Raw genomic sequence first — 518,047 nt, forward strand, 5'->3', positions numbered from 1 at the left:
TACTCTCACATCCACCCCCCCTGCCCCCACACAGACACTCATCCCCCTCTTTGCCACCTAACTGGTTTTCCAGCATCCTCCCATCTCTACCCCCAGCCTCTGAGGGAGGGGTGGGGGGATGCTGCACCAGTAACCCGGGATCCTCTTCTCCAGCATATCCCGTGCCGCTGGCTGGGACAGGGGGAAAAGAAAAAGCAACATTAAAGCCTCCCCCCTATCCAAAATGTTTAGCACCTCGGAAGGAAGCAGCTCATCTACCAAGCCACTGTTGCTCTTTTTTTTTGCTACTTTTCACCTTTTTTTTTTTCCCCAATAAACAAAACAAAAACTCAACCAAAAGGCCACGCCGCGGTTAGGAGAGCAGAGGCAGGGAAAAAGTGGTTTTCCTGGGACTTTCAGGGTGAGCCGGGTCACCTCCAAACCCAGCGGTGCCACCCCGTGAAAACCATGGCTGTAAGTGGAGGGGGCAGGGTTGGGAAGCAAAAAAGTGGGGAAGGAGAGAGGGAGGGAGGGAAAAGGCTTCCCCTTTCCCTGCGGCAGTGTGGTCCATAGGGGGTTACCTGGCTGCCCGTCCCCTGCTTGGCTTGCTCGGGGCTGGAAGCCCCCCGGGAAAAGCACCGCTCCCAGGCATCCCTCCACCGGCAGCTGTCCCACTCTGAGGCACCAGGGTGGGCTCCCCCCCGGGTCTCCCCCCAGCAGGGGTGGTGGGGCGAGGGGAGAGCAGGAGAGCAGGGCTGGGAGTGACGGTTCCCAGGGGAGCACTGGGGCTGGTGCCAGGGGGCGAGGCAGTGGCAGAGGAGGTTTTCTTGCCGCAGGATTCGCAGCAGAGCTTGTTGTAGCCAGGGATGGAGCAGTAGCGGGCCAGGACCTCCATCTGGCAGAAGATGGACTTGTCCCCGAGGCAAGGCTCCCCTGGAAAGGGACAGAACAGTGTCAGCATTGAAGATGGCATCATGCCCCCACACCCAGCACCTTCCTATGGCGATTTCGGCAATGCTTGTATGTAAAGAAGGGGGTGAGGGAGTTGGGAAATGAAGCCAAAGCGCTCCAGGTTTCTGTGCACAGGAGCGGGGTGGGAAAAATCATAAACAGAGAGCAAGGGATGCTCCAAACCAGCACCCGAAATCCCATCACGCCGCATCTCGCCCCAGCTACACAGTGCTCAACGCAACCCCCAGGGGTTTGAGCGAGGAGCAAAAGCCAAAAGCCATCTGCCTGCTTGGGTAAACACCATGATGAAATCCAGGAGGCAAAGGGAATGTGACGCACTGCCCAGCCAAAGGTAGCGGGAGCTGCAGGATCCCAGGCTCCACGAGATGGCAACCGAGCAGCAGGCTCTGCACCGAGCAGCAGCAGCGGGGAGTAAACGCTCCCGAAAAATCCCTGCTGAGTGTGCAATCCAACCTCCCCAGCTGCCCACAGATGCCAACGGGACCTGGGGAAGCCCTCAGGAGGGTTATCCCAGGAAGTATCGCCCTTACCCGAGCAAGGACACTTACTGGAGGAGATCTTGCTAACTGGGTTTTTGGACCCATCCTGGGACATCCGCTGCCCTTCGGATGTGCTGTGGTCACCAGCATCAGTGATGCCAGAGAGCGTCCCTGCAGAGAGAAGCAGCATGATGCCACAGGAGGTTGGGGGCACTCGAAATCCCTCAGGGGGAGGCGTTTTGGCAGGGGATTGTGTTGTTTTAAGGGATCACCTTAAAAATGAGGTCCCTTGGGGAGTGCCCAGTTGGCCCAGCCCTTAACCCACCCAAAAAGAAATCCCCTAAGATGAACTCCGAGGTGCCTGTCTCCCCGCAAAGAGCCACCACCTCCTCCTCCTGCTCTCACCGGGGCAGAGGGCCACGTGGCAGCCCTGGACGGTCTCCGGCTTGTCCCCCTCGCAGCGCCCGCCGCTCTCACTGCCCTTGCAGACCACCTGCCGCTGCTGGACGCCTTCCCCGCAGCTCGCTGAGCACTGTGCCCGGACGGACAGACAGTCAGTGCGCACGCCGCGACTGCCACCCGGGTGACATGTTTGCAGAGGACAACTCCTTGGATGGATATTGCTTTCTGATAAGCGCTTCCCCTACCCCCCAAACTCTTCACCAGAGCGCACAGGGATGTGATCCCCCATTCATCTTTTTCGGTGGCTTTTGTACCCTCACCACCATCGCTATGCACCCACCCAACTCCGTCAGCACTGCCACACCCAGCTCCCACACCCCTCCTCCCAACCTTGCTGTGCAGACAGGGGTCTTCCCCACCCACCCCCCAAAAAAAACCCCCCAAAAAAAACCCATCCACACAGCACCCCAAGCTCACCTCCGACCAGGCGCCCGTCCTCCACTGTGCAGGGCAGGGCTGGCGGCCGCAGGGCCGGCGTGTCTCCGGTCGCTGCCCAGGGCAGTACTTGGTGTGCAGCGTGCGGTTGGTGCCATCCTGCAGCCGCTGCACGCACTGCACTGCCCGCGCCTGCACCCCCAGTTTGCCACACGTCTTGCTGCAGGCACCCCACTCTTCGGCCACCCAGCTGCCATGGAGGGAAGGAGGAGCAGGAGGAAGATAGACACGGCGAAGGCGTTAGAGGCGATGCTTGCACCGGGGAAGCGGCCAGCACACTCAGAGCCCGGCCCTGAATAAGAGGGATGGGTGGGCCAGGAGGACTCACGCTGGCTGGGAGCACTCCTGGAGGTTACAGCGCCGCCGGATCGGCTTCGGCTTCTTGCTGTTGTCACAGAAGTTTCTGTGCACCATTCGGTTGTTGCTTTTCCGCCGGCAGCCGTACTTGGTGTACTGGATGCCTGGGGTAGCAGAGCATGAGCAGTAAGGCGAAGGATGGGGGGGCTCCCTGCACTGGCCCCTCTCCTGGATCCCTGCCGGGACATGTGCTCATGGATGTCACCACTGAGGTGGTACCTGAGCAGTGCTTGGCCCAGGCTATGCAGGAATGCTTGTGTGGGTGGCAGATACCCCACACCACAACGCTCCATGGCATCAACACACGAAGCAGGGCAAAGCCAACTTAGCCTTCCTTCCCTGCCTCCCTCCCTCGAGCTGCTCTTCCAAAAATCCAGGTCAAGACATTGGTTTCTTGGTGGAGATGCAGCCACGAGCACTTCACGAGCTACAGATTTGGCTTTATTTCTCTAGACAGGGGGGAACCCAGCCAAAGCACTGCTGTAACGTGCCAAATGAGCTGCACTCGCTTGGGAGCGGGCCAGAGCCACCAGGAAGCATGAGATCTTGTCCATCCTTTAAGGGTTGGGTAGGGTGGACGTTGACTTCTGGAGGTCTCTGGTCTCCAGCACCTGCTCACAGCAGGGCCAGCTTCAAAAATCGTGTCCCACCAGCCATATCAAGGCAAGGTTTACACCAGTAAACCCTTCAGTGCCAGCACAAAGGCACATGTGCTTCCTCCCACAGGGGAAAAATTTCCAGCAATAGCTCTTCCAGGAGCTCACATGTGCTACCTGCCCTGCATCACAGTGTGCCCAGACCTATCTCCATGCAAGGCATAGGAGCAGTCGCCTGCAACATCGCTACCCACTGGCTCAAGCTTGGTTACAAACAGCCCACAGATTGAAAATTCACCGGAAGTACGGGGGCAGAGAGCTGTAGGGATGCACCTGTGAGCGCATAATGCCTGTTTCCTTAAGGAACCTGGCTAAAAAGGCTCCCCTAAACCGCTCTACGATAACCACCTTTAATGCTTGTGCTCCCTTGTGGCAGATCCCCCAAAACAGAGAGGTGCAAAGAGCACAGGTGTGGGTGTGGAGGAGAAAGCCGGGCCTCCAAGCAGTACCAGCTCTACATCTATGTGTGATCTTGGTGGGGAGAAATGCTTTACCCGTGTTTCCAAGCCAGAAAATTCCCCAAAGGGCTCCCGTCCTCCATCAGGTACCCAAGCAACCTCCCTGGCATGCTATGAAGGGAAAGCTACCTCCTCCGCATGCCTTGGAACACTGAGACCAGCTCTTGAGGGCCCACTCATAGGAGTCCATCTCCTCCAGCAGGACGTTGTTGTTTCCAATCATGGGCAGCAGGTCTTCGTGGATAATGTACCTGTACATCAGGCTGCTCCTCGCATCCTCCTCCTGAGGGATGACCTGTGGGCAAAGAGAGGACAATTGGAGAGGGGGGAAGAGGAGGAGGAGGAGGAGGAGGGATGTCATTGGAGAAAGAAGGGAAAAGGAGGCCATCGAAGGAAAAATGAAGAAAGTGATGACCACACAGTATGGTACATGCAAGACTAGGGAGGAACAGAGCCCATGTTGGAGGTAGTAACAGGGTTTGAACACAGTGCCTACCCTTTGGGAACATACCTCTCCAGCTGTGGAGGAAAGCGCTGCCCAAACATCCCACCTCCAGCCTCGGGACACATGCCCCTGGCTTCTCCTCCAACCTCAGCCTGTGCCCAAAGCCATGGGTAGGCACACAGAGCAATTCTTCCCTGGGTGCCCAGGGAAACCAACCCCTAACCCTGCCAGATACTGGTATCACTGAGATGTGGAGCTACCAGCAATTGCTGCACGGAACAAAATACCGCTCATTTCCCTGTTTTTACCCAAACACCCTGCATCCTGTCTGGACGCCTCCCTGCTCCTAGGGAACCTGCTTTGGCAGGGGGTTTGTACCTGATAATCTCTCAAGGTCCCTTCTAAACTACAATTCTGTGAATCCGTGATCCTTTCTCTACCAAAGTCCTTCCATTGCCTCCTACATCCCATCTCAGACTACCTTCCCTCTCCGTACCACTCAAGTGACAGCCATTCCCAATGGGACAAGAGCACCACACTTACCAAAACACTGATGGCCTCGTGCAGAGGACCACTGGTTTTCAGGCTCTCCTTGCCGTGTTCAACGGCATATTCCCACTCCAAGCCCATCTCAATGAACACCTGGCTTTTGACTTCTTTGCCCTTAGTGTTAAGGATGAAGTTACCCGTGGCTTGATTCTTGACAGCTGGAGGAGAAAGGAGGCATTTCAATAGCATTTCCTCAGGTCAAGAAGCCTTTGAAGGACTGGAATGACCCAAATAAGAGCCTTTGAGTGGGAACTGTCAGAGCAGGGCCAAGAGAGAGGTAGCTGGTGAAGGGAGAGGAGGACTACAGCGTATACTCACCGATGCTGTGGGATGCTGCCTCCACCTCTTCTATCTGAAGGTGCCTTGCCCCAGCCGGAATCTCAAACATCTTCAAAACACCCACTGAAAGGGATGGAGGGAGGATGGAGGGAAGAGAAGGAAAAGGTTTTCTCCACCTAGACACGCACTCGCGCACACCCACATGCCAATCCAGCTGACGCTGACCAAATCCACTCCCAAACCCTCCCAGGCTTGCTCACCCAGCTGCTTGGGGGTCTTGGCCAGCGTGCCCTTCACCGTCCGGCAGTGGGAGTTGTCCCCTCCGCAGACCCCACACTTGTCATCCTGCTTCAGGGAGCCAACCTCCTTGTCGCAGCCAACATGCTGTCACCCCATGGGGAAGAAAAGACAGACGGGGGGGTTACATGCCTTCAGCCCACCCCATCCCTCCGCACGCAGGGTCAGTCCCCACACGTCCCCAAGAAGAAGCAGGTCAAGGGGATGCAGAAGCTCTCCCCTGGACAGGCAAAGGACAGGGATGGTCCCGCAGCAGCCATCAGCTCCTCACCACGCACTCGCCCCGCACGCAGACGCTGTAGGGGTCTCGGTAGCTGCACCGGGTACCATCGTGAACCACCTGGTTCATGAAGACCACGTCCCCCGTCCCCTCCGACTGGCAGATCAGCTCACACTTCTGAGCATCTGCGGCAAAGTAAAATACAAAGGAGGAAAAAAGGGGAGTGGGGGGAAAAGGGGGGGAGCTTCAGAAGTTCAGAATTTTCAAATTTTACTTGTTTTACCACATCCGTTTGCTGCTTGAGAGCCTGTGCTTTTTCCCAGCACGCTCTGCAAAGCAGCAGAAGACAACCAGACAGGACACGCTACGTGACACAGTAAGGCAAGAGGCTCAGTTTGTGTGCACGAGGAACCCCAAGCCAGGTGGGCAGACCTGGCTGCCATCCCAGCCGGGAGGAGCACGCTCCCCACTGCTGCTCCAGGAGGGAACAGGCACTGCAGTCCCCCCACCATGCCCAAGGAAAACAAATCCTGCGTGTGCCAAAGCATACAGAGCAGAGATAAAGCACTAAAATCAGCGCAAAGGGGATTTATCTCTGGCTGCCATTGCAAGGGAGGGGTTCTCCTCTTACTAGCGCAGCAGGAGCGGGGAGAGGTTCCAATGACAGCTGATCTTCTCAGCCCACCCTTCTGTGCTTTGGGACAGCAGGAACCAGAGCAACCTGTGAGTTTCTTTACATGACACCTGAGGCCAGGCACAAGAGGTTCACTTTAAAGACCTGGCTGCTTGACGCTGGCTCATTGCACGCTAGTTTCCAGCTCAGAAAACTGTTCACAACCCAAAGCCAGTTCAGCTGGCATGGTCCCCATCCCACGGTGATGGCCACCAGTGTGGCTTCCTCTTGGAGGGGAAGGCAATTTGGCTGCTGCCGAGTCAGAACTCACCGTCGTGATGCTCATAGGGAAGCCAGGTGTGCTTGCTGTTCTGATGGGTATAGTAGGAGTCACGCTTGGAGCACTGCTGGGCACGGAAATCCTGGTACGGCCCTGGGCACTCCTCAGCGTTGCACACTTGGTACTCATAGGTGGCTCCCGGACACTGGCGCCCTCCGTATGCCGGGCTGGAAGATAGAGCGGGTGGGTTAAAAGAGGGTTGGGGAGGGGACAGCCTACCAACATGACAAGCAGACAACAGGGAGAGCAAGGAACCTCTGCTCTCAGCTGCTTCCCCTTTTTTATACCCAGGTGAAAAAGGGAAAGGTGGGGGCCTGAACGTACGGAGGGTTGTCGCAGCTCCGGCTGCGAGAGCGCACGCCTCCCCCACACGTCCTGGAGCATGAGCCAAACTTGGACCAGGAGCTCCAGCTGCCGTCCTGGCTGTAAGGCTGCTCTGACGTCTTCCAGATGCAGTGACCCTTGAAGCACCACTGGGAGGGAGGAGAAAAGAGAGCTGAGCTCTGCACCCGCCTCTTCCAAAGGGCTCAGCTCCAGCAAAGAGAGCCCTCCCACCCAGCCTGGAGCCGCTGGGAGCCACATCCACCTAGACCCAGAGTTTAACTCTGGTACTTAGCAGGGAAAAAAAAACAAGTGACTTTGGTGGTCGCCATGGAAGGTCTTTCAAGAGGCAAAATGCCACCCAGCCTGAAGGAAGGGCTTCCTGATCTAGATGTCGTGGTGCCCTGGGATTTACACCATCAAAAGCTGTCAGATACGTTATGCCCATCCATTCTCCAGCAAAGAACCACCCAAAAAAACACATGGGTCGGCAGCTTGTCCAGTATATCCGAGCTTTCACACTGAGCTAACGGGCATGCTAAGAGAGCTTAAAGCCTGACGACATCACGAGATTGGATGCACAATGATGTCATCGCTCTTTCACTGGGTGACAAAATAAGTCTTGCTTCTTGACAGGTGGGAAGAAAACCAAAGTCCTCACCTGATCACGGGGAAAACAAGGAACGTCAGCTAAAATCCAGGCACCCACTGCCTGCTGCTCTCAAGCATGTCCTCATCCCCTTCCCAAGGAGGGGCCAAGTGGGACCAGCTCCTTACCTTGCCTGGAGAACACTCAGTCCCATCCAAGGGTGGCCCCTTCTTGGTCTTGCAGAAGTAGGGGTTGTCCGGGTGGCTGCACCACAGCTGCTTGCAGGGGTCGAAGGTACGGAACTGGGAAGCGCAGAGGAGCTGAGCTGGGATGGCGGTGGGGGCTGGTGGTGGGGTGTCCCCCGATGGGGGATACAGGGATACAGAACCTGCCCGGGCGCTGTACTCACCGCCGTGCATGTTTTGTAGCCCACACCGAAGTCAAAGCGGCACTGCTCATCCATGGAGTAGTTAATGCCCGGCAGCTCGGGCAACGTGGGCCACTGGTGCTCAAAGGGGTCATCCAGAAGGCAGTCATAGGAGCTGCAGAGGTGCCAGGCAGAACCAAAGCAGAGTGAGACCCAGGGTTTCCCTCCTTCCCCCTCACCTCCAGCTCCAGCTGTTGAGAAACCTGAATTATCTCAGCGCTGACGCTAACAACCCGCTGCTGAAAAAACACAGGGTCTTGACACAGAACGACTCCACGCAGTGCCCCCAAAGCCAAGCATCCCCTCCGCTGTCTGCGGCTCCCAGTGGGTACTACCATCACCCTCCACTTTCCCACCACCTGTTGCGGCCCAGATGCTCAGGAAAGCTGCTGGCCTGTTTCTACCCCTTCTTATTACGTTCCATAGCTTAAAGGGGAAACCACGCTGGAAACACACAGGTGGCCCAAAGCAAGAGGCAATAAACATTTGAGATCTGGGTCTGCACCCCACCAGCAGTGAGGTTTTGCTCCATCAGCATCTCCAGTTTTTCTCAGGCTCGTGTTTGTCTCCAGCCTCTGCAGCCCAAAACCAGTTCAGACTCATGAAAAAAAAAAAAGGGCAAATAACTTCCCAACGACCCATTTCTTTTGCTATTCCGGCCAAAACCAAGTGATCCCAATGGGGACTTGTCCACCGCTCGCTTCATGTGACGGTCGCTGGGTACAAAACACATGAAGTCACACTGTGTGGAGCAAGAACTTTCCTCCTTGGTGTAAATCAACCTACTGAATGTAGCGGTTGAGCTCCTGCTTGCTGCAGCGGGACCAGTGGTAGCGGTGGAAGGCAGCCTGGACTAGTGGTGCCATGATGCTCCCCATGCTGGTCTCATCAGCGCAACGGTTGCCCTGGCCATCGTGCTCCATGCCCAACCTGATGGGGAAAAGCTGATGTAAAGTCACATTCCCAAGGGATTTACACCACCGTGGCGACTGTGCAAAGAGGCAGCGCCACATTTGCTATCACCCCCTCAGCCGACGCTGAAGGAGACAGACAGGTCTGGACCCTTGACTTACACATGGCCAGTCTCATGGGCGACAACAAACGCCGAGGAGAAGCCGTCTTCATGGTTGAGAGTGCAGCTACGGAGCGGGTGGCACATCCCCGTCACCGGCGCATAGCCTGGGGCAAGAGCAAAAGGAAGGAGAGAGGAGGAGAGAAGAGAGAAAAACCTTTGAGAGAGGAGGGGGGGTTGGAAATGAAGACTTTTTTTAAACCGCCCCCTAAAAATATTTTAAAAACCCCTAAGTCCTGTAGCCTGGCTTCATTGCAACAAGAGGGGAAAATGAAGAGGAAGGCACTGAAGAGGAGGAGCGGCCCGGGTCACTGGGACAGCAGCCCAACGACTTTCTCACCAGTATGAACATCCTGGCTGCCAGCACTGAAAGCAGGCTGAGGGTATGCCAGGGGTCACTGGCATCTCTCTGCCCTCACACTTGCACACCCAACCTGGCAAGGGGGCAGTCACAGCACCCATGGGTGCTTTATAGGTGTCAGTGACTGCTACCTCCCAGCTCTGGCAACGGCACCCCGGCATTCTTCTTCATTAAGAATAATTAAAACATCAAGATGAAAGGAAGAGAGAGAACAGAAGGCATGAGGCATGCAGGCCAGAGCCCTGCCAAAACCACCACCCCACTCACTGCTGGCTACCCCTGCAACACACCCACACATGCACCCACACCAGCCCCAGGCACGGGGGCACCCACCCGCCATACAGAGCCAGGAGGACCATGCACCTCCCAGTCCCCAGCCCTCGATCAAGTGCAGTGCAGTGGGGCAGCTGTGGGCAGGGAAGCCTTCCCCCTATTCCCCCATTCCCCAATGCATCATCTTGATTTCAGGTTCATTTTCCCATTTTTCTCACATTATTTCCACCCAATTTTATTAATTCCTCAGCACCTTCCAGGATTTACTCTGCAATTTTTTCTTTATTAATTTTTCAGGGGGAATACTGACCCTTTTTGGCATCAAGGGGAAAGAAGTTAGTGAAGGACGGACTTACAGGTCTGAGAGGAGAAAGCAGGGCAAGGACCATGCTGAAGAACTCTGCCCTGACAATAGGGATGCTCCGAGAGGAAAGCTCGGTGAGTAAGCAGAGTGCTGCAGCAGGAGAGGGATGCTGGTGAGCTGAGGGCAAACGCACACCCCTACAACCTGCACCCCGGCCAAAAACACAACCCCAAAACAAGGTCCCCAGAGCCCACGTGCCACCATTCTCATGGGCCACTTGGGCCTAGGGAACAGCTGGTGACTAATTGCCCTGGAAGAGGGTGGAGAGGAAAGATGCGATTGCACTGTGCTCAACTTCTGAGCCGATCAGGCGGGTGGGTTCCCATACCACACAGCTTAAAATGTAAGATCGAAGGAAAAAAAGCAAAAGGTTTCCTACAGCTCTGCCCTAAACCCAACAGAATAATTGACGTTGTGGCTGCAGTGAGCGGATCAGATGCCTGATGGGATGGGGTTGGCTCCCACACCCATCTCCCAGCACCCAGAAATCACCGTCACCCCGGGCAGGAGGCAAAACTGGTATGGTTTGAGATGAGAATTTCCCTTGAGATTTGTTTTTACCGGCCAAGCAGAGATCTTCTAGGCTGTCTGCCTGCACCAGACGATGTCTCTCGCCATAATAATTTAACTTTTTTTCCAAACCAAGCCCAGGAAAGAAGCTCTGAAGGCCTCACTCACATGGGATTTCGTGGGGAGCGACAGATGCGTTTCTCCCCATGCTCCAAGTAAAGGAGATAGTGGGGTGAACGCCAGTCACCAAGCAAAAAGCCTGGATTAAACCCAATTCTCATTACACACGGAGCGAGTTCGCTTCTGCCCGCGAAGCGCCCCGCAACCTCAGCAAGACCCCCCTAGTGACGAGGATCTCCTCAGAGCAGCATCAATAAACACCCTCAAGGTTTTATTTACTGGGGGAAGAACTTGGCTTTCATCTTCCCCGCATTCGTGGAGGCGACGAGACGTCCTCCAATGAAAACAACTAAAACCACCGTAAGAGAGCGGAGAAGCTACGCGCTCATCAGGCATTGCAATCGGAAGGAAAGCGAAAGGGCAACAGGTCAATCAAAAAGCTTGAGAGAGAGGGAGATAACTGGGTTTATCCGCAAAGCAACAAGTCAAATCCTGGATAAATCACTTGGAAATAATTCTCCCCCTCCCCAAAACTTTCCACAAGGAAGAGTAAAGGTGCTGAAAGTTTTCTGTACAAGGGGAGAGCAAGCAAATTATGTCTAGGCTGAAAATGAGACAAATTTCCAACCAAAGAGGCTCTGGGTGTCTGTACGGAAAGGGGAGACAGGGACTGGGAGAAGGTGGATGCTCACGAAGGCAGACACTGGTCTCTCGTGCCCAGCAAGAAGCAGGAGAAATGTTCTCCACAGAGAAGGACAGTGGGAAGTATCACCTGGAAAGTACTTAATCGGCAGAGACCAGATTAGCCAGCAAACACTTCCCAGACACTGACACAGGAGAAGCAGCAATCCTCACCATACCAGCAAGGTGCCAGCCAGCCTTTCACATCCTCCGAATACGCTTTACTCTTCTCAATGGACATCTCCTACTTGCTTTCAGCCTCCCTGATCTTTTATGTGCACCACTACCAGCCTGCTCAAAGGCTGATCCTTAGGTGATTAAGGGGCGATAAATTAAACCCAAGCAAAAGCAGGCTTCAGCTTAGGCCAGAAAGCCCTCTGTGCCCACCTGCAGCAGAGGGGCATGGCGCTCTCTTCCAGCTTAGACAGGGCTTCAGCAGCGACTGATGATTTACAACCCACTGGCCCTTACTCACAGCCCACAGGTGAGGACAGTGCAGCTCAGCTGCCTGTCCTGGCCCTCCCCCTTCATGCTTCCCTCAATTCCCAAAGCAAAAATAGCATTATTTTCCTGAAATCCCTCCATGTTGGCCACAACTGCTCCCAGCCTCACCAAGAGATGCTGCAAACAGGGCTGTTGCCAGCACTGAGGGGATTTTGTAAACCTCCTTAGGGCTCGGCTTGGACCTGTGGCAGAGGAGAGCTATGCCAGAAGACCACAACGCTTTGTGAGGACCTAGCATCCAACTTGACCAGTGCCACGCTAGACCAGCTGCTGGTCTGGTTTAACTGGATGAGTGGAGGTGACAGGACACAGAGGAACGCACAAGCCGTGTCTGGTGGGGACATGGTGGTGGAGCGTGGTTGGCTTGCTGGCATGGAGACAGCCGGCACTAAGGGTACCGCATGGGTTAATGAGCCCATCTCCACTGCTGTTTGGGCACACAACTGTAAGGAGCAATGAGGCATCAAGCTAAGCACAGGCCTGACATTTCAGCCTCATTCCCAGGTTCCTGAGACTTGGAGGACTTCATCCTCAAAGGCTTGCTTTCTCCTGGCTTGTTGATTTAGGCTGGAGGGCCCATGGGGCAGGAGCACCTCTGCCTTCAACTCAGCTTCAGGACGCGTACGAGCAGAGCAGATGCTTCCCAACCAGCGCATACACTCTCACAGCAGCAGCTAAAGAAGCCAGCAGGTATTTGCCATCACTTCAGCAAGCCATTTAGATACCATCAGTGAACATAAGCCATGAGCAAGTAACAGAGGTGCCACGGTCTGGTCCTTCAATGCACATAGCCCTGAGCCAAAAAGGGGTGACACGGAGCTAGGAGGACGTCATTTTGAGGAAAAGAGACAAGACTGAGCAAAATCATTACTATTCCAGCAGCCCAACAAGAGGAAGGTTGCCAGGGGGTGATGAGGACCCACATTTTGTGTCATGCAGCACAGCCAGGCAAGGACACGGCAGCCCCAGGGGCTTCTGCACAAAGCAAATGTCCACTGCAGAGATGAATGAAAAGCGGGGAGCCAGATCTGCAGGGAGAAGGGGAAGGAGCTGGAACAAACTTCCCTAGAGCAAGGCTACTCGACTGATCTCACCAATATCGCCCAACACCAGCTAACTGTCACCAAAAATGGGGTTTCCAGGGTAAACAGGAGACTCCACACCTCTGGGAGCTGCTGGTCCAAGTGCAGAGCCAGCTTGCTGAGTAGCCCTGGTCTAGAGAGCCATGGGGATGCAGCCTTTCCCACTGGATTCACCTCCGGCTTTCTCCAGAGAGGGAGGGAGTTGAACAGCGAGAGGAGGAGCCTCATCCAACTGCTCCTTCCAATGCACCCCACTTCACAACACGTGTTCCCCAGGGTGAAAGCCACAGGTCAATCGCTCAGCACAGCCATCTCAAGGCTCCTTCCCACCGAGGGAGAGCCCAGCCAGTCTCCCCGCCCTGTCATTTGCCAACATGCCAAAAAAGATCCTCTCACCAATGCCCGTGGACACAGTCGCTTTGCCAGGAAGGGTCTAGAAAAATGAAACAAAACCTGGTATTTCACGCATGCTGCTGCGCAGTTCCAGATGAAGCACGCACGGCAGGTCAGCGGCCGGACAAGGGAGTCTGCTGGCACAGTACAAGCTCTGCTCTTTGACGGGTAACAGCATGTTCAAGAGGGCTTCCAGCTGGAGATCTCCTGCGGTTCATCCCCCCACACTGTGGGGAGACCCTTATCAGGGAGGTAATTGCAATTTGGAGGCAGAGGGCTCAGGAGAACTGGGAGAAGTCACTTCTCACGAGGCCACCAAAGCATCCACATTTTTAATGGAGCTGTGAAGCACTGGAAGCTTTTCCTGCCAACTATTTTGCCTAGGTCTCAAACTTCCCAGACCACATCCTCTGCAACAAAAGGGTGAGAGGACTATTTGCCACCACTCCTTCCAACCTCCTCTTTGGCCCAGGGTTTACTCAACGCTCCCATGTCTACTCCTAAGAGGGCCAAGAAACCAAGGTTGAAAAGGTCCTCCAGAGGACAGCAAGAACCAAATGGCCCCGTCAAGCTTTGGGTAGCTTTCTTTTCTTTTTTTTTTCCTTTTTTTTTAAAAGGTTTTTTTAAAACTGTTTAAGGCACTTTGGGACAAGGGGAGGATTAGTGAGTGAAACCAAAGTAAGGGCAGAACGAATAAGGTGATCTTTTATCCATTCCAACTGATGCCCTATACTAATTCTCCCTTTCTTCTCCTTCATATTAAACCAAATACTGATATTCTGGACCTCGCTGGCCAAGCAGCAGACTGCGTTTGCAAGGAATCCTCTCCCCTTGCTGCCTTTCCCCCAGTGAACTGCACATACCTGATCGAGATATATACAGTACCTTGCATACCTGCGGGACCAAAATCTTGCCTGGTGAGGAAGACAGCGTGGTCGTGGTACTCGGCGTGCTCCGGGTCAGAGCGCTGCTGCGAGTGAGCCCAGCGGCACACCTGCTCCAAGCTCCGAGATGGATTCCCTCGCTCTATCAGGCTCACTGACTGCGTAAATAATTTAAAAATAAAATAATAATTATAATTATAATTAAAAATTAAAAGTAAGCAAGCAGGTGGGTAAGTTAGTAAGGAAGAAGGAACCTGCCAAGAGTTTAGGGGTCTGAAAGACTCCTAAGCAGTGTTTCCTCATCATCAGAAGCAACAACATCCCACTTTGTATCAGCAAAGCATCTTGCACCTTTGCTTTTTATCTACAACCAGGGAAGAAATCATTCCCACTGATGGACGTGGTCTGGTACAGGAGATGTATCACCCTCATCGGCCACAGAACAGAGGGTTTGAATTCTCAGCTCCTGCACAAGCTCCTCTTCAAGAGATGTTGATGCTCAGCAATGAGCAGAGCAAGTGATGCTCCCTGAAAAACTTAACCCACAGAGACCAACACCCCAGTAGAAATTAGGTGGTTTACACCAGTCACCTTGTCCTTCATCTTTATCTTTTTTTTTTTTCCCTGTTCAAAAGTCAGCATTTTTAAAAATTATGGTCTATAAAATACCTCAAATAAATTGTGCTCTCACAAATAAACGAAGCTCTCAGGTGATTATCTGCTGAGCTGCAGCATTGGGAAGAAAAGTAACAAACTGCAGGGTCTTGCACCTGGGTCGGGAAAATCTCTGTTATCCATACAGGTTAGGAGATGACGTGCTGGAAAGTACTTGTGGATGAGAAGCTGGACATGAGCTACCAGTGCGCCATCTGTAGCCCAGAAAGCTGCATCACAAGAAGTGTGGCCAGCAGATTGAGAGAGGGGATTCTACCCCTCTGCTCCGCTCTGGTGAGACCTCACCTGGAGTGCTGTGTCCAGCTTTGGAGCCCTCAGCACAAGGACATGGACCTGTTGAAGTGCATCCAGAGGAGGACACAAAAATGATCAGAGGGCTTGGGCACCTCTCCTATGAAGACAGACTGAGAGAGTTGGGTTTGTTCAGTTTGAAGAAGGCTCCAGGGAGACCTTAGAGTGGCCTTCCAGTCCCTGAAAGGTGCCTATAGGAAAGCTGAAGAACTGTTCCCAAGGGCATGGAGCAATAGGAAAAGGGGTAATGGTTTTAAACTCAAACAGGGGAGGTTTAAGTTGGATATTACAAAAAAGTTCTTCAATATGAGGCTGGTGGATCACTGGCACAGGTTGCCCAGAGGTGGAGGAGGCCCCATTCCCAGAGACATTCAAGATCAGGCTTGATGGGGCTCTGAGCGACCTGACCTAGTGAAGATGTCCCTGCTCACTGCAGAGGAGTTGGACTAGATGGCCTCTCAAGGTCCCCTCCAACCTTACACATTCTATGATTCTAAATCCTGTCCCTTTCCCAGGCCCTTAAGAGGAAGCCACGGAGGTTTTATCCTGTGAAGTGCAAGGTGGGAGACAAAAAGCCACAGGAGGATACACTCAGGAAGCATCACACCTAAAACAGTGCTGAGCCGAGGTCTTGTCTTCAAACATCCCTGGGTCTCTAAGAGGCCTTGGGTTTCCGCCAGCCAAGCAGATTTCTGCAGCAAGTAGGGTTTTTTATCCCCTGAAGACATAATGAGTCTTATTTGTGGACCACACACAGAGCCATCACTCTGTTGAGTCATTAATACCTTTGCCTGAATGTTTCATGTAGGACAGGGGCTCACCACCAAAAAACAAATGCCACTTGAGAAACTGCATGAAACTTTCCTGTGCCTCTCCTGCCCAAGAGCTGTAGGACAGCCAGCAAAGCCTTCCAGGGATTCTGAGTCAAGGCTGGGATGCAGGAGAACCTGGGCTCGGCTCCTCCACACTAATAGCCATCTCCTACCAATTTGGGAAGCCACCTCTGTCCCATGACCTAAATGCTAAATATCATGGTGATAAGACACAAGCCACAGCATCACTGCACGCCTACTGATCTATATCGCATTTCAGCCGCCCTCCTTCCTTCGCAGGGCAGGGCTCAAGCTGAGAAAGCAGCCAAAAAGCAGTGGCCAGCCCAAAAAGCACCTCCTCCTGGACCTCATCCCGCCATATTTACCTGGCGGTATCCCACCATGATCATCCTGACCAGCACGATGTTGATGTGAACGCCCAGGGACTCGTCGTGATAAATTTCATCTACCTGAAGAGGGGAGAGAAATAAAACAGAGAAGAAGTTAAGGACCATCCCACCTCTCAAAGCCCTTCCTGTCCTCTATGCTCCCAACATTCAAGCATCCCATCTCTCTTTCCAAGACCACACATGAGCATGTGCAAAGATCTCACCTCCCTCCTCTCACCATCGGCTTTTTAAATTTTTTTTATTTAATTTAATTTTCCCATGTAAAAAACATAAACCAAACCAGCAAAACTGTAATTAGCCTGATTTTCCCAGGATGGGTGGCTTGGATGGTCAATGGCATCATCCACCCCAACAAGAGAGTGGAGGAGGACTGCGTTTCCCACAGGGATTGCCTCTACTGGCTGAGCATCTCACAATGAGCTGTCACCCCTCTTTAGGAGTACAAATTCCTCAGATGGAAAGAAACACTTCAGACTCCAGCAACCTTGGATGCAGTGGAAAGAAAAAAGTGGCTTTTTCAGTTGAGGCGAGCGATCGAATCAAAGGAAGGGCATTACTCAGTTACACCAGTGAGTCAAAGTTGACCTCCCGCTTCAGAAACCCCAGGAGAAGGCAACACAACAAGAAGACGCGGGAGGGCTTGTGAGTCAGTAAGATACCTATCAACGCTGGCTGTTAAGAAAGACTCTGCAAGGGAAATAATGAGCTGTAACCTTTCCCTTCCACGATGAATAAACAAATCCCACTCCTACAGGCCACCAAGAGCAAAAGACATCCAGATGACAAAAGTCCCCATGACCCAGGCACCAAAGACAGACCGAGAGCAAGCAGCCATAAACCCATGCAAGAGCAGGAGATCCCACCTGCAAAGCACATGTGAAAGTACAGCCCCAGGGAGATAAAACCTTTTGATTTTGAGAACAGGACTTTTCTTATACCAAAAAAAATGTGCAAAGATCTCACCTCCCTCCTCTCACCATCAGCTGTCAAAATTTTTTTTATTTAATTTTCCCATGTAAAAACCATAAACCAAAACAGCAAAGCTGTAATTAGCCTGATTTTCCCAGGACGGGTGGCTTGGATGGTCAATGGCATCATCCACCCCAACAAGAGAAGGGTTTTTTATACCAAAAAAAGTCTCCAAAATGTACACTGCCACAAAGGGGGCTCACCGCAGAACTCGAAGAAGTCAAACTAAAGAGTCTTTGACTTTATCCGAGGCAGAAATAATTTGCCTCAGCTCCATCACAGCTTTCCAGTCTAATTTAATATTATAGGGCCAAATTTATGGAGTTTCTCTATTTTTTCCCCTCAATCCTTTTTTTTTTTTTTTTTGTAAGCTTACATTCAGTTGGGTGACAACTGCTGCCCAAAGCCAAGCCAGCCATTTCCCTGGCTGCACGACTGCTCTACAAGTCCCCCTGTGTAAGCTACACATCTGTTTAAAACACCCACTCAAGCCGTTTTTAAACCCAGAGACCCAGCGCTGACATTCCCCCAGGACAACCAATACTGCCATACAGCGGCTCTGAGCTTTACAGATAATTAATGCAGGTCCCAAGCCTGCCATGTCTTGAATATAGCTAAAAACAGATTTTAAAATTCTTTTTAAAAATAATTAATCAATAACTCAATCACCAGTCCGTCCTCATTAACACATCCCTTTCGATACACCAGCTGTAAGCCCCACAGGATCATTTCTTCATCAGCGTGGAAAGGTAACACCCGTACAACCCATCCTCAGCTCACCCCTGCTAACGGTGGTGGGGATGCTCCTTCACATCACACCAGGATTTTGTTTTTAAAGCATTTTTGTAAGAATAAGGCCAATATGATGGATTTCCTCTGATGCTAACTCTTTTTTTTTTTAATTAGCTTTTGGGGTGTGCATCGATGGATGGAAGCAAGGTCGGTGCCGCAGCTGCAAACGTTACTCATACCTACAAGTCCCACCAAAGCACGAGGCATCCATCCCGGAACGGGGCTGTATCCATCCCCAGGGGCATCCCAGAGAACACGTCAGCGGATCTGAGCACTCCCACATCTGAGCAGAAGTTCCACATTGGGAGTCTGACCCCTTACACAAATATTCCAGCCTCAACACATGTCATATGAGAGGTAACGTGAAAGGGGAGAGAGGCAGAAAGCAGAAACATGCTGGAGAGCTGGACCTGGGGGATGGTTCAAGGAACAAGGGGGAAAACATATCCCTTTCCTTCCCTTTCCAAAATATTTCTGCATGTTCTTTCACCGCCAGCACTTATCAGGCGCCTCATACACCAGCATTCTGCTCCTAAGGGCCACCGATCCGTTAGGATAGCCTGTGTTCCTGCCATAGGGACCTCTCCTCCAGCTACAGCTCCCAGATAAGCCACTGCTGGACCTTGCCATGATGCAAAGCACTCACAGGAACCACACAGACCTCTCCCCTCCCCACCACATGGGATATTCCAGCAGGACGCTCAGCAGGTCCCATGAGCAGCAGGAGAGGATGTTCCCAGACAGCCCATCACCCAGCAGGAGAAGAGGAAGATCACGTCCAAGAGAGGAAGAAGCACAGAGGAGAAGTTGGGGCAAGAGCTTCAGTCCGTGACATCTGACCTACCCCTTGTACCCCTCTTCATGTCTCGTCCCACCAGCACCACTCACGAACAGTCCCCAGGTCTTCTCAGACCTCTCTGTCCCAAACTGTGCACCCCCAGCCAACATTAGTTACCCTGGGAGAAAGAAAATTTGGGAGCAGCGATGCTTTTTGGGAGCACTGATGATTAAACTCATTAACACCTTGATAGAGAAACATCTCTGGACAGCTGCCAGACCACGAACATCTTAGAAACAGCTCTCTAGGCACTAGGATGCTGTATTATTCCAAGATGGGATTTATCTTCCTTTGAAAGGGCTAACCCTAAATGGTGCCCCCGCACCCTGTTTCATCTAAGGAAGGCAGCATTTTGGCAGGGACCTGGACCTAACCACTATCAGCTTGGCAGCGACCTTTACAGTTAACTCAGAAAGCAGATGTGGGACCAGACTGCCCAAGGCTACCAACTTCCCCTTAATAGCCAAATATAAATAATTGATGGAGGAAAAAAAAAAAAAAAAACTTTAAAAAAAAAACCCCAAAAACCCAAATCTCAAAAGGGCTCAGCACTTGCTGCCCATCGACCCATCCCGGTGCAGGTCCAGGTGGGCAGAGAGGATGGAAATCAGCTCAAAGAGCAGTTTGTAGAATCGGCTCTTTCTGCCCCCTCAAGATGCCATTAAACAACCCAACATCTTCAAAGAAAATCTGCCTCCCCCCACCCACAGAAAATACCTGCCTAAAAAAGGGCTCTGGGGAGGGCACCTACCACCCTGAAGAAAGATGAGATAAAAAAAATCTTCCCATTGTCTCACCCAAGGTAGTTGGATGCCCGGCCCGTGTAATACCATCACCTGGCAAGAAATGCTTTCCTACTTCATCTAAAAGAGCATTTCTTTCCTCCTGAACAAGACCAGCCCTTAGGGCTTGCTGTGCAAGAACAACCAGCCTGCAGGACCGCCCCCCTGTCCTCCTCCTCCTCCCCAGCAGACAACTCTGAAGTCCCCAGCCCTGTGATGCCAAGGGGACAACACAAGCATTTTCCAAAGAATAAAAGTGACATTCTACTAAAACCCCGTGCTTGAGGAATTTTCCAAGTGCATCCCCTCACTGCACACACCCCCCCAGCCCCTCTGTGGCACTGGGATGAACCAAGGCTGCCTACCTAAATCCCTTGCAAACCTCTGGCCGGCCCCGAGTCTGCAGCCCCAGACGCCAGATCTCGACAGCAAACCGCACTGGCAGCCTCTAAACCTCGCCGTTCTTCAGGGAAAGGAAAACAAAGACAGACAGACACGAGAAGAATTTGCCAAACCAGCAGAATAGCTGACATTTCCAAACCCCGTTTTGCCTGCTCAGAAAAGCCAAGTCATCTTTAAGCTCCTTTCTTTTATTCCCTCGCCCGGTTTCCATATGCCCCAAGCCTGTTTTCTGGGGCAACAACTCCCTGACCGGCTTTTGGGGCTCGCTGCATGGACTTCACCACCCTGAACCCCTCTGCGAGGGCTGACCCCCGCCCCCAAAATCCACATTTTTCTATGCTGAGGGATGGAGATGGGCTCTGCAGAGCCAAGACTCTCAGTTTCATCACAGCTCTTGCCATGATGGGCTGTTTCAGATGATCCCAGGTTAAAATTAAAGCCAGAGGTTTAATTACTTTAATTCTTCCCCACCTCCCAACCCTCTCCTCAGTGGGGTCTCAGCAGCAGTGTTTGTTACTCAGCCCCTTGGAAAACAGTAATTCGGCTGATGTGCTGGAGAGGAGCTGGGCAAGTCCCAGCCTGGAGCGGGCTCTGACTCACGGGGGTTTCCTGAGTAACCCAAAACAATGGGTGCCTTTGCATCTTCAACCAAATCACAGGCGATACCCTACAAAATCCCTGCAAACCAGTGGACTCCGGGGCCAGGCTTAATTAAACCCACAAGCCCAGCTTATCTCCCCTGAGTGGTGCCACCCCCCAGCCTTAAGAGCATTTGGGGGAGCGAGCAGTGGGAAGTCAGAAGGAGAAAGATATCGAATCATCATAGAATCACAGACTGGTCTGGGTTGGAAGGGACCCCAAGGATCACAGAGCTCCAACACCCCTACCACAGGCAGGGACACCAACCTCCAGGCCTGGATCTACACAAGGTTGCCCAGGGCCCCATCCAACCTGGCCTTGAACACCCCCAGGGACGGGGCATCCACCACCTCCCTGGGCAGCCTGTTCCAGCACCTCACCACTCTCTCTATAAAAACCTCCCCCCTAGTATCTAATCTAAACCTTCCTTCCTTTAGCTTTAATTCATTCCCCCTTGTCCTGCCATTATCTACCCTTTTAAAAAGCTGATTCCCCACCTGTTTCCCTGCTCCCTTCAGGTACTGGAAGGCTGCAATGAGGTCCCTCTGCAGCCCTCTCTTCTCCAGTCTGAACAAGCCCAGCTCCCTCAGCCTCTCTTCGTAGGGGAAGTCAGGATGCATTTTCCAAGCCTATGATCCACCTAGTGCCATTCACTTCACCTTTACCAAAAATTCCAGTGCAGCCTCCAAGCCAGAATGGGAATGGCAGGCTGGGAACACAGGCTGGGAACTGGTGGGGATGCTCTTAGGTGCACAGAAAGACCAGTCATCCTCACATCAGCTTCCCAGTTAACAAAAAGCCCGGCATGCATGTTTCTGGTGACAGAGTAAGGGCTTAGGGGGGTTGGATTTTAAAAAAAAAATAAATTTAAAAATGTATGTTCTCCACAAAGAATCATTTATCACCAAGCTTCAGTCAACACCAAGTTCCCAATAAAAGGGTTTGTGTCTCAGGGGAGAGCCCCAGGACCCTACCTACGCAGCACTGGGAAGGGGTCTGTGTCCCCCACCACCCCCAAAAAAGGCCAGGGAAGTTTATTATCAACTTCCATGCTCACCGCCCCCTTTCCTCGGGATATAATCGTGATAGGAAAAGACTCCTGGAGGCTCTCCCAACTGACTCCCACGCAGCATCTCCCTGGCATACCCCAGCCCAGCTCATTAAGTCCTTTCCTCGTTAGAGGGTTAGCCAAGCCTCTCCGCCTTGCCTCCAACTAATGGGATTAGTGTTTAGCTGTGTGGTCCCAGCAGGCTCCTCCCCTCATCCTCCTCTTCCCTTTGCCATCCAGGCCAGAAAGCTGCTTTTTTTTTTTAATTTTTTTTTTTTCCTGCTGAATCAGGTATTTTCAGGCAATCTGAGCTGGTAAGGAAACGAGACGGCGCCAAGGGGAAGAGGAGGCGCACGGAGGTCACGGCAAAGCTGGAAAGAAAACCCAGCGCTGAAAAACCCAGAAAGAAAGAAGGGGAAGGGAGTGGGGGGGAGGGGGAAGAATGTGTAGAAGGAAATAATACTGGGGGAAGTATTTGTTGCCTGCATTATCCTGGGTTTCCCCTCTCCCGACCGTTCTTTTATTGATGCTGCTTCCCCCCCTCCTTATTTAATTCATTAAAGTCTCCAGCACTGCCTTTATTTGAATAGGCAGTGGTCCTCCCTTCTCCCAGCACAGCATCCCATGCATTCACTCCCTGAAAAGTCCTGCCTGTGGGGAATAAACCATGAAATGCGCCTGAAAACCAATCTTTTGATTAGAGCTGACAAACCATCCATCCCCTCCCTGTGCTCCCCCACTTCCTCTGCCAACCTCCCCAATCGGAAAGGAAAAATGACATCACCTCCAAGCCTCGTAACATGGGAAGAGCCCTGGGTCAGGACAAGGAACCCTGCGGCTTTCCCCCTTGCAGAAACAAGCAACGGGAAGAAACTTTCAGAGACCGAATTTAAAGCAGACAGCATCCTGCCATGGGTATCACAGAATCATGGGATCACAGACTGGTCTGGGTTGGAAGGGACCCCAAGGATCACAGAGCTCCAACACCCCTGCCATAGGCAGGGACACCAACCTCCAGGCCTGGATCTACACAAGGTTGCCCAGGGCCCCATCCAACCTGGCCTTGAACACCCCCAGGGATGGGGCATCCACCACCTCTCTGGGCAACCCGTTCCAGCCCCTCACCACTCTCTCTGTAAAGAACTTCCCCCTGATATCTCATCTAAACCTTCCCTACTTCAGCTTCAATTCATCCTCCTTGTCTCCAAAGGAGGATGTGTCTGCCCTTTGGAAAAGCTGATTCCACTCCTGTTTCTCTGCTCCCTTCAGGGACTGGAAGGCTGCAATGAGGTCCCTCCACAGCCTCTCCTCTCCTCTCCTCTAGGCTGAACAAGCCCAGCTCCCTCAGCCTCTCTTTGTAGGAGAGATGCTCCAGCCCTCTAATCATCTTCGTGGCCTGCTCTGAACCCTCTCCAAGAGTTCTATATCTTTCTTGTATTGGAGGCCCCAGAATCCCGGGTACCAGGATAATGCACCAGAGAATAAAACACCTCAACAAGGGCATTTTCTTTTTAAAACCAGCATCATCTCTATTTGAGATCAGCCACGTTAACGCTCGGCTGCTAAGCCTGTGGTGGCTGGCCCTGTCTGCAGACATTTGGACACCTCAACGGGTGCCTCCTGCAAGACAAAGACCTGAATTAATATCAATCCTCCCACATCTCTCAGGAGCAGGGAGATATGGACATTTTTATCTTAAAAAAAGGGAAGAAAGAGCAGCGTAGGGAACCAGGACGGGAGAGGAGAGCCACAGGAGGAGGGATATGAATTCCTTTCCAAAAAAAAAACAACCTACCTATAAAAATCCTCCCCCCAACCGACAAATACTATTAAAAATAAAGGATAAGCACTGTAACCACAAAATAAACCATGTATACCGTCATTTCAAACTAAAGAGCTGCCAACCATTCCCTTTCTGAGTGTTCACTGAGCTTTCAGCCACGAGGAGGAGATGCTCCGGGCCAGGGGAAACAGATGATCCCATTGGCCATGGGAACATGACGAAGATGAATGTAAAAGGGCTCTGCTTTCCATCACTCCATCTGCCATGGGTATGAAATGCCGGAACTGGCTGTCCCAGTGAAGGGACAACCCTTCCAGTAGAGCTTTTCCCCTCCCAACCCATTTGTTGGGGGTTTTTTTGCCCGCACCCTGCCCCCACCCCCCGCCATGGTAACAGATTTGCAGCATCAGAAGAGAGGGGTAGAAGGCCACGCCACCCCAAGCCAAGTCTTACTATGTTCATGAGGGTGAGGACGTAGTTCTGGACGTGTTCCTTCCCATGGAAGCGTACAACAGAGTCATCCACAGCCAGCAAGACCTCGATGTTGTAGTTGTCCTTCTTGGCATGGCGCCTCTTCCGCTCTGCATCACCCAGCTGCCCAGCCATCAGCTCCAGGGAGTTGGGGAGATCACCCACCACCCGCATGCCAGGAACTGGGGGCAGAAAGAGGGACAGCCAAGTGAGGTGACTCAACACCAAGGTGACACTCAAAAAAACCCATATAACAAGCAGAGAAAAAATAAATAGGATGTTTAACTCCAACCAGGTTGATGATGCAGCTCACTCATCATACAGAGGGGAAATGGGTCTGAATCAGGAGGACCAGCACTAAAAGACACAGCTATGCGTGACAGTCCTACGCGTTGGGTGGTGGTGGGACACCTGGGGAGGTGGTAGGTAGCTGGGGAGGACATGTGTGAAGCTGCGGGCTGCTCCTTGAGAGGAGACAGCAACAGCCAGAGCATCCTCCACCCCATTGTCCTGCAACCCCTCCACCCCATCACCCCGCAATCCCTTTGAAGCTCTCAATTGTGATTCTGTCAGCTTTGAAAGCAATGAGCACACCCTGGATAACTTTTTAAACTTCTTTAAAGACCAGGAAGCCAATTGCAGTGCCACGAGAGGTGAATAAACACCAGGAAAGGCTGATGCCTGTAGAGTGTAAATATAAACAGGTTTATAGAGCAGTTTCACATGACGTTGACCCCATGCTTGTAAACACTTCTGGGTGCACTCAGCTTTGCATGGGTGAGAGGGGAAGCCAGCAGGTGATTTATTCATGCCCAGGGCAGCATGTGGCTAAGGGACACTATTAAAAAAAGAAAAAAGGGGAAAAAAAAGCCACATGTTCCCTTCAAGAAGGGGGAAAAAAAAGATAAGGCACTAGAAAAGCAAAATTACAAAAGCTGGGAAAAGGACAGGCTTCTATCCTCTGTTAAAAAGTCAAATCAATGCCATATTTCACAACGTAGAGATGACTGGAACAAGATTTCAGCACCTACTACAGTCAGCAGCCAATCTGGACCAAGTCCGGCCCCTCCTGACCCCTTCACAATTCACAACTCTGCTTCCTGTCCCACGGCTGATGTGATCATTCATGGGCCCAATCACACCCATTTAGGAGATCTGGACTCATATAACTCATCCAATCTTATCCTAATTTTGAAGGATCTCAAAGTTCCCAGCAAAACCCCTATGTTTTCCTTCCTCTCTCCTCGCTGATGACCCAACTTGCCAGTTAAAGCCAACCTAGAGCCACAGGACAGGGTGCATGAGCCAAGGGGCAAGAGGAAGGAGAAACCCTCCGCCAGCAAGGAATAGTTGTTATCAAGTGCTGGGAAAGACTAGATTCCATCACCTTCGGGGTGGAGGTCCTGGTGGGGCTCAGCACCATCCTGACGGATGGCTGACCGGCGATATACCACATGGGCCCTCCCATGCTCCTCCGTCTCCTGCTGCCCTCTCTCCAGGGGCTCGATGAAGAACTCGTTGCTGTCTGTCCGAATCAGGCCAGCCTGGACTCCACAAAGAAAGGGGGGGGAGGGGGAGGAAACAAAAAAAACACACACAAAAAAGTGTGTTTTTATTTAAAAAGCTTGGTTTTATACACGTATACATGTACACACACGCTCAATGTACTAGTTAGAGGTTGACGCAGGGCACACAGGAAAGCAAAGGGGAAAAGCATCCCAAATAAGCCAGGGGTCTCGGCGCTACTCTGTGACACTGGGATGGATCCATTAGCGTGCCCATGTATTACAACCCTTAATTTCTCCTGTAGGTGGGAAAAAATAGAAATAAAAAGAACCAGGGTGTGGGGAGGGGACAGCAACCAAAAAACAACCAAAAAAAGAAAACCCCAAACACCCCAACCTGGCCACGATTCAAGTTCCATCTTTATATGGCCAGAAAACAGTCCTTTCTCCTCAGCGACGAGTTCTTCTGCCTCACACCACGCATCAGGAGATACAGGCTGCACAGGCTCCCATGCCACCTCGCCTCCCTGCACCCTCCCCATCCTCATCCTCACAGTGCTAGGGAGGAAATCAGACCTCAGGCAAGGAAAAGGATTTGGCTTCCAGCATTTTTCACAGCTCCCCCCATCGCGTGCGTGCACGCATGCTCCTTCCTCGGGAGCTGCCCGCACTGCCGAATAGCTGCCTGGGAAGCAGGCAGAACATATGGATCTGTTCTTCTAGCACAAGCTTTGACAGCGCATACTTAGCGCTGAGTCCTCATTGGGGCTGGGGTATTGGAACCGTTCTCATCAAATAAAACACAATAAAATTATATATATATATATGTGTGTGTGTGTGTGTACTCTGCACAGAGACGTGAGCTGGGCTCTGTCAACAGCCAGGCAAACCTGGGGCTCTTCCAAGCCCTCCCGGGTCATCGGATCCCCTTGGCACTCACGTACTGCCGCATTCATCGTGGCATCAGCCAACCTGGCTCCATTCCTTCGTCGAATTTCCTGCTCCGCTTGGGTTTTACTAGCTGCCTAACTTCTCTGGAAAGCAGGTTTTTGGCCGGGTTTTGTTTCGCCTCCTTCCCAAGGAATCTAAAGTACGGGGCGGGTGTGCTGGGATCAACTTGTCTGACACACGTATCTCAGGCCCTTCCTAGAGGAGACGTTCAGGTCACTCAGGGAAGGATGTCTCCAGCCAGAGCTTGTCCCACCAGCCCCAGCAAAGGAGATGAAGACCACAGCCAAGTTCAACTAGGAGTATGGGGCACCAGGCAGGGCGGTGGTGATGAGGCAGAGATCAAGCCAAGGAGTCAGTCCACAGGTTGGGTCCAGCAGTGCAGGGCAAGTTCATGACAGCGGGGCAGGTCCCAGCCGCTGCTTTTTATTAGGCGGTAAGGGATGGCAGGCACCCGGGGGTCAGCACAAAAATGAATAGCTAGGAGGGCAGAACGCTGGGCATCCGGCACAGCCATTGCAACCAATTGCAGAGCTTACACCCCCAAATTACACTGATCCTTTCCCACCAACTAACACCCTTCCAGCCTGTACATCCCTACAAATCCCAGCCAGAAGGGCACTCACAGAATCACAGAATTGTAGGGGTTGGAAGGGACATCAAGAGACCATTGGGTCCAACCCCCCTGCCACAGCAGGTTCCCTAGGACAGGTCGCACAGGGAGGTGTCAAGACAGGTCTTGAATATCTCCAGAGAGGAAGACTCCACACCCCTCAGGCAGCCTATTCCAGTGCTCTGTCACCCTCACCATGAAGTTCTTCTGCATATTGGTGCGGAACTTCCTATGCTTCAACTTGAAGCCATTGCCCCTTGTCTTGTCCCCACAGACCATAGAAAAGAGGCTGGCTATTTCCCCTTATGTCCCACACTTGAGATATTTACAAACATTAATAAGATCCCCTCCCAGTCTTCTTTTCTCAAGGCTGAACAGCCCCAGTTCTTTCAGCCTATCCTCCTACCTGAAATCACCCGGCACGGTACCACTGCCAGCATCCCATTTTGACCCAGAGACAGCAGCAGCAAACCTTACCCCAGAGTGACGTCTGCTGGGACACTGCCACCCCCTTGCATCCCTGCCACGGGGTGTTCTGCCCAGGGTGAGGTGCCCCAAAGCCGGTTTATGGCGAAAGCCGGGGGACTTGCTGAGTCAGGTGGCTGGAGGAAAGCTGCGCCGCTGCGCTGGGGCAAGGCCGGATTAAAATATGAAAGAGCCCAGTCCCCAGCCACGGCCCACTCGGGTTTGTGCCGCTCTGTGCCTTGTGACTAATTATATGTGGCTCAAGAAATAAAGCAGCCCGGACTTTCTCGCCCGTGTTTTCTCCCAAAGACGGGATGTGACATGCTGCTGACCCCGGCAATGATGGACCTGCGAAGCGGGTACCGCGAGGACTCACATGCATGAGTGCATCCGATCAGCACGGCGGAATAAATGGAACGGAAACTACAGCGGGGGGCGGGGAACCCCACCCCAAGAACACCATTGCAAGAGGCATGCACGGACCTGCTCAGTCTTAAAATAAAAAAGGAGCAGCTCATGTTGTATTTCGGAAGGTAGGGAGGCAGCAAGAGAGGCCAGGCACCACCCAAAAAGCCCTGATAAGCTTTCCATGGGCTCCTACCAACAGATCAGTCCCATCCTCCACGACTGATTTGCTTCCCAAACCCCAATTTTATTTGGTTTAACTGCAACAGTAATACCCAACCACCTGAGGTCTGGCAAGGCAGGACTATTGCTATTGATTTGTCTAGCTCTTGGTGAAGGTTGATTCCCAAACTAGGAAGCTTCCCACTGGGAAGAAGGGAAAACTATTAATTTTCTGTTGTTTCTTTCAAGGAAAACTCCAAACTCATTTTCTGCCAGCTCGCAGAGGGTGAATGTTCTCAAGATGAACTGGCCCAGCACCAGCTTTGAGATGTATATATATATTTTAATATATATATTTATCTATATATTTATACAAAAGATGGATGGATGGAGAGACGGAGAGATGGAGAGACGGAGAGACAGAGAGATGGAGACATGGAGAGATGGAGGGATATCTATCTCGCTCAGCACACTGGGTAAGTGACAACTCCATCACCACTGAGTAAAAAGCTCCAACTCCCCCAGGAATTCGGGAAATTCTGACACTTCAACGCTGCTGAAATGTGGAAAAATTAATAAAGCCACTCTGCTGAGCCAGAGAAGCAAACAGAGCCGAGGAGGGGAGAAATCCAGCTGCATGAGTAGTATGTATTTTTCCTATGCGGTTCACACTTAATTTGGACACAAAGTCCCAGAAAGCTGGGCTGTGTGAAAAGAGGCACAGTCCCCTGCACCGAGGGATGGCCTGCCAAGGGCACTGGGGAAGGGGAGGAAGGAGTGGGGTGGATCTGTGTCAGGGATGCATGGCACAGGGGTGCTCGGTCACTTTTTGGTACCTCTCTGTGTGCGTGATGTGGGAATGTGGAATTACAAGAGATAATTAACCACCAAGACTGTCAATTTGTGCTCTTTTCCAGGCAGGTGGTGTCGGAAACTCAGGTAAGGCGCTGAGCAGGATGCAGAGAGAGCTGCTCACTGGCGAGGAAAACAAAACCACCACCCTCCACACGCGTTCCATTCCCACCCAAAGCAGCATCCCAGGATGCCCCACCCTCCAGGCATTTAAATCAGCACAGGGTGGGTTCTGCTGTTGTTGGGTTTTTTTTTTAATTCCCAAAATTAACCCTCCGGAGTTGCAGGGAAAATCCCAGAAGGCAAAGCCATACTTTTTTGTGCTGGGACATCGTTATGAGGCAGGGGGGGAGATGTTTCTCCCTATTAATTACCGTTCCCAAAAAGCTTTTGTGCTCTGCTTATCTGCTGCCACCCATCCATCCGAAGCAGGCCAGGGCGACAGGGAGGGAAAGCGCTGGCTCCACAGTTTGCATCACACTGGTGTTTGGTGCAAACAACCCCAGAGAGCAGCAAGGTGGAAAAGGAGGGTGGGGGGGGGAAATACCAAAACCAACCCAAAAAACCAGCCATGGGAAGCAAATATGATAAATCTTTACCCATCTCCGCGAGGGAACAAGGTCAAGCACCCGCTGCTAAAGCCAGCACAGAAAGACAGGATGGGATGCCTCTGCTGCAGCAAGATGCTGCCTGCCAGGGGAGATTTCTGACTAATGCTACTTTACCAGTTAGGAATTTGGTGGCTTGGATCAGATTGGAAATTATGTTATGGACGACAGCATCTTCCCACCCCAGCACGGGACACCCTTGCCAAAAAAATAAAGCTGGATTTTCACGCGTGGATGCCCATGGCAAGTAACAGCTCCAGAAGGTGCCACAGGGTTAGCATGTGCAACAACAAAAAAAAAAACAGCTCACTTCCATGGCTAAATATGGATTTAGGAAAGTCTCTTCTTCGAGAACTGGGTTGTGGTGGGTTGTTTTTGGTTTTTTTAAATTTCCCCTCATTATTTATAATCTCAGTCTCCATTTAAACACAGTGCAATCTCTTTGTGTACACAGCCTCCATCCGCAGCATCGCAGAGCTTTTTCCTACAATCGAGCATGGTCCTATGCCTCCCACACATGCAGCACTGGGATGCACAAAAGCCAGAATCCCCTTTCGAAACTCACTGGTAAGTTCAGAAAAATCCCACAGCAATTCCAGGGTACGTGCATATCAAGGAGTGATAAATATATTGCAGGGAGAAGGAAAAAATTAAATATATATAGAGAGTTGGGGTTTTTTTTCCTCCCCCCTAAAGCTGCTGGAGCTCTACATGAAGAAATAAAACATCTGTGAGACACCACATCAGCAACCACGATGCTTACAGTGCGTCCCAGGAAAGCTCCGGAAATGGGGACACACCAAAACTGCCCTGCGGAAGCACTTGGGACCCGCCAACTGCCCGAAGCCCCATGCATGATCGGCACAACATGCCCCAGCTGATCCCCCCACCCCACACAAAGACCTGGCTGCCTCGGGGACTAACAAAGGTAAAGAAGGACAAAGCGAGCATCCTGAGATGCTGATTCGGGTTGGGGGGTGGCGGGGAAGAGATGCTTCTTCAGGTCAGAGGGTACCACGAATGGCGAGACAGGTACGGATGCGCAAACCCACACGCAAAAGCATCCTGCAGCACCAACTCCATCCTAAACTGGATTTATATCTACAAGGTAACCCGCACGCTTAAAAAGTAATAAAATAAACCCCAAACAGGTTTTCATTCCAGGCACAGTACTACCAGTCGCTTCCCACAGTTGTAGGAAAGATCTTTTAACACTTTCACAGCTTTACCAGTGATCCTGACGTGATCCATGTCATGGAGGGAGGAATTTCTGCAAGTTCACAGCTCCAATTTCCAAAAAAAACCAAAAAGAAAAGACAAGAAAAAAAGAAAGAAAAGGTGTGGATTATGTGCTAAAATTGGTGGAGGGGGGAAAAAAACCATCCACAGACTACTATACCTAGGCGGCATGGGTATTTCTAGCCCTGCTGCTCTATCATTTCTGCTCATACAGTAACACCGGGTGCTGTATAAAAAGAAAGGAATGCCAAATTGTTTGTGCCAGTAGCCAAAACCGGCTAAGGAGCTCCCAGAATAAAACAACTGAAAAAGATGTACTACAGAAAGAAAAAAAAAGAAAGAAAGATAGAAAAAATAGCAAAACATGAGGTTTGCTCTGACCCAGGAGTAACCTCAAGCAGTACCAGGAGAAAAGAGCAAACGCTGGCAACTAAAATCAGAACTAAATTGGCTTAAAGGAAGTTTGAAGGGCAGTGGGCCAAAGGTATTTTAAAATTTAAAAAAAAAAAAAAAGTGATTCTTCAAGCATATCAAAGGTAGGAAACCCACAGGCAGACCAGACGCTGGGGCTAAGGAGGTAACAGAGCCATTTAAAGTAATTAAAGCGATGTGGCAGTAAATCACTGACGCTGAACTGTGCTCACCCTGTGCTGAGAAAGCCAAAAAGGCTCCAAACACGTCAGCTATTAGGGAAAAAAAAAAAAAAACCAATTCAAAAAAAGAAAGAGGTCCTCCCCTGAAAAGATGCTGAGCAGGAGCAAGACCACACGCTGACTGTGATTTTGGGAGGTGCTCGTGCTTGCCCAGCTCCACTGAAGAGGTGGAAAAATGCAGAAAAAAAGTTCCCGAGGTGGTCCCGAGGTAAAACACGGGTGGGCGAGGATAAAGCAGCATCACCCACAGCGTGGGTACCTGTCCCAGAGGCAGGGGGTACAACGGCATCCTGCGGTCCACCTCTGGGCAAGGGGCAGCCCAGTCATGGGGTAAAGCAAATTTTTTGGGTTTTTTTTTTCCCCCAAACCCTTTAAATAAATATAGCAGCCTCGAAAGAGGGACAGAGCGCGTGCACGCGCGGCGCCATGCCCCACTTATGCTGTAAGCCATGTGGGGAAAGGGAGCCCGCAACAGCCAGCCAGTAAAGGGGACATGTACAGCCAAGGCATCACCAAAAAATCAGGTTTCGGGACACCACGATCCACCTCTTAAGAGAAAACCACCCCAAAACATGTCCAAGCACGCGTGAACCTCCCCACCGGCCTCGAGCTTACCAGTCCATCGCAGTTGCTGATGGCCACGGCCGCCCCGGGCATGCCGGAGATGTCGCCGGTGAAAAGGCACCGCCGCTGGAGGGGTTCTCGGAAAAGCACCTCAAAGTCCTCTTGCCATTCGGCCACGGTGCCCGGCAGCACTAGCCGTCGGTTCGGCCTCAGACGGAGGTGCAGCTCCTTCCCAAAAACCGTGACATTGAAGTAGAGCAAGCGGCCGCGGGCCCCACGGAGCTGGGGGGACTCATCAAGGGGGCTGCGGGGCATACGGCGGTGGGACGGGCGCGGGGCTGGGGGACAAGCGGCTTCGCCGATCCCCACCGCCGCCTCGCCAGACACCACGTGTGAGAGGAAGCGGCCACGGCAGTCAGCGCTGAAGGGGACGATCACACCATACTCACTGAGTTTGCCGGACAGAAGGAGCTCTGCGGAGACAAGGTGGAGGCCAACGGTTCAACGAGGACAATGATGACGTTGATGACCATGGCAGGGCCGAAGCATCCTGCTCACGCGTCAGTGTTTGGGTGGGTGGCCAGCCAGGCTTGGGCAGCCCTTGGGCAGCCCTCAGGCAGCCCTCCCGGAGCTCAACAAGCCCAACCACCGCTTTTCCCTCCCAAGCCAGCCCCCGCTCTGGACTTTTAACCGGCCGCGTCCAACACAGCAGAAGAAACTCGGGCTGACGTGCCCCTCGCACGCCAAGCACGCCAACTATTTCCCACCCAGCCTCCATCTCCCCCAATTTCCCACTGGGATCAAACTCCCCTCCGCCCCCAGCCCTATCCTGTCCCCCATCCTCCGGCGGGGAGTGGGGAACCACCTGCCAAAACACACAGCCCCCTCAACCCCGGGGATATATCCCCCCCGCCCCCCATCCATTCCCCGGGGAAGGGGCCGGTACCTGGGGCGCTCCCGGCAGCCAGGCAGCCGTGCAGGGGGACGAGGCAGGAGAGCACCAGCCGCAGATAATCCATTTGGGGCCGGCGGGATGCGGGGCGGGAGGGATGCGGGGCGGGTGGCCACCGGCGACCGCCTCCCCCCAGCCGCAGCAGCCGCCGGGGCCGGGGCCGGAGCCGGGGCCGCTCCCGCCGCCGCTGCCGCCGCCTCCGCGGGGAGGGTGGCGGAGAGGGGGGGGAGCGGACGGGGGGGGCGGAGGGGAGGGGAAGGGGGGGTAGCCGGGCGGCTGCGCGCCCGCGGCCCCTCTGCGCGGCGTGGGGCGGGCTGGGGGCAGGGTCTGCGCGAAGGGGTGGGGAGCGAGGTGGGGTTTTGTTATTATTTGCTTTATTTTTTCCTCCCTTTGAGTTTTATGTTCGTGTTCGTTTCTCGCTTTACTTTTTCTCCTGGAAAAAGAAGAAGGGAGAGCGGGAAAAAAAAAAAAATAACAAACCAAAAAGTTCTGGGGTTGTGTTTGGGTGGTTCTTGGAGTTGGGTTTTAAGCCTTTTCGGGCTTGCCAGCCCTCCTCCCCCTCCCTCCCCCGCCCCGCGGCCGCTCGGCTCCAGCCCTGCCCGAACAAAGGCGAGGCGCGCTGGGAGCCGCGGGGGGAACCGGAGCCCCCGGGGGAACCGAAGTCCTCCTTCCCCCTCCACACCAACCCCGTCCGGCTGTGCCCCTTCCCTCCCCGCCCCGGGTTTAACACTCTGGAGTAGGACTCCGAGCAGAGAAGCTCTGAATTGTCCCTGTCACCCCCCTCCAGCACATGAGGTGTAGATAAACATCCTGTTTAGAAACAGCTGGGATGATTTGGACTTCACTCCTCCTCTCTGTTTTTTAGGGAGACAGAGGATGTGGGAGAAAGGCGCCTGTGCCGTATTCCTAGGGTTTTCCCAAGGGCACCCATCTCCAGCCAAAGCTTTGCCCTGGTAGCCACAGGGTTTGGTACGTGCTGTTCTTCACCAGGTTCCCTGCTACCACCTTTAAGTGGGGCAAATAAATTGGGCACTCCCCTAAAAAAATAAACAGGATTTCAGCAAACCCAGCGCCGCAGTGAAAAGACCACTCTCCCGGCTCCCTTCCTTCCTGGAAGATGTCCAGTGTCTGGAAGTTTAAAGCATGGGGTGGATGATGGGTGGCCTTTGGGAGCTGGGCCACTCAGCACCTTTTGCCCAAACCTCTGGTTGTGCATGAATGATACTTAAATGGGACCTCAGGGGCAGCCTGGCCACGCAAAGCCCAGCCTAAGAAGTAATCCCTACCTCAAACACCTTGTCATCCAGACTGCGGCAGCCACCAGAGGTGGTAGGTAAAGCCGTAAGATACCTCCAGTCAAGAGATGAATCATAGAATCACAAACTGATCTGGGTTGGAAGGGACCCCAATGATGACAGAGCTCCAATCCCCCTGCCACAGTCAGGGCCACCAACCTCCAGGCCTGGATCTACACAAGGTTGCCCAGGGCCCCATCCGACCTGGCCTTGAACACCTCCAGGGATGGGGCACCCACCACCTCTCTGGGCAACCCATTCCAGCCCCTCACCACTCTCCCTGTAAAGAACTTCCCCTAATGTCTAATCTAAACATAGATGACTCAGCTTCCTTCAAAGTAGAGGAAGAACAGGTCTTGGGAATAAAGGTGATAAAGTTTTGGGTACTGAGCCTATAACATGTGACACGTGGTGGGAACAAGACCCCTTATGTGGGTCTCTCGAGCTCCCAGTTGCTGAGGTGTCCATAAGCCACCCACACAGGAACATCAGCCCTACCCTGTTGGTCTCTGCCCTGCCTGACACACTAAGGTGACCAACCCTGGGTGGATTTTTGGGTGGTCACTGATACGCTGCCATTTAAAAAGAAAAAAGTTGGGTTTAAGGTTTTATTTTTTTAATAATAAATAAGAGGACTGACAGCAAGCACTCCATAGCATCGCAGAGCACTGTAGCATCAGAGGAGACCCCAGGCGTCTCCACAACCCCAAGGAGGACAGAAGGGCAGGTACACAGGCAACCCAGCTTCTTTTGCTCACCCATGTGGCCACTTTTGCCCACCCATGTGGCCACTTTTGCCCCCCCTCCAAAAAGAAAACCCCCTGCAGCACCCAGTTTCAGCTGCAGCTGAGGAGAAGCCACCCTGCAGTGACCCCCGGCCCCTGTGACACCCTCCCCCCACCCCCCCCACACCCCACCCCCCGTTTTGTCCTTTTTCTCCCCTTGGCCTGGCCCTTCCCCTTTGCTTTGGCCCCTCTATTCTCCTCTTTGTCTCCTAGCTCAGCCTTTCCCTGGGCCCTGACCCTCCTCCTTGACTTTAGGCTTAACCTTTTCCTTTCCGCTTCTGAGTTTGAATGGAGCCTTTCCCTGCTTCCCCTTCCTCGAACACCACTTTACCCCGAGCCCCCAGCCTCTCCATTGATAACACGCTCCGTAATTTCACTCCCCTCTCTTCCGCCCTGACATTTCTCCACCTTTTTCAGGGACTTTCCCATTTACTGGGTGACCTCTAGATCTGAGGAAGAGCAGCTGTGCTTTCCAACCTTCAGGAAAAGAGAGCTGCCAATAGCTGCTGCTTTTAAAACCCCAAACCAGATTGTTTTCCTTCTAGGAGACTCTGGTGTCTATTCCTAAAGCCTGTTTTTTATCTGGCGGTATCCAAGCTCTGCCCGTCCCAGCTGGGTACTTCCACGCAGGGTGGTCTCTCCCCATTGGCAGTAGATGCGACTATTGACCCCCAAGTAGAATTAATCCTAAATTTAAGTGCAGGGGGAAAAAATCATCACACTGGGCTGGAAGGGTTTCTTTAAACAAAAATAAATACTTAATTGGGGTCTATTTTTGTCTTTAAGGGCACTCAGTGTTTCGCTCAGCCTCCTGGAGGGGAGGGCATTAGGTCTAATAAAATCATAGCAATCTCAACCAATTACCTAAACTGGCTTTCCTACCCATAATATCACAAGTTTTGGAGCCAGGATCTACTGGAATGAGGAGAGAGAGCTGGATATCCAGCCATCAGTCACCGTGTTTCATTTAAAGCCTCTAGCTGTCTGTCCAAAAAGGCTCCAAGAGAGTTACCCCTCCTCTCAGACTGCATAACCACCAGCCTTATCTTCATGGTGGGCTGGTCTCTGGCGAGGGGTGGTTAAAGTGGGGTGGGGGGAAAGAGAGGAGGAGGACGAGGATGGGGAGAACAACATCTATCCAGCAGTCTGTTTTGGTTTGTGGTTTTAAAAGCAACTGCAAGAAGCAAGCAGGAGCCCTGGGAGAGGTGGGCTGGTATCTCAGGAGAGATGCATTAGCATCCCAGGAGTGGGGGGTGGCATCCTGGGAGAGATGAATTAGCATCCCAGGAGAGATGGATTAGCATCTCCAGCACACGAGCAAGCAGAGGGGTACACGGAAGGTTTTTACCCCCAGGCCCGTCCCCGGTCCCCGTCCCAGGTACACAACACACATCCAAGGGCAAAGGCCTGTGGCAGTGCATGGTGGTTAGGGAGCCACCCAAAACCCCACTGTGCAGGGACCCAGAGCCCCTGCAGCCTCCTCCCCACCCCACTCCCCAAACTGGAAGGATGAAGGGAAAGCGCCAGCAGGCTGTGGGTGAGCCAGCATGACCTCATCCCTCAGACACGTAGAGCTGCCGTGAGATTAAACCAGAAAAAATAGGTAGCGCTGCAACGCCGGTGGCAGAAGGGGACCCTGGCTCCCGGGAGAGAAGAGCCCCCCCAAGCTTCTTCCCTTCCCTCCTTCCAGCACCATCCCCCCCCCCCCCGAAGGCATCCCTTTTCCAGCATCTCCGCTTCTTTCTCCCCCCTCCCCGAGGGGATGTTTTTTCTTTTTGGGAGTGCTACTAGAAGGCTGCCCAGGAGCCCCATAAAGGTGCTCCGTTCATCCAGGAGAAGAGGAAGAGAAGCATGAAGCCTGCTCTGTGGAGGCAGAGGGCTGTCAGGCGCATCATCTGGTCTCTGCCTGCCCGCAGGCAGGATCCTTCCTTCCAGATCCCTCCCTAATCCACGCTTTAAGACCTCCAAAGATGGAAGGAGCCTTCACGAGCTCCTCCAGGACATCTATTTTTTTTGCTTTTCTTATCTTGGAAAATTTTTCCTCCTCTTTAATCAGTCTGTTTCTTGCAGCTGTTTATGCCCAGGAGTTTTTTCTGCTGTTCGCTTGCATTTTTCTTGCCTTTCCCTACCCAAAGATAGCTGCTGTGCCCCTCAGCAGCCTTCTCCACTCTCCTCTGACCTCTCCCCATTCAGGAGTGGCTCTCGCCCTGGCTGCGATGCTGAGTTTGCAGTGCTCCCTGAGTAAAATCCAATTAACCGCCCTCATCCTCTACAAAGTTCCAGGGATACAGACTTCAAAAGGCTTCTGGGTTTTTCCTCCAGAAGCTCCAAGGCAAAGTGAGGCCCCAAACCCGCCGGCATCATCACATGTTTTCAAGGCAAGACGCAGCTGTGGGAGGCATCGGAAACTCTTCTAGGGATTTAGCACCTAGGAAGCAAGTAGCACACAATGCTGGGTTTTTTTGGGGAAGACTCATGTCCTTTTCCAAGAACCAGAAGAGGGAGTCTGATCCCTCAAGTGGCTGGGAACAGCTGGGATGGGAAACCGCAGTGAAGTTCTGTAGGGTGAGGTCCTACCTTCTTCCCACCGCATTGTCCTACAGCCCACACCTCCAAAGGCTGCCAGACCAGCAACCCCTGGAAGCATCTGGCCAGCAAATACAGATATCAAGTTATCACAAGGAAGACCGGGGTAATGCCCGAAGGATGACAGCGAGAACCCTCCCATACAGATGGCTGCCCTGCACCAAGATGAGGATGGAGCCCGAACCCCACCGCGGCACCTGTCCTCCTGACGGCACCCGGGGAGCATTTGCTGGGAGCAGAGCCCTGTAACCAACCCAATCTGAGGGCAGGCGTCTGTCCATCATCCCACCTAAACGCATCGCTCCTATGAGCCAGGTGCAGGCTCATCCCTAAAGTGGAGCGCCCTCAATTCCAGCCGCATCCTCAAATTACTGTGAGGTGTTTGCCTTGGCAACCTCACTAGGAGGTTTTTAAGGGCCAGGAGTCCATCGCCCACCCAGAGATGAGCAGGCAGGCTTGGGAAATGAAGCCATATAGCTGAAAGGAGGATGGAACGAGCCAGGAAGTGGAAGTGGACGCCGGCCTCAGCTGATGGGAGATGCCGAGCTGCAAGTTGAGGGACGGTGAAACAAGGTCAGCGAGATTTATACCGACAGCCTTGGGTGGCTTCCAGCTCCTACCGTCAGCGGCGAAGGCTTGGAAAAGAGGAGGGGAAAAAGTTGCTCTCCTTCTAGGAACCGTGTGGAGAAAGTTCTGCCTGACCCACGGATGGGAAAGCAAAGAATAACACCCCGCCTCACACCCCAAAAACACCCCCCACCCTCCCATTTTCCAATTGTAACAACACGGAGCCCGGCTGCAGCAGATGTTGAACTCCGGGTCAGCAGGACCACAGAGGAGTTCAGGCTTTAGGCACTACCTCAGTTTCAATAAGCCGGCCAGCCCAGATGCCTGGGTGAGGGGCTCTCCCCACTGTGACAAGCGGAAACCTATTCAACTGCTCATTCCCAAAAACACAGCTCCTACACAGAGGCTTAATGCCACCTGAATGCTGCAGCATCCAAAAGAAATACATACCCCGGACTCTCGGGAACCAGGTGGTTGTTAAACCTCTCTGTGCCAGCCAGCAGATGCAGCTCAGACCACCTACAGCCCCTGATGGGTTCAGGGGGATGCTGACGGCAGCATCGCCTGCATCCCACCAGCATCACTTAGTCTCTGGGGCTCAGCACGGGAGACACGCCATCCCTGCCAAAATATGCACTGGTGCATACGGGACACATCCATCCCATCCCTCCCCTTTATTTACAGCAATATTTTTTCCATTGAGGCCCAACACAAACTAGGTTAACCTTGCCAGCCTTCCCCCACCGCCCCCCCAGAGAGCCTTTTGCTCTCTACACATCGACCATTTGATTAATTTTTAATCATCCTCCCGCTAAAATTAAGCTTACTGGAGTGTAAATCCAAACCTGATTATTTTTATTGCTTTTTTTTTTTTTTTTGCCTGTTAAAGCCAGCCACTGAGCATTTCCTAGCCCCCCCCCACCCCCCCGACCTCACCCATCCCCTTGGACGATGGTTATCACTTCGGCACAACCCCTGCCAACCTTTGAGCAAGAGAAAAGTTATTCCAAACCTGGGGGGACCACAGTTTATACACACTTCCCTGCATGAAAAGAGCCAGCCCTGATGCTTTGCATGATGCCCCCAAGTTTTGAGGCTTCGAAACAATGGCGGGGAGGGGTGGGGGGTGGGGGTGGGGAGGGGGAGCTAGGAGCCATGCTCAGGGGAAGGAAAGTTTGCAGTGCTCGGAGGTCTGGTATAGCACCTATATGGCTTTTATTTTTAGTTTTCCAACTCCTGGCTCTGCAAGTCATCTTAATTACTATTCCTCAGCTATAAAATGAAACACAGATGCGCTCCCTGTGCATGGCTCCAGCAGCGAGGTTCTGCTAGAGAGGTACATCAGAGAAAGACAACCATGGAAATAGTAATAATATTAATAATAATAATAATAAAAAATAATAGTTTATCTAGTTTTTTTCCTTTTTTTAAAGGGGTGGCCCCATGCCAGCATACGTCATCCCAGCACCTCTTTCACCCCGAGCAGCCAACAACTCCCCCAGAGCTCAGCCCCTTCCCATGTGCCCTCGGGGCTTCAGTAAATAAAGATTACATCAGCCTCCAGCCCCCAAAACGCTGATGGTTAGGGGTGGGGGGCTGGTACCTGAAGAACTGATGGCTGTGGACCTGGGGTACATCTGACATTTCATGTTTAAGTGGAGCTGCCACAGCTGGGTGGAGAAAATGGGGCGGGGAAGGTTTTTGGATTAAATAAAACAGCACAGCCCTGAAGCCCCCGATAGCTGCGGCAGGTTCCCCCCCGCCAGCCACTGTGCCAGTGGAATATTGGCTCCTTGGTGCATTTTCCCCTTCCAAGGCATGAAAAAAACCAAAGACACATGTGAATTTAAGCTTCCCAGGGCTTCTACTCACCCGATGGAAGAGGCAGGGGAGAACAAACGCTGCCCTGCTGCTCCTTTTGCTGCTAAACCTGAGAGGGGTCCCTCTGCCTGGACCCCCATCCAATGGAGAGATGCAGAAAGGGAAGAGCTGGCCAGGAACCATCGTGTTTTGGTCCTCGGTCCTCATTGCACGCCCCACTTCCCCCCGGTGCAGTGAATCTGTGTATGTATTTATCGCACGTATTTACGGTATTATTACAGCCAGGGAATAATTGCTGACAGACAAGCTCCAGCCAAGGCCAAAGGCTGAGCGGCATGAAAGCATGCCCATGCAAGGATTTAGGGGGTACTTCCACTTCCGAGGCAGGCTTTGAACCCCAAACATCCCACAGATCAAGTCATGGGGGTTTTACTCAGCTCCAAATAGTTTTGCCTCGTTATTTCTATTACTATAAATATATTTATTATAAATAATTATGTAATATAAAAATTATAATATTTATATAACTGTTATAATAACATATATATTTATAGTCTATAGGTCTATATTAAAACATGTTTTATTAGGGATTGAAAAGACAGCTGTTATCCCTGTCTGGATAGCAACTACCATTTACTGCTGCCAACGGTTACAGGTTTGTCACATCCCATTACACATAGGTGTTGGGTGGTGTTTGTTTTTTTTTTTTAATTATACTTTATTTGTGACCTTTGCTTTGAGAAAAGAGCGCATGCACAGTACATCTACTGCAGCCATGCACAAAAAAGTTAACCCCCCCACACACACACACCTGGAAAAGGTATACCAGCATACACCGAACACTCAGGGATGGGAAAGCAAATAGAAGCATCAGTAACTACATGCTTACCCATTTAAAAGCTCATCTCTTTAGCCAGTGACAGAACATGGCTATGAAAGTCAGCATTGCCACCTTACCCCCGTGCTGCAGCCAGAGAGAAGGGGGGGGGGAAAGAAAAAGTAATAAAAATTGCTCACCATTTTTATGACAGAGGAGCTGGACTCCAAAACCAGCCAAGAAAAAAAACCCAACCAAAAAAACCACCCCTCTTTGATGATGATCCAGGGTATTTTGGCGTGCAGGAGTAAGCGTCCTTCCTTTGCTCCCTGCTCAGGGCTTCCTTGAGCAGTGTGGCGAGAAACCAATGTTCTGCAAGCAAAAACTGGGGCTACCCCAGAAGAAAAACTACCTCAGAAGAAAAAAAGACAAGCAGAGACACCCAGAGGTGTGAGGATGCTCTATGTCCCCCTCCATGGAAACGAGATGCAGACATATGATGAAGTCTGAGGAAGGTGTCGCACCACCTGCAGCAAGGTTGGATGCTACATCCTCCAGCTGCTGTAGCAGAAAGCCCAGGCAAGAACCTGCATTTCCTGCTCTGATATCCATCCCCAAGGTCTAGCTGGATGGGATTTAAATGTTCACTTAGAACCCCAGATACCCGCAGTTGGATTCCCATGCTCCAAACCCTGAACTAGATGATGGGGAGAGCAGAGAAACGTGAGTGTAACACCATTAACCAGGGGGGTGGGAGGAGAGGGACCCCCAGAAAGCCAGTTGTCATGGAAATCAATGAAATCAATCAATGCAAAAAAGAAAAACCCCACACCAAAACACAAACCAACCTGGGGTAAATAGGACATGGGAGTAATAAAGAGGTAAAGGAAATGAAGGCTTGTTTCACCCACGCTGAGCATCTCCAGTGAAAAGCTGAGACAGCAGCCCCAGCTGATGGAAAACAGCTCTTTTTTTTTGTTTGTTTTAATACCAAAAAAACCCCAAACCCACTCTTCGAGAGGATTTTCGTTAAGTGTTTTAGTCCACAGACCTCCTTGCTGATGCCCCCCTGGGAGGGGAGGGAAATTCCTGGGGTAATATACACCGGCGAGGCTGGTGGACAGCCGCTAATAGCTGCATTTCAAATACATATTTAGGTATTATAGAGAATCTATACATTTGTTATATGGAATATATTCTGCTTTACCCATTATATGTAATAATTATAGACTGTATAGTATATAAACCATATATTGCATACTCCATATCATGCATCATCTGTTAGACACTATATATTGTATCTGTAGTGGATATTTATATACACAATACAGATATTTATATACTGTATTGTATGCTACACATTGTAGGCAGGGCCAAATACCACAGGGGATCTCAACAGCGTGACAGGATCTGGTTAGAACAATGGGAAGAAGTGAAACCACAACCTGAATTGGCAGAAAAATCAATTTACCACAGCAACTGGGATGGGGACTGGGTCACTCAGCACTCCTGAGGACGCATTGGGTTTTTCCCTGGGCAATTCCCTTTCACCCCATGTTGGAATCATAGAATCTTAGGGTTTGGAAGGGACCTCAAGAGATCATCGGGTCCAACCCCACTGCCAAAGCTCCCTAGCACATACTGCACAGGTAGGCGTCCAGGCAGGTCTTGAATATCTCCAGAGATGGAGACTCCACCACCTCCCTGGGCAGCCTGTCCCAGGGCTCTGTCACCCTCACTGTATAAAAGTTCTTCCACATGTTGGTGCGGAACTTCCTGTGCTGCAGCTTGGAGCCATTGCCCCTTGTCCTGTCTCCACAGACCACTGAAAAGGGGCTGGCTGATTCCCTCTGCATCCCATACTTCAGATATTTATAAACTTTAATAAGATCCCCCCTTTAGTCTTCTTTTCTCCAGGCTGAACAGTCCCAGCTCACTCAGCCTTTCCTCATAGGGGAGATGCTCCAGGCCCTTGATCATCTTCATAGCCCTTCTCTGGACTCTCTCCAGGAGATACCTGTCTTTTTTTATATGAGGGAGCCCAGAACTGGACACAATACTCCAGGTAGGGCCTGACCAGGGCAGAGTAGAGGGAAATGGTTTGTTAGGGTGGTGGGAAAACCTTTTGAGCATCAGGCGATGCAAAGCTCTGAGATGACCAAGATTAAAAGCAGCTGGGATTTCCTAAGCAATTAAAAAACCCTGCCTAATTACGTCAGGATTATTAGGCAGGACTCCAAAGGTTGCAAGGGGGGGGGGGGGGGGGGAGGCAGCGGGGAAGGGAAGGGAAGGGAAGGGAAGGGAAGGGAAGGGAAGGGAAGGGAAGGGAAGGGAAGGGAAGGGAAGGGAAGGGAAGGGAAGGGAAGGGAAGGGAAGGGAAGGGAAGGGAAGGGAAGGGAAGGGAAGGGAAGGGAAGGGAAGGGAAGGGAAGGGAAGGGAAGGGAAGGGAAGGGAAGGGAAGGGAAGGGAAGGGAAGGGAAGGGAAGGGAAGGGAAGGGAAGGGAGCAGAGTAGGAGGAGGTTTTGCTTCTTGAGAGCAAGGAGCCCAGGGGTTGTATTTTTAGTAAGGCACATAAACATGCTCTGCGTTAAAAAAAAAGGAGGGGAAAAATAGCTGATGGACAGCCTCTTGCAAATTAGCTGGGTCAACTGGCCAACTGCGTCAGCAGCAAGTTATCCAAACACCAGAATGCCTGGCAAGGGGTGAAACATTTGAACAGGTATTTCTGCATGTAGCAGCAAAAAGTAAGAAAGAAGGAGGGATGCTGGCAGAAGGAACCGACACTCCCATCCCCAGCATCAGGAATGGTGGAAGGAACTGAGCCCCCCTTGGCACCGAAAAGGCAGGTCTGGAGGTGAGGGGAGGGACAACAAGCAGCAGGGATCCCCCATATCTGGCACTGTGGCTGCCCCCCCATGATTAAAAAACCAACAACCCCCAAAGTTGGGAAAAACCAACCAAGATGGCCAAAGCTTAAACTGATGCCAGGCAACAAGTGGCTGGCTCCATGCGTAGCCAGAGCCATGTATCCCTCTGTGCACAGACATGGAGCCATCACATGCAATGTGTATGTGTATGGAGAAGCACACACGTGTACACGGCTCTACTCGCGTAGTTACACTGGTTGAGGGAGGAAGTGAGGAGGGGCTCAAAAGAAATCCAGCATGATCCCACCCCCTGCTGCGGATCCACCAGATCTGGGCATCTCAGCCTCAGATCCAGTCTCAGCCTGCTTGCGATTAAGCACCTGTCGAAAAGGGCTGGGGTTTAACTTAGGTTGGCTTTATTGCGTCCAAAAAAACCAAACAAAAAACACAACACCCCTCCCCCACCCCCCTTCTCAGGCGGTTTTGGGGCTCACCCCTCCCCACACCCCCAGTTTTGGGGAAAAAAATCTTTTTCCTCCCCCTACCCCCCCCCCCCCCCCAAAAAAAAAAAGAGAAAGCAGCAGGAAGAGGGGTTCCCCTCACACACCCCAAACCCTACACAAATTCCCCGCGGAAGGGGCGGGAGGTGCTCCCCTGTGCCTGCCATCGGCCTCGCAGCATGCGCAGGGACTGGCCCTCCAGGCTCTCCAGCTCCGGGAAGCCCAGCTCGTTCAGGACCTCGTAGACCCCCGCCACTGCTGCCACCTGAAAGCAGAGGGAGAAGAGAGATTTAACACTCGCACCCCACTCCCCACATCGCCCAGCATCCTCAGGATGCTTCTGCCACCTCCCAGCGTGTCCTGGCACCCTCCTGCAGTCCCGTGTGTGTGTGTTCCCCAGCTTTGCCACGGTTTATAGGTTTTTATAAGCAGCTTCCTCACTGCGGGGCTCAGGCATGGCAGGGTTTGTTGGCTTTGGCGCCCTCCTGCCAAAAAGCTACAATGGCGCCTTGTTTTTGCTAGAAAACGCAGAGATTATGCAGCGGGGAAGGGGCGTGTTGGGGGTCAAAGGCTCCTTTTATCCAAATGTTAGCTGATTTAACCCCCTCCAGCAACCGGGGTGGGGGGGGTGGGGGGAGGAACACAGACAGGGGGCAGATGTAACCCCATGCACTTGAGGATGCAGCATTTGAGGGTGCTGTGTTTGAGGGTGCCATATTTAAATCCACGCACCCAGCCATCCAGCCAAGAGCGAGCACCAGACATCTCCATCTAAAAGATGGTCCAGCCACTGCCATCCTCCCTGTTCCCAGCACTGCCGGGCAATACAAACACCGGCATAACCAGGGTGCCACGTCAGGGTGGGTACCAGCCATCCACCTCCCTGCCCCCTACACACACACCCTGCCCCCCTGCTCCTTGCTGCGGTCCCTTCCAGCGAGATGGGGCAGCGGAGGGACGGTGAGCAGAGCTGGCAGCTACCGCTTTCATCTCCCGCCCGGCGGATCAAACATGCCAATATGAATTAGCAGAAGCAAACGAAGGGACGAGGGGTTGGTTCCTCCCCCCCCCCCCCAAGGGAAAATGCTGCCTGTTCTGCACCATGCAAACCCAGGGAGAGAAAAACCAAGTCTCTGCCTCACAATGAAAATAATTAACAACAACAAAAAGCAGGGAATACGGAGAACTGGGGTGTGTGGGGGGTGTGTGTGTGTGCCTCACCCAATCCATCTCCCACATTTTCAGCTGACCCCCAATTCTCCCAGCTGCCTGATGCCGGCACCCCTGCTTCCCCAGTGCCATCCACCCCAGGCAGGTGGAGCAGGGATGCTTTTAGTTATTCATTCCTTTCACTCCTGCAACGCATTCGGCCATGATAACATATTTATAATATGCCTCAAAGAGATCAGAGGTGGGTTTGGATGCAAGGAGAGCCAGCCCAGCCAGGCAGAGGGGCCAGAGGACACGGGCTGGTGATCTACCACCACCAGATGTTGCAACCACAACTGGCAGATCAAAATAAAAATGCCTGGAAAACTCAGGAAAGGGCAAGGTCGGGGTGTGGGGGGACACCCCATCCATGTGGTAGGATGCTGCTTGCTTCCAGTGACCTGCCTGGAGAGATGGGAGCTGGCCCCAAGTTAAGGAGCACACCCCCAACAACCATTCAAAAAAAAATCCCACCTAAAATAAAAATGAGGGCATGCTGCTCCCCAGCACCCTGTAAATAATGTGGTGGAGTGAGGTCCTGACGGCAGTTTTGGGAGGGAAAGCCTCACCTCACGCATCCAGAGGCTGAATGGCCGCTGCCAGGAGTCCTTCTTCTCCAGATGCAGGTAGGCATTGAAGAGGATCAGGTAGATGTAGCGCTCCAGGTACTGAAGGCTCCTCAGCTGCAGCGTCCGCGTCTCCTTCTCCTCCTTGCTGGACTTCCCCTGGAAGGAGCAAGAAACCACCTGAAACGGGTACCCGGCTTCAGGAGAGCATCCGAGGGGCAGCTCCAACACTAAGGGTCCACCTCATCCACCACCCGGCTCTCCATCTCAGGTGAGGAAATCCCAAATGTAGCCCCACGCATTGGGCCGCCGCTGACCCCGTTATCCCCCAGAGGAGCCCCGCAAAGCCCACAGCCCTCGCCTGGCCACCAGCCAAGGAAGGAGGACCACTCTGGGGACAAAAATAAGTGCATCCTTCCCGCCCGCTTCCACCAGGGCTTGGCAGCCCAGGCTCTCATTACCTCGTGGTTTCCAGCATATAAAAACTTCCCCTTTACCATATAGGCCTCAAAAAATAGATGAGGGATTGCTAAATACACGGGCTGGGGCGTGCCTAGGAGCCAGGAATAGATGCCTAGGTGCACGCCAGAGCAGAAACCACAAGCTCCTGGGCTGCAAAGCATTTCCTCAGGGTAAAATGTGTCCCTTTCCAACATACCCCAGTTAGATCCAGTCCCAGCCACCAAGGCTGGAGGCCATTGCACCTGCTGCTATATTATATATATTTATATACACACACATATATAGAATTACTATTGTTATTTTAAGAACAGAGGAGCCCTGAAGCAATGACCCATCCCTGCAACCATCAGGAATTAATAAATAAATAAGGAATAAGCAGCCAGCCGGCACAAGAGCCCTAATCCCACAACAAATCCCACTGCAACCCCCCTACCAACCATCCCAATTCTTTGCTGCACTGGCAGAGCCAGCTCACCCTCAAGGACAAGCCTGCTCCACTTTCTCCAGGTCCTTTCCCATGGACATTTCTTGCCACAGAACATGAACGTTTCCACCCAAGGGGTTTGGAAACAGGGGAGGTTGTTTGACCCATTTGTGGCAAGCGGTCCTGCCCTTGGAAAATGCGTCTCCTCTGCATATGTGTGCCAGTATTTGCAGGGAGCAGATCCAATTATCCTACTATTTATCATGTTATTCCATGATCCTATTTATCTTCATTATATCATCCTATTATTTAGCATTTTAATAGTATTATCCTCTTAAAATTTTATTGTCCAATTATTTGTCCCTTTATTACCCCATCATTATATTATATTGAAGCATTTGTGCATGGATCCCCTCGGCCCAGCCAAATCCAATGGGACAGATGGAGCAGCCGGGAGGGAAATGCAAAATGCAGACGGTGACAAAAGGCTTTTCCTGGGGCAGAGGGTGCAGGGGGGGAGCGGGACGGGGGAGCGGATGACTCCCTCCTTATCTCGCTTTCCCACTGGGCTGCCAGGGAGAGCTGGACACGGCTGGCCCGGAAACAGGATACAGTCCAGGAACACCCACGTGTTGGTGGTGACCCACCAAACTCCAGGAAAAGAGGGGCAAGGAGGTCACAGGAATCGTCTTCCCCCCACCTCCAAAAAAAAAAAAAAACCAACCAAACCAACCCAAAACCCACACTGGGAGCAGTGGGGTGATGCTGCTGAGCCTACAGACACAGCGAGCAGGAGCCAGCAGCAAGGCGGGAGATCACTGGAGAGCATCATTATATCCATAAGCAGGCAGCTGCTCTCTTAGGACGTGGATGGGTGGGGGTTCTTTTGGCTCTGCGGCAGCAAAAGCACATGATAAAGTAGGTGGGACTTCCCACCGGACACACAGCCACCCCCCACCAATGCAGAAGGGAAGGAGGGGAATAAAATCAAACGACTCATCCCTAATAATTTCTGCAGATATCCCGTCCCCAGCATCTCAGCCCACAGAGCTCAGGTTCTTCTCTCTTAGACCCCTCTTCCCCCCAAAAAACTCCCCAACAGAGAACCCCACAAAGCAAGAGACAAACACTCAGGGAGCTGCAGAGGTTACTGGGTGATGAAACACTCTGGGTTTGGGTTTTCTTCCCCGGGTCAATCATTTGCAGCCGCTAATTAAAAACAGGGGCTGGCAGGAGCTGCCAGCAAGACCGGTGCTGGTGGGGACACGGGTCGATGCTGCAGCCCAGGCAGGGTCGATGCCGAGCCCTGAGCTCAGCCCTCCCAAGGCTGCAGAAAATAGCTGCACAGCTCCAAACCAACCACCCCAAACATCCCAACTCGAATAAAAATCATCCTTCCCCCCCCTCGTCTTCATCAGCTGCACGCAGGCTCCCACGTAAAACTGGGCTCACAGACTCAGCCGTCTGCAGGATGCCTCCTGCGTGGGCGAGGATGGGTCCCCTTTCCCAGCTTGGAGCAGCTGGAGGAGCTGGGAGCAGAGCGGGACAGACCGGTCCTGCCCTCTGCCGGCTGCGAGCCGCCGGACAGCTGGGATGCGGGATGGGATGTGGGATGCTGGGTGGCACCAGATGGACAAGATGCTGGGTGGGATGCGGGCTGCGACCAGATGGACGAGATGCTGGACGGGATGCAGGGACGGCACGATACGGATGGGATGCAGGGGGGGTGGGATGCAGGGACGGCACGATACGGATGGGATGCAGGGGGGGTGGGATGCAGGGACGGCACGATACGGATGGGATGCAGGGGGGGTGGGATGCAGGGACGGCACGATACGGATGGGATGCAGGGTGGGTGGGATGCAGGGACGGCACGATACGGATGGGATGCAGGGTGGGTGGGATGCAGGGACGGCACGATACGGATGGGATGCAGGGTGGGTGGGATGCAGGGACGGCACGATACGGATGGGATGCAGGGGGGGTGGGATGCAGGGACGGCACGATACGGATGGGATGCAGGGGGGGTGGGATGCAGGGACGGCACGATACGGATGGGATGCAGGGGGGGTGGGATGCAGGGACGGCACGATACGGATGGGATGCAGGGGGGGTGGGATGCAGGGACGGCACGATACGGATGGGATGCAGGGGGGGTGGGATGCAGGGACGGCACGATACGGATGGGATGCAGGGGGGGTGGGATGCAGGGACGGCACGATACGGATGGGATGCAGGGGGGGTGGGATGCAGGGACGGCACGATACGGATGGGATGCAGGGGGGGTGGGATGCAGGGACGGCACGATACGGATGGGATGCAGGGGGGGTGGGATGCAGGGACGGCACGATACGGATGGGATGCAGGGGGGGTGGGATGCAGGGACGGCACGATACGGATGGGATGCAGGGGGGGTGGGATGCAGGGACGGCACGATACGGATGGGATGCAGGGGGGGTGGGATGCAGGGACGGCACGATACGGATGGGATGCAGGGGGGGTGGGATGCAGGGACGGCACGATACGGATGGGATGCAGGGGGGGTGGGATGCAGGGACGGCACGATACGGATGGGATGCAGGGTGGGTGGGATGCAGGGACGGCACGATACGGATGGGATGCAGGGTGGGTGGGATGCAGGGACGGCACGATACGGATGGGATGCAGGGTGGGTGGGATGCAGGGACGGCACGATACGGATGGGATGCGGGGGGGGTGGGATGCAGGGACGGCACGATACGGATGGGATGCGGGGGGGGTGGGATGCAGGGACGGCACGATACGGATGGGATGCAGGGGGGGTGGGATGCAGGGACGGCACGATACGGATGGGATGCAGGGTGGGTGGGATGCAGGGACGGCACGATACGGATGGGATGCAGGGTGGGTGGGATGCAGGGACGGCACGATACGGATGGGATGCAGGGTGGGTGGGATGCAGGGACGGCACGATACGGATGGGATGCGGGGGGGGTGGGATGCAGGGACGGCACGATACGGATGGGATGCAGGGGGGGTGGGATGCAGGGACGGCACGATACGGATGGGATGCAGGGGGGGTGGGATGCAGGGACGGCACGATACGGATGGGATGCAGGGTGGGTGGGATGCAGGGACGGCACGATACGGATGGGATGCAGGGGGGGTGGGATGCAGGGACGGCACGATACAGATGTGGGATGGTGTGGGATGCAGGACTGTGCTAGATAAGTGGGATGCTGGGCAGCACAGGATACAAGATGGCACCAGGTGACCATGACTGAAAGAGCCCTGGCACCTTGCTGGGGACGTGCCAGAAAACTTCAGCCCAAGAAACCATCCAGCTTCAATGGGGCCGGTCCCAGAGCCCAGCTGCAGCCTCCGGGATGGGGTGCAGGGGACACGGGCATCCCCGTGCTGACAGGGAGGAGGAGGAAGACACGCGGGTGCCGCTCACCTGACGGTAGGTGCTAATGATGATTTCTCGGAGGTGGTAGTGCATAGGCGTCATGGTCTCGCTGACAGTGTCCAGGGCCATGTCCACCTCCTTCTTCATCCGGTGACCGTCAGGCAGAAGCTGGACCACTTTCATCACCACCTGGAGCAGGGGCAGATGCAGCAGGGGCTTCACCAGCTGCCTCCTCACCTCAACTCTGCTGCTCTGTCCCTGCCCAGGAGAGGACCCAGCCCCTCCAAACAAGCAGTCATGGCTAAGGTAGCCAGGAAGAGGCTCAGAGGGGGACTCCCAAAACAGAGCCAAGCCCAAAACTCACCTCAAATTCCCCTTTGGTGTACTTGGCATCAGGGACGCTCACAATTTCCTCCTCGCTCATCTCAGGGATGCCCTGGGACAGTCAGAGAGGACCGGGTTGTTATGGGGTTCACAGCCCAATCTGCACTGCCCAACAGCTCAAAAGGAATGCATACCCCCAACCTCAGCCCACTGGGACACCAAACATCCTCCAGCTCTCCTCTTTGCAGGCAGAGAAGCCCAAAATTTTACACCAGCCTGCTATTTGAGGGGGTGCATGTCTCTTCCACACTTTAACCCTTTGTTCTGGGGTGTGAGTGCTTGGGAACAGGGTCCCCAGGGACCTCTCCTGGAGCTCGTTTGGGGCTGGGCGCAGCAAGAGGCCAACAAAGTGGCATTTGCGCCCCTCCCCTCCCCCCCGCCACAGCTCACCCTGGCCCTCCTACAAGCCATGCTGAGCTTCCTCAGCAGCCCCCTGCTCCAGTCTGAACCCCAGGGAGAGCTGCAGACCCCAGTACCCACATTGAAGTGCCAGAGGGTGAGGACAGCGATGACCATGGCTGTTGTGGTCCTGCCCCGGCCACTGGAGCAGTTGAAAACGAAGGCTGCCTGCGAGTCCTCGGCCAGGGCGCTCTTCATCGCCTCCAGCAGCCGGTCAAAGTCCTGCCGGGAGCAAAGCCAGGGCACAGGGTTATGGCTGCAGCTTGTCCTCCCTCACCCACCATGGGGTCCCCCACGTCCAGCAAACTCCTGGCTAAGATCCCCATCTCCCTGCTGCACGCACCGGACCCATCCCAGCAGCCCTTCCTCCATCCCCAGCTGGCTGAAGACACCCAGGGTCTTCCCTACCCAGGGGACCCTCCACTCTCCGGTGAGCTCAGGCATACCACCGCAATCCCGGGGTTGGGTGATACTGAGCACCCAAGCGACTTCCCCCTCCCAGTAGCAGCAGGGATGGGGTGGCAAGGAGGTAGCAGCACTGTCCCGTCCCATCCCCAGGGTACCTGCTCCCTGGGGGCACAGAAGTCGGGGATGGGGATGCGGTGGTAGGTCAGCCCCTGGCAGGCACTCTTCTGCTGGCTGAATATCTCCTGCGGGGTCAGGCAGCTCTTGAACATCTTCATCTGCTTCTCCGCCTCCAGGTACACCTCCAGCCACTTCTGGCACTTCAGCAGGTCACTCTTCAGGGCAGCCTCTAGTTTCTGCAGGTAACGGAGAAGACCCCACTCCCCTTAAGTCTTTTCAGGCTTTGAATTGTTTAATTTCCTAGATGCAGGCTGACATCCCTCTCAAATACCCCATGGACAGCTCAAAGCTCTACACCAGGTCCTGGCCACCGCTCCTGCCCAGGACTGCAGTCCCCCCCTGTGCTCAATGGAAGCCTCAGGAGCATCATCCCACCACCCACAGCATCTCCTCCACGTGGCATTGGAGCTCCTCTGCTGCCTGTCTCCTCTGGGAACAACTGCTCTCCTTTCCCCAGGTGCCTTTTGCCCTCACTTTCCGCACTATAAATCCCTTGGGGCAGGATCCCAGTTTTGCTTTGCCTTCACAAACTCTCATGCAGTGACAGCGAGGTCAGGACAACGCCTCTATTTTGACAGCATGATAAAGAACAGGGTGGGCCTCTTGGCTTTCCGTCAGCTGGGCTGTCTCCAGCCTCCGGTAGATACAGAGGATGCAAGTCAAGCATGGGACCCAATATAACCTCTGCCCCTTATCCCCAAAAGGAAAGAAAAAAAAAGGGAAAAAAACAATCCCCAAAACCCAAGAAGCTCCAGGGAGCGAGGGGCTATCAAAGTCTGCAGGCATCACCAATGAAGACACATAGGACATCAGCCCTCCCTGGTGGGCAAGAGCTCACCTCCAGCTGCTGGGGCGAGGTGGTGGGCACAGGGATCAACTCCTCCAGATGCCCGGGCTCCCGCAGCGTATAGATCTGCTCGTTCCCCTCCAGGACTGCTTCTTCCCGGAGGTTGATCCAAACGATGCGGGCGTGCTTCCTCTTGGTGTCCATCAGGTACTGCAGGACACTCCCCAGCGTCTAAGGGAAAAGGGGAAGCAGGGGGTAGGCAATGGCGATGGGAGGGCCGGGAGCCTGACGCGGGCGACCCCACTCACCGCAGGGTGCGTGGCCCTCACCTTGGAGCTGGGCTGCGCCGTCCCATAGATGGGCATCTTGGGCACACGCCGGAAGTTAGCCACGCTCATCTCCTTGGCTGTGCTCAGCACATCCGGGCAAAAGCGTTCATCCGCCACCTGCAGCGGGGCAAAGCCTGGGCAAGGGGCGCAAACCCTCATCCCCCCACCCCAGCACTGCGACTGCCCCCCTCCCACCCACGGGTTTGCAGGCAGGGTTCCCAGCACACCGCCGCCCCTCACCCATGGTTCCCACTCAGCAGAAGCCCCTGAACCCCTTCTAATGCTGGCAACCCAAGGCCCTAAGGCAGCAGATGCTCTTCTTGCACCAGGCTGCTTTACGGCCTTCCCCTCACCGCCACCGCCCCCCAGGAGCGCCATGAGAGGTGACAGTGCAGCTAAGCTAATGGCATTGGCTCATGGCACGGCATGCTCCGGTATCCTGGTACCCACAGTCTGTGAGGCCATGCACAGCTGGGTCTCCAGCCACATGCCTGCCCTTTCCAAGGGCACCAGCAGGACACGGACCCGAGACCCCGCCACAGAATAGGATCCCCCAACACAGACCTGGAGACCCCAAGGCTCAGCACCTGCCCTACAGCAGTGAAACCTCCTCATTTCTCCACCCCTTTTGCAGGCAAGCATCCCAGGAAGGTGCTGGCTGTTCCCAGGGGATGATGAGAAGCCCCCAGCCCCATCCCTACATCCAGGAGACAGGTACTCACCAGCACTCGCATCCCCTTGGTGACAACGTCCCCCGTGACGGTGAGCTCCGATGAGTTCATCTCCGCCTGCAGTCGGTAGAGCTCAGGGTGCCGACACATCCACCTGCTGAAGCTGAGGGCAAAGCCCAGGGGGTACTGCCGGGGTGGGGGGGGGGGGGCAGGGTTGGGGAAGTCAGGGGGAACGCGCTGTCAGCCTGGGCTCGCACCCCCTGCCTGCATGCAACCCACAACCCCACCAAAAGAGACGGAATTCATTTGGGAAACTCAAGAGGTGGAGGAGACCCCCTTCCATCCCGCTGTGGTGGGGAGCCAAAACAAAATTGGGGGCAAAGGGGTGGGGGGGAGGGGTGGGGAAGAGGAAATGAGGGGGTTTTGGGGGATTGCTTGGGCTTTTTCTTTTGTTTACCTGCTCGTGAAGGTAGTAGTTGAAAGCGATCAAGTAGAAATAGCGTTGGAGGCTCTGCAAAGTCCTCTGGAGGAAATACTCCTTGGTGCTGCTCCCCTGGAAGCAAAGCAAAGGAGGGTGGGATTTGTGATGCCTCGAGGGGGCATGAGGAAAAAGCCCTGCTGCGCACAGCATGCCTGCAGCTGGTCTAGAAGAGAGGCAAGAAGCCAATTGGAAAGAAATCACTTCTAAACGAGAAGCAGGAAGTGGGGGACACACACCAAAACCTTCACTGCCTAATTCGAAATAGGGTGGTATTTTTTGTTTTAAATGAAACATCCAAATTTTCCAGGCATTTCCAAAGGGTTAAACAACCCTTTAAGACATAAATTTCCATTTCAGCTCAATCAAACCCTTCCCTTTGGCCCAAGGACACACTGGGAGCGGCTCCAACCAGACCCAAGGGGCAATGCAGTCCTGGGACGGGGGAAAAATACCCTGTCTGGATCCTCTCAGGGGCAAACATCCCCCCCCCATTTATCTTTAAAGCCACCAGCAAAGGAGCACCCAGCACAAGGTCCATGAGCATCCCTGGAGAGCCCATCAGGACCACCCCCCCCAGCCCAGGATAGGATGGAAAACCCCATACGATGGGGTTATATATGTAACTGGGAGGGAGAGGAAGTCGGCTTGGCTCAGGGGCTGGGTGCATCTCTGACATTAGGTGGATGGCTCGTGAGTATTTACTCGTTCTCCACAAGAGAAATCCATCCTGCTGTCATTTATCAAGAGGCAGGGCCACGGGCTCTGCTCTGGGAAGGGAAAACAAAGCCGTTGAGGACAGAGCTGTGCCAGGTTCCTTCCCCAGCACTTGGGTTCCTGCAATAAAATAAACACCCACCCCGCCCACCCTGCGTCCTTGCTCACAGCAAATCATCCCCTTCAAGTATGGAATTTGATGAAAAAGAGGGGTTTTTTGATGAAAAAAAAAAGAAGGGGGGGGATGTGATCTACTTGTGTTTCAGCTGGGTACCGCAGCAGTCCAGCATCCCACGCCTGCCCCCGCATCACTGGTCCAGCATGAGATCATGCCTCTGGTCCCCAAAATAACCCTTCCTCTCCCCAAAAACGAGCAGCGCTTTGTGGCTCACTCCCCCCCTACGAAGCTGGTTCCTCAATGGAACACACCTCACCCCACACACTGCACCCTCCCTGCACATTTTCCTGGCCCCTCGCCATTGTTTAAACCTGCTCTCGCTCCGCACAGACTTCAGATAAACACATCTCATCCCTAATTTACGGCGGTCCCCTGGCCGTTTGTTTCCCCAGTGTCGATGATGACACAGAGCAGCCTTCCTCAGTGGGGAAGAGCCAGGGAAAAGCTTTGAGGCAGTGGGGAAAACCCCCTGCCCCATGCCCAACCTTTCCCCGCTGTACAAGAGAGCATCTACCATCACTCCAGCAGCACCAAGCATAGCCAGATTCAGCCCAAAAAGGGAAGTGAAACCTAGGGGTTGCCCCTAAATGCCAAAAGGGTGCCAGTAAATGCTTTCCTTCACAGAATCATAGGGGTTGGAAGGGAGCTCCAGAGATCATCAAGTCCAACCCCCCCTGTCAAAGCAGGTTCCCTGGGACAGGTCGCTCAGGGAGGTGAGGGAGGTGTCCAGACGGGTCTTGAATATCTCCAGAGAAGGAGTCTCCACACGCCCCTGGGCAGCCTGTCCCAGTGCCAGTAAATGCTTTCTTTGCCACCTACTTCATCATTTTCATGGCGCTTTCCTGCTCCCCTGGTGAGGATGCCCCCAGGGCCAAGGGGAGACCAAAGCACTTCCCAGCATGGAAAACCACCCCAATGGCTTTTGAAAGCGAAAGGGAAGAACAAAAAAACCCAAATGCTCTACAGATAGGGGAAACTTGACCTTAAGTGACCACGTTTCAGGGAAAACATAAAGGCAACAGTTCCTTCCAGCTCCCAAGGACTTCTACCAGCCATGCTGGTGCAGACTTTCCAATTTTAGAGCAGATGAAATCGGGACATGGGATATTATTTGCCCCTGAGGTCACCTGCCAGAGGCAGTGGCGAAGCCCGAGCAGACAGTTTTCCTCCAAATCTCAGCCAGCTCCGTTTTACAGCTCTTAAACAACCAGGAGGATAAAAAAATAGAAGGGAAAAAAAAAGAAGAAAAAAAGAGAGAGAAAAGCTCCAAAACCTTCCACGTTCTACATCCCTGGGAAATTTCCAGCTCACAGGAAGCTTTGGATTTCCAGAATTTACATTCTTATTACCATGCAGAAACAGCCCGATAAATGACCCAGCACTGGTGGGTTTTGGATCTGAGAGGTCCTCCCACTAACGTACCTGGATCTGATAGTCTTCCCCAATCCCTTCCAGCTTCTTCTTGTACTCGTAGATGGCCTCCTTCATGTCGTGCATCTCGGAGCAGGAGGCGATGGCACTGTCCACCTTGGGAGGAGCAAGCAGAAGGCCCCAGATGGAGCTGGGGGAGTCCAACCTCACCCCTTCGCACCCCACTGGGGTTTTGCCTGCACCCCCTTTACCTCCTCAACCATCTGCTGGCCTTTGGGGACCATCTCGATGAAGGTCTGGATGACCCAAAGCCTGTCCCTGGAAGATGTTTTAGGCAGGTGGAGGGTGCTGGTGCAGGAGAAGAAGGAGAGAGATCACACCAGCCCAGGAGGTCATGAGCATTCCCACCCCAGCCCCAGGGAGCTGCCGTGCTTACTCGGTCTTCTGGCCAGCTCCTCGGTGGTGGTGGAGGACAAGTGTGCCCATAGCCATGGCCAGGTTGGTCCTGCCCACACCAGTCTGGCAGCCGAAGAGTAGCGCCGGTGGGGGTCTACCAGCATCCCTCAGCAGCAGGCTGGGGCTCTCCTAGGAAGGACAGATAAAGGGATGGAGACCACAGGGACATCCAGGAGATCTAGCTCCACCACCACAATGGTTAGGATGGTGGTGATGGCCCTGCCCAAGTACAGGGTGGGGGGATACATGATAGCGTGGATGGGCCAGGACAGCGAAGTGGGCAGCCCATCCACTGCACACACCTGTCCCCCACCCTCTCCAGCCACCGGCAGACATGTTGGCCTGTCCACCCCACTGGAGACATTCCCGCTGCCAGTCCCCAAGCTGCTGAAATGAAAAGCCCCAGGCTATAAAAGGAGAAGCCCTCGCACCAAATCCAAATTGTTCCTCCCAAACCCTGTTTTGGAGAAAGACACCCAGTGCAGGGATGCTGGGAGGGATGGTCACCACGAGGCAGGGTGGGGACAAGCACACAGTTCTCCAGCAGGGCCTACAGCAGGGGCAACAGGATGCAACCGCGAGCACAAGCAACCTCTAATGGGGCAGTGTAAACACGAGACCAGGAGACACTCTCTGGGAGTCACACTCGGTGACGCGGCGTATGCGCTCGAGTGCAGGAGCAAATCCCACCCCAACGTGGCCCCGCCAAGCAGGCGCTCTTCCTTGGCTCACCCTGAGGAAGTGGATGAAAGCATCAAACTGCTCCTCCAAAGGGGCTCCCTCGGTGGGCAGGGGCAGCCGGTGGTACCTGCCGGGCACAGGGACAACCCTTGTTAGGGAGACATGCTGGGCAGGAGGGGGTTCACCCCCACCACGGTGGAGGACATGTGGCTTAAGAGCCCAGCTTGGAAAAGCAAAGCTATGGATCATGCATGGGGAGGAGGAGGAGGAAGGGCAGCACCTGTAGGAAGGTAGGAGGAAGACGGGTCTGCGATAGACCTCCTCTGTCACCTGGATGTCCTCCTCGCACTGCACTCTCACCGTGTGGGGCTCGTCCCGCAAGCGCTCGATGTCATTGTAGACGTAGTAGATGCTTTCGCTCAGCTGCGCAAAGTCGTAGATCTAGCGGAGACAGGGACCACCGTCCAAACCCATGGGCAACCCACCACCTTCCACGGCCCCTCTGCTCATCTTTGAGCTGGGGAGTTTGGGGGGCATGCATGCACCCCATTATTGCTGGGGCGACGACCCCGTCCCAGCCCACCCCACCTCCTTGCGGATGGCCAGCTCCAAGCTCTGCGCCCACAATCCCCGCGGCGGGCGCTGGAGGTTCTCGTGCAGGTTCTCCTTGCCCCGGGGGGTGTAGGACACAAAGTCCCCCTCCAGTCGCAGGAAGACCACAGGTTCCTCACGGACACAGAAGAAGACGCACTCCTGCCAAAGTGGGGAAGAAGCTGCCCAAAACTCTTCCTGTCTTTTTTTCCTTCCACCCGGATGTGTCCACCCTGTCACCAACCTTGTGGCCTTCTCTCTGCAGCTTCTGCAGCACGAGCTTGAAGCCATTGAGGCTGGGCTGCCCCATGCCGAACACAGCGTAACCTCCTTTGGCTTGCCGGAAATTGGGAGCGCCGCAGCTGCCCATAGTGTTCAAGACATCTAATTTGCCATACACATCCCTGACCATGAAATATTTCCCCTGCAAAACAAGATGGGCAGGAGGAAGATGGGGAGTTATGTGGGTTTGAGCAAGAAGGCTTGAGTGCAACCAAGAAAAGTGGGGTGGGGGTTTTTTTTCCCTTGGGGATGTTCAAAATTAGCCCCCGAAAACCCTTCGAGGTCCCCAAACCTCAGGCACGGGGCGGTGGTGAGGCTCACCTGCACAAGGTAGTGTTCCAGCGTGGCCTCGGAAATGCGTCCCACCGTGTAGTTGGCCTTCAGCAGGTCATCATGTATCTGAAATTCCTCCCTGCAGTTGTACCTGCAAAAGGAAAGGGGGGGGGGAATTATTTTTTTAAAAGGAATATTTAGGGAAAAGAGTGTGGAAAAAATAGAGGTGGGGAGCTGTAAAAGGCTGCCGAGGGCTTACGTGATGACCACAGGTGCCACTTTATTTGTGATGATGGACTTGGCCTTGCTGTTGTGGAGCCCCAGGGTCTGGAAGGAGTGGATGCTGAGGGAGCGCTGGTCCTCCATGCTGCCGTCACCTGGTGCTCCACTCTCCGGGGGGGATGCTGAGACTGCCTGCTGTGCCGCGCTGGCCGTCGTACCCATAATCTGCAGGCGGCTGCGCCAGGACGGGAAGGTGGCAGCAACCACAGGGAAAATGAGGAGAGAGATGGAAGGGGGGAGGAAAAGAAGAATTCCTTCCCCCCCCCCCCCCCCCCCCCAGCTACTCCTATTTTTAGGAAGGGAAAAATTGCAGGACAGAAGAAACACTATCCCAACTTTTTCCTTCCCACTCCAGCAAAGGGCTTTCTTCCTCCCTCCATCTGGGGAGGGGGATCTGGCCAAAAAAACTCGCACACTGAGTAAATGTTGCTAAATAGGAAGAGGAGGAAAGGGGGGGGGGGTGTGGGGGGGGGTGTGCATGTGCGTGTGTGTTCACCCCACACAGCAATAAGAGACCCCCATCCCCCCAGCCCGGAAGCATCAGGATGAAGGATTTCCTCCATCCACTAACAAGCGAATCCAAAAGCCAGTTATTCTCATGCTGGAGGAGTGCACCCACCCACTTTCAAAAGCAGGTGGGGGTCCCCGAAAGCAAACCCCTGCATCCCCAGGGAACTCATCCCTAGGCAAGGATGAAAACAAAAGGGCTCCCCCGCTGGCAGTGACCAGGAGCATCCTGCCACACTCGACCGGGCCAGGACAATGCACCGACTGTCTGCACCAGACAGGGATGGATCCTAGTAACCAAGTGAAATGAGAGAATGTAAGGGAGTAGCAAGGGGTGGGGGGAAAGCCAAAATAAAGCCAAAAAACCCCTCTACCCACCCCTACTGAGATGGGAGCAGCTAAAACAAATAAATAAAACAATAAATGCAATCTTTTTTATACAGGGAATGACCCCAGCAGCATCCAAGGCGGGGGACGGTACCTGCTCAGTGGCGATGCCCAGCGCTGGGAAACCAGGGTCGGCTTTAACCCAGCCCTACGATCCCTTCCGCTGCCTCACACGCAACACAGGATCGGTCCCTTACTGCAATCCCAGGCAATGTGATGCCCCCCAGCAGCTGCAAATGCTTCAAGGGCTGGGGATGGAGGGTCGCAGGGGGAGTAAGGCGGGGGAAAAGCCTCCAGAAAATGTGCTATTTTGAGACGACCATGCCCCTGTTGCGGATTTTTTAGTGTGTTTTCCCCTCCTCCCTGTTTCCCTCCCTTGCACTGCAGAAAACTTGTTGCTTCTGGCGTAGATTTTCCGCCCCATTAAGGCAGCCAGGGTTCTGTTACGCACCAGAGGAGGGGAGCATCTCGATGAAGCCCCGGTGACACTTCCCCAAGTCCCCTTATGCTCTTGTTTCAATGTAAACATTGTCAGGACACCCAAATAATAAATAAATAAAGCAAAATAAATATATACACAGTGAGGTTTCAAGTGGTCCAGAGCAGCCACTTGTGGCTTTTTGGAGAGCTCAATCGGCAAGTGGGGGTGGGGTAGGGAACACGCTTCTATTTTCTCTTTTTTTACTGATTTCACTCAAAATCAGAGCGTCTTTTCAAAAGCAGCCAGCGTGAACTGCCCCAAAACTTCTGTTATTTCCTTCCTTATTCTCGTTGCCGTTGCCTCCGCCGCAGTCTCCCCAGGATTTTTGTTGGGTTGATATGTTTTGGGGTTTTTTTTGTTCTTGTTCTTGCCTGACAAACCACATCGGCAAAGAACAGACCATAACAGAAGCTGGGCAGACTTGGAAGTGGTCTTTTAAACCACAAACAGAAGAGAGGAAATCACATTTCAGCTTCTTTCCACCCCCTCCACCCCATCCCTCAGTATAAAAAAAACACAAGCATCTTTGAGAAAAAGTACCGAAATTACCCCAAACCGGCGCCCTGGATAAGCAGGGAACTGCTCTAAAAAGCAATGGGATCGCTGGCATTACCCATACCAGAGGAGCTATTTACTGGTGCTGTTGCATCCCATGGGAGCAGGATGGCTTAAGCCCTCCTGGTGCCCAACCTACAAACAAGGACACAACACGGGATGGGTGGGGAAGTAAAACCTTACCCCAGGAACCCCAGATAAAATGATCTGGCCTTAGTTTTCTTTCAAGAGGAGAGAGGATGCTGAGATAAATCCACCCCCCACCCTCTGCCTCTTCCCCACGCAGCATCCTTGCCTCCCATCCCCATCTTCTCCCCACGGCGAGGGGACAAAACCCCTCACTCACAGCCCTAAAAGCCAAACCCAGGAGAGGGCATCCCACATGAACAAACTGGCACTGCGCTTATCCAGGTGGTTTTGCCTAAATTCAAAGCTCCGGCCTCCACCAGTCAATTATTCATGCTGCCTAACGAGAAAGTGGAGCCTCAGGGTTGGAAACATATAAAGGTTTCCCCTGCAGACCCTTGCTTGGTATGGCCAGCCCCATCAATCCCGGGGTGGATGGGGAATGCCATGGGAGCAGCAGCTGGCACTGGGCTGCGGCTGGAGCATCCTGCGAAACATTCGCAGGCTCCGCAGCATCTCCCCCCTAAGTCACGACGATGTACGGTGCTCAGCACCCACTCCCTCAACTTTAGAGAGCTGCTCCTCTCCCCCACCGCCGGGGGTTATTCCCGTGCCAGGGAACCTGGCAAGGACTCAAAGCCAGAGCAAACAATGGACTAAATATAGCGGGGGCTTGGGGGGCCAGGGCAGGGAAGGTTCGGCCAGGCTGCAGCTGCAGGATGCATCTGCCTGGCTACCACGATGAGGAGGAAGCGTGCACTTGCCCGGCCACCTCATTGTCAGCAGGAAATAAATCAAATAAATGTCCCTCCATGCATCCTCACGCTATTTTATAAGGATGGGGGGGGGGAGGGGGGTGTTAAATGAAGTGCAAAGTCCTTTGGGAAGCATCAGCATGGGAGCATCCTCCTAACACATCCATCCCTCCATCCCTAGAAGCTTTTCGGCATCGTGCCGGCACGGATGCACCCACAAGAGACCAATGTTGGGGGGGAAGCGGGGAGCGGGAGCACCCGGCATCGCTGACCCGAGCGGGGAGGCAGGAAACACTGCAATGGATGGCAGGAAACCTCGGTGCTGTCAGGGGTGCACCACTGAACCCCAGAGGAAGCTCTGGAGCCGACCCCCCCTCCCCAACATGCTCTTTAACCTTCTTTTTTCCCCAAAAAACCCCAGTGAAAACACCAGAGAAACGGGGTCAGCAGGGTGTCGGGAGGTATCCTGGAACAGAAGCTGCGTGGGAACCGGGATCCTGTTATTCCAGGTGATGCTGGAAGGAAGCAGCTTGGCTTAGCAAAAAGAAGAAGAAAACAACCCAAAAAAACCCAACAAAACACATAATAAAACAAAAAGGAAAGGTGAGAAAGAGCACATTAAGCCCTGGCTTGCTTGAAATACACTGTTCGCCCGCCAAGCTGCCAGGGTGAAATAAGGCGAGCGAGCAACATGACCCAAAAGGCCCTAAACCTGACCCAAAACCCACTTTGCAATGGGGAGGACTGGGGCTCTAGAAAGCCAGCTTTGCAGCTGAGGGCTCTCATTTTACAAGCCTTGGGGTGTTTTCTTATCATTATTATTAATTTTCAACAAGCAAAAGCAACCAGCAACCGCCCTCTGCTCTCCCAGACTCCAGGCTCATTGGAGAGCCAGCACCTCCAGCCAAAAATACAACCAGAGAAGCAGCATTTCCTAGAAAGTACAGATGTATTTCTCCATCGAGCCGAGAACAGTGATGCCGACACCCCTGCCCCCAAAACCCCGCTCCACCACCAGCACCTGCCAAGGAAGAAGGGAAAGCATCCATGGGATCCCTTCCCCCAAAATCCAAGCAGGAACACCGGATACTAATGAGGAGCCAGCATTTCGCACCCCCTCCCTGATGTGTTCCTGCCTTTTTGGCAGAAAATGGAGAGCCACATCCCCATCTTCCGTGCGACCAACCCGCTTCTAGGTACTGGATTTTAAATCCTTACCCTGAAATCAGGGAAAGCAGCTGGGAGGGTGGGGGGGGAGAAAAAGGCGGCTACTGATAGGGAGGATGCTGGCACCTGGGAAAGAGGTGGGGGGATGCTGGTACCCACGGGGAGGTACCAGGAGCGGTCCCCGGGCTGCATCCCTTGCTCCCAAACCTGGTTTACAGGAATTTATTAATTAATCAGCAGGGTCAAACCTTCCTTGCTAAGTGAAGCCCAGGCGACACGTGAGAGGGATCACAATAGAAATGTGTGTCTGCACCAGGTCCTTGCTTTTATTTCTTCTTTTTTTATTTTTTTCAGCTGAGCCCCCTCAACTCTTTCACACAGCCCACCGGTGCAGGATGTGGGGGCAGGATGGCCTTGGGATCAGCAGCTACCATCCTTCTCCCCTCCAAAAAACCACAACACAAAATGCAAACCCCTCTCCTGCCCTTTTTAAAGGCCCCAAGCAGGTCTCCTCACACACAGCTCCCCCCTCACCCCCCGGTGCTGCTTCACAGGGCCAAGAGGCAGCTCAGGGCACGCCGCCGGAGATGCTCCGGCTGCCCGCTGCTGAGATGAGGCGGGTTTGATCACCGAGCGCCGGTGGAAAGAGGAACAAAGCCCCGATTTGCAAGCGCCAGCGCTGCCGGTTGTGCCGTCAGCTCGCCGCCAGCAGTTTCGAGGCCGGCAAGCACGCTGGCTGAAGAGTTTCCTTTCAGCATTGCAAAGGGGGAAAGAAGGAAAAAAAAAAAAAAGAGAAAAAGAAATAAAAGCAAGCCATAAAGGACGGAGATAAAGGTGAGGGGCATCTCCAAAGAGACGCCCGTCCTGCGGAAGAGCTTTCCTCCGACGCCGAACACTCCCCGGCTCACCAGGAAGCCCCACGCCCAAACCCTCTCCAGCAAGTTTTTCACCCCGTGCCATCTCCACCTCCTTCCCATGGGAGGTTTTACAGTGTGACCCCAACCAGCAGCAATGGGGGGGGGATCCCCAAGGGTGGGATACCCCCCCCCCACAGGGCAGTACTCACATCGCATCACCCCACTCCCAACCCTGGGGAGGCTCAGCGCCACGAGAAACCCATCCAGGGCGTTTCGGGAAGGCGAGGGCTATGATTTTGTGCTATTCATAGCTAACCACCAGCTACCATCCCGATGGGGAAGGCCGGCAGAGCAACGGGCAACAGCTCAGTGGACCCTGGGTGCTGCTTTTTCCAGAGCCCAGCACCTTTCACCAGACATCACCTCACATGCGCCCGCCACCGTCGTGCACACCGCGGTTTCGCACGTGGTTTGTGCACGGAGCTCGCTCGCCCGGGGCTCTCTTCTCCCCTATACTCTGAAATAAAAGCAAAAATCAAGAAAATCCCAAGGGGGAAGAGCCTGGGGGAGGATGGGGCGGGTGGGGGGGGGGATATTTGCTCACAACGGAGACCTGCCGGTTATTTTTAGGCTTCATGTCATTTGTGCAAAGACATAATCACTTCCTGCCTTCCAGGAAGGAAACGTCCCACCACCGCTGCCTGCCTGCCTGCTTGCCTGCCTGCCTGCTCCCTCCCTCCCCAGGCTATGCCTACACCCTCCCAGCACAGACACCCCAAAACCTGGTCGCCTCACCCCAACATAGGGAAGGGGAGAGGGTAACAAGCAGGGCACGGCTTGGGAGGTCACAAGTGCCACAGTCCCCATGAATGCTGTGGAGAGAAAAAGGTGTGGTGGTGGAGAAAAAAGGGGGTTTTACACACACACACACACACACACACACACAGCGCTCAAAGGATCTATGCACTGGGAAAAGGGTGGAGGCAGAGGTCCAGAAAAGTCCGACAGCGATAGGAAACACAGCATGGATGTGGTTTCTGGAAGTTTTTAACCCCCAAGAGCTAGAGATGCTAAGCAGGAGCTCAGGGAAGCAAGCACCCTGTCCTCCTAAGGCAACCCCCACATCCCGGCTCTGCTGGGGTGACGCAGCCAGGAGGGTGACCCCATCCTAACCCGGGGACAGGAGCCCACGGGGCTCTGTGGCATCCCCTGCACACCCATCGCTGAGCAATCTTGGATTTCCCTGCACCTCCAAAGCAGGAGGCTGCAAGAACCGAACCCCAGTGCGGAAAAGGGACTGCGGTTACATCCACTCCTCTTCCTCCTCCATCTTCATCCTCCCGCAGGGAGCCATCCCATCCTGCAGGTCCCCGTTTCAGAGTGTGCTCCACGGATGACTTTAACCCGAGGAGGGAGAGCGGTGTATTAGAGAAGCAGGCAAGAGATGCAAACCCCAATGGGACACCCTGGCCGCAGAGGGCATGGCCGGCACCGTCGGACAGCCACGCTGGGCTCCCTGCCCGGGTGAGCCTCCTGCGGGGCTGGCTTCCAGGCAGCAGGAGGGACAGGAAAAGCCCCATTTCAGAGAGAAAACGGGAACGCCGAGGCACCAGAACCGGGAGGACGTCGCGGGGGGGGGGGCAGTGCTGGGCCGCAAAACTAGTTCCCCATGGGTTTTCTGGAGGTCTGAAGTGCTGCGGACCAATCCAAACCCTGCGTGCGAGGGCTCGGGCACCCCACGCGTGGGTGCTGTGTTCTCCAGGGAAAATCCAGCCTCCTCCTATCGCTCTCCCCCCCAAAACCCTCGGCTTTGGGAAGACAGCAGGAAAGCTAACCCCAGCACCGCCACCTGCCCCCCGCCCCGCCGCTTCCCGACGAGGAATGTTGGGGAGACAGGGGGAGGGCTGCAAACCCCACCGCCCCGGGCTGGCGTTGGGAGGTGGGGGCGAGGGGTGGGGGGCACAGCCTAGGTGCCGCCCGGCTCCAAGCACGTCTCCCATGGCTGAGCCTGACCCTCCATCCCCTTCCCCACGCACCCAGCTGGGAAATGCCCCCTCCATCCCCCCCCCCACATACACGCTGGGGAGGGGATAAGCGGGGGCGCGGAGGAGGAGACGGGATGCCGGGTCCCGGGGGGAAAAATACCAGGTCCCGGCGGGAGGATATTGGGTCCCGGGGGTGAATGCCGTGTCCCGGGGGGCGGGGGGGGGGAGGATACCGGGTCCCGGGGGGCGAATGCCGGGTCCCGGGGAGGAGAATACCGAGTCCCGGGGGGGAAATGCTGGGTCCCGGGGGGCGGGAGGATGCCGAGTACCGAGGCGGGGGAGAAGGAAGGAGCAAGTGGGGGGGGGGGGGGGGGGGGGGGGTGGGAGGGGGGCTGGTGGGGGTGTTGGGGAGGGTGCGGTACCTGGCTGCAGCTCCGGGCTCAGCTCCCGCGCCGGGCTGGCCGCGCCGTCGGGCGCCCCATGGGGCCGGCGGGAGCGCGGTGGCGGGACCGGGCTGGCGGGAGCGCAGCCCCGCGGCCGCCCCAACCACCGGAGCCTCGGCGGGGGAAGGAGGCGGAGATGGAACGGGAGGAGGAGGAGTCGCCGCTGCCGCCCGGCCCCACGCCGCGCCCGCCGGCTGCCGAGCGCCGCCCCGCCCCCCGCCCCGGAACAGCCCCCCGGGCCCGGGACCGCCCCGCCGGGGCGTTCCCACACGTTGCAGCCCCCCCGGCACCTCGGGGACCCTCCCCTCAGGGACCCTCTGGCATGCGGCATCCGCCCCCCGGAGATCCGCTGGCATGCGGCATCCCCCAGCTGCGGCATCCATCCCTTCGGGGACCCCCTGGCACTCAGCCTCTGTCCCCTCAGGGACCGGGACCCCCAGCACACAGCATCCCCCCCAGCAGCAGCACCCACTGCACCAGGGACCCCTAGCACACAGCATCCCGTCAGCACACAGCAGCCCACTGGAGACGGACCTCTCCCCCTGCCCCAGCACATCTCCTCTCCCCCACCTTGTTGGACAGGAAGGTCCCAGGGCCCATAACCGCAGCAGGGTGGGACATGGCTGTCCTAAGTGGAACTGGACACGTAGCATCCCCTTGACAGCCCCCAGCCCAGCTGGTCACAGCAGCCTGGCCAGAGACATCTGCAGAAATGTCCCTCTCTGCCACGCGGAGGATTTCAGGGCATGGTGCAGACGTGTTGACCTGGAGGCATCCTCTGAAACATCAGAGTAGCTCCATGTCTCCAAAGTCTCAGAGAGATCCCTCCTTGCCCCAGCTAAAATTCCCCTCAGAGAATAATGCTGCATCCCACCCACCTGCCTCCCCCTGCCCCCCGCAGTGTGTACAGGCACTGTGGTGGGTTCCTTGCGACAGCTCTGCCGGTACCAACAAGCCCAGCATCAATGTCTGACACCCATCCAGACACAAAGCCACTGGACGGCCCGAGGCTTCCCTCCTTGCCAGCTGCACTTATCCTGCTGCCTGGAGAAGCTGCTGGCTCAGCTAATCCGTAAAAAAACCCAACTCCTCCAGCTCCTAGCTGCCTTCCACCGTTTCGTTTGGGCTGAACGTCTGAACCTTCCAAAGCTCCCACCTAAAACGCCCCGACACTACAGCCTTGCTCGCACCCAGCCCCATCCGCCCGCACCCAGCCCCACCCGCAGTTACTGCGCTGCTCCAGGGGCATCGCCGCCAAATAAATGTTTACAGGACACTGAGGGGATGCAGGAAAGAGAGGAAAACGGCGTTAACACGTTCACCGGTGCGAGGAAGGAGGGCCAGGAATGTAAACGGAGCCTGGAGGCAGTCCGAAAATGGTAACGGCTGGAAAGCAGGGCTGGAAAGTTTGTTAATCGGGATCCTAGATACTAGCCAGGCTTCCAGCCTTCGGCAGGGCCAAAATCCCCTCTCTTTCAGCTGCTCTGCTGAATTTCACGGCTAGACAGCAGCACAGGCCGGGCCCTGGCAGTCACATGCAGCAGAGACAGTGACTGCTCTGGTGTAAAGCTCAAACCCAGAGTTAGAAATCCCACCACGGCTCCATTGGCCGCACCGCACACGCCATTACCCCAGTTTCGTTCATGTACACTTGCACTTGGCCCTAGTCTGAAGCTTTATCCATTTATTTTATTATTATTTTAATTCTCCATTTTTTAGCTCCTGAGTCTCCATCTAGAAGCATCTCCTGCCCTCAAAAGCCCACCTAAAGCCAGGGCTCCCCACACAAACTATGGGCCGGAGGGGGTGGTCTTTGTAAGCAAGTGGTAAACCACACACCCCGCACTCCCCCCTCGAAAAAAAATCTAAAAATTCAGGAGGAAAACAGTTGTCACATCCCTGAGCTTGATACCGTGTGAGCAAAGCCGACCCCAAAAGAAGGGAAGGTCCCCAAATGCCTTGGCAGCATTTTCTCCCTTTTCACCCCCACACCACTATTTTATCTCAGGAAAGGAGCACAAAACCCAAGAATGGAGCACAAAACCCAAGAATGGAGCAGTAAAAATTATTTAATCAGCGTAATTTCATAATAACCCAGGTAACAATGTGATGCAACAGCTCTTCCTGGGACTCCCATTGAAGGGGAGTGTACAAGGGCCCCACCCCCATGCCTAAACCAGGGTCAGGGGTACCCTTGGTGGTCCTTTGCCCATAGGCACAGGCGATTTGGGAATGCAGTGTGCTGATGCACTATTACACACATGGAGCCCATGTTGCAAAGCAATGCGCTTTTGGGGTGGGGGTGGTGTTGCAGCACAGGGAGGGTGATGGTAGTTTGCTGAGACCCCTGCAAAAATCGGGGGCGGGGGGGGGGGGGGTCGGCGGTCCCTAGGATTTGGCTGCTGCAGATGGAAAGGGAGGATGCCTTGGTCCCACCCATCCCAAAGCACCCTTCCTAATTGGGGATGGGGAGGGGGAAGGTTTTTGCTGCTCAGACCAAAACCCCCCTGAGTCGATGGTATAAAAAAGGCTGGTTGGGGTAAAACTTAAATCTACCATCCTGTCAGCATCTGCTGGAAGAAGTCACAGGGGTGGGGAGGGGGCTGGGAGGGGGGCGCTACCCCTAAGTCTGTGCAAAAATGCCTTTAACAGCAAGGCGTGAAATCACTGGGGGGGAGGGATGGGGGAGGGAGGGAAAGTGGGTTGTGATTTAAACCCAGCTTAAATTCAGTTCAGGGGTTTATTTGCACATTGTGGTGGTGGTGGGGGCGGGTAGGAGGGGCCGGGTGAGAAACGGCCCCAGCAAGATTTTTAGCATCAAAGTTCTCTGTCCGGGGAGATGGATTTGCAGGAACTTTGGGGGTTTTGGTGGATTTTGGTTTTTTTTTTTACAGGAAATTTTGCAGCCGAGTTCCCCTCCTTATCCCTGGGCTGCTTGTTTGGGAGCAGCAGGACCCTCCCCTGTGCTTTGGAAGACTGAGTTATGGTGCCTGGCGAGAGGCAGAGGCTCGTTCCTGACTTACCCTCCTTGGCCTGGAGATAAAAAATAAGCCAAAATATAACAGGAAGAGGACGAAGTGAAGCCCAGGCAGCGTGAAGGGACACCCCCCCGCCATCCCTGCCCCACGCACCTCGAGTCACGGTCACAAAGAAACCCCCAGCACCTCAATTTAACAGAACCAAGATCTTTATTGATCTCGCCGTAACAGCGACCACCGGTGAGAGCTCTCCTCCTCCTCCCCAAACACCTGCTTGAAGAAGACGGTATAAACCCAACCCAAACCCACCAAACCAAGCCACCAAACCCAACTCCGCACCCCAGCTAGCAGAGGAGCTGCCCCGGCAAGGCCAGGCATCCCCCTCCCTGCTCTTCAGCCCCCCCGGCCCGGTTAGAAAAGAACCGGGATGGGGGGGGGAAAGTCACTGGGGTGAGGAACGGAGGCAAAAGGAGGTCTGGGAAAGGGGAGAAAAAATAATAAAAATAAAGCATTTTCCCTCCAGCTCCTGTCCCTAAGTCAGGTTGCCCTCGGATATTTTCTTCCCTTCTTTTTCGGCTCCCCGTGTCCCCACTCCACAAAGGGTGTCCTCACCCTCCGCCCCTGCTGCTCCCTCGATCTGAGGGCCTAGCAGACCTCCGAAGGGTCTCTGCTTTTTAAGGAAAATATATTTTATTTCTATATATAATATATATATATATTTGTGTGTGTGTGTGTGTCACCACCACCCGCCCACACGCATTAACATGGTATTTCTACTGGCACACACTCACTCACCCGTGCACCTACGACAGCCGGCCGCGCGTTCACGTCACATCCCATGTGCAATGGAAAGGATGGGAAGAGAGAGATCCCATTCCCTTGGGCGGTTTGTGGCTTTTTTGCTTCCCCCCTCCCCCCCCCAAAACCGAGCAGCATCCCCCCCATTTCTTCCCTCCCCCTCTCTTGCCACCCTCAGACCCTCGGGAGAAAAGCAGCTGGAAGATGGGAGCTCACGGCCAGCCAACCCACACCAAACACATCTCAGAGAAATAAATTACTGGACGGAAAGTGCACAATGCTGGCGCAAGACAGATCTGTCCCTGACACACGGAGCAGGCAATAGGTTCGCCCCAGGTTTGAATTCTGGGGAGGAGAGGGGGAACCCCGATGAGGGAGGGAGGGTGGATGGAGCAGGCACTCAGGTGTTGGGGGGGCTGATAAAATGGCACTTGAGAAGGTTGCAAAGCTCTCGACGGCTCCCAATAGGTAGTAAAAAACCCCCCAAAATATTTAAAATAAAAAATAGAGGGGGGTGGCAGGCTCAGGGGGTGCAGCACAGCACTGCCATGGCTTCCCCTGCCACGCACACCCTCACCAAATGCTGCTCCTCGAAGGCAAGAGTTGCACCCAGAGAGAAGAACATGTAAATCCCGTATCTGGGTGTGTTTCGAGACGCCAGGCACAGGCAGGATGGGCACAGTGGGCCAGGCAGCAAGGAGTTTAACATGGAAACTCTTCATCCACAGCACCGTGACCTGGCTAGGGTTTGCGGGGGCGGGGCCCCAGAGTGAAAAGCAAGCAGAGGACAGCACCGCCACTGGTACCCCGCCACTGGATCTGGTGCAGCCGCCGTGATGCTCTGGGCTGCAGCATCGCATCCCTGCGGCGTTCCCTACCCCGCATTCCCCCCCTAACCCGGGCGCCTGGCTCCTTCCGAGACATCCAACGGCGCCGAGGGATTTCGCTCCTGTATTATTCACATTTTCAAGGAGGACGGCAGGGGGGTGGGGTGGTGGGAGGGTTAATTAAAAAAAAAAGAGCACTAGAAAGCACTTTCCCAGAGGTGCTTGTCCCCGGCCTGGGAAAAAAGACGCGTTGCCGGTGAAGTGCCCCTTTTTAGTACCAAAAATATAAAATCGAGGGTCAGCTGGCTGGCTTTTTTGTAACATATGGCTGTATCGCTTGGAGTCCACAGCATCCCCCCTCCGCCGGAGGGCCGAGACGGATGAAATCTGTGTCGGAGAGCGATGCAGGCGCCCGGAGCACCGAAGGGAATGGGCTGCCATAGTTGTCCTCCGCCGAACGCCAGCGGGTACCGGGGGAATCCAAAAAAAACCACCCCCACCCCCCGCCCCGGGGTGCAAGTGGGTGCTGGTTTTAGGAGCAACGCTTTACGCCCTCCTCCCAAGAAGCTGCCTAAATTTTTCAGGAGAAGGGGTAAAAAGGGTGACGCAGCTCCAGACGGCCACGCTGCCGGCAACGGGAGGTCTGGCGTAACGGAAGGGTGGGTGTTTTTTTTTGTGGGGAGGGGAACATGAGGTGGCAGGAGAGGCAAAGGGGATGTTTTAAAAAGAAGCCCCGCGGAGATCAGGCTGCCGGCGGGTGGAGGAAAAGGAATAGGGCTGGATCTGGAGGAGATAGTCGGACCAGCACATGCTGGGACCGGTCACCTGCAAAGGGGGGGAAAATCAGAGCTGTGCTCTCCCCAGAAAGATAGGGGGGTGAGGAGGCAGATGGGGAGGGGGATGCTGGTCAGGGACCACTGCTGCCGCCGCCTCCTCTTCCTCCTCGCTGGGACGGGTCCTGGTAAGCCGAATGGGGTGTGCACAGGGCTGGGGAGTCGCTGCCTCTCCGTGGTTCCCGCTCAGATATCCATCTCGAACTGAGCGTCGTCCCCTGGTGAGAGGCAAGGAGAGGAGCATTAGCGGAGGGTCCCCCCCACACCCCTCAATTCACCCCACCTCACCCCAAGGGTCTCTTACCCATGGATGGCTTCCCCTCCTGATGGTTTAGGCTGTTGGTGTCCGCTTTGGGCTCCTCACCGGCTGAGCCAGGGCTGGTGACGCCGGGAATATTGGGGAGGTGACAAGGCGGGGTCTGCGCCATGGGGGAGTTGCGGCGGTCCAGCAGGAACTTGCGGTCGTAGATGATCCGTGTGCCTGGGAGGGGGGGATTGGTAAAATCAGAGGAGGATTGGGGATTTGTGGGGGGAGAATCCAGCCCGGCAGTGCTTGTTTGCAGAAGAAGTCTCCTTGCAGGACGGGCGCCCTGGTCCAAGGACCTCAGCTGCAGCCCAAGGATAAGTGGGGAGGCCAGAGGGGGGAGTGCGCGCTGCCTGCTCTTATCTGGGCACAGCGGGCGATAATTCGGCGCTGGATAAACACCCCCGGCGGCACCTGGGTACCAGCTGCCCTCCCCCCTCCGGGGAACACTCGCTGCCATTCTGGCGCAGAGGCCTGGCAAACTCGCGGCAGGGAGTGGGAAGGCATCGCCGACGGATGCGGTACCCCGAAACGTTCCCCCGCCTCCCTCAGCCCCGGCTGGGGACGAGGGATGCTTCGACGCCGGGGAGAGGGTGTGAAGGCGGGACGGGGCAGGGCACCCCCCCACGCCGAGCCACCGACTAAGCCCCCCCGGTACCCGCGTCCCACGGGGACCGGCTGCCACCCACCCCGCTCCCGGGGCCACCTCCCGGCCCCCGACGGGACCCTCTACGCCCCCCTCCCCTTACCCCGGAAAAAGGACAAGCCCCGCTCAAAGCACTCGCTATGAGGGCGACGAGCGACAGACGCTCCGTACACACGACACACTGGCGCGAGACGGGCGCGACAGGCGCGATACGAGCGCGACAGGCGCGACACGGGCACGACAGGCGGCCTCGGGAGAGGCGTGCGGGCTGGCGGAGCGCTCCCCCGGCGCGGCCCCGCGGCCGCTGCCCCGCAGGCCCCGTCCCGCCCCCGCGGTTTTTACCTCCCGGGGTGGTGGAGAAGAGGGTGCCGCCGGGGGTGGTGCAGTAATCCGGGGGGAGCTGCGCAGCGTCGCTGAGGGCCACGGTACGGGTGGGAATCGCCCGGCTCTGGCTGGGTTGGCGGCCGCCTGCGGACGACATGGCCCCGCGCTATTGTCCCCGCGGAGGCGGCGCGGAGCGGGCGCCGCCCCCCCCCCCCCGCCGCTCCCCGCCTCCCCCCGCCTGCTCCGCTCCGCTCCCCGCCCCGGCCGCCGCCGGCAGGGGGCAGGCGCGGGGGTGGGCGCCGCTGCCCGCGCCCTCCCACGTGGTCTAGCGGTGAGGATTCCTGGTTTTCACCCAGGCGGCCCGGGTTCGACTCCCGGCGTGGGAAGAGGGGTTGGGTTTGTTTTTGGGTTTGTTCTTTTTTTTTGAGGGGGGGTGACCCGGCTTCTCTCGGGATGCTCCCCGCGTAAGGGGGGAGGGGGTGTCTTCGTGCCCACGGCTCTTTCTGCCCAGAGATTTTAGCTAACAAGTATCACCAGGAAAAATAATGCATTCCCATATCCCTAATATACCAAGCTAAAAAGTTGGGAAACCTCCACCCCCGAGGGCTACACCATCCCTGCATCACTAGGAAAAGGGACACATCCCCATACCCCAAAGCACCAGCCTGGAAAGTATGGAATCCTGCATCCTGGGGGCCACGCTAGGCTCAGATCACCAGGAAAGAGGACATCTCCCTATACCCCAAACAAGAGAAGGGAATGTATCCCCCATATCCTAAATGTACCATCCTGGAAAGCTGGGAATCTCATACCCTAAGGGCCATGCCAGCCTCAGCACAGCCTGCCCGCCCTCCCTCGGGAATGCTGATCCCCATGGCTATTTTTAGCAGCCCTCTCCGGAGAGCCCAGCGCAGCTGGTTTCCCTCCAGCCACGGATCTCCCTGGCCAAAGCATGTCCTTGGTGGGACCCGGTGCACACATGCAGAAGAAGATGGGCGAGGCAGTGGCTCGGGTGGCCAGGAAGGTGAACGACACAGTGGAGAACAAAACAGATTCTCTCGGTAAGCCCTGTCACTCCAGTTTGGCTCCTGCTTGGGGCACAGAGGGGGGGATCGGGTATCCAGGAGAAGGGTTCTATTTTCAGCTGCCACGGTCTAAAAAAGCCATGGGCCCCACGCTTGCGTACTGCACCCAAGGCTTCTGCACTCCCAGGAATGGGAAAGGCTCCCCAAAGGACTCCCAGCCTGCCCCCCTCCCCCCCCCAATGCTTGAGTGGGCTCCCAGTGATGGCACATAATCCCCGGGGACATACCCCAGGGATAAAATCCCCCAGCCAGACCTCTCCCCATACCAGATCTCCGTAATCACACTGTTCCTAGCTAGCATGGGAGACCCACGTACAGCTCCTCGGGAGAGGGAGCTGAAAGCTGCTTGGGTTTACATGTGCTGGATTCCCTGCCCTGGGGTGTAAGCCAGCGTATGCAAAGAGTCAGAGCTCCGTCGCTCAGTCTCTTGGCATCCTCTGGAGCAAGATGGTAAGCACGGGAGGACCAAGCTTGTGCAGCCCCCACCATGGCTTTGGGGAGGAAGCAGGCAGCAAAGCATCCCAGGGCCAGGATACAGGGATCCATCCTTGGGAGGGAAAACAGAAGCAACTTGGAGAAAATTAAAGACACACCAACAGGCAAGAAGGACAGCCAACTCTTTTCCCCCCTTCCCCCATTGCCAGGATAAATCCAGACAGGGAAAACCCTGCTCCATCCTCATCCCGCTCAGCAGTGCTTGACCATCCCCAGTGGGGTTAGGGACAGAGGAGGGGGGGGATCGCTGAAGTTGTGATGAGACACAGACAGGCTGACTGAGGGTCTCCAACCACCATTTGCGATGCAATATAGAGCTGAACACACTTGAGGTGTAACAGGCTTAGCACTGCTGATGGGAATAAGCTCCATGATCACTTCCATGAGCACTGTAAAGATTCTTGTGACCAAGAGAAGCACAGCAGGGGACATGACAGCAGCACCCAGATGGGCGACCTGAGCACTGAGGGGTAGAAAGCAAAATGGAAAGCATCGCTGTGTCCCAGCTGGGGTGCTTTATCGGGTGCCTGGGTCTCTCTGGGGACAGATCTGGCCAACTGCAAGCTGATGACCTTCCCTGTGGGCATCTACAAAGCCATGAGGAGCATCACCGAGGGGATCCACCACATCTCCCTGGCAAATAACGAACTCAAGTCCCTCACCAGCCGGTTCGTCACCACCTTCAGCCAGCTGAGAGGTAAGGGACAGCACCACTGCTTCATGAGGGTCCTTTCCAAACCCTCCATAACACAGCAAAGAGTCCCCAGGTTGCTGCAGAGGGAATAGGAGAGTTTCCCCACTGCAGTTTTGACTACTCCACACACGCACCCCCACCCCAGGCACTCAGAAAATCACATTTTTCTTTACGCTTTCTGGCCCTTTCATCCTCACCCACCCTCCCAAACTCATGTACTGCCACCTTCCAGCCGAAGCTGGGCTGATGTGGGGCTCCCTCATGCTCCAGCTCCCTCTGAGGATGGGGCTGGAAGAGGAACAGACAGTCCAGGCATGGCAGAGACAGGGTTTTTTGGCTTGCAGAAGGCACGCTGGCTTGCTGCTGGCTAATTACTCCCCATCATGAGATGTCAGCAATAGTTGCTCACTCTCCACTCGCTGCGGGAGACGGGGATGGTCATCAATGTATGGCTGGTGCCATGGGGACACATCCCTGCAGAGCCCATCAAAAGCAGTCAGGAGTTGATCTGCTGAGAACATGGTCACACCAGCATCCAGGCCATCCAGTGCTGCTGGTTTTGAACCCTGGGGACTGCACTGGGGGGGGGGAGGGGGGGCTTTGCCTGCCCACAGCAGCACTTGGGGCTCTGGCAGCTCTTAAAAGCACAGATTGTGCTTGTACAACGTTCCACAGGAGCACTGCCACGGTGGGTGGCTGGGGAGGCTTCCCATGTCATACCAGAGCTGGAGCATCATCTGCCATAACTCCCTGGAGGCTGGAGGGAAAAGAGAAACACGCTGAGCAAAGGAAATCAATTTTCATTTTCTAGACAGCACAGCGAGCCCCAAGGTGGGGGGGGCAAGGGGTTCTAATTTCCTAGCAAGGATTTAGATCCACTAATGTACAAATCACTGGGGTGATGAATGCGCCAGGCCTCTGCTGGGCTTTTTCAGGGGGTCTGGGGACCAGCCTGAACTGGGCAGGACCTATAAAAACCTGGTATTAGCAGGGGCAGGGCAGCTTGCGCCAGGGTGTATTTATAGAGCAGAAAGCCACTGTGTCACTGGAGAAGGGCACTGGGACAGAGGGGTTTGGGGGTGCCCATACCCACAGGTACTGGCCTTTCCTGCAGGAGTGCAGCTCCCAGCCCCACAGAACCTTATTTTTTTGGGGGGTTAAAGCCTCACAGAGGGTTAAATCCTGCAGAATAGATTTTTTTTTCTGATAAACACATTCTCTCCACCCCTATGTTTATACCTCAGAAGGGGGTCAGGCACGTGAGGGTAGGAAATTAGCCTTAAGCCGTGGTAGAGCATTCATGGGTGGGGAGGATTGCAGAATTGCACCCACCTCACTCAGAAGTGCTGCTTATTTCTCCGGTCCCTGCTCGCAAATTGCTGCAAGGGTTCCATTAGAAAAGCCCAAGGAAGCCAAGAAACACATCACTCCCCAAAGTGGTACCCACAGCAGACAGAACTACAACAGCAAGCCTGAGAGATGAGCAGGGAAATTAACAATAACCTCATTTTTGAAGGAAGAAAAACCCCCATTGCTGCACCCAGCAATACAAATTAAGCTACACATTAATTATCTTTCTTCATCTTTTCACCCCCTCCCCATCCCACTACCTCTGTCTGTGTGCCCCCCAAACACCAGAGCTCAACCTGTCAGGCAACTACCTGCACCGCCTTCCCGAGGAGCTCACCTCCCTGCTGCACCTCCGTGCCATCAACCTCTCCCGCAACAGATTCCGGCACTTCCCCGAGCCCCTGGTTGCTGTTGCCACACTGGAAACCATTGACCTGGAAGAGAATGAGATCACAGGTGAGGAGGAGGTGAAGGTAAGGATGAGCATCACCCCAAGCTGGCTGGATTTCCCAGCTGTGATGCCGATGATGCGCATCCCTGGGAAGGGAAGGATGCCAATTTGGTTTAAGAAATAAATAAGAGACGTGACTGCAGAATCCAGTCTCAAGGGTGCAGGGCTGTTTGCTACCAGGAAAAGTAAGGGCACAAGCCCACCTGAACATTTCCCAGAGCAAGTAGGAATCACTACAAAATCCCCCCTAAAAAAAGTGAAATAAAAGGAACGGTAAGAGCCACTCGCACCCCGAACCTGCGGTCAGAGGAAAAGCTTTCATACACAAAGCTGAAGCCTTTGGAGTCCCTGAAAACAGTGCAAAGGCGACAGCCGCTGTGTGTAGGTAAAAGGGTATTTATCTAAAAGCAAGCTTTCGAAGAGCCCAGGCTGGAGCATCCCACGCGGATCCCTGGGGAGGCAAATACCAAGTGCACTCCCTTGGGCTGCTTTATCAGGGCCAGCTTTGGCTGCTGCTGGGGAAGCTGCTCCTCTCAACATGAGTTTTATGAACAGCACCAGCAGCAATCCCATAGACATTAAATACCCCTTCCAGAAGAATCAGCAAAATACCTGGGTTCTTGGTGGGTTTTTCCCCCTCACCCTTTTTTCTCCTCCTCTCCCCCCATCCAGAGAGATTCCTCTCGCTTCTAATCCCTCCATCACTTTCCAAGCTTAATTGGCCAACTTTAATCAGACTCAGCGCAAGAGCCGAGGTCTCCACACTTCATATTTCCTTCACGTTTTGTGCAAGCAGGCTGCTGCCAGAAGGAAACGCGGCTTTTATTGCTTTCTACTCCCCCCTTTGCCATTTAAATGCAGGGAGGAAAAGATGCACCAAGGGGGTTGGACCCAACCAGGTTAATCCCAGGAGAGAAGGGAACTGGAAAACCCAGCTGTCGGGCTTGGTCACCACCTCAGATGCAGTTATCAGACTCAGGGCAAATAACAACAGGGTAGGAATTAATAATTTCAAGCCAAAGCATTTCAGGGACATATCAAAGGGATGAGCACAGCACTGGCTGGCTGGCTGGCTGCAGAAATAGATAAGATTAGCTTGTTTTAGGCATTCTCTGGGAAGGAGGAGGTAGAGACTACAAAGCCAGGGGCATTGCAGCTAGTTTTTGCATTTTTATATGCTAATACAGCTTTAAGCATTATTTATGAGCTTGTACTTATATATACCTTTTCTTCCCACACTGGCCCGGCACAACAGAAGAATGATAATTAAGGGAAGCCCACCAGCTTCAGTTAACAAACTTAAATTTTTATTTCCCTTAACAGCCAAGTAGGATTTAAGCCCTCAGCACTGATTTTACTCCAGGAGATTAAACTGCAGGAGATGACATCTCTTTCCCACCACCACCATGTACACCTAGAACTCACCCACTGCAGCTAGGACATCCTTCCAGAAGCTCTTGAGATAGCTGAAGGCTCACCCAGAGTTGCTTCCCTACAGCAGCACCCACCCCCAGCCAGCTCAACATCAGGGACAAGTAGTGTTTTTGCTGCCTTTTATAATTTGGGACCCAGGGTGCGCCACTTAGCCCCACAAGAAGCTGAGGAACCTGCTCCAGATAAAAGCCTGGTGGGGAGGGAAAGATGGCCTATGGATTTTGGGTAGGGGGTGGGATGTGGGATGAAAGGATTAGGAGGTGTTTCCCCCCTTTTTCTCTAGCTGCAGATAGTCTGGGTTATTTTGGTGCAGCACCCCCTGCTATGTGCCATTCCTGCTCATCCTTTCAGTGATGCTCAGGGATCTGATAGCTGTGTTAAAAGCACATGCAGAAGGAGAGCTGGCTCTTCTACACATTGAACTCAAGATGGTAGGTAGATGTTTTCCAACTAAAGGGGAACAGGAGAAAAGGAGGATTAATTAATGCCTGCCTCCATTAAGGAGATACTTAGTGCTATCACCTATCTGCCCTTTTCCTCTCAATGAGCTCTTAATTCTGGAGTGCAATTATGTATATATTAATGTCAGTGCTTTTAACTCTTTCTCTGCTAATTAGAGTAATAACTAATCAGCATTTTCAGCTCCCAAGCCTGTGAGGCTGTGGGGTTTTTTTTGAGCCTGAAGCTCTAGCTTCTCTTTTCCTGTATCCCTTCATTCATGGCTTGATGCAGAAGATGTTGAGACAGTGAGGAGGGATGCTGGAGACCATTTGAGACCAATTATGAAAAAAACCCTTCCCCCTCTTTTTTATTTTCACTTAATGAATCCAGCATGAACAATTCAGGCTTCAACATGAATACCTTATCCTTTGGGGAGCTGGCAAGCGATGCTACAGGTCGCTCACAGAGGCATGGCCATATAGAACAGAGCTATAGGCTGCACCCTGTGTCCTTGCATGTCCCTTCATGCCGGGGTGAGTCATTGCTCCTTAACTTGAATGAAGCTGCAAGAGCTGGGCTGTTCCCACCCATGGGCATGGCTTGCTCCCTAAAATACTTTCTTCAGCTCCTTAAATGTAAGTAGGATGGGGGTTGATTGCTCTGCATGGCCTCAGGAGATGATTAAACAGGAAGTTCTGTTTAAAAAATATTAAATAAATAAATAGCTATTCAAGATATGATCAAAAATATATTAAAAAGGATATCTGTGCATCAAAGGGGGGATAATAAAATGATGCAAGGGAGCAGCAGTGACCGAATCCACTGCGAAGCGTTATAAAACAACCCATGGGAAGCTCAGCCTGATGGAGAGATGTGCTCCCACAAAATATGTGTATTGCAGAAAAGAATGCTGCTCTCCCCAGGAGAAAGAAGTGTGTGTGTGTGTGTGTATGGGTAGCTATCAAGGTGTTTGAGTCTTTTTTCATCATCAGTTAAGGTTTAAAAATTGTATAATCACCTGCCCAGCTATAATTACAGCACTGTGGCTCTGCCTCAAGTATTGGCAGGAGAAATCAGAGCTGGGGATAACAAAGGGCTCTTGTCATTTTTGGTGGCCTTTTCTTGGTGAGCTTGGGCAGGTGGGCTTTTTGAGCCCCAAATATTGTGATTTATAACAAAAAAAAAAAAGCTAAATATATCCTCTTTTAATGATCTTAATGGTAAATTTTTTGATTCAGCCTTATTCCTCTACTCTCAGTGGGTTTGCAGCAGAACCACCTAGACACCTGCATCTGATTTTTAACATAAGAAAGGGATTCCTTTAGAAACCCCTTCTAAAAGAAAACACCCAGATTCATGGAAATTGCGAAATGGGAGGGTGCCTGGCAATGGCTGGGAGACGTTCTGCAGCTTGTCCCATTGATGAGGGCAAAGAGCACATGCTCTCCCCACAGCCTGGTGAGCGCTCCCAGGCACCAGTCATCGCTGGGAATAAAACCAGGCAGAAAAGTCTTTGAATACCAGTTTAGCACCCCAGCAGGGTTTGTTGGAGTTGCTTTGTTGGGTTTTTGAAGGACTGGGGGAACGGGAGAGCAGCATCCACATTTAATATCACATTGCCTGTGCCTTGCCAGCAGGTTCCTGGTTTGAGAGAAGCCTGGGGATCCATCGGGAGCAGGGTTTGCTCCAGCGCACCCACCTTGCTGTGGCTTCTTACCCCTCTTGCTGCTCTAAATTGCCCCCGGGATGGATGCTCACCTGGGGGCTCTCTTTGTCTCTTTGCAGAGGTGCCGGTGGAGAAGCTGGCCTCCATGACATCGCTGCAGAGCCTCAACCTGCGGGCAAACCCCGTCATCCCTGAGATGCGGCTGCTGATCCGGCCCCTCGTCCCCTTTGATCTGCTGCTGTCACCGGAGAAGCCTGTCCCCGAAGCCTGAGGTGCTGGGGGGAGTGTCTTGGGATGCCCACAGAGAGCAGTGTGAGCTCTCCCGAGGCATGACTGCCCGTGAGAGTGGTTTGGCTTAGGTTGGTCTCTGCTACGTCGCTGTTTCTGTCCCAAATCTGCAGCAAGGAAGCCATGTGCCGTCTTTTTTCCTTAGGACAATGCAAGCAGAGGGGCTCCTGTGCAAAAGGATGGCTCTGCTGCCTCCCAAGGTGGGAATCTCCCACTTTTTGGGCAGGCAAAGGAGCTGGGATGCATGTGGTGTGAGGTTTTAGGTAAAACTAGGGGAGTTGGATGTTCAGCTGCATCTCTCCTGCCTGGTGGGTGATGGGGAGCGGCCAGGGGTGGGATGGTGGGGGACATCCCTGGGGCATAAGGGTTGCCCCTGGAATCGCTGACACTGCAGTGTGCTGAGTGCCTGATTAAATGTTTTCCTCTTACATGCCTTTTTGTGTCTTAAATTTGAATTATCTGTTGCCTTTTTCCTTAAAACAGCCCCTTTGCAGACCCTTGCAGCTCTGCTGGGTTTTACCTGCATGCCCCCGCCCCCCCATCACTCTACACTGTGGAAATCAAAGTGACCCAGCAGCAGGACATCCCCGCTCACCCCACAGGGGTCCCCAGAGGTGTGCACCCACCTCCTGTGCCGTGTGGGTCTTAAAAGGTGTGCTGCTTCCTTTCCAAGGAAGAAAGAAGCTGTGGGAGGCGGCCCATGGAGGGTGGCTTCTTGGTGGGGAGCAGGGGCACTGCCAGGCACACTGGTGTCCAGTGGCAGCTGGATGCCTGCAAAGAAAACCCCCCAGCAACCAACTCCTGGGAAAAATCCTAGGTGTCATCTCAAAATTCCGTGTTTAAATCTCCCCTGTGTTTGTTGCTTCATGTCTTTAAGGGACAAGCGCTTTCCCAGTGCTGGGTGCAGCCAGGAAGTGTTAATCCTGGGAATATTTGGCTTCTAGACTACTTGCTGAAGACAAACTTTGGTGGAAGACCATGGGAAGAGGGGGAAACATTGATGCTGGCCATGATGGAGGACCTGGAGCCAGAATGGAGCAGCTTCAGGCCAGGACCAGCATCCCTAAGGACTGTGCTTCTTTCCCCACCCTGTGGGTGATTCCCATGGAGGGAGAATGAGGGTCCCCCCTACTCACTTGGGGGTTCGCAGTGTACTTCCTCCACAAAACACACCCCGGGATGGGCAGGAGGGACACCCACCGTTAACTGGAGGGGAAAGAGGCACCCAGTGACCTCAGTGAGGGAGCATGGGCGGGCTGCAAGAGGCACCTGACCCTCCCCAGCGCAGACCTGCTCCAGCTTGTCTCTGGGCTCCTGTGCGCTGCTCCCCACCCCGCCTCAGATGGGGGGGGGGGGGTGAGGGGGAGGGGCGGAGGGTGATGATGTGTGCGGGTACCCCGGTATCCATGGTGATGGGAGGCTGGTCCCCCGCCGCCCACCCCCTCCCCGCCGCAGCCGGCGAGAGCAGCCGCAACCGGCGCGGCGGCACCGCGGTACCGGAGCTCAGCCCGGGGCTGGGGAGGGACGACCAGGGAAGGGACAGGGACAAACTCCCCCTACCCCGGCGGCACATACTCCCCCCCCTGCATCCCCCTCTGCCTGCACGCCGGCGATGCAGCCCCCGGAGCCGGGCTGGGGCGCTGGAGGTGAGTACCAAGACCTGATCTATTTTATTTTATCCCCCAAAAAGATGTCCACCCCTCTCCCCCATCCCCCCCGACCCTTATTCCACCAGCCCAGCCTTTCCCAGAGGTGCTTTCCTGGAGGGGAGCCGGCAGCCCATCATCCCCCCCGCCAAGCCAGTGTCCCCCATCCCCTCATCACTGCGTCTGAGACGTCAGCGCTGAACAGACCCCTCCATCCATCCATCCATCCATCCATCCATCCATCCATCCATCCATCCATCCATCCAGTGCTGAGGCCCCGGGTGCTCGGCAGCCCCTTATTCTCCTTCTCTCACCTTCCCTTCCTTTCCTCCTGGCTCTTGAAACTGCCTGTGATTCCTCAGTCGTAGGCTGCCCACCTCCTGCTAATGCCGCAGGACGTCACAGCCCGAAGAGATAAAGTCCAGCAAAGTTTTGGGCTTAATACTGCATGTTTCGTGCAACCTCATTATAGACTTCGCTAACACCTCTCTTAACAAAGCCACTTGGTGCTGGTGTGCCTGATGCCGACTAGCTGGAGCATCTTGCCCCTTCCTTGCCTCTCACAGAGGCTCCTTCACCTCATTCCAGATAAACCTTCCTCTCCCCCTCCCCGTCCTCATCCTGGGTCCCTTTCTGAAGGCAGCAGGGGTACAGAGGCTGTAGTGGAAGCCAACGATCCCAGCAACTGGGAAAAGCATGGTGAGCACCGGCACGGGGATGATCCAGCCGCCCACCATGCAGCAACCTTGCAGTGCTTTTGCAGAGCAGCACTGGTTTAGGGGGGATTAGGCTGAGCCTTAAAGTGAAAATATTCCTTCTTCTGCCTTAAAACCGCAGCCTGGCTTGGAGAGGAGGAAATCCCGGCACCACCGTGGGCAGCTCCTGCCTGTGCCCTGCATCCTCCTGCATCCCTGCCGGCACAAAGGCAGGGGAGCCTGAGGGTGGGTGCTGCGCAGAGCTGCTCCCCTGCTAAATCACAGAATCACAGAATCATAGGGGTTGGAAGGGACCTCGAGAGATCATCGGGTCCGACCCCCCTGCCAAAGCAGCTCCCTAGCTCATATTGCACAGATAGGCATCCAGACGGGTCTTGAATCTCTCTAGAGATGGAGACTCCAAAACCTCCCTGGGCAGCCTGTCCCAGGGCTCTGTCACCCTCACTGTGAAAAAGTTCTTCCGCATGTTGGTGCGGAACTTCCTGTGCTCCAAAATCTCTTCCCACGAAATCTCTCCCCACAAATTGCCACCACACCCCACCAGACGCTCTCAGGGTCCCAGATAACTATCATTATCATGTGCGATTACTGCTTTCTGTGTAAGGGGAGGGAAGGGTTTCCTCTTTCCCTGCCTGACTCCCGCGGGGATCACAGCTTTCCCCCAGGGGAAGGAGATTTTTCAGGGATCTCAAAACCTTGGAAGCTCAAGGAGAAGTAGCAGCGGATGCCCAGGAGCAGGGATGCTCCCAGGCTGCCCTGTCAGGGACTGCACGGATGCAGCTCCCCCACAGCCAGAACGGTGCAGTGTTGGGATGTGGATTCTCCTTCCTTGTGTCATCCCTAAAAGAACATGTCCTAGGAGAAGAGGGTGTTTTCTGGGCTGCTGCTGTTCCTTATGGAAGTGCTGGTACAAAGTAACAAGGACTTGACAGAAAACGAACAGTGATTCAGCCAGGGAGCTGCGGTACTTGGGGCTATGGAACCCAAGGAGGAGGAGACTTGCCGGGGCACTGAGGTGGTCCCAGCAGGATACATCCTGGACAGGCTGGGCGCTGGTATGAATAGGAAAATCCACCTCCCAGGGCCTTAGGACACAAAGGGAATAATCACTTTATCTTCTTTCGTCCAGTCCTGTTTAATATCTTCATCGACGACCTTGATGAGGGAATTGCATCCACCCTCAGCAAGTACACTGATGGTACAGAGCTGGGAGGAGTGGCTGACACGCAGGAACACTGCGCTGCCATCCAGCGAGACCTGGATAGGCTGGAAAGCTGGGCAGGGAGAAAGCAAATGAGGTTCAACAAAGTGTAGAGTCTTGCACCTGGGAAGGAACAACCGCTTGTATCAGTACAGGCTGGGGGATGACCTGCTGGAGAAGAGCTCAGTGGAGAAGGACCTGGGGGTCCTGGTGGATGACAGGTTGGCCATGAGCCAGCAGTGTGCCCTGGTGGCTAAGAGAGCCAATGGGATCCTGGGGTGCATCAGTAGGAATGTGGCCAGCAGGTCAAAGGAGGTGATCTTCTCCCTCTACTCTGCCCTGGTCAGGCCCCACCTGGAGTATTGCATCCAGTTCTGGGCTCCCTGGTATAAAAAAGACAGGGATCTCCTGGAGAGAGTCCAGAGGAGGGCTACAAAGATGATTAAGGGCCTGAAGCATCTCCCCTGTGAGGAAAGGCTGAGTGAGCTGGGACTGTTCAGCCTAGAGAAGACTAAGGGGGGGACCTTATTAAAGTTTATAAATATCTGAAGTATGGGATGCAGGAGGAAATGGCCAGCCTTTTCTCAGTGGTCTGTGGAGACAGGACAAGGGACAATGGCTGCAAGTTGGCACACAAGACGTCTGCACCAACATGTGGAAGAACTTTTACACAGTGAGGGTGACAGAGCCCTGGGACAGGCTGCCCAGGGGGGTGTGGAGTCTCCTTCTCTGGAGATATTCAAGACCCGTCTGGATGCCTATCTGTGCGATATGAGCTAGGGAGCTGCTTTGTCAGGGGGGTTGGACCTGATGATCTCTTGAGGTCCATTCCAACCCCTATGATTCTATGATTCTCCCAGCTTCATTCTCCTGCCTTTGCTTCCCCAGGCCCTTCCAACGGCAGTTGGCCCAACTCCACTGCAAGCAAGAGCCACCTCCTGAGGGAGAACTACACCTTCTCAGCATACTACCAGCACTCCTCCCCCGTGGCTGCCATGTTCATCCTGGCCTACACCTTCATCTTCCTCATGTGCATGATCGGCAACATCCTGGTGTGCTTCATTGTGGTGAAGAACCGTCAGATGCGGACAGTCACCAACATGTTCATCCTCAACCTGGCCATCAGCGATCTGCTGGTGGGCATCTTCTGCATGCCCACCACCTTGGTGGACAACCTCATCACGGGTGAGCGGGGCAGTGGAGGGGTGAGATGCAAGCTGGAGGGGAAGAGAAAGTGGTGGGGAACATCTTTCCTGTGGGTGTTCTTTTTTTTTTACTGAGGATGAGGAAGGCAGGTGTTGGCCACTCAACCGCATCTGATGAGAGGCATCTCATCAGAGACACAATTTCTTTAGGTTTTGAGCACTCTTGGAAAAGTGTGACCTCAAAGCTGCATTTACTCATTTATTTAATGTTCTCAATCAAGCAACACTGAAAAACTCTCCTTGCATTGATCTTCTCCCATGCTGGCTTGGCTTTCCCTGCTGACCTTCCTGAAGACAGAGGTGACATCGGCACGGTTGGCAGAGTCTGGCCACAGCAGCAGTCAGGGCATGAGGCAGAGTCTGTATTTATTGGTTTGTTTATTATGGGGTGCAATTTATTTACTGCTGATGCCTTAGCGTTGGGGTCAAGAAACAAGGTGAAAGTCCTTCTGATTGAGGATCCAAAGGTCGGTCCCTGTGATAACAGCTCAAGGCCTGCATAAGGGTTGGAGACATGACAACTGCTGTGCTCCTTGAGTTTCTATGGAGTGCGATACGTGTGTCTCTTACCAATTTTGGGGTTTCTCTCAAAGCATCTGTACTGCTGGAGGCTCCATATGAGCCAAAAATGCAGCCCCTCTCCACTTCCGAGCGGGATTTAGCATCCTCCAGCAATGACATGGTGGATGGGGACATCTAGAGGGAGCTGCTGATGGACCTGACGGAGCCAAAGGCACGCACTTACAACCTCCATGGTGTCCCCTTGCAGGTTGGCCCTTTGACAACACCATGTGCAAAATGAGCGGCCTGGTGCAGGGCATGTCCGTCTCCGCCTCGGTTTTCACGTTGGTGGCCATTGCTGTGGAGAGGTATGTTGGCACAGGGATGTGGGGATGTGAGGACCAAGCCACCCCCTGCATGCTGACGTGTCCCATGCTGTTTCCACCCATGGGAAAGCTCACAGGGATCTCAGGAGCATGTCCCAGCTCAACCAGGAGGGCCACAAAGCTGTCCATGGGGCAGGCCAGAAAGGTGTCCTTCCCCACCTTGGGCTGAAAGCACCAAAGCCAGAGAGATCCCAAGCGATCTCTGCCACCAAAAGCCATATGTAAAGAACAACACACCTCACCCTCCCCTTCCCACTCCTGGGTCCTGGCCATCCTCCTTCCCGGGGACGTCCTACCAGGCACCCAAATCTACCACCATCTGCCTTCCTACAGGTTTCGCTGCATTGTCCACCCCTTCCGGCAGAAGCTGACTCTGAGAAAAGCCCTGGTGACCATCGCCATCATCTGGGTGCTGGCCCTACTCATCATGTGCCCCTCTGCCATCACCCTGACTGTCACCAGGGAAGAGCACCACTTCATGGTGGACACCTACAACAACTCCTACCCCCTCTACTCCTGTTGGGAGGCCTGGCCTGAGACAGGGATGAGGAGGATCTACACCACTGTCCTCTTCTCCCACATCTACGTGGCCCCCCTTGCCCTCATCATCGTCATGTACGCTCGCATTGCCTTCAAGCTCTTCAAGTCGGCAGCACCCGACTGTGGCCAAGGGGAGCCAGAGGGGAGGAAGGTCTCCCGAAGGAAGGCCAAGGTCATCAACATGCTCATCATCGTCGCCCTTTTCTTCACCCTCTCCTGGCTGCCCCTCTGGACGCTGATGCTGCTGACAGACTACGGGCGGCTGAGTGAGAACCAGCTCCGCCTGGTCACTGTCTACGTCTTCCCCTTTGCCCACTGGTTGGCCTTCTTCAACAGCAGCGCCAACCCCATCATCTATGGTTACTTCAATGAGAACTTCCGCCGGGGCTTCCAGGAGGCCTTCAGGGCCCCCTTCTGCTCACGCCACCGCCACCATCACCACCATGGGCCCTACACCCCCAGAAGCCATGGCCGTGGGGTCCTCTTTGGAGCTCGCAACCGTGTCTTTGCCCAGGCACGGGCCAGCGACTCGCCACCTGCCTCCGAATCAGGGCCCTTGGCACCCCGCCGCACTGGTGTCCCTGCATGGGATGGCTGAGCAGCCACGGCCACTGGGCACCTGTGGACCAAGGGCTTGCAGGGTGGGGAATGCAGATTTTGCCACATTGTGGCCTGTGAGTCACCCAAATAAAGGTGCGTCCTGCTGACGCCATGTCCCTGCCTTAGCTCCTCCACCTCACCCAGAAGTGCCGTCCTGGATGAGGGGCAAAGGGGGGGGCCACTAGCTGAGCCCCATGCCACCATGGGGCCCTGTGGCCTTGCCAGGGCATGGGCCTGGGGAGCTGAGGGATCGGGGAGGAGAGCTTGTGTAAATGGGCTGTCCCATGCCCCGCTTGGCCATGCTGTGGAGAGCCACACAGTCCTTTGCTGTGCTGTACCACGTTGTGCTGGGCCATACCACACCATGGTCATGAGGCCTGTGCCACACTGCTGTACCACACTACACAAAGCCATCATGGCTATGATGGACCACACTAAACCGTACTGCCGTGGCCATGCTAGACTACACCACACTGTGCTGGACCATGCTGCACCATGCCATCATGGCCATGATGGACCATGCCAAACCAAACTGGTCATGCTAGACCACATTATGCTGTGCAGGTCCAAGTCACGCCATAATGCTGTGGCCATGAAGAGCCATACTACACTGTGCCACACCAATGCCATCATGGCCACAATGGACCACACCAAACCCTACCGCTGTGGTCATGCTGGACCATACTGCACCGTGCTGGTGTATGCCATGCTGTGCTGAAGCAAGCCACACCACACCAGCATGGCCATGATGGCCCACGCCACGCTGTGCTGGGCCATGCCGCACCACGCCATCACGGCCATGCAGGACCACGCCAAACCACGATGCTGTGGTCCTGCCGGACCATACTGCACCGTGCTGGTGCAAACCACACCATCATGGCCATGATGGACCACGCCATGCTGTGCTGGGCCATGCCGTGCTGGGCCATGCCACACCACGCCATCACAGCCATGCAGGACCACACCAAACCACGATGCTGTGGTCCTGCCGGACCATACTGCACTGTGCTGGCCCACACCACCCCATGCCGGCCCACGCTGCGCCACGCAGGACCACGCCAAACCACACCGCTGTGCTCATACCGGGCTACATCACAGCGTACTGGACCACACCGTGCCCCGGTGCTACAGGCCCCCGCACCTCACACCCCACAGCATCCTGCCGCGCTGCCCAGCGTGACGTGGCGCGGCGTGACGCAGCGCGGGGCGGGGCGCGGGGCGAGCTCGGCGCCTGCGCAGGACGCGCTTGGTGAGGCGGGGGGGGGGGTGTGTGGCGGGTCGCGCCTGCGCAGTGCGGGAGCCGGCGGGTTGCGCGGCGCACGATGGCAGGTTACAGCGTGGAGGAGCGCGCCGCGCCTCATAGCGTGGAGTACCGGCTGTTCTTCAGTGAGTAACTGCCGCCGCCGCCGCCTCCTCCTCCCGGCTCGGGGGATGAGCCCCTTTGGAGGCGCCGGGGGAGCCCCCGCGGCCTGAGGTCCGCGGCTCGCCGCCACCCCACCCTCCCCCACCCCCACCCTTTTACCTGCAGCGGGGCTCCCTGAGGCGGGGCCCGGCGTGGCGTCCCTTCTGGCTGGGCCTGACTCGCCCCTTTTGCCTTGCAGAGGACGCCGCCGGGCGGTACATCTCCCCCTTCCACGATATCCCCATCTACGCGGACGCCGGCAAGGTGAGGAGTGGGGGAGAAGGGCTCTGGGTGGGGTGACCCCGCTGGCGTGGGCCTGGCCAGGGGAGCGAGCTCCGGGCTTTGGCTGCGAGCCTGGGGGCCTGCGCGCCTCGGCGTCCCGCGGGTCCCAGGCGTCTCCCATGGGTGCCTGGCTCCTCAGGCTGCCCGGCGGCAGGAGCACCCCGGCGGAAGCATCGCCCGGTCTCGCCGGGAGCGGGGCAGCCCCTTCTCCCGCAGCCTTCGCTCCGGGCAGAGCGGGGGAGGGGGCGGGGAGCGGGCCATCTCGCTGCCCCGTGCGAGTGGTTCTCTTCAGCGTGCCCGTGAGGTCACAGGACAGCGTTTTGGGTTAAAAGAAGCGTGCTTTCTGCCTTCGGCTAAATATCGGCATCCCCCGCTGCGGAGGTTTACGCTCAACCGGCGTGATGCTTCAGGCTTCGGGTTTGACTGCAGTAAGACTGCTTTGATGCCAGCAGCATCATTGGCCACCGAAGGAAAGGCGAGGATGTTAAATCTGTGCTGTAGCAGCTCCTGGGGACCTCTTGCCTTGCAAGGAGTGCAGATGGGAACCTGCTGCATGGTTCCTGCCATTACATCCTTCCAGCAGCCGGCGGTTAGTCAAAGTTGGCTGCTCTCTAAAATGCTTTGGCTCTAGGAAGCCCAAGCAGACGCATTTCAGTTTTCACTGGGCGCTTTTTCAGTGGTAACTCAGGCTCTTTGCCTGTGTTCCTTACTTTCTGTAGCTCATTTCTTCTTTGAACATGCACTAAAGTGCTGTGCAACTAGAGAAACGTAGCAGATGAGCTGCTTGTGAGGGAGAGGTGGGGGGTGGAGAGCAGTTATGGGAAAGGCAAACCATATGTAGAATTTAGAGATGAACCTCTGGAAAGAAGCTGGTTAACTTTGGGTTGTGGGCATTGTCAAAATACACTCTGGGAAGTCTGAGGTGGGTTTTGCCTGCTGAGAAGGGAAAAGACGGATTTTAATCATTAAGGAGAGTGGCCAAGTGGTTTCTGTGCCCGACTTGGAAAGCAGTTTTCAGCGGGGGTCTGAGAGCTAGGTTGGACAGGGAAGATCCAGATAATGCTACACTCTCCAGAGCGGAGGAGGAAAGAGCAGGGGAATGAGTATAGGGGTGAGGAGGATTTCTCTGGACTGGTAATGATTAACAAGGGAAACTGGGCTACTGGTGTGCCAGCATCTCGGTGCCAAGTCATATCACTGAAGGCTGCGGTCCCTGAAATTATGCAACAGTGCTGATCACGTTAGACCTCTTCCCGTTGCTGGAGTGCCTCCCCACAGAGATTTTACTCGTTGCTTAGCAGGTTTGTTACCAGCTATGGTAGGGAGCCCAGCTTGGAGCAAAAGGTTGTCTCACTCTGTCTGGTCTCCTTGATCTTTATCCTCAGACTTCTAAGACACTGAGAGGATTGCAGACTGGGTTTTTTTCAGTCTAGGGCTGGGATATGCTGACCTTATCTGTACCTGTGTGCCTTGGCATTGCGAAGCAGTGACCTTGGGCTGCTTGCTGGGTGCCTTAGACCAAGGTACATCTGTCAGCTGGAGTGTGGAGAGACTGTGAGATGCACCCCCAAGTTACCTTTCCTCGCCTGTGAAGCCATAAGCGCCCTGCCTAGCCAGTTCCAATCGCCTCGTTTCTTTCCTGGAGTTACTTGTCCATGAAAAGGTATATGCTCTTCTTATGTATAAATTTCAAGTGAGCAGTGACCCCCTGCAATTTAAGGCTTGTAAGGAGCTCCTGTAAGGGAAAGACATGGGCAAAGTCAATGGTGTATCAGCGCTCGTTGCACAATAACAGTCTAATTGCGGCACCATACAGGTGCAAGGGATTTTGCAATGGTAATACTACTTACCGTGGGGATTAGAAACCTTGTTAGTGCAAGGGAGCAAGGTTTGACCTTTTCTTAAAAGCCATAATCTCTTTGAACAGCAAACGCTAAGGTTCAAGTGTGAAAGCTTGTTTTCTTGAGGAGCAGAGTGACGTTGAACTCTTAAGAATCCTCTCAGCCCAGCTGGAGTCAACAAGACTTGTTTCCAGGTGCTGCCCATAAACTAGATATCACAGGATGTGGTTCTGCCTTTCTCCCCCACATCTTTGTCCTCGCACCATGCAGCTAGCGAGGTCTGCTCTTCTAGACTGGCAGCTTGGGCATCTCTTCCTAACTTGAAGGCACACTAGAATGTTTGGATGTGATGTTGTGGGCTGCTCAGGACAGTATGTAGGTACCCAGGTTATTAAATAGGTGGGTTACTCCTGTAAGCTTTGTCTCTACTGAATTGCCGGGACGGCTCTTGCAGTAACTTCACACGGTTTATAGTTAATAAATGTGCCTGAAGCCTCGTTTTGTTACACCCAGGATAGGCTGTGTGCAGCTGTCTTCATCTAAACCCACTGTTCTGTAACCTGGGAACGTGACAGAGAGGTTCATAGGCAGCAAGTGATGGAGAATGGGTGGGTAACCTCAGTCTGGTGTCTTTCATGGGTTTCAGCTTCGAGGGATAACGTCTGGCTGACCAGATTACAAGGCTTTTATCAACTGTATCAAAACTGGCACTGAGAAAGAGAAGGTTAGGGTTTTCATGTGAAATGTCTGGCTTTCATGCTTGCTTATATGTGTTCCCTAGTTTAAAGTGTGGTCTTGAGATTCCTTCCCGTTCACTGATGTTTTGCTTTCTTCAGAATGTGTTCAACATGGTCGTGGAGGTACCTCGATGGACAAATGCCAAGATGGAGGTAACTGTTTTACAGTTCCTAGCCTATGTGCTTGACATGACTGGTCTGTTTATCTTTGGCTTTGCTGATTCTCTCTGCCTCAGTTTCACCTCCTAAATTTTAGTGTGGTTTCTAACTTCCCCTATAAGCACTTTTGTAGTGCTGGAGGTCTGGTGTGGAGGCTGAGACTCACCAAAAGTGGAATAACTTGGTATTCTTCTGTGGCTTCTGGTTAAAGCAGCATCTTACAAGCCTGGACCACACGTGGTTCTGACATTTGTAGGTCAGTTTGCAGCAAACTGTATCCCAGGAGATGGCAATGCAACAGGAAGTGGAGTTGTCCAATATCTGCCGTTGGCTTCAGGGTCAGCTCCTGGTCTCTTGGCTTGCCAGCTAGGAGCCTGCTTCATTTGGGGTTTTTTTAATAAAATAAAAAAAAACACACTTGATTTTTTTTTTCTTGGAGAGCTAAGTAGAGAGATTTATGTAACTTCTCTTCCAGATTGCAACAAAGGATCCCTTAAACCCAATTAAGCAAGATGTGAAGAAAGGAAAACTGCGCTACGTAGCTAATGTGTTTCCCCATAAGGGTTATATCTGGAATTACGGTGCTATCCCACAGGTACTGTAACTTACATCCCTTCTGGTGGGGTGGGGGGAGGATGCCTGTACGTGTGCCCAACCACCACTGTGTTAATGGGCAAAAGGTCAGCTGAGCCTGATCTTGGATGCGGTGTTTGTAGCTGTGTACGTCACCTTGCTGGTGCAGAGAACCTGTTGAGAAAACAAGGGTGCTTTTAAGTGGAGATCTCAAGAGGTGGACTTGTAGCTAATGCTGGGAGTAAGGTATCTGAGCTAGCTGGGTCCATTAGGCTTTGGATGTGGACAGTGAGGATCTGAAGACTGTACCTTGCCCGTTTCTGCCCCTTTTAGTGATCAGGGTCTCAACCGCGCAGCTAGACTCGTGTGGTAACCTGCTGGGCGGTAGTAGGTGCTCTGTTCTTGGTGTTGGATCTGAGAGAGACACTCACAAGCCCAGAGGCTGTGTGAGGCAGACATCTGCAGCTGCACAGACATGCTTTCTTCAAAACAGCCTGCAAGGGGGGACGGGCAGATGGTGGCTATCTGCCACCATCTTTATCTGCTAGATAAAGAGCTAGAACCCTGAGCAGGGCTGCTTGTGTCTGACTTTCTTTAAGGTTTGAGTTTCTGTTAGAGAAATAAATCGTCGGTGACAGTTCAGAGGGAGGCACACTGAATTAGGTACTTTTAGCCTCACTAGCTGCTGAGTGGTGTCTCCGAGCGGCTTGAGGTGGCATTTCAAAGTTGAATTGCTTTCTGCTCAGAGGGGTCCTGGAGACAGTTTCTTTGTGCAGAATTAGGGGTTTCAAGGCCTTGGCTCAGCCATGTGTCAGTGGGTCACAGCTGTTTGTGCGTCAAGAGCGAGGGACTGGACTCAACACTTCTTTGCAGAGAAGTGCAGTAGTGGCTGTGAAGAGCCCTGATCTTATAGTGGTTGGAATATTAGTAGGTCTGTTAATAATGTGAGATGTAAGATTGTGCTTTAGAAGGAGGATACATCTTCCCGGATGTATCGTGAGGTCTTGACTGTACAGGTTGTGTCCTGGCACGCAGCGAATTGGGATCTCAATAACCTTAGGGGTAGATGGTCCTTATGATGTGAGTGGACACAGTGCCCTTTTGCTCCTGGATCGGAAGTGTGTGTTTTAAGCAGCTGTGGCTTTTGGGGGTGCAGCTCATGTGCCTTCTGGAGTCCTGTCCTTCAATTTGATGCTCACCGGTTTAGGTGAGATGTGCTGGGACACCCAGTGGCATTGGGTATGGGACTCTGCTCTTGTCACCGCTCTAGTGCAACAGTGTATCTTTAATTGTTTGATTAAAAGGAAACAATACACTCTGTTGGGCTGCTATCTGGAGTTCAGGAAACTTCTGTTAAGAAATGAATAGGGAGAGGAACGGGCAGGCGGCCAAATCAGTGAGTATTCTTTGGAGATGTGAACTTCACCTTTATGCAGCCGTGGAAGGGAGGAGGAAGTCAGGAAAAAGGTTTTTCAGTTTATCCTTGGCGAGATAAGGCCTTTTAACTTGGATTCACACTGAATTTGTAGGCACTGTGAAACAGTAGCCCAACCCTTGGACCTGAAAGCAAGTGTGACGTGGGCCATTGTCTCTATCTTCCCAGCAATTGAGTGCCTGAGATAAACCTGCTGCTTGCTTCCACTTGAAACCTGAGAGTTCTTAATTCCTGCTTGTGGGTTTTTTTCCTGCAGACTTGGGAAGACCCAGGTCACAAAGATGAAAATACCGGGTGCTGTGGAGATAATGATCCAATTGATGTGTGCGAAATCGGAAGCAAGGTAATGTGTTCTAAAGGGTAACTGTAATTAATGTCTCTGAAGTCAATTATCCAGGGACATTATTCGGTTCCTCCCTCCTCTACCTTAGTGTGATGTTTCCCTCCGCTGCTTCTGGAGATTGTTGATGAGGTCTTAGAGCCTTGTGAGACAGGGCTTGGGAACCGCTGATAAGCCACAGCTGATTTCATGGCACCCCACCGCTTGCTGAACTTGCAGCTTGCACCCTCTCTGTCCAAGGAACACACAACAAGGTCTTTGTCCTTGGCAGGTCTGCTCTCGGGGAGAAGTCATCAAAGTGAAGGTGTTGGGCACGCTGGCACTGATTGATGAGGGAGAGACAGACTGGAAGATAATTGCTATCAATGTCGAAGACCCTGAAGCGGACAACTATAATGGCAAGTAGCAGGATGGGGGAGCAGGCTTAGCGCTGGCCTTGCTCTGTTCAGGGCTCGTTCCTTCTCTGCCATGGTGTTCACCAGGTGTGATCTTGGAAGGACAGCAGAGTAGGATGTCATCAAACCTGTAGCAAACATTTTATGGCTGTTTATCCAAAGTTCAGTCCTCTGTCTAGCCTGGCGTCTCAAAGAAGAGGGTGGCTCCTCAGCCTGTCCTCTCAGTGGAAGGAAAGGGGTTGTCCAGTCAACCTCTAATCGGAGCTGTTAAAATCTGTCCCCACTCCTGGGGCAATCAGGATATGCTGTGAAGATGAAAGATGGAATGTCCACATTCCTGCAGCTATCCAGTTAGTGTATTTGCTCTCACCTGCTGGAAACGTTGCTCAGACTACCTGAGGAGGGGCTGAAAGAGAGGCGGCTGACAAGAACGGGGTAGTAGTAACTTCTAGTAGCTTCTGTTCCTAGGTGTGCTAACAAAGTTTTTCTGTGTGGCTAGATATCAACGATGTCAGAAGGATGAAACCTGGATACTTGGAAGCTACAGTGGACTGGTTCAGGCGATACAAAGTGCCTGATGGAAAGCCAGAAAACCAGTTTGCTTTTAACGGCGAGTTTAAAGACAAGGTAGGATCACCTTTCTTCATCAGTGTGAGCTGCTGTGAAAGAGGGGGAGGCGTGTGAAGAGCAAGGGGGGACTGAACTTGTCCCAGCCCACCCAACCTAGTGCCATGCTGCAGTCGAAGGGGACGCCCATCCTGCCCCTCAGGATGGGTGAAACCGGGATCGGGGCTGAGGCGGAAAGTAGGGACAAAGAACCTCAGAGCAGTGTTTGGTTTGGCTCCCTGTGGTATTTAGTAATGTTTATTGCCGTGTTCCTGCTGACAATGAAGTGTGTGTGCTTCCTCCTCCAGCTGACAGCTTAACGCTTGAGCACATACCACTGCCCCTTTTTATTTTAAGGGGGACCCCTCCCCCCCGCCCCCGCAGTGTGCCTGGAAGCAGATTCGCTTTTCAGTAGTTGTGAGATTAGATTAGGTGCGCATCTCTTCCTCTTGGTCTGCAGAGCAGCTGAGTGGCTTGCCTGGAGCGGAAGAAAGCTCCCAGACAGCTCTGGATCCCCTAGCTGCTGCAGGCAGGCAGGAGGAGCAGGGTGGAGGTGCTTTTGTAAGATGGCGCTGTCTGGAGACTAGAACTATCTGCATTGCATTTCTATTGACCCCAAGCTTGCTGGGTGACCTGGGCATATCCTCCCATCTCCAAAGTAAACCAAAGCCATTACTATAAAATCCCCACTGTGTACCTGGTGTGCGCTGAGAGGTCGCTGCCGTTCCTGAAAGGTGTGGGAATGGAAGACCCCTCTCCAAGTCCCTTCTGGAGCCTTACACGTAGCGTGGTGTTTGCTCTCGCCTTCAGGATTTTGCGGTGAACGTCATCAGAAGCACTCACGAGCACTGGAAGGCTTTGATAGCGAAGAAAACTGACGGAGGGGAGATCAACTGGTAGGTTCACGCTCACGGCGCTCTGCATGTTCCTTTCCCCTAAACAAGCAGCCCTGCAGCTTCCTTTCCTGAGTGGTGCAGTGCCTTCTGCCAGCTGCCAGCTGCCTCCATGCGCCTTCCCTTTCTGTGGGGCAGCTGAAGCCAATGGTTCTTAGCATCGACTGGCCGCTCACGGGGGAGAGGGGCTTGGCTTTTGCATCCTCACGAGCGACTTTCCTCTTCTAGCACAAACCTGACGTTGTCCGACAGCCCTTTCTGCTGTAGTCAAGAGTGTGCGAAAGCGACTGTGAATGCGGTAAGTCCTGCCCCTCCTGACGGGCAAATCGGTAGGGGGTTGTGTGAATAGCACATTGTGTGCTCAGAGTTGGTTTCGGGTGAGTGCACGCAGCACTTCTTTATGGTAAAATGGGTGTGGAGCAAGCCAGGTGTTCCTCCAGAGGCTTCTCCTTGCCTGTGGTCATCTGGGAGGTGGAATCCCAAGCAGAATTTTGTGTGAAGGGCTAAGCTGAACTGTAGCTGACTAGTGCAGGCTGATTCCCACTCCTTGAATCTTATACCGTGCTTGGTAAAGGCTTGGGCGGCTCTGAACGGTGTCTGGTGAGCTTCAGGCAGAAGGTCAACCTCTGGCTACCTGTAATCTACTTCTCATTTCAGGCACCGCCGAGTAAAGCTGCTAACCCCATCCCACCAGAAGGTAAGTCTCCCTGCCATGCCAATGAGGAAGGAGTTAGCAATGGGAAAACAAGGGTCTTATATGGTCACTAGCTAGGTGACGAGCCTTTTGATGCCTGGGGATGCCATCCTGTAGGAAAATAAGGGCCGGTGGATGAATCCTGGCTCAGCTGTCCTCATCCTTCTGCCCGAGGTGGCAATGGGCGCCTTCCACCTGAAATCTGAACCTTGCTTTAGTGGGGCTGAAGACCTGAGGGCCACCCCCAGCTGCCGGAAGCCCATGGCCATGTGGCAGAAAGTGGACTAATCCCTCCTTCTGCTTTGTTTTCCTGCCCCACGCAGTTGACAAGTGGTTCTACTACCAGAAGAACTAAGGCCTGGAGGGCAGCTGGCCAAAGATCTGCGCCCTCCCTACTGCCCAGCCACCACAGGCAGGAGTAGAGCAGAAACATAGCTTTGGTGTCACCGAGAAGACCTCTCCTGTACCGTTGCCGATTAGAATTCTGTGTCTAGCAGTGCCGTGCCTGCTGTGTTGAGCTCTTGTGGAGGCTAGAAGCCATCGCCCCCCCTCCTGCGTGCTGCGTACTCTGTAAATCCTAGCCCGGGGTCGCTTGCCGGGTACGCCTGTGGCTGCTAGAAATAAAACCAACCCAAACCGACCCCGTTCCTTTCCCTGCCTGGGGCGGAGGCTGGAGCCAAGGGTTCGTGGGCGTGTGTGTAGCGGGGGGGTTATCACACCGTGCGAGGCCGTGTCCCGCGGGGAGGCCTCGGGACTCGAACCCGCGGTTCTCCGGGCGGACAGCGGAGCCGCCGGGGGGCGGCCTCGATCCCGGGTCCTGGTGGAGCTGGGGGGGGGGGGGGGGGCGGTGCCACCTGAGCAAGGGGCCGTGGCTTCCGCGTCGCGGCGGCGTCAGGACGCACGGTGGACGTGGGAAGCCAGCGCGGCGCAGCCACCGGGCCGGAAGTGGGAGTGGCGCTCGGTGAGACGTATTTCCGGCGGGGAGCTGGCGGCTGCCGTGGAGGGGAGTGGGTGGCGCGGCGGCCCGGGGGCAGCCGGGGGTGAGTGGCGGCGGCGGCGGGGGGCCGGGGCCCGGCCGGGGGCGACGGGGCCGGGCGACGCGGGGCGGCGGCGGCGGGTGACACGCAGGCAGGGTGGGGGCGGGGCGGGGCTGAGGCGGCGCCGCCCGCCCTTGAGGCCGGGGCCGCCTCTCCCCCCGCCGGGCCGGGCCGCTGAGGCGGCAGCGGCGGGGAGCCGACCCTGGGGCGGAGCGGTCGCGTCCCGGCGAAGCGCCCCTTGCTGCGCCGCCGCGCTCGATGCAGCGGGCCCGGCAGCATCCCGGGCCCCAGCCAGCGTCTAGCCCGTCACTCGCGTTCCGGTTCTGTCCCTGCAGGCGGTTCCTCAGTCTTCAGCCATGTCTTTCATCTTCGAATGGATCTACAATGGGTTCAGCAGCATGCTGCAGTTCCTAGGTAAGGCTCCGAGCCGCCGGGGCTGCGGGGGTAGCAAGGCACTGGCTGCTTCTCAGCATCACCTTCCCAGCATCCCCTCAGAGAGGGACGCTACAGGACGCCTCACTCGGCGGGCACAGTTGTCTTGGCTCGTGTTGTGCCTGGCGAGAGGGCTGCACGCTGATACAGGCTTTGGTTTGGTTTGTTAACGCTAGGAACTCTTGGAATGTTCTGGCAGTGAAGGAACCCCCTCACTCCTCCTCCTCTTCCTGGTACTCACCCCAATCTCTCCCACCCCAGGCTACCCACCGTGGTCTTCCCAGGGGTGCTGCTGGGAGGTGGCTTAACGCCCCTGGCTTGATTCGGCTCGAAGGCTCTATGTGGAGGTGCTGTCCAAAGGGTTGCCCAACGCAGGGTGACCTGGGTGGCTGGGCTGTCTGCCTTGCTGTGGCCTGAGCAGCCCTTTCCCAACATGCAGCTGAGGAAGAGTCCTGGCAGGGGGATGCACAGGGCTGCGATGAGGACAAAATCCTTGGGAACTTGCCCATGGGAGACACGTACCTGGAAGCAGGGGGAAATATAATCAGTTAATCTGAAGAAGATGACACGTTTTTCATGCTTTGTGCTTCTTCATCAGCTCCCTGCTGCCTGGCACGGGGCTATTCTGTTTTGGGGCCGAGAGCCGTGTCCATAACCTGCCACCAACCTGAAGAACCCTTTGCTCCCCGTGCTCTTGTGCTGCGGCACAGCTGAGGAGAGAATCTGTTACAGAAATGTGGCCGTCACAGACGTTACCTCAGCAAGAAAACCAGCAGCTCGAGCTGGTCTGGATTGCGTTTGCTGGGGGTGGGTGGGGGTTCTCTTCCCGCCCTGTGTCCGTGCTGGAAGTTGTGTGAGCACACAGGTGGCAGCACAGCTCCAGGAAAGGGCTTCGGACATCAACACCACCAAACGGCCCAGCCTTTCTGCTCACCTTGCTGCGGTGAAGCCTGCTGGATTTTATTTATTGGGGTTGTTTTTTTTAAAAGTTTATTTGCTTCTCCTTCCAGGTTTGTACAAGAAATCTGGAAAACTTGTGTTCCTGGGCTTGGATAACGCAGGTAAAACCACTCTGCTACACATGCTTAAAGACGACAGGCTGGGTCAGCACGTCCCGACACTACACCCCAGTAAGTCTGCTGGAGCCCTGGCTGCTGTGTGGGGTGGTTGGGGTTTGGTTTTTTTACACCACTCCCTTCAATTTTTTGGCTTCATGGTGTCAAAATACACCTTTGGTGACAGCTCCATGTTGTGGCTCTCAGAGCTGAGGGGTAGGAGTGGGTTTGTGCTTTCCCCTCTGATACAAACTGTTGGGGTGCTGAGGAAAGGCGCAGCGGGACAGAAGCACCGTGGGGCATTGCCAGCATGCAGGAGAGATCGGAAAACCAGCTCTGCTTCAGTGACCAGCTTCTCCAGGAAATCTGGGGAATTCCCAGCTTCTGGGGGGTACCTTAGATGAGGAGCATCTAAAGGCGTGGTGTTTTCCCCCGCTTCACGAGGTATTTTCCAGCGAAACAACCTGGTGTTTTTACTTTCCAGCATCTGAGGAGCTGACGATCGCTGGAATGACCTTCACGACCTTCGATCTGGGTGGACACGAGCAAGGTAAAGGTGAAATCGCTCGGGCACAGGGGGGCCTGACCTCCCAATTGCCACCGTGGTCCCCAACTGCCTGATGACAAACCTCCCCGCAAGCGACACCGGGAAGCACAAGCGGTCAGCGGTGCCTCATTTACTTGTTGCCCTGAAACGGTGCGTGGAGCGCTGTGTGGGAATAACCTCCCAGCTTCAGGGTACCAGCTGTTTGCTGTGGTTTAATACTCCTGCTTCCTTCTGGCAGGTTGGACCCGGGGGGAAACTGCTGCCAGTTCCCGCTCTGCTGCCTGAAATATTTTAGGGCTTGAATGTCGTAGGCTTTTTCTTTGGAATAATTGCCCAGTTTTTATTTTTACTCTTTCTAGACGCTCAGAGAAAAGCCCTTTCTGCCTTTTTCTTGTTTGGTTTTCAATTTAAAATACAAAAATACCGGAAGAAGGATGCCCTGCTTTGGAAAGGCGGCCTCGGTTGCTGCGACTCGGTGCCGAAAGCAGAGAGAGCACCACTGCGCCCCTGAACTGCCTCCTCCCTTGCCCCCCTCAGCCAGTGTTCTGCCCTTTCTGTGTTCCAGCTCGCCGGGTGTGGAAGAACTACCTGCCAGCCATCAATGGGATCGTCTTCCTGGTGGACTGTGCCGATCACTTGCGTCTCATGGAATCCAAAGTTGAGCTTAACGTAAGCAGGTCGGACTCGGAAGGGAGTTTTAAAGCAGGGTTTCATGTCCTGTCTTCCCCCCAAATCACCCTTGTTGGTCACAGTATTAAAAAAAACACAAAAAAGCGGGTTTTCTTCAAACAACAGAAGTTTTGGGGGTTATTTTTTGGGGATTTTGTTTGCCTCAGCTTAACTCTTCCTCCACCTTCGCACACAGGCGCTAATGACAGACGAAACGATATCCAACGTGCCAATCCTTATTTTGGGTAATAAAATCGACAGACCGGAGGCCATCAGCGAGGAGAAACTGCGGGAGATCTTTGGACTCTACGGACAGACCACGGGGAAGGTAAGGAGGCACCCGAATCCCCAGTGGGAACACTGTGGAACGTGGTGGCTGGGGAGTTGCTGGGCCTCGGGCTGGCTCTGCCCGTGTCGCTAACAGGATGGCAATGCAGGGTGACTCACTGGTGCCATTTTACCTGTTCAAACACCGCAGTGCAGTTGGAATCAATCAGAAGTGCCGGGTATCGGTGACAAAGCACCGTGAGACTGCTCTTGCTGTGGTGACGAACGGCGCCTTGGGTCGCACCGCGCGCTGTAGCAGGCACATCAGGCCGCGTGCCTCTGAAAATGGTTTCTTGGTGCGTTCCGACATCCCGTGTGCAGGAGCCGGCATGTGGCTGGGAAAGGAGACTCCATGGGCCCAGAGGAGCGGTTTGGGGTTTGGGTTTTTGGGGTGGTTTTCCTGAATTCCCGTTGGCTTTCCTTAGGGAAACGTGCCGCTGAAAGACCTGAACGCTCGGCCCATGGAGGTGTTCATGTGCAGTGTGCTCAAGAGGCAAGGCTATGGCGAAGGCTTCCGCTGGCTATCGCAGTACATTGACTGACAGCTCGGGGACGGACAGACAGAGAGTTGTTTTTCCCCTCTGGACTCGATCCCTCTTCGCAGCATCCTACGGACTTTTCTATCCCAGGGCGGAAAGCTGGTTTGTTCTGGTGTTTTTCGGTTAGGTTTGGGGGTTGGTTGTTTTTTTTGGGGTTCTTTTTCCCTCCTTTGTTTTTGGTTTTTTGTTCCCCCCCCTCCTTCTTTCCCAACCGCGTCCTGGGCGTCGAACAAGAGACTCCTGGTTTTTCGGCTGCCCTGCGGCACAGTGGTGATGCAACTCTTTCCCCGCCAGCCGGGGAGGTGGGCGCCGCTCTGCACGGGGCGGGGGTGAGCCGCCTCTTTTCCGGTTGGGTTGCGGCGCGGGCCTGTGCGCGCTGGGGGAGCGAAAGGCTGCACAGAGCCAGCCAGCGAGGAGAGAGCGGGAGCGAGCGCGGCTCACCACTGCGCTCAATTGACTTCACGAAGCAAAAGCAATTATATTTTTTAAAGAAAGTGTTAATGGAAACAGCGTCCCTCCTAACTTTTTAGTTGAAGTTTCCTCTTGTTTAGGCCAGGCTCGGGTGAGGGGTAGGGGGGCCGGGGTTTTGGGGGGGAGGGTTTGGGTTGGGGTTTTTGTTGGGGTTTTTTTTTTTTTTTTTTTTTTTTTAAATATTTAACGCTCTTTAGATATTTCGCAGATTACTGACCCCAGGGTATCACGGTATTAGCCAAGTCCTGAATAAACGTAGCATTTGGGCTTCACGGAGCCGGAAGGTGGCTGTGCTGTGTCCCACACTGACTGACATGCTGAGGGGCCCGTGCCCACCATCCCACCCTGGCTTGGCGGCCAGGGGTGGGGGGGTTTAGCTTTAGCTGTCGGGTGTCGTGATGTCAAACCCCTCGTCGTGCTGAGCCCCACGGCGCTGGCTGGGCGGTGATGCCGTGCCCGCAGCCTCACCCCACTTCTCCCCGCGGCTCCTGACATCCCTTCCGCCCGGGGGATGCGCCGCCGCACCGACCCCGCACGAACCGCTGCGGGGGGCGTGGCGTCATGTGGCGTCACCGCCACGTCCCTCGGCCCGCCCCGCCGCCTCAGCCAATGAGCGGAGGGGGCGGAGGGGTGCGCGGAGAGGCCGCGGAGGGTGCGCGGGGAGCGGGATGTTGGGTACAGCCTGCCCCGCCGCCGCCATGGCGGAGGAGCCGGCCTGCTGCGTGGTCAGCGTGTCCCGGCCCGCCGACGCTCCCGACGCCGCGGCCGGCCCCTGGAGCTGCAGCGGGGTGGTGCTGAGCCGCAGCCCCGGGCTGGTGCTGTGCCAAGGCGCCGTCTTCGCTCCCTTCCTGCGGGACGGCCGCGATGCCTGGGCACAGCCCCGCGCCCTCTGGCCCGACGCCCTCTGGCCCTGCCCGCGCCTCCTCGTCCTGCGGCCTCCAGCGCGAACCTACAGCGCGGTCCTCGGACTCGATGCCCCAGCGACGTCGTGCAGCACGGCTGGCGGCTTGCTGCAGCACGAAGCCCAGCTCCTGGCCTTGGTGCCCTGCGGCCCCTTCCAGCGGGCGCTGCTGTGCACCTTCGGGCAGGCGGACCAGTGGCGCTTCGGCGGGGACGTGGCGGTGGATGGGGATGACGATGACCAGCAGTCCCTGCACTGGTTCGCCTGGCTGCGGGTGCCTGGCCTAGACTCTGTGAGCGGCGGCTGGACGCCCCGGGTGAGTGCCCGCTGCCTGCGCAAGGGCGAGGGGCTGCTGGCCTGCGGGTCCCCCTTCGGCGCCCTCTGCCCTGACCTCTTCCTCAACACCCTGAGCAGGGGGGTGGTCAGCAACCTGGCCGGTGAAGAGAACGCCCTCATCCTCACTGACGCACGCTGCCTGCCTGGCACCGAGGGTGGTGGTGCCTTCTTGCCCTCACCCTCCGGACCGCACTTGGTGGCTGTCATTGCCGCCTCATTCTGCTGGAAGGGCGCTGAGTGGGTCGGGCTCACCCTGCTCTGCTCCCTCGACGCCATCCTGTGCAGCAGTACTGGTGTCCTGGAGGAAGCTGGGGCAGTAATGCCGCCGCCAGTGCCGGTGGCCATGGTGCAGACAAGGGACAGGCAGGACCCCCTGGGCTGGGCGGCACTGGTGGAGTGTGGGGCCGCATGGGGCTCAGGGGTGCTGCTGGGCCCCCGCCTACTCCTCACCTGTCGGCACGTGGTGGAGGCGGGAGCCCCGCTCCGTGTGACGCTGGTGCCCAACCCCAGCCGGTGAGTGTGACCACGTGTGTCCCCCCCCCAACCCCTCTCACTTGTGTATTCCCCCCCTGCCCACGCTGTGGTGACATCTCCTGCGCCCTGTCCTTAGGGCTGCCACCATCCTCAGGGGACGCGTGGTGTTCGCCACTGAGGAGTCGTCCCCCTTCGACGTGGCAGTGGTGGAGCTGGAGGAGAGTGTGCCGGGCTTCGTGTCCCCACGCCCTGCCACCACCTTCCTCCCAGGTAAGCGGCAGTGGGGCGCTGGGGAGGACGATGACACGTGGGATGGGGGTCACCTCCTTGTACCCACCTCCTGCTTCTCACCCACCCCAGGTGAAGAGGTGAGTGTGGTGGGCTTTGGAGCGCTGGGGTGCGCATGTGGCCCCTCAGTGACCACAGGGGTCCTCTCAGCCGTGGTGGGGGTGGCCGGGCGCCCTGTCATGCTGCAGACCACCTGTGCCGTCCATGGCGGCTCCAGCGGCGGCCCCCTCATCTCATCCCGCAGCGGATGCCTCCTGGGTAAGCTGGGGGTTGTGGGCGTGTGGGGGAATCCCCAGGGTGTCCCTGGGCCACTCGCTCATCACCCCTCTCCCTCCCCCCAGGGATTGTGGCCAGCAACACCCGGGACACCAGCGTGGGGGCCACCTACCCCCACCTCAACTTCTGCATCCCCATCACTGTCCTGCAGCCCCATATCATGCACTACCGCCGCACCGGCGACCCCACTGCCTTCACCCGCCTTAACCGGGCAGGTGGCAGGGTGCGGGCGGCCTGGCGGCTCCAGCGGCAGCCGCGACCCCCCAGCAAGCTCTGAACCCTCACTTCGGGGGGCTGTGCCAGGGACCAAATGGCCGGGACCCCGTGGTGGTCCCTGGGCTGGGGGGCACTGGGAGGTGCCTGTGGCAGCTGCGGTTGCCCCCCAGTTGGGGGAGTGGGGGGCGGTTTTGTTTCCTTTTCTCCCCAGAGCCATAAATGCTGTGAGTTGTGGTCCTGGTGTCCTGTGCTGCCACGTGGCTGGGGGAAATAGACTGGGCGGGTTGGGGGGGAGGGCTGGTCTCTTGAGGGATGTTCTGGGTTGACTTAGCACTGGGACAGGGTCTGGGTTTTGGGTGGGATAAGTGGGCGGGGTGGGATGGAGAGATGGATGACAGCTGTGGGTCCTGCTATGGCTCAGGGTCCTGGGGGGGTGGGGCGGGTGTAGGGGGAAGAGAGGGTTAGTGTGGGTTCCGGGTCTTGGAGAGGTGTATTTGGGCAGGAACCCAGCAGAGGGAGGCCAAGTCCAGCCCTACAGCGCTCAAGGACAAAACTTGCTGGGCACACACCCTCCCCAGCCCCCTCTAACCTGAGGGGGGGCAGCGCAGCACCCCGTGCAGGGTGCAGATGGAACACGCAGGCAAGCGTTTGACACAGACCGGGGGTATTTATTTCACAGCCGCTACACAACGCCGGGGGCCAGGGCAGCTGCGTAAGCACAGCACGGGGCGGGGAGGGACGGGGACGGGGGGGCAGCTTCTCTAGGGGGGGTTGGGGTTTTTTTTTCCTTGTATTTTCTCCCCACTTTACTGGCGCCGGCTGAAGCTCACGCGGCAGCACACTAGGCCTACAAGGCTCTACCCAAAAAAAGAAAAAGCTCAAATTCACACAAGCGCGGCCCCCCCCACCCCCCACCCCTCCCACCCCCACCCCTCAACCCCGCGCACCCCCTCCCAAGGTGAGCACCCAGACGCCCCCTCCCGCACGGGGCCGGGGAGCGTGTGTGCAGGGGGTAGGGAGGGGTGCACCCACCCCACACCACAGCAGCAGTGGGTGAGTGGCGGGGGGGTTAACGGGACCCCCGGCGCGGAGGCTGCTGCCCCACCACGCCGCCCACCAGGTTCTCCTCTACCAGATGTAGCCACCGTCGTCACCTTCACCCGCTTCGCCCTCCTCTTCCTCGCCTTCCTCACCCGTCTCCTCCGGCTCCTTCTCCTCCTCATCCTCCCAACCCACGCTGCTCCCAAAGTCGCCTGAAAACCCCGTCGCCTCTTCTGGGGGATAGAGGGCCAGAGGCTCAGAGCCGGCTCCTGTGACCGCGGGCCCCCTCCCCAAGTGGGGTTTGTTAAGGAGGAGGATTCCACCCACCCCAGTGTCTCCCAGCTCAGCACTCACCGCAGTCGGGGCTGCCGTGGCCACGGGTGCCCGTCAGCTCAGCACCGTGTTGGTCCACGCACCAGCACTCCCCGCCACCTGGCTCGCACTGCACCCGCCGGTAGTACCCATCCTCATCACAGCTGGGGATGAAGGTGCCTGCGGGGAAGCCATGACCGCCCCCAAACAGTGCAGGAGCCCCCCCCCACCATACACAGCTCCTCATCCTCATCCCTTCTCAGCCCGGTTCAGGGCTCTGCTGGGGGGACAGGAGCCACCAGGACACCACCCCCCCCAAACTCACCCGGCTTTTTTTTGGCTGCTTCCTGGATCTGAATCTTCTCCAGCTCCCGGAGACAGGGCGGCTCTGCAGCCCCCACAAGCTGCTCAGGGTGGGTATGCACCCCCCCAGGGTGGGCATGCACCCCCCCAGGGTGGGCAGACCCTACCCCCCAGCCCCTGCCACATGTGTCTGCAACCCACAGCATGCTTCCCCATAGCCCCACAGCATGCACCCCCCAGCCTGTACCCCCCCATATAATGTTCTCCCTCCCCCCCAATGCTACATAACTCCCCCAGCCCCATGCTGTGCACCCTATGGGCAACCACCCCCCAACCACGGCACGCCCACCCCTGACCACACCGTGTGCATCCCCCGGCCCCTTGGCATGCATCCTCCTGGCCCCCCCAACCCCTGCCCCCCCTTTTCCCCACTCCAGCGTGACGCACTTTCCCTCCAGAAGCAGAAGCACCACTCTGGGGCGGAGACGCGGCCGTCCTTGGAGGTGTCGCAGGAGTTGAAGAAGGCGCGGATGCACACCTCGTACTTGTCCAGGTTGATGGCGGCCAGCTCAGCCGGCTCCAGGAAGAGATCCCCGCTCGTGTCCAGCCGGGAGAACATCCACCCCACTGCCTCCTTGCAGCTGGCTGCCACGCTCCTCTCCAGTGCTGCAGGAACAGGATGCGGGCTGTGGCTGCCTGCCTGCCCCTTCCCAGGATGGCACCCCATGCTCTCTCCTTGCATGGTGGAGGGTGGACATTCTCACATACCGGTGGCAGGGCTGGCAGGGAGGCCTCCAGAGCCGTTCTGCTTGGCATTCTCCCTCAGGAGCTGGAACCAGTCGCGCAGGCGGTCACCCAGGTCGGCCAGGTCTTGCCCGGTGCACAGCTCTGGAGGAAAAAGGGGTCCAATGATGGGTTGGTGTGAGGCTGGGCAGGGTTTGGGGGCACACAACCCCTCCAGTGCTCCCTCCCCCATCCCACTCACCTTGCTTGTTTTCGCTGGTGGGGCTGTGGGGGGTCAGGCAGGGGCACTGCCCCTCGCACCGCACCGTCAGCTGCTTGCTGGCCAGGCATGCCTGCTGCTCCAGTTTGCACTGCGGGGTGGCAGCGGCACGTCATTGGCGAACCGGGGTGGGGGGATGCAGCACTGTGCCCCCCAACCCCATGGCGGGGTGCCACCGTCCTTACCGCTGAGCTGTAGGTGTGGCCATCGGAGCCGCAGACGGCGGCGAGTGGGGCGGCGTGGCAAGGCTTGCAGCCCCCGTGTCCTTTGGTGCCCAGCGGCTTGATCCTGCACAGGGCAAGAGGTGCAAGGGGATGGTGCTGAGCCTCCGGCTCGGTGCTCCCCCTTCCTGCCCCCCCACCTCCTCCCATCCCATTCCTACCTGTGCTCCAGCTTCTTGCGGCTGATGCACATGGCGCGCTGGTAGCCCTGTGCCACGCACACCTTGTGCCGGCTGCACTTCACCTTCTGGCAGGGGTCCTTGGTGGTGTCCAGGGCTGGGGGGCAGAGAGGAGCCGGGGCAGGTGGGGACCCCCCCTGGGGGTGCTGGCCGCCAGCCAGCCCGGCACAAAGCGCCATTCAGGCGGCAGCTGGATGGCTCCCAGCCGGAAGGGAAGAGCCAGGGGGGGTTTGCGGGCTGAACGTGTTCCCCCTCTCTGTGCTGGCTGTCACTGAGCCCCCTCTGCCCCATCCCACGCCTGTCCCAGCTCCGTCCCAGCAGTACCTTCATCCCCGGGCTGGTTGTCCTCCCAGCTCTTGATGTAATCGTCCTGCAAAGTGAGGGGTGGGGGAGACCCTGGATGATGCAGGTGATGGGTGAGGTGATCCCGGTCAGGCATCCCACCATCCCACTCAGGGCCACCAGCAAGGACACGGGGGCATCACACACACACACACACACACACACAAACACATCCCACCCCAGAACACCCCATGCTGGAAGGGGAGCAAGCAGGGGTGCAGAGCAGCCTCCCCCCCAAAAGTAGGCTGTCCCTGGGGCCCAGGCACATGAGCAGCCCCTCGATGCTCACCTCCACCTCCTGGCAGCGTGGCAACAGCGAGACAGCACAGCCGACATCGGGGAAAAAAAAGAGAGAGTGGGAGCACCCGCCATCAGCCCCGGGGCAGCCCAAAGATCCCCCGCTCCCAGCCCCTCCATCCCTGCACTGTCACCAGCCCCAGATGCCAACCAGCGCCCACCACAGAGATGTTCCCCATCGCTGGCTCTAGCACTGTGACCCCACAGAGCATTTATGGTGGGAAAAGCCTTTCCTGGTTTCCCCTCAGCTGGCAGGGAACAGGGAGGGAAGATGCACTGGGTGAAGGAAGCCCCCAGTATCCCCATGGGGTGAGGATTCTCAATGGTTTTTCAATAGAGAGCAGGATAACATGGATGTCGCCATCTGGGGAGGTAGAGCTGCTTCCCCAGGACCCTGAAAGCATCCCAGGCATGTCGGGGAAGCAGCAAGGGCTCAGACACCCCTGGCAGGTGGCATCATTTGCCCCATAGGATGCTCTGGACTGGGTCTCAGGGCAGTAAGGCCAGAGCATCCCCAGCATCGTGGGGAGGGCCGGGAAGAGCAGGGCTTTGGCTTAGGGGCTGGAAGTGGAGGCACAGGGAGGCAGCTCTGGAGGGGATGTGTCTCCCTCTCACTGCGGAGCGGCAGGCATTCGCACCGCAATCGATAGCCCCTTTTCCCGTGCCGTGATTAGTAACACTGCGGCTCCCGGCAGCTCCCTGCGGCGCAGCTTTCGGCAGGGCCCTCAGCCTCCTCCCCGCTGCACGGCGGGTCGCGCTACCCCCTGCCAGTGCCGCTCAGTCGAAAACCCCACAAATCCATGGGATTTGCTTATTAATCCGCGCTAACTGCCGTCAGGGCCGCAGCCCCCCCCCCCGGCCTGGCAGTCCCAGGGGTAGTGGCAGTGCCAGGCAGGGCCCCCGCTTGCTGCTGGCAGGGTGCTGGTAGGGCCCAGGCTGGGGGCCTCTTGGTCCCAACCCCGCCCCCCACCCCCCCAGGGATGCCCACTATGGTGGGACCACATCCACACATGTCTTCCCCTCGAGCATCTGCAGCCAGCCCGGGTCCCTGGTGCCCGGTGCCAGGGAACGTTGCTGGCAGGGGTCTCCAGGGAGGTGTCTACCCCATCCCTCGGGCCCTCACCTGCGCTCTGTCTCCCTAACTGGTTCACTGGGGGGTCGCTGTGCCCCCTGCCCTGCCCACGGCGGGGCACATCTCCCCACAGCGCAGCCTTGCTGCCAAGGTGAACCCGAGTGCGCAGCTGAACAAAGACTGGAGGGGGTGGCTGGGGGTGGGGGGCAACTCAGCGGGCACAGGTGCCCCTCAGACATCCCCTTTCCCCCATCGAAATGGGGATGCCCTGGAGGGAGACACGAGCTGGGGGTAATGTGGGGAGCAAGGATGTAAAACGTGCCCTGGGAACCCCCCCCCCCCCCCCCCCCGAGTGCCCCGTGCAAACCCAGGGCTTACAGGGCCCCGCACCGGGTCCCGCGGGTCATCCGCAGCCTCCGCATCCTCATCTGCATCCTCACCCTCACCCTCCCTGCCCCCTGTCCCACACCCCCTCCCACCCCCCTCCAGCCTCCCCCGGGACCGCCACCGCGCCGAGCCGGGGCCGGGCCGGGCTGCCGCACCCCGCGGGGCTCCGGGAAGGCATCCACGCTCCGACCCGCGCTGAGCTGTCACCGGAGGGTTCGGAGACGGGGCGCAGTCAACCCCCTCCCCACGCCCCCGCTGCCTGCAAGGAGCGGGCAGGGCCCGCCTGTGCCTCCGCCTGGGCCCTGGGGCGCTGCGTGGGGAGCGGGTGCAGGGGACGCCCCCCCGCCCCGGTCCCTGGGGGTGGCTCTGGAGTCAAGCCCTGCCCGCGGTGGCCTTGGCATCGCCCCCGCCGGCTTCGGCGTTGGGCGCGGCGGCCCCGGCGTTGCTGCTGCCGAAGCATCCATCCCCCGGGTACCGGGGCCGGCAGCCGCCCACGGCCGCGACGGGTGGCAGCAGGATGCGGGCAGCGCCGAGCATCCCCGGCCGTCCGCGACGGAGCCGGGGACCGGGGACCGGAGCCGGGGGAGGGACGTGCTGCGGCAGCCGCAGCGGCGGGGTGGGGAGGGCGGGGCGGGGTCTCCCGGTTGCCCGGCGGCGCGTCCCGCGTGTGTCCGTGAGTCAGTCCGTGTGCCCCCCCCCCAGCTCCCGCCACCGGCACGGACTCACGTCTCGGAAGCGGTTCCAGTGCTTGATCCTGCCGCCGTACTGGGAGATGGAGGAGAGCCATTGCTCGTCCTCCATGAAATTGCCGGGGCTCTCCCCCGCCGCGCCGGGGCCGGGGCCGGTGGCGGGGCCGGAGCCGGGGCCAGCGGCGGCGGCGGGCAGGAGCAGGGCCAGCAGGGCCAGCAAGGCGCGGTGCCCGCCGCAGCCCCGCATGCTGCCGCAGCGCCGGGGAGAGCGGGCGGCGCGGCGGGAGGGGAGGGGAGCGGAGCGGCGCGGAGCGGAGCGGTGCGCACGGGGAGGCGCCGGCGGCGAGTGCGGCCGCGGGGCGGCACCGGGCGGCACCGGCGGGAGGGCCTGGGCGGGGCCTCCGCCGCGCCCGCCGCACCTGCGCGCCGGCACCGGGGCGGGGGAGCCGCCGGCACGGCCGCAGTCCCGCTCCCTCCCCTGGCCCCATCCTGCATCCCGCATCCCTGGTCCGTGCCCGCTCCCCATCTTGCATCCCTCATCCCTGGTCCATACCGAGACCCCATCCTGCATCTCTCACCCCTGGCCCAAACTGACTCCTCATCCTGCATCCCCTGTCCCCATCCCGCATCCCTAGCCCATACTGACCCCCCATCTTTCATCCCCTGTCCCCATTCCTTGTCCACAGCCTGTCCCCATCCTGCATCCCCTCCCCTTGCTGTGCCCCATCCTTCGATCCCTGTCCCTGCGGTGCTCCCTCTGCTCCCCCCAGTCCTCATGCTGAATCCCCACCCGATCCCTATCCCATATTCCCGCAAAACCTCCCCTTTTTATGCTCCCCAACACATTTTCGGGGTCGGGGGGAAGATGCCCACCCCTTCCCGGTGAGAGCTGACGGAACAGAGTGCTTCAGACAGGTTTTCAGACCCTCGCTTTTGGGTTCTGCCCTCCTCTCAGTCCGGGAGGCTGCGGAGCCACTCGCAGTGACACGTCCCTCTGGCACTTATCCCCCGGGGCTGCAGCTGGGAAGGAGCAGTGAGGGGAACACAGAACCCCACGCCTCCGCTGCTCCTTCGCAGCTGCATCCTGGGAGCTCCAAGCACACACACGGCTTTTATTCACCCCGGGAGGACGCTCGGGAGGGAGAGAAAACACAGGCGCTGCACTTCCGTACAGGAAAAGCAGGTGCAGGCAGCGGCCCCGACGCTGGGTTCTGAAGTAGGAAGCGCCTATTCCCAGAACAGGGAATTTCAATGCCTCAGTCCCTAACACACGGGTTTGTTGTGCTCAACCCGAAACCGCTCTAATTCTATTTACGAATCGTGACAGAAAAGGGAAAACTCCCTGTGCAAACCCAGCATGGTGCATCTTCCTCTGGTCCTGCCTCTCCCCCCCCCCCCCCCCCCCCCAAATAAAGCAGCAGGAGGTGGGTTTTATTTCTGCACGGGTAAGGGGATACAACACCTGACACCAACATTTCCATTCCCAAACCCGCTGCTCCCCGTGATGCGATGCAGACAGCTGCTGAACGTTGAACAAGGGGACAGAGCGAGGCGTAATTTTAAGCAGGTGCACAAACCCGCTGCTGGATCCCAGCCTACCCCACAACCCCCAGCACTGGAGGAACGGACCAAAACCCTTAATGGTGCCTGGGGACGAGGATGTGAAACAAACTTAGCTGTCCTAGGCTGGAGCAGCGGGCGAAGCTGCTCACTGGGAAAATTCAACCAGCTTCCAAAGGGTCAGGGAAATAAGTGTCGTTAAAACCCAGCTTCCTTAGCACACTGAGAGCGGCCCTTCACTGTAGGAAAGCCGCCTGTGCCTCTCTGCAGAGATGCCGTTTGCTACTCCCACATGCGGGAGGCAGGAAGGAAGAGTGGAAGCCCACCTCGGGCGAAGGAGAAGTCAGAATGGCCAGCGTTGGCGCCGGGTGACAAGGGAGGAGAGTAGGTGCGGTAAGGGGGCCGCGGCGGAGTTCCCAATGGCAAACGGCACTGAGCTCCTGCAGCGCTCGGCATCTTGGGGAGAGCTGTTAAAAACCCGTCAGGCAGAAGCTTCCCGAGGCGCGTCTCCCCTCCCTGCGGCAGGGCGAGCAGCTCGCAGGCCTGTTCTTCGGGCGGCTGATGAGATTTGCCAAGTACCTCTTCAGGCTGGCGGAAAGATGACAGCAACGGGTGTTAAGTGCTCTCGGCACCTCCCCGCTGCTAGTCGGGCTTCTAGCGAGTGCGGCGGTGCTCCTGCTCTGCAAGGCGGCCTCTTCCTCCTCCGCTCGGAGAGCAACAAAGGCGTTTGGCTGCGGGGGAAAGCAGCGAGGAGAAGCCTGACTCTGTGGCAAAGGGCAAGTGGTAAGATCACAGATGATTCAATTTTTCCAGAGTGCAAGCGATGTATTTGGGAGGAGAAGGGAGGAAGGAAAGCCGCCCCGAATCCCAACTGCCTTCCCAGCACCGTTAGTGCGTGCAGCCAGCACGGCCCCACAGCCAGCTCCCTTCAGGAGGGAGGAAACGGGACGGGAAGCTCTGCAGAAGAATGGCTGGTACAAGTGGAAGGTGCAGGAGGGGCCCTGTCCCCAGCCAACATGCTCTCTGCCTGGATGACGGCGCAATCCCAAGCCTGTAGCAGCAGCCAGGAACGGGCACTGGCCGCTGTCACCGCTGGGCTGCTGATAAACAACTCAACCCCAGCACCTTCCATTTTTCAAAGCATTCGTCCTCAGGCGAGCTGAAAGCGATGTGTCGCTATTCTTAACCCAATGCAGAGCCCGACAAGGAAACGCAGCAGCCTTCAGATCTCCAAAGGATTCACAGTGGTATCAAAGAACAGAGATACGTGCTGCTTTCAATGGAGAAAACGCCTACAAGGTTGTGGTGGTTTAGTCCTGGCTGGAGGCCAGATGTCCACCAAAGTCAGTCTATTACTCCCCTTCTTAGTTCGACAGGGGAGAAAATATACATTAAGAGGCTCAGGAGTCAAAATAAGGACACGGAGAGATCATTCTGTCATCCACAGCATGGGCAAAACAGACTCAACACAGAGTGAAGAAAAGAGAAACGATTTAATTTATTACACTACACTACAAATAACAGTGAAAACTGAAACTGGGAGCGAGACCAAATCTTAAAACAAATGCAACCAGATCTTAAAAACACTTTCCCACCCCACACTCCCTTCTTCAGACTTTAGTCATGATTTTGCTGCCTGCTTCCCCCTGCTCGCAGCACAGCGGGGCAGGGACTGGGAAAAAATGGGGTTCTCGGTTACTTCTTCATGAGCTGTTTTCCTCTTTCAGATCTTAAAACACTTCTACTTATACCCCCCTCTCCCTTCTTAGCAGACTTCACTCTAGTCATGATTTCACTCCCTTCTTCCCCCCGATCGCAGCACAGGGGGGCAGGGACTGGGAGATGGGAACTTCGGTCAGTCCCTTCCTTGCAAGTTGGTTTCCTTCTTGGCCAGGGAGGGGGGGGCATTCATTCCACACCCTCCCCCTGCTGTACTGTGGGGTCTCACCCACGGGAGACAGTCCTCCACGAATTTCTCCAACGTCAGTCCTTTCCCACAGGGCTTTATCTTTTTAGCACAGTGTCTCTCAGTCCCAGTCCTCCATGGGGTTCCAAGCCTCCCCCCAGCAAACCTGTTCCGATGCAAATATCTCATCTCTGTGTCTCTGATTCTCCTCATGGCTCCAAATGCTGGCAGGGGCTTATCCCAACGTAGGGTCACAGCACCTTCTCTATGTCTCCACCTGCTCCATCCAGTGTGGAGCCCCTCCATGGACTGCAGGTGAGGTCTTGGCCTTTTCCATGGGTTTCTCCACGGGCTGCAGGGGCATCTTTCTCTCCGGCACCTGGGGCACCTCTTCCCCTGCCCTTTCCTGGCCTTGGTGTCTGCACAGCTTGTTCCATCTCCTCACTCCCTTCTCTGGTGGCAAAATGCAGCTGCTTCTGGGTTGTTTTCTCCTATCTGTGATTCTCAGAGGCACTGTGACTACCTCTCAGGCCGCAACTGTGGCCACGAATTGCCTGATGTTTCCACTTTTGGGGGCCGGCAGAGCATTCCAGCAGCCATTTCCTGCAGCCCCAGGTCTCTCTCTCAGCACCCAGCTACGCAAAACTGCGACAAAGGTGCACACTTTTTGACAGGCTCCGAAACGATAGCCGGGAAGAGCTCTTACCATAAATGCTTTCTTATTAACGTAGCCATGCAGTGGAAGTTTAATTACAGAAGCCGTCGATGCAACAGGAGATAAAGGCTTTGCTTTTGAAGGGAATTAATTTATTTGGAGATCTACATCACAGAGGCACGCTGCTGGAGATCCAAGCACTGCCTGACCTCAATATCGTTAAATCATGCTCCGGAGAGCTCTCTTGGATTTTAAATACTTATTTTAAGAACAAACTTCCTCCTTTTGAAATAAAGCCACGCTAAAAACATCGCCGGTGCCCCCAAAAGTCACCTGCGCCCGTCCATCTAATTGTTTTATTGGAAAACAAACAGACAGCACACTTTAAACAGGCAAGTGCATGATGTTTTGGTTACCAACGAAGAAAGGACCCTGGATTCCCTCAAAGGGAGGGTAGGAAAAGCCGCAGGGCAACATCACGGTTTGACTGACGAGCGGACTCCGCTGTTGTCGTTTCAGAAGGTCAGCTGCCCAGACGTCGCATAGTAGCCGGAGGCATCTGAGGAAAACCTCTGGGAAAGACGCACTGTGTCCAGCCGCACCTCTCCGAAGTAGAAGTTCTCGAAGAGCTGAAAGAGGGAAAAAAAAACCCCAACCCCAAACCAACAATGTTTGAGGAGCACCTAGAGAAACGCAGCCTGCGGCTGGTTCACAGAGCTCTCGCAAGCGCCAGCCTTGCAAAAGACCTCTACTCACAAACGTGTTTTGCCTTTAATGAAACCATTCAAACAGATTTCCCTGTCCTAGAAGCCACACTTAGCCTCTAACCACACAGGGGAGGAAAGGATCGCCTCTCGCCATCTGCAGCAGCAGTCGTTCAAACCCTCCCTACTCCCTACTCTGCGTCTCTTTTAAGGGGGCCTGGGCTCTTTGCCGCCCCGAAAGGCCACCACCTCGGGGCAGCTCTTGGGGTCGCAGGCTCCACAGGAGTGAGGATTGAGGCCAGGACGTTTTTACCAATGCAGGCCATATGCCTTGCGGTTACAGCTCAGGCCTAATTCAAACTAGCAGGCCAGAGGCGCAAGGCTCTTCATCCCAGCATTGACCCCGCTTTGTTCAACAAATCCTCCTTTGTTCAGCGAAGACGTTGAGTGCAAATTAATGAAAGCAAGCCAACTCCGGGACCCAGAGGGCGTGTCTCTGCTGATTAATCCAATCTATGAAGCAGACCAAAAAAAATGACATCAGAATTTCTTATGGGGAAGATCAGCAATATTGCTGGAAAGGCACCCGTGTCCAAGCGTAAAGCGCTCCTACCGTTCCATTAAGTCGCAGGAAATTGTTCTACCCGGAAGCATCAGCTGTGCCTCAGGACAAGCTCTTCAGTGGAGATGCTCATTTTGAAACCCTGCTTAATGGGAGTGCTGTGAGTCACTGAGGGCCTGAGCAGTGACACAGCCCACCATGGAAATCTCTGAAACGTCCACTCCATCTGTCTCCGACTGAATTTTCTATCTGTCCCTGCAGGCGCTGGCTCAAGACGGTCACACACCCCCTTCCTGCTGCTATGGAAAGCTGATGCATTAATTATGCCGACGATGCGTTAATTACACCACCATCCTCCTAGAGCCCATGGTGCATCGATTCCTCCGTACCCCAAACACCTAGTTAGCGTCTCAAAGGCTGCCCTCCCTTCCTCCAGAAGGGCACTGGGCTCTGCCTGGCACCCGTGTGGGCAGGACCAAGCTTTTGTTGGTTCTCCCAAGGCTAGTAGTATTCATCCCTTTTTAAGAGGGGACCAGCTAGTGTGCTTTCAGGACAATTCTCAGTTTCCCTGTTACTCCTCCACAAAGGAAAAGCACTTCCCTGCCCATCCTGAGGGTTTTGGCCAGGGAGCACCACAGCAGGAGGGATACAGGGGGGCCACAGAGCAGATGCCAGTCACAGTGACGAATCCAGCCCCTGCTCCAGACCAGCAGCTCACCCAGACAACTCTCAGCTCAGGATTTGGCTGAGGCCAGCAATTCCCCAGCGACACGCAGCAGGCAGAACAGTGTCTCTGAAGAGAAGGGGTATTTATGCGTGCCAAGTCAGCTCTCAGCGACTTACAAAAGCCCCGCTTCGGTTTGAAACAGCTGCAGCCGCAGTCAGACGTGCTGCAGGGGCTCTTGCTGCCAGCGGCCCACCTGGCAGGGACCACCTCCACCTCCTCCCCAGACCTGCCCACGTGGCAGCACAGTCCATCATCCTCAAGCCACTTCCACAAAAAGTGTCTGGGTTGGCACAAACACCGCGAAGAACTGGGTTTCTCTGTGTCAACTCCCCAGCCTACCTACACCTCATCCTGCCCCCGGGACAATGCTTGTCCCTTAAGACCCCAGCACAAGGACTTTGCCCGAAGTAATTAACTGCTAATCACTCAGACTCGAATTAAGCCAAAACTTGCTGCCAGTGTACTTGGTGGGAGCCAGGCGCCCCGCCACTGGGGTCACACAGGTCCCTGTCCTGGCAAGAGGCCCCACCGCAGCAGCCCGGCTTCAAGGGTGTCTCCCCCTAAAGAGGGGCACCTTGTTAAAGAGAAGTTGTTCTAAGGTAGCATCTCATTTGGGGACAGGAGGAAAAGAGAAAAACAAATGACTACAGCCACACAAACTCCATTTGGTACAATTAAAGATTTATACAATTAAAGATTAATTACGTTCCCAAAAGCCCACGTAGTTCGCGTTAGAGGACTTAGGATAAAATGTCTCATTAATAAGAGATGGTAGTAAAAAGGGGTTGGTCTCTTTTCTCTTTTTTGCTTTGGCTGATCTGAGAAGGAAGGATGATTTCCAGCTCTCTGGGGCTTGTGGCGGTGCTTGCCACCAGTGTGCCCACTCACCCCCAATCCTAACACCCCTCTCTGTCGAAACGGTTGCTCGTATCAACGCTCCTTTCCTTCATGGAGCACTCTCCATCCAGGGATAACACCCTAACAGTGGGAGCTGCAGAGGTGCTGGTGAGCGAGGAGACACCAGGACATTTGAGGAGGATTATTTTTTTAAAGAGAAGGGGGATGAGATGCGTTTATTCCCAAAGCCTTCACAAACATGAAGAATTGGATGTGCTGCTCCCATCGGCAGCCCTGCAAGTCAAACCCTTACACAGAACAGCCCAAGGCAGGGTCTTGCAAACACTTGCCCATATTATCTCTGTGAGCCATGACGTGGTTTTCTCACAAAACACACGTAATTCAAAGTAAAAACTAGTTAATGAGACAAAGGCTCAGCCCCAGCCCCTGTCCCCTCACAGAGCCTCAGGCACATTGGACCAGAAAGACAATCAGAAAGTCCCAGAAGACGCTGCCCAAGTCAAGGGCCCTCCATTTGTACGCTGCTAAAAGTGAAGCAAAACCCTTGTACCAAAGCACTCTCTATTCCCTTGGCTTTTTTAAGACCTACCACCTCCCGTGTGTCCGACCGTGTATGTGTTTCCCAGGGAGAAAGCCGCTAGAACTATTGATTTTTGGTAATGTAGCTGTACTTTCTGAGAGTAAACATGCTACAAGATTGAGAGGACAACCACAGACGTTTTTTTCTGCTCTTGTTTCAAGCTGGCTTCTCACCAGCGCTTTGTTGTTCCCTGAGGCTTCCCAGGGCAGAAGCCACCGGACGCCAGGCGTGGGGATCACAGCATAGCCACCGTACGGATGAGATCTGCTTCGGGCAAAGGAGACCCCTCAAACATCATCCTTCTGAGACCCCCAAAACATCAGGAGCTGGCTCCTGGTCATGAAAGCATCCTGCACACAGGTCCACAGTGGCTCCAGAAGAGATTTCAGAAGGACAAGCCTCTACTTTTGACTTTGACTTGCATTTGTCTTGGGGAGAAGCCAAGCAGAGCGTGAGAAAGATATTTATATCCCCCCCCTCTCCCCAGCCACCACGGAAACGCTCCAGTTTCAGAGGAGGCCTGTAGCACAGCTGATGAGATGCCTCTTATAAAAACATTTTAGTTTTTTCCTTCTAATTATTATCCTGGGCCAGGAGGAAAAATTAAGATACCTGGAGGTTGTTAGGTTTCATGAGCAAATGGCAATAATCCCAAGACTTGCCTAGTTCCCCCCTTCTGCCCCTTCCCACGGATGCCAAGGGCCCACTTTCCCAAAGAAAGGGAGCATGAGGAGGTGCAGACTGGGAGCAGCTAGGGAAGCAAAACGTAATCACCTGCACGGTTACCAAAAAGCCGTGTCATTTGAGTGGAGGGGGCATGGGAGGCTCAGCAAAAGCACAGTAATTCTGTAAATCCAAACATGCTGAAGGATTTACGTCCTCCCTGCCCAAAGAATAAATGAGAGGATGGGGGTTGGGATTTATCTTTTTATTTTTTTTAAGAAGATATTATAAATGAAAATGAACCTGATGGAGGTAAAGGGCAGCTTACGAAGTCAACACCGTGCCATGCGAGCTACTAACTCCCACCAAGGGAATAGTGCTTACCAGACTAAGTGCCCCCTGTCTCCCTCCTGCCTTCCCAAATTAAATTAGAATGCAATCAGGAAAGAGCGCTGTTAACTTTTAACCCCAAGACCCAGCACCTCTAAGCAAACGTGCTGGAGACGTGCCCTGCCTTTCAATCCACAGCTCAGCAACCGGTCAGCGAGGATGCCTGGAAGGACACGGCACCTCCCACAGGGAAGCAGCAGGTACCTAGAGAGGGGCATGGCATCCTCTTGGGATCAGCATCCCATGACCCACAGGGGATGGCAGCTGCACCATCTTCCCTAAAAGTCATGAGCCCCCGGAGGGAGCACCCCGGTCCCTGAATAACCCGTAATTCACATGTCAGCCTGCAAACTAAGTGTAGGCCCACACGAGCAAATGCTCCTCCTCCTCCCTCTCCCTTCCAGAGGGCCAGGTCCCAGGACACGACCATGCAGGTAACAATGAAAGGCAGGCAGTCTAGCGGCAGCTCCCAGAAAGCAAGCCTGTCTCCATCTCTCCCCACAGTCACTTACTCGGAGCTAGGAAAATCCGCACACCTGTCATTTCCAGCACTCTGAGCTCTCTCACTTAAGACAGTTCCGTTCAGGTGCTAGAAATCCTTCCTCCTCTGAGGGCTGTTCCCCTCTATTACCCACAAATTACACAGCAGGGCCCCCTTGGGGTGTGACAATCATTTTGTGAAGGAAGACGGAGGCTGAAGACTTGTTTTGGGAGAGAAAGAATCACGCATCAAACCATTCACTCCTTGCAAACCTGAGCCAAAAATGCTAGTACAAACTTCAGCCCCCAAACCACATCTTCCTTATCGCAGGCAGAGCAATAGATCAAACCCAGGGTGCCTCTTCTCTGTGGTTTGTCCCCCCTCCCGTTTGCTTACTCCTGTAAAGCAGGTTTAACCGAAGCACTCGTAGACGCAAACGCAAAGGAGGATGATTCCTTGATGAAGCCATTAAAACACGTTTCTAAATGACGTTGTGTTCCTGAGCGTGGGTATTTGTCAAGCAGCCCACCCTCGGGGGCTCGCTTCCTGCAGACAACCCTCCCAGAGGGAGACAGCACCTCCCAGAGTGAGACAGCACCTTTGTGTTCAAACCTGGAAACAACAGTAATAAATCACGGCGCTAACCCACGTTAAGCACAGCAGCAACGCGTTTCAGCTCTGGCTATGAAGAGCGGAGATGCCAACACAAACTGGTGCTTTTAAATCACCTGTCATGGGCTCGACAAGCATGAGAAATATTAATGGATTCGCCTGGAGAGGCGCTGGGCAGCGGGAGGACAAAGTACGTCCAGACAAGGGAAGGGAGTAAGAGGTATTTAAAACTTCCTTCACGTAATCCCTGGCTTGCACTCATGCCGCCTGGCCTGATTTTGCTGCTACCATCAGGGTTATTGATCAGTTTTTAAAGCCTTACGTCGTTCTACTGTAGTCAGCCAAAAAAAGGGACTCATCCTGAATTAATAAAAAGTCAGAAATGCTGCTCAGAAATGCCGAGGGAGCGACGATTCATCGTGGTGCCTTGCAATTAAGAACAACCACCAAAGAGCAGCGTTATCCCAGGATAAAATGCATTCCCCTGCCCCGCCAGTCTGTGGGGAGCTTGCTTTGTTGTGAACTCCAGCCACAGAAAGTAGCGCCTTAGGGTAAGGGTATTATAGATTAACAGTACAAAACTGTCCCTGATGAATCAGTGCTGCGGGCAAGCAGAGGCATGTAATGTCATTAGCCTGCGACCAATCAGCCTAAGAAACCTGGCTGCCCTCAGCAGGGAACTGGGCGGGGGTGTGTGTGTGTGTGTGTGTGTGTGTGTGTCCTGTTTTCCGTATCTGGATGGAATATGGAAACCAGTAGCTTCTGAGATGCGGGAAGGAAGAGGCTCACAGCTCCAGGAACCTACTGCTGCAGATGAATTCACTGTCACTCCTGCTGCACAGTCCACGCTGAGGACAGGATGCTAGCAATCCTTTCTCCTCTGTTTCACCAGAGATGAAGGTGTTTACCCACTGAAAGATCCTTTCCAGCAGGCATGTGGACAGGTTGAATGCCACTCGTTTCCGCCTCCATGGGAGAACATGTGCAGGAAGATTGCTTTTGACACAAAAGCCAGCGCCGTGGCCATGCAAGATCGTGCTGGGAACCAGGGTCCAGCAGCAGACAGCAGCAGTGAGAGAGCTCGAGCCAGGAGATTAAACTCCAGCTTCAGAGGAGCCACAGGCTTTACAGCTTCATCTGCTCTGCACGCAGTGACAACAGTCACCAGCTCACCCGGCGGCAGCTGCCACCCTCAGTGTGTTCTGATCTGGAGCAGCAGTGAATGAAGGAACGAAGTCTGAAAGCCGGGAGGGATGGGAGGTTGCCTTCCATGGGAAATCAGCATGCTACAGTGCTGTTATCCCCTTCAGGGAAGGGAAAAAGCAAATAAAATCCCAGGCACCCACTGACAAGCATGGAGAAAAATTAATCTGCGTTTCTGAAGAGGTGCCTCAGCATGGAACAATGAAACCTGTTTGTTCTCAGGCTCTCTACAACCTCCCCTGGATATTCCTGGTGGTACTCACCAGGACCCAAACACCCCAAACCCTTCTTGCACCATCTCACCCCACAAGGGAGGGGAATGACCCACGGGCTGAGACTGCCCAAACAATTAATTAATAGATTGGGAGGAAGAGGGGGAAGTCTTCCTCTACTTTCAACTTTCAAAGTACATTTTCTGAAACAGTTTGGTGCCAGAAAAGAACTATCAAAATCCTGTATTATGCACTCTGGACACCACTTCGCCAACGATTATCTGTCAGAGGTGTAATTGTGCTTGGAAGCTTGCCAACAATAATGCACAAGCAGTGAAGGCAAAGCAGGTAGACAGGCATCCATCCAGACAGGCAGCTCTTCCCGGCATTCCCCACGTCCTCTCCAAGTTAGCAATTGCTTCCTTTTCCACGTTGGGTTGGGTACTTTTTCTTTTTAAAAGGACCGCTGGCTGGGCATCCAACACCTTCCATCACTGCCCGGGTGTTGCAGGACTAAGACATCACGGCGGGTTGCAAGGCGAGGGCGGAAGCAAGGGCTAGGGAAGCAGAGAGGGAAGGCAGTATTCACATGGACCATCACCGGGAGCACGCTGCTGTGCTGAGGCCTCCAAGCGCCAACCATGGAGCTCGGTGGGTGGTGGTTGCTTTGTTCTGTGGGTGTGCAGCTGGCGCTGGAGAGTCTCTCCATCACCAGGACAGCATCGAGTCCTTCCACCCAGCTGATGCAAGGAACAGCCCCTTCCCCTCTCGTTTTGCTTTCGACCTCCGGTAGCGCAGAAGGTGACTGCAGACATCCTTTCACCTTATTTCCCTTAGGTACAACAAAGCAAAGCGTGGCAGACATCAGGAGGGAGAAAATCTGGCTGTCAAAGTCCCAGCAGCCAATCATTAGGAAGCACACAAGCATCTCGGTTTAGCATGAGTCATGCATGGGATGCAAGTCGGGGTATCTCCTCCTCACACAGGAAAAGCCCTTCCGATTAAGGTGCCAGTGTCATCCCTCAGAAAGCAATAACCATATAAGCACCTCTGTCTGGAAAATTACTACCAATCCAACTGCAAGAAGCACTCATGGAGCTTGGTAAGAAAGGTCCCAGGTGTATGAGATGGGTGGTTCCTTTTTTATATTTTTATTTTATTTTATTCAGCCAGAGTAAATGCCATGTAAATGCCAAGAAGCTTTTGGTACATTCACAAATGCTCTCTCATGAGTGTTTTGCACGTATTTCATGCAGTAATCATAAAGCAACAAGCTAAGGAAAGGACTAAAAGACCTCTCAAGGTCTTTTTTAGATGTCCTCTCCCAAGGCAGGAGGAGCTCGTTGCTGGCAGGTCCTGGACTCGCGTCTCTGCTCCCTTTGAACAACCCCCTCCATTTCTCCTCTAGAGCAGCGTTTCATCCCCCTCCCCATTTCAAAGATCTCCCCAACATCTGCTTTGAACCTCCTGATGTAATTTCAGTCCATTATTTATTGCCCCACCACGGAGAATGGAGTATCCATTACTGTCAAAACCTTTCACGTGCTGAAGTTTTCCCTAAAGTTTGTTGTACTCCCTTTGTCAGCCTCAAAAAACCTTGTGGTCTCAGCTTGCAGACCTTTTCTAGCCCTCTGATTATCTTCTTGTTCGGTTGCCTTCTGGGCTCTCTGCACCCATCCACAGTGCTCAGAAGCAGACAAATACTCTGTCTGGCAGCCAAAGGCTAAATGTAGTCAGAGGTTTACTTGACAGATGTTTGCCTCTTCCTTTCATGCCCACAGCCCCACTCAGCTGGCTGGTGCTCTGGAGCAGTCCCCTGCAACCCAAATCCCAGCCCATGGGGATGGTATTGAAGCAGTTCTTCATCCCGTAGCAAATCCTACCACTCCCTTCTGGACCTGTCCTCGCTTGCAGCAGCCCATTTCTTTCTCAAGATCATCTGGGGCTCCATTCCCTCCATGTGCACAATTTTCCTGCCTCTCCCTCGCTGGGTTTCACCTGCGGACCCAAGGGGAGCACGCTTCATACCATCCTCCTGACCTCCACAGGTGGGAAGGATATGCGCTCGGTGAAGACGGAAGAGGCCCATCCTTCTCCTCTGAATGCTGCCATGCAAAACCCCAGCTCTTCATAAAACTGGCGCAAAGCCACCTCAGCTGCCGGCGGGGGTGACACAGCGATGGGGAGGGTGACACAGCAATGGGGAGGGTGACATGCAGCAATAGTCTCAATTAATCCATCAGGCCTGATTTCTTGCAAAGGAAACTATTTGGGGGTTGATGCAGGTCTTTCTTTGGCTGAGATCCTCTCTCTCCAGGCTCCCCTCCTTCACAAGCCAAATCCAGCAGCGCTCCTGCCACTGCTGTGCTGAAAAACCTTTGCTGGCTCAGGGTTTTGGGTCTGTCTCCCCCCCGCCATCAGAAATCCATGAAAATTCATGCGCTTGAGGAAATCAAGCCCTAGTTGCTATGGTGAAAGACATTCTGCAAACTAAGAAACAAAATACAAGTGGGACATTTGGAGGTTACTGGATTTTTGCACATCTTTCAAAGAATAAAAAACCTCACAACCCTCCAGCACATTAAAGGCTCTGCTAACTTCCCCAGACTCTGCTACGCCTCAAACATGAGGGGTTTACGGTACACCTTGTTTAAGGAAATTAATAACCAAGCAGTGTGTTTCTCCGAAGAAGCCCCATCCCTGTGGCTCCTAGCGCTGCCTATTACAGCAAAAGCAGCAACAGTTTTTAAGAGCCAGGCTTCAGCTTTGCTGCAGAGATGCCAGGAGGCTTGAGTCGCATCCGGGAATACTAGGACAAGGAGCTGCCATCTATGTGACCTACTCTTTGCGCTCACCAAACCATTGAGAGGAGGAGCCCAGCTACAGAGCCAGGAAATTAATTCAGTCAGACCCAGGAAATTACCCGGCAGAAGGGTCACAGCACCTTTGGGATGATCTGCCTACTTTTGCTAATCAATGTGTTCTTTTATTTTTTGCACTTAACGTGCTGTGCCCTGTCTTCTATTAAAGGTGCCACTGTAATTCAACCCCTGCCAGCTCTACCGAGCAAAAAACATGTCCTCTGAAGATCAGAGAGGTGGTGCTGGCTGGTGGCACAAAGGAGACGGCGAGATGCCCACTGCGGAGGAGGCAGAGACACCTCTGACACCTCCAAAGCAGCTGAGCTGCTGGGCTGGGGGTGACTGTGATGGTGCAGGAAGCCCTGCCTAGAAGGAGCAAGAGGATTTGGAAGCTTTATGATCTTCTCAGCAAATCCTCCCTCTTCCAGCACTCACAGCAGCCACTAAAATTACTCAGAGAGGTGCTGAGCACCTCTGCAAAAGAAAGAGGCTTCTTTTTACAGAAAGGTCACCAAATGGGTGTCACATGTGGGCAAGTTAGCACAAACCTCCCGCACTGCCTTCTCCACAGCATGGCCTCTCAGCCCTCCCTGAATACCTCCAACGGTGCCTTGCTGCTCTCCTCCAGGCCCCAAACACTTCAACAAAGGTATTTTCCCCCCGGACTGATTTTTCAAATGATTCCCATTTCACCAAATGCAAATAATGTGAACAAGCCTCCCCGTCCCCAGAATATCATCTGTAGGAAAGCATTTTCATGGCCACCCCGATTTAATCCCCTTTCTCCCCCCCACCCCCAAGACCATACAACTCTTGATCTCCAGCCTCATCTGCTCAACTGCAACATTCTCCCACCCCACTGTTGCTCTAATTGCACACTGCTGAGCCCCCTCAATCGTTTCAGCATCCCTCGATAATGGCAGGATCAGAACTGAAGGCAAAAATCCTCTCCTCTGCAAAGCAGCCTTACAGCTTTTCATTTCTGCTTCTGATTCCTCTGTAAAGCCACAGTGAGGAAAGCACAGGCTTGTTTCTGATCTTACAGCGACGTCGCACCATGATCTCTTGCTCAGCCTGCTCTCACCCCAGTGGGTTTCTGTTTGGTATTTTTAACTCTGTAAACTTTCTGAGCAGGCACCTCCCATCAGGTACTTGTTGCAGCTCCAGGTTCTATTTGGGATATATACCTTCATCACCTCGCTGAGGGAAACAACATGTCCTTACCCTTTCTGAACAGCAGGCGGTCTAACACCAGTTCTCTGACCCTTTGATTTCACCTCAGCTTAAAAAAACACCAGGAAAAGACTGCCTCCTTAAATTCACTAACAGAAGTTAGGCAGAGAAGGCTTGGGTACCGAAGCCCGCAGAACCTGAGAAGCACTCCTCATCTGCAAGCAGAGTTGGTCACAGTGGCACTGCACTGGGACAGATGTCAATTTGTTTAGCACTCAGCTGGTTTGGGGTGTTTGGAGCAGTGAGGGAGTTTATACAGGTCAAGATATTTTGTTTTCATTGTTCTCTCTATATATGTCACTGCATTAAATGTCTTAAACCAAACTGCTACACGCTCCCATCCAGCAAGATAAAAAGAGTAACAGAGCACGCTACCAGATCCATGTGCTGTGATGCGCTCTCTTCTAACCCCACTCTATCAGTCAGTAACTGCACTTTCCCCTGCTCCAAAGCAGATACCATCCCATAATTGAATATGCTGCATGCAGGCTTCAAAAGAGAAGAGAACTTTATTATATTACACCTTGTCCAACACAGAAGTGTTCCAGAGCAGTTCTGCAGCCCAGATGCTCTGCTCCCACTGCATCTGTCACTGCTTCGATCAATCTCGCTCCCAGTCCTGCATCCCAGTAGAAAGTGTCCCCAACGCCCTGAGACACAAGACGTGCAGCTTTTTGCCACTGCCCCCTCAATATTTAATCTTAGAAGCTATTAAAGCACAGATCTGTGCTAAGTCTTCTGTACTCAAAATTTACTCCCCTCTTGTTTGAACGTGGCAGAGGCCACCCTTTTTACTCCTCGCACCACAAGCCAAGAATAATTCCGGCTTAACCCAGTAAGAGTCCAGGTGGTTTTCTTTCTGCTGAAAGCCTTGCTTTCCTTTAAAAGTATAACAGAACAATTTGGCCAGGTGGTACCTTTGCATTTCTTTGCATTTTTTATTTATTCACCACAGCCTTAGCTTTTTCAGTAAGCGAAATAAATAAAAGCCCGGAGGCAGCCAAGCCTTGCCTCTGGAGATGCGGGCAGCTGTCCCAGCTGCCTCTGTGCCAGGGCTGTGCTGCTTGGCCAGCTGCGACGCAGGGCACACAGCCACTGCCCGGGAGGAGGCAACACAGAGGGGCTGCCAAACCAGCATCTCCCTGAGGCCTGTCCGCCCACCTGGCCTGACCCTTCTCTCACGGGGATAGAGCTGCTGCTGTCTTTCAGCTGTGAACTGCTGCCCCTTCACTCTGCTCTCTGAGAGATGATGCGCTTTGTTTCTGACCAGACCAAGATTTCGGTACGTGACTCGGATGTTCAAAGGAATCTCTCAGCTAGAATACATACATACATACATACAGCTCCATACGAAGAGGTTCATAAAGCATCCCCAGCTTCTTGGGACTAGAGCAGACAAACTCAATGCTCAAGCGCGATGCTCAGGAGACAAATCACTCAGCTGCTAGGTCACACGCTCCCTTGGGCTTTCAGCATCAGCCAGGCCAGGGAGTCTTTTTCACGGATATTCTTCAAGACAGGAGCGATTTAAACTCCTAAACGCAAATCTTCCTACAGAATCTATTTTCTGAGCAGTGTGGGAAGGTACCGGTCTGCAGAACCATTTATTAGCACAAATAGGAGTGTATGTTTAACTCCGCGGAACGGGTAGAACAAAGGATTATTAAATAAAATTCCGATTAGTTCCGCTGAAAGCAAAATACCAGCTGGAGCTGCGGGTAATGCAGGCATGCTATCAGCAAACATGTGCTGCCAGCGCATCTGCACACACCCACCCCCCTAGCTCTGACCGCAGGGGAGCCTCAAGCTGGTGCAGCAGAACCAAGACGTCTTCATCGTGCTCTGCTCTCCGACAGCTCGAGTCCTGCCCTCCGCCAGGCAAAGCCTTTGGGCACCCCTACAGCACTGGCTGGGGCTACACCACAGGAACGATAGCGACGAAACCCAGGTTTTGCGACTCGGTGCCCTCCTACCAGCAGCCATGCTTTGTGGGTTTTCCAAGTGGGAAGGCTGCCACCCAAACACAGCTATTGCCGAGTTCCCACTGCCTGGAAACACGGGCATGGCGTGTGGCTCTACCTACAAGAGGACGGCACTGCAAACCGGCCTGCCTAACTGCAGCCATCTTCATTAACAGCCCATCGTTTAGATCCCGTTGCAAAAGTTAATGAAGCCACTTTGTGAGAGGGCAGCCTCCCCGAGCAGAAGATAAATAATGTATATAAAAGGGGGCTGGGAGGGAGCTGGCGCATCCTTGCAAGGTCATGCTAGAATGCATCAGTGGCTGGCTGAGGCTGGGCTCCTCTGGTAAGAAGCCTGGAGCTATTTATGACTCATGTAATTAATTAATGCCAACGGGCGTTCTGCTGCAGGCACGTGGGAGACCAAAGGGAAATACGAAGCGAGCAGGTTAGGAAACGTAGTGGAGGTGGGGGAGAAGGATGACATTTCTTGCGGCAAGACATGCTTTGAAGTAATTATCAACAGTCCAAACAGCCAGCAGCTCTTCTGGCTACATCAGTACAAAATCAATTAGGAGCTTTAAAAACGCACTGGCTCATTTTTTTTCCCTGAGAGCACCAAGACTAAGCAGCAGCCATCTGAGGAAGGGCAGCAGCATTTCTAAGCGCCACACACCACGAGACCCACAGATCCTCAGAGCCCTGCGGCTTGGTCCACAAGTGGTGTGACCGGTAGAGGGAGCATCCTTAATGCCTTCCCAATCGTACGTGGGTTTGGATATGGAGCACCAAGACCGATGCCTGATTTTATGTCTCTCTGAAGTCTGAGGACAAGTTTAACATAGGTAAGAGAACAGAGCAAAGGGAAACATAGACGCAGGCATGAGTCCCTGCAGGCATGAGTCCCTGCAGGCACCACCTCGCCTTTTGGGAGCCCAGCTCTTGGAGCCCAGAGCTAACCAAAACTAGCGGGCAGCACTAAGGAAGGGAGCAGAATCTGTGGCTGTCCTGCTTCGGTTTGGAATCCTGCAGCCTCACACCAAACGCTCAACATGTGGCGATGCTGAGTCACAACACCACGCTTGCACAGACCATTTGAGGACAATGAGAGCTTAACCTAATTTTATCCCTTTGTCCTCTGCAAAGAGGAGATCAATCAGTTCCACTCCCTGCCTTCATAACCCCCTGCATTCAGTGCCTGATATATCACACAGGCAAACTGTAAAAACAAATAAAGTGCAACCTTTCCCTCCTCTGGTGCCCTAAAGTCCTTCTGGGCTGTCCAGCTCCCACCCAGCCTGCATCCTCTCTAACGTCTCTCTGTTGCCAGATTATCTTCTACAGTTCCCAAACGTATCCATGCATTGTCCTGTACTCCCTTCTTATTGTAGCTGCCTGCAATGAATCCCCTCACACCAGCCAGGACTGCAAATTTGCTTACACACCAGTGATGTGTTCCATTCCCACTTCTCTCTGCTTGCCCTTTCTCTCTGGACACTTGGAGGGGCAAAGCACCAGAGCTTCAGTCTGATGCTGCCAGCTGGATGGGCAGCACAAGCTGCCCACAGTCTCAGGCCTGATGGGCAAAGCCTGGGAGGCTGCAGGATGCTTCCCTTTGAGCCTTTCCCACCTCCATGGTCTGGGGGATCTCTCTTCCTACCCTCTGATCACTGCCAAAGCCCTCAGATCCTGGCTGGTGGGACTCCCTGCTGCTATCTGCTATTTTTCTAAAGCAAACCCATCCAAATCAATACACAGAGACTAAAAAAAGAAGGGAAAAAAAAGTGAAACAGCCGTCAGATTTAGTTTCATAAATATATATGAGCGAGTAGAACAAGAGCAACAACGTACTCCTTTATGGTGGGCTGAGAATCGACACAAGTCTCAGTCTCCAGGGTAAAACACGAGCAAAGTAAACGACAACACGAACACCCACTTAGCATTCGTGCTACATACTCTTGATCTGAGCCTCACCAGCTTTAAGAACGCTTCTGTTAAATACTGTAATGCTCCCAATTACAAGTGATCTGGATTGTTTATTTTCTAAACAGCTTTTCTATACCCAGCGCCCCCCAACCTTGCCCCAGGAGATCCCATAAGCCTAGAACAAAAGCAGTCTTGAAGAGGTATTTCACCTCTTTTGGCTATATAATATCCATAGCTGGCTCGATTTCCCTAATTGTTTCATACTGACCTTGAGGATATTCCGGGCGTTAAACGACTCCCGTTCTTTGAAAGATGATTTACCAGCCATTGTAGTGCTTTGCTCTTCAGCTGTAAAGGGAAAAGCCAGCACCAGAATGAGCTTCAGATGGGAGAACTGTGTGTGCTGTACTTCACCCCCCCACTCTCTCCCTCCCCAAAGTCAGCTGCCAGCTAATAAACCATATTTGTCCAGTGCAAAAACACTTCCACTTTGATTTTAAAGAGAACAAGGCTGCATACACAGGAATCAGCAACTCTATCAGGATCACCTATGTTACCTGGAGGAAAGACCCTACATCATAGCAACTGCTAGGCTTATTCTGGAGGGCTGATGACCAATCAGTTCTCTCTGCCTGATTTTAATGCCACATCCTGCCAGGGTGAGAGTCAGCACCGTGAACGCTTGCATCGCCTGGAATGGCACCAAATACCAGACCCTGAGCAAAGCAGCACAATGTCAGGCTCCATCCAGGCAGCACCTATGCAAACCTCCACTGCCTGCTCCGGGAAGGACATCCATGTGGTGTGTATGCTTCTGCGGGGTGGGCACACAGCCACGCACACAGACATCAAGAATAGCAACCTAGGCCTGCAGCAAGTGCCAAAATGCCTACGTCTTAGATCCATTTCCCCAGAGCTTGTCTGGGTTTTTATATAAGCCCTAAGTACATGATCTGTTCTTTCCACGGGACCTCTGCCTGGCTCGGTGAATATACTCACCATTTCTTTTCCATCTCCATCATTAACTATGAAGTCCTGCTGACACCTAGTATGCTGTTCAAATCCTGTATCGAATAGGAAGCGACCCATCCAGCTATCTGTGTAACGCTCTTGTCGTTGCGTCTGCATGCCCCACAGGTTCAGTGAGAACACATACTCACACCGCCAGGCACGGCTGCCTGCATGCCTCCCCTAACAGAGGGCCGCACTGGCACGTCAGGCTTACCTTCTCACCAATTTTTGGGACTGTTTGAGCATGCTAAGCACCATACTTTCAGGTTACTAACGCCTGACTACGCTTACCTGACTAGTAGCAGCCCCCACCCCAAAGTGTGCACTCAGAAAACCCCAACACCTGCTGTTCCCCCTGTCCACACAGGCTCACAGAAGCAGTACTGGGACAACACCTGACATAACCGAAACCTATCGGCACTGTACAGAGGCTGCGCCAGGGAACCTACACAAAGCATTAGCGTGGTGCTGTCAAGGCATGCAAAGTACATGCTGGCAGCAGAGCACATATGTGTCAGCACAGGGAGAACAAGGCTGCAATACACTGCCCCTCCTGACAGGCAATGCATCCCAGGCAGCTTTGTAAAGTACAATCACATGAGGGTGATGCTGCAGGCTGCTAGAATGGGCAATCTTTGCGCAGAGGCAGCAGACATGGTACGCTCAGTAACAACTCATGTTCAGCCTCGCAGCCATCAGAATCTGATTTAACAAGAAGGGTGCTGGAATCACATCCCTACATCAACAGGTGAACTTTAACTCGACCAAAGAGGATCACGTTTTTGTCTTGTTTAAAAGGTCAGCACAGCACGTCAAGTTGTTACTGAATTTCAGTGTAATGTTGAGGCACAGAGAGCCCAAGGCCTCATACATACTTGAAGGCATTCCTCTCCGTCCCAGATCTCAAGAGTGCTACTGGGTGATAGTGTTTCTGAAGTGATGACAAAGAATCTCAGAAAGGATCCAGAAAATGCTCAGAGCATGCCTACCTTACCCAACTCTGCTGACTGCTTTTTTGTTTTCTTGTGTGTTTCAGGTAGTGAAACCCCTCTGCCCCAACAACTCTGTGGGTTGTTTGGAGATTACAGAAAAAAATATAACCAAAAAATTAAAAAAAAAAAAAGAAACATGAAAGGCAACAGAAGCATTTCCTGTTCAGAGGTGCTACATCCAATGTACTTATCAGTAAGGATCGGGATACCTACCACTTGGATCTTTCCTGAAGAGAGTGTTCATGACTGTAGCATGCAGTTTCACCCTATCCCATTCTTTAAGCATCAGGCCGGAGGCTACGAACCTTTCCACCAGCTGATCAGCAATCGCCTGCAACCTAGCAAGGAAAAAAGAGGAAAAACAGAGCAGTGTAAACCCAGGAGAAACCCCTCTGCCATCAGTGTCTCCCTTTTCAGCCAGCATCTGCAAAACAGTCTCTTCACGCCCACAGGGAAAAGGACCTGGTCCCTGATGGAAGGTGAACACAACCATCAGGATTCAGTTGTAACAGAGGAACCTCTGGCTGTTTCACAAAGCTTCCTCTGCAATCACTTCTGCTGTGCGTGTTCTATGAGGAAGGGCTGATTTAGCAAGGCAAAGAGCTTGTTCGCAGTGACAGATGTTTCTGGGACTTGAAAGATTCATCTTTCTACTGCCAGGAACCACAATGTGACTCTCCTAATAAACACCAAAACCTGCACACCTGCAGGATGCCTGCAGCACCTCGACTCTCTCAAAGACCTGCTCTGACTGTGACCTGACCTATCTGGTGTGCTGGGCTGGATCTCTGACCCTCTCCACCCCAAATAAGCAACTCTGTCAGCGGGCTTAATTTCTGGGGGAGCCCAGAATGTCCTGGCAGACAAACCCAGACGGCACGCTCCAGTGAACGCTCCAGCTTTGGAGCTACTGAGAAAGCATTCAAAGGACTTAGTCCCACCTTGTCTGGCTTCAATCACAAATGAAAGTGTTTGTGGCTTTCCTAGGACAGGCAGCAGGAGCAGGTAAGTGATGGCAGCAGTGCCCTCACATATCCTATGCCTGAAGATCTGAAGGAACTTCCAGGCTGTCCCCCCACAAAGCTTCTGGAGTGCCCCAGCCTTACCAAAAGCACTAAGGATGCACTAGAACAGGAACTCCTGATCTTCCAAAACAAGGCAAGAGCGAGTTACAGTGTATGCCAAAGAGGCTCCTCTCACCACACCCGAGGGGTTCGACAGCTCCCTGCTCCACCAGGTCCCACCACTCTAGTGTGGTCTCTCTAAAGCTGCTCCTCCAACACCCCCACCCCCACCCCTAGAACCCACGGGCTGCCAGGCCCTACACCACCACAGGTTTTGTACTGCCCCTCACGGGCTGCCAGTCCCCGTGCAATGATTTCAAGACTGTCAAACTACCAATTGTCACAGTTTTCTACCACTTTCTGGCTTTACATCAGCGATTTTTAAAATTAGCAATGACAAAGATTAAATGAATATCATTACAGACAATACTAGAACAAATTAACGGAGAATAGCTCAAGTGAAAATGGTGCTTTATTACGTTATAAAGTTAATCAAGGAAATAAAACAAATTAGAATGAATTATAATGGAAATTATTTGCCACGTGGGAGGCATCAGAGCATGATCCCTCCCTCAGTCTGAGCCATTATATGTGCAGAAGGGCTTGCCAACTCCTAATTCCGTCTGCAGTTATGCAACCTAAGTCAGGGTAAATCAAATCTCCTGCTTTATAACTTAAGCTGATCAAGATCATCCAAAAGATCAGGAAGGAACTCCACCCTTCAGCCATGCTAGGAACTACACAGAGCTGGCAAGATGTCTTGCATGAGACAGGAAGGCACATACCTCTCAAAATGTGGGCTGCAGCAGTCAGATCCAGCACAGCAAACCACGTGGCTGCCTCTCTCCTCTAGCACTGCCTTTGCAGCTGAGACATTCTGCTTCCTACCTGCTTTCCCCATTTCCCCGAGCAAAGCTTGGTGGGTTTTAGCAGGCAAGAGGTGCACAGAGCTGCTCAGCAGCCATCTGCCTGGCAGACCAGAAAACAAAGTGGGGTTTTCTGGAGGGATCAACATTTGTCTCCTCTTTATAATCACCTCCTGGGCCAGAATCTCAAAGGAAGCAAAAGCAGCTTTTGCTGCCTGCCATCAACACAAGAGTATCTCCCTTCCCCCCTGCAAAGCTGAGTGTTTTATGTATGCTCTCTAACAGTGAAGGGACTGTTCCGGGGGAGAAGCACCAGATGGGCTAATGCGCAGGTGAGGGCAGGACTGGCCTGGGCCAAAGATAAAAACTTTAAGTCTCTTGGCCCTCTCTGAGCACGCTGACAGACAGTGAGCAAAAAAGGTGTTGTGGAAGAGAAGTCTGGCAGCCTCCAGATGCCATGCAAAGCACAAGATCCAGATTGGTCACAACCTCATCAAACAGATCTCTGAAGGGCAGAGGAGACATCGGCCCTTTTTCAAAGTCAGGAGGGGGGCGGGGGGCGGCAGGGCAGGGTCATTGTCAGTTTCAAGGCAAGGAGGATTTAAAGAGCTCACTTCTCTCCCCTGCCAAAATCAGCTCGACCACCACTACTGCACACCAGCACTTTCTGTTAGCATTGTGACCGAGTTCTCAACTGAAGAGATATGGCTGGCATCTGAAGCAGCACCGGCAACTCGAGCTGTCCCCAAGCGCAGGCAGACATCACTGCCTGACTTCAGGCCCTAGTTCCACTCCTCAGCGCCTCTTTGTCAGTTCCTCAGGTCGCAGGCATATTTTCAGATGCAAGCAGACTCGCAAGCACCATGCCTCAGAGATGATCCACAGTTCAGTGACTCAGGAGAAGAGAGACCCATAGCTCAGCTCTCTGGGCTTTCTATAGCAAACGCACAGAAAGGCGTTTGGGTCACCCCAGTGTCTGCCCCCACCTTGACTTTCTGAGTGCTGCTGCCTTGTTTCTCCTTGCACTTCTCTTGGGTTTCCTGGCTGATCTCTATCCTGGTTCTCCACCTGACCCCAGCCCCCTGCCCCTCCCCTGCCCCCCTTCCCCCCCCCCATTTGTTTTATCATGCCTCTTTCAGGGTTCAGACAGACTTAAAAGCAGAAAAGCCAAAAAGAGGAAAAGATTTCCATTCCTACTGCCTCCCAGCAACTCTTACATTTTCATTTCCCCACCCATTTCCTTATCCTACTTCCGATCTCTTTACTTAAACACAGCCTCAAAAGTGTGGTTTTAAGCAGGACCCCTGTGCCCGCCCCCCTGCCCTGCCTTGTCTCCTCAGCCCTCAGGGAAAGGAGATGCCCGAACATGTCCTTTCTTCCCTCCTCCAGCTGCACCGCTCCTGCTCTTGTGCTTCCCTGCTAGCTCCTGCCATCCTCTAGCAACGGGAATGGATGCACAATGGCAGCGCTGCCAGGAAAAGTCTCAGGCTTAGGGAGAGAAGGCTAAAGGAATTTTGGCTACTCCCCTACACTGTTCAGCACCCATCTCACAACTGGCAGCACATCTCTAACATTTCCCCAGTCTTCCAGAAAGCACCAAGAACAAAGGCCGTGCTGCCACTGGTCAAAAACAAGAGGGAGGAAGGCTGTCCAGACACAGCCATATGTTAGGCAGCGCTGCCTACGGAGCTAACACCATCAGCTGCAGCGGCGAACGGGAAGCGCACACACGTACTGACAGCCAGGCTTCGAGATGTCACACCAGCGACTCGGAAGATGGGATGTGTCACACCTAGTGCCTGTTCCAAACTGCTTACAGACACCAAACCCAACTCTGCCACCAAGCCATGCTTTTCCAAGGAGCTTCTGGTGTAACTGGGTTTTAAAAATAATTAAGTGCTTCAGAATACACTTGCCAGGCTGTCCAGATTAATCTGGATTGCAGGTTGGGAACTAGACAGCAGAGGCTAAGCTGTCCTGCCTTCTAAGTCATCTCAGGAGTATCTCCTTGGCCATCTTCTCACCGCACAAGCCACGACACCATTATTCAATCTGACAGACTGCTACAGAAACAAATGACATCTTTCAGCCGCACCACCAGTGACTGATTTAAGAAGCAAACACATCACTGCCTTAACTGGTTTAGGAAGCAAGAACGACTTCATCTTCCTGACTGCCAGCCAAAGGACCAGTAGTGGTACCCACCAGATTTCTCTGGCACACTGGCTACTGCTGCCGCCACACTTTAAGGAGGAATAGAAGAAAGGAGCTTGGGGAACTCACTTGTCTGAGCCATCCTTCATGTGGACTTTGGCATAAAGGACGTCCGTCATGGCAGGGTCGTCATTCATGTACTCCACTCCTGCCACCTCCACCATCAGGGACTCACCGCCGGCTATCTGGCTGCAATGTAAGAAATCCCTTCTGTTAAAAACCAAAACACCACACCTGCTTTTGAAACACAGTGCATAGTACACGCATTAAATATTTTGGTTTACTAAGAGAATGGCATAAAATACACTTTTTATTACAGTTAACCACAAATTTGAGGTTAAGTGGGACTTCAGTGTTACATAGACCCCATGGGGCAGTGAACTCCACTGAGGAGTTCTTCCCATTCCCATATCTTTCAGGTTGTTTGCACTGAAAAAATCCCACAACCTAAAAAAAAAACAACCCAAAAACCGGTCCCTAAGTGCTAAGCCTGGAAGGCTGTAGCAGCTGTCCTCAAGAAATCCTGTAAAAGCCTTCAGACACGCATTAAGTCAACTTGCCAGAGTTCACAGGCCATCTCCACGCCGAGATCTCCAGTTCCATTTCAGAAAACCCACCCGCAACAGAATGGTACGAGTTCCCACTGCAGAGGAGCTCCTGCCTTCCCTGCCAAGAGAGCGATCGTGACACAGAGCCTGCAGCTCGTTGAGCTTCCCAGGGAAAAGCACTTGATACAGAATGCAGTTTTAAGTACATTTCACGCTGGAAGTAAACAGGGCTGTTTAAAAATCAGCTCCAGTTACTCTCGCAGGAAGGCGAAACCAAAAATGCACGTGGGATGTAATATGCACTCCCACACCTGCAAACTCACTGCAAAACCTCTCTGCTTCCAAACATGCCACATCCTTGCCTTTACCACCAGAACGTCACAGGGTGCTGCAGTGAAAGCTTCCCTCTGAGTTAAGTGCCATTGTCTCGTAGAAAGTAAGGGCAGAAGTAACATGCGAGTTAACAATGTGAACGTGACTTGGCTTTACCACTGCTCACTTCTATTCAGCTTTCCCAAGAGATTCTGGGCAAAGCTTCCTGGATGGAATAAGGAGAGTGTCACTTCCCTTTACAGTACGTTTCCTGGGAGGAAGACAGCACAAGGGCACTGCCTGCATGTGAGGCCGAATATTCTAAGAAGAGGGTAAAGAGGGCACATCTGCCTTCACAAGGCACTGCCTGCGTTTGGTAAATGAACGCTGATGAAGGCTTCCATGGGTAGGAGAGAGCCCGAATTAACTTTCAAAGTATATTTATTTGAGCATTTGTAACCTAAATATTACGTTCAAGTACTGATTCCCCCCAGCACGCAAGGAAATGGGGAGTAAAGATTGTCCTCTGCCTCAGCGCAATCCACTTAGGGCACTTTGCAAATACCAGGGGCAGAGCTGTGCCCTGGAAACACGCTGAACCCTGGAAACATGGCTGAACCACCAGAGCTATCATTTTAAAAGCAGAGGTATGAATTTTGGCCATGCCACAGTTTCTCACAGATACTGGCTGGCACAGCATGGCTAATTCCTCACTTATAAATAAATTAATTAATATCAAGGCTCAGCACTCTATATGTAAAGGCTTTGCAGAAATAAAATAAAACAATCCCTCAGGCCACCTCTGATTTCTAAACTGAACAGAGATAAACTAATTATGGTGTCATTCAACCCCATTTACAGTTAAAGCCCTAACATCTGCAGCGAGGAAAGCCCCGGTCCAGGAGCAGCGGTGACTGCCTCAGACTGATTACTCACACGTGGCTCACGCTGGTTTCCCTGCACACAGCTCCCCGCATCAAGAAATGCATGTCAAGGACACCTCAGCATCTGCTCTGAGGCAGGAGGGAAGCAGCGTGTGCCAGAGCCCACTGCAGGCAACACACGGAGGTAATGGAGCTCGTCCTTCCCTCTGCAGCAGGCAGGGGACAATGGCACAAAAATAACAGGGACGCACGTGAGAAAGAAAGGAGCAGAGCAGGTTTTTGGGGAATGCTGAGGGTTTGAGCCGAGCAACGCTGTTAGACTCTTTGCGACCGCCTGCTGGTTTCTTCTGCTCCCATTTGAAATGTTTCAGCCTTTTTCTAAATTTCTGGAGTTGAAATAGACTATTGAGCTGCTTTTCTCTTCACTGTCCTTTGTCAAAGACAGCTTGCTGCCTTCCCCTCCAGTCACGCCCTTGGTGGTGACATCCCTTTTTTATCACTTACTCCACAAAGTCCTCTTTGCATCGCTGTAGGAGGTCACGCGCTTTCTGGATCTCTTGCTCATTCAGAAGTACCAGTGTCCCAAGAGTCAGGTGAAGCTTTGCAGGGTTCTGGAACAGGCTGCTGCTGACCCCATGATCCTACAAATCAATCAGCACATATAGGCATCTTATGTGCATGCACAGACCCACCCCCACCCCCCCATCAGTGGAATAAATACTACAGAGAACAAGAGAACAGGTACCACGCCACTGACAACAAACCTTTTCTCTCTGCATCACTGATCGGGTTGGCAGTGACTCAAAACTGAATCGAATAACAGGATTTTACAGGCTTTGAGAGCAGGCGAGGTGCAGCCCCCTGCCTCAGGTATGCTCCCCTGCTTGCCTTCTCATCAGAGCTGCCAAACAGCAGCTGGGAAGCTCCTTATGACAGGTTCTAACTCAAGACCCAGGAAGAGCAGCACAGGATTTCGAGAGGAGACTTCCAGAGCTGTCAAGGCGGCAGCTGCCATCAGCAACGAGCCCAACACAAGTCAGAACAGATTTAAAACTTGTGTCAAGTCAATTTTTTTGTGCAATAAAGCTGGAACCAGCTGTAGTGACAAGCTCTAAATGGTCTCTAAATCCTGCCTAAACACAGGATGCACCTCACAACACAAGCACAGCTAATACCAGCTCTGATAATTACATTTTTCTCATTCCCATGTGCCCTATAGTTTGCCGAGATGAATTAAGTTTAAAATCCCCCTTTATGAGAAGGGTTACGTGTTGTTGCTGGGTAAGAACTGTTCCCAGGTGGAGCCGCTGTTAAGTTCAGCTTTAAAAAAACATGTTCTTTTGTTCTAGGATATTTATAAAAATACCTTGAGGATGGTTAACACACCCATATTAAAACAATTATTTCCACTTAGCAGCCATTTCCCACCGGCGCATTAAATAACTTCCAATTTTAACTCCAGAAGAAGCCAACACTGCTTGCCAGGCCACTGAAGCCTTTCTCCATCTGGAAAAATTCACCACCTGAGAATGACAGCCTTGATGTTTCTAGCTGTGCCTTCAGACTTTGAAATAAACCCTTTCAGAGGTTTAAACACTGCAGTAGCTCAGCCCGACAGAGTTTAATGCTTCACATCCCACTCAGCATTTCTCATGTCTACTGACAACATCCATACTCTTCTTTACAGCAATGCTTATGAGCTGGACTAGGGACAAGCCAGCCAGCAACATGGCAGCCGGGAGTTTGCTCCGGCAGCTGCAGGCTGGCAAAGCGTGGCGGTCCCCGAAACAGAGAGCGCACCTTCCACTGCTGCTAATTACTTTATTGTGACTGAACCCCCAAATCATACCATGTTAGCAGCAGCAAGGCAGGCTGCAAACTGCAGCACAGTGCAGTCCAAAAGAAGAACAGACTAACTACCACAGGTACATCATGAGCCTCTGGAAGAGAGTTTTGATTACGGCCTTTTGAGATTTCATGGCTCCATCTCACTGCTGCCCACCTTCCTCTCTCAGCTGGAATTCATATCGCTGTTAGCACGCACAGGACACTATTCCTCTGTCAGCCTTTTTGCTCCGAGCGTATCTGCAGCCAGAGGATATTTGGCCCATCACAAAACAAGTTTCTCAGGTAAGAGCAACTGGGAAAAAGATTTATCCTTGCCACGGACAACCAGATGATGTCACTCCTACAGTATGCACAGATGATGTACAGTAAGGAGAAAGTAGTTTGCAGGTCGGAAAGCAAAAGCCCTACCCTCATTTTTTGCCCCAGCACAGTTTGTACTGTAAACATCAACCTGCCCCAAAAACAGCGTTTCCCCCTGAGCTTTCCAACACCTGAGCGTGGGCTGAGAGCTGACAAAGTGATGGCATGTCACCTCCACAAACCACGCTACCACTGCTGGGGAGATCTGCAGGCAAAAGCAGTGCACAGTGAGCAGGCCAAGACCTAGATAATCCTCCTGATTTACTCCCTAGTATTTCAGGGAGCTCCTAAAAACCCTGCTCACACCCCTACTCTTTCACAGGCCGGCAGATCCCACTTCTCCCACACATAAAGTAGATGCTACGTCAGAGGTAGCTCTCCCTGGAACAGGGAACGTTTCTGCGGGCGTCTTAGCAGCCCTTCATGGCTGGATGCTGCTCACTGAGATGCAAAAAATACCCCTTTGAACTCACTTATTTTAATGCCCAGTTATGATACGCTATCAGCAACCGCTGTGTCGCCTCACAGGAAGCTGCCCTATCCAGTAGTATCAGTCCTGATGAGCAGGGCCAGACAAAGGCAACACAGAGCCTAGGAGTAAGTGCTCAGAACTACTGCTGTGGGAAAAATCCCACCCTCCTCCAGGGAGGAGGTGCCCAAGAGACACGATCCTGTCCACACACTGATTTTTGGGCTTTATGGACATCTTCCAGAGACCTAAAAAACCCTCTCAAGGTAAAGGTACAACTCTAAAAGCAAGAGTGAGGAGTGAAATTCAGCATCAGAGATGGGCCTTGCTCCCCAAGCTCCTCTCTTAGCAACAAGCTCCCCTTTCACCAATTTTCCACCCACCTCCCTGTGCTGTGGAAGGTGTGACCCCTCACAGCACAAGTCACAGGGCTTGTGGCAAGCAGTGGCTTCCAACCCTATGGAAAGCAGAGTACCAGTTTAGGGGAGGCGAGGTGTCACAGCAGGGGACCCCCATATTCGACAGGGGAAGCTGAAAGCGGCCTTTTTGCAGGGACTCACCAGCAGATAAAAAGACAGAAAACAGACTCTATCGTCTCCCTAAAAATGTACTGTTCAAAATTGGGTTCTCCAAGGATGTACTGAGAGGTAGGAGGAATATCCCCCTTTACACACCGCCCGTATGTGAGGACTACCCATTTTACCTTATTCCTCTCCCTGATGCTGCCCTGTCACGGTCAAAAGAATCAACAACTCCTTTCCACTCAGTCTTAAAAATGCATTTTTTCCCTCCTTCCTGGTACTTAAGACTCCTACCTCTGCTCTCCTCCTTTAGAGAACACCGAGAGGGTTTTATCCAGTCTCCGCATGTCTTTTTGCAAAGCCCAAGCACATTGTTCCTCCAAGTCTAAGGCCTTATAAAGGAAACCACAGACCACACCACACTACAGGACTCCTACATGACAAGGCGAAGGATCAAACTCCTTGGCTTTTCCTCCCTGGCTGCATCCTCTCTACAGCCTTAAGAGCTTCCAGTGCTTGCAGACAGCTTTATTTTTTGGGGTTTCCTCCCTCCCCCAAACAGGATACAGCACGCCTGCTATATGCCCTTTCCCACCCTGCTCCACAAACAAAGGAGCAAGCCAGAAAAAACAGCATTCCCTCAGAAATGCCTGAAGAGCTGTGGGCTGAAAAACCCTGCCCATTTTCTGTCCCTTCCCCTCTGAGATACAATACCTCATTACCGATGTTTGATATTTACAGGTTGCCATATATTACAGCAATCATATTTCTTTTCCGTGCCTCATCTGCAGCCTGTTAAGACTGGGAACACAGCTCTGAAAGACCCAACTGTGATTTTTTTTCCCAAGGCAATATTGCTGCAATGTCTCTCCCCTTTTCCACCTGCATCCTCAGACATTTCACTTCTCCTCACTCTGACACCTACGTGACTGTAGAAGGAGAATTCCAAGGTCATTCAGTCATCTGGACCTCCCACTGCACCACAGCAGCAATGAGCCTGCCCAGGTGAGCCGCCTCCCCATATTTATATTAAATTAGCCTCAGAAGAGCCTCCCCTCAGCCCTGCTTCATTGCCTGTCAGCCCTGACCACACCACAGTGTGAATGACACCTGAAGTGTTCCATATTTCAACGCAAGCTTCGTCTCACAAAAGGTCTTAAAGACACATACACACAAAAAGTTAGAAAGCATATTCCCACCAACATGATCCTATGCGATAAAATATAAATGAATGGTTGTCATGGTAACTGCTTCAGAGGGAAATAAAGTCCCTCACAAATGCTTAATGGCCAGAAGAAATCCTCACACCCGCACACCTGGTCCTTTCCCTTCCCTGCCATTATTCCCAAGCTTCATTCAAGGACTGGAGTTTACCTAACCCTGCCATGTTTCGCACCAGCAAATTGCAACAGGAGGAGAAGCGCGCCGCTGCTGTCACCGAAACCTATTCAGATTTCTCCACCTACCCCGAGAAATCCCGTTGCTGTGGACAAATCTATAAGCTCTCTTATTGCTCTGCAAGGCACAGTTTTGAATTACTGTTTTTCATTACTGATGTGCTTTCTAGCAGACCCTGCTGTGAGATAAAGTGGTATTAGAGTGGCATTACCGGCTGGCGGAGTGATTGAGTGACATACAGGGCTGCAATATACTCCTTCAACTAACAGGCAGCAATATATCCAGAAACCCTTTTGCTAATACTGGGAGAAGCAAGGGCAGAAAAATAAAGCGCTGTATATTCCTTGGCTAAGGTATGCAACCCCCCAAATACCTGCTACTGACTGAATTCTACATTTCTAACTGAAAATAGAAACTCCAGAGCTGATGTAAGCAGTACCAAGAACATTTCAGGCCCTCCTGAGAAGCACAGGGCACCGAGCAGTGCTAACACGACCCCGCAGCTTCCAGCCTGGGGCACATCATACCAACGCAAGCGTGGAGAGCAGGAACTGCAGCCTCAGACCTTCTGCCTTCATCAACAGAGATGTGTCCTGCTGTAGGACAGCTTCAGATGCTACCACTTTGGGAAATTCCTGAAAGCTCCTCGATGCCTTGGCAGTAGCAAAAGACATGCTACACCTCAGGCGCTGCACTCTGAGATATTGCCATCACTGGTATTAAGAAGGTTCGTGCCTGGGTGCTGGTTCCAAGTACAGTCCAAGTCCAAGGTAGCTGAAGTTAGGCTGAAATGTGTTCCCACATGCACGTGGGATCCCTAACCACGAAGCAGAGCTTTACAAGACTCGGTGCTGTCCAGACACAGAACAAAATGACTGAAGGAGAGATAGAAAGAAGGTCAGGCAAGAGGAAGAAAATTAAACCTGATTAGCCTGGTCAGCAGTGGTCTCAGCGCTCCCTGGCCAAATTTGGGTTTCTGCAGCTTTTTAGGACAAAGAGCATGCAAAGGTTTGCAGATGTTCCCAGGCAGCTCCTTCTGAATGTGACTGGCAACACCAGGGAAAGCAGAGAGATAAATGTATGAAAATGTTTCTAAGTGGATGGCAGACCTCCCAGGGACACAAACTGTGATTTAAGAGCGAGCAAGAGACAAGCAACGTGACAGAGGCAGATCAGGACGGGTCTGAGGTACAAGTAAGACCACCAGCCAAGGCTGTGCTAACACACGGCTGCACAGATGCAACTAGACCAGCAGGCAGGAAAAACAAATGCTCTGCGAGGAGAAGACCTAGTCCTGTGCAAGGTCAATATCTTGAAGGAATAAAAACATAGGATGAGAGCATGGACAACAGAATTAGCTGCGAAGGTGAGTGAGAGAGACAACATGTTAGAGGTGTGATGCTGAAAGGATTCTCTGGAGACTGAAGCAGCCTGGAAGCCAGAACCCAGCGAGACATACGGGATGACGCTGTGGTTACTGCCCCGCACAGCAGGTAGATCGGGGTTTGCTGTCCATAGGGAGGGCCAAGAGAGATCCATGGGACCTGCTGACTGACAGCTACAGGGAGGAGTCCAGGATGCCAAGACTTCAAGCAGAGTACAGGCAACCACGTCTGAAAGGAGATCAAGTGAAAAGACTGTAATGGCCATACGCCCAGGTAGGAAGGTCTCAGACCAGGGCCTACAGCCTCAACAGCCACTGCCCCAACACTCTGCCCCATTAATGCTTTCTCAGGCTGTTTCCACTCCCCTGTCTTCAGGGGTTTACTTTAATAAAGGGAAGCTTTAATAAAAGGTACCTGCCTCTGGCTAACGGGGACAGACAACTGACTGAGCTGGTGATACCCTGCCAGCCTGAGGGAAGGGTGCTCAGGACACCGCGCCACTTGCTAATTCCTGGATCTATCAGCCAGTTTCAGTTCTACTTAAGATCAGGTGGAAACCAAAGTGATAGAAAGCTCCTAAGTTGTCACGGAAATAGGCAGCTGGGCAGAGAAGAGGCACTTAAATCACAGCTGCCAGGAAGGACAATACTGCAAAGGTAGCTCAGTTCTGCTCCTGGAGATGAGACAATTGACGTGCAAGTGGCCACGAACACTTGAGCAAGAGCTCCCTATCTGCCCAGATATCAGGTAATTCACACCCACAGCATGAAGACATAGGAGCCCAAATTTCTTAAGCTGCGCTATCTGCAAGATTGTGTTTTCCCCTTTGAAAGGCAGAAGGTAGTAACATCAGCCCACAAAGCCCTGCTGCGTGCACGCAACCTGACCTGCAGCAGCTACAAAATGGAACTCTCCTCTCTTGCCTAGGCATGTCCCCCCAGCACTCAGAGGACACGGTGATTTAATAATCCCATTCCCTCTCCTCAGCCTGGCTCTGTGCACTGACAGACCGCTTCTGCCAAACTAGAAGCAGGCTAAAATAAACCAGGGAAGAGACAGCTTCCACTTCATCCTGTTCCTCATTTCCCCATGCCTAACTCTTTCCTGCAGCTCTCAATCTAAGATCTGTAAGGCCAGTGGGAGGGACTGTCAGCACAGAGTCCCATGGGGACAAAGGGAAGCTGCTAGATTTGCAGGATGGTGTGTGCTACCAAGTCATTTCTCATTCAGCTCCAGTAATGACTCCCATCTTCCTTCAATGTCAGAAGCCAAAAGAAAAGTGAAAGAGAAGCAGCAGCAAACTTGTGAATCCCCACCCAGTTTCATGGTTACATGGACATCATGAAATGTACAAAGGTCCATTACGTTATTTAGTGGCTTTCCTATTAAATCCAACCAACCAAACCCACCACCAAAACTGCCCACCCCCTCTCCTGAATCTGAGATACCCTCTCACCTAGGAAAATCTCTAATGAGAACAAAACACGTTACTAACAATTTACTAAGTAAGCCATTCCACGTTCCAGGGCATTTCACAATGGAACTGAACAAACTCACAGCAGATCCACCAACTTAAGTGAAAGGCCTGTAAAATACATCCCTAGGAAGCAGCACAGAATAAGGCCTTTGAGGTAAGCACCAAAAAGTTCTCTTGAGAAATGAAATGGCATTCCTCTAAAGGGCTCCCGCTAGATTTTAGTTCTCACACAGATCCTTACCTTTGAGCATTTCTCCAGCACTTCCTCCTTGAACTGCAAAAACTTCTCCTGGATGGCGGGCTGGTTGAGAGCGAAGGACAGGAAGTGTGTGAAGGGCTGCTTCTTACGGAAGCTGTCCAGGAGAACGTCGATCCGTGTTCGGGCGGAGATGACACCGCTGCGATGTTGCCCTGTGATCACTACAAGGCAACAAAAAGTGATACCTGTGGGGTTTCCGTGAAGCTACGAGAGAGACTACTGAAATCAGGACAGATCAGCACAAAACAGCATAACTAAATGGATCGTGACTTTATGTGACACTCACCCGTGCACTTTACAATATCGCTGTTGGAGGATACTGGGAAGGTGCCCAGGGGATGCCAGGAGGGAATTAGAAAAACCTGAGCAACAGCACCTCTCTGCTGCTAGCCCTGGGCTCACTGAAGAAGTGTTAAGAATTAAAACCCCCAGCCACGCAGAGAGAAACCTTGCCAGACTCCTCACTTGACTTCAAACACCTGACGTGGCCATGCCTTCCTTTGGAAAGACAGGACAATGCCATCAAAAGTATCCCTCTGCTCTCAAGAAAGTCACCTCTGAGCTCCTAAAAACCAGTAAGTCAGAGTTTCTCATTTCAGCGGCTCTTCAGATTTCTATAGCATTATGTCAAGTTTTCATAAAGGCAGTCAAAGTGAGAAAGAAACGAAAATCTATCAGAGACCAAGATGGCCTATATAGTTTGTGCGTGCACTTCAAGGCACCAAACAGAGAACACTTCAGCTTGAAAGGAAAGAACTCCAAGGAGCAAAAATTGTCTTGGCTTCCTGTTACTGCATGTTTTCGACATCTCTCAACCTTCCTAATAGCCCTTCACGGTTCTCAGGAAGAAGTCAAGACCCACTTCTTGAGAAGTACCGCCACGTTCCTGCGCGGCACAACCGTCGGATCCTCCTATCACTTACTCCTCACACATAGCCCTGTCACAAGCGTAACCGCACTGTGCCAGTTATCACCAGAGCCTGTGCACGGGGCCCTCCAGACATCCACTCAGGCAGAAACCCACATGGGCCAGCCCTTACGAGCAATGCCTCCTTTCTTTTTAAGCCACTGGAAGTGATGAGATGAAACATAGGGTTCAAGAAAGCCACCTCTCGCCATCAGCATCAAGCGACACCAGCACAAAGGCAGCAACATCATCAAAACACTTCTCATATTGATGCAGGTGCTTTAATAGTTCATTTTGTTCTCATATTGCAACACTAACTTTTTCTGGGTGTGTATTACAGTTTCTTGTTAAGGAAAGGGTATTGTTTAAAAGCAAGACAAAAAAAATCCATCGCACTCAGACCCAAAGTTCTCAAGCCAGTCACTTAGGGCCCAGAAGTGACTTCAGTGAGAGTATTCACAGACTTTTCCAAAGAGATTATTCCCCTCTCCCCACTGCCTCCCCCCCCCCAAAAAAAAAAGCCTTACAGAACTTTATAAGGATTTATAGAGAGAAAACATAAACTCCGGAGAAAACCAAAGTAATTTTTTTCCAAGGCCACAAAGAGGGTTAGTGCCATGTGAGAAGCAGAAATTAAAGGAAAACACCTCCAATACCCGTCCCCGCTCAAACGGTGTCTGTTCAAGAGCCAACAAGACAACACCCGTTTTGTGCATGTTTAACTCACCAATTTCTCCTTCCACTCCAGGCTTGGGAATGCTGATGGAAGTTCGAGTCTCTGTTTCTATTCTCTTCTTGGTTTCCCCCTTCTTCCCAATGATGTACCTGGAGGCACAAAAGTGCCAGAGCGTCACTCGCATCGTGTCACCAAGCCACTCTCCATCAAGCGCATCCAGGCAGAGGATTAGCTGCACCACAGATGAACCAGACTCCAAGACAGCTCCAGGCTGCTGGGTCCCCCCCAAACTTGGTACCTCTGTGCTTGAGGGCCGCACGCCCTTAGCCCCACAGGTAGGACCCGGTCCAGGCACAGAGGCTACACCTGGGACTCCTCAGGTGACTGGCCTGAGCCCACGGGGTGATGTAGAGCCATGGCTCACAAATGGCTTAAAGTAAATCCAAACCCTAAACAAGTCAGTCAGGCCATGAGAGCTCTGCCCAGTAGTGCCTGCCACAGCTTATTCATCAGCTAGGTTTTCCCTTTTTTCCCCCCGTTATCCCAGCTGACAAAGGGCTAAGGGCTCTTTTTCTGCCTTTTGCTTTGCTCAAGGTAGTCATCTGCCAGCATTTAAACACACACCTGAACACCTTTCCTTCCCTACGTTTCAGTAAAACCATTCAACCAATAAAACCATCAAAAATAATTTGGAACACCACAGGCTTCCCAGTACACACCAGATTTGAGTCAATTCTAGTCGTGCGTGCTCTCTCTCAAAGCTTTCACAAACTCCCCCTGCCAGGCTGCTCGCCCCAGTTCTTCCTCCCCTTCTCCCACCCTCCTGGATGCTTTTATGTTCAAGGGAAGAGATGCTCAAAAACTCTCCTGCCAGCAAGAAAGCACCACCTGCTGTCTCTGTCACGGGGACAGCTAAAGAGTCAAGCATGCCACAACAGCACTACAAAGACCTTGCCAATTTTCCCCTCCCCAATGCTGAAATCCACATCCACAAGACTGAATACATTTTGGAGATCAGGCACTTAACCTGGCAAAAATAAATAAATAAAAGTGTGTGTGTGTGTGTATATATATATATAATTTTTTTTTTCTGTGCTCAATTGCTTCCCAGCAGCAGCTTGAATAAACCAGAAACAAAGGCTCACTTGTACAAGGGGCTGGGAACCTCGGCTCTGCACTGGAAGCCTCTCTCGGTCTCTTCCACCACAAAGGCATCACAGGGTTCATCCGTGCAGTCACCTGGGCCTAGCATGGGGAAAAAAAACCAAACCCAAAACACAACGGGCCTTGTACGAGCTCTGTAAAGCCTGGCAGCTCTTTATGGAGGACAAGATTCTTGCAGCCACCTTCTCCCAAGGTTAAATAAAGGAAGAAGCAGACTCCTCTCTGTTGCAGCTAACTGCTTTTTATTTCCCATTACTACCAGCTCTGAAAAACGTAATGACTGCTTCTAAATGCGCCCAGCTGGGAGGGGGAGGACAGAAGTAGTTACAGCCCGGGTTTTCTCTCAGTTGGAAGTTGTGTGACTACCCAGTGGGAATGGTGTCTTCTTCTGGCAGGGTGGAAGCCACCAGCGCCCTCAGACACCTGAGCAGGAATTTAAAATCGCAGGAGGATACAAAGAAAAGGCAAGGATCACTTTGGTTCAAGGGCTCAGGGTAGAGCGTTTTGGGAAACAGAAGAGATTCTCACACCCTTGGCACAGAGGAATAGAGGCACCTTTCAGGTTTCTATCTCCTCTGCAACATATACAGGGACAAATTTGGGTGGCAAGAGGTTTATTAAAGCTTTGTTCAATCCACTCAAAGGCAGGGTGGGGGAAACAGGACTCAACTTTTTCTGCTGGCCAAGCTAGAGCCGAGCTTTTCTGTGCCCACAACAACTCAAGCAGAACTACAACAGCCATACAGGCAGAAAGGCAAATCAGCACAGGAAGAATTTTGCCCCCCAAACAGGTCACACCTTCCAAAAAGTCACATTGCAAGAGGCCAGTTTTTCTAAGGAGCAAACGCCGTCAGGACAGAGGATCTTTAGCAAGCAGCTCTCACTCCCACGGCTTCTGTAAATAATCACGCTATGGAAAAGAAAGGCACTTCAGGAACCTGGGGAAAACAGCTCTATAGAACCAACTTGTTTTCCCCTTTTCCTGAAGATCCTTCGCGGCCAGGAAGCAAACCGACAGTCAGCAGGCCAGTCACCTGAGCCCACATTAGTTAACAGGGGTTCCATCCATTCTTTGGTCAGCAGGATAATCAGGGACCAAAGCAAAGCCTTTTTCTCCCCATCGAACACCTCACGGGCAGGCCCTTGAGCACATAAGGGCATCAAAGAGAACACCACGAGCTGCCTAGGTCCCTGGTGGTGCCCATGCCTTCACCTGCACCACGTCCCTGAGAGCAGTACAGTCACTCCTCATACAGCACTCTTTACCTGTACAAAAGTCCTCCTCCTCCTCCTCGTGCTGGTAGGGCTGCTCCTGAATGAGATTCTTCCTGTACACGCGCCCACCGATGCTTATCAGGGTGGGCCGCAGCACGTCCATCCTGCTCCTCTGCCTAATGCAAAAAGAAGGACAGCACTGCTAGCTCATGCCAAGGGAATGTAGAGCCCAAGGTTTCCTTGTGGATAATTGGGAAGAGGCAAATACCTTCCCAAACCTTACGGTGCTCACACACAAAGACCGGTTTTACGAGAACGTACAAGCGTGCTCTGTCAGCTTGTAAAGCACAAGCAAGTGAAAAAGGACAATTTAAGCAGTGTCAAGCTATGTAATGAAGTATCAGGTGGTTTTGCCCCCTCAAGGTGGCCAGGAACTGATCACCACTCTCCTGAAACTCACAGGTTTTAGCTAAAACTCAGTCAATGTGCTGTCTTAGCCTTCTTCAGGATTCTGGACAGTTCCACCTCGTTATTTTCCACAATGAGTCCCCTGCCTCTTGCAAAGAATCCCCCACAATCTCTCTCAAAACTCCTGCCATCCTTATCTGGTTTCTCAAAGGCCTAAGTACTTTCCAAAAGCAAACCCAGCTACCACCTCTGCTCTGGAAGCGGTCAGGAAAGGGAAATAAATCACTCCGAGGGGTCAGCACTGGCTGGTGTAAGCAGTTACACCTCCCACCCTCCACCTCAGAGCACTGCAGGAAGTCTGAGGTGTAAGCAGGGAAGCCTTACACTGCCCTGCATTATTCCAAGTGGTATTAGAAACACGGGGGTATCAAGTTAAACATTTAGTGGTGCAAAAGCAACAGGGTGATTCAAAGAACTGGGAGTCACCTGTCAGAGACTCCTCATCTTGAAGGTCTTTTCCAACCTAGTCATTCTGTGATCTTTAGCACTTAAAAGCTTGTAGGCACACTGACGCTGTTAACATCAGATATTTCAGTTCACTTTACTGCTTTTTAAAACAGAAATACCCATAACACAGGAAGCGAAGTCTCCACCAAAGAAAAAAAGTGAAAAATATGACACCCCCCCCACCTTTGGACAGTTTTACCTGCCTGCCACAACAAAGCCCGACAGGAAAAAACAGAAGGGATGGCTTTTGCGGATGAAATTTATCCTACATGGGACTTATTCCATAGAATGACATCAAGCTCAGAAGGTTAGCACCCCTCCCCTCAATTAACACCCCAGCTTCTGAGGTGACTTACGGCCGCTTAAGCTTACATTTTATTAAGACGGCGCTCCTGCAGCGCAAGGAAAGCAGCGCAGCTGCAAGCCTGACACAGAGGTAGGCAGGATGTGCCATGAAACGCTGCGCTTCTGTTGCGAGGGGTGTGTGTGTGTGTTTGCCCCGACTCAGGCTTGCTTTTTCTTGTTTTAAATTGCACAGAGACCGGACTTCCCCGGGACAAACCTGGAAGTGGAGCTGCACCCCACCAGTGGGGCCTGTGGACAGAAAGCAGCTGGGACTGCGGCCCCCGGACGCGGGGCTGGGCCGGGCTTCTGCGGGGGAAGCAAGAGCGAGTGGCGCCCAGGCCACAACGACCCAAGCGGGGCCGAGAAGGCCGCCGCGGGTAAGCCGCCGCCGCGCTTCGAGGCGAGGCCGCGGCGTGAAGGCCCGGGGCAGGCCGCGGGACCGGCCGCCGTTGCCAAGGGAGACCATTCCCACCTTCCGTCACCTCCCCGCCGGAAGTAGGAAGGGGCCGCGCCCGCGCGCCCGCCGGCCCCAGCATGCACCGCGAGCGCGATCACGCGCGCCGCCTGCGCCAAGCCGCCCGGGCTCCCAGGTGAGGCTTGGAGGGAGCGGAGCTGAGCGGGAGCGGGAGGGGAGAGGCCCTGGAGGAGAAAGGCGCTAGGCAGAACGGGGAGGGGAGCGGGGGGGGAGAAGATGGCGCCGGAGGCCTCACTCACCGGGAAGCAGCTCGCTACGGAAGCTGGGGCGGGGCTAGGGCGTGATAAGACTGGAGGGGCGGGGCCTCCGGCGGTCGCGCGCCTACGTTGGCCGCGCAGGCGCCCTGGCGCTGTCGAGGCTGCCGCGCCCGTCAGCGGGAGTGTGGGCACGATGCACCGCGGCGCATGCGCACTGCCGGCAACCCTACCGTCTCCTCCTTCCTCCCCCCCCGCCAAGATGGCCGATCCGTCAACCCTGAGGCGAGGGTGCGGCGGGCGCAGGGGCCAGCCCAGCCGCCTCCTTCCTGTGCGTTTGTCTCAGCCTGTTTAAAATAAAGACCTTACAACTATAGTTCGGAGCTTGCCGGTCTGGCAGGTTGACCTCAGATTGGCATCACTTCACTGGGAGCTGTGCCTGCACAGGTGTGCTGAGGAAGGTGTTCCTGAGCACATCGCTGCCTTTTTAGAAGTTCCCTTTGCCTGGGCATCTTCCTTCATGGCCCTCCCAAGCCCTCAGCCTCCTGCGAGCTGACGCTTGGTTTTGCGCTGTATGTGGTAAACAAAACCACCTCAAGCATCGCTGTGGATGGACACACGGTTCCTCATCACAACAGCCTTTTAAAAGCCTGGCATTTCCTCTGTCAAATCCTTGAGTGGCTTCCCAGAGGCACTGTCTGCATGGCCTGAGGAGTCTGCAGCGATGTATTAAATAGGGAGGGCAAAAGGTATTTATTAAATGGGCAGGATGTTCAGAGGAGTAGCAAGCGCTCTCTTTTATGAGTGAAAAGACCTTTAAGATCATTGAGTCCAACTGTTCCTGTCCTATGCTAAACCATATCCCTAAGTGCCTCACCTACCCTTTTTTTAAACATATCCAGGGATGGTGACCCAATCCCCTTCCTGGGCAGCCTGTTCCAGGCCTTGACAACTCTTTTAGTGAAAAATTTTCTCCTAACATCTAACCTGAACCTGCCCTGGCGCAGCTTTGTGCCATTTTATTACTGGAGAGGCATATGACAAGTTTTAAGCGCTCCATCGTGACGAACGTCCGGCCAATACCTCTTAAAGATGAGGCTGAGAAAAGGTGGCACGGCATGAGAGGCGAGCGGGCTGGTGCTGTGTAGGCGGGGTGGATCCTCAGCCGCTGCCGCCTTAGGTCGGATGTGGTGTTTTAAAAGCAAAAGCACATCTGGAGCCATGCACGGAGCGCAGTCACCACAAATCATTTGCGGTGTGGCTTCGTGCAGGATGCGGCGCTGGAACTGGCAGTCCTGCAGGCTTCCAGGTTTTATGAGGCAGCAGCAGGATTTTTTCCATGTTCGTGCTTCTGGAAACAAGGCAAAAAGAGGGGGAAAAAACAAACAAAAAAAAAACAACAAAAAGAAAAGAAAAAGGTCTTTTTATGGCCCCAGGGAGTGGGAAAAGTGCCAGGCAGCTGAAAGCCGGCGAATTCAGGCCAGCGACATGTGCCAGGTTATTTTTATGCACGCTCTGATCGCGGAGCTGAATTCCCAGGCCCCCTTTGTCCGAGGGGGTCAGGACGTGGGTTACATTCAGTTTCTGGGTGCCACCGCGTGGTGCGACAGCTAACTGCACCCATCCCTGCAGCGGGGTGCAAGCATCGGGGTGTGGGCATGGAGGGCAGCCTTGAACCACCGCTGCTTTGAGGCCAGGGAGCAGGGGGGTGGCAGCCTGAAGCTGCGCTCCCTGGCTCTTCCTGGAGCTCGCTGCCTTCCTCTGCCGTCAGATTACGTGTGCGGTTGCTGGCTTGGCGCCCTGGGAAACTCCGAGACGCCCTTCCTAACTCTGCTTTGCTCTCTGGTTTTGGTTTGTTGGTTTGGTTTTTTTCCCTCTCTTTCAGACTGGGACGGGGTGAGATGGCAGCCTCTTCCTCATCCTCTTCAGCCGGTGGAGTCAGCGGCAGCTCTGTAACAGGATCGGGGTTCAGTGTTTCAGACCTGGCGTCGCCTCGAAAAGCCCTCTTCACTTACCCCAAAGGAGCTGGGGAGATGCTAGAAGGTGATTGCTGCCGACCTTCTCCTTCCCCACTCCTCATGGTGTGCAGACAGCCCTGCGAGGGAGTTGCCAACCTTGGTACCCCACTGCCTTTTCAGATTTTAGCTGGCAAAAGCTGGAGGGAAGGAGAAAGGAAGCGCCAGGGCTTGGGTGGGTCCTGAGCAGCCCCAGCTCTCCTACCGGTTGTACACAAGGAAATGATTTTTTTCTGGTAGTCACCTGATTTTTAGCTCCGTGACAACGCTTCAGACAAGGAAGTGATCTACCTGAAAGGGATCATGATGGGGTTAATTGCTCATTGTTAGCTAATCCTTTGAAGTCTGGCAGGAATTACTGTAAAGATAGCTGAGGCAGGAGTATTTTTCTTGGCAGAAACCGTTCCAGGGTTGGATTTGACTGGGCTAGTACAGGAGGCAGCTTGTATCCCTGGGGGCCAGGAAACATAAGGCTTGCTTTTGCCCTTGACCCAAGTTAAAACCCCGCCACAGAGGTCTGCAAGAGGAGAAATCAGGACTAGACCTCTCTCTTCAAGGCTGAGCACCTTCTCCTTTCGTGCTCACCATTCTCCAGAAACCTGGAGAGGTTCGGAGCTCTGACCCAGAGTGGTGGCTGGTGTTCAGGTGCCCAAGCCCCTGCCACCCACTTTGTCCTGGTTGCCTGAAGGAGAACCTGGGCATGTGTGCCTGCCCCTGCTCTGGGTGAAGGAGGAAGGGCAGGTCCTCCAGATGATGGGGTTAAGCCAAGGTCTGTCTGTCTGTCTGTCTGCTTGCTTCATACTTCCTCTGTCACCATGTGGCACGGTGAGCCCGAAGTTCATTGGGGTGGCCCTGCAGCTCAGAAGTGACTGCGTACCCGCGGAGGCGAACACGGCAGCACAGGGCAGCTGGGAACGGGTGGCTAACGTCGTTTAAGGACTGGGTTTATTACACATTAGAGCCCGTATGCTGGTCTATTGAAGTAATTATGACTAAGGGCTTGCTCATGCAACTTAATGAGCCCTCAAAACAAATTAAAATAATGAAGCACTGTGTGTTACCAAATAGGCAGGCGGCTGTTCCTCCCGAGAGCCACTCGGCAGGACAGCCAGGCTGGGGAGTTGCGGGAGAGGGAAGGGTATGTTTGGAAAGAGCACGGTGCAGCACCGCTCGCAGCATGTCAGCAGCTTGCGAGAGGATGCTTTGAGCGCGGCCAAACTCCTGACTCGTCCCCTCTCAGCAGGGGGTTCAGCTTTTGATTACATTTTCCAGGGCCGGGGGTCCGTTTCTACCTTTGGTCTTTGAAATTGCTTCTTGGTTTAATTTCTGAGGTGAAAGGTGACACAGCCATTCCCTGGCTGGGGGTGGCTGCGTACCCGTTTCCCCTTCAAAACCCCCCACTGACCGACCGATCTCACTGTCACTTTAAAACCTCACCTGCTTTTAAACAAATCCTTAGGTACTTGGGTTTTGGTTTTTTTTTTTTTTTTAGAAGGATGTATTCTAAACTCTGTCAGTGATTAGCTATGTATTCCTGATTGCTTTACTTCCCAGACAGTTGTGGGATCAATTACCAACTTAGATGGACACTATTTTAAATCCTTTATGTGGGGTTGTGGTCTAAACCTGTGGGAAATCCGAAAGCATTGTAAGGACACAAGTGTCTGAGCCCCCATGGGAATCAGAGGCTGCTGTAATATTAGCTGTCTTCTCCTTAGCTCGCCTTCGGCTTAAAATGGGACTACAGTTTCTTGACAGAAGGGGGTGTATCAGCTGGGGTGTCTCCCACGTAGCACAGCCGTTCCCTGGCGGCATCGAGAGCCAGCCGAAGCCCTGTGCAGAATTTGGGCACGGAGGGCTAGAAGGGTGTCGTGGTTTAACCCCAGCAGAGAGCTGAGATCCACGCAGCTGTCTGCTCCTTAAAGGAAAAGAGCAGGGGAAGAGGGAAGGGGGGGGGTGAGAGGCCAGGGAAGGGAAAAGGAAGGGGCAAATAACCCCAAAACCAAGAAGCTAAAAGGCCTGTGGGTTGGGATAAGGACAAAAAAAATATAACAATGCTAACAGGACTTTAGAGCAAAAAATCTATGAAGCTGTTGATACACAATGCAGTTTCTCACCGAACCACACAACTCAGGCCGTGCCATGCAGAGCCGTCCCGGAACCCGACCGTCCCCCCCGAAAACCGCGTGTCCTGGAGCCACCCCTGCTCTTCCTCCCCTCAGCCCCCCGTTGTACTGGGCAGGACGTAATTGGTGTGGAATACTCTCTTTGGTCAGTTTGGGTCACCTGTCCTGGCTTCGCCCCTCCTTTCTCATGAACAGAGAAATACGAAGAGCTGAGAAAGTCCTTGACTGTCTGACAGCAACTAGAAACATCAGGGTGTTATCAGCACTGCTTTCATTTTAACTCCCAAACACAGCATTCCATCTGCTGCTACAAAAGAAGTTCACTCCATCCTGACCGAAACCAGGACAAAGGGGGAAGCGTTGTAAGGAGGCAAGTGGGGAAACCCACCCCCCTCCAAACGCAAAACCAGCAGGTCGGCAGCGCTCGGTTAAGGCAGCTGAGCCTTAAAACCCTCAGGTTAAACCCACCCCCCTCTTTTTCTGTTTGCAGATGGCTCCGAAAGGTTCCTCTGCGAGTCCGTCTTCAGCTACCAGGTCGCATCTACATTAAAGCAAGTGAAGCACGGTAAGCACTGCAGCTGGCGTGTCGCCTGGGGAAGGTGGCAGGGGAGCGCGGAGGAAAGGCTGACACGTTCTCGGGCGCTGACCACAAAAAAGCAGAAGGATCTTTTTTAGTTGGCAAAGTAACGCTAAGTCAGGCCATCCCCCAGCCCTTATGCAAAGCGCCCCGAGCCCACACAGCCTGGGTGAGAACAGGCCGTGCCTCTCAAAGCTTGTTTTTCCGTCCCTCTGTGCCTGTGCTGCCTTCATGAGAGGTGAGGCCGGAGGAGGTGGTTATGGGCAGGAAACACCCACGCTCTGATCTCGCCCAGTGCTGACTGTCTCTTCGGCCTCGGGCAGAGAGACGCGATTCCACCTTTGTTTCTCTGCCCAGCCCTCTGTCAGGTCAAGCAAGGTTTCCTTATGGTGCTGGACAGGGCAGGACGGGGGCTGACTCCACTCCCTGCCTCCCCGAGAAAGAGCCTTGCACTTCCTTTGAACTTTTGCTTCCCTCCTGGGGCCTTTGCCGGCCGCCCAGGTGCCTGTAACTGAGCGACGGGGCGTTGGGCAGAGCTCAGCACCAGATCGCGCCTGCTTCTTCAGGGTCACATCCTTTCTGGTCCCCACCTCTGGTACTTCCATGTGTTGTCTCAGACCAGAGAGGTTTCCTGTCCAGCTGATGAGGGCTGTCAGGAGGAGGTCTGGGGTGCTTGTAAGGCAGCCGAAAAGTGAAGCCGACGTGCAGAGAGAGCAGTTGTTTACACAGCTCTGGCGCTACTGTGGCTGTAGCTACCGGGGGACTCTGCACAGGCTGGCACCCCAATAAGCACCAGCCTCCAAAACTGGCTTGTGGAGCGCCGCTCACCTCCCTGTAAGGAATGGGAGAGGCTTAAAGAAAAAAATAAACCCAAACCAACAGAGGTCATCTTTTCTTGGCTCATTTGTTTGCCAGTTCCCAAAAGCACCGGGTTAGCAGGAGGTGGGGTGAGAACAGGACCCGCTGCTGCAGTCAGCATAAATGATGTGCGTTGTATGTCACGCCTCTCGCTAGTAAGTTGGCCGGCCTGCTTCTCCCAAGAGGCCGCTGCGCTGTTAAAACCTGCAGCCGAGCCGAGGGAAGGAGGGCTGTCCCCATCTCCATGCTGCTGTGGGTGATTTTAATGGAAAGCGGAGCCCGCGCACCCAACACACGACCGGTTTGCGAGCAAGCGGAGGGGAACAAGCCATCCTGGGCATCCCTGGGGATGCAGCCTGTTCTCTCTGCAGAGACCCGTGCGTCACTGGCGCGCTCTGGTTGCAGAGCCCCGCTGCTGCGGTCGTCCTCGAAGCACCTTCATTGAAACAAGGAGTTCCTCACGCTGCACCCAGCTTTACCGTGGGCTGACCAAGCTCTCTCTGAACTTCTCTGTTCTTTTGCCCTCTAAATATTTACACTAAAGGAAGGAGCTCCCTCCTGTCTTCACCCCCATGCGCTAATGGGCCTTCTGTTTCCCTGTTAGGGCTTGAATTTACACGGCATGGGCAGGGCTGGGGGAATTAAGATGCTTGGCACCGGATGAGGCTGAAAAGCCCATCCGTGCTTCCCACCATGATCCAGGGTGGCCTCACCGTTTGCACAGGGCATCGTGTAGAAGCAGGTCCGTACCTACGTCGCCTGGGTGGGCTTTATCCCCCTCCATCCCCCAGTGACAGCTGGGAACTTGCATCTAATTGGAAGGTTGAATGGTGCTGCCATTGCAAACCACAGTTACCTTTGAACTTCTTGCAGATCAACAAGTTGCACGGATGGAAAAACTAGCCGGTCTGGTGGAAGAGCTGGAGGCGGATGAGTGGAGGTACAAGCCAATAGAGCAGCTCCTGGGATTCACTCCCTCCTCGGGCTGAACGTGTCTGGATCGCTGCCGTCAGGGAGCAGAAGAAAAACATTCTCTGGCCTGGCTTCAAAACACCCCCCCGGCTATCAGGGTGCCGACAGCTGCATCGGCACGACCGGCCTGCTTTGCCTTTTCCTTTTTTTTTCTTCCCCTCTTTTAAGTTGAGAGTGGGGATCCCCCGAAAGCTGCCAGTGAACGGAAGTGACGGGATTCTTTGAGTCACCCGTGGCAGCACAGGCTGGCAGGGCTCTGCTTCGGGAACTTAGAAGGTAGGATCGGTTTTATGGACCTTGGACAATCGGTGCACTGGTTACAGAGGAGGGAAGACGTGGCGGTGGGGAAAGTGACCCACTGACTCGGTCTGGCCTTTCCCTGGTGTGTGGCTGTAGGGATGGCCAAGTCGGCGATCCTTGTTGCTCAAGCTGGGCCTCTGGAGAGCAGAGGTACATCATCTTCCCCAGAAATGCTCTTCAGCCTCGGCCGTTATTTTGGGGGGGGCTGAGCAGAGCGAGAACTGTCTGGGGTCGGCTGAGGGGGATGAGGGCGAGCGGTGACGCTTTCTCCAGAGGTACCTTGCGTATCGCTGAAGCCGTCCTCACTGTGAGCGCTGGGAGGGCACCGCTCTCTAGTGTGGAAGCCGTATCTTTAGTGCCCTGAAACACTGGGTTGTTTATTTGCCCCCACTTTCTTAAATGTTTGAGTGCTCTGTGATAATAAAACAGTTCTGCCTTCAAATCCCATTATCTTTCCATAGCTTTTCGGGGGGGTGTGTGTGTGTGTGGAGGTTTAATGAAGCTGGGGGGCAGCTGGGCTGTTACAATGGTCAGCTCCAAGAGGAACTGAAGCACACTGTCTTTACCCTTGGAAGTGGATTGATTCAGACCTTAATGCCGGCTTAACTCTGCCAGCAGAAACCCCTTATTTGTGTCCATCCATTTTAATCATCTCAGTTGTCCTTTCTACCCCACTCGTGTCCTCGAGGGGAACAGCGTTCCCAGTTTCTGGCAGGACCTTTCCAGCATTTTCCTTTTCTGCTGGTGAGCGCTCAGCACCATGGCTCTGCTAGCCGGTGGGGGACTGGGTCGGCGCCATTGTCGTGGTTTTACCCCAGCTGAGAGCCGAGATCCACGCAGCTGCCTGCTCCTTAAAGGAAAAGAGCAGGGGAAGAGGGAAGCGGGGGGGTGAGAGGCAAGGGAAGGGAAAAGGAAGGGGCAAATAACCCCAAAACCAAGAAACTAAAAGGCCCGTGGGTTGGGATAAGGATAGTTTACTAAGATAACAGAAAGGTAAAATATAACAATGCTAACAGGACTTTAGAGCAAAAAATATATGAAGCTGTTGATACACAAAGCAGTTTCTCACCGAACCCACAACTCAGGCCGTGCCACCCAGAGCCATCCCGGAAGCCCGACTGTCCCCCGAAAACTGTGCGTCCCGGAGCCACCCCTTCTCTTCCTCCCATCAGCCCCCCGTTGTACTGGGCAGGACATAATTGGCATGGAATACTCTCTTTGGTCAGTTGGGTCACCTGTCCTGGCTTTGTCCCCTCCTTTCTCGTTAATAGAGAAATACGAAGAGCTGAGAAAGTCCTTGACTGTCTGACAGCAACTAAAAACACCAGGGTGTTATCAGCACTGCTTTCATTTTAACTCCCAAACACAGCATTCCATCCGCTGCTACAAATGAAGTTAACTCCATCCTGACCGAAACCAGGACAGCCGTTTACCACCCCTACAACTTACGGCTCCAGATGCCCAGATTCTTCCATTTTCAGCATCGAAACTACTGGATGGTTTTATTTTCACTTGCTCTTTCCAGCCAGCCACATCTGGAGCGAAACAGAGTTGGAATCCATCCCATCTTAAGCTGTACTGCCAGCAGCCTGCTTTAGCTCAGACTGAAGGGAAAAGTATGCCGACACGTTCTGTCTTTGCTCATGAACCCATTGTAGTGTCGGAGCCAGTGCTCCCTGATCCCAAAAGCTGTCCCCAATCTGCAGCCAAAGCCCTGGTCCTGTCCCTGCACCTGCGGAAATTCACTGGTTTCCGAAACGGTGTATGGGTGTTCTCCCGTAGGGCTGCAGCCCCGCTGAGGCGCGTCGTGCGCCGCCTCTGCCGCACAGGGCCCAGGAAACCTCCTCCCTCCCCTGTGCCAAAGGGCTGCCAGCCCCTGGCTCTGCAGGGGCCCCCCATTCTGGGACGGTGTCGCTTTAAACACGACATCCAAACCCCATCCCCGATGGGGTTATTTTAAAAAACAGAAGGGAGCGTTTCAATCACTGAGCTTGTTTGTTTGTTCTGTACCATCTATTTTTAATCCTGCTTACCCCAGCCACCTCAGCGTACCTTGGCCGAACCTGCCAAAAATACGCACTCGCGCCCTGGACCAAGACAACATCAGGGGGTTTAAAAACTCAGCAGCCCCTAGCCCACCACCCAAAACCTTCCCGCTCCCGCCAGCCCCCCAGGGATGCCGGGGGGAATCGGCAGCAGTGCCTGCAGTTCTGCCTGAGCATCACCCACATCTCCCTGAAAGTGAAGGGTCCGAAACCTTCCCTCCTCCCGTTCCTCGTTTCCCAGCTGGCAGCGCCAGGAGCTGGGAAGAGCCCCAGCTCCATGCCCTGCCTGGCTTGTTTGTGCCTGCGCCTGGCACTGAAATAGACACATGTGTGAGAGCCATTGAGAGGAAGTGAAAAGTTCACCCTGTACAGTACTCGCAGCGCACAAACATGTTGTTGGCCGTTCCCTCCTGCCGCTCCGTAAACACTTTATATAAGGCAGCAAAAACCAGAGGGAAAAATAAACGCCAAGTGCTGTGCACCCCCCTCCTCCTTGCCCCCTCCTCCAAAGGCAGCTTCTCCCTGCTCAGCTGCTGCCTGGCTTTGGCAGGTGTGGAGGGCACAGCCGGTGCCAGCCATCCCTCCATGTGCTTGCGCCCCATCCCATTGCCAGCTTGGGGGGTTCTCTGTAGCACGGCCGGGGGCTCAGGGAGCGGCTTGGAGGGGAGCTGTTTGGGGGCTGCAGCTGGGACCGGAGCTGCAGGCAGGCGGAAGGGAGCTGCAAGCGCGAGCTGGGGCGGGGAGGGGAGGGAGAAGCGAAGCTGAACAAAGAGCCTCGTTCAGGGCGGCTGGTTGGTTTTCCTGTGGGCGCTCGCGGCAGAACGTTATGTACCGGCGGCACAGGCCCCGCGCACGCCTTCCCACCCCGGCTCCTCAGCTCCCCAGCACCGGGGATGGTGCCAAGGCACGCGCTTGCCTTGCCGCCCTGCCAAAACACCCGGCCAAGGTGGGCCTCTCCCCTCATCACTGAGCACGGGGCAGCCCCCGCCCCCCCAGAAAAACCCTACCAGCTCCCAGCTTTGCCTTGGATGAGGGAAAAAGCATCCGGGGTGGGGGGGGGAGCGGGAGGGGATGAATGTCATGCCCCCGCCCTGCAAACTGCACGGCGCTGGCCAGGAGATCAGCATCCTGGCTGCCAAAAGCCATCCACCATCCTCCTCGGATGCACGTTCCGTGTTTCTCCTGCACGTCGCGGGCAGGCAGCTTGCCTGCAGCTGCTTGCCCCGGGGCTGAGAAACGGGCCCAAAAGATTTGGCTGCGGCACAGACCTGCCCGGCTTGCAGCACGCTGGGATCTGCCGTGGCATCCCACCCGGCCCACAGCCTTCAGCTCTACCATTGGAGCTGGCCACAGGCTCGGCATGGTGATGGGGGATGCGCAAGGTCAGCTCTTGCGTGCCCTCGTCACGCCCTGCCGTGATCCAGGGTGGGGGGAAAGGCAACTGAGGAAAGGGCCAGAGAGGGTGCAAACCCCAAAACCCATGGCCTTTGCCCCCTCATTACGGTCCCCATGGGACTGCCTGCCCCTGAGGATCACACCAGCCTCAGAGCCAATGCTGGTGGACAATCGCATGCCAAAATAGCACGGGACTCCACCTAAAAAGCCGCTTTTTCGGGCCATGGAGCTGCTGGGAACCGATGTGAAGATGGGGGACTATGCCAGGAGCAGTGGCAGCCACCCCATGGGCAGGAATTTGCTCCCCCTGGCAGACACAGGGCACAGTTTGCACCCGACTTGGGCTGAGGCAGCTGCTGAGCGCCCCCCACACATCTCCTCCCTTCCTCCTCCTCCTCCCCCTCCCTCTACCCAGCCCCCTCCCTCTGCAGCCCTGCAAAACTGCTGAGCTCAGCACATCCCGGGCAGGGGCCCAGGCAGGACCCTCCCAAACGCCAGCCACCCTTACTGGCTCCTACTTAACCCTTTGCAGATCCGCCCCGGCTGGAAATCGGAGCAAAATCTCAGCGTAAAATGCAGAGGGGGCGGGAAGGTGTTATGGGAGGGGAAGGGGAGCTGTTCCAGGAAACACACTGTCCAGAAACTTCCAGGAAGGAAAAGGAGCTATGAAGCACCCCCCCCCCCCCCCCGACCTAAATGCCTCCCCTCTGAGGAGAAGGGCAAGTGGGTGGTGTCGCGTGAGGATTATTTTGGTTCAGAGCTGGAAAACGGCAGCTCGCTTTAAAGCTTGCCCGCTCCTCACTCCCCTGCTCCCCACTCCCCTGCTCCCCACTCCCCTGCCCATTTGTCCGCTCCCCACTCCCCTGCCCGCTCCTCGCAAGGCCGTGGCAAAGAAAGAAGAGCGTCCGCGCCCGGCTCCAGAACTCCAGCTTATTTTTAGTGAGGCACCTTCCTTCACCTCTTCTTGCATTCGTTGGCTGCCCGTCGTGTCCCATCCCCCCCCCCCCCCATTTTAGTACCAAGACCCAGGGTTCCTCCTCCGTGTTCAGCCTTGCCTGGCCAACATTGGTACCACTGGCTCGGCGGTGGTGGGGATCTCAAAGCAACCCAAACCCACCCCACAGGCTGGATTTAATTTGGAACAGGATCCCGAGGAGCACTGTCCCGCCGTGCGCCCCTTGCTGTGGGGCCAGAGTGCAAGTCCTCACGTATGTTTGTCATGGATCTAAATCCCATTTAGGGGTTCATTTTCCATCCCGAAAAGCAGAGCAGCATCCCTACGCTGCCATGGGCACGAGCCAGGGCTTGTTCCCCGCGCCCCACACCCTCCCCCCCACCCCCGCTCTGCCCCGCTGTTCCCCGGGGTGCTCCCTTGGCTCCCGGCCTCGGACCCTGTGGAGCCGTTTACCCGGCAGCCCTCGGGCGGGAGAACTGAGCCCCGGCGGAGGCTGCGGGCGGCCCGTGCCCCGTGCCCCCGGTCGGCGTTCGCTCCACGCCATGGCTCCGCGGGGCCCTTACTGATCCGCGGCGGCACCCACGGAAGCTGCGGGGCGGCTCGGGAGCCGGCTGGGCTCCCCCAGCCACCCGCGCACCGCACGCCGGGGCCCCGGCCGCCGGAAGGGCACGGCCGCCCGCGGCGACACCCGGTCCCCAGGGCACCCCCGCCCCCCGGCAGACGAGGGCACGGCACGGACGGAAGGCCCGGGGGGGGCGCTGCCCGGCGCGGCGAGAAGCTGGGGTGCAAACCCGTCCCCGCGGACGGAACGGGACGGGACGAGCCCCGGGGGCTGCAGGCGGCGGGGGAAACCCCGCGAGCGCTGCCGAGCGCGGGGGCGGGCGGGCGGCCCGGCCCCCCTGACGCAACCCCCAGCGCCGCTTGCGGGGCCCGGCCGGGCGCGGAGCAGGGGAAAGGGGCGGGGCCTCTCGCTGTCACCGGGCAGGAGAGACGCCGCGGACGTGCTCCGCGCTCCCATTGGCGAACGCGGGCCGGGGGGCGGGGCGTGCCGCGCACCCGCTATATAAGGCGGGCGGGGGGCAGCTGTTGGGTCAGAGCGGCTGGCGGAGCGATGCCGGGGTTGTGGGAGCGGCTGGCGGGCGGTGAGCGGGGCTGCCTGGAGACCTCCGACTGCGAGTCGTTGGGCAGCGCCTCCGGCTCTGAGGGGGGTGAGTGTCAGCCCGGGGGAGGGGTGGGGGAACCCCGCGCGCTTTCCCCCCCGCTCGCACCCGCCGGACCCCGGCACCGACCCTCTCCCCTCCCGTCTGCAGATGCCGAGTACGCTGAGGGGGTGTCCCTGCCGGACCTGGACCTACTGCACGACCCCGAGGACGAACTGCTGTGCTCCAACCTGATGGACGTGGTGCAGGCCACGCTGGGCAGGGCCCCGCTGGGCGCCCGGCGTCGCTCCCGGCTCCTGATGCCGGCCCAGCTCCAGGCGCAGGTGAGGACGGAGCTGCTGCGCCTGGCCTGCAGCGAGCCCTGCGGGCTGCGCGGGGCCCTCCTCGACCTCTGCGTGGAGCACGGCAAGGCCTGCCACGACGTGGGGCACATCGCCGTGGACCCCGCTGTGGTCCCCACCTTCCAGCTCACCCTGGTGCTGCGGCTGGACTCCCGCCTCTGGCCCAAGATCCAGGGACTCTTCACCTCGGGGCCGGCTTTCGCGCCGCTGAAGCTGAGCACGGGCTTCAGGGTCATCAAGAAGAAGCTGTACAGCTCCGAGCAGCTGCTCATCGAGGAGTGCTGACCGTGCCGGGCCGGAGAACCCACGGAACCCAAGTGCTTCGGAAGGCGCAGTTAGAGCGTGGCGGTGCCCGGCGGCTGCCGTAGTTTAGGTTAGGCTGGAGTAGAGCTGTAGGTGGAAGTAGTTGGGGTGGGTGGAGTGTGCCCACCCGTGCCGGGACGTCCCTGACGCGGAGCAGACTGGGACCCAGGAGGAGGTCGCTTCACGCCATCGGTGATTGTGGGATGACTGTGGCGACTGCGCTTCCGGATGCGGCAGCGGGGCTGCTGGGGGGGGGGCAAGACGGGTCTCCTGTCAGCTGATCAATCATGTGTGGGAGTGGTTTTTTGTAATGAGGATTGTAATCAATGGGGTATCGGGTTGGGGGGTGAGGAGGGGGACATGCGGGAGTGAGTGAGGGCTGGGCTGTGTGTCAGGATCAAAGGCGAAACCCCACCACTGGCACCTGGGTGGTTCCACACCAGATCCCAGCAAGGCAAGAGGGGTGTGTGTGTGGGGAGGCCAGAATTGCGTTGTCTTTGATCACGAGAGGAAAGAGTGGAGGGAGGGGGGCGTGCAAGGTGATGGAGGACAGGACCCCTCACCCTGACGCACCGTGGGTGCTTCATTGGTTACAGTTTACACTCAAACACTTGATGTTCAAGTGTGAGACTTCCTATGCAATCGTGGCGGGGGGTTTTTTTTTACTTTTCTAATAAAATTTGTCATTATTGATAACCTGGTGTCTCCCTGTGCTCACTGCAGTCCCCAGAGGGATGATGTAACCACTCCCCTGTGATCAGAAATCCTCACTGACCTCACAGGAAAGCTTTTCACTGGCAGGGCGGCCCCTGCGGTGCAGCTGAAGGTTTTTGGAATGGTGTGTGTGGGGAAAATCCCACTGTGCCCACTCTCAACTGTGGGCCACGGGGCTGTGACTCAGGGGGAGCTGAGTCAGACCCCTGAGCCAGCCAGGTACCTGTCCCCTGGGGAGGAGCACCCCAATATGGGGTTGCTGCTCCTCCCTGAGGAGCTACCAGGCAGGTCTTGGGCAGAAAAGCAGGAGAATCGGCTAAAATTACAAGGGAGGGAGATGGGAAGGATCACACCTGTCTGGGGGAAGTGCTCCCCAGCTCCAAACACACTGTACAAACCTGAGACCAGTTACTCAAGCCTGCAGTTGGAGCCACTCAGAGAAAAGGCTTTCACTAAAGTGTAATTAAGCTGCTTGGCAAATGAAGGACCCTTGGAAGGTGTGTGGGGAGGTAAAAAAAAAAAACCAGCCTTAAAAAATCCATTCAAAAGCAAGTTTGTTCTGGTGCAAAACATGTTGGTTTTGGGGGTTCTCTTCCCCCCACCCCCCCCCCCCCCCCCAGTCTCTGGAGGAACAGTGACTTTCTGATGAAAATTTTCACCCAAAAAAGTTGTTTCCGAAAGGAACAGCCCCCACCTGCAGTGCTCTGTGCCAAGGTTTGCTCACCTGGGTAGCTACTGCCTCAGAGGGCTCACAACAACAGGCAGCTACAGCTGGAAACATGCCTTGACAAACCCACACTGTAGAAAGGAAGTGTGTGTGTGTGGGTGTCCCTAAAATTTAGGGATCAGGGTGCCAGGGCATTCCCTGCTCCCCTCCCCCCCCATGTGAGGGGCATCCCCATGCTGGGCTCAGGCGCAATGTGGTGCCCTGCAGAGGGGATGTTCAGCGACAAAAACAGCCCAGGAACTGCTGAGGGGGCTGGGAACTCCAAACCCCAAAGGTTTCCTTGGCGAAAGTCCAAGAGGAGCCACTTTTGGCACCCCTGGGATGGGGTGGGAACTGTGTGTTGTTCCCCAGCTGCAGCTGGGGATTTGCAGTGTGCTGCTAGCAGGGATGCTGGCAGCGCGGGTACTGCTGTTACCTGTCAAGACATCATGTGTCTCGAAGCTCTGTCTCTGTGTGTATACATATTTCTCCAGAAATCCTTATATTTTTATGTATGGAGGGGATGGCCCCCATGTGTCACTGCGCTGCCCCAGCTTGTCCCCAGCCCGAGGGTGGGTGAGTGACTGGGCAACACATTGTTTTCCATTCCTATGACAAGGCACAGCAGAGGTTTTTGTGGGAAACGCCAAGAAGTAAAACTGATGATGACAAACAACAACAAAACCCACCGAGGCTCCCAAAAAGCCACCACAGAGCAGGAAGACGAGGAGGGATGCCCAGCAAAACCCCTCTGCGTGGGTCCACGTGCCCCCAAAACACCCCATGGTGCCAACCCCAAGCAGGTCAAGTTTTGCTTCTATTTATAGCTGCTGAACTGCCTGTCACTGATCCGGGCGGGGGGGGGGGGGGGTGGGGGGGTGGGGGGGTGTCAACGTCTCTGGGGTTTGGAAGCTCCTGGCAAGTGCCATTAGGTTCCAGTGAGGCTCAATTTAGCCTCCCCCCCCGCCCAGAGCAGGCAAAGGGGTATTTTGGGACCTGGGAGGTGTCACTGCGCTTATTTCTGGCACCAGCATTGGTCTGGGGCTCTTGGGGAGCAGGGACAAGGAGATTTTGGGGTGCATGGGCAGCAGGGAGGCGAACGAGGATTTTTAAACCCTGGGGAAATGCTAAACCCTGGCATTCTGCTGCCAGAAACAGTGGTGGTGAGAAGCAGGGCGCCCTCCACTCCCTACCTGCTTGAGGAGGATGGTCCTGGGGCATCAGCCTTCCTTTGTTGCCTCCCTGTCTTTGGCAGCTGCTTCAATTAAAAGCTCAGGCTAACGAGCATCCCAAATCACCAGCACCTCTGGTGAAGGGGCGAGGACCAGCGCAGGGAAATGTGGAGCATCTCCCCTCACTCTGGGTTGGGAATGACCCAAAACCACAGTAAAATCACCCCAAAAAAACAGTGGTTGTGCCGGTTCCTGCTGGGCATTGCAAGAGGCTGTCGGGGCTGACTCACTGCTGCTGCCGGTAACGCAGCACTGAGGGGAAATGGAAGTGATGTGAGCCCCGGCCTCCAAGGGAAGGGAAAAGGTTGGGGGGAATCCCACACCCTTCCCCAAAGCCTCCAGCTCAGCGGAGTGTGGCACTGGGCAGGAGGATGAGGGCAGCACTGGCAGGCCCAAACCTACTCCAGGCGCTGCGGGAAAAGCCTTTTGTTGCCTCGGGGTGGGGGGGGGCGGTGGGAAGAAGTCCATTTGGGAGGGCAGACCCCAAATCTGACCCCAAGGACTTTGGGCCAGCAGCTTCTGAGCTGCCGGGAAGCACAGCTGAGGTAGCACTTGTTTCCAGGACCAAAGCAGTGCAAGCCTCCCCAACCATGGAGGGGGGGGGGACACACAGGCACCCTTCTTGCCCTCTCCTCCCACCCCCCTCATGCTCCTCTCGCTAACAGCGGGATGGCAAAGACCCCAAATTCAGCTGACCCAGCACCTACGAAGGAGCTGTAAAAGCAGAGCTGGCTGGGGGCCGAATCTACAGTAGACCAACGCGGCTGGCGCCGTTCATGTTATAAACATTTATTTATAGATGTACAATTGTATAATTGATTCTAAATCGAGAGATAACAGCCTCTGTGAGCATCTGATAGGATCTTCGCCCTCGGTACCCGTGGGTAGAGCTACTTGAACAAAAGTTAGTAATGAAAAGGTTTCGGTGGGCAGGCGCGAGGCCAGGACCATCATCCAGCACCATTTTCCTTCCCCATGATCCCTCCATCGCAGCCGTTAAAGAGCTATTCCCAAATGCTGAACTGCTGCCCTACTCCTTCCAAAGGTGGAGGAAACTATTAAAAGAAAAAAAACAACCCAAAAGGAAGGAAAAAGACACCCCACAAAACCCTTAAAATCCGGTGCCAGTGGCGGTGGCTGGGGAAAACGGTGACCCGCGGTTAACTGGAGGGCTGATGCTTTGCCAAATAAATAAACGACGGAGCCTGTGGATTCCTAAGGATACAGAGATAAAACCTCCTTCTTCCTTCTCACCTCTTCCAGTCCTTGCCACCTTGCCTGGGAGCTGCTTCCCACCATAATTATCTTTAGCTAAAAATGAACCAAAACTAAAAATAATAATTAAAAAGAGGAAAAATCCAGTTTATTCCATGGGAAGGTAACTCGGCTTGTGCCGGCTTTTCCTTCGAAGAGGCAGTGATGGGAGTGAGAGATGCACTGCAGAGCTCAGGCCAGGTCCCAGGGAGAGATGGGGTGCACGCTGCCACATCCCACCCCCCTCCCCCAGCAAAACTTCTTTCAACAGAAGCGACAGAAAGCTCTGTTTCTTAGGAATTTGCAGTATTTTACAGGTCTCCTCTAGGAAACTGAAAAGAAAGGGCGTGAAGGCTGCGGCCGCGTCGCAAACCGGAGTGCACGGGTGGGTGGAAATCCCTCTTTAGAGAACGAATGCCGCGCGCCGATTACCAGGCAAAATTAAAAGCAGACTCTGCAAAGAAATCCGAGGGCTTGCCGGGCAAAAAGCACCCAGGACAATCCTTCCCGTCACCCAGTGCGATGCTGGGGCTCAGCTTACCTGCCGCAGCTTCTGCCAATGCTGCAAAACCACACTACAAAGCCGGACGGTTCTCCCCTCCGCTTCCCCTCCCCATGCCTCCCATCTGTCACCCTCCGGAGCCTGGGAATGTCCTTTATCAAACCCCCATGAAAGCGATTAAGGACATCCCCAGATGGCCACGGCATGCCACCGTCCCCCCCAACACCACCGTCCTCCCAAAAGCAAAGCAAAGTGATTCCTGTTTCAGGGCCCCAGGCAGGGATGTGCTGCAGAGTGAGACACCCTGGGAAGAGCCTTCCCGCTTCCCTGTTCACCCACGTGGGCAGAAAACAGAGTAACTTAACCATCCAAAACCCCCTGCACAGTTTAAAAGTACAACATATATACAGCTATAAATTAATTCTAAATAGATTATATTTTCCTTTTTTATCCCTTTTCACGTTAAAGTTTCCTTTTATCACCAAATGGCCCAATCTCTCTCTGTCAGCAGTGACCAGCGCGTGGTGTTGAAGGGTCTCCCGCATCACGACTTGTGTCGGTTCACACCTTACGCGTCCATCTCCGGGGCGCTGGGATCCGACCATCGCATGCCAGCAGCGTCGGACGGGAAGGAGGAAGACTGGCAGCTGGGTTTCCTGTCCTAATCGCCAACCAAAGCATAGGTGGAACAGCAGAGACGCATGGGGGGGAGGAAAGAGGGCGGTTGTGCGTTGCTAATTCTCCAATTCTGTTTTTAAGATAAGGGTTTGATTCTCTTTCCAATAGCAAAGTCCGTCACCTCGGCTCAGTGCACTTCAGCAAAAGTCTTCAGGCATTTCAAGAGTCTGGGAACAAAAGCGGGAGTGGCATCAGTCTCCAGACAACGGCACTGTATCTCCCCCTTCCTCCCTCTCCCAAATGTACGGGCAGCAGCTCTTGCAATCTGCGGCGAGCCCTCTGCCTCCGCGCAGCATCCTTGTCAGAGAGGGAGTTAAGGAAGAGCAGGGAATTAACAACGGTCTATTGTAAAAGAAGAGGCCATCAAAATGCAAGCGCAGGTTTATCGAGGTAAGAACCATTCCGGCAACAGGATGCACCCGACGAAAGGCCAACTGCGCCCCCGAGGGTTCGCTTTCTGGGCCAAGCCTTCAGACGCTCGGCGTCCTCTGCCAAGGCCACGAGAATCCCAACCAAACTTCCCCCGCTGCGGCACCTCCTCGGCTGCGCCTGCCGCATGCCCCAACGGCCCCACGCAGTCCTTGCAAGCCCAGACGGTGTGTGTATAACCAACCCCTAGGGTGAGCTTTGGCTTTCTTGTGTTTTCTATGGAAACCCCCTTTCCAAATCCCCTCACGGAAGGAGAGTGACCTGCCCAGTTCAGGGCCATCCCGCCAGCAGCTGGTAGGCAGAACCAGCCCAATGCTAAGCAGCAGAAGGCCCCCAAACTCCGTGCCGGTTTATTTTCGCAACCCAGCGTACCCGCTCTCAGATGTGCTACCTGGGGCTCGCCAACCCCACCCAGTCCTCCAGGCTCCCCCTCAGCTGTCTGTCTTTCCACTGCCTAGTTTCACAGTGTTACTTCAACAACCCGCCACGTTTGCTTTCTTCTCCTTGACATCACAGGGAAGGACATGGGGAGGGGGAGGAGGGGGCAAGGAATATCCGTTTGGTGGGAGTCCGTTCCCTGTCGCCACAGTGCTCCGAGTGCCCGCGGGTAACAGGTTTGCAGTAAAACAGGCAATAAAGCAACCGGAAAAAAAAAGCTGGTTAGAACTCGGTGGCTGGCTGCCACAGCCTGTAACAAAACCAAAGGCTTCCACCAGCCGAGGCGCAGGTGCAGCCACTGCATTGGACATGTGGTTGGCGAGACCCTCAGCTGAGTTGCCAACATGCCTGGGGGGTGTTTGCGCTGTGGCTACAGACCCAAGACCCACAGCACTGGAGGAAACGGGTTGCTTGGAGAGAGCCGAGGGTGCCAACATGCAAACTAAACCAAAATCAATTTCCCAATTACAGAGCGTGGCGCTGGGGTGCGCTTTGCCACCCCACCTCACCCCACCCCACCCCACCCCACCCCGCCCCATGACGCGTGCGCATCCAGAGGAGACGGGCGAAGATCTGCGGTGTCTCAAACAGAGGTGTAAGCGAGCAGGAATGGCGCTACCGTGCCCCTGCTCCGCTGCCTGGGGAAACGTCACCGGCTCGTACTCGGAGCTCTGCTGAGCGGCAGGCGGTTGCTAGCCGTGCAGGGAGGCTTGAACATCTGACAGTCTGCTACAGCTGGGCGTGCCCATCTTCTGTGCTCGCTGGTACAGGTCCGAGTCTCCGAAGTAACGTGCTCGGTACAACAAGCCTTCCTCTGCAAAGGGAAAAGCCCAGCGTTGTTACAGACGCCGCGGGGAAGGAGACCCACCTGCCAGGCCGTGTCCCACCGCAGGCTCCGCTGGGAACGGGAGGAACCTCGGGTTCCTCCAAGGCTGGCGGAAGCACAGGAGCAGGTTGAGGAAATGCCCCGTGCCCTTCGGGACAGGACAGGACGGCCGTAACACCCGCGGACAGCTCACCCGTCTCAGGGGAAGCCTGAGGAACCTGCCCCACTCCCAGGGCACGTGTGAGGCAGCCTTACACAGAGGTTAAGGCCGCAGCATGGGGAAGAAGCACAGAGGCTTGGAGCTTGGTGTGTCGGCCTCGTCTGGCACCTCTGTGGGCTCCAAAAGCTCCTCCTGCATCCCCACTCCAGAGGAGAGCTGTGCCTCCTAAGCCTGCCTGCCTCCAGCAGCACGTGAGGAGATGCCAGTGGCGCTGTCACAGCCTCCTGAGCAGGGCCAGGACATGGGACGGAGCACCCCACGGGCAGCAGACTTTCAGACACAGTCCTCGACCAACTAAAATATTACACAGAGCTATCAGGGGCTTCCTGAAAACGAGATGGTTGCAACCCTCCCCCTCCCCTGGAAATCAGAGACATCCTGCTGACAGGGCTGGGAACCTCTGAGGCACAACTCCTGTCTGACCAGTTCTACAGCGGCATGAGAAAACCAAACCCAACCCCCCCCACATACTGGGTTTGTCATCAAATCACAGAGAGTTAAAGACCTCCCTGAAGCCGACCTTGAGCAGCAGTCATGACCCTGGGCTCATGGCCCCACCCTACTCACTCTGCTGCTTCTCTTTCCAGCAGTTATTTCGAAGGTTTGCAATGTAGTCGTCCTCCACGCTCCTTTCCACGTTTTTCAGGTTTGTGCCTGTGTATTCATCTGCAAAGTTCTCCGACACGTAGTAGACGACTTTCAAGTGCTCTGTCACTCTCCTGTGTATGTGACCTACAGACCTAGTTTGGGGAGAAAAGTCAGAACAGTGTAGGACACGCTTCAAGGGCTGAGTGAAAAACACCTCTCAGTTCTCTACGGTGTGCAGCACACCACGCTACCAGAGGTGTGTCACTCCTCGCAGACAAAGGCTGGAAGGGTTGGAAAGCAGAAGCATTTCTGGTGGAAATGAAGCGCTAACACAGGGAGAGGAAACCTGCCTGGCCTCTAGCTAGGTGGGCAGAGCTCTATCAGATCACCCAAGGCCTAAGCCTGCTGAAAATAAAGTGCTTGTTAGAATCCTCAGCACTTGTTAAATCTCCACCATTTCTTTGCTGCGACACCACAGCCTCGGTTTGGGCAGTGAGCCCCCAGGATGGTTACAGAGCTGGGCGGCTGGTGCCTGCGTGGCACAGGGCGAGTGCAGCCAGCACGGTGGAACGGCATCTGTGCTGAGATGGCAGCGCAGGGGCTGGCTGTCACCGTCCCCTTGCTCAGCAAGGCTGACCCGTCTGTCAAACCCAGCCTCCTCTGCCGAGGTATCTGCTAACCCCAAGAGTATCGGCTTCCTCTACTGCATCACGTGCTGCAAGAACAAACCTAGACCCGCTCTGCACTCCAGCCTGTGCTGACTAGTACCCAAAGTACTTTCTAGAAGGAAACCTCTTCTCACCCTGCCCCTGGGGATTTGCATTTCAGACGGAGCCCTTGTACTGATTTCCCCTGCCGCTCCAGCGAACCTTGAGATACTCACTGGGGTGTGTTTGGAGCGCAGGACCTATGCCCAAATGCTAGATCCATCAGGAACAGCTCCATCTGGAGACGTGCCCGAACCTTCCCACAATAAATACCAGCTGGCTGCTGCACTAAAAGCCAGCCTGATTCTTAGGCCAGGTATAAACATTAACTCATCCAGCTCGCCCTTCAGTCTGCTATCAGGGTTTACAGGGGTAATTCAAAGGCTCCTGCACTCAGGGACGTGTGCTGGGTAACCGGATAGACCGAATGCCACCAAAAAGGTCTCCTGGCATTTTTGGAGACAAAGGCTAATGCGTCCCCGGCAGTGCCTGCTGGCAGAGATGCGCCCTGGAAGGAACTCAGCTATTTTACCTGTCAAGACAAGAGCCCTACACTCTCCCAGAGTTCATATTCCTCTTCCAGATAACGGTGAGTTATGCAGGCTACGGCGTGTGCCCTCAAGGAGGAAGAGGATTTAAGCTCACACAGCTTCAGCAGCATAGAACCACAGAATGTTTTGGTTTGGAAAGGACCATCGAGTTCCAACCCCCTGCCATGGACAGAGACATCTCTCACTAGACCAGGCTGCTCCAGGCCCCATCCAACCTGGCCTTGAACACTGACAGGAGGGAGCAGCCACCACCTCCCAGGGCAACCTGTGCCACGCAGTGCCTCACCACCTTCGTAGTAAAGAATTTCTTCCTAATAGCCAATCTAAATCTACCCCCTTCCAATTTAAAACCATTCCCCCCTGTCCTGTCACTCCAGGCCCTTCTAAAAAGTCTGTCCCCAGCTTTCCTGTAGCCCTTCAGGTACTGGAAGGCTGCTCTAAGATCTCCCCGGAGCCTTCTCTTCTCCAGGCTGAAAAGCCCCAACTCTCTCAGCCTGTCTCTATAGGAGAGGTGCTCCAGACCTCTGATCATCTTCTGGACCCGTTCCAACAGTTTCACATCCTTCTTATGTTGGGGACTCCAGAACAGGACACAGTACTTGAGGTGGAGTCTCACAAGAGTGGAGTAGAAGCGCAGAATCACCTCTCTTGACCTGCTGGCCACATGCTTGAGTGTACAGCCCAAATATAAGGGCAGGACCTGGCACAAGAAACCTCCCACCTGAGGTCAGACATGCAACTGAGGCAGGCAGGTCTGATGAGGTGTCACTGAGGAGTAGGGGGGCACAGACCGGCACATGACTTAGGCAGGTCTTGCAGCAGAAAGGTCGTTTTGGGAAGAGATTTGCAAAGGCAACAGAGTGAGAAACGGTTTGGCAGGACTCTGCCTTTCTGAGTGACGGCATCACCACCATGAAGTGGTATGAAGATCTCCACGTGCTGTTAAAACCTTGCTGGGTTTAGAAGCTCTCTGGCACCCTGCTTGCCAAGCTCAGTGCTGCGAGCTCCAGCTTTTTGCCAAACGCCAGCTGAGCGCGGCGTGCCCCCTCCCATCAGGCAGCAGAGCGAGCCGGCACCGCACGCTTTTCCCTGATTGAACGTGATGTGCCATGGTCACTCAGGAAGGATGACAGAGGACAGGATCACTGCTTTTCTCCAAATCCAAATTTGGAAATGGGTTTGCTTGTGTCCTCTTCAGAACAACCCACCTCATGGTTCCAGGCACTAAAATGTCGCAGCCTTTCCCTCTGACACGGTTTTAGAGCGTCTGACATCATCAATGGTAAAAGTTGTCAACCCGCAAAACTAGACAGGGGTTCTGCTGGCTGGAACCAGGTCTGCCCTCTTTAAACAGCCACCAGGAGCTTCTCCCCAAAAATATGTGAAGCTTTTGTCAGGAATGATGCAAGCAGCCAGAAACCAAGCCGGTTTGCCCGCTCTTTGCTGGCACTGCAAAGCGAGTAAGGACAAATACACACCAGCGAGCAGATAGGGGCATTTCCACAGGATGGAAAACGAAAGAGCTTCACTTTCACAGAGTAAATGCTGATCAGAGCTCAGAAATAGGGGATTTCTCCATGAAAACTGTTTCTCAATTACTCCACGGGAGTGTCTTCACTTCTCTCTCCCTCTACTGCTTTGTGCTAGGCATAAACTGAGGCCCTCACAATGAACAGACTCGGGGTTTGTTTCCCACCCCCCAATTTAACTCTGCATCTCGATTCGTTCTGCATGTGGGAGCTCGGGGCTGGGCTACAGTCCCTCTGAGTAATTTTGTCTGTCCCTTTGTAGGACAGATGCTCCCAGCTGTGGGGGTTGGGCTGCAGATGGTCCCTGGCAGAGAACATCCTCCCTTAGGCAAGCGAGCACCCTCCGACCTTCCCTGCACCTTCTTGAGACCCAAGAGGCCTTCACTGACATGTGAGCAACCTGGCAGCAAGAGCAACAGTCTGATGAAATAAAGCAACGACAAAAAAAACCCGACAGGAGAAACGGAGAGCCTAGATCCCTACCCCATCATGCCACCCTGCCCTCCAGAGCCCACCCTTTTAGCCCCCGTTGGATAAGTTTTAGAGAAACAGGTACTAACGGCCTTTGGCTCAAACTGTAGGGTGGGCTGGAGACCATCATCTGGCTGAGAGCAGACACGATGATCAGGATGAGGATAGGCATCAGCTGGACGAACAACCCAAGGCCGCCCTGAAGGAACAGAAACACACAGTGGGAGTGCCACCCGTGTACTTACATGCAAGGACCCCATAGTGTCGCGTTTCTTCCCTTCCAGTCCTAATGCAACCTCGACTCTCCTGCTTTTTTTGCAGGCATTTGGCTTAGGAGGCACCCCAAAATAATGGGGAGGAACCCAGCAGCCCAGAGTTCCCCTCCAGAAAGAGCAGAAGGTCCAAACCCACTGCCCCTTCCCCAGAAGTGATCAAGGGGACTGGTGGTGGGGACCTTGTGGAGTTTCAAAAGCCTCACGCCTGTACTTGGGTTTTTGAGGGCATTTGTGGTTTCTGCCCTGCTTGTGCTAGTGAGTAGAGCTGGTTTTACAGAAAGCCTTCTCTCCTCTTCAGCACCAGATGGACGTAATCCCCCCTCTCTCACTCACCCCCTGAGCTCCCTCCGGTACACTTTCCCCTTTAAGCTTGAGGGAAAAAAAATATTCAGGAAGTTCTTGTTTGGTTGGTTTTAAAAAAACTGCAATTTGCTATCCCCAGAACACAGTGATGTCCAGTACACAACCCCGGTCTCTTAAATAGTATGTCCCTGATTGTCACTTCTCTAGAGCAGGGGGCCTGGAGTACAGTGCTGGAGATAACGCTTGAGTTTTCTGGGATGGGAAAACATGAATATAGCTCACGCTATAAAGTTGTCTTCCTTGGTTAATTAACCAGCAGAGATTAGAAACGCCCCACCTTCAACGCTGGAATAAAAGGGAGGCTGAGTTCACCTTGTGAGGAGCCAGGAGTTATCCCTACCGTTTGAGAAGCGGGTTTATGCACCCTTAGAAATGACAGAATTTGATCAGGGAAGAAAGGCTTATGCTGAGGTAGAGGCAGGTACACTTCACTGCCGCAATCTTATTGCGAGGCAGCACCATTTTCAAGACACGCCAGAGTTTTCCCTGCAGGACAGCTGGGAGAGTCCCAGGAGAAGGACCACCAGCAACGAAAACTGCACCTGGGAGTAAATTCCAAAGGCAGCTCCCTCCCCACGACTCTGGCTTTCTGTTCAGGGCGGCGGGAACAAGTGGGGCTGTTTCACAGGACGGCCACTCCAACTGGCTCGCAATTCACGTATCCAAAAAAACCTTCAGACTCCTAGCCCCTCCCTTACACCCCCCGGCCTGTTCTCCACTTACGTCACCCTGATGTTCTCGTCTGTCCTGCCTCTGATGGTAGGTATATCGCATCCTGCCATTGCTGTACACGTGAACGTTACCTACAGGCAAGAGAACACTGTCACACAGAAGTCAGGGGAGATAAGACGGTGATGGCTGGCCAGGGAGGAACGACGAGAGGTGGCCATGTTCCACGGCAGCCTCACCAATAAATCAAGGTGGGAAAAAGCAGGCTGGGTGCTGCCAACAAAAAAAAAAATCTGGCAATTTTCACTCTGGATGCTTTTGCAACGGGCTGATTCTGTTTCTTTGCTTTGGGACACACTCAACAAAGTTCTAAGGATGCGGGTAAAGGCAGCTACGCTGTGCTTCCAGTGGTGCGCTGATGCCACCGCTCTCAGCTCAGCCTGCCTCACATGGTCCGCAGCATGCCAGCCAGTCCAGAGCTGGAGGTCATCTAGCCCAACCTCCTGCTCCAAGCGGGGTGGAGGGAATCTGTTGTCCAGGCCCCCTCACTTCAAATCTGATTTGGTTGAGATTAAAAACAATTACGAAAAGAAAATTAAATAATTTTGGTAGTTTGTACACCCTATAAACTCTTCCGTGTCTTAAGTGTCAAAACTAGAGCTGAAAAGGGAGACTGCCCGGGAAAGCGGTCAGGAACTCTCTTGGGACAGTGAGGGAAGGAAAAAAAGCTTGAGCTAAAATAGCAACCTGCTGTTTTGCACCAGAGTGGCTGTACCTCTCCGATGGACAGAAGATAACTGCTGCCAAAGGCCTCGAGACGCCATCGCGAGTACTTGACGTTAGCATGTTAATTCTTACACACCAAGCAGCAAAGAGCTACCAGGGTCGGTCTGGGAATAGTTATTTGTTGCCAAATCACCTCTGCCAGGCAAATAGGGCCAGAGAAAACACAGGGGAGTCTCCAAAAATACCCTTACTAAACCTGTATCTTTTTGATCAGGACCAATCAATCGGAGGAAGTCATCTCGGTTCTTTCCTGCCACCCAAACCATGCTGGGTGCTGGAGACAGACAGAATAGAGATTTAATTTTTCAGTTCAAGAGGTCTAAGTCAGGCCACAGAAATAGCACTTTCCTCCTTTTTTACAGGACATGGCCGAAAGAAGGAAGTGGACACCCATCTCAGAGAAACTGCTCCAGCTGCTGGCAGAGCAGATACAGATGAAGAACAGGGCCCAGGCACTACCACGGCTTGTTCCGACAGGAAGATTGAAATCCTAAAGATACCGGGCAGAAAAGCCTTCTTCAAAGCAGGATTATTTTTACCACCAGCCTTGAAACGAAGTAATCTGTTCTCACATTCAACCCAACCTAACGTTGCCAGCATGCAAACCAATACCTGAAGTTGGGAAGAAGTCCCGAGCTCTCCAAGAACCCATCTGAACAATTCAGAAAACTAGGTGTTTAGGTCACAAGTGAAGGAGAACTCTTTCTCACCGAACTCAGCAAGCCTCGCATGGCCAAACAAATCACTACCTCACTGCTGTTCTGTCAAAGGGACGGGGTCCCACTCCAAAGATTAAGGTTTAACATGCTTACTAGAAGGAAAACCACCACCAAAAAACATGTTGAAGAGGTCCTCGGGGGAGATGTCTGCCTCAAACCCGCGGTGGAAGTCCGAGTGACTGTGTCCGTGCCGTGAAGGGTTGAGTTTCTCATCTCCGAACTGGTCATATTGCTTCCTCTTCTCTGGGTTGCTCAATACCGCGTACGCGTTACCGATGGCTGAAATAAATTGACAATAAGGAAGCAATTAGCTTCTTTCTTCTGCAGATAATACATTTAGCCCCACAACACTGCCAGGACTTGCCTTTCTCGTCACACAAACAAGATTCCCAACTACCCACATCTTTTCAACAGGCTACTTCAGCGATGCAGCACTAGTACCTGGCATGTTTCTCCAGCAAACCCAGACAGAAGGAAACTGCAGCAAGCAGCTCGATGAAAAAGGCCTTAATTCATTCAAATTAAGAAGATATGACTGGTACTGACACGGTACCAGTCCCTGGAGACACCCTCTCAGATGAACGAGACTATGAAGGAAATGCTTGTAGCAGAGAGGCTGCACGATTCACTTAACGAACTTGGTATTTGAACAACTAAACCCTCCAGCCCAAACCCTCCAGATGTAAGCGGCTGTGTAGGAAAACACAGGTTTACTTGACAAATTTAATTCAGAAGTGGCATTAATTGAATTCAATGCCTAAAACCAGAACCCTCAAAGAAGTTAAACCCAGGCCACATCACCAAAAGAGACTCCTAAAACCTACCATGAAAGCTAGCAAGGGAAGGCAAGTTAGAAGTGGTGTCTGTCGGCTACAAATTTCAAAATACCCAGATGCCAGAATTAAGGTGTGCAGTCACTCGGCCTGTTAACCAGTGCCTCTAACCCAGGCTGAGCCTTTCTGCCTGCTGCCCTCCTATTTCCACACTTTACTCTTGACATGTTCCAGCTCACCGATCCCCGTTGTATCAACCCAAGAGCCCTCTCTAGGTGACCACAGAGCTGATCCTCTCCCCTCCCGCTGTTGCAAGGAAGCAAAACGCTTCCCAAGAGTAGCTGCCTGATATCTACAGGGCAGGGGCAGCAGCAGGAGCAGAAAAGTCAGTTAGGTGCCTGCTGGAGGAGATTAGCTCCAAGATTCAACACTTCCCCGGTAGTCAGGCCGAGGTGTACAGTTTCTATTGGATTAGAGATGTGGAAGGCAAAGGATGTAATGTTGATACGCTTCTTGGTCAGGATTAGAGCCTGCGGAGCAGACATTTCTACAACCAGGCAAGGACTGGCTCGCAGCACTATCAGCTTGCTCTCTCAAACTGCAGTTAAGCAACAAAACTGGAGCGGTTCAGGGTTTCGCACGTTGCCTGACTTTCTGCTGACAAAGCCCAAGAAATGCCTCATTCCCAATTGGGATTTTACCTCAAAGTAGCCAGGTTCAACTCTTTTTTCCAACGTCAGCCAAAGGTAGTGATGCAAATCAACTACCGGGCGGCGCGTGGCCAACCGCAGCTACAGACTGAAACAAGGTCTTGGGACCAAGACGTAACGCTTTATCAGCTGTCACTGGGAAGATGAATGGCCAGACCTCAGCTAATACATCAACATAAGGAAAAAATTAACTCAAATCCTCACAGCAGTGCACATTTCCCCCTTCACCCTCTGGAACCAAACAGCTGGGCTGCAGCCAGCCCTGCAAGGCAGGAGCTCAGCTCGGGGACTGAAGGATGGGAGAGACGACAAGGCAAAGGCTTGGAGGAGAGATAACCCGGGAACAGATAGCTCTGCACTGGAGGATAAAGGGCACCTTGCTTAACACACGACTTCTGGCACGTAACTCTGGTCAAAGCCTTCGGCAAACATTGTTACTTAAGATTACAGGTGAAGAAACCTGCCTTTCGCCACTTAGCAAGGATAAACTATCGAGCAGTGGCTTACTGCACATGTGGCACAGACAGATGTCTGCAGATGCTTGCTCTTTAATCCAGCCCCCACGCTCTCCTAAGTAGCTGGGGGTCAGCTCATTATTTGCTAACCGCAACACGCTTATCGGTTACAGATTTAAGTCTCAGAAGACTTGAACAAACCTTACATAAGACTTTTACTGCTGAATTCATGTCTACTAGATGCTCACTTGAATACTCCATCGATATGCTTACACCAGGCTAACCTCACTCCCTGCTCCAGCTGAAGTCTCTCGCGTTTCACTCCCGACACGGCCGGAGTCAGAGCTCACTATATACACGGCTTTCACACCACAAAACCAGCGCTGCGCAACTGGCGTCGAGTAGCTCTGCGCTCAGCTCAACCATAATAATCGAACTTCCACAGCCTGCATGAGAAAACGGGGTTACACGTTCCAAGCAGCAGCAGTTCTCTTGGAGAACTGCTCCAGGTTGAAGGTACCGTATGAGGCAGGAAACATCCCTGCACCTCACAGCCCTGCAGCAGAACCTGGCTGGGCTCGGCTCTGTGGCTGGCGCAGTTTTCGCCCCAGAAATGTTCACCCGGAGTTTCTATCCACCAGTTCCACTCAGAGCCCTTCACAATGGTCAGGCACTGAGTGCACACTCAGAAACCAGAAGGCTTGCTGGCTGCCTCAACTACTCAATGAGTGGAGGAGTCTAAACACCAGTTCTGGAGAAGATGCGTCTCCTGCCGTTGGCCCTGACCAGTAGTGCTTCCCTCGAGGGACTGGTGAGCCCAAGAGAGGGCTCTGGTGCCACGCGATTTACTGGGCCTCTACGGGATTTGTCAGTAGACACGGGGACACCCCAGCACCTGCCTCGTGCTGGACAGCTGCAGGGCTTGGAGCTTCTCCCTGCTCTGTGATCGCACTTGCATCTCTCCAAAACCAGGGATGGTTAACATCCCGAGGAAATTTCCTGCTGAGCAGCATGGCAGGAGGCTGGAGCAACACGCGGGAAGGGCTGCGAGGAGGAAGGGACGGAAGGCTTCTCCTTGCCCCACTAGCAAGGGTGAACCCTACCTCTGCCAACCTGGATTGATTATTTTAAGCTTATGCTTTGTTCATAATAAAGCCAACTTTACACAGAGCTTTATCTCGCTCTGCCTGCCTTGCGAGGTTATTTCTAAGAGCCCTTGCCAGCCCAACTCAGCACCGCTGCCTGATAGCTGAGGGCCAGTCACAAAGCTGGCAATGTTCTGTACCTTTAAATGCCTCTGTCGCCCCTGGTGCGTGGTTCTTATCCGGGTGAAACTTCAGTGCAAGCTTCCGGTAAGCCTTTTTCAGGTCCTCATCAGAAGCTTCTCTGTTTACTCCCAGAATTTCATAGTAATCTTTGCATTGCTTTACCCTGCCAGCAGAAAGGGGAGGAAACACCGACAGTTAAATTTCAGCAGCGAAAACCACTTTGTGGTGCAGACGCTGGCTCCGCAACCTCTTTTGATGGATGTTTTCAGCGAACTCTGGTTTACTCAGCTCCAATTCCTCCAAGGGTGACCCAGTTTTGTTCTCTGCCTCACTCCAGCTGCGCCTGCATCACCAGCACACAAACACTCCCACAGAACCCGTCAAGCCAGCAGAAGCAGAAGGGCCTCTCCTCAGGCAAAGGAACGTCAGTGGCAAATAACGCTTCAGGTTCATCACACTCACGTTTTGGAGGCTATTTGGGAGGGACCCGAAGGAGAGCTGAGCTGTTGGCTTCCCCTGCCCCGCTGCCCTCAGACTCAGTTAATTTGCAGCCCTAAAAATAACATCAGCTGAATCCTAGGGGAAGAAAGAGGGAGCTGCCCAGGCCTGTGCGCTAACCCTGGGGTATGCTCATGGCCTGTGATAGCTTCTCCATCTCACATGGCTTCGATGAGACAGCACACAGCAGGCTGGGGTTCTGGAGAAATGCATGACATAACGAGTCCATTAGCCAGAGCAGTTCTTGTGCAAATCAGGCCCTTCCCATAACTTTAAACAAAATTTACCAACTGACCATGCCTGCAGCTTAGTCCTTCAACTTCCAGTATTTGCAAATGGTAGAAAGGAATAAAGAACAGCTTGAAACAGGATTTGGAAAAGAGGTGACTGGATCAACATGCCTGAAGACTTTCCAGCAGGAGCTTTAGAAGTGTATCACAGCATCCTGTGGTAAATTTTGATGTTGTTGGGCTCTGAGAGAGACCACGAGCAGAGTACCATCAGAAGAGAAAGAAGGATATGCCCTGCCACTTGCTACAAGAGCAAATTTTGGAGCAGGGGGTGAGCTGTAAGCCATAACTTCCACCTACACGATCTCGGGGGGCTCACAGGTTGTTTCACACAGCATTACCGAATAACGCTAAAGGAAACGTTAACCTGAATGCATCCAAAATGCCTCTCCTTGGATCTCAGCCAGGAAGAGGCCTATGTTTCTGCGGTTCTACCATCGTGCACGCCCTTGGGGGAAAGTCTCCTCCCTCGCAGACCCAACCAGGCTGCCCCCCAGGGCTGCTGTAACTGTAGAACCTCCCAGGAATGCTTTCAAGACCAGGCCAGTTAAAACCCACTCAGGACGGTTCAAAGCTGAAATCTTTTAAAGACTGTGAAAACCAGACTGGTACCACGCAATAAACTCAAAGAAACTGGGGGCTGAGGCCAAGGAGAGCCATGCACACACCTCTTCACTGCATCCACCTGGTCCTGAGTGTAGCCCTTGGGAGCCTCCCCACCAGCCTCTCCGTTGGCTGACGGGAAGTCTCCGCTCATTTTCCTGAACTGAGTGTTTCCGGACTCCCTGGACTGGGACTGGCCATTAGCTGACTGCTCGCTCTTGTTGAGGGATTCAAGGAGAACTGCAATGAAGAAGAAGAACAACAGTTAAGAGACTGTCACGCTCAATCAGACCTTCTGGCTCTCCCATAAAGACACCCCTCCACACCTTTGGCCCCTCTCTAAGACCCCCCTACCCTCGGTCAGAAAGACCTTTTCACCTGAGGAACCCTTGAGCTCCCGCTACTTCTTACCGAGGCGCGAGGGCTACTGCTGCCTGCTTCTCCAAAATCACCAGAACCCCAGGCCTACCCAGGCTGCGAGCCCCAGTCAATCACCAAAGCCTTCATCCTTGCCTTCTCCTTTTTTCCCCACATCCTTCCGTGACAGCAAAGCATCTCCACATTTGCTCTCTCTCCAGCATGTTATCCGTCTTTACCTCCTGCCTTTGAGAGGTTACTGTGCAAGGTAAATGATGTGGCAGCGCCTTGTCTTTGGAGACCTTACAAAATGGCACTGTGGGACGGATGGACGCTCCCCTTACGGGGACAGAGAGCTGCAGCGCTGGTAGCTGGCAGCGCAATGGGACCCGTAACACGCGAGTCAGCAGGACACTTTGCTCTCTTGTGCTGTCGTACCTACATATTTGATGGGTGCAGAAGCAGCTGCCAACACCCCCTCCTCTCTCAGTTACCGACTGTGCCCTACATAAATTTGGTTTGGCTTTTCTTAAGCGGGGTGCGTAGGCACAGCAGGTAAACTATGGCCTTCTGCTTACAAGGTTCAGGCAACAAGACCCTCTGTCCTTTACAGCCAAGAAGGGACAAATGTTCAGGCCTGGCCTAACAACATGTGTGATGAGGCTGTGAGAGCAAGTAAGGCTCCTCTGAGCACAGAAGCATCTTCCTATCCGGCATTTCCCAGGCAGCTGGAGGGCACCATCTCTTTTAACCGAGCATCAGACCGATCTCTTCGTGCCTGAAGTTCACGTGTTGCATTAAAGAGGACAGGCAGAGGTAGCACGATTAAAACCAGACGCCGTTATTTACAAAGGCATCAGTAACCTGACGAGCTTGCAGTCCTTTATCCAGAGCCTGGAACAGAGCAGGACGTTTCATCTCCCCCTGTGGATTGCACACGGCAGACCTTGCTCTGCGGGGGTATCGCGTTCTTATTGCAAGCGCAAACAATGCTGGCAGGCCAAGGGACGAGCCAAGATATCCTATCTGCCCCGCAGAGCTCGTGGGGGCAAGAAAAAACCGCTCCGTAATCCAACAGGCAACTCTTACAGGAGGAGGGGGATAACGAGCGGTAACTCGCTGGACGGGCTTCTGAGCCTGGGGGAGACTTCACGGATTTTGGCCTTCAGAAGAATCAATCCTTCCTTTGCTCCTATTTATGCCACTCCGGCGTTCACAGAATTACAGCCTTTGCTTTCATTCCTTCCAAACCTGGAGCACACCACGAGGCTCTCTCAAACCTCCTCTCGTGAGGCTGTCCCCCCAAAGCTCACTCTTGCTGCTCTGGGCTCACTTCCCTACAGCTTGCCAAGAGATTTTTCGTAGGGTGGTTCCCACAAACCAACCACATAAGGCCATGACTCTGGCCTGGTTTACTCTACAGCCCCTATCCTATTGCTTCAGCACCCGAAAGACGCACTGGTCCTCCATGCAGTCACAGCACAGAGCTAATTTGTGACCTAGTGAATTCAGACTGCTGAATCAGTTTTCAGTTCTGCCAACTCAGCTCCCCCACTGAGCACATGCTACGGGTCACTCTTCATCAGGCTACAGGTCACTCTTTGTCGGTCACTCTTCCTTGCTTATGAGCCAACATTTGTTCAACGTCTTAATTTTTCCACAACTCCCACCTGAAGGTGTCCAGTGGGACTCTGTCCATAGCAGCATGCCTCCATAGCTGCATTAACGGAGATTTTTTTCCTGAAATCCTCTTCCAAAATCCTTCGCCGACCCCGTCACGACACAGCCAGGGCCAGAGTCTGAAGCGCTGGCTGCGTAAGGTCCACATCACTGACTGTTGCCAAACCTGACATAACTCATGGGAAAGAGATTTCCTAGTGGCACATGAACTATGTGAAGCCTCAACAACCACTGAGGTGTAACTGTGGGGCCTGGGACATCTGCAAGCACAGACCCAAAGGACATGAGCCAACAGCTGGTGGCAGGACATGACACTTGCACCAGTGTCTTGCTAGTGTCTGGCCACATGTCATCACACTGTATTTAACATTAACCTGCCCTGCTGCCCCCCTGCCGCCCCTTTCCTCAGCTACGCTCCAGTTCTCAAACAGTACGCATCCCACGTTTAATTCTGCCATGCAAATACTTTCTATTCTCAAAACAGGCAAACTCTCCTTACATTAAAGCTGTATTAATTAATTGCCTCATAAGATACATCTATATGCATCTATTCATTATTATTACATATCACCAGGCAACAGGATTAGGGCAAAACCCAAGTGCTTTACATGGGAAACTGGTTGCTTGCTCTCATTCGGATCAGCTTTTCCGGTTGCACGCCCCAGCAGAGCTTCTCAGGAAGGGGTACCCCGGCCAGGTGGTCATCTCTGGGTACTGAACGGGGCTTTCTCTGCCAAACCCCGGCCCTTCCTACCCAGTGACACTCTGAAGGGGAAGGAAAACCACAGCCTGCGTAGGTCAGGCTGACGCGGTGTGCTGCGAGGGAACGGGAAGAGGCCTCACGCAATGAGGCCGAGGATTACACGGAGTCCGGGGCTCCCGGCGGGACGGCCGCGCTGCAGCACCCCGCCCCTCCCGAAGCAACAAACCTCGGGCGGGGCCTGTCACAGCAAAGGGGAGAGGGAAGGGAAAAGGGAAGCACGGCGGGGCCGCTGTGAGCGCCCGCTTCCTCCCAGGCGGCTTCTGTGACGTGGCCGTGACTTACGACACGAAGCTCCCAGGGTGCGACCCCGGAGCCGGGCTCCTTTCGAACCCGCAGCCCTGTCGGGCCCGCCGGGGAGCGCAGGGCAGGCCCAGCCCGGGCCCACCCGGCCGAGTCAGAGACGAGGGCCCCCAACGGGCGAGGGGGCGGCGCGGGGGGAGCCGCGCGACGCCGGCAGCAGCCGGTACGCAGCAGCCCCGGGGCGCACCACGTCCCGCGGGGCCGGCCCGGCGCGCCCCGGGCGTGAGGGGAACTGCGGGCGGCGGCGGGCAGACCGGGCCAGGCCTGGCGCGGGCCCCGGTGGCGGCGGGGTCGGGCGGCCGCAAGGCACCCTGGGAGCCGCCGCGCGCCCCCCGCCGCGCATGCGCGCGACGGGTGAGAGGTCAGGCCCCGCTCACCTCCTCCCCCCCCCCGCCCTCCCCGGTACGCCCCATCCCCCTCCCCCCGGCGCTCACCGCGGACCCGCGGCGAAGGGTAGAGGCGCTGCGCCTTCTCCAGGAAGCGGCGGGCCTTGTCGGGCTGGTTGGCCTTAGCGGCGGCCAGTGCGATGCCAATGCACCGCTCCGCCTCGTCCCTGTTCGACTCCATGGCGGCGGCGGCCCGGGAGGGGGCGGCGCCTGGCGCGGCCCGATGGCGTCACGCCCGCCCCGCCCCCGGGCGCATCGACGCCGCCTGGGAAGCTGCGTAGGGGGGTGGTGTGAAGGGGGGGGGAGTGACGCGTGTGGGAGGCACGGGCGGCGTGCTGAGGGGGAGAGGGGGTGCGGCCCCGCGGGCGGGGCTCCCCCGCCTCAAACAAGGAAGGCACTAGGCGCCCTCTGACGCCAGGGAGAGGCAGGGGCAGCGCCGGAGTCGTGTCCCCCCCTCGCAGCCCCGGGTGCCGCACCAGCCCGCCCAGAAAGAAAACGAGCCCAGGGCAGGTGGCAGCGACGTGTAATGACATGTAATGGCATCGAATGAAAGCAGTGGGGGCACAGCCCCGCCCCCACGCGTGACACAGGGCACCGCAGGCAGGAAACACACCAGTCCTTCTCCTTCGGCAGATGGGAGGATGAGGAAGGGGCCAGCGGCTGGCCGGCGTCACAGCTACAACACGCTGCAAGTTACTGACACGTCCCAGGGGAAGAGCCTGGTGCCACGCTGCAGGTGTCATCGGCGGCGTGGCCGCAGAGGGAAGGGAGGGGAAGGCGAGGGGCTCCTCCTCACCCCTGCTACTGCTTGGGCATGGCGAAGTCCCACGCCGTCTCCTGGGCGCACTTCCACATGGCCCGCATGAGGCGCGTGAAGCCCATGTCCTTGGGCTTCTCCAGACCACGCATCAGGCGCTGCTTCATGATGGCAACAAACTCCTTGTTGCTCAGCTCACCGTTCCCTAGGGGAAGGAACCAAAACCACCCCCATCAGTAACACAGAACTCCACCAAAGCCTCCTTAATGTTAGAGGGGGGCACCTGCCAGCATAATTTCTTGCTGAGACCAGCATCACCTTTGGCTCCAACCTCCCAAAATACCCTGCAGGGCAGGGGCTGCCAAACCCCAGACCGTGAAGCCCAGCCCTCAGGAGGCACCATCACATCTACCACTCGCAGGGCCATGAAGACAGAAAAACAAATGCCCACAGCTGGGAAAGCTGGGCTAGTGAGATCACTGAGAACGGCAGCAACTAAGTTGGTTAGAAACGAGATGCCAGTAAGCTGATGTGGGTTTTATTCTGCAGTTATTGAACCCCCAATAAATCCAAGCCTCTGGCATTGTGCTTTAGGGTGCGGGTAGATTGGAGGGGACAGCATGCCTGACTGACAGCTGCCGCAGAGCCACTGCCTTCCACCCCACTGCCACACATATACCCAGTGCCCGTTTTGCTCCCCAGCCCATTGTAGCTTCAGGGGAGCAGCAACCCACCTTTGGGCACAGCAGAATCACAAGGGCCAGCAACCCTCAAGGAATAAGCCCGCCAATAATCAAGATTCCCACGCACGTATCAAAAACCTGCGCTTGCTTTTCCACTTGATTTCCTCCCCCAAAAGGTTTGCTATCAAAATATTTATCAGGTGCTCCTGCAACAGGATGTAAATGGGGAAATACTCCCTCTCATGGCCAGCCAGATCACCTGGCTGTTGAGGATCCTATCAGTGAGCAGCACTGAAGCAAGTGAGAAAAAGAGGCAAGCTTAGAAAGGGCCAGGGAAGTGGTGCGGGGGCTGGGACTCAGAGGGACAACAGGGAATAACATCGAAGTGATTGTGGTGTTATTACTGTTCCTATCAGGAAGCAAACCAATGGCCATTTTTATGCACCACTGCCGTTTCTCAGAGCTGCTGGGTCCTGGCGAGGGATGGAGAAGCAGGGCGCCAGTGAGGTCTTCACTTGGAGCTCAGCAGTATGAGGCAAAGGCAGGTTGTTTTGCTACTTGCCAAGCCTGAACTGCTGCCATCGTTCCCCAGTGGCAAAGACTCCCCTACCTCTCCTTAAAATATCAACCTGAGACAGCTTCGATGTGGGAAACAAACTGCCCTGAGGCACATGCATCCTCTACAGGCCAGCAAAGCAGCGAGCTTCCCAGCCAGGCACTGAGCCACCACTAATTAATTAAGCTGATATTTGTCCAGGGCTTTGGAGATAAAGTACCAGATCAGCTGGTTTCCAACTCAGGCGCACAACAGCTCTTTTTTGTTAAACAAAAGAGAGTTTTGAGGGAGAAAAGGAAAAAGAAAAAAAAAAAGCTGCACGGTGTGCCAAATGCTTGCAGTGCTTCAAACTCAAGGTCCTAGGAGGACAGGAGCATCAGGATGGATCCATGGGCAAAGAGAGCATGGCACCATGGCAAGAGCAGCCAAGGCTGTGGCAGACTTTCATGGCTGGCATTTATTCCGCACCCCCAGCCCCCCACTGTTTCTTCCCAGCGGATTGTTGACTCTCACTCAGCCTGGAGAGGTTGGGGTCACTCACCATCGCAGTCGAAGAGTGCAAACACCACGTCACACACGTGGTCAGAGAGTTCCACCTTAGCCACTGTCCTGGCCACTTGCTGCATGGTCACTGCAACAGGAGGGAGGGCACAAGGTTAGAGGGATGTCATCAGCTGCCAACCACAGCGAACACGGGCAGAGCAGCAGAGACTCTTTTTCCCCCCGGGAAAACCGCCTCTATGGAAACACATCACATTCAAAGGGGCTTGAAGTAAGCTTTGTTCCCCAGGCTGTTCAGCATGTGTCTCAAAACCAGGCTCCTCAAACCTTCCACCAGCCTGCTGCCACACCATGCGGGGTGAGAACAGGCTGCCACTGAGCACTGAGGTACCGGTACCTCCATGCTCAAGACAAACATTAAAAACACCAAAATGAGATGTCCCCCTGTCCTGGTTTCGGTCAGGATGGAGTTAACTTCATTTGTAGCAGCAGATGGAATGCTGTGTTTGGGAGTTAAAATGAAAGCAGTGCTGATAACACCCTGATGTTTTTAGTTGCTGTCAGACAGTCAAGGACTTTCTCAGCTCTTCATGAGAAAGGAGGGGCGAAGCCAGGACACGTGACCCAAAACTGGCCAAAGAGAGTATTCCACGCCAGTTACGTCCTGCCCAGGATATCGGGGGGCTGACAGGAGGAAGAACAGGGGCAGCTCCGGGATGCGCGGTTCTTGGGGGACGGTTGGGTTCCGGGACGGCTCTGGGTGGCACAGCCTCAGTTGTGGGTTCGGTGAGAAACTGCATTGTGTATCAACAGCTTCATATATTTTTGCTTTAAAGTCCTGTTAGCATTGTTATATTGTATCTTTCTGTTATTTTAGTAAACTATCCTTATCCCAACCCACGGGCCTCTTAGTTTCTTGGTTTTGGGGTTATTTGCCCTTCCTTTTCCCTTCCCTTGCCTCTCCCCCTTCCCCCCCTTCCCTCTTTCCCTGCTCTTTTCCTTTAAGGAGCAGACAGCTGCGTGGATCTTGGCTCTCAGCTGGGGTAAAACCACGACACCCCCCCTTCTCTTCAGTTACAAATTCAGAAGTAGTACCAGCACTACAGCAAACACCAGGTGGGAAAATCCTCCTGATGGGCTTGATCACCAAGGCAGCTCCTCCCCACAGCACTGCAGAGATGATACTCTGCGAACTAACTATCTCAACAGCCTGGGAGTAATAAAAAGTTTTCCTGGCTGGTAACACAGCCACCCTTTCCCTGCGACAGGCTCTGCAGTGAGCAGACAAGGTTAAACTTGCAATAAAGCGAGGAGTCGTAACGAATTCTCTCCTTTCTCCCTCCCCAGCCTGGCAGCTGAACTCATCAGTGGAGAAATAAGTGGTAGTTTTATTCACGCCTCTAGAAAAGAGCAATGCTTGGAGCTATGGATCTGGCAAGGCTACGGAGGAGGACTTTTCCTGCAGGAAGGGGAAAGCAAAATAAAAGAGAATCCCTCACTGGGCTGCCTGAGCCGTTTCCCTACATGATTCATGTGTGTCTGGCTGCCCTCTTGCCTCACATCATTGAGGGTGGCTAATTGAGGGAAGAAGCGGAGGTAAGAGGGGCTCAGTCATGTGTCAGGGCTGAAACACCCTGTTCCCTTCCAGCTGTGCAACAGAAGGGAGAGGCTTTGCATGAACATGAGCATATTTTACGTTAAATACCAAACTGGGATGAGCTCGCCCTTCAGAGAGGTGAAAGAGGGAAGTAGAATGACACAAAAATCAGATTGCAATGAATTTAAAAAAACCCAAACCAAACAAAACCACCTCTGCTTTCCTCCACAGCATCCTCCTGAGTTTGGGCACTGGTCCCTTTGCAGAGCTATTGGCCCTGCAGGAATTTTGAAGAGTTACGTGTCAGAGAAGAAAAAGTAATAAGTACTCAATCTATACCATAACTGGATCAAATACAGAACTACAGAAAGGTTTTCTAACAGGCTTTTTCCCCCCAGCCCTGGATATTTGGATCAATGACTGCTCTTGCCCCATCTCTGCTCCCCTGAGCAAGGCTTGGGGGTTTTGGGGAAGGATCCACAGCCTCTATCAGGTCCTTTTTCCCTATAAAACCCCTCCTTTTACTAAATAATGCAGGATAAAACCTGAAATTAAACAGAAGGTGCATCAAAACATACACAATCCCAAGTAGGCACTCGCTGTTGCCCTGTAGTTATCCTTTTTGAGTTCAAATCCCCTCCTGCATGAGCGACACAGCTCTGGCCTGCTGTAACAACTCTGTATTTCATTTCTAGGGTACGGCCGCTGCTGCTGTGCGCACGTGCTTTGGGGAAGGCAGAGGCAACATTATTATTAAAACCAACTTGAGTTAACTTTATTTCCCCAGCCTTACACCCAAACCTTGACAACAGGGCTGTAGGGAGACCACACTTCTCTCCCAGCCCACCCGTGCCAACCAGGCTGCAGAATATACAGTGACACAGCCCTCAGTAAAACCTGGATAGCAAGGGAAACAGGGAATTAAAGAGCAGGAGCAGCCACCATGTCAGCACATCCCTTTCCTTTCATCTCTTCCCTCCTGCATACGCACAAGTCAGCCAGGAAGATGTGACACAATCAAATGAACCAACTGCAACACAAGTGAGCGGGCCCGTTAGATGGCAGCAGCCCCCCAAAAAGGGCTGTAGCGGTCCAGCATTAGCTCACACTGACATCAAACACTCACAAACTAAACGTCAAAGCTGCCTTCAACCGGCGCCACGCAAGTACTCACCCGGGCTTTCTTACACACCCACAGAGGCTGTGGCATCTCCACCCTTGGAGATATCCAAAACCCGACCATGGGTGACCATATTGGACTGGAGGGTCTCTAGAGGTCCCTGCCACCCCCCACTGTACCCTATAGAAGTCCTTACTGCCCAGCTACCAGCGCTGACTATGCACCGTACCGCCAGAAGAATGATTTGAGCAATGTCTCCATGGGGGACTGGATTCTTTCATCCAGCTCTGAAGGCAGATGAAAATGCGCACCAGCTTGATGACAAATTCATGCTGCACTCAAACCTCACCTCTACCTCCTTCCAAATTCCCTGTCAAAAGTCTGAAGCTGTTTCAAGCTCCAGACTTCCAATAAAACCATCTCCAGAGCCAGCCGGGCGAGCAGCAGGCTCAGAAGTCTCCCCTGGCTTTAGCCCATCCCTAGTACTACGTGCTACTAGTCTGTGCCTTGCCCTAAAACACAAAGGGGGTACATCGTGGCTCGCTGCCAGTGCCAGAAGAACGGCTGCTCGGAAAGCCTGGCTGCAGAGCACGCCAGAAAAGCAAAGCATGGAATTCACACCCTCACCTCAAAAGGGGACTAAGGGAAGAATTCGGCTCCTGTCCTGCTGCCAGCTGTTAAGCTCAGGCTGGGGAAGTTTTCTACGTGATGCTTCTGGTTTAAAGAGAGCGATGGCTGTTTTGTTCCTGGTGAACTGAAAGACAGACTCATAATTCAGTGATGCAGCTTAAGAGACAATTAATAGAGCTTTAATATAAGGAGAGTTTGCATGTTTTGAGAATAGAGGCTTCACTAACAAATCATCTCCGTGTTATTCTGTGGGTCATTAAAATATAGGTCTATCATTCGTTTTAGAAGAGGAGGCTGCTTTAATTCTGCACACAGGGCGGCCTGCCAAGCTATGGCTCTTCAGGGCCATCCATTTTTTCCTCCTCAATTTTAAACAGCACTTCTAAAATTATAACAACTGTTGCTGCATTAGGTCAGCAGCAATTTATCTGCCACAGAAACCCTCCTTTTCCCCCGCCCCCGATATGATGCCTAACTTTGTGGGTTTTTAATAAGCAGCTTTGCAAGAGCTTGGCTGTTGGAAGACGACACACACTCCCCCCCCCCCCCCCCATTTATTTCTTATGTGATTTGTGGGTACAGTGTATCCAGGCTCTCTTGGTGTGTCCTGACAGATGCGCAGGAGCATCTCCAGGCTGAGCCGCAAATGAACATGAGGGGAGATTCCCATCAGCTACCAGAGGTGAGGAAGAGATGTGCAGGATAACTGAAACTGTTATCCTTCCTCTTCTGCCTGTGCTCAGGGCAAATCTCTCCTGACAGCCAGGACCCTGCCGGTACAGACGGGGCCCGAGGAGAGCCAAGCCCTTGAGCAGCATAAAGCTGTGCCCCTCACAACACCAAGCCTGCCCAAGGTTTCTGGCTCTGGGCAAAGGGCTCCCAGCTCGATGGCTTCGGCTCCAACAAAAGCTCGTTAATCACACGTAATTAAGCAGCAATCACACCAACTTACCAGCTGTGCAGAGACCTAAATACTCCACAAATACATACTCCATGACCAGGCAACTGCTAATTTACTGTAGACATCGAGTAAATTGGATTTGCTGGGCTATTAGTTCCCCATGGGTCGCAGCAGAAAGGGCTCTACGCAGCAGCAGCACATCCCATTTCATACCCTGTATTTCCTGCTCCTTTTTCCTTTTAAATGGAAAAAACCCCAAAACCTATCAGGTTCCTAAGATACCAGTGATCTAAGCCAGAGTACAGATGGTTATCACCCCCCATGGAAAAAAAAAAATAAAATCAAAGCTGAGGATAGCCTTTGGTATGCTCTAAGACAGATGACACATTTGATTCTTTTTGTAATTCCACTGCCCTAAAACCTATTAATGTCTTAATATTCCCACAACAGCAGTGGTTGGAGTAGCTTACTCCTGGCACGCTTCATTTTCCAGCTGCCTAAATACATCAGCTTAAACTTTCTAGTATACAAGAGTTTCCACTTAGCCTAAAAAACTTATGAGTTTTCCATAAGTTTTTTTTTTTATATTCCCAGTTTGAGTGTTTAAAAAACCCAAACTCTTAAAAAAAAAAAAAAAAAAGTAAAAGGAAATGCATGTGTGACAGACCAGCAGAGAGCTGGAATGTAATTGTTTTTAAAAGCATGGGGTTCTTCCTGAGGACATACCTGATATGGATTAGCCCAGATAAAGAAACACGTGATGAGGAGTAGGTCTGACCAATAAACCACACAGTGATTACCAAACTCCTCAGAAAAGACCAGCTCTGAGGTTTATTCAGCCACCTCCTCCAGGCACATGCAGTCTCCTGACTATGAGTTATCTGAAGAAGCCTGCTCTGGACAGACTTTAACACTCAGTTTGGGACCCCAGTGGGGTTCCAGTGCTCCTCCTTCCTTCCCTCCAGCACACCTGGGAGCTCCAAAGGTGGATTTCAGATCAGAAATGCCGCATCCTGCCACACAGCCCTTATTTTTAAGCAAAGTTGAAAGAAAACAAGGGTTGAAACGCTCCTACCATCAGCTCCACTGCTGGTTAGTGACTCTGGCACGTCTTTGCCCACAATAATTTTTCAAATATTTTGTAAAAGGAGAAAAAAGGTCACCTCAGCAGATGGGGATGAAGAAACACTGGTGTGCCCAGGCCTTAGTACCAAAGCCTGTGACAGACTCCTGTGGTCACCTGGCGACCACACACATCAGGCCTGAACAGCCCTGCTGCAGGTCACACTGCTTACCAACTGGTTGCCTCGAAATCACCGCTTCCTCCTCTATTCAGGCTATAAACTTTTCAGCCTTTCTCCCTCTTCTGTACCTAAACCCAGGGGAGTATAAAACCCGATATCCCTCTTTATCCCTGGGTGCACCAAGTTCAACCCATCGTTACAGGGAGGAACTGCGATGTCAGTACATGTTTAACCTCTCAGCCTGGGCTCATTTGACACATTTCCTGCTCCAAAGACACGGCAAGAGTTGCGCTCCCCCCAGCTTGCAGCGCCTGTCTGTCCCACTGGTTTTAGTACCTTTATCAAGTGAAGCTCCAGCCATGTGGTAGAAGCTCAAAGCTGTGTCCACATCATTTATGTTCTTCAGGAAAGTGAAGAAGCTCTCCACCTCCTCAAATGTCAGCCCCTAGGACAGAGAAAAGATGGTCTTGAGGTGAGGGGAAAAGGAAATGGTGACACTGCCTGGGTTACGAATGAGAGTCACTCATCGGCACAAAGCTGTAGCCAGAGGGGAATTCACCCACACACTCCAAACCCTGCTACCTTGGCACCTGAGCATTCCTTAAAGAATATTTTTAGGCCTGCAAACTTGCAAAGCAAGAAAGAAATAGTTCATGGTCTCTCCCAACAGATTCAGGGACTCCTGGGTGGAGGGATCCACATCTTAACTGGTGTCCCAGCAGGTGCCACTGCAAACCAAGCAACACGCTCCTCTCTGAGCCAATCCAACCAGCGAGGAGCATGCAGGGAGAGGGATTGCTGACCAACACTGTTACACTACACAACACTCAATTTATTTACCCATACAGCACACCACTGCATCAGTGCTGGGACACGAGCTGCAGCCTCCGAACGCCTTCACCTGAGCCCACAGAGGCGAAGCAGTAATAACCACTTAGCCTTCCTCTCTGGAGGAGAGAGTCAGCACATCAAGAGACAATCAGGCTCAGGTCCTCCTGTCCTGTCTAGCATGACAGACTGATATACTGTTCACACTAAAAACCCCAGCTGCATAACATGGCACAGTTTCATGGGCTGGATGGAACAGCTCATACCATCAAACAGAATTTCTATGATCCATCGTAACTCCACTCACCCTCTTCTCAATAGCTACACATCAGGAAGAAGCCACCTATCATTTCTTGAAAGGAAAAGCACTTTTTTCTTTTAAAAAATTCTCTGTACTGGCATTGCGCCTCTAGAATTGTAAGCAGAAGAACTACAGTAAATCTGTAACCTACCGAGAAGTATTTCAGCTTGTCCCTGTCTTTGCTGTAACTGAGTACGTGGCAATGCACCGCTGATGCATGTTGCATAGCATGCACACTGACAAATGCAACAGTAGGCTTAATCAGCCCTGGATTCACAGAACCAGACAAAAAGGGATGAGGTAGCAAAATGCACACACAGACGAGGGAGCTGAAAACACCCAAGAATGCCAGTTACTGCACATCTTTCTCTAAACATGTACCCAGTCTGCTTTCTGAGCTGTGTGCTAAAAGATGTATGGCAGGGGTAAAGAACATACCACCCTAGCAGAAAAAAACCCACCCTAAAATAGTCAGATAAATCAGGTAGTACTTGAGGAAGCACTGTGAAGACTCCTCTGTCTTATACAGCAGGTGTGGAAGAGAGAAGAGCCTGGCAGTTCAGATAGCAAACACATAGTAGGTGTCCAGATGGGTGCCTGACATGCTCCTGCCTGGGAACACAGCACTAACAGTGACCCAGGAGATGTAGGGCCACTTTCAGGCAAGCTGATGACACTGTGCTATGGTGCTGTCTCCTCTGTTTAGGACATCTGATGTTTGCCATAGTGGTCATGAGGTATCCCAACAGCTATTCTAAGCAGAGCGCCCTTAACTTTGTGTTTTCCTGGAATCTTCTGCCATGAAAGGGCATATGTCAAGGCCAAACAGCATCCACATCTGCACAAAACAGTTGCTATTGCTTCAGTGGGGAATGCTGAAGGTCTACATGCTTACATGCATAAACTCATGGTCCTTTCACCACCTTGAAAAGCAAATGCCATGATGGGGGTACCCCTACAAACCTGGGCTTTGGCATGGATACAGGTACCAAATCTCCAAAGCAAAAACGCCACCGGCATTATGAAATGTGATATTTTATTGATGAATCCTGTAGTCAATGCTGGCATTGGCACCTTGTCAGCTACAAAAATAAAACCAAACCAGAGACTGGAACTGTCTGCACGACTGCACAGACGAGTCGACAGATGAATGATCACCATCAGTCAAAGTGCTGAGCATGGGAATTCATCTATTCCCTGATGTATTTGTGTAGCACTGCTCAGCTCTTCTTAAGTGATTCACGATTCCACTGAAAGACCAGCAGACACTCCTTTACATAATAAAGCCTTGTGTTACTTCGGAATCACATGGAATTGCTTATCTGGAGAGAAGGAGGGTAGTGAGGATGGGATCTGGACGATCGCTTCAAGGCGTCTGTAGATGAAGCTGTCAATTTGTAAGCGTGACTTCTTCCAGCAATACATCAGCCAACTCCAGGAACGTGTATCCACTCACAATGCATGTCTTGTGACAGCTCGAACAGCTTCTGTGCAACTTAGGGCTTTTCACCCCAGGAATCCAGGATTTAGCTGGGGAGAATCCCACCTTGCTCCCACCCTCTGCCTCCCCAACAGAAAAAGCATGCGGAGATGATGCCCCAAATGGCTGGTTTGCAAGGAGTCAGCTTGGTTTTCTAGCTGTTAGGGAGACATAAACCAAAGAGCTTGCCTGTAAGTACTACCCATGAGTCAAGTCCTTTTTCACTAGGAGACAGGGAGCTGCGTAAGTGAAACCCCAGGGGGAGAAGTGTAAGCAATGTTGAACAGAGTAGAGCATGGCAGCTCTTCATTCCTGAAGAAAAAGAAAAGTGAGCCCAGATTATCAATTAATACAAGAAAACATGTCGTCCCCAAAATCAGGGGCATAGAGTGTTGGAAAAATGGATAAAAATGATTAAAACCAGAGTGTTAACATTTTGGGGGCTGCCAGCGCTGCCTTGCACAGAGAAGGGAACTGCATCAGACAATGTGGATGATGTTTATAGGATTTCATCAAGAAAAAAAAAGCACTCACTAGGTAAGCGGTATTTCCAAGGCAAAGTTTGCCAGGTGGGTTTGGGTACAATTCCTGCCAGCCCATCTCAGCATTGCACTGTTAAAATCACTTTACTCCCACTCCCCTCCAAAGGCAATAGCAAGTCAAAGGCCCCATGGCTTTTGGTGGAGAGGGGAGTTACAGCAGGTGAGTCGGCTGGGCACGTCGCAATGTAAAACAGCTTTGTCGCTGTAGAAGTTGGCTACTGGAGTGCAAAAAGAAGGGATTTAGTGAAAAATTCATCCTGCAAAACACTTTGGCATTGTAAAATGGCTCTGACCAAGGAGGTGTTCAGCAACGGGGAAGCACAGTGGGATAAATGAAGCATCTGGGTGGCTTTAATGTCTCCGCAAGGTCTGGAAACCAAAGGGGGAGCAGTGGATAGCGCTGGCTCCACTCCTGTTTTGTAAGATGGGAGAAAAGCAGAGCCCGGCCGGAGCAGCTGCTTGCTCTGCAGACGTCAGGGTTACAAACACGGAGGAAGCCCCAACACTGGCATGGAGCCTCTGCAGCTGGAAGGAGAAGGCGGCTCTCTGCCGTTAGTAACGCCATTCGTTTACAGAGACAGCTTCGCAGGCACATCCCCGAGTGAGTCAGTGGGAAAGCTGGAAAGGCAGTTAGTGCCATTCCAGTCACGGCAGACCTACCAAGGATAGTTAAGCTGCATAAACCCACTGACAGCTGCGCCAAGGTGATGCAATAAAAGCACATGAGTGTATTCAGATACAGAGTGCGGCACACAAATCTGCAGAGGACGTGGTCTTCTAAAATGCCCTGGGTGGTGGTGGGGGGAGCAAACCTCGAAACCTCACAAACTTTTAATCAAAAGGTTCTCTTGTATAGAAGACAAAGCATGGCACCAGACTGGATTCTCTGAGAGCCAAAACTTGCTGAAGTGGAGGATTGTCAGTGCCTGATTTCTCTGTCTCTATATAAACACTGACTTGGAGTTGCCCAGGCTGCTAAAGAGACTTACCTGCCTCCAGTGCAAAGCAACTGGCACATCTTGCAGCCTTTCATCTTCCTAAACCATCCTGTTAACATAGAGGCTGGGTCCTTTGTGGATTTGGGGGATTTCCTTACCTCTAGAGCCTAAGGAATCTTACATCGGTGGTTTTCCACCAATTTTGTTTCTTGCAAATACAGGGTTTTTGTGCTCTTCCCCAATTTCCCTCCTTGAAAGTCCTTGGAATAAAGACAAAGCCTTGCTCTGAATCCTGCTGGCTGCAAATCAAAATGCAATCTGGCTGATTTGGAGATGAGGAATAAGGTAAAACCCAAAAAAAGTTCTTCCTCTGTCACACAGATGTCAGGGGCTTGGCTTATGCACAGAAGGAGGAAACATCTGCTGTTAAGGCAATCTTCAAAATAAGTTCCCTCTCCCTAATTTCTCATACACCCTGCTACTATTCAGTAAAACATACACACACACACATATATATGTATAAAACCCCACATATATGAAAACCCCAAATCACAGAAAAAGAATCAACAGTTTGGGAATGTAACACCAGAGCTAGTATTTTCCATTAGAGACACATCACAGCTAAGCATTTTTTCCACGAGAAATCAAATAATCCCTATTAAAACTCAAGGGCAGATGAGGTATTGGAAAAGCCAAATCTGTAGCATCTCACTCAAAAATCAAACAAACAGATGCAAAACCGCAACCCTGGCAACATCAATGGTCTTATTTAAGCCAGCAACAAGGAGTCTGAGGAGTGAGATTTCCACATATTAACAGGATTTGCTGTCTCAGCTCCAATGACACATTGACACCATCTATGGATAGCAGCCTATTAAATATTGAACCTATTTTCCTACCAGCCACTAGGGAATCTGCCAAAAACGGCTCACTCTGGCACCCCAAGGTCATGAGAAGTTAACGGCACCGCAGCTCCTCTGGCACAAATGTAACTAAGTAAATTAAGAACTGCATCTGTGTGCCTTGTTGCTTCAGTACACCTAAATTCTCCATCAGAACCAACTAAGAGGGAGAATATCAGAGGGTAAAAAGTCACTACAGCAGCTTCTTATCAACTGTGGATTCCTGCACATCACAGGAGTCCAGTTAAGGCACCAAAAGGGACAAAAAAGGACCGGACCCCAGCCAACAGCTGTTTTATCACACACTTCACATCTCAACCATTTAAGAAATAAATGCCAGTTCCAATCTTACAGGAAAGTGGCTCTAAAACAGCCAGACCAACTCAAGGCACAGGCAAAAGCTCTCCATCTGTTCTCATTTTGCAAATTGGTTGTTTATAACCTCATTAATAAAAGAACAATCCATCTTTATAGAAGCAGATGTGGAATTCTAATAATGAAATAATTTCACAGCCCAGACTCACCTCACATGATCAGGCACAGATGTCTTATACCAAGGTCCCTCACTAAATTAATGAGCGTAGGATCTGCACCCTTATTCCTCTCTGAACCACAAGTAATTACAATAATTTTTCACATAAGTTTGTAACTACATAATAAACTGCCTGGTTCCAGGAGCTAATTAATTCAAGGTCGAGTAAGTAACTAGAAAAATGTCTTCAATATTTATTCTGGCTCCAGACCCATCACGCTGTTCAGCAAACAGAAGGGTTTTTGGTTTGATTTTTAAATTGCAGCGTCAGTTTTAACAGAGGCAAAGCCTACACTCCAACATGGGCACCGACCTCTGCACTCCCACCTCTTCCATCCCTTTGCTGCTAGGAAAGTATTCACCATCCGTGATGTCAGCATATCTCCTGCTTCAACAAGGCATGAGGGTGCTTTAATCGAGGTGATGGAGACTTAGCTCTCAGCACAGCATGGGGATACCTGCCCTCATCTCAACTTCCAAAAAGCGCAGCAAATGCTACTGACCTCTCCGTCTTGGAAGTGCTTCTTGAGCTGTTTCAGCATGACGGTGAGCTTTTTGGACTGGACCCCGCTGTAGGCCAGCAGCATGCTGCCGAACTGGCGCTCCGTGATCCGCCCCTCCACTGGGTCGTGCCGCTCAAACTGGAAGGGGAAAAGAGGAAAAAAAATAGGGGAGATGAAAACAAGGCCGTGCAGCAGAAAGCTCCATCCAGGGGAAGGGTATAAAAAAAGCCCTGTAATAAAAAGTGAACATCGCAGGAAACACTGTTGAAGGAGAAACCCTAGTGCGTTGGAATATTTACTTCCATCAGTACGCCAGCATTTTCCCTACGTGTTACTCCTTGGACAACTTCTGGAAGAAGTCTTTGTATCTCACCCTCCTAGTTTTATCTTGCAGGGGGACAGCATTTGTAGAGCTGGGCTTGAAAAAGCCAGGAGGGGTATTTTAACCTGAACCCAGGCTAGAACAAATACTCCACTGTATACCTGATCTTTATGGTCCCTCCCAACCCTAACCATTATTCTAAGACTCTGTGTTCTTCATAGGTGCTTCCCAGCTCGGACATCTGAACATGCACCCCAAGAATTTGGCTTCTGCAGTGACATTTACCAATCACTCCAAAAAACGCATGGGACTGAGCTCAGGTGCAAGTATGTGCTTTCAGGGCAGTCTAGGTAGGAGCGGTTCCGTGACTGCCATAAAGGGGGCCAGTGGTTAATAACTCAGGACAAAAAAGCCTTGGAGAAGCTAAGCCTCAGGATAGCTCCCCTTTCTGCTCCAAGCCCTGTGGAGGTGGATTCAGCGAGAGAAGGTTCATGGAGAGCTCCAAACATCACCTTTCTCCATCCCACAAAGTACTCCTTGCCCAAATCCCCTTCTAGACCCTTAGAAGCACCTCTGCGAGCACCCTTTCTGCCTCAAATCCCCTTCTCAACTGAATTATGTGGCTACCACAACAGCCAGCTGGGCACCTGACTGAGATCAAGGCAGGGAGATGAAAGCAGGCAGATCCACCAGCCTTGCTGTCGGTCCCTGTGTGGGCAGAGCCCCAGACACAACAAGCTACAGATGTTAATATACAGCCCTCTTCAGCTGCCCCATACAGTGCCCGGGCTGCTTGCAAAGGAGCTGTTACAATTTCCATGCTAATACAAAGATGAGGGCAAGGTTCCCCCCCGCCCCGTTATTAGCATAGTTTGGAGGCAAAATATATGTCCTTTGATAAAAAGCAGAGGTAAGTCCTTTCTGCCATGCCTGAGGTATGAGAAGATGTCTTATAACACTCAAGAGACAAGAATTTACAGTCAGCACTGTCTCAGAAGCAGTACCAATGCTTTTCTTCTATAATATCCCTAATTACAGCTCAAAAGACTCAAAACAGGATTTTTCTTTCAAATATCTCAAGTTTCAGCCCAGCATGAGATAGCACCTTTTATTAAAGGATAAGAATTGGGTCCGAATATCTCAAATTGACCTCCTAAGTAGTGAATATGCTTCAAAAAAGTCTTGAGTCAGTGCCTAAAAGTCTGCTGGTCCTCTGCCTGTGCCCCTGCGCACTGCACAGCTCCACAGGGTAGCGCAAATGGCAGCACAGAGCCCTGCAGTCTTCCAGAGACGACATCTCTCAGGTTTGTATTGTAATCAGGTACATTCAGGCAGTGGTCAGATTTGCGTTACCAGATGGCAAAATAAACCAGAAGAGAAAAATTAAATGCTTAGGGTACGCTACAAATAACACCACGATTTCCCATCAGCGTTTGTTTGCAGTCAGGGGGAAGGCAGACAAGCTGCTTTAAACAGGCCTGCCTGTAAAACTCAGGGCAAACTAACCCCTGCACCTCAAATGTCACCATCAAAAACTCATGAACCAAGTTATTTTTTTTTTTTTGGCAGCACTTATTACTCAACAATGCTAGCTAGAGAGTAAGCAGGGGCAGGGGGAATCTTAATTCCTTCTGTGATTCAGCTTCTGGTCCTCAGTTTTAGGGATTTCCTTGGTGGGAAGCTACAGCTGGACCAATACTTCTAAATAGACACATAACAAGTTCCCCCCACAGCAAGGTTGCCTGCTGCTACCTGGCACCCACTAATCCTTTTACATTACGAACATGACACGTATCAGCCCAAACGTTTCCCAGCAGGTACTTTCATTCACCCAAGGAAAGGATGGACAGGGCTGGCCAACAACCACTTTCCAAATTCAATCATCATCATCATCGCTGAACTGAGGAAAAAACCCCAATACAGTCACGGTGATGAGTAAAGAAAGTTTGAAACTTGCCTCCAAGCTAGCATCAGATGCTTTTACATTCATTGCAGAAGGGATCAGCAGGGGATGTCACAAAGATGATGAAGAAAAACCCTGGGGAGACAGTTCTGCCTATTTTTTTTTCTGGTGTGCTAGCTATCATGTTTATTAATGAAGAAACCTGCCTTCAAATGATTTCTGAGTGCAAAAACCTTGGTTTCAGATTTAATAAGCCAAGGCCAGCTAGCCCTGACACCCCCTTTGCCAGCTGTCTGTGAGCAGAGGTACCACGTCTGTGCTCTCTTGCCTTCTTGAACATCTGGCCAACTGAACACAGCTCGCCCAATGTCCCCACCTGAAAATGGAGGAGGGTGCAAAGGCCTACAGTAATTAAGGTTTTCCTTTCAGTACTCAACATGTAATCTATGATAGTGTTAAAATTCAGCAAGGTACTTGAAAAGGCAGGAAAAATAAGTGTTCTTCCCCAGGTAATCATGATGTACTGCCTTCATGCACGTGATGTTATTGTACAAGTTATTTTTCCAGTCACTCAGGGGAAGAAAACCAAACCCCACAAGGATCAGATGCAGGGAAGAGCACACTAAGTTATTACAAGCAAACAAGTTCTCCGACAGCCTTTTTTCTTCTATATATCTTAAAGGAAAGGCACAGCCAAGGGAATAGCTTCATACCCCAGCATTATGGGGTGCCAGTCAGCATCATGGGGCACCAGTCGGCACAAACCAGCTCCCACACATGACATCCCCACCATCAGGGAAACTCAGGAGAGAACAGGGCTCCTATCCCCCTCTGAACCACAGCCCCAAAATTCTACACCACAGATGGATGGAGAATCCAACACCTCCAGAGCAGCTCCCACCCACAGCCACTTGGTGCCAGCAGTGGATTCTGCATCCACACACCGGCAAGGATAAAATAAATAGCGAAATATAACATTCTATGGTGCTCTTCCCACAAGCTGGGATTCCAGAGATGCTGAAGAAATTAGTCTAAAATACAATAGTTGGTACTTTGAAGTTCATAAAAATGCCAATGCAACACACAAGGAGGTTAAGGTGGCAGGAGAAATGAAGCACATTGGCAATTTTCTCTGCTTCCAAATCCCCTTAACCACATATCTTCATAGAAAGGTGACACAAGGATCACCATAAAACAATAGCCCCCTATTTCCTCTGCTTCCAGCCTTCACTCTTCCCCCACCTCAACTCAATCCCTCTTCTCCTGCAGGAGACAATGCTCCTGAGAAGCATCCAGCCTGAACCAGTTCAGAGACATCACCAGGAGAAAACACCTTTATTCAAAAAAGAAAAGAACCCAACTACTGAGATGGGTGAAACTTCTTAAACCCAGACAGTGGTTTCCTTCCCTCTCTCCTCCTGCCCCACAAGCAGCGAGGCTCACTGCTGTGAAATGAAGCAGCTCTGATGGCTAAGGAGACTTCTGGTGCAGGCAGGACCACCTCCTCTGGGTCCTCCTTAACCATGGACATGGACCACCCACCTCATAAACGCAAACTTTTCCAATCTGAGAAACAAACAGGGAAGAGGAAACAACATTTGAATTGAATGCTAAGGGTCCAAAGAGCATCACATCTGTGAGCACAGACCTGCAGCCCCGGCATGTCACTGGGTAAGGGCTGAATTGTCCCTTCCAGTGTGGGCTCAGTGCAGCAGGACACATGGTTTCTGCTGAGGCACAGTGGTGTTCCGCAAAGGAAGCGCAAGATGAAATTTTATCTTGCTCCTAGGACATCCCTCCTTCAGAAAAAGGTCAAGCTTGGGTACCAGACACTCCACAGGTGAACACTTCTCATGCCAGCTGGTCCTCATCCCTCCTCATGAAATCTGTCCTAACCAACATCTCCCCAAAAGCCCAGTGCTCAAACCCTGTCTAATCAGGGAGTGCAAGTATTAAAAAAACACTTCAGAGTCAGATAGCACTGTGCTCAAGAGCAGCACCAGCTCTACCATCGCCCAAACTGTTGCCAAAACCCTCATGGAGGGCTTCATCACCACACAACAGGACATAAAAACCTCATGCCTGAGAAGCAAGGACACCAAGAGTCCCCTAGCAAGGCCAAAAGAACAAGTGGTGACATCTCCCATGTTGTTTGCAGACAGCAACCCTTCCAGCAGTCCCGAGATGGGGACTTGGATCTCTGTTCCTGGGACGTACCCCACAACTGGAATGCCAAGTGCTGAGCCATGCAGATGAGGTTACAACCTGCGCAGCTGCTTCTGCCATCCTGCCCAGACTCACCAGTACACTGGCTCACCCCAGAGTTCCTGCGTGGCCTCTGTGAGTCTGGAAACACTGGGAAAGGCTACAGAACAGTCACATTCCAGTTTTAGAAGGGATATTAAACACAAATGCTGTGAGGCATAGCACTCCTGCTGTGCAAGAATCAGCATCTTCAACTTAAAGGGGTTTTACTTTTCAGAAGTACACCTAGACCCACCTTCCATAAATCTGACCTAGATATTCTTGAACCTCAAGGTAGCTGCAACCAGGCATCCCAGCAACATAAGGTCTACACTCTTTAACCACTTACACTGGCAAAATACCTTGCTGTATTTTAATAGGTTCTTAAATTTCTAGGAAAGCTTATCCTAAAAGCCCACCAAATCAAACAACACATTCCCTAAATTCCAAAGCAAGCATCCAGAAAAAAAAAATAAACGTGCATGCCACTTCTTATTTCCAATTGAGATGGCAAGAAACCAACCAACCTACAAGGACTTCTGGATACAGGGAAGAGTGTTAAGGGATGATTTTTGAGCTTATTTATGCTGGCTCAACAAAAACCAACAGGAGAAATACCGCTAACACTAATTCTGTCAGGTTTAGGGGTACTTGAAAGAGGTGACCTGTTCCGAGAGACACCGTGAGTGTAATAGGGAATCAAAAGGGTCTGGGAAGCAATGATTTGTAGGGTAATATGCAGACTCACAATATATGACCCTTTAGAGCGGTATTTGCTGAAAGCTTTATTTGACAGGCTGTAATACATTATTTATCGGCACAGTACTGCAGCGCTGGCTCTGTTTACTGTTCTGGAGAAGGAGGCTGCCAGGATCTCTCATCAAGTTGCATATACAACTATGACAGAGGAAGCCAAAGGCAGGGAAAACACCGTACATCTTCCCAAACCCCAGCAACCTCCTCTGTCCAAACCAATTTCATACACTCAGGAGTAAGCTGGAACACTTGCACAGGCACCAAGTTATTGCCTAAGTAAAATGAAAGTGAGGGAAAAGTTTCTGAAGACTTTTTATTTGGAAAGATCACAGGTTTCAAAATACAATTTTTGGGAGGAATGAACGCTGAAAGGTTCTGGTGCACGTGGATCTAAACCACTGGGTTTTGCAAGGTGAAACCTGAACTGCTCCAAATACAGGCTGTTAACCTGCAAAGAGCCACTGGATGGGACCAACAGATCCCAGTTTCATTATTTGCTAAAAAACCCCCCCTCAAAAAACAGTTGAAGAAACAGCTCTGAAGATTATCAGAGGTACCAACAGCAGGATAAATGCAAGCAGGAAGGATGAGAAGGAGGAAGAGCCAAACCCAGCCCAAACCACCATGTTCTGGGCATCACCTCGCAATGCTGGGCAGTGCTAAGAAAGTCTATCCAGAGCTGGATAACCCAGACAGAAGCAAAGCACGACCACCACAACCCACCTCTGATGCCTGGAGCGAGCTGCCTGCAACTCCCTGCCTGCAGCAGCTCCTACCCCGGTGTGCTGCAACACAGCCTGCGCCGAGCTGGCATGGTGCCTGCTGCCAGGCAGTCCCTGCTCAACCAGGGACAGGCAGGCAGCACCGTGAAGACCTTGGGTTTGGGAATCACTTCTAGGTCTCGTAAAATTAGCCAGACCATCCAAATTATTCAATTGCCCATGAACTCCATCCTCTCCCTGAGTCCCTGAACTCGCGCACAGGTTGTACAGGTCAGGAAAAACAAACGCTCTCAATGCCACCAGCAGCAGCTTGCTTCTTTTTTTTCCATCTTAAAAAAAAACAAACCCAAAACCATATGAAAGGGAGCTATTTTCACATGAGAAAAATCCAATCTTCTGAACGCTTTCCCTATTTCACACTTTGCTTCTGCTCTCCCAGAGCAGCTTCAGCGAATACATAGCAGCCAGGTTAAAAGTGTACATCTGCCAGTGGTAGAGCAATCCCAGCAGACCAGGTATCTGAGGGATGATTTGATGTTTCACTGACCTTGGCATGCCACTGCTGCCTGAAAGGGAAAAAAAAAAAAATTCCAATCACCAGCAACTTGTTACGCTTTAATGAGCAATTAAAAAAGGTTATGTAAAGATGGCTGCACCTGAAATTCATCCTCATGAATCAAAATAACTTCTTGCCAGCTCCAAAAAGATCTGCAGTTTAAAATTACTTGCAGCAGAGGAATGAAAGTGATGTAAAGGAAAAGAATCAGCAATACTAAGGGGAACGGACATGTCTGATAAAGAGAAGCCCTTGCCTGACTGCTGGGATGGAGAGGGGGATGAGATGAGCAGCCACCTCCCACTGCTGCTATCCAGACCTGGCTCTGTCCTGCCATTCCTCCCCCTTTGACAATGCTCCCAGTGCCTCATCCAAGGGAACAAAGCAGTTTTTCCCTCACATACTCTCACTGAATGGGAAAAGAGCAAAGTTTGGCAGCAGGATGAGTTCCCAGTACCCTGCAGCACACCGAGGGGATGGGGGAGCTGCAAGTGCCAGAGCCAAAATGTTACTCTGAAAAATACCAGTAACTCTCTCCATGGAACTGATACACACAATCTTATTAAGAAATACAGCTCTCTTACTACTTGTTAGAGTTTACGCTGTTTCTGCTTCACCATGGCACTCAATTTGCCATGAAAAATAAGTTTGCAGCAGTTTGATTCAGCCTGGCAAAGAAAAGGGACTGCCTGCATCCCGCTCCCATGGCCTTAGCACACCAACAGAAACAGAGTCAGGAGCTGGAGCACAGGCAGCAACCCACGGAGGTTTAAGGAACGGCTCAGTCTCTGGAGCTGGGAAGAGGAAATGAGAGCAAGAGGACTAATGAATTTGGCAGAAAGACAAGGTACAAGTCTGATTCCTGCAAGCAGGTTTTGTAGCAGGTATCTTCCCAGCCAGCGATTTCAGCGTGCTGTTATGGTGCAGGACTTGGTTTGTCTCTGTTTTGGGTCGTGGTGAAGAGACTGGCTGACATTCTCACCCAAGGAAGCACAGTAAGCCCGCTGCATGTTAACTGCTTCATCTTCTCTGTGATGAATAAAACACATCGCCCACGCTCCCACAGGCATGGTACTTGGGGGTCCACAGGAAGAAGAAAAACACATGGCCCTAAACATGCCCTTGGATTTTGTCAGCTAGCCTGGACACAGCAAACACCTCAGCAACAGCTCCACAACAACAACACAGAGCTACAGAAGCTTCTGAGAGAGTTCCTGCTTGTCCCACCTCGCTAATGGCACAAAACCCAGCATGAGATCCTGCGTGTGTGCTGAGCTTGCCAGGCACAAGCTAGCAGCGGTCTGCCACCTTCCTCCACGGGGGTTTATGCACCCAGGTATGTCACCCAGCTAACCCCAACTCCCAACATGTTCACCCAGATGTTCCTCTTTGCCCATCAACATTGGGGACTACTTGGCTCTTGGTTAAATGACTGTGGTGCACACAAACAAAAGCATCTATGCTAACTAGCTGAGCCCTTCTACTTTGTGGGCTCATAGGGTAAAGCCAAACCTCCACACACACTCTCATGGGAACATAATTAATCAGAATTATACTCTTAGGATTCTGTTTTAAGGGTCCTACAAGAGGCTGTGCTGCCCACGTGAGCACAGGGCTCAGCATGCTGCACTGCGGGAGCTCGGGAAGGGATTTACACACACTTTGTAAAGCCAAGAAGCCTGTTGTTACTGAGCAAAGCCCTCTACTGCTACTAACGATGCAATAAATAGAAATTCCAATAAAATCCTCAAATGGCTTCCCCTGCAGAGCCGCTGCAACAGCCACATTTAAGTCACCCAGTTCGAACACAAGCCAGGTGGGCAGCACATACCACGGCGGTTGTGTTCTCTCCAGGCACTTCAATGGCTGCTTTAATCAGTCCATGAAGCACCCATCCCAAATGAGGCAAAGCTGTCCCCCTGATTCCCAGTGATGTCCCAGCAACACTGGCAAGTAGCTGCATTACCTCAAAGCATGTGTTTGAGGTGTCAGACCCACACCAGACCACTGACTGCCTTCGTATGCTGGCCACAGGATGTTCTCAGCTTGACGTTGGGTACCTGCTTAGTGTCACTGCTCTTAACATCATCGTGTCCGTGCCAGTCATAGTGCTCCAACCACTCACTTGTCACTGCCCATAGCAGACCCAAGCTCCAGCTAAGATGCGCTTTAAGAAGCGGCTGCCTCAGTGTTGTCATGTGATTTCAATCCAACAGCTACATGGGAGGTGACCACACAGCCAGACACACTCTTCCCATGCAGGTCAAGTATGCAGCTGACTGAAGTGGAGCCTAAGGGCCCATCACTCCTCAAAGCACACCCATTAGCACCCCCAGTATGTCCCACCAAGCACAGATGCTTGATGTGCTCCTACCATCCTGACCCCCTAAAAAAAACCCCGCACCAATACCTGGCTTCCTCCACCTTCCTGAACAAGACACTGGGATGGTTTGATTTCTCTGGCACAGATGATTTCCCCACTTGCTTTTGCAGCCTGTACTGAGGAGGAATTCCTTAGGAAAAGCATTTACGTCATGCCTCTGGTGGAAGATGATGTACCTCACCCAACTCTGAACCACCCACCCACCCACCCCTGGCACTCTTCCTTCTTAATGAAGAAAGAGACTGAAATTCAGTGTGTCTGAGATTTAAACAAAACCTCCTGGGGTGCACATCTAAGCCCTTCATTACCTGCTCTGTGATTACTGATGGATGGACACTGCTTGCCTCTGTCTTCTTTATAGCGACTCCTTGTGTTAACTGACAGCTAGACCACCCTTCTGCCCTTCCTTCAAGCTGCACATGCAGCAGCCTCACAGCTTACTCCTGTTTTCCAGATTTGTTCCCCACTAACACCCAACTCTGAATGCTTACCACACCTCTAGCCCACGCTGGATGAAACGGGAATGCCAGCTTTTTCCCACACCCTGAGACTGTACGGGTGACCCCAAAGCTTCAGAGGTCCCTTTCCATTCACATGCCAAGACAAAAGCAGGCTGCCAGAAGCTTTGAATACCATCAAAAACATGATTTCAACTGCCTGCACAGAAATTCCCAGCTTACATATGTACAGGCTGCACTGTGGCTCCTTAACTACAGAGTTCCCTGACATGAAACTGTTCACGGTGGCCAGATGATCCCATTTTTAACAGTAGATGTCACTAAACTCTGTCATCCACTGCTCCTTCATGGCTATCCATCACCAAGTCACACTCATCAGCCTTATTTCTATTCCCTAAGAGAGTATGCAGCTCTGCAGGAATAAGTTGGCTAACTCGTCTCTCCTTGGCACTAAACCTGTCACCACTTGGACTCTGGTAAGGACATTTTTAGGGACACCTAGCTGTCAAGTTCCTCTCCCCTTCCTGAGCTGTTGCTTAAAGCTTACCATGAAGATACATTGAAGCTAGACCCAAGGGATGACAAGAGCGACCCAGAGCCAGATACAGACCAGTATGATCTCCAAGAAAACCAATCCGCTGACCCCTTGGTTCCCATTCTGCTTCTTCCAGCTGGGAATGACCAAGAGAAAGAGGTTCAAGCTGAAATCGGTCTGTAATAGCATGAAGGGACAACTGGGTAGCAGAGGATCAAGGCAGGAGGTCTCCCCTCAGTAAACAGGTCTCCTCTGTGGCTGTGCCACATGTCTCTCAGGTTCCCAGCATCCATCCTGCCGCTGCACAGACAGTCCCTAAGCACACATTCTATCCGTTGTCTTAGCAGAGAAGCCGCTCCTAGGCAACACACCAGAATGAAAACATAAAAGCCCAGCTGCTCTGGGCTTTTCTTTGGTTATGTAAAAAGCAGCTCTTTTTAATGGTATTTACAGCTTATTAATATTCCCCTCCCTGCTCTAATTCTGTGCTTTACCTATTGCTTCTCTCAGCAGCAATCAGTTGGCCTTTACCATCGTCAAGCCTTGCACACATCCCTCTCCCACTGCTCATGACCCAGCCACAGCATTCGTGTTCCCCAGGGCCAGAGCCCTCAAACTGTGCAAGTACCCCTTATTGAGCTGTGCTCTCCTGATGCTGCACCCCGACCTCACTCTCCTTCCCATCAAATCCCTCACCCTCTGGAACAAACAAGAAACCCTTAAATACAGAAAGTTTAAGATGCACCGTAACAGCAGTAGAAACAAACAGAGATAGACAGCTCATTACTGCAAGCTTCATTGCCTACTTTAACATATCAGTGAAAATGTGTATCAGTCAGCAAGCTCATATAAAAACCTGACAGAACCCCAAAAATCTTGGGCAGCCCAGTAATACCACAGTTCTGAACGCTTGGTACAGGTCCTCAGGTACCAGCTACCCGAGCAGCAGCACTCGGAACAGAAAGGCACTTAGGAACTCATGTCATTACCCTAAAATCAGATTGGGAGGCCTTCTGGAATCACAGCATTAATTAAGATAAATTTGAGAAGCAAAGTGATACAGGACTTTCTAATGAGGCACATGCAGATGGAATTGCACAGCACCAACGATCACCCCTTCTTCATAACAAACCAACCAAGCAGGAGTTGAACTGGAATCAGTCACAGAGACAAGGGTTTGCAGGGTAAAGCAGCTACACTCTCTGCCATCACCTGTTATGGAACACACAAAACAGCGATTTTCTGGAAGGCAGCAGCGACATGGTCCCTGTGCTACAGCCTCACTGAATCCCATTCTCCTTCTTTGCTCCAGTGCTTAAGGCCTTTTGCTTGGGAGGAGCATCCTTGATCCTCAGGCAAGCAAAGATCCCTATGTCTAAACATAAGGCCACAAATCCGCACGAGGATTTGACTCCTCAGCCCATCTGAAACCCCTCATGGCATCCCACCACCCTGAAGCATAGACCTTAGTTCACACCAGATCGAGATGTGGGGTTGCTCAAAGCTGTGCAGCAGCACAGCGTCACCTCTCCTGCCAGGAAGACAGCCCCACACCTACGAGGCGTAGGGCTGGATTAATACCTGTTCCACCTATCCAGCTGAGAACAAATGCCCTCCGTGAGCATCTGTCAAGGAAACAATGTGCTATAGAAATCCAACTGTAGGCAATTAGAGAAATAAAATTACTTTATGAAAGTCTTAGGCCACAGGCACAGATCCCACTGCTGGCAGGAAGGCCTGGGGAAATAAAGCAAGACTAAGTATGGAGAGGAAATCACTGCTTTTAGCAGGTTTCGGGTTGCCTTTTGGAGATAATACAGATGTGGAGAACAAAGGAATAGGATAATGCATCTTTTATAGTGCATGTACAGAATTGTAGAAAAATTTAGGCTGGAAGAGATCTATGGGCTGGCTGCAACTCCTCTCAGTCCACCAAGGATGCAGGAATATCTAGGACAGACACTAACAAGCAGAAACCGCATAAATGATGATGCCAAGACCTATCCATCTCCCAAAATCGCAGAGTACTCTCACAAAAAAGAGAGAAAAAGCACTGTTTGAACCAAATTCCCTGTCCTGACAGGGCACGTCATAGCTGCAGAGGCCTGTCCTCATCACTGCTTGTCACACCAAGCAACAAGGAGGAGTCTTGCTATGGGCACCAATGCAAGGCACCAGGAACACAGCAAGAACGCCGTGAAGACTGTGCCCAGAGCCTGCCCCGTTGGGAGGGTTGGTTCCCATGGCTCAGCCTTAGCTAACCTGGGCCACCCCACAACACAACAAGGTGGCCATGGCTTCCTCGGAGCAGCCAACCCATAGAAAGTTGTGAGAAGCCATTAGACACTTCCCTTCTCCCTCTGGCTGCGGTTACTTTTCTCATTCTTCTACTTCCCATGAGTGAGCTGATGGCTGATAAAGTGATGGAAAAACTACTTTCATCAACATAATAAGCAGAAAGGAAGAACACCACACCAGGCTATGGTTACTTAAGAACACTGCAATGTTCAGGGCTTTGCCTGATCTAATTCCTCTGAGAAATTTCTGCTCCATCTCAAAAAGAAATATACTTCGTTAAAAAAAAAAGAAGACCTAAAATCAGTAGGAGGAAAGTGGGTTCAGATGGTCAGATGCTATTGTTCTACCTTCAGTCAGCAGAAGAAACCAGCTTTCAAGCATATTCACTGCAGATATGCCTGGATCCTGAGCTGAGGGGAAGACAGCTTTAAAGAAGGTCTTATTAAATTGGATTTCTTTTGGGAGAGAGAAAGTGAGCATCCCTGTTTGGGAAGAGAGGTACCATATCCCTTGGGGGCCGCACCAGCCCCGGGAGATAAGTCTTCAGACCTGCTCACAGTGCATTTCCCCAAAGCCTTTTCTGGAGTTCAGATAATGAACACGAACAAAACTTGGTTTTAAACTTGACAGCCCAGCTTCAGACCATGTACTAACTTTGCTAAGGCAGCGAGGGGCGAGTCGCTGAGGGTACAGGAGTTCAGCTGAAACCCCAGTAGATCTGCCACCAGCTTTTTTCTGCTCCTGCTTATCTGCTGTTAACACTGACCACGCTAAGAAAAGGATGCAGAGATGATGTGCCAGGGCTGGCAAATGCCCACTGAGCTCACAGGCTCGTTACCCAAATTGACACACAAAATGAGGGAAGTCATTAAAAATCACTGATGTGAGCTACCCAAATCTCTGCAGTACGGTATTTCCTTGGGACACTTCTCATGCTCTTCTGATTTGCACAGGTCATGGTAAACACTTGAGGAATGTCCCTTCTCTGAACTCCCATGTTTAAGTAGCTGAGTTGGTGAGACTGCTCCCTGAAAAAGGAGTGACACAAACCCACTAGACACTGGCAGAGAAAAGCCACTTCACCGTGAACAAAGACATCAAAAGCAAAGCAAGGAGAGAAGGTGGGAGACAATGTCAAGAGAGATAAAAGCAGAAGGGGAGAGAGGCCACATTATGTAACACCCAAGGCAGTGAAAGGCCTGTATTCCCTAAATTGATGAGAACTATGAGGAAAAGAGATGGTGCTTAAGCACCAGGAGCTCAGAGGGAAAAAGTAAGTTTGACAGAACAGAACTGTTACTGCTGCATAGGTCAATTTTTCTGTTCAAAGGAGTATCCATAGTGCTAAGCACAGCACTGTGCTGTGCTCGTGGGCGCCGTCAGGAATTCACTAATGATGCATTTATAATTTTCATTAACTTACCAAGACATAAATATCTCATACTGTCTGCAATTATAAACTAATCTGTTAGAAAGGCAACTAAGGCTCACCAGGAAGACGCAAGATGGACTGAAATCACTAAAACCAAAATTAAAACTGAAGTGTTGCAGGAAGAAAAGAACAAACCTTCATCAATACCTCACTGAAACTGAAAATGGCTTCTTAAGGGTGAAAGTGGAGACCTGTAAAGGGAACACAGGACTCCAGCAGGGTCAGGGGTAACACTTCAATGCTACTTAATGCCCATCCCTGGAGTAAGTGGAGCAGTGGGAAAGCAGGGCGGGGTGGTAAACAAGGAGAGAATCATCTCTGTTTCTCTTCTCTTTGTGTTTCAGCTTTGTTTTCACTGTATTTCATTTGCTATCTGTAGAGGCAGTAAGGAATCAGTCTTCAGACTATGAAGAGCATTTTCTTCAACCAGCCTATTCCCCCAGCAAATGCAGAGCCACACCACCCGCTTGAATGACCAGCTCAATGCAGTCAGTAACCCAAACACCCTCAGAAAACAGGTTAGTCCTTGGGTCCATTTCTTACTTAGATTCATAAAACTCCAAATAAAAGGGAACTAATTCAGGTTAAGGCCACAGCAACTGATCTAGCAGCAGCTTCATAAAATGCTGTTCATTAGCTGATCATGCAACCCAGGCACATGGACATTCACACACCAGCAAGAACTGGCAGTGCACTCCAAATACTGCCATCTTAACAGGTTACTGGAGGGGGAGGAGAGTTTCTTCTACACAAAATCCTTGAGCCAAGCCCAACCCTTGAGCCTGCTCCAGAGAAGGGCACTGTTTTTGAGTCCACTCCACCCGGGACCTCAGACACAGACAAGGGAGTCCCCACTGCCATTCCTGTACCCGCTTTAGTCAAAAGAACCAAATTTTAAAGCTTTGCACTCCAATTCCAGCTGTGTGACCGTGAGCAGGGAGATGGGAAGCTGCTGTTAACTCCTGGTAACACCGAGACAGGAGGCTGCCTTCGGTTCAACTGAAGGGCACATTAACCTGAGGGTGAATAGCAGTGGTCACCTAACAGAGACGACCTGTTTACCAGGATTCACAGAAGGCTCAAATGCTTACACAGTCAAAACACTCAGAATAGCCAAGTAAACTAGAAGGCAGGGACAAAAGCAGAGAGCCCATGCCGTGCCGCCCCCTCCACCCTACAGAAAACATGAACCCAAACCTCAAGCTTCAGAATGTCGTGCTGCAGTTTGCGCTGGAAGTCAAGGAAGTGAGAGATGGTCAGCTTCCCCTTCAGGTCTGCCCCAAAGAAGTACGTTGTCAGGGCAGAGTTGAAGCCGGTCTTCAGGGTGTTGCCTGTTGTAGACCGGTCCCTATGGCGCATGCCCATGCTGGTTTGGGAACGAATGATGCTCTGGACCTAAAAACAAGAGGGAATACATTAATACCAAAACCATTTGTGCTAACCAAGGATCTGTACAGGTACTCCAGGCTCTGCCACAGCATTCCTTATTTTTTTCCCTTCTTCCTGAAATAATTCTCAAAAGAGGTGACAACCCAAAAGCTTAGCTTCACTCAGGCTCTGTTTTTTTTCAGTCCTCTCTAAAAACAAGTATAAAACACTTACAACCAGTTTGAAGAAGTGATACACACAGTTTGAGATGCCTACACCTGGTCAGCAGAGAGCAGCTTCCTCCCAGCAAAGACACAGGAAGAGAACAAGGCAAGACAACTGCGTGAAAGAAAAAGCTTAAAGACTTGGGCACAAAACCAGGGGTTTTCCACCCAAGGGCACCCCCCTCCTTGCTGCCTGTCACTCACTCAACTCTCAAGCTCCTACGTCCCTGGGGCTGTGTGGCAAGGGGCTCTCCAGAAGTCCCACAGGCTGCACCAGACCAAATACAATGCCAGCAGAGTAAGTGATGCAGAAGTAGCCCAGTTAGCAGCCGAGCAGGATATTTGCACAAAGACAGCCAAGTGTGAAAACACACATTATAACAGCAATATCTCCAGGCTTTTAGCAAACCATGCCAGGAGGCTGCACCCTCCTCCTCTGAGCACTCAGCAGTGCCCTGTACCTTTGACTGCACCGCTCCATTCAAGTGGACACTACAGGAGAACCCATATTGAAGACAAGCTTGAGAAAGGAGGTGGGCTGGGGGGGAGGGGGAATAAAAACTCCACGCGATGTGCTGCCCAGCAATAAGCCTCAACAGCACAGGCTTCCCAAAGCTCCACCAAACACCACTGCTTTGCCTTCAGCCTCCTCCTCCTCCTCCTGCCAACAGAAGTTGGGAGGAAGGAAAAGAGCTGCCAAGAGCTCTGGCTGTCAAAAGGATGCCAAAACCTTGTTATTGTGGTATTTGGCATGTTCAATTTTTTTCCTAACAAGAGTGAACACTGGAACAACCCCAAAGACGATGCTCCAGAGGAGAACACTGCATACCACTGCTGGGCTCACCTCACTTGAAATGCTGCCTCTGAATCACACACTGGCTAGTCTTCCACTACAGAAAAAAATGAGTCAGAGGGGCAAATAATATACAGGGGGAAAAAATGGTTCTGGGTTTTCTTTTTCTTTGAAATATGTACTGTGATATGAAGAAGGGGTTTTGCCCTATAAACAGCAACTTCTTACTTTGCTTTGTGCTCCCATTTAACCACAAGCTCTGTGTGTGCATTTTGGAGACAAATATTTATAAACTGTCTGAAGCAATGCAGTTTACAACCAGCTTGGAAAATCGCCTCAGTTTCTGCAGAAGCAAATATTTACCACACTGCAGACTGCTTGATAGAGCATCTTCTCCCGGGTGTTATTTATATGTCATCCTACACCCCCTCCTCTTCTCTCCTCATCTATATCAAACATTGGACAGTTTGAAAATCTATCTGTGGGCACTGGAGCCCAAATTATTTGGCTGGTCCTTATTTTGGACAGCCCTAAGACACAGAAACACAGGCAACCACTGCAAGAAGTTGTTCCCCAGCCCAGCCAGTGCTGTCCTTCCCCCACAGCTCATGGATTGCATGAGGATGTGAAGCACAGACATGCTTCGCTGTCTGTATTCGCTGTATGTATTTCAGCCTCAGCGTTTGCGATCGGTTTCATCTCGGGGTGTGTGTGTGTGTGTGAGGGGATAGAAAAAATAATCAATGAAAAGTCACAAGTAACACTGCCTGCGACTTTACTACTTCTTACCCAGCTTTTTAATTAAGAATAGAAGAGTACACTAACTATTTACATGTTGAAGGATGAGAAGTTGAGGAGGACAGCGACACAAGCACCAAACTATTCAGTGCTGCGCACTAATGATGTGCATTACCTCAAAACAAAAACCCTGCTGGAGCAGCATAATCCCCTGGCAGGGCCAGTTCCAGCCTGTATTTATCATATAAATTAGCATGCTTTCTACTACATATGTGTATGTTATATGCACACATCCTGTTCAAGCTCTGCGTTTGTTTTAATTCTGTTTGCAAGATGCAGCAGATGGGTGACAGCGATACCCACAAACATGTTACAAGCTGCTTCTCTTTCCAAAACAACTCCTTCATCCTCAGACTCAAAAAAACTCTGGAAGATCAGTCCTTCACCGAGATATTCTCATGCTAACCAGGAATTTAACTCCTTCACAGAGAGGCAGTGACACATGTAACAAGCTTATAAAAATGTTCCTCTTCCTAGGGACTTTTATATGACTTAACACTTCCCTTTGCCTACCAGGTGACTCGGAATCATTTAATTCAATTTTGTGCTTTCACTTTCCTAGTGCTTCCAAAACATCCACCCTCAAGAAACATATTTCCTTACATACTTCCTTACCTTACCTGTTCAATAAAAAAGCCAAACACGACACTGGTGTTAGCACCTCGGTTTCATTCCATTTTCAGTAGGCTGTTCACCCTTCTCCACTTCTCTTAAACTCATTTAGTATCCACTGATTGACCTCACCGAGTAACTACTGTAAAACTCCCTTTGAATTGTTGAAGATGCTGTGGACTTCTCCACTCATCCTCTATGCAAAAAGAAGAAAGGGTGGTCATTTTTGCTTGGGAAAACAAGAAACTGATTCCCCCCCCAGTAAAGCCTGTAGGGAGGGAGAGGGTACGAAACAGCACCATATCCCTGACACCACTGTGTATTTAAAATTTACACACAAAGTAAAAGGAACAGCCCCCTGGGTTTACATTCCAAGCCGAGGGGTGAAGAGGTATCATGTTGGAGAAAGACATATTTCATTCTCCTCACAGTCCAAAGTTTCTATCTAAAACCGTACAGTTCACCAGATACATTATACAGCTCTGGGGCAAACTCATAATAATCACACCATAGCCACAGGTAACAAATTAAGGAGGATGACAGCAAAAGATTAGAAGTGTTGGGGGAAGTAATTTAACAGTCCCGCTTTGCCACTAGTTCTTCCCATTTACAGCTGGTGCCCCAAGCACCACCTCTTATGGACTCTTCCCAAGTTAACTAATCATCCCACCAGCTCATAAGCAAGAATTTGTAGCTAGACTATGATGCTTTGTTCTCAGACATCAGCACACAGCTTCTCATCACCTCCCAACACATACGTCCTCCGGCATAAAAAACCCAACACACAGACAGGGTTTTTGTTTGTTAGGGTTTTTTTTTTTGACCAGAGCCATCCTCTTTTGCCCAGAAGCAGCTGCTTCTGTTTGCCCATCGATTGTACAGCCCCAGGGGGATGTGAGGTGACAGAAATGCCAGGGGCCACAGAAATATCAGTGACCTTCCCAATGTTATCTCCTCTACCTTGTTCCTTCAGAACAGAGGTGGTGACCCTGCATCCAACAGCAACTTTAGGATGAGTTTCCAAAGCCTTAAGGTTGTTTTCTACCCAGGCAAGAAAACCAAATGCTTCTGCTTGGGGAGGTCAGATCTCTTCCCTGCTGACAGCTCGAGCCTTCTATCCATTCTCACTTTAACTCAGTGACAAAACACAGCTTTGAGGAGGACCTCGAAGGCTAAGCTCATTAAAAAGCCCGCATCAAACTGCCTGAAGATGAAACCTTGTGAGAAGTAGGGGAAAACCTAATGAAAATACACTGTCCAGAAACGTTTTTTCATGGCACTGAAATAAACAGCTACATTTTCCTTTGAGACACACTCACCCTGGTTATTCTCTGAAGACTAACAAAATTAAGGAACACAATAAAAGCTGCAGAAGAAAGTAGGATCCAAATCCTATGACACCAGAAATGTGAATAAAATTCTTCATCTGCTTTCTTGGAGGTGAAATCTTGTAAAGACTCCTTGGAGACAAAGTCACAGGGAATTGGAGTTTATACTTACAGTTGTCGTGGTTGAATGGAAAAAAATATGCCTTGAAATACCCAATAAACAAACCAGTGGGCACTAAGGCAACACAGCAGAGAAGAAAAAGATCGAAACCAGCAGTAACGACAAATATAAATCACAATAACATCACAGAGGAGCACTGCACTTAGGACTAAGATGACTGACATTAAGTAGTTAATCCATCATTTAACTTGCCTGCTCAAACTCTTCCATGTCCACCTCACCGTCACCGTTCAGATCAAACATCTTAAAGGCGATTTCAAAATTCCTCTGGGGAGCTACAGAAAAGAAACATGCAACAAAAAAATTCCAAAATCAGTTAAAGATACAAAAGCTCAATAAAAAAGGCACACGTTCAGAATAAGTCTTTCCAAAAGAAAAGTTGTCCAAAATCCTTGCAATTTTACAAAGAAAATGCAGCTCTGGGGAACGTCTAGCTATGAGCTTCACAATTCTCCTATGACTAAAGGTCTTGACAAGGAGGTTGGGTGGAAGAGATGTTTCTTGAACAAAATTTATTCCATAGATAAAGCACAAAAACAAGGGAACATCTGATATTTCTATGAGAATCAAGAGAAAATGACACTGTAGCAAGAGCTCCAGTCTGGTCCATAGATTATAACACCAACTGGCCAAAGGACGTTCCTCCAGCACCACAGGGCACTCTACATGCCTAGTGAAGCAGCCAGTGGGTGAGGAACAGACATGGATTTTGGGTAATTCTCTCGCAGCAGCTGCTCTTTCTCACTGTGCGAATTTAAGGATATCTATACCAGCTCTATCTCCATCCACTTATTACACCAAGATAACACACCAGCTGGAGCTCACAAGCCAAGATGCACCAGAGATGGTGTGGTACCTCATTTTCTATTGTATTTAGTCTACACTGTCATAGTTTATTTAACCAGGACTCTACAAAAGCATCACTTCACCACCACCCATGGCAGTAAAACCACGCTCTTTCCCCCCACATGCCACCAAAGAATTTTGGTATTGTTTGCATCTTGGGCTCTGGAACTCATAACCATTTAAAGCTACAACACAGCACCACTTTGTTTTTTCCAAATTAGGCAAATGTAACTAAGCAAATTTATCTTGCTCAACTACTTGTAAATACATACCACTCCTACAGGGATCCCAGTGTTTGCTGGGATTTCTAGAGAATACTCTAGGCCATAACTAGTGCTCCAGCTATCAATCTAAATGATCCATTAAAACTCAGCTGCTTGTTTTGTTCTGAAGATGGCTCTTCCCCACCCAAACCTGGCAGCAGGCTACACATCACTGGTGAGGCTCACCCCCTTTGAGTCTCATCTCATACAACTGACTTTTAATATTTCTTGGGGACACTGAAAAAATAACGAGTTTCTGCATCCAGAGCTCTGCATTAAGGCATCTCCCAGACAGGCAGCGCAAAGAAGAAACACTCAGGCAAAAAGAAATTAATATGGAGTTAACCGAACTGGATTTTGTACCTTAGTTAGAGCTTCAATTTAGTACCAGAAGACTTGTACCTTGTGTTTTCCCCTTGCTACAACAAGTGCTGCAGCACTTCATCACTAAAAGATTCAGCAAACATGTTAACGAGATCACTTTTTCCAATCGCTTTGTGCCTGAAACAGATGTATAACTACATCAAACTCCATGGCAGGACCGGCCTGTCACAGCATACCCAGGGCTGGCATTGTAATCTGTGGGTTTCCAACTGCCTTGTGCCAATTAATTGGGCTTTAAATTCCAAACACCACATATGTTATGTCTCCATCTTACAACCACAGCAAGCACCAGCAGCACTCGATGGGTTATTTCACATACAACCCTGCAGCAGAAGCCATGTCCCCACCCAGCTTCTCTCCTGCCTGCTTGGGTGGGGACACCTTCACTCACCATCTCTTGTCTGGGACCAGTCGCCCCAACACCAACTCAATTTCTTCAATGACACAGTGTTATTCAAGGGGTTTATCCAGAAAGCTTCCTCTGTATCTATCAATCCGTCATTTCTAATGATAGCTGCCTTTGATAGCAGCAATATGAAGCAACTCCTAATGTTTCAATAGCACCCCAACTTGATTCACTTCAACTGCATGCACTGCATAAAGCCTGGATGCAAATTCTACTTGCTATCCCCACCAAAATCCTGCGAAAGAGTTGTCTCATCTGTAAGTAAATGAGAATATGCAAAGCTCTAATTGTATTCTCAGGTGGTTGAGAAAGAGCAACATCCACCTCTCATCCTTCCTCCTTCCTTTACCCTGCCAAGGTCCCACAGTTTATATTCTGAGATGGCAAAATTCATTACTCCCTGTTAACAGTTGGTGGGGTTGTTCCCCCCCCTTTTCTTTAAGAAAAAACACACCATGTCCTGTTTGCACAAACAGGCTGCACAGAGACAGCAAGGTACTTACCTTACTCCTCAAAAAGGCTGGTCCCTCCCTTTCCCCTCTCTAAACACAGTTTTAGGAGCAGCTTATCAAAGCCCCAGAGGAGAGGGTCAGTAGCAAAATTCAAACTAACAGTTCAGCATCAATAATCTGCAGGGTCAGTATTTTATAAGAACAGGGAAGGAAAGTGCCTTCAGGTTGCCAAATTTAATTACTTCATTCCTTTAGCTAATAAGCGACACAGACTGTTTCCTCCTCTGATCTGCATATGTAACTGCAATGACTTGTAACGGCACTCAAATCCAACAAATGTGGATCTGAGCCAGGGAAACCAGAGGGCACCGAAGACAATTATCTCATCCCGCTCCAGAAGAGATGTTCATTAAGATGTATGTCCCTGATCTCCGGGCAGCTGGAGATTTATCGGTCCCAAGTGAGATCAGTGATTTCTGACTCTCCTCTCAGGCACAATGTTTCCGCGCAGGATTTATCAGGGATGAGCCACTCCAATGGCAGCTAACCCCCTGCCATTGCCCACCCTGCCTCATTAGTTGTGGTTACATCAGCCTGGACAACCTCCATGTCTCTTCTTGCTCTTATACTTACATCTTTCAGACCACAAAAGCAGCAGATGCTCGCTAGCCTTTCCCTTCGCCTTCTTTTATTCTGCTCCCCAATTTTACCATTCTCGACCACAGCTTCTTTAATTCCCCCCCACCCCCCAGCCCCAACCTGCTCAATTAAGAGGCCTCAAAACAAACACAATATTCCCCCTGCCATTGTTATCAAGGCCATTGAAGGGACTCTTGGCTTTTAATATGGCACAATACCTGTCTTCACAAAGGAAAACAGCTTCTGGATCTCTTCAAGTGCTGAGCAGCATTTCCAGCTGATCTTGTGAGCTTTCTCCTCGCCATCCTTCGACATGATTCAGAACCAACTTCTCGCTTCATTACAAGTGATTTCCCTTGGGAACCAGTCAGAACAGCTGCAGTTTCTTTTCTAGCTTTATTTCTAGTCTTCAGGCGTTCAGAAGGATACAACATCCTAACAATTTCCCCAAACAGAATCACAAAGTTGGAAGAGACCTTTGAAGATCATCGAGTCCAACCATTTCCATCCTATGCTAAACCATATTCTTAAGTACCTCATCAACCCTTTTTTTAAACACATTCAGGGAAGGTGACTCAACCACCTCCTGGGCAGCCTGTTCCAGGCCCTGACAACTCTTTCAGTAAAAAGTTTCTTTCTAATATCCAATCTAAACCTGCCCTGGCACAGCTTCATGCCATTTCCCCTTGTCCTATCTCCTGTCACCTGGCTGAAGAGACCATCGCCCACCACTCTACAACCTCCCTTCAGGTAGTTGTAGGTGGTGATAAAGTCTCCTCTCAGCCTCCTCTTCTCCAGGCTAAACATCCCCAGCTCCCTCAGCTGTTCCTCATATGATCTGCCCTCCAGCCACTTCACCAGCCTGGTTGCCCTTCTCTGCACTTGCTCAAGGACCTCAATGTCCTTTTTATGGTGGGGAGCCAAGAACTGCACACAGTACTCAAGGTGTGGCCTCACCAAGGCCAAGTACAGGGGCACAATTACCTCCCTAGACCTACTGGTCATACTGTTTTTGATACAAGCCAAGATGCCATTGGCCTTCTTGGTTGCCCAGGCACACTGGTGGCTCATATTCAGCCTGCTGTCAACCAACATCCCCAGGTCCTTCTCTGCCTGACAGCTCTCCAGCCAGTCTCTCCCAAGCCTGCAGAGCTGCATGGGGTTGTTATGTCCCAATAACACAAATGAAAACGCAGTGCTGGAGCCCACACCAGCAAGTCATGAATTACCTACTGGTTTCAAATATATGCAAATGTATCTAGAAAGATCAGGTTGAAATTATTCTGGAGGTCCACAGCTCCACCAGCTTTCCACACGAAGCTGCTTTTTCAACTCACCTGGGAATTGAGTGCAAAGGGCAAGTAACAGTTTTCTTGTTCAAATCACAGTATTTGGAAACAGAAAGGTGTTAAGAAAACCAAACACTGCCTGCAGAAACATTAGGAAGAAGAGCAACCTCCACCAGACCAACAGGTGAGAAGCAGCAGCACTGACCACATCAAAAAACCCACGAGTGCATCTATCAATGTAAAGCCCTGGGGAGGCCTCTGAGGCATTAGATGGCTTGATTAGGCCTCTTTAAGCCAATTATGTAATTTCAAACTATTTTGAAATATTCAATGGACCAATTTGCAGCACTCAACTGCTTTTATTGCTGTTTACTCTCACCAGAAGCAATGCATTCCGGAAGACAATAAACAGTCACTGATGTGAAAGGCCACATTTCACTGTTTTTGTGCACAATGGATCTTCTCCTCCCACCCAAGCTACATGCTCCACACACAGAGGTACCTCTCCACAAATCTCTCCCTCTGACTCCTGTTGCTACAGTCACAAAAAGTTAGCACCTGTAGAGCACCCACCTCTAGGAGAGATACTGTGCTTCAGGTGAATTCTTTTGAACAGACTTTTGGAAAGTAAACATTGCTCTGTTCAGATGCAGTTGAAAAATTCTTTGAATTTAAACACAAAACAGCTCAGGACTTCAATATCCATCCTGAAGCCCTGTAACTCCCTAAACCACTTGAGCATGGGATGAAAGATCAACAATTCAGCTGGGGACTTCTTTCAAGAACAATAAGGTATTAGAAGTTCAATATCCTGTGATTGCTTCTTCTTCATCTACCCCCAAATTAAGAAAAATGTATGTGCAAAAGCCATAGTACCCTGAAGCTTGGGAAAAGAAAATCTTCATAAATCAATCCAAAATTATCAGAGTCCTCCCAAGGCAGAGACAGATTTTCATTTTAGAGACATGGCTCATCAAGCCTTGCAGCATTAATATTCCTTCTTTCCTTTTTTTTTTAGGCCACAACATAAAAACCTTACCTCATTCCTCCAGCCAAAATTAATCAAGATAATTTCCCCCTTCCTGCCCAAGTAACATGAATCATGGTGGTCATTCTGTCTGGCTGTGCAGGGTGGTATTTTTGCTGACAATTTTTCCCCCGTATGTGTTGAAATGGGAACGCTTGTGTCTGAAGGAAAGAATCAGGGTCACAGATGAGCCCACCCTTACAGGACTGCAGCCAGCAGCCCAACACCAGGATCTGGATTATTGTAAGTCACTGCACCAGTAGTAAGAAAGCGTGTCCTTCCTCTCTGTCATGTAACACCCTCCAGATCCTGTGATCTTTTTGAGAAGAGAGTTACAGCCTTAGAGAGAAGCAACCATCCCTAGAGTAAAAATGGCTGAGCCCCAGCTGCAATAAACACTATGAAAACTGGTGGAATCACATCCTATTGCTGTTTCTGGCATGTGTTTGGAGTAGGCGCAAACCAGATTGCATCAGCTGGGCCATCACACCTGGCTCACCGGTGCAGCTCTGCATGCAGGGAAAGGGGTCAGAAGTAGCTGACAATGAACCCGTCATCAGGCAAAATAAAACCACCACCACTACTACCAGTAGGAAAAGCTGTAAAGAACCCACACCAAGAGAAACGAGGTTTTTCTTAGCACCTCACTAAATCCACACTGGAGGTTCACTTGTCTGAAACTCAGGTGTGTGGATCCAAGCCCCACTGGAGCTCCAAGCTCCAAAGCTCCTGGGCTGCATGTACAGATACAGCAAAAGGTGCCCAACAGAAAGCAAAGATGGGCTGAACTAGTACAGCTGACAACTAAAAGCCAAAATAAACTGTCACCTATTACAGAAACGCATGGATGGGCCACAGATATAGGGAAGAGCTAACAGGCATCGCACATGAATGGGTGCTCTGACCCACCCTCTGGAAAGGAAGCTGTACCATGAGAACGTGCTGCCTTCAGACACAGGGATTCATGCCAAGTGCACAGTATGCTTTTCCTTGGAGTGATGTCCCAGGTGATCCCTCTTTCCAACTTTCTTCTATTTAGTCAATTAAAAAATAAATCCAGAAAAAAATGATTGCTGTTTCACTTCCCCATCTTGCTTGTTAAAGGGACTCATTTTGACACCAAATTGTGAATTTTGGTTTTAGCATCTGTGACAAACCCTTGGTTTCAGAGATGTGAGAGAACATGACCACACCTCAGCCAGAGTACAAGCCATGCTTTCCATCAGTTGCAATGAACCACAGTGCCCTGGCTGGAAATCGAGATTCCCTCTTAAATGACTTAAGGACCTGGAAATAAGTTGTGGAAATGGCAGCTCCAGAAGTAATCATAAGTACATTGCTGGAAGTTCTCAGCCTAACCAGTACTGTGTGCAGAACAGTCCTTCCCTGCTGCAATTTCAGTGTCCTCCACAATACAAGAGGTCGGTGGAGATCCATCAGCCCATCACACCATGTGAACGCAAGGAATGAAGAGATAAACAAAGACAGACCATGGGAAGACTGTCCTGACAGGTTTTCAAACCTGAGAGTTCAAGCTCTCCCTTGGATGATCCCAAACTGCCAGTTGTGAGAAATCCATCCTGTTTCTGCCATTCTGTGCAGCCATCAGCCTGTGGTAGAAATGGGGTGCTGAGCCAGTGAATCCTTGTTCTGATGTGAAGGAATCAGCTTTAGGTGCAGGAGATGTGGCATGCCTTGAGAGATCTCTGTGCTGTTCAGATACATCTTGGAAATCCCCCACACCAGTGACTGTGCTGGCAGAAAGGTATTCAAGTCATCCCTGCATCACATCGTGTGGATGGGATGGAGCCACATATGTGCATGTAGGAAATGAGAATGCCTTCAAAGTTGAAAGATAAAATTAACATGAACAGGGCCACAAACTGAAGTTGTCTATATACTCAAAAGCCTCCCGGTATCTCCTTTTCTTGTAGGAACAAGCCCTCTGGCACTTACTGTTGAGCAGCAGTGCTGTGCATCGCTTCTTCTGCACGTTATTAGTGTTATTACCTTTCCTTTTCTGTCCTTCCAAACTGTCTTTATCTCAACCCCCAAGGTCTACCTCTTTCTTCTCAATCTTCTCCATCCCATTTTGGGATGTGTGTTTGCTGTGTGGTTGCGCCAGCTGGCTTAAACCACCACAACAAAAGGCCTCTTGCAGACCAGCACCCACCAGACGTGGCAGAAAAAGCCCACAGAGGATGAGAGAAGGAGCTGCAGGTCTGCTCCATGAGCCCTGGCAAGAGACTAATTACTTAGTTTTGAGCCAATGCTATTTAGCCTTCTTCCAAGAGGAGTAAATCCAGGCACAGTGACAGTCCAATTACAGAAACAACACCAGCTTATTCTTTTAATGCCCAGCTCCCTTCAGCACCTGTTAATCAAAGAGGTGTTAGCACACGGGGACAAGGGACCACCTTCAATCTAAAACCATGGTCACTGCTGATGGAAAAGCTCTTTCTTTCTTTCCCTCGCTTGCTCTGCCAGTCCAAAAGCAAACAAGCTCCTTGGTTAAGGAAAGTTGACATTTTTTCCCAGGACATTTGAAGGAGCCAGGGGAAATCCCATTGGCATTTCACTTATCTTTCTATCTCTGCCTCAAAACACAGGGAGTGGGGCCGAAGCCACCAGAAACCATTGGGGTGTCCTCAAGAGCACTCAGCTCCCACTGCCTTTAATAGAAGGCTGACTTTGAGGCAGTTAAACACTATTTTATTAGTTGTTTTTAAAAATACACTTTCACACGGCAACTGATGGGAACGGGCAGTGCTGGAGTGAGAAGCTCCTTGTAAATAAACTAGAGCACAGTAACATGAAGACCATCAGGATGCTTGTTCTCAGAGGTTACCGCTGATCAGTTTGAGTTTGATAAGCCCCACCAGACTATGACTGACCTCTTCCTGTTATTTCTGAGCACAGCAGAGCACCTCTCCCTCCTGCCTCCCATCCCAGACCACCCTTCTCCTCATCCCAAGCTTCAGCACTCAACACCCCACCTTCCTTTCTCAAAATTTAGTGGCTTTGTGCTATCTGGTGTGGCCTACAGCTCTCCTGTCTGGATACACACTTAACATTTAGGTTATTTAAACAACACAATAACAACACCAATATTGAACTGTCAGGTTCACCATGCGCTCTCCCCATTTTATTTATTTCTCAAAAAAAACCCCCAACCAATAAATAATCAGGACCTGCTGGATTCCTGCACAGTTACATTCACTACTAACAGAGAAAAGCAGTAATGCTATCTAGCCACAAGGCAAGGTTTGTTTTGGAGTTTTATATTTCTAACAATAAATGCTTTAAAACAAAACCCAAATCTCCTCTTCTGGGGAACAGCTGTTTGACAGCAGCCCCAGAAACGTTCCTCCACCATCAAAGTCTTTTCAGCAAACTCTCAAAATGCCTGTAAGTCAGCCTAAATGTCCCAAAACGCTTCCCTGCTTTTATTCCAAGCTCCTTCCTTGCCCACCCCCCACATCATTCCTCTGTGCACCCACTTCCATCTCCTCTTGTTAGTCTGATTCTCCAGTAACTGAACAAGAGGAAAACCAAACCCCTGTCCCACCTGCATCACCCTCCAAAACAAGTCTAGCTGCTACCCTGACGAAACACAGCCCCTTTCTTTACTCTCACAACAAAAAAACCCTCACCCAAAGCAAGAACAATTTCTCTTGCTGCCACCTGTGGAAGCATATGAAATTAATTTTGTATCCTGCCTGCTTAATTAGGAGGTCATTCACCACCGTCACAGCCAAGGGCACGAGCATTTTCTAAGCCACGCTCAGTAATACGAGTTTGTCATCATCGGCAGAGACTCCAGTTAAAAGACCCTCACTACCCAAGTGAAATTACCTCAGATAATTCTGGCACAGGCTGGGCTAACGTAAGGAACTGCCAAAGTCTGAAGAGTCAGTTCTGAGACTCAGCCAAACAAAAAAAAAAGCAAATTAAAATCATAAAGCAAATCCCGTGGATCAAACTAGCTTTGTCTCCCAGTGTTTGTTTTCACAACATGAAGGTCACATCCCCCATCACATCCCTTTGACAAGAAACAAGACCTTGAACACGGCTTCTCCCCAGTAATAGAACCTCCAAAGTGCCACGCTGGGTAGATGAAGAGCTGCCTCTTGCATTTGTCAGTGTTAGGGCACACAAGGCAGCAAAAAAATAAAATAAAGCACCTGCTGCTTTAACAAAACATCCAGGTTTTTTTACAAAATTACCCAGCTGACCCTCTGAACAGCACAAAGCAGGTAGCAGCAGGAGTTTGGTGTAAATTTGGAAGCACCCAGCCTTTCAATTCCTGTGACCAGGTCATCATGAAACGGATCCAAGATTAGATGGCCAAGTTTTTGCTTTTTTTTTCAAGTCTGAAGCAAAACTGTCCCATGTTCGTTTGGTCAGTGGCACATTCCTCATTACCCCACATTTTCTAACAGGGCTGAAAAGTAACGGGGATTTCTGAAGTAACAGGAATTTGTCGACTTTCCTGTTTGCGATGCAACACCTCTCAAGGGGGTAGGGAAGTAGATGAGGTTTGGAGCTTGCTTTTCCCATGAAGGGCAGCTAGAAATGCCCTTTGACACTGTGAAAGGCTTCGGTTTCCCTGCTTCATGCCAACAGAGTCAACTCTGAAGTGCAGAAGATCTTGCTGGGACAGATTAGCAGATCACCGAAATATCACAAGTGCAAGTCAAGTGCAGCATGGTGAAAAGACAGAAGGTATCTAATGCTACTTGTTGAAATGTTAACAGCCTAACTTCTCTCCTCATCACATTACACCAAGCAGAAGCCTGAGCTTACCCATGGAGAAAAAAACAGGTTGAGGAGAAAGTTTGTACAGTCTTGTAAGCCTCAAAGAGCTGGAAAGCAATAATCATAGAAACACAAGAATATCACAGGACGAACTCAACTCAAGAACACATCTTCATTTACAGTTTTGAACAGCAGGTCAGAGAGCTCAAGGGAAAGAAAAATTACCACATTTGTTAAATCTTCAAGTCTTCGCTTTGCTTATCTTTACAAACCACTCCAAGTTAAGACTAAACCAGATGAAGCAATACCAATGATTTGCTCAAGTTTCAAGCAGTCAAGAATTCCTTTTAGGGTAGTGTATGTAGACATCAATAGCCAACTCATTGCTCATTAACCTTCACAATATAAAAGAGCAGAGAGAATTGAAGAGGAAAGAAACCAACCCTGTACTTACTGGAAAGGACCGTCGTGAGGAAGATGTAGTCAGAAAACGAAATGAGTCCACATTCTCCCAGTGCATAAAATATGCTGTCTTCATCCGCAAACTTCTCCCGCTCCTGGGATAACTTCTGTTTATTCGTCCAACCCACATGCCCCACAAAAAGAGAAAATAAAAGTAATCAATTAAACAGAGACACAGAAGGCTTTATTTATATTCTCACCACCAAAGCCATTCCACGTACACATGCCCCTGCTACTTCCACTCCTACTCAGTGGACCTTTTCCAGCCTTCAAACCTGTCAGAAATGCTCTGCAAAGGCCAGTGCTTTCCCATTCCAGATCAGGGGTAATGAACTGCACAACAGTAATTAGCTGGCTTAGCCCAGCTCACTACAGATAAAACTGTCCATTTTGCTTGATACTGCCTGAATCTGAGAGATTAGTGGTGGGATAAATCAAACTTTTATTTTTAATAGGGGACTCCAAAAAGAAATTCTTGTATTTCACTAATAGCGTTTTAGCTATACTCTGCAGTAGCAGCAGCCAAGAACAAACTGTACTTTATATTCATATGAAACAATCAGAGTTATCAAAAATGTGCAGCTAGCTGTGGCATACAATTCAGGAGTGTGCTCAGCAAGCTCACCAGGAAGACTGAGAGCGATAGCAATCTCAGTCTCTCCCTCTTCCTCCATTTCTTTTTCCAACACCTTGTTTTAATAAAAAAATGTTTTACCAGCTAATCTCCCTTACTAAGCTAAAAATCCCAAGTCTATTTGATCCGCTGAGGCTTCAAAGACTGAAAAGGATCCATAAAACTGTTAGGAAATCCACACTGGTGCCCCGTTTTAAGAACGTAGCAGCACACGCACGCACAGAGGAAAATAAAATTAATTATGAAGGAGAGTAGGCATGGATGGGGCTGTTCCACAGAAACCAGCTCATGCAAGCACAGAAAAGCACAGTGAAAGCAAGGCTGAGTTTTAGGACCGGTTTGAAGAAAAACCACTGACAAACACCACCACACGAGGGTCCAGCTACACAACCGTCCCCCAACCGTTACCTCTGTCTAGCGGAGATCCCATCATATACAAGATAAAGGAAAGAAAACTGGTTAACCAACAATAAAACAAGCAGGCAAAACATAACATCAAGTTGAACGGTTAGACTTGCAAAGAGCAAGAAAGTTTTCAAGCAACCAGATCAGTTGCTGTGACTAGGAAGCCTGAGTAGATATCCCAGCAAGAGTTAGCACGGAGCTTCTCTGGGTCAGATCCACTGTCTGCAGTCTCTCATCCACCTCTGGTCTTATCTGGAGAGAACTCACCATTGTGTGTGACTGCAGAGTGGGGATGAGCTCAGCTAATAATTTAGATGAAAATTTAACCCGTATCTGGTTCGGAAACCACAAGAGAGAGAGAGAGAAAAATAATCATACAGATCACCAGAAAAAAACCCAAACAGTTTCCAGGGAAAAAAGTTCAGCTCTATTTATCAAACAAAACTCTTCCAAGTGGCTCTGTCTTTCCCATCTGGAGAGCATCAGGAATTTAATCAGAGGCAAATCACCAGCACCACACAACGTGCTCATGGCATTCGTTTCATGCAAGATAACTGCTATTAATGCTTACAGGATACCAGGCTGAAATACCACTTACTATGAGATAAATAATTAAAATGTTTTCACTTCCCTTCCCATCGAGATGGATCCAGAACAAAGTTACACCGATGCTCACATTAAGGACAAATAAACAGCATTTGGTTTTCTTTTAAACTGCAAGGAGGATTTTGTGGCGTTTGCTGCGATCGCTGCTGGCAGCATTGCCAGCAGCATCTCACCTACTCATGTGATTTACAGCCCCTTCCTCTGAGAGCTTGTCTTTAGCAGGATTTATCATTAACTAATAGCAGCTCAAAGATCCCATAAAAAAGTTCCAGAGATGGGTTTATTTTTTTTTATGGGGTTTCTTTTGTGCACTTAAAATTCATAGTCAGGATCAAACTGTTCAAAAGATTCCTCATAAGCCTAAACCCACATCCGTAGAACTCACAATAAAAAAAGGATATTAAATTAACTGCTCTATGAAATACAAAGGTTTAGGCAGACCGGAGGGAGAAGCACGTATTCATTCACCTCTTTGTCTGAGCAAAGAAAGGACAGAAGCTTCAAAAGAACACCCCCCCCCCCCCCCCCCCCAGCTATAAATTGTCAGCTCCCCCCATTTATTTTCTTCTGGCTCACGGAGAAGCTGCATGTTTGATTGCTTCCCACAAAGCACGTGGGATGCTCACCCCGCTATGAGCAAGGCCAAAAGCATCCTTCTCAGGGGTGTTCCCCACCATTAAACACCACATGCTACAGGATGGGATTAAAAACCCCAAGAAAAATAAAAAAGAAGAGAAATAAAAATTTACTTCTTTCACAAAGCCCCGTGGAGATTGCTGGGGTCCCCCAAAGTTCAAGGTGGAGAAACCCGAGGTCAGTCCTCACTAACACCTAAAACCACCATCTATGGACGTTGAGCTCCTTTTCCACACCATACTTTGCTTCCAGCATACTCTACCATCCTCTCCAGCCAGAATGGTCATGTAATTGGAAAACACAAGGGAAAGAGTCCCTTTGCAGGCCTCCCACCCTCTTTTAGAGACATGGCACCTTCACAAACTCCTCATGCACACCATTTCAGGACAACTTTCACATTTCACACCCTTCTGTATCTGAACACAGGGTAATTCTCTGAGTGCTTCATTAAAACAGACAAACAAACATTTACACATTGTTTCCCAGATTAAATCCATTCCTAAAACCAGAGCAATCGACTGAAGATCATTCAAGCACGCCCAAAAATCATTAAAAACTGAGCATTCATGAGTGAGCAAGCCACAGGAAACAGTTTATGAGTACGGTGTGTTCTTTAATCAAGCAGTAGATTCATTCTCAACAAGCACACCAACGAGCAAGCATCCAAATTAACACATAAAAAGAAAAAGGAACCCGAAATGTACCGTTGCTCTTGGCACAAGCATGGCTGTGTGTGAGCTCAGTGAAAAGCCACCAGTCCTGTCTCAGTGGAATAAAGCTTTTTTACAGGCATTTAGGCAGGTTATTTGACAATACCAGACACTGACAACGGGTTAAAATTAACCCAACAAGCAACGCAGTTGTGTTTTAATACACAAAGCTGGGTGTCCCTTTTCCAACCCGGGCTCCAAGCCCAACGAACGGCACCGGAACATGGGTTGACCCTATGGATAACAGCAACCAACCTCTCCAACCAGGTCCATGGTAGGTAAAATGCGAGTTGCACGTCACATGTTGGCAACTCCCCAGGTCAGTGTAACCGACTGGCTGCCAGCAAGAAAACTGCCCCAGGATACAGGATGAACTTGATGTATTGTACCCCAAAACTGATGTACTGTTGGAGTATCCCTTGAGCCAAGTACATGGCAGAGCTCCCAGGTACCATGAATTTTGGGGGAAAGGAAACCTCACTGATTCCTTCGATTCATCTCCAAACATTCTCTTAATTTTTGATTTTAAAATTGTTTTCACAGGGCTGAGTGATGAGTAAAACATGTTAGTAGTTAATTATGTAAATCTTAGGGAAAAAACAAAAAAAAAAGAGAAAAATGATGTATTTTTTGCAAATTAAGGGATGCCTCCTCTGCAGAGCTGGCCGCAAGGAGCTAGCGTTCCCTCTGCATTCCTAACACTCATTTAGCAAAGCTGTATCAGCTAAATCCTCGCAGCTCCACTTCATTTCCCTTTTCAGAAACTACTTAATGAGCAGCATTTTATTTGCCACTCCATGAGGAACGCATTCCTGGGAAGTCACTTCAAGAGCTGACAGTTTGTGTTTCAACCTGTAAGAGAAAACACACTTTGGGCACGCTTACTCACAGCAGTCGCTTGTGTTTCTACATCGCCTTTGTGCTCTTATCCACCAAAGCGTCAGGAATGGATCAGCCTCAACCACAGGAGAGCTGACTTAAAGCCTTCCAAAAACCAGCAGTGAAATAAAATACCCGAGGGCATGCAAGATAACAAGTGTTTCTCCAGAACCAGAAAGTAATTTGGTGCATTAGTAAGGGATTTCAGATGACCTGTAGCCATCTCATTGACAGCCGTCACCAGATTCAGTTCACTCCTTTTTCAAAGAAATACTTTCGGGTTACCAACATTGTGTAAACAAATACAAACCCACAAACGTTCCTGTGATGTCACCTTGCTGCAAAGCAATTCTCTTTCAGTCCCAACTGACCACCTTCACTTGTGCAAACCATTTAAGAGGCATATTTTAGTGTCTTGCTCTTATGGCTGCAGGCATATAAAGAGAGAGGTTGAGACACTGTACGTTCAGTCTTAAAAATAAATACTCTCTTTTCCGCAACAGAAATCTATGTTACAACTTCAGACCACCCATTTAATAAATGCATTTTAAGCAGTCTTTAGCACCTGCCAGGTGTATGGTGTGACATGGTTAGCAATACGAGCTCGTGTCTGGCATCTCATTAGCCCTACGTACTGCGGTAACATGCAGCAATGCGGCTCCGATTTGCCTGGTCCAGCAAAACCGGCAGGACAGCATCGTGCTGGCACAGACACGGCTCCTTCCCAAGCAGGGCTGGGGGAAATTTTAGGCAATATATACTGAGACACAGGCCGACACAGGAGTTTGTGGCAGACACTGTTTTAGTCCATCATGGAAGACAGAAAGGAAAACCCTTAAGAAACGCCAGTGGAAGCCACAGGCACTATGCAGCCTGCTACAGGAACTAAAAACATTAATGCTTTGAACTCTGTTTGCATCAAAATGCTGAACTGGAGGCTCTGAAACGAGGGAGGGTTTGAATTTTTGCTCCTTTAAGGTATAAACTTGGAAGAACTGAAGCCACATATTTGGAGATTTCAAGACAGCTCCACTGTGGCACCTCACCACCTACGTTAAGAAAACTGAAATAAGGAAATAAAAAGGCTTTCAGAATCAGATTTAAAACCTGAGCCTTGCAGCCCAGATGTTTGAGAGCCCTTTAGCCAAAAGGAGGTAGGGGAAGTCCCTCAGTGCTACAAAACAAGGACAAGGAAGAAATTTGAGGGGGACCTGAGGGATTTTGAGTTTAAAGCCAGCTTTATAACATGGATGCAAGTTAACTCATTTTAGACGCGCTGCCTGGGATTTTTTTTATATCATTGAAGTCAAAAGCATTTAAAGGTGGGGATGGGAAGAGCACAAGTACTTTCTGAAACTCATAAAGCCCTTGTTGCAGTGGAAAAGCTGCTAGTACCGCTCTTAGAGGCTCTGGATAACTTCTTACGAAGCCTGCATACTAACACAGGCAAATGCAACCCCATTCTGCCTGGCAAATCACACTGGTGGGTGAAGTTAGCACAGGAAAATGCTTAAAACGTATCCCTAGCAGATAAATGCTGCAGGTTAAGACCTTTCAAGAGTGTATTTTTATAAAACGGGACTTTAAGACCTGGGATTTAGGGGTTATTTTATTTTACCTGAATATACACACAGAGGGACAAAGCCACAGAGCTGGATGTGGATGAAGTTGTTCTGCATACCCTCTCCCTTTGAATCTGGACACGTACAGAGAATCAAAACTTAGGCAGCAATTATTACTAGAGGTGGTCTCCTGAGACTGGAAAGAGAAGTCTGCATTCCCCCCTTCGAGCAAGGCTGCAAATATATTCATCACCTTTAAAGCAAACGCCACCTGAAACACAAGGCCAGCATTCTGTACAACCAATAAAAGAAAATAATAATTAAAAAAATATAAAAGACACAGACTTTCCCGACCCTTCGCAGGCAGCAGACGTACTCATGCAAGGGAGAAACCCCTGCTAGAAAAGCAAATAGGAAATGCCTTGGAAAAGGGACAGTCTATACTCCTGGCTCCCCTCTGCTGTGCTCAGTCCCTCTGCAGGGTAATGAAACCACCATCTGTAGGACCACAGAGGCATTTGTCATGGAAATTTGATGGGGGAGGATTAAAATTAGGTCCTCAATGCCCCAAATCATGCTTCTAAAATGAGTTGGCTTTTGACACCATTGAATTTAAATGGCTGTTTAGGTCTTCTGATGGAAATGGGGATACTGCTTTCCCTCGTCTCAGCCTGTATTACCAAGATGAACTCATTATATTGATAATGCATTCTGCTCCTTCCCTCAGATGAAGATTCCAGTGCAAAAGTACATGAGGAAAATAGTAATTCTATACAGAAAGCAAGTATTGAAGATTGGCTGGGATAATGAGGTTTGGCATTCGGTACTAATCACTCATCAAATGAGAAAGGGGTTTGGGGAAAACCCACATGGAACCACGCAATTAGAGATGGTCATCATGATCGCAAGCTATTGAGGAACCCAGTTAAGATCCAACTAAAAATCTCATTGCTCCCTTCTACTCTCCCACTTCTCCTTTCTTCACCTGCTTCTCCTACCCAGACAAGGTAGCCAGGGAGGTCACCCATCTCCAAATCCATTCCTCCCACCCTGCTCAACCCATCCTTCTTCCCTCTCCCCTGTAACTGTCTGACCTGAGGACAGAAACTTCAGAGTTTGGCTTCATATCCCTTGAGTATTAAGCATTAATCTAAAGTCTGAAAAACTAGCAAAGAAATTAAAGCCAAAAATGGATCCAAAGCCAGAAAACAAACCCCTTGTTGATGACAACACTGCACATGCCTGCTGAGGGCACTTGGTCACCAAGCTGCTTATTTTTTGCTCACTTCCCTGATGGATTTCATCAAGGTCACAAAGGTACAGGGCAAACAGGAAGTGGTCAGAGGCCGCTTCCCTCTTTACTTACTTACTAACACCAAACGAACTTCTCTCTTCCAGTTCCTTTTCCTAGAAATCATCCTGTGAATTAAAGGATCTAAATTTCTTCTTCCTAAAATATCCTTTAGTACAGTTCACCCGACATACCCCTCCTCTAACTTGAAACATGGAAGAAAGTTTGCAAAAATAACCTTCCCCAATCTTACAGACATTCAAACACAGGATGTTTCCCCACCGCATCTGGCCAGGGAGACATCTGCCCTTCCTCACAGAATAAAACTTCACTGCCTCAAGCAGAAAATGCCATTTTCCAACAGAGCTGGCTCTATTGCAGTCTCATCAAGCTGCAAAAGAAGTCAGAAGCCTCAGAAGACACTGTGAAGATAGAAGGATGGGGAGCAACACATTTCAGCTCTGCTCAAAGATGTTCCCGTTAATAAAACTACGTATTCACGGTTACCCTGAGGACTGTACTCTTAACAAGCCAAATTCAAGTATTCTGAAATAAAACCTTCAGGCTGAGGATCCAGGAGAGGATTCAGGATTTTTTTCATCTCAGGAGCGAGAAGGAGGAGGAGGAGGGGTGAGCGTACACTGTCCCTTTTACATGGAAAGCGCATATTATGAGGTCTGAAGCACAAACTCATCAAAGCACATGCTGTCTGCTTTGTACCTGCCAGAAATCCTGGTGGAAGGGGACAGGGTTAGATAAGGGAAAAAATGAGGGAATGCTTGGTTACACCAAAAACACACCCCCTCCCCCAAACCAGACCGTAACTCGAATAAAGACACAAGGATCAGAGATATTAGTAGCTGGAAGAAATGCCCACCAGGTACCTAGAAATGAGAATAAAAAGACAACATACAGAAACCAAAGCGTTTTAGTAGTATCTGCCCAAGAAGCCCTGTGAAAATGAGCATCAAAATTAGTGGTACAAAAAAGGTAACAGCAAGCAGAGCTCTGGCAAAACTGAAATACATCATAAACGTTGGGTAGAGGAGGTCGGAAAGGACTAAGTGTGTTCTGTTTCTGGACTTAAAGCAACCCATAAGTCCAGAGATGTTTGTGCACCATGCACTGTGTTAGCAGTTAAGTATTTTCTTTAATGAACTATGATTGTATTATAAACAAGCCAAGAGAAGAATTTCCAGGTCAGTGTAAACACAAGGAAAAGCAGTGACAAACACAAAAAAATAACTCAAAACCACTAACAAAAGGAGATGGGAGGAACAAATTTGGCCGCAAGGAGAAAGCCAGCAAGCAAAGAAAGCCACAAGCATGGACAGAAAATTGAGAAAAGAAAAACTGACTCAGCTCAGATTTGCTGCTTCTCTGCAATAAACCACACCTCTGCTTGTTTCCACAAAGTCACAGGCAAGAGTTGTCTCCCACCAGTTAGCTGTGACACTTTAGGGATGGCAGAGGAGTTTCCATGTAAACAAGGAGAAGGTCATTATCTATGAAAGAAGATGCCTCCTGGTTACGATGTAAATAATACCTGTGCTAGGATCAGAAGGGGAAGGGATCTAAAAGCAGGAAATCAGAAGTTGGACAGTGATGTTTTATACTGATAATGGACCAGGAGAGCCGAATGCTTCAAGCAAGCCATCACCTAGACTCAGTAGCTCAAACTGCTCACACTGGGGACTAATTTATGTCTCCCCACCTGTTTTCAGAACATCTAAGCTACAGAAAGTACCCAGTATCCCTCTGGGTTAACAGGCTCAGTAAATGAACCACACATGCACTTTACAGCGCTGTGGACTGAATCATAACAGCTTGCTTTACCTAAGGAATCGTTTAGAGTCACATCCTTTTGAAGGCAGGCTTCAGGGGCAGTCGAGCATGGCAGAAGCACAGAGCTCTTTTCCAATGTTTGGCTCCTGAATGACAGCAGGACTTCAGGCTTGTCTTACTCGCTGCGAGCTTGGGTCTATGGTGGCTTACACCACTCTGGTGAAAGTCTCATGCTCATACATAAAGCGAAGGACCCCAGAAATTGAAGGTAATAAAACTCGTTTTCACTCCCTCTTTCAAACCTGGCAGCAAGGTCCTTCAATCCACCAGAGAAGGATGGTCCATCTACCTCCAGTTCTTTCCATGGGGATCCTTCCTGAGTACATTTTTTCAGGTTCCTCTGCTCCTGAGATACTCTTATATAATTTGGCAAGGAATCTTCCATCTGACTCCCAGCAGCTTTTCTTTAATGGACACGTGCCTCCAGGTATGTGGCTTTGACAGGTATGTGCAGTTTAAGCTAGTCACTGTCCTGGCCCATGATACAAGCCTGTGCTGGATAGTGGAAGCAGATTTCATGTTTTTTTGTCCCTTACAGAAACTACCTGAAGTGTTTTACTTCCTCTCACTATTGCTCTGCATCCCCAAACATCTAGAAATGTAAATATAAATACTGACAGGAAATAATTAACCAATTTAGTTAAAGGGCATAGAAAGCCTCCATAATTACTTACTGCAGCAATAGTAGCAGGAGGGTAAGCTGTTGCTGGTAGCTCGAAGGCTTTTGTTCATCTTGAGCAGTAGTAAGAAATTTTCCCCACAGGAGAAGAACAGCAGCAAGTGAAGTGTACTCTGTATTCAACTAATCAGCCATCCAGACTGGGTTTTTTGCCTCCTGGATAGGCTAAAGGTCTCTTAAAAGCACATCTAAGCTTTGGTGCGAGCACCCAAGTGCACAAAGAGAGATCTATGCCATGCACATCCACTTTCTACTCCTGCTGGTGCCTCTCCACCTGGCTGTGCTACAGAAAGCTCAGCCCCAGGAGCATCCCAGTGCTAGCTCACCAGGATGGGGGCCTGCAGTGAAGGACACAGGTGACAGGACCCAATTTAGTGCTGAATGGAGTGGATGTGCAGCTCACTTTTCACAGGTGCACTGCTAACAGCGCTGTTTCTTTTTTGTTGCTCCTTTGAGATTCAACTTGTCAAAAAAAACCCACCAAACCCCATCAAGCAACTAGAGAGAGCATGAAAAAAGACAAACTTTAAACAAAATCTGTATTACAACTTATGTAACATTAATGAAGCTTATGCCACATGACGTGTGCCAAGGCACATGCTTCTACTTCGAGCTTAATCGTTGCTATCATCTTGCTAAGCAAGATGCAGGCAGCGAGCGATGAGACAGCGCAACGCCTCAGTTCGCAAACCAGATGCACAAAAAAGATCTCCACATCACTCCCAAAAGCTGCCCCTTCTTAACCCCAATGCTCATGGTGCAGCAGGGAACAGCACACCTTAAACGAGCTAGAGCTTGGCTCCTCCTAACCAGAGGAGCCTTGCACAATGATAGGACAAGAGAAGGAACAATGTAAGGTATTTGTCCTACAGATGAGTTAAAAAAGCATTTGCTTTCCCACTGCCAAAATGCAAGAGGATTGAAAGGACACGGTGGAAATGGATAACAACAAATGTGGTCCAGACATCTTCACACCCACATGTTAGATTGCATCTACTCTCACATCAGTTCAGGCTCAGTAAGAACACTCCAAAGCATCTGCAGTCTGATTAATTTTATCATTTTTTCTACTCTGAACAAATAGCAATCAATCCGTCTCCCCCTCTGCTTTCCAGAGCATGCTTCCCTGGGGGAGAAACCCCACACTTAGAGCCAGGGGAAGAGTTTGCCTCCCTGTGCACTCAGCCCAGCAGCAGGTCAAAGAAAAGTAGGAGTTCATGTTGGTAAACAGATCTAACCACGGGGTTTTGCTGGATGTCTGTCTCCAGGGTTTTCAGTCCCACATTGAGGGAAGAAAAAGCATTTAGGCTCAAATTACAGGACTATCATCCCCATTAATAAGGCAGTAACATTCACCTCCCTCTCCATCAACTCTATAAATTAGCCCTAGGAAGAAGAAAGGACAGGAAGAGGACAGAAAAGTGAGAATGGTCTTCTCACCATAGCATTCACTCCCATGCTCAGCAAGATGCTGCAGAAACTCCACCCCATTACAATACAAAGGCACATGTCTCCACAATAGCTCTAGCAAGACCTGTCCCAACCACCACACGACAGGCAATTAATAGTCTTTAAGGTAGTTTTAGGTAAATAAAATCACTTCTGTGAAAAAAGCAGCTCAAATCTGCTTAATGATGCTGCAGCCCTTAAAGCTCAAGCACACATGCTCAAAACTCACTGCGATACTTCAAACATCGCCCTGTAGAATGTAATTAAACTGCAACTGGCTACACAACCCATTCTGTTCTTTTAGCTGAATGTGTAAATTACTACCTGTATGCACACCCTGGGTACCCACCTCTGCTCTTTCCTACTCTCTAGCCAGCACCCAGCCAGCAGACTGTCAGTACTTCTTGCTACCACAGCTTGTGTCCAACTGAAGACTCCTTTTGCCTTCAAAGCAAGTAGGAAACTTCCAGTGTACAAGGCTATTACTTCTTGAGCACCTGTACCAGAAGTCCCAGGCCCAACATTAGTATGGCTGCTTTGGGGAATAGTAGACCTCTGATCCTTCAGCTTGAGCTCATCAGTTCCGCCAGCACACAAAGACAAAAGTCACCTCTGGGCAGAGGACACTTTGATTGGCCAAGAGGGCTAATATAGAAATGGAAACAGGCAAGGAGGAGGAAGAGATGCAGATGGGTTTTATCCCTCGGGTGCTGCTACACAAGTGAAACACAAATGAGTACGGTCAGCTCCGCAGCACCTCAGCTGGTGCTTGAGTATACAAAGACAGAGGTTTTTTGAAACTGAAACCCCAAGCAAGCAATAAAATGAGAACAAGATGCTATTAGACAGATCAATCTACCATCAGCTTCTTTCATAACCAAAGGAGAGCCAAGGCCAACTTATTTCACACTCTCCTCAAATTCCCTTCTTCCCAGAAGATTAGCGCTCCCCTAACACCCACAGGTAGAATAGCCAGTCTCTAGGTGTCTTTATGCAGACAGCCAAGCAAAACAGAATCTCTACTTTTTCATTTTCAAAAGAGCAAACTATTTCTAGGGTGTTAAGACTGCAGAAAAAACAGGTCCCAGGAGAAGGTAACAATGAAGAAAAGTCCACTGCAGTGTCCTAAAGCTGCTGCCTCCCTTTCAGACTATGCAAGCCACGGCGCTCAAGTGTGGTCCTGACGTCTGTATGTTACATGAAAAGCAACTTCGCTCTGCTCCGGGTCAGAGCTAAAAGTGGTTAGTGCAAAAGGTAAAGACTGTCTTCTCCTTGCCCTTCAGCCAGCACAGATGCTCCCCATGCTGAATGGCAGCATCCTAAGAGCATGGACAACGCTGCACAGTTGAGGACGGTACCTCAAATATGGACCATGGGTTTTCAACACTCCTGTGCCCTCAGCACTGAGGAGCAGAGAAAGAAATTGAGTTCAGGGAAGGGGATTGCTTTTACATCTTTTATCCGATGTGATAGGAACCGACTGCAGAGTGCTCAGGAACAGCAGAACAATTTAGAGGAGTAGCAGGGGATTTGGCATTTCTCCCCTAAAAACACATCTTGTTTACGTAGAGCCTAGGGGAGGAGCGGGACAGCTTCACAAGATAAACCAATGAAAGTGAGCGGATGCAGAATAGACTGTCATAAATCAGAGGGAGAAACATTTGATACTTCACAGTGAATATATGTACTTCTCTTTTGGTGGCTTTTTTGTTTCTTAAATCATGAAAGCACATAGTGGGTTTGTGGCAGGAAGAGAAGAAAACAAGTGTTCCCAACACGCTTCATAGTTTCATGCGTCAAAACAAACTGCCAAAACACTACCTGCCGATTGCCTGCTCTGAACCCTAATCTTCCTCTGCTGCCTGGGTAACCCGCACGCTTATACGCCACTGATGACAAGGTCCCCAGGTATTTGATCATCTTTCCCTACTGAACACAAACTAGATAGGAAAACTGCACGTGCTCAGCCCACGCTGTGTTTATGTAAGCTTCAAATGTCTCCTCCCCCCTCCAATCCCACCCCCCATAAGTGTCGAGGCTTTCTGGAAACGCCTGACATGGCGCCAGGTACATCGCCCAGCACTGAGGGGATCAGACACTGACTTCTCTTTGGAAAAGAAACCCCACAAAAAGCAGCTTTATTCTCTGATGGCAAAGATCAAATGGAAACATCACTAAAAAGCCAGAGTACCATTATGTGCCAATGGTGAGATGATGGAAAATGAGCTAATCAGTTATCTGCATCAAGGAGTCAGTATGAGCTGCTAGTCCCAGGGCCAGAGCTGCTCTTACCACACTCCTCCGTTACTCTGGGATTTACCTTGTGGTTAACTGCATCTCCCAATTCCCCTAACAACAAGTTGGATGTTATGTGGCTCCACCTAACACAGGCAGACAAAACTGGATCAGAACATGCTCAACATTTTACCAACATGTATTGTGACGGCACAAACATCCAGAAGAGTTGTGTGTTGCTGGAGGGAGGACCTAGGGCTCAAAAGGGGAGCGGAGTACGGCTGTTTGGTAGGGGAAGAGGAAAGACATGCGCGGGATGCTGATAAAAGGACAAGAGTGCCTCCTTCCTTGAGGAACCTGGAGACAAGTCTGGAAGGGAGAGGTCAAGCGAGCTTCCCATGGAGCAGCGTAACTTGTGGGGCGCTCACACCATCAAATAAACAGCCAGGAGATGTATTTACAACCTGGAATTTCCTAGCCTGCCAATATATCAGGCCAGGTAATATTTTATCCATAAACATTAAAATAAGACCCCTTCAAAAAATAAATATTTTTCTGTCATTATAATAAACCCACTGCAGTGCTGCCAGCCAACAGACAGCTCTAAGAGGGTACTTCAAATATTTCATTTAGTTTACACACATACAGAAGTAATAACTAAAAGACTCTAGGTTTAAAAAGCCACTGAATAATAGGTATCCAGTAGTCTAACACGCTCACCTTCCCATCGTAGCGTTTCACTATAAACTGATCCAGGCCCAGGTCTGAAAGAGAAGAAAAAGAAAAGAGACTTTACAAAAAAGATGCTTAGAAGTGTAACAGTAACAGTATAAGGACAAAATGAATTAATTGTTTCTTTTTGCCTTCATGCATTTTGTACTTCACATTCCAATCATGAAAAACCCCAAACTCACAGCATCAGAAGAAAAGCTCCTTCTAGTAGAAACAGAAAACAGCCCCCAGCTCTTCTCAAGAGCCTGGATACCCACCCCAAAGCAGGAGATCTCTGCACTGTTACTAGACAAACATTTCACCCCCGATGCTCCACTTAAACTCTTGTTACTAAAAAAACCTAAGGGTTTTATGAACACCTTTTGAATGGCTCACAAAGGGGAAAGCAAAGAATTGTTCCTATAATTTGGTCATTACCGAGTAAATCCAAACCCTGTTCATATTTTAGTATAAAACTGCTCATAAGTAGGTTTTAAAGTAAAGAAATTGTTGCTGCATTTATAAGGCGCATGCTTGAGAAAGGAGGGAGATACTGGAGAAAGGAGGGAGCAGGGTTATTTGTACCAGCAAATTCCATCTCTCATACCATCACAAAAGTGTTTTTTCCATCTTGAAAAGAGGCAGGGGGCAGGACGGGGTGGGGGGTGTGGAAATCAATCCCTGCATTTGCAGAGTTAAGGTGCAGAGCTCTCAATCCAACCCGCAGCACCGGGCAGGCTGCATGAATGCACAAACAAGAAGAGGAGAATATTAAGGAAGATTAATTATCTGAGCTTTGCAATCCAAAGTTGGGAGGATGCAGCTTGAGAAGGCATAGAGCAACACTCAAACCAAGTGTTTCCAGTGATTTGGGAGGGCACAGTCCAACTATCAGTTCTCCAAAGAATAAAACCCCTCAGCAGAGCTACGTCCCGTGCGTTTTCTCCCACTCTTCATGATAATTTTCACATCTTCATTTCAGTATCAATTAGAAAACAAGATGGAAAATCTAAAATAAAGCTTCTCATGTACCTGCTGTGTCACCTACTCATGAAGAAGAATAATAAAACCCCAGAGGATAGTAAAATGTCTACAGGTTCTTAGCTGTTATGGTGCAGAAAATGGAGGTAATTGCTCCACAGTGACCTCCTCAACCTTTCTGAACCAAAGCTGCTCAATCTCCTCTGTCATGTTCAAGTTGCAATTGCAAAGGTCAAGCCAACAGTCAGAGGGCTTTCTGGGTTTGTGGATATTTAACCCAGAAAGTGCCTTCTCAATGTTCTGCCCATCTGACAGAGTGAAAATTGCATATTTATACACATTCTCAGACTTCAAACATCCTCCTGTGAATTCTGTCCTCCTCAAAGCCATGGTTATAAAGGCAGCACAGTAAGTATTGGCACATTTGGACACCAGTCATTTAAACATCTTCATTGTACCAGAGACATGTTATCAGGTCAGAGCTCACCCCTGACCATCCATCTGGATGCTGACTACCTGAGATGTGTTTAGCTTATGCCCACGTGTCATAATAAAGTCATTTCTCAAGCACACCTCCTTGCTCCCACACCAGGAAATAGTGCTGTAAGACATCATATCCCTGAGAGCCTGACGTTGCATGCAAACTCACAGAAAGCTGAAAAAGGACACAGGTTAAAAATAGCAAGTGAAAGTATGTCTTAATGGTACACCCACCGCCCTGAACTGGAGATGACTATTGGGAAAGTGAATGGGTTTCACAGGAGATCCAAAACGAACAGATACTCACATAGACAAACAGCATGAAAGGATGAACCAACAGCAGTTGTCTTATTTTTACATATATTTACATAATATATAATACTTTATACACAATTATGTAGCGAAGTTATTAAAGCCAGCTGAACACCACCTAAAAAGTCAGAATACTAGTACCTGTACTAAAGGGAGAGGCTAGTGTTACACACTCCATGCTCTTGACAGACCTAACACAACATGGGCAACTGGGAGGTGACGGAAGCTATCTCCTGTCACCTGTCTGAAGAGACCATCACCCACCGCTCTACAACCTCCCTTCAGGTAGTTGTAGGTGGTGATAAGGTCTCCCCTCAGCCTCCTCTTCTCCAAGCTAAACATCCCCAGCTCCCTCAGCCGCTCCTCATAGGAATTGCCCTCCACCCCCTTCACCAGCCTGGTTGCCCTTCTCTGCACTTGCTCAAGGACCTCAATATCCCTCTTATGGTGGGGAGCCCAGAACTGCACACAGTACTTGAGGTGTGGCCTCATCAATGCCAAGTACAGGGGCACAATCACTTCCCTAGACCTACTGGCCACACTGTTTTTGATATAAGCCAAGATGCCATTGGCCTTCTTGGCTGCCTGGGCACACTGCTGGCTCATATACAGCCTGCTGTCAACCAACACCCCCAGGTCCTTCTCTGCCTGACAGCTCTCCAGCCAGTCTCCCCCAAGCCTGTAGTGTTGCATGGGGTTGTTATGTCCCATGTGCAGCACTCTACACTTGGCCTTGTTAAACTTCATCCCGTTGGTCTCAGCCCACCGATCCAGTCTGTTCAGATCTCTCTGAAGAGCCTCCCTACCCTCAGGCAGATCAATACTTCCTCCTAGTTTAGTGTCATCTGCAAACCTACTGAGGGAGCATTCAATCCCTTCATCAAGGTCATTGATAAAAATGTTGAAGACTGGACCCAGGACTGAGCCCTGGGGGACGCCACTCATGACCAGCCTCCAGCTGGATTTTGTTCCATTCACCACCACCCTTTGGGCCCGTCCACACAGCCAGTTTTTAACCCAGCTGAGGGTCCACCTGTCAAGGCCAGTGGCAGCCAGTTTCTCAGTCAGAATGCTGTGAAAAACCATGTCAAAGGCTTTACTGAAGTCCAGGTAGACCACATCCACAGCCTTCCCCTTGTCCATTAAGTGGGTCACCTTGTCATAGAAGGTGATCAGGTAGTTTGACAGGGTCTACCTTTTGTAAACCCATGTTGACTAGGCCTGATCCCCTGGCCATCACACATGTGCTGCATGATAGCTCCCAAGATGACCCTCTCCATGATCTTCCCCTGGACAGAGGTCAGACTGACAGGCCTGTAGCTCCCTGGATCCTCCTTCCAGCCCTTCTTATATATGGGTGTCACATCTGCCCGCCTCCAGTCGAGTGGAACTTCCCCAGTCTGCCAGGATTGCTGATAGATGATGGAAAGGGGTTTGGCAAGCACATCTGCCAGCTCTCTCAGCACCTTCGGGTGAATCCCATCTGGCTCCATTGACTTGTGGGTATCTAACTGGCCAAGTAGGTTGCTAATCATTTCCTCCTGAACCACGGGAATTTTGTTATTCTTCCCCTCCCTCTCAGCCAGGTCCTGAGGATGAGTACTCAGGGAATATCCATCTTTACTATTAAAGACTAAGGAAAAGAAGGAATTAAGGACCTCAGCCTTGTCCTTATCTCTCGTCACTAACGTTCCCTCTGCATCCAATAAGGGCTGGAGATTCTCCTTGACCCTCTTCGTACTGTTAATACACCAGTAGAAGGACTTTTTATTATCTTATACAGAATTGGCCAGTCTGAGTTCCAGTTCAATTTTAGCCCTTCTGACTTTCTCCCTACATGATCTCACTAAATTCCTATAGTTGTCCCAAGATACCTGCCCCTTCTTCCAAAGCTCATATTTTTCCCTCTTTTCCCAAAGATCTTCCCGGATCTCTCTACTCAGTCAAGCTGGCTTCCTTCCTTGCCGACTCCTCTTCCAGCAGACTGGAACAGCCTGTTCTTGTGCTGCCAAGATTTCCTTCTTGAGGAGCAACCGACCCTCTTGGGCTCCTTTGCCCTTAAGGGCTGCCTCCCATGGAATCTTATTGAGCAGCTTTCTGAACAGTCCAAAGTCAGCCCTACGGAAATCTAAGGTGCTTGTTCTGGTGTCTCCCTTCCTTACCTCTCCCAGTACTAAGAATTCTATCAGCTCACAATCACTATGCCCTCCAACCTTCACATCCCCCACTAGGCCTTCTCTGTTGATAAACAACAGGTCCAACAGGGCACCTTCCCTCACACTCATAAAACAAGTAAGCCCTGGCCAGGCTGTTGCTAGCAAGCTGTGGGAACACAATTTAATAGGCATGTTTAAGAGTAAAAAAGAGCTTTTCCACCTTTCATTGGAAAGCAGGGGCTGAAACACTCTTCTCTCAGAAATGGATTAAAGGATTTCCCCCAAGAGACACAGCAATGAAATCCAGAAATGGTTTCAGGAGGATGGTGCTTCCTTATGCTCCAACAAGTCCAGGGCTGTGGCCACCATCTGCCCCAGAATGCACCTTTTCCTCACATGGAACACTGTAGAGCACATCACCTTTCACTAGAGGTCAAGATTATCAGAGCACCTTTTGCCCAGCCAGCCAAGTACCACTCCATTATCCCTCCTACAAATTCCAATATCATCTACAGTACGATTGTGGGGCCAAAAAACAGCAGCTCTGCCAGGAAGGAGCTGAACAAGGGGCACCACTGTGAGTGTTCTATCAGATAGAAATGATGCCCCACGCTTCACCCCTAAGTAGGCATGAGGTCCCCACTCTTTTTGACATCATGGTACTTGCACAGCACTCCAAAAATAAAAACGCTGCAAAATATCTCAGAATGCTTTATGCTTACTGCCTGCTATAACAGGGAGAAGAGGGTGTTCAACAGAACCTCCATGTTCTCTGTGGTCACTTCCCTCTATTTTGGGCTGGGGAGGATGTTTCAGTGGGGAAGGAGTTAGTCGTATCAAGGAAAAAACCCACAGAATAACCTGTTACATTGTTCAGCTCCAATCAAATGCCAAGTCAAATGCTGATTACATTTCTATCGATTAACAAAAACATACACGCCTGCTAAGCATCAAAGCTAGCTAATTACCACACTTGATAAATATCTAACCAATTACTAAGCTCTTCATGTTATCCCGTAAAATAAAAAGCCACGGGCAGTGGATTACAGACAGCAGTTTTTTAAAAAAATACTATTTAAGGACAGAGCTTCCAGAAGAACAATTATGTTATGCCAAGAACACAGTTGAGATGAATTAGAAACCATCACAATGTCCTCTGGGACACCACCAGTTTTCCACTGTGATGGAAAAACCTTTTCAACTCCCTCCAGCCTGTGGATCTTTGTCAGATTTTTTTCATGTTATTTGAGTTACATTTACTCATCATCTGCTTTTCCTTTCTCCTCATCTGAAACGTAACGCAGACTTTCTCTCACAAGCAGTTAAGCAACAGGGCTAACTACAAAGCCTGAAGAGCCCAGCAACCGCGTGCACAACGTGCTATCATGGAATCATAGAATCACAGGGGTTGAAAGGGACCTCGAGAGATCATCGGGTCCAACCCCCCTGCCAAAGCAGCTCCCTAGCTCATATTGCACAGATAGGCATCCAGATGGGTCTTGAATATCTCCAGAGATGGAGACTCCACCACCTCCCTGGGCAGCCTCTTCCAGGGCTGTGTCACCCTCACTGTGAAAAAGTTCTACATGTTGGTGCGGAACTTCCTGTGCTCCAACTTGCAGCCATTGCCCCTTGTCCTGTCTCCACAGACCACTGAAAAGGGGCTGCCCATTTCCCCCTGCATCCCATACTTCAGATATTTATAAACATTAATAAGGTCCCCCCCTTAGTCTTCTTTTCTCCAGGCTGAACAGTCCCAGCTCACTCAGCCTTATCTCACAGGGGAGATACTCCAGGCCCTTAATCATCTTTGTAGCCCTTCTCTGGACTCTCTGCAGGAGATCCCTGTCCTTTTTATACCAAGGAGCCCAGAACTGGACACAATACTCCAGGTGGGGCCTGACCAGGGCAGAGTAGAGGGGGAGGATCACCTCCTCAGACCTGCTGGCCACACTTCTCCTGATGCACCCCAGGATCCCATTGGCTCTCTTAGCCACCAGGGCACACTGCTGGCTCATGGCCAACCTGTCATCTACCAGGACCCCCAGGTCCTTCTCCACAGAACTCTTCTCCAGCAGGTCATCCCCCAGCCTGTACTGATACAAGCAGTTACTCCTTCCCAGGTGCAAGACTCTACACTTGCTTTTGTTGAACCTCATCTGGTTTCTCCCTGCCCAGCTCTCCAGCCTGTCCAGGTCTCGCTGGATGGCAGCGCAGTGTTCCTGCATGTCAGCCACTCCTCCCAGCTTTGTATCATCGGCGTAGTTGCTGAGGGTGGATGCTATTCCCTCATCAAGGTTGTCAATGAAGATATTAAACAGGACTGGACCCAACACTGAGCCCTGGGGAACACCGCTAGTCACAGATCTCCAGTCAGATTCTGCTCCACTGATCACCACTCTCTGAGCTCGGTCCGACAGCCAATTCTCAACCCACCTCACTGTCCACTCATCTATCCCATGCTCTCTCAGCTTTGCTATCAGGATGTCATAGGAGATAATGACATCCACTGCTCTCCCTCCATCTACCCAGCCAGCTATGAGATCACAGAAGGCTATGAGATCACAGAAGGCTATGAGATCACAGAAGGCTATGAGATCACAGAAGGCTATGAGATCACAGAAGGCTATGAGATCACAGAAGGCTATGAGATCACAGAAGGCTATGAGATCACAGAAGGCTATGAGATCACAGAAGGCTATGAGATCACAGAAGGCTATGAGATCACAGAAGGCTATGAGAATGATCTCCCCTTGGTGAATCCATGCTGACTACGCCTCATGACCTTTTTCTCTTCCAACTGCTTGGAGATGGCATCCAGAAGAAGCTGTTCCATCACCTTTCCAGGGACAGAAGTGAGGCTGACTGGCCTATAGTTGCTGGGATCCTTCTTGCCCTTTTTGAAAACCAGAGTGACATTGGCTATCCTCCAGTCTCCAGGCACTTCTCCTGTTCTCCAAGACGGAAGCGGCTCAGCAATCACTTCCACCAGCTCCCTCAGCAGACGTGGACGCATCCCATTTGGGCCCATGGACTTATGTGTGTTACTCCCTTTGAGATGCTCCTGGACCACCCCCACCTCAACCAGAGGGAAGCTCTTCATTTCCCAAACTCTATTACTTTCTTCCAGTGTCTGTGGGTCCCGAGGGGCCTTTGAAGTGAAGACCGAAGCAAAGAAGGCATTCAGTATCTCCACCTTCTCCTAATCCCCTGTTACCAGGACACCCGCCTCATTCAGCAAGGGACCCACATTATCCCTGGTCATCCTCTTACTATTCACATGTCTAAAAAAACCCCTTTTTATTATCCTTTATGTCCCTTGCCAGTTTCAATTCCAAGTGGGCTTTAGCCTTCCTAGTCGCATCCCTACAGGCCCTGACAACATTCCTATATTCTTCCCAGGTGCTGAGACCCTTTTCCCACAATTCACAGACCTTCTGCTTCCCTTTGAGTTTACTCATGAGCTCCCTGCTCATCCACACAGGTCTTCTGTCTCTCTTTCCCGATTTCTTGCTCAAAGGGATGCACCAGTCCTGGGCTTGGAAGAAGCACTGTTTAAATGCTACCCAGCTCTCACAGGCTCCCTTACCTTCTAACAGTGTAGCCCATGGGATAGCTCCTATTGGGTTGCGGAAGAGATCAAAGTTTGCTCTTCTGAAATTCAGGGTAGCTATCCTCCTTTTTGGCTTGCTTCTTCCACTCAGGATCTTGAGCTCGACCATTTCACTTAGTCCCAAGCTGCCCCCGACCTTCACTTCCCCAACGAGTCCCTCCTTGTTGGTAAAAACAAGGTCCTGTACCCACCTTCCCCTTGTAGGTTCCTGCACCATCTGTAGCAGGAAATTGTCATCTACACACTGCAGAAATTGTCTAGACTGCATACGACTGGCCCTGTTGCTTGCCCAGCAAATATCTGGGTAATTGAAGTCCCCCATAAGGACCAGCGCATGGGATCTTGAGGCTACTTCTAGCTGCTTGTAGAATGCACTATCAACTCGCTCCTCCTGATCAGGGGGCCTGTAGTACACACCCACAACAGTGTCACTCACACTTGCCTGCCCCTTGATTCTTACCCACAAGCACTCAACTGATGGATCATCCTTCCCCAGGTGGAGTTCAATACATTCTAGCTGCTCTCTTACATAAAGAGCAACTCCTCCACCTCGCCGCCCTAGCCTATCTTATCTAAAAAGCCCATAGCCATCCATGACAGCGTGCCAGTCATCCAGGCTGTCCCAGCACGTCTCTGTGATTGCAGTGAGATTGTGGCCCTGCGACCACACAAAGATCTCTAACTCTTCCTGTTTATTGCCCATGCTACGTGCATTTGTATATGGGCACTTTAGGGGGGCAGCAGATGCAGGTATCCTCAACGGGTCACAGGGAGATTTCTGACAGGGGATGGGCAATGGTGGCTCCACTGCGGAGTCCTCAGGGAAATCCACAGTATTTTCCCTACTATCATGTGAACCATCATCCCCAAGTCCGTCCCTGTGCCGTTGGCATTTACCTTCTTCCACCACAAACGCTTGTTGTGTCTCCCGAAACACTTGCCTGACCTCAGCAGCCTTCGTGGTATCCCCTTCCCCCTTCCTAACTAGTTCAAAGCTCGCTCAATGAGCCTTGCTGTCTCCTGGGCAAGGATCTGTTTTCCCCTTGGGAACATGTGAGCCCCATCAACAGTCATCATGCCAGGAGCTGAGTACACCATCCCCTGCTCAAAAAACCCAAAGTTCCTATGCCAGCACCAGCCTTTCAGCCACTCATCCAACTCCTGGGTTCTCCTAACCTGCTCCAAACCCATCATCCCACTAACAGGGATAGAGGAAAATATTATTTGAGCTCCCCCTCCCTCAACAAAGCACCCTAGGTCCTGGAATTCCCTTTGGATAGCTCGCAGGCTACACTTTGTGATTGCATCACTGCCTGCTTGAACCGTCAATAATGGGTGGTAGTCAGAGGATCTCACCAGCCCTGGGAGCCTTCTGGTGATGTCTCTGACCCAGACTCCAGGGAGGCAGGACACCTCCCTGCGTGTAGGGTCAGGTCTACATATGGGGTCCTCTGTCCCCCGGAGGAGGGAATCACCTACCACAACTACCCTTCTCTCTTGCCTAACAGAGGCAGTCTCGAGGCGTGCGGTCAATGACCTCACTCTAGGCACCTGCTTCCCCTGAGGCAGAGGGGCTGCATTTGTCTCCTCACTTACCTCCTCCTCAACTATCAGGACCCCAAACCTATTGCTTAGGGAAACCTGGGGGAGCGGGGTAGGCAGACAGGGGGAGTGCATACGACTGTGAGCTGGGACTGTCTTCCAGCCCTCCTTGGGCTGGAATATTACAGAAGGAGAAAACATTGGACAGAGTTCTCCCCTACAGAACTGCAACTCTACTCCTGATTTTCACAGAAGGATTTTCCCTGAATTGAAAATCTAATCTGCAAGCAAACAGCAAGCTGCCTGAGATGTCTCAGGGAGAAATGCTCACAGGTTTGTGTTCAAGTCCAGAACTATTTTGTCCAAGCAAGTACTTTGCTCTCATCTCTCTCCAGTCACTCTCACACCAGTCCGTCTCTGAGATGTGCATTCATTCACAACACATCAGCCAACCAGCCCCTCATCTATACTCTAAGTCCTAATTACTCCTTTCTTCTGATGACCATGCACATAACTCCACATCTCACTTGCTCCTCCTTGGCAAGGTTCCTGGGATCTTGCATTGGGCATGACAGGCTCCAAGATGAGCCTTGCTTTTCACTGAAAACCACCTCATCTCTGTTCACCCTCCTGGATCTGGAAGAAAATCACTAAGTTACCTCCCCTTCTTACTCACACCCTTTCCCCAAGGGCCTCTCCAACAGATGCATTTGAGGAACAACGCAGAAATAAGTCCCTATCAACAAATGAGAAGGTGAGTTCAGGTTCTCTATTTTCCTTCTGGATCTCAAATATCCCAGCTGAACGCTTTGGGCAAGCTGAGGGGTCTGTACAAGCCTAGGGAGTCCTCCCCCTCTGACACCCAGGCTAGTGAGCACTTGTCACAGCTCAAGACTGCTGGTTCTGCGAAAGATCAGATCTGTATTTTACAGACTTAACTCAAACAAATCGTCCCCTGGGCATTGTAACAATCCCCAAGTCAGCTTGTGCTCAGCTGCTGATGAAGTCCAGACATGAGCAGAATGTTTCAAACTTGAGAATCAAGCAATAGAGTCTGATCAAGTCACCAGACATCTGCTCCGTCCTTCACAGCTCCTCTCTTGTGACACTACCCTGCGCGTAGAGGCCACAGGGACACAGCTGTTGCTTCTGGCAGAGCTTCAAGAGCATGTGCACAGTTTCTTCAAGACAAAAAACCTCCCCTAACACCTTCCAGGGCATTCCCAAGAGTTCAGGTATTGGAGCTGCTGCAGTGTGGTAGATCTTTAGATGTCTTTCACGCAGAGGGAGTTGGGGTTAACCAGGGAGGTTTGACTGAGCAAGACTGGTTTGGGTACAACTTGTCTTTGTTACAGGTGCTGTAATGAGACACAACACCTTTTTACTTCTTTCAAACCTTCTTGCAGAGACCTGGCACTAAGCAAGTATGCCACAGCTCCTTTTTAGTCCAGGATGCCCCAAAATACTCACTTTCCCCAGGGAAACAATGCAGAACTGACCCAGAGAACCCAGGGCAACAGAGGGAACTCAGAGGCTAGGAGCTAGAGGACAATTGGGTAAGTCACCACCAGGTAGGTCCAAGCTCTTGGTAACATTCCTGCAGGCCAAGAGCTACCTAAGACTACAGAGAACACACCAGCCATGACCTGTGAGTACCAGGTGCTGTTACAGCTCCTGTCTCAAGTCATGGCTTCCTATGCCTTTTTTAGCAAAAGCTCAACACTCTTCAAAGAGCTGAAGCATCTAAACATGGGCTTTTGCAAGACCTTAGTTTTTCTACCAGAGACTTAGCTGGTTTTGGGCTGGTGTACCAAGCAAGCACCAGGGATGAAGCAACCATCCCTGCCCACCCAGCCTTGGAGCCAAGCTCTCTCTTGAGCACAAGAGGAGGTGGGAGGGAAAAACCCCACCAAAACACAGGACTGAAGGGAGTAGATATCACTGCCCATGCTTCTGTTGGTGCGTGGATTTCCAGAGAGCATATAAAGATAATAGCTTTTAAAATTAGTTTTCAAGTTTAATACCATTCTTTGGCTTATTCTGACACACAGTACTAAGCTCAGCAAGAGCATGTCACTTCAAGCACAGCTTGCCTACTTGGGAAAGCTACGGCAGAAAGTTTTACTGACCTCAGGAAAGCAATCTACAGGAGCTAATGAACTGGCATTTTTGTTCCCCAAGCTAGCAAAAACCAGTCTAGAATTAAGTTGACACTTTACTGACAATAAATCAAGCTTCCCCCTACGTAATTCATCAAATGATGCCTTGCAGTAGATCAGTGGTTTAAAAATAAATGCAAGAGATACCTTATTACTCCATATGACTTATATTATACAGTATTTTCTCTCCATAAAATAGCAGATGGATTAACAAGTTACTTGCTAAAGTTATGACCAGGAACTTCAGCATACAGAGCATCCCCTGTCCTCCTCACATCTCAGGCCATGTACACAGGACCATATTCTTTCTCAGGTCCAGACAGCGATTGCTTGGCCACACAAACCTACCGACAAACACCACTCACTGAAACCCTTGGGGTCCGTGGGACTGCAGGAAGTGATGTGTAATTCCATTCAAGCACTCGCCCACGTACCTGACAGTACAATTTCAGCAGGCTGCATCACCACCTGAAGGAGACTTCCAAGGAGTGCTCCAAGGCTACGTCACTACCCAAAGGAGCACCCTAGGATGAAGGCGGGATGCTCCACACCCAAGTTGTGACTAAGGGAGTAAGTACCCCGGCATTTCCCTGTTCACCTCTGATCCTGTGACTCTCCTACCAGCCAAACCTGCCAAATGGATGCACAGCACAGAAGTCAGACAGCCAGCAGGTAGCAGTCTTTGTCTTTCACTTCTGGTTTTAGCTTCAGACTTGTCTTTTTCTTCCTCCCACTATAAGCTTTTAAAACCTTTGGGAACAAGTTTATGGCTAGTTTGACTTTACTGTAGCATTAACTGTTTTACTTCTCTCCTGTTCATTACATATTAAAAAACCCCATTTACTGTGAATGTCATGATCTACAGCACTTGAAAGGAACAACCATCCCAGCAGCAGCTTTGCCTAGAAGCAGCTCCACATCAGCTACATTCCTCAAGGCAGGTTTTCAAACCAACAGAAGATGCCCATGCTCCCGCTTTGCCAAAGCTCAATTTCCTTCTCATCCCACTTTCCTAGGACACCTGCAAGTAGGACTACAGCAATTTTCTTCCCTTGCAGGCTGCTTTGTATCACTGACTGGCACTATTGGAAGGCACTTAAAGGTGGGACAAGGCTTCACAAGGCCACTTAAGCAGCTCGCCTAGCCAGGGTAATAATAGCTACAGTGGAAAGTTTGTGGCTAAGACTGACAAATTCTTTCCCACTAGTCAGTCACCTTTGCCTGTCTCCCAACTAGGTGTTGCCTGAGCACTCTTCCACCTACTTTCTGCGCACACCTTAAAGCACACCAATCATATACACTGTGTAAAAGAGATTCAGATGCCTTGAAATTAAACGTCAAATGTTTTCTAATTTAAAGCTGGCTGACCAAAATAAGAGCCTTGCACAGGAACACTTGCACTCAAGCAGTTGCTACTGCTTTTCTAAGAACCAATTCAAGGAACTTTACACAGGTAAGACAGTAACAGGCAACCTCAGTGGCTATAAACATCACCTACTCACCTTCTGCTTACTGCTCAAACCACTTCTTCAGTAAAGAAGAAACTGTGCAATTCATATGAAAATTACAGCTCTTTTCATACCCTTTTAGGTGAAAACCTAAAGGCATGGTGGTGAGTTGATATTTAACACTAATGCCAGGGTTATTTTTTTCTTCACAACCCACATGGTTGTTTTCTGAACACCACTGTACATGGTATTTATTTAGCAGCTGTCATTTAAGACATCAAAACAGTTTGTACATAAAACCCACTTGAAAACAGTTAACGTTTGGGGGCTGAGCTTCTTCACTAAAGCTGACAGAGAGAAGAAGTTATAGTTTGACAAAAGCCTGGTTTGTACTTTGACAGCTGCAGGAGACCAAGAAACCCCATTTTCCACATTTCTCAAAACAGGAATCTCCTCCAAAAGGGAAGGTAGGCAAAATCCTCCTGCCAAACTGTCACCAAAACCAACCTCTCAGCAAACCTTCAGGATGCAGGTTTTTCAGCCTAGAAAAAAAGCATCTGCTCCCCTGTCTGCCAAACCCCCACAGGTGCTGATGATATGCTTCCCTGTATCAGCAAGGAATGTCAAGCCAGCCATGATAAGCCAGCAGTGTCAGAGCCCAACTAAGCACACAGGGTTGCCCAGAACCCTTTATCATTAAGGTTTTCTTTACAAAGCAACCTTCTGCTGAAGGCTTGTGAGCAGTTCTGATAATGTTTGAGTCAAACATAACCTTTCACTGGTAAGTATGCAAGGAAGTCATCTCACCTCCTCTTCAAAGGCTCATACCAACGGAATCTACTACTATTCTATAACAGCACTTGAGGCAACACAGAAGGGATTAGGCTAATTTTGGGGTTGGAGCATAGAGATGGAACAGATCACTTGAGGAGGTGCTTTCTAGCCCTACCAGTCCTGGGTTTGAAGCTCTTGAGCAGCATATGGGGACCAACACTTCTGAACCCAAACCACCACCACTACTTGGCAGCACCGGGCTGCTGTCAGTCAGGTGGCCTGTAGGCTACAAGCCAGCACAGACACGCTGCAGGCTCTGCAAGAGAGACTGGGAGCTTTCTGCCTCGCTTCTGCATTCCTTACACCTCCGCTATCCTTCCACAGAGTCACATTGCCACAAGGCCTGAGGTGAATATACCACTTTTTTGGACTGTGGCACTACTCTTGTCCACATCCCCCACTTCGTGCCGTACCTCTCAGTGTAACGAGAGCAATTCTCAACAACATAACCATTTGATGGGAAATTTAATGATCTGGTAAGCAGAGATGGGAGAGTTTATTCCCCTTTGCTGTGTTAGTTTCTCCAATTACTAGACACACATCACTTACTTTCAGGTTGTTTTTCATTAGGTGTTATCGATCTCACGAAGTCCTGCGGTGTCATAAAAACCTCCGATTCACCGTGCTCATTTATGACTTTCAATGTGGCAAAGTATCTGAAGATTTTGTCTGGTGTGGAGTAGGCTCTGATCCTGTTCTCGTATTCCATCACCTGCAAAGAGAATTTAGCCAGCATTAGGTTAAGTTCCTCCCCCCAACACTGACATTAGCACCTCAGTCCTCTGATCTTTCTGCTGGGTGGCAACTAAGTTGTGTGCAACACCACCGAACTCAGAAGAAATAATGACAAAAGGGTCAAAACCTTTCATATGTTCAGCCCTTGAACTGACAGGAAAACTGGAAGGATCAGCTCCTGATGTCTCAGGATTAAAAACATTAAGGGTCTTTACAATGGAGAAGTTTTGGGTCTTCATGATGGCAGAGAACAAATGTTAATGAAACCCTCAAAGCACGTTTAAACACCAATGTGAAAAAGCCCTAGTATCCCAGCAGCTCACCATTTTGACCACAGCTTTGGAGGGTCTGATTCATGACTGTATAAATTAAGTAAAAGAAAAGCCCTGGGAGAGCTGGGAGAAACCTTTGCTTTCAAGCCAAGTCTTGGAAAAACCCCTCCTTGCAGCCACAGCTGGCTGCTCAGTCACCCAACCTCTTTTTTTCCTAGTCTGTCACATCAGCAAAATTCTGGAGAAACATTTTTTACTTGGTCCTCTTCTCCCCACCAATCTACCACTTGATAAGTCTGCAGCAGCAATGATTTTGTACCTGGAACTGCTTTCCCCAGCACACAGCTACAGTTCAGAGAACAAAAAGCTTTTATCAACAAAAAGCACAATATAAGGCCACAAGGGAGGACCATGGCAAAAACCTACACTTCATTACATATTAGAGCAAAAAACTTTGCCTTCTTAATCCAGCTTTTTTATTCCTGCATTACACACCATGTTTAGTAGCCCATAACATACTTGAAACATTCAGTACTTCTGGCCAAGAGCCATGAGAGGGGGGAGCCAAAAACCAAAGAACAAATCAGCAATCTGCTAGAAGAGAACAGGCAGGATCAAGGCCACTGCCAAGGCATCTGTACATCATTTATGGCTTTGGTCCTGTTTCAGCCTTGTCCTTTAAGTCAAACAACTTCTCCACCCTGATGTTTATCAAAAAGAAAACATCCTCTCTACTTTTTCATATTTCTAGGACAAAACAAGCTAAAGGTTTTTAATCCCCTTCCAGCCCAGGCTTGGGTAAAGAGCTATGAGAACGCAAAGCCTCTCTCCTCTACCCTTGTTCCAGTTCAGGCCTCTGGCAAACGCAGCCAGGGGGAAAGTGGCAGAAGGTCCCACTGAAACTGCTTTGACATTATCTAAAGCATTCTCCTTATTCTTCAAATCACTGTTTTTTTAAATAATCGAGCCCAGGAGGAACACAAATGTCCTTGGATCAACTGGTACGACCCTCTTGCCCATAGCCACCCTCACTGAAGATTTGTCCTTCCTCCCTTCTGTTACTGGCCTTTGCACCTAGAATCAAACTTCATCCCATTTTTATTGCTTCAGTCTACAAAGTCCTGCCCCGATAAGGGCACTGCACCAAAAGGAAGTGTTTTACTGCAGAGTTACAAGTCGCTGTCTGTCAGCCCAATCTGGTAAATGGCCAGATGTGCTCTCCTGGCTCTTTCCAGCAGCAAAGCCCTGTGTGGCTGTCCACCACTCCCACCCGGCACACAAGGACGTGTTGTGCAAAAGGAATCTTTTGACTTGGGCTGCAGGCCTGTATCTCACTCCTTCCTGCAGCACGGCCTGCTCTCACTGCGAGTAACACCCCGCCCAACTCCATCAGCCAAAAACCCAGCATACACTTACGTACTCAGACCTTTGAGCAAGCCAGCTAAAACCAGCTGAGTGTCAAGCCCAGCCCTGGAGCCAAGAGCAGACACTGCAGACCACAAGCAATGGCTCCCTCCATCCATGACACCCGTTTGACACGGCCTGCTTGCTAACACACTCGTTTGCCTGAGACTCCACATTACTTCTGATATTCCAAGCCGGTCGTAAAATTTCTTGCAAGGCACTATCAAATGCTTTCCTTCAGCCCAGCTAGGTAAGCTGCTCCTCTTCTATTCAACAGCTCTGCTGCTGCACCAGAGCCATTAGCCTTGATGTTTCTGCCAGCAAAACCACACTGCATCCAATCCAACTTGACACCTGCAAGGGATCTCTCTACCCTCTGTATCTGTTTTAACATCTTAAAAAGATGCTGCTGACAGGCCTGTTGCTGTCAGGTACTTCTTGTTTCTGGAGCATGGGCATTGCCAGTCTTCCTTGCCTGATATCTTTACCAAGGCCCCTCCTTACCAAGCCAACATTTTCACTCTGCCAACTGTTTCTTATCCCAAGCTTGGGGTGAACCTTGAGACCCCTGCTTTATCAATGTTAAGCAGTCCACATTGTTTCCAATGCCTGATTCAGAGCCATACAGCATCTTCAAGTCCATAATAATCATCACTTGCAACAGAAGGAAGGCTTCCATTTACTACGTGGCCCTTTCCCAGATCACTTCCCATCCTATCTCCTATCCATGCACATTGCAACAAAAAAAGCTTCCTCTGATGATGGCCAGACATTCACTAAATGGAAATTTGAATATGCAGCTCTAGAGCAAGGAGGATGTGTTGCTTGGAAGCCACGTACGGCTCCCAAAGCAGCATGGGCTCATTGACACAGGCTACAGAGGGGCCTGGTGTCTCAGCAAGTGGCACAGCCACCCTGTGCAGATCTGCAATCCCAGAGGCTTGTCCCCATGCAGCCTGTGGTTTCATCAGGAACACAAAAGTGGTTTTGGGTCTTCCCCTCCTCCAACAAAAGCAGCTGAATGAACTTGCAAAAGTGGGGCCCAAGGGTGTGGTGGGTGGAGAGCTGACAGTTTATTTTACATCAGGTCTCTGAGCAGTTTCTGACAGCAAAATGGGGAGATAAGGATTTTTCTGTGACTACCTTCTTATGACACAGTTTGCCATGCTGGGACAAGGAGAGCTAAGCTGACCTATCACCTCCACCAAAACTCAAAGCAGCCTCTCTGAGCCCACTGCAGCATAAGGCACAGGCAGTACCTGCTCAGGCATTTTCAGAGTTTCAGATCCAGAAGGGAATGTGATTATTTACAAATAGGTTCCTCACAGCCTCAAATAATCCACAATGTAGAATCAAAACTGCTCGTTTAGTATCTCACAAGCTGTTTTCATCACAGCCGAAACCACATTCCTTTCTAAAACTTCCCCATGAGAAGTCAGCAAAAGCAGCAGCCCTTCTTACCCACAATTACCTCATTTTTGCTAACATGACCTAGAAAAAAGCTAACAAATATGCCACAACCTATCCCTCTGACTTCAGGAGTGGATTGAACACGATGCCAGGTCATGAAAGGAACAGCCGAGACCCTACAAATGGGAACAGCTCAATCAAGAAGCAGGTGATGATATGGGCACCCTGATCTCGTGATACAAATGTAGAGAGAAAAGCAGGTACAGGTGTATTTGGGTGTATGCACCACTGCGTGTGAGGGCTTTTTTTACACTGCTTTCACACAATCTGGACAAAGTCATCCCAAAGGAGTCTCTCCTCCTACAACATCTGCCCTATGAAATACTCCCAAACACTTTCCAGGCAGAGCATGCAGCCCAGGCAGCTGCCTTCCCCTAGTATGCACCAGTCCCCAACGCAGCCACGACCAGTCAAAAACTCTCACCCTGCTCCCAGAACTGCAGTGTCGTGTAAACAGGGGTCTCCAGAAAAATTATGTGACCAGAAGGGCAAAGTCCCTTGTTGGCATTTATTAATAGAGTAGGTGTCGCAGGAGAAAGCTGAGCCAGTAATCCCTCTTGATCTACAGGAGCCAAGCTGCTGCTAAGACAGTCAATGTTTATGCTAAGCCTCCACTTAAAAGGAAAAAATTAAATCCCGCAGAGACATGAAAATAAAGCTCTAAATTAACATCTCAAGTCACTTTCAGAGCATCACCGGGGCCTCTGACAGAGCAGGACCTCCGGCAGTCTGACTCTACCACACACATCAGCCTAAATTAATTAGGGTTCATTTTCTTTGGGTTTCCTACTGTAATGCACACTAAAATGAAGCCCTGGCACAACTAACACTCCTAAGGCAGCAAACCCTGCAAGGGGATCTTGATGAAGCTGCACAGAAACTCCATGAACACATCAATCAACATGTCAGCCCACCTACATCACTTATTACTCCTCATCAGCCTTCCAACTACAAAAGCACTCAGTCACCTCTTTTCCTCAGGACCTACACACTGCATGGGCTCCAAGACAGCTGTGCCCTGGAACCTGCCACACAAGATCACAGGCCCAGCAGATGGCAAGCAATTTATAGTTCAACTTCCTCTTCACTGAATCACTACCTAAAATAGCAATGTCACGCCTAATTTATTATTTCACTACTATGCACCTCATTAAAAGTGGGGATAACAAACAAGTGTTAAACACTTTCAATTAAGCTCAACTTTTTTCTCAAGGTAAACCCCCTGCTATGTGCAATTAATTAAGGGAAGAGCTGGAAAGGGGGTTTACTGGGAGTTTTGTTGCTTGTTCTTTTTGATTTTTTTTTTTCCAAACCATGTAGAGTAGTCAGGAATTCCTTCTGAGCCACACAGCTGATGAGGGGAGCAGCACATCCTGGGAGCAACCCTGACTTTGAGTCGGGAGCTGGGGCACACCTCACTGTGTCATCTGAGCAGGAAACATTCAAACATACCTCCCGAGATGACTCACTAAGGCTGATCAAACACTGAGCCCACAACGGAGCCACACAAACACAGAACCCAGCACCTGGGAGACCACGGCTTACATCCTGCATTAAACCAAACAAAAGCAATGCTGGCATTGGAGTTGGAGAAGAGCTGGTTCAGTTTTAAGGCTGGAGAAAGAATTGTTTATGTTGGTACAAAAAAAAAAAAAAAAAAAAAAAATCCATCATGACATCTGTTTTAAAGAAATTGCTGCTCCCGAGTCAAGTGCTGCAGGAGAAAGGAAAGCTGTGGACTGAGAAGGAATCCAGGCTGCATGTCCTTCCCACAGGACCTCTTGGGCACCCGCCATGCCTGGCTCACATCTTACTTGGAAAGCGTGGCCATGTTCCTCCCTGCCGAGTATGGGAAGGAAAGAGCTGGTCAGCACAGGCACGTCTCCTAACAACCAGAACACAAGTCCTTGCTTCCAAACAAACCTTCTCTGGCTTCCCTAGCCAGAAGCGACCAGCCACGTAAGGCAAAAATCAATCACTGCATTTGCTGTATCACAGTGTTACTTTTTTTTTTTTTTTCTTAAAAAAGAGCCTGCACGAAGGTGGAACATTCTTTTGCTCTTTGCAGCCTGCTTCCATCTGCTGACACTGGAAAAAATAACCTGCTTTTGAGTCCTACTGGCAAGTGCCACAGTTTTGCTGAAGCCATCAGAGCACCTGACACCAAGTTGCCAAGAAAATCAGCAGAAGCCAACGACATATATCCCTGGACAATTCTGAGTATCTCAGAGCAGTATCTTGCAACGTAATTTCACCGAGCTGCTACCCGTATGGGCCCAACAGGGAGAGTACGGAGCTCCTAACGCCACAAGGCACTTGAAATTTTCAAGCTGTGTAATCTAACCAAGAACAGAATATGATTCAGCAACTTCAAATGAAACAGCTCTTAATTTTTTATGAAAAGCTGTTAAGCCACTATATACGACCATCCACAATTTAACAACTAATGAGATGCAGCCTCCAGGACAGGGACTTAAAAATAATTATTGGGAGCAAATCATATAGAAGGGAATCGTGAAGAGCATATACTCCCATTCTCCTCTTTGGCACTGCAAAGATATTAAATCATCAAACACAGCCCAATAAAACCGACATGCAGGCAGGTTTAAAAAATAAACTACTGCTGACTGCCAAGTCTCAGTTACAGGACTCTCCATCAGACCAAATCATACATCTTGTAATAAGAGCGGTTACAGATTGCACCGAACTGGTTGTCAGACAGTACTGAGGAGCCCAAAGCTCTCGGGATTGCCCAGCAGTGAAGGCAGGTCACAAGATGACAGTAGAGCTCATTACTCAAGCCTTCCTCCTCTTGAGAAGGCGTCTGATACGAAAATTAAATAGGCATAAGCATTGAGAGAGAGAGACAACTAACCACAAATATGTTTACATGGAATAATTAATGGAAAGACTAATAATGTTCCCTTCCAAGTTTGTCCTCTACTTCTTCCTTCAGACACTGTGCATATTTGCAGGCACACAGATGGACTCAGGCACACACACGGTGGGCACCCAAGACTGTTCTCAGGCTTCTGCACTGATGCCCTACTCTTCAGTGAGTCACTTATCAACCATCTACCTGGAGATGGGCAAAGAGGTCTCCATGTCAGAGGATCAGCATGTTCTGCCTTCCAAATAAACAAGTTTCAAACCAAATAACCTCAGGGTAGTGTGCCAAGAAAGTGGGTCCCCAAAAAAGTAAGGTCACTTAGAAAATTATGGCACCTGCAGAGCAAACACCAGACTCCATACACGTGCTGTACCACAATCTGAATCAAGTGTTTGGCAATTTTTCTTTATTTTCCCACTGCAAGGCAATGGTTGCAGGTGCAACACCCCCAAGTTTGGTACCTTACGGTCCCTGAACCCAGAACGCTTCTTCTTCTTCCCTTCCGGCTGAGCCTCCTCATCGCCCGACGCAACGGCCTTTCTACCCTCACTGCTGCTGCTCTCCTCCTCCTCCTCCTCCTGCTGCTTCACCTTCTCACTCGGCTCTGTCCTTGGGTTGTGTTTTACAGAGGATGAGTCTCCTGCGTACGCCCTGCACAAGGGAAACAAACACCGATTTAGTAAATCAAGAGGGGTGCTGAGGCTACGAAGATGACGCTGCAAGGTTCTCTCCAAATTAAACCCTTGCTACAGCTCAGCACAAAGGATTGCAAAGCAAGGGAGCAACTGGCCTCCTTGGAATATTGCGTGCTTTCCCCTGCTGTAATCAGACTGCTGCCCCTACATCCCAGAACCCAAAGTAAACAAAGTGAGTTTTCCCAGTCCAAGAATGCCAGAGGAAATCACTTTGAATTACTGTACCCTCTCCCAAAAACTACACACATAAGAACAACTGGGAAGGGCATGCCATACCTCCCCTGGTACTGAACTCCACCCCCACTCCCCAAAAGAGACTTACACAGAGCAAAGGAAATGTGTTTTACCATCAGCACTGTGGGATTCAGAAAGAACAGCCTCTGTTTCAGCTCAATTGATATACTTTCTATCTCCAGCAGGTGACAGGCTCTTTTTATTTCCCTCTTCCACCACTGACTCTTCCAAACTCCAACGCTACAGGATTTGCAACCACAAAAACTTGAACTGTTTATCCTCAAGCTGGAAATAAAATCCTGGCAGGACAATGGATCCCTTTTCCCTTGAAGGTTAAACAGAAAGGCCTTCAGCGACCCTGTGTGTAGACCAAGACTCAATACTCAAAATCACTCGAAGCTGTGAGCGACTCCCAGAACTGCAACAGGCGACGGGGCAATTAAATAGCAAGTAGAATAAAGCCATAAGCTAAACGATGCTATGGCTGTCCTGTGCTTTACTCCTGGAGTTGCTGATAACTAGACAGAGCTCAGACCACATTAGCATCAGTGAAATTATAATCTCTAAGGCTACATTAACATGTCACAAGCAACAAAGCCAACGGTTTGACAAAGTTATTTCTTTTTCTAATGGACTCGAACAGCTCAGCAAACATCCTAGCCTGCCTGAAACTCAGGCAAAGCCACCTTTACTTTGCATTCCCAGGAATTAATTTTGGACTAATCACATGGTGAGGGGCTCACAGGCAGTTAAGTGCTGCTTAATTGCCTTCAGATGAAGGTTGGGACATTGGTTTTCCCTGTAACTCCTTGGTCATTTACAGCTGTGAGAGTTTGTTCACAAAAGAGGCTGCCTTGGGAGAAAAACCAAGGCCTAACTAAGATTGTTCAAGTCTCCCAAGCTGTAAGCAAAAAAGTACAAATATTCCATCCTTCCAGCTTTGCAGCAACCTCAGCCCATCATCTCCCAAGATGAAGTGAAGGTAGTCACTCCTTCCAGTAACTTATACACTACTGAAATAAAAGACAACTTACTCCTTACCAGCAGGAATAACCCAGTAATTCATGACCAGGATAGATGGGGAAGGGCTAAAGAACTCCATTCCTTCCCTGGTACTGGTGTGAAGCAAATCCAACCTTTCTTATTCTACAGCGACCTCTTGAAGAACATACTTAAGAATAGATCGATCATGATGAAAGCAAATCAACTTTCATTCCTATTGTGGCAACTACTTCAGCAAAGTACCAAAAGCACTAGAAAAACCTTCAAGATCCCAGTAGTGCCCTGAAACACAATAGAAATGAAAAGTAGCTGGGTAGAGCAGTGCATAGGCTTCTAGTCCATGCTAGGACAGGACACAACTCCATGGCAAGATGTGAGTTAACAACACACACGGGGTGCTTGGTCAAAAGCAGGGCTAATCACGCCTTTGCACACTACATGGAGTTTAACATGCCAAGCCATCCTTTCTGAGAAGGTCCTGAGCCTTTGTTTGCTATTTTCCCAAGTCTTACAGCAAAGCACAGTCTTTAAGACCTCCACTACACCAAACTCTCAGAGAAAGGATCCAAACCTGAGTCCACATCAAGCATCTTAAGGGAATTATTGCACCAGAAAGGCCAGGCAGCTGATGTGTCTCTTGGAGCATGAACTCCATGCTGGCACCTCTCCCAAAGCCTTTCCTGAAAGTTTAATTGGCACTGGCACATCCTTGTGGGGTTGTGGTTTCGGGTGATGCACAGGTTGCTAAAATAAGCTGTTGCCAGCTGAGGTTACAGCGGCGCCGACAAGGAAAGCCCTAGGACAGGACAGAGGGTTTCAGGAGCTCTGAGAGGATCTCTTGGTAAGAGGTCCTGGGGATAGAAAAGCTGTAGGAAACAGATCGTTTGTCTACACAGCCAAGCTGTTTCACACAAAAGGTACCAGAAAAGAGCTGCATCAGTACAGATTTGCTCCTGTAAGGCTTGACTGGCAGCTAGGAAACCAGGGAAAGGATAGATGAAATTCAAGAAATCAAACGTTTTCAGCAAATCCTACGCGTTCCCTCAACTCATCACGCTGTCAAGCCAGTTGGCAACAGCAATAGAGACGTAGGCTGTTTGAATACAGTCGTCTCCCCTCACCCCCCTTCTCGTTTATCCAGGTAAGTAACTCTGTTCTACAGTTGGATCACCATCCCCACATACAAGCAAAGTGAGCCATGAGAATAAACGCAGAGTTTATAGTCTCCTTTTCAAGGGGGGCTTTAAGCAGTACCTGCTATTCCTCGACTCTGGGCCACGGGCCAAACTACTCACTGAATTGACTGCTCAAGGATCTGCACTCCACATACAAGTCCTGTATATTCTAAACCCCGCTTGCTCTCTTACTGATGTGTATTTTACATCCTGCACAACCATCCTCTGTTGAAATCTCTGGCTTCCAACCATCCCGACTTCAGTCCTACACTCGCACAAAGAGGTCTTTCAACGTGGATGTTACAGTATAGCTGGAAAAACCCCACAGCTCCAGAAATACCCATCCTGCTGGAGCCCATCAGGTAATGCAGACTCTCCACCTCCCTTTTTATGATGGGATTGTCTTTCCAATGGCATGTCTGTTGCTACAGCTTCTGTGCAACAGGGAAATGAAAACACAAAGACTCTCTTCACCGTGTGCCAAGATTAGCTGCCAGCCTCTCTCCGCAGAGCGTGCCTGCCCTGGATCCTAGCCGTCATGCTTCAAACCCTTCTGCTCTCTTCAGGTCTTCCCCCCCGCCCAGTGAACTGTATTTGAGGGAAAGATCATGTATTTCCCATTTAGTAATCTCTTCCTTGAATCCTTGGACAAAGCCAATGATCCAGCCTATGATGAGGTTCACCATCCCGACAGAAATCCACCTAGCTACCTCAGACAACTACTCAATGCTAAATTCTCCGTTAGCAAATCATTCTTGCAGGAATCCAAGCACATGCAACCACAGGATGTACACCCATAAAGGATCCTGAGGCTCACACCAGGCATTGGCCCAGGATACTCCACAGCTGCAAGTCTTAAGAGAAATCACTATCCCTCACTCTAAAGCATTTCTCTTCTTTGAAAACCAGCAGCAGAACAGTGTGCTAAAATGACAAAGCTTCACGCCAGAGGTAACAGGGCTCTGTTACTCTCATCCTGAAGGCAGCAGGGAAAGTACTTGGCTATCAGATGCAATTTCATTTCAGATGGAAACAGAAGATGTGACAAGAAGTTGGGCACTCAGGAGTCAAAGGTTGTTGGAAGCCAAACAAGATGCAGGGGAGAGGAACCCTGCCTGACAGATGTGTTCTCTCCCCGTATGTAAACATCTGGAGACATCCAAGTGAGGTTTAAAAGCCACTTAAAACTTCAGGCTTTCATATGGAAACACAAAAGCCAGCTTGGAGGCAGCATCCATAAAAAAGCCAGCCTCCAGGGACCAGAAGTACTTTCAGTGAGGAGTTCTGTCTCATCCTGAGTTCAACTGTATTCAGCGACTAAATTAGTTAGCTGAAACTTTAATGAGAAACCACACCAAAATGAAGATATAACAGCCTAATTGTCCAGGATGTCACCCCACTCATGGGGCTTCTTGCCACTCTGCTTCCTTCCTCATCTTTCACAGCACTCCACGCCGCCAAAAATCAGCGCAGTGAATTTGTGGCACGAACCTGAACAAACACACCCAAATGAAGAGACATCCCAGAGATGAACATGTGGAATTAGACTGAGGAGACAGCTCTGGATACCAGGCCACTGCTTAAAATAGACCCAAGAACCTAAGGAGACAGCAGTGCAGTCCAGCACAGACAGGACAAGATGCAGGACATGTGCTTAAGGCCATCGTAGGGGAAGAGACTTACATGCCAGGGAAGGGAGGAGAAGCCTGAGCATATATACATAGGTACAAAGAAAGCATTTTATGTTAAGGATAGGGGAATGCTGGCATCAGCCACCAGGGAGGATTTATTCCATCACTGCTCTCTCCATCACCAGCAAATCACTAAAAATAGGCAAGACAGCTGCCTGTCAGGACTAGCTTGGAGGCACCCAGCCCCGCTTTGGCAGCAGACAAGCTGATTTCTCACGCTCCCTCCCACTCTCCTCTGCTGCAGCCCAGTTTAGGCACTGGCACGTGGGTGCAGACAGACAGGCCAGAGCATGAGGACCTCCGCTTCAAGCCCATTAAGGGGATCACTCTGACAAAGGTGAACTTGAACTCGGATCACGTGGGATAATGTGCCACTCAGAGATGACTCCCCAGGAGACTGCAGAGGAAAACAACTGCTTCACAAAGGCTGCCAACCTTAGTGACACACGCTGGAGGCATCCAACTGATGTTACCTTCATACCCTCAGAAATTATAAAGCTGTTAATTACTTAATCCAGAAGATGTGGCTGACATTCCCAAACAGAGCACAGGCCGCACGGGACTGCGCCCCAAGCTGCGGCACTGATGGACACAAGCAGCTGTGGCTCGGTTACATCTTGCCATACACAGAATGGAGCAGAGCCATGAGCCCATGCTCCTCACCTCCCAAATTCACTGCTCACTTGAACTTCTGATTCAAACCATACTTCACAGTCAGACAAGCTCCATAGCTTTCCCTCCCTCCCCCAGGTAGCTGCTGTCACTTACAGCTGCAACTCCCCTTGTATTCACTCCTGGGCATGCAGGCAAGGCAACTTGGTAAAACCATGTGAAGCACAAGGGAGGATAATCCCATGAGCCTGTAAAGGTGACAGCTGGCATCCTGCTCCTTACTTCTGGTCTCCCCAAGAGACAGCAAACTCACTGCTTTTCAAGGAAAATATAGTTTTAAAAAACATGAAAATAATTAGGGAAGCAAAGCAAAGCCTCCAATGCCACAAGCTTCTTAAGGTGCCCTCAAACACAAAGCAGCTTTTATTTCCCCTTTCTTTCTACTGTTTTTCACAGTACTTGAGGGTTCGCACAAGCCTGGCTTTATCAGTTTGAAATTAAGAGCCTTATCAAAGGATACAAATACATGTCACTTGGAATGACAACAGTACTCAAAGCTTATACCCAAGGGTGAGAAGGCCATATGACTACTACAAAATACAAGTAAAGAAGCTTACAGCATCTCAGAAGAAAGCAACCCTTGTAGTAATCAGGAAACAGAAAAGATGGGAAGAGGAAATGGAAATCACCCACTATGGAAATGGAAAGCTAGATACTTTTGAAAATTTGTAAGGGACACAGAGGCACCCAAGGAGGCAGCACTGTCCAAGAGAACACAATCTTTTTATTGTCAGAGTTACCAAAATCAACAAGGAGCATGGAACAAATTCAGACAACAGAAATATTTCTTCCTAAGTGAACACATACTCTGTTTGTAATGCTTTATACTCAATGTATCCTGATGATCTCAAGAGAGAAGACAGCCAGACCCCCTCCAGCTGAATGGTAGTGAATGTCTATGTAACACAGCAATGCTGCAGATGAGTATTTTCTACTCAGGTCTTTATAAAGCTTTCTGCATAACCCTGAGGTTTAGTTTTAGTAAGAGCTGGCTGAGACTCTGCTCAGCTGCTGTAGCTATTCAGTAAGCATTAACTCATTGCTGTTAATATTTAAAAAGAATAAAACAGGGCAGTAAGGATTATTATAGACCTGTTAGACTGACATTGGATGGAGAAGACAGGATGATCTAGGCTCTCTCAACACAGGATGGTAAGGAAGAATTTCATGACAGTTAACAAGGGCTTATGGAAAATAAGTCTTATGATAAATAGATGTTGTTTCTTGATGAGATTACCAGTGTTGTTGATAATCACAGCACCGTTCATTTAATAAATGCAAGTCTTCACACTGTATTATTCCACTTGTCACTAAATGATGTTGCAATTAATAAGCCTGAGCATCAGAAAAATCCACACATAGCATTCAGTGGCTTGAAAGCTGGTTAATAGCATGCTTCAAACCATGAGCATTTCATCATCATTGAGAGGCTGAGCTTCTCCCAAGCCCTGACAAGGGTAATCTCCTGGCCCCACGCCACCTCTTATTAATGAGCTAGAAGATAAAGTCTCCACGTCCCCTGCCATTTATCAGTAAAGAGCCAGAGAGCACCAGAAGTAACAGTCTCGCTTGCTCAGTAAGCTGGGCACAAGCAAGCACGCAACACCCATCAACGCTGCAGAAGAGCAAGGGGAGCATCCGGGCACGGTGATCAGATTTGTTTACCTGACTTGTTTCATCCATCCTAGACATTAATGCCTGTGAAAGCCACTTTGTGCTGCAGTTGATCATAACTCCTTAAGATTGCACTCTTAAGGCCAAACGCAAACCTTGTCTGTACAGGAACCGCAAATCAAGCCTAAATATGAAGTAACACTCCTGTCTGGCACCAATGCAGACCTTTTAAGCTACTGTGCCCAGGTTCTCCAGCTTTTTAGCATGGTTTTTCTTTTAAATTCTACCCAAAAGCTGCAAATTCAATCTTTAGGAAGGTAAGGTTTTCAGAGTCAGAGATCTTAGCCCTCCTGGACCGAAACAAAGGAGTAAAGTGATCATAGGCTGTGTTCCTCATAGAGGGACAAGTTGGAAAATGCTGAGAGGAGGCACTAGCATACACACAGATTGAGAATAACACAGAGCCTGGTTCATACTGCAGATAATCAGCAATTTCCCTAAGTAACATATTCTCTTCCTGCAACAGTTTCTAAAACATCAAGACCGGGTGGGCTTCCTCCCGCTGAAGTCCGGGGAGATACGTGCTAGCTCAGGCAGAGCCTGGCCAAGGCAAGCAGTGATTCTGGGAAGCTGTCTGTGTTACATCTACTCACATCTTCAAGTGATCAAGGAGTTCATCTGCACTGAAGCACTACTCACTTATCCAGAACATTACACACATCAAGTGTGTCCGTGTGATGTTAGTCACATGGAGTACCAACTAAAGAAAAATGGATGGGAGTAGTAACTTGCAGTATTTACCAAGTTCCTTGAAAATACTTTGTTTTCTCTGTAAGGACTGACAAATCAGGTCATTAGTCCCAAATATACTATTTCCCATCTAGTTTAGCTACCATGTTCTTATAATTAAGCATTGTTAAGAACCCAGCACTGAGGTATCTGGCAGGAAAGGAACATGAATCCTCATCAGCATCTGTTCCCTTGCCCAAACCACCTGCAATAATGCAACAAGCCATTTACCGAGTGTGCGCTACAACATTAATCACAGAAGCATCTGGGTTTGTTGTGCAAACTACCAGCTCGGGCCTGCAAGGCAATAAGAAATGGGTGAGCACATTGACATGCTTAGAGCAAAGCCAGTGTTTCCACACCAGAGCATTTTATAGGCTCCCAACAAACCATGTTTACCTACCCGACCCCGCTACTCAATCCATCTTCATTTCCATCAGGAGTACACCAGAAAACAAGAGAGCAAATATAGAGCTAAGATAAGTGGTGTTGCCTGAGGACTAGAGTTATTTAAAATACTTTGAGAGGAACTTGAGCAGGTCAGCAGGGAAGAAAAAAGGAAGAGCACTCCAAGCATCTCCTCCCGCAGCTGGAACATGAACAGGATTATTTAAGTGCAGCAAACGTTGTATTGCTCTGGCTACCTACAGGAGTCTGAAACCTTTAATTGACTCAGGAGAAAAGGTATAAGAGCTATGAAGTATCTTGCAAGGGAAACAAGATAGCTGTGGATTCCTTAATTCCCATGATGAAGACTGTGGGAGGTCAGTCACACAGAGCTAACCTCACAGCTTGCTGATCACACTGCTATCCACACCCAGATCCCGAGAGCAGGTAATCCCTGACACCGCTTTTTGCTCTCTAGCCCAGGAGATGTTCACACAGTTGCATACTTCCATCCATGTGGCCTCACACTCCCAGGACAAGAGTACTGATGACTTCAGCCCCAAGTCAAGGAGGGAGTAACACCTTGCTAGATCTGTATTAATACTGATTAAAACCCGTTCTTCCTATCAACTCTTGGGCACTTAATAGCACTGTTCCCTTCCAGGCAGTACTTCACATAACCCCACATCTCTTTTAGGAGACTGAAAACAGACAGGCTATGACACATAAAGCAGAGTCTCCCTGACCTCCCAGGCCTCTCGTTCTCCTCAGGTGGCCCCAGAAGCAGCAGTAACATGTGGTCCCTCCCATGTGTGAGCTAGACACCAAGGGGATTAAAAAGAAAAAGCACCAGCAAGTCTCAGCACCAGCCAACTGCAGGAGACAGCTGTAGCTGCAGAAGTTCGCTGAAGTATAAAGTGATTAAAAAACCTCAGGATTAGGCTAACTTATCTTTTAAAGCTTCAACTAATGAACATTACTCCTACCTTTAGTTTTCCTCCCTTGCTTGCTCTCCACAGATCTAACACTCAGCACAGCACAGAAGAGTGGCAGCAGACACCAGGTGTCGTAAGAAAGCAACGGCTGTGCCAAGATCGGACCCTAAAGGGGTGACACTCGCCAAATGCACTGCCACTTCACTTCCAGATCAGGAACTAATCAAAACTAAGTGATACTCAATACCTGCACTGCTTCTGTTGAGCCAGGAAATTATTCCCCCTGCTCAGCTGCCGAACAACGTGACTCCTTGGAGAGATGTTGCTTTCTAGATAGCTACTGGAGGATGGCCAACACGATCTTGGGGCTGAGGGCAAGGTGAGCAGGTATTTTTAGTTATTGGGTGCCAAGGGGAGGCAGTGGGCATGAACTGCACTGCAGGAGGGCACCTGTATTTTCAAAGAAAAATTAAAAGTGCCCTTTTGAGTGACATTAAAGACCTGCATATGTTCAAGCAACAGTTATCCTGTTGAGAGGTATAGCTCAGAGGACAATCCCCACATAGTCACAGCAAACCAAGACAATTAGGGAAGCTGTTTTGTGTATTCTCTGACAACCCCCAGCTCTGACTTGCTACGCAACACTTCAATAAGATATTATGAACTGGCACTGCTCAAGCTTCAAGGCTCTGCAGACTTAGGGCAATACCTGTGCTTTAAGCTCTGCAGGTCAGCCAAGGTCATATCCCCCCCTCCATGGGATGTTGAGATGTTTTCCTTATCGCCTCTGGTTTTGACTTTGGCTGAACTCCCCAGCATCAGATTCTTTCCTTCCCCTGACACTCATGGGTAAACACAAGATGAAGCCAAAAGCCACCTGAAAGGACATGGTGCTCTTTCAAGACACCACTCATAGATCAATGTGTCTTCAAGCCTCAGGAGAAAACCCTCAGCACAGCAATCCCAAGGGTAGTCTGAAGTCTGTCACATCTCACAAAGAATTAATATCAAAACGGAGCAGAACTCTCAAAATAAAGATAACCAAACCTGGATAATACCTACATTTTTTCACCTTTTCTCTCCTACATCAGGTTAAGCAGTACCTGGCACGTCTATAGCTAGGAAACAGGTTTTTACCCCCTTGACTATGATTTAAGTGGTCTCCTTTGTTTTACTAGCACAAAGATTTTCAAAAAGTCTCAGTTTCAGCGGGCATATTTCCAGCAATTCTGCCATAAGAAAATGCATTCTTAGCAAATGACTCCAAAGCCCCTAAGACACTTATGCTAAAAAGCAATGCATTCTTAAAGGGAGTCAGCCAAGGGCTGATCTAGACTTCAACATTCATTCCAGAAGCACCGACAGAAGAGCCAAACACAGAAAGCAACCAATGTCAGCAGAGAAAGCAAGATGAGGGGTCTTTCCCACAGAAGATCTTTCAGTAAAGCAGCTGGGCATTTGGTACAGGATGGCCGAAGGCAAAAAGGGTGGAAAAGAGGAAGAAACAGTTAGGACAGAATGAAACATGCAGAAGGGCAGCCAGCACCAAAACAACTCAGCGTGCAGGAAAGGAGCAGAGCCTGAAGAAGAGGGGCTTTTAACAACGTCAGAATATACCCGTTTACAAGCCTGGGTGGTATATCAAGTTTAATGGCTTGGACTTACGCACGGGATGCGGCAGAAGAGCACACAAAATAAGGCCAAGGGGATGCTACAGAAGGACTGGGTACCCCATTAGACACAAATGTGCTGGTGACAAAGGATCTTGTGGTTAAGAAACTTCCACAGCAACACAGATGTCTTGCCCTTATTCCTACTGCCAATATGCTTGTGGAAGGGTAATTAATTAAGTGCAACTAAGTACTGCCAAGTCAATCAGAAAGGCTCTGTTTACTGAGGTCCTTCTGTGCTCCCCAAAGGTATGCCTGTGCCCTCATTCTACCCAACATCAAGGTGACTGAGTGACAGGCTTCAGCACAGAAATGCCAATTGAAAAGCTTTCAGATGCCTACCGCCCAGACTCACCCAGGAAGGCGCATGACATCGAACACGCCGGTGGTTGTTTAACAGCACTGCAAATGTGCATTTGCAATCACACATACCAACTCTACACAAGTCTCAGGAACAGTACATTTTTATAAACATTAAGCTTGCCACAAACTGTGATGTTCAGTACTTCTCATATGAATGCCTCATTTAGATTAGCCAATGACCGCACCAAGATTTATTGCAATTAATTAATTCAGTTCATTATACCAATGCCCAGATAGTTAAATGCTTCTGTTGCCAGATGGAAATCCTCAGAGTTTAAGTTATTGCTTAGAAAGGGTAAACTTTATTAGTTTTTGAAGCTCAGTTATTTGCATAGAGGAAAAGTCTCCTTCACCACAGCAGGAGGGCAGCATCAGCTACTCCTGCCACGTAATTACGTAGAGGAAATACAGTTCACCAAAAAAGCAGTCAGTGTTGGTCTTGGTGCCTTTGCTGTCCTCCAAGAGCAGGAGCAAAGGCACCAAGACCAACACTCACCTGCCACAGACAGCTGTGCAGAACGCAACACATGTTCAGATCAAATGGGAAGATATCACCAACCTGTCTCTCATCGTAGGAAGACCAACAGCAGTCTCTCCTATGTTGCACCATATGACCACTGTGGGTTTTTAGATCGATCTTTACAATCCTTAATGTCTCCTCTACATTTGTGTGGGCTCCCTTGCCCCGACGCTGGCTCCTACAGCTGCTCGGCACATATCCTGACAAAAACTTGTTTCAGGCTGTACACAGCGGTCCAAAACCATCCGAGAAGTCTGTCTACATGCTCAGTAGCAGACAGGATAAGTTCACACACCAGCACCACTACATTAACTGGTGTTAGCAGGGTTAACCATCATCATAAGTATGAGAATGCTGTGCTTTAGACCTGCAGAACCTCTCTGAGGCTAACTGTGCAGCATGGAAGAGTTGCACATCAGAACAAAAGCACAGTTGCCTTGCTAACCAGAGATAAACAGGCAGCATCAGTCACACCCCGACAGAACCCGTTATGCAAAGGACCTCTCCAAGCTGCTTCCCATTTAAATACCACCATCAAGTTCACTTACTACTAAGTGTAAATACTCTGATGCACAGTAACGTAGTCTATAAGTTACGTGTTCAGCAATACCTGGCTTATCTGATCCCTGTGCCCTGGCTACACATATCACATATTTACCTTCTATAACCCATTCATTATACTTACTGCAATAGCTCAGGATGTAACTACCCAAATAACCCAAGATGTCACCACCAACGTCCTGTATTTGCCTACACTTCTTAAACTCTACTGATCACTCAATTTATATGCTGTGCAAGACAAAGGAAATTTGTAGTTCCTCATCCCCCAGCTGTTTAAACACAACATTAAAATGCCTGTTTGAAAGTCTGGTTAAAACTTCTCCATGTGTCAGGATAATGTATTTTCAACACTAAATGTATCAGTTTTGTTCCTCCTCTTATTCAACTGCTGTATGCCAAGTAATTAAATTAATTTCTCAAGCCTAGAGGTACTTCTATTTACAGTTACCAATACTGTGGATATATTTCACCGGAAAGGAATACTTCAAAGTCTATACAATTATATACAGGATTTTTCAAATCCCTAATAGACAAAGGAGATAGAGCAAGAAAAGAAAAAAAAAAACCCAACAAATAGTAACAAGTCAGTCTGTCCAGATAGATGACGACTGGGAAGATCACAGACTACACTACTCCAAAGAGACCACTTCTCTCCTTTACCTGTTTTCTATCAGCACTCCAAAGTCAAGCCTGGCCACAGTGCCCAAGGACCTCTAAGGAACAGCCAAGTTCCCCAAGAGCCAAAAATCACTCCCCAAAATCACCCTCACCTAGCACTTGGCCAGCACCTTCCTCCTGATAAAAAGCAACGCTAACAACTAACAATCTGTGTACTTTTAAAAGCCGAGGATGGGGTGGGGGGGGGTGGGGGGGGCTGCTGCAGGAGGGAACTGATAACTCAGTGCCTTTGGAACAGCTTTACAAAGGACATGATCTCCCACCTACTTCACAATCATGCTGAGAATGTTTTAAGTGGAAAAAACCCTGCTTCCTTCCCTGCCTAGAAGGGGTGTTATCCTGGCTGTCCCTGCAGTAGCATTCAGGTCCTGCGGATAAAGAGGCACTAGGTAAGTGCAGAGCGTTGGCAAAATGCAGAAGATGACACTGTGCTGGAACACAGTGTTCTTCCTTAGGCTGAGCAACCCCTTTAACAGATACAAAGGTCTGACATCTCTAGGAACAGCCAGAACAATTACCGTCATCTTCCTCCCATTGCATTAGAAGCAGCCACGATGCAAGCAAGCAGAGCGCAAACAATAAATCATCTAAATGCTGGAATGAAAATAAGATGGGTTTTCTGCAAAGACTTTACTTTTGGGCTCTCATCACAGCTGTGAACTCAAGTGACACTGCTGGTGCCACACTGCTCCCACATTTTGAGCCAACAGAAGGTATTCTGTGATTTATTTCCAATATGGGACAGGCCCAGGGCTCAGTGAGGGACACCTCAGGCAAGCACCAATATCCCCTTTCTCTCCCCAGTTATAGAAACAAGCTTTGAGCCTCATCACCCATAAACCAATCTGCTCAGACTCCAGCCCTCAAAAACTGTATCAGTCCTGCCTGCAGGACCTTACCCCCAAAATATGGATTGTTCTGCAGCTTCCCTGCTGCATCTTATATATGAAGCAGTCCGCAGAACACAAAGAAAATCAGCACAGCATCACCTGACCTAGCAGCCCTCCCAGCTCAGTAGAGTCAACTGCTCTCTTTGCATGGCAATGTTATGTGTGTCTACAGGGTTGTGCAAAGGGAAGCCAGGCAGCAATCCCCACTGAGAGCAAGCAACCGGTGTGAGGATGGCCACAGGAGGGAAACTCTTCAGCTATGAGCTTTTTTCACCTCTCAGACTGCCCACAGCAGCACAGAAGCTCCACAGGGAGTCAGAAACAGCCATTCCCTCCATGCACCAGAAGGACAAACAATAACACTTTACAAAGTCTCCCGCAGATCTCAAACCCATCTGCAGGTACTTGCCACAGGACTAAAAGCTGCATGAGGTCCTAGGAGGGAGAAAAAAAAAGTGTATATATGTATTACCTCTGCCAAAGCAATCTGGCAGTCACTGTCGCTGCAGTTGTCCCTAGGAAAGCTGCTGCCATGAGCCGATGCCTGGTCCTGGCATGATGTGCTGTCCCATGGTAATGCCGCGAAACAGCGGAGAGCCCAGCTGCAAGGGGAAGAAGTCGAAGGCGAAACATCCTGTTGAGGAAGAACAGCACATCAGTACAGCAGCAAAGGGTTTCTGGCTGTGGGTTCTCATGCTGGCCCTCAGTCAGAGATTTGCTTGCATTGTTCCCCAAATGGGAAAAGTTACAGAAAAGAAGTCACAGATGCTTACTAGCTGTTCCAAAACAGGCACATAACCTAATAAATGGCAAATGGGAGTATGATGTATTGACACACACCTGGTTGACACACCTTGCTGCCACTTAACATTCTTAAAACATTTCTAAGATTCCTCTCTGGCCAGAGGAAACATTCATGCTCCAAGTGCCAAGGCATGCAAGATGCAGGGAGATCTTACAAGCAAGTATGGCTAACAAGAGCCGTTTGGCCAGAGGAAGAGACACAGATGGATTTTAAAAGGCAAATTAAGTCACATAACAAGGAAATCTAGCACACACAACCCCCCCCCCCCAGTCACTTGGTACTTCCCTAAGAAAACTCCTGTTAAATCACTTTAGCCAGCCTGGAACAAGAACATTTATATTCAACTTTCAGCAGAAGGCAAGTTTCAAAGCATCAAAACTCATAACACACACTCCATCCCCCTCTTAGATACCCAACAGTACATAGAGGAACAGGAAACCAGAGCCACAAATCTAAATGCTATTACAAGGGATCATCTCATCACACACAGCAGCTCTGGGAGGCAAAGCAATTCTCGCTGGCTCACAGCACTGAAGGGGAAGGGTAAATGTTGCCTTTGAAATGAAAACGTGCTGCAGTTCCTTAGCAAAATAAAGGTTTATTTCTAACTGATGCAAATTCAATTTCCCTGTTGCAGGGACAGCCTTAAAAAAAGATATTAGGAACAGAATGGTAAAAAAGTTGCCACAGTCAGCAACACTACTGCGTGGAAAGAGTCACCCGATTTTCTCTTTTTGTCCCCTATTCTCACTGTTCTGTGGTCAGACATTCCCAGAACTCCAAAAAGTAAAGTCACATCTATTGGTTTCTATTTGTTTTTGCAACACAAGATGCCACCACACTGCTCTGCCACACCATTCACTTGGAACAATGACAATCTCAGGACCATTTTGCACAAATGCATCTTACGTGTTCACATGGGGTATTATCCCACTGCAGCTATTAACTGCTGAATATACTAGTGCAATAAAAACTACCACTGGCTCAGGATTTCATCATGTGTTCCGGTGGTGCGAACCTGGGGAGGGGAAGAGGGAGGGAAGACACACACAAAATACTCAGCAGCTTACTTCTGAGTGTTGAATCTCAGTATACTTTAAGGCAAGAGGCGGTGGAGATGCATCTAAAGGCTTCATGGCACAACAAAGTAGTATGTGGTGAGGCAAAGGGAAGTGCAGATAAAGTCACTTGCAAATCCTTTATCAATGATTTTCCATATCAGATCTACGGCTTTCACACAGCCCTGGGACAAGGGAGATGGGGATGGTGCAGCAGCAGGTATGCTCTCATTTCATGTCCCAGTGAAGAATTTATTACATAGGCAAAGCAAAATCTGCAAGTGTTAGTTTCTCCAAGAAGCTCTTGTTACCCTAACTTGGGCTTCCCTGCATTTTGCTGTTTCCCCTCCCAATGGAAGTGCAGCCGGTTATCATTTAATCAGTCAAAATGAAAATCGAGCCACCAGTGCTTCCTCTTGAGCTTGAAGATACCTCTACAATGTCTCAGATGGTTGGCTTCAGTACTGCAGGAATTTTTGCTCAGCCCAAGCCCTAAAACACACGAAATTATCTGCTTTGTCCAAGTCATCTCTATGCTTGATGGTGCTGGGATGTTCACCCAGACAGCACTCGCTTGATAGCAATTGCCTGAGAGCGCAGAAAGCAGGCAGTTCCCGTAACAACCCTAAAATATAAGGTATCCCTATCTCAGAAAAAAGGGAATAAATCACTTGGGAAGCTGGATTTTCCATGTTTTCTGTCTGCACTACTACAATCTCTCAATTTTAAACTTTTTTTTTTTTTAATCACAAGCACCAGTATGTTTTGTTTAAAGCTTCAAGCATTTAACTCAAGTTCACTCAAGAAAGCCAGTGCTCACTTATACAAAAGATTAGAGGCAAGTATCTTGTCCTAACCACAGCAACAAGGAGCTCAACATCATGACCTGCAGTAGCGTAAGGAATAAAGCTGATAAAAAGCATCAAACTCCCAAGACCTCCTGGGATTGCAGCTTCGAAAAAGAAAAGAACTCTCAATAATCACATGACTTAATGAAATATATATGATTTAATTTTTTTTTACAGGACACAATAAAGTAGCTCAGAAAAAAAATATTAGCTCAAAAACACTGAAAATAAGGATCAAGCAAAAAAAGTAAGCCCTCATGATGTTCTAGCATCCCTGCTACAAGGAATCCGTAGATCATATTTTTGTGTCTAAGAGGTAAGCCAATCTTACCTGAAGTTCTGGCTCAGAGCTCTACAGATACTTTCACAGGGTGAATTCACATCCTTGGACAGAAGACACAATTGGGACCTCTTTCCCAGAAAGTGACATATCTGCTCTTATTTATGCCACAAAACACAGGTATTTCTTTTCAAGCTGGAATCAACTGTCAAGACTTTAAAATTTAAAATCAGAAGCTTTGTTCCCTGTCTGCTCCATGATTACCTATGACCTTTTCCACTAAAACCCAATCCTCAAAGCCCAAATGTTCAAAAACCATAAAAACCCAATAAAAAAATATCCACCTCACCACAAACCCCCACAAAAGGAGACCCGACAGCCCATCCTGGTTCCCAGCACCATGGTTGGTGCCCCAGCTCCATGGTTTAAGCCATGTTTCTGCTGCTGTGGCAGCTCAGGGTCCTGCTCTGTGGGTACATGCTGATGGTAAGGTGGAACAACATAAAGCCTCATGTATTTGTAACCCAGCATTAAACGTGTTCACGTCTGACATCCAGGAAACCCATAAACCCATTGGGAAAGCATTGCTTCCAAGATGTGACAGGCATCATTCAAACCGAGGACATCCAGATTTCTTGAAGAGGAAAAAAGCACAAAATTACTTCAACAGCTATATAAATTCTGGCTTGAGATGGATATTTCATTTCCCCAAACAACCGCCCTCTATCCAGTAACTGGTTTTGCAAGGAAATTCAGACAGGCTCCTGACTTCTCCCCTTGCCATGTCCAGAACACCTGTCCACCTCCAGATTTTTTGCAGCACACAAAAGAACTGGCAGATCCCAACTCTCACATCCTTTTTCAGGCACCAAAAAAACTTCAAAAGACTCACTCCCATTTTTCCAGCACCTTAATTAGCTGATGGCTTCAAGACTGAGAGCACCAAGTTGCTCAGTTGAGGGGAAAAGGGACCTCTTTGCTCTTGGGTACCCTGCAGCACTGAACTTTTTGTAGTCCTCCTTTGCCATCCAGAACAGCCTCCGTTTTCAAGATGACACAGACTTCAAGCAGCTTTTTGATGTCAAAGCTGGCCTCGGTGGCACAAACACCAAGAACAGTAACTTAATAAGCTGAGAGGTGTTTAATTTTTAATCAGAGATGGGTTCACAGGCATTTTTTATTTGAACAATTTTACTAGGACATGGTAAGCCTGCATATTGGTGCGGAATGTCAATTGCCAATTTAAATGAAAAATATTGCTGTGCAGTTAAGATCTCCTCAAGAGAAGATTTCCACTTACAAGGCATTGCTTCGGTATGAAGACTTCCAGAGGGATGGAGTCCCCAAGCACTGAAAGAGCCTTCTGGAGCTGTATGTTTATTAAAAAGCAAAGCCTGATGTTGCCAGAGTGCACCAAGACACCCTGAGCCAGCTGTAGGAAAACCCCCCACCTACTTCCACCTCAGCCCCTGCCTGACAGCAATACCTCACCACTGCTCACTGCAGCCAGCCATGTCCACCCCAGAAGGCATGGGGTGCCCTGAAGCCAGCTGCAGCAGAACACAGGTCTCTGCTCCCAGCAATCCTGCACCATCTTCTCAAGCAGATTATTGGGAGGAAAGGAAGGAAAAAAAAGTAGGACAAGTACAGCCATCGGGAAGGAAAAGTCAAGACACAAAAGGCAAAGCAACTGAGAGAATTTTCACCACCAACACTGATCTCATCTGAGATAAATAAACCAGGAGGGGAAAAAAAAATCCTCTTAGCATCAAGCTTGCCTGCACCAAAATCAAGTTATTAACTTTGGCTTCTCCTTCCCCCCAGTTCTCTATACTTTCCATTTACCAACTGGTACAAGGGTGATACATATAATTAAGCCAGAGGTGGATTCCAGCTTACCCAGGTGTCTGTATCCACTCCTTCCTCTGTCCCCAAGAGAGACTGAACTGCTCCTGCTCTTCCCCCCTCCCGTAACTCCTCCAGATTTTCACCTTACCCAGTGCAATTTGCAGATAAAGGATTACTCACATTACTGAGGTTATTAGCTTACTAAGACACATAAATCAGTTTTGAGAATGAAAATGATATCTAGCTGCAGAAGTAATTTCTTCTCAGGAATGAGATTGGGGCAATATTTGATCACATCAATTTCACTAGAGAGGAGAACCGCATTTGCTTCGGAGCACGACTCGTATTGATGGAGAGTCTACGAAGGATCAATCGATAACACCATGACAGATCTTTAGCAGAAAGCTAAGCCATAGCCCAGTAACTTCCTTTTAACTGCCATTGCAGAAAGGGGCATCACCCCTTCCTAAAACCCTCACCCCCTAAAACACACACTTCCGAACTCCATAGCTACAGCCAACCGTAGCTCACCCTCCCCTGGGGGCCGAGGGTTCAGCGTGAGCCTTTGCTCTGCTCCCAGCACAGCCGCTGCTGCAGCCATATTTCACGGCACGCTCGGCAATTCAGTCTCATGCTGCTCTACCAGCCCGTTCTGGTGCTCTATTGTCACCTCACTTATTTAGGATAGTGATTTGCTGGGATGGTATCCATTAAGACTCACATGATTTATGCCACCTCATGAGTCACTTGGCCAAATTGATGGTTTAGCATCACCAGACACAAAGTGAAAATATAACAGCAAAACCCCAGCTAGATGGAATCCAGCTTGTCCAACTACCACACTTAGGCAGAGTTTTCTCCTCAATTTAACACACACATCCTTACCATTAGCTACGCTGAAGGAAGACGTAGGTTTCTCTGTCACCAACAGTTGCTCTAATCCCTGTCCTATTTTCAAGCTCCACATACCCACACTCAGGCTCTCACCGCTTGATAACACATGGTCTGCTAGGAACTACAGGTCATCCTGAGATACCACGTACTGCACAGAACAAATAACCATCTCTCCTTGGGCTGCACAAGTCCCTCATCATGATTTCTTCCAAGCACTTGCTGCCACAGGAGCTCCACCTTTGATTCAAGTAAACTGTCCAGAGAAGAGTGACCAACCTCTAACACTGTTGCACAAAGCCAACAGGACTGAAAACCATATTCCTGATCTTCAGTGCTAAACAGAGAAGACGATGTGCTGTGAAGACACACGCAAGACTTCTGATCTTGCCTTAATAAAGCATTAGCAGTAACTGTGAGTGGACTATTTACAAGGGTGGAGGTCAGGGGTCAGCTTGGTCTTCTCTTAAATGGGAAACAGCAATGCTTACTCACCAGGGAAAGACCTTCATCACCCATGTGCCTTCCAAGATTTCAAGTCTGCTTGGGGTAAAAGCTTTGGTACCAACCAAAACGGTAGAAGCTTCACTTGGAAAGCTTAACAGCAACCCCAAATCCAACCTGCTGGCTGAGTTGCTGGAGGACTTGGGAGTGGATGCAACCACCACCAACCAGGTACCTCTGTGGTGTCAAAACCGAGCACCTTTAGCAAGGATAAAATGTTTGCTTGTGGCTTCAGACAGTCTCCAGCAATGCACAGCAGATTTTTAATGGGAAACCAATTTCCCATGCAAACAAACTCTCAATGTCGCTTTTTCTTGGTTAACCTTTTCCTCCTCCCTACTCCCCTCAAAACTGAGACTATTCTTTAGGCTTTTGTACCTGGAAAACATCACAGCACTGACAAACTCCCTAGTAGCATCTCCACAGAAGCCAGAAATAACTAATAGAGCTGTAAAACCAAAACCTAACCAAAATGAAACTTACCTCACCCTTTATTAAATACAAAGACTCTGCTTCATGAGCTACCTCCACCTTAATCGATGAATATTCTTTTTCCACCTGCTACTCCCAAATAGTCAGGCTACCTTTGCAAACCAGACATGTGAGCAGGTGCACGAGAGCAGAGGCATTTCCATGGTGGGGGGGAACCCAACACTGATTTGAGGAGCAAAAGTTTGTCAGAGAAATGTCAGCAGACAGGCAGGAAACCACACTTCTGTCTTCTCCTGCAGCAAGTTACAGCCAGCAGGAACGTGGCTGCTTAGTGACCTGAGTGATTTAACATGCTTGCATGATCTGTGTCAATGGGTTGCGATTTTCCTGAGAAATCCTAACTTTCTCACCAAGTGGATAGCCCCTACTTGCAGCTCTTGCTCTTTCTCCAGCTGATAGCCAGATACCTGTGTGCACCTTAGAAAAACAAACCGAAAAACCCCAACCCAGTGCAGTTAAAGGAGATTTAAGAGGTGTTCACTGGGCTTCAAGAAGCATGTTAATTTTTAATGAATAAACATGTGTTTCACAAGAAACTAAAGCTGGAAAAGAAAAATGTTAAGTCATCCAAGGAGAAAGCAAGAGCCTTGCTGGGCTGCAAAGGTGACAATTCATCAGGCTTGAGCTGTCTGTGGATACATGCCCAGATCCAAATCCTTTCTTTTTGGAGGCAGACAGACAGCAGATCACATGAGGAATCAACATCACCATAAGTCTGTACCTCTTTCTTTCCAACAAAGAGGAAAAAATTTGTGAACCCACCGAAAGCTTGAATTTGAATATCAGCCAAAGGTAGTTTCCTTCTTCCCTATTCTGCCTTTTATAGAGAAACACTGCCTACTCCAGCCACAGCCACTTGCTTCTTTAGAGAACACCTCTCCAGCCCACAGAGCCACGAAAGAGCAGCACAAGGCCAGCGCCAGCCCTTGCACATCCTCCATGTGTCTGATCCTAGCTGAGATTTTAGTGAAAAAATGAAAAGATAACACAGCTGCTCTCGTAGCTCTTGAAGCAAAACCACCAGCGGTGGCAAGTCTGCGTCAAGCTAACCCAAACACGGATGTTGCAGCAGCAGTACGCGACGCAGCTCGTCGGCGCAGAGCTGGTTTTGTTGCTGTGGTGGAGCGGCTCTGCCAGCATCACAGACGGACACGCTACAAGTTACGGAGCCACATGGATTCACAGGTCTCATGTTTCAAGCACAGGTCAGCTGCAGCATTGCTCATCTCAAAGCAGGGCCTTCTTGCTGCCTGGAGAAGGGTCTCGTGTTTCACTTCAAAGAGCTATAAACTCTAAGAGTAACAGGAAAAAAACAGAAACTTCGAGCTCAAGACCCTCGAGGCTGAACAGAAAGCCACACGCACACCCCACAGAACCCATCTACTTTCAGTTTAAACCACTGATTTGATTTGTGGCAGGTAGAGCAAGGGTGACAAGTTGTCACAGGCTGCAGGGACAGAAAGAAAAGCACATCATGAATTGAAAGGCATTTACACAACACATTTAAGGCCATGCAGTTATAAAGCTGCGCCCAGCTGTGTGTTCCCACCTTGTGCCAGCCCCTAGTTCCCAGTTACAGGGGTCAGTGCTTTTATCCACTTTACCTGTTCCTGCCCCACACCTCCACAGCTGTGTCACTCCAGAGAAAAGGATCTCTTCAGGCAGTGGTTACTGCCAGCTGGAAGCATCAGTGGCACTGCAATTAAAAGCTGCTCCTGTTAAACCCAGAATAAACTCCACAGCAGGTTTCTTTGGAGGAATAAAAAAACCTCACACGCTGTTCTCACAAGCAAAGATAAACCAGAATCCACCAGCCAAGGACTTCTCAGATAATGCTACAGAAGCCACAGTCAAACAACACATAATCTGAACAGCACAACTATCTGGTTTTTTTCTTATTCGACAGCATCTTAAATCTTTCACTAAGGGGCAAGCTTGCCAGAAACTTTTGGATGGTATACACTTAGGCAAGTGCATTTCAACTCAGATTTTATTAGGAGCTCTCACATTTCTTACTAAAACGCTCCACCACCCCACCCTGAAAAGATATATATATATGTATCCACATACCCCCCCTCATTAAGAGATACCCATACTGCTTTCAGTGCCCCTCAAAGCCATTCTGCTTCAAAAGAAGTCCAGATATTCCTCTCAAAGGCACACCATGCTGGCTGCAATACTCAAAGCCAGCTAACCATTTCCCACTGACCTCAAACAGCACCATCACACCCGCAGCCACATCTCCACAAGAAATACTTTTTTCCACTAACACCCCCACAACAGCCCAGCAGGAAGGCAGAGAAACTGGGAAACCTCATGAATACGGAGTTTATCGTTGTTCACAAGCATCCTCAGTCCTATGGCATCACCCTGCCTTAACATCCTGGGCACCAGGGAGGCCACTGGAAACTTGGGAAGAACAAAACAAGCATTTCTGCATCCCACTTCAAGACATGGCAGTGCAGCAGCGAGACAGCATGCAGCAACATGCTCTTATAATAAACCCAAAAGACTTTTGCTCAAGAAACACAAAAACGCTTGCTTCCACATTCTAGATCTAAGCATAGCTGACAGCTGCCTCCAGTATCACCTGCAAAATGTAATCCTCATGGAGTGCAGCTTCAAAGCCCCTCTGAGACTTCAAATGGTTTGCAAGTCTTGCAGTTTGTCCTGTTAAACTGCCCGAGGACAACAGAACAAGCTCTCCACTGAAAACACTTCCACAAGCTTACCCGGGAACATGACTTCTCAGCCCAAGAGGCACAACAGGAACCAACACAGAGAAGTTACACAAAGACTAATAAGGCACACAGAACAGACATTAATGATGTCAACAAGACACACCATTCTTCATCCCCTCCCAGAGCATGAAGTTTCAACTCCTTCAGTTCTGGAAGCATAACAAATATCACAAAAGCTTCTGCAGAAAACAGGTTACTTGGAAAACACGCCATTTCCAGGAATAAACACAGAACAGGGGGTTACATGACCTTAAAATATGTTACTGAATGCGTACGTTACGCTCTTTCTAACATACCAATGAACACCAGACCATTTAAGAGAGTGTCTACAAGACACAGTACCCCCCACACCCTCCTCTGGAAGCAGCTTCTTGGCTAAAGAAGCTGCTACCTGAAAGCAGTGGCCACTGTGACCTCCTCCAGGGTCCCAGAGAACCAGGGAACACTGGAATGTATTTGCCTCATACTCCCTGCGCTGGCCAAGAAATGCTTTGCTGCTCCAGATGAACCAGCACACACTGTTCAAGCCCGTTAGTCTGGGCTATGTTAGTAGTTTGGTTTTGTTGATGATACCTCCTGACCTTCAAAGAAGTTTTTACTGAGTGCGCAGGAACAGCGAGTTACTCTGTGGTTTTGGGGTTGTGGGGTTTTTTCCTCTCTCTATTTTATGAAAGTGACACAACTGAGGTCAGGTTGAGTGGAAGCTCCAGGCAGCTGCCACCTTCCACAACTCACTCCCACACCAGCTTGGCTCCTCCTTCCAAATCACACAGTGCTGCCTGAGCCTTCCACAAAGAAGTCAGCACAACTTTCCAGAGAGCAAAAAGGCAACCTGCTTTCCTACAGCTTCAGGAAAAATCCTGGATGAGCACTTCAGATCAACTCCAAACAGTGCAGGTTGAAGGCTAAATAGCAGCTAGATGATTAGTTCAGCAGTTAAAAGTACCTGAGAGCAGGGCCACAGCACACACCGTGAGCTGCACACCCCAGCAGGCAGAAATATCACCTTTACCTGTAGCACAAGTGTGTTGGCTCCCAGCTTGCGGGTCAGGTGGGCATGGAGAACGCAGGGAACAACTTCTTGGCTGTGTTCTAAAAACGATAAAAAAAAAAAATCATCAAGACTGTAACTATTTGCTGCAGTCCCTCTTCCCAACAGTCCTGCTCTGCATATTAGTGCTCACATGTTTTGACCTCAGGACTCACATCTCACCTGGCAAATAAAGCCAGGAGAGGGGAAAAAACCCCAAACCAGTCATGCAGTTGATAAAAAATAATAATTAAAAAAGCAAAAAAGGTCTTTACTTGAGCTCCAGCCTGAGCTAGCACCCAAGTTTCTAGAGGAGAGTATCTCAAAAAGCTTTGTTTTCTGACATGCCCACCCCAGTCACTAACACTCTAACCAACAGATTGAAGTTGAGCCGTGAGGCTCAGGAGGCTAAAAGCAGACACAGCACCGATAGAGACCGGACCCTCCCCCACGTTCAGCAGTTCATTCACGCAAATCTGCCCTAAAAGTTTCTCCCAAAGCGCTTTAACGAGCCGCGATTAAGGCAAACGGCTTTGACCCCGGCTGTGACACATAGCAGTAACCCTGAGGGCCCGGGCAGCACCCCAGCCAGCCTCCCACAACCAACCTCAACCAAAGCCGCGGCGCAGGGTACCAAACACCGCTCCGGGGCTCCCCAAAACACCTCGCACACGCCCCATCACAACACAGGGCCAGCGAAAGGAAACCTGCCTTCCCCTGCGGGGTTCCTGGCAGGAGAAGCTGTATAAGGGGCACAGCCCCTTAAGTTTATTTCACCGGGGAAGAACGACAGCAGCGGCGCCGGGACACACGGGGCAGCGGAGTGAGCCGGCTACCGATCCGCTCAGGGCCCAGGACGCTCCCTCAGCTAAAGGCCTCGGCTCCCTCAGTGCCCGAACCGCCCCCTCCGCAACCAACACCCCCCCACGCGCCCACAACGCGCTCCCGCCGGCCGCAGGGAAGGGAGAACCATCCCTAACAAAGCCGCAGGGCCCCGCGGGCAGCCACGGGAGAGACGCCAAGCCCACTCCCGATTCCCTTCCAGTCCGGCCGCGCTCACCTCCGAACGGCCACCGGGCCGACCACCCCACCGGAGCGAATGTAAACCCCGCCCGCCGGCTCCGCGCTTCCGCGGGCGGTTCCACGTCGGGAAGGGGCGGGAATGGGTTGAGGGGGCGGGGTCTGGCCTAAAGGCGGGATTTGGGCTGAAGGGGGTCTGAGGTGAAGGCGCGGCGTCTGGGCTGAAGGTGAGATTGAAGGCGGGATTTGGGTTGAAGGGGCTCCGGGCTAAGGACGGGTTGCTGCAGTGGGTTTCCCTGCTCTTCTGAGGAAGAACAAGGAACCGCTGAAGTTCTGAGTGTTGTGCTGGGCAGAGCGTGGGTGAATCCTTCCAAGAGGATGCACTCAAGACTCGATGGTTTCAGCCACCTTTTCCCGGCCGACGAAGGGAAGTCCTGTGTCACCCACACTAAAAGCGACAGGTTCGGTTCCCTTGCAGACTACTCCTTCCCAGGGATTAAAAAGGAGCAGCCGGCAGCACTGTAACAGCTCCCAGGCTGAAGGTAAAACTCCTTCCTAAGAGACACAACCCAAGTAAATCACCTTTCAAGCAAAAACTGTGCAGGTATTTCTTACTGAGCTCAGGTGTGCAAGGTCTGCCGGAGGTCCGGCATGTACATCTCTCTGCCACGCATATATCTATTTGGGACACAGAGTTTTTGTTCCGTTCATCAAACCTGCCCAGGAGATTGGATCCCGGTTTGGCCCGGCACCCTCAATTCCTGCGTCTCCCCTGTGCTCCATCCCCATGGCCACGGTGGTCTTCCTTGCAGCACCACAGCGCCCTGCAGCCCCCTCCCACCATGCTGCACCCTCTTTCCAGTGTACCTCATCTTTCTGCAACCCCACTCCGGTCTACCCCGTCGCCTTCACCCTGTACCTCCGCTCCCCGCATGCTCTCCAGGATAACTCCGCCCCTCCCCTCCCCACAAGCCGCGCCCCGGGAAGGGACGGTCCCTCCCCTCCCCGCCCCTCCTCACAGGCCCCGCCCCACGGCGCCCCTGCCGAGGAGTTTCCCTGCCCTCCAGCCCGCGCATGGCCCCGCCTACCACCAGCAGGGGAGGGAACGCAACGGCCAATCACCTCTCCGGACAGGGCATCCGCGCGATGCCGATTGGCGGCCCTGGCCTGGCTTGGCGAGTCCCGGGCCGGCGAAAGAGACGCTCCGATTGGCCGTCGGCTCCAGGGGGGCCCCGCCCCATAACTCCTTGCGTCCCTCCCTCGCTCCCCCCATCCACCCGCCCGGGCGGCAGCAGTAACCGCCGTCGCCGCCGCCGCAGCGTGAGGCGGTTCCAGCGGCGCGATGGCGGCCACGGCAGGCAGATCGCTGCCGCTCCTCCTCTGCCGCCGCCCCGCCGCGCTGACGGCGGCCGGTTGCTTCCCGGCGTTGGGGCGGCGCCGCCAGCAGCAGCGACACCGGACGGTGAGTGAGGTGGGAGCCGTGCCCTTCAGGCGGCGGCCGGCTGAGGCGGGCGCGGTGCCGGCAAGCCGCTGGCGGTAGCGGTGGAGGGGGGGGGGGGCCGGTTTTCCTCCTCTCGCGTTCCCTGGGAGGCGGTGGCCCCCGCCCCAGCCCGGCCCTGGCAGCTGCGCGTTATTCTTAGCGCCCGTCACCGGGCGAAACTTGAGCGGAGCGGGCGGCGGTAGCCGAGCCCCCGGCCCCGCTCCGGTAGCGGCCAGGTCGCCAGCTCTCTCGCCGCTGCTCCGCCCCGCCAACCAGCAGCTCCTCCACCCCCGCCCCTTCCGTCCCACTTCTTTCCTTTCCGCCCCTCCACCCCCCACCCCGATTCTCCTTTTTCCTTCTCCCCGGCGGACGCGGGAGCGGCCCGGCTCAGCCCGCCGTGCCGGGAATGGGCTCTCGGGGCGGAGGTCGGGTCCCGGCGGGGCGCGGCCGCCAGGTGGCGCTTGGGGCCACTGAGAGCCGCCGGCGGGGGGGGCGGTTTGGGGGGGGAGGTGGGCGCGAACTGACGGGCGAACGGACGGACACCGACGGGGCGGGGCGGGGTAAGGCAGGGGGGAGACACACAGCATCGTCCAGGTGCCGCGGGGCACGGATCGGGGAGGGCGAGAGGAGGCTCCCCTCAGGGTGGTGGTGGTGGTTTATCTTTTCGGGTTTCATGCCGCTGCCCCTCAAGGTCAGCCAGGGGAGAGGGGCTGGGGGCTTGTCCCCTAATTCCATAGTTCCCTCTGAGGCGTTGGCGTCCAGCTTGGTGCGGCGTGTGTGTGTTTAAAAAACCCAATAGACCACCCCAAAAAATTCTTTTCTCCTCACCGCCACCCCCCAAAAAAAGCGCCGGGTTTTGTTCTTTTCCCCTGCAGAAGCAGCAGCTGGTGGCTCTGCCAGGGACGAGAAGCCTGGCAGCACACACGTCGCTTGCTTACTATGTGTCTCAGGGCAGAAAATAGCTGTAAAGGCGGCAAGTTGCGTCTTGGAGCTCGAGAGATTCGCTAAAAATACCAGGAGAGTTGGGAGTTTGCTTTGGGGTTTGTTGTTTTTCCTTTCTTCTTTTAAAACTAAGGGAACAGCCTGTAACCGTGGGATATTCTTCTAGCTTTTGCCACAATCTGTTTTATTGCCGCCTATGAGAAGGGAATAAAAAGAGCTGCTGTCAGAGGTGTGCACCTGTCGCTCACTTGTTGTTTTGCTGAAGCAGCTGATGGCAGAAGTACCTAAAGCCACCCAAACTGTGTGTTCATCAGGTGCCGGAGAGGGGCTCCAAGCTGGTGTGGAACAGCAGATCTAACGCCGTGTCCCTAGGGCGCTGTTTGAAGAGCGGCTAGAGCATTCGTGCCTCCTACCTTCAGCACACTGGCAGCTTCTCTTAATGGTGTTGGTGCGGTCGCTGTTGTTTGCGGCGATGGGATGCCGGAGGTTCTGTCGGTATTGAGCGGTGTCTCAGCAGCATCGGTCCTGTGTTTGCAGTGCAGTCATTCACATGTGCGAAGTGTGGCTTCTGCAGTGTTGACTTCAGGTTTTGTAAACACCAACCCGATAAGCGAGGCTACCTGTACCCAGGGTTCTGGCTGGGGGGTGGGACAGCCTTCTCAGTTTTTGTAATTACGTCATTGAAGTTGTTGGCTTTTAGCAGGCTCTGGCCCAGGAAAGAATAAATTTTTTTATCTAAACTTAAGTTCACCTTTGCGATTAATTTAATGGAGACTCAGACCCAGGCTTGATTCCACTCATCGGGCTGAGTGTAGCAGGGAGATTAAAAAAAATATCCTGGATCTCTTCTGTTTGTCTGGGAAACGGATGAAGTGCAGTCGCTCAGGAGCACCCTAAAATTGTATTGTCTAAGCCATCTCCTTCAGGTGCTCAGGGAAGGAGGAGGGTTTTCCGGGCTGCTAAAATTGTATTGTCTAAGCCATCTCCTTCAGGTGCGCAGGGAAGGAGGAGGGTTTTCCAGGCTGCTAAAATTGTATTGTCTAAGCCATCTCCTTCAGGTGCGCAGGGAAGGAGGAGGGTTTTCCAGGCTGATGATTCCAAACCACTTCTGTGGTATGCTGTTTGGTTTTTGGTAGTTTGGCTGTTAGCCATTTGCAATGATTCATTTGGGGGGGGGCTCCTTTTCAATAGGGAGACTGTACACCCATCAGTTCACTGGATGGTTGAAGGGTCCCCGTGAAGCTAGCGATGGAGTAAAGCTTGGGTGCCTGGTATCCCAATTGTTCCTTCTGACAGCATCTGAAATGTACGTATTTATCTCCTTGCAGAAGAGATGAGCTATCCTTTCCATTCTGCTGCACTTGAGAAACTATGCGGACCACTGGGAGAGAGTAGAGACCCAAGAGCTCCCAAATCCTAGAATAAATGCTCTCCAGGGAGAAATCACCACAAACGGAGCTCTTCATGATAAAGAGAAAATGGAAAGGAGGCTGCTGCAAAGAGGAAGCAGAAAACTAGAAAATCTGCATTGGGTAGGAGAAGGAGTAATGGGCTTGCACTGCGAGGAGAGGATTTGGTGAGGCGCTGGGAATCTTTTTACTGCCAGCAAGAGCAGAGAAATGCTGAATTATTTCCCAGGAAAGCTGCTCAATTCTCATTATCAGAGGCGGTTAGGACAGGTTAGACTCACATCAGTCACAATTGATCCTGCTCTGTGATAGGACTGGACCGTGTTAAGCTTCTGGAGTCAATGGATGGTATGAGGAAGCAGCGAGAGTTTGTGTAATGTAGAAGTAATGAATAGAGTGATTATACTGGGCATGTCTGTGCAATATGTTTTTAGTGCGATAAACGTTACTTCTCAGGATAGCCGGGGTAAACAATTAAGTGTGCTTTTGTGAAATAGGGTGCAGATGCTAAATGTCTTAAGGGTGAGCTCTTTCAAGAGGGATATAAAATACAGTGGAAAAGCGTGGGCCAGTTATCAGACTACTGTGAGTGGCCAGTACTTTAAAACCAACTGCCCAACCCCTCTAGATGGGTAAAGAAGGAGGTTGTGATAACATCAAGCAGTGCAGAGGGCAAGGAGGTCTGAACTCTTGGATAAGTAATTTGTATCTGAAGGTTCAGCTGGGAGTACGGTGATATGGGGAGATGTAGGGCTTGAATGAAAGGCTCACAGCTTGCTGTAAGAGTTGTGAAAGCCAGGGGAGCTGGGAAAGGTCAGTGGGCTCAGTGTATAGAAGTGGCATTGTGCAGAACCCTGTGGGTCTTCATGTTCTGTCCTAGGATTGCAGGCTGAGAGAGGAGGGGGAGGGTGCGCAACGTTTGAACGAGAACTTCACTCACTGATCTCGGAATAGGAAGAAGCAGGCAGCAGGAAGTGTTTACTGATGCTTGTGAGATTCCCCTCAGAGAGCGGTGATGTTGTGCCTCGCAGGAAACAGCTGTGCAGGGTAAGGAGAGAGCTGGTCCACACATCTGCATGGGCAGTGGGGCTGTGGCATCCATAGTGTTGGAAGAATGTGGCCGAGCTGAATAAGCAGTCTTGGAGCAGGAACTGGGCGTGCATCTCTTTCCACTTGCCTGGTTTCACTTTAATGTTATATGAGTGGGAGAAGCCTGGCAGATGAGAGGGTCAGCGAGCACCTTTGCAGTGGAGAAGCTGCAGGAGTAGGCTGGAGGGGATGTAACGTTGGGGGGAATGTGTGGATGGCTACAGCTTTGGACATGATGCCGTCTGAACAGTTCATAGAGCAAAAAAATAGCATTGGTGCCTGTTTTAAATTCAGTTAAATGCACTTCCCCCTTTGGGAGGCAACTGGGGATGTAATGCATTGCTGGGAGGTTGTGTGGGAAAGTGGAAGCTGAGGAGGGCAATTTGGTCAGTCAGGCCGAGGTGACTTCTGCTGGTGGGAAGACCAGAAATGGCAACAGTCAGTGTCAGCATGCAAACTGAGGTGGAGTGGAAGTATTGTGTCTGGCTTCTTTTTTGTATATATGTGTATGTGTGTGTATATGTAAATATATATATATAGCTTCTGTGTAAGCAGCGGCCAAAGGATGGCAAATCCTGGCTGGTGCTGGTCAGTCGGGATCGGTGTGCTGTGAGGGTGCAAATGCAGAACCCCATCACTGACCTATGAAGCATCGGGAGTGGGGTGGGGATGGAGCTCTTGGTGGGTGGATTAGGTGGCACTTCTTGGTCTAGTGGTGTCTGCCAGGTTATTAACTGGCAGGGAGCGTAGCAGCCATAAATCATGGTACTACCTATAAATTAAGGCCTTTGTCCTGCAGTAATTTTCTGGTGCTTAATACAGAAATTGCTGCTGTTTTCCTGTTAAGACAGCTTGCCCTCAGAGGAACATGAAGACAGGATTCAAGTGCATGTCCCTCAGAGGAAACTTCCTTGTGAAGCAAGGGAAGCCCCTTCTTTGACTCCTACTCATTCCAGGCACTGTGGGTGTGGGGGGTAAGCCGTTGGAGGCCAGACCTCTGTGCCGCGGAGATGTGGTGCATCTGGGAAGCAGTCCTTTGTGGAAACGAGTCAGCAAGCAGACCCGTGGTTTTCAAATAAGCTGTGGTAGACAACAGGCTTAAATAAAATGCTCTGGGCTTGCATGTTAAATGCCTAATCTTTGTGGGTTCCTGCCTGCAGAGATTAGAGTCTCTATTCGTTGTGTTTCTTAGTGCGTGTAGCCAGCGGTTGTGCTCGGCTGGTATGTAATGAGCTGGTTTGGGTCTGGAGAAAAGTATCTGTGGAGAATACAGGGCTTGGCTCTATGGGTGTTCCAGTGGTAGTTAATGCTGGCAATCCTGGGTAGGTCAGGGATTCCAGATCCCAGTGATTAAGGAAGAAAAACTGAACCTAGCTTAGCTGCAGTCAGATTTCAAGTAGGCTTGCAGGTTTTTATCTGTGCTCCAGGTGAGGAGCAGGGTTGTCCTTATCAGCCCGCCAAGTGGGGTGTGATTTTGGTGCAGGTAGCCCTGTATTAAGGATGTGGTAGAGGGTATCCCCTGCAAAGACAAGAGGACTCTGTGCCAGGGGAAGGTGTTCTGGGGTGTGAGGAGCCTTGGGGGGAAGATGCAGTGACCATCATGCTGAAGCTGTCCTTTAATTGGCATAGATACAATGTGTATTTGGTGATATTTTGTTTTATTTCTCTGTGCTGCGGCTGAAACTGTTGCAGCGTCGGCTTCTGAAGATGCTGCTCCTGGTAGTGTGGTGGTAATTTCCCTGGTGGGTCCCCATAACCGCCTCCAGCCCTTGCTGTCCCAAGCAACAGTTTATTGCCCTACTGGTGCCCATCTCTTGAAACAAATGTATTTAATGAGTCAAGCTCAGGGCTCCCAGACCTCAGGTAGCAGTGGAGGATGGTGAGACTTTGGAACAGCATTTTGGTGTGGTGTCTGTATTTTTGCTGAGGAGGGAAACTGGAGGACTGCTTTAATGAATTAAACTTCTGTTTTCCTGACCTTGCCCACCACTGATTGTAATTTTCAAATGAATGATTAAAAAGCCCAAGCGCTGGTGGCTGTCCAGGGGCTTGAAGGGGCAAAAAGCAATTATTCTTATGGGATCTTTGGCTGTGCTTGTTGCATACTGAGACCTCCAACACTGCTCATGCTGGGATATCTATAGGAGCAGCGATAGGCATGATGCAGACCAGAGAGATTCATCTGGTGTCATGTGGGAAGTCAAGATGGGATGTGGCTTCAACTGCAGTATAAGTAAATATAAAAGCAGACAATTTATAAAGTTGAGGGAGCCTCAGGAGGAGTCAATTTGACCATAAAGATGTGTCCATCCACCAAAACTCCCTTATTCCACCTCCTTCTTCCCATGTGCACACGCTTGCAGTCCCATTGACACCTCTCACACCTCACCTAAAATGAAAATGGTGAAAACATAATGATTTCTTGCAGCTGTCATTGCTGCTTCCCCACTCTGGTGCTGCCTAAATTAATTACCATGCGAGATGAAGCAAGATCTGCCACCTCGTGCTGGATTTACTGCTGCAGGGAAGGCTACAGCTCAATGCAATTTTGAAAGGTTCAGAAAGAAAGAAAACTTTTCCCCTTTTTTTACTTTAAATGAGCAGAAGGAATGTCCCCATAGCTAATTACAGAGCCATGGCAAACCAGTGCTAAGTGTAAAATTCTGAGCTTTTTAGCTTTTTTAAAAAATTTTGTTTGATTGTGATGGGATTTTATCTGCACAAACAAAAGCTGAAGAGGGCGATGACCAGCAAGTGTTTCTTGGTGTCTGAAAGTGGCGGAAACCTCCTGTCGATTACTTTCGTTCTCAGAGAGCAAAACAGGTTTTGTAGGGAGCCTGGATTGGAAAAAACAGAAGAGGCTTTGGGTAGCTTTTGATGTGCCTGTTTGTTCAGTGAATAGGAAAAAAGCTTTACTTGGCAGTGTTCGGAAAACACCCTTCCAGGGCTCTCTTTATGCGAAGGATGAGTGCTGTGCAGAAAGGAGTAAATATTGAGGGGTCTTGACAATTATTTCATGCTCCTTTTTGCTCTTCAAATCTGTAGCTCAGCCTGCAGGAATCACCGAGACTTCATACGTAGAGACTGTGATGGGAAAAGACATTGCAGTCATAATAAATCCGATCCAGTCATTCGTGCAAGAATTTTAGGGCAGTTCTCTGCTATAAGGAGTGTTTCTCAGCTGCCCTCAGACAGGATGGGTCTAGCTCTCCTTACCAGAGTCAAGTCTAAAAAAAGAAAAAAATTACAATATTTTCTCATTCATTTTTCTAGTACTGTTTTTAGACTAATCTTAAAACCAAAACTTTCTGTGCAATTCAGTCCCACCCAGCCTTGAGGGTAAAACACAGTTTTTATGGCTTGGTTTCAGATTTGTGCTGTGAGTCACTTGTTTGCCGTTCTATGAAACAGCATCGAGATGACACCAATCTGCAAATTATTCTGCTGTTTGTAGAGATCCATGGAAATACAGAAAGGGTTTTAGATTTTTGGGTGGGTTTATTTTTGTTTGCTTGTTTAATTTCCGTATGTATTCATTGCAGCATCAGCTGGCGGTCGCTCTTCCTTGACATCTCAACAGCTGCTTTCTGCTCCCGTGGCCCCTGGCAGCCCTGTGTGGGATGAGGAACTGGCCTTGGCAAATTTTGCTAGATGAAACTGTGCGCTTTCTGCCCACCACGGAGGAATATTTCCCATCTCTGAAGTGCTCTCTGGTGAGAGACCACCTGTGATCTTGCTGATGTGGTTTTCATGGTATCTTGTTTGCTTTCTGAGGGTGAGTTAGAGCATTGGGGCTCTAAGGACTGCTTTGTCCTTGAGTATCTAATGGTGAAAAGAAAATCACTTGTCTCTTTTCTATTAAAGATTTGGCAAAGGGTTTTCTTCCTGTTATTAAAGTCTCAATTGGTCATCAAAATGAGATGTCATTTTAATGAAGATGAAAATATGCAGCACTTGAATGTGGCACCCAATGATTTTCCAGTAGGGCAATACCTATGGGGTATTGCTTAGGTCTCATGTAAAATACAAAGCATGTCTGCTATCTTTTCCTGCATTCTTGCAGTTCTTGAGGAATTTGGAAATGTAGAACAACTTTCATAAGCAGGAGAGGGAGGAAAAAACCCCAACGTGGTGAACAAGCTGATATCAGCGATTCGCTTTTGTTGGCTTTCCCAGGAGGAAGGTACTGCTGTGTGACAAGGGAACCATTACATCTTGGAAACTGCTTGCTGCAATAATTAAAAGTCAAATCTCCCTTGGACACGTAACTCAGGAAAGATCTACCAGGGTGCAACCCCCACAGAATAACTCTCAGGGTGATTGTCCATCTTGTGTTCTGTCCTACAGCTGCTGGGAATAAAATAATTCACCCTGAGGTCACAGCCTGAGAAGTTTTATAGGGTTTAGGAAAACCTCTGTGGAATGTATTGCTATTTGGAGAGGATTTGGGAATAATGCAGTGGTAACAATTTAGCTCATTTATGTCATGCGGGTCTCAAGATGAGTACGTAACTTACTGCTCATTCCATTATCCAAAGCTTATGTAGACTCAAAGTGCTGTGATATGGTAGAGAAGAGGTGAAGGAGAATGGTTGCCAGGTAAAAGTAGTAAGCCTTGTCTCTGCAGCATACCTCAGAGCAGGATTGGTTCCCCTGTCTCTGTGCGTGAGCTGGGGACACCTGAGTGCTCTTTTGGATGAGTACTGCACAGAGCTCCTCACTGCCGAGTGTCTTGAGTGTGGGGTTAGGTGAGGCCACCCTTTGCTGGTGGATTTAACTTGACTTAGTTGATGTACCTTGGTTAAACTTGACTTAGTTGGAAGGAGAAACAGAAAATAATTGGATTTCTTGGATCAACATGTGCGCACATTCATGTGAGGAAGCTCACCCAGCAGCTCATGAATTAAGTGACTGTGAAGTTGGTGGCCAGCAAAGAGCGTCCTTCCCTTGTAGGTTGCGAGGGGAGTTTCCAACTCTTATTCCAATTTTCTAGGTCAGCTGCTGGAAAAGAATCTAAACGTGCTCCACGCTTTCTCCCTTCCACATCACCATCTTACCTTGAAAATTCCTGACCAAGGCAAAGCCTTCCTTGTTTTGTTATGGAGAGTGTCACGCTTCCTTTAAGCCACACAGCAAGCTCATTTGGCTGAGCTTGTCTGAATTATTACTGGACCTTGGAGCTGCTAAGGAAAAAGATGTTCCTGAACGTAGTAATGGCGATGGCTTGTTCCTGCATTTGAGACTTGCGTTTTTTGGAAATGGCTGGAAGAGCTACTTGAAGAACTGTTCAGATAGAACATGACACACGGTCCTTGTAAATTCGCGGCTTTGTCAATGACTTGTAAAAGGTAAAGCTGCTGATGAGCAGGAGGGACTCCCTTGACATATGGTCTCCCTTGTCAGCTGAAACGTGAATTAGCAGTATCTGCTGAACCATGGCTGTTCATTCCTTGTCAGCCTCTCTTCCCTATGTGGCTTCCTTCATCTGCGTGCCTACCTGTCACTTGACTTCTGTACCATAGACCCCCTTGTTAAGGCCTGGTGGTAATTGTCTTAAGTCCTCATTTTCTTTTACCACAAATGATTTTCAATGGTGCTGCGTTCTTTTTGATTTGCAGCCCAATTCTATAGACTGTGTAGTAAGTAGATGGTCAGCAGCCAGAGGGGCAGGTTGTGAAATTTAATCAGAATAGTGGACCCTAACATATGTCTCAATTAAAGAAATGAGTTGTGACAGGCTGTTGTGAAAGGAAATAGTTATTCTTTCCACTCAAACCATTTTCTTAAAAAAAATACATCCATGATATTTACCCCTGTCATTTGTCTTAGATGTTTGGACTTAACTGACAGTGAGTTTCCTGCTTAGTAAAGTAACTCCAAAAATGAGAATTTATATAATACTGTGAGAAATTAAGGTTTGTTTTTGTTTAATGGGCTGTCTAGGATAGCCCAAGAGTGACACAGGAGTTGTTTCCTAACACAGAACCTGAGAAATTGCTGGGGTCTGGGTGCTGGGGTGTTTTTTTTGTATGGACCTGTTCCTGTATGACTGCTCCTTAAGTACACAACCTTACCACTGAGAACAACCTGACATATCATGTTCTGTTCATGTCTTCTGGTTCTAGACAAAACTCCGATGCAGTCCAATATGAGAGGGATTTAAATGAATTGGGAACCTGTCTGAAGCATCGCTGAGGTTCTTGCGCTGTGGGGATGTTGGCAGAGAAAGTGATTTCTCCCTGACAAAACAGTGAACTGAAGAAGTGCAGAGATTTCCCAAGGGGGGAGAGGAAAAATAAAACCAAACCCAAATGATTCCTTTTTAGGAATGAAAATGCTCTGATTTATCATGTGATTTGGGAAATCCTCTTGGCTTTCTGCAGAGGGGAAAAGGGGAGTTGAACGTTTTGTTGGATGATAAAGTGTGGCGTGTTTGCGATGCATTACCGCATCTGCTGCATAAAGCGCTCCCCGGGGAGATGACTGCTTGCTGCAAAGGCTGTTCCTGTTATCAAGGGACTTGTTTCTAAGGCAGCGATAACAGAAATTCCATTGTCTAAATATTTAGTGGATTTGATAATTACATGGGTACAGCACGGTACAGTTTCCTCGGAATTTAGGGATACTGTCTGTAAGGAGAGAGAAGGATTCTTTGCTGGGGTGTAAGGGATTCAAGAGAAGCCCCTCTAGTCTCTATCGTATGGAAGAAGAGTTGTATTATGAGCGGAGTAGGAGTATATTGCTAGCAATTAAACAAGCTCCAAATACTCCCTGCTGAACTGAAGGAATATATTAAAGAATTTTCCCTTCCTGTTGCAAGTTCCAGATAAGCCACTCTCGTATTTTATGAACTGCCTGGCAAACTCAGGCAGGACTGCTCTCTGGCTTTTGTTCCAGCTATGGTCAGTGCCACACATCATGCAGGAGGTTTGAGGAAGTGGAGACCGTGTTGCACAAGACTCTTTCCAGGCAAGCGGAGGCAGTAGAAGTGTTAGGAGACTATCTGGGCTCCATTCTGGCTGCAGGTTGGTTAATTGGAGGTGACTTTGCTCCTTTGAGGCAGCAAATTTTCCTGAAAAACTTTTTCATTAATAGAGGGTTTTTTCCCATCATTTCAAAGGGCTGTTGCTAGAACTTTTCTCGCTCTTCAAAAACATGTTGCAATGCTGTAGTATTCACAGAATTTACTAGCTTGAGATATGAGTGGAGAGTCTGACTGGAAATGTTTCAGAATTTCTCTTTCAGTCTCATGGTAGGCCTGGTGGTGTTTTTCTGAGGGTGGGTTGGTTGGTTGGTTGGTTCTTGACACCTGGAAAAGTGGTGGCAAAGGGAGTAACCAGTACACGTGTTGAAATGTCCATTCCTAGTTGCTGGGTGGGGTGATGCAAGTCTGATTGCTAAGTAACAAGAAGCTGATGGTCCAAAACAGAGCTTTGGTTTCAAGCCAGAAAGCCACGGATTTCTCTGACCACAAAGTTGAATAGAACCACGGTGTCCAAAACAAAATTAATCTTAAGAATAATTTACTTCAAAGATGAAGAACATGAGTCAGATTTGCACACGTACTCATTAAAAAATAAATTGCAATTTTGAATCAGCTAGTCATTCTTGTGTGTAGGAGTGACCATTTCCATATTTCCTTTTGGCATTTAATGCTCAAGAGAGTAATTTTAAACAAACAGTTTCACAAAGTACTCCTCTTCATTATTTAGCTAGATTGAGTAGGGCAGGATATGAGACCATGCAGATACGGTCTTTTGAGTTGGCAAGGATGCTGTAAGAAAGGACTTGGAGGAAAGCATTGATGCCACGCAGGCCCTTGAGATGAATTGGTTTGTAAATAGCATTTCGAACAGATGTTGTTTTTTGTGTGTTTCCCCGAAGGTGGGTTGTTCCTGTTGACTGTTCCTGTATGCCATTCAGTTTTTCAGCTCCTTTTCTCAGGCTGAATGTCCCCTTGTAATTACAGCATGGCACTTCTGTTTTCTTCCCTCTCTGGACACCCTTCTCACTGCTGTCCCAAGCATGCCAGTAACACAGCTCCAGTTTGATGGGAGCTCCCAGGGCTTTGGATCTAGGGCAGCAAGTTTGGCAGAGCTGCTTTTTCATGACCTATTTCTTGGGCAAGCAGGGAAACCAAAACTGCTCGTGGTGGCTTGGATGTGAGATTCAGGCTTGTTTCTTCTGTTTTGGGCTGAAAAGTAATAGGCTTCCAGTTTGATACAGTCTTACTCCTCAAAGTTAGGAACCGAGTGTCCCCTGAATTCTCAAGTATTCGGGAAGAGGAGAGGAATGGATGAGAGCACGTATGCATAGAGCAGTGTTGCTTTCAGGATTTAAAACAAGCTTTTTTTTTCTTCTTCTGAGGAATTGTTTGCTATTGCAGTCAGTCAGATGTAATTAATTTCTTAGCTTGTTCTTTGAGGAGAGGTAGGGGTGTAATTGACTCAGTCTAAACACTTCCATCCATGTTTTTACTTGCATTTAGAAGATCTGGCAATGCTCATAAAGCCGATCTGCTATGATTAGCCTGACATTTTATATAATAGAGTGCACCATAAAGCACTGTTTGCTCATGGAATTACGACGTTGACGTCGAAGTACCACAGGACTTTTCAAAGTAGTGTTTACATAATTTGTGTGGATTTCTACACTAGATGGAGCCTGCATTGCCACGTGACAAGCAAACAAGAGGAGTATCATGATGTTGGCCGTGTATCCCAATGGTTAGTATAGGAATTTGATGGCAGCACGGAGCTCTGCCTGCTTCCGTCAGGATGTGGTGGGTTTTTTTGGAGCCACGAGTTGGAGCTGCTGATGCTCCAAGCAGGATTCTGACTCGTGAACGCTTATGAGTCTCCTCATCACCTCTGGGATGTGGAAATACATGGTGTGCAGGCGCATGAAGAGAGCCAAATGGTGATCGTGGTCCTGCGAGACCGCCTGAGTCCATGGAGACCCTATTTACGGGTGTCAGAGTAAGCTAGAAACCCACCTCTCACGGGGGATGTGTATTGTTACTCAGGTCTATCCACGCTGAATCACCTTGGCTAAAAGGTAAAGCAAAGCCAAACCTCCTTCCTGCTGAACCCACACACGCGAAACCCCTCTGATGGTTGGTTGGTAAATTTTTTTAATCACTCCAACTCTGTTACTCTGCCTCCTTCCGGCTTTTCTAAAGAAAACAAACAACAACAACAAAAAAAACCTTTTATTTTTTAAATAAATATTTTATTGTCATACTTTCTAAGTTCAGGATATGGTCAGTTTACATACTACTGGTAGGGGGTGAACCTTGGTTTTTAGGTTTGGCTAATTGAGTTCTCCACCTGTTTCCCTTTTTCTCCATTTGTAAATATGAGGTAGCTTAAGAGGCTTCTACGTGACTTGATTTGTCCCCGATTTGCCTCAGAAATAGCCCTCTCTGCAACACTTCATTTGAGGACAGTTATACTTACCTGCTAGTGATCAGCATGGTTTGCCAGCGCTGGAAATAATACGCCTACAACTTATTTAATCTAAAGCAATTAGAATTCATGTTTTATGAGTTGTGTCTGCGGGTTCAGCTCTCCAGCTCTGGCTTTATCTCCATGCTGGGATGAAGCTTGCACCTTAATATTAATTGTCAATCATGGTAATTGCTGAGTTACAAGTCTTTTTCCCATCCTCGTTAGCAGTCTTCGCAAGCTTTCCAGCTTGAAGGTTGTACAGAGAAACAGATCTATCTCTAGCTTGTCTGTCTACTGAGGAAATATAAGGAGTCAAAATAAAAGACGTTGTGGTTTCTGTATCTTTTCTCCTACTGCAGTGGTATTTTGCTGAGTCCCTCAACTTCTGCCATCGCGGTTTGAGATGCATGAAAAGCTGGTACATAAACATGAGATGAGCACTGGAAATCTGTGCGACTTCTTGGGGGATAAATTTTGATATATTGTATATTACCTGAATGTGAAATCCTTTCAGCTCTCACAGTGAAAAAGATCTATGTAATTCAGTGCAGAACTGAAAAGCATTACACTTGTTGAAAGGACGTTGTAAATATAATAACTTCATCTTTTCCAAATCAGTTAATGAAGTTCAAGTGCAGCGATATTGAAAGTCAACTTGATAACTTGCTGATCTGTATAAATAAATGTCACTGGCTCCCTGGGAAGCTAGTTGTTTTCCAAGCTAGACGAGAAGGAGAGTTCCAGGCAGAAAATCAGAAATGATGGGGGAAGTAGATGAAGAATAGGATGCAGTTGAATTATTGTCATCTGTTCACTTCCCACTTTGCCGTCTATCGTTATTATTATCGTAAGTATAGGAATTTGATGGCATATCAAAGCACTTCAGTGGCTTCTTTTATACTCCTGGTTTGTATTCTGTTACCTTTGGTGCAAAGTTGCTGTTTGTACCCACTGCTTGGTCTTTCTGGTGCTGTTGCACGATGTTATTTGACCACCACTACCTCTGCTCAATAGTGGATGTCTACTGCTAAATATTTATTTTTCTCCTGTGCTAAGACATTTATCTAGCAAGAGGGTGGATTTTTTTCCTGTCCTGTTCTGGTGTTTCTGTACTTCTCTGTGGAGCTACTGACTGTGACTAATGCCTTCCTTGCTGAAAAAGCTAAGTACCAGTAGCTGGTGAGATTCATTTCATATAATGTGCTGGCTTTTAGCTCCAGAGCTTCCAATAATAAATAAGTCTTATTTGCACCTCTTCCTTTTCTTCTGTCATCTATGAAGTATACTTTCTAAAAACCAGAGCATACAGTGGTGTAGGTGTCCGCTTAATCCAACACAAAACATCATCTGGCTTGGTGTACTACCAGCCTTATGGTTCTACAAATTAATTTTGGATTAAAAATTAGCAAAAAGCTGTAAAAGAATGCATATGAATAACCCCAAAGCACTGATGCTCTAGAGCATTCTTGGTTGACTCCTCTCATTCAGGCCTTTTGCCAATGATTTCTAGGAAAGAATGGTTGCTTGTATTCTAATTCTTAGATGACTACTGGGAGGTTTTTGGGGAGCCTAAAACTTCCGGGGGCAGTTTTCATCCAGGATTTGTTGGAATTGATTTTTCTGGAATAGTTGAATATATGTGCTTTTTAACAGCTTATCTCATCATACTTATGTCAGGATTATCCGAGTTTAGAAAATGACATGGAATTACTGTCAGTAAAACAGGGATCTGGCAGGCTGCTGTGGTGCAGCTTTAAATGGATATGCCATCAATATTGCTAACGACTCGCTTGTGGTGAGCTGAGCAGAGGTTCAGCATCAAGCATTTCTGGTGTTCTTGCTGGTTTACAAATTCAGATGAGATCAGATGCCCGGTGTCTCTTAGGTGAAAGTTTCCTGATGTTTTGCTGATTCCACAGACAAGCAAGTAGCAACTGACTTGTGTTTTGTGGTGCCAGCATGAATTTTTCTGCCTTCTCTTGGTTTCTCTGAAAGCATTTTTTGGCAAAGAACTGTTTCACAAGGCATCCCTCACAAAGCTAGAACTGTTGGACCATATGCAGCCTCACCAACTTTGTGGTCACGGTTATAGTAGGGTCTGATTTGTATCTGTTTACTGTGGGGAGAATTTAATGTTTGGGTTGGAGAGCTGCTCTGATCTCCCAGTAGAGGTGTGAAGGTATTCATACCTCCTTTTCTTTAGCAATGGCTGGCACCGGGCTGTTCCTCTGCAGGTACAAGGGTGCAGAAGGACCAACTGGCTGTCCTCCAGGCTGTCAGGACGAGTAAGTGTGGGTTAACAGGCGTGGGTTAACACTGGTGTTGCTTATTTGATACTGGCTTGGTAGTCACTGTGGTAGAGAGGCCTCCAAGGAAGGAATTTCTGTGGTTCCTGTGCAGGCAGATGTTTTAGCTTGATGAATCCTTCCTTGTCTGGATGCAAAGGAGCTTTTCAGTAAAGGCTGAGGTGGCTGTGGGGATTCTCACACATCTTCTGGAAGTAAATATTTAGTTCCTAAGACTCTCTGCCCTTTGAATGGTGACCTTTGAGTAATTTCTGAAGTAATTGTCATGCTGCTTGGACCTCTTGAAGGATATTTGACCTACAATGTTAAGATGGCTGTTTCTTCTGATTTTAAAACTGCCTTTGGGATTGTGGAGTGGTTTGTGTTGCAAGTGAGAAGCAGGAAGAAGGATGTTTGTCATAAATAGACTGGTGTTGGTGAGCATACCTGGCTAGGGGAGCCTGCAAACAGACTGGCAGCAGGCTGCTTTGGTACTGGTGCAGCTCTCCTGGCTTGCCAGGGTTAAGCAGAAATGGATCATTACTGATAGCACTAAATACACCAATTGTAATTAGCGTGAAGTTGACTAGGTATGGATGTATAGTACGTAATGTATGATGGTTTGTTTCGATTTTCCTTGAGCTGATGACATGCCTGCTTCTGCAGCACGGCAATAAAGAGAACCACCTTTTCAAACATAGAAGTAACATTCTTGTATTTTGGGAAGTATTTTTGCAGTGTCCAAAGCATGTGGCTGCCATGGCAATTTGTGTTGGCTTTGGAAAAGCACAGAGTGCTTGAAGGGTGTCACTCCTCTACCAGCCGGGGAAACTGTCCCTCTTTTCCAGCACGTGCATGGAATGGAGTTTCAGATTGCTTCCACCATCATGTTATTTTTCTGGGTATTTTGTATATGTGATGTCTAGTAAACCTTTTCTTAATAGGTTGCAGTGTTTTACCCATGAGCTGTTAGGATAGAGATTAAACCAATTAAGAAGTTTGCTAATATATCAAGGGAACTTGTTTAAAAAAAAGCAATACAAATTATGCTTGAGAATGCAGTGCAGTCCCATCTGTTGGGCCTTGTTCTTTCCTAAGGGGGATGCTGCTCCCCCCCACCAGCTTTGCTCAGGGCTCAGAACAAAACCAGCTGGGTATAGCATGGCCAGTTGACCTTGATGCATTTGGACCAACAAGTCCCACCTGGCCCATAGAACTGCCCTCCTCTTTTGGGGGCTGGAAGGGCTTTTGGTGCCCATTAGGTACATGAGGAACAGCTAGGTGAAGGAGGCCTGGCTCTTCCAATGAGCCAGGATGATTGAGGGCTGAGCAGAGCAAAACCACCACTGCCTTGGTGGAGCATCAGCATTCCCCTTCCTCAGCATGGTGAGTAATATGTATTATTTCTGCCTAGAGGGTACTGGGCTTCTGCCTGAATTAGTCTTCCGAGTTACTTAATGTGTTGTGTTGTAATTATCTGGTATTGTATAATCTTTATGTGTGGGGAGCATTGGGCTGGTGCTTGGGGTGTTATGAACGCTTGGCAGCTGGGGGAAGTAAAAAATTCTTTGTGAAGAAAGAATGTACCATTTACCACCAGCACACTTGCCTGGGGGAAATAATGTTTTTTGCCTTACAAGCCTTGTTTTCTTTTCTAGCCTCAGACCTCAAAGGGAGCATGGAACAGACTTGAAAACTACGGCACAGGCATTTTCAGTGCCTCTTATACTTGTTTAGACCTTAGTAGAAGCTTCATGAAAAATCTGTTTCAGGAGAAAATGTTTGCAACCTTCCCAACCAACACGTGGTATCTTGGTGGTTTGTCTGTCCTTAGGTCAGAATAATCCTTTTATATTGGCAGGGCATAAAGATACAGCTTTGAGTGTGTGAAAAGTAAATAAAGGTAATGCTACACAGATTTGTAACTGCCAATTGGATTGTGTGTGGTAGTGCTGGGTATGGTTATTAAAAAAATACACTGAAGAAGCCCAAATGTGGGCATCCTATCTGCTAGGATAGAAGAGAACTATATCTGAGTTCTAGTGAAGGACAGCTGATACTTAAGTTCATGTTGGGTGTGAGAAGGCAGGCAGCTCTGAAAGCAAGCTGTAAATCCTTGCCTGTGCCCTCGGCACGGGGAGAGCTGTGGGGCTGCTTTGTAATGCTCTTCCCCACAGAGTAATAGGGTCTGGGTGGAGCTTTGAGTAAAAGCTGATGTCTTCTCTTCTAACTTATTTTGGGAGTTAACAAACAGGTGAGGAGTTTAAATAGATATGTTTACTATATGTATGTCTATAAAGTTTTGGGTTTTCTTTTCCTGGGGCTTGCTGTGTCTGCCTGGTCTGCAGCTTATTACCATTTTAATTCTTGTTTGTTGACTAGGTGAATATTCTGTCTCTGGTGCTCATCTAAAATGGCTTTTTCTGTCCTATATCTACTAACTTGGGGTGAAGAAACCTGTCCAAGTGAGCCTATGTTTGTGGAAGAATTGTGGGAGGAAGAACTCTGCCTCTTTCCCTTCTTTTTTCCTTCTGTTTGATTGATGCTTCCAGAATGTGTGGTGGGAAATATAATTTATAGCTCTTTCAGAATTACAAAGCCCTCCATTGATAAACAGGTAAATGCATGTTGTTTAGTATTCTTGTTCCAAAACACCCAGTTTCTGATCTAAAATTATAAATTCCTCCCTCTTGTTTACAAAGTCAGTTTTATTTTTGGTCTTCAAGCTAACAAATAGGTCAGCATTGAAAATTCTGCAGTCACTTCTTTAACAAGATTGTGTAGGCATGATTATCTGGATTTTCCTAGAGACAGAAGTCTCAACAAATGTTGCTAGAAAATGTTTTTGGTTAAGCCCGTAATAAAATTTGAAGACGTTTTTCTCATGACAAACTCAAGTCAACTAAATCACCTGATATTGTGTGTAGCTTGTTTTTCTTCCAGAGGGAACAAGATCATGCCAGTCACTGTGGGACCTTTAAAATACGTTCTATCCAGGTGTAACTGTGAGTCCAGAGGAGTGCTGCTTCTGTGGGGATAACTATTAGTAGCAATCTAAAAAAATAGTTCCTCTGCAAGTTTGCCTTGTACTGAACATAAACTTTGATGCTTGGAAATTTTGGTAGCAGTGTGACTGAATGTTTGGGGGAACAGAGACTCAAGGAAAATGTACAGGCAGATTATTAAAAGCTGAAAAAGCACTGGGATAAATCCAAATATGTGGGGGTGGTACTGTGGGTTTTCTAAAATGGCATCTGGTTAGGACCTTCAGGTGGGGCTAATCTTCCAATGGGCAAAGAAATGATCAATGAATCACACCTGTTAGGTACAACCTAGTCTTGGTAGATGGGGGATGGTTTTGCTTGCAGTGTGTAGGTATTAGAGTACAAACTTGTTGGAGGGGGTTTACATTAGGAACTTTTAGAATGAAGAACTCGATGGTCTTGGAGGACATCAAGATGTTGTAAATGTTGTTTAAACCCTCCTTTCTCAGGGTTGATGTTGGAGGAATGTCCAATTTTTCAAGCTTTCCCTATGAATGTTAATCCACAGTAAACCTAAGCAGTTGTGGGAGATGATGGAGTAGTTCTAATTGGGGCAATATCTGCAGTTTGTTGACTTGAACCTCCTTGGAGCATGGCTGGATGTCATGTGTCATCAGGTTGCTTTAGGGCCTTGTCCGATTGTGCTCGGAAAAATCTACGAAGGCGGAACCTCAACTGCCTCTTTGGGCTGCCTTTTCCTGGTGCTGCTCAGCTCTCGTGGTAACTTTACTGATGTTTTGTGCCAGCGAGAATTCTGTGAAAACACTTTGTGGTTCGAGGTTTTGCTATGCAACTTCCCAGGCTCTGCCCTGCCTGCAGTTCCTCTTTTGGTAGTAGAAGACTCAGTGAGCTCTCTGTCAGGCTCTGCTCCAAGGCAATCAGCCAACTTCTGGTGTCTCTTTATGTACCCCTGCCATGGCCTCTTGGGTATCCAATGCTATAGATCCCTGACCATCTGGAGATCCTTCTGAGCTTTTCATGGTTTCAGACTTCTCTGTGGGCATGCGCAACTGGACTGTGCTATTCCAGATGTGGTCTCGTGAGGCAAATAAAGCAGAACTTCTGCCCTCTGCCTGCATGTTAGTTAATGCAGCACTATGTGGTTATAACAACACTGAGTTGCAACCTCCTGAGCTGCTTGCTTGCCTATTTCTGATCCACTGAGATGCCCGCATTGCTGAACTTGCCCTTTAGCCTATTGGCTATTCTTCCTTACTTGATGTGATCTTTAAATGTGCTGAGAGTGAATTCTCTGCCTTTGCCCAGGTCAGTGAGGAAGGTGGTAGTGTTGCCCCAATGTTATCTGGCTTACACATGGATTCATAACTTGAAACAAATTAATGCACAGCTCTGCTTTTTCTTTCCCATCTCCTGTTTTAATGCAGCTGCATTAAATCTTCAATTGTTCTGGGGCTCTGTACTCCTAGTTCAAAAAATAATTTGATTTTAGGTTTTGGCAGTACTGTTCTTTCCACATTTTAATTAAACTCTTGCCTGACTAATGAGGTTCTTCATTGCTTCCACCCCCACCTCATTACTTGTCCTCTACTGTTACCTTTTGTTTATCTCAGTATTTTACCATTTTGATCTTCAAGCTTTTGTCTACCAGCATGAAAGTGAAAAACCTGGAAGTCTTGGGTAGCAAAGGTTTTGGCTCTTCAAGGTACTTGAAGAGGTGCTGAATATCACCTTTGATTGAACTTTGGGTGTCCATTAATGGCAGTGAACTTCTGAGGCTTTTTAAGTAACATGTAAAAGGAAAAAACACAAAACTCTTTGTTCTCTGTGTTCTAGTCTTACAGCTTCATGGAAGGTGCGAACTGTTAATGTGCTCCCAGAATAACTTCAAAAACTGCACTTGAAAAATTGCAAAAATATGTGGAAGCAAAATAGGGTTTTTACTTTGTTGGTTAAATACTCCTGTTTATTGGGAAGACTGTCTGAAAAATCATTTGAAGGGATGGAATTTGTTCAGAAATTCACAATAACCTGTATTCATTTAAGGTTATCAATGACTGATGAATTTTTGAGTAGTAATCTAGAATGGGATATGCATTATTATGTTCAAGATGTGATTTTTGCAGGTTTTAATTATTTACTGAGGAGAGGAACTGCCATAGTGTTTCTGAACAAGGTGAAGCAGGAGGCCAGTCTTTGCGCTTCTTCGTATGTCTCTCATTTTTCTTATGAGAGTTGAACTGTATATGAGAACCTCTCAATCTAATAAAGCCCATTGATCATTGAGCTCTGGGCGTGCTGTTTTCAGGTGGTGAGGTCAGTAAAATTGTAGGATGAGGGATCCTCTATTCAACATGGCATTAGATTTTGGAATGTGCTGGAGTAAACAGGGCAATTAAAACCAACTAGTAAGTCAACACTGTTATTAATTCAGTGACTGACATGTCTAATCCCATTTCCCCATGGATGTAGCCCTGTGTGGAAGTTCCTGGTGGTTTGAAACTGAGGACGAGAGTGTCATCTCTGGACCCAGTGGGTGCAGTGGTCCAAACTGTAACCCTGAGCGGTTAGTATGTTCCCTTACAGTCATGACAGAAATGAGTTTACATTCATTTAGAAACTATTTGCTGTCTCATGAGTGTGTCCTTTCCTTTCTTGCTGGGGAATGGAGTGGGTACTGGACCAAGTGCAAGCTGTTGTCTCAAGTGGACTTAGCTGCTCTTGTATTTTTACAGGAATTTAGAGAGATTTAGGGGAATTCCTGTAATTGCCTTTCTCCAGGCTGTAATACTGCCTTAGAAGGCTGTTAAGCCTTTGGATGCTGAAAGGCTGTGGTAATCTCTTCTTCTTCGACTGTTACAACCACACTTTTTTTTTTTCCAGTACAGGCAACCAAATGGAAGGAGGTCATGGGACTTTTTTCTGAGCCAGGAGTATTTGTTGGGCAGAAAAATGCTCTGGGTTACAGCATGGTGGGTCCTGACAACCAAGTTATTCACCTTGCTAATGTTTGACCTGAGAGATGACTAAAACCAATTGAATGTCTGTGATTTTTCAGTCAGAAATGATGAAATGGCAGATAAACCCTATCTTTCTAGTTGAGCAGTAACTTTTCTATGGCTTTAGTCTGGGCAGCCTTGCGTGCTATGGGGTAAGACTGCTTTGTCAGGAGAAGGTGGTGTGCATCAGCAAGAGCCAGTTTGGCAATAAGTACTTTCCCAGGGTGTTTTTTTCCCCCCTGCTTCTTTTGAAGACAGTGTACTGAAGGCTGAGCAGGTGGTAACGAGGGAGTTCTTTTATAGCTTCTTCACTTGTGCTGGCGTCTATAAATGGCAAGAGAGGGAGGACCAGAGGATGAATTTACATTCTTGGCATTATTTAATGTGTATTTATCTGGCAAACTTGTAGAACTTCTGAATATGATGAAGATGAACTTGGTATGCCCTACATACATCCTCCAGGACTGCCTTATGGCAGCCTTCGCTGTTGTAACATCTGTGACTGACCACAGTTAAAAGTGTAAGGAGCATGCTGACATTTTGCTGGTGGCCTGAAATTGTAGCTTGGGCTTGTATTTACATCTCAGTTGTATATTTCAGATAATTATGATTCTCTTGCTATGCTCTATGCTGTGTGTCTGAGCCCAAACATGCAAAATCCTTTGAACCTGCAACTTGCCTTTTGTCTCCGTGCAGTTTGAACACTAGTGATAGCATTTGTGAACGAGTCTTTCACGTGATGGTCTGTCTCTATGGCTTGCATCTGTTGCTGTCCTAGATTTCAAGAAATACTCTGAAATACCTGGTGGATTTAATGCTTTTGTCTCACGTAAGGTATATGTATTTCTTTAAGGTTAGCATGCCAAGCGAGTTGGCTGATTCTCTGTAGCAGGTCAAGTATCTGGGACAACTTCTATTCAGTGAACTTGTTTTAAATTATTTACAGAAAACCTCAAAGGTGCTTTAAAGAATGGCTTGTTCTCTACCTTGCGCTTGTGGTAGATTTTGACAAAGACCCTGACACAGGATGCCGAGAGAGGTTGTGGAAGCCCCATCCTTGGAGGTGTACAAGGCCAGGTTGGATGAGGCTTTGGGCAACCTGGTCTAGTGAGGGTGTCCCCCCCCATGGAAGGGGGGTGGAACTAGATGATCTTTGAGGTTCCTTCCAACTCAAAGCATTCTGTGATTCTATAATACATAACATACAAACATACGAGGCTTTCTTCTTTCAAGGCAAGCGTACAACTTTGCTGTAAACTTTCCTTACTGAGGTGTTTCAGGCCAGACTCCCCCATGCAGACACTGGAGCTGGAGGATGACAGTAGGATAAGCACAGGAAAGAAATTTCTGCTTTTTCATCTGTGATTCTCTTGCTTTATTAGGGTCAAGCTGAGTACTTTGTTCAGGTAGACCGACTGTCTGTGTTGCATATTTTGGCATGGTTTGTGGATATTTTTTTTTTCACCCTCAACTGTACTGGCCCTGTTCAGAATTGAAGAGCAACTTGTTGCAATTTTCTTCAGGTGATAAACAAACATAGTTCACATACCAGCAGTTTGAGGGAAATTTCTTCTAACAGGAAGCAGATGGAGTGGTTCGAGTAAGTTGGCTTAGTTCCTTTGGGCTCCCTTGAGATAATTTCCTTTGACACTAAACTTGCAAGAACCTGATCTGTGACTTCATGTGCAAGGGACAGATTGGGCGTTGCTGTGAGATATTTAATGTTAAATGCATGCGTGAGCTTGGCAGCCACACTCTGCAAAAGAGATTCGAAATACCTGTTGTGTAGCTGATGGAACTAACCTTGCTCACACCATACTTTTATTTCAATGCCAAATTTGTCTTCAGATAAACATAGGGAGGAAGGCAATGGTAAACACTTGTGGTTATGTACTTGTTATGACTGCACCTGGAGTAAATTATTCTTTGGGGTGAGAGATCTGGTAGTATCTGTAGATCTTGCTAATCTTGGTTAGGATGTTGGTTCCTGGAAGGCATCGTCTGGCCTTTTTTCTGTTCCTGAAAGCATGTATAAAAATAAACGTAATAAAAGGGATTTCATAGCAGTTTTTTAATGAGGATCAAGATTAGACATATGTAATAGTACCAGTGATCAAAAGTGTGTTTGGGCATCTCCTTCGGGCTGCTGGCAGGGTAGCATGAGCAGGCAGGGTGTATCCTGCCTTGCCCCACTATTCTTTGACTGAAAGCAGAACACTTTATCAAAGGTTAGAGAGATTTGTGTGTGTGCAAATAGTGCCTGGCTGTTCAGACCTGTGTGGGTTAGGTTTTGTTGCTTTCTTTTTTCAGATTGGCTTTAGCTCCCCTTGTGTACTTAGGGCAGATGGCAGCAGTGTAGGTATTCATGGGAGTTGAAAGAAGCTCTTCCATAGGCTGCTGGTGGTGGCTCTTGAAGAGTTGGTAAAAGCTACAGCTCCTGGAATACAGGATGGGATCAGAAACATACTTATGGTTTGGGTAAGAGTTTTGGGTGCTATTTCAGTAATGCTTGACCACGGTGTCTGTTTTTCAGTGCTGCTATTTGTTTTCTTTCCCTGCCATTAATCAAACCTTCTTGATAAATTCTACTTGCAGAGGTGCCTGACTCGGGTGAGGGTCACGACTTGGCCAGAGCCACCTTGAGCTCTTAGTACAAAGCTTAGTCTGCAGACAGTGAGAAGTGAAGGGTATGAATCTGGATCTGTTGAAACCAGTCTGTCTCATGAATGCAAAGCCAGATGATGTTGGACAGTGGGTTGTACATGGAATATGAGTTTTGCAGCTTCATAATTTATCTAGGGACCAAATGTTATTTAGAGCTTAAAAACTCAGAGAATGGGAGAGTTAGCAGTGCTGTTGGTGTCAAGCTGCAACAGATTTTGACCAGGTAAGCTCATGCTCGTGGGTGGGTTATTGCTTACCTGTCCCCTGTGCCAAGGAGACCTATGCTTTCCCAGATGTTTTCAGTTTTCTTCCCTCCTCTGATGTCTCTAGTTGAAGCGAATAGTGGCAAGGTGGTACAACTGAGGGTGCTGTGATGGGAGGTAAACACTGGAAGTAGCCCAGTTTTTGGGCAGAGTAGAGCCGTCAATCTGATGGATGCTCTGAGAGGTGTCCTCAAGAAGTAAAGACAGGCCTGCTTGACTGAGAATGCCCTTAATGATGCAGCAGCCTGGGTGCTCTGTGTCTGCCTGCAAATTGCAGCCTAACTCAGGCTTAGCAGGATTTTGCACTAGCTGGAAGAGTTGTATGGGAGCAGGATCTTTTTGCAGCACCTTCGAAAGAGCTATTTCAAACACTTTTGCTTTCCTAGAACTTAATGTGGACTAAATGGAGAGGCTGTAGGTGCCAGCTGGAAAGTGTTTTTTTTGTCTTTTGATATATGTTTTATTGCTAGCATTGCAGGGGCGCAGGGGTGCTACTGTGCTGGGGCGATGGGAAGGCTGCTTAGAGGCAGAGCAGATGTGCATTGCTGTAGAGGGGTCACATGGAGGCATTTTACACTCGAATGGGAACAGATGGATCCAGATTTTTCTTCTGAGCAATGAAGTCATCTAAGAGGAGCTGCACTGAGATGATAGTACTATGTAATACCTGAACTGCAGCTGCTTAAACCCCCTTGGTTTTGTCCCTTGATCACTGATGGACCAGGCTCCTGACAAATTGTTGCCGTTTGCTGTAGATCAGCTGCTATTTGGGTTTCTGAGGTAGAAATTTCAGTAGTTCTATTGTTCTTCTCCAGAATTCCTGTAACAGCTGGGAAAAAAAGGCTTGGCACATCCAGGAAGGTTGCAGATGCTTGCAGCCTTGAGGATCCTGTTGATGTGAACTATGTGGATCAGCTCCTCTTTCTCCCTCCTCCTCCTCTCCTGAAAGCTCTTAAACTGATGTTCAGACTGAGGGCGAGAAGCAAAGGACAAGTGTTATTCTTAGACCTGTTTTTGAGAGACAGAATGAAGTCTTTTTGCAGCATTGGGTTGCTATACATAAAACCCCCACCCTCTTTCCCTAAAGCACAAGCCTTTCCAGATTTTACTACTGAGCACTGTTGGAGCTCTCCAATTCAAATTTGGTACCCAAGCGTGGAAGTTAGTGTGAAACACCTACGTATTACAGCTAATTTTTAAATACCTAACGTAATTATCACAGAAAATCCTGTGGAGAATTGGATTTTCTCTGTGAATCCCTGTGGCTATAATCACGATGCTACTTTGGGCAAAAATCGACGTAATTTAATCCTGTTTAATGCTTGGTCTCTGAAATGGCAGCTGGCAAAGGAAATGCAAATCACTGCGTTGCTCCTTTTGGCAAGATAGGGTAGGTCCAAATGTAACTGTCGAGGAGTGGAACGAATTATTACATGCCTGGCTGCGGTACTTGGTAGAGCTTAATGTAGTGTTGCACAGAAATGCAATGGGAAGCTCAAGCTCCAGAGAAAGGTTGTCAGTCCGAATACAGCTTTTTGTGATCTAGTTTTGACTCTGTAACAAGCCGTGTGCCCTTCCCCCATTAAGTGCTGAAAGTCATAATGAAGGTATGTTCTTGGGTTTTAAATGAAAGCTGCGGCTTTTTTTCTAAGGCAGTTTGTGGTGCTTCACCAGTTCTTCAGAAGTCTGTCCAAATATTTAGCTTGCTGCTTCTACTCCCCCTCACTCTTTTTAGTGCTGAGTTCAGTGGGAGACTGCTACGATGTTTGAGCGTGTGCGTTAGTCTTCTGCGATTACATGTCTGCATGCGATGCTCCTCTCTCGTGGTGGTTTGGTTTGTCTTTGCTGCTTAAATGTTGTCATCTTGGTGTTTCTGTGATTGAAGGGCTGGGTAGTTGGGTTTTTTTGAGGAAAGGAGGAGGGGAGTTGAGTGGACAATCATGGTTTTTACCAATGCATTGATGTTGGCTTTATAAACGGTTGTGACTGCATCACTCAAACTAGTTTGCTTGATAACATGTCATTCTAGCAAAGCTAGACACTTTTGACAGGCTCCATCCATGTCTACTGGCATGCTGTTACTTCATGGGGAAACTGTGAGGGTGGTCGTCTGTAATAGCTTCCCTTTGGATCAGAAGTGCTCCACTGGTGATAGAATGAGTAATACCGCTCCAATGTATCCCTACTAGCTCGTGCTAAAAGCCTGTCAAAACCATAAACCTTGAGATTTCATTTTTACAGGATCTCTCTGTGGGATGGCAGAGCTGCACAATGCCTGCGCCCTTGGGAAGAGGGAATGCTGTTTTGCTTCCTGTCATGATGGAAGACAAAGGCTCACAAGCATCTCCAGTGCATAGCTGTTACAGTACACGGCGTGTTTTCATAGAGCCTGTGCTCTTCTGTTCTCTGTCCAGTTTTCTCCTCTGTGGTTTGGGAAGCAGAGTTGCCATGCAATAAATACACTGAGTCTTCAGATCATTTTCCTCATAAAGCCCCACAGGAAAATAAAAAAGATTAGGGATGCTGTCTAGAGCTTGTTGCCTGAAGCATTGTTCCCCTTAATACTCTGCGTAGCATAGCTATGCTGGCTCTTCGACACGTGAAGGTGTGGGGGAAGACCTGTCTTGCTTGCCATGGCTCCAAGGCTTTAGGGGGAAGGGAGGGTTAAGTGTAGATGTATGCACTGGGTGGCTTTAATGGGCGAAGAGTTCAAGCTGCCTGTCAAACCGTCAAGGAACCGTGGAGCCTGGTGAACTTGGTGATAAGCCTTCCCATTGACGGAGCATTCTGTTTGCACTAGTGTCAGTTCTTAGAAATGACACTTCTTTATCTTGCTTCCATTATAAATGTTTGGGAAACATGTTCTGTGGTCCCTCTATCTGGAGAACAGTGTCCCCCCTTCTGAAGAGCAGAGGCACCCCTTGTCTCTGTTGCTTTTTGCTTGTCTCCCAAGCACTGGGTGCATCACTGACTGGGAGCTTGTTTGGCATGGAGCTGGTTCTTACAAAAACACTGTGTGTCTAAATAAAAACACAGGTTTTGCCAGAGTGCTGTGGTATGAGGCCTGGAAGTAAGTGATCCCAAGGCCTCCACAAAACTTTGTCATGTCCTCCAGTTATTCAGCACATTCTTAGTGATGGGCATTAAAATTACTGCTCCATATAAAACTCTGTGTCATATGAATCCATATAAGGATCTTGCTGTCAAAAGTACAGGGATCAGCAAAGGCCGCCTTCTGAAGGACAGTTTCCATGAGAATGCTTTTGAGATTATGCAAGTTGGTTATTTTTGTAATATTGGCACCAGAGCTACTTGCTCTGAATTCCTCTTTCCCCTGTAGAGAGGCCGTAACTAGTTCTGATTCTAAAAACAAAACCAGCTTCCCCCTCTAATTACTCATTAGAGACAGCTTGGACAAACAATGACATCTCAGAATATATTGGATAGGAAAGCTAATGTGAGTGTCCTCATCTTGAAAAAATAAAATGGTGTCAGGCTTGGCTTGAAACTTGCCCCTGAGTGAATAGCCTTAGCCAGAACCTAAAACACTACCTATGGATGCATATGGTGGCAGCTGGGGGAAGAGTTTATGTAATTCCAGCAATTATTTCTCACATGTCCCGATGATGAACTGAGCACTTTTTTCTTTTAACGGAGTATTATGATAAAGTTAATTAGTACCAACTGAAACTGATGTGTCTGGGCTGTGTTACTCCAGTCCAGTAAAGGACTTGGGAGCTGCCACTTTGTGTGTGACCATATCAACACTTATTTGTGTGCTAGTCTCCGAAATAAATGGGATGGTATGCAACACACCATCTCAATGCTGGAAAGTGATGAATGACCTTCCAAGGCAGAAGAAATGCTGTCTGCCTCGTAAAGGTGTTGGGTCCTGTGGCCCCAGAAATAATATAAATTTGTGGCCTAATGAGATGGAATCACAGAAAGACTTAAGTGGGATGGGACCTTTAGAGGCCACCTAGTCCCGCCCCCCTGCAGTGAGCAGGGACATCTTCACTAGATCAGGTTGCTCAGAGCCCCATCAAGCCTGACCTTCAGTGTCTCCAGGGATGGGGTCCTTCACCTCTAGGCAACCTGTGCCAGTGATACACCAGCTTATAATGAAGAACTTAGCAGCTGTCATTGGCCATGTTGGGTGTAGTAGTTGAGTCATCTGTATTAGTCTGGATATTTCTTGTTAAGAAATCTTTTCCAGACAGCCCAATGCACTTGTATAAAAAATGTGGAGGTCTGCAGGGTAACAGAAGCTAAGTGTAGATGCAATTGAGCTTCACCGCACAGCTAAGAATTGGGTGGTTTGGGTCTTTAACTTAGCCCTAATGCTGTTGGAAGATAAAAGCTGTGGTCGCCATCCACTTTTCATATCCTCAGACAAGGACAAATGTTTTTCCTTTCAGAGGCTGCTAGATGTTTTTTGACCTGTTACGCTGAATGCTAATGCTGAAGTAAAACAGGAAAAGAGCTTCAGCAGCCTCTGAGGTCCCTTCTAGCCTGGGCTGTGCTGTGATTCTTGCCCTGTGTCCTTGGTGGGTTGCCTGGCACAACTGTAGTTGGTGTATTGCAAAATTGCTTGTACAGAAGAGAATGTATTGTTAGTCATCGTGGCCTCAAACCTTCTGGCAGCTTATATTTTTCTGGATAGTTGGTAGGATAAGAAAAACAGGAGAGTTGAGACAAAGGAAAATAGGCTTACCCTACTAAAATGGACTGCTGTCTTAGCTTCTGAGTTGTAGCCAGTTAGTGCCAAATAATTATATGCTCTCAGCTGGAAAGCAGCTGTCTCATTCCCTCTAGCAGAATATAAAATTAATTTCCTGTAAATGTCTGCTCAGCCCTACTTGAATATCCTGCTTGGGAGTGTCTTGAACTATTGAAAGGTTGAAGTCAAGGCCAGTGGTGGTCTCCTATACTATAGTTGGTGAGCAACTTGATCTGAGAATTTTCTGGCTGAGTTGCAGCAGCACTCTGCAACTCTGGAGTTTGCCAGGCTCGGCAAAAAGGGACTTGTGTGGGTCTCTTGAGGATTTTTTTTTTTTCTGTGCATCTCCTGTTTCTGTAGAAGAACAGGCAGATCATCCTTTGAGAGACCAGCAGCCCTTCCCCATGCGTGAGAGAAACCCCACATGCAAGGAAGTTCAGTTTAAAAGTAGCAAAAAAACCCCAAAACATCTGAAATGGGGATAGAAGTGTCTGGTTTTTCAAAGACCATGTTTGTGCTCCTGGCAAAGGCAGTCTTCATTGAGTGGAGCCTGGCCTTGCAGGCAGTTACCAGCTGCAGCGGCTCACTAGTTTTAAACCAATGTAAACTCTGCCTCCTGTAAAGCACGACCTTTGCAGCATTGCCAGCTGCCACACCACCCCAACAGGATTAGCCTTAAAACAGGAACGCAAGGACCTTGGTAACTGTCATGCAGTTCTATTCGCTCAGAAGCTAATGCAGTTCATGTCCCAAAACTGTTTAAATATATCCATCTGAATGGATAGATTCACCAAAATCAACACATGGCAGGAGGACCTCTAGTGGGATGGTGAACACTACTGCTTTGGGCACCATTAGGTGTAATGTGGTAGTTATTTGGGAAGTGAAGTACACCTACCTAAAGAAAAAATCAGGGACCTTCACCTAATCTTGAATTTATTACTGCTCTCCCTGACTCGGAGGCGCCTCTTCTGTGAGGAGGCTAGCATGGATCCTATCTGACTATCATTAGGAGCTCTGACATATCCAATCTTCTTTTCTTTGGAGTAATTAATTTCCCTTTCCTTTGGGGTAAGAGCAAAGCAGAAGACAAGACAGGCAGTGGGAGACCGGAGGCTTGATGAAGTAGCAACGTAGATGTACTCAGTGTTGTCTTTGGGTGTTTGAGCTTGAAGTCTTTTTCAAGTTGTTGTGCACTCTTCCTTCCTGTTGTAGCCAGAGGGCTGCAGTACTTGGAGATGAATGCAATGTCTCTTCCATGAAGCCTCAAACACTTGGATGATTAAGGAAACAAATGTTAGAAGACATATCAAAACCCACTCTTCCCTTGGGACAAATTCACCTTAATGTAAACTCCTGGTAAAGGGAATTCTTTTTTCTGGGCTGATAACCATGGTGACAAAGGTGCTGGCAAGCCTTCAGCCTTCATTTCAAACTACATGCTTATATATATATATATATATAAGCATGGGGGGGGGGGTATATATATGTGTATATATATACACATACAGAACATGGTGAAGGGGAATTTCCCTGGAATTTGGGGTGCTTGTTGTGAAGCATGAATGTCTACCAGAAAAACAAAAAGGATGCAAGGAAAAAACCTGTTGATTAAATGGTATCTGATAGAGGAAGTAATATTATTAATGGTTCACATACACCCAAAGGGTTTTTTAATCCTGTTTTCTCCCCTTTGCTGAGTAGAAGGCTTTTTCTTCTCCGGAACAGCCGGGAGCACTGTCCCTGTGTGGCTTAGGCTTTCCCTCTGTGTCGTGTATGTATCTGTCCCTGTGCTTTCATAGGCATGACTAATCTTGCAACTCAAGCTCCTATTTCCTGGAGGAAAAACTTCTTGAAGATGAGATTCAATTTAGTTCTGTGGGACTGGTTCCTGTTGTGTATAGCCAGGAGTTTTCCATGTTTTATGGCAGCTGGTCATCCAAGTACTTGCATCTAATGAGCTGCTTGGTGAAAGGTAATTTGGAGTTCATTTTGACTGAGGGTTAAACACTGGTTTCCGAACAGGAATTTAAGTCTTTGAGTTTTCAGTGATGCTAAACCTCATACTGAGGTTTTTGTAGAGATGCTGTATTGTCTATTAGAAGCTTTGCTGACGACTGCACTTTGAATGAAAAAGACATTTGCATGTAATTTTTCTTGCTGTGGGCAGGTTCCTGCCAGATTATGAATAGCCTGAAATGACATATGTGCTTTAGGTAGTACTCCAGAACATCTTCTGATTGGCAAGCTACACCTTTAGTAAGCCACCCTCCTTGGGCTCTTAGGCAATGTACATCCTCCTATCTCTGAGCCCTTTATCCCTTTATGTGTTAGTATGTGAACGAGGGAGATGAGGAGCTAAGGAGGCTTTATGCTCAAGGAAGCTGAATGTCTAGTCTTCAGTGACTTTCCAGCACTACCTATCTCAAGAGACTTTATTGGGGAGCATATCTAATGTGATCCAGTCACTTCTGTTGCTGTCTAGAATCTTAAAGGAAGCAGCAAACTGTTGTGGAGCCTGTCCCTTCCTGGCTAGGATGGATGCCTGTGACTGTGGCCGAGCAGAGCAGTGCAACGAGTGGGGTGGCTGTTGAGAAGTGCTGTGCTGGACCAAGGTGCCTGCAGGCCAGTAAAGAAATCATGTATAACCATGATATCACTCTGCTGCTTTTTCTCCTTTTGGGTTTGGCTTTCTATGTTTTGTGGGCTAAAGATGTGTTAGTAATGACTTCCACTTAATTTCTTCACGAGGAAATGCTCCTGGGCTGGTGTTCAAGTCCTTTGAAGTGGTTTATTCCATGCAAATTACTACAGGAGCTGGTGGTATATGCATGTGCTCAGGTAGGAGGGATAGGAGGCAAAGCCAGTTTCACCTTGCAGTAATAGCTATTTGGCAAATCCTGTGGGGCTGTTTACATAGGAATACTTTGGCAAGTGGAAACATTCATGTTGGTAACTACACACAGCAAAACACATAGATACTGAAGATCACCGACTCTCAAACCCTTTAATCTTTTTACTTGGCCACAACAGCAGGAACAGAAACCTCTTGGTCACTTCAGTAGTGTGCTTTAGTTTTAATAGTAATCTCCATTGTTTCTCTGTAGCAGGGCCAAACAATAACTACTGTGTTCAAATAAATCCTGGTCTCTTCAGTCTCTGTACTTTAACAAGAGTCATCTTTGCTGTATTGAAAGTGGAAATTAGTCATCTTCAAGGATTGCAACTGGTCTGTTCAGCACTTATATGGGCTCTTCATAGCAAAAACCTGCCCAGGAATAGCTCTTTCAGCAGGCGAGTAAGTGTAACCTAGCCTAATTTAATGTTGCTTTGCTTCCACCATTCTAAATAGGATGGAAACATCCCTATGACCTGATGACTGCCAGGTCATTTGATCGTGAGCTGTTAGGTCAGGTAATAAGCCCTTGTGTATGGTTAGCTTGTTTAGACAAGCAGAGCTTCTGTCACCACTGAAAACTGGAGAAGCTTCTAGTTTCATGCCAGCCCTAAAGTTAAATAAATGGTTCTGCCGAGGAAAGGTTTTATGGAGAGAAACTTGTTCAACATTTCCAGTAGAATGCTGAATTTTCTTAAGAGTTGGGAGTCAATCGTGTGGTACTAATCTAGTTTGAGGTGATGAAGGATCCTTGATTGTCACCTGAAGTGAGAGCTTAATGCTGCTCTGGTATCAACAGTAAATGTCTCTGAGCTTTGAAGGAGGGAGGACTAATTCTTTGAGACTTTGAATGCCCCTGGATCTGCGTCTTGTGCTGGCTGCCTTGAAAGCCTTGGAGTTGTACATCAGGTCAGGATATTTCTAGGATCGTTTAGAAATAGCTGTCTGATGGTGTCTCTTGATAGGTTTATTTTTTTCCCATGGCAGATGCGAACCTTGAGGGGCATTTGAAGGAGCACTGGGTCAGAGGTGTGTCAGAGCCTCACATAGGCTCCTGCCCAGGGGGTCTGCAGGGCAGCTTTCAACATGTCCTCTTGTTTTGTCACAGTAGCATCGCTTGGGCTCAGCATCACAGCACGAGCGCAGGTTTGGCCAATTGGTGTTGAAGAAACCTGTGTGATGTGGGAGTAGCCTTGACCTTCTCTCTACCTTTCTTCTCAGGTTTAACTCTCTAGTAAGATTTTGATTTATGGTTCTGTTTGGCAAGCGTCTTTCTCCAGAGATACTTTTACTTGGCCTTTGGATATTGTGCTGCCTATTGAGCTACACTGTGATTTCTTGTTGAGACTGTAACACCATTTCCATCCTTGTGTTTCCCTGTATGATTAATCTTTTAATTAGAGAGCGAGGAGGCATTGCTTTTTTTGGAGAAAGTGGTTGCCGTTACAAGAGCTAACGCTTCTATTTCCTTCCTCTCTGCGTAATTGTTGGCATGTTGCATGTTGGTGAGAGGTGGCAGCTTTTTCCAGCACCGCTCTCTATTGCGTTTGTTGTGGATTCCTCCCCCTGTGTAGTAGTGTTCTCCAGTTCAGACTTAAATCATGCGTGAAACAGTGAGGTAAATGGTGAACTGGGCAGGATTTCCCAAAGCTAGTGAAGGTTTTCACTCCTGTTTTGTTATTGGAGGTGACTTAAGTTTATTCTTTTCTCCTGAAGAAAGAAAGGCATTTTGTTTGCCTGAGACTATATTATTTTCTAAATTGAAGAGAGATGATCTATACTTGGAGAAATGTCTTTAGACATGTTAGATGACAAAATTAATGTAATTTTGGCCTTCCAAGAACAGGTTAAAAGGGTAGGAAAGGCTTTTTGCCTTGAGCTTCCCCCAGTCCTTCCACTTATGATGAACTGTCCTTCAGAGACAATGGCTGATGCTTTAGTCTCTAGACTTCCCTTCTGGCTCACATAGGAGACCTGCCATCCTTTGGAAACTTGTCTTCATGCAGGGAAAGGCTGGGGATGAGGAGCGATGTTGCTAAGGTGTTGTTTATTGCTGGGTTGTCAGAAGTTCTGCAGAGGAATTGCATCAGTCAGCCTCTCCACATCTTCAGAATGAGTGTGAAGAAGGTGTTAGAATAGCAGTGGTGAGCTGTGTGTTCCCCTGTGTGTCTTTTGGCAGGGGACGTCCCCGTTTTGTCTCTTAACCCGCTTTCTCGGTGCTCCGCTAAGTTCTGTGTGTACTGCCCTTGGTGCCTTTTACGTTCTTATACTACACTGCATTTTTTTAGTCAAGCTTCACAATTTCAGCAAACTTGGCTTAAGATCCCCTCACAGATGAGTGGAGTGCAAGAAATTTTGGTTGTGCAGATACTCAGTAACAGATTTATCTCCTGATGACTAACTCACTGTGCTGGCGGGAGTTGGGGAGGCTCATTGTGGCTCCAGGAAGGACATGGGTAGATAATATTGCCCAGGAGCTGCCCCACACCTGTTGCTGCATCAGCAGATGCAAAGAAAAATGTGGATCCTGTTGCCCTGCTAAATGTGCAGTGGCTAATTTAGTGTGTTACTTGGGCACGTTATGTGCTTCAGTTTACAGTCCCGGGAAAAACGTGTGTACAGCTGTTTGGAAGAGAAACATTTCTATCAAAAACAAAGCCAAATGTAGGAACCCAAGCATTCCACTTGTGTCAACAGATTGTGAGCTTACTCCTTAGCTGTGTAACAACACAAGTCGTAGAAGTTTGCAGCACATGGCGAGGCTTTATGTTGAATAACTGAGAGTAAATTGTACTCAGATCTGGGACGCAGTGTGGGATGCTGAGGAACAAGTAACAGTGGGCTGTGACTTAGTATTTTATTAAAGGTTTCTTAGGCAGTTAAGCTGTGTAGCAACTGGAGACCTTGATGTATTTAGCTCCTTTGCAGGGTTCTGCATGCTTTGAGAAAACAGAGTAGAAGTGCCTTCAATGTATTGGTTATTTTTGTCTCGTGCTTTTGATGAGTTTGTTGTTCATGAACTGGCAAAGGAATGAATCCAAGATGCAGATCCAGGCTAGCAGCTGTTTACGTTGCCTTTGAGCTAAGGTTTTGGTTGTCCTCAGCTTGTGAACTCTGCGATGTGCCATGTGAGAAACACAGGAGAGCCTAACAGTTGCTGTAACGCCCACTTGCCATACATCACATGAGTTTTCGGTAAGGCATCTGGCAATGGCATCATCTCTATGGCTTTGAAACAGTCGTACACTGGAGGCAATGCTCCTGGGGACAAATCTAGGTGCAATCTGTTATTCCTAGAGAGACAAGAAGGAAGCTTCTTTCAGTGTAATGGAAGGAAAAAACCTAGTTAGGTAGGATCTCTGATTAAGGCTGCATTTGAAAATGCAGGTTGGTTGAGGTACCAAATGGTCACTGAGCTGGAGGTGTAAAACTACTGGAATGGGAGAGGGAAAAGGGACAGGACTTGGTTTTTTTCATGGCGGTGTCCTAAAAAATTAGCAAACTTGGGTTTTGACAGGATATTATTAATCTCTAATATTTTGAATGATGTGCTGCTTCCCAGAAGGGTTGAGGCTTATAAGGAATCATTTAAAAGAAAAAGTGAGGGCTTGGGGAATCAACCATGAAATTGGGAAGAAACAAGTAACCTGAGCATAGCTCCAGTCCTGCTAAAGAGGCATCCTTGAATTTTTACATTTCAGCAGTATTAGATGGTGGTTAACCAAACAAAAATCTGCTTTCTTGCTGTTGCCCTCCTTACGGTGTCAGTAATGTGACAAAAAAAGCCTATAGGCTTGTCTCTTCTGAAACTGTTGCATGCAGGTTCATGGAGGGGGAGGATTTTAGGAGCGTGCCGTAAGCACTGCTCCAACGGGCTTCTTGGGTTATGTTCTTGACTCTGTGTGGCTTGAGGATACCAAGCGAGAAGCCTTTGGTCACTGACATCATGCTGCTGGAAGCCTGCCTGCTCGCAGTTTTGGCTGTTCCTCCTAGACTGCAGAGTAGGAAAAGGCTCAGTGTTTAATGTGCAGTTAATAAAGGCAAGGTTGACAATAAAAACAGATGCCTCACTGCACTCATCTAGTGCTTGGCTTGTCTCTCCCGTTGGCATGCTGGCGGCGAGGTGCCTTTCCAGCCGTTTGAGCGGAGAAATGGGTGCATGGACCTGTCCGGCTCACGGGGAAGAGGGGAGCCATGCAAACGCTTGAGTTGGTTAATGCAAGGGGCTCAGTGGGAATGTGAGGGCTTCAGCTGGCACATCTGAGAGGGTGTGAGACCAGTGTGGCTGGTGGAGCTGTTGGTTTGCTGGGTTAGAACTCTTAGGTGTTTATGCTGACTAAGATTTAGCTTATGAAAGCATCCCGCAGCAATCCTTGGTCTCCCCTACAGGTGTGGAGTAGGAAGGACGGAAGAGCAGCAGCTGTAACTTGTTAATTCTTCAGGGGTATATTGTCTCCCTTTCCCCCAAAATTCTATCACTTTCTCTTCCAACAGCTAAAACTTACAATTCTCCACAGCTTTATTAGTGGGTCAAGATTTTTAGGCACAAGTACAGAAAACTGGATGTAGTAAGAACCGAGGTGCAATCAGTTCTGCTGACAGTGGGATTAAAGTGCTTTGCTTTCCCAAACATATGCTCTCATGGTTTTTGTTTTTTTTTTTTTCCATAATGACTTGCATAGTAAGTTTTTTTCCCATGCCATTAATTATAAATACCAGTAGTAATGGTGGTAAGGTAAAGTGAAGGTTTACTGGGGCTCAGTTCAGCAAAGGAGGCATGGAAGCTTGTTGGAAGAGCTGGTTTTGTAGCATGTCTGTAGTAGGTGGGATGCTTACCGGAGTGACCTGGGTTTATGTTTCCATTCGCAGATCTGTGCAGGCCTCTTGCATTATTTATTGAAGAAAATGCGTAATCAGGCCTGTTTTTCTATTTCTGTCTTAAAGCAACAGCACTGCCATGGCAAGGGTAACCTTTCAGAACTCCAAAACCTAACTGAAACACTGGTGCTGTTACCAAATGTGTGTGTTCCAAGTTGTGTTGTATGTGGTTCATGCCTCTAAACCCCTGGGTTCACAAATCCTACAAGGAGATGCCTCTGTCCTTCACAGCATTAGTTCGCCACTTCAGGGGCTGCACTGAAAATTCTGAAAGCATGACATGACTCTCTTCCTGAAAAACGTACGGAGCGAGGATGATGTGAATAGATTCCTTGACTTCAGGGCTGGGCAGGAACAGCTTGCCTGAAGCAAGCTCCATCAAGTGTATAGAGAATAATGAACCTCGGTACGTGTTGGGGAAGCTCTATCGGAATTGGTTTGTAGCTTGAAACTGTTGGCTCTTCATGCTGGGGCTTTTTATCCTGCGCAGCCCAGAATAGAGTGAGTCTGATCACCTGATTGCCATGAGAGGAGATATAAAGACTTGCTCCTTTCTAAGCCACTTAGAGAAAAGACAAAGCGGATGGGCTGATTGCCACCTTTGTGTTTTGCCATATGCCGCTACTCTGGGGTGCTATTTGCTGTGGGTGCTCTAGCATATAGAAATTTCTAAAAATCTCTTTAAAAGGCTAAAGGCGCTCTCAGGAGAAGTGTGTTTGTACTTGGGAGGAGGTGGCTAGCTGAGACAAATAGTTTCCTAGGAGGCCTTGAAGGGGGAGAAGGTGACTGTGATAAGGGATATAAAAAAGTATTCTAAAAGAAAAATCATTATTTGACTGGGCAGACAGCAGCCCAGCATAGAAATTTGGCTTCTAGTGTCTCTGACCCTGTCAGAGTTTGCCTTGGACCATGGCTGGCGTTTCCATGCTAGTGGTGTGCTTGAAGAGTGACGGGTGAGTCACTGTGGAAATAGGGGGATGCCTTTTGCTGGGAACTTCTCTGGAACGGTGCTAGATAGTTTTCAGCTCGGCTTTCTGAATACAGCTGAGCCACCCGGGAGCTGGAGAATATCACGTGGGAAGGACTTGGATGGCTTTCTAAGCTTTAATGAAAAGGGAACGAAAATTGTAGTTGTGCTGGCGCTGCCTCATGATATGAGACCATTAGAAGAAGTGTGCAAGCCAGAGAAAGAGCCATTGCTTGCCTCATGATAGCTCTTGCCTAGGAGCAGACTGTGGTATGTAACGTGGTCTGCACTTTAAGGTGTGTGATGTGTACAGACGCACGGAGCTGTGCATGTCAAGGTACGGACCCTCACGGGTGCTGCACAGAAGGGGAGTGTGTGGTGAAAGAAGGGAATAACCTTTGCTTGGCCTATTGTAGCATAACAGGACCTCCATAAATAGCCAGTGGTTGCTCTCCTGGCTATCACAGGGATTATAAAAACAGTGAAACAAGTTTATGAAAAGATTTTTTTTTTTATTTTGTTATTTTTTTTAACTTGCTTGTGTCATCTTAAATTGAGACCGAGGGCACAAAACACTTGGAGCTGTTAAAAATGCAATCAAGCGCTCTTCAAATTCATCAGCTCAAAAGCTGGCACCACCGTGGTGGGTTTTTTTCCATCATCAAGAAAATCCTGCAGCTCTTGGAATGAGAAAGAGCAAGGCTGGTTGCCCTCGATGGATAGCCATGCTGTCAGGGAACATAAGCTATGGAGGAAAGTGATGACTTCAGCTCTGCTTGCTTAACAAAGCAGACCTGGCCCAATATTTTGTTTTCCAAGGGTTTATGATAACAACTTATTGCCCTAAATTAATTTCCACTGCCCTTTCAGAGATTTTTGTAGGAACTAGTGGAAATAAGATGAAGTCTCTCTCTATGGAGATACTCAAGACTGGTCTCAATGCCTATCTGTGCAATATGAGCTAGGGAGCTGCTTTGGCAGGGGGGGTGGACCCGATGATATCTAGAGGTCCCTTCCAACCCCTATGATTCTATGACTACATTCTTGCTGGCGGCTTTAACTGCACAAACAGCTGCTACCTCTCAGAACAAAAATAATTAAAGAAAATCCAAGGAAGATGATGGATCTTGATTTCCCTGGCTCCAGGGCGCAGTCACACAATGTGTGGGTGCTGGTATTTTCCATGTATTTTAATAAGCATTGAGAATACTTGGTGTTTTCCAGGGTTGAAGCTCATTACCACTGAAGTCAAGATGATCATCATGGGTTTCCAGAGGTCATATGGCACTGAACAGTGTTCCCTCTGACCGTACAGCCTCATACAAAGGAACAGCTTTCTCCTGTGAGGGAGGAGGGAAGTGGTAGCTGGGGGGCATAAGGACTCTGCTGAGCTGCTGATGGCCTGCGGTGTAACTGCATGGTTTGCGGGTGTTGCAGTAACAAGGACCAAGTAGACAGCACAAGAGTCAGTGGCTGGCTTGAATATTTTCTTGGTGCTTCTACAAGAACTGAAAGTTGCTGCTTTACCACCTGATCTAAAAGGTAATGTCCCTGTACAAGCTGGAAAAAAATGTCTGAAATCCTGGATCTTCGTGAAGAACTGCAGATATTGGCGGTGTTGTATCCAGCGTGATGGGATCATACATGTTGTGAAGTTGTCTTACACAAACGTGTGGTTTTAGTTTCAACATAGCTCAAAATTGTCTGCAGACCCCACCAAAACAATTCAGGGTATGTTCCTATGCCTTCCCCTGCAGCTTGTTTTGCAAATATCTCGAAAGCTGTTGTTTTGGCACTGCTCTGTCTCAAAGTACATGGGGCTGCTCTGAGGAGCAGTAGATCCTGGGGGGATCCAAGGCATTGCCAGTGCCCCAGCAGGAAGCTGGCGATGTGCTGTGATGCTAACGCAGCACACAGCAGAGCAGATCTAATGGAAGTGGCTTCTGGAGCACGTGCAAGTCATTGGGGCATGTGAAGTGGACGGAGTGTCTCTTCTAGAACATAAAGGTGGCATGGTATGGACAGCAGTGGATGTATGCAAGGGGAAAGCAGCTGTTTTGTCTGATTTTTTCCTTCCCTGGAGCCAACCCTTTAAATTTGGTTGAGATGAGAGGTGACAGCTATAAAGGAATCTCTTAGTCTTTTTTTTTTTTTTTGTCCCCCTATATTATCTTTCAGTATATTACCTTTTAGCTGCATATCTGTCAGGCCATCTTGCCATGAAACCCAAGTTCCATCTGGGACCGGTTACTTCCTTAACGCAAGTCACCGTATTAACGGAGCCCTTTCCGTAAGGGCTAGAAAGGTCTGTAAGGTGGCTTGTAAGGCACTGAAAGGAGCTTTGCTTAGAGTGTTTGCCTAAGACAGCTGATAGCAGCTGGTGTGAGCTCATGTGAAACGCCTCTGGTTTGACTTGTGGGAAGGTTGGGAAGTCAAACTGAAGAGTGTCCTACAAAAGAAACTTAAATATAGATAGGTTTTCTGTAAGGATGGCTGTTCAATCAAGATTTACAGCAGTGTGGTCCAAGCGAACTTAGCTTATGATTTGGTTAACGAGAAGGTTTAATTGTCTGGAATACTTACCCATACAGATAAGTATTTGGACAGATTTCTCTTGTAAATACTGCCAAATAAATTAATGCTTTTGTTCTTCCCTCTTAGCTGTAGTGCAGAATGCTGTGTTCTTTTTCACAACTATTGATTGAAATATTTTGGTATATTTGACATTCCATTTAAAGCTGTAGTAAAAAGATGCTAGAAATAACGCTTTAAAAAAAGCAGCTCCTTCTTTGGGATTTTTTTTCTGGACTGCCTACCCAAGAAAATTTTCCCATTGGGGTTATATCTGACTTGGGGTAGATTGTTGTGAATGTTGTTGGTGCAGAGCTAAAAGCAACTCCGTTGTGGTTGGGATGACTGTGCTTGCATGGGAAAGTGATGGAGCTGCTGCTGTGTGTATGTTGGGGGGAGTTGGTATCTGTTTTCTCCCCATGCCCTGTAGTTTTCTTTATAAGGCTGCTGGCTTGCAGTGGGAGTATCCACTTGGAAAGCACAGTCTCCTCGAGGGTGCAAGTGGGCTGTCAGGGTTATGGGATGAGCAGGTGGCATTGCAATGCACCCACTCGGGTAAGTGGAGCCCTGCAGATGCCTCTGCTGAGTGTTCTGGAAAGAAATACCTGCATCTCCCCTACCCTTCCCCAGGATGGTGTTGGTGTTGCGCTTTAGGTGCTTTTCTGGGAAGATAAAACATAGTATGTCTTCAATAAAACAGCTCAAGATGTCTTTATTATTCAAATACCTAAAACCTCAGCTGGTTTCACTGGAGATTAGCCCTGGTTGACTTCTGTGGTGTTACTGCTTCTCTAGTTAGCAGTAAGGACATGTGATGTCTGGGGTCTCAAACGCTGTGGAAATCATTGGGACTTTCCCTTCTCAGCCATTGCTGTTAAAGTATGTGGCTATTGCTGTGGAAAACATGTCTCTCTCTACTAGAGGGAAAAATAGCTTTAATATTAGAAGCAATGCTTACGTGTATCTCTTGCCTGATGTTAAGGGGCTGAGGTTAGTTAAGGCTGGCAACAGGGAGGGAGATAAAGTCAGAGATGACTCCTTGTCTGAAGTATGGCTGCTCTGATGGGGTAATAGTGCAGGGCTCGGGTACAGCAAAGCTGGGAAGTCATGTGGTGTAAAAACAGTGATAAGAGATGGGAACAAAGAGGAGATGTCTGTCTTGCCTGCTCATCAGAGTTTGGAATTGAGTGGAGAAAACCCCCTCAAACCTTCAAGAGCTCGCAAAAAAACCTGCAAGAGGTCCTATAAATATGTTGGCTGGGATGGGTTTTTAGCTTTTTGTCATCACTGACATCTTTCTCCAGTGGCACTATTAGTTCAGCCCTGCTCTGTAGGGGAAAACAGTCTTCTGAGCTTGGAGAACACTGGTCTCACCTCAACTGGCTTATGGGAGAAGGAGCAGCATAGCCTTTGAGGTATTGTTACCTAGTGCATGGGAGTCCCTGCTGGGGTACGGCATGTGTCGTAAGATCTCCTTTTTCTCCTTTGTACATCTCTGTGTTGCTCCTGAACAATCTGTACCTTCAGGATAAAAAAGAAGTCAAAAGCATGCCATGTAGTTGTCAGCTTCAGAGACGCAGCAAGGGTGGTGTGGACCTGGAGTAATGAAGGGGGTTTTTCCCATTCCCTGGGACTGCACGCAAAATCCACTGTTTTCTGCCATGTGGATGGTGGAAACATTTCTGAGCACGAAGAAGTCTTTTGAGAGCCAGTTCTGTTAATTAACAGCATCATGCCACTGGTCCTGTGGCTGTGTGTGCGGTGCTAAGCTAAGATGGTTCTGGTTGAGGTTGTTGAGTACTGGGGTGAACTTTCTCAGTGCAAGTCAAAATGAGTAGTTGAAGAGGCAAGTGATTCCTTACATCAATTTCTGCATTGTAAACTGTCTTGAAGAAGACTGTTTATCGGGGCAGGAAGGGACAGGCCCAGGGGAATGGCCTTGAGCTGCATGGGGACAACTGGAGAGGAGCTGGGAGGTAGAAATGGGAGGGTTGGAAGGTCCTGGCACAGGGTGCCCAGAGAAGCTGGGGCTGCCCCTGGATCCCTGGCAGGGTTCGAGGTCAGGTTGGGTAAGTCTTCGGATGCCTTGGGCTGGTGGGGGTGTCCCTGCCATGGCAGGGGCTGGATGGGCTTTGAGGTCCCTTCCCACCCAAACCAGTCTGGGATTCTGTGAAATGGGGAAGAAAGCAATTTATTAGATGTCACAAGAGAGTCTGCATACCTGCAAACTGAAATGATTCGTTCCCAAGGCTTGGGAGTCTCCAGTTTCTTGGCATATCGTTTTTAACAAGGGAAGGGAAGGGCTGTGACCTCATTCATGGGCCACATAGGACTGAATGTTTTGAGAGCGGCTTCAATAAAACTTGAGCGTTTCTGGTTGCTATGAGCTTTGCATTTATTTCTGTCTGTGCTCAGGGGCTCTGCCGCCTCCATAAACGTGGCTTGCTGCTACCCCAATGGGAGTGAAGTGGTGAAGGCTAGCAGCAGATCTACCTGCGCTCTCTGTGTGCTTTAAAGCTCAGTGCTGTGAGTGTGCAAGAGTGGTGGAAGCGTCTTGTAAGCGTGGCTGCAGAGTGAGGGCGATCGAGCGTGTAGTGGTGCCCAGAGATGTTTGCTCCCTGTCACGCAACCCTCAGAATAAAAACGTGAGTTTTCCCCTCTGCTTGTGTGATATCAATGCCTTTGACACAGATGAAGTGTGTTGTTCCAAACGTAACAGCTGTCGAGGTGTGGTCTTCAGGGAAATGGCATAGCAGAGCCTTGCAGAAAGAGGCAGGGCAAGGGGGGGTGTTCACATCTCCTCTGATTTATAAAATGAATATAGACAGAAACGATCTCATCGTGCAGCAATACACATGTGTTTTTCCTGAACTCACTGATACTGGGAATATGAGTTTTCCACTCTTCATAGTGCTACCACAGCTGACTCGAGAGACACGTTATATCTTGTGAAGAATGATTAGAGGCATTCTGCTTTTTTTCTCCCCACAAGATTTTTGCATGTCTGGTATCCAAACCATGGCTGATGTTTACCTGTTCATCAGTGTCACGCTGCTGGTCTCCCCAGGCATCCATAAAACAAGGCATATAACCAGATATTGGATAAATACACAGAGCAGGATATTCCTGTACCTAACAAACATCCAAGTTTAAGATGTAAATTGTAGTTTTGTGGTTTGTCTGCAGCTTTTCCTTTCATGTTCTGCTGGTCTCCTTGTTTTAGTGCTTGCAGGTAGAGATTTTGTGCATCGTAACACACTGTTTTATTGCTATGTTTTACTTGTTTTGCATAGGGAGAGGCGTTAGGTACAGTAAATCATTTAATTCTTAACACTGCTGCTTGTGGTACAGAAAGCATCTTTGTTTAAGGTCTGATTTCACCCCTGCGCTTCCTGTAGTGCTCTGCTGTGACTGGAGTAAGGACAAGAAGTCATGCTCCCTCCAGCAGCTCAGGTTGCCCATCACAGCTCCCTTCCTGCACAGAGCTCACCTGGAGGGGTGCTGAGCTGTGTCTCTGGGGCTTGAACACCCAGAGCTTGTCCACAACAAATGCACTGTCCCTATGAAACCTGGTGGGCAAGTTCAGGTACTGGGTATGATGTAGCTGTCAAGTTGGGCAGGATGGGGAAGTTCCTTTGAGCCTGACAAGTGGAACGAAGCTGATGATACTAAGGAGGATCATCTGCTTCCAAAAAAGACTGCAGGGGTGGGAGATCTTGGCTTCTCAACTGGCATTTGCTAAAAACCTTTAAGCTTTTCCATAAACACAAGCTCTTGCCTACTGTCTGTGTTTGGCATCTTCACTTAGTTGAAAGAGATCCTTACCTCAAATAAACACAATTTCAAGGAATAATAAGGCTGAGTGAATTGCAAAGCAGTGTGTTACTGCCCAGGAAAGCAGGCAGTAACACAATGCCATGGACGTGTGTTGCCATGCTCTGCCTGGAGCTGTTGCAGGCATCACTTCCCCAGCTGGGGCATTCCCTTTACGTCTGGTGAGCTCCTGCAGCTGGGGGAACAGCAACTGTAGGAATAGTGATGCTTGCTCAACTCTCCTCTGGGAGAAGTGGGTGGAAGTGGTGGAAATGTTCAAAGGGGAAGTCAAATCTCCAGGAACTTTGTGTTTAGGGTAAAGATTGTGATCTGTAGGGATTTCTAAGTTAAATCCCTGCTGGTGTCTTAGAATGAAAGCGCTCTGCCCACCAATCCCAATTTCTGAATGTGCTTAAAATGACTTTAATGTTTCAATCTTGGCTTCTCTAATTCTTTGAAGGAAAAGACATCTGTTGGGAGAGAACCGTGTTGATTCTTTCACATAGTTTCCATAGTTAGTTCTGCTGCTTAGCATTGCATGCAGATAGAAGATGCTGCATTGATAGGTGCACCAGGCTAAAAAGCATCAGTTCTTAGTTGTGTCGAATACCATAGCGTGTCACAAAGATTTCACTCTGCAGCAATAGATACACTGGAAGGATTTGGCTGCGGGGGAAAAGCAGAACATTTCCAGTAGGAATAACTTGTAGTGTTAATGCATCTCTGGATTATGTTTGTACTGAGGTAAAAAGTAGCCTTCACAGAGGAAAAATTATTCTTTGTTTGCGGAGACAAGTGAACGCAAAGGATCTTTGAGGGTTAATAGTTTAGGCTAATTTTGCAAGCTCTATCTATGCTGTGTCAATATCTAAACCACTTCTGCATGAACAATTTCTGTATCTTTTGGGGGGGGGATTTGTTGCAGTCTCAAATCACTTGACTACTTTTTCAAACACTCATTTTCTGGTATTCTGTGGCTGTTCTTGCTTTTGCACTTAGAGCAAAGTAATTACTGCTGGAAGCAAATTTTGCAAACAGAAAATTGATGAGTTAGGAGTCCAAAGCCATTAATACATCTGCTGGCACCTCACGCTACAGTACACTGAGAACTGGGGGAGTTGATGACAAAAATATTCTGATCTGTTCTCCTACATCCCTACCTCCCTGCAGTCAGTTATGGCCATAAATGCAATGCAGAGCTGAGGCTCTAATTTCAGAGCATCGGGGGAACCCCCAACACACACACACAGAGCGCACTGAAAGCGAGACTGCGGAACTGCCTTGTGCCGCTGATGCTCGGCGTGGGAGTTCCCTGCAGCAAAGGTAATTCCCTGAAGCAGCAGCTGTTGCTAGCGGCGTTGAGAGGAAGGAAAGGGAAGAGATGGGAGATGCAGTTGAGCTTCATTTCAAAGCTTTGATTTATTACACCTTACTGAAATCTGTTCAGCGAAGGTATTTTGTTGCCAAGGGAGCTGGGATTCCTCGTACCACATCACTCTTCCTCCACCTTCCTGCTTAGTATGCAGGGAGACCTGCATCATCCAGCAAGGGTATCTCCCGTCTCCCCCCTCTGTCTCCTGCTCAGCAGAGCAAGCAGCAGCTGACGGGAAGCCCTGGCTGCTGATGCTCTCCTAATAACCTTCAAACTCCTGCAGCAAGGTTGGTTGCTGTATGGGCTGAAAGCTGTAACTTCATTTACCGTGTTGGCTTCTCCAGGATGCCCTTGGTCTCTAAAGCAAAATTTCCTTTTAAAATAATAAAAAAACTTTCCCTTAAAAGCCTGCCATTGAAAATGTTGCTGCTGGAGTAGCATAATTAGTACCAAAAGCCTGCTGCTAACAAGTAGCTTTCCTCTTTTCAAACACCAATGTAATAAGGGGACCGAAGCCAGGGGTACCCAGCATGTTTGGTTTGATCAGTGAATCCACAAATGATGTGTGCTGCGACGGAGAAATGGGACACAGCTTGATGCAAGCAAAAGTGGATTTATTGTATAAAATCATTCCTTTAAATATGCTGGGCTGCATCTGATTGGTCAGCAGTCTACCTGTCACACCAGCTTATTGTGCTCATAGCTCGCCAGACACTTGGCATACCTTTTCTTTCACGACATGATTCTTAAGTCCTGTTCTGGCGCCTGTCGCAGCAGGGGGCATGCAACAATGTTGTCACCTCTGTTTAGTTTCCCCATGGTTTATGGCCTAAAGGCCATGTTATCTATTAACCTAGCAGCGCTTCAGGCTTTTTCCTCTAAGCCCCATTCCACAGATGTGATTTGAGCACTCTTGTACCAGAGTATTAATTATCCCAGGGCTGTGCGGAGCCAGGAGAGAAGGGAAGTGTCGGATGAAGACTCGCTGCCTAAACTGGTGCACATGGAATGGAAATCCCTTTCTTTGTGTTCGTTACACCATTCAAGTCCTCTTCCTTGTGAGGTGTGAACCTTGCCGTGTGGCTTGGCTGGTTATAGCTGTTATTGGACATGGGCCTTTTCCCAGAGCAGATGTTTTGGTCGTCATCTCTCACTTCTCAAAGTGACTTCAGTATTTTGCTCTGAAAGCAATCAAGAAGGGGGAAAAAAAGTCACTGCTCATTAGATAAATTCCCAATTTGCATGTTAGAGTCAAGTCTTGGCTTTTGTCCTGTGTCTTACTGACACTGAGTGCCAAACAGGCTGCGGGAATGAACCAATATCACTGACATAGGTACTAAATACAGCATCTGCACTGAAAAGTTACTCCAGAAATGTCAGATTTAGTAAGAGCCTGTTTTCAAACTGACCTTGTTGTGTGGAATATATTGTGGCTTCAGTTCGGTTTCTCTGCCTGTGAATTTTCAGATGTTCTGATTATCAGCCCAGGTCTTGGTGACTGGGCATCCAGACTTGGGTCTTGATGAGCAAATCATGTCACCCATCAGTACCTGTGTGGTTTCACATAGTCTTTGGTGAAGGTGTGGGGGGAAAAAACAGTACTAATAACCAATTTTTATCTAGTCCAGAGTGAGTTCAGCGTGAGAATGCTGGAAGTTGTGTACAGTGTCAGCCTGTTAAACTAGGAAAACAGATATTTAAGGAAAAAAGCTGTAGGGAAGCTTCTAGGTGTGTTTTCAACTAGGCCACCTGTAAAAAGCTACTGTTGAAACTTTAGGTGTGGGTACAGGGATTAGCAATACAAATTTAACTGCTGTACCTTTGAGGATACTGGCTCCTCTGAAACGTGTTGTGTATCTCGACATGCTATGACCAAATCTTCTTGGACGGGAGATGCAAGTTAATGACTCAAGTCCCTGTTAGTGGGAATATTTCCACTTGCACATTTTTCCAAGATCTTGATGCTTTCTCCTCAAATACCATGTGATGTGCAGGCTGCGCTGTCCATGACAACGTTCCATGTGCGTGGAAGAGAATGTTGGTCTGTGTTGTTTAAGTTCCTGGGAAATTTGGTGGCAAAGGAGGGATGTGGGGCATTGGTCTCTATTAGCTCTCGGTGGGAGTGAAGGACTCGGCGCTGGTCTGGACTTCAGTTCTCCGCAGCTGGAGATCGAAGAGATGTCTGGCTTTATAAATAAAAGCTGCTACAAACACATTTAAAACCCAAACCCCACCCACCCTATAGTGCTTACAGCTGCTGGGATGGCACCGGGCAAGCAGGGAGAGAAAATGATGGTGTCCAACTTCAGCCTTAGGACTTCAACTTCACATTGACTTCATTTTAATCCACACTGTGTCTGAAAGGTGCTGTGCTGAGTGTGTGTGGACTGAGCCGATCATTTTCGATTTAGGGAAAAGCTCCAGCAGATAAGCAAGAGCGTGTCTGGTACTGAGCCTGGGTAAGTGGCTAGCAGGCATGTGGGTTGGGTGAGTTATTGTATGGCCCATGTAAAAGCTGTGCTTCCTGTGTTCTGGTATACATCATTTGTCTTCAACAGGTTCCTTTTGGGAGTGGTAGGCGCTCTTGTGGGAGTGGTAGGTGCTCTGTGGAATTAGACGTTCTTACCGCTTTCCCACTTACATGGTTAAGCGAGGTTTGTGTTACACCTGGAGGAAACAGAGGCCAGGGGTCCTACACCCTTCCTCAGGTTTTCCCTGGCAAATGTTACAGAATCATGGCACAAAAAAGAAGCTGTGCTCTCAATCTAAGGAGTCCCAAGCCAGGCTGTGGCCTTATACCCAGCCTGGTGTCATGCGTGCGGGGTATAATGAGAAAACGAAAGGGTTGCTTAACAAAAGGTTTTGATGAATGGTTTAGGTGAGCCTTGCACTGGAAGAAAGGCTGGTAGTGGAGGTTTGTCTTTATTTGCGTTGGTGTTTGAGCTAGAAGTTTATCAAGGTTTCTGAACTTGTTTGGCTTTAAGGGTGTTTCTCAGCTTATGGTCTGGAAGAAGAAATGAGGCAGAAGCGATGTGCTCTGGGCTTGTTGTACAAGCCAGCTACTCAGAGGCATACTGAAAGCGGTTGTAACTTCTCTTCAGTATGGTAGGAACTTGAGACCTTAAAACATCACTCCTCTAGAAGCCTGGCTTCCAAGAGCCCAAGCTCATTACTTTTGGGCAGCTGCCCTGGCCTTTTTCTCAAGGTAGCCCCCCTTGTGTAGGCTGACTGGCATGAAGGTTCATTAGTACAAGCATTCTGGCTGCCCTGATTATCAAAGGATGGCACTGAGTGTGCAAGTACTTGATGTGTGTCCTACAGGAAGTATCTCAACCTTCCAGCTGACATGAGGAGAGGCACAGGGAAAATGTAAGAGTTCAGGTGCTGTGTAACCGCTGTGTTTTCCTCAGAGGTTTATGGAGAGCTGGTGTCTTTGTGCCCTCCTGCAGGCAGAAACAAGTGGGTAGAAGTGATGAGTTACGTTACTTGGCTGCCAGCAGGTTTAGAAATCTTTGAAATGCCACTTTATTCTTTTCTTGAGCATTGAGTTGCAGCTTCTGGACATGAACACCTGCCTTCTCTAGCTGTGACAAAGTGTTAGTGTTAGGAGAGGGCAAAGTGAACCTTGGGAGAGAGCTGAAATGTGGTGGGACTGACTCCTTCAGTAGGAATTCAGGAGTTATTTGGGATAACCTTGTTTTGGTTCCTCTGAAAGAAAGATGCTGTGCATCTCCTGCCTGCTGGTGGGAAATGGGACTGAGGAAAGAGGGTAAGGGTGTGAGGTTGGTTATGGGTAATTGTAACCCTGAAATTGGAGTGGGGAGCAAGCACAAGGGGCTGCTTCTCTGCTTCTGTGCTGTTTAATACGGATTTAATTTTGATGAGTGCAGTATTGTCAAGCTGCCTTCTGCCCAAGGGAAAGTTTAAGTTAAATGGTCGCCAAAAACTTGTCCAGGTTCCTGAGGAAATACAAATTTGGATGCAAACTGGGTTCATTACAAAAGGGTATTGGAGTTGATGAGAACAAATAACTTTTTCTCTGTGTGGCTGTGGAGGGCTGATGTGTTACCCAGCCTCCAAGGTGAGTTAAATCCCCCAAATTACTAGGGGATTTATTATTGAAATGAGTGGTTGCAGTTTGTTAATAGAGTGGTCAGCATTAGGTGATGAGAAAACAAAGGTCTGACCCAGCCTCATGGCAACGTCCTTGTGAGGGCTGAATGTTACCGCTGTGCTTTTATGTAGGGAAAGCTTGAAAACTCACCCAAGGAACCCTCGATATGCAGTGTCTGATGGTTTTTTCCTTCTTCTTTGCTTTATTCAGTTGAAGCCACCAAAGCTTCAGGTGCCATTTTCAGTGCTACTTCTGTGGTAGAAAGGGAGACGAATGCAAGCAAAGGTCTGCCAACAAGTGGTGTGGTGTTTAACAATATTGAGCTTCTGCTAGTGCTAGCCTTAATTCCTACTTGGAAGGAAAACGTTTGCCCTGGATGTAAGCAGGAATAGTTCGGTGTTCCTCATCTTCCAATCACACATGCCCTGAGCAGGAAAAACAGCGTACCAATGGAGCTGGGCAGCCAGCTGTATTGATTGTCTCACCCGGCTGATAACTGTTGCCCGCAGGATGACAAGCGGTTCAGCCCGAGCACACAAGAGGATGTTGGAGCACTGTCACGGGCAGGAGTTGGGAAGGTGGCACAGCTTGGGGTCTCCCTAATTAATGTAACGGGGCACATCATACCCGGTAGCCACGTGGCTTCATGCCAATACTAAATTGAGGTATATTTTAGAGGAGTGACAGTTGCGATTTGTGTACTGCAGGTTTACATGAGCATTGACTGGTCTAGGGATGCTGTGCAGACCCATCAGGCCGGTGTGGGGTGAAAAGCACGTGCTGACAGTCTGTGGGGAGTGTCTTGGCCAGCGAGCAGTGGAGACTTGGAGAGGATGTGTCAATGCCAAAGCTTAGCCTTGTTTAAAATACAGCCCCAAGAGGGAGATGAAGTGTTGGTGCCCCAGATTTCCTTTTGGCTCCACTGTTGGGCATGGTTCTGGGTCAAACTTGCTTGTCTCGCAGCGTGCCAAGGTAGGTGTCTTAGGAATGAATGTGAAAGGTGAACAACTGTGGGTTGCAGGGATTTAAAGAAGTAAAGATCAAAATGGTGCTGTCATCTCATGTGTAATAACGAGATACCATGTGAGGGGTGTTTCCCAAAGGTGGAGCTTGGTGGTGTTGCACAGTTGGATGTATTGGACTATTTAATGACTGGAAGGTATGTAAAGCCCTGCCACACAGCAGAGCCTAACTGATGCCCACTGGCTTGTTAGGAAAGCTTTGTGACTTTGAACGGTGAAGCTGCTGTGGCTGTGTTTCTTAATCTGGGAGTCATGTGAGAAAACAGCAGGACTTGGGATGGAGGTGTCTTGAGGGCAGGAGCCTAGTTCTGATAGGCGCACCCCTCAGCTGCGTTTTCTTTTGCAGACAGCGTTCATAAAAATAAAGCTGCCAACCTGTTGATGGAGTTGGCTGGTTCAGGAAACACTTGCAGGAAATGCTCCACTGCAGCGGCTTGTGTACAGTGCTTTGAGCTTTGGAGAGATGGAGGTGATCTTGTACTGGGTATTTTTCTGCAGTCTAGCAGTTGGATTAACTTTCCCAGCTGTGAAAGACGGCTGTGTTCTTTACAAACAAACCAAACTGAGCCCTGAGGAATTTCAGCTTGTTCATAGATGGGATCTAAATGAATCTGCCTTGGGGTGAATGCCTGAATGAGACTGCAAGGCTCATGCAGCCTCTGCTGCTGGAGCCACCTGTACCATAGATGGGATGCTCATGGGAGTGGGCAGGAGCGTGTCTGTTCCTGTTATTGGGCCCCTTCCTATGCAGCTGTAATGACAGGTCATGACTTTGAGCAGTGCTTCTGTCGTTTCCAAAGCTGTCCCATCTAGAAGTTTCTGTATCTATAAGGCTGCTTTGTGCTGAAGTATGCAAAGGTGACGTCCAATTTCTAGAATCGGTATTAGAGAAGTAATACTTAAATAACCTACCCCACCCCTAGGCCTTGCTGGCTCAAATGCCTGTGTTCTGTATGCTCGCCAAGATATCTATGCCCTCACCGCTGTAACTACAGTGATGCTTTTCCAGGTGGTGGCTCTTGACAGAATCCAATGTGGTCTTGATAGGTTTGTCAGTTCAGTGCTGAGCTGGAGAGGAAAACAGGTTATTGAGTTGTCCTGATGGCAGGCTGGCATTGCCTGGGTGAGCAAGGCTGCTGAGCTGGCTGGCAGCTCCTCGTGCTTCCCTCCACACAGCTGGTGTAGGCAGAAGCTCTCCCGGAGTGTTTGGGACAGGATCTCCCCAGGGAACAGCTTAAGGTGGGGGAAGCCCGCTCTTGGTGTGTTTGCCTCTTGTCCCTGCTGCAGTAAAACCAGTGATGGGCAGTCAGTGTGAATGAGATCAGAGCGGTGAGTCATTCCCCTGAGAAAGGCTTTACTCAAAACCCAAGCCTGTCCCTGTTGGGCTTCTCCCTTTGTGCGCTGGCAGCAGGGAGGAGGTCGCCTTGAGATGAAAACATTCATTCTGGTTATCAGCCTTGCTGGCAGAGAAGGCGATGACAGAGCCCTGGGCCCTACTGGAATTCCCTGTTCACTTATTTATTACTGAAAGCAGCCAAAAAGAGAAAGTACTGGGCATGCGGATCTCCGTCCGAGCAAAGCGTGAATGGGGTGGTTGGCTTTGGCAGCCTGCCTAATGCTGATGCAGTTAGCTTAATGACAGCCCCCCTAAAATCATTCTTTTAATGTAATCACTAGCAGATTTTGCACAGATTTTGCATCCGGATTAAATTGAAAGTCACTGTCTGAAACAAGGGATAGATGGGATGACGGGCCTCCTGAAAGATGTTAGCTTATTTATTGAGATTTGGGAGGGTACCAAAACGGAAGACCTGCTTCATCTGGAATTAACTGGGCAATGACCCTTTTTGACTTGCAAAGAACTTCCTCTGGCAGAGCGAGAGAACCATCTCTCCTTTTCTGGAGTCTTGGGCAGCCACAGCTCTCTTGTTTGATCACAGGTGAAGCCAAATGCAAGATACTGACTGTCAAACTCAAAATTTGGGTCTTACTCTTAGAATATTCTGTGATAAGGATGCCTAAAGATCTATTTTTTGTGCATGTTAATTTTATCAGACTTCTTGTTTGATGGGGAAAAAACCCAAAATAGTCTGAAGTACGCCAGAGTCTATTTTAATTACTATATTCTCGTAAACTGTGAGATGTTAATGGCTTAAAGGGGGAGCTGCTTATAAAATACAGGCTGGGAGAAGGGATTATATATCACCATCAAGATAATTTTCCGTTTTATAAAGGTCAGTGTGGTGTATACCACATAAAATATATTTTCTGTACTTGCAGCAGGAAAAGCAGCTACTCCATAGTGTTTCCCACGCATATGTGCTTTTCACTGCTCTTGTGCAAGAACACTTTTCCAATTGTTTAGCTCTGTTGTCTAATAAAGCTTAGTAAGAAACAGGTTGAACACCCTGTTGTAAAAATCGCGGGGCATATTGGACTAGACTTTAAGGTAATAAGGCATCTAAAAGGCAAATGGGATTGCTTACATTAGTTATTGCTCCTTTTCAGTTTCCACACAAGTCAGACGTGAGAACTCCTGTATTTCTTCTGGAAGGTTCAGAAGAATATGGTTGGGTGTTGGTGTATGGTTTTTTAGCTGGCATATGGTAAATATTCATGTGGATTTATTGTTACAGTAAGCAGTAACTTCATGTTTCTTAACCTAAACACTACGGATGATGTGCGCTTAGAGTATTGATCATCAAGAACCCTTAAGATAGCTGCATTTGACTTGGATATTTAGATATCAGCTTCAATTGGAGTAAGTCATAAAAATGTCTTACTTAGTGAATCTCTTTAGGTTTAAACATATCCGAAACTGTGTGAGCTATGTAAATATTGGCATGCTGTGGATTCTTAGAGAGAAGCAGAGTGCTAAACTTAGGAGCAATGATTGCACGGGCTGAGAGGTGCATCAGAGTGGGGATAAACCTCATGCCAAGAGGACATGAGTGGCATTTTGGGAAAACAAAGCAGAAATGGTGAATATATTTCAGGTTGGCTATTTGGAAAGAGTTTTCCTGCTTGATGACTTTGCTGCTTGGTGACTAGCTAGAGATTCTTGGTTTGAAGTCCTATATGCCAAACATAATTTTTGTGTTGTGGTATATAGAGAATATACTCCATATATGTGTGTGTATATATATATGTGGTATATGGAGATTATTCTCCTTACAGAGAATATGTAAGCAGGTTTTTCCAGGCTTGACTAAATGCAGTAATATTTTTTTTCCTCAGCTAAAACTAGATGTAACTAACAGTTCTGCTCTGAGTGTCTAAACATTAGAAAAACTCCAGCTCAAACTGACCCAAGCATCAGCTGCTGCTCCCAAATTCCTACACTGAAGCTTTATTCCTTTTCCCTTCTTTTCTTTTCACACTTGAACATGCTGCTGTTGTTCTATTAAGGTTGTGTGTTTGAAGCTGTCAGGGTTCAGTTAAATGGCAAATTTTTGTTGTCCAGACATATCTGCTGCTCCAAACTCATGGGGGCTGGGGAAAAGATGGGGCTAAGATGTCATAATTTCAATCTTCCTTTTCTCACTAGAGCAAAGATTAGCTTCAGTGAAGGTATTTCTTTCCTCCTTCTTCCCAGGTGTGGGTTGAGAGTTAGTGTGAAGTTCTCCATGGGTATAGGTCTTTCAGGAAGAGCCCTTCAAGTCTCAGCAGGACCTGGGCAGTGCGCAGAGGCACTGGCTGGGATCCCTGGCTAAGCCAGCCTAGGCTTTGCCTTTGCACACATTCTTTTCTTCCCCCACGGGTGCTGAGGAAATACCTCCCTTAGAGTTCGAGTGGCAATCAAGACTATTTTCCCAGAAAAATCTTTCTCTGAGCCAAACTGCGTGGGAATAACAGGAATCATAACTGGTTTCGGTGATTTACCCTGGAGTTGTTAGGTAGTGGTTCTGTTGTGTTGCTCGTTATGCTCTCTGTAACCACTGGACTGCACTGTGATGTGGTTAAATGAGGTGGGCAAATGCAAGTTAAATGAGCTGTGCTGTCTGTTCTCTGGCCTGTCATTTTATTCCATAGCTAAAACAGGGCTGGAGGAGGAGGAGGAAGATGCTTACCCAAAGCAGCACCTGAAATCATTCCTTTGCAAGCAGACTTATTAACTTGAGGTTTTGTCCTTGACACTAACTTACGATGTGGCTTTCCAACTTCAACAAGGTTTTTGTCAGCCCATATTGGTGAAGTGGCAGTGCAGTAGAAGGCTGGGTGAAAGGAGCTAACTTGCCAGGGAAAGCGAGTTGAAAGCAGCTCCCCTCAGTTCTCAGAACATGTTCCTTTGGGCTCTGGTCACGGGAAGAGGGGCCGTGGGCAGGTAGCACTGACACACGTCCTGGTGTTAGCCTTGTTTTCAGCACTGCCAACGTGCAGTGTGGCAGCGAGCAGCTGCTGGAGTCATAGCTCTGGAAAACCTGAGCTTTCGCTTTCGGGTGTATTTTCTTCTCCGTAAATCTGTAGCCTCGCAGCAAATGTTAGAAGCATGACCAGTATATCCCGTGAATGCTTATCCCTCACTACTACCTCTTGAAGGGCGTGTGTTCCTCTACAAGTCTTGGCTCAAAGCATCCCGTTGGCTTGAGCCTTTCTCTAATGTAGGCACAGGACTGTAGCCTGCTGCCCTCCCCTAGTGTCCTTGGTGAAATGCAGGCTAACAGATGAATTCCAAATGTTTAACTGAAAAATTGGTCTAAAATATTTATTCAGTAATTGGGTTGAACAGCTTTTGGTCTCCAATTTAATCAACTATTTTATACTCACTTCAGGCCGCAGGTAATAGACTGAGCTGGTTGTTTGGTATCTTACCTCTTTTGCATTATTCATAGCCTATCGTCCCTGTTCTCATCTTGTGAGATAAACGACCTCTGCTTTCAATAGTTGGGTTTGATTTATTCATTCTTCAGCCTGTATAATATCTAAACAATTCCCAGACAGACTTGGAAAATAACTTTGGAAGACACCAAGTGTAGGATTGCATTGATCTGGCGTTCACTGATGCATCAGAACGACAGCATCCGTTTGAGAGGAAAGCAGACCAAGAAGAACTTATATTTGAGGATTAAAAGTTCTCTTCCACAAACCTTTTTTTGTTTTTACCAACAGGATTAGAAAACCAGTTCCTTTTAATCTTACTCTGACTCATGTACTCTTTGATAACAATAAGGCGATGGCCTGACGTTCTGTGCTCCAGGGAGTGCTGTGGATAGTGGTTAAACTTAAATCCTATAAACCAGGATGTATAAATATTGGGGGTGTGATGGTTAATTTGAGTAGCAGTGATGTCCTGGCAGCGTACCCTTGTACAATGGTAATAAGACAGCTAAGGGTGAATGTGGAGTTTGGGGGAGTGCAGCAAGGGCTGGTAGCACTGAGAATTCACCTCACTGTAAAATGGAAGCTGATTTCACAGGGAGCAAAGCAAAAGTAAAAACGGTAATTTCAGAGCAGCACAGCCTATTTTGATCTGTTATTTGTGCTTTCAGAGTAAGGCAACATAGTTGTGCCTCAAATCTTGCCTAAAGGGGAGAAAAAGTTTATTGCCTGGAGGAAGAATGCTTCTGATGTGAAGATACAGGGAGAATAGTTTGCTCTTTACCTGAATTACCTTTTCAATTCTTGCCTAGGTGAAATCATCCATTTGAAGGAAACTAATGAGTAGTTTAAGAGCTGTGCAAACAGAAGGTTGTAGAGAGTAAGGTAGTAGCCACTAGTGATGTGGCACAGTGGGTTTGCACTCATTAATTAGTTTAGATAGGGGGAAGTAAATTGGTTTCATTCCAGAGATGACTTCTGAGTGGCAGCTTCTGCAGGAGGATGAAGAGCGAGAGCGCGTGGATTCCTATGTGTGTGGTGGGGAGCTGTTGGTTCTGCAGGGTCTGGTCTATTATTTCTCTTATTTTTGGCAAGTCCTTGAAAATAGTTTTTCTGATGAATCAGGCTGTTGATGTACCTCACAAAGCAGTGATCTCATGGATAAACTTGCTTAGAAAGTACTTTTCTAACTACTGTAGCGAATTTAGCCAAGCATTGAAATACTTCAATTTTTCTTCTTGTTCCTGTGCCAGAAATATTTTAACCACATTAAATATGTTTGGATATCTTCATGTGAGCCAGTGATAACTTTTTTATGCCTGTGAGCCAAGAAGCTAATGAAGGCTGCACGGTTCAGTAAAATATTTTTCTCAGCTTTGCTGCCATAAGGAAAAAGTTGTGGAAGTTTCCCTGGATTGTGATGAAGAGCAACGAGTGAGGGAATGAGAGGTGGGGAAGGATACCTGAAGAGGAAAATTGGGGTAGGCAGTTCTTGCATCACATTGTACGCGATGCTATGGGATATATGCAGTGTAGACCAGATGCAGCTTGGGGCAGTGGAAATAGGTGTTATTTTTCTTCTGCTAAATTTGACTTGTGGTTCTAAAAAGTTAAAATATGATTGATATTTGGGAGAAGCCCTAACATGCCTAACATGAGTAAACTGGCAAGGCATTGGGAAAACAGCCTACTGGGAAGAGGAGCTTGCTTGGTGAGCATGTGCAAATGTGCTAGTGAAAAAGAAATGCTGAAGCTACTTATTCAGGATCTGTTGCTTGCTCCCAAAGGATGGGTTCCATAAGAGCATGGGGTGTATTCGCACATCTCTGTGTGACCCGTTGGCATGCCTCTGTTTAGGGTTTGGTGTTTGGTTCTTTTAAGGGTCTAATTAATATTTTCAGTGCCATACAGAAACAGGTTTCCATCTCCTACCCAATTCCCTTTTGAGCTGGGTTTTGTCTCATGCTGCTGAGCCTGGTGGTGTGGATCTGCTTCCTTCTGTGTGCCTTGCCACCCTGCATCTGCTTCCAGAGAACTGCAGCTGAGCCTACCATTTCTGATGGAGCAGTATGGAAAAATCTTTGCCCCAGTTTTATTTTCCCAGCAGATTTAAAACAAAGCCAACCAAATTCTCCCAAACCCGCAATGAAGAACCTGAACCATTTGGTTCAAAGCAACTTAATATTTCTGCATATAAATAACCCTCCTTCCTCATCTTTCTCTTCAGGAACGCAATTTGTTTTCCCTAAGCAATGCGATCTGAGCTCTTAAATCCATTAGTCTGTGAAATGGTTACTAGCAGACACGTGTTCCACTCAAATTTTAAGACAAGACCGGTACACTGATGAAATGCCATAGGTTTTCACTTTGACGTTACCCCTGTAAGTCTTGACACTCAAGTTGTGCATTTATATGGAGAAAGTCTTAGGGTTTTTTTATTTCTCCCTGTGTGTACGGAGGAGTGCTGCCCGTAGCTGGGTATGTGTAGTATATGGTGTCACGAACTCTGTTTTGAAGTTCCTGAGGTCAGAAGCGTGGGTGGGGGAAGCTGGTAAAGAGGGCGAAGGCAGCCTCTCTTGTACATGAGAAGTGGTAGATGACTGGTGACAGCTGATGTAACAGCTGGAAATGTAATGTATGTGATTGCCTAATATGTGGCATGGCCCAGCCATGTATCACTCCTTGTATTTTAGGTTTGTTCTGTGGAGATCATTATGAATAAATCCAGATGACTCTGCTTTATTCATCAAGTTTAAGACATGCTTGCTCACTGCCTTTCAAAGATTGTGATGGCTTTGGGTTCAAAGACTAGGTTTGGGTGTTGTGGTGCAATGGAAATGCTCCCTAAAGATCTTTGCTTTGGGCTAGCTTTGGCTGCAGAGAGCTTGTGGAACAATTTGGGGTGCTTGTAGGAACCAACGCCCTTCCACTGTGCTGCCTGTGCATACATGTGTGGGTGCTCAGAAGGCACTTGTTGCTGCTTTATTTGGCACGGAGATGGGTGCCTGATCTGAAAGCCTCATTGCCCCCCGCTTTACATTGGTCACGAGTGGGTCTGTGGTTCAGAACTGCGGCACAGCTGCAGTTCTGGACCCCTTCATGTGTGTTAGGTGTGGATGCTACATGGACTGTAAAGTGTGGTTTAATTTGTACTGAAGCCCCTGCTGCTGGTTTGCAAGTCGTGTTTACAAATAAAGAAAAGGTATTGAAAAATTACAAACTGAAATACATGTGAAATGGTTGAAGACCCTTGTCCCCTACATGACTTGTGTTGGTTGCTTGCTGTGTGTAGTAAACTGAATGGTCTGAATGGTGTTCCCCTCGAGGGTAGAATATCAGGACTACAAATGCCTTGGTTCAGAAAAATAAACGAGTAGAATAGACCTCTCACTCATCTTTGGGTTGTCTTGTTCTGGTGTATTACTGTTTAGAATCCCTGTGATTCTTAGATAATTAAAACAAGTCTTGCCTCTTTGTCCTGGTTTCAGCTAGGATGGAGTTAATTTCTTTTCTAATAGTGGATGAAATGCCGTGTTTGGGAGTTAGGATGAAAGCAGTGCTGATAGCGCCCTGATGTTTCTAATTGTTGCCAAGCAATCAAGGACTTTTTCAGTTGTTCATATTTCCCTACTAATGAGAAAGGAAGGGATGCAGCCAGGACAGGTGACCCGAACTGGCCAAAGGGGGTATTCCATGCCAGTTATGTCATGCTCAGTATAAAGGGGGGCTGGTGGGAGGAGAAGCAAGCAGCTCCAGGACGTGCGGTTTTTTAGGGACGGTCTGGTTTTTCAGGGTGGCTCTGGGCTGCATGGACTGAGTTCAGATGAGTGGTTCGGCGAGAAACTTCATTGTGTATCACCGGTTTCACACACTTTTTGCTAAAAAGTCCTGTTATCATTGTTATATATGTATTTCTGCTATTCTAGTAAACTATCCTTATCCCAACTCACGGGGTTTTTGGTTTCTTGGCTTTGGGATTTTTTTCCTTTCCCTTCCCTTCTGCCCCCCCCAACTTCCCCCCCCCCGAAATTCCCCCCCTTTCCTTTTAAAGAACAAGCGACTGCGTGGTGCTTGGCTCTCAGCTGGGGCAAAACCACGACACTCTTTCAGCTTGTGGAGCCTTCTAGGAAATTTTTCATGGTGTAGTGGCACAGACACCCATGAGCTGCCCCAATAAGGCTGTCTTGGATAGCTCGTGAATTTGCAGTTCACCTTGCAGATAGACGTTGAAACTGCTAGCAGATGCTGGTGGCAGAAGCTTGAAATGCTTCCGATCCGTTGCACAACACCATAACTACACAAATCATGCATGCTGTCAGCAACCCTTATAAAACAAGCTAGCTGAATCTGCATGCTGCCTCTTCTTCATGTGGTTTGTTCTGTCGCTATAGCACTCACTTATAAGATGACCATGGTGACTTCTCCTGAGATGCTCTAGTCCCCGGCACTGTCAAGTGTGCTGGTAACTGCTATGATCAGCAGAGCGCCAACTGTCTTGTGTTTTAAGGTTGGGTCAGTAAAGCAGAGCTTTAAAAGCCCCTGTGGGATTTGATTCCCCAGCTGTGCCAGGTTAGCTGCTCCTCCATGGCAAAAAAGGTGGGGAACAGAGGATTCCCAAGATGAGCTTGCAAGAGACCTTGGTGGTATTTTTTTCCTTTTGATGTGGTAAAGTTGTATCAGAAGCATTCATCATGTTAATGCTTTAGTGATTTCTATCACGTGAGCTTCCTTCTAGGGAATACGGAATATCTCTGCTTCGTCTCTATATCGGCTCCCCCTTGTTCCCAGGAGCCGTAGCACATAGGAGAGGAAAAGAGAAGGTGCCAGTCACCCAAATGGGTGTCATGAAATTTTCCTCCTGTGAAAAGCAAACACCGACATGGGTTTTAAGCCTCCATTATCACCTCAGCCTTCACTACGAGTCAGCTCTTTGCTGCTGCTTAGTGCTTTGAGGACCAAAGCCAGTTACTTCACTGAAGACAACTAATGAGGGACACTTGTCTGCTGCAGTGAGCTGGTGTATCCAGCTCTTCCCATGGTCCTCTGTTGAACTTGATGTCAATCTGGCAGTTGAAAGAGAGAAAGCTGCTCAGCCCTGCTGCTGCATGGGCACCATGCAGGCATATGCCTTCAGGTGTGTGTGTGTGTGTGTGTGTTTGCGTTGCTTTGGTTTGCACTGGCAGCCAAGAACTTCACAGGCCCATCTTTGTTTGAAGCAGAGGCTTGCATGTCTGCTCTCTGCATAGCATCAGACTCAGATGGCAACGTATCTAGTGAGAATCTAACCAAGTAATGAGGGGAAATTTTGTAGAAAACCAAGTGGATCTGGATTTTGAGGAAGCTCAGCTGAGCAAACAGGATCTGATTGAAAGATGATACTATCAGCTCAAATAACACTATTTTGAAGCTGTTTTAGGTTGCTGTGCTGGATTGTGAAATGCCTGCTGCTGTGTTTAAATCCCCTGCTGTAAAACCTGAGCTCGGTAACTGTCTTCTGTGCTCAGACCAGCGCAGAAGAGTGCGTGGTTCAGAGACGCTGCCTTGGCTGCAGAAGGCCTTGGTGTCACAGACTTGCAAAGCGGTTCCTCTGTGCCAACTTGTATTTTGGACACAAGCTGTTCCTTAGGAGGAGAAAACAGCTGTCTTGAACCTGCCTGCTTAGGAGTCCTCAATGCTCTGACAATCCATTTGGGCACAGTGACTTGTTAAACGATTTCTTACTGTTTACTTAACTACTTAATTAGGGATCTGTGAAGGAATCGCTGGGTGGAATAGGTGGAGAGCACTCCCTTCACAGAAGTTAGCCAGCTGTCACGCGGCTTTTCAAATAAGCTTCTTGCTAGGCTCTGTATTGTCTGACTCTGTGTGCTGTTCAATCAGCCTGCTTCCAAATAGATGTGAGGCACAGGAGCCCTTCTGAGGTAGCAGCAAGTGATGGAATATCCTGTATTTTCTCCTAATCTGCTAAACTGATAAAGCTGGAGCTGGTGGGCTCTAATACCCTTTGCTAAAAAATGTCCCAGGAAATTTCAGACTTCAGGGTTGTAAAAAGGAAGTAGGAAAGGTGTTTGAGTGCAGAGAATCAATGATTGCCAGTTTGGTTGTTACAATTCACACGTACAGTAGCGTTGCCGAAGTTACCCTGTGGTGGTTGCAATATCTAGCTGTTGAGTTGTCCTTTGTGGGTGACCTTGGATGCCAAGCAGGTTGGGCTAAAGTTACAGCTTCTTGTCTTGCCATGTATCTGGTTCCCCAAGCAGTGCTTTAACAGCCTAAAGATCAGTGCTGGTTGCTTCTCTGGAGTCATCTCCCCTCGCACGAAAACTGAGGGTTGCTCTGTCAGATGGAAAAGATACCACATGTCAGCTAATGATTTGCTTAATAGCGCAGTTAAGTGCCAGTGCAATCAATCTACTGACAGAGTTAAAATTATCTCCTAATTACATTGGGAATCAAAGAAATCCTGGCTGATGTGGGGAGGAGAGAAGCAGGGAAAGCGAATCCTAGGACTGCATTTAAATGCAAGATTTGGGGCACAAAGGAAACCTGTCACCCTGTTGAGGGAAGGAAACCTGTCACCCTGTTGAGGTGAGCCTGATGCTTGTGAGTGTTATCTCTTTCTGATCTGGCTAGAGTGTTTTAAGCCTCTTGCAGGGCTGAAAATGGTGTGGGAAAGCTGCTTGAAATCTGTTCTGGACCACGCAAGCCTCGTTTCTGTTTATCTCTAACTTCCTTTTATACAAAGCCTGTGAGACCTTGTTTCCCTTACCCAGAAATAAGCCGTTGCTTGAACTAGTGAATATCAGTGTTGATTTTCCTGTTCATGACTTGGAATGGGGGGGGCAGCCATACAGCACCTCGCTGTGTCTCCCAGTACCCATGTGGGCACAAGGTACCCGGTGGTGCTGGGGGATGTGGTCACGAAGGTGTAGTGGCTTGTTTGAGACTTGTCAGCGTGGGGGCGGCTATGAAGTAAACGTCTGCAGGGGCTCCTGCAGCCAATACTGACTTCCTGGTATGCAGCTAGGGACTGTGATGCCAATGACATCTGTAATGCAGATCAGTGAAGTAATAGCACCCTGGTGTGAAGTTGAGTTGGTTTTGCGTGCTTGCAGCTTTAGGGCAGCAGGGACAAGGAGAGCTCTGATGTCCTGCTGTGATTTCAGGGGGTTAAGGGATTAGGCGACATAGGAGCACCCTCTATCCTGAGAAATTACACATGGATTTGGACAGGATGCTGTCCTAGAGTTCATGCTCCTTCAGTGAAACTGGGTAATTAATCTTCCTTTATTCCTTAGGCAAGACTTTCTATCTGGAAGATGCAGAATTCCAAACACAGAGTTTGCAATTAGCTAGGAATAATAAATGTGTGTGGGAAAACTCCCTCTCCCTGGAGAAGTCTCTTCAGCTGCCACATGCTTTCCTACAGACTTGCTAACAGGATTCCCCACCAGTCTTGGAGATGATGCTTCTGAAATTGTCAGTGCTCTGGAGGATGGAGGTTTGGGCAAGCCTTTCATAATCCCAAGAGTCGTGGTGTTGCACTCATTAAATTTAATGCTCTAAATTTAATTCCAGCTTCCTTTTCTACAGCAGGCAAGGAGGAAGGTGGGAACAGCAGTTATTACCTATCAGAGTTAATCTGTGTAGTGTTGGTCTGTCAGACTTGCTTCTGCGTTGTTAAATCCACTGTATATATTAATAGAGCTTCAAAACACTGAAGCACACCGTGCCCACTCTGAGAAAGGGCAAGGTGAAAGGATTTCTGCTTGCCTCACAGCCCCCTTCTGGATAACAGCACAAGGCTAGTCCAAATGCCACTGCAGGAATTGTGCTTTGAGTGGACAAACCACGTCCCCTTGTCATCTGCGTGGGATGTGTTCTGGCCGAGTGGATTTGCCGGGTTTTCGTGTTCCTGAAAAAGGGCCGCTTGCGGTTGGCGCAGTGTCCTGCTCCGCTATGCAGCGTTGTAGCAAGGCTGTGACCCGCTTCTTTCCGTTTTGCTGCTCTGTGACCACACTAGCTGCTTTTCAAGCCATGCTTTGGGCGTGCTTTCATTTTCCGTCATGACTTGTTTTCTCTGAGAAATTGGTGATCCTTAGGTATTTAATCTCGAGGTGGTGTAGGCATTACTGGCTTGTGTGTCTGATACAGTGATCTGCCTTCCCACCGGGGTGGGGTTTTTCCCCATCTAGAGCTCTTATGGAATTGACTAGTACTCAGCCACTTACACTGCTTGCAGCCAGCTATTTTAGAACTTCTCTTAATGCTTCCTCAATGGTTAACGTGTTTTCACAGCCATGCTGAGAAGGCCGAAATGTTGCGTGCTGTCCGAATCGGTTCAGGAGTGCTGTCAGGGGACTTGGTCTCTGCAAATGTAAACCGTTTAGTTGGAAGTGTCTGGGTCCGGTACCTGCAATCCTAACTAGTAATGCCTTGCTGCTTCCTGTCTTGTTTTAGCAACGAGCTTTGTCCCAAAAAGTAAAAAAAAAAAAAATACTGCGAAAAGAAGAATCTGCTTCCAACAACCTCCTGAGAATGTTTCTGGGCATATAGAGGCTTTTAGCAGGTACAGTTGGAAATAATCATGCCTGGTAGTTGTGACAGCTAATTGTGGTTCACTTCCAAGTTGTTTTTGATCCAGGCCGATTTACTGCATTTAAATGCATCTTGGAAAGAGAAGTAAGGCGAGTAACCTATTCTGCAGGAGCCGAGCCAGCATCCTTAGTTGGATGGAAAGCGTATGCTTTAAAGTCCTTACCTTGATGCCTGTCCCTTCGTGGTTTTGCCACAGAGGCTTTTTTGCTCTGTTCTTCTTGCTCTGCTTCACATGTGTATTGCACTTCCCTAAGAAGAATGAGTCAATTCTATTCATGAAGTCTGTCAATGAAAATACAAAATGCGAAGGTGTCTCTGATGCTTTGTGTAAGTCAGAGCCAAATTGTAAATTGCCACCTTCTAGGGCACTAAATGCCTCTCACAATATATTAAGCCCAGTTTAATTGATTTGGAAAAGGTTTAAGGAAGTGATGTAGCCAAAGAAACTCCTGTTACATTCCATTCCAAATTCCCTTCTCCCAGGATAATCTCTTTTCTCAGGGCTGTTGATTCTTAAACCGTCTTAATGACTAGAAAAAATGGTCATGAAGCCGCAATGGTTTCTGTGAGGGGAAAATCTTTTCTGTGTTTAGAGGCATGAAAATAGTAAAAAAGACAGTAAAAAACCCAGTTGTGGATTTTGAAAACAAGTGAAAAATACTTGAGCTAAAATAATCTGGAAAATTGCAATAAAAATCCTACTAAAACAATCCATGTGAGCTGGGTGATACGGAATTAGTAGAAAATGGCATTTAAAAACAAAAAATGAAATGGAACCAAATGTTTGGAAACTTCTTTCATAATGCTCCCTCCCCTGTAATCCCTGTTTACTATGTCTGCTGGAGGTGGATAACTTGATAACTATTGTAGATGTGTAGGAAAAGCATGTAGGGGGGTTTGTCTGGTTTCCTTTAAGGTTCTTTATTTAATGATTTAACATAAATGCTTTGACTTAATCATTACGTATACTAAAGGTGTGTTTGTGTAAAGTTGCATGCGCCCATAAACCCATTTTCAACTGGTTTCCCTGAGATAAGGGAGGGAGGTCCAGGAAGTGACAGAATTAATGGGTGCTGATGACCTGGCCTCATGTTCTGTGGTGGCTCCTAATGGGGAGAAGGAGACCTTTGTTAGGGCACTCAGCTTCTTGTCCCACGAAGCCCAGCCTGAAGATCCAGGGGGCTGAGGTTGGGAGGAGCAGAGAGGCCAGGTAAGATGCGCTGAGCAGAGTCTATCTGGGAAACCTTCGGAATTAAATTTGCTGTGCTGATTTAGATGTCAGGTTCAGAACAAGCACATCTGTGGTGTTACTGCACCTCGTTACTACATAGACAAAGGTCTGCCTCTGTGGAGCACTGCCGTTCACTCCTGTTTAACTGTTGCTGAGTTGCCTTCTTATTGCCTTTAACTGCTGCACGTGGCCATGGCATGCAGGAGGCAAGCATTGTGCCATTTCCTTTCTCAGGGTGGAGGTGGGACTCATCCTGTGATGTAGGTACGAAGAACCTTGTTAACTAGGAGATATTAAACATTAACAGGTAGGGATATAAAGTTTACATGGATGTTTCCTTGGACTGTGGTCTGATAGCGAAGTGAAAGTGCTCTTTAATGGCTTTAAAATAGTTATGATAGCTATGTGTTTTTGTTGGGCTTTTGTTTATTTTCTTATATGACGACAGTAGCAGGGAACACAGGAGATTGTGAAGTCAGAGTTGCACAATCACAAATTTTATGGCAGGGAGCATATCCGGGGGGAAAGAAAAAGGTCAGGCACCCACTTTTAATTCAGAAATTTGTTTCCGGGCTTCATGATAAGATGTGGGTGGGACTAGCAAAAGGATTGATTTTATTACTCTTTTATTGTTCTAATCACACCTGGTAGTGAATGGATGCAAACTGAATACAGTCAGTGAAGGAACATGTCAAGCTGAAGGTCCTACACTTTGGCATTTCTTACAGAAGAAGCTGTAACCTGGACAATGTTACCTGGCCACAGATATTTGTAGGTGTTTGTCAAGCCTATGTTTTTGGTCATAGGACTCAAACTGAATTTATCTGGGTGTTAAAGTGCTTTTAAGCTCCCTTATCAAGTATTCAGTCCTAAAGCTAGTCTAGCCTCTGTGCTTACCCTGTAAGATGAAAGACCTGGGAAAAGGAACTACTTCTTGTCTCTGATGTGTGGGTTAACGTGACTTTGCTGCTTACAAAGGAACCATATCTTACTGTCTGAGGCATTCCTCCACAAAGACTGCTTAGGGTTCTTCACTGGTTCCCTTTTTTGTACCCAACCCGGGTAACGTTAGATAGTTAGTTTTTTGGTTGGGTTTTTGGTTAGGTGGGTTGTTTTTTTCTGTGTGTGTGTGGCCTTTCCTGCAGGAAAATGAGTGGGGATATGATGGTGTAGGACTTCCCCTGTACTGGGATATACTGGGCTGCTATGGTGCACAAGAGTGTTGTACTTTTCTATGCTTCAGTACGTTCAGCTTCTTCGAAACTGTACATATGCTGGTGCTGACTCTGAAGCCTGTGAGAGTCTGCTGTTTCTTTTCAAGAGCTGAAAGCAAGTTTCCATCATTTCTATTTCCCTGGAAAGCCAGTGCGAGTTGGCTGCTCCCCAGCATGCACCGAGGCAGAAGGAATTTCTGTGCACTTGTGGAAATCTCACTTCATAACCCTGCTTACTGTTTCATTCTTGCTGTTGTGAGTGCCAGGGATGTGCCAGTAAGCTGGGAAATTCTTTATGCACTATGGCAGCAAGGTGGGAGAAGAGGGGTAAGAGTTGTTCTTGTAAGTTGGCCATGACAAAGACAAAAGGAATTGCTGAATGGGGTTGATAAGTGCTAAAGGCAAACCAAAAAACTAAACAACAAACCAACGGTCAGCTGCCCCAATCATGCACCCTGGAATTGGTGGGATCAAAGCTCGCGCCCTGGAATTGGTGGGATCAAAGCTCACTAAATCCTTCAACCTGCTTTTTAAATTAGGGTTGGAAGAGCTCCTTTATTTCAGAAGAGAGGTGCCATCCTTTCCAGTGCAGGAAAATTCAAGTCATGAATCTGGAAACTTGGGAAAGGAATTCAGCTCTGCCTTGTCCTAGGGCTCAGGATTCAACGCTGACACAGGCTTAAATGCATTGTGGTATTTTGTACAGTTTCTGTGTTGCAAACCTCTGGAATACAAGGGAGTTAGAATTCTCAGGTGTTTTTCCAGTAAGCGTGAGGGCTGTATTAAAGCAACAGAATTCAAACCATCATACTCCAGGAAAGCAAAAATATTTTAATAATGAAACCGTGATCTGGCATGACAAACTGCAAGTGAAACGTTCCAGCCCTGCCTTGTGTTGCCTACTACAGGGAGGGGGAGGAAGGACAAGTGATGCTTAGGGGAAAGAGGGGCTCTGGTGGTCTGATGTACTGTGGCTATCATCTGTTTCAAGCAAAGTAGGGATAGTGTGAATTCTTCATAAGTTGTTGACATTTGCAATGAAATATAGACTGAGAATAGGTTTGGTTTGAGTTTTCTTTTGTGAGGGGAAAATTTGTGTGGATGGTGGCAAGGGAAGCAGCTGTTAAAAGCAGCAGACACTGCTTGACCATCGTGCTTAAGGTTAAACTTTTTCCATTTTTTTTCTTTCATTACCTCTTCTACCCACTCTCACCCCCAAGAGACTCTATCAAAGCTATTGAAATCAGTGGTGCTCCTGTTACAAAACTCATCATTTCAGCATCTCCACAGCAGCAGGAATGCCTGGGAGAAAAGCCCAATGGTGAACAAGAAGCAATTGCTTCACCTTTTTTTTTTTTTTTTTTTTCCTTCCCCCCTACTTCTGCAAAGAATGACTCTCTTCCCTCCTACCCTCACCTCTTCCTGGACACTGTGGATTACCTGTTTCTTTTTAGGCAGATGGGCAAAGGAAGCAGGATGAGAACAGAATATTTATAGCTTACCTCCTGTTTACGTTCCTTTCCTAGCAGATGTGATGAAGCTCTGTACTAATGCTGTAAGCAGAGAATTCAGGCAGCAATGAGAAGTGTGGCAAATGAAAGACCATTTGCTAATGTGTAGGTCGTACAAAGTGCTTCCAAATGCAAAGATTAACACTTCCCACATTTTACTGGCATTGCCTTTTTTGTGTCCGTCTCTTCAGCTTGACTTCATACCAGAAAACAAAACCAAAACAAACCTGAAGAGAAACAGCACTGCAGTTCAGATGGGGGTTCTCATCTGATGGACCTTCACGAGTAGAAATGTTGCCCTGTGGAGGCAGTAGGTATGAAATGTTCTTTTTCGGGTCAAAATCTGACCTCTTGAGTGGGATGTGAGTGAGTTCTACTGGCAAAGAGAGGAAAAAAAGGGTTTGTGCCAGTGGGGTTACATCAGGCGAGGTCTTGGGTCCTGGGAGATAAGCCGTATGGCTTAAAATGGTAGTAGTTTGGGCTTGGAAACCAGGGAGAAAATCATGCTCAGGGGCGTGGAGCTCATCTGCCTTGGCCGCGGCCATTTTGGAGAAGCACAGCTCCTGGGTAACTGGGCCTTCCCTTTTCAGAGGGACTGCTGTGTAGGCATACGTTGTTGGAGGACTGAAAAGGACTTGTCCATGCTCAGAGCCTTGCATTGCTTCATATGTGAAGGACTTAATTTGTGGACTTTAATAGTTTCTGCATTGGGCTTCTCAGGGGCTGAGGCATCTCTGAGGAGAGGCTGAGGCTACCTCAGGCAGGTTCGCGTGAGGCGTGGCATGGCTGGTGGTGTCTTGGGGAATCTGAAGTAAGAAAGTGCCAATATGCTGGTAAAAAAGGTGAGGAATGAGGAAAAGAAGTGTGAGGAATAGCCCTGAAAGCACTGAAATGGCAGGAGGAGAGGTAATCCAGGTGCCAGGGCAGGGTGCTCTAGCATGGTGTCCGCCATTACATGTCACGGCACTTTCCGGAAGAAACCTCAGTGTGTGGAAAGCAGCTGGCAACAAGGGGGCTGTCTGCATTCTGGAAAAAGGGGTGAGGGGACGTTGCATAATTTCTCTCTTTCTTGCTATTATTTACTTTAAATGGCAGTTAATCCGCTTTCTTCTAGCGAGGTGTCGCCAACACTGGTGAGTGATCTCCCTGCTTCTGTCCAGAGCTGTGAGTTTTTCACTTTGCACCCTCCTTGTCCTGCTGAGGAGTCAGAGCGCCTGTCCACAGCCATATGTACTTAAATCCTGTAGGAGTTTATGTGCTAGTGCGAAAATATTAGCTGTTTTGATGTGGTACACATCTTGGAGGTTGGGCAGCAGTTTTGTAGTCACAATATGGTGTGGGAAAGATGGAGAAATGGAGTTTTTTACTTTTGAGGTGGGTGGTTTGGGTTACTGTGACCACTCAGGGAAGCTCACAGCAATTTTTGTCACTGAGCTGTTCAGGAGGTTTTAGGGTTAACCACTGTGAAAGTCAGGAAAGATAGTTTTTTAATGCTGTGCAAGTCAAGGAATATAATTGTTACTTGTCAGAAAAAGGTAAGCTGCTTCATGTTTGACTTGAGAGCCTCATTTAAAGGAGGACCCTTCGTAAATTGTCAAGTAGATGCTGCAGCTGGCACTTGTAAATATATCTCCTAAAGATTTTGCTCACAGTAAGGGATTTTTGTGGGGGGAATGCTCTGTTTTTCACAAAAGCTTTGCAATCTTTGCTACACTGGTACTTCAGGTAATGAGTTAGCATGTTTTACTTGTATTCTAGATTAAGGTATTCACCTTTTTTCATGCTCGGGGTGGCTCCCTTTTTTTCTGGATGACCACTTGTTTTTATTTTAATTAGGGTTTGGACACTTGAAGCCACAATGTTACTATTCTATCATTCAGAATTACATAAAAAGCAGAACATAAGCTCTGTCAGATTGCTGCCTCTTCTCTCACCAGAGACCACTTGCTGGTAGCTAAAAAGCAAGTTTTTTCCAGTAGGACTTTGATTAACTCTGTCACACGTATAGTTACCTTAGGACCTATAGAGATGCTGTTATTTTTACCTTTAGATTGTCCAACATAGACCTTGACAAAGCTGGAGGAAGTGTTAGCTTTAGAGAAAGGACTGGCATTTTTTTTTTTTTTCCCCCTTCTTGCTCCCTTAATCATTCTGGGAGTGAAGCTGCTGCATAACCCTGAGCCTCTTAACATGCATCTTACTGCAGATAAGACAGGAAACAAAGGATCGAATAGATGTGACAAGTGGATTCCTGCATCAGTTCTGTTGAGATCCAGAAAGTTACTGTGGTGTATAAAGCTGCTGATTTCTGTCGTCTGGCTTTGGTGCTTCTCACAGTCCAAAAATTGCTTATTTTGGAAGCAGTGGATGAGTCTGTCTTAACTGAGACCTGGGATTAGTTATTGTGCAGTCAGTGTCTGAAGTAGTGAGCTATTGACCGTTTGTCTGCAGGCAAAGGATCGTGACATCTGGTCAGCAAAGCTTGAAACAAGTTCCTCTCTTCTGCCCCACATGGCTTCAGTCCCAAGCTTCAGCCTTCTGGCACATTTCTACATAAAGGTGTTGAACTGCAGATATTGGTTTATAAAGGTTCAGCTTTTTCTCTCAATCTTAAAATTTTTTTCACCCTTCAAGAATAAAAATGACTGGTTCCTTCAGCTCTCACTTACCTTGGAGGGCAGAAGATGGTGTTTAGGTCTCTGCTGACTCTGAGTTCGTTTGTTCCTTCCTCCTTTTTTCCTTTTTCTAACCAGTAGAGACTGCTTTCTTTAGCTAAGGCATTTCTAACAGCAGCTTGTATCACGAGGCGCAGTTCAGAACTGCAGGAGTGACAGAAACGTATGGTTTAACCAGCACCTCTTCCCGTAAAATGTAACAGCGTACCGCTGTGGGGTGAGCAAAATGGAGTTCGCCCAGACCTGTGTCAGCGTGAAGGAACTGTCAAAAAGGTTAAATCTGGGGATGCCTCAGCTTTTTGATGAGTCACGTAACGTGCCCTGGTTTTCAACCGTTGTTCTGTTTCCACTTTTCTTGCCTGTCTTGTATGGAGGCGGGAGGCTTCTGGAGCTTATGCCCATCAGACACTCACAGCCTTGAGGTAAAGTCTTCATGGATGCTATCTTTCAGTTATATAGTTATTTTACAGTGGGTTTAGTGGGGTTTAGGATTCTCTGAACATCACTGCTAAATGTTTGGGCTGCTGTACAGATCTGGTAGAATGGCAGGCTCTTAGTGTGCAGCGTTTTGAAAAGAGATGATTAGTGCCATGTAAAAAGGAAGAGTAAAGTGGTGCAAAACATGTCTCTGCTACTGCCAGCTCTGCTGTGGGGTTGGGTAAAATAAGTATATAAACAGTGCTTTGTGATAGTGCCATCTGACAGGAGGTCTTGTGTCTCACTGTGTAAATTCTGCCCACTTGTTATTGTATGTGGCCTGGTACTATTTCCAGAAAGATTAAAATTGACGTTGTTCATTTCAAATGGGAACAGGTCCTTGTTTTTTATTACTTAATTTTGTTTGAACTTCCTGTAGAAGCCTCCCCTCATTAAGTAAAATTCAGTTCTGCAAACTGGTTTACATGTGGTACAGTTTCTGATCATTGAAGGTTCTGACTCTTTTCACAATATAATAGTTGATGCTGGGACAGCAGAGCTTGATTTATCCGGGATGTGTTTTTCTTGTGTTTTAAATGTGTTATTCTTCAGGTGTGGGGGGTGTTCTGGTTGCTCAGTAGGTTGCTCAGTAGGTGCTTGTGGGTGTTTGTCAGTCCAGAAGTCTTGCTGGTTTTCAAATCTAAAAAGGCCAGTTTGCCCTTTGGTTCCCAACATGTAGGATTTGGTTTGTTTGGGGTTTTTTTGAATTTTATTGTAAACTTTACTTTTGCCAAAACGTGTGTGACTTCCCACTTAAGTTCGGTTATGAGTGTATAATGCCCCATTCTCTCTTCCAGTTAGCTGCCTGTTTGACTTGACTGTGGGTAGCTGAAAATGCGATTGCAAGGAAGAAAACTGAAAATTACTGATTCTCGTTGTCAAGGCTGAGAAAAATGGAGTGCAAATACAGGGCAAATGAGAATGAAATTCCAGAACTGCCAGTGCACTGACCACTGTTCGGGAAAGACTACTGCAGTTGAAGTTATCCTTGATTTGCATAGCAGGGTTCAAAAGAAAAGCCAAGTAGCAGATAAAGATCTCCTAAGTAGCTTATTGAAAGCAACCTCGCAAAATATGGAGGTCTGGGCAATTTGGCAGAGAAATAATCAACAGCTTGGGATTTGTTTGCAAGCTTCCCTTAGAAATTTACTTCAAGAAAACCCCAACAAGAACCAAACAAGCCCTACCTGGGAGATGCAGCTGCCAAAGCTGCACTTCTATAAACGTATTTTAGAAACCAGTGAACAAAACAAAACAAATCCCCAAAATCCCATGGGAATGCCCATATTGGACTGCAACTGTTGGAAAATCTGAGTGCTAGTTGCTGAATCTCATGCCGTCGTAGACAGATGGGAGCCGGTGTTGGGCCTTATTCTTTTAAAAAAATTGGTCTCCCTCGTGCTAGAGTTGTAACTTCAGTGTTGGGGGAGGATTAGTACATAACTGGTGTAACTATTTGAGAAGACAGACTTTAAATCATGAATTTTACATGAATAAATATAGTCCCTTGCCAAGATTGTAGTATAAATGATCAATTCTCTCCTTTCAGATTCTTTTATTTTTCCTTTTTTAAGTACTTAAGTATCACAATTCTTTCTTTTTTTTTATCTTGAACAATTTGTTTTTCTACAAAGAGGCATGCTTACTACTTTAGAACTTGGCTTCACTTGGTACAGCAAGAAAAAAATACGTGTGAGCTGAGAAAACCACCTAGGAGAATGAACCTCTTAATCCCCAATTCCTTAATTCTTCCTCACTGTTATGTGGAAACATCTTTTTTTTTTATTTAACTTTGAAGACTGATGTTTTATTTGCCTTGTACTTTCTGTATCTGCGTAGTAATTTAAATTGTTTTCTTAAAACTGGTTAACTCAGTGGGGCTTTAAAAATAGGCTTTTATAGTATGGGAAAAAAATCACAGCTGTTCTGCGACACATTCTCACTTGAAAGTATGTATATTGAGAGCAAGGTGTGGAGAGGTGAACTTGGCTGAGGGGGAGAACCCAACTGGGTGGCAGATGGTAAGAGAAGAGGCTGTACCTGACAGGGACTCCTGGATTGTGGTTACCCTGCGGTGGATGGGAGGACGTGCCTAGCACAGGCATTAGGGCAGGTGATGGGGGGACAGGAGGTGGCACTGGGGTGTGATTCTGCCAGACGAGCGGCACTGAACATTTGTCCTTTTTGCTGTGCTTGTATTTTCTAGGTATATCAGAGGCTGTCTCCTTGGCAGAGCGTGAGAGTGGTCTATTGCAGTACAGTAGTGCCCTCTGATGGTGAGTGTTCACGTGGAGAAACTCCGGCTCTCTCCAAACTGAAATAACATTCCCTGACCCTTTTCCTGGTTGAGGCTTTCTTGGCCGGGAGGTAATCCAGTTTGAACTAAGCAAGTGACAGAGAACCGAGTCAAGAACGGTCAACTTCTCAAATAACTGTCCTTAGGAAGGGATGTGCAGCAACAAATTTTGTTGCCTGACTTTTCTGTGGTGTAGCCGTGCGGTCTGTGTGATGCCGACCTTTCAGGGTGCTGTGTGCCCTCTTCACTTGCTTTACGTAATGAAAGTGCAGTTCATAACAGCTGCTTGCTCAAATGGTTGAATTTGTGAAGCTGAGGCAGTTCTGTCCCTTTACTGGAATTATGGGATGGCTCAGACGCTAAGATTTCTTTGATGAGGTTGTCATGCCATAAAGCAAAAGAACACATTGGTGGAACTTGAAAATTTTCAGTATGTTGGAATGCAAAGAGGAAAGTACCAGCTTTGAGATCACTGCCTGCTTAACATCTGCATGCTCTGCATAAAGAGTAGAGCACTCGCTCTGACTGACACCAGCGGTTAGTGGATCCTCTCCCCATTCAGGCTTGTTAATAAAGCCTGAAAGCTAATCAAGTAAAGGGTTCCGGCAGAATTGCTTCCCCTGCCAGAATAGCGAGTGTCTGCAAACACAAGGAGAACGTGACTGCTTGGGGGAACTCAAAATGAAAACTCAAACTTGAATAAGTAGAAGTGAGGAGGATGCATGTATGGTTGAGAGGCTAATGTAAGCATGTAGCTACTAGACTGATTTGATTTTTACCGCTCCTCATACTGTGCTTGAATATTTTTTTTCTTATTTCTTTCAGTAATGTCACCTTTACCAGTGGCAAATGCTCAACACTGGCTTCTTTCACTATTCCCTTTTTGTTGTATCTTGTTTGGCCAAATGTGTTGCTTAAGTTGTTGTTCTGTAAAAACATAAGTCTCTTAAAAATACTAATGATCTATTACTGGTGCATATGGCTGACTCAAAACTTTGGAGTGCTTTGATGGCATATGTACCTCAAAGCAACCTCATGATTTTAATATGACACTTGTACAATCATCCGTGGTCTTAAGTAGCAGCATCCCTGGCGAGGTTGTAAGTGTCTGTAAGTAAAACACACTTGGTTACATTTACTTTCTTTTCCTTGTCCTATATATTTTAAATGCTGGCTTCAAATTTAATTGGTGAAGATTAGCCAAAATGTTAGCTCTATAATTAGTGAAATGGCCAAATGCTTTGTCCACCCGGTAACTTGTAGTTGCCCTCATACAGACAATCCACAGGGCTGTCGGAGCAGAGGAGAACAAGGCAGACAGCCATACCTCGGCATCTTGTTAATAACTTTTACTGGAGCTGTCTGTTGCTGTCTGTTAGGTTTGTGTTATTGATGTGTCCTTTGTATCTTTTCTTTTTTCATTTACCTCTGAGCTCTTCCCTCTCCAATGCAGTAAAATCTGACCAGACGTGACTTGTGTGGGATGTGATGAGAGGATCAAACAGGAATTATGGACTTTCCCCACCAGTGAATTAAGCTAGAAAATTACTTTTACAAGCTTTTTGTAAGGAAAACATAAACCAGCTGTAACTACGGACTTTCTGAGCCTGTCCTCATAGAGAAATAATTTGGTCTTTGACACTTTACCTAAGCTGGAAATCCATGGGAGAGGTTTTTCTGTGTGCTACCAATGCTGGCAACTCTTGGTGCAGTCTGACAGATTGCATTTATCACTGTGGTCTCTATCAGGTCTGTGGAGGGTTGAAATGCAGCAGAGCTGGTGCTGGTAGGCACTTCCTCCAAAACTGGAGGTCCTGGAGCTGCGGTTGTTGTGTTGTACCAATTGGGATACATGGAAAAGTGTCAGTAAAAGTTTTGTTATCTGTTCTGCTCGACAATAAACTGGCTCACTGCCTGTATGATCAAGGTAGCGTTTTACATAAAGGATGTTTTTTGTGTCTTGTGGTTATGTAAGCAGTACGTAAGTTGACGTTGTATATGCTGCTCACAGAACCAATGAGTTTAATACTTCAGTGGGTTTTTTTAAGCTTCTAAAGGCGTTGATCATTCCTTCAGAGCCTGCTATCACAAGCATAGCTAATGCTGATCTATTTCCTACCAGTCTCTTGCTCAAATACCTGAGTGAAAGAATGCAAAAATGTGAGAGCTGGTGTCATAATAGCTGCTGATAAGGAGCCTGAAATTCTGTCTAACTGTCCAAATAAATTGGCAGCTTGCTTTATTTTTTTCAGTAAATACCTGACTATTATCTCGGAGTTTTAAGTTTTGAAACACTGAAGCTGCTAAAATCCTGTCAGGTGTCTGAGTTCAGAGAATAGACATTTATTGGCTTCCAAATACTGGGCCCTTTTGGGATGTATTAGTCATTTTAGATGTTCATACTTGGTCACTTCCACCTGCTCTTTAAAGATGACACGAGGATCTCTTTGTCAGCACCAGATAGTAGCTCTCTGGAAGAGGGAAATATCCTATCATGGAATCATAGAATACCAGGTTGGAAGGGACCTCAAGGATCATCAGGTCCAACCTTTCTTGGCAAAAGCCCAGTCAGGGCAAGATGGATGGCCCGGCACCCTGTCCAGCTGTACCTTAAAAATGCCCTGTGTTGGGGAACCCACCATTTCCCTGCGGAGATGATTCCGCTGGCTGATTGCTCTCAGTGTGAAAAAAGTTCCTCTTGAGTCCAGCTGGAATGTGCCCCCAGGAGTAACTTGCACCCACTACCCCATACGTTTTCCACGTGACTCCTTATAAAATGGGAGTCTCAATCTCCTTTGTATCCACCCTTTACATACTGGAACATGGTAATGAAGTCTCCCTTAAGCCTTCTTTTCTCCGGGCTGAACAAACCCAGTTCTCTTAGCCTTTCCTCGTGTGGTAGGCTTTCCAGTCTTTCAATCGTCTTCATAGCCCTTCTCTGGTCCCTCTCCTGCCTGTCCACATCTTTTCTATACAGCGGGGACCAAAACTAAGCACAGTTGTACACTTGTCCTTGTTGAACTTAGTGTTCTTGTTAGCCACTCTTCCAGCCTATCCAAGTCCACTGCTCACCCCACCTCAAGGGAGCAGGTTACTTGGTCCTGAAAAGGAAAAAGCCTTTGTATGTTTCGTTTGGTTCGTGTCACGTGCTGACATGAAACTCAAAAGCCCAAGACAGCTCTTCTGCCTTTGTGAAAGTGTACTTGGTGTGCATCCTTTCTTAACATCCGTGAGCCTCCCTTTGCAGGAAGGCATGTTGCCCCAAGACTTGTCCTAATATGTAAATGATCCTGTGACAAATGTGTCCATCACCTGACAGCATATCACGGAAACAGGAGGTATTGTCAAGGCCATTGGTGGCAAAACTTTCTGAATATGTGGCATGATGAGCAAAGGTTTCCTTCAGAAGTTAAAATTACATAAAGACCTTCTATTTCTACCTGTTTTGACTTCTTTGACCGACTAGTTTTGATGTTAGTTGCTTAAATTGAGTTGGTATGTCAATATATGAGTTAAATGAGTATAAGTAGACATTGTGGTTCATGTTGTTGGCCAAAGCTACAACAGGTGGGAATACTAAGCCAGATGCAGCGTGGGTGGGTGTGACCACACAATCCTTGAGACATGGCAAGTGCTCTGTGCAATAAAAAAGACCTTAATGTTTTTACATAAGAAAAATATGTGGTGATGTAAAGTGAATCATTTTTAGGTGTGCTGCTATATCTTAGCAACTACTGCACTGGGGGGAAATTTTGACTTTGTGACTCAGTAGAGGGATTAAGGAGTACGAACTCCAAACTTCTTTCTATGTATGGATATTCTGAAGCACACAGTGTGGGCTGTCTTTCTGGCTGTAAAATAATGTCTAGCTTACAGTTCATACAGGTTGCTACTATAAATTTTAGAAAGGTGCACTGAAATCCATAAGCTGTGGAAAAAGCTCCAGACAGCATTAAAGAAATGGAAAATGTTGTTTTATCTACACCTAAGTAGTAATGTCTGTCTTCTGGAGTACAAAGTGTATTGATCCCATGAATTTTAAATGAAATGACCTTGAAACTTCAATTCAGAGTGCCAACCTCATACTCCTGGCTGCTCTCTCAAATATTAGCTGCCTTAAGGCAAAGAGGAGCAAACTAGAACTAAACAAGAATAAAAAGGTTTGAAGTAGGTCCTTCCTTGATGTTTCCTAATATACACAGTCTTCCTTGGTCTTCTGGGCAATAAGTCCTGGTAAATTGCAGAGTGTTTTGTCTTCTACAGCTGAAAATATTTTAGTTCTGGAAAATGAATCAAAAGATACCATGTTGCCATGTTGTGGCATTTAGATATCATGTTGCCTTTAGTATAAACAGAATTGTCCTGAAAGTAAGTATCTTTCACAAAGCACAGAAAGTTTACCAGCCACTGACTGCCAAGTTAATGAAGTAAAAATATCTCTGAAGTCCTTCTGTTTTTCTTTAATGGACACATCTCTTGATAAAAGAAGAACCAAAAATTTAAAGTCTGTTTGATGTTTGGCTCACAACCCTGTTTGTCTTTTTCTCCGTGGGGCAAATGCAAAACTATTACAAGAGTGTCTGTTAAGCTCTAATGCTAATCTTGGGGTTGTTTGTTGTTTATTTTTGTAGAAGTGACGGTGGTTTACCAAAACGGGTTACCTGTGATTTCTGTCAATCTTCCATCCCGACGTGAGCGTTGCCAGTTCACGCTTAAGCCTATCTCAGACTCTGTTGGTGTGTTCTTACAACAGCTGCAGGCAGAGGACCGAGGAATTGATCGGGTTGCAATCTACTCAGCAGGTACTGGTATTTACAAACTAATTGATTTACTTCCTTGCCAGCTATTTCCATCCAGCCTTTTGCTTCTTAAATAAAAGCTTGTTATGGTGTGAGCTCTGACATTCCCAAAAAAGCAGAAGGTGCAAATGCCATTACTAGAGTAGGAATGTTGTTAGCTATCCCTGTGTAGCCAGGTCTGCTGAGGAAAGCTGACTGTAATGTGAAAGAGGAAAATGTTTCTAATGCCAAGGATTTAGACATCAGTCCTGATGGGGGTGTTTTGGGTGAGTTTCCTACTACTTACTAGGAAGGATGCAATCAAGCTATGCAACCCACATGGAGATTCTGATTGGTTTGTAAGGAACTGGGTGTAAAAGGTGTTACAGCACCTGTAAAAGATGGGAAGCAGCGTCTTGGTTAGCTATGAAAATTCAGTTGTGTTTCACATAATGTCTGTCTTTGCTATTTTGCTCAATTACTGTGCATCTGCTAGCAGCCAGGGCTCTGCAACATTGTTAGGGTGTCTGATGGGAGTGCCATCAAAGCAGGTAGGGAAGTGTTTGCTAGGCTGGTAATGTCAAAGCTCTCCAGAACTAGACTGAAACAATTTCTGATGCTAGTAGGGAAAGATGAAGGTGACTTACGTGGATTGTATTGTGAAACATAGCAAAGTATTCTAAGTGTGCAGGATGAAGGGAATGGCTTCTTATAAGATGACCCCAAATACCACAGATTTAGATAAGCAGCTGCATATGTAACCAAGCTCGTATTTCCCATGTAATATCTTGCAGCGTATACGTATAGTGTGTGCACATATATCTATAGTTTATATGTATTTCTCTAAACAAAGGGGAAAATGTGCAAGTTCAAGAACTGTATTTGGGGTGGCATTACAACTTGCTTAGCCACTGCATGTTTTAGGTACTCTGTTTCTACTGCTTAATGAGTTGTCTACGTTTACCCTTACAGATGGCACACGTGTCGCCTCCTCCACAGGCATAGATTTGCTTCTGCTGGATGACTTCAAACTGATCATTAATGATGTCACGTACCATGTTAGACCACCAAAGAGAGGTAAACCAGCTGGGTTTTAGTAAATGTCAGATATAAATTTCAGAATGCAGTTCTCTGTTTAATTGCAGCGTGCTTTATTAACTTCTTGGAGAACAGGAAGAAACTCTGCAGTTTCTAGTCCTGCCCTTGTGGTCTCGTTTAGCGAGATCCAAGTAGACAGAGTAGGCAGTGATGAAAAGCGCATATTCATTCTGCTCAAAGTCAGTACCCCTCCTGAGAGGAAGAAACCTAACTTCTTTTAATTTCTCAATTTTTCTGAGTTTTCCTCTAATTAGTGAAAAGTAATTTAATTTCACTCATTCTGAAGCAGTGCAATACAAAATGGGAATTAGATTGAAACTTTCATTATCTGATTTGGAAGAATAAATCGTTCCCTAGCCTGACAGCTAACATTGTTTCCTTAAAGCGGGGTACTTTGAATATTGCAAATAAAACTTGAAACCTTGTTAGCTAACAAACAGTGAAATAAATGAGACCATGGTCTTACAAGGTTACATTGCTGCTACTCAAATAAGATGGGAAACCAACCAGTCAACAGGAAAATCCTTTCAAGTAATGGGCTTTGGATGTGAGACTGTTGAGGGAACTGGTAATGTTCCCTTTACCATCTCGAGCGGCCTGAATAAGGTGACATGGTCAAGGGAGGTGAGCTATCAGAATCCAGGCGACTGACCATATATTTTGGGTCAGAGGCTACCCTTGGTGGCTGACTTCCAGGAGAGTGATCTGATACATGCCATCGTCCTCTGCAGATGTAGTTAGTTACCAAGGACCTTTTTGCAAGGAAAATAATAAAAAGATATTCTAGCATTTTATTGTTCACAACATAGAAATGTCAAGTAAAAAAGAAATTTCTGGCTTGGGATGCTGTGTGCAGCCGCTTGTCTTTAGCATGCAGGAAAGGCTGGAATTAGGGAGCACAGGTATGGCGTCCAACTGTTAGCCTCTTAGAACAAGTGATGGTATCAAGCCTAGCTGGTCTGGCCTGTAATTTTTAATATAACTAAATGAGAAGGCAAAAGCAGTGTCTGTTCCTGCACTGGAGAAATTGCTGTCCTGAGGTAAGGCGATTCACACATCCCACTTCTTTGAGAAAGCAAAGTCTGCCACTGAGGTTTCAAGCTTGCTTGTGTGATAGACCTGTTGTGCACTGGTAGGTGAGCTCTGGGATCACCTAGGTTACATGAAATTGCCGCCTCTGATTCATTTGCCAAAGAGGTTTCTATAGTTAGCTTGTATTAAAATGAATGTGCCCATAAATAGGCACTGCGATTAGTTCTGCGGAACTGTTCAGCTACTGCTTTTCCATTTTTCCAAAACCACCTTGTGTATTTTGAAATGGAAATGGCAGCACACTGTAACCTTACATACTAAGTACTTTTTGATGGCGCTTCAGTCAAAACAGTATATTTTTCCTCACAGGGGACAGGAGCCCTTTATCCAGGAGTGGGGTGTGCTGTGTTCTGCACGTGCCCTGGCACAGACAGCTGAGTTGCATCTTTCTTTTGAGCTGCTACTGTTAAGCTGTCCATAGCTTTTTGTGTGTTGGTGAAATAACTCTTTGGGAAAATAACCAAAGGTACAAGCCCAAAGATGCTATAAAAATTAATTTTAAAAAATTCTTGATTTGGCTAATAGAGAGTTCATTTGCTTTAATTGGAAACTTGGGGGGTTTCTCATACAGCGTGTGTGTAATACAATAGTGAGAATCACAGCTTTTTTGCAAATCGATTTCCTTTAGGAATCCTTTCTGTGTTGAAACGCAGGGATAAAGGCAGTTTCAGTGGCCCTGTTACTGTGTCTCAATGTACTGTGAACAGAATTTCATTGCTCTCTAGGCAGCATGGCAGGGGATTGCCTACAGAGGGTTGGGAATATACTCCTGGATTTGGTACTCAAAATAATTATCATAAGATCTCAAGTTCTGAGGCTGCTAACACAAGATCTTCATTTGCCATCATCAATAACTGTGGTTGATGATGGTCTGTATTATGAATTCTGGCTGTTTCTCAACAGCTGGTATGATGGATCATTCTCGTTTAGTTGCTCGTTTGTCTTTGTTAAGTCTTGTGTATAAATATGGATCAGAAGTAGCTGTTGATATCTGGCGAGCTAATAGCGTGTATCCCTTTGCCTTGTTCTTATCAAATGTTAAGAATATCTAATAATAAACCCTGATTTTCTTTTGAAGAAATTGCATTGTCTTTGAGAGCTGGAGCTCTTCCAAGGGCTTCTTTGTTGAGAAGATAGTTTAATGCATTTCCTGTGCAGACTAATAGCAGTTTCTGAAGAACATATAAGAAGTTCTGTGGACAGATGCTTATAAAGCACTCTCTTCTTTTATTTTTTTTTTCTTTCTTCCCTAGAGCTCTTAAGCCATGAAAACGCAACGACGCTGAATGATGTCAAGACATTGGTTCAGCAGTTGTATACTGCCTTGTGCATTGAAGAGCACCAGCTGAACAAAGAGAAGGAGCTGATAGGGAGACTAGAGGAATTGAAGGAGCAACTAGCACCACTAGAAAAAGTGAGAAGTTTGTTACTGTGTCTTACTTATCCTCCAAATGCAGCCTTAATTTATTTCAAGGCTGTAATTAGGTGCCTACCTTGCTTCAAATAATTTTAAGATCACCAGAGCAGATGATGCATTGTGTATTTCAAACCATGTCTGCTTCTGGTTTCTGTGGAAGTACTTTGCTTCCTTGGTTTATATAATTACAAATGAGCTTGGTAGTAAATAAAGACCAGGACTGTTACAACAGAGTATCTCTGCATGTAGAGAAATAAGCAGCTTTGCAAGCTACCCATAGCATGCTCAGGGTGAAGTATGGATGATGGCAAGATACAGATGGAAAAAAGTCTCTATTTGTCTGCATAACCTAGACTCAAAGCATGTCTCAAGCCACTTAAATATAAATACAAGGTTTTATTTTTACATCCCCTCTTAAATATACTAATGTAATTATTTTTGAGAACACAAGGCATCTCCTATCTCCCACAGGTAAGGCTGGAGCTGAGCAGGAAAGCAGAGAAGAGGACAACCTTGGTGTTGTGGGGAGGCCTGGCCTACATGGCGACTCAGTTTGGGATTCTCGCCCGCCTCACCTGGTGGGAGTATTCTTGGGACATTATGGAACCAGTCACCTATTTCATCACCTATGGTAGTGCCATGGCAATGTATGCTTATTTCGTAATGACTCGCCAGGTAGGACCTGTTGTGCTGATATTGATGCTTCAATAGAAGAATTGCTTTGAGCTCTGCTCACTAGAAAAATAGCGAGGTCATGCTTACTAGAAGTTGTTTGTCCCCTTCCTTATCCTATCAGAACCTAGATTTTAGTTGATTTAATATTTGCTGCTTGTATGGGGTTTTCTGGCCGTGGTCATGGCTGGTTTCCTAGTTAGCTAACCATAAATGCTTGTGTATGGTGAGTGATGGACTTCCTTAGCTACACAGGTTCATCCACTAAGAGGTAATGGTTTCTGCACGTGCACACAGTGCACAAGTTGACTTGCACCAGAGGGCTCCAAGTGCTGTCATTTATCAACCCAAATAAACTGTTGGTACATGAGGTGTACCCACTGAGGGAAGCACACCTCTCTGACATGAGCTGCTGGCCTTTTAAAATAGACAAAGGTTTGGGGATCATACTGGAAATGCTTTTGTTTGAGGTATTTCGTAGATCTGGACTGTCATCCAGATGAAGCAGATATATTTGAACGCTTGTCCCTTGGTGCAATTCCAGTCTTTTAAAAACTAGGCCTCCTCTGACATTGGAAAGTCTTCATACAGAGTGGATCAGTGCTTCTTCAGATCCCTGTAGTTGTGACAGACTCTGTGGATTTCTACCATGTGATTTCTCTCAGCATTTCCGTTCAACCTTTGTAATCCCACCCAAATTATGAGGGAAGGTGTGCTCAAAAAATCCCTGGTGTTACAAGGCCACCAGGACAGATGCTGCCAGTGTTCCAGCAGTCTGTCAGCTGCATCATTTCAGGGACTGAGGACAGGTGTGCTTCTGTCAGGGCTTCTAGATAGTTTCTGCCAAGGTAGTTGGAACTTATGCCATGTTTGAGCTCAGATTTGATGTTTTAATCAAGTCAGCCGTATAAACTAGTACTACTTCTGCCAGACTTGAAATCTCAGTGTTTCTGGAATGGCTGACTCGGAATGCAGCTTTTCTCCACCTGACAGCCCTCTGGTTGGATGGATCCATACCAGGCAGAGATGCTGTGTATTGTTCCAGGCCAAGGGAAAGCTCACTTCAGCAGGCAGACCTGTGCTCTGTCGAGACTGTGTGGGATTTGGTGTGAACAGGTCCATGGATTCAAGCTCCTTGCCCACTATGAAAAGCTGTGACTTTTGCAGTAGAGTATCCTTGGCACAAGCTGTGGTATCTGACTATTTTTCTGGCCTGTGTAGCTTGGGTGAGAGAGAAACTCACATCCAACTGTTACTGCTGTAATCAAACTGTTGCTGTTTATGACTTGAAGAAAAAGACAGTAAGGAACATCTTACAAAAACTTTCTTCTGGTATTTCTAGGGCTTTTTCCTTCCTTCCTCCCCACAATTTGAATCCTGCAATGTGTTTCTTTTTCGTTTTCTCAACGTGAAAGGAGTCACACATTGGGGCTGGAGGGAAGTGCTGGTAACTCACTGCTGGAGTGTAACATACTAGTAGCAAACACCAGACTGCAGTGGGTCTGGCTGGCTGGAGTTAATGTTCTTCGTAGCAGCTTGTACGGTGCTGTGTTTTGCATTTGTGACCAAAACAGTCTTGGTAAAACACAGGTGTGTTTGCTTTTGCTGAATGCAGCATCAGGATCTTCTTTGTTTCTCCTTGCTTCCCTCAACTTCCTCTCCTGCCCTGGGAACATGCTGGGACTGGGCAAGGTGTTGGAGGGGATGCAGCCAGGACAACTGACTGGAGAGATGTTCCATGGAGATATAATATCATGCTCAGCAATAAGCTTGGGAGGAAGGAGTAGCTGTTGCTCAGGGACTGGCTGGGCATGGGTCTGCTGGTGGGAGGTGGTGAGTGATTGCTTTTGCATCACTCTTCTGGGGCTTTTTCTTGACTTAGTACATTGTCTTGATCTCAATTTATAAGTTTTTCTTGCCTCTTCCCTTTTGATTCACTTCCCCGATCCCTCTGCAGGGCAGTGGGTGGGGGCTGAGCTGGGGTGACCCCACCACACTGGGCATTAGACAATGCTGTCTGGTCATGTGCCTTCGTTGACAGACCCTAGTCATCATCCTAGAACTGGCCTAATACTACTGCTCTGTAATGGTGTCCTGTGTTGCACCCTTTCGATGCTTTATTCCTATCTTCTCTCCTTTTTGTTCTTTTTAGGAATATGTTTATCCAGATGCCAGAGACAGACAGTACTTATTATTTTTCCATAAAGGAGCCAAAAAGACACGATTTGATCTAGAGAAATACAATCAACTCAAGGATGCAATTGCTCAGGTAACAAGAATTTTTCCAGAAATAAGACAAAGAAATTACTGCTTGCTGTTTCTTAGCTTCTATTAATAGATGCACCTCAAAGAAGAATGGGTATGTCTTAGGTTTTCAGCCCATTTTCTTGTCACAGCCCCAGTGCAATCACTGAATTAGCTTTGATGTGCCCAGGAATAGAACTGCTGGATGTGTAAATCAAAGTGAAACGGTTGCCATATCTATCTGTAAGGGCCTTTTAGAAACTGCTGGCAAATCTTGGGTTGCTTCAGGCACTTCATGCCTCAGAGGAGCCTAATTCAAGATTTCCTTGCTTCTCAGCTCCTACACACCAGATGGACTTAGTGAGGAATGAAGACTTGCATCCATTCAGTTCACAGCTACCTGACATAGCACTTCAGTGCACTGGGTTGCAGTCCTGAAAAATCATGTTCAGAAGATTTTGTTGCATTGTTAGGGGCAGTGGGGACAGATTTCTCGCATTGTAGACTCAGGTGCTTTTGGCAGACTGTCCACACTGTGGGATCTGTGCAGTAAAGGAGTCAGGTAGAGATCTTCCTTGTATTTCTGAGAGCCTTTCTGCAGAAGGATTGCATGGGCAGAAAAAACAGAGCTACCACACTCATTCTCATTGCTCTGTGTCATTCTGTTTGTTACCAGGCTCTGGAAATGACAGTGTAGGATATCCAGGGAAAGACATGTTCTGCTTCTACCTTGGAGAAGAAGCTGTGCAAGGACTAGAGGGAGGGTAGGGCTAGGTTCTGGTGTCAGGAGAAAATCCAGGGATATTTCTGGGTTTCCTCATGCCATGTTGAATACAGATACCCATGAGTGGCTGCACTTCCTAGAAGAAAAGCTCCATGAATCGACTGTTCTCATTAATCTAGTTGTGGGGTTATTCTTAAAATAGCTTTGGAAGTAGTTCTAGTGAGTTTACAGGGATCAAGTCTCCGTTGCCTTATTGGTTTTAAGTAGCTGGGTGTGGACAAGTTCAGAGAAGCACGGAGCAAATACCTTTAAGTGCTGACAATGTTTTTTCTGAATACAAGCCTGCCGTTTCCCTTCAGGACAGCCAAAACAAGGAAATAAGGAGAAAGAAACTTTTTATTCTGTAACAGGAATAGTATTGGGGAAGGGGTGCTGGGAGCTTTTTTTTACACCTTTATAATGTGTCTTTTACTTTTAGGCAGAATTGGACCTTAAGAGGCTTCGAGACCCGCTGCAGGTTCACCTGCCCATCCAGCAAATTGATGAGAAGGACTGATCAGCAAAGAAGCTCTGAACCCCGGCAAAAAACCTGTTCATATCTCTTGCCTTTTTAATTAAAGCATTGCAGGTGGAAGCTGGGAGGTGGAGTGGGGGTGGAGGGTTTTTACCTTTAATCAAAACAAAGGACTGTTGGGGGGAATCTCTTAAATCTGAAGATGGGACATTGTGGAATGTTAGTTCTGAAAAGGGCTTGGCAAATGGTCACATTTCAAAACTTGTCTGGATGGCAGTTGTGTACAAATACAGGATTGGGGGGGGTTGTGAAAAGAATGTAATGCTGGGGTATAGGGGGTGTCTTCTTCCAGCTTTGCAGGGTCTGCCTCTTGATAAGACACCAGCAGCCTGCTTAGCTTTTTTAATTTTTCTTTACCTGATTCAGATCTCTCTTTCTCTCTCTCTCTAAAAAACAAAAAGGATTTAAAAAAAAAAACCCAAACCAAGAATCCAAGCCACCTGGAGCTATGGCTGGTGATCAGAACTTGCACTCCACCGCCATTAACACGCACACTTCTTCTGATCAGACCTGGTCTCTTTTATAAAGTTACTACAAGACTGCTTTCTACTGGAAAACCGTGAGCTTCCCCTTCCCAGCCCACCCCATCTTGCTCCACTGACTTCCTCCTTTGCTTATTTGTAGCACAGAATGGTTGTAGCCAAGTGAGAGAAGGAATGAGATTTCTTCTGGAGATTTGATAATTGATATTTTGGATTATTCCATAATAACTATATAAACTTTGCGTCCTGATGCCCTTGAGCTCCTTATAGAAATCAATGGCAGCATTGCATGAGAGGTTTTTTTCTATTCAGTCTTAAGGGAGGGAGATTCTGTTCCTCCTGCCCCAAATCTGATAGCCACCTGGACTATGAAATTATGAAGGTTTAAAGGATTATGAAACTGCCGCAGAATCATGACTCCTGCTTAAACGAACACTTTTGGAACACAGTATAATGAAATTTGATGTTTGACTGTGTCATGGGATAAAAGGTGTCTAGTATGGTCAAAGCATTTTCTTTGCCCAGAGGCATTTTGAAAGCCTCAGGGCTCTTTCAGTGCAAGAGACAGAACTACTTGGGTTCTCTGGCACTTCTTCCCCCTACTTAAATAGCTTTAAATGAACTTTGCGCCCACGGGCCAGAATTTCTTAGGAGTGGCTAATGACGTCTCTTGTTCTTAGCTGAAAGAAATAGAGGAAGGAAAGTCAACCCATTGCCCTCTCTTCTAGCCAAGGCTGGCTGATTACTAAGCAAATAAAACATCTCTTCATTCAAAGCAGGTCAGTCTGGTTTAGCATCCTGCCGATAAGTACTGTGGAGACAGGATGAAGGTGGGAGAAGGGCATTAAGCCTTATATATGGAAAAGGCTGGCTGCTTTTTTGATGTTTCACTACTAGTCCTCACTGTGTCATGAAAAGAGGCTTCTGGGTTTGTTTTTATTTTTGAGAACCATGTTTAAAAAAAAAAAAGATAGGAAAGAAAAACAAATCAGTATTAACTAGATGCCAGGTGCCTTGCAGATGTGAAAACACAGCTGGAATTGCTGCCTCTTCTCACTCAATGGCATGTTGGACCGAATGGGTGCATGTTTCTAGGTTTTTTCCCCTCTTCCTCTTTTCCTCTGTCTTTCAATTTAATTACATTGTGTGATTTATTTTTTTTTTTACTTGTTTAATCCTGTTTGTGTGGTGAGTTTTAAAGGGAAAAAAAACCCAGAACACGATCTTGTAGCTGAATCCTTGGTGTGTGTTTGGGATGAGGGAGGGAGCATGGAGAAAAGTCCTTCTTAAAACAGACAACAAACAACCCTGAACATGTGTAAAATCCTGTATCATTTATGAAATATGTATAAAAGAGCAATGTACTTCTGGAACAATAAATAACTATTCAATTTTTGAATCGCTGCTCTTGAATAACATTATTTCCCCAGCTGAGAAGACAGTATTGTATGTGTGCCAGCTGCCTCTTGAGTTTCCTCCGTTTCTTTTTGTTTAGGTTCGTTCTTCTTGACCTTACAGCCCTGAGGCCATGGTGATGCAGATAGTAGCTTTCCTGAAGAAGCTTGGATGGAGATCTCGCTGCCATGCCTAGCTGCGTAACACAGGGATCTCAGGAGCAGTTGAGGTGGTGAGGTAGAAGTAGAGCTGTTTGGTCTAACAAAGATCTGCCTTCGTTTGACCAGCGTAGTAGCTCCGTGTAGAGGTTGACAAAATCTGGCAGGTTGCAGAAGAATGTTCACGGGCATGTCACGCCCGGTGACCTAAACTGTACCAAGCAATGTCAGTGTGTTTCTGTATTGCGTGCAAGTGTTGTTTGAGAGGAACACAAGTTCTAAGCTTCTGCTTCTTTCTCTAGGCCCTTGAATGCCTGGTGTCTGATTTGTCACAGTGACGTGTTGTTTGTTCGCTACCTTTGGGAATCAACAGACTGTACTGTTAGCATGAGACATTTGGTGCCAGAAGATTATGGTTTTTTATCGTGTCCATTGCCTGTACAAAACAATCCATGTTATAAGCCAGTTTTAAACCCAGCTGACGCTCTCCTGTGGTTTTTTTTTAAAGCCAGGAGGAGGAGCTGGAGGCTGTTAGTCGTTGTGACCTACCTTTAATCGCTGTTGAAATTTAGTTCAGCAATGCTGACAAACCCTCTTCCTCCAAGCAGCCCTTAGTCTGCAGCAGTGTACAGATGAGCTGCTGCCTACCCCAGACACATTGCTTGGAACGGTTGCATAAGAACTCATCCATTTTGGCATCCAGAAGAACTGAAGGCTTTGACATCTAGCACCACAGTCCCTATTTGGAAAGCAAGAAAATATGATAAAATTGGCCCTGCACATGCATTAATGTTCTAGAGATGGTGTGAGAAAAGGAGTGAAATAAGAGACAGGGTACAAAAGGCTGTACCCTGAAATATGGGCTGTCCAATTGGGCTTGCCAGTCTGTACTCCCAAGAAATCACTCTCTTGCTCCTCTCACCACCAGTGCACATGTGGTCTCTGCCAGGGGTGTGGATAATGTGCCACAAACCTCAAACTCCTACCTCATTGTTTCTGTGTTTCTTGGCCTTGAGTGCTAACATTCAAGTGAAAGGTGATGTTTGTTTGCTCTCTTGATACACACTGTTGTATATCAATGTCAACCAACTCTGTTGCACTAGGAATTGGGCAGGTACTAGGGTCCTGTCCCACTGGCAGCACTCGAAGAGCAGGCAAGCTGCCTGAATGGCAGTGTAACATGGCATTCTTAAGTCCCTATGAAGTTGCAATGTTGTGACACTGCTTTTTCTACCAATTAAGTTGTAAAACCACAGACTGGTTCAGGCTGAAAAGGACCTCAAAGCCCAAGCCCATCTAGTCTCAACCCCCTGCCACGGGCAGGGACACCCCCATCAGCCCAGCGTGCCCAAGGCCCCATCCAGCCTGGTCTTGAACCCTGCCAGGGATCCAGGGGCAGCCACAGCTTCTTTGTGCACCTTGTGCCTGGCCTCCTCACCCTCCCCAAGAAGTATTTCTCCCTCCCAGCTCCTCTCCAGTTGCTCTCCTGCAGTCTCAGGCCATTCCCCTGGGCCTGGCTCTCCCTGCCCTTAGCACCAGCCCCTCTCCAGCTTTCCTGGAGCCCTTCTCCAGCCCTTGGATCATCTTCTTGACCTCCTCTGGACTTGTTCAAACAGCTCCATGTCCTCCTTACGTTGGAGGCCTGAGAGCTGGACTCAGTACTCCAGGGAGAGTTTCATGAGAGCAGTGGGGGCAGAACCCCCTCAATCTACTCATGCTGCTTTTGATGCAGCCCAGGACAGGGTTGGCTTTCTGGGCTTCAGGAACACGTTGCTGGTCATGTTGAGCTTTTCATCAACCAGTGCTTATTGATTTGCTTAACCTCTCTTCCCTTTTTCTCTGAGGGAGCTTTGAACAAATAGATAACGGGTTCAGACTTGTCTGGAGCAATGTATTAAGTTCCCTTTATGCTGTGCTTGCAAGGCTCTGCCTTGAAAACCTCTGCAAAGGAGAGAGGTTCATGGCTCCTGTGTCTTTCCCTTTGTAATGCCTTCTACCTGGGAGGCAGTGATGATGATCACCTTGGCACTCTGTCAGTCAAGTGAAGCTGGCCGAGTTGCCCTGTCACTCTGAGCCAGGGGAACAATTTCTTTGAATCTGCTCTGTGGTTGTTGTGTGGAGTTGTAAATGCAAGCTGCTTTCCTCTGTGCCATGTTGTATGACTTCCTTTTCACATAGGAAGATTTTTATATCTCAAGTATTTTTCTACCTATCCCAAGAGATTTCAATTATTCACTTGAAAATTTTAGTTTCTATACTGTCGTTCAAGAGGTAAAAAGTGAAATAAAGGAATGGAAATTGAATTTGCAGTGGAACTCAGCCCTGAACTATGGGAGAAGCTGGTGTTATGCTGTGGTGTTGTGACTCTGTGAACTTGTAGAAAGTGGATCCTACTCCTGTTTCTGGCCCTGACTGGTTTTGCAGATGTAGGTATACCATCCATGCCCTTAATTCCTCCATCTAGAAATTGAGGATTATGAAAAATACACTGGCTCTGGAGGACCTGTGGAAAAACACTATCAAAACACCAAGTTCTTCATTGCAGGACTCCACTGAGGGAAAGGGAATAGCTGCTGCTCTTTGCTAGGAGTTACTTACTTGTCTGGTTTGAACGGGGTCTTGGTGTTTTACTTGTGTTGAATTTGTTCATATTCCACCAACTTTGTGTTCAGTTCCTGATCCCAACAGCCCCTCCCATTGGCACCATGTCCCGGGACAAGTTGTTTACAGCAACAAGGCCTATCTCTAAGTCCTTGACACTTGTGCAATCCATCTCAGCAGCCTGTCAAGGCTTATTGTGAACATACATCCTCAAATCAATTGCAGGCAGGGATCCTGTCGTGTGGGTCGGGTTCTCCTCTCTCTCAGTGACAGGAAACACTGATTAGCTCTTCCTCATTCTCCTCCTAGTCTGGCTGCAGGAGTTGCTCTTGTCCCAGGAGCTGTTCTTCGCCCACCTCATTTTCATCAAAATGGTTGTGTGTCCTGAGAGGTGGCTCTGACAAAGACATGGCTTCCTCTGACACCAAAGCATCTTTATTTGTTAGTGTGTTAGAAAGAGTGTGAGCTTTTCTCAGCCTTGTTAGTGCTTTGAAGTATTTGAGTTCCATGTGTGAAGGACAGAAATGCCCCCTGAATCTGTGAGAGGGGCAAGAAGCATGGTTGACACTTTAAAAATTAGCAACCTTTCTTACAGTAAGAGCAGACACACTTGGGCTTAGACAGCAGCAAGTGTGCCAAAATAAAATCCTAGTCTTCGATGTTAAATATCTCATTCCTTCTTTATCTCTCTTAACCCATACCAATGCCTACTTTTAAGAGATACTAATCTGATCCTGATACTTATTGGGAAATGAGGCTTGCTCATCTTGAGCTGTGTTTCCTTGACCCAAAGAACACCAGATTTAACAGATCTGCCTAGTGGGTGCCTCTAGGCCCTATAGTATCTGGAGTACTCTTAATGGAATTGTATGAGTGGGGGTCCATTTGCAGCAGGGTATTTTGTTTGATGTGGTTTGCTAGGATGTTTTTCTGTTTCAGGAATAATTGCACCAGCTCCCTGAGGTGCAGATTTGCAGAGGCCTACTCTAATAAGGGTTGCTGTTATTTGGAAGGGAACTGGAGCTGCGTGTGTCACCTAAAATAACTTGGAAAGCAAAGAGTAAGTGCTGATAGAAGAGTTGTTTCTGCTGGTGCTGCTTCCAGAAGACTGAGATGCTCTTTGTCTTTCCTGTGGGTACCAGAAATGTTCAGAGGTGGCACACTGAATCTTATCCAGCTTTAGACTATTTTCTTGAACTAGGTAATTGTGGTGATTTTGGGATGGTGTCATGTCTGGATCTGCTGGGACATCTCCTGCTTTAGTCACTATTGGAGAACTTGACAGGGCTTGTTTGTGACACCTTTGAGGCTCAAAACTACTACGGCACAGTTTATTTCCTTACGTTAATTGTCAGTCACCAATCACTTACATATAACTGTCAAAACATGGCTAGTATCAAACCTAATATACCACCTACAAAAATAAACATAGCTGGTAATGAAGATGGTTCAGAGAAATATACTCACCTCTAATACGGAAAGAAAATTCAGTTTGAGCTTGTCAGTTTTATTTACCCAGAATCTTAAGTATGAATCAACTTCTCAATGAAAATGGCAAAATTTAACTTCCTGTGGCTTGCTTTATTATCCTCTGTTCAAGTTTAGTTTCTCTTCTGGGAATTCACATAACCACCTTCCGAGGGTTATCTGCCTTGCTAGCTTTGCATACTGAATCTGTTCTCCTTTCCTGTTGTGGAAAAAAACAGTCTGGTACGGCACAGCTGTGAGCACAGGGCAGCCACAATGAATTTTTTTCTTAATTTATTTTGTTCTTTGGTAGTGGGAGCAATGACAGTCATTTGTAAAGCGCCTTGTTTTGTTCCCTAAAGTCATTTACCACTGAAGAAGCCTCCTCTGCTGGGGTGGAGCAGAGCAGCATATTGCACTTCACTGCCAGAGGAACACCCAGAGAACTTTCCATAATGTACAGTCTCTACAGAGCAGGCAAATACCCAACTCCTTGTCTTATGCAAACCCAATACGAAATAGTGTAGAGTATTTTTTTTCCTATTGGGATCTGAAGCTAGCACATCAACCTTGATGCTATTCCTTACTCCAGCCTCCTGCAGAAACATAGGGTGCAAAGTAAGTGGGAAAATGCCCATAATTGATTGATTATGCAATTACTGTAGGCTTAACCATACTCTTTGCTGATGGAGAGCTTTCTGCCTGCAGGTGACTCCCTGGAGTCTTGCCCATTGCTTGTAAGCAGGGAGGCACCTGTAGGCATGGATATGTCCATGCATGTTAAACCTATTTAAGTCTATACTATGTATTAAGAGCTACAGCTAGTGGGCCAAGAGGGAAGATCCCTTTCGGCTTATTGTCATGGGTGTGTGTCTCTGCTAAATGCAGTGCTTGGCTTGCTTTCGTAGGGAACAGATTTCAATGTGCTGCAGCTCATTTATGACCTGCAGCTAAACCTAGTTTAGTTTGAACCACAAAGGCACAGGTTCTTCATTACTTAGATTTGTGAGGAAGTTAATTTGGTACTGTTGGGTTTCTTGATTGTTGGTTTGGTTTGGGTTTTTTGTTGGTTTTGTGGGGTTTTTCTGAAAGACAGAGATTGTGAGGTCTTATACTGCAGAAAAACGTTGCCTTGTTTGATAACTGTACCAGTCAGGTAGTGGAAAGGGCTTTTGCGTAGCACAGAAATAGCTTATTTCCGAGTGGGACACCAGTCCTTCACTTTGACTGATGTTCCCATTGTAGCTCTGCTCCAAGCACTCATCTGCAATCTCTGCTCGGAAGGATCGGTTCTCCTCTGTTGACCACCACTTCCTGCAGTTAGGTCTCTCTAGCTGGTGTTTTTTGCCTGTGAGGAGCCACGAAGTTGTATAACTTGTGGAAAGAGCAGAGATAACAGTAAGCACCCATCTATTCTTCTTTTCCATCCCTTCGGGATGTCCGGGTGTCCCTCAGTTAGAATTCTTCTCCAGATAAGATAGTGGAGGTGTCACTGCGGGGCAGTCAGGCCAGAAAACAATAGCGGGTTGAGTCCAAAAAACAAGATTGATCAATAGTATGTCTCCCTTGTCAATAAGGGGCAGAGCTGCTCTACGGAGGTCAAGGCTGGAGCTGTACCCTACATCCCTCCAGCTTCTTCCTCTGATAGCTGTCCTGGAAGTTTATCACACTTGCTCTTCAGAAAGCTTGAGGTCAGAAGCTCCATCGAGAGGAAGGCTGTGAGAGCCACAGCATTTGTGAGTGCTTTCAAGCATCTGCTACTTGACTGGTAACTGTTCCTTGGCTGAGTGGGATGTTCCAGTACTTGTTTTTCTGTATCTGCTTCATCATCCAGTTGCAGCCAGTGTCTTCGATGGGTGAGTAAAGAGGCATTGCTTTCAAGCTTATTTCCGTTTGCTGGCTCCAAGGTTCGTGTTGAGCCTTGGTGGTGTTAGGTGAAAGATCAGAAGATGTGAGAAATACCCTTCTTCTTTGAAGGCGGGGTAAAATTCTTTCCAATGACACAGACATTTCTGTCCCATGCTCTCATACTGGGACGGTCTCTGCTGCTGAGGAACTGTGGGATTTTCCTCTCACTTTGGAGAAGACACTCCATGAGTAGATATTATGCTACTTTTTCACCCGCTTCTTTGACAAATCTTTACTGAATTTAGTGTCATAATGCAGTGCTGTTCGTTTCATTGCTTAGTTGGGCCAGAGCAGAGACCTCCATCTACACGATACACGCAGGATTGATCTCTCTGCAGAACTGTGGGCTTACAAATGCTTGCTAGAACCCAATTTGCCATCCAATATATGTGCTAGGGTGTCAGCTAGAGAAATAACGATATCATCAAGGTTACAAATTGAAAAGCTTTACTTAATAGTTAATGCTTGTCAGGCTGAATAGTTCAGGCCACTCAAGAAGTATTGGGGAGGAAAAAAATTGAGCCAAGAAAAATGAAAAACAGAGGGAGTTGAAGACAGTTATACATCTTGTGCTAAGCCCCCGTGCTTTCACTGTTTGGGGAGAAGAGATGAGAGGTTGATTGGTTGCTTCTCTATTTTTTATGGAGCTTTTTCCTTAAAAGCTCGAATTAGTTTTCAGTTAACTGTGTTACCAAAGACTCTGTGGTGTCTGCAGGGGGGGATTGTCTTGGGGCAGCCCTGGCAATCCAGGGGTGGTTGTGAGGGTCTGCAGTGTTTGAAAGAGCACTGACCGCTTTTTCTGCTCATCTTCCTCCCTTTCACTCCTGCCTGAAGCTCTCAGAGAGATGAGAGATGGGAGGGTGTGCTATCCCGTTCCCCTGAAATTCCTTCTTCCTGCTCCCTCTGAGCTGCTGCATGTTCATCTCGGTAGATTTTGTGTATAAATTATCTCCTGTCTGTTTAGGAGACAATGTGATCTCCCTGGGAGATTGTTTTCAGAGTCTATCTACAAAGGATGTTTCATAAAGTTAATTATACTATGTGAAAGCTAATGAGAGTGTGTATTTTTGGTGCTGCCCAGCTGGGAAGCTGACAGGGCATTCCTCGCTTTGCTTCGATCGGCTTTTAACGACACTAAAACCTTTTAATCTTAGTCAGTGACTCACCCTAAGGCTGTACCAAGTCATCTCATGGAAACCAAGTTATGCTAAGGGAAGCCCAGAGGAAGCTCTGGTCAGCTGTCTGCATAGAAAAAAAGTAGAACCCTCCATAGAACTCCTGTGGCAAGAAGTCAAGCAAGCTGCTAGAGGATGGGATTTAAGAATGCTGCTGCTGTCTGCAGCTGTGGAGAGGCAGGGGGCGTCAGGTGAAATGGAGAGCTCAGGAGGGATTGCCTGGTGAATCGCATCAGAGATTTCCTGCTGTGGTCCCCTCCTCTGCTGCTCAGGAGAACTAAGAAGGGCTGGGAATGAATCTGCTCCTCTGCATACCTCCTGAATCATGGTGCTAGAGGTTCCCATCCTAACCCAGACTGCGCTCCCTGTGCCAGTGCACAGCTCTGCAGTGCTCTTAGGCCTACAGTAGCTCTTCCTGCCTCTTTTATGCTGCAACTGAAACATGTTCGGGCTGAGGATGGTGGAAGAATGTTTGTCAGGAGAGGCATTGTATTGTGACAAGACATGGGACAGATGTTTACAGGGGGTAGAGTGAAATGAGGGTGGCTTAAGTCCATTCTCTGAAACACTTGCAGTTCCTACTTTAAAGCTAATGAAGCAAATCAAAATAACGAACTAAGAAGGTTTGTCTGCATCCAGATAGAAACAATATTACATCTCCCTCCACCCAAATTTTGTCACATTGTGTGATATAAGTAAAAGAGAGTGTGCTATTTTAGAAGTTAAATGTGTAGAAGGTAGAAGGTATTCTGGTCTGAGATGTGTTTAATCAGAATGATTGGTTTTATTAGCCTAATTTTAGCAAATGGTAATCAATTCTCCCTACTCAAGATAGTATTAGCATTTATTTTACTTAATAGGGAATAGCTGGTCGCGGGTAAGTGGTGCTTAATTGGGTATTAAATGTAAGTGAAAATGAAACCTGGACTTGCAGTGAAGTGGCTGCCAAATCAGGGTTAATTAGGAGAAGACTGGAAATGTAATGAACACTTAAATTCCTTTTTTTCCCCTTCCCTATGGTATTCTTATGTTTTAATTGTTTGCAGAAGGTTTGGAAAGGCCGCTGAAAAGGGATGTGCTCCTTGAGCACTGCCTGAACAGACACATGCATATCAGGAGGTCCACATTTCCATCTTGCCATCACAAGCACTCCACTCACAAACATCTCATCTCCTGTGGAGATGCTTGCAGGTGCTCAGTTAGTGCTTGAACAAAGAGTGGATGTCTTGGGCTAGACCCAGTGCTCCCAGGACATATTTTCTACAGCAAAATCACTACCTGGACCTCAGATCTGCTTTTATTGTTGGGTTTCTTCCCCTGTCATAATCTAAAGCAGCAAACAGCAAGTCAGACTGTTGCATAATGTTGTAATAGCTTTGTAAATTTACTGCTTCTTCCAAGACATTGAAGGCGAGCTGTCAGAATTTTCCATAAGGCAATTAGTTAGCTGGTATTGCCGCTTCTCCCCGGGGATCTCTATCTATCACAATGATCCTGTTAAGTCAGGAATAGAATAAATTATTTTGCATTCATTTCAATTATCAGCCAACAACTTGATTTGATACCTACGGGATGTTCTCTCTTGTCTCTTCCTGCGTGTCTCAGCCCTGGACCCCTGCTCCGCCTACATCAGCCTGAATGAGCCCTGGAGGAACACCGACCATCAGATCAACGGTTCCCATGGCCAGCCGACGTGCGACAATCAAATCGACGGGGAGTGGTATCGCTTCACTGGCATGGCTGGCGACGCGATGCCCACCTTCTGCATCCCAGAGAACCACTGTGGCACTCACGCTCCCATTTGGCTGAATGGCAGCCACCCGCGGGAGTCGGATGGCATCGTCCCACGCCAAGCCTGTGCCAGCTTCAATGGGAACTGCTGCCTTTGGAATACCACGATCGATGTCAAGGCGTGTCCGGGCGGGTACTATGTGTATCACTTAACCAAGCCCAGCGTTTGTTTCCATGCGTACTGTGGGCGTAAGTAACTGCTGAGGTGGCTTTTCTCAACCCCCTTTGTCCCTGTGATGTAGGAGAGGTAGTGACCGTCCACATGCCTGAGAGAGCGATGGCAACAGGTTTCTGACTTTCTCACCCAGAGCCGTGTCAGGTGACACGGCGTGGATGGTAGTCTGTTTGTAGGAGAGCGAGTTTGAAGGTTTCACCGACAGGAATTCTATCAAGCCTTTGTTGAACTAGTGGAAATCTGTAGCTGCCGGGGCCACGGTGATTTAATGCTCTCAGTGGGCCCTGTGGTTTGTCTTGGCATGCTACCAAAGCCAAAATTTGCATCTCAGACTTACGGTAATTAAACTAGATTGTTTCTCATCAGCTTCAGTGCTTCAGCTAATGTGGGCTAGGACTGCAACTGATGGACAAGGCACAGGACATGAAGCTGACTGTACAAATACAGTATTTTTGGTGCATGCTCAGTAGTTTGTGCTGACAACATTCTTGTTGTGCCCTAGATTTTTATGACATCTGTGATGTGGCGGATTGCCAGGGCTCCTGCCTGGACACCAGTGACTGCACGTGCTCCCAGGGGACAACGCTAGGACCCGATGGACAGACATGTCTTGGTAAGGGTGGAAATAACTTGTGTCACTTACTGAAGTTTTCTTTCCCCTTTGTTTCCTTGCTCACATCTCAATCAATTGTCTTACCAAGCAGTATAAAAAATAAAAAGTATCCTGAGAGGAGTCTTTCCCCTTGCTGCCTGGCACAGGTCTTTGATTCTGTAAATGGTTCTAGCTGATCAAGCTCAGAGGGTGGTGATTAGTGGAGCAGAATCTGACTGGAGACCTGTGACTAGCGGTGTTCCCCAGGGCTCAGTGTTGGGTCCAGTCCTGTTTAATATCTTCATTGACGACCTTGATGACGGAACAGCATCCACCCTCAGCAAGTACACCGATGATACAGAGCTGGGAGGAGTGGCTGACACGCAGCCATCCAGCAAGACCTGGACAGGCTGGAAAGCTGGGCAGGGAGAAACCAGATGAGGTTCAACAAAAGCAAGTGTAGAGTCTTGCACCTGGGAAGGAATAACCACTTGTATCAGTACAGGCTGGGGGATTACCTGCTGGAGAAGAGCTCAGTGGAGAAGGACTTGGGGGTCCTGGTAAGTGACAGGTTGGCCATGAGCCAGCAGTTTGCACTGGTGGCTAAGAGAGCCAATGGGATCCTGGGGTGTATCAGGATGGCCAGCAGGTCAAAGGAGGTGATCCTCCCCCTCTACTCTGCCCTAGTCAGGCCCCACCTGGAGTATTGTGTCCAGTTCTGGGGTCCCTGGTATAAAAAGGACAGGGATCTCCTGGAGAGAGTCCAGAGGAGGGCTACAAAGATGATGAAGGGCCTGGAGCATCTCCCCTATGAGGAAAGGCTGAGTGAGCTGGGACTGTTCAGCCTGGAGAAAAGAAGACTAAGGGGGGGACCTTATTAATGTTTATAAATATCTGAAGTATGGGATGCAGGGGGAAATGGGCAGCCCCTTTTCAGTGGTCTGTGGAGACAGGACAAGGGGCAATGGCTGCAAGTTGGAGCACAGGAAGTTCCGCACCAACATGCAGAAGAACTTCTTCACAGTAAGGGTGACAGAGCCCTGGGACAGGCTGCCCAGGGAGGTGGTGGAGTCTCCATCTCTGGAGATATCCAAGACCTGTCTGGACGCCTATCTGTGCAATATGAGCTCGGGAGCCTGCCTTGGCAGGGGGGTTGGACCCAATGATCTCTTGAGGTCCCTTCCAACCCTCATGATTCTATGATCTCTCCTCCCAGAGTGAGATAAGAAATCTCATGGCTGAATACATTCCGGTGCCCTGGGAGCTATGCATGCACAGGGGCTAGATCTGCTTTCTGTGTGGTCCAGCTGCAGAAGGCTGCAGCTTCCCTGCCAGAAGCAGAGTCTCTGTGCAGGATCACAGTACAGCCTCATTTGTATTCAGAAAGGCTGTGCAGTCTGTCATTAGAGACTTCCTCTCACCAGCTCTGTCAAATGCTTCTTTCCTCCAAGAAAAGTTTTATCTGTGTGGCGTAAGGCTGTGCACTAAACTTCACCCTGCTTACTGCCCTAGTGGGGCACTGCCCAGGGTTTGAGGAGAGCCGGAGGATTGCGTGTCACAGCGCAGATGCAGTGGTTCTAGGCAGGGGGCTGGCACATAGGGACTACACTGCAGAGGCTGCCAACACCAGGAGAGAGGTAGAGGGACATAAGTGAGCACAGAGCAGGAAAGGTCAGCTCAGGGAGTTGTGAGGGAATCCCCCTGAACCCCTGAGGAGAGAATAGTTGTGCTTGTGTGGTGCTGGGAGGAAGAGCACCTGGGCTGCGGGGTCTTAGCTGCAGCCATGCAAGGGGATGGCTGCTAGGGAGCTGTGAAGCCATACTGATGGGTAGGAAGAAGTGACAGGAAGGAGCAAGGGGTGCTGGTGTTCAGGGGAAGTGAGATCTTGTCTTTGTCTTTGAGGCTTGATTTGGTGGAGAATTTGAGAGTAGAGTTGATCTGCAGGCCACGTGACAGCTGAGTTTCTTCCATACTGACAAAGCAGGCGTGGGTGGTTTCTTTCTTCACACTCCTCATGTCTGTGGGCATCAGGGTAGGGGCCACAGTCGGTACAATCTGTGGCGAGCGCAGCCTGGCCCTGAAGCAGATTTACACTTGCTCGCACTGATTCTACAGAGCGGGTCTGCTAAAGCTGCTCCGCACCTCTGCGGCCGAGTGGCTGACATAGCGCTCTCAGCTAATTAAAAGCATCTACTGGCTGCTTCTCTGTGAGACTCCCAGGCACAGAAGTGCCCTTGACAAGCACCAGCACTCAATAAGTGTGTGGCAGGCTTGCAGGAAATGATTTCCTGCAGCAGGGAGGCGTGCAGGAGTCCAGCATGCGCTGGAGCTGCTGTCTTCCCCTCGCACCAGGCAGGAATTGTGCAGTGTGGCTTCTCTTTATGATAAACCAGATGGCACACCACCTCTGCTGTCGTAAGCACACTGCTTTGCCTACCTGCAGCCTCTCTTGCTGTGTGGCTTGCTCATCTTTCTAGTGACTGAGTAATGTGCTGAGTAATGTAATCACCTACCTGAGAGCAGCCATGCCAGCCTTCCGGAGAAACTACATAAACCTGTACGAGCTTTTCCTATGTTCCTACTATCCGTCCTTTCCCAGCTTCACCTAAGAGGGCGGTTGAAGATGCTGCACCAATGTTAAACAGCTGTGTCTGTGAACCTCCCTGCCCTAGGCTGACTTCCTTTCGGGACGCTATATCCTTTGAATCCCAGAGTAGAACTCCTGATCCCAAGTTATATTTTCATTTGCAAACTTATGTAGAGGTTGATCCATGACTTTACATCATGGATCCCTCATTGCCTCTGACCTCTTAAATACCTGCATTCCATGGTGGACTTAAGCCATGGTTCAAAGCAGTCCAGTGCTCTCCTAGCCCAGTCTTAAGAAAACCAGGCTGCGTCCCAAAAGTGCTGGCTGTCACTGGCACAGAAGGGCAGGGATGGATCTGCTGTGTGTTGGAGGACTGCCAAGGTGAATTGCTGGGTGCAGCCGTTGACCAAGACAAGCTCTAGGACCTTCTAACAGCATCTCTGTGCTAGTAGCCCCTTCCTTCTTCACCCTCTGTTTTTAAGCAGCTTTAGTTTTATTGTTGGAAGGGAAAGCCTGTCACCTTTGTGAAATGGGAAGGATCTCTGTGTGTCTCCTGGATGTGCATCCTACATCCCAAAGCAGGGTGCCAGCCATTTCTTTGGCTAAAAATACTCCATTCACATCACTCGTGAAAGAGACACCACCAGCAGCTGCGAGCTGCAGCTACTGTGTATGTGTGGGACCACTTCTGCCTAAGCGAGCTCATCTCTGACCTGTCTCTTCAAATGCTATTTTTCCTTTTTCTTGGTTTTAAGCTTCTGACATCTAGTAAATGGTAACTTCTAAGCTGTTTTGCTGAAACCCCATGTGAGCCTTGATTGATAACCTCAGCGTTCTGGCCTGCCTAAGAGAATTGTTAGTTTTGTGGCTCAACAATAGCAGTGACTGTCCCTTCCTTTGTATTTGATTCATTTTTTGTACACGGAGATTGAATCAGGTTGATGAATGTGAATCTCATAACAAAGTACCTTTCAAAAGAAAAAGAAATGACAGAAACTTTAGCCTTTAAAACAGGGAAAATTAGGAGGATTTTTCAGAGCTTTACAAAGTGATTGAAATGCATATGCTGTGCTTTTCCCTCAATAAAGACTCTCAGCACCCTGGGGGGCTCTAATCTAGAGCTGGATGCAGCCAGCTGCAGGAATGTGACACAGGTACTATTCACGGGTAAATGGTTTCAGGTTATAAAAACTCAGTCCAAGCCTGTTACAAGGTTAGTCTTTATCCAGAGCCCTCTTGAGAAAATGTGGTATGCCGGCTCAGGCACTCCTCTTGCCTCTGAGCTGGGAAAGAAAGAGACACAGCTCTGTGAAGGGCTGCAGAAGGACAGAGCAGCTGTTGTGGGGGGCATCATGGAGCAGAGGAGCTGAGTCCTCAACAGGAGTAGCTCAGAACTGAGCTCTTGGGCTCATCTTTGGTACGGAGCCTCTGAGCAGCTAAAGGTTGTGGTGGCTCAGTTTAGGGCTCACCATGGTGAGCTGACATTTCTGTTCTGCAAGGGCACTGGAACTTTCCAGGACTGAGAGCAGCCAGTGCTGGGGCAGAGCTGCCTGGGCGGTGATGTTTCTCATGATGTAACTTCTCTTGGGGAAGCTTCCTGGCATTCTTAAAGATGTTTTGGTTTGATTTCAGCTTTGTTTATATGTTCACACTTGTTTGTGATTCTTGTGGTGTTTTCTTCTTTTTAAATAAGGGGATTGCTGTAGGATAGTGGGCCTCCTGTAGCGGCAGTGGGTGTGGTGCTAAAACTGGGTTTCTTTTTGGCTGATTCTGGTATTCACCTAGCTTCACCTTGTGCTGAAGTCACGGTAACTTCATTTTAATGCCTTTGTGTGAGCGGAATGGGGAATAGCTTAGCCTGAGAAAATACATGAAAACCTCATCTCCCTCAGCATGTAGAACCGGTTTGGAAATTTCCTAGTGGGACTGTGTCCATCTTCACGCTGAAGTGGCGGATGTGTGCATGCTGCCTTTCCCCCTGGGTTTGCTCTGCTCCTGAGAGAGATGCAGCATGGCAAAACACTGCTACTGCCAGCAGATAGCAGTCTGGCATTTAGTACAATTAATCATCTCTGCTGTCCTGATCCAGGTCACAGGGCCAGGACAGCCACTCCACGTAGCATCCCCTTTTGGTATTTACCATGGGAGGAACACGCATTCTGACAGTGTGCTCTTTGCAGATGAAAACGAGTGTGAACAGAACAATGGAGGCTGCAGCGAGTTTTGTGTTAACCTGAAGAACTCCTACCGCTGTGAGTGCGGGATCGGGCGCACGCTGGGAAGCGATGGGAAAACCTGCGAAGGTGAGGTTTCAGCTGCCACTGTCTGCTGGGAACCATACAAACCATTCCCCTTCCCTCGCAGCGCTACTTCTCTCTTGGCTCCTTGCAGCTGGGATTAAATGTCACTCATATCCACCTGTGTGCTTGCCAGCAGTGGTGTTACAGGAATATCCTTCTAATCAAGGCAGAGGAGTCTCCTTGTTTATTCTCCCTGCCTTGTTCCTTTCTGCTAGGATTTGCTCGTATTTATCTCTGTGGGGGTTAGAGGCAGCAGTGGATGTGGAAGACTGGTTGTCCAGACAGATCTAGTTATTGCTGGAGATGCTGGGATTTGGCTCTAGAGATTTGTATGATGGCTGTGTGGGGGCAGATCAAGCACTGCTGGGTTTGGACAGCTAGTATTCAAGGCAGCATTGTGACATTAGACTAGAGCATGAGGTGCTTTGATCATAGAGGAGAGAGGAAGCAAGTCCGCAAGCAGAGGCTAGATTTGAGGTTAGGGCTGCTTTTCAACTGTGTATTTTTTGTAAGTGGTTAGTTGTGGGCTCTGCTGTGTGCAGCTGCTACAGCTGCTTCCCAGGGGTGGCACAGCCAGGTTGAAAACCCTTGATGAGTTTAGATTGGTAGCCTGGCAGTGGCTTCTAGACCACATTGTAGTTTTGATCTATTGTCTCCATCCCATGTACAAACATCTTGAAGCAGAAATATGAAAACCCAGCAAAAAGTTTACTTGTGCCTGATGTTTCTATGCTCAGCTGTGACAAGGGCGGTGCCCCCTCACAGGCAGAGCTGCTGCTGTGTGTTCCACAGGTACCTTTGGAACCTCTGACAAGAATAATAGCTACAGGCATGCCTCACTTCTGAGGACCTGATTGCCAGAGGGGAATACAACTGCAGCCTGCTTGCAGCCTTACGTTAGCTGCTGTGTGGCAGGCATCCATGGTGCAGGGAGAGAGGGATTGCTGGTATGGTTTTGGGCTTGACTCCACCCTTCTTTACGGTCCTCTGACAGATGGCTCCAAGTTGCAGTTTTTACCCCTGTTTTCCCCCTCTTTGATACCAAAGCAGATTTCATCTCACTTCTGTGAAAATCTCCTCTCTGAGGTCTGTTAATAAAACATCATTCATCCAGACAGGGACGTTTCCCTGGGGAAAGCTGCTGTGTGGAGTGCTCCTTGTCATATGGGGCCAAGAGTAGCCCATGGGCTTTGTCCCTTCTGCATCCAGCACTGAGTTGGTGAGGTGTCACGTAAACCTGCTGTGTGGCAGCTTTTATTTCTCAGCACTGCACTCTTCTGACAGGGCTGGAATAGCCTGTGCTTGGAAACTCATTTGTTTCTGCCATTCCTGACGCTGGATTTTAGGGCCTTTGATAGATCATTTAATTTCCCCTTCTGATGTAAGAAAATTAAGGGTTAAGACTGTACAAAGTATACGCCACCTCAAGCATCCTTGACAGTATGTTTTGAAACTATAGTAACCAGGGTGGGATCTCTCAGCGGACAAAGGATTTAGAACAATAGGACCATTCCAAGTATTCTTTCCCTGTTATGAGTGTATATAAAATACATCTAGCCTTGGAATAGTATCAAGAAATAGCATATCCTCAGCTAACCTGTGCTGATTTTAATACTAAAATTTACACCGCTTGGTGAATAATGAACATGCTAATTAGAGGACCTCCCAAAATGTTTGAAAGATAAAATAAAATGCATATGTAGGATGGGGGCGAATGAAAGGTGGATAACAACGTTTCAGAATACCAGTCAGCTGGGGTTTGTTACTATAAAAAAGGGATCTCTGGATGCATTTGACGTGCCAGCTGGTGTTGGATGCCTGGCAGCCTGCTCTGCAGATGAGAAATAAACACAAATCATCTCACCTCTGTGTATTGATTGGCTCTTTGCACAGCAGGTGGGGGGAAAATGGAGATTTGGGGCGACACTTTTGTAAGAAGAATGGTGCTTTTCATGAGTTTTAACACTGCTGCAGGGGATTTTTACAATCTTGTTAGTGAGTTTTATTTCTAAAGATGTGCCCTTGGCTTTGAGAGCTGTGTGTGTTGGTAAAAAGAACAAGGGCAAAATATTTAGCTTGATTACATGAACCTGGTGTGTCTGGATAGGGTTCAGAGTACCTCAAAATTTCCCCTAGAATACTTCTGACTCATGTGTAGTGTTCAGGCTGCTGTCTTCCATGCAACGTGTAGGACTGAGTTTGGGATTTCCATTCTTTTCCTTACATTTCAGTGAAGACCCTGTAGTCGTTTGCGGTGGCAGGCTTAGGGAGAAGTATTTTGTACTTATGATTTGTTTATAGGTACTGTTGTTTTACTGGGAGCATCTAGCAGGATTCACCCCAAAGGGTTAAATGCTCCAGTGGTCAAGGTTATTTTTTTAAAAAGTTATGGTATTCTGTTATGCTGACAAGTGGCCTTGCTTGCCTTAGGTTTTCAGGTCTTCAGAGTGTGTTTGGATGGCCTTCCAGGCTCTTTTCTGCAGTTGTAGGAATTTGTTTTACACAAAAATGCAGCTCCTCAGAGAATTTCCTCATCTGAACAGATAAGACATGGCAAATCCCCCAATTAGCTGTGCTGCCCTCTCTCCTCTGTGCTTCGGAGCAGGGGAGCATTAGGAGGGATCTCAACCTTCTACCATGAACTTGTGTCATTCTGTCCCTGTGCTAAAGCACCTCAGGGTAGCCAACCTCTAAGCCTAAAGCTCACAAACTAGCCAAATGTCTGTTAAATAAACCCCTATGAGCAGAGTTTTTTCTTGGCCTGCGAAGGGGATGCAGAAATCCAGTACTCTCACCTCCATCACAGCATGGGCAAAGAGCTACCTGCCAATCTGTTCTCCCTGAGGCAAACCTCAGGGCTTTAATGCTAGTGATGAGAAAAGGAGTGAGAATGGTTACACATGGTAGAAGTTTTAAGGGGATTTTTCGTTTCCCCCACCTTTTTGAAGTAAGAAACAACATGAGAATACAGTTGAAGAGACTGTTTCAGAAGTTAGGGAGGGCCAAGCTGAAGGTTGCCCATTCAGCCTCCTTATGTGTGTCAGTTTCAGCATGTGATTTCAGTTTTTTCACAGAATTCCTTAACTTCATGGTGAAATGACAAACATGGGAAATCATGCAATTAAAAACAGGTGGCCACCGCATTTTCTTGAGGGCAAGCACTGTGCCCTCAAGCTCTGTGGTGCTCATACTGCTTGTTAGTCAGCAAGGAGCATGGGTTGGGGCCACACAGCCCCTGGTGAGCAGCATTTGCTAACTTTCCTTTGTTTTGCAGAAATTGAAGGCTGCCACAATAACAACGGAGGCTGCAGCCATACCTGTATTGAAGTGGAAGACACGTACCAATGTGAATGTCCGAGAGGACTTGTTCTGTCAGAAGACAACCACACATGCCAAGGTAAGTCAACAAAAGCTCCCTGACATCCTCTGTCCTCTGGAAATCAAAGGTGCATGTGGAAGAACTTTTCTTCTTGTTGTGTTCCTTTACTCTGTCCTTTCCAGTTTGGTTAATGGAGCTTTGCCATTAATGACAGACTAGCCAAAACTGAGAGCCTGGGGACATTGCTGCTTTTTACCAGACAGGAGAACAGAGACATGGGACCCAGCTGGGTGTGTCTTGCATCACAGGCGGTTTTGGCAGTGCTCACTTATAATTAAGATTGCTTAACATCTCCTATTATATTGCTCTGCTTCAGCTGTGTGTGTGTTTGACAGATTTATTTTATTAGAACAGAAATCTTCTGTGCTTCAAACTGGGCTTTTAAAATACAAGCTGAAGTGGTTCAGTCCCTTCTGAGAACGGGGTTAAAGAAAGAGGGGTTTTATTTCACCCCAAGAATCTTGGTAGCCATTCCAGTAAGCATTCCTGGGCACTAGTTCTGATACTAGGTGTTTCTCCAATCCCTTGGAAAAGCGCCCAAGATAGCATCTGAAAACTGACTGTTGCTTCTGCTGCATAGCAGCAAGGGCAGTGTTCTCTTTGGAAGACCTTCGCTCTATTCCTGCCTCCAGGGATTCCTTCTGGCCACCTCGCACCTGTAGTGCCCACATGGAATAAATGTATTCCCTGTTTTGGGTTGCAAGAGCTGAGCAAGATTTCCTTTGCAAATACACTGAAGCTCCCAAGGGTCAATTTAACTGTAGCAGTGAGTGCAGGGAGGACCAGGGGAAGTTCCTGTGAGACAATACCCATGAGCCGGTGTCACCTGGTGATGTCAGTGTTACAAAGTGCCCGGACATGATGTAGAGGAACAGATCCAGCCTGCATGTTGGCCAACAGCAAAGGTGTGCCTCAGAGAGAAAGTTGGAATGGTTCTATTTGATTAAATTCCTACCTTTTAAGGAAGGTGTTTTAGAAATGCAGGGCACTGTTTCCAGAGATAAGCACTGCACGCTTGGGATTCAGCACTGCTTACTGCTCCAGCAGAGCCAGGTGGGGAGGAGGAGACGGGGATTTCTGAGAGCTGTGATTATACTTAGTGATTGAAGGTCTGATTGATGGATAGAGGCCAGAAAAAGAGCCGTGTTCTTCAATCCTGGCTCCCTGAGGCAACCCCAGCAGGGTTAAGAAGGCCATGCATTTCCCAGCCAGTGTTTCTCCTGCTCCTGAGGCTGCTAATGAGAGCAGCAGCGCTGCTGGGTGCCAAGCTGGAGCTTGGGATATGGCATCTCATAAAGCGAGATTGCTTTACTTTTGCATTTTGTGAATTTATGTCCCCACGCAGTGGTCTGCGATTTTGAGCAGATTGGACAGAACACAGCTAGAACTGCACCATGCAATTTTCTGTGGCACCTAATCAGATTTATAGTGGTACAATTAACAGTGCAGGGCAAGCACAGTTGCCTGAAGCAATTGGATCTGTAGCCTATCAACCCTCCCCTACACCGTCTCTACATTCAGAACAAACATTAATAATCTTCCTCAGAAAGCACAGCCCTGGCTATAATTTTCCCACAAAGAAACCAGCCAACAGAATACTTGGAATTTTACTGACCATCTTCTTTATGAAGTGTGATGGTGAAATGCTTCTCTCCCCTTTCCCATGTCCAAGCGTTGTGCGCAGCTCAGCGGGGGACAATGGTGTGGTTTATGTCTGCAGCAGTGGTTCAGTGCTCCAGCACCGGAGAGCCCGTTCTGCTGAGCAGCCTGTGCAATAAGATAACCCCTGCTCCAAGCAGCAGTACATTGAATGGCCAAGGAAGGAGCCGCAGGCTGGGTAAGGGACACGGTGCCAGCAATAGCAGACAGCAAAATGAGTGTTGGACTTGGCCCAGAAACTTCGTACCAGGGTGAGGGTGCTTGCAGTTGGTGCAAAGCAGGGTTTAAAATGGTAGTGAGGAGGCTTCCCCAGCACTTACAGATGTATGAGGGGGAAAAACCAAAACATTTGACTGGCAAAGACTGAGTGAGGCTCTAGGGGCTGGGGTGAGCCCAGGGCAAGGATGCTGGCAGCAAGTCAGGAGACTGCAGCTCGCCGAACAGATGCAAGAAGTTGGGAACAAAAGAGGATTCCTTGGCACCCAGGATAACTCATTTCTGCTGGGCATCTCTATCCTGGCAGCGGGACCTCCCCGCTTGTCTGCATACAGTCATGGTGACCTTGCGAGCTCCTTTTCCGGTCCCCCATGATGCCGTTGCTGGCAGTCTGTCGTGAGGGAATCGGGCCTGCTCAGTGCTGACTGACGCCGGTGCGCAAGGTCTCTGCTTGCAGCACCACGGTGAAACTGGGAGAACTGAAACACTTCTCTCAGCATTGATTACTCTTCTGTGTACAGTGTTGAGGGTAGTTCGAATTATGTTGCTAGTTGCTCTGCTACGGTTAGTGTAAGGAGTTTCCCAGAGTGTTTTCCCAACCCTTGACTTGAATCAAAAGGAGTGGATCTGCTCACAGGTTTGTTTCTGTGCCCAGGTGGTGGAGTGCTCAGATGAGTTCTGTAGTACCAGACCAGAGGTTAGATAGGTGTCTCCTCCCTGTTTGTCAATCAAAGGCATTTAGACAGCCTCAACCAAACTGGTCCTGAATTTTAGAGAATTGCAGCTGGGATCCAAACTCTCTTGCCCTGAATGACACCTCTATAAAAGCATTACGTTTTCTTATGCATGGAGCCACCAGAACAGTGAAGCTTTAAAACCAAATGAGCCAGTCAGTCCTCCAAAGGGTATTCATCTCTGCTGTGTACTCTGTTCTCCAAGTCCCTTTATCTCCTTGGGAGCTCTGCCATTAACATGCTCAGCTATTCCTGCTTGCCTCCTGCTGTGGATGGAGAAGAAGTTAAGGTAATTCTTAGTTCTCTCGTTCTGTTTTCACCCGGCAATGTCATTAGGAGAGCACATTGCTTTGGGCACACTGCACACACTTTAGCATATCACCTTGAAAAGATCAACATTCAATAAGAAGAGTGCTCCCTGTAGGTACACAGTAGCTGTTACAGGTACCTTAGCTGGGACAGGAGTATTTAAGGGGGGTAGAAGGCATGCTTTAGCAGTATGTCTCCTGTCCAAAACCCAGAATCCTGGATGATATAATTAAGGGAAGGCAGATCATATGAACATCAAGGATTGGGACTGTAATTAATTTTAGAAGTCTCAGGGATCTGTTAGATTTACAAAAAGTTTTATTGTGTGGTTTTAAAATGTAATAAATAGAAACTCTGGAGGAGGTTTGTTTTTCTGGCTAAGGAGATCCCGGAATATATGCCCCGGTACGCTTGTCCTGTATCTAACTGAATAGATATGTTTGCACCCAAGGAATATATGTAGCAATTGCTTTTTTATTGAAGAGTATTCCCATTTCTTTTTCATTGTGTCCAATCTCTCTGCTTTCTCCCTGTTAAGTAATGAAATTTTAATTCAGAAAAGCTCACATGGAGATCTGTATTAAAATTCAAAGGTTGGAAGGAGGAGGGATGAACGAGCTAATGGGATTTGTTTGTCAGAGTAGGGTTTATTGCTTATAAAATATTATTATAGCATTTTGAGGTGCTTTCATTTTAGCTCAGCATCGACATGGAATTACTCTGCCTTGTTTTGACATGTTCTGGGTTTGATGTAAAACCTGATAAAAGGTCTTAAAAAAATGGCTTTGCCTGGGGTGCTGTGAATTTGATATCCATATCTGAGAAAGGCTCTTCCCAGGACATAACGGTGCAGGAGATAGCAATCGAACCTGTGCTGAGTATTAAGTAGAGCTGGAAATACTGCATAGCTTAAGTTTCTGCTGCAGTCATTGTTGCCTTTTGTGGTATCACTGTGGCAGGAGAATTTGGGGCAGTGGTAGCTTGGGAAGTTTGTGCTTTGTAGATGGGAATGTAAAATAGTTAGATTGCTATGGTTCAATAGCACATAAATGTCGCATAAGATTTCCCTTTCTTTCCCCCAGTAGTATTGGTATAGTCCTTTCCCCATCTACAGATCCTCCTTGATAGTCCCTGATACTGATAGTCCCTCCTAGTTTTGTAGGGCAGACTGTTATTCTGGGGATTTTTCTTGTAGTTCCAGTGCTGTGCAAGTCCAGCTCTATTGAGGTGAGCATTCCAAAGGATCTGGTTGGAGGCCTGGACCTTTCCCTCATCAACACTTCCTGCAAAGGAGTGTCCAATGGCACTCACGTCAACATCCATTTCTCCTTGAAGTCCTGCGGCACTGTTGTGGACGTATGTATACCCCTTGCTGTTCTGTCTCTTGGGATCTCTCAGGTTTGGGGACTTGGTTATACCTTACTTGGGGAATAAAGCTGAGTTAGCTGTACCATCGGAGTAGTTTCCTGTATTGCCCTCAGACTAGATCTGGGGTGGCTTCCCAAAGTAGGAGAGCTTGTTCCACCTCTGCTCCAGTGGTGTTTGCCTGTCAGCAGGTATACTGCTTACTGCTAACCTAGTGCTTCACACGGGCGGTTTCACCATCAGTATGGTGCAGAAAGCACAAGTGCTGTCACTCTGCATCCTCCTGTTAAGACAGAATCTGGTCCCCTGATAGTGCTTCAAAGGTTATAGTGGCAGGTGGCCAGGAACCCAAACAGCTCATCTTAGCAGGTGGGTAGCAATTGGAAGCAAATTCTTCTGCTTCATGCAAAGTACAGTGCATTGAAGTTGACAGCAAACTGATAGAGGTTGTAGGTAAAGATGAACATCATTCTGATTGCACCCTATAAATTCACAAGCTGTACTTTCAGCGATGAGTTTCCTGAATGAGGTAAACTCAGCTGCTAGTCTGGACTCAGAGAGGTCTTTCTCAGTGATCTCTGCTTTTCCTTCAACTCCCTTCTTTGCTGCAGGTAATAAATGATAAGATCATTGCCACCAACCTGGTGACCGGCTTGCCAAAGCAGACCCCAGGAAGCAATGGGGACATCATTGTCCGCACCAGCAAGCTGCTGATCCCAGTGACCTGTGAGTTCCCACGCCGGTACACCATCTCTGAAGGTTATGTACCCAACCTCAAGAACTCTCCCTTGGAAATCATGAGCCGCAACCAGGGCGTCTTTCCCTTCACTCTTGAGATCTTCAAAGACAAAGACTTTGATGAACCCTACAGGGGTGCTCCTCCCACCCTCAAGCTTCGGGACTCTCTGTACTTTGGGATCGAACCCTTGGTACATGTCAATGGACTAGAGACACTGGTAGAGAGCTGCTTTGCCACTCCCACCTCAAAAATCGATGAGATCCTGAAGTACTACCTGATCCAAGACGGGTGCGTTTGCTGTTCCCTCTCTTGTTGGCTGTTAGATGGAAATTGGCAGCAGGACTAAGTTGCATTGCCTGTGACACGGGAGCACTGTCACTCCTCTGCGGTAGCCTCTCTGCGGTGCTCCTGGGGATCACCAGCAGCCAGGCCTTTTAGCCGTCAAGCTGAAACCACCTGTCCCATCAGAAGTGATTGAGAGAAACAGTGGGAGGCAGTGAAAGAGGTTACTCTGAGTGCAGCCTTTACAGGACATATTTCCCTGTAACTAGCCATGTGGATAATTAAGTTGGCTCCTGTAGAAAAGATATCTTTTCTGCTGTCCTCTCTCTGCCAACCTGCAGAGTGCCAAACCAATCGGCAGAACCCCCTGATGGCCATATGCCACTGCCACGCAGCCGCTGCAGCGGCTGGAGCAAGTTTCTTAATTTTCCTATAATGCCCTTATTGTAGCATGAGCCAGGCAGCTCTGTGACCAGTCCTGGTTGGAGCTCTGGGACCTCCCCTTGTGCTCTCTGATGCCTGTCAACACAGTCAGCTTAGGGTCCCGCAGTTTGGCTGTAATTTTCTGAGGCGTTTGGGGTTAGCAATCTTTCCAGGATATGCGAGCAAAAAAACCCAGGGTGGATCTGTGGGCTCACTGTAGTGGGTTTTGAGGAGCGTTGCTGTGGCTCCTAAGATGCCCCCTGTTTTCAGATGCTTGTTTGGCTGCTATTGTGCCAGGGCATGACATTGCTGTGGAGCATTTGCATCCAGCAGTGCCTGGCAGCTCAACCAGATGTGGCTGTGGAAATGTCACAGTTGGGAACCAGCCTATTATCCTTTAGGGAGGAAAGTCCAGCCAGAGTAATACCTGAGACTTACTCGCGTGCCATAGCCCGTCAGTCAAGGGACTGTGCTTGTATAAGTCCCGTCTTCTCTCTGCCAAACCATCTAATGAGAACAACAACTATTTTCTCAGCTGCCAGGCGAAATCATCCACCATTACAGCTGGTGATGACAAGTCCCATGTGATTGTCCTGTAGCAAAGGGGTGCCGCAGAGCGCAGTGCGCAAAAACACTGTTTTCATTTCCTCCTGCCTGAGGTTTCTGCTTTAACTTGCTTTCCCTCCATCCCGGGCTGCAGTCCTTCGTGCCCAACACTTCTGGGGTTTATGAGCAGATTTGTAATGGAGGGATTGATTTATCGACTCCCTGGCTTGGCTGTTCCTGTGGACCCTTCACAGAGTCAAGGCTTCAAACATTCATTCATTTCTCACCATGAGTGAAAATGATGGGATTCAAAACAGTGGCCAAACCCTGAGCTGAAGGGAGAAGGCAGAAAATGTCATCTCTTGAATTCACCATGCACTAGTTGGAGGATTTATGGCACCAGCAGCCCCTCTGGTACAGTTATCCTGCAGAGGGCATTAAAACTTCACTGAAGGGAAAAGTTGGGCTGGAGTTGGCTGGCTGGAGCCTCGTCCAGCCTACTCAGCTCTCCAGCCGTCACTGCAGGCCCCAGTGTTGCCAGACATGCCAGCCCCTGTGCGCTGTGCTCTCCTGAAATCAAACCCCTCAGGTAGACCAAAGGCTAATGATGTGCTAGTGAGCTAACTGGAGTTCTTTGTTTCTCTGTGTACTTGCAGCAATTAAAAAGTAAAATTAGCTGAATACACTGCAGGTTTGTCCCTGCTCCAAACAGTTCTGTAATAACCCAGCTTCCTTCCATCAACCCAAAAGCCCAAGGCAATAAAGATGGAGTATTTAAATCAGTTGGATTACGCAGGATCAGACCTGCAGGAGCTAACTGCAGCTTCTGGAGGGAAACACTGTTTTAATTCATGGGGATATACCTTAGACCAAAGGATGAGAAAATTCCCTCTCCCGCTTTCTTCCCTGTTAATGCCTTGTAGGCAAGAGGTGTGAGCTGCCTTCTGTGGGGCTCTCCCTCTGCTGATGTGAATCAGGATTTTCCCTGCCTGCTGTCTCTGTAGTACCCTGCTGCCAGCCCAGCCAGCCCCAAAGCTGCTCTCCTGCTTCTGATCTCGTTCTTCCTCTGTCTCAAAAGAAAAATAAACAAAAGGCATTGACCAATGGCACAGGCGATAACACTGCAGCTCTCTGGGGCATCTGGAGCAAGGTCACGTCCTGAGGGCAATACCTTGTAATCTGATGCCGTCTGGAGCTGTGATTTATCCAAGCATTACATAGTTAAGGTAGTTCTGATGCAGGCTTATCTCATTAGACCTCTAGCTGCCCCTTGTTTGTAGGCTGAGATGGGTATTTTATACTCCAAGCTCAACTTTCTACCTTGCAACTCTCCTGTAAGAGGGCCAGAGTGTGGCTCCCGGCGCACAGCTGCTCTCTGCTCCCCTAATCTAAGCACCTTATGTGCAGGAAAAGGTCATTTTCCCCAAATCCTGACCAGCATCAATCATTTTCCTTCTATACCTGTGCTGCCTGCCTCTTCTCACCTCTCCAAGGTGGGAAGCAGGGTCTGGGGGTTTCTCAGGAGGGTAGGACGTGATATGTCCCCATGCACAATGCAGAAGGGTTTGACCCTATATCTCAGGAGGATTCTGATCCCTCTCATGCCCCAACGCATTTGTCAGACCCTTCTGTAAGATATGCTTTGGGGTATTGGTAGGGATTCCATGTATCCCTGGTCCCTCCTTGTTCTTCCATTTTCCTTCTCCCTAGCCTTGAACCAGTGGAATTCCTGCCAGTGGTGTGGGGAACCTTTGGAGAACCTGGGATTTAGGAGTCAGTCTGAGTCAGTGTCTAAGAATCATCACAGTTTGTATGTACACAAATGAGGACCTGCCTACGAGCTGAGTCCATGACCCCAAAGCTTGGTCAGTCATTTATAAAACATCTTTAACTGTCATTCCTTACCATTGGATGCCTACTTCTAAAAGGAGTTTTATCCCAAGCAGCTTAGTGTTCCATCTCAAGAGGAGGAACCTACGGCAGGTTTTCAGGACTTACAATACTAATTCATTAGCTCCCCTTGGATGGCTCTGTGTGTTTGCCTGGGCAAGCGCTGCAGACAGGGATGTCCCTTCAGAGCGTGACCTCCGCTGGCTGAGAGGAGCTACAGAAATACAAGGTGGTGAACAGCATGCTGGGATCAGACGGGTGCTTAGTGCTCCCCTGGGCATACACAGCATACATAGCAGAAGGGCAGCTCAGGGAGGGAGTGCAGTAGGCTGCCGCCCACAGAGCTGAGTCAGCCCAGCAGTCCTAGAGATTTCTGAATACGTGTTCTAGTGAAAGCAGAGCTCACATATAGATGTGAGGCTTGCTGCTGTTTGATAACTGAACGTGTCCAACATCAGGATATTCTGATGATGCCGTGCATATTTCTGGGGTGACGATGGAAGCTAATGGCTGCTGCAAGAGTAGGGCTTCCAGCTGTCACCCCATTACCTTTGTCTCTTCCACCACCACTTTTTTTTGTTAATATCTTGCATGTCCCACATTGCTGGAATTAACTTGCTGGAAAGGACAAGCTGCATCGTCATGCCCCTCAAGACGCCTAAGGCTTTGCAACAGGCACCAGTCATTATCAAGTCACCATAAATTTTTGTCTTGCCATTTCTCCGTCAAACTCTAAATCAGTTGGAATAGTTTATAAATAGACTGCATCCAGGATGGAACTTTTCGTAAAAGTAGTTTATTTTCAGGCAGTTCTGCAAGGCTATTGCGTGACTGCGTAGTGCTGGGGATGGAGAAATCGGAAGTAGGAATGTGAGCTCTAGAGAATTTGAGCTGTCTGATCAAGTCCATCAGAAGGGAGACTGTAAATGATGTAAACCAAAGTAGATCTTGATTATTTATTTTAAATCATCTGTGATATTTTAGTAACGTGGGTAACAGCTCATTCATTTTAAGCGTGATTTATGTGCATATTTATGTGTATGCAGAAAGTACATAATACATTATATACTGTCTAACAAGTCTGTTGATGGCTGCAGACTGTTGCACAGGGAGGTGAGATGAGGACAGACTTGCCTGCAGCTCTCTGGCAGTCACTCCGCCAAGGGGACTGGACCACGTCCTACCAGCTCTCTGCTGCTGAGCTGTTCGTTGTCTGGAGATGCTATTATCATCGCTGGTGATTTTCCCTGAATTTTCTCCTCTGGCCAAAGAGGAAGTAACATGGATGGTAGCATAGCTTGGGACAGCCAAGCCCTCCTTCCCTTTCTGTAGTTAAATAGGCTGGGATGTTTTTTTTCCCCTCTTTCTTTTTCCATTTCTGAGAAACCCATTAAAGTTTATCCCTCTGCTTTCCTCAGCTGCGTTTCTGATGATTCGGTGAAACAGTACACATCAAAGGACCACCTTGCCAAGCATTTCCAAGTTCCCGTCTTCAAGTTTGTGGGCAAAGACAACAAGGTAAGCTCATGCCCCACCTCTTAGATATTGCATCAGCCCTGGTCAGACTGAAAGAGTCTCCGCACAGAGCTGGCTGTCTTACAGTGTGAAGGGGAGGAATGGCTGGGCCAAGGCAGATGCTGCTGTGCCTGTCCCAGCAGTTGTGCCTTTCAGGAGTTTGACATAGGTACTTTAAGGGATAAAGGGATGAAAACAACTGAAATTAAATAAAATATGAGGGACAGTTGTGGAATAGCAATGCCATAGCAGGTTAAAATCACTGTTGTGTCCAGGGTAGTCTTGGTGGAACCTTGTGTGCTGGGTGAGAGAAGTGCTCCCAGTCAACAATCAGAATCCTGGGGTATGTTACGCAGTTTCCAGTCTTTAAAACAAAGCAGCATATAGTTTTGAAACTCTTCCACCTTATATCTTCTCTAGCTCTTGTGAGTACAGATGCCAGGTTTCCAGATACGAGGCCACCATACTGTTTAGTTCCATGTGAAACCAACCCATCCAGGCTTGTGGCACTCTAGGGCAGAAGCATTCTAGTGGGAGGTCAGTTGAAGGATAATGCTGTTTTCCTAATGCTTTCCTTTTCCATGCTGGAAGAAATCAGGTCTTTCAGTCACCATTGTTATGCTCAGCCAATGCTGCTTGCTCCAAAAGGCATCAAGGTGCCTTTCCAGGCCCCAGAGAGTCTCATTAGGATTAAATCGCATGAGATATTTCAAAATTCAGAGATTTTGCTTGGCTGGCTGATTGCCCCTGCTGCTTCCATCCTGTATCCTCCTGGCCTGTGCAGTGGATTCTGCTACAAACTTCACCACCGACTAAACGTTCACAAATATTTGCTTTCCTGATTGCTCCTTGCAAGGATCTTGCTTGCTCTCCTTGTCATTTAGAGGGCAAGAGAGCAGCAGCCCTGTTGCTTTCTGCCTTTACTGTGCAGAAAGAGAAGGCAGCCGTCTCGCTGCCCTTGGTGTTCTCCTCCTCCCCTCAGCTGCCAGTCTCATTGTCTTATCAGCCTGCGTTTTCCTCCTTTGCCCCACAGCTGCCTAGCTTTATGTTTTCTCAGCTCATATCAGCTTCTCTTGTGCATTTCTATTGGTCCATCTCATTGTGAGGCTTCACATATTCTTGCTCTGCTTCCTACCACACGGCTCCTACAAGTCCATGCAAGCTCTCCCAAGCTTATTCCTGGCATTTTCATCCCTTCCTCTGGAGTACCATTTTGTGCCTTTACATTGCCCGCCTGGTCCTTGGCTAATAGACAGACACCATGCTCTGACATCTCAGCTGGACGCTCTGGAAAACCTGCCCTTTCCTGGGTGCACAGGAGAACAGATGGAGCAGGCAGTTGAGCTGTGGATGGCGATGGTGGATGAAGACCTTGTTGATGCAGGGACAGAGATGGCTGTGCCGTGGGAGTGGTGTCTCTGGTGCTGTCTGAGAGCTGGCAGCACTGCTGGTGTGGTTCCCAGAGCTGCATGCTGACTTGGCCTGCTGTCTCGCCACCCTCCAGGAGGTGTTCTTGCATTGCCGCATCCTCGTGTGCGGGGCACTGGACGAGAGCTCGCGCTGCGCCCAGGGCTGCCGGAGACGGGTGCGCAGGTCGGCTGCGACGGAGGAGGAGGAGGAGGAAGAGAAGGGATCTGGTCACATGGCAAACCACATCCTGACAGGTGGCCCCATCAGAATTGACTTTGACGACTAACACCCACCCACTACAACAGCATCTCTGCCTGAGACCAACCTTCCTTACTGATGTCTTCTTTCATGATTGTTTGAGAAGAGAGAGGTATTTGGTAAAGCCCCACTTGAACCCCAGGACATTTGTTTCCCTAACTGCCTGATGATTATTTGCGAAGTATACTGGGCGTGCGAGGCAGACCTCTGAGAGCAACCCGAACTGCAGAACAGTTTGGTTTTTACCTGCATCTCTTCCCAACAACCCTTCAGTTGAAGGGCCCCTGTTGCTTTGTGTTACCCAACTTTGTCTTTCCTCACATCCGCTTGGACTGTTTGTCCTTGACTAAACAAATGTTACTCAAGCCCTTTCACCAGGCAGTACAAATAGTATTGTAGCTGAACACGTTTGCTGTGCAGTTCTGTGATTCATGCTGAAGCTTTTAGGGACAGCCATTAATAAAAACACACATAAACATATATACGTTGTAATGTTTAAGTTCCTTGGAGCTATAAACCAGTTTGTTGCTACAGGCACCTAAAGCTCGGGTCCATCACAGGCACATTTAAATGCTGTTTTTTAAATAGTAAAACGTATTTAATGAATCTTGATTTCTTTAGGGTCTTTTGATAATTGCATGCAGTTTAACAGTGTTTCCTCTTGTAATTAGTGTATTGTTCATTTCCTCGTTCTTCTCCCTGCCCTGTGAAAAATGTGGTGCCTTTCTTAAGTCCTAGAGCACCTTGATTGTAAGAAAACCACCATTAAACACCTATAAACACCCCCCCTCCCAAAGTGTGCTGCTACCAAGTCTTTGTTTGAAAGGTGTAACACTTTACCCTGGCCTGGGGAGGCTGTGGCTCTGACAGAGGAGTGACAGGAAAGCACAGTAAGTATTGGTAGCCATTGTTTGTCATGCGGGCAGTTCTCGGGACAAGGTGGTTTATCCCAAGTGAGCCTGGTGATGGGAGGCACGGCAGCGGTGCTTGAGTGGGCATCCTTGGTGGGTGAGAGCAGCCAGGGACACGATTGCTGGTGGTCACAGTTTAACCCGGCCACAGCTGAAACAGCCACTCGCTCCCCTCACATTGGGATGGGGGCGAGAAGTGGAAACAAGTAAAACTCGTGAGTGGAGAAAGGGTAGGTAATTTGGACAGAAAAGGAAGAGAAGAACAAAGATAAAGGAATGTACAAAACAAGTGCTGCTCACCACCCTGAACTGATGCCCAGCCATGGCACCCCTCCAACTAGCCCCCCAGTTATACCCAGAGCACGACGCCATATGGTGTGGAATATCCCTTGGGGCAGCTGGGGTCATCTGTCCTGGCCATGTCCCCTCCCAGTCCTTGGGCACCCCCAACTGCCTTCTTGGCAGGGCACTGTGAAAAACTTTCCTTTTAGTGTAAATGTTGCCCAGAACAACCAATATATCAGCATGTTATCAACATCATTCTCGTGCTAAATCCAAACCCCAGTACTATACCTGCTGCTAGGAAGAGAATTAATTAACTCTACCCCAGCCAAAACCAGGACAAGGGGTGTTGGCAGCAGCATCATGCTTGTCAGGAAACCCTTTGGGCTGTCCAGCTCCTTCTGAAGAAATTATAACAGATGATCAGCTTGTGTTCCTCTGGGCTTTGTTCAGGAGCAGCAGGAGTGCTGTGTGGTGAAGGGTTAGAAGTGTGGGGTGAATGGAAGAGGTGGCGCAGCAAGTAGTGTGGGACAAAGCAGGAAAGACAAGGCCGGTGAGAGAGGAAGCATCCTTCCCCATTGCTGGCTGTGACACCATAGCATGTTCGTGAGGTTTTCTACCAGAAGCTACAGAGTGTGTGCAGCTCTGTCCTGCATGTTTGGAGGTGTGCTGGAAGTCGCCCAAGCCTCTATCACCCATTTTCTACTCTGGGCAGAAGCAGCCAAATTGCTGCCAAGGCCAAAATTTGTTGCTTCTCTCAAATGGATGGGGAGTCCGTTTGAAGGGACCATGTAGAAGGGAGTCACAAATCACCTCAGCAATATTCCATTGCACAGATTTATTTCTTCTGGTGAGCGAGATTCCAGTGAGGAATGGGCATTTGATGAGCTGGGAGTCTCATGTTTTTTCTAAATGGCTCCATGGCTGCTTTTCCAATTTGGGATTATGTGTGTGCGCTAGAGGAAATGAAAATGTTTCTGTGATGATCAGTAGGTACAGAAAGCAGAAAGATGCTTTCACCTGGTATCTAACCATACGTGAAAGGCAGAGAAACGAAAAGGCCTCCTCGTTGCGTCGCTGAGCGTCTCCCAGTTCTGCTGATTCACATCTGCATTAGGGACCTGCACGGACAATTTCTTGCTGTCACTTCTGCGCTCGGGCAGCCCCTGCTAAATAGACTTGTTTTGATAAAACAGGAGCTAAGAAATTAAATTAATTATCTGGTGCCTTCTGGAGAGGCAACTGGTGGGTTCTGTTCATGTGAACGGGATGTGTGGGAGCGGTGGAAAGAGAGGCTCGCTTCCTGGCTCATGTCAGTTATTTTGCACGTTATTTGGTTCTTCCTGAAAAATCCCTACAAAGCAGCCTTTCAGCTCTGCAGCTTTTCCGTTAAGTAATCCATACCAGTAATGAGGAGACACCCCCAGTCCCTGTGGCCATGTGAATGGAGAAGCCCGGGAAGGTGTTTGGTTTGCCCTGCAAGCAAGGCTTAATGGCTACCTGCACTGTCCTGTGGCCATTTCCCCTCTGATGGAGGGGGGTGATGTCTCCTAGGTGGAAAACAAAAGCATTTTTCAAATCTTTTAGCTCTCCCCAGTTTACCTCTTGCTTCCATCTGTTTTCTTGGTCAGCATTACAGCCTGGACAGGAAATCAAAGACCAAACTCATCTTTGAGAGCCAAGGGATTTCCTTGTCTAATTAATCTGCCACACTGCATAATGGGCGCAAAACGTGCTGCACGAGCAGGGACCATGTGTGCAGGGAGACTCCATACCTGATCGGTGCTCCCAAGGGTCCAACCAGTGCTGCCAACCCTAGTTCAAAGTCCAGGCTGCCCCAGTGCCGCCCAACGTGTGGTTGGGATTCTGGCTGGTGCTGCCTCATGCTCTCTTAGGATGTGAATGTCTGAACATTGAATATCTGAGAATAAATTTTTATTCCCTGCCATCCTTGTTCCTGCTTTTATGTCCTTGGCAGAAACAGAGATTGCTGTGCAGGGAACCATTGCTAGGAAGGGCACACTGGCCTGGGCGTGATGAACGTCACCAAGAGTTGCAGATAATCCTGCTGATATACACAAAAGCCAACAGGAAGCCACTGGGTGAGCGCTGTGCTGTCTTCCTGTTCGGAGCAGTGTGGAAATGAAGATGACCCAAGGTTTGTGCACTGACCTGGAGAGTCCTGTGGTCAGTTGCTTCCGTGGCTGTACGGCTCTGAGTAGCAGCAGCGTTGCGGAGGGAAGTGATTATTAGTTTGGTTGCAGACGTTTTGCTGCAGTTCATGCAGTGGTTTTCTCCTGCACAGGATTATCTGGTGGGTTTTTTGAGTCACTGTCATCATTTGAAGATTCCCAAGTTTCCTTGTAGAGCTGCTCCTGAGGTTTTTCAGATTGCCATGGCTGAATTTGTAGTGAAAAACATTCAGTAGCTGCTCTGCGTGCAGCTGTCTAGTGTGTTGGGATAACTGGATGTCTGAAAGCAGGAAGAAATTATGATTTATGTTAGTGGCATCTGCAGAGCATCAGTGTGGATAGAGATATTTTGCTCAGAACCCTTTGACTTCGCCGGTATATATCAGCCTGGCTTTAATCTGATATTACTTGAACTACAAAGTGCTCCGTGCCCTTGGCCAGCCAGTTGGCTATTGAAGGGAGGCAAGGCAGGTTTTTTTAATTGTGTTGTTTAATCACAAGAACATGCTCACGTTTCAGGCTGGCGACAGGCACCGTTCCACCAACGAAATACAAATTTTGGGAAGTGTTTGGAACAAGGAACGCTTCCCTCCTGTCCCTAGCCACAAGTCCATGTTTCATAGGCGAATAATCAGATTGCCTGTCCAGCCTCGTGCTCCGAAGGACACGCACTGCGGTGCGCCTTGGCAGTGCGGCATTCCCTCTCCTTTGCCATCAGCACAGCTAAGAAAGGAAGTCACCGCATCCGATCAGTGTCAATTAAGCTCCTCCTTAGCAGAAAACATCCCAGTACCCCTCGGGCGGTCACTTCCCTTTTCCCAGTCTTAATACCAGTCTGTCTGGGGCCAGAAGAATGTCTCATTTCTGTTCAGAGTAAAGCAAAGGTGACCGGCGAGGACAGGAATATGGGGCTTCAATAATTTATAGCTCCATGCGTGCGTTTAAACACAAACTAGGAGAAAAGTAACTAAGACAGGCTCCATGGTTGTTAAATCACCCTTCTGTAGCCTTTTCCCTGGCAGATGGAGGAACATAACTATAAATATGTTTGCAGAAGACGCTGAAGTATTTATGTGGCGTGGCACACGCACCCAAGTAGCAACTTCCTTTCTACAAGGAATGCAGGTGAAAGCTGTCTGCAAATGTTCTCTGTAGAAGAAATCTCCTGGACCACTTTAAATCCTGACTCTGCATGCAATAAAAGGTCCCGATGGCAGATGGAAGCATTAACCGCATTTTAAACAGAATGCCATCTGAGGAAGCTGAGCGCTCCTCAGCTGGCAGCGTCTCTGCCCCACAGAGGTGGTGCATACCCCTGTCACCTGCCAGGGAAGGCTCCAGGGTTTGGAATATCTCATCCAAAGCAACTGTGAGCCTCCTGTTTCCACTGTGCAAAAGATGGTGGTGCATACCCAGCCATTTTGTGTAAAAAGGGATCCTCAGGGCAGGGGGGGGGAAGGCTTTCTTAAATGAATCAGGACGAAAGTAGTTCTGGGTGACAGTGCAAAAGAAAAGCAGCATCCTCTCCTGATACGGGGAGAGTGCTGTGATTTCACGCACCTTGGACACAATGGGCTTTGGTCCCCTTCTGCCCAAACGTGGCTCGTGCCTGTAGCAGAAGCTGTTGGAGTCCTCCTCCCACTTACCAAATCCCTGGGGGTTTTACATCGGTTTCAGGCCCACCAAGTGGTTAAATAAGTAGGGGTCTCAGGGTGTATTATGAGAGAATGGAAAGTGTCAGGGATGGATATGAGCAACGTACTGAAAGCAAATTGACCTTCTTCTCCAATCTGTCACCAGTGATGGCAAAACGTGAATAGTGTGTCCAAGGACTGGGGTTGTCAGGGGCTGCGGAAGCCTAACGTCTTGCATGGCAAAATAGAGTGAAGGGGCGGGGGGAGCTAATACACAGGTGTCTGAGGCAAACAAACAACTAAAGCCCCTTGTTTATAACAGTGGTGTGTCCTGCATGCCTCTCCCAATCAGTCTGTAGAGAAAATTGGCATCGGGTCGTTCAGGCTGATGGACTTGGAAAGGGGAAGGGCCGTTGAACTGTATCTGTGGTGGACAGCGGGCATTGCTGCCCTATTTCCGCAGGCTGTCCATCTCCCCTTTCACTGCCCTCTGCCCAAAAGCTGTAGCTTATGTGTATTGTTTGGCCAAGGCCCCCCCATCCCGTGCTGGGCCAGAGGGCTGATAGAAATTGCTGTGCTGAGGTCCCGTATCAGAGAGATGCTTGGCAGCAGGCTTGTGGAGGCATCTGCTCTTCCTCACAATTCATCTCGTTCTTCCTCGTTGCAAATGCAGGCGCTCCTCTGGCTGTTCATGAAGGGCCGGCAGCCCAGGGTCCAGACGGCGTTGAACACCGTGTCTGCCACAGACTCGCAAGCTGCGGGGACGGAAAAGAGCGGGCAGGTAAGTAACGAGTGGAAGCGCCCCAGCCCGAGCCCTGCACTGGATTGGGTGGTGGTGGTTGCAGTCGGAAGCAGGGGCTGTCTTTTTCTCACTGGATATTGTGTTTTTATAAATCCAGAGGGTCCCTTCTGCTGAACTGGAGGCTCTCTTCTCCCTAGGGTGGCACTAGTCTGGCATTAATTCCTCTCCCCCTTTAGTCCCCCCTCCTTTCTTGCTTCTCTCAGGCTTTTCTAATTGGTGGATCACCTGGGACACTGCGAATAGCACAGTTCACCAAGCAGACATCTCAGAGGACCTCCACAGCATGCTGTCTTTCCCAGCTAACTCTCCCTACAGTCGCTCATAGCTGTTCCTAACCAACCTTCGCTGCTTTTTGGGAGTTACAGTGTCAGCTTCCAGCCAGTGTAACAAGTCCTACTGTGGTTGCAGCAGTGGAGCTGTGATAGAGTCTGACTGACTCTTCACCCTTTCTCTTCCCAAAAAACAAACCCAGAACTGCTTGATGATAAATAAGTTAATACCAGGTCTTTTAGGGTTTTCTCCTCACATGGATTGCTTGTAATAGATTTGGGAAGGCCCTGCCTTTGGGACTGTCTCCTCCCAACTCTGAATGTCTCATTCTGTTCCTGCTGCTTTAGGAGCCTGACTGGACAGGCTCCTAACAGCCTCTGGACAACAAACACAGACTTAACCATACCTGCCCATCGCAGCGGGGATGGACCCAGAGGGGCTGGCTGCAGTTGGCTGGGAAAAGCTCAGTGGCACCACCTGGGTTTTATCCAGCTTTGGGAATGGGCTGCCCTCAGGGGATCTGCCTGCTTTTCAGGTCTTTTACTGGTTCAGTGTCATCTGCCTGTCCTGTCTTGTGGTGGCTCAGTCACCACCAATGCTGTGGTGTGTCCCTGGTGCCATCGGCATCTCTTATCTGTGAACCAGATGACAGAGAGACCCTGTCCTTGGCTCTCCCAGTTTGTTGGCCCTCGGCCACATACAGGTCTCAGTATGCGGCTTACTGGCGCTGGAGGGCTTTTTGATCTCGGAAGGGTGTTTGAACTCTCAGGGCGTCCAAGGGTTGAAGGAATTGCTACTAGGGTTTTTATGTTGTGTTGTTGTTTCTTCCTTCCACATGTGTTTTGTAATGTTTTCCAAATGTAAATAATTTTAGTTGTCCAGGCTTGGGAGAGAAGTGTGTGTGGAGGGGGCAGGTCTTAGTGTTCTCACTCACTCCTGACCCATCTGTGACAAGCACAGGACAGATGTGCAGCTCCCAAGTGCAGATGCTTGTTTCTTGAGACAAGGAAAGGGGTCCCTGCCCGCCCTCTCCCTTCCCTGCCATCGCTCAGTCCCTCCGCGGGGAATGCGAGCCGGGAAGCCTACCTTCCACCTTGGAGACGAACCCGAGGCTGCGCTTGAGGTCGGAGCAGATGGAGTGGAGGCACCAGCGGAACTTGGCGTCGCAGCGGTATTTGTTGGCCCCGCAGGTGTCGTAACAAATGTCCAGCTGGTTACAGCACTTGGTCATGGCGGGGATACCCAAATCTAGCTGGGAAAAGAGAAAAGAAGCGTCCCTTGGCTGCCTCCTGGCCTCAGATCAAACCGCTGCAACTGGGTGAGGATTTGCAGAGCTGCTTTTCCAGAAGCTACTCGCCATAGCTGGGGCAGCAGGAGGGAAAGCATCTTTCTTCCTCACCATGTGAAGAAAGTGGTGACAGTCATGCAGACCCAGTCCAGGAGGGACCACGTTCCTTTCTCTCCTGCCTGTCGTGGGGAATTAACTCCTGGCAGAGAGGTGAGGAACAGCCCCTCTGTGACTGTTGGTTTGCATTTGTCAGAGCTCCCTAAAGAGCTCCCTGTCCTTGCTAGCAGCAGCAATGGCCTCTTCTCTTCCCTCATTTCCTGCAACCTGACAAGTCCTGCTTCTTGGCCTAATAAATCTGCCCGAAGTATTATTAATGCCTTATTTCTCATGGACGCTCTTGCAAAGCCAAGGACAAATACTAATTGGTCAGGGGAGTTCTGCTCACTTGCAGGTAAGCAGCAAGCTTAGCTAATAACCGTGAGGGTGATGGGGCAGAAGGCCTGTATCCTGGCCTGGTAACGAGGCCAGACTCGTTAGCTTGTCATAAATTCTTCCTCTTTTTGGCCTTCCTCACGTAACATTTAGGAGTCGAGTTTTTTCTGCGTGGCACTCAGCGCTCGTGGCTGCCCACATAAGGAGGAGGTACTGCAGAAACACCCCGAGGTTTAAAGAACTAATCTGATATGGAAATTGGGCAGGAAGGGGAGGGTGTTCCATAGCAGGTGTCTGCCCCATTGCTGCAGACATCATGCGTAGCACTAAGGCTTGAGCTAAATAGTAATTCCTGTTCTTAGAGCCTCCTGGGAGTGCTTTTCCTGGTGATTCCAATATGATTTCATTAATTGCCTTTAAGATTCCATGTGGGTGCATCATTAAAGCCCATGGGTTTATTTCAGTGCTTGGAAGAGGCAAAAAGCACGGGGGGACATGAAGGGCTGGGTGTGGGGATTGCATTTGAGCATTGCTGCTGCTTGAAAGTTCTGTTCCGTTGCTGAGCTGGACAGGGCTGAATGTGTTTCCTGTCTTATTGCATGGGCACTTGGTAAAAATATGTTTTTCCACCCTGGTGCCAGGTGTCCCCTGTCCTTCTAGAGTTAATCTGCTCAGGAAACTTTCTCTTTTGTACCTTTTAGAGGTACAACCATAGCAACAGGCCAGTCCTTTGTAAACATAGCTCCTGTCTACACAATTCCTGTTTTGTTGCCACCAGCAGTTGAGATCTTAATGTCTCCCTGACTGACAGCAAGTTAGGCAGTGCTTGGCCTGATGTGTTCACCTTGCTTGCTGTCGGCAGGCAGCTGCCTCTTTTGGCAGTCCCAGGCTGACAACTTGTCCCCTGACACAACAGAAGTGATAACTTCTTCCCTTCTCTGGAGCTCTGGCTCCAGCTGCGAGGAGAAGCCATCACAGGGTGGGTGCGTAGCACAGCTAAGCCTTTTCCCTCCCCGAATATCATGAGCTAGTTACTGTGATTAGCAAATTGCATCATTTGGAGATTGTGGATGTGGCAGTACATACACTTTCAGGTACCTTGAGCCCCAGAAAATAGGAGCTACAACCATTGGGTTCTTGAGGTTTGTAGTGAGGTCGTGGCATTGGAGCCTTCCCTGGGAAAGAAAGGAAAAATGTTAGGAAAGCCAGTCTTGTCAAGAGTAGCACCAAACAGTGAGGCGCAACAGGCAGCTCCCCCTCAGGCTGCACCCCCAAGCATTTCATTCTCCTCCAGGACACCCAGTGATGCTGACCCTGCTGTCAGCCCAGTGCTGTGGAAGCTCGGCAGCCTGGCTCAGCTTGTAGCTCCTCCAGCCTGGCTGCCAGAGCACCATCTGAACTGGGACCCCCACGCCTCTCAAATGCTTAACCCGGTCTGAGGCCAGTCCCGAGGTCTGGGACTCTCCCCAGCCCTGACAGATGGGCAAGTCCCTCTTGGCAGCACGGGGTTTTGAAGTTGAGCAGCACTGGAGCTAGTGCCTCAGATCTTTCAAGTCTCCTAGGAGCTTTTGCTTCCAGAGAACTCTGCACAGCTGGGATCACCATCTGTGCTTTTAACTCCTCCAAGAAACTACTGGCTTAGCAAGGAGGTTTCTTTCCATCCTCAGCTCATCCTCAGAGTGTTGGTGAGCTACTGCAAAGCCATGCTAGACCTCACTTCACTGATCTTGCTCTGAGCAGGAGGTCATCTGGGTCCCTGTTTTCTGTGTGTGGTGATGCGCTGCTGCCTTTTCCAAATAGATTCTACCCCTTTACCTCTGCCTTCCCTTAGTAGGCTTCTTAATGTGCACAGAGGAGCAAGAATTTCCTTCGTAAGTGTTTACCCGATGTAGAAAGAGACAAGCAGACAACTGGCTACCAGCAGTAATTCAATCTGTTGTACTTTGAAGATGTGCAAACCCTCCTCCCTGCCTGCCAGCCTGTCCTGGGGCTTTGTATAGGGCTGGTTTAAAGGTGGGAGAGCTTTCTCCCCTGGAGAAGTGGTGTAGACCACCCCCTACAGAGTGAGGTTTCTCTGTACTGTCCCTCGGTGCGTGTTGGGTGCTTGTTCTGTTTCTGTCCCAGATGGATCTATAAAAGGGAGATCTCAGTCACAGAGTGGGGTGTTCAAACAAGACATTCCCTGAACTGGGAAAACCTTGCAAGATGCCAGAGTGGTCCAAGAAGAATGTGTGTGAGCCGAACCTTCTCTAAGTCCATCACTTCCAGGGTTCAGTTTCTGCATCCCTAAGCATGGCTAAAGAATTTACATAGACGCAAAACAGATCTCAGGCAGTCCTTCAGGCAGGGTTGGGCTCTTTTAAACTCCACTTCCTCTGTTTTCTTCTCATCAGCACTGATGCTCATTTTAAGGTGCTTTTCCCTTTTTTTCAGTCAAGGTCCCTGAAGTACTGGTGGTTAACATAACCATAAACCTCCTGTGTTCTTGAGAAGACCTCACAGCCAAATGCTCCACAAGGCCTTATGCAGGAACATCCCCAGCACATTCTAAATCAAAACCTGCCAGAGTGGTTTTGTTGAACCAACAGATTTGCAACACACCAAATCCTGTCTGGCCATGAGAAGCCAACAGCCAGTTTTCCCCAGCACCATAGGAAATGCCACATGCACCACGGAGCTCGCTGTCTGCACACCAAGGCAAAGCTGCCGAGGTGATGTTGCCACCGGGTGACGGCATTTGGGTGGGAAGGTGTTTCTCAGCACAGCGGAGAACCACCCTGTTCCTACCTTTGCAGCCCCTTTTGAGTAGGTCAGATCTGCTGCGTGCTTGGGATGGGTTTTGTGTGCAGAAAGCATTGCTTCAAGTGGGGGGAGCAGAGTTAGCCTTGTGCAGAGAGCACGCATCACTTGGGTGCAGCACTCCTTCGTTATGGGCTTGTCCTTGTGCCAAAAGTCAACCCAGCCAGTGAGGTGTGCTGACACAAGACAACTTCTGAGTCCATGACGTTGCATGTGACATTGTTTTGGTGGTTGTGCTGTAGAGAGAAGGGATTATATCTGTGTATGTGCAAAATCTATATCCCAAGGCTCCCAAGCCATAAAGCGAGAGGAGGGGGCTGCACGTAGGTCTCGCTGCAATTCAGAGCCCAGTTGCTCTTTTAGGAAAGGGATGAGAATTGAGACTCAAAATTGTTCCTCAAGCAAGATCGGAGGCAGGGGAAAGTTTAAAATCCAAGGTGGATTTTGCATGATGGAGTCAGATTTTAGCAGTGTGCAACACTGATGATAAGTTAAGGTCCTGCAGCACGTTGTCGGTTAGTGGGATAAGGTGGCAAATCAGAGGAGGAGACTGGGGATATGGAGATAAACCCTTTTCCAGGGAAAACCTTTCCTTAAGCTGAAGTTACAGCTGTTAAAATGTCACAGAAAGTTGTCCTGAGGAAAAAAAATAATCTCAGGTGAGAACTGTGTTGATCAACAAAACATTGAGCTACCTTCAAGAGGAGCCCTTGTTGGAAACCTACCCTCCTCCTCTCTGAAAACCAAAGCTTAATCATTTATGAAGTGCCCCTTTTATGAACTCATTTGTAGCTAGATAAAGTCCGACACACCACAGTTAACCTCTCTCCCACATCTTGTTTTCTAGCTAACAGAAAAACAAGAGGAAAGCAGAAATACTGGGCGTTGCTCACTACGTAAGTTCTCTTGTTATCATTTATTGCTTGCCCATCCTTACAGGCACGTCTGTGACAGCGGGAAGGGACTCAGTGGGTCCTGCTGACTGTTTTGCCAGCTGTGTTTCACCCAGGGGCCTGGTGCAGTCAGTCTGCAGCGCGGCGAGGAGTGATGCTGATGTGTCAAAGCACAGCGTTGCTGAGGAAGCCTGTTCTTTGGAAGACGTATATCAGGGTGCTGCCTTGTTGGCATTGCCTGAGAGGAGAACTGAAGTTGAGTTTCTAATGGGAAGTGGGTTTCCCTGCTGCATTTTAATATCTCCAGGCTGTTGTAGCTATGCCAAGAGGCTGGAAAACACCCAGCTGGCCAGAACAGCTGCTGCCAATGCAGGAGGTCTCCAACACTGCAGTACTGGGACACTGACAGGGGGAAGTTAACCTATTTCTGGGTGAATAGGTGTTCCAGGGGCTCCTTGCTGTTTGGAGGGGTCCATTGTTACTTCTCTGCCGCAGGCAACCAGGCTTTGAGCAGAAAACGCCCATGTTTACGGCAGCCTCTTAGCGCTGTATTGGAGAACCTGATGTCCAAGGCTCTTTTCTCACAGCCTGGAAAAAGCACCCCCTCATCCATCCTGAGCCCTTTAGGACCAACTGCTGGGCAAAACATTGAGTTCCTGCCTGGCCAGACGGCTGAAGGAAGTTACCAAAGGTTTACTCCTAGTTCAGGCTGCTTCTGCCCCCGAGCTGCCCAGAGAGATTTTGTAAGGAGGAAGGGATATTTGCCAGCAAATGCTAGTGTAACCCTAATGTACTGATTTGAGGGGAGTAATCCATCAAGTTGTTTATTTTCAGACCTTGCCAGCTGCTGAAAAATCAAGAGGGGACAGTCTTACAGCTGGAACAGCCCAGTGCTATGTTCTCAGCTGAAGATGGATGTGGCGATCACAGGTGAGGCCTGACCTTTATCGTGGCAAAGTAAGCTATTGTTGGTGTGTCTTGGCTGAAATGAAAGAAAGTAGAAGGAGTAATTCTTTGCTTCATGCCTGGGGAATAAAAAATCAGGCCCTGGTTTGGCAGGAAGATGGTAAAGATGGTTTATGTCCGCTCTTTTGGGCACAGACTGGGTATCGCTGGTTTGGATTGTCCCTGGATCCCCTCCACTTCATTTGCAATGTCTGTGCTAGAGACCAGCATGGATAAATGGTGCTAGAAGGGCCCAGTGAGACCCTTGGAGGCACACAGTCAGCGTTTCAACCGTTTCCTCCTTCAGCTGGTGATTAATGAGTTGTTCTGCAGAGAATGAGAACAGGGCTAACGATGTGCGTGTTTGGTTTCCTTTATAGGTACAGCCTTTCTCCAAAGCTCAGGATGCTCTCAGGGAGCAGGCAAGCACTTGAGTTGTTCTGTGGAGATGCTCTTCCCTCTGACTAGAGCGCAGGGCTGGGACAGCAGGGCCAGAGAGAGCCTTGGGACGTGCACAAGACCAACAACCTCTCCTGGATTTGGTGAGTCCTGAGACTCCCTGGCATGAGCCCTGAGCGTGAGCTTTCCCAACCCTTGCCTCAGGCATGCTGCAGTCCCAGCTGCCAGCTACCTGGAATTTTGCTTGCTATGTTAAGAAGGGTTTTAACCCTCTTCGAAAGAAGAATTTAAACCCTCCTTGTGGCCCCACTTCAGCAATAGGTGGGGCCATCTGCCCCCTCACCCTGACCCGGAGCTCGGGTCCCAGTCCTGCAGCACGTTTCTCCTGGCACAGCCTGTGTTCCTAAGAAATGGGAAGCAGACAGACTGAAAGCATGTGGGTGGGACCTCTCCACAGTGTGGACTCTGCAGCAGTGAAAGACAATGCTCAGGGAAGGACGGGGACGAAACTGCTCTGTGCTCCTCACACCTACCTTGCCTGGGCAGTCACTAGGGCTGGGGAATGAAGCTGGGAGCAAAGGCTGGACGGGCACTTGTGGATGGACTGGCTGCGGTGACAGAGGACAGGTACTGCTGTGGGGACAGTTGTGAGAGGCCAGGGTGTGTAGGAAGCCTCTTTGCTGTTCCCAAACAGGCTGTTCTAGCAGGAAAGCTGTAAAGCACCTCCACATGCCCAGCCCCCTGCCCTCCCCAAGCTGTCCCCCACTCCGTCCTGCACCCAGGACAAACCAAACTCTTCCTTTTTGGTAAATTGCTCTAAAGTCCAAGGCAAGCGGCAGCTGCCTCATTCTGCCTTGAGTACTAAAGGTTCCTCCATGGTGACAGCAAGTCCTGTTTACCTTCCTGTTATCTCCCTTCCTCCAGCCCAGGGCATTAGCCAACTGCTGAGTAACACGCTCCGAAGGTTGCTGAGATTAGGGCCGCTGACAATACTATCAACCCCTTTGGAGTCGGGTCTGCACTGGCGGCTCATCCTCCCCTCCACAGCCTCCCTGCCTTCCCTGGCCCTCCTCTCCAAGGGGTCCTGGCAGCCGGGCAGCCTGGTTACCCCCAGGCCCTTCCCGTACAGCCTGTGCCTTTCCTCTCATCCCCCTGCACACAGCTCAGAGCCTTCGAGATGAGGCTGTTCTTAGTGAAAAGGAAAGAGGAGGGTTTGGCGTCCCTGTCCCTGTGCTGGCACCAGCAGGAGTTGCGACTCTCTGCAGTGACTTCTCTGTGCTTAGTGTAGCTGGGGGTCAGGCCATGGGTAGGAGCCGGTTGTGGTGTCTGGGAAGGAGGGTGCTGTGAGTTTCCACATGAGAAGGAAAGAGAGGAAAGGCCAGGGAGAGAGGGGCCAGCAGGAGCGAGGTTCTCTTACCGTATCGGCATCGGTACTGACAAACGCCATTTTTCCCCCCGAGCAGTTCCAGAAAGGAGTCGAAGTAGCCGTTAACCGTTTCGAAGCTGTCCCGGATGGCCCCGATGCCCCAGTCCGAATAGAATGACCCAGCTTGGGAAGTCTGGCGAGCGGTGTTCTCCTGGGGTGTTTCCTCGGTGCATTGCCCTAAGCCCAGGGTCAGGCACAGAACTGCTGCCTCGAAAAGCAGCCGCATGCTGCAGTCCAGATCCAGGCCCCGCAGTGCTCGTCCAGGCAGATGCGCGGGCAGGGAGGAGTGGGAATGAGCTGTTGTGCCCAGGAGGCAGGTAAGCACCCCTCTTCCCTGGACTTTAAACACGGCCGAGGGAGCCGGCATGAGGTCACCGTGATCAGAGTGCAAAGTGCACCAGGGAGATTTGGACCAAGTTCGTTTCGCGGGGGTTGAGTTTGCACAATCCCACGGGAACAGGCTCAGCCCCTGCGGCACTGGGGCTGCAGCATCCCCAAAAGGGATTGACCACTCCTAGGTTGTGTGGCACACAGAGAACCTCTGCCTGTCCAGCTCTGTCCCCAGCCTGCCGGGAGACAAACAGTAGCTTTTTGTCCAAAATTTCTGCGTCTCAGGCAGCAGGAGTGAAGGCAAGCACCCCTCACCTTTTCCCTAGGCCTCCTGGGCACGTGACAAGGTGGGACAAGGCATCCACCCGGCCCGGCTTTCCTGCTGTTTGTCTTCCTCTTCCGTGCTTGTCCCAAAGTTAACAAATGCTACACAACACCTTCCCAGCCCCAGCTATCTCAGGGAACTGCTGCTCAGCAGCTGCAGAAGTGAGGGCCTCCTGAAGCGGATGTGCACGGCAGGTACCTGCAGTTGTCTGACCTTCCTTTGACCCACCATGGTTGCAGATTTCCCCCTCCCTGTGCCAGTTTTTCTCCTTCTAAAGATTTGGGAGATACAGATGGTGTTCACCATGCTGGTGAACTCTGACAACTGTTTTCTGAACCTTGTCTTGACCTCGGAATAAGCAGCTCCTGACTCCCCGCATTCATTTCTGACTCTGTAATGCTCAAATATGGAGCAGCCCTGGGGCCGTGGTGAGTCACTCGCTCCTAATGACACTATCAGACTGTTGGCAGCGTGTTCCTGTCAGACGTGTGTGTCCTCACGCGAATGGTAGTGAGCTGTGGCCCAGATGAAGCTGGAAACCCTCTGGGTTTCGCGTTACCAGCATCACTAAAGCCAACACTGACCCTTGCATCCTGGGCTTGGCTCTGGGGAGGGAAGCGCAGGTGCTGGCCCAGCTCCTTTCCCGTGGTGCCTTTTCAGACCACGCTCGCATAAGCAGAGACGTGTAGTCATTGTGCTTTGCCAGGGGCATTCTGCTGGGGATGCAGGGGAGGACAGAGGGATGGAGCTCTCCATCTGTCAGCTTTGGCCAGCTCAGTTAGTTGTTGGTTGATGTTTAAGCATGGCCTAACGGGGGGGGGGGGCGCAACGCAGCTCACTGTTAAGGTTAGTGGGTAATGTGGGGTTGGGTCAAAGCCTGACTTGGGAGCCAGATGAGTCACTGGTTATCGGAAGGAGAAATAGAGCTTGATGATGAAATGCTGGAGTCTTGTCTCAGAGTGCAGCAGCTGGAGGGGGAGTGTGTGTGTGTGGGGGGGGGGGGGGGGGGGGGGGGGGGGGGGGGGGGGGGGGGGCGTGGCTAAAGACCCTCTCTCTCTCGGCGGCTGCACTAAGTTTAGGGGTCTGGTCTGGCCTCTCCAGGAGTCCCCAGACAAGTCACTTCACTTCAGCCTTGTGCTGCCTTCCCCCATCTGCAGGTGTCGAAGCTGTTGGACACTTTCCTTTCTCATCCCGCCCTGCTGCAGCTCAGGGGCCTGTTCCCACTCCCTGCCCTGTCCTGTCCAGCTGCAGCTGTGCAGCTCTTGCCCAGGCGGGTTCGTGGTCCCCCCGCAATTGTGCTCACATTGCAGCTGTGCTGGACATACCCCAATACCCAGGTAGGATGGTAGAAAACCCCAGCGCACGAGCAGTGCTCAGGGGTCAGTTGTAACCCTTCCCTTTCTCCATGGGAGGGGGGAAAGGCCACCTAGGCCCCCCCAAATCTTGGGCAAGTGCCTCAGGCCACACACAGAAGGTAGAACAGCTCCTCTCTTGCCTCAGAAAGGTCGGCTGCGTGCTGTATCCCAGCCCATGAAGCCTCTGTGCTAAAGCCTCTGCACTGCTGAGTTGACCTGGTCACAGCAGCTCAGTGGCTGGGCTGATGGCCGGAGCCTCACACCATCTCACAAAGGGGCAGCCCCACTTAAACTGTGACTGGCCTGAGGCAAGGAAGCAGCGTCCCCAGGCCAGGAGGCTGGAAGGCACCCCACAAACACCCCAAAAAGCTTGGAAGGTTGGAGCAAGCCTGGTCCTCTGAGAGGACAGAACCACCTGGCTGGTCATGTTCCCCTGGCATTGGCCCGCCTTGCTGAGAGGGCACGGCGGCAGTTAGAGTGCGCACGGGGTAGCTGGGCACGGAATCAATTCACATTTCCAAAATAATTAAAAGAAATGCTGGTTTGCTTCAGACTTATTTCTGATCCCGTGGCTGCCAAACCTGGGAGCCCAGTCACTGTGCCTGTGGGCTGCGTGGGGGAGGGAGGGCAGGTCCCTAACTGCAAGCCAAGTGCTCTGTCAGCAGCCCCAGGCTCCATTCCACAGGCAGGAGCATCAAGGCTTCTAACCAGCCCTTGCTCTGCTATTTGCAGGTTCCCGATGGCCACACATAGGTATGAGTTCTGCTGTTTGAACTTCAAGGCCATGAACTGCTGTAGCATGTGAACTGCGCAAGTCTGGAGATACCTTGCCCCATCCTTCCCCCACCTAAGTACCAGGGAGACAACAGGCCCCACCACTCTGCAGCTCAGCTCCTTTTTGCAAACCCTGGCGTACACCACGCGTTCTGCACCGCAGCACCCGCCCTCCTCTTCTGCAGTCTGTTACTGCTGTGTGTCGCCAAACCAGACACAGGGATTTACAACAGCCAGGCACAGGAGTTAGATGGGGAGGGTTTTCACTGCTAATGGCAGTGGCTTTTATTTTAAGCCCATATTTTTTTTACATTAAAAATCTTATTACAAAACCTGTAACAGTAAGGCAGTTCCACACTCGTCAGTCACTGTGAGCCAGACAGGTCCGGATAATCTTCAGTACAAAACTGAGTCGCACGGGAGCCCTCTCAACCCAAAGCCCTTTGAGAAAGGAAGGGGCAAGGCAGGGAGCAGCAGTGGCACCGGTGCTGTTCCATACACATTTAGCATGAGCTGTGCTCCCAGTACTGCAGCAGAGAGAGGAAATGTGGATTGTCCCTGGTTTGAAGAGGCACGCTTACCTTTGCACTGGGACTGTTTTGGACTGCTGTGCCGCAGCACTACAGAGTTTTAGTTTTGAGGGATTTTTATATTTCACAGAATGAGATTGTCCACTGTCAGAAGACAAACTGTTTGGCTTCCCCACAGAATTGCAAGTCGTGGAGTAGTTCCCTGCTTTAACAAGTCATGCATGAAACTCTTTTCTCCCCAAGCAGCGCTTCTTGGAGCCTGGGCTTAAGCGCTGCTTAGCACTGGAAGTACTTGATGGGAGCTGAGGTGAGGGAGGACAGCTTAGCGAACGCCCCTGAACATTCTGCAACTACGCTGAAGCATGTCCTGCCTCTTTTGGTGTTGGGCCAGAGGTGGGGGTCAGAGGAAGTCACACCCCATTGCTTAATTTAACAAACACAGTAAGCCTGAAATTGCCGATTCCTCCTTGCTTCAGCATGTGAGACCAGGTCTTTTCCACTGCAGCAGTACCCAAAAATACCTTTAACTTATGTAAATTCTAAAATTTTTAGCTTTTAGTAATTATTCTAATGCATCAAGTAGCTCCTCAGCTCACTTCAGAGAAAACCCAGCAGCTTTTCTGTACTAGCCCAACCAGCTGCTGCTTTCAAACTGTGTTTGTGGTGGCAACACCTTGACTGGTGGCCTTTTTGGTAAGTACGCAGGCCTCCTCGCTTTCCCACAGGTGTTTGTAGATGGTTTGGGGCCATGGAGCAAATCCTTTTACCCACAGGAAAGCAGCAGGACTCCCTGAAGCCACCATTACATTTCTGGAGCTCCGGCAAAAAACAAGAGGAAAAAACCCACAGATGGGAATGGATGTGAATGTGGCACTGTGTGAAGAGACAACTCAGGTAAGTGGAAATTGTGGGTTTTTTTAAACTTAGTACAATTTACTGATCAAAAATATGCTCCTGTAACCCATTTCTTAGGTGAGTCTAAGCCTACCAGGCACGGCTCTCATGTACCAGCTAACCTGAGTGAGCGAGCAGTGCAGCCGTGAGGTGGAACCATTTTGGGTTTTCATTTACTGTCTGATGGGCTGGGCAGACTTTGTTTCCCAGCTGCCAGAGGCAAAGTACAAGGTTTGGGGGGTAAGTTACATGGGTCCCATTGTGAACAGGCTCAGTAGAAATGTCCTGATGTGTTTTCCAGCAAAGATTTTTGATGTGCCTACCGCGCGTGTGCAGCTTCTCAAACTGTAGTACCTTGAACTGCACGTGCAATACTCCAGAGGTATTTCTAATGTTTTAACACTTGGTTTCATCTATGTTTTGGCTCAATTTTACTGAGGCAGAAAATCCAATAAATTAAAATTGGAGGCTTTTTCCCCTTGGTAAAGACTCCAGGCTTGACCCTTAATCAGCAAAACCCTCATCATCCAGAAAACCAGACTGTTAGAGAGAGGCTGGTGCAGCTCTCTGTGATTCTTGTCCTGGTGCTACTGGACCGTGGAGACATCTTGCTCCAAATTCTGTATTAAACACTCACCCTGTGTAGCTCTTCCCATGCTGGGGGCAGCGGGGACAGAATGTGACGAGCAGAACAGGAGTTCAGCCAGCTCCAGCAGCGAGTCCCATCTCCCTCAGAGGTTTTGACTTGATCTCAGTGTAAGGATGACTCAGCACAAACTAAGGCCCCCAAACGTCACTGTGGGGGAGTTGACTTCCAGGGCGGGCACCACAGGGATGGTTTTCTGTGGGGAGCATGGATGGGAGTGGTTCCAGCCCCGGCTGGTGGGAAGAGCAGCAGGGAAGCGAGGAGCACCAGTGCCAGCAACAGCCAGAGCACGAGGAAGCACGTAGCTGTGCTGCAGGCAGCCTTGCAAGGTGAGCAACACTAAACCATCCAGAGTGGGCACCTGCTCTGGCATCCTGGGCAAACAGGTGCCCTCCAACCAAAGATGTTTTTTTGAGAAAAAAATCACCACAAACCACCACCAAATATATCCACTTGCAAAAGAAAAAGCATCTAAAAAAGCTTTGGGGTTTTAAGTAGGCCATCTGTTTCTCACAAATCTTTGAAAACTGGGAGCTTGAGGGTGGAGAGCACCATCAGGACTGTACCACTTCATCACTGAAGTCTCAGGACTGGTTTGAAATTCCAGTGTCCTAAGGCACAATTATTTTGATTGATGAAGATGGTACTGTTCCCCTGGCCCCAGGAACAGATCTAAGACGTGCCTATGCAGACAGACAGCAGCATTTGTTTATGCAGACAGGTAAAGAGAAAAAAAGTAGGGAAGGAGGGGCGTGTTGTCAGGCACATGTTTGACACAACACTGCTCAAAGCATCTCACCTACCCACATGTAACTGCTGGCTTGTGTGCCCAAGGGGAAGAGCTAAGCTCCCTGCAAAGGCTGCGAAAGAGGAGTTCAAAATTGGGGCTTTGGTGGAAGTGGAAAACCAGGCTCTAACATGGCAAACTAACCCGTTCCCCCATGAAACACAAGCCATACCAGCAGCGATTGGGCACACCAGCAAAGCAAGAGGCAGCTGTTGGGACAGTGAGGAGCTGGTTTAAAGCAGCCCACCGAGGTGTGAGGAGGGCTCTCAGCAGATGCTGATGGGCTTTCCATGCTGATTGAAGGGGCGCTGGTGAAGGGAACACCACACAAGACACCACTGTTAGTTGTGGCCCTGATCTGTATTTTGTCCTTTTTTTTTTCTTTTCTGTAACACTCGGAGGCCTCAATATATTCTGTTCATAAAACCTTCAGGGGGATTTTAAGGGAACTAAAAGCACATTTGTTTTGTCCACAGATGAAACACCGGTGTAGCTGAAGACTGAACCTGTAGTGGAGTGTTAGTCAATTGTAAACTGTAGGAGATGTGTGCATTTTACACAAACTGAATACAGAAGCGACAAAGGATGAGTCTGTGTCATTCCAGCTCTGATAAAGTGCACGGCCTTCGGAATTCCTGTCCCCGCTCGTGGAGCCACTTATTGGATACTGCAAAGACAAAAAGGTATTTGGTCCTGGTTAGCTCATGCTTCTATTGCAGCTAAATAGGGGCTGCTGGCCAGCTGTCAGGTGAGCACAGGGTTAGCTTTATTTTCTGATGCTGTTTTTACATATACATGTCTATAGACACATGCAGGTGAAGTTGGTCTTCTCAATCTAAGAGGGAAAAAACCCAAAGGCTGCAAAACAAGGAGAGACTACTGCAGTAGGTACAGTATCACAGGGGGTTTATATATATAGCAATGTATAAACATGTAGAGGTGGTGGAGGATGGGGCTTCCTGGTAGAGTTGGCACTGCCAGTCTTTTCCAGCCTTTAATGTGTCTATCATTCTCTTCTACAGAATACATGTAACCCAGTATGCATATAGAGAGATGAAGGCAGTACAGATTAAAAAGTAGATTTCTTTACAAAGGGCCTATTTTCTGGCTGCTTGTTATTCCACCAGGAAGCCCTGAGGAAAAAGAAAATCCAAGCTCTCCACCCCCAAAGCCCAGACATGCGGATCCCAGGCAGGAGAACAAGGTGAGGGGTACTTACCCCATTTGTTTCCAACTAGTACTGGGCAGGCTGCATGCCGTGTGCTGTAATCTCCTTCTCCACTTGGAAAAAGGTTGTACCAGAATACAGCTGTTCCCTGGGAATTGCAGTGGAAACCTCAGTGTTCTGCTCTGAGCAACAGGTGCTTGCACAGCAACATACTTGTAGGTGTATTTGTACCTCGGATGCTGCTCCTACAGCATCCTTGCCTAAGGAAGGAGTCTTCTTTGCTCATTGCCTGGCTGTCAATATTTTAAGCCCTAAGCCAGCTTCATGCAACTTTCACCAGTTTTGGAAAGCAAAATAACTTACTAAAAACGAGCATCAGGCCAACAAAGAACAACAAAGAACTTGTGACCCTTCTGAGGGGAAAAGCAACAGGAAGACACAACTCCAGGGAGAATTCCCTACAGGTGTGCCTCAGGACTAAACCTGCTTACAGGGAGGAGCATTTTTAAAATGTGTTTTCAAGTAACTGAAATGTTTTGCAAAGCCTCTGAACAGGCGAAGGCCAAAACGTAACTATGTGTGAACACGCAGGAACATCCAGAACTGCTCCAGTCACTTCACTGCATGGTAGGTGCCCATGAGCAGTGCTCTGCTCTCCTTTATACCAACTCAGTTGTATAAAATGTTTGGAAAGGAGCCTTCATCTGTTGTGTTTCTGAGTAGGTGGAGAGAGAAGCCGTTATGCTGGGTGAAAAACCCCATTTACCTTTTTGGGCCAGACACTGGCTCCTACTTCAGGAAAGACAGTAGCTCCCCCTGCTGACACATCGCTCATCTGGAAAGGTGGGAAAAGGCACAGGTAAGTTCCAAGCAGACACATTAGTGCAACAGAATCAGATTATCGAACAACTTCATTTCTACCTCCCAATTAGCATCATCAACAGCCCTAAAAATGACTGACCCCCTTTCCCCCCCACTTTGTTTGAAGTGCAATAGCCAGCCTTGGCTCTGGATGTTACATGCTCAAACATTTTGGCAATGAGCATGCTATAAATACCCACGCAGACATAAAAATGTATAGTGTCAAATAATTTAAGTTGATGCTCAACTTTGAGGGGAAAAAACCTCCTTAAGAACACACAGAAGAGCCATTACTTCTGGGTAAGGCGATAGCCCACATGTATTTCCATCTTCATTTGCAAATCACTTCATTTAAAAACCAGTAATGAAATCATTCAGCAGTATGGAATATGCAGCAATAGGTATTTTTGGCACTAGCACGTGGCAGAAATACATTACTTACTTACATAAAACAACCAAGTAGCAATTCTGTTGCCTGTTCCCAATTCCTTAAAAGCATCTGGCTCGTCTTTCTGTGAATAAAAGCAAGCAGATTGAATAAGCTTTTCATTTGGATTATTGAGGGGAGCCAATGACACAGCTGTGGAGCCAGCAGCAAACCCATGCAGAAAAATTACCTCAGTCCCTCTATGTGGAACAGGAGAAAGTGCAGCACGACTGTGTCTATTAATTCAAACACACCAGGCAGTCTAAAATGCTGTACGACAGGGAGGGCATAAGCCCAAATTGCTAATGGGCAGGACTGACCACGCTGCCATAGAATGAGCATGTAAATCCCCTTCGCTGCCACAAACATGATTATTTCATTACACTTGCTCATCGCTTCTTGTCCTTGGCCAAGATGAGCAACAGGGAGGGCAGCTCGCCAGTCCGGGGGTGCTGCTGCCCTCCCAGCCTCCCGCTTCTGCGCTCCTCCCTGGTGCACAGGCGTTTTGGAGTGCCATTAAACATCCCACCAACATTCATTAAGCTGTGCATGATCCCAGATCCCAGGTGCAGCCATGAGCCCCCAGGCCCAGGGCCTCCTCCCTGGATGCTTGGAGGGAGGAAGCCAAGAGCCTGCTCCAGGCTCACAAACTCCCAGCAGAGCCCTCTAGGTAAGCGAAGGCCTTCACTGACACAAACAACTCCCCATTTTCATGGGTTGTGATACCTCTATTTTTACTTCTCGAACCCACCCCCCGTGACCACTATTTGTATGTGCTCAGAGTTCCAGCAATGGTTACCCCAGGCACTGACCCATGCATTTCCAAACAAAACCTGTTAATTGGTTGCAACGCTTTGGAGCACGTGCTTACAGAACAGAGATGCCGATTAATGGTGGCTTGGATTTGCAGAGTAAGGTTAATCTGAGGGTGTTAAATAACACATAAGTATGCCCAATAAATAACCAACTGAATTCAGTGGCATTATATCCAGCAGGCTGCCATTTAAGCTGGAATGGAAATAAAATGGGAATTTAAATCACATTAAAAAAAGACCGTGGCAGGTTCTCTCCCAGTTTCAGGACTGCACTAGCAAATGGCACGTAAACTATGGTAACAGACCACTCCTGTGATCAAGATTCCTTCAGCAGCCTGGAAGATGTCTGCACCTCAGCTCCGGGGAAAGAAGGTCTCGCTCTGCATCGCCAGTCTAGGTGGTGAGCTGCAAGGCTGCCTACACCGCTTTCCTCAGAGCAGAGAGCGTTAAGCTCTTGCCCTTGCAGCCATGTTCACCTCACTCAGCGATGCTCCACAGCCACAGCTGTAGGAGCTCCAGGGCCCGGATGCAGGCCAGCCTCTGCCACCGTCGTCTGCCACTCACAGCTCTACACTGAGATTCTATACATTTAGCTGTATGTCCCTCTGATTTTAAAACAAAGTGGCCTTACATGGCCAACTGGAACACTTCTAAATGTTTCCTCAGATTTAAAATAAAGGTAACACCCTTTGCTCTGCTCAGAGTCATCAGTCATCTCCTTAGAAGAATTCTTTTTCCCTTCTATTTCAGAAGAAAAACCCCGTTGCCCTGTAACACTTAAAATGGTTGACAGTTCAGCTGGTGGTTTAGAGGGCTTTCTCCACTGACATGGATTAGGAAAGCTGAAGAGCTACACAATTTAATACATGTTAAAGAATAAAAACTGTGCCACAGCCACAAGGCCCAGGCTTCACCAGGTGACTATCTCTCTCTTTACTTGCCCGTGCAAAGTCAAAGTGGGGTTCATACTGTCCTCCCACTCCATAATTTGCCACCTGCAAAAGAGAAACATAGGGCTTGTGAAAAAGGCAGAGGTGGAGACAGAAACAGGACTTACCCTTCCAAAATCAAAATGAGGCTCATACTGGCCTCCTACGCCGTAGTTGGCTACCTACAGTGAAAGGAGAAGCACAAGATCTGGTAAATCAGCATTTTACCTGTTTAAAAATCAAGCTCTAGCAACTCACGACTCTGCTGGCTAAAGGGGCCCAGCTGCAGCAGCGTCCCACTGGGCTCTGTCACACATAACTGTGTCTTCATCCAGCTGCCTCAGCAGCGCAGAGCCACAGAACAACTCCGAGAGCTGTGGGGACTCAGCCCTTTGCAGCTCTCAACTGGACACCAGCTCCCAGCAAAGCCACAGCTGCACCTTCCCTTGCCCAGGGTCAGCTTTCCCCAAAAGCTCTTCTGTCTGCCCCCAGCTGAAGGGCAAAGCCACTCACCCATATCCAAGTGCCTGATGACTTCTGGAACCTGACCATGAACTCCTGAAGACCTGGCCACCCACAGGCTCCAAGGAGCCTCAAAATGTTGGGCTACAGGAGCAGCAGCATATCCAAGCCAGGCACTGCAAGATGCAGTGTGCTCTGGGTAATGAATCTGGTACTGCCCCAGGGTAGAAAAACAATGCTCACCTTACAGGCTACATACTCTTCAACAGACATTACAGTGCTTTGACGTTATCTAAGCGTAAATCACTTCTTGATCTCTATGTCAGTAAAGAGTATCTACTGTCCTTTTTGCTTGATTGATTTCCCCACACACGCCTCTTCTATGTACGTGCAAACTCAATTTTCAGCCAGATGCTTGAGTGCTTTATCATGGCCAGTCTTGCTGGAGCAGCACAGCAGCGCGCACCAGCTTTGAGGAACCGCACTCTAGGGGTCCTGCTCTCTAGGCAGTCATATGCTTTCTCACACTCACAAAGCAGCTATTCATTTAAAAGCCTCAAGTAAACCAATAAAAGTACATTCTAAACCCCATTTACTGCGGTTACAAGCGAAGGCAGGCTTTCCCCCCAAACACCACTGGCCTTCCAGGGCCCAGGGCAGGACAACCAATCTGCACCCCTGTTCTCCCCGCTTTCCTCAAGTACCAGTCACACCAACCTGTTCATTAGCACCACAGCAGCCCAGTTTGAGCATGCAGCACTGAACCTCTGACACTCAGTTAATGTACATAAAAAGGAATTACACTTCAACAAACACGTTGCCGTTCCTCTCCAGCTACAGAAAGCCATTTCACACCAAAGCAAGCACTACTCTACAAAGACAACTTTGTATCTCTCTCCCAATCGTGCTTCCCAAGCAAACTGGCTGGTCGATCAGCCACCCCTGGATTCAATGAGCTTTTGTGGCCCCTCACCACCACTGCCCCCCCTAAGCACAGTGCTGCACACAAAGCCAAAGCCACCCAAACGAAACGCCAATTGCCCTTCACCACCGGACTTGTCCCAACGCTTTACCTGTAGTTCTTCTGCTGTGGAGACATCAAGTCCTGTTAGGTCCTGTATCCTTGTGTTAATGCGAGACACCACGGGGCTCTCGTAGCCAGACAGCCAAGCACTGGGCAGGAGGGGACAAAATTAGTAAAACAAGGCAGTAATCACCATAAAGCCAACAGTGTAAACGCAACACCAGGAATTACTTTGAATGTGAGATTGTTTTTCCATACTTGTAAAGAATTTGCTATTTCCAGGGCACTACGCAGGCCTGCATTCATGCACATACTTTCTAGGAAGAGCACTTAACAGCACCGGTTTAAGGAACTAAGGGCCTTAATAATTCCCATCCGGACTTACCAAGACCATTCCAAACCATGAGAGCTGTTACCTGGCCTGGGCACAAACCAGGTTTGCTCTTACCCGTTCCAAACAGCTACTTTGCAGCCCACTTCCGATGCCTTTTGAAGCAATGCTCAGGCAAAGAACAGGTGAGTTACTGGATGTGGTGTAAGCAGCGTCTACCTGATTGTAACCCAGCTCTTCCACACCACACCCCAACAGGCAAGCTCTCTGTGAGCTGTCCTTTCCTGTCACTTACCTGTGCAGTGGTACTGAAACTCATAATGAGAACAATTAAACGCATCGTGACCATCTGCCCCACTCAACGCTCTCCATTAAAACAGCCCATCACAAATTCAGTGTTTAGCCCATGTTTTGGTATTGAGCAACGTGTTTTTTTCTTAAAAGGAAACAATCCAAACCCAAACCACCTGGCTGTTTTTCTCCTGCTCTTGGTGCATGCTCACTGAGCACTGCATGACGCCACGTGCCCACAACAGCGGTGTCCGGCAGGGAAGGGCACAAGCCATGTAGAACCGCAGCTCTGCGCATCGACACCAGACCCGTACTAGCTGTGACCACTTCCAGCTGCTTACATAGAAACACTCACACGTGCATTTCACCCCTTCACAAGATAAACATCTTGTTCTCTGAAAAAAACAGCAATTTCTTCTACTCTTTTTTTAAAATCTCTCTTTTTAAAGCTGCTCACATGAGTCTTGGTTTTTTTTCTGCTGCTTTGTTCATTCCATTCTAGCCACTGCACCTTCCTTTTACCCGGTCATCCTTTCCCTCTCTTGGCATGCTCACTTCCTACCCTGTCCTCTTCAACAGTTATCAGGCCATCCTGGACCAGAGGCAGAGAGGGACCAAAACATTGGTTATTTGGGTCCACCGCCCCCCTTTGCAGGGAGGTGGATGGAGCCAGCTTGTACCACCTTTCTCCTACCAGCTGACTCAGCTTCCTGGGCTCATCAGTGCTCCCTGCTGCTTTGACAGGAACATTGGGCTGAGGGACCCCTGCCCCAGCCTGGCAGGAAAGGGCAGCATCGCATTCCTACTCAAATGAACCTCCACATCTGTACTGAATTGTACTGTATGTTCTTGGATATAAAAATAGTATTTAAAAGAAATACCAAAACAGCACGGGAGGAACAGTAGCATGACACATGACACAAGGCACTGACACAGGTTACAGAATCTCTATGAGCATTTAAAGAAAAAAAAAAAAGAGAAATAAACTGTAGATTAAAATACTAAGATTTCTCAAGGCAGACTTGCACAAACACATATGAAGACTCGTTAGTAGGAAAGAGGTGTTACCATGCAACCTGTGATTTAAGGGGGCAGAGAATGCAAACACTCCTTACAGGCAGCGCTTCCCACAAGACAAGCAGCTATGAGCCACATGCTACACAGCCACAGAGAGGTGACACTTGCGAGCACCCCTAACCTCCCAGGAACACACAGAATACCCCACACAGCCAGCCAGTGAGACCACCCAGCTTCCAGCCCAGGCTCGAGCTGCCACTGGCCACAACACCACAAGGGCCTCAAAGAAAAAGAAGAAAAGTAAAACGCAAACGATCTCACTGTGCGGGTTCCTTTGGACAGCAATGAACGCTTTGGGTGTTTCCACAGGGACAGCACTGTGCCCCTTCACAGCACACAAGCACTCTAACTGTTTTAGAAATAAAAGGATACAGAGGAGTGTATGAAAGGTGGGGAAAGTGGGAACCGAACCATATTTTGGGTGCCAGCCTGTCTGCCGGTGGCGGAGCACAGCTTAAGGGAAGGGCTGTAGTTCTGAGTGCTTTTGTGCCATGAGTTAGAGTGGGATTTAACCCTGCAAGCACCACAAGATCTGCTCCCAGGAGGGCAGAGAGCTGAGGAGGCCCTGCAGAACCCTGCCCAGCACAGGTCTCTGTGCCTGGGCCTTCGGGATGCAGCTTAAGGGCCTCTTCGAGCACCAGCCTCAGCCTTGCTTCTTTGCCAACAGCAAAGTCAGTGTGCACCCAACAGTCATTTCTTCACCCAAGGGACAACTCCTCACCAGTGCCATGCCCGATGCAGAACTAACAGCCTTAAACTCTGCTCAGCCAACTTCTCTCTTTGAATAATATCTGCATAGCCCAGGGCTGGGCAGAACCCAGTAAACACATGCAGCTCTCCTCCTTCAATGTGCACTTGTTAAATCAAGTGGCTCATCTGACAAGTTAACTTGCACCAGCAACACTGTCCTATGTCTGACCAGCTGACAGCTGAGAGTGCATCAGGGGCAGATCTTACTAATCAAGGAGGGACAAGTATGTTTCTTGGCATGTCACATGCACAGCAGGTTAAGAAGGGAGTGACTACTTACTGGAGGATTTGATATTTCCAGAAGCCAAACCTCCTAGGTTACAAAACAACAGTATTTTGGTGTCCTTCCCCAGGGCTTTGTAAAAAGCACACACAAACTAAGCTAATATATCCTAGCAACTGGAACAATTTTGTTAGTGTGCTGAATTTGGAGAGGGGGGTGGTTCTTCACACCTCTGCAGCTACCTGGAAGAAGGCTGAAGAGAGGAGGTACAGACTGTTGGGCTCATATAGACATATGTCAGCTCACGTGACCAAAAGCTCGTCACCTCCTCCTCCAGCTGCTCTGGCAGGTCTGGTACCAGCCATGACAATGGCCGGGTGCCCTTAGTCACAGCTGCATCAGCACTGCACCACAGTGTTTCAACACTGCTTCTGTAAAGGCCGCTGGTCACACAAAACACTGGTGTTTCTGTTTAAAAATGTGCTAACATGTACCAAGTGTGTAAAAAGTACCAGTTGAAGCATGACAGGGAGTGAAAAAAAAAAAGCCCAGACTGGTATTTCTGAAGTGGAAACTTCAACACCGGATGCTACAACCTCTGACTGGCTGCTGGGAGGAGGAGGAAAGAAAAAATGCTGCCTCTAAGAGTGGTGTCAGAGCTGATTTGGGTACTGCACACAGCAGTGCATGGTGCTCCTCCAACTGCTGGCAAGGAGCCGGCTTTTACACAGCCTGCCACGTACCGCACAGCGAACAGTAGCCCTCTCAGGGAGAGGAATGCTGTGATGTACCAGTGCCTTTGCTAGGAAGGAATGTCTGCAGGGGGAAAGCAGCCATCCACTGAAAAAACAAAGCACACGTTTTCTGGTTTTTCAGGAGCAGCGATTCATCTGGAATCCAGCTCTAGCAAAAAGGCGTTTCTACCACCAGTTCTGCACAAGAAGTTCAGTGACCCGCCATGAGTAATATTGGTCTGGCCTGCTACAGACAGAGCCGTCAAGTTCCCTTTTAGAGTACAAAGATCTGAATTTAAATTAGTGATCTGGTCCCCTTCCCTAATCCCCATTATTAGCACACCATGTTTGACAGAAACGGGGGGGCAGGGGGAGGGAGTGGGTATGTTCAAATGTATTAACAAGTTTCTTCAGTTAACACCACAGATGGGCTGGTGTCACAGAGGACAAAGCCCGAGACCAAATAAACATTTTCTGAAAAACAGGCAGCCACAGGTGACCAAGCACAGGTGAGGCACACAGACTGTAACAATAAAAATGAAATGTAACACATGTCCAACAGGCAGATGTATGTTCCTGAGGCTGTTCTGGAGGGGCCTACAGAGCTGGCTTTAAGGAGCAAATACCTAAGAGCTCTACAGACAATTCTGAAAGGACTCCCGCTACCTGCACGTGCTCCAAGGAGTCAATGTGCCACTACTCATACTCAGCGCAGCTTTCAGGGTGAGACTTGAGCTGTGGTGACTTTCTGGTTTCTGTGGGAGTTACAATCACTCCTCAATCAAGCGACTTCGTGTCGAAGAACACGACCCAGTGTTCTGAAGCACTTCCAGCTTTTTAAAGCTACACAGAGCTAACTAGACACCCTAGAAGCGTAATCCAGTACCCAGTCTACTTCAGCTCTTTGGTCAAGCAGCTGAAAGAACCCCAGTTTTCTACAAAAGCAGCAACTATTTCGAGTCACTTCGACAAGGAAGTCCTTGACAATTGTCAGCTAGCTGTAACCTGTGCTCTTCCCACCAGTGACAGCAGCTCATTCCAAGCAGCGAGTATCCCTGCCCAAGGCCAGCAGTGGAGGTGAGCTACACGAGCAGCCTTCTGTGCTGGTGGTTAGTACGAGCAGAGCATGGCGCTGAGCTAACAGTACGTTAGTGGCACAACACATGCCATGCTAAGCACAAGGCAGCACTCCCCTCTCAGCTCTCGCTGTCACACAGAACCATTCCCTAGTTTGGCAGGCCACTCCCCTTGTTAACCAACAGCTTGGGTGGCTTTAAGCCATTCTCTCTTGTAAAGCAAGATCAAGACTCAGAAGTTACACAAGAACCTCATTTGCCCCATGTTTAGATACAAAGCGGTACCATCCCAGAACAGACTTCCTCAGACTGCGTGTACCTTCGGAAGACGTTCCCCTTACCTCTTAGAGACTCTGTAATGTGCTGTGGTCAGTTTCCCAGTCTCAGGGTCATGAACAGTAGCACGGCTCAGCTACAAAAAGAGAAAGGACAAGGGCTTACCCACCTAGTAGGCTGCTTTTTCACCAAGCCCCAGGTGTTCGAAAGGGTTCCGATTGGTCTGGATGGTATGCAATGCTCTTAAGTCAGCAATGTTAGAAGGGCAACAGAAGCTGTAGCTGCCAGGTCCAAATCGAAACAAATTGGTTGGAAAAATTTGGTTAGATTGTCCTTTCACTTTTTTCCTCCTTTTTTTTTTGTTTTGTTTTAAACTAGAGACTTTCTGCAAATAATTTATGGTGCTGAGTTTCACAGGCAATTCCTCTTCATCCAGAAGTTTAACTCCTTTCACAATTTTGGCTTGACATTGACAGAACGCATGCCCAACCTTTACTCTCTACTGCAAAACCAGGGTGGGGGTACAGGGGGCTTCTTTTAGAGCCAGCTGAGTTCGGAAAACATTGGCTAAATTCCCAACTCATGGGACTTTAATAATAGACAAGCTAGACCAAACCAGGAGCCCAGTGAAAACGAGCTTGCCTTCCACCAGATTTGTCTCTGCAGGAGGTACAAGAGCCCAGGAAGGAGGGGATTATCTCACAACTACTCAGAAATCCAGAATAGCTAGTGAACGTATTTTGCACATCACTCCAGGCATCACGTCACGCAAGGTAACTCCTTAATGCATCTCTTAGGCCTGTAGAGGCACTTCAAGTGGCTGAAAGGGAGGACAATTTTTGGTTGGTGAGAAGAACAAGGGGAAGAGAATGTTAAAGAAATACAGATTTTACTGAAGGTCTTACAGCATCACCTGTTTTTTACACTAAAGGCAGAGACTTGCTTCTTGTACACATCAACATTTGAGAACACATGACAAGAAAGAAAGGAAACAAATCCAAGTACGCCCCCAGAACTTCTAGCTGAAGGAAAGGACTGAGAAACTCAGCAGTAACAGCCTGTTACAGATCTGCATGTAATGAAGCGGTGGACTAGAAAGCCAAAGTTGTCTTTTCAGACCACCTCTCTTTTCCCGTAATGAGCAGAATCTACACACTCATTACAGGCCCAAAACATCTGGCATAGAGCTCTCTTACCTTTTGCTAATTCTGTAATGTGCCGTCTCCAAGGCTCCTGTTATGGGGTTTGAAATGGTGGCTCGCCTCAGCTGTGAAGCGAACCATCAGAATAGTTGCATTACAAAGCACATACTGCATCACAGCAATCCGACCATTCAGAAGCCTAAAGGGGAAAAGCCACACAAGCTGCCACACAAACCACCCAGTTGCCTTTTGCAGTATTTTTCCTTTTATGGAGGGGGTGGAAATTCATAAAGCAGTGATGGGGATGCAGGGGGTGTCTCCGGCTTTACTAAACGAAGGTTTTTTAAGTTTTTGGGGTTCGGTTCTGGTTTTGAGGAACATTAGAGAAGATGAAGTTTCCCAGGAAGCAGTGTTTCCATTTCTGGAGCAAGAACAGTCGTCTGAATAAAGTGAGCTGGAAGCTTTCGTTTCCTTCACACTGCAACAACTGGTGGAAGCGGCACAACATCAAGGCATGCGTACAACGGGTCCTTTGTTAGCGCTGTGTCCTGCGCGTGTAAGGTGAGCTTCACAGCTACACTGAATCCAGGCAACAAGGACATCTTGTGAGAGCCAGAGGGGACCAAACCCCTGCCTTTTTGGATTCTTTCTGTACCAACAGTGGCACTGAACTCCCTCAATGTTGACTGCTACCACAAACTGTTTGTCCATGGATACATTTATGTCACATTCCCAGATGACGGAGTGAGAACTCTGGATTGAAGTCCTTCCTTTCCCTCACTGCGCTCCATTTACTTGACACCATCCTATCCATGATAATACTCTGATTCAGAACCTTATGTGTACCCTCTAAATTTGTTCCTGGACTATCAGACAGTCTCCATTACTCCTGCCTGGAAAGGTTGAGCTGCAGAGCCCAAGGTTTGGAAGAGGCAACAATGACATACGGAGCCCCAAACCAAAATATTTTTCTATTGTTAAAACAAACCAAGTAATAATAGAACCAAAGAATGCTTTGTGTTGGAAGGGACCTTAAAGATCATTGAGTTCCAACCCGCTGCAGGGACACCCTCACTAGACCAGGCTGCTCCAGGCCCCATCCAACCTGGCCTTGAACACCTCCAGGAAGGGGTCAGCCATCACCTCCCTGCGCACCCTGTGCCAGGGCCTCACCACCTTCACAGTGAAGAATTTCTTCCTAACATCCAATTTAAATCTACCCTGGTGCAATTTAGACCTTCTAAGAAGTCCCCCCCCAGCTTTCTTGCAGGCCCCTTCAGGTACTGGAAGGCTGCTATAAGATCTCCCTGGAGCCTTCTCTTTTTGAGGGTGAACAGCCCCAATTGTCTCAGCCTGTCTTCATACAAGAGGTGCTTCAGACCTCTGATCATCTTCGTGGCCCTGCTCTGGACCCGTTCCAATGGTTCCACATCTTTCTTGTATTGGGGACTCCAGAACAGGACACAGTACTCAAGGTGGCATCCCACAAGAGCCAAGTAGAGGGGTAGAATCACCTCCCTTGACCTGCTGGCCACTCTCCTTTCGATGCAGCCCAGGATACGGCTGGCTGTATCTAAGTAAATCCAGGCCGCTCGATGCCTACTAACAAGAAAACGCACTGGGAACTCTCCTTATCCCACACAGACATGTAAGAATCAAGGCACACGCTACAGCAAGAGTCCCACAGCCAAATAATAAGGCTTCATCCTGCCAGCTTACACTGCCAGTGCAGCAGAACTGAGCACAGATTGGATAGGGCTGTTGTCTGAGCAGCGGGGACAACAACATCCTGAGCATCAGAAAGGAGACTACCTTTCAGTCTCCAAAGACACAATTCCCTGGCTATGCTTGTTACTGAGCCCTGCAGGGCCTTGGCGGTAGGCAGTAAGTGGAGCACTAACCGGTACAGATACTTCTATCTTAAAGAACTGCAAATCTCCAAGTCTTTACCAGAGACAAACATGTGATAGGAAAACAACTAGCAAGTTGAGAAGTTAAAATCATCATGTTCACAGGTTTTTATTTTCAGTGCTGTGACTTTCTGCTCTGTAAAGAAGTGATCCAGTCATGTTCTACAGGCATACCACCACAGCTTTTGCAGCAGCAAAGGGGTTTAATCATCTGCAAACAACCAGGGCTTGGGTTTTAGAGCTGTGGCAAGGCTGCCTGACAGGAAAGCAGGAAGAAATGTCATATAGGAAAGGGGGCTGCTCGTACTTCCTGCTTACAGCTCAGAAAGTTACCTCAGAAATATAATGCATCAGCCTTCAAGAAGCTTTAAAATCACCTTCAGGCTACCTAGTACACCATGCAGTGGCCAAGGACGGCCTCATCCTTGCTAAAACAACTCAGGGCTGGTGTACTTTGCAGCAGATCAAGCTAATGGTTTTCCTTATACTTAGTGCTCTTATCCATTTGCTCAGGATGAAAAGCCATTTAGGCTACAAAAAAAAAAGTGGAAAAATTACAGTTCTACGTGTTTAAATCCTATTTTAGAAGTAACTGGTAAACAATGGAGAAATTAATCAATTTAACTGACTTGACCACGTCTCAAGACAGAGTCGCACCAGCCAGATACAGAAGGCAACTCCATCGGTTTGCTGCTTGCCTGGACGCTCCTGCTTGTTCTGACAGCTTAGCTGCCCTGGATTATCCTGCATTCCAAACCAAGAACCTCGGGATCCAGTTTCTGCACTAGGGCTCAATGAGGCGGCACAGTGAGTAAGAAGCTGAGTATGACTGTTACGTACTGCCACCTTAAAGCTCCTTCATCTGCAGACAACTCGAGGCCTGGGAGAGAGAATTGAGGCTTGTACTGAGTGCAGAACACAATGGTTCACTCTTGTCTACACAACAGCATGGCATTCCAGGACTGGAAGAATGGCTGCCAGTCCCTAGACGGCACTCTTCTCCATCTCACAGCTTTGGCAAACACAGACTTAAAAAAAAGAAAAATAAAAACCCGCAACAAAAATCAGAAAACCAAACAAAAAGCAGATGACAGGTACACTTCGAGGCAACCTAGCTGCAGCACACTGTTTTTCTGTTGTAGAGCATCCTCCTCCTTATATGAAACAGCATGTGGTGGAATTGTGTCTGCCTGAAAAGTCTGACAATCCTGCACTGCTGTTACCTGTCTCTCAATTACACAATTTCCAGCTTCCCTGCTGTGTCCTTCAAAGAGCGTGTCACCGAGAGCTATGAGGTAAGAAAAGCAAGGCGTGAGCACACTGCACGCACATCTGCACTCAGGAGGAGACACACACAGAAAACCACACATGAAATTTAAGATTCCAAAAGGCAGAAGACAGACAAGGTATTTACCCTTGGCTTTGCTAGCTCTTTCACAGTTTCAATCTCTTCGTCGGAGATGATGTCAAGGAAGCGAACAATTCGAGGTTTGTCCCACTCATCTTCCTGCTTGACAGGGCCCAGGATGTATCTAGGATTCCTGTTCCCATCGTAGTAGCGGCAGAAGAGTCTTTTTTGTCTCCGAGGAGTCTGAAAACAAGACAGAGCAAGAGATAATCAGAGAGCTTCCATGCTACATTAATATCCCTAGGAAACAGCTGATGTCCTGAGAACAAGAGACAGGAACAAGTCACTTCCCCTACTTAATGTTACAGGTTGGAGAGATGCTTTAAGTTTGAGCAATTAGTATTTTCAGCACATTAATGTTACTCTAACACAGTGACAAATGTTACTTCACACAGACCTAGTACAAATAATTTTGTCACTAAAAAGCTGCCCTCATTCCATTCTGTATATAAATCCAGACTCACAGCATCCTTATGAAATTAATTACAGCTACACAGTGCAGCCAAGTTAAGTCAGCAGTGCCTGGGGCAGCGTTACTTTTTGTCTACCGGACAGACTGAAACAGGGAAGAAATCCAGCAGGCGCTAATCCTCAGATCCACACTCCCAGCCAGCTGCTCTAATAACTTCCGTGCTTTCCCGCCACACACAGATTCCGGACATTGTTTTGTTATGGGTGGTTTCATACATTTGAAAACAGTCTGCTCCACTTTACCATTTTGAGACCCTCCCCACGGCACAGCATTTCGTACTTCCTTCTCTCAGGGAGGTAATCCTTTTTCTTAACCTCAGTTTCCTTCTCCACCTGGTCTTCTGAATCTGTGCTGGACTTATTTGCTTCTTTTTCTTTAGCCATGATATATTCAAAGTACTTCATGTTTCCATTTGCTCTTTGATGTTCAGGATCTACAGACAAAGAAACAGACAGGTATAGATGGCAAGCCTCCAACAAAGTACCCAGGAGAGGAGATTTACAAAAAGAGTAAGAACACAGATACTGCTGCTTGAGTAGAAGTTAGAAACATCTACTGTGGTTGGAGAGCATTTGCAGGACAGCCAAGACTCCAAGCTAAGCTGGAAGTGATGCTAGCCTGCAGCATGCAGATACCCTTATGCATGGGCAGGAAAAACACACGTGGAGTATTCGGAGATAAGCTCAACTCACTCGCAGCAAAGAAACTGTTTACTGTGGGGCCTGGATCCTCAGCCAGCACAGGGGTCAAAGCACTACAGAAAACAGCTTGGCCACATCAGCCTGTCTCTCACACAGCAGGAGCTGGGACAGCACAGCTGCCTTTAAACCTAGAAACTTGGTGATGAAGCCTCAAACGATCACTAAGCTTACAGAATTTGCTTCAATTCATTGATAAATTGCTGTATTAGGTTTAGCCCTGAAATTCTCATGGCATCCTTTCCAGAGTCAATCAGTGGAATATTTACAGGAGCATAAATACTCTTCCTATATCATACACTGGACAGAATCTCAGCTTGCTGTTTGCATTCTGTATTTTTTTATTTTTCCAAGTTTTTCACTTCAAGTACACTTAGTTTGCATTTAAAGAATTGACAGAGACTTTGGTTTCACCAGTTTAGTTTCAGTTTCATTAATTCTGGGTTTCCCTGTACCTAAGGGGAAGTATTCTCAACACAAGAAAGGAAGATACAGTAAGAGAACCAAATTTCAGGCAGTAGCGACTAAGATGGGTAGGTGGTTAGAAGCAAACAGCATCAGGAGGCAGAAAAAACTGCAACAGAAAGGTGCAAGCCTTAACCATGACACTTTCTGACATCATAGCTGAGACTGTCCATCTAAAAACATGGTAGCAAAATACAACTTATGCTAATGCAAGTCTTATTTTACTGAAAACTACAGATAAAGATGTTAAGAGTAACTAGTAGCAATCCACTGTAAGACTCATACACAAATTGGAACACAGGCACAAGCCCACGCTCCCCGGTACAAATCCACAGCCAGAATCAAATGTGAGCTGGATCGTGGTGAGCTGCAGATCTCTCTTTCACATACCCAGTTCCAGAAGGCGTTTGGTGAGCCTCATGGCTTTGCCCAGGTCCCCCTGCTGATACACGGCGTAACTCAGGTAGTCCAGAATGTAGACTTTATCCACAGAAGACACTTCTCCCTCATCCAGCTGTTTCAGTGCTTGTTCCATCCAGAGCTCAGTGTGGTAGTAGTCAGCTTCAGTGTAGGCAATCTTTCCCAGCTCAAAGCAGTCTTCAGCTGTTAAAAAGGATTTGTGCTTCACGCCTGCATGTAGAACAAACCAAACTGCATTTACACACAACTCCAGACCAGTCTTCAGAGTAACATTCAGTTATTTCTTGTTCTTCACAGCAGTCTATTTCTGTGCTTTGATATCTCCCTTCTGTGGTGGCTACTTGTTGAAGATTCTGCAAAAATTCTGCAGATTCTACTGATTCTGAGGCTTTCCTTCACAGCAGGAAAGTATCTTTACCATTAGGGAAAAATAAAAAAAAAAAGAAAATAAACCTTCCTTCTTCAAAACCCTAAACGTGCTGAGCAAAAGCAGGCCAAAGAAAGTTTCAGAAATCTGTTCACAAAGACATTGCATTATCACTTTCACAACACTACTGAAGCACATCTTGTTAGCGACAGCTTAACGAGGGAGGAAAAGGAAAACATCAGCCAGTAAATTCCCAGCTGCTCAAGAATTTTCAAGTCAGTCATTTTTAGAAACATTTGGAGAGACCTCTGAGAGATTAAAGCATTAGTAAGCAAATTACAGATTCCTATTTTTGCCACTGTAAATTAAGGCCCAAGGAAAAACCAAATTTAAGGTTGTAAAAAGGAAACAGGACCTGCCAGTTTTACAGCTAAAATTACATTCATGATTACATCTCAATACACCCTGAATTTCTAATAGTAGCTCCCAGACAGAATACTTCCCTTGAAGGCATGCCTCAAGAGATTAACTCTCTGAAGAGACAGTCCATGAAATGCAGCATCTCAGAGAACAACTGTTGTTTCTGCTCACTGATAAAACACCTTGTGGTCCATCCCGTGGTGTCCAGTGACTTCAACTCTCTGAGCCTGAAGCTGCAAACTCTAAAATAAGGGAGAGATCAAGGAATGGGGTGTGGTCATAGTGGTGGAGTGCTCTCAGACAGAGATCCTTGGAAGGAGGAAAATGTTGTAGGGCCACAGCCTGAGACAGCATGCTCAGCTGAAAAGGCAGCCCTAAGAAGCAGGTTAAAGGAAGCAATCATCAATTGGGGTTGATAGTTAACATAAAGAAACAGAACAGCCTGTACTGCAGGGAAAAGAATTAATAAGTGATGTGATGGTAGTTAAGATTGTGATCAAAACTGGGTGACCTGGCCAAATAAATTCCCTGGGAAGGAAGATACGGAGCACAAACAAATGAGCCCATACAACGTTCTTCTTGAGTTCTGAAGGAACCACACTCTCTTTTCCACCTTCCTTTTAATTCTCTTTTACACTCTAGAGCTTTCAGGGTCTTCGATTATACTTTATTACAGTCTAGACAGCTTATTGCTTCAAATGAAGCAAAGAAGCAACAATCTACCTGCAGTCCCCCCGAAGCACTTCTTACGCTGTTCTAAGAAAACAGGAGTGAACTGCTTATTGTAGTAGAATGAATCTGTATGTCTTTGGGACACTCTTGAACTCAGCCCAAAAGCAAAGGTATACATCATAACATATAAACCCAATTACCCTTAATTTTATTAGGCATCTGACCACAATGAGCACTTGCAAAAACACAGATGGATTGTACAGAGTTGGTTTTTTGCCAGCTGGCACAGTTCTATTTTCTAACAGAGGAAACAAGGAAAACTCAGCAGAGTCTTCTAACTAGCAAGAAGCACGTCTTGTCCTGCATATACAGCTACATCAGGGGCTACATCACAAGAAGTGTGGCCAGCAGATCGAGACAGGGGATTCTGCCCCTCTGCTCTGCTGAGACCTCACCTGGAGTGCTGTGTCCAGCTTTAGAGCCCTCAACACAAAAAGTACATGCACCTGTTGGCCACAAAAATGATCAAAGGGTGGGGCCACATCTTCCTTGAAGACAGCCTGGAAGAGTTGGGGTTATTCAGCTTGGAGAAGAGAAGGCTCCAGAGGGGACCTTATAGAAGCCTTCCAGTCCCTGAAAGATGCCTATAGGAAATCTGGGGAAGAACTGTTCATGAGGGCATGGAGCAGTAGGATGAGTGGTGATGGTTTTAAACATAAAAAGGGTTAGGTTGGATATAGTTCTTCAATACGAGGGTAGTAGATCACTGGCACAGGCTGCGCAGAGAGGTGGTAGAGGCCCAACCCCTGGAGATATTCGGTTCAGGCTTGATGGGGCTCTGAGCAACCTCATCTAGTGAGGATGTCCCTGTTCACTGGGAACTAGATGGCCTCCAAAGGTCCCTTCCAACCTTACACATTTTATGATTCTATATATACCTGAGGTAATGTTTATGAGGCTATGGCACATAAGCACAAGTCCGTGTAGCGCATACACCCCCTTGTCTTTTGTTTCTTCCATTTGTACCCTCTGTGAAGCTGACACTCAAAGAAAGAAGCTTCAGTCACTCTAATCTCAATGTTCCATCTTACTGGTGAGGGGGAAGGGGACAATAAACAACAACAATATTTTGTTAAAGCACTTCACCCCCATATATAAGAATGGCCAGAAGGAGGATCCAGGGAGCTACAGGCCTGTTAGTCTGACCTCAGTCCAGGGGAAGATCATGGTGAGGGTCATCTTGGGAGCTATCATGCAGCACATGTGTGATGGCCAGGGGATCAGGGCCTAGTCAACATGGGTTTACAAAAGGTAGATCCTGTCAAACTAACCTGATCACCTTCTATGACAAGGTGACCCACTTAATGGACAAGGAGAAGGCAGTGGATGTGGTCTACCTGGACTTCAGTAAAGCCTTTGACATGGTTTCTCACAGCATTCTGACTGAGAAACTGGCTGCCACTGGCCTTGACAGGTGGACCCTCAGCTGGGTTAAAAACTGGCTGGATGGCCGGGCCCAAAGGGTGGTGGTGAATGGAACAAAATCCAGCTGGAGGCCGGTCACGAGTGGCATCCCCCAGGGCTCAGTCCTGGGACCAGTCTTGTTCAACATCTTTATCAATGACCTCGATGAAGGGATTAAATGCTCCCTCAGTAAGTTTGCAGATGACACTAAACTTGGAGGAAGTGTTGATCTGCCTGAGGGTAGGGAGGCTCTTCAGAGGGATCTGAACAGACTGGACAGATGGGCTGAGACCAACAGGATGAAGTTTAACAAGGCCAAGTGTAGAGTGCTGCACATGGGACATAACAACCCCATGCAGCGCTACAGGCTTGGGGGAGACTGGCTGGAGAGCTGTCAGGCAGAGAAGGACCTGGGGGTGTTGGTTGACAGCAGGCTGTATATGAGCCAGCAGTGTGCCTGGGCAGCCAAGAAGGCCAATGGCACCTTGGCTTGTATCAAAAACAGTGTGGCCAGTAGGTCTAGGGAGGTAATTGTGCCCCTGTACTCGGCATTGGTGAGGCCACACCTTGAGTACTGTGTGCAGTTCTGGGCTCCCCCCATAAAAAGGACATTGAGGTCCTTGAGCAAGTGCAGAGAAGGGCAGCCAGGCTGGTGAAGGGGCTGGAGGGCAAATCATATGAGGAACAGCTGAGGGAGCTGGGGATGTTCAGCCTGGAGAAGAGGAAGCTGAGGGAGACCTTATCACCCCCTACAACTACCTGAAGGGAGGTTGTAGAGAGGTGGGCGATGGTCTCTTCAGCCAGGTGACAGAAGATAGAACAAGGGGAAATGGCATGAAGCTGTGCCAGGGCAGGTTTAGATTGGATATTAGAAAAAAAAAATTTACTGAAAGAGTTGTCAGGGCCTGGAACAGGCTGCCCAGGGAGGGGGTTGAGTCACCATCCCTGGACATGTTCAAAGAAAGGGTTGATGAGGTACTTAAGGATATGGTTTAGTTTAGAATGGGAATGGTTGGACTTGATCTTCAAAGGTCTCTTCCAACCTTGTGATTCTGTGATTCACACTGTGCAAGAAAACTGGGGATCTGCAAGTGCACAACTATTTCAACACAACCAAAAACCTCACCCAGGAAAGATTTTATTGCTATTGATTTTGTATTAAGAACTAGTAACCCTGAATTATCTAACCATAAGAAGACAACAGATGCAGACTTCAGCTAAGAAACATCATTCAAGTTCTAGCACAAGCAGAAAATGAGCACTTGAGTAGAGCAAAGGGAACAACAGGACAGAGCAGAATCTCAATTCAGAAAGCAGCGCACATTCTGTGCCGTGCACAGGCACTTGGGCTGTGCACTGGCAGGAGAAAACCTGTGAGGCAGGAAAGGCACAGGGATACCATTTCCAACAGAACCACAGCAGCAACTGAGCAAGGCAGCCCTTCCCAGGTTCCTCTTCACCAGCACAGCCTGAAGCAACAGGTTTGTCTCTGGAGGGGTGTCAGAATTAAAACTGACACCTACCTTACCCTACATTCAGCAACCCACATCACACCCCTTTGCATAAAATATTAACTAGCTCAAGCATTTTTCTATTGCTGCCTTCACACTATGCAGTTAAATGAGGTGGAACACAGTCAAACAATTTGTCATCAGGACAATTAGTTAAAAGCCTCACAGTGTCTCCGGAAAATTATGTCAATGACTCTTACCTGGAAGATTCCCTCTTGAGAGGGTGTCCGTGTCCAAATTATACGTGTCTTGAAGCCGCAAGAGGGCTTTTGCTGCACCAGTCTGATCCTCGTCATTGGGGAAGAACTGCCGCTGGATAGTCATGTTGGAGATAAAGCCTGGGAAGACAGGAGTTCTGTAACCTCTGTGCATGAAACTACTCCCTATCCTGGGGACAGCTGACATAGCCAGAAAGGCCCTCTTCCTGACTTAGAGCTGTTAGCCCCACAGAGCCCCAACAAACACTCTCAGTTTGTTTCTACAGGTAGAAACAGAAAAGTTTTGTACAACAAAAAGCCCACTCTGCATAGAGAGCATTACATATCACACATTGGTAGTTTTTACAACCATTCCACTTAATCTGCCTTCCGAAAGACTTCTTTTTTAGTAACACCCATGTACAACTAACTTAGAGAAGGAAACAGTGTTACGAACAGCAGTGTAAAGACTAAGGCTGAATGATGTTATCATTCAAAAAAGAAAAACCAGCTTTTGACAAGACTTTTAGGCAACTAAGCAGCCACTATGAACCCAACAGCTCTGGATGAGGGAGAAGTGTCTTCTGCAGGTGAAGCCTATGTTCTGGACTGGGGCATCAAGTGTTAGAAATGCAAAGTTTGACACAACTCTGAACCAGACCCAAGGCGCATGTTGAGAAGTTGACATTTTGACTTTGTTTTTGTGAGAAGGAAACAGCAGCAATTGAAAGAGGGAAACTTGGAAGCTTCTTTAAAGAAGAACCAGAGTGACATTTGCAGAACAAAAGACAAGCAGTTTTGCAAAAGCAGAAAAATATTCTCTCTAGGAACTGTGTTAGTCACACATAATCATCTCCCCTGTTGTGAAAGGTTCCTACTCCTCTGGCGAACACCCCCCACCCCCCCCTCCCAGCACTACTATTGCTGATACTTGAGGGGCCCTCCTGCAGAGTGCATTCTCCTCTCTCCAGTGGGAGCCCTGATGCTATTTTTCCCCTCCTCCTGCTGCTGCACAGCAAAGAGCCTGGTGGGCTGCTTGCGCTGCTGTGGGAAACAGACTGCTGGGAAGCCATCAAAAGGAACAGCATCGACAGGGTGGGCCACAGGGGCCTCCAAAGCAACAGCCACGCTGGCGTTTACAGAAAAGTCACATTTCTACTCAACAAACTCTCTTGTCCCACCATGCAGAAGGACACCAAGCTTTACAATGTTACCTAAGGACAGTACCAAGTTTGCTAGCTTCATCTATTATTCATCAACAGAAAACTAAGCAGCAGGACCAAAACTGAACAAAGTACACAACACCCAGCTACAAAAACTTCCAAAAAATAAGCTGGCCAAATTGGTAGTTTTTGCCACGCTGCAGTAGTCCTTTTTAACCATTCAGACACAGTAACACTATGTTTCCAGCTGGCATTGTCAGCTCCTCACAGCAACAAGCAGGAAGCTGAATGTGATGAATCCTTATGAGACTGTATGTCTCAAGACCTGAGGTAATTTTTGAAAGCTCCACTTTATTATGGTTTCTTACTACAGACCTACACCTGTTATTAGATGTTGAGATGGATTCTCACAGGTTAAATACAATCATTCCACTTTCCTTGTTGCTAACTGCCTTTCACATTCAACTATTTTATGTCCTGTTGGCTACTGAAAAGCTTCTAATCTTGATGAGGAAAAGAGGCAGCAAAGTGTTCACAACACTAACTCAGATCAGTTCCACAAACACATGCAGTCTTTGCAACACCCGGGTGTTGAACCACCACACCTTAACAGCTCTGGGTACATCAGCCACAACAGCACTTGACCGTGCTCACAGGCAGTACCACATAGCTCACACTCACAAGTTTTGTTCAATGGAGTTGTCCTAAAACACTAAACTCTAATCAGCAAGACACAAAACCAGCCCTGATCCCCAGCAAAATGAAGAGCATCCAAGATTATTCAGTTTAAACATCGCAGTTTTCCTAAGTATGTGTGAAACAAATTACAGCACGCTAACAGCAAAATGGCAGGTCTTCCAGGATTATTTGCAATGAGGGCACCTCAAAAGCAATTTATATCTAATTCAAACCATGACATGTGAAAGACAGTTAAGCAAATGCAAATATAGCTTCATCTAGGCACACTTACCATCTGACATGTCCTTGAGAACCAGGCTCTCCAGCTCACCCCATTCTGTATTAAGCCGTTTCATCAACTTGAACGCATTTACAGGATGCCCCAGAAACCCCTCTGGGTCCTTCGTAGCAGTATCTGTGAGCTGATCCAACTTCTCTGCCCATCTATAGTGAAAACAGACATTCATTAAAGCCTCTAGTAAGTCTGCCAATACAATACAAAACCTATTTCAAGCTACTCAGCAGTCTTTGCTAATAAACACAAACTGCAAGCTTTTCTATTATCTCTATATAAAGCGCTCCCATAAATAAAGAGGGAACAAGAGGGGGTTTTTTTCTGTCTCTTTTTCCTTTCTTTTTTAAGTCTTCTTCCTCAGCTGCAGCCTAAATCTTTTGTGGCTCTTGGGGTCTTTGTTGGAAGACTGCTGGACAAACTCCTCCCTACAAACACCAAATGCAGTATGCCAGCAGATCCATTATGAGTTTTCAGACAAGACTAATCAAAAACAAAGCTTTACCCACATTTTTGACCTTTTATTTTTAAATGCTTTTCTCTAAAGTTGATGAAAAGGTATTCAAATATAGAATGCTTGTCTCAAATTATTTTTACTTTTAGACACTCTTAAATCTATTAGCTATTCTCCTCTCACCACAAAGCTGCCTTCTGTAGTGTAAGCCTGTATTAAGAAACACAGTTCTCGTGCTCCCAAATAAAGTTTGTGGTGCTACAGTTCTGACTCCACAAGCCTCTCCAACTCTTATGGAAAGTAAGGGATGCAAGTCTTTCAGTACACCAACGTACTCCCAAAGCAGCACACCTTTTAACAGCTACTGCTGTTCATCTGTCGTGTTAATGGGAACAGCAAGCACAGCAGCCACGCTACAAGCGCCTCTCCTGCATCTGCAAAAATCAAACGCCCCCTTTCTACCCCAAACCACGCAGAACTAGAGCGCAAAGACATAATAACATGCTCTAAAACCAGGATGAATTAATGTTAACAAGGGCACACCCCACAGAGCGTGCCCCACCAAACATCAGCACCAATATAAAGTTAACACAAAATCTGTAGCCTGGAGGGAACTCTGTTCACTTGCTGGCTTTCAGTTCAGTTCACAATTTGGTATGCCTGAATTGTGTTTGCCTGCTTTATCTGAGAAAGGTAGATGCTCACATCTGTTAAAGGTGCCACTGTCTGCACTCGCTCCTCCTATACTGTCTTTAGTTGTTTCCCTATGCTCTGACAGCTCCTGCCCAGGTTCTTGCCAGCCACAAAAAGAGCGAAGAGGCTGCCTCCAAAATGGAGCACTTAAAGTGCTCCTCCTCCCATGGACCAACTCCAGCTTCAAGCAAGCCAAAGCCTGGAAAAAAAAGTCTCAGCAAACTGTGCTTTCATCTTGCACACAGTCAAATCCATTGTACATTTCCCAGCACATGACTATCCAACCTAAGTTGCAACTGAAAGTCACTAAACCATGAGTGGCAGACACCTGGCCAGGATTTCATTCAGGCAGTTTCTGTTTCATAAAAGCCTGTACCACAAGCCACCCACAAGGTGTGAGCCATCCTCTGCCTTTCACTGAGTTTAAGTCAACACAAGCTACAAATATCCTTCAGCCAAGGAGCAGAGCCCAAACTCAAATGACGCTGGCATTTTTTCCAGATTCTTCTCTCACTCTCTAAGAGTTATATTAACTTTTCCCACCTGACAGCAAGCACCTCTAATCTAATAAATACAGAGCTGCAATGCTTATACAATAAGCTGTATTTACACACTTCTAAATGTCCAGTCAGCATGCTCTCATCTCAATTTACAGCTGTAAAACACATACTTACAACATTCCAAACCTGTGGGCAATTTCAACCCTATATTTTAAGTGATAAAAGTAAATACATTCTGACAGAAGTATCTGTCTTCCTGGATGGTAGAAGCTAATACACAAAGGCTAAAATAAAATTCATGCATCTATCCAAACTTGCTTAAACATCCTCACAGCTGGTCTACACACATTTTTGAAAGCTAGGAAACAATCCTCTAGCGATACAAACCCTTTATTTCTAGATGTGATAAAATCTGACATACTGGGCTCTGGTCCTCACACCTATAGAGCCAGGCAGCATAATAATGGCAATTATTATGGCAAAGGTCTCTTACTGACTGCTTTAAAATAATAACAAGTTATTATCTTGCTTTATTTACCACATAGCATGCAGAAAGAGACTCTGCTCTTGTGGTGGGTTATTACTATTCATAGGTTAGCCGCTCAGGAACAAGCTGGCCACACCAACGCTTTTTAGTGCTTCTACATCTAGTATATCACAGCAGCCCTTCCAAGGCTCATTTGGAGACTGCCCTGGTTTCAGTTTCCAGTTAGCAAATTATTGTTCAAAGAACAATAATCCCCTCAGGGATTACATGCAAGCAGGAGTGCTAAAGTAAAGGTATCATATAGAAGGTGGGTTGATTATATTTCATCATTAGAAAGCTGCATTAAACAAACCAGTGGCTCGGGGATAATAACTTCAGACAAAAACCCAGCAAAAACTGCTATCTTAAGCTTTGCCTCAGAGGAAAAATTCCAGAAATTTAATCAGCCTTAGGAAGCACTTTTTACATAAGGATGGACTCAAATTATTAACTATTAGCATGGTGAATCAAGCTGCTTACTTTTTGATTTGCTCCAGCTTGCTTTCTTCTGCCTTGATGTAATCTTTCAGTGACACCACCAGATCTTTTTCTGTATTAATTAAGTCTGTCATATGACCTAGAAAACAAGTGAGTTTGGTTAGATGAGGAGAAACAAAACAAAAAAAAATCCCAAGAACTGAGAATTAGAGGCATCCTTCTCCTTTTCTACTTTCTTCCCCTCTTCAACTCTTTCTCACCTTAAGTCCTTCTGCATTTGCTTAAACAGTCCAGGAGTACTTGAGTAAGGCATTTTGCATTTTATATTTTTAAAGGAGAAAAATCTCATCTTGCACCAAGCCCGTTGCCATGGAAATTAATGTAATATCACATATTTATTATTAGAACTAATTTAGGATTCATTTTGAAAAGGAAGCAGGTCATAATAGAATGATCTTTCATCCAAGCATACGTAATATAAAGCAAATAAAGACAAAGTTACAGAAATACATAAAGCCTTCATGTTTGATATACAATAGTTATCAGCCCCATGTTTTTAAAATCACTCATGTAACTTCAACAGGTCCCCTAAGAGACTCCTATAAATTATAATTGCTTCCTTTCCTGCAGGCAGGCAGCTGCACTGCTTCATCACAATATGACACAGTCCACATCTTCAGCTGTGTCACAGACCATCAGAACCCAAGAGAATATGCTGACATGCTGCTATCATTTTGGACACCCAGCAGCCATTTTGCTTGCTTCTACATTTGTGCAACAGTCCACACCAGGTTGTTTTGTAACATCCAACACCTACAGGGATACAGAATGAATGCAAAGCCTAGCCTGGGTTATTAGACTAACTGGACTAGCTTAACTCAAAGCACGTTTCTCATAAAAGAGATGTCACAAGAACTAAGTGGATTTAGTTCTGTACCAATTAAAGCCTCGCACACCATTAACCCATCGCTGCAGAACCAGTTTTGAGAGCCTTCAAGACATTATTTCAGCTATGCAGCACATACACCAAAGCATGTCTCACCAATGGAAGTGAAGAAGTCTGTATGGGCGTAAGAAAAAGGCAGCAGGAGTCCAAGGGCTATGGTACACCAAATCTTGTTGAATGCCATAGTTCAAAAGCTGTCAGCTTGCCAGGTACCTATGAAAGAAACAGAAAGTAGGTAAAAAAAAAAAAAAAGCCTCTTCACCAGAGTTGAATTTTCCTTCAAAAGAGTCAGCTTATTCTCTTGGGGCTGCCAGTAGCTCTCAAGGACCAGAATCTTGATAAGCTTGAGCAGCTCTCAAGAGGACTTGACATCCTTTTGCAGACCTACTTATATTATACTTTGTCTTGTATGGTAAAAAAGACCACACAAGGTAGACCCTGGAGACAGGGTCTTCACAAGCTTCATCTTTTTGACATCTAAGGCACGCTGCAGATACAGATGCTTCATAAGAAGTACCAAAAACCCTCAACATCAAATACTGGGGAAAAAAAATAACACCAAGTTAAAATAAATATTATCAAGTTCATCTACCCAGTTAAAAAGTTTCCTTTGGTCATTCAGGAAGATGCCAGTGGAGCAGGTCAAAGTCAACACCCTATACAACCAGCCCACAGTTAAATTACTTGCATGCTCCTGCTCTTCAGCTCCCACCCTCATGAAGTCACCCATGCCTGATACAAGAGGCTGCTCTCAGCTGGTTCATAGTTAGCTCCTGTATCGGTCCCACATCAGGCTGACAGTGAGTGCTTTCTCCCACAACAGCCGCCAAGCTCTCAGCCTTTCAAGATCCTGAACCCCTTTAACAGCCCAGGATTTCCTTGATACTGCATACTTTAAGTATGTTGTCTGGGAATTCACAATCTCTCCTTTTTTCAAAAACAAAAGCTTAAACTCTCACGTACCATACCTGCTCAGAAAAATTAAAACTAAAGAGAAACTGTTTTAACAACTCTCTCAGTGGCATGACAACCAATGAAGGAGAAAAAAAAGAAAAAAAATAGCAACAATCATAAAGCAAGTCCAGCTAGAAAGCAGTTCCACCTATTTAAAGAAGCAAGCAGTATCCTTTTGATGGAGTTGACAGCAAACAACATAAAACTAGGTGTGCCATTCACACAATCAGAGAAACGCAAAAAAAAGTCAGACCCACAGAAAAGCCACACCACCCGCAACTGGAGGTAATAACAGGAAACACTTCCTTGACTCCAGAGTGCAGGATCTCTTCTCATATTGCACCTGAAGGGTCAGGGAGCAGTTCCCTTCTTTCCACCCCAAGCACTACGGAAAGAGCAGTACTCAGGTTTAGATTTACTCTGTGGACTCCCTCTTGGACAGGACAAGCAGTGTTTCGCTGGCATTAGCAGGAACAGGAAACTTATGAGAGCCTAGAAAAGCAGCACAATCTCCAACTCCTGTAAATCATCTGAAATCTGCATGACCACAATTGAAGGGCTGAAACATTCTGACACGTTCACCAAAAGAAAGTTGTAAAAATACGGAGAGGGAAGCCCAGAGTCCAGCTTTTATCCCACCAAGTTAGGTGCCTCAGCATCCCCAATGCTCTAAACCAGCCCCTGCATTCCCCACCTCCTTCTCGCCTGCTCAGCCCCTCTGCAGCCAGCCAGGCACGAGCTACATCAGACTATTTCAAATGTAACTAATAAAGAAAAAAAAATAATCTGATATAGTCCATTATATAGCCACATAGCATCCGTGCCAGTACAAGGGGCAATCTGGAGAGGGGAACTGGCAGCCCAAGACAGCAAAGGAAGGCAGGGTCACTGTTTCTGGTAGCACCACTGATTCAATCCATTTGTGAAACACTATCCCTAAACACACCGAACAAACACAAGATGCTCCAGCCAGCCTGTAACACATACCTACTTTTAAGCATAAACTAGGGATCCTGGTGAGGTCTATACAGCTGTACCTACCTCTGTGACTAACATCAGTCTCATTAAACAAGAGCTCCAATTAGGTTATTGCTGTAGATTGATGGGTCATATCTGGACTCAAGTTTTTCTTACTCAAAAGATGGTGTATCTGCATGTGCAAGGACACCAATGTGTACCTGCACTCCTATTAAAAGCACTGCTCAATTCGTATTTTGCTCCTGCTAATTCATCACTAAAGCTAACACATCTGTGAATCAATTACAAAGCACAAACAGTTCTACTACATGATAAATATTTGCCAACATTATCAGCACTCAGAATTCATTGAGGTCTCTATTTACTGCACTCTGCCAAACACGAGGAAAGCTTCAGAAAGTTTACTTTTCACTGTGAACCAATACAAAACTTTTCTAAAACACAAGCAAACCAAAAAACACCAAAAAGGTGATAAAAAGGACCTCTACAGGTCCTGGTGATAAGTCTCCCACCTTTCAGAATAAAAGGCCTTAAGGCCTGGTCAAGTAGCATGCTGTGGAACCAGTTTTACCTTTTCTCTCCCTGCCTTTACAGGCTGCTCCAGTCCGGGGCAGCCTCTGAACACAGTTGCAACCCAATCCCCTCCTCAAGCACACCGCAGAACAAGTGCGTGGCAACAGCCACAAACTGTGACAAGGGAAACTGAGTAGGGACAAAGAAAAGGCTTCTTGCAGTGACAGCAGTTTGGCACTAGAAGAGGTTGCCCAGAGAAATTGGATTTCCCATTCTTGGAAGAATTTCAAAACCAAACAGGACAAGCCCGCAGGCAGCCCAGCCTCCAAGCTCACTCAGCTTCAAACAGGTTAGGCTAAATGATGTCCAGAGGTCACTTCCATCTCCATCTGTCTTTGCTTTTGCAGTCTCCAGATTTCCAGTCATTTGCACGGGGTCAAACTCTCATAATAGCTTTGAGCCACCCAAGATTCCTTCCCTTCCAGGCAGAATTCAGAGCTGGAAACAGAGCTGAGGCAGCAGCCAGCCAAGCTCTCACTGCCCTAACAGCAGTTGCCAAGTAGCATGCCTTGCAAAACTACCGCAGAAAGATCAGCTACAGGTTCCCAAATCAAAGAAAATACAGCTCAGTTAAGATAGACACTGGGACCCTCTTAGACGCAGAAGCTGCCAAATAAGTAGGCTTAATTTCTTCCTATCAGCGACATGAACCAAAACAAGATTAAAATCCTCTCTACGTTATTCCTGTCAGTCTCACTCTCCTCCTCAGCCCCGTCCCTCAGGCAAACACAAAGATGGCAGTTGAGCATCTCAGAGAAGCGGGAATGTGCTACCCACACACACAGGAGTGGGAGTCCTGCTGACAGCTGTAACACAGGAGCCGTCCGACTTTCCCCAAGAAGTGCATTTGCTGAGCTGCAAAACAGTAAAACATGGCAGAGCTGGGAAAAACCCAACAGGAACAAAAAAACACGTAAAACAAAGCAGCAATCAGACAAATGACACTACCAGACACAGCACAGGATTCCCCAAACAGTAGGGATACACAACAAACGCCCGTTTAAATTATGAAACTTAGAGGTGGGTTATTTGAGGGCTTTTAGAGTTTGGCTCTGCTTCACAAGTAGAAACAATCTACAAGACTCACAGGAGAGTGGATGTGCTCATAGAATCCATGAAAACAGAAGGAAATGTCAAGATAAACTACAGGGACTGAAATAACCTTACAACAATCAAGGTCTGCCAACTGGTGACCAGAGACTGAAGCACACAACTGAAGATACGCTTGTTATACAAGATAGATATATATATAAATACATTTATATATAGGTCTGAGGTGGATTTTGTAGTTCTGGCTTAACAGCTGGACTTGACAATCTTAAAGGTCTTTTCCAACCTAAATGATTCTTGTCACTGTCAACTCCAAGCTCTACAGGACTTACCAGGATCCCGAACAAGACAGAAAATAGGAACTAAGGGTATATTACAACACGCAGTTACTGTAGAATAGCTCCCAACTTAATCCCAAAACAGCTTCTTTGTTGAGGTAAGAAATAAGTGACCTACTCAATGGAGTCCAAACTGTAGCACCATGATTCTCAACTTTAATTTAACAATTTAAGGATCTCACAATCCTTACTGTATCCCACTGTATGTAAAAAAAAAAAAAAACCCACAAAAATCTATTTGAGCTGAGGCTGGGGGTAGAGAGGATAGCACCAGAAACCCTAGCTGCTCACTGCACCAAACATCCCTTGTCTCAGGGACAACTCAAGTTATAGTCTCACGACACAATGTGACTGGAAGTAAAACTGAAAAGGGAAGAACCTTCCCAGAGCAAGTGCTGAGTACTGAGAAGCTGTTGTGGTTGTTTGACAGACTCATGAGACAGAAACATTCCCAAGTTCTCTAGCACATTACATCTAAAAGCTGTCTTAAAATTAAGGCCCAGGCAGCAAGAGAAGAAAGATTTTTTTACAGAACTGGTGCTAATGGAAGAACACGGCATGGTTTTAGCTTCTTTTTAATGACAACGTTGTAACATATGCAATCTTTTGTATATAACAGTATTATAATAATTGAGTATGAGGATCAATTTTAGAGTCAAGTATGTGACGTTTTAAATATCATTTGCTGCCAGCTCAAAAGCAACATCTGTGAGTCCGACTACAGGACAGGCCTATGTTCATACCCAGATTTGTACCCAAGGAACTGAAGCAGGTTTTCCTTTGGTTTCTTCCAGACTAAGACTGAATGGACACATCCCTCTCAGAGCCCACTTGTTTTAACTTTCTAAGCCAAGACAAATAACACTGGCAACGGAGCCAAGCACTTATCTCATTAGACACAACAAGCAGTAGGCTACCCTTCTATTCCTTCTTCTGCTCAAGGATTAGCACAGTATCTATAGAGATACACAGAGCATTTTCAGGTACCAGGAGCAATTACAAAGGGAGGTGAGGTAGTCATTTCTCCCCCACGTCTGTTTCTGATGTGGGTTATCAGATGTGCCACCCCATGAGAAGAGCACAGAGCAGAAACTGCTCAGAACAGCAATGCCACTGATCAGCATTTCTTGAAATGGTGTTACTTCTTCAGCCTCTAGATGAATTAACAGCTAGGAGAGATGTGCCTACCTATGCCACGATCACTGCTTGAACGGCAGAATGCACACTCTTGGCATAGCAAGACTTAGGCACGCTCCTCTGAAGCCCAGGAGAAGGGGGAAAAAAAAAAAAAAAAGAAGGATATTAAAAACAACAGTACTGATTCTGTCAGCACATAATTAAGCAGCAGCACAGAGTGCTCCAGGTCAAATCAAATGCTTTGTAGTATGGTTCAAGATGTTCAAATGCATCCAACAACAATCCAAAAGTAGTAATGGGCACACAGGCTTCTGCCTCCTGACAAAATGAAGTAATTACTCTCCACCCCACACCCCAGTTTGCACATTTTTTAGTCTCCGGCATCCTAAGAAGCTGCATTTAACTTTTATCTAGTTGCTGTAAGAGATAACTTCTTTCATCTCCTAAGGGCATGAGCACTGAATCTTTATATATGCAGAAGTGGTGAACAGTTAAGCACCCCTGCAATTCCTCTTAATGAACAAAACCTATGAAACTGAACACTGGGGGACCCTTTTAATACCTTCGCTCTGAAACCCCACAGCACCTTTCCTCTAAGAGCATCCAGCTTCTCAGGTAAACCAGCAGATGTATCCTAAGCATATCTGACGCTTTTTTTATTTTCTTTTTATTCAACAGCAACCTCAAGAGTCCATGATGCAGTTTTCCCTTCCAGTCAGGTTAAGCCCTAGCAAGATACCTGCTCAATGGCATAGCTTGCTGCAAAGTTAGGGGCAAGGCAGGTTTTGCATAAAGCCGCTGGATTTCAACCCAAAGCAGCAGAGAGGGAAATCACGGTAAGCATTACTCCTCACGCTGCAATCAGTGCACACAGCGCCTGGGGTTACAACCGGCGTGTGACAACCGGTGTTTATGCGAAATAACTTTGTACCCAGCCAAGCACCACGTCGTTCAAGCGCTCTCAGAACTCCGAAGGCAGCTCAAACAACAGGCCGTCGGCTCCACAGAAAAAGCTCCCTTCTGTTCAGTCCCGACAACAGCAGCTCCTGGCCGCAGGGATGCCGCCAAGACGGCTCCCGGACCCACCTGCGCCGTACACCCCCGGAGGGGGCAGCCGCCGCTCCGAGCTGCCCGCGGCCACGTTTAAACGCCGGGCGCGGGGAACGGGCCGCACGGCCGCGGCTCCCGGCGGGAGAAGGCGGAGGCGGCACTGTTTAGTCTACCAGCCGCGGGGGAAGCCAGGCGGGCCGCCGGGGCCCTGCCTGCCGGTACGGCGGCGCCCTCCCGCCCCCCTCCGGAGGCTGCCGGCTCCCGTTACGTAACGGTTGGGAGGGCCGGGGCACCGGCCCCTCGCCGAGAGGGCCGGAGCGCTGCCACGTATCGCCCCCACCCCGCTCACGTAGCGACCGCCGCGGCGCCCGGACCCCCCACGCTCCCCTCACGGCGCGTCGCGACGTCCCCCTGAACGACAGACCGACCCACCCACCCGGCGGCAGCGCCGCCGCCACCGGTAGGAAGCGGGGTGAGGGCGGCCGGGCCTCACCTGAGCGAAGGGGGCGGCGGCTGACGGGGCGCGGAGGGGACGGCGGCGGTAACGGACGGCCGCGAGCTGCCCCGTGGCGTAACCGACCGCGCGCGGCCGGCCCCGCGCGGCTTTTATAGGCGCCCAGGCCACGCCCCGTCCCGCGCGAGAGGGGGTAGGCGGAGCGGGGAGGGGTGCCGCGCGCTACGTGAGCTCAGTCACAGCGGCGGCCGCCCCACTGCGCAGACGCCGCCGCTGCTCCACGTGGGCGCGCGGCCCTCGGGGTCTCCCCTGCCGCCACCACCCCGGGGAAGCGCTCGTACGGGCCGAAGGTGGGTCCCGGGGGCGGAAAGGTGGCGGGTGGGAGCAGGAACGGGCCCCAGGACAAGGGGAACGGGGGAAGGGTTACGCCGAAAGCGGCGGTGATGGAGTACACGTTCCCCAAAAGGCCTCAGATGGCAGGAGGAGCTGGGGGTCCCTGGCGGCAGCCCAGCCAGGTCCCTTGCACTGCTGCTGGGTTAGCCGAGCCCCACCAGACTGTGCCACACTGCTCCCACATCAGCAGTGCCCCTCCACTCCCCGCAGGAGAGGTGGTTTTAGGGCCCCACCAGCCCTGACTGACATCACATTCCCATCTGCACAACACAACAGCCTGTTGGCAGTGGTTGGTGCTGGATGCACAATGCCATACAGCCATTCCCAGCCAGCTCTCCTTGCGCACAGGAGGCTGCTGGACTCCCACCCCGTGGATCACCAAATCATGCTCTAAACTGATAATTTTGACTCTAAACTGACCTCGCGCCACCCCCTCTCTAGCTGATGTCATCAGCTGCATTTCCCAGCATGCTTTCTGTTCCATCACACGAGTCCCAGTAGCGAATGTGACACCACCAGGTGCTGCACCCTGTAACGGGCAAGACCACGAGCCATGACACCCTGTATGAGAAACAAACAACACGAAATGAACCAAATCATTTCTTGTCCCAGTGGGGCCACAGATGCACCCGCACAGCCGAGACCACATCGCAAGCGCTGCTGTGCCAGAGCAGGAAGCAGGCTATTTTTTAGTGGAACTATCTGTCAAAAAAAAAAAGAAAAATCCTTCCTTTCCTCTGATTTTGGTCGCCTTCCAACAGAAATACAACTCCTACAACCAGCAGGAAACGTTGGAACGACACACAAGCTTCTAGCTGAGGCATCTAGTTAAAGCCTTGTTATCCAAAGAGCCCGTAATTTCCAGCCAGAGATTTAACAGCAGCTTCCAGGCATCTGGCAAAACCTCACATGCTGCAGGAGCATTCCGATTCTTTCTAGCAGGATTCACTGCTTTCTTGCCCTCTTCGACACCAGCCAGGTATTTTTAGAAAGGTGGACAGTGGAGGAGGAGGACGAGGAGCTTATTGGCGTGGTTAGCAGCAGGCTCGCTCGCATTTGTCAGTGTGGGGCCGAAGGCAAAGGACCTCCTGCTTAAAAGGAGCCCGGGAGTTCAGCATCTGCTAAGCAGTGGAATCAAGAGGATTCCATGGTGGGGTTGGGCAGCTTCAAGCAGGCCTTAGCAGAGCAAATTGTTACATGGGCACCTTGTTAATAAGCACCATCTTTACAACCAGGAACAACAGTAGTGCTTCCTGAGAGAGACCTGCAGCAGAACAAGAGCCTTTTGGGCTTGCTTTAGGGTTTGAGGAGCCCTGAGCGTTTCCTGACAGAAATGCTGACTCCCTTGGAGCAAACACAAGCTTAACTACATGCTTCCTTTCCTGAGCAATCCTGTAGAAGCAGCTTTATGCTGAGGGTTACTAAGAGAAAGACCCACCCAAACCAAGAACGAAGCATAAGAAGCCCCATAAGATTGAAAGCATAGCAGCACACACCAAAGCTTAGGCCAGCCTGCCTAGACAGACCGTCCTGGCCTCTGAACCCTTTCAACTTTGGGATCTTCTCAGCCTGATGTGGTCTGTCTATTTAGTAACCCTCAACAGAACTCTCTGTTAAATAGTCCTCCCCTCTTCAGCTAGAGCTGTTTTGTCTCCACAACAACATCCTTTATCAAGCAATTGTGCTATCCCTTAGCCATGGAAAACCAGCTCCATTTGTTCACTGGTAACACGGCTCCAACTAGTTAACACTTGAGTCCCCAGGTTCCTTTGCAGGAAGGGACACAAAACAGTTGTCTCAGGTATCAGAGCCTACCTAGTTCCTTGCAGTGGCCATATTCCAAGTCTTTGATCATGCTCAGCATCCTCACTGAACCTTTTCCTTCAAGATCCTTTTAGAGACAACCTGAGTGCAAGGTTTAAGACACAGCTGAGTCAGTTGTATATTAGGTTTTCCCTGAACCCTACTTAAATACCATTCAGAGGTGTCTCCTCAACACCTGGGCAGGCATGAGGAGCACAGAATGTCATTGGGCAGGTCCTGGCTGTCAGCGTCCCTACCCTGAGCATGAGAAACCACAGGAGCCCCTCGTAAACATAATAAACCCTACAAGCCTAGTGTTAGAGCAAGGCCAGATTTGGTTAGTTTGCACCTCAGATCTAATGATAGAGGGAAGAAGTATTCATTAATGTTCTCTTTAAGAAGGTGGTTTGTCTTCTTTCAGGCTCTTCCTAAAAAAAAAAAAAAAATACTATATTATGTTTTGGTTTTACCAGGTTTCTTGTGGCTTGAGCATAAAAGTTTGCAGCACAAGATTGCTAGCTCTGTGTATTTGCAGCAGCTAACAGCTGTTCTGCAAGGGCCAGCTGCTAGCAGTTCTAATGCCTGTTCCTGCTTATTGGGGGCAGCTGGAACAACACAAACCAGAACAGCAACAAAAAGCAAGATTATGAGTATACCCCTTATTAGCCTAGAATTACCTTTTCCAGCTGCTTTTTTGGCTTGAAAAAATCTTTTACCAACTGTCAATGCCAATATGAGTATTTTACAATCCCAGATCTTAAAAAAACCTTAGCGACAAGGGATGAAAGATTTGTCTCTCTTGTAATCCTGTCCATGTCAGAGATCCCAAGCGTGCCTTCCCACTGCTTGTGGCCTCCTCGCCTGCTCCTTTTGTTTGCTCCTCTTGCACTGAGAGAGAGTCTCGGGGATTCACTTCCTCTGGTGGCCTGCCCAAGCCCAAATTAGTAAGCGACGGGAAGCTGTCAGAGATGCATTTGCATGGCCAGCCCTTCACTCCGCTCACAGGATTGCATCTCCTGTCACGTACAGTATCTGCAGGGGGCAAAAGCAACAATTTATAGATGCAGTTCACACAACTCGGAGCCCAGCATCAAATACACTCACAAAGAGGCACCCTAGTGCAGAAGAGACGACTGCTATTTGTGCTCCTTAAATTAATTACATGAATAAATGATGAGAAAGCCTGTTATTTTCAAAATCATTTCCCCTGCTTACAGGCTACAGAAATCCTTCACTGGACAGCATGCAGTCACAAGGAGATGTATTGAGCCTGGGAGAAGGCACAAGGAGTCTCTCATGGGCCACACAGCTTCCCATCGGTCAGATCGGTCACAGAAGTGACTCAAACTCTGTTTTCTCTGCATATTGTTGCCCAGCACAGAGAGTAGGTATGCAGGACTAGTCTAATCCATTATTACTTTTTTTCAGATGCCCACAGTATGGAGAGGCTGTGGCACTGCACTGCGTTCGAAGGAGTCCTTACACTGCAGCTTCGTGCTCTCTGGCTTTTGATCCTCTGGGTGGATAGCCTCACTTTTGTGCTGAGAAGCTGTCTCAAGATTCAAGATCCTGAAGCATCTCTCCCAGCTGCCTCCTTCTAAAGCCAGCTCTTCTTGTAGGATCCATTTTGTGACCCAGTCAGGGTCAGTAAATCTGTTATTTTAACAGCAGGGTGGATACTTCCCTTTGAGATTTTATTGCAGTCCTTGATTTTATTAAGGGAAGATGTGTTTTGTCCATTAATCCAATTAGCCTGGTGCATTAATAGGATTGGGCTTGCTCTCTTTCAGGAAGCACACAAATAGCAGTTGAGCCTAGCAAACCCTAAACTTGTAACGCTGGTAACAAGAGTGCTGTTTCCCAATGTATTCTATTTATTATTTTTGCAAGCTGTGCTCTCAAACTATGTGACGTAAATTCTCAGTTAGAATGCCTTGCTTCACAACCAAGAAGCAAAAGGCTGCCCTGAAAACATTTACTTTCATACATTTATAAAATTCTCTTTGTGCTAAATATAGGCAGGCAGGTTCCAGCCCAGAAGAATTTTTTCAGTACTTGAGAGGACTCTGTTTGTTTGGTTATAAAGGCATGAAAAATATTTGTCATTATTCTGACATCTGTCCTGGCAAAGTGCGCTTTCTAATCAGAGCTATTCACTTGCACATTCAACTGGGGATTTGGGTGCTTGAACACTCAAGGGCTCTGTCCTGCAGATACATGCAGCTCTTGGCATATTTTCCCCTTTGTGGACAGACAGTGCTTACCTTTAAACAATGCTCTTATGTTATTGATGCAAAAAAAAAAAATAAATAAAAGGAGAAACTTGGGGGAAAAGAAAGGAGAAAAAAAAAGGAAGAACTGAAGAGGAACTAACTCCTCTGCTAAGAATGGCTCAAATGACTGCAGCAGCATTGTTCTCATAATAACTTCTGCTTGGCACAATACAGCATGTCACAGTCGATAGCATGGAGCAGGTGTTGGGGGGAAGGGAAAGAAAGAAGAGAGTTTACTTCCAGGCAGCCTCACTAAGTCCAGGAGTTAATCCAAATCCAGAGCAGCCAGCCAGCCCTGTAGCTCTGCCAAGAAGCAGCTTGCGCAGAACTACATTTCCCAGTGCTCCCAGTGGGGGAAGAGCAACTCGGACCCAGTAACAGGCTGCTCTGCTGTGTGCTGGAGGAGTGGTGCTTCTTACTGAGGTCACGGCGGGACGCCCAGCTAATCCCTCCTGCTGGAGACATACGTGGGGCAGACGTGTGGGGAACGACAGACCGAGGGACCCACTTCCTGCTGGCATACGGCCGAGGTGAGATACGCACACAGGATGGGAGTTTGGGCTGGCCTCCCGAGTTTTTACCGTCTCTTGAGTTTTCCGTGAGCCTAACCAGAACCTGGCATCGTGGTTCCGAGGAAGGAAGGAAGGGGTTAAAACGCCTGCATACAATGCATTTCACTACCAGGTACAAAACATTCCTCTTGTCTCCACCCTGGAGCAAAGTGCAGAGCTGTTTGTGAACTCCTCAGTTCAGTGCTGGCAGCTGTGCTGGAGATTTTCACGCACCAGGCTGGAGGAGCTGTGGGGGCGCAGAAGCGACGGACACGTTAATTGCCACACCACAAAACTGTTTCGGACATGGCATCTTCCACAGTCACTGTCCTCACGCGCGTCTGCCAGAGCCTGTTGGCAATGTGCCGAGCTCCCACTGCTGCAGCCAAAGTGCTGAGCAAGGACGCTGATTTCAACAGTGGGCTTGGCTCCCCCATCTCCCCAGGGATCACCCCGATGAAGAACACCCTCAGCCAAGACAGTGGGAAAGAGGGATCTGGGGCGGAGATGTTGGAAGCCACAAGGCAAAGCTTCCATGCTGCCAGCCACAGAAACAGCCTCCGCGTACAGACAGGAGCCTCTGCTTAGGCATCACTCCAGCTCAGGAGCCATCACTGACCTTTACCAAAAGGAAGGACTCGCAGGCGCTTCTTTGGCACTGCTTGTGTGTCTGCAAACCGAGGCAAATGTAACTTCCTCCTTACAGGGCTTAGAGCTGCACGATTGAAAAGTCAAGCATAAAGATTACATATCATAGCTCGGCTTTGTTTCCGATGAGCGCTGGAGAGAGCAGTCTATCTGGCAACTTTCTGACATCCTGAAGCTGAGTTCAATCTGCAGTCTGTGACTGCCTGAGCTGAAAGCATGGTACAAAAAAATACCCCATTCATAGCTGGAGATGATCCGACTCAGCTGCAACTGCTGTCTCTCATCTAATTCAGGGAATTCTCTTCCGCAGCTGATATTTTGTCTTTCGTTCTCTTCTGGCATCGGTGCCTTTCCCACAGCTCCGCTGTGTGCTGCAGTAGGATGTTCAGTTGGATCGAGGCCATTACAGCTCTGTAGGAAGCAAACACTGCTCTTTTCCCCAGGGATATAGGACTTTGGGAAGGAACATCTAACCTAGTCTTAGCAGTGATTTCTGCAAGACCTGTGCACACTCGCAGATAGAAAACAAACTGAGGTATCTTTAAATAGTCTTAAAAACAACCTGAAACTGGGTCTGATGTGTGACTAGAGAGCAAGACCGAAGCAGTAATTTTAGAAAGCACATTGCCAGCATTCTGCAGATGGTGAGGGGGAGATTTTTGGTAGTAGTGGGTTATCACACCTTTTAAATAAAATTTAACTTTGTATGAGCTGCTGCATTATATTCTGTGCTTCTCTTTTTAGGCAGAGGCAGGTACCTGTAGGTGCTGGCTATGGCTGCAATTTGTCAGGCAGCGTACAGAAGAGCTTCCTCTCTCATCTGCAGGTTACACTCTACCTACGTCAGAAAAATGAGGTGAGTTCTCAGCTACTTTGTGTGTACAGTGAGAAGACCAGAGTTTGGCGCACTGGTGCCCACTGTCACAAGCAGCCCTACCAAAACCTAACCTGAGGGTTAATCTTTTAACAGCTCAGCAGTAATAGTCGTGCGGTGAGCTCTGTAAGTGACAGCAGTCACAATCTCTCCCTTCGCCGCTGATGAGAACTGGTTCTCTTCAGGCTGGAGCTCCGTTAATGAGTGCCTACACTTGCTGTCCTAGCTAAGGATCTCTGAAAGTACAATGCAGACTTGATGTGATGTTGCTTACTTTGTTTTAAATGCCACTTCAAACAGTCTGAAAGACAAACACCCCTTCTTGCAATGATTACTTTTCCTAATGCAGGCTTCAGGACTTCGGCTTGGTCTTTGCCCTCACGTCAGTGTGGCTGGCAGAACTGATGGGAAGGGTATACAATGCCTGTAACCTCACCAAATAGGACCTGGAACCATCCAGGTTGGGGGAATAAAAGTGAAGAGCAAGGTTTCCCCCCACACAATTGTGTCTATAAAGCAGACTTATTCGATTAAGAGACTGGTTAATGTTCTTGGACATCCAAGAGCTGAGGCTAATTGTGTGGTAGTAACAACTGCAGTGTTTTCTGCCACACAGCACCCTCGATAGAGGCTGCAACCCACTGAAGAGTAAACTTAGCCATCAAAAACTCTGGAGGCTTGTGGAATATATGAAATCCATGCTGTCTGGTCAGTCCCCCTGCTCTGTGCAAAATAAACACATCAAAGCATAACGCAGGTAATCTCAACATGATCTTGAATTCATCTTCCCCAATTCTTTTCTCACTGCAGATACTTAAATGAGCTAAAGGAAGATGACAGCCTTTGCAGACAAGCCCAGACCTCAGGAAGTTTCTACCTCTTTCACAATCTCTCCCCCTTCCTGCAGAAAGTTGGGAAGAAATATTTGGTACCGCAGCTCAGTGCATCAGGTAAGCAGGTGAACAAAGAAACATCTCCTGGAACAATGCAGAGTCATTTGCAATAAGCAACTCCTTACATGGGGGTTAAAAGTCTACCGAGCTGTGCAGGAACATCCTGCTACATGCAGCATGCCATCTGTTAACAACCGAAGACTATTCAGAGTTAAAACCTTGGTATGCGGGCACAAGCTCATGCTCTTCACACACATATGATATCAACATACAGCTGATCAGAGATGTTCAGTTTAAAACATCTGGGACCATGCCTTTTGAAGGGAAAAGGCTGGTGGAAAACAAGGAAGGTCTAACAGCAAAGGTTACTAGCGTAACACGGGAAAGGTTTTCTTTGAAAGCTATTAGCTGGCATAGGACAACCAAAATAGACAGCTGCTCCTGAAGCATTACAACATCTGCATCTTTAGCATGACATGGTCAAACCTTCCAACAGCTGGGAGGAAAGCCAGACTTCTGGTCTCCATCCAGGTGGGACCACTTGTCTGGTCAGCGCTCTCACACAAGTACCCTGTCTTGAGTCAAGGTTGCATGCACCTTGAAGGTCCAGAGAAATCCTCGTGGTTGTTTGGATTTGCTTTCATCACAACTTTTTCTTCCCCTTTCCCCTGTTGTTTAGAGATGAAGAGGATCCTGGAGAAATTCACAGAGACTGAACAGTGGATAGAGAAGTCGGTGCTGATCGGTTGTTCAGATGAGCACATGCCACACTTTGCCCTGGACTTAGGTTGGGATGATTCCTCTTCCATCTGTGTCAGCATCGCGTTTGATGCGCCAAGATGAAGATGCTGCCTGGGCGGCATCCTTAGTCCTTGCCAGGTGAACGTTCACTGCCAGAGCCGACTCGCTTGAGCCTCTGCAGGAGCTGTTGGGAACCTGGCAGGTCAGAGCCACGGAACCGCGTTGCTGTTCCTGTGCATGTGTTAGTAAAGGTGGGCTGTTGGCAGGTCACTTGGTGGTTGGGAATATTACCCCTGATGTGATGTCACTTCCACGGGAACTTCCAGAAATTGTATACCGGAACAATGAAGGGCGTAAAGGGATAATAACCACAATTTGAGATCAAAGATTATTATTTTTTTTGTTGCCTTTTTCTTTTTCTTTTTTTTAAAAAACAGGAGCCTTGGAGAAATCAGACCTTGAGTCTGAACTCAAGGGAGTGTTTACTGACTTACGAAAGGCTCTCTTCGTGGTGGATGGGAAGGATTCTTCTTTGCTGGCTTCGGTATTATACAGGTTTTTATACTTTAAGAAGTTGCAATTTCTAACATCAACCCTTCTCCTTGTCCCCCATACTGTTTTAGGATTTAATACATATTGTGGGAGTACCTACTGCCCACTTTCAGTGACGTAGGTACAAATTTGCAATCCCAAAAGATATGTGATGGAAAGAGGAACAGACTAAGTGGCTTACAAATTACTTCAGTAATTAGCCATTTAGCATGAACCTGCTGTACATCCAGCGTGAAACATCAGTCACAGCAATTCTGGTTTGCCCTCAGCGTAACAATTAAGCTCTAGCCTTCCATAATCCGCAAACTGAATTTCACAAATGAACTGACATCTTCCCTCAGAGCTGCTCCTTTAAAGCTACTCATTTATAAGCTGTTACTCTGCAGATGCCCTCTGTTTGGAAGGCCTAAGAAAAGACCTGTGTGTGCAAGTCAGCTGTCCTGATCCAGAAGTCGAAATAGCTCACGTTTCTGTTCCTGCTCTGAAATGGTTGTAGTGCTTGGGCTATTTTTCAAAAGGGTACTCACGGTTGGAGACTCCTTGGAAGAGTTCATCTCCCATTACTACTCCCATTGTACCCCAGTAAAGAACAGCTCTTCCCCACCTCCCCTGAACACACTCAGATTTGGGTGCTAAAGCAAGAAACATGAAACACCAATCGCAGGATCTGACATTTTCCAAAGTGCTGCCTGTACTTAATTTACTTTTCTGGGCTTCCAAGCACCATCAGAGTTTATGCACATCACTGTGTATGGGGGAGAAGACAGCAAAGTGTTGTTCAGGGAGACTGAACAGCTTGCCCCAGGTATAAACAAACTTTTTGTTTCTCTCTGGGTGTTCGCAGGCCCAGTCCCTTCTCCGCTGGCACGATTCCCACCAGTACTGCAGCAAAACTGGGCAGCCCACCCAGAAGAACCTAGCTGGCAGCAAGCGTGTCTGCCATGCCAGTGGGATAACTTACTATCCACAGGTGAGCACCTGAACAGCAACAGTAAGCAGCACAGGGGAGCCTGTAAAAGGAGGCAGGACTGCTTTCCTTGTAGCTGGCCATTTGGGCTTTAGTGTTCATCCATCACCACTCCCCTGGCTAGGAAAAGCAATGATTGCCACTCACTTGTTCTGTCTGAACTTCTTGCTTTGCTTTTCTGACGTATTTGCTAGATGTCTCCGGTGGTTATCACCCTGGTGTCTGATGGGAGCCGGTGCCTTCTCGCACGACAGCCCTCATTTCCCCAAGGGATGTACACCGCTCTGTCAGGCTTCTGTGATGTAGGTAAGGTGGTCTCTGATCCAGCGCGGTGCCTCTGACATGCAGGGCATGGGGGCAGGACAGGGGCACATCAACCAAATGCCTGTTGGACACAGAGGGGAATACCAGGGAAAAACACTGGATCTTAACTGACAAGTGTTCCCATTCAGACAGAACTCCACATAGCTCTACGTGTCTGAAGTGAGTGGGAATTATGGGTGGGTATCAGTTGCTCCATTTCCTGAAAGGAAATACAACTCTAAGGCTCCCCAAATTAGGACCCCGGGTACTGTTTCAGACCATATTGTGTTTAGTGTGGTCTGGCTATGAAGAAAAACTGCAGACATCTTGTTCCAGGAGGGGAAATGGCTTTAAAAGAGAAAGGATGAAGAGAGGCAGCATTTGTTCTATCCACCAGCAGCATATAGAGTCAGACATGTCTCTGGTACCTCTGTTCAAGGGAAGTAAGCACAGTTGATTAATTTAATCAAGCATCCTGCTGACAAGCCTTGCCAGGTCAGCACAGTCAGAGCTCCTGCGTGTGTGTGTGAGCGGTCAGGGCTGGAACACCTCAGAAACGAGCATGCCTATGTTTTCACTGCCACGGTTTGCTGCCCCAAGGCCAGGCTGTCCTTACCTAGCTTTGGTTGCTTCTAGGTGAAAGCGTGGAAGAGACAGTCCGGCGAGAGGTGGCAGAAGAGGTGGGCCTGGAGGTGGAGTCTCTCTGGTACACTGCTTCTCAGCACTGGCCCTTTCCCAGCAGCTGCCTAATGCTAGCTTGTCACGCGTTGGTGAGAGCACAGCAGGCTGAGGTGAGCAGACTCTGGTTCCCCTGCGGCATTTCACTGCCTGCCTTGCATAGCAAAGTCTCTTTCAGTCCACGGACTTTAGTTTGGAGAACATCAGATCCTCCCTAAATGCAGTTTTCCATTGGGTCTCCCTACAAGCAAAGGACAAACGACAAAACAATTTTATCTTCTGTTACAACATGCCAGATTTTGCACAGGTTACTGTATATACACAAGCCCAGAGCCCAGCACCCCTGTGATTTTTCCTCTGACCATTGCAGAGCAAGTGCTCTCTAGTATTGATACCGTATTTGCCATAGAGGACACGGATTCTGACATGTTAATCACTGGGCTCAGCCACTAGTACTTTGCAGGCCAGCGTCGTGGTGGAATATGACTATGGATTTGTGGCTTCCCTCAAAAAAGCAAGAAGACAAAGCACTAGTGGGTAGCGATGCCCTTTCCTGTTCTGGCATCAGCACTTAATTCAGGCATGGATAAAGCACTCCAGGCATTCTAGCATGGGATCTTTGCAGGTGCAAGAACAAGGTACAGCTGCCCACATTTAAATCCGATTTAAGGAATCAGTACCCTCTCTTAATTTTTTGCAGATCACTATGAACAGCTTGGAACTAGAGGAAGCCCGTTGGTTTGGCCTGGAAGAGATTGTGGAGGGTCTCAAGAGAGAGCCCAGATCTTCAAAGCAAAATGATGGTAGTGTTTTACCCTGGTTCCCTCCCAAACAGGCCATCGCTCACCAGCTGATCTGTGAATGGGTTAAGCAGCAGATGTCCAAGCTGGCTTAGGCATGGCTTCATCAAGCCTGCGACTCTACCGGGACTACAAAAGCTCTATGAAACCTCGATACAAAAGCTTTTGAGGTTACTGAAGGCAAAGTCTGTGTTATGGCGAGGACAGCACTAGACTGATGGTGTTCTTAGGCTCAGACACATAGACCTACAAAGCCATTTCTGGGCTGATCATCCTCAGACAATTCCATGGACAGTGGAGATGCCGTGACTTGCAGTAAATGTACAATAAAATTCTTAGTTCCAAAGCATCAGACATTCTGTGATCAACTGCTGCTGTTGCCCAGCAAGCAATACAGTAGGGATCTCCTGGCACCTATGTCCTATTATCCTCCATTTTATCCATCTTGGATAGATATCACACTAAAGAAAAGTAATAAAAAAAAACCCGCTGGCACCTTTCACTGTTCATATTTATATGGGTCTGGAAGAACTAGTAAAAAAAGGCAGAAGAAAAGACACTGCCTGTACGTTCCCCCCTTCTGATTTCCTTCTCATTCAAGCTTCCAGTTTCATATAAAGCATCCTTTCCCCGCCCCCCCAAATGCTAAATGGGCTCCTACTCCATTGACATACCCAAGCAACTAAAAATATCTCAGAGGCTCCATTTTCTCCACCAGTAAGACGGTGCCGCTTCCATCCTAAGGAAGAGAGAACAGAGCTATCTGGTGGTAGAGAGTGGAAGAGCAAAACCTTTGTGTATTAGAACCCAGATATTGCAAAGGTCAGATAATTCTGCAGGAAAGGACTGCACTTCTGTCAAGAGAGAAACCCTGAATGGAGCAATGCCTCTTACCCCGTGCTGGAGTTTGTTGCTTTCCCGGAGAGCTGGTCTGGTTTTACTGATGAAATGGTATCACTAATCTAGAGGGAGAGCAATGGTCTTGGCAAGGAAAGCTTAGTAAAAGAGATGGAAAGATACTTGATCTGCTGCTGATTCAGGTTGAAGTTTCTTTCTGCCTACTTGTTCAGAGTTGAAATGCCAAGCTTGCAAAACCACCAGTACAGATGTTGGGAGGGGGAGCAGGAATTGCTGACTGCCACCATTAGGATTCATTGCAGGTGAGCAACCACTTGAGCAATGGTAAAAATCTGGAGTCAGGGGGGCTGAGCAGCAAGGAAAAGGCTGCTTTCTTGCCCTGCTGAGACATGCTTTGTTTCCTTGGGTTAATTTTACTTCAGGAGTTTTGGAGGGGACTTTCAGGCCATGGTGGCATGTGCTAACACCTTCCCACCCTTGCTAACTCTCAGTCAATAAAACCCACGTCAGAACATGTCTTTCATGTTTGTGAACATGCTGTCCGTCCTCCTGATAAGAATGCACTCAGGTGCAGCCAAGGCCACTGCTTCCTTCTCTCCAGCCCAGCTAGACGCAGCACGGGAGCCCACATACCACCGAACTTAACTGCAATGCTCCTGTATCCACATCCCCTTGAAACAGGTCTCACTGCCCCTCTTCATAGCAGTTCCTCCTGCTTTCTCTCCTGTCACACCATTTTGATTCGCCAGCATTTCTCTCTTGCTCTCTCATCTCTGGAATTTGCCATTTCCAGCCTCCCTCCTTTCTTCCCCTTCTCTGCAGTAGAAGACAGTGAAGAGTCAGATACCCACCAGTAAGATATTCCCACTTCTAGCCCTCCTTCCTGCTTCTCCTTAATACCTTCCCAGCTCACCTTTAGATAGATCATTAACGTGCCCCACGCTTGATTCTCACGTACATCCATCTCAAGGTACTTAGCACATCTTAGTATCCACCCATGATCTGCTCTCCCAGTAGCAGAAAAAGGACAAAGAAGTAAAAGCAGCAGAAAGTCATGCATGTGAGTGAAAGGAGGCACGCCTGTGTGACTTCTGCAGTAATCTGAGCTTTGTGTATTTTGGTTTTATACTTTTACAGCCCACATTTGCAGTGTAGGTCTTCGTCAAACCAGCCATGGTGCGATCAGATTCAACACCAGTTGTGATACCGCCTGTTCCCTACGAGAACAAAGTCAGGAGGAAAAGCAAAGCTGGTTTCTCATTTGCTTGCTTCTGTGATTCACCTTTTAAAACACAGGTTTAAAAGCCTGCACATTCATTTTAATTATCAGTAAGAAAAAAAGAAGCCTTTTCAATCAAATACTTCTTTCAGTAGAGCAAGAACACTTCCAGTGCAATATTCCCATCACATCTTTCCAAGAGCCTCAAATTTTAAACCATTTTATAAAATCCTTAACCCATTCCCTTTTGACTTAGGTACAAAACAATAATGGTTGCCTCTGTTCCTGATATTAAGAAAGCAGGAATAATGTGTGTGTATATATATATATATATACACACAACTACAAACAGGACAAAAAAACCCCAGATGACAGAGGCATTGTCTTCACTTGCATTTGCCTCAAGTCTAGCTGAAGCCTGCGTTAATACTTGCTGCAGTCCAGAGAACACCTACCTAACACGAGCAGTAGGGAAATAAAAGCAAATGTTTTTCTCCAATAAGTGCCAGGAGAGGATTCAAGTACCCAAATCTTACCTGGAAATGGTGTGGACTGGGAATATTTGCTTGACTTATCACATGCTCTTCCATCACCTCGTGCTGCTCTGCTGCTGCATGGAAAGGTCACGTTTTCCTACCCAGAGGGGCCCTCATCCATTGGGAACAGCAGAAAGCCAAATTTCAGGCCACAATGAGAAATCACCTTAAAACGTGCTCCGAGACACCATGGGCACATGCTGGATCTGATGAGAACGTGAGCACTTAATGGAACACCCTGACAACACAGCTGTTTGGAAGTCATTTTTCAGGTAATCCATTTTTCAAGTAACCATGAGGAGTTCAACTCTGGCAGCTGCAAGGGACAGGCTGTCAGAACCACTTGTAATTACACAAACACAACTCCCCTGCTTCAGTCTGAAGCGCTGCTGAATGAATTCAGTGGCCCCAGCCTTCAGCTCCCATTTAAAACTTGTTCACTTTTCAACCTAGCGACAGATGGCGAGTAGCTGCATAAGGGAAAGAAAAAAAAAGAGATTCATGATTCATTCAACCATGCCTACACCTGGGAATGACTGAGCACCACCCATCTGACTTCTGTTAATAAAAAGAGGTCAGGATGCCAACCTGGAAGAGGCATGACTTGGGTTTTCCTTATGGTATTGGGTAGACAATCAAGTGCACTCAACTCAGTGATGTCCACGGGGAAACCTGAGTTGGCATCAACTGTCACAAACGTGAGGAAGATGACAGGAACAGACACAAAGCCTCCCCAGCTCCCTCATGGGGAGGGCAGGATTGGCACAGGGACAGACAACATCTTCTCCACTGGTCCTTGTGCCCAACTGTATGCAGCATCTTTTTATATGGAATTCTCCATAATGTTTCACTTGTAGAGAAAATACAGCTACAGGGAGGAACAGCTGAAGGTAGGAGGCAAGGCAAGGAAGGGATTTTTCAGTAAAATTTGAAGTGACTGGGGTGGGGGGAGTGTTAGACAGTAAGGTTATTGTAATAGCAAGAAATGCAGAGAAGCCCTGTTTCTGTTACTGAAATACTGCAAAGGGACTCAGAAGATTTACAAGTGTATTAATAGAAGCAGAAAAAGCAGAAAGATGAGGTTTGGGATAGTGACAGGAACAAATTCACACATCATGAATAAGTCTAAGAATCTCAACAAGATCTTTTAAAGGAGGGTAAGCTGAGAATTCATAAGTGATAAGGTAGACGCTGCAGTCAGGGTGCTAAATCAGTGGGTGCTGGACTAGGACAAGAGCAGTTACACAGCTTTACCTATGAAACACTGTTGACTGATTTAACAGGAAGTCAGCAAATAGATTGTGCTCAAAATTCAGCAACTGTGGTCTGTCCAAACAGCGAAAACCTGGGGAGTTTTTATCAGTGAAAGAAAATACACCTGCAGTCTCAAGGGCAACACAGTAATGACCTGAGGGAATACAACAGTAAAATGGCTGCAAATCAGTATGCAGCATGGAGAACGCCTAGGTTAAATTCCAGCACTGTAACTGTGTAACATTCCTCTGTCTCCCTTTAATTACTTTGCTTCTTAGCTCTGGTTTCACACCAGAAACCTCTAAGCTGTTCACCACACCCCTTCCCATGGCACGGCACTCCAGAAGGCAGCTTCCTGGTCTGGTAGCACAGCGAGCACACTGCCCCACCTCTGCCTGTTGCATCCATCCCATGTCAACAGGACAGGGTTTTTTCTGTAAGAATTCAAAAGCAAGATAAACTGAATCACATGGAAACAGCCATCTCAGTTATTTGCCCTAAAAGCACAGGTTTCCTGTTGGATTCATTATCTCCTGTTGGCACTTGGAATTTGCAATAGGAGGCCTTCTCCATCCTCAGGAGGTGGTAACCTGGAACTTGAGCTGGTGGCTGACAAACACACTGGATCCACATCAACTAGGGTGACATTTTAGGTTTCACACACCTGGCTTTTCATATTCTTGAGTAAGGCACCTTTTCTTCCACTAGTTCTGTGTTCTGCTGTTTAAGCAGAGAACCCCAATGGTTCTATTTTCTTAGAGGAATAAACAAAGTTGGAAAAAGAAGTAGATTGCCACTGTAGACCTGCCAGAACAGATACTTTTGTGTTCCATTCCAAAGACAGAGATGGCAAGAAGGAGGACAGCTGTTCCTGCAGCCTTTGCCGCATACCCAGGGATCCTGAGGTGGTACAGAGGGCCTGCCCTGAGTCCCACTGCTAATAAAAACAAAACCAGATTTATCATACCAGTTAGACAAGTAGCTGCAGCAGGAGCTGTGCAAACATTCATAAAATTGCTTCTCCACCACTGCGTCATGCAGGGGGGGTGATCTTTCATGGCAGGAAGGGAGGCTGACATCCACTTACACCGCAAGGATGCTGAAAAAGGTTTATTCGCAGATCAATGTAAGCACCAGGACTTCGAACAGCAGGTGGTATCACCAGCACCAAACTGCACTTGTACACAGCTAGCTGCAGTTACAAAACTATTACTCCTGAGCAAGACCTCCTCCCCAGTGATGAGAAAGGAGTTAGACCCACACTGGAAACATTGCCAGCCTGTGGGCCGCTGCCTTCCAAGACAAACTGGACACCCTCCATTAACACCAGTAAAATAAAGGCCTTCTTTCTTAAGCTACTCACTGATCCATAAAGCTGTGGCAACAGCCCAACTGCCCAGGTGTTTAGAAGAGTTTTACCAAGTCAGAGGTCTCTGCTGTCTCCAGGGATTAGTTTTGATCTCATATATTGAAGATGAACGCTCCAGTATTTGTTTTCTTGCTTGAGTCATACCACTGAACAACTACACCATTCAGAAGTGGGCCTTGGGGGTCAAGCCGCACAGAAGACAAGTCCATTTCTGAGAAGGGTCAGAAGTTCCAGGATGAACAAGGCTGCACAAAAGGCAGATGCTCACGTGAGCAAAGTGAGTAAATTGTGCTGGAATGCAGTTCTAGTTAAACTGATGGGGCATACAATGGAAACTTTGATAGCAGTCTGTTTAAAAGGGAGCCACACTGCACTTGTCTTCCCTAATTAATTCCATCAGGCTTCCTTCACTAAAAATACTCTCTCTCAAAATTAAAAGCAGGCATGCCTCATGTTACTTCAAAGCTGTGGAAGAGGCTGCATGGAAATGCTTATTCTTCAATAGCAAATTCTCTTGTGAACCATTCGAGTCTTGAAGGTCTCCGCTGTGAAGCTGCTAAACAAATGTAAATAGTTAGAATAAGTACAGCCCCACAGAAATAACAATCCAACTGATAGAAAAGTAAGATTATCCAAAAAGCAAGATCAACTGCAATGCTTCCAAAAGAGCTTTGTTCTGAAAATGAGCTTAGAAGTTTTCGTCAGATACTGCATTGGAAGAGTCCTTTGATCTATTCAGACCTTTTTTATAGTGGAGGCCACAAAAGAACTTAAACATGATCATGTCCTTGAAGGTGAATTATTTAAGTATCTACATTTGATCTAATTACTCATCAGTGGAGACTTTCATGTCGCTTCAGTGTTAATACCTTTCCTGATAAAACATGAAGCCTTAATAAGGTTCAAGTACATCTGTTTTCCACCACTAACTGCTGGTTATCCTTGTCTGGTTATCCTGTTACCCCAGGTTTTTTTTTCCAGCATGTATTTGTCTAACTCAATCTCATTCTGCTGGGGTTCTCTGCAGTCCAAACAACTTGAACTTCAGTGGCATCTTTATACTCCCTCACTCACATTGTCCATCTCTAAACCCTGTCCAGCCTGGCAGTACTTTCCCTAAATTGTTGACAAAGTAACTCACACAACATCAATGTAGGACAAACATGGACATAGCACAGCCATCACAACATTCAAACACATTCACTCCACACATTCATGTACAGAATCTCCGATGTTCATGACATTGTACTGGAGCATTTCACCAGCTATTTGTCATCTGCAAAACCAAACACAAATTTGGAAAAAAAAAACCAAAGCAAAACAAAGCCACGACTATAGATCAGTAGGGAAGTCAGGAACAAGCAACAATTGTACCGTACATTCATTGTACACCAAACCCTCACAAATTTTGGTGATGATGCTATGCCAGTGTGGGACTTGGAAAGAATTTTCTCTGCATTGGTCAAACTTGGTGTGGCAGTCAGATACAGAAACTCATTGTCCAGCAACCATCCAAGTCCTACGTGGAAACAACTTTTCCTACATTCTGCCTCGTCAGGTAAAATAATGCCAATGCTTAACATGCAAAAAAATTAAACTGACTTCAACTAAATGGACTCCAAACATTAAGAGTAATAACAGCAGAAGCAATCAGTCCTTCAAAAGCAATTAGGTATGTCTTCAGGATCAACCAGGCTTTTGTATCATTGAACATTAGTTTTCTGAATGTTTTATAAAAACCAAGAAAACCTAAAAACTCAACCAATGAGCCCTTAAGACACTTAATTGTTGTGGGAAGAAAAAGAAAATATAAAGACTCATAGAAACCAATTCAGATCTGGCAGGATTGTGTTATTGCTATCTGTAAATAAAGAGTTTCTACATATTTCTAGCTTATCCTGTTAAAACTCAAGTCATCATATCTAGAATATGTTTTTCATTCCATGCAAAAGCAACGTGCTGAATACCTTCTAGCTACATTTTCACCAAAAACCAAAACAGAACTGTTCAAACTGGGCTCATCTACAGTTCCTGCTGGCACAATACTGACATTCAGCATTAACAGAGTTAAAAAAAAAACAAACTCCTCCAGATTTGGAAAATGCTTTAACTCCAGGAACTTCCAATACTGCACCAACCAAGTTATAAATACCATCACAGAAAAAAATCCCCAAACATCCCCAGTAATCAAGCTGTATTTCCATTTTTATTTAAATAAAATGGCCAGTATTTACATATTCAGTCCAATTACTCTTCAAATCCTCCTGGTTACTAAACAACAGGTTCTTACAGTAATTATCTGAAGTTCTTACAACAAAGCATTGTACATCTGAATAAGCGAGCAAATGTCTGCTGAAAATTTAACCAGCCTTCCCAAATCCACAAGAGAACACTGTCCCTGTAATACGGTATTCCTCCATCTCCCCCTGAAGGCAGGAGCGCTTTCAGAACACAAACTGCTTTCCAGATATTGAAACCACACAGTACTGCATTAAAGGACATTTTAGAAATAAGGCAAATCAGATCGTTCATTTGGGAAATTGAATACAGGTTTTATAATAAAAGCTTCATTCAAGTTACAAGATCACTTTCCCCTTTTCTGAAAACATGTTAGCACTGGAAAAAAAAACCAATTTCTCTCCAAGAGAGTATCCAAAGAGATGGCTTTTGCAAGTAAATGCAGTTTGCAACTTAAGTCACACATAACTAGTGTGTAAAATGCTTTAAATTCAAACCTTTAGTCTCTTCTTCCAAATACTGCTAGTCTTTCTGTGCTTCGTTTCTCATTCAGCCACGTTGTCTGAATTAAGACAATCTTTTATTCTCTTGCTCCCTTATTAGAGCCAACACGATCGGCATTTTCAGGTAAATGCACTCCCATGCTCTGTAAAATGTTAGAGGTGGGTCCTGCCAGTCCAGCCTGAGCACTGTAGGATTCCAGCAGGTTAGCTACTAGGTTCATATCCACATCGACTGGTGTCAACTCCGTGTCTTCAGCTCCAGACTCAGGGCCGGCATTCTGAGACGTAGTTGCATTGACAGAACATGCCTATAGTAAGTATGAAGAGAAAGTTTTATCAAATTGCATGAACAGGTTAAAAATAATAATAGATAAAAAAATCAGAGAAACAGTCTGCAGCCAAAGTTCAGTACATTTCAGGCTGTCTTGACAGACAGTAATTCAGTCATCAAGTGGTAACGCCAGTTAAAAATCATCACTTTCCATTACACAGATTAAGTTCCAAGAGAAGGACAGAGAAGATTATCAAGTCCTGGCTCAGCTTCCTATGGGAATAATCCATCGCAGGAACTCAAGAATTCAAGCTGCAGCTGCTTGCCTTACTACTTAAACCAGGATAAAACAGGGAAATTAAACTAAGCCTTAGAAAGAACGAGCAAGTTAAAGCTTAGTAGGGTTTTTGTTGTTGAGAGTGTTTTTCCCCAAAAATACACCATGGTGCAACTGCAGCACATTTTCCTTGCACGCAGGATTTTTTTTTTTAATAATTATTTAACAATTATCAGGAAGTGATATCATTTTATCAAGATATCAGGTGATATCACACATATAAAGAATATCACGTTCCTCAGAATGACCAATTTTAGCATATTTCCTCTTCCCTACTGAAGCTCTCAAAACTATCATTCTACAAAATACAACTCAAGGCATACTTACTCCCTTCCTTTGGGTGGTGAAACTTTTACCAACATTGGTTTGTGCTAGTTCACGATCCATCTCTTTCATGTAAGACTTGAGACTGCCTATAAGCTCATTAGGAGATTCCTTCTGGTCTTGCCTCTGATTTTCAGTATCAAAGTCTTCATCATCCTCATCTGATAAGCCAAACTCCTCTTCATCCAGATCATCAGAATCCAGCTCTTCTGAGTCTGCTCCTGTGTATTATGTTGTGTCAATATAGATAGCAAACAAATCAGTGCAGTGCCCATGGGTGATGAGAAAAACCAAGGAAGCCAAATAACCATGAGATGCTCTGACAAAAGAAACAAAGAAGCCACCTCACCTAAAATTCTGTCTAATGCTTTTGAGAAAGAATCTACGTCAAAGGTAACCTGGGATTCATCAGATGACCTGAAATATAAAAATAATTTTAAATAAATAAAAGCTTTTATGCTTGCATAAGCCTGACACACACATAAACCATGCAACATACTGTTTTCTCTCAAGCCTAGAAGAAAGCTGGGACGTTGAAACCGATGGCTTTGAAAGCATTTACGAGTCTGAGGCCTGTATGAATTAGAAATGAGACAAGTGGAAGAACTCCTGGCACAAAGGAGAAAAGAAAAAAGACTTTGTTTATCATTGTCAAAAAAAAATCTTGTATTGAAAGCAACCAAAATAAACATGCCCAATTTCCTTCTGGAACAACAAAGTGGTGGTGTTACACCTCAAATGATGATTAGAAACCAGAGAATCTCCAAGGTCTCCTGCCTAGAAAGAACAGTAAAGGTTTTGTTCTGGACTCTCAGAAAGAGTCAGTGATTACCTTTTTTTTTGGTAGGCTTTGTTTGTTTTTTTAAGCAACTGAAAAAACCTACACTATAACACAGACATGGATACTAATTAAAAAAAGACCAGTTAGGACCATAAATTGAGTAGACCCTTATATGCTTTGTACAGCTCCCACTATTTTCTCAATTTTAAAACTATGAAAAAGAACCTGGACAGTATTCTATGACCATTTTGTTTTGTTTTATAAATTAAAGGCCTGACCACAAAGCACCGACACACTCCCTTTCTTAACTCCAATACTAATCTATGGGAAATCTAAATCCAGCTTTAACACAAGAATCAACAGTCTTCGTTCACAGAGAGATTCCCTCCATTTACATTTCATTTCTATTTTGGCCAGCCTCACCAGAAGCATCTTAGCAGTCTGAATAGTTAGTCCTTTACCTTAGAACAACTTCAACACAGGTGAACTTGAGATGTATGTTTTTAATAACAGCACTAATAACTAGGGTAATGAATCATTGATGTTTTGTGTGGCAAGATAAACCCTTTAAACCTAAAAGAGTTAAAAAAATACTTTAAAAGTAGAAAACTAAAGTAACGTTGGGAAATAGCACAGCTTCCAGCATTTTAACCCGTACCGGTGTCAGAGTCGTCACTAAGTTGCGTTTGAAAGCAGCTACATATTCACTACTAACACAGGCCCATTTCAGGCCTCTGCTAAGCAAAGCACTTGCAAACTCTGACTCTCTGCATTACAGAACCAACCAAAGGGCTGCAGCAGAATGGAAACAAATTCTACACCAGACACTGAACTGAAAAATGCTACTACCATGGCATTTCTGCTCCTTCGTGTGTTGAGACTTTGGATACAAAAGCCTTCATACTTTCAGCAACTGCTTCCAAGTCGTATTTCTGTTCTTCCTCGCTTGAGGGAGGGAGCGACTCATCTCTTGCCTCCTTCAGCATCTGATCTAGATCATCTGGTGTAATCTCCAGCCAACTGTCATCTGAAAGAATATAGGACACACTTGTTACTCTGCACAAATCTGTTGGCCCACAAGGCCCAATCCAGACAGCTGGGAGTGCCACTAGCATTTTGTAGCTTACTTCTGTACTATTCAGCTTTCATGCTGATACTGGCTAACACAGGGCATAAGGCAGCAAGAAACTAAGAAGAAAACAGTTCAGATTTCACTACTTTAAAACTGCTTTAAACACAGCTTCAAACCAGCGGATATCGTTCTGGTCACAGATAATCCTTCTGCCACTAAAGGGAGAGCCAACCCAACCTTCGACTATGGTCACTAACACTGGAAGTTGGATTTGTGAGCTACTGCATCATTTGGAAATATGGATGAGATCTGCACCACACAATAGCAATACCTACATTTCCATTAAATGAGTGAAAAAAGCCTATTTTATTATAAAAGTTATGCTGGTCTTATATTTTCCATCAGAGAAGACCAGATACCAATTAACTTGGTATTGTGAATACTGGAATTAGTTTATTAGTATATCACATGTAACTACTGTCTAGTAGACAGTTGACATGAAGTACTTGATTCGGTGTAAATGTGCACAGTGTTCCAATCTAGCAGTGTCCAACCTGAAACTGGATTGCGTATCTTGCCAGTTTACAGCCCCAAGCTTTGTAGCTTATACAAATGAACTGGTTGCCTCAGTCATAAGCGATGGCCCATGAATAACACCTCTAGCAGTCACAGGATAGGAAACAAACTAAGTAGACAGGACCGGTACATTCACCCTCTCCCCCAAAAATAATCACTGTGTTAGGAAAAGTCCACCCCCTATCATGCTCACCATCCTCTGGAGGAAGACAAGCTGCTTCTCTCTCAAATTCCTTCACATCAATGGTTGTTGTCTGTAGCAATGTCAAGATTTCATGACCCGGGCTCATTTCAACAGCGCTGGAAAGAGAAAAACCAAATAAACCACTGATTTAGTGAAATAGGATTTTTCTAGTATTGCAATTCCAATGGCATAGGAAGTTCCGCACCAACATGCGGAAGAACTTTTTCACAGTGAGGGTGACAGAGCCCTGGGACAGGCTGCCCAGGGAGGTGGTGGAGTCTCCTTCACTGGAGATATTCAAGACCCGACTGGACGCCTATCTGAGTAATATGTCCCAGGGAGCCTGCCTTGGCAGGGGGGTTGGACCCGATGATCTCTCGAGGTCCCTTCCAACCCCTACAATTCTATGATTCTATGATCACACACTCTACGTGTGGGTTTCACTCCCAGTTCCTCATTATTCCTTCTGTGCAAGCGTGTTAAAAAGATGAGTGAGTTTTGGGGAAGTACCACAATACTGCACAGGTAGTATTAGCCAAAACAAGCCAGAGTCAGTTACTACAATTCCTTATTGATGGCTCCAAAGCCCACTTCTCCTGTTTCCTTTATTCTTCATGTTTATTTTGCCTTGGCAAACAATAGTATTGCCAGACCCCAGGTGGCACACACAGGGAGTTCAAGCACCTGCGCAATATTGAAGATCTTACATGCCCTCAAACCACCGTGTATTTCTGTAACAATTTATTTGTTGTATTTGCTGTTTTGGAGATCTACAGCCTGCTGCCTGTCTTCAGTAAAGGAGACCGATTACATTTATTATTCACTGAGATTGCTTTTCAGTGGAGTTTTTAAATGCTTTCTATGGCCAAGCAACCAAACCATGCTTTAAGTGACCTCCTTTTAAATGGAGAAAAGCCTTCATGTTTTTTCTAACAACTGTTAAAAAAACGTAGTGAAAGTACCGTTAAGTACTTCGGATGTTTATTCATGAATTATAAATAGCTCTTACCCTTCTGGCTTGGAAACTGATTGCTCGAAGTAATCTTCTGCCATATGCAGCAGTTCCAAGTACTTTGCAGATCCTTCCATTTCTCCCTAATTAATGCAAGTCACAAACATAAATCTAAACGATTCTCCTTCTTCCCCTTCCTTTTTACAGTCAGGCTGCATAAAGATGACTATGTGTCAGAAACAGCTCAGAAAATCAAAACAGTACTGACTTGCAGTATACACTTGGAACAGAATACGGAGACTGGGCATAAGGTGCTTGCACAGTCAGGTAAGAATCAAAGGCTTATGATGCTGCAGTACCATATGATGTTCACTAAAACCAAGTGGATACTATGAGTCCTGCAACAGGGTGGAATTACCAGGTCATAATTATACGGGAATTGTGAATATATCTCCTGGTGTTTGGGAATTATCCACAGCAGTGGCATCGCAGTACTGTAAGAATATTCCCCCTTTCCTATAACCTAAACATTTTGATAGAGTTGCCCAATTTTCTAACCTACTTATAAGTGAAAGACATATATAAAAACAAAAACCACAAAAAAAAACCCCAACACAAAACAGACCAAAACAACACTCAAATGGGTCCGCGGGTGTTAAGTGTAGACCTTTAAGACTATTTAATTTTAGAGTCATGAAAATAAAAAGTAAACCAGTGAAAACAGTCATAATGACATATTTCAAGTGTATTTCCCCTTTCCTCAGATGAATAAATTTATCCCCAAATCCTGCTTTTTCCTTTTGAATTTCCCAAAGAGATCAATGAATTTCAAAGGAGAACAAACTGCACATACCTCCTTTAAAGACATTCATTCATTTTCCAGAGACAAAAGCATTAGATTTCTTGACCTTGTGTAAGTAGTTACAGCGGGGCAAGAGCTAAAAGATGGTTTTCCTGGAATATTTGAGACATGCATACACACACACACTAATTCACCTTGAAATAATTTTTTTCCTTCAGGCTGCGGAGGAATCTCTCCCACAGGGGACTGTTTAACATGTTTCTCTTGGAGTCAGGAGATAGTTTACTGCACTTGGAGCACAAAATTTCAAAGCCATGAGCCTGCAGAAGAGATTTAACAACATGAGGTTCTCAAGTTTAAAACAACTATGCATCATTGAGCTCTTGATGCTGCCATCCAAGAAGTAGGTGCCAAACACAACTATATGTCAAATAGCAGTATTAAGGTTTGGAAGTTGGACTTCCATCTCAGGATAGATGAGATTATTTTCCATACAGCTTAAGGGAAAATTAACTGCATTTGATACCAGTTCAGCTATGGTAATACAAACATGTAAGTCCCTGTTGGGATAGTGTCTAGGGGTGGAAGTACAGGAGTGCTCTATTCTGCAAAAGAAAACTCCCATGATAGTATACCTCCAGAAAAATGGTAACAGATTTGCTCACATTTTCCTGTACAAGCAGACAGTAATAAGCAAGCAAACTAAACAGACTAAGTACAAAATGCATAAAAAACAATTACCAGTTTCATTCCCAGTTCATAGGCTTTGTACTGAGGGTGAGATGGGAGGGGCAGCGTGTATCCACTGCGTCTGTCTGGAAGAAACTTCTGCTGCACCAGCTGGGCATATAAACACTTTGTGAAAGTAACCTGAAAAAGCCAGAGCAGTAAGACAAACACTGCAGAGTGACTGTGCTGTGTACAGGCATCAACCTTCACCAATCTCATCTAAATTTTGTTTTAAAGCACACATTTTACAGACAATACCCGAAACTGTATTCAAAGTACATCTTAGATACATTTGCCTAAGATATGTTGTTTTTCAGATCTTACAAAGTATATTCCAAGCTGACATCTATAAGTAAACATGAACTTCATTCAGCCTAAACACATTTAAAAAAAATCGTCAGTATTTGTGCCAACAAAGTGTGTTTTGAAAAACAGAAGGGCCCTTTTCAATTCACAAAGCCAAAGCTGAGATATCAAAACCAGTCTAGAGATCTAAAACCTGGCTCCCAAGCTTCTTTTCAGGAGTCTAGGGGTGTAACTCTGTACTGCAAACGTATCAGGTACAATGCTGCTTGAGCAGTGCTTGTAACATGCTCCATAAAATAGCTTTGCAGAGCTGCATAAGCACAGCTGAGGTGAAAAGCCTTGGAATGAACATCCATGGGTAATGACGAGCAACTCCTTATGCTGACTGGCAGTGCTGTCAAGTTGCTCTGATCACAGAACTACCTCAGTTTATTTAGCAAGCATTTCAGCAGAGGAACTATTAGCAGTAACCTCTGATTTCAGAAACACTTATGTCATGATTAGCCATTTGAAAGCCTAGCCCTGTCAATCTGAAGGCAGGAAAGCTATTAACGTAACGAACTGGAAATTCACATCCAGCATCAAAAGAAAAAAGCCAGAAAACATGCTATTTTAAAAATTAAATCCACATATTTGTATCAGTTGAGCACAGAACCTCTGTCGCTTACAGAACGTAATTAAGTGACAAGCTGCATTAGAAGGGTCACTTACTACAGTCATCACACGCTGGTCTGGAGGGAAGGTTCGAAACGAGCGACATGCTCTCAGATCTACCGGATCTCGTAGGTAAAAGGCCTGGACTGCTGCAGCCACCAGTGAAGGGCGCTGCCTCAGCACTGCCACGATGCCTGCTGGGAGGTAGCAGTGGGCTCGGTGAAACGAGGCCTGAATCTTCTCAGGATACCTGTATCATACAGTAGCAACATAGCGAATTAAGTGTATTGCAAACCCAAACCATTCCTGTTTGATTATTATTCCTATTTTTACTTTAATGTGTTGTGGTCCAAGTGCTAGAAGATTATTTGAAACTACAGATAAAACTCAGCCAATCTAACAGTTGGAATGTCTCTCTCATACATACACATGTAACAGTACATGTCTAATAAAAATGTAATCCCCACACTGGTAAAGGGAATCACTGTGAATCTGGCTATCATGTCCTGCTACACAGGATCTTTCACTGTAGCAAGTGCAGAAGTCATCTGGCTCATGCCAACAAATCCTTGCAGACATAAAAACATACAGTGCTGAACACACTGGTGACAAGCTGGTGCATTGAGAAGCATGCCCGTTCTACATTTTGACTCACAATCTTCTTTATCTGACCCCAAATAGCTCCCTAAGGTTCACAGAACGTCCAGATTTTTCAGAATCAGGATGTGAGGGAAGAGTAACTTGTTATTGCCAGGTGTGGCATCATAGCAGCAAACATCTTTCAGAGGCCCCAGATAACACTACAGCATACAGGACATTGCTCCCCCTCTTTAGAAGAATGCCATAGGAAAACCTCTAGTGGGTGGTTTCTGAAAAGGAAAATGATTGAATCTAAGGAAGTACCCCAGGCTGAGTTAAAACTCCTTGCTGGAGAAGACCAAAATAAGAACACCCACATACCCACTGATGCGTTTATACACTGCTGTTCTAATGGATTCTGCAGCCAGGAACTCCTCGGAACGGGTGGATAACAGCGTTAACGCCTGCGAGATGGTGAGACTGGCAGCAGATGGGTCACATTCCTGCTCCTGAGTCTCTGAGAGCGGAATGATGTGCAGCTCTCCCTTGTAAAAGAACACCTGGCAGACAGTAAAATTATTGTTAAAAAATTTCCCCACACTTTGGGTTACTCTAGGCTTGCTTTTATTAACAACTCAGAGTTGGGCTGCCACCAGGTGCTATGTTTATGATCTTCTATACTCTTTGAACACAACTACATAATAGACCAAGTCCCCTGAAAATGTGCACTGTGTTCATTTGGTTGGCTGAAAGTCCACAAATATTTTCTTCTGGTATCATTCATCATATCAGTCCCAATTCTGCTTCAGACCTTGGGATCTGCTGATCTGTCTTGGAGGTCACTGTCTCCTCTTCATCCTTTCTTAGAAAAGGTCTCTGTGTTCTAACTTAAACATCTAAATTCTTAGAACTCTACCTAACCATAAAACCTTTTAGTTCTCTCAAACTAAAGAAATACTTTACTCAATCATTTTTATTATATTTGTGCATTTACCCATTCTTCATTTATAACCACCTACTGACTAACTCGGCTGAGGACTAGTTCATCCATGGAAAGAGCTATACACAAGACACTGAGGGAGCTTAGTGTGGTTTTAACTTTTTGTTTAAACACTTGTGATCACACAGCTCTAAGTACCTTATCACTAATCCTATTCCTACATAATAGTAATTGGCTAATTCTAACATACTATTTGTACTACATTCTAGTTAACCTTAACAATTCTCATTAGACAGGATAAGAACAGTGACATACTAAGCAATGCAAAGTTTCATTTCATATAAGAATATATATTGTCTAAACACAGAAAATACTGAGGTATAAACAGAAAAATAATACAAGAAAAAGTTGGGGGGAGGGGGCATGCCACGTGTGTTTTGTTGTGGGGTTTTTTTGTTTAGGTTTTTTTTTTTTCTCTAAATTGGAGATAAGGCAAATAAAGAAGCCAGAGATCCAACTGGTAAATAAATGCCCAATTTTAACTGCAACGATTTTGGTCAAATTTATCTTGTTTCCTTAATAACAGTAATACCAAAAGTTTCTCTTTGGCTAGAGATTTGCTTCAGAAAAATCACATAGCATAACATAACTGCTGAAGAATAGGATGGGGAATAAAACCCATTATTTCAGGTGCTACACGTGACCTCTGTTGGTTCTGATCCTAAGAAAAGAATTGAATATACCATCATCAATTCCCTCACTCTATCCGTTCCATCCAATGGAAGGAAAACATGGTGCTGATAGTCTAGACAATTTGCAATTCATTTCTGTGTTGTGTTCCCACCCTTTTTTTTTAAGACTTGTGACAGAAAAAATAATATTAAACCTTTGCTGAAGAAAAAAGTTCTTTCCTTTTAAATTCATTGCCAAGAAACTCAGAAGCTTACTGATTTTACAGATCAAACAATAGCATGACAGCTTCACTGCCTTCATGTTTGTCACCATGTGTAGCAAGTTTTAAAAAGTTTAGTTAGCTCTGCATTATAGAGCATCTCTTAAGGAACATTTTATGTGCAAGAGCCAGACCTAGCTGAACAACACAGACTTGCAGCCTAGCAGGCAGGTCTGTAGTGTCCATATGAATGTTATGCCATTAGTATAAGAACATATAAAACTTTTCTCTTTCCACCTTCCATCAACAAACCAATTCTAGAAGAACCACTTGATATCTGTAACAATTGCCAGATACCTCTGCAGCAGTTTTGCAGCACGCACACGTTCTGCACAGCATTTTGCCAGAGCATGCAGGGGACAATCAAGTGTGAGAAGCTTCCAGTGGTTAAGCATCTCATTCAACATCCACAGCAAAGAAGGAAGCTCATTAAAACCAGAATGAAAACAGGCTGGGATGGAAAAAACCCAAAACCCCATGCTGTTAATGAAAACAAAAGTCTTGAGTCCTGTCCAGAAGTTCCTTCACTAATAAGGGGCACACTGGATATTTTGTGGCAGTCAGACCGCCTGGCTAGAAAGAGATGCGAGAGACAACCCGCACTGGTAAGTAGAAGGCGGCTGTGAGCCACCTGCCAATCGGTACACGCAATTTACTCACCCTGTTGTCACTATTCTCGGGGTTCAGCCACTTCGGGAGAAAATCAGCTGCTTCTATCAGGAGAAACTCCCCATCGTTGTCATCGATCCTGCCCACGGAGAAACCAGTTTCTTACCAGGGAAGCGCACAATAACGCCTGTTTTTATCTGAAGCCAACCTACAAAGGGCAGGTTCCGTGCCCGCAGTTTTTTAAAAACATTAAGACACGACCTTCCCTCAGCCCTTCTCAGGAAAGGCGCTGCCTCTTCCCCCCCTCCCCACCCCAGCCGCCGAGTACCTCAGCGGGGCCCTTACCTGGCCGCCAGCCCCGGGAACTCCCTGGTGATCTCCCGGACGAGGTAGACGATGAACCACTCGTCCTCCACGTTATCCCCGAACAGCGTGGTGCCGCCGACGTGCGCCGGCGTCTCGCCTGGCCCGGGGAGCGGGGGAGGGGGAAGGCAGAGAGAGGAGAGGCGGCTCAATTCCCTGCCGGGCCCTTCCGCACCCGCTTCCCGCGCTCTGGGCTCCTCCTCACCCACCCCCGCTCCCCGCCCTCCAGGCTCCCCATCACAGCCCCCGTCCCCCGAGGCTCACCCCGCGGCGGCACATAGCGCAGGCTGAAGGGCTGCCGCTGCCAGATGTACGCGGCCAAGAGCGGCGCGAAGCGCACCACGATCACCTCCGCGCACCGGCGCAGCAGCGCCTCGCCGCCCACCCCCGTGGCAGCGAAGAAACGGTAACGCACAGCGTCCTCGGCCAAAGCGGACCGCCTGATCCCCTCCATGGCGCCAGGCCGTGCCGGGCGGTAACGCTCCGCCTTCTCGGGGGTGGGGCGTCGTCATGGCGGCGGCGGGCCGGCGGTAGCCGCCGGCGAAGCGGCGGAGCTGAGGATGATCTCGCGATATGCGCGGAAGCCGGTACCCCGCGGCGCTCTGGAGATGTGAGTCGCCGTCGCCCTGTCCCGTCCCGTCCCGTTCCGCCCCGTCCCCTCCCGTTCCCTGCCCCGCCGCCTCGGTTCCTGCTGCCCTGGCCAGGCCCCGCACCCGCCTGATCCCCGGGCTCGGGCCTGCCCGCCCGTACCTCGCCTGAAAACCGGGCCCCGCCGCTAGGCAGAGGGCTCGCTCGTCCGTCCCCGGGGTTGAGGGGTGCCGGAGCCGCAGGCGGGCGCTGGGCGCAGCTCGCCGATAGCGCGGGTGGGGGTGCAGGTTTAACGTGGAGGTGTGCGGACAAGGCCCTGTAATCACCGCGCGGTGGCCTGGGCCAAGGCTGCGGCCCGCGGTGCTGCCTCAGGAGGTGGCCGGGGTAGGGGCAGCCGCGGTAGCGGGATTACAGTGTCGTGGCTAAGGAGCGGTCTCGTCGCTGAGACAAACGCCCGTGTGAGGGAACGTCATTAAAAACTCGTCCTTCTGCCTGACGCAAGAGGTCACTGATGTGTAGGCACCTTTTCGGGGAGGGTGAGAGATCTGAACAAATACGCCAGGTTTGGTAGCTGGCGATGCCGATGCTCCGTTCTGTCGCTTATCTGTACAGGGAAATGGCGGGAGAAAGAGCTGCCTGAGGCGTTTCCTGCCCATGCTGGTGCAGGACTTCTGTTCCTGCCTCGGTACTTCTCACTCTGCCTCCTTGGCTCTTCTTGTCCTGCTTTCCTACACATCTGAACTGTGTCAAAACGAAAAACTAGCAGAAGCTACTCACCCTCGCTGGCCTGTGCGTAGTTGGGTGCCTGCTCTTGTTCTATTTGGTTGTAAGTCTTTTACAGGGATTAGAACAATCCATGACAATGTTTTAGGTTTAAAAAAGACGCTAATTTCTAAGCAAAAAGCTTCAACTCAGATACTTTCAGATCTTGTTTTTGATGTCTTAATTCTTAAGCTTTGGCAACAAGAATTGATTTTCTAGTAATTAGGTGAGCTCTGGTTTGCAAGTTAACGCGTTGCTTGAAAAGCAGAAGTAGTTCCCAACCTGTAAAGTTTGGGAACTCTGTAGGTGTTTATTCTTATAAGTGCTTATTCTTATAAGTGGTGTCTTCTAGACAAGGACTTCCAAAACATGCCTTGCGGCATCATCCGCTGCCAGAACCACAAGCCGAGGTTTTCCCAGTTGCACCCACGGCTGAAAACTACGGCAAGACCTCAAGGTACCTGTCCTAATGTAACATGAATCTCTGCCTGGAGACAACAGCAAAACCAAGCACCTTTGTTTTGAGTTACCTTTGGAGAAGTAACACGGTAGGCTTAGGCTTTACCTCAGATCTGTTTTGTTTCAGAACGTGTCCTTATTTTGGAGGTAACAAAAAGTGAGTAGCAGTGTTCTGCTCCCAGCTCACAAGTAGCCTGGGTCATCTACTTTTATGGCAGGAATAGGAGAAAAGATTAAATAATTCCCAAGTCGTGTAGAACTGGGACTAGAAATGATCTGCAGCTTAACTAAGATACTTTTTGGAAAATCTATGTTTTGCTTGACCTTTAGACTTCCTATGTCAACGAGATTATTAGTAGTTACAGTTGCTATAATTACCTCAGTGCTATCACTTCTGCTTAGATGCCTCCGAAATGGATATTTAACCTATGAAAGCTATTGTTGCTAAGGCCTTTTCTGATACATCCATGCTTTTTTGTACAGAAATAAAAGTTTATTTACCCACTTCATTTGTTTATTGTGTACTGTTGGGGGGGGTATTCTTCCCTTTTCCCTTGACGTGCATTTCAGGGAGTCTGAAATCTGGAAGGAATCAGATTGCCCTTCTGTTACTCCAGCTGATGATGGGAACTCACGATCTGCTAGTCGGAGTTATGTCCACGCCTCCACTGAAGACAGCTCAATCTTCTCTTGGGGCTATGATGTGAGTAGAATGTAACCAGGCAAACCAAAAGTAGCACAGTTGAGTGGAAAGATATTTGAAACACCATTGCAAATACATTTCAGGGTAAAAACAAGGATATAATCTGTCAATAAATCACGAAAGTGGTTGTAGAAAGAGCATATTTTTTATCTCTTCCACATCTTTCCTTTCTCTCAGGTCAAAATATACATGGCTTGTATCATTCAGCTGATATTCTGCATTTCCATCTAAAATGTTGGAAATGCAAGTCATTTTATGCGTGTTTCTGTACAACATAAGAAGTTCTGTTATTGTGGAACCCCAGACATGAGTGGATGACACTTGGTGTGAGTTTACCAAACTTCTGCATACTGGTGTGTTTCTCAAAACATAGTAAGCCCCTAAATCATTACTTTCATTTCAAAATACTTGCTTTATTTCCCGTCTACCAAAAAAAAAATTGTGCCTTTGCTTTCTGTGAGGTAAGATGGAACCTTAAAGATTTAAATTACCAAAGAACCTACCTGAGAACATGTCACAAAGCTCCTGGACATCCTTCACTTTGCCAGAGTTTCACACTGGTCTGCATTCTTTTTTGTTTTGCTGTCACCTGTGGACATGGCAAGCAAAATTTCCATTTCTTTAGATGTCACTGAATTTTTATCCTTCCTGTTCCGATTTCTTTTCTGTAAATTACTATGCCTTAAACTTAGTATCATAATACAGATATTTCAAAATGTTTTAATAGCTTTTCTGTTTGATCAGTGTAAAGTTTCTCTGTAGCTACTGTCAGTCCTAACAGCAGTCTATGGAATCTCCGGGGGGAAATGATTTAAAGTTAACGTCTTTCTACACAAAAGCAATAGAACTGTTGAAATCAGTCCCACTAAGCTTGAAACAAATAGTTTGTTTTTTCAATTACAAAAGTAACTTTAAGAAAACCCCAAACAATGAATGTTATTCACTAGGTAATATTCACTGGATAATTTCCCTTTCTAGGAATTTGATAAAGCTGCCACACAACAAGTTCAGCAAATGTTTAGACAAATTGATGAGTTTCTCTATGAGCAGAGGGAAAATGTGCACGTTGAGGGACTGCGGGAAGAATGCCACCAGTGGACATCCAATTTTCCTTACCTCAGGTATCTTCTTAATAGCCTAATGCTAGTGCCATTACAAAGTTGGGCTGGAAACAGTTGCTTTTAAAACAATGTTAGTGGCAGGGTCGTTTTATGCAATTATATAGTAGATAGAGGTAAAAATATCACTCTGGTAGTCTGCTTGCCATTGTCATTATTAGCGTGCATTCTGCTGTCTGACGTTTGGTTCCTCGCCAGAGGATTATTGATATTTGCAACTGAGTAAAATTCTGTTAGAAAAGATGTGTGGTAGAACTAAAAGACAGGCATGTACAATAATTTCAGAGTCCTTCGACTTTAGCTCAGCAGTCCTCAGGGCTGTCTGGAAACTGAAATTTTAAATTCCCATTACAGGTACTTGAATAGTTTTGTCCATGTTCAAAAGTCTAACAATTAGCAGAGCATAAAAAACCAAGGACAATTTTCTTAATGTATTTACCTGACTCTAAGCAATCTATACTAGGGAAAACAGCTGAAACCACATTTAACTATTCCCAGGGAAAGCCGCATAGCTTCCCCATGGAATTTTTAGGATTTGCTGCCATGTGTCTTGCATGCTTCAATAATGTTAACTGTCAAGGTTTTCTGACTCGCTTATCCTTTGCTTGTGCCATGGCAGGGTTGTGGGGAAGCAGATAGCGATCCCCACAGATGAAGGGTATGGATGGTATTCAAGTTCACCTTCTGTCAGTGTAACTTCCTCAGATGTAAGTTCACTGCAAGAGAGAGATTCTCATGAGTAAGTACCAGCGGTTAATCCAGACCCTACCGAGGTGGGAAGTTAATTTTGTTCCTCAGTGGATTGCAGTGATAGGTTTCTTAAAATGCAAAGCTAAAGTCCTTTCTGTAAGGCTGTTAGGCCCAGTTTTGAACACAGCAGCACACTTCTGGTTTCTTCTGAACCAAAAGTTGTGTATTTGGAATAGCAAGACTATATAGCTGTGGCTAACTATAGTAAACTGGTCAGTAAATAGAAACACCTTTGCTCTTCCTGACTTCTTAAGTGTATGCATTGTAGCTGGTTTTAGTGTTAATCATCTGTTAAATACTTGTAGAGCTTCAAAAATACAAAGCTCTACATTAGCAATGCTTTTATTGCTTGTTATTATTTAATCTTTTAGAATTGTTTTTCTTTAGCTTATACCTTTTTCCTGAAGTTTCAAGTTTCTTAGCAGGAATTAAAAACAGCCAAACCAAAAGAGTTTTTACTGTAACATGTAGTTTGTTGGCCACCCTGCTGCTTGGCCTTATCTACCCTGTTGTCTCTCAGCTCACTAAATGCTGCTGTTGGGAATGGAATAACAACTTACTTTCATTTCTGCTTTTTGAAAACTGTCACCTGTTCAGATTTAGTGTTTTTGGCAAGAAGGTACCTCTTTCTGTTACTCCCGTTCACAAAAAGGCTGACCGTTCCAAGTCTCCGACCTGGTGTTCTCCAGAGAGTGAAGAAGATGAAGATGGAGTAATTGTCTCTGAAGGTGTAATGGAGGAATATTTAGCGTTTGACCGCAGAGATGTGTAGGTATTTAATGTTAAGATAGCAGCTAGTAGTAGTGTCCTGGAATTCCTGCTGTCAGGATCTGTATATTTGGTTTTGATGTTAGTTGATAAAAGTATTGGATGGATTTATTTTTTTTATATTTTTCCTATAGAGAACTTTCAAAGCCTGAGGTTGCTATGGCACTGGGAATTCTCCCAATCCATTTCCTAGAGCAATTATTTTGCTAAATTATTTTCCTGACTTTTTTGGTAATTTTTCATACTAGTCATTTTTGTACCAGGTTTAAATAGTTCATCACATCATAACTCAGAGCCTGCTGTGCATTGACATATTTGATAAAACTTGTTTAAATGCCATTTTTGTTTTAGTCAAATTGATTGCCCTGCACTGGCAGTGTGCTGCTTTGGTTTTGTACTAGCATTTTAGTTAGAATGGTACCTTTCCTGGTGGATTTGGTGCTTGCCAAGAAATAATTGCCACTATTTTTATCTTAGAGAAGAAAGGGTTAAGGGTAGCATAAAGAGGATTCTTTTTGCCCCTTCATCAGCCGAACAATATGAACATAGGGGCCTAGACAAGGAATCCGGATGGTACCATTAACTAATAGGTTTTAATAAATAAACCACTTAGCTGCATGGACCATGAGATTCAAACTGTTAGGTAGCTTGCTTTGACCAGGCCAGAGAGACCTTGCTGCTGTAACTGTTGTGTCTATAAGATAATGGTAGAATAATAGCTTTTTCTAGTGTTATCTCCTGGGTTTTTTTTCAAGGTTTGTAGCCTTTTGATGTAAGTACCAATTCTGGGAGCAGATATGAAAGCCATAATAAATGCATTTGCATCAGTGTTTTCTGCCTTCCATAGAGTTTCTTTTGGCAGATGAATGTAAACATTTTTGAGCAGGTTTCACACTTCACAAATACCTCTTGCGTTGTGTAGGAGCTGGCAGCAAAGGCCGCTTGCTGCTGGGAATTCCATGGTTTTCTCTCCTCTCATTGATTACATTTAATTGTCTAAAATGGAATGAATCCCATGCCCTGAACACCTCCTGGCTGTTACATCAGCAGTCTGAGAGTCGCTTTTAACAGTCATCAGTAGTCACGTTCCTCTCTGTTGTCTTCAGAATTCCGCAGAGCCCGACAATGTTAGGAACACATTTCACTGTAACCATTAATATTCTTTTTAAACAGAAATTTGATCTCTCTGTTAAATTATTTATTATTAATGAAGAATCCTTTATAGTCAGGCTGTATGGGCAGTTACAAGGTGATTCCGTCAGTCATTTCTCATTTAGGTCAGTGGTAGATTCTGGAAGAAATAGAAGTTCAAGTGCCTAATGTACAGAAGCTTGCTGTTAGTTGATACTGCTGTTTATTGAACTATCAGGTCTCAGAAAATAACATGGTGCAATAAATACAGAGCTTCTCCTCAAGTCCTGTCTTGAAGCTCTTCAGCCAATTGCCTTGACCTATATCAGTTCAAGTGAAAATAGAGCAGAAATGCAGCCTTAGCTGATGGTTCAATCCTATTAAATAACTGCAACGAAATACAGGAGACAAAGAAAATGTCTTTATGGTACAGGTAATGCTCGCATTTTTACAGGGAGGAGGAGCTGCATGAGAGGAAAATGGGACTGTCCTCTGGTAGACGGAAATTGGGGTTTCCTCCTGTCTCTCCATATTCCTGCATGAAGGATTCTGTGCTTGCGTTTGTGTTTGATGATGTGTGGAGCGAAGTCCTGGGCTGCATGGAAGAATTAATCTGCCGGCACTGGGAAGGGTCAGCCTCTGGTAAGGATCACGGTGGAACTGAAGCCTCAGAAGGGCATTTCAGCTACTTAATTTTGCAAGGATGCAATGAAAGAGATTTGTTTGGAAATAACCTCCCTCCCCCCAAGAGATTATTTTGCTAACAGTGTGTGACATGCATTCAAAAGATTTAATAGAGCTTTGCATCTAAGAGGGCTCTCTTAAAAACATTTGGATTCACAGCACTGTCTGCAGCTAGCAATGCCAGTAGCCTGTATTTACAGGAATTCTCTCTCACTTTGCATAGATGAGGAGAAAAATATCATAATGGTAGACACAATCAGAGCAGATGCTGGAAGCCCTTTGCAGTTTGATCCTCTGCCAGCATTGTTACCTCGTGTGCCACAAACTAAAATGCCCTCAGTGACATCAAATCTAGTAAGTATTTTTAGCCAGCTGGTTTGCATAGGGACAAATCAATACCGCGCTACCTAAGCAAACAGATGCGAGTACGTCAGGGGACTGTTTAGATGCAGAACTAATTTGGAGTTTGTATGAATGCTGACTGTCCTTTCTAACACTTAAGTTCTGTTATTCCTTGGTTGCAAGTTTTAATTCCTACTTTTCTCTGTAGAATTTAACTATTGTACAACCATGCAGTGACTGGTCTTTCTACGTTTCAGTAATGGTTGAACTGAACTGTGAGATCAAGGAGAGTGTGTGTGTGTGAGATCCTATTCTCACTAGTATATCTATAGCTCACTCACACATCAGGCAATAGAGGACAAGTCTCAGTCCAGCTGTAAAACAGTTGTGTGGGTTTTTTTTTTCAATCAGACACTGAATTTGACTGTAAAAGCTGCTTTAGGTGATCTGCTCCTAAAGTGGTGAGCACCAAAAGGGTATCTGTTTATTCCATTTTAATTCAACTCTTTTCCTTCTTATTTCTTTCTCCTTTATTTCTACTCCTGCCTCTTCCTCATGTTTCCCTTACTGTACGTGTAGTGCCCAAAAACCAGATGTGGCCGCAAAAGCAAAAAGAGGAGAAAAACACCTCAAGTATGTATGATGGAGAGGTTAAAGCTCTGGTGGTTTTTATTTGTTGTCGTTACAGTGGGTGGAATTTGGTGGTTTTCCAGATCAGTCTGTATTCCAGGGGAGTTTGCAGTACCAACATACACTGTTTATGTGCCAAAATACACTGAAAAGTAGTTTCCTAAAGCATCTGATGATAGCCATCACTGGAAAAGCCTGTCATGCAAATGAGCAGCTCTGTTGGAAAATATTAAGTATAACATAGGATACATTTTTCTGTAGTAGGATAAATTTTTCTGAGCACTACCATTTGCATGACAAATGGAACACTAAGACATGTATGGTAAATGGGCGTATAGAGTATAACTGAGCATATATCTGGATGTCATGGAAGAAATTAATTTCGATTCACCGGAATTATTTTAAGAGGACAAAATCTGTTAATATGCATGTGTGTCTCTGCCAAATGGTCATTTACTTACTTAGTTTTTAAATTTTCAGGTAAATGTGTCTCAAGGGTCGAGTAGTGGCTCTCAACGTAACCTAAATGGCTTGATGGTGATACAAGGGATCCAGTTACAGCAAAGGACTCTGCCTGCGATGGAGAAAACCCTGTAAGAACTACAGCTTGTCTGTTGCACGTGGGGCACTCGCAGCCAGAGGGATTCAATGTGAAGCATTGCAAGATAACTGGAGAAAACAATTCTTGATTATTTTCCTGTTCAGCTTTTTGTCCTCTGTGAAACAGTATGCCTCTGGGTTTTCTGCTTGATTGCTGCTGCTTTACCACTTTGTGAACTGCTGTGGCATTACTGTTGGCCCTAACTGAGCCTGGAAAAGAGACGTAGCTCAGCATGGGATACAGAGACTGGTTTGCTCGATTCCTTGAAGAGCACTTTGTGTGAGATCTATAATGTGGCTGTGAAAATTGATGTTTATGGTATGGGATTTTTTTTTAAAGATTACTTTTATACTGGAATCCTGAATCAGAAAGTTCATAGTTTGGTTTAAAAAAAAAAAAAAAAAGGGAGCTTTGTTTCTTTTCCATTCCCCATTCTTTTCTAATTTGGCTATAAATTACTGTATATAGTAATTTATACTATAAACATCTGAACTGAATGTTTATAGTAAAAAACTGAAAACATCTCTATCCACACAAAAAAAATTATTATTTTTTGGTTTGGTTTAAAAAAAAAAAGGGAGCTTTGTTTCTTTTCCATTCCCCATTCTTTTCTAATTTGGCTATAAATTACTGTATATAGTAATTTATACTATAAACATCTGAACTGAATGTTTATAGTAAAAAACTGAAAACATCTCTATCCACACAAAAAAAATTATTATTGTCACATATAGACAAATACTTTGGTAATGGAGTAGTTATCGGTCATGTTAACCAGATCTCTTTTGGTTTTGTAATTCTTCTGTTAGGGACCTGGATGACAAACGTTCAGGCTCCAGTTCCATCCTCTCTAGCAGAGCATGGCCGAATCGTTCTTTAGAACTCAGCACGTCATCCCTGTCACGTTCCACGAGAAGGCGAAACCCACCACCACGTACTCTGCATCCCATCAACACAAGCCACTCCTCCCGTACGGGGACCCCAGGGTCTGTGGACGACGTCTTCAGGGGAACCCGACTGTACGTTTCAAAACCAATTTCTCACTGCAAGTTACAGTGTTCATTCAGAGAACCCAGCTTACACAGAGCATTCAGTTGAATAGAAAGAACTTAAATTATTTGATTAAAGAAATCAGTTTCCCATTAAAACATAGTCTCCCCTAAGGAAGCTGAATTGCTCTAGTTGTTTACCATGGTAAAAGCCAGATATTTAGGCAATTTTGAATGCAAACTATAGCTCTCAACCTGTCTAGCAAAAGCAAAACAAATACTACTATCTTTCTTGACACCAGCTTTCCTTTCCTATAGACTATTTTCAACATGAATGTAGAAATCCACAATTTGTGGTGATCAACTGCCTGCTAGTATCCTAGCCCAGACTGTGTAACAAAGAAGGTGCTCATCTTAGGTTATGAGTGACCAAAGGACTCTTCATGAACTCAGTGAACCCACAATCACATTTAGAATAGTTTACTTCTGGTCTGACTGACTGAAGTCATTTACAGGGACTACAGGGTAGTAGGAAACCATGCAGATTTAAAAATACTTTTATAATCCACGTGTTGCAAATTGACATAGTTTCCTTTTAGGTTGGCAGTTTACCTATAAACTCATCCAGCTTGGTTTTTTTTTTTGGTCATGTACAATTCAGATAAAAGGTTGTTCCTTGTCCTTTCAAAACTGATGTTTCTACTGCTAATATGCTTCTTTTCCCTTTCATCAGGCTTCTATCCATTTAACAGCTGTTAACATCTCTCCTTCATTACCATCTATGTGTAAATGAATGCAGACAGTAATAGGAAAGTCTGTTTTAAAATGCTGATTATAGTTTGAAACTTTTCTAATCTGTTCTTACAGAACATCCTTTAGTCAACTCCAGAACACACAGTAAGGCCTCTTGATCATTTCCAGCACTTTTCAAACATACAATAATATACAGACACCTCTCATGTGAAAAGGCCTTCCTATGAAAAGGCTGTATGTAGAAAATAGATTATTTATTCTTTTATGGTCCTCTGACAATTAATTTTTAATTAATTTTGTATTGTGTGCAATTAGATTGGTTTGACTCCCTTTAGAGGGCTTCTAAAAGCCTCTTGCACCTCTTCTTCCAACTACTGAAACAAAACTTGGAGTAGGTAGAAGCCTTCTTTTACCCCCAGCCGTTTCACTTGAAGCTTCTAGTAAGTGAAGAGCTACAATATGCATTTGCATTATGTGGCTTTTTCCCTTGGTCGGCTTAAAATAGATGCTGTTTTCTAGGCTTATTGTTTATCTTCAGTTGCTAGGCTGAAGTTAGCCCCTTCATCCTAAGGGGTACAAACAAAGAGTGGGAAATAATGTCTGCAGACAGGCAGACAAGAGTCTGCCCTTGTAGGGTGGAACTGCCCACAAAGACACCTTAATGTCCACACACTTTCATTCTGCAGTACCAGCTGCTCAGCACGCTACTTCAAAGTGCACTGGATGAGATGTACATTAACCACAACTAGCTTTTATATACACCCATTACCAAGATTTCTTCTGGGGTACTCAGGCTCACTTGATATGCTTTAATATTAAACATCCTGAAATCTAGAAGTTCTTGTGAATGGATGAAAAACATTTCTACCAAGCTGCACGTGCTGCAGAGCTCTTCTTTTAAATGGCCTCCAACAGTCAGCCCCAACACCTACATCCTGTAGCAAAATGCTGCAGCTGACGCCCTTTAGCTTTAAGGTTGTTGGCTTAACACCAGGCAACATCATAAGTTTACAGGATGCCAAATGTCTAAATTTATGGGTTTTCTGTCCTTAATGTCTTTCAGCCTGGCTGCACAGGAGCAGCTGACCTCACCTTCACCACTGCCACTAAGTCGAAATAATCTCCTACCACCTATTACTACCACCAGCGTGGCAGAGCGTGGGAGCACTGCGGGATCCCAGAAGCAAACGGTAATGGGAACAACAAATTTCATTGTCAACTAGTCTAAAATTGCAGTTGCTGCTGATCACATTAACAAACAAATTAGAACTCTTGGGTTAGGTAGCTCATAGCTGACAGCAGCAGTTTTGACTAACAGCATCACCCATAGTTGAATGTTTTACTTCAGATTCATGCCAGATTTTTTTCCTCTCTGTAACTAGGTATAGAATGATTGACTCAGAAAATTAGCTTTAATTCCTAGGCTAATTACTTTAAATGTCCTGCTGCAAAAAGAAGTGGCCATAATTGTTATTCTTCAATGCAGAAATCTCGAGGGAACTCAAGTCGAGCTTACAGTGTAACAACACAAGAAGACGTACATCAGCAGCTACAGGAGCGGCTTCTTTTACCTGATCATTTCTCCAGGCCTAACACAACCAATGTGTTCTTGGTAAAGCATGGCAAATTACACCAAATCATCCTTAGTTACTCAGTAGGGAGCTTTGACAATTAACATAGGTAAATGTTACTTGAGAACCAAATGTCGTAGACGATCATTGCCAGGGAGTTCACCACATGTGCTGCTCGATTAGTTACCCACAGGGGAGCAAAAACATCATTACTCAGCATTTCTGAAACAAACAGTCCTCTCAAGGGACTTGCCATCTTGCTGTACTCCCTGCAGCCTCCCTATAAGCAGCTGGTGGTACTACACTTTTCCTGAAGAATCCACGTTTAAGATGCTTGGGGAAAAGGCTAAGCATTACTCTAGGTGTAATGTTCGGTCTATCATCTGTGCTGGTAATCCAGCATCTTCTGTAAAGGCTTAAGAACAATTTGGGGGGCGCAGGAGAGGGTGCTGTAAGGATTTGCATAGCCAGTAGGAAGTCAGTCCTGCAGCTGTACTCAGAAGCATGAGGGCAGGATAGTCTTCATTGCTTTCTTGCACAAATCTGTGCATTTCAGTATCAAATACGCTTGGTTTAATTTACTGAAATACCTTTTGTATTGATACCTTGTCCTATCTAACAAATTATTTTTATCTAAGCTTTAAAAGCTGTAATTTTGATAATAGCTTTTAAGTAGCTGGTTGGTGGGTTTCTGTGTATAATTTCAACATCGTTGACTTAGCAGTTATGAGTGTACAAGCTTTCTAACATCAGCTTTAAAACAGTTATTTCCAGAATCACAGGCACAGTGATTGTTCTAACCAATAGTGTTATAGAAGTACTTTCTACTCTGAAAGTTGATTTGACCCTCCTTGAACTTGTACAAGCTTTACTCAGACCTTTAAAACTTCTTACAAATTAGGAAATACGTATGTTTATTTTGTAGCTATATAATAATCTTGTTATCTGACCTTTTTTTTTCCCCATGCAAACATAAATAACTTCAACTGTTTTTTTCAGCCAGATCCACAGCGCCGCCGTTCTTGCACTGTTATTGATTATGGTAACCAATCTTGGACAAGCAGAGGATCAACAAGTTCAGGTATGCTCACCAGTCACAGAATTAAGAAAGGTCAAGCAAGAGGTAGGCTTCTGGGACAGGGGTGCATTTCCTATATAGGTAATTACACAGATGAGCTTTTTCAGAATTCTATTTCATGTTTTAAAATTTCTGTTACACAGGTTTTATACTTGCATATGTTTTTTTATTACCACTTAAGTGTTTGAAATCATTTAAGGAAGCTTTAATGCAATCAGCCCCAGTGCTTCTCATGTCAAAGTTAAGAGTGGGAGTTGCCAATTTAAACAGGAACTAGCAGCAACTACTTTCTGTCCAGGGATGTTTCTTCTGCTCAGCTGTGCAACTGAAAGAAATGACGTTATATCCAAAAGAAACTGCACCAGATCTGCACTAGATAGCAGAATGGCACTAGATCGATTCCTTACGGTGTTGTCAGAATTTTCAACATTAAAAAAAATACACCAACAAGATAGGATTGAAGCTGCAAAGGTTAAGGTAGCAAGCACATAGTGGTTGTTGGAGAGGAGGGGTCTTTTAGCTTAATGGCTGAATGGCCTGCTAGTACTAATATAAGAGGTAGGTACAAGGGGTGAGTTTAACAAAAACACTACACTGAACAAACTTGGTTTTAAACAAGAAAGGAATGGCTGCTACCAAAATTAAATTAAACATACGTTCTCCCTAAAAAGTACTCCCCCAACCTGTATAAAAGCAAAATGAATTTTGAGTGTTGTATTAATGGTAGCAATAGCAACAACAAAATCAGCAGAACTTTGTAGACTTGAATACATACAGAGATCAAGGAATACAGTAGTTTTCTGCAATGTAGCAACTACATGAGGACAATCTTTGACCCTTTTGGAAGGACAGTCAATTGTTTCAATGCAGTTGACAGCAACACGAGAGTAAAAAGTCGAAATTTTTTTAAAAAAGGCATTTTAGTTTTAAGCTAAAGGAGACTTATTTGGTACCAAGTTTGTAATACCTTCCAGAAGTCTTAAAGTTGTACATGGTCTCTCTTTGTTAGGTCTTCAGCTGCATGGTTCTCTGAAAGCTCACAGACGAAGTGGATCGGTCACAAAAAGCAAACAGGGGTTCTGACAGGCCATGAAGAAGTACCCCTCCACCTCCAGAGTCATGAACCACCACCTCTCACTCCCAGCAATGTCAACGTTGTTTACAGAGAATTTTCAAACACCCTTCCCTATGAATAGTTATTTTTATATAAATCTAAAAAGCAGCTGCCAAAGATTAGGAGGGGTATACTTACACATTCCATTTTCTACCAGTAGAAAGTTACACTCCAGTGGAAGGGTGACTAAATTCCAGAGGGCAGTAAAGCCTCTCCTGGAAAATCTAGCAAACGCTCTCCATCATTGCTGTTTTCCCATTACTTGCTTTGTGACTGGCCCATGTTGTTACAGGCAGACACTGCCGAATCTGACGGCTTTTTCCGTTAGCTCTACAAAAGATTAATCAGGCCTTCCACAATAGTAGTGATTTAAATTTTTATAGCTGTATTTATATATTTAAAGCAATATGATCAGAAGCAAGCATTGCACATCGTACTGCTTCTACAACTCAGCTTAGATGAGTTATGAATCCTGTAGTAACTGCAGCAGTATTAACACAGTTGTGTAAAGGTAAGTTAGGAAAACAGATGACTAGAACTGACAGCTTTAAGGATAACACACCACTGATTTGTCTTTATACCTCTTCCTCAGTGGCTGAAGAAGGTTTAAGAAGCAAAAAGGAGTCTCTTGCTGCAAGTAGGTCCAGACCGTATTCAAAGGAAAACACGTTGTCTTCCTGGCGAGGTATTTTAGGGTAGCTTCACAGAATAGGTCAGTCTTGCTTTCTAAAATTACCTGCAATTATGTAAGATTTCTGCACTCGGCCCTGAAGTTCCACAGATGCAACATAGCTTTTAGTAGATGTGTTCTGCACTGTGGGACAGACATACTGCAGGTATGAGCAATAGTTGCCCTTGTGGCTCCAAATAAGACAAAACCACATGAAATACAGGCTTCTTAAAAGAAAACGGTTAGTTAAGGGGCTTACTCCCCAGTGGTAAGTGCTAGACTACAAGTAAGTGTAAAGACAAAGTGAAGATTAACACTTAGTGTAGAGAGTTAGGACACCACACAAAACCAGTTGTTCCCTAATCCAATTAAAGAGCACTTGTTCCCCAATTTCCTTATTAATATTTCCCCAATTACAGTTTGTAATGGGGAAGACTTGTCTATATTTGTTATGAAGTGGCACTTGTTTTTATCAAATGTTAGTGGTACCTACAGAACAGCTAGTAATTTTTAATCAATATTGAAGCTCTTAACCCCAGTTGATCCAAGCATGCTCTTATGAAAAAGAAGGGGAAAGAAAGGAAAGCAGAACTGTGCAAATATAACTGGGTGAACTTTCCCTTGCATTTCTAGAGGGTGAAAAAAACTCTGGGCTCAATTTAAACCTCTTTAGCATCAGCTTATCTCTATGCAAACTTAAGAGAGGCCTCTATTCACTAAACCCTTTCAAAATACAGTTTCTCTTAATAACTTAGCAATGTACAGTGTGTCTTTTAGTTACCTCAAGCTAACGGGAGATAAACATGCTGTTTCTATCAGTGCCATTCCTCAGGGACCAAGAGAGTTAGCCCTAGTGCAGAAGAGTTACAAAACCACACAGATAAACTCAAATCCATTTCTGAGAACATAATTACTATTTTATAGCCTAGGGGAGTCAATACATTAAAAAAAGTTGGAAGCAGTCTTTTCATACAGTACTTTTTTGTTTCTGTACAAATAGGTGACACCAAAAAGCTTCTCCTGGGCTGTAAGATACCTATTTTGTATAGTAATAGTAACGGTCATGTGTTATGTGACGTAATGATACACTGTATTCTCAGGATCAGGATAGTTTTTGAAAACAGCCAAGTAAAAAGGAGCACTTACCATCTACCTCCAACTTCCCTGGGGGGAAGCTCTATTAAATGGTATCACTGAAGCAGTGAGGACATTCAACTTGCATCTAAGTGTTGCGCTCGTGGCTAGTAAGCCCCTGAAACGCTGAGCTGCAGAGCAAAGCCAGCTGCGTTCCTTTGTGCTGGAGCGTAAGCTGATCAAGTGGCCCTTCACATTTGTAGCGCTGCACACTGCAGCAGGTGGGTTCCAGAAGTAAAACCCTCACAGTGTTTGCAGGTCTTACAGAAGTACTTCACTTCTGAAATAACAGAAGCATTGATGAATGCAACTGAGCCGCTCATCGCTACCATCCATCCTACTGCAGGCTCAATTGCGATGCAATTGAAGTAACAGACACAAGGCATTTCTAAGCTTTGGAACTCCTTGTCACGGGACACTGCAACCCCTGGAAACATGCAGAACTGACTCTGTGCCATGGATTTTGAAGTTTATTACCTTGGTGTTAGGGAGTTTCTGCACACTCACACACACAGTGCAGTCTCACGTTTCCAACTAAGGCAGTCACCAGCACTAACCCCAGCTAACAGTACAGCCAGGTTTTCAGCTGCTATCGAGGCACGTGGTGTTTGCTTGACTTGCATCAGTCAGAAGAATCAGCATGATTGGTTTGTTTCAAATAGTCCAGACACCATTAAAGGGCTGGGGAAACAACACAGGACAGAATTCTGCAAAAAAATTTCCTTTATTAAATCTACAATTTTCAAAAGTATCTTTATAAAAGCAGTGGAGTGTCTGAAAAAACTCCTGTTGAGCCAAAGTGCATCCAGTGACCTTTAAAAACAGAAGTTTCTGTAACAAGGAAATGTGTGAGTAGCAACAAGATAAGGTTTCTAACTCAGAAGCCACAGTAATCAGCACTGAAGTTTCAAAGGGATTTCATTCTTCTGTAATCAGCTACACCAACATCCATTGGGTGTTTGGAAGGAAGGTGCTTCAACACACATTTAATAAACATGCCACCCTCCTAAACATCACACGCTTCCTTAGCGTAGCAGAATTTTAGTTGAGAACCTATCTGATATTAACTGAAGGGCACACAGAGCATTTGAAACAGCAGCACCAGAATGCTTTTGTCTTTCTTGCTCAAGATGCATTCATTATCATACCTCCCCATCACAGCAAGCTGGTGCACACACACTCCAAAACAGTAGTCTGGAAAAACTCTGTAATTCTCCCAAATCCACACATACAAAATTGGACCTGATATTTTATCCTACAGTTCTTTATTTATTTCCTTTCTTGGCTGCAGTCTTCTTTCCTCCTTTTTTAGGCTTTTTACTGTATTTTGCTTCCATTTGTGCCAAGAAGTCATCCATTTCCTCTTTTCGATCTTTATTTCTTCTCTGTGGGAGGGAAAAAAACGAAACCCCAAACTTTTACTACTTCCCAAGACAGTTATTCTATTGAAGTTAGACAGCCACCTAAAATCTTGGAATATATTCAGCAGGGAATACAGGGTACAGAAAGTAGACCTGACTGTATACTCTGCTCTATACCTAACTGCCTGAAGTATCAAGACCAGTTAGAGTGGCTATCAAAATTCACCAGAGGAAAAGCAAAGCAATTTCTAGTTTATCCCCCAAACTACTACAACTTGAGGAATGATTACGCATGAATGTCCTAGGGAAGCCCACTGGACAAAAAAGAAGCAGAAACGGAAAACTTTCCTAAAACCAGAATGCAAACAGTGTGTTTTTCTCCTTGATCCCAAGGTACCAAAGCAAGATAGTAGGACCTATCAGCTTTTATGTCCTCGTGGAATTCCTCAGGAAGAAAAATAGGCATTATGAGTCTAACTGCTTAAAGCTAGAAGTTAGGCAGTAAGGAAAAGAGTATTAGAATAACTGTTAACTTTTAGAAAGGCATGGTAATAAAATCCATACTGTACTCTGACTGTCAGATTTTAACCTCAGGAACCCAGAAAAGTTGTAAGGATCCAAACCAGAGAGATGCTCAGGGAAACACAATTACAAGCCAGTAGCATAATTATAGTACAAAAAGCCTTACTTGAATCAGCGCTTTCAAGTCATCTTCTCCACTAAGGCCCAGTTCATTCTTCATCTTTTCTGCCTCTCTAGCTTCCTTTTCCGCCTTAAAAAAAAGTGTTTTGCATGTTATTTGACAAACATTTACAGTACTTACCAAACACTTTACTTTGCATCTGTATACAAGTAACTGCAAGGAAACACAAACAGTTCCCTCGTTTGCCACAGATGTGAGCTCAGTCGGAGAGAGAGCAAATTCCAGTTTGCAATTTAGAACAGGACAGGTTTTTACTGTTTTGCAATGCTCTGCACAGTGTGATGTCCATGATGGCCCTGCTGCCCCCACACTCTTTGTCTCAGTGCCTATCACCTCTACCCCGATGTGCACGTTAACATATTCTATAAAGCGTCCAAAAAGACCCCAAAACAACCCCAGGTTGCAGAAGGTCCATTTAGTCCAGAATGTTATTTCATACTCGCTTAAAAGGCAAGAATATTATATTTCCAGCCCATGTATGATTCTTAAATCATGGCTTTATGAAAAAAACCGCAGGGACACACTACACTGTAATAAGCCACTTTGGGCAATTACAAAATAAAGAATTAACAGCCCATTTACAAACCTTTCACAACAATTTGGGGGTGAGGGGTGGAGAACACAGGTAATGTTAAAGTCGAGGACACTGAGGAAAGATCTGCAACCCAGCAATCCTGTGGCAAGCATGTGTCTCGAGGGCAGTTTCACTTATTTCTACCGCGGGAGATTAAAAGCTTATGGTAACACACCGCTTCCCTTCGGTCTCTGATTGATCCAACCTACCCGGCGTTTTCTCGAGACCTTTTTCTGCTTCGACTCTTTTGCAAAGCTTTGGTAGGATGGGACTTCTCCGGAATCGATGGCTTTTTCTAGGATTTGCCGTATTCTGGGCTCATCTGTATAGTCCACGCACAGCACAGAGTCCATTATCCTGTCCATGTCGCCCTCAAAATCCACGTATGCAGCCTTAATATCGGCCAGCTCTTCTTCTGAATTTTTATAGGTCTTCTCAAAGTCTTCAATGTCTTTCACGGAGATCTGAAGCAAAAAGGTGACACTTTTTGAGTGTCAGGCTGTCATCACCGGTAGGATTTGACGGGACACTGTTACACGGGAGAGCGCTTTACACAAAGCCCGTACGGGAAAGCCGCAGGCACAACCCCGCAGCAGCGGGCTTCCCCTCCCCGGGGGGCTACCCGGCCGAGGAGAGCCCTGCCAGGGCCCCACCGCTGTTTCCCAGACCCCGGCGTGGCTCTCACCTTCTTGAAGAGCAGCCGCCAGTACTCCTGCCAGTCCCGCTCGCCGCGAAGGGCCTCGCCCTCCTCATCCACCGTGCCCTGCTCATCGTACACCGCGCGCTGCTCCGCGTCGCTCAGGACGGCGTACGCCTTGCCCAGGATCTGCGGGGACACGGGAGCCGGCGGGCCAGTCGGTCAAGGAACCGTCCGGCCGGTCGGTCTGGAGCCGCCGCCGCTTTCCCGCCCGCGCTCACCTGGAACCGCCGCGTCGCCTCCTCCTTCGCATCGGGCTCAGCGCGGTCAGGGTGGACGCGGAGCGAGGCGCGGTGGTAACCGCGGCGGATCTCCTGGGCTGAGGCCTCCCGGCGGACGCCGAGGACGCGGTAGAGGTCCGTGGAGCCGAAGGCGGCCTCGCACTCCTCCAGCAGCCCCATCCCGCTGCGGCGCCGGCACCGCTCCCGCACACTGAGAGCACGCCAACAGCCGCTGCACGTCCGACTCTCGCGAGAGTTGGTCGAGGGCGCGCTCGGCGAGCGGGCGGGCCACTGAGGGAAGGCTGCCTCCTCCCGCCCACCTGAGGGACTGGCGCCGCCGGGGCGTTGCTGAGGGGGCAGCGCTTGCAGGAGGAGCCTTGGAACCTGCCCGAAACCCTTCTCTCTCCAGGGCAAAGATGGAACAGGGCAGGAGCTGGTCCCCCAGCCCTCGGGGGATTGGATTCACGTCGCTCCCTCTCAGTGTGAAAGCCTCTTCTGTGAGGGAACTCGCCCGCGTCAGGACAGGCGGGAGCACTCGGGTACAGTTACCAGCAGGCACTTAAAAAAAAAAAAGCCAGCAAAAAAGGCCCCCAGCTTTGCTGGCTCTTTTTTTTTTTTTTTACCGAAAAAGCTTGCCTTCTTTTTAACACTACGGATACTCCAAAAGTCAGGCACCCCAGGGTGATAAACAAAAGTAGCTCTTCAAGATACCTGTATTTACTACATCAAAACTCAATGCTCTGACAGTTCCCACAATTAGTTCTTTGTTTCCTTCAAGGTGGTCCCGAACAGGGAACAGGAAGGCAAAATGTGTTCGCGTGTATCCAAAGAAAACCAGGGAATAAAAGTCCAATAAAGATAGGTTTATACAAAACTCATACAGTCTTTATTTAAACAGAGTGGCATACACAGGTTTATGCGTACAAAAAGACACATAAAATCGAAGTATTTTACATTTCTTGTGCCTTTTGTTGAAATGTAGAATGTTTCACTACCACTACCATGGAGGGAACAAAACACAGCAGCATGAACTCCCATCTCAGCTCTTATTTACAGAATTTGGATGGTAACATTGTAGAATATTGTCAGTTTTGTAAAAAAATTCTTATAAATGCTAGCTGTTTTCTATCATTATTGGAGCTCTGCTGATGCGAGTATTGCTATTCACAGCTTGATTAACCAGTTATTACTGTACAGTTCAGGCTAGACTCTCAATGGATTACCACTATCAGTTCCGAGGCACTGAATTCTCTCTTACCTCATCACCTTTTTCTGCAGTTTTATCCTCATCACCTTTTTCTGCAGTTTTATTCCTTTTTCATACCTCCAACGGGCCCTTGCTGGGTTTTCCAAACTTCAGTGCTAATGCTGACTGCAGCATTAACACTACAGGACAGAAATTGCAACCAAAGGGGATTAAATATGAAATACATCACCATTTTACTCTTCAGACTCTTTCAACTTCAAATTTTTCTTCTTTTCATGTGAGGAGGCTTTGAGTTTTTCAGCTGTCTTTGCAGTTTCACTTGTTTTGCGGCTTCGCTTTTTAGAACGTACAAGGTCTTCACGTCCCAGTTCAACCATTTTGGCTTCCCACACCTTCATCTCATTTTTATACCGAACCCTATCGTCTTCGGCAAGCTGCATATATGGCTGGAAGAAAATGAGGTATCGACAGTTATGGAAGGGGCTGTGTCTTGAGTAATTGTTGCAGATTATTTCACCTTCCTCCCTAGATGCCACTCAACATCCATTTCCAAGCACCGGGGGCTTCCATCCTACCCCACACGCTCACATTTCATCAACACCGAAATGAAGAAATCTCTTCATTTTGAGTCAAGCTTGCAATTTTTCTGATTAGAACAAAACCCACTGACATACCTGCTTCTGCGAACTGGACAGTCTTTGCCACGTATCAAACAGTTTCTTCAATTTTGCCTACAGGATACAGAATGTGCGGATATCTTAGGATCATTTTAAGGGCAGACTGACCACATAGGGTTACAGATGAATGCCACGCAAGTGAAAACCAAGTATAAACCAACATAAAAAAGCAGGGGCTTAATCCTCTTAATGTAAATAAGAAATGACACAGTTCAAGAAGTTGCTGGGCATCACCGAGCCACAATCACAGGTAACACAGGCATGAAGCAGGTTAAGTTACTTGGACAGGCGAATGGACAGAACAGCCGAGCTCATTTACAGCAGCACGACTACAGCTCACCGCGTGCACATTGGTTTTATTTAAGCCAAGCCCTAACTTAAACCAAGCCCATGTAAATAGTATCCAGAGGTACAAAAATAACTAACTAAAGTCACCTAAGCAGAGCAGAATCCAGACACTGAACTACCGAAGCATTCCTCTGAAAATGACAGAGCCTAAGCCAGATTTCCTGAACACAGCAGATCTCTTTTAAAGAGCAATCTTTCCTGGCTTACCACGGCCGTAATTCCATCGCTTTCTTGAAAGTTTTCTGACACAAACATGTTGAAGCTGTTACGAGGTCTTTTAGGCTTTCCAAGCACAGTCAATTCCTTAAAAAAGAACAAGAGAAGTGAAGTTATTCAGTCTACCAAGCATGCATTTCTCCAAAACTAAACATACCATTTGTCTTCACGTGTTATACAAAAACCAGACTTCACGTTTCTGGTGCTCTACTCTGCAAGCTGGTCTGTATGTCAAACTGCTCTCACAACTCGTCAAGACTAGTGCTTAACTACATTAAGAAAAGCTAAAACACAAGCATTAAGAAAAAAAAAAAAGCTGCTAAAATAACCACAACACCAGCAATTAGTTTATTCCATAGTGTTTTCTAGGATTTTGTTTTGCATTTGTGACATGCGGGGTTTTTTTATTCTGTGAGTGGCTTTTGTATTTCCAAACACTCTGCTCTGTACACCAGACACAAAGACTTCAATTTCCTCAAAATTTGAACTTTGCAACACTTACTTTTCTTGCCCTTAATAATCTTTTTCTTGCCATCTTTTTTTCTCTCTCTTGTCTCAAAGCCACAGCCCGGGCTGGAGATAGCTGAGCTTTATACGCGGCCAACTGCTCTTTATAATTCTGCCAGTCTGTCTTCTTCGCCTCCTCATAAATCTGCAAGGCAAACATTCACCACCTTAAACAGATGCTTGCAGAGAGAAAAGCACGGTGCCTTTACAAACAACCGAAAAAGATTAAGTGACTTTTTAGCATGCTAATTCTGACATATTCCAATCACAGTATCCCTGTGAGTTACAAAACAAAAATCCTCCAAACGTTAAACAAAACCCACAACAAACTGAACCCCAGAGCTCCATCTAGGCAAGGAAGATACTTCTATAAAAACCTTAAGCTGTTGCCAAGAATGTCAGCCGTCTGCATGGTCTGGCTTTCCTCTAGCTGTAGAAGCCAGCCCTGTAAATCCCACCCTGCTACATCCTCCCAGCTTTAGACAGCTTGTTCTCCCCGCTCTGTGCATTTGACCATTGAACAAAATCACACTTCTACTAACTACAAAAATAATTAAGACCGCCCTGAAGCATGAGATGTTGTAAGTAGCCATTTCAGATCTGCTTGATTAGCAGAACAGATTCAGAACTAGAAATTCAAACCCCAGGCTCTTCCCATGAATTATCTTAGTTAATTCAATACCATCGAACAAATCCTCAGATGCAGCTCAAAGTGGTAATGATCTTCCAGGCAAAGAGGAAATGCTGAAGCTTGGCTGGAATGATTACACCTCCAGTGCTTACAGCCACTGCACTGCACCAGAGCGCCAGTCACCATGCACACTCCAATACCAGCCAATACCAGGCATGGAAGCACCGCAAAATCATGGCCTTAGTACCAGGGCACCAGGAAAGGGCTGAGCCAGGCTACCAAGCACCCAGGTAGACCTCAAAAATCACCACCCTGTTCTCCATCGCAGACACAGGAATGGAAAGGCATACTTGGTCCTACAGCACATGGAGCCAGAAGTCCTGAAGGGATGTAAAGCTACCTGTGAGCTACTGTGCAATACTGCATTAGCCAGAAATGGCAGTTCGTGCCTAACAGGATCTATCTGGTAACTGCAGTCGAGGAGGAACAAGGATTACGGTGCTACAAATGCTTGGCAATTTGTAGGGTTGTTGTACACTATCCCCTGAAACTGTCGCTCTTAAGGAAACTTTGCTGCCTATGATAAAAAGGAAGTTTATTAGACAAAACCTAAAGGGAGTTGACCTGCACAATCAGGCTCTGCTCACTATCTAATCAGCGGAAAACATGGGTCCTCTCACCAAAGCTCTCCAATGTTTCACCTCACTTACGCATATGAAAGCTGAACAGCTTTACAATACTTATGTTCTTATACACATAATGCACACACACATGCACACAATTACCATTCAAAAAGCAGTGAGATAGCCATTCCCAGCTGCATGCAGCAAGATCAGAGAATCACAGAATCTCCTGAGTTGGCAGGGTCTGGGCACTGTCCCGATACTTCCTGACTTCAGCCCAGCTTGGTGCTGTGACCACTGCCCTGGGGAGCCTGTTTGGTGCCTGACTACCCTCTCAGTACAGAACATCTTCCTAACATCCAACCTAAACCCTCCTTGCCTCAGCTTCATGTTGTTCCCTCGGGTTCCATCCCTGGTCACCAAAGAGGAGATCGGCACCTGTCCCTTCGCTCCCCCTCGTCAGGAAGATGCGATGAGATGTCCTCTCAGCCTCCTCTTCTCCAGGCTGAACAAAGCAAGGGACGTGGGCCTCTCCTCCTATCTTTGATCTCCAATGAAGAACACTAAAAACGAGGTCAGGTGTAGAAGCACCCAAGTATCTTCCTGATTCTCTTGGGAACTGTTCTTAGGTTTGAAGCACTGTGCTCAAGCGCTTTTTGCGCCACTTGAAAAACCCCAACCAGCCATGCTACACAAAGCCCACAACACAAACCAAAACCACACAGAGTACACCTAACCAGGTAAAGCAACTACAAATCCTCTGCACAGCCCACAGTACACAGGGCAAACCCACACACTTACCTGCTTCTGTGATGCTGGTAACTCCTTCCAAGCGCCTGCTATTTTTTTAACCAGCTCCCAGTTGTTCATTTCTGTAGATTGAAATTAGAGAGCCAGGAAACAAAGGTCAATATTGCATCTTCAGTAAGCTGCTCCATTCCCCTTCCCACCCCCAAGGAAAGCTTTCTTTTCCCCACACAAATATCTTTTCCCTCTATCATAAGTGGCGGCAGTTAAAAGAAACTGTAGGATTTGGGAGGAGGAGTCCCTACTCCTGGCCCAGACCCGAATGAAATGGGCAGTTAGGAAGTGAAGCACCACTTCAAGAATGACAGCTGCTGCCAAGCTGCAACAGCTTCCATTGTTTTTCCAAGTCAGATCTGTGGTGGTCTGGACTCAGGAGAGGGGCCAGGGAAGAAGTCAGAGCTAAAACTTCCAGTTCTCAGGCTCTGGCAAGAGGAGTCGCCTGGGTTCTTCAGCTATAACATGACCTTACCCACCTGATAGGCAGCCACGCAGGGCCTTTGTTTATTAAGTCCTCTGTTTACAGTGTTACTCTATGCAAGTATGATTAAAGAGAACGTAAATTCCTTCCCCCCCCCAACAAAATGTCAGTGTCTTGAACTTGCTGCACCTTTCAGCTGCCTGCCTGTGACTCTGGCCTTGCAGCTGGAGCCATCTGATGGGGCTTCCAGCCAGCCCTGAATTTGTGAAGGGGGTAAAAAGACTTCCCACCTAAATAAAATCTGTGAGCTCCTCTTCTCCTGAAAAAGCCTTTACAGCACTTCCCTCTGCTTCACGATAACAGGCAATGTGCATCCTCCTCTCTCCCACCTCAGACACACAGCTCAGCTGTCCCGAGACCAGAAAGGCAGAACTACGCTCTCACCACCAGCCTGAATCCCAGAACTCTGGACAAGTGTGACAGGTTGGGGGCCTTTAGTCCATGCCTGCCAATCCTCAAACCTCTGAAAACACGAGGCAATAAAAGAACCCAAACAAATCACCGGGTTGCTTTTGAACATGACCTCTCCCAGCAGAAGCTGGCCCCCAGGTCTCAATCCACATACAGGACACAGGACATTCTCCTAGGGCATAACCATAAATAACTCCACGAGTTTTGCCCTCAACCCTTCTGGCTGCCGAGCAAAATCCAGGTACCAAGTGGCTCTGCCCATGCTTAAACCCACCTCCTAGGTCACCCCATACTTACTAAGCAGCAAAGTCGGACCACGCACGGCGCAGCGACGCGCTCCAAGTACGTGCAGGCTGTGAGGTGGCAGAAAGCCGAGCACCGCAGTCAACACGTGGGGCCCCGGTGAGGCTTTTCCTTTCGACGTGTTTTGGCTACACACAGACGCCTGGCTTTCCAGCGGTACCAAGCGTGCCCGGCAGCACCACCGGCTTCTCCCTGGCACGCTACGGGTGACCGCGTCTCCCGAGACGGGGGTGACGCGCTCTGTGACGCCTACCTCCGCAAAGCCCCGCTCTGCCTAGCTGGTTCTTTAACAAGCCCGCGGTCCGGAACGGCCCGCGCCGCGCACCGTGTGACGCGGCCTGACAGCAGCCGCCACCAGCCGGGATGCACCCGCGCCCGCCCGCCCGCCCGCCGGCTCCCCTACCTGGGTTCTTCTGCCGGAAGGCGGAGTGTTGCTCTTTAACGAAGCGGAAGTACGCCGTCAGGGGCCGCTTGGGGGGCGCGTCCGAACCGATCCCCCTGCAGAGACACCTCTCCGCCGAGCCGCCCACCCTGCGCGCAACGGCACGGCTGGTTACCGCCGCGGCGGAGGCCCGGGGGGACGCAGAGAGGGGAGGGAGGAATACCGAAAGCACCCAGCCCGACGAGGAGGAGCATCCCCGGTACCGAAGCGCCCCCCCCCCTCCTTCCCAGCCCGCACCTGAGTAGCCGCTGGGCGCCGGTGAGGAGAGCCGCGGCGCGGCCCAGCAGCACCAGCGCGGCCGCCATACTTCCTCCGGCCCACCACGCCTGGGCGCGCGGCCGCCGCGCGGCCTTGTGGGAAAACAGCCCTCACGCTCGCGTCCTCTCGGCCGCCAGACGAGGAGATTGGCTGTCCGCCGCGATGACGTAAGGGCGGAGAGAGACACGGAGGCCACGCCCCTTTCCGGGGGAGTGGCCCGGGCCAAGGTCATGAGGCGGAGCCGCGGCGCAGCTTCCGGCCCAGCGCAGCAGCGTGCGAGGTTGTTTCTCAGTCGCTTCCCGCTGTGTGCATCAGAGCGGGGCGCAGGCAGGAGCCGACAGAGCGGGAGGGGACTGGGGGGAGCGGCACGAGCGGAGCGGGACTGAAAGGGAGAAGGACGCGGCGTTTTCGCCCGAGGGAGCGGCCGGCCCCGGATCGTTTTCTCTGCTCGGGAGCGCGGCTCTGGAAACAGCCCGGCGGCAGCGGGGACGCCCAGCTCCCGTCTGAAGAGCCGACCGGCCCCGTGGAAGGGTCGCGGTTCAAGCACGAGGTCTTCCTCCTGGGAAGGAGGGCGCAGCGCGCAAAGACCGGGGAGGCAGAAGCGCCGGCCCCATCACACTGCGGGCCCGGCCCGGTGGCCACACCGCAGAACCGGTGCCGGCTGCCGTATAAGCGTTTTACAGCCGGTCCGACCGCGCCGCAGCGAACCCCGGAGGAAGCGGTATCCCTGTTGCACACAGTTCAGGACAGGTGCGCAAACACTCGGGTCACTTCTGACACAAAGCCATTGCTCTCCGCCTGGAAACGAAGAGCTCTAGGAAGACCTGATAGCCTCAGTTCCCGGCCCAGGCAGCAGGAAGAAGTGGTGGCTCCACCGGCCCCATTCAAATACAAAGCAGCAGGCGCAGCTGTACCAGCTCCCACTCTCCAGCATCCATGGATAGTCTAAGGTGAACAGAGCCACTCTCCATCCCGCCTCTGTTTCGCAGCAGTGGCATTTTTTCTCTCTGTACATCAGGGTGAGCCAGGATGAAGAGTACAGTATTCCACAGGG

General features: G+C 48.8%; 23 protein-coding genes across 27 annotated transcripts; 11 read left to right on the top strand and 12 right to left on the bottom strand.

Moving 5' to 3' along the window:
- Positions 1 to 556: 556 nt before the first annotated feature.
- Positions 557 to 33,067, bottom strand: ADAMTS14 (ADAM metallopeptidase with thrombospondin type 1 motif 14; the record flags this gene model as incomplete). Its single annotated transcript, XM_084265555.1, has 22 exons — positions 557 to 912; positions 1,500 to 1,601; positions 1,836 to 1,962; positions 2,310 to 2,517; positions 2,656 to 2,788; positions 3,889 to 4,093; positions 4,787 to 4,950; positions 5,111 to 5,194; positions 5,332 to 5,455; positions 5,640 to 5,773; positions 6,533 to 6,708; positions 6,866 to 7,014; positions 7,640 to 7,753; positions 7,861 to 7,993; positions 8,665 to 8,808; positions 8,952 to 9,057; positions 14,124 to 14,280; positions 16,287 to 16,370; positions 24,017 to 24,216; positions 25,422 to 25,578; positions 32,100 to 32,521; positions 32,995 to 33,067. 22 exons carry the CDS (start codon positions 33,065 to 33,067, stop codon positions 557 to 559), a joined length of 3,552 nt encoding a protein of 1,183 aa, XP_084121681.1.
- An 11,254-nt stretch (positions 33,068 to 44,321) lies between these two features.
- Positions 44,322 to 58,913, bottom strand: PALD1 (phosphatase domain containing paladin 1; the record flags this gene model as incomplete). The annotated part of the gene is made up of 19 exons (XM_084265147.1): positions 44,322 to 44,503; positions 46,017 to 46,172; positions 50,336 to 50,476; positions 50,652 to 50,723; positions 51,152 to 51,292; positions 51,634 to 51,831; positions 52,494 to 52,673; positions 52,772 to 52,888; positions 53,494 to 53,628; positions 53,900 to 53,995; positions 56,238 to 56,342; positions 56,438 to 56,534; positions 56,623 to 56,771; positions 57,375 to 57,450; positions 57,604 to 57,764; positions 57,912 to 58,076; positions 58,159 to 58,338; positions 58,518 to 58,620; positions 58,729 to 58,913. 19 exons carry the CDS (start codon positions 58,911 to 58,913, stop codon positions 44,354 to 44,356), a joined length of 2,607 nt encoding a protein of 868 aa, XP_084121273.1. The 3' UTR covers positions 44,322 to 44,353.
- Positions 58,914 to 70,727: 11,814 nt separating this feature from the next.
- EIF4EBP2 (eukaryotic translation initiation factor 4E binding protein 2) lies at positions 70,728 to 72,898 on the bottom strand. Its single transcript, XM_084265440.1, has 3 exons — positions 72,743 to 72,898; positions 71,755 to 71,931; positions 70,728 to 71,668 (listed from the first exon to the last, which is right to left on the bottom strand). The coding sequence occupies exons 1-3, from the start codon at positions 72,879 to 72,881 to the stop codon at positions 71,637 to 71,639; spliced, it is 348 nt and encodes a 115-aa protein (XP_084121566.1). The 5' UTR covers positions 72,882 to 72,898; the 3' UTR covers positions 70,728 to 71,636.
- A 731-nt stretch (positions 72,899 to 73,629) lies between these two features.
- Positions 73,630 to 81,031, top strand: LRRC20 (leucine rich repeat containing 20). Its single transcript, XM_084264910.1, has 4 exons — positions 73,630 to 73,785; positions 74,852 to 75,001; positions 76,637 to 76,804; positions 80,460 to 81,031. Exons 1-4 carry the CDS (start codon positions 73,677 to 73,679, stop codon positions 80,609 to 80,611), a joined length of 579 nt encoding a protein of 192 aa, XP_084121036.1. The 5' UTR covers positions 73,630 to 73,676; the 3' UTR covers positions 80,612 to 81,031.
- Positions 81,032 to 81,640: 609 nt separating this feature from the next.
- Positions 81,641 to 87,421, top strand: NPFFR1 (neuropeptide FF receptor 1; the record flags this gene model as incomplete). The annotated part of the gene is made up of 5 exons (XM_084264593.1): positions 81,641 to 81,675; positions 82,084 to 82,274; positions 85,080 to 85,376; positions 86,166 to 86,265; positions 86,617 to 87,421. 5 exons carry the CDS (start codon positions 81,641 to 81,643, stop codon positions 87,419 to 87,421), a joined length of 1,428 nt encoding a protein of 475 aa, XP_084120719.1.
- A 1,278-nt stretch (positions 87,422 to 88,699) lies between these two features.
- Positions 88,700 to 97,420, top strand: PPA1 (inorganic pyrophosphatase 1). The gene is made up of 11 exons (XM_084265577.1): positions 88,700 to 88,809; positions 89,025 to 89,089; positions 91,785 to 91,838; positions 92,320 to 92,439; positions 94,109 to 94,195; positions 94,464 to 94,590; positions 95,087 to 95,214; positions 96,004 to 96,089; positions 96,315 to 96,384; positions 96,744 to 96,783; positions 97,104 to 97,420. Exons 1-11 carry the CDS (start codon positions 88,746 to 88,748, stop codon positions 97,133 to 97,135), a joined length of 873 nt encoding a protein of 290 aa, XP_084121703.1. The 5' UTR covers positions 88,700 to 88,745; the 3' UTR covers positions 97,136 to 97,420.
- Positions 97,421 to 97,763: 343 nt separating this feature from the next.
- SAR1A (secretion associated Ras related GTPase 1A) lies at positions 97,764 to 101,950 on the top strand. The gene is made up of 7 exons (XM_084264456.1): positions 97,764 to 97,820; positions 98,153 to 98,231; positions 99,260 to 99,379; positions 99,789 to 99,854; positions 100,417 to 100,520; positions 100,717 to 100,848; positions 101,273 to 101,950. The coding sequence occupies exons 2-7, from the start codon at positions 98,174 to 98,176 to the stop codon at positions 101,387 to 101,389; spliced, it is 597 nt and encodes a 198-aa protein (XP_084120582.1). The 5' UTR covers positions 97,764 to 97,820; positions 98,153 to 98,173; the 3' UTR covers positions 101,390 to 101,950.
- Positions 101,951 to 102,510: 560 nt separating this feature from the next.
- Positions 102,511 to 104,582, top strand: TYSND1 (trypsin like peroxisomal matrix peptidase 1). The gene is made up of 4 exons (XM_084264518.1): positions 102,511 to 103,607; positions 103,705 to 103,838; positions 103,929 to 104,114; positions 104,198 to 104,582. Exons 1-4 carry the CDS (start codon positions 102,526 to 102,528, stop codon positions 104,407 to 104,409), a joined length of 1,614 nt encoding a protein of 537 aa, XP_084120644.1. The 5' UTR covers positions 102,511 to 102,525; the 3' UTR covers positions 104,410 to 104,582.
- A 727-nt stretch (positions 104,583 to 105,309) lies between these two features.
- SPOCK2 (SPARC (osteonectin), cwcv and kazal like domains proteoglycan 2) lies at positions 105,310 to 107,486 on the bottom strand. Its single transcript, XM_084265283.1, has 8 exons — positions 107,390 to 107,486; positions 107,193 to 107,295; positions 106,990 to 107,098; positions 106,773 to 106,892; positions 106,452 to 106,670; positions 106,027 to 106,089; positions 105,744 to 105,881; positions 105,310 to 105,622 (listed from the first exon to the last, which is right to left on the bottom strand). Exons 1-8 carry the CDS (start codon positions 107,419 to 107,421, stop codon positions 105,477 to 105,479), a joined length of 930 nt encoding a protein of 309 aa, XP_084121409.1. The 5' UTR covers positions 107,422 to 107,486; the 3' UTR covers positions 105,310 to 105,476.
- Positions 107,487 to 113,298: 5,812 nt separating this feature from the next.
- On the bottom strand, positions 113,299 to 149,024 carry ASCC1 (activating signal cointegrator 1 complex subunit 1). Its single transcript, XM_084264784.1, has 9 exons — positions 148,910 to 149,024; positions 147,625 to 147,724; positions 146,531 to 146,628; positions 144,879 to 145,057; positions 137,684 to 137,820; positions 135,505 to 135,624; positions 131,505 to 131,629; positions 129,557 to 129,636; positions 113,299 to 114,944 (listed from the first exon to the last, which is right to left on the bottom strand). The coding sequence occupies exons 1-9, from the start codon at positions 149,019 to 149,021 to the stop codon at positions 114,831 to 114,833; spliced, it is 1,065 nt and encodes a 354-aa protein (XP_084120910.1). The 5' UTR covers positions 149,022 to 149,024; the 3' UTR covers positions 113,299 to 114,830.
- A 1,630-nt stretch (positions 149,025 to 150,654) lies between these two features.
- Positions 150,655 to 158,076, top strand: ANAPC16 (anaphase promoting complex subunit 16). The gene is made up of 4 exons (XM_084265048.1): positions 150,655 to 150,708; positions 152,673 to 152,830; positions 155,419 to 155,493; positions 157,237 to 158,076. The coding sequence occupies exons 2-4, from the start codon at positions 152,689 to 152,691 to the stop codon at positions 157,350 to 157,352; spliced, it is 333 nt and encodes a 110-aa protein (XP_084121174.1). The 5' UTR covers positions 150,655 to 150,708; positions 152,673 to 152,688; the 3' UTR covers positions 157,353 to 158,076.
- Positions 158,077 to 163,131: 5,055 nt separating this feature from the next.
- On the top strand, positions 163,132 to 164,524 carry DDIT4 (DNA damage inducible transcript 4). The gene is made up of 2 exons (XM_084265622.1): positions 163,132 to 163,238; positions 163,341 to 164,524. The coding sequence occupies exons 1-2, from the start codon at positions 163,142 to 163,144 to the stop codon at positions 163,814 to 163,816; spliced, it is 573 nt and encodes a 190-aa protein (XP_084121748.1). The 5' UTR covers positions 163,132 to 163,141; the 3' UTR covers positions 163,817 to 164,524.
- Positions 164,525 to 167,259: 2,735 nt separating this feature from the next.
- Positions 167,260 to 185,755, bottom strand: DNAJB12 (DnaJ heat shock protein family (Hsp40) member B12; the record flags this gene model as incomplete). Its single annotated transcript, XM_084264313.1, has 9 exons — positions 167,260 to 169,087; positions 170,451 to 170,601; positions 171,401 to 171,573; positions 174,769 to 174,878; positions 176,041 to 176,120; positions 177,585 to 177,770; positions 180,715 to 180,860; positions 182,154 to 182,328; positions 185,623 to 185,755. The coding sequence occupies 8 exons, from the start codon at positions 185,753 to 185,755 to the stop codon at positions 170,480 to 170,482; spliced, it is 1,125 nt and encodes a 374-aa protein (XP_084120439.1). The 3' UTR covers positions 167,260 to 169,087; positions 170,451 to 170,479.
- Positions 185,756 to 186,095: 340 nt separating this feature from the next.
- On the bottom strand, positions 186,096 to 288,435 carry MICU1 (mitochondrial calcium uptake 1). Of its 3 annotated transcripts, none has more exons than XM_084265600.1 (13): positions 288,400 to 288,435; positions 287,322 to 287,401; positions 277,315 to 277,476; positions 263,428 to 263,617; positions 256,745 to 256,907; positions 242,680 to 242,723; positions 229,021 to 229,135; positions 218,695 to 218,777; positions 214,396 to 214,593; positions 199,590 to 199,727; positions 193,900 to 194,008; positions 188,112 to 188,201; positions 186,096 to 186,536 (listed from the first exon to the last, which is right to left on the bottom strand). In XM_084265600.1, exons 3-13 carry the CDS (start codon positions 277,473 to 277,475, stop codon positions 186,376 to 186,378), a joined length of 1,452 nt encoding a protein of 483 aa, XP_084121726.1. In that variant the 5' UTR covers position 277,476; positions 287,322 to 287,401; positions 288,400 to 288,435; the 3' UTR covers positions 186,096 to 186,375. The 3 variants fall into 3 exon arrangements, with proteins under 3 accessions (XP_084121726.1, XP_084121725.1, XP_084121727.1); XM_084265599.1 differs by having other exon boundaries at positions 242,674 to 242,723; XM_084265601.1 differs by lacking the exons at positions 277,315 to 277,476; positions 287,322 to 287,401; positions 288,400 to 288,435 and adding an exon at positions 272,212 to 272,241 and having other exon boundaries at positions 242,674 to 242,723.
- Positions 288,436 to 289,644: 1,209 nt separating this feature from the next.
- Positions 289,645 to 377,588, top strand: MCU (mitochondrial calcium uniporter). Of its 2 annotated transcripts, none has more exons than XM_084265072.1 (8): positions 289,645 to 289,821; positions 363,025 to 363,094; positions 367,746 to 367,916; positions 368,865 to 368,969; positions 371,336 to 371,496; positions 371,971 to 372,174; positions 374,324 to 374,440; positions 375,622 to 377,588. In XM_084265072.1, exons 1-8 carry the CDS (start codon positions 289,702 to 289,704, stop codon positions 375,751 to 375,753), a joined length of 1,080 nt encoding a protein of 359 aa, XP_084121198.1. In that variant the 5' UTR covers positions 289,645 to 289,701; the 3' UTR covers positions 375,754 to 377,588. The 2 variants fall into 2 exon arrangements, with proteins under 2 accessions (XP_084121198.1, XP_084121199.1); XM_084265073.1 differs by having other exon boundaries at positions 375,618 to 375,773.
- A 6,020-nt stretch (positions 377,589 to 383,608) lies between these two features.
- Positions 383,609 to 407,856, top strand: OIT3 (oncoprotein induced transcript 3; the record flags this gene model as incomplete). Its single annotated transcript, XM_084264397.1, has 9 exons — positions 383,609 to 383,672; positions 386,505 to 386,879; positions 387,368 to 387,478; positions 392,228 to 392,350; positions 395,622 to 395,744; positions 399,840 to 400,000; positions 400,621 to 401,036; positions 405,308 to 405,407; positions 406,909 to 407,856. The coding sequence occupies 9 exons, from the start codon at positions 383,609 to 383,611 to the stop codon at positions 407,098 to 407,100; spliced, it is 1,665 nt and encodes a 554-aa protein (XP_084120523.1). The 3' UTR covers positions 407,101 to 407,856.
- Positions 407,857 to 412,297: 4,441 nt separating this feature from the next.
- Positions 412,298 to 421,575, bottom strand: PLA2G12B (phospholipase A2 group XIIB). Of its 2 annotated transcripts, none has more exons than XM_084264977.1 (4): positions 421,337 to 421,575; positions 415,982 to 416,058; positions 414,250 to 414,415; positions 412,298 to 412,846 (listed from the first exon to the last, which is right to left on the bottom strand). In XM_084264977.1, exons 1-4 carry the CDS (start codon positions 421,569 to 421,571, stop codon positions 412,728 to 412,730), a joined length of 597 nt encoding a protein of 198 aa, XP_084121103.1. In that variant the 5' UTR covers positions 421,572 to 421,575; the 3' UTR covers positions 412,298 to 412,727. The 2 variants fall into 2 exon arrangements, with proteins under 2 accessions (XP_084121103.1, XP_084121102.1); XM_084264976.1 differs by having other exon boundaries at positions 415,970 to 416,058.
- A 5,492-nt stretch (positions 421,576 to 427,067) lies between these two features.
- On the bottom strand, positions 427,068 to 460,916 carry P4HA1 (prolyl 4-hydroxylase subunit alpha 1). The gene is made up of 16 exons (XM_084265133.1): positions 460,840 to 460,916; positions 459,348 to 459,416; positions 454,363 to 454,479; positions 453,363 to 453,459; positions 450,710 to 450,861; positions 448,580 to 448,717; positions 443,916 to 444,155; positions 442,605 to 442,795; positions 441,897 to 442,073; positions 437,496 to 437,566; positions 432,722 to 432,821; positions 431,315 to 431,368; positions 429,462 to 429,527; positions 428,921 to 428,989; positions 428,206 to 428,302; positions 427,068 to 427,653 (listed from the first exon to the last, which is right to left on the bottom strand). The coding sequence occupies exons 3-16, from the start codon at positions 454,448 to 454,450 to the stop codon at positions 427,583 to 427,585; spliced, it is 1,611 nt and encodes a 536-aa protein (XP_084121259.1). The 5' UTR covers positions 454,451 to 454,479; positions 459,348 to 459,416; positions 460,840 to 460,916; the 3' UTR covers positions 427,068 to 427,582.
- Positions 460,917 to 468,858: 7,942 nt separating this feature from the next.
- On the top strand, positions 468,859 to 472,595 carry NUDT13 (nudix hydrolase 13). Its single transcript, XM_084265175.1, has 6 exons — positions 468,859 to 469,022; positions 469,414 to 469,520; positions 470,373 to 470,498; positions 470,690 to 470,801; positions 471,435 to 471,589; positions 472,177 to 472,595. The coding sequence occupies exons 1-6, from the start codon at positions 468,917 to 468,919 to the stop codon at positions 472,369 to 472,371; spliced, it is 801 nt and encodes a 266-aa protein (XP_084121301.1). The 5' UTR covers positions 468,859 to 468,916; the 3' UTR covers positions 472,372 to 472,595.
- Positions 472,596 to 479,705: 7,110 nt separating this feature from the next.
- ECD (ecdysoneless cell cycle regulator) lies at positions 479,706 to 491,153 on the bottom strand. Its single transcript, XM_084264492.1, has 13 exons — positions 490,949 to 491,153; positions 490,667 to 490,784; positions 490,373 to 490,460; positions 488,202 to 488,380; positions 487,299 to 487,491; positions 486,294 to 486,422; positions 485,747 to 485,872; positions 484,808 to 484,893; positions 483,808 to 483,914; positions 482,816 to 482,993; positions 481,535 to 481,602; positions 481,189 to 481,406; positions 479,706 to 480,561 (listed from the first exon to the last, which is right to left on the bottom strand). Exons 1-13 carry the CDS (start codon positions 491,136 to 491,138, stop codon positions 480,331 to 480,333), a joined length of 1,911 nt encoding a protein of 636 aa, XP_084120618.1. The 5' UTR covers positions 491,139 to 491,153; the 3' UTR covers positions 479,706 to 480,330.
- Positions 491,154 to 491,244: 91 nt separating this feature from the next.
- Positions 491,245 to 504,694, top strand: FAM149B1 (family with sequence similarity 149 member B1; the record flags this gene model as incomplete). The annotated part of the gene is made up of 15 exons (XM_084264904.1): positions 491,245 to 491,294; positions 492,387 to 492,491; positions 493,064 to 493,196; positions 494,175 to 494,317; positions 494,934 to 495,053; positions 495,662 to 495,832; positions 497,418 to 497,605; positions 497,871 to 498,001; positions 498,569 to 498,622; positions 499,100 to 499,212; positions 500,030 to 500,239; positions 502,026 to 502,152; positions 502,449 to 502,574; positions 503,533 to 503,614; positions 504,621 to 504,694. 15 exons carry the CDS (start codon positions 491,245 to 491,247, stop codon positions 504,692 to 504,694), a joined length of 1,827 nt encoding a protein of 608 aa, XP_084121030.1.
- Positions 504,695 to 507,722: 3,028 nt separating this feature from the next.
- DNAJC9 (DnaJ heat shock protein family (Hsp40) member C9) lies at positions 507,723 to 510,279 on the bottom strand. The gene is made up of 5 exons (XM_084264517.1): positions 510,086 to 510,279; positions 509,853 to 509,993; positions 509,377 to 509,631; positions 508,579 to 508,662; positions 507,723 to 507,914 (listed from the first exon to the last, which is right to left on the bottom strand). Exons 1-5 carry the CDS (start codon positions 510,263 to 510,265, stop codon positions 507,795 to 507,797), a joined length of 780 nt encoding a protein of 259 aa, XP_084120643.1. The 5' UTR covers positions 510,266 to 510,279; the 3' UTR covers positions 507,723 to 507,794.
- A 665-nt stretch (positions 510,280 to 510,944) lies between these two features.
- Positions 510,945 to 517,059, bottom strand: TFAM (transcription factor A, mitochondrial). The gene is made up of 7 exons (XM_084264895.1): positions 516,973 to 517,059; positions 516,697 to 516,824; positions 515,096 to 515,166; positions 513,036 to 513,185; positions 512,525 to 512,620; positions 511,967 to 512,023; positions 510,945 to 511,738 (listed from the first exon to the last, which is right to left on the bottom strand). The coding sequence occupies exons 1-7, from the start codon at positions 517,038 to 517,040 to the stop codon at positions 511,526 to 511,528; spliced, it is 783 nt and encodes a 260-aa protein (XP_084121021.1). The 5' UTR covers positions 517,041 to 517,059; the 3' UTR covers positions 510,945 to 511,525.
- Between the last annotated feature and the right edge of the window lie 988 nt (positions 517,060 to 518,047).

The sequence above is a fragment of the Gallinula chloropus genome (genome assembly GCF_964237585.1).
Source record: "Gallinula chloropus genome assembly, chromosome: 5".
In the NCBI taxonomy this organism is placed as follows: domain Eukaryota; kingdom Metazoa; phylum Chordata; class Aves; order Gruiformes; family Rallidae; genus Gallinula; species Gallinula chloropus.

Bases quoted from the DNA above. Each gene is read 5' to 3' on its own strand.
- EIF4EBP2 (XM_084265440.1), bottom strand. From the start codon at position 72,881: ATGTCGTCCGCAGGCGGCCGCCAACCCAGCCAGAGCCGGGCGATTCCC. The intron at 71,932-72,742 runs GTAAAAACCGCG...CCCCCCTCCCAG, and splicing joins CTTCTCCACCACCCCGGGAG to GCACACGGATCATCTACGAC. The intron at 71,669-71,754 runs GTAAGAGACCCT...GCCTCTCACCAG, and splicing joins GGAGGGGAAGCCATCCATGG to GGGACGACGCTCAGTTCGAG.
- TYSND1 (XM_084264518.1), top strand. From the start codon at position 102,526: ATGTTGGGTACAGCCTGCCCCGCCGCCGCCATGGCGGAGGAGCCGGCC. The intron at 103,608-103,704 runs GTGAGTGTGACC...CCCTGTCCTTAG, and splicing joins CTGGTGCCCAACCCCAGCCG to GGCTGCCACCATCCTCAGGG. The intron at 103,839-103,928 runs GTAAGCGGCAGT...CACCCACCCCAG, and splicing joins TGCCACCACCTTCCTCCCAG to GTGAAGAGGTGAGTGTGGTG.
- MICU1 (XM_084265599.1), bottom strand. From the start codon at position 277,475: ATGTTTCGCCTTCGACTTCTTCCCCTTGCAGCTGGGCTCTCCGCTGTT. The intron at 229,136-242,673 runs GTGTTAGACTAC...ACGAATAAACAG, and splicing joins GCTACGATGGGAAGGTGAGC to AAGTTATCCCAGGAGCGGGA. The intron at 194,009-199,589 runs GTCAGTAGCATT...TCTCTGTCCTAG, and splicing joins AGCACTTCCAAGACGGAGAG to GGGCTGACATTTGAGGAGGT.
- NUDT13 (XM_084265175.1), top strand. From the start codon at position 468,917: ATGAAGAGGATCCTGGAGAAATTCACAGAGACTGAACAGTGGATAGAG. The intron at 469,023-469,413 runs GTTGGGATGATT...TTTAAAAAACAG, and splicing joins ACACTTTGCCCTGGACTTAG to GAGCCTTGGAGAAATCAGAC. The intron at 470,802-471,434 runs GTAAGGTGGTCT...GGTTGCTTCTAG, and splicing joins GTCAGGCTTCTGTGATGTAG to GTGAAAGCGTGGAAGAGACA.
- MCU (XM_084265072.1), top strand. From the start codon at position 289,702: ATGGCGGCCACGGCAGGCAGATCGCTGCCGCTCCTCCTCTGCCGCCGC. The intron at 368,970-371,335 runs GTAAACCAGCTG...TTTCTTCCCTAG, and splicing joins TGTTAGACCACCAAAGAGAG to AGCTCTTAAGCCATGAAAAC. The intron at 372,175-374,323 runs GTAGGACCTGTT...TGTTCTTTTTAG, and splicing joins ATTTCGTAATGACTCGCCAG to GAATATGTTTATCCAGATGC.
- SAR1A (XM_084264456.1), top strand. From the start codon at position 98,174: ATGTCTTTCATCTTCGAATGGATCTACAATGGGTTCAGCAGCATGCTG. The intron at 98,232-99,259 runs GTAAGGCTCCGA...TTCTCCTTCCAG, and splicing joins CAGCATGCTGCAGTTCCTAG to GTTTGTACAAGAAATCTGGA. The intron at 99,380-99,788 runs GTAAGTCTGCTG...TTTACTTTCCAG, and splicing joins CGTCCCGACACTACACCCCA to CATCTGAGGAGCTGACGATC.
- PLA2G12B (XM_084264976.1), bottom strand. From the start codon at position 421,571: ATGCGGCTGCTTTTCGAGGCAGCAGTTCTGTGCCTGACCCTGGGCTTA. The intron at 414,416-415,969 runs GTATGTACTGCC...CTCTTTTCCCAG, and splicing joins GGCTCAAGGTACCTGAAAGT to CTAGATTTGGGTATCCCCGC. The intron at 412,847-414,249 runs GTAGGCTTCCCG...CCGTCCCCGCAG, and splicing joins GTTCGTCTCCAAGGTGGAAG to CTTGCGAGTCTGTGGCAGAC.
- DDIT4 (XM_084265622.1), top strand. From the start codon at position 163,142: ATGCCGGGGTTGTGGGAGCGGCTGGCGGGCGGTGAGCGGGGCTGCCTG. The intron at 163,239-163,340 runs GTGAGTGTCAGC...TCCCGTCTGCAG, and splicing joins CGCCTCCGGCTCTGAGGGGG to ATGCCGAGTACGCTGAGGGG.
- LRRC20 (XM_084264910.1), top strand. From the start codon at position 73,677: ATGTCCTTGGTGGGACCCGGTGCACACATGCAGAAGAAGATGGGCGAG. The intron at 73,786-74,851 runs GTAAGCCCTGTC...CTCTGGGGACAG, and splicing joins GAACAAAACAGATTCTCTCG to ATCTGGCCAACTGCAAGCTG. The intron at 76,805-80,459 runs GTGAGGAGGAGG...GTCTCTTTGCAG, and splicing joins GGAAGAGAATGAGATCACAG to AGGTGCCGGTGGAGAAGCTG.
- ECD (XM_084264492.1), bottom strand. From the start codon at position 491,138: ATGGAGGGGATCAGGCGGTCCGCTTTGGCCGAGGACGCTGTGCGTTAC. The intron at 483,915-484,807 runs GTAAGAGCTATT...TTCTCTTTCCAG, and splicing joins TCAGTTTCCAAGCCAGAAGG to CGCTGTTGAAATGAGCCCGG. The intron at 482,994-483,807 runs GTGAGCATGATA...ATATTCTTTCAG, and splicing joins TTGTCTTCCTCCAGAGGATG to ATGACAGTTGGCTGGAGATT.
- PPA1 (XM_084265577.1), top strand. From the start codon at position 88,746: ATGGCAGGTTACAGCGTGGAGGAGCGCGCCGCGCCTCATAGCGTGGAG. The intron at 92,440-94,108 runs GTACTGTAACTT...TTTTTCCTGCAG, and splicing joins ATTACGGTGCTATCCCACAG to ACTTGGGAAGACCCAGGTCA. The intron at 94,196-94,463 runs GTAATGTGTTCT...TGTCCTTGGCAG, and splicing joins TGTGCGAAATCGGAAGCAAG to GTCTGCTCTCGGGGAGAAGT.
- SPOCK2 (XM_084265283.1), bottom strand. From the start codon at position 107,421: ATGTGCATCAGCCGCAAGAAGCTGGAGCACAG. The intron at 106,893-106,989 runs GTGAGTGGGATG...TTTTTCCTCCAG, and splicing joins CACCAGCGAAAACAAGCAAG to AGCTGTGCACCGGGCAAGAC. The intron at 106,671-106,772 runs GTATGTGAGAAT...CTGTTCCTGCAG, and splicing joins CCCTGCCAGCCCTGCCACCG to CACTGGAGAGGAGCGTGGCA.
- ANAPC16 (XM_084265048.1), top strand. From the start codon at position 152,689: ATGGCAGCCTCTTCCTCATCCTCTTCAGCCGGTGGAGTCAGCGGCAGC. The intron at 152,831-155,418 runs GTGATTGCTGCC...TTCTGTTTGCAG, and splicing joins AGCTGGGGAGATGCTAGAAG to ATGGCTCCGAAAGGTTCCTC. The intron at 155,494-157,236 runs GTAAGCACTGCA...AACTTCTTGCAG, and splicing joins ATTAAAGCAAGTGAAGCACG to ATCAACAAGTTGCACGGATG.
- TFAM (XM_084264895.1), bottom strand. From the start codon at position 517,040: ATGGCGGCCGCGCTGGTGCTGCTGGGCCGCGCCGCGGCTCTCCTCACC. The intron at 515,167-516,696 runs GTAGGGGAGCCG...TTCAATCTACAG, and splicing joins CTTCCGGCAGAAGAACCCAG to AAATGAACAACTGGGAGCTG. The intron at 512,024-512,524 runs GTAAGCCAGGAA...TGTATCCTGTAG, and splicing joins GCGATGGAATTACGGCCGTG to GCAAAATTGAAGAAACTGTT.
- P4HA1 (XM_084265133.1), bottom strand. From the start codon at position 454,450: ATGGCATTCAACAAGATTTGGTGTACCATAGCCCTTGGACTCCTGCTG. The intron at 442,074-442,604 runs GTAAAGTGGAGC...TCTTGTTTTCAG, and splicing joins GTGGGGAGGGTCTCAAAATG to ACTCCTCGGAGACAAAAAAG. The intron at 428,303-428,920 runs GTAAATGGGGTT...TGCAATTCCCAG, and splicing joins CCAGTGTCTGGCCCAAAAAG to GGAACAGCTGTATTCTGGTA.
- DNAJC9 (XM_084264517.1), bottom strand. From the start codon at position 510,265: ATGGGGCTGCTGGAGGAGTGCGAGGCCGCCTTCGGCTCCACGGACCTC. The intron at 509,994-510,085 runs GTGAGCGCGGGC...GTGTCCCCGCAG, and splicing joins AGGCGACGCGGCGGTTCCAG to ATCCTGGGCAAGGCGTACGC. The intron at 509,632-509,852 runs GTGAGAGCCACG...TTTTTGCTTCAG, and splicing joins GGCGGCTGCTCTTCAAGAAG to ATCTCCGTGAAAGACATTGA.
- ASCC1 (XM_084264784.1), bottom strand. From the start codon at position 149,021: ATGGACGTGCTGCGGCCCACCCTGATAAGCATCGGTGGGCGCGTGTAC. The intron at 145,058-146,530 runs GTGAGTTAAACA...GTTGCCTTGTAG, and splicing joins TGGAGTGGAAGGAGAAATTG to TGATCACAGGGCAACATCGC. The intron at 131,630-135,504 runs GTGAGTTCCCCA...TTTCCTTGCTAG, and splicing joins ATGAAGGATGGCTCAGACAA to GTTGCAGGCGATTGCTGATC.